General features: G+C 43.1%; 3 protein-coding genes and 1 long non-coding RNA gene across 8 annotated transcripts; 3 read left to right on the forward strand and 1 right to left on the reverse strand.

The window, feature by feature from the left end:
- Positions 1–24,439: 24,439 nt before the first annotated feature.
- QSOX1 (quiescin sulfhydryl oxidase 1) lies at positions 24,440–66,043 on the forward strand. Of its 2 annotated transcripts, XM_070768531.1 has the most exons (13): positions 24,440–24,845; positions 34,234–34,334; positions 42,286–42,331; positions 42,860–42,962; positions 45,287–45,377; positions 48,566–48,711; positions 50,382–50,516; positions 52,498–52,627; positions 57,009–57,131; positions 57,961–58,108; positions 61,753–61,932; positions 64,218–64,441; positions 65,277–66,043. In XM_070768531.1, exons 1-13 carry the CDS (start codon positions 24,455–24,457, stop codon positions 65,283–65,285), a joined length of 1,827 nt encoding a protein of 608 aa, XP_070624632.1. In that variant the 5' UTR covers positions 24,440–24,454; the 3' UTR covers positions 65,286–66,043. The 2 variants fall into 2 exon arrangements, with proteins under 2 accessions (XP_070624632.1, XP_070624631.1); XM_070768530.1 differs by having other exon boundaries at positions 64,218–66,043.
- A 22,874-nt stretch (positions 66,044–88,917) lies between these two features.
- LHX4 (LIM homeobox 4) lies at positions 88,918–139,753 on the forward strand. The gene is made up of 6 exons (XM_019976008.2): positions 88,918–89,244; positions 107,311–107,482; positions 124,190–124,392; positions 132,619–132,773; positions 133,163–133,334; positions 135,464–139,753. Exons 1-6 carry the CDS (start codon positions 89,169–89,171, stop codon positions 135,856–135,858), a joined length of 1,173 nt encoding a protein of 390 aa, XP_019831567.1. The 5' UTR covers positions 88,918–89,168; the 3' UTR covers positions 135,859–139,753.
- An 85-nt stretch (positions 139,754–139,838) lies between these two features.
- ACBD6 (acyl-CoA binding domain containing 6) lies at positions 139,839–345,352 on the reverse strand. Of its 4 annotated transcripts, XM_070768535.1 has the most exons (9): positions 344,788–345,352; positions 337,698–337,762; positions 334,369–334,465; positions 278,918–279,000; positions 263,421–263,526; positions 247,408–247,497; positions 182,891–182,921; positions 175,505–175,563; positions 151,059–151,347 (listed from the first exon to the last, which is right to left on the reverse strand). In XM_070768535.1, the coding sequence occupies exons 1-8, from the start codon at positions 345,007–345,009 to the stop codon at positions 175,538–175,540; spliced, it is 720 nt and encodes a 239-aa protein (XP_070624636.1). In that variant the 5' UTR covers positions 345,010–345,352; the 3' UTR covers positions 151,059–151,347; positions 175,505–175,537. The 4 variants fall into 4 exon arrangements, with proteins under 4 accessions (XP_070624634.1, XP_070624636.1, XP_070624633.1 ...); XM_070768533.1 differs by lacking the exons at positions 151,059–151,347; positions 175,505–175,563 and adding an exon at positions 139,839–142,039; XM_070768532.1 differs by lacking the exon at positions 175,505–175,563 and having other exon boundaries at positions 344,788–345,351.
- A 29,080-nt stretch (positions 345,353–374,432) lies between these two features.
- On the forward strand, positions 374,433–378,231 carry LOC109570269 (uncharacterized). Its single transcript, XR_002182441.2, has 2 exons — positions 374,433–376,004; positions 376,910–378,231. It is a non-coding gene; the product is annotated as an uncharacterized lncRNA (long non-coding RNA).
- The last annotated feature ends 89,165 nt before the right edge of the window (positions 378,232–467,396 follow it).

Raw genomic sequence — 467,396 nt, forward strand, 5'->3', positions numbered from 1 at the left:
AAGGGTGACGAGCCCGGCACAGACTGTGAGGACTCTTAACTCTCAGTAAGGGTGTGTTCCAGGCCCAGGCCCATTCTTACGTGACTGTGCAGAAGGCGAGAAGTTGTACATGACTGCCTTTCCTAACAGTCCACCCCGCCCCCGCTGCCCAGACGCCGACAGAGCAGATGAAGGCGCACCGAATCTGGTAGGACCGTCGTTGGCCCCAAATGTGTAGGCGGAGCTGGGTGATGGGCCCCCTGAAACTCTGCATGGATACAGCGTGCTTGCGGAGCCTCCCTGTCACCCTGAGATGGCGCATCACCAGAGAAGCAGCAGACCCAGGAGGATGATCAAGCAGGCCTCCCTGGAGGATGGTCCTCAACTAGGAACCACCAGTGCCTGGACTCAAAAGTGGAGACCAGGGGGACTGGGGGTGCGCAGATGGTAACCATCCAGCCCAAGCCGGGCGCTTCTGCCTCCCCACCTTGTCGATATGCCCACAGCAAGAGGCGCTGGCAGTCGTGTTAATACCAACACCACCCCCTTCTCCCAGCGGAATGAGAGCCATTCAGGTGTGCATCACCACCTTGGCTAGTGTGGGTTGTGATTCTTGTTGATCTGAAGGAAAGTCCAAGTCACTGTGTACTGGCCAAGCCATTAAAATGGGAGTGTGGGACAAGAGGGGCCTTGTTCTGGGACGAGAAGCCCAGCATTGTTTGAGTTGACCTCCTCTCCCGCCTGCTGTGCTGATTCTTATCAGAGTGTCATGCGAGCACCACAGAGGCTTCTTAGAAGTAAGAAGACAGGTTCAAGTTCCCACCTCACTCCCACTCCAGGAAACACCCAAAGCTGAAGACACTCTGATCGGCTATTTCTGTGGGACCCACCGCCCCTTGTTGCTTGAGCCAAACAGTCCGTCCTGGGGAGGGGAGTCATCCTGAATGGACTTGACATGCCCAGTAATATCACCCACTTGAGTCAGAGGTCCCAGCACGGCCAGGGGAACCTAGTGCCCCATGTTCTGTGTAGGGTTCCCGGGAGGGAGGCACTTGATGGTAGGTAGCATTGCCTCCATATTTGAACTGGGAGGCCCTCCTGGTGATCCCACTGTGGCCCCGATCACATCACCCCCAGGAGGTGTGTTCCAGCAGGAGAGAAAGAATGGTTGGGTGTCCTGGCATTGGGATTTGGCTAGTGCAAGCTAATCAGGCAATTGCCTGGTCCTCCACCCTGTCCAAGTTCAATGTCACCCCCTGTGTGTTGGAGCGCAGTGGTTAGTGTTCAAATGGCTTTTCTTAAGTGGGGGTGCCATTCAGTAAGCTGGGTTTTTTGATGGTTTTGTTGCAGTTGTTGAGGACTGAATGGAAAGATCCAATCAAGCTTATTCAGAAACCCCTGCCCAAGTGAGAAGACGGCACGACCCTCTTCTGGAAAAACAGTAGCACTGGAGAAAAGACCTGTAGGTATTAGCATTTGAAGACTCCTTCAGAGGAAAAGTTGGATTGCCACCTGACCTCCTTCCAGTAGAGTCGACCAGTGAAAAAGCCCCACCCACGAACACTGAGTTACTCATCACACTTTTAGCACATTACCCACGTGTGAACAAACTGCCAGCCATGTCCAGACACTTGGGGGAAGCCTCCTACGTGAAACATGTGTGCTAAGTCACTTCAGTCATGTCCAACTCTTGTGCGACCCAATGGACTGTAGCCCTCCAGGCTCCTCTGCCCATGGGATTCTCCAGACAAGAATACTGGAGTGGGTTGCCATGCCCTCCTCCAGGGGATCTTCCTGACCCAGGGATCGAACCCACATGTCGTGTATCTCCTGCACTGGCAGGCAGGTTCTTTACCAACACCGCCACCTGGGAAACCACCTATGTGAAACAGACCAATCCAAAAAGGAAAAAAAAACAGCGGGGGGAGGGGGGGGGCCCGAGGGGCGGAATTCGGTGAAACAATGAGGGGCAAAAAGAAAACATCACAAGGAACACAAACTGTAATTCAAATTAAAATCCTGAGATAGCAGAAGCAATATTGTATCCATAAAATAGGAATGAGATGCTCTGAAAGAGTAGAGTCAGACACCAAGATACTGCTCTTGAAAAATAAAAGTATTATAGCCATAATTTTAAATTCAATAAAAAGTTAGAGGATAGAATTAAGGAAGTCCTTCTAGAAAATAAAACAGGAAGGTAGATAAAAATAGGAAAGAAATAGATAAAATCAGGGAACCAATCCAGGAAATCTAACACCTAATTAACTGGACATCTAACAAGAACAGAGAAAACAAGAGGCAATGACACAAGAAAAAATTCTGCAAATTAAATATATGAGCTTCTCATTGGAAATGGTTCAGTAGGCGTCCAGCACAATAAACAGATCCCCAGTAAGTTGTGTCATTGTGAACTATCAGGACTCTGTAGGTAAAGAAATAATTCTTAAAGTTTCTGCAGAGAAAAATAAAATATTGCATGTAAAGGATTAGGAATAAAAATATCATCATTCTCCTGAGAAGAAAAATACAGCAGAATTTTCAAAAACTGAATGGAAATAATTTTCATCCAAAAGTCTACACTTGGCCAAACAATGAATCAAGTGTTAAGGCAGAATATGGACACTTTCAAAAATGCTAAGTCCTTACTTATCAAGCATCCTTTTCTCATAAACCATGAAAGGTAAAGACTTGGCATCCAGAAACAAGGGCTGTACTCCAGGAAGACTGTGAGGGAAACTCCCAAGATGACTTGGAAACGGCATTTCCAGGATGACGACTATCTTGCACACCTAAGGAACAGTCAGTTCAGACTGGAGCAGGGGGACGGACAGCTCGAGAAGGAAGGTCTCTGGGTGGAAGGGAGGGTGGAGAAGAGAGTAGGAAATAACCTGATGTTTTAATCATGGGAAACTTTTAATTGGTAGGCTGCTGGAAGGTGAGAAAAGAGTAATAGGTTCAAAGAATGAGTAATGAAAAGATGAGGAAAAACAGTGTTGTACAAACAGGGAACAATCATGACATACTGCTTGACTCAACTAGAAACAATGTTTATAATTAAAAATTGAATATTGTGATATCATTATATTGAGAAGATGAGGAAGGGAAGGGTGGTATCAGAGAATTAAATATGCATCTACCATTCTAGCAAATCTGATGGTTAATTTCATGTGTCAACTTAAGGCCAAAGTATCCAGATATTTGATCAAACATCAGTCTAGATGTCTCTATGTATTAGATGACATTAACATTTAAATCAGTAGATTTTCAATAAAACTGATTATTCTTCATAATGTGGTAGGCCTTGTCCATTCAGGTAAAGGATTTAAGAGGAGGAGGAAAAAAGACTGAGGCCCCACAGGGAAGAGGGAATTCTGACCCCAGACAGCCTTTGGCCTCAAGCTGCAACATCAGCTCTTAACTCAGCCTGCTGGCCTGCTTTGGTGATTTTGTACCTGCCAATCCCTACAGTTCCTCTCTCTTTTTCTCTTTCTCCACACATACATGCCATTGGTTCTGTTTCTCTGGAGAACCCTGAGGAATACAGGCATTCAGTAGCTAAAGTATAAGAACACCAAGGTAAAGACCAGAGCAAAAATCTGAAATGAAATGATGAACAGTGGGTGCTTCTGGATGATGCGAACTAGAGAAATGAGATTGAAGACTCCTCTGTGTATCTGTGTTTAATAAAAAAAAAAAAATTTTTTTTTTTTTGCCATGTACAATCACTTTCTGGGGGACTCCACTGGGTTTTTGTTATAGCATGCAGGATCTAGTTCCCCAACCAGGGATAGAACCCTGGCCCCCTGCATTGGGAGCACAGAATCTTAATCACTGGACCACCAGGAAGTCCCTACAAGAATCACCTGGATAATAAAAATTAATACTCCCTCTGCCCCAAAATAAAGCCACACCAAAAAGACCATATTCAGCTTCTCTTCATTTACTTCTCTAACCACATTTAGATAGAATTATACTCCTTTTCCTCTTACAATTTCAACACTATTCTGAACTACTATCTGCAAAAGTTAACTTTAGGTCACAGCTTTTCGACCTAAATATTTTTCATTTCAACTAAGAATTAGATTCAAGGTCATTAAAAAATGTTGATATGTAATTGAAATGGTGCATTTAACACAATTAAAAATATTTTAGTTCTTTTGCATATTAAAAAAAGATTAAAGATGTGCATCCGATTGTAGGGAAGTGATTTGTCCTGTTGCGTCATTAACTAGCGGCCTCAATGTGTCAACTTGAGTAGAACTACATTCAGAAGGCCCACATTTCCCTTGGCTCTGTAACTCTTACAATTTATTTTGTTTTCGTGACACTGGCATCGTCTGTAAGTAGATATCAAATTTTTGTGTGTCTTTGTTTGAACAAGGATATTCTTGAAAAATACATTTTATGCAATTTTGTCTTAAGAATGCACATCAGGAAACCCAAAACCACTCTTTTAGCTCCAAACACATTCCAGGATTCTGAGTTTCCACAATACAAAGAGGCATGTGTGATGACCCATTTTAAGCACAGTCAAAATATTTTGAAAAGTAATAATCATCTAAATAACTTCCCTAACTGGTCTGTCAGTGTTATTACTACTATTTTGAGAAAATTGATTTAAACAATTAGATGAGCTAAGTGGAATTTTAAAACTCCAAATTCCTACTCTGAGTCTCAAGGTTGAGTTTCTTCAGTGAGAGAAAGGGGGTAGAAAAGGCATTTATTCAAGAATTCCTTGGGAGCTGCAATATTGACCATTCCTGCTTCTGGTCTTTGAGACCAGTATCTTGTTAATTCTACTTCCTTCAAAGAACAATTGCTCAAAATGTATATAACATGAAAGTTTGTCTTAAGAAGCCTCCATACACTATTTTCATCACTCTGGGAGACCCAGAATAGAAGCTGGGAGAAACTGTACCTTTCTAGTGAAGAAGATGAACCAATTAACAAAACTGTTAATTGGTTCTTCAGTGAAGGGCCAGTGATTGGAAACAAGACCATTTCGGTTTCTACATCTTTGCTTATAAAAAGAGCTAAGGACCTCAATGTGTGAAATAACCAATATGAAAAATAAATTTTCCTGGGAACTCTCACAACTAATAGTCATTTGACTGCAAGGAACAGAATACTTGGCTAAAAGTAGATCAACAAGAGGGTCTTGGACCTCTCACACAACAAGGAATCTAGAGGTAGACTGTGCTGGGATCTGTCAATGACTGTGCAACGTTAGAGCTTTGTGTCAGCTTTATTCTCTTTGATCCCTTCCTCATGATGGCCGGGTGTCCAGAGCAGCTCCAAGTACCTTGTTCTCACACATCATCCAAAGGGAGAAGGGAGGAAAGGGATTCTATCTACTTCATTCTCTCTTTTACCCAGAGAATGGAGTTATTCCCAGAAATTACAAGGGGAAATTCATTTAAAATGATACTAGGGAATGAATATGTATTCATGGAGCCTAGGGGTCAATCTTGCCCCGATTCCCATTTCCTCTCATGTCTCTTTCTTGTTGTTATTATTATTATTTTCTCTGCTACTGCAATTTTTGTTAAATGTTTTGATGAGAAAAAAAGAATTGAGAAGCTATTCATATAAGTCAAGAAGAAATATGTGTTTATGTCAGCAAAAGAAGTTCAAAGTTAAAAAATAATTTACTTTATTGAAGTGTAGTTGATTTACAATGTGCTAGTTTCTGGTGCCCAGCAAAGTGATTCTGATATATCCATATATGTATATTATTTTTTTCATATTCTTTTCCATTGTATGTTATTAGAAGATATTGAATACAGTTCCCTGTGCTTGTTATCTGTTTTATAAGTAGTGGTTTGTATCTGCTAATCCCAAACTCCTAATTTATCCCTACCCCCTTTCAAAGTTCAACATTTTTAACTTAAAAAATATTTTCAATTATTCCCGTAAGTCCCAGCCAACGTCCTCTGATGTGTCACTGGCCAGTGTCCTCCTCAAATTGTGAAACTCGGCAAGTATCCAGAATTTTCAGCTTCTGAGGGCAGGTCCCATAGGTAAGGAAGAAGAATGGGGATGTGAGTATTTGTTTCACAACCAGCAGTGTCTGCAAATGTATATATCCCAAGCTGCTGACTTTCTTGGCAGAGTTATGAGTTTGTGACTAAATAAAGGTGTAACTGAGGAGCGCTTGCTGACCGGTCGTGTCATCATGTCAACACCCTTCCGTGTGCTCTATTATGACCAGAAGGGCCTTGGGCGTTCATCCATCTCTTCACTGCTGGGAACAACCACATACCAAATAGCCACAAAATGGAGCAAGTTCTCCAGCTTTAAACGCACTAGAGACAAAGCCATTTTTCTTGATCTCATTCATTAGCCGGAAGGTCTTCAAATTTCCCTTGCATGATTTACGATCTGGGTGTGGAGGCAAAACACATCCGTGTTAATAAGTAAAGGAAACCATTAGGTAGCAGCCATCCAGGGCCAAGCTCATCATCCATCCATGCATTCCACGCGTCCACTATTTTCTGGCTTTGTTCTACGCACTGGCAATCCCCACAAAAAATCAAGAAATCTAGGTCGCTGTTCTACTTGCTTACATTCAGGCAGGAGGAGACAGACAATAAAACAAGCAATATATATCTTGGGACTTCCCTGGCAGTCCAGTGGTGAAGATTTCACACTTCCACTGCAAGGGAACGTGTGGGTTCGATCCCTGGTTGGGGAACTAAGATCCCACATGCCCGTGAAACACAGCAGGATGGACGGCTGGGGTGGGGGGAGGCGCGGAGGGAAGTGTAATGAGGAGAGTGGTAAGATCTATGAAGATTGACGAACAGGTGAAGTAAAGAGGGGGTAGGGCAGGAACTACTGTCTACAGAAAGGTCAGGGAAGGCCTTTCTGAGAAGCTAACACTTGAGCTGAGACCTGGATGATGAGAAGATCTGAGGGAAGAGCATTCCAGACAGAGGGAACAGCCAGTGCAAAGGCTCTCAGCTGTGAATGAGGAATAGAGAATAGACGGGTGTGGCTGCAGCCCTGTGAGCAAGGGAGGGTGGTAGATGCTGAGCTAGGGCCTCACTGGCCGTGGCGTGGGGCTGGGGTCTATTCTCCCGTATGTCACCTGGGAGAGCCGTAACCAGGGGAGTGACAAGGTCAAGTCTGTACTTCGAAAATCTCCCTCTGGCTGCTGAACAATGAACGAAGAAGCTGTTGCAGGGGAAGCTAATGACATAGACTAGAGAGTGAGCTGTAGAGAGGGAGTGCCTTTCAGAAGGGAGGCCCTGGGCTGCTGCTGACTGAATGGGGCACTGATGGAAAGAGAGGCGTTAGCCTGACGTCAGTGGTGTGCCTTTGACGGAGACGTGGAAGGCTGGGAGAGGATGCTCTTGTTAATTCGGGTTATTCAGAGGTGGGGAGGATGACTGTGGCCTGTGGTATCAAAAAAACCTTTTGGAAGGGTGTGGGTCCTGAGCTTTGGGCTTGACAAAGAGAGGTCTGAGTGGGAGCTTCATGCAGGGAAAATGTGAGCACAGACAGGTGGGCTGGCTTACAGGAGCAGGGTGCACGTGGGGAGGATAGGCTCGGGGAGATAGGCTGAGACCACGTGACAGCCGTATTTAACTTTATTTGGTTCGTGACTCCACTTACCAGTTCTTCAGCAACCACAAGGGGACAACTATGCCGACAGCTACGAACATCTGAACGGCGGGAGGCCTCAGGGAAGGTCCACCGGCCCCTGTCAAGAGGCGTCATGGAGCGATACTGAACTCTTCACCATGACCAGGGGTCTGTTCCCCAACCTGAGAGGCTTAGAAACAGGAAGGTATCAGTTCTCCCAGAGACGTCCAGGCACTCTAGAGAAGCCAGAATAAGTCTCATAAATTGAAGACTACACCAGAAATCTTCCTTACTAATTTACAGTGGAGAGTATAACTTTTCAAAGCGCCTAACACCCCTATCTTCTCCCCATGGGCATGCACCCTGCCCTTTCCTGGTCCCAGAGGTCGCATCGTTAATTAGCAGTAGGTGTGGTGAGTGTGGAAAGCGGCCGAGGTCCGGAAGGGCACTGCACCCTGCATGGAGGCCCCGGCGTCCTCTCAAGCTTGGACTGCTCCTGCCTCTGTTCTGCACAACGCTGCCCCTCACAACCTCCACATTAGCAGACCCTCCAACAAAGGCCGCGACGATTCATAGGATAATTCAGTGAGCACTAGCTACCCGGGTGCTGGGCCCTCTGCAAACATCAGTGGATTTGGTCCTCCCAACAACCTTACGAGGCAGGCCCCATTGTACAGGTGAGGAAACTGAGGTTTGATAGTTTAGCAACCTTGCCCCAAAACACAGTTTATGAGTGACACAGCCTAGACTAACCCGGGTTTCTCCGGCTCCCAAAGCCAGGCCTTTTCCTGTGTGGATTTTTGGTCATTGTCCCTTCTATTGGAGCATCTTCCTCGGGGCTCAGGAGAGGTTCCATCTTCTTCCATGTAATTCTGGGAGGGCAACCTAAGGCCTCAGGTCCTCATATCCTAGAAAAGCCCCCAAGAACTGTCCACAGAAGAGTTCAGTTCAGTTCAGTTCAGTCGCTCAGTCGTGCCCGACTCTGCGACCCCATGGACTGCAGCACACCAGGCCTCCCTGTCCATCACCAACTCCCAGAGTTTACTCAAACTCATGTCCATTGAGTTGGTGATGCCATCCAACCATGTCATCCTCTGTCGTCCCCTTCTCCTCATGCCTTCAATCTTCCCCAGCATCAGGGTCTTTTTAAATGAGTCAGTTCTTCACATCAGGTGGCCAAAGTATTGGAGTTTCAGCATCAGTCCTTCCAGTGAATATTCAGGACTGATAACAGAAGAGCTAAAATCTTTAAATACCTCCCCATCTGTTTAGAACAGAAACAAACCCCTCAGCACAGGCTGCAAAGGCCCCGCAGCCTGGGCTCATGGCCTCATCACACACCTATGCTCAGGTCAGCATTACGATCACCCAGAGGTTATCATAGTGTAACGCAATGGCACAATTTCCTGCCCGCCCTTGGATGGTTAGTAATATAATATGACAGAGTATTTAGAAGTCCTTCTAAATGCTTTTCATCTAAGTGTATCAATGTATATTAATTCACTTAATTGGCAAAGCAGCCTATGAAACAGATACTATTTGCAGGCCTATTTAATAGATATTATGATTGGGCATAGGGAAAGTAATTAACTTGCCCAATAAGATTCAGCTAGCAAGTGGTGGAGCCAGATTTGAATCCATATAATCAGATCAAAAGCCATATATTACATCTGGCAACAGAGGCCTTCTAGTGTTAGGGCTCAGGTCCTGAATGTGGGTACTTGTTTTCTTCTGAAAACAGGCTAGAAAACAGCCTGCTGAGGCCTGACTTCCATGGTTGTCCAGAGAAGAGAGAAATCCTCTTGGGTCCACAACCAGTACTTTAACCAGGTCCTTTAGTCACCTAGCCTGGGTTAGGACCACAGAGGTCAGATTCCTGTCTCTGAACTCAGACCCCACATCTGCACAAACAAGACAAAGGAAGGAATGTCAGCTTCAGCCTCCTGCTCTTTAGAAATCCCTGGTGTTCTAAACTCCACCCTCAAGAACATCTTGCCTAAGATGGTTTTCACAATGAGAGGAGAGGCAATCTTCATTTCTCAATAAGAGCATTAAACTCTTGTTAAATGTAGATCTATTTTTAGCCACTAAAGTCACCTAATCTAAAACAATATGCATGGGGGATTCCCTGGTGGCTCAGACAGTGAAGAGTCTGCCTGCAATGTGGGAAACCTGGGTTCAATCCCTGAGTCAGGAAGGTCCCCTGGAGAAGGAAATCGCAACCCACTCCAGTATTCTTGCCTGGAAAATCCCACGGATGGATGAGTCCAGCAGGCTTCAGTCTATTGGGTGGCAAAGAGTCAGACACGACTGACGGACTTCTCTTCAACAACAAAAAATCATGCGTGGCTACGTCTGTGTGTGGGTCTGAGTGTGTGGTGCAGTCATTCTCAGTGAAGGGGAAGCCACAGACCAGCACAGCTCACAGGTGGAATAATCTGAAAGGGAAGTAGGCAATTCTGAAGGTGGAGGCCAGCTCACCCCGTTCCGGGACTGCAAGACTCCCTAGGGTCCACAGAGTCCCGGGCACAGTGGGCAGAGTGCAGGACAAATCCACCCGGCACAGGACTTGCCACGAGGGGCCGGCCATGCCTCTCTTCACTTTAGTTCCCTCCAGCTCCAGGCTACGAGATTGGCCTTTGGGCAGCTACTTTGAGAACCACGAGGTATTGTCCCTGGGCCTCAGAGCAGATCACTGAATTATGTAGACGCTCCCACATAAGCCTTAAAGACAGAACATTGAAGAGCCCATCAGATCAGATCAGATCAGTCGCTCAGTCGTGTCCGACTCTTTGCGATCCCATGAATTGCAGCACGCCAGGCCTCCCTGTCCATCACCAACTCCCGGAGTTCACTCAGACTCACGTCCATCAAGTCAGTGATGCCATCCAGCCATCTCATTCTCTGTCGTCCCCTTCTCCTCCCGCCCCCAATCCCTCCCAGCATCAGAGTCTTTTCCAATGAGTCAACTCTTCGCATGAGGTGGCCAAAGTACTGGAGTTTCAGCTTTAGCATCATTCCCTCCAAAGAAATCCCAGGGCTGATCTCTTTCAGAATGAACTGGTTGGATCTCCTTGCAGTCCAAGGGACTCTCAAGAGTCTTCTCCAACACCACAGTTCAAAAGCATCAATTCTTCCGTGCTCAGCCTTCTTCGCAGTCCAACTCTCACATCCATACATGACCACAGGAAAAACCATAGCCTTGACTAGATGAACCTTTGTTGGCAAAGTAATGTCTCTGCTTTTGAATATGCTATCTAGATTGGTCATCACTTTCCTTCCAAGGAGTAAGCGTCTTTTAATTTCATGGCTGCCGTCACCATCTGCAGTGATTTTGGAGCCCAGAAAAACAAAGTCGGACACTGTTTCCACTGTTTCCTCATCTATTTCCCGTGAAGTGATGGGACCGGATGCCATGATCTTCGTTTTCTGAATGTTGAGCTTTAAGCCAACTTTTTCACTCTCCACTTTCACTTTCATCAAGTGATGAAATCACTTTACATCATTACATTACATCAAGTGATACAATTTGCCCAACTGGTGGAGCTGAGACTTGAACCCAAGTCATATGCAGTGTCAGGACATGAGTCAGAGCAGCTGTTCCCAAGCCCTTCCGCCCTATGGGGTGCCAGTGACAGAGGATCCCAGGGGCTGCAGGATGCAGTGGAAACAACCACCATTTGAGCTCCCAGGGCAGGGACAACTGGAGGACAGGACAGCCACCGGGGAGAACTGCCCTGGGATCAGAGGGTCCCCGCCCAGAGCACAGAGGCATAGCCAGAGCGTGGCCCCGTTACCGCAGGGGTTAGTCCACCCTGAGACAGGCAACCTGGGTCCGCTTAGATCCACCTCTAAAATTCGTGGGGGCAGGACAGGAAGAGAGATGGAGGCCACAGGCCATATATCTACACGTTTAAACTACTTAAAAGTCATCAATCAAGCTCACACACTGTTAAGTGAAACGTGTTCTCTCCTCTGACTTTGACACGTAAGCTTCCACGATGACCTGGGAGGCCAGGTTTGGATTTAGAGCTCTCGGGCTCCGCGGAGCTCTGTGTCTGACTGAGGAGGTATGGGGAAAGTGGGCCCCAGCCCAAGGCCCTCCCTTCCTCTTCTAGAGCCTGCTCTGTCCTACCTCTTAAGGGGCTTTGCCACACATGTGTGGACACTGAGCCTGCATATTCAAGCTCTGCCCATGGTTTTTTGCACAAAGCTGCTGCTTGGCTACTACTTGGGCCCACTCAAGAGCATGGCCCAACCTCAAAAAGATGAACCCAGGGGAGAGGCCCTGGGAGCAGACTCATGGTCATTTGGGATGGGAATTCCACAGTCCCAGGCACCCCAGCGTGGTCTGGGGGGCAGGGGGGTGGGAGTTTTCTCCTTGGCCCGTGGATTCTCCACCCTGTGGGAAGAGACCCCTCCAGAGAGGGCCTCCTAAACCAGGAGGCCCAGGGCAGAGGCACTTCAGTCTGAGCCTAAGGAGGTTGTTGTTGCCACTTCCTTACTGTGAAACGTTGAGCACAGTAATCTCTCTGTTCCTTGTTCTCCACATTTTTTTTTAAAGGAAATCATTGTAATAAGGAATAACTGAAGAATAAGTGAGCTTAGTGTCAGTAAAGTATTTAAAACAATGCATGGCAAACAGCAAGGTTATGTAAGTGCCATCAGTTTAGTGTAATTATTATTTGGACTTAGTCAGGCATCCTCAAAGTTGTTAACAGATTGAGTGCTCCCCAGAAAACTCATTTCTTAACTGGTGATGGGCAAGAGCTCTTCCTGGAGAACTGGAGAATTCCAAGAGTCAGGCACTCTGGAAGCCTGATTTGTCCTCAGGCCAGAACATATAATAGAACAGAAATTTTGGAAAGGCAGGAGCAGAAGGGAGTGGGAGAGAGAGGGATGCAGCACTGGCTGCTAATTCATTCGGAAACCGTGCTTGGGCAGCGGGCACTTTCCAGGCCCCAGGTAACCAGACTGTGCAAGACAGACTAGGGGCTGTGCCTCTGTTAGTCTTACCTTCTTGGGACAGGGGAGAGGGAGAGAGGAAGCTATTTAACAGGAAAGCAAGGAAATAAACACGGCTTTCACTGCTAGAGATTAAGAGGAGTGAAAGCGATCAAGTAGGGTGAAGGGAGAGTGATGACTATTGAGGGGAGGGGAGCTGCTTTCTACAGGATGTTTATAGAAGGCCTCGGAGGAGGTGGTGTTAAGCAGAGACCTGCACAATGAGGAGGGATTGGCTCTGTGAACGACCAGGAAAAGATGTCCCAAGAAAACTGGCCAGAGCAAGCGCCTGAGGTCATAGCATGTTTGATACAATGTAAGAAGCAGAGAGAAGAACTACGTGGCTTAAAAGTAGTTCACAGAGGGAAGAGTGATAGGTAACAGAAGTCAGCAAGGTAAAGAGGGACGAGATCACGCCCTTCTCAAAATATAATATGCCTACACACCATCTGGGATCTTGTCAAAGTTCAGATTCAGAAAGTCCGAGGTGGGGCCTGAGATTCCGCATTCCTGACGTGATCCCAGGTAAGGCCAATGCCACTGGCCCGTGGACCACTCTTGGAGTAGCCAGGCTCTCGGCAACAGATTTCATTTTAACTATGTTCAGAAGACTTAAGTAGGAACTTAAGTCTTAAGTTCTTAAGACTTAAGTCTGGCCATAATTTTTTTGGAGGATAATTGCTTTACAATGTGGTAGTCTCTGCCATACATCAATGCGAATCAGTCATACACACACACACACACACACACATATATATATGCTAAGTCACTTCAGTCGTGTCCAACTCTTTCTGACCCCATGGACTGCAGCCCATCAGGCTCCTCTGTCTATGGGATTTCCCAGGCAAGAACACTGGCGTGGGTGGCCATGCCTTCCTCCAGGGGATCTTCCCGACTCAGGGATCCAATTGTGTCTCATTATGTTTCCTGCATTGGCAGGTGGGTTCTTTACCACTGGCCCCACCTGGGAAGCCCATATACATATATATCCCGTCCCTCTCGAGCTTCCCTCCTCCCTCCCCCTGCACTAGGTCGTATTTTTAAAACTCGGTCTGTTTGCAATGTGGAGACTGGGCTAAGGGTAAGACAGAAAACTGGACCCCAACGGGGAGGTGACTGTAGTAGTCCAGGTGAAAGGCAGTGGAGGCCTGGGGATAGTGGGGGTGGGGGATGTGGGTGAAGCACAAGTCAACCAGCATGGCTAATCGACTGGATGACAAAGGTGAGTTAAAAACAGAAACGCAGCATGTCTAAGCATTTCTCAGATGTCTGAGTCAGGGTTGGGCCCCAGCAAGGGGCTAGGTGATACCATTACTGACTGGGCTGAAGCTGGTGTCGGGGTGGGGTGGGGGTGAGGGACAGAGTTTATAAAGGAAAACCCAGAGTTTCAGTTTGGATGTGCTAGGTTTGAGATGACGGTCACATATTCAAGTGGAAATGTGAGTCATAGAGACGAATCTTGAATTCAAGAGTAAATTTACAGCTGAAAATAAAAATTTAGGAGCATTGCTTTGTAGATGATGTTTTAAAGGCACAAGAGTGTTGGGCTTGCTTGTGGAAAAAGTGTAGAAGCTGAAGCTGTGGGTATCTGATACTGGTGAGGCAGGAGGGGAACAAGGAGAGCATAACAGTGGACCCCAAGGATGTCCACACCTGATCCACGAAGCCTGGGGATACATTACCTGGCATGGAAAAAGGGACTTTGCAGATGCAATGAAGGTTAAAGACTTTGAGATGGAGAGCTTAGCCTGGATTATCTGGGTAGGCCCAATCTTACCAACAGAGTCTTTAAAAATAAAAAAGGAAGGTAGAGAGGGGGTCAGAGAGAGATGATATTGGAAGAGGCAGAAGTGACTTGAAATATGGGAGGGATTTACCCCCCCACTGCAGGCTCTAAAGATGGAGGAGCTAAGGAATGAGTTGCCTCCAGGAGCTGGGAAATAGTCCTCAGCTGATAGCAAAGATGTAGGACCTCAGTCCTACAACTGAGGGAATGAATTCTGCCAACAATCTGAATGTGCAAGGACACAGATTTTCCCCTAGAACTTCTGGAAGGGAACACAGAGCAGCCAGCAATTAGATGTTAGCCAGTGTTGGACTTCTGACCTATGGAACCGTAAGATGACCAACTGCCTTGTTTAAAACCACTAAGTAAGATAATTTGTTACTGTAGCAATAGAAAAGGGATTCATGTGGTTTCAACTAAAAGCAAAAAGAAGAAAGGGTTTCAAGAAAGAGGGGGCCATCTGCTGTGTCAAGGCTGCAAGTGAGAGGAAGGAGGTGGGAGGTGGACCAGGTGATGCTCCTGATTAACCAGGAGCTTGTGGTTAATCTTGATGGGCAGTGTCAGAAACCAGGCCAGGATGGGTTGAGGAGGAAAGGGCGGGGTGAGGAAGTGGAAGCGGTGAATACAGACAACCCTGTTGTTAAGTTTGGTTGTGAAGAGAAGGAAGGAAATGGTACCGTACCTGGGGGGAAGATGTACGTTCACCTAGGAGTTTTGTCGGTTTTCTTTTTTCTTTTCTTTTCTTTCTTTCTTTTTTTCTGGCTGCCCTGCACAGCATGTGGGATCTTACTTCCCTTACCAGAAATCAAATCCCTGCTCCTTGCAGTGGAAGTACGGATTCTTAACCACTGGACCACCAGGGAAGGCCCTTGTTTTCTCAGTTTTAGGAGTAGATAGAGAGCATGTTTGTTTGCTGAAGGAATCAATTTAGTACCAAGAAAGAGTTAGGTGTGTGGGAGCAGGAGGAGAGGATCGGGAGCAAAATTACAGAGCCACAAGCGGAGGGGGTGGAGGTGATGAGAGGAAGGAGCTGGAAGGGAGACTAAGCAGATGAGCACAAGTGTAAGGGGTTTGCAGTTTGGTGGATGGAGGAGGAGCTCCCGTCCAAGGGCTTGTTCTGTCATCCAAATGCCTGAAATGCTCACAGGAGGGTATGGGGAGAGAGACGTGCTGGAGGTTTGAGGAAAGACAAAATGATAGCAAATGGCTTGTCTTAGACTAGAGGAAGTCATCTGATTATGAAAGGAAGGAAGGAAGTGGCCTTAGCTTTCTCTTTCTTCTCCCCCGGGTGCTGGGACTGTGGGTGGTCTGTCGGGTCAAGGTTGGGCTCTGCAGTATGTTTCTTACTAGACACACACCCTTGGAGCAACTTTCTTAGCCTGCCTGAGCTTCGGTTCGGTTCTGCGTTACTGTCGTCATCAGGCTTGACGACGCCTACTTGCATCAAAGGAGACAGCATGTGGCAAAGTGCTTCGTGGACTGTCCGGTCCTGTTTGGGTGTGAAATGTGCTCTTTCGTCATGGGTGGAGTCTATCTTATGATTCCTGGCCATGGCAGGGGGATCCCTGAAGGCTGGAGAGGAGTGTCTGGGAGGGTGCTCATCTAGCCATAGCCTCTGTGTGCTGAGATCACTCCCTTTCGTAGCTGAGCAGTCCCTTCCACCTCCACCTGTTTCCAGGAGGGCTGAGAAACTCAGGCCTCAAAGGGAGGGGAAATCTGTATCGGGGTTTCCTCTCCTTGGGGTGCTCCTCCAGCCGTATTATCTGCAGCTGTATTGTTTGCGGCTGTCACCTGGCAGGTCCTGCCTTGCCCCTTGCTGAATGTCTGCTTCCCAGAGGGACCCCAGAGTGGCAATAAGTTTTCCAACTCAGGTTCCCTGCAAAAGCTGTCTGTTGGATTAGAACATGTTGTGTAGGTTGTCTGGAGAAGGGCTTTTGTTGTTGTTCAGTCGCTAGGTCATGTCTGACTTTTTGTGATCCCATGGACTATAGCCTACCAGGCATCTCTGTCCGTGGAATTTTCCAGGCAGTTATACTGGAGTGGGTTGCCGTTTCCTACTCCAGGGGATCTTCCTGATGCAGGGATTGTACCTGCATCTCCATGTCTTCCGCATTGGTAGGCGGATTCTTTACCAACTGAGCTATCAGGGAAGCCCCAGAAAATGTTGGGGTACCCTTTAAAAATGATTCATAGCTGCCACAAGGATAAAAGATTATCTTTTCTGACCAATATCTGAGCATCAACCAGGATATGCAAAGACACACCCCACAGTTAGTGAATGGGTAAATCACAAGTGTGATTACTTTCAAGACAAGATTAATAACACAAACAATGTTTCCAGAAAGAACAGGAGGTTAGCGAACTTTTATTTTTGATAAGGCAAAGTTAAGAAGAGGAGACCATGAAGGTCAACTAGGAAATTTCAGGCTCATCAAGTGGTGGACAGGGCATTTTATATTTTTATGAAAGTACAGAAGCAGACACTACATTCAAACTCCCCTTCTGGACTAGAGGGTACAGTCCCCAGCTGCAAATGAGGCAGCCGACCACCAAACTGCAGAGCATGGCACCCCGGGAGATGCGACAGTGGTGTCTGGGCACCTAGAAAGTCCATCTGTCCAACAGAAGCATCCTCTCAAGGGGCTGGGCAGGGAGTGAAAACCAGGGCTGGACGGGGTGTGGCTGAACTGTGGACCGCAGCACAGGGCAAGTGGGTCCATAAGGAAGGAGAGGTGGGGCCTTGTGAAGTCCTTCAGGGTATCTGCTGATAAGCAAGGCCATCGTAAAATAAGAACAACATTCTTATCCACACACATCTGGACACTGACGTGGTCACCTGGGAACATTAACACACTCGGTATTTCATCTGGGTGATTCATGCAGAAAGCACTAACAGTGCCTGCTGTGGACTAGGCAAACTCCTGCAAGATAGCCTTTCTTCTCTGCATGTGCTCTCCCTCTTTTTGCAGCTAAATGGCTTAAGTCAAATTTATCTGGATATCTGAAAATTTCTGATGCATTCATGACACAGCTACATAGGTCTTGTGACCTCCTGGAGTACCCAGACTTAGCTACTATTTTAAAAAATACTTATTTGGCTGCGTTGGGTCTTAGTTGTGGCATGCAGGCTTACTTGCTCCAGGGCATGTGGAATCTTGGTTCCCTGACCAGGGATCAAACCGGTGTCCCCTGCATTGCAAGGCGGATTCTTAACCTCCAGACCATCAGAGGAGTCCCTTTGCTTCTACTTTAAAAAACAAAGAAAGAAAGAGAGAATTAGTTGAGCCCTGCTGTCCTGGATACTGTCCTAGGCTCTTTCACTTTCTCCCACTGGATTTGTCCGCCTCTGCCTCCAGGCTCTGGTCACAACCTGCTTTAGTCTGTGCCGCCTCATTTACCCTCTTCCCCTGATAACAGTATTCCTTTTTCTTTGGAAAACCGATCCTTTCTTACTCCAAACATGTACTTATGGTTGGGGTTGCCAGTTACAGTGCTCACCCCAATAGTGATGTGACCTCTCTGGTCACAGTGACTGATCTGGGGATAAACAAACAATCCAAGCCTAACCAGAGTTTTCTCCAGTATTTTTCAAACTAGGATCAGGAGAGAAGTTCTATTGCTTTTTTTTCCCCCCCTTCTGATCTCAAAGTTGAAAGCATACAACCAGAATTCTGGACTCTCAGAAGCAGCCCAGCTGAGAAAATAATGCCAATGTACAGAGACCAGAAATGCAGAGCAAGATGGTGTCATGGTGTCTCAGAGTCTAGGCATGGCTTTGTCCTACCCTTGATTTAGTTCTTTGAGGCGACTGAGTCCCCTTCCCTGCTTCAGCTGATTCGGTTTGGGAAACCCACTCCAGTATTCAATCCTAAAGGAAATCAGTCCCGAATATTCATTGGAAGGACTGATGCTGAAGCTGAAGCTCCAATACTTTGGCCACCTGATGCAAAGAACTGAGTCATTGGAAAAGCCCCTGATGCTGGGAAAGATTGAAGGCGGGAGGAGAAGGGGACAACAGAGGATCAGATGGTTGGATGGCATCACTGACTCAATGGACATGAGTTTGAGTAAGCTCCGGGAGTTGGTGATGGAAAAGAAAGCCTGGCATGCTGCAGTCCATGGGGTTGCAGAGAGTCAGACATGACTGAGCATCTGAACTGAACTGAGTCACCTTCCCTGCTTCAGCTGATTCAGTTTAGGATTTTCTTGAGTATAACCAAGTCCTCCTAAGGTGCTCATTTATTCAGACAAATCCCAGAATCTCAGGCAGTCCCTTCAACTGACCAAGAGGTTCAGATCCTGTTCCTCTGAGTTTTGACATCCCTTTGAAGTTTTCTTGTTTCCTCTGTAGCAACCCCCACCAAACTGGCTCCAGCTCATGATTCTGGATTAAATATTTATCTCATCTCCTCTAAGACAGGCTGAATTTTCAAAGGCTTGACTAAAATTCTGAGGGCTGACAGCCAACAAACAAATAATATGAGGTAGTAAATGTATAAAACAGACAACATTACAGAAGTCTTCCGCAAGCTTACTTCAAGACTTGCAGATCTATATTACTGCATGAGCTGTCTTGAAATGGCTTTATTGTAACTCTGAAGATGTGGCAAAAGGTTTTAGCAATTCAGCCTGGATCCTTTGCTTCCTGGCTATGAGTCTGACTCCACATAGAGGGCATTGTTTAAAAAGTTAAAAAAAATTTAATGTACCAAGACAAATTGATTAATCCATGCAGAAATCTGGTGTTGAACTCCAACTCTGTCCTTGTAGAGCTGTGTGACCTTGGGCAAGTTATTTAGCTTTCTATGTCTCAGAGACTATGTCTGTAACATGGAGATCACAATATTATAGGATAGTACGGAGGATTAAGTGAGATAAAACATGTAAAACATTCAGGGTTAATAAGTGGAATTTCTGTTCACTTCGTCCCTGAAACAGAACAAGCTGCAGGAGGACATGGCCATCTTCTTTCTGGTCCTTGCTTGCCTCACTGAGAGGAAGGATGGTGACCTAACTGGTAAGTTTTGGGAAAGGAACTCCACCGTATGGCTCAGTCTCTCCGGAATCTCCTCCTCTGGCACCTGGCAGCCTGTGTGCCAGCAGGTGCCCACCGAAGTCTTTTCCTCCATTCAGCCAGCTTACCGGACAGGCTCAGCCCGTCAAGAGCTGGAGTCACGTTTAATTAGGAACGCTTCGTGAAAGTGCATCTAAGCCACATTCTCCAGTCAATTTCATCTGTGAGAAAGTGGAGGCGTTTGCGTCTCCATTTGCTCTCTGTGCTTGTTCCTTGCTTGAGACGGGACACAGGGGTATTACTGACAGCCCCCCATACTCCCACCCCAAGCCCCTCTACTTAACAGTGCTCAACCCATAGGAAGCGCTCAGTAAGTGCACAGACATCTATTCTAGGAGCCTAACATTCTCCCAAACCAATCCCACAGTATCACAAGGTTGGCAAGGTCCCCAGAAGTCTCCTGAGGGGAAGACTGGACAACTCCACCCCAGCGACTCAGCCTTGTGGCCCTGATGCTTTTGACTTCAGGCCTCATTTGATGACTTGCAGGTTCCTAAAAGGCTTGCCTCTTGATATTGGCCAGAGAGCTCTAACAGAAAGCCCTGGAGACTACAGCCTTATATCTTCACTTGAAATAATCTGCTTGTCCTTGTGGAATGAGGATGGAAAGAGGGAGAAAGCAGAGGGGTTAGAATAGTATGTTGTTGTGGGGGAGGTACCTATTCCCTTTGAATTGCCAAATGACCTGGGGACCAGGGAAGCTCTACCTGAATATGGGGCTCTGCCCCATTTATCCTTTTCACAGAGGTCCTCATCTTAATATTTCAATAGCTATGTTGGAAAGCCTGATGAAAATGAACTCTACCATTACTTTGCTGTGAGACCTTGCGCAAGCGCCTTCACCTTTCTGGACCTCAGTCTCCTCAGACAGATCAAGAATAAGACCATTGGGCTAAGTGTGAGCAGGAAAGAATAAGGAGCTGGGAAGGGATTGCCTAAGCCCTTGCATGCTGGCTCTCTCCAGTGGGTGGCTAGACCCCCAGTTCCCTGCGCCCACCCAGGAGACTCACAGAAGGACGGGCAGGGATTTCTGTGTTTCCCACTCTCATTTCTAAGGCCTCGAAGTGCCCAAGTTTAGGTACAGTATTCTGCCTCCTCTACCTTCCTCTAACCAGCCTTTTGTCTCAGAAGCCCACTTTTATGGACTATAATCAGGACATCCTCACTTCCGGTTTTGATTGAGTTTGGCCAATGGGAGGTGATGGCAAGACAGCAGAGGACCGGGGGAGAAAGAGACGGAAGTGAGATTTCCCTGGTGCCTCCCTGCTTTCCTCCTGGCTCTGTGTCCCTGGCAGTGGCAGCATTTTGTGGTCACGGCTCCTATTGGGAGGCCTCTCTTCCTGGACTCAGCTTCCACCAGTCTTCCTCGCAGAGTTCCCTCCCATAATTTCCTCCTTTGGAGGAGTGCAAGAAGGACTTCTGTCATTAGTTGCTAGGGACCTTACACGTCTTGTCAGGTCCTTCCACCCACACACACCTCTGAACCAGTCCATCCATTAGCAATCCCCTCAGCCATCCTTCTGAAGGTGCCTTTTCTTTCCTGCCATATCTAACTGATAATGGACTCTCACGACCTCTCTTCCAATTTTCACAACGGGTATTCCAACTGAGCCCAGGCATGGAGAGGTTCACCTTGAAGACCAAGAGGCAAGTTCTGAAGGGACAAAGCCACGATTCCTTCCCTGCTGCTCAGCCCTTGCCTTCCAGCGGCTCACACTCTCTCTGATCCTCAGTGCTAGTGAGTAAGTAGAAAGTCATCTAGTGCTCTGCCACTGGATGACACGTTTTACCAAACACTATTCTGTTGCTCACCATCACCATCTGTATTGGTGTAGAAGCTGCATTCCTCTTACCCTCTATCTTGTTTTTAGTGGAAAGACTCCCAAATTCCCTTTTATTCACACATAACACACGAATGATTCACAAGTGGGAAAGTCAACAGGGCTCCTTTGACCTTAGTCTTCTCATTGGTAAAAATTAGATAATATAATAATATTCTCAACCTCATAAGGATGGGGTGAGGGTTAAATGAGTAGCGTCTGTAAGTGCTCAGCAGAGCAGGTGCAAACTATTAGCCGTTACTTTTATTCTCCCATCTGATTTATCTTGCCTCACTTTCCTACCACGTGTATGCAGGAAGGGGAACAGGGAACCAGCTAGGAATTCCCAAATGCCCCCACTTTCAATCCTTTCCTTGGCACGTCGTCCCCCCTCCATGCCCTATCCCCAAGTAGATTTCCTTCTCTGGCACTTTTTCATCCCAGGAAGCTCCTGGAAGAGCAAGCCAGGAAGTTGTAAAATTATGTTTTCTGTTTTCAATTCTAGACCAGTGGTTTTCACATGGTGGTCAAGGGGATCCCTAGGGTTCCCAAGAAGCCCCCATGGACCACAGAAAGTGGATACTGCTGTAGGTCATACCTTTCAGCTTGCTTTGATCTGAGACTCCTTTTAAGATTCTGTTTAAACAGACTTCTGAGGCTTAAAGTTGAGAACCCCCGTATGACTGTTGTGAGACACTGATGTTCCAGATTTTGTAAGTCTCAATGCTAATTTCTTCAAAGAAGAAATTGCCAAGAAACCTTATTCCATTCTTATCATTTGTATTCTTTTCTATTTCTGATATGATCTGAAATAGATATGTGAACAAACAAGTCTTTGTGTACTTACATGGGCTGTCCTTCCCAGGTACTCTTCACGTTCAGCCAACATTGTCCCCTTAATTCCCTAGGGAAGATAACTACAACACTGTTTAACAACAGAGTGAAGGCACTTGACTTTTATCGGCACCTGATCTCACCACTGGAGTGCATCCATCCCTGGGAATCCCAGGTTGCCAGGGGACTATCTGTGCAGTTCAAGACTTTGGCACAGAGAATATGAATGGATGAAGGGAGCAAAAGCCCCAGCCTCCAGATATCTGCCTGGAACACTCTTCCACATTGACACAAGTTTCCCTCCCATTCTCCATTTGGGTCTTTGGATCAAATATTACCTCATTAGAACTGCCTTCAGACTGGGGGCAAGAGGAACCCCCTACCTTGTCTTCTGAGCTCTCCAGTCCTCTTCCAGCCATGCCCCTTTCCACAGAGTTAGAAGCCCATGGGTCAAGGGGATGTGCCCACCCAAAGCTCCTGTGCCTCACCTCTTCTTAGATCATACAGGGAGTACCCGAGACCCTAGAACTCCCATTCCAAGAGTACCAGGCCAACTTCCAGAGACTACATCAGCCTTTTCCTCAAGGTCTATTCTCTTGAGGAACCAAGGATGGGCTATTTGCTAAAGGTATGGCTGGAGCTCAGATATGCAGACAGGGATGTTATAGGTGCAGGCACAAAGTCCCATGAAGAGTGGGACAGAGCTGGGGTGCAAAGAACGGGAGGAAGTTTGAGGGCCAGGGACCAGTTACCACCCAAGAAGCCCCATTCCAGTGCACATCTTAGGGGGAGTCTGAGAATCCTAAACTTAAGTTTGGCCTTCCAGATTTTTGTGACTGTGTACTTGTCAAGATGAAAGGACAGGATTTCTACCTAAGTTTAGACTGGCTTATAATTTTAAATTAGGTAGATATACGTGTGGGGCTTCCCAGGTGCTCAGTGGTAAACAATTCGCCTGCCAATGTAGGAGACATGAGTTTGATCCCTGGGTCGGGAAGATCACCTGGAGAAGGAAATGGCTACCCACTCTAGTATTCTTGCCTGGGAAATCCCATGGACAGAGGAGCCTGGAGGGCTGCAGTCCATGGGGGTCGCAAAGAGTCGGATGTGACCTAATGACTGAGCACACACACATGATATGTTTATCTCCATTTGCACTGTTTGCCCTGGCCCTGTAAATATCAGGGATGGGTCTATCCCTGACCTCCCTATCTAAAATAAAATACCACTTCCTCTGTCAAATAAAATACCACTTCCTCTGTCACTTTATTCTTACTTCATCGTACATTTCTTCAGAACCTTTGTCAACACAGGATCTACATTTATGTCTCTATCCTTGTCTATGTAGGTTCCATGACTGTAGAGTCTTGATTTTATGTACTGCCTTAGCCTTAGTACCTACAGCAGCGCCTCGCACAAAGAAACTACTAGATAAATGTTGAATGAATAACAAATCTAGTCTCAGAAGACTTACAAGCAAGGTGGGCTAACCCAGGAGGCACAGACGAAAAAGATCAGTTGTGACAACACTCTGAGGAACACCTGCTCCCCTGAAGATAACCCAGCATTGGAGCTATGAAAGGTAGAGCAGGGAAAATTAATAATTAACACCTTAATACACACGCACACAAGATTAGTTATTGGGTTACTCCTGAGAGGGATATGTAAGTCAATATGGAGATCCGTGAGCAGACTGGAGGGTTAGATGTGGGGGACCTGGGCTGCTGGGAGCCAGGTGGCCAGAACTGCGCGCTGAGCAAACTCTGACGCCACCCAATGGGCCATGCCAATCCAGTCCAGTCTATGATGGGAGGGGGCTTCTAATTCATTATCAGGAAGCCCTCAAATATGTTTTCCTTGGATGGTCACAGGCCTCAGGCGGTGTGGACACATCTGATCCCCGTGGGGTCATTGTGGTTACACACTCAAGAGACTGTCTTTCCACCCCTCCCTCTCTCCCACATGCTTCTAAGTCACAACTTCTCGTCGCTTGGTGGGATCCCCAGCACTTTCTGGGAACAACGTCCATCGGTCCAATCCATTCCAACGGATTCCTTTTCCGTTGGATACGGGGCCCATGAGAAGCCAAACAACTTCCCCGGGTCGCCCAGAGAGACTCTGTCGCCCGGGACTCTGCCCCAGCGGATGTTCCACACCTATCATTTGGCGGGCGGGGCTCGAGGGCCTGGGCTGCGCTCTCCGCCTTTTCTAAGAGGCGGAGGCGAGAACCCGAGCAGCTCTGAGGTCTAGGCGAACGGCGAAGAGAGGCGCTCGCAGCCGGGCGGGGAGACCAGCGCCGGGCTTCTGCCTTCGTCGGCTCTCTGGCCGGCGGGCGGGGCCAGAGGGCGGGGCCAGGGGCGGGGCCGGACCATGGCGGGCGGGGTCTGCGGGCTCCACCTCCCGACAGAGGCAGGAGGTGCCGCGGCGGAGCCGCTGAGCTCCAAGTCTTCCGAAAACTTGTGCGCAGCGGTGGCCTCGGCGCGGCGGCCGAGGATGGGGTGGTGCGGCCGCGGCTCCGGACCGCCGCCGTCGCGGCTGCTGATGCTGCTGTCGCTGCTGCTGGCGGTGCGCGGCGCTGGCGCGGCCCCGCGCTCTGCGCTCTACTCGTCCTCCGACCCACTGACGCTGCTGCGGGCGGACACGGTGCGCAGCACGGTGCTGGGCTCCAGCAGCGCCTGGGCGGTGGAGTTCTTCGCCTCCTGGTGCGGCCACTGCATCGCCTTTGCCCCGACGTGGAAGGCACTGGCCAACGACGTTAAAGGTGAGAAACTGGGTGCCGGGGTTGGGTGGGGGGAGGCTCGCTCTCCTCGTCCCATCCGGGCGGATCCCCGCCACCTGCCTTGCGGAGCCCCCTTCGGCATTGCCCGCTTCCCCCTGCCCATCACCTCCGCCCATCTTTCTTTCTGCCCCTCCCACCCCCCTCCCCACCCCCGCGCCCAGTTTCCCAGCTCTCAGCTCCATCTTTAGCTCCCGCCCTTCGCTTTCTTTTTCCCCTTGGCCGATGTCCCGAATTTCTCTCCCTCTTCCCGCGGTCTGGGTCCGCAGACCTGCCCTGCTTTCCATGTCAGTCTTCTGCCGGCTTACGGCCCCCATGCCTGCGACGTGGTCGCCTTTGTTCCTCCTCGCTGACACCTTACACGGCTTCCTGTAGTTCAGCCTTGTGGCAGCAGCACCCCTCCTACCGAGTTCCCCAGCTGCGATGGGATCAGTACTCATTCGACTGCCCTCTTATCCCCACTCCCTCCTTCCTTGCCCCACCCCTTGGCTAGCAGACCCAGCTGGTACGTAGACTCCTTTCTCAGCTTTATCTTTGAGGCAGAGTTTCCCTGTTTCCTGTTTCCAGGCCTCTCCTGACCTGCTGCCTCCGGCTTTAGTTTCTGGGCCCTCCTCTGTCTCCCCTTCCTTCTGCTTTAACCTAAGGAGCCCAGAGGCCTGATTGAGGGCAGCCTCTTGGTGTGTCTTTGGCCCTTACTCCATTTTACCATTCATTGGCCTGGCCGCTAATACCATGTTTTCTTCATTCTAAAGAGACCGTCAATTGCCATTCTTTTACTATCAGCCTGAGAGGTAGAGGGATAAGATGATCACTAATAGATGGATAGGGATTTAAAGGCATCCTCCATTACAGAAATGTTAATGTTTTTAAAAACTTAAGTTTTGGAGCTGAATAAATATGGCAACCATAGTAATTTATATTTATCTAGTGCTTACTACAATAAATGTCAGCTTCCTGAGTAAGTACTCGATGTACAGTATCTCAGTTTCCTTTCTGCAAGTCAGGGTCCCTGTGGGGTCATCCATCTGTCTAGCCCGGGTGGTGGGTATTTGGGCGGGGCTGGTATGTGGTAGTGCTGTATTTCTGATATGCTGCTCTGAGTGGAGCTATTTCCTGCTTATGGTGCTAGGGCCCTAGCAGGGCTCCTGGCCTTCAGTGGTCACTGAATGAAGACTGCAGTTGTCTTTAGGGAATAGGCCTCTTCCTGGAGAGAAAACAACTGGAGCTGTTGTTCCCCTGCTGTGCTGTTGGTATTTTTTTTGATAAACTTAACTGTTTGCGGTAGAGTAGTGCATTTGGTGGCACTAGAGCCCACCTGTGTATGCTGAAGACATAAGAGACACGAGTTCGATCCTGTGTCAGGAAGATCCCCAGGAGGAGGGCAGTATTCTTGCCTGGAGAATCCCATGGACAGAGGAGCCTGGTGGGCTATGGTCACACAGAGTTGGACATGACTGAGTGACCAACACACAGAGATGTTGTTACATTTGTAGATGTTGTAGATGTTACATTTGTAAATTTGTATGTTGGTTTTCAAACTCAGGCCCCTTCTTCCCTGGAGCAGCTTGCACAGTGGTTGCTGAAGTGGCCAGATGGAAAGATGTATCATATGGTCTAGCCATATGGTCTTGGAAAGTTATTTTAAAACAAAACCAATAAACCAGTTTCCCTCCAAATTACATATAGACACTTGTCTGCAGGCCTCTACAGTTCTGTCACCTAAATGTGCCTTTTCTCAGCAGTTCTTCATGCTATTTCAGTGATATCTACACATCTGGTCAAAGCAGGAGGCAGGTAGAATGTTGAACGTGGAATCTGAACACCTAAGCAGTGTTAGGTGTTCAGGGGACACTGTGGTCCTGAACATCATAAAAAGTCCTAGGTCAGTTTCTACTTTGAGGCCATAAGAGGTCCTTAGTGGCTACAGATGGACTCCATCTAGAAGATTCTTAGGTCTTGAGAGTGATGGACAGAAAGATTACCTTCCAGCTGACTCATGAGTTCATTCTCTTGCAACCTAGAGATTTCCAGTGAATTGTACATCCAGACACTGACCCTGCCTGCTCCTAGATGAGGGTCTTCTCCCCACTGTAGGAAGTAAGAGTCTTTCCCTAAAAAAAGCAAGTCAAAACTTACCCTTAGAAAGGAAAATGGTGTCTGTGGAGATGAACCGCAGTCCATGAGAGGTAGGAGGTTTAGGTGAAAACCTGGAGTCTCTCATGAGCCATGGAGGTGTCAGCTCCCTAAGCAGGATCAGGTTGGGGGAACTGACTTGTCGAATCTGGTGTTGTGTTGCCGTGATAAAGAATGCCTCCACTCCAGTCCAAGGAAGTGTTTCCTGGTGAGGCCCTTCAACACCTCTGTGTTCTGAGGTTCCTTGAGAAAGTTTGGTTGTGGACCAGCAGAGGGCTGCTCTCCCACCACCACAGGCCCAGGGGCCTGTGGCCCCTGCCCTCTGCCTTTGGTATGAATGTGTTGGGTAGGAGCAGTGAGACTGTGGAAGGTTATGGGCGGGGTGGAAGTGGGGGAGAAAATTGTGCAATCCTGCCGAGTTGGCCTCAGGCATTCAATCTGACTGGCCAGGGCTCATTTCTTCAGTAACCTGTGGGCTAGGTTCTCTGGGGCAGTTGTTACCCTGGGGCAAAGCACCTGTTTCTAAGGACCCAGATCATCCCTTTCTACTCCAGAGCAGCTCTTGTTACCTCACCATACATTTGGGAAAATTGTGTTCCTTTTAGACCTTCAGGCTTCTTTACCGGCTAATCAATCAGCAAATATTTGTTGAGTGACTTCTGTGTACAAAGCACTGTTTACATTACTATTGGGTAAATCACCCAGCAGGGAAATTGGCACCCCTAAGAAGCTATATTTGAAAAGGGTCAAAGGAGCATGGCTTAGCCATTTCTTGTTGTGGGAATTCAGGGAAGGGCAAAGTCACAGAGGCCTTTATCTAAATAGTTATTTATTACACACTTGCCTTCTGCCAGGCACTGTGCTAAGGGCCTTTATTGGCCATTACAGGCCTTTAGACAATCTTTGTGAGAAGACATCTGAGCAACAGATAGTCCTGTTTAAAACAAAACAGTTAAGTAACTTTCCCAAGATTACACAGATGCTGGAGGAGGTTCTCTCTTTTTTTTATGTATTTATTTTTAATTGAAGGATAATTGCTTTACAATATTGTGTTGGTTTCTGCCGTACATCAGCATGAATCAGTCATAGGTATCCATATACGTCCCCTCCCTCTGGAGTCTCTCCCTCCCACTTCCCACTTCATCCCACCCCTCTGTGTTGTCACAGAGCCCCAGTTTGAGTTTCCTGAGTCATACAGCAAATTCCCACTGGCTATCTGTTTTCCATATGGCCGTGTATGTGTTTCCATGCTGTTCTCTCCATTAGTCCCAGCCTCTCCTCCTCCCCGCCCACCCCTCCCCAGCCCCGGGTCTGTAAGTCTGTTCTCTGTGTCTGCACTGGAGGAGGTTCTTGCACCCAGCTCCTCCTGACTTTTTAGAGCCAGGCCAGGTGGTGAGGCGGGAGATGGAGGAAGGGTAACGCAGGTGAAGAGCGAGGAGATGAGACGTGTGAGACGTGGGTGCTGAGTGACAGCGAGCGGTGTCGGTCCCTCCCTTTCTCTCCCAGGTGTGGCCCTCGCATCCTGCTGGTACCCTTGCGCTACTGGTGTAGAGCCTGGCCCAGGGCAGCCGCTCACTGAACACCCGTGCAGACTGGGGACATGAGCCTCACGGGATCCCCATGAGGCCGTGGGGAGCAGGGCTTCTGCTGCTGCCGTGGCTCCCCTTGACTCAGACCCAGGGTGTCAGCCAGCGTGAGGCACAGGGAAGGCATTTTGGCCATGTCATGGTCTCATGGCCCAGAAGCTGGCATCAAGGGGGAGGGGACGTAGTGGGAACAGCCTAGGCCGGGCTCCGGCTCCCTGAGTCGGAAGGACTCCCTAGAGACTCAGGTGGGATCGCGTTCTGACCTCTCCACCTGACTGGCCCCTGTGGCTGGGGCAGGCCTGGCCTCTGCCTGAATAGAAGCCCAGGCTGCATCACCCTCCGAGGTCTCAGCCATTCCCCTTGGCAGGAGTGGGTATCAGAGCTGGAAAGGACTTGAGAGACCTTCATCTCGGCCCTCTTTGACCTGTGAGGAAACAGACCCAGAGAGGAGACGTGAGGTGCTCGTGGTGCTTCGGCCAGTGACAGCCGTGAGCAGGCCTTGGGTCCAGTGCCCCTTCCCGGTCTTGTGAGTGGGGGCGGGGACGCTGCCCGTGACTCCGGAAGGGGTGCACCCCCCCTCACCCCAAGGTCTCCCTCTCCCACCACCCCAAGGTCTACAGCTGTCCCCTGCCTACCCTAACCTCCCCTCTCAGCCCCTCCATTTGCTCACTTACACTCTGGGCAGTGGAGAGATTACTTTGCCAGGGCAGTAATTGAATAGAGAGGAGGGCTGGGCTGAGTCTGCTGATTATTCGGTGTTAGGCCTGCAGGTTGTGGTATTAAGTCACCCAACACCTTAGAAAGCCTCCTCCACCCAGCTGTGTTCCTTTTTGACAGCAGGGCAGCTTCCCTTAAATGTGGCTTAGCTTTACCAGCGGGGCACCCAGATAAGGCCGTCTTTATTCCTGGTGCTGTTACTAGAATGATGAATCGTCAGACCTGCGGTGACTAGTGTCAAACCAGATCTGTGTAGGTCATTATGGCTCATTAAGGTATTGACATTGATATTCCTGAGAAACATTCCTCAGCCTGGACTTTCCCAGCACCTGACTGGCCCCAGCCTCCCTCTCCCCCTCGGGCTGGGGCTGGTAAGAAGAGGCACTGGGTTTCCATTTCCTGGAGGTAGAGGGAATCAAGGCGTAAAGAGAAGAGTCGCAGACTTCCAGGAGCCAGGAGCTGAGAACTCCCAGGCACCACCACCACGCCCCCCCCCCCCCCACCTCAGCCTTCCCCATTACTAACACCCTCCCCATCCCATCCCCTCTGAGCTTCCTGGCTGAACAGAGCAACTTTCTGTTGTGTCCTGGGCCCTCTCGAGACCAACAGAGAGGCTCAAATCCTGGGTTTTCATCCCATATTCACCACTGATTAGTTATGTACCTTGGGCACAGTTATCTGATCTCTATTTTACAGTCTAAGAAAGCAGGTCTAGAGCTAAATACCTTCTTACTTTTTCATAGCGGAGTTGTGCACATTAAACTACATAAATAAGGCATGCAATAACCTAACATGCCTGATATCATCATCTGAGTAAGGGCTGAGTCTGTGATATTGACCAACCCTTGTGTGTTGCAGAGAATGGTGTGTAGCTAGAAGAGGAAACCGTTTTAACCATTCTCTCTCTCATGGAGAAGGTTGTGATCAGAAGTGAAGTGAAATTCGCTCAGTCGTGTCTGACTCTGCGAACCTATGGACTATACAGTCCATGGAATTCTCTAGGCCAGAATACTGGAATGGGTAGCCTTTCCCTTCTCCAGGGGCTCTTCCCAACCCAGGGATCGAACTCAGGTCTCCCGCATTGCAGGCAGATTCTTTACCTGCTGAACCACCAGGGAAGCCCTTTGTGATCAGAGCAAATGGCAAAAATACAAAGGGAGTGTCTTGACCCTGGTGAGGTAGAGGGACGAAAGTGGGTTTTTGGGTCTGGTAGGCCTTGGGCCCCTTGGAGACCTCTTGGTCCCTGTCCTCATTTGGCGACCAAGGGGAAATGGTGCCCGGGGTGGTGGTGGGGTGAGAGAATCTGGAGTGTGCCATGGGTGCTCATGGAACACTAGCTTTGAGTCCTAACCAGCCCCCCTTCCCCGCCATCCCCTGCCAGTCCCTTGAGAGCCTCATTCCCCAGTGAGCAGCAAGTTTGAGTCCTAATCCCACCCCCTGCCACCCTGCTGCCAGTCCCTTGAGAGCCTCATTCCCCAGCGAGCAGCAAGCAACAACTTGGCCTGAGGGAGAGCGGCCTGTAGTCTCTGAGAGGAGAGGAGCAGCTGAGGCCTGCTGTCCTCGGTCACCCTGCCAAGTGGCCCTGTGAGACCCCTGGCCAGGGGCCCTCACTGTTGGAAGGACTCAAAATTGTCTCTCTTCCGCCCTTAGATCTAATTGACTTGTTGACTCTCTTGAGAACAGCTGGATCTTTCCTGGGGGTCTCCCCAAATTAAATGACCAGAGCCCTAGACACAGAGCTGAAGAAGCCAAACCTGGAATGTGCTAGATGACCCTGTGGGGTGACTTGTACTTCTCACACTTTGCTGGGCCTCCCTTGGATAGGAGAGGCGCCAGAGAAAGGAGCTCTGGGGTGCTCTGTCTGTGATCCAGGGCACCATCCCGTCCCTGAGCAGTTTGCTTCTCCTGCAGGTGACGGGCATTAACCTCACTCCTTACCTGAACCTGAGGATAGAATGTGGCTGGGAGATGTTCCAGCCCTGGAGTGGCCCTTGCGTGCTACGTTGCTCAGTCATGTCTGACTCTTTTCAACCCCACGGACTGTAGCCTGCCAGGCTCCTCTGTCCATGGGATTCTCCAGGCAAGAATACTGGAGTGGGTTGCTATGCCCTCCTCCAGGGGATCTTCCCCACCCAGGGATCAAACTTGGGTCCTGCCTTGGCAGGTGGATTCTTTGAAGCAGCCCTTGGACAGGGGTCAGTTGTGTAATTCAGTTAATAGTCGCTGAGAACCTATTGAGTTCAGGATAATGCGGAAGCTTGGCAAGGAGGGTTCAAGGATGGACAGGCTGTGGGATGGACAGGCTTGGAATTGTGTGGTGGAAACGAACACAGGGTCCTGAGCCTTGGGCTTGGAAGGTGACTCTTTCTAAGGGAAAATCCTGTTCCAGTTGAGTTGTACCTGACAACTGGAAGTTTGTTAGAAGGGTATAGGTGGCCGTGGAGTAGCCTTGGTGAGCATTGTGCTTTTAAGAAAGAAGAAAACCCTCAGAGTTCCTGGGGTATGATCTGGGGAAGTGGTAAGGGGATGCTGGGTGGGGAGGGACCAGACCAAAAAAGGCCTTATGCCTATAGGTTTTCTTCTAGAGGCAATGGGAGCCACCAAAGAATATTGAATAGAGAGTGACATAGATCTGCAGATAGGAAAGATCACTGGAGGCCAGCTAAGCCGGTGATAGAGCATAGTAGAACTTTGGCCAGGAGGGAAATGAGACATTTCATCTGGACAAGAAACCCTGCACTAGCTCACTGGGAGGGTGGTTAGAGGTGAGGTTAGAGATAAAGAACCCAGGAGCAGGAAAAGGAGACTAGACTAGGGAGTGGGCGGGAGGAGACTTGCGAGGGAGGGTGGACAGGACACGGACGATGCTTGGGATTAGCGGTTCCGCGTGGCTGGACTGCCTGACTCTGTCCCTCCCACGTGGTGCCCACAGTGGGGGTGGGGATGGGGAGAGCAGAGTGGCAGGGAAGGCAGGAGGGCTCCTGTCCCGAGCCTAGCACGGAGCAGACCCTGACCAGTGACCAACAGCCCCATTTGTGCAGGCCACCCTGCAGCTAGATGTCAGACCAAAGGACACAGGCCATTCGGGCTGGCAGGCGTTTGTAGGTCAAAAGGCTGTCTTTCTGTGCCAGGGGAGCCAGGAGCTCCCTAAATGGGGTTCGATGAGATGGGGGAACGTTGGGGAAATGGCATCACAGGCTGGGGCTCACCTGTCTCTGCAGAACACTTCCATTCATGCCCTACTCCCCCATCCTCACGTCTCTCTCCCACCAGGATTCAGTGCCAAGAGGAGACTGCCAGCCAGAAAGCAGAGGGGGAGGGGGGTGGGGAGGAAGTGGGCATTGCCTCTGGCCTGCCTCACAGTCCCAGACCCCCTCCCTTGTGTCACCTCTAGAAGGACCAGCTTGGCTGCTCTGAACCTTCAGAGCCTTTCCTTTGAGGGCTGGCTCAGGGTATGCAGTGGTATCCTGGCTCTTCTGTCATGGAAGTGGGGGTGACCCTGCTCCTCTGGGCATAAACAGTTCTTGGGAGATCCGATGGTTTTTCAGATGTTGTAAGGGACAGTTCTGGGGCGAGGTCAGAGGTCCTGGGTCTTGGGGATGTTATTTGGCAGTTAGTCTCCTGTCATTAGTGGGTTCTGGGTGGGCTGCCTGTGTCACCCTCCACCGCACCCCATCCTGTGCTCCAGATGGGAGGTGAAGGGCCCTGTGGGGAAGATGTGGGCTCCCCGAATCCCCGGGCAGGCTTGCTCCTTCCCTTACATGCCCAGAAATGCCCATGCTGCAGGGTGCTGTGGGAGTCAGCCCAGACCCCCTGCCTGCACGCCCATGCTGGCCCCTGCCTGCCTCCCAGCAGCGCCTCTGCAGCCCGCCTGGTCTGTGTACATGCCCTCACAGTCCACCTGCTCCTCACCTGCCCACCCCGTTCCCTGGTTCCCTGGCAGCTCGATGACTGTTGAGGCTCCACTCGACTCCCACCTTTCCTGCCAGGCCCCTGCATGGTCCTCAGGGCTGGTCTCCCCTGTGGCCACATTCCTCCAGGGCCCTGTGCCACTCAGCATGGTACCACCCTTCCATTGCCACCTCACGGTCTGTGCAGCTTCATGTGCCTGTCTTCCCGCCTGGCAGGAGCAGCCTCACCATAACGTGGCACTTTGGTGGGTACTCCCGGGGCACCTGACCTGGAGCTGGAGCTCGCGAGGCCTGCCTGGTTGATGAGTTTGTTTTCTGTTTCGTAGGTCCTGGGCTGCGGCCCAGATCGGTGCCATTGTTCTCTCTGCCAGTAAGTTCCAGCAGAGGGAGACTCATGGCCTGGGGCCTGACGAAGGAGCAGGGTGCCCAAGCAACTGGCCTGGGGTGCTGCTCGACTCCTTCCAGACCTGGCCTCAGGGCTTCTTTCCCAGCGGCTCTAGGTCCCAGGTGTCTTCGCCCGCCTCCTCTAGACCTGTGCCTTCATCTCTGGTTGGGCAGCCGGGCCTCACCGCCCTGTGTCCCACCCACCCAAATGGGGCTGACAGCCAGCACCTTTGGCCACAGAAGCCTTCACCGAGGGTCCACTGGGGAATTCAGAACTCCTGAGGCATGCTCTTCACCCTTCTGGAGCTGACCCTCTCTAGAGGCCAGCAGCAGTTGAGGCAACTTCCCAAAGGCTTTTCCCCAGGAGGGCCAGGCTGGTCTCACACCTCCCTTCAGCCCATGTGTCCCTCCTCCACCCCCGAATAATGGAGAAACACAGATTGCTGTCCTGAGTAGGCTGCTGGTGCTGGGTAACTGTGCCCTAAGCACAGGCTAAATGCAGAATAACCCAGCTATCTCAGAGGCCCTTTTTTGAAGAAGGGGCGACCTTTCTCCTTAGAGCTTCTGGGACAGGCACTGTGGGCATTGGTGGGGATGGCGTGTACTTACCCCAGGGTTTTGGTTTTTTTTTTGTCATTTCAGATTGGAGGCCGGCGCTGAATCTCGCTGCTCTGGACTGTGCTGAGGAGACCAACAGCGCAGTTTGCAGAGACTTCAACATCCCTGGCTTCCCGACCGTGAGGGTGTGTGACCGGGAGAGGGCAATGCGGGCCTAGGGGGGAGTGTCGTTGGAGCACTTTGCCGGCTGCCCCGTGCTTCCCTGGCATCTGCCCGGCTGAGCTCCGTGGGGGTCCTCCCAGGCTTCTGGGCCTGACCTGATTAGATCCCAGCCCCTGGAGTCCTGTGCTTTGATGAGACATCTTCTCTAGAGGCAGAAAGGCATGTGAACTGGGAGGCAGAAAAGGAAGAGGCTCACGTGGTGTGTGACCTTCTCCCCTTTATAAAAAGGGGCTGGCTGTGTGTTGTCGTGTTGGGACCCACAGATTTTGGCTGTGAAAAGTGATCATCCCCTAGGTTGATGAGAGCTCCCAGCTCCTGGGAGCCTCTTTCCAATCAACTCCTTCCCCCGCCCCCACCCCCCGACCTCCCAGCCTTAGAGGGCTGATCTCAACCATGTAAAACCAGGGTTTAGGCTCTGACATACCTGGGGGCAGGATCAGACTCAGGGGACCTCATGGTCTCCCCAAAAAGGACCCGAGAGACACTGGCAGGCCTCATCTTCCTCAGGCCAGTGCCTTGAACCTGAGTGTCTCAGAAGTGACCTGTCTGGAGAGGCTTAGCCCCGTGCCTCAGGCTGCAGGGATACCCATCACAGGAGTCGACACATGACGGCCCGTCACCCGGCTCTGGCTGCAGGCAGCATGAGTGCTCTGATGAGACCTTGCCTGCCCCCCGCAGGGCATCAGCCACTTAGTTAGCATCTGGACGCCTTCCAAGGCTCTCACGTCAGAGGCCCTGGGAAGCCCAGAGCAGCAAGGCTGTGTGCCCTCCTCAGGGCTCAGGTCCGGCTGTAATCCAATTAGTTCTCCTCCAAATTAAAGAATCCACATCCGCATCTCTCTCTCCAGCCATAGATAATTAGCCTGCTCCCCCCTGCCCCCGAGAATGGTATCTAGAAAAGCAGTTTCCTCTGCTTCCACTAGGATTAAGCAGGAAATGCCTTTGAAGACTGAAAAGCCAAGCATTGTCCCCAGAACAAGAGATCTCTGAGTTGAGGGGCTTCAATTGCCAGGTGGAACTTTGAACCATATCTGAGCCTGAGGACACCTGGTGAATTCCTCTGGAGAGTAAGACCCTGGGCTCCTCCAGCCACGTCCAGTTCTGAGTCCACATTCTCCTCCAGCCATTTCCAGCTCTGAGTCCATGAGATGGTCCTGTTCTCATGGCCAGTGACCTCCTGCTGGGTTCAGGGTTCTGTGGCCCAAGAGAGCTCCCTCCCACACTCCTGTTTACCACTTAGGGTGAGGGCCCTAAGCCCCCATTCCGCTGGCCTGGGAGGTGTCCTGAGGCAGCAGCTGCTGCTGTTATCATTTAGAGGAGGCAGCAGAGACATTTTCTATTAACCATCTCTTTTACATTAAAGACTCCCATGATGGGGCCACTCCCCTATCCCCAGCCCCAAGATATGTAACTTGAAATATTCAAAATTATTCTCCAGGGGCAGCATGGAGCCTTCTGTTCTTTCTGATGAGTCAGGGTGAGCAACCCCTTGTGGGAAGCTGAGGAAAAGAGTCAGGGTGATGGCAGGAGTCCCTGTTCACAGGCCAGAGTTTTGGTCCCACTGAGGGTTCTGCTCAGGGGTCCAGCTACTGCCCAACCCCTGGGAAGAGGGTTGGTGATGGGCCTATGGCCAGGTCGGGACCTTCTTGGGGGGTTCCGTGGGGCCTGGCACCTGGGACATTCTGTGTCTGGGAGAGGCTGGGGCTCAGTGGGTGTGAAGGAGGCGGCCCAGCCACACCAGGAGATCCAGAGCTTCTCGGCGCCTACCCGAGTCACGCAGAACACGCAGCCCGGGTGCCTCAAGTGATTCATCTCCCCAGCCGCCCAGCTGGCTGTGGGAGGGGCGCTGGGAGGGCCCCTGAGCGGGGCTCCCTGACCTCTCCTGCCTCCACACGGGCAGCACCAGGCCGGGCCAGGCGGGGCTGGGCTGGGAGTCACCTGTCTATTTCTTCAGAACTCCAGAGACCAGAGTGGTGACCTCTCAGCCTCTCCCAGGCAGCCCGCCGCTCAGCCCTGGCAGGGAGAGGCACTCTGTGCCCTGGCCTCAGGGCTCTGGGCCAGGGTGCGTGTAGTTCTAGCTACTGGTGCATCTCAGCTCTAAGGCCCCAAGCAGTGGCTTTCAGATCTTGGTACTGTGGCCAGCGATATTTACAAGGAGATCCAGAAGTCGATTTGGATCCGTTGTCCCTAAAAGCAGTCGTTTCATAAAACAATGTTCTTAGTAAGTGCAGTACACATTGATATTTTCTGTTCTATTTATTAAAAAAAAAAAAAACTGGCTGTGATTCACTAAGTTGATTTTACAGCTTACTGCTAGATTGCTTCTGGTGTTTGGGAAGCACTACTCAGATTCCAAATCTCCAGAAATTCTGGCCTCCTGAGAGCCCAGTGTGCCTGTGAGCAGCGTGGTTGGACTCCCTGGAACGCAGTGCAGAGCCCAGAGGTGGCCCTGGCTGCCAGCCGGCCAGAGAGACAGCCCTGGTCCCCTGGGGACTGGGGCCCGTCCTCGCCCCAACCCACGAAGGCTGAAAGCTCTAAGATGATGAATAGGCCGAAGAGAGAGTGTTGCTGGTGTAAAGGGGACAGGCCCACACAGGAGTCTGGCCACCCCCAGTGACATGTGTCATTGTCCCTTTCCTCTGCTTCCTGCCCCTTGTCACCCTGAGCAAACAGCTTCCACCAGCCCATCCTGTTTAGCAAACAGCTGGCCCTGCAGGGCGGGCCAGCTGCATCAGGGCCCAATCAGATGGGAGCTTGTGCCCAGCTGGAAGAGAACAGAGGTGAGGGAGGGAGAGGATAGCTGGAAGCAGGTTCTGGCTTGTGCTTGGGGACCTAGAGGCTAGAATCTGGGGTCAGGGAGGCTTTGCCATGAGTCACAGGAGCGCCCCTCAGTGGATAATGGAACAGTGCAGCCGAGGGCCTGGCTGGGATCAAGATTACAGGAAGCAGCAGCCTTGCGTGGGAGCAGACAGAAGTCTTCCCTTTGCAAGATTCTGAGGAGATAATCGACACAAGTTCAAATCTTGGCTCCCCTCTTACTGTGACTCGAAAAGTTGCTTAACAATGCCCTAGCCACCGGCCTCAGTTTCCTCCTCTGAAAAATGGGATGATAATATTTCCCTAATAGATCGTTGCCACGTGTGAAATGAGGTCTTACATGTGAGACTGCCAAGGCACTGCGGTGTTCACCAGAGTTCCATGAATCTTAGTGGTCTTCTTTCCGGTTGCCCATGGGCTCATGGTAGCCCCTCTGTGATGCTGCATTTGAGGCAGTCCATCTGTCAGCAGCTGTGGAGTGAGTGTTTTCTGTGGATACAGCCCCGTGCTCACCATTGCAGAGAAGCCAGGCCTGTAAGCCACAGCCAGAAAGATAAGCAAGGCTGGCCAGACAGGAGAGTGCTGTCCACAGGGCACTGGAGTGCCCAGCTAGTTGCCAGGCAGGGAGTGACGTGTCTGTGGTGAACTCAGGGAGAGTTTGGGCTCACTGAACTCTCCCTCCCACGTCAAAGAGCCCTTCGTGTGGGAGGAGGAGCACCCAGAGGAGGGGGACTTCCGCAGGATGTGAAGGACAGATCAGGTTTGGCTGGGAGGGAGGAGGAGCATGGGCAGGGAGGATGTGAGGGCAGAGGCTGTGGGCAGAGCCATGTAGTGAGCTGAGAAGGCTGATCTGGCTGGAGCAGAGGCTCCTGTGGGGGCTGAGGCAGGGCCCCGGGAGGAGGGAGCCCAGGGATGGCCCGTCCTGGAATTCAAGGCTGGGAGTAGGGGTTGCAGTCTGGGCTATTATTTTGTGTCTCTCGTTAGATGGTGACATGTCAGGGAGCTGGGGCACAGGGATCAGAAAGATGTCTCTAGCCTCTCCAGAGAAGGAGATGGGCTTGCTTTCAGCAGTCACTCATGCTCTTCTAGGCATCTTCTCCATGGACAGTCCACAGGGTAGGAACCGTTAAGCTTGTGCATATCTTACAGGCTTACTGTAAGATATTTGGAGGTCATTTTCCTTAAAACTTGTTTCAAAGGCTTGGACTCAGTGCCACTAATGGTTGCCACTGGCAAATGTACTTCCTGCTTAGCCTTATTTGCCCCCTGGGAAGGCAGCTGTTCCTGGATAGGTTGGCAAAGACCTGCCCAAGGCCATCCGGTCACCCGCCTTTGGGGAGATCCCCATGGTTGGGGAAGGCAGAAACTCCTGGGCAAAGTGTTGAGAGGAAAGAGACTGGGCTGACTGCTCCTGGAGGAAAGAAAACTCACTGCTGGCATCTTAATGGCCTGTTTCCAAGGAAGGTGGTAGTTTCCCTTGGGTACAGCACATGCCTCCAACAGCTGACTTAATAAGGATGCATATTAATAAGAGGACAAAAATGTGCCCTGACTCGATTTTAATGTGATTTTTACATGAGCTTCCAAGCTGATCAAAGGGCAGAGGTTCTCTATTCAACTGAACAAATGTCTTTTGAGGGTTTCCATGTCCTTGACACTGTGCCAGGCACTGTGGGGCTTGCAGAGGTGAAGAAGCTGTCGTCCTGCCCTCCCAGTTGGGAGGTGGATGCATGGAAAGATCAGGTTCAAGTTCAAAATAGCTGAAGTGTAAGAAATAGGGGGCCAGTGGGAGGTAAGTGTGGGTGGGGGCAGATCCTGGAAGGCCTCGGATGCTGCGAGTTCACACTTTATTCCTTGGCAGTAGGGCGTGATGGAAGGGCTTTTTAGGAGGAGTGACGTGATCAGACCAGAACTGTCCTTTAGAAATCCTTGCAAAATGGCGGTGAGGTGATGGCTGGAGAGTGAACAGATGGAGTGTATTACTGATTCTAGGGCATGAGTCGGGGCACAGGTAGAGACAGTTGTAGTGGTCCCAGAAGTAGGGGGTAGGCCCTACTTCAGACAAGGCATCTGGTCTCGAGAACTGCAGAAGTGTCACAAAGGTCAGGTTCACAGAACACAGGGCTTGGGGGAGAGAGAGGTCCTGGGCTGGGTGGCAGGGAGGAGCTGGGCGTAGAAACAGGTTGGGGGAGGGCTGACTCAGTCTCCAAGAGTGTGTGTGTATTGAGGGAGGGGTGCCAACATCTGGAAGAAAGAGAAGTTAAGACAACTGAGGCTCTGAGGCAGGGTTCAGGTCACAAAGCGTTGGGACAAAGTAGATGACATCAGCCAGGGAGACAAATAATGGGTTTGTCTGTCCATTCACCCGTTTATTCACTCGTTCATTCAAAAGCAGAGACTGAGCCCCTCGTTGGTGACAGTGGCTCCCTGCGCTTTTTAAACAGCAGAGTGCCACGGTCTGATGCATGGCGGGAGGAGAACTGGGGCAGGAGATGACAGGGGCCATGGGCACAGGGGAGGAGCCCAGGACGAGGCTGAGACGAGGGCAAAGGGAAGGCTGTGAAGATGACCACAAAGGCCTGGGTGGTGTCAGGCAAACCAAGGGAGGGTGATGACATGAGGTGGAGAAGGAGAGTGTCGGGAAGACGTGGCCCAAAAAGCCCTGGCTGAGGGGAGGAGAAGCAGGCAGCGGTGGCGACAGATACCGCGGAGAGAGTAGGAAGGGCTGGAAGGTCACTGGACGGCCAAAGAGGTCAGCCTAACTTTCCTGGAGCCCTCACAGCTGAGTCGAGGGGGCCTGAGCCACGGCTGGCTTCTTGGGAAGGCAGAGTACACTGTTCTGAGAAATTTGGCGGTGCAAAAAAATGGGACATGCCACAACTGGAGAAGCCTCCATTCCCATCCTTCATCCCTTCCTGTCCCTTCTCTTTTTTTTAACTTTTTTAAAAAATAGATCTGAGTCTATTTGTAGGCTTAGTGAAGGAGCTTGTAGACTAAGTAAAAAGTGAAAGAGAATGATCGATAGGAAAAAGTTCCTCTAGAGTGTGAGGTGCGGGAAATAGCACTCCGGCGGTGACATTGTTCTGGAAGGTGGCTGGGACAGAAGGGGCGGCTGTGTGAGGGGAGCTCTTGGAGTTCCCGCAAGCCCCTAACTCAGGCCCCTGTCTGACTTCCCACTGCCCATGGCTACGGCCTTCAGAAGGCTCAGCTTGGGTCTGGGGGGCTCACGTTTGATGGAGGTCATGCCAACCCCCTTTTCATAAGGCCCCTGCTCAGATCTTGGAGACCTGATGGTTGAAGAAGAAGAGTCACCACACTACTCTTCAGTAATGGACAGTAGCAACTATTGCCACGGAAAAGCCACATGGCTTAAGGCGTCATGGTGTCAGTCATGTTTTTACAGCTATGGAAGCAAGTTGAAATCTGTCCTGTCTGTACAAGGACCACATCACTCTGCGTAACTGCAGCTGTAGAGGCCAACCTCTGGGATATTATTTGTGAGCAAACCAAACCCCCAGTAGGTGTGTCTTTTATTTTGTTTCTGAGAAACAAAATCAGCCTATAACATGCCCTCTCTACTTGATCTCATGTCATAAGCCTGGAAAAGTGTGCTCGTTTTTACAAGTATAAGGATGGCATATAGTTTTCTTAATTCAAAGTATATTCAGTATCTACAAAGAACACTATTGGGAATACAAGTGGTATGTGCCAGTGAATGGTTTTCACCCAGAATAGAAGTTTATATTAATGCTCTAAGTAGAGAGAGGATAAAACAGGGTTCAGGTCCAGGGTCCAGGTGAGGTCAGCAGGAGCAGATTTCAGGTGGCGAGAGGTGCGTGACTTCTCCACATCTTTGCTGTTCACGGGGGAGAGGCGGGCAGGTGGCCTCCACATTTTAGTTTTCTACCTACAAATAGCTAGAACAGACAGGTCCAGCTGATCGGTGTTTCCTAGTATTTAAAAGGAACAAAGAAAGGGGATGATGATGTTAACACGTGTTGATTTCTTGCTGTCTGTACCAGGTACCATGCTAAGCACTTGAGTTGTCATTGAATTGTCACAGTTCTCCAAGGTCGACAAGTGTCATCCTCATCTTAAAGATGAGAAGGTTCAGAGAGGTGGACAGATTGCCCAGGGTCACACAGCAAGAGCGTAGTAGAACCAGGCCTTGAACCCAGGCCTGGTAGACCCGAGGGCCTGCACTCAGGCACCAGCTTGGATAACCGAACGGCCCTGCTGTTGGAGACAGGGGCCCAAGATGGCTACAGGTAGCCCTGAGGTTAGGGACCTCAGGAAGAGACCTCTCCCTAGCCCGCAGGCTCTCCCTCAGGCAGTTAAGTAGCCACCTGTCAGGACGACCCAACTCCATTCCTCCTGAGCCCAGGCCGGGGTTCTGGCTGCTCTCTGAGACGGGAGCCCGGGTTCTGAGGTGCCCTCCTGTGTCCTCTCTCCCAAGGGGGTGACAGGCTGGCCCTGGGCGTCATGCGAATGGGGAGAGAGTTAGCCCGGCCCATGTGTTACAAGGCTTGTTTCCTCAGGGGCTCAAGCCTACCCTTCAGTAGGACTGAACTGGAGACGCCTCCCTTCTGGAGTGTGCCGAACCAGGCTGAGAGTCCTTGGAGGCCAGAGACGCCAGCCTCTCTGCCCCTCTTCCAAGATAAGGAACCAGGACAGATGGCCTCCAAAGGCCGCTGACATTTTCCAGGGTGGGGCTGGGGGTATGAAGTGACTTCACTTTATTTTTTCAGACGGGCCTGCATCATTTAGTCACAGAGGAGCTATTTACTAGTCCTACATGCTGGGTCCCTGAGCTTCGTAGAAACAGGCTGCCTCCAGTCAAGTGTCTGAGCCACAGCTTCCCCGGGGGCTCCAGAGCTGTGGGGGCAGGGCTCGGGCGCAGGACACTGGGGAGAGGAACCCGGGTGCTCTCCAAGAGCAGACACCTCCTCCTCTCATTTTACAGACCAAGAAACAGGCTCACAAAAGTCATTTCCCCATAGCCGCCCCGTTGAGTAAACAGCTGGGCCTCCACAGCCCAGCTGCTGTGGCTGTGGTACTCGGAGCTCCACTGACTCCTGCCTGTGTGTTTGCTTCCAGTTCTTTAAGGCCTTCTCCAAGACCGGCTCAGGAACCACGCTCTCAGGTGGGTGTCCCGGCTCTCGGGGTCCCGTTGGCGCTGTCCGCGTCTTCCTCTCCCTCCTTCACCTGGGCTTCTACTGAGAGGGGAGAGAGAGCCCAGCAAGGTCTGAAGGGGGAGGAGGGCCCCAGGGAAAGCCAGAGGGATGTCCTCCTGAACCTGCCCTCCCCAGCCAGCCTGGAAGATTCCTCCGGGAAAACGAGGCTGAAGAAGCCCGTCCTGGGAAGCGGGGTCAGGTGTTCCCAGAATGGCCCTTGTGTCAAAGTGGGATGGGCACCCAGAGGAGCAGCCAGACAGCGTGTGGAGGGCTTTTGGGGCGCTCTCTCCTGCCCTGAGGGATGGGTCCCTCTGCCAAGCTTAGGGCCGGGGGTGACCCCCACCTGCCTCACGTGGAGGAGGACTGACAGATGCTTCGTCTTGCTCAGAGCTAGCTCGTGCGTTGGGCCCTTTCTTCTGTGAGGGAAGCTGGGATCTGCACCCTACTCCTCATCCCCTGCCCCCTTCATCACTCCCCTCCCCCATCATCATTTACAGTGGCCGGAGCTGATGTGCAGACGCTTCGGGAGAGGCTCATCGATGCCCTGGAGTCCCACAGTGACACGTGGCCCCCGGCCTGTCCCCCGCTGGAGCCTGCCAGGTAGCTGGGGCCGGGGTGGGCCCGGGGCGGGGTGGCAGGATGGCAGGCATGGCAGTGAGAGGGTGGAGGGGACAGCAGGGCTGGGCAGTGGCTTGGGTTCTCCTGTTGCCTGTGCTGTGGACACCTGTACAGTGGGCTGGAGCCCGGAGCCGCTGCGAGCAGCTGGCGGAGGGCTTCCCATTGCTGGAGAAGCCCTGACTTCCTGGGGCTGAGCGGGATGAGAGGGCCCACCCCACCAGCTGGGAAGGGAAGGGTGGGCCGGGATTCTCTGGGTCATACCTGCTCTGCTTCTCACAACCTGTGCTCAGGAACCTTTGAGGAATGAGACAGGATGTCGCTCAGTCTGACAGAGGAAGGGTCCCTGAGAAGGTGGGCGTGGGGAGGAAAAAGGGAGACCAGATGCCATTTAGAGGAAATGGGACGGGGAACTGAGAGGCACAAAGCCCTGTCAGATGAAGGTGCTCCTTTCCTGAGCCATGGCTGTGCCTGGGGGAGGGGGAGCTGACTCTGCGCCCCCCACCCCACCACCCCACCCTCGTGCTGCAGAGCATCCAGTGGCTGGGATTCAGGCAGCCTCCCAGGATTGCCTCTGTTCTAGGAAATCAAGATAACAGGGTGCACAGTCTCTGGCCCTAACTCCCCCATGAGGGAGACAGGGAGATTGAAAATACGAGGTCCTGCCCTTCTGGATGAGAACTCCAGATAGGAGACAGCCCACCTGAGGGGCCAAGAAGGAACAGATGCAAGTACCAGCCAGGACTGCTGGAGGTGCCCAGCTGCAGGACACAGTGAAGGTTCCAGAGGCTGAGAGGGCCTCGGGAGGCAGACACTGGGCTTAGGGCCCCCTAAGTGTGTGTGCTGGTGTCTCGAAAGCTGAGGCCCTGCTGAGAGATTGTGTTTCCAAGTGTCAGTGGCTGTTGAATCCAAGTCACAATGCTTCTTTTATCCTCTTTCCCAATTCTTCATCCTCCCAGAGGGCCTCCAGGAGACCCTGGACTAAATATCTAGTCTTGGTGCAGTTTGGGGGTTCCATAAGTAGACCCCATCTCTGCAGGAAACACCCAAGCCAGCCTGTGCCCCGCGCCTCACTTCTGACGTTTCTCAATGACCGTGTCTCTATGTCTCTCTCTCTCATACCCACACTTCCCTCATGGTGCCTTTCGGCCCAGAGGGATCTCAAGAACAGTTGACTGGGTAAACCTGCCAGCCTCTCTCAAAGTGATCCTTCTAAAGAGCTTTAGGGAGGAGGCAGAGATGTGTAATGGAAGGTGGGCTGCCTACTCCAGAAGTGTGAGAGGGAATGAATGGGGTGGGGGTGGGCTGTGTGGACAGCAGCCTGCAGGGCCTGCTCTTCTGCCAGCCTGGGGGACACCTGCTACCACCTCAGCGGCTGTCAGTATCCATCCACCCACTGGGGCACGCTCTGGCCCCCACCTCTCTGGCATGTCGTTTTTACCATCACTGGGCTGGAATCCATTGGCCAGCTGTTGTGTCATTGGATCCAGAGAAGGGAGACAGATCATCAGTTTGAGGATAAAAGTAGAGGCCATCATGTACTGTTACGTGTCTGATGAGGTTCTGCTTTTTTATTGAAATAAGGACACAGATCATTTTTGTATTATGTAATTGTTTTCTGTTGAAACTCTGCATTTTAAAAACAATTTATATCTTAATTATTTGATTTTGGGGGGAATAATAAAATTTGACTTATTAATTTCCACCTTTGTCCTGGGACCCTAGTTTCCTTGTTTTAAAATGAGGAGGTTAAAAAATCTTAAGATAAGATTAGATGGCTTCTAAGATCTCCTGTACCCAGGACTTTCTGATTTTTTAATTCCTCTTTTATGCCTGCTACAGGAGAGGAAAAAGCAAATCTCCCAGTTGGTAGTGACTTGGCACAGACTAAGACTTGTGTCTGATAGCTAATAAACACCAGTCTTTTAGGGGACCAATAAAAACTGCAGTTCTAAGTCTGGGCCGTACCCTGGGCCAGAGCATAGAAATAACTGGTCTCAAAGCTTGCCTCCCCAGGTCTCCTCCCTAGACTGCCTATACTCACTCCTGACTCTGAAAAAACAACCCAAATAGCTTGGTGAAATGAACCAGACATTAGTTTAGGTTTAGGTAACAGAGAATCTTTTGAGAATCAGTGTTTGGTTTACTCCTGCTGGAAGGCTGGTATGGAGACTGCGCGAAGCCTTGTGTGAAAACAGCAGATGTGTGTGGCTGTCCCCACAGTACTGTGTCTGCCAGGACGGTTGTCACCAGCAGTTTTGCTTTATTCTCACCACAGAAAGAGTGACTGCCAGCGGTGTCTCTTGCAGGCTGGAGGAGATTACTGGATTCTTTGCAAGAAACAATGAAGAGTATCTGGCCCTGATCTTTGAAAAGGAAGGCTCCTACCTGGGCAGAGAGGTGAGCTGCCTGCAGGGTTCCTGCATCTCCAGGATAGACATTGTGGGAGAGAGAGCCCAGTGAGTTCAAGAGCAGGGCTGGTCCTGTGCACTTCTTAGCCCAGCACTGGCCTTCCCCCTGCTGGCGGAAGTGGGGAAGTGTAGGAGCTGGACCTTTCTGTTTAAAGCCTTTTTGTCCGTTTTGATCTTCCTCTTGGCAACTGAGGGCTTCCCAGATGGCTCAGTGGTAAAGAATCTGCCTGCCAATGCTGGAGATTCAGGAAACTAGAGTTCGATCCCTGGGTCCAGAAGGTCCCCTGGAGGAGAAAGTGGCAACCCACTCCAGTATTTTTGCCTGAGAAATCCTATGAACTGAGGAGCCTGGAGGGCTACAGTCCATGGGATCGCAAGGAGTTGGACACGACTGAGCACACACGTTTGCATGGAAAATGAAAATAATAACATCTGCTATTTATTAAGCATTGCTAGATTGCTGGCACATATAGTTGCTAATTTTTCTAATTAACAAAGATGGTCAAATAACAAGCCGAAAATCACACGGCTAGTAAGTTGGTACAGCAGGACTTCAAACCAGGTTTGTCTGCCTCCAAAGCTCATGTTGTTCCTATGCTACCCCACCCCCAAAGAAGTGGAGTAACAAATCAGGGGGAGGGAACCTCAGAGAGCATCTAGTCCCTCTTGAGGATATGGGGTCCCTTCCCAGGTGAAACAGATAACAAAATCAGGCTGGTTGGAATCTCCACTCCAACATTTATGATCAGTGGTCCTCAACCTTTTTGGCACCAGGGACTGGTTTGGTGGAAAACAATTTTTCCACGAACTGAATGGAGGGGATAGTTTCAGGATGATTCAAACACATTTCATTTATTGTGTACTTTATTTATAATCTAATGCTACTGCTGATCTGATAGGAGGCACCAGTCTGCAGCCTGGAGGGTGGGGACCCCTTACTTATGTGATATGGCTGTGATCGTTAGTCAACTTTTCTGATCTCATTTCCCTGTCTTTGAAGTGGTGATAATTACCTTTTGTCAGAGAGTGGTTGGGAACAGCAGGTGAGACAGCATAGGGGAAGAACCTGGGTGAGTAACTGGCAAAGAGTATGCACTTTATAAAGATCCATCCCAGCCTGCTGTGTACAGCCCGCCATTCTGTGGCTACATCATGAGCTTCTCAGGCCCCTGGGCTTATTCCAGGTCCCGAGGTGGGACAGGCCAGTGCCCGGGAGATGTTCCAAGGCAGTGCTAGGAGATAAGGAGGGGATGAAATTAACACCACTGTTGGATCTGGGTGGTTCTCCTCCTGAAACTCACCAAGCACAGTAGAACACTCTGAGCTTTCTCCAGACCTCTCAGCCTTGAGACGGGAAACATGGAGGTGGGAGGAGCAGGGAGCTTTGCTGAAGGATGCCTGGCCCTTCTGGGGTCCCCTTCCACACCTGGGGTCATGCCTGTAGAGATGACTGATGAATGTTCACTGGAATAGCTCTCCCCACTATACTCCCTCCATCCCTCTAATAACCAGGGGCAGGGGACCCGTGTTCATGCAAAGGCGCTCAGGGATGGGTGGTTTGAGAGGGAGGAGGACACACTGGCCAAGAGCCCTGGCTCTGGAGGCAGATTGACTTGGGATTTATAGCCCAGCTCAGGCACTTGTTAGCCGTGTGATCTGATCACGTGATTTCACTGCTGCGCTTTCAGCTTTTGCCTCTACTGTACAATAGGAGTTTGATTTTTTAAAAGGATACTTACATACATACTATTTACTGGTCATTATTAGAAGCATTCTTGTAAAATTAATCTATTCAGTCTTCTTAACAGCCCTTGGAGGGGGGTATTATTGCAATTTTGCAAGTAAGGAAATGGAGTCTGGGAGAGATTTAGTCTGATCAGGCCAGGATTTAAATCCAAGCAGCCATGGTATTCTGGGCCACCTGGCTTAGTCTCCTAGTAATTGTTCCTATTTCACAGTGAATGTTATTTTTGAAGATTAAACGAAGCAATCTATATATAAAACACAATACATACTCAATAAATACTACCTAATATTATATTTCTCCTTCTTAATGCTAGTGCATTAAGAAGGAGAAATTAAATTAAATCAATTCAGTCATGTCCAACTCTTTGTGACCCTATGGACCATAGGCTTCCCTACCCATGGGATTCTCCAGGCGTGAATACTGGAGTGGGTTGCCATTTCCTCCTCCAGGAGATCTTCCCAACCCAGGGATCGAACCTGCTTCTCTTACATCTCCTGCATTGGCAGGCAGGTTCTTCTCCCTCTTAACTCTTTCTAAAAATAAAATCATTGTGTCTAAGTGCTTTTCTGATTTGGGACATAGGTAGAAGTCTTTTTTTTTTTTTTTTAATTTTATTTTATTTTTAAACTTTACATAATTGTATTAGTTTTGCCAAATATCAAAATGAATCCATCACAGGTATACATGTGCTCCCCATCCTGAACCCTCCTCCCTCCTCCCTCCCCATACCATCCCTCTGGGTCGTCCCAGTGCACCAGCCCCAAGCATCCAGTATCGTGCATTGAACCTGGACTGGCATCTCGTTTCATACATGATATTTTACATGTTTCAATGCCATTCTCCCAAATCTTCCCACCCTCTCCCTCTCCCAGAGTCCATAAGACTGTTCCATACATCAGCGTCACTTTTGCTGTCTCGTACACAGGGTTATTGTTACCATCTTTCTAAATTCCATATATATGCGTTAGTATACTGTATTGGTGTTTTTCCTTCTGGCTTACTTCACTCTGTATAATAGGCTCCAGTTTCATCCACCTCATTAGAACTGATTCAAATGCATTCTTTTTAATGGCTGAGTAATACTCCATTGTGTATATGTACCACAGCTTTCTTATCCATTCATCTGCTGATGTACAGATATAAAAATGAAACCACATTTTATTATGCCTTTTGCAATTCATTGGAAAGAAAATTACATTAAATTGGGACTGCCCTCAAAGATTTGAGACACGTGGCCTGCACAGTTCCAAGGAGGCAGCATTTGCACGCCTTGCTGTGGGTTGGATGTGGTTGGTGGTTGTCACTCATCATGAAAGCCTCCTCTTGGAAAGACTGAGAGTCTTGCTGGAGCACAGCTGTCACCCAGGCGCATGCCCAGGGCTCCCTCTGCCCAGTGGCCACTCCGCCCCGATGTCCCCCTGTCTCTGCAGGTGACATTGGACCTGTCGCAGCACCAGGGCATAGCAGTGCGCAGGGTCCTGAACACAGAGCGTGACGTGGTGAACAAGTTTGGTGTCACCAACTTCCCGTCTTGCTACCTGCTGTCTCGGAATGGCTCCTTCTCCCGGGTCCCCGCGTGAGTGTCTCTCCACCCCTCTCCCCCATCCATTCCTGTGTTTCTCTTTTCTTCCTGCCTGGAGAGGCCGCCAGCCTTTCACAGGGGCTGATGAGTTCTTTGCCTTGCAAGTCTCCTGAGGAGTCCCTGGGCAAGCAGGGAGCACCCTCTGCAGGAGGAGCAGATGTCTGCCTACGGCAGGGTTGGGGAGTCTACAGCCTGAAGTCAGGGCCCAGGATGCTGCACACGCACTTCCGCCCCCCAGCTCAGCAGTCCAGGCCCAGGTCCCTGGCACACTCAGCACCCAGCCAGTGCCAGTGCTTCTGCACCAACCCCACTGCAGCCCTGGCCCTATTCCCCACCCTCCTCTCTTCACAGACAGACTCCTTGGCAGGCTGCGGGCCTGGCAAGCACTCAGCTATGCCTGACCCTCCCTCCCTTTGGTTTTCTAATTGCAGAAAAGTTCATTAGGAGCCAGACAATAGCCAGTTCCAAAATGCCAAGAGAAAACAATCAGGCCAGCCGCAGCCCCTCTGTCAGGCTCCCGCTGCTGAATGGCCCATTAAATGGCGCCAGATGGTGCCTTGGTGCCCTCCTCAGGCAGATGATTGATGTCCGCCCGGCCCCACAGGCAGGGGCCCAAGGGCCAGGGAGACCGAGGCCGGCCCAAGATGCCCAGTGAGCCACTTCTTGGGGCCGTCAGTGCCATCCCGCTCTGGGGCCGGGCAGTGTGGCCCCTGGTCCTCCCGGCCACCCGGCAGCATGGGGCCAGGGCTCAGCAGGAGCGCAGCCTGGGAGGAGGCAGGATGGCAGTGGGGACAGGGAGGGGCAGGACGTGCCAGTCCTGGTGGGAGCGGAGGCATTGTTTCCGCTCTTGGAGTTGGTGAAGGGGAAAATGGTTTGTGACGATGCTGCTTCCGCGCCATCTGCTCATTGATCGACATCAGTCTGGGACAGTGGAGTGGAAAGCAATGTTTCTTGATGCCGGCTCCCCGGGGTGTCCTGTCACACTGCTGGGCTTCACGTCCTTCCCTCCAGTGGCCCCGTCTAGGAGGCATCGCCTGCCCCTGGGGACTCCTCTTTATGAGAAGACAGGGAGATCAAAAGGATTGGAAGAGACTTGAGAATTTTAGTGGTTTGGGGGGTTGTGGCTGTGATTTTTTTTTCAAAGTCAGGTATCAAACTTCCGTTGACCTCCCTGGGGCGTGATGTCGCCTCTGGTACCTTGGAGCCAGCTTGTGTACTTCCTTGAGGCCACACACGCCACTTTGTATCTTTGGTCTCTGGGGAGGATCATCAGACCCACAGTCCAGTCTGCAGCCAGAAGTAGCACTCTCCCCAGGAGACCCACCTGCTCCCGAAAGTGCCCTGTGCCCTGCTCCCCCCGCCCCACCTCTCTGGGGCAGGTCGAGGAATTCACAGGCCCAGCCTCTTTCCCAGGTGGGATTTTGATTTCAGGCTGGTGTTAAACAGACTTGGCACAGCATGGCCAGTGAATAGAAAGGTTAACATGAGGCAGGGGTGCCTCGCTTTTGACCTCACTGAGGATAAGATCAAACCAAGTTCAAATATTTCTTGATAAACATTTTCGTCAGGGGACCCACCAGCCTTCTCTCTTTGTCATGAGTTAGCTCTGGGGTTTCACTCCTTCGAGCTCACTGCCTCTCCCCGGTGATTCCCTTCCCTCACAGGCTTACAGAATCCAGATCTTTCTACACCACTTACCTGCGGAAGTTTTCTGGGAGCACCAGGGGGGCTGTCCAGACCACAGCTGTGCCAGCTACCACCAGCGCGGTGGCTCCCACCGTGTGGAAAGTTGCAGATCGGTAAGGCCTTGCCTCATCCCTTCCCCTCCCCACCCTCTCCTCGGATCACAGCCCCCCGGCCCACCCCTTCCTTCCACACACTGTCCCTTGCCACAAGCCTGACTCCACAGGGCTGGCCTTGGCCTTAGGGGGACCTGGGCTGCTGGCCACGCACTGGAGAGTCGTCCTGTTGGGGCAGCAGCATCTGACGACTGCGTTCTTCACGATGGAATGCATACTTTCTGATGCCCACATTCCTTAAGCTTAACTCTATTCAAGACCAATTAGAATCAGCTTGGGAGGATGATCTGCAGCCTCCAAAACAACTTCCCACCCAAGCAATTATTTCTCCAACACAGATTTGAGTACCTGCTATGTGCTAGGCACCAGAAATACCAATCGTGCAGGGCAGGTGTGGTCCCTGCCCAGAGATTACAGTCCCTTCACAGCATCCCTTCTGGGGAGGCACCTGACCTCACTTGAACACCTCTGGGGTCAAGGAGCTCACTACTTTTCTTCAGGGTAGTCAGTATCTTTGTGCTCAGCTGTAAGCACAAGGAAACTGTTCTTTTCTCTCAGCCTCTTGAGCCCCGCCCTGGGAGTAGAATTTCTGCCTTGGGCAGGGAGACAGGGCCGTGGACTCTTGCTCTGGCCCCCAGGAGTGTACCACGTGGAAATGGCTGAGCAGGAAGCTCAGAGCTGAGTCCAGAGGGTGGTCTCCAGCAGGGCGCTGCACAAGAGAACAGGGAGTGGGGTCATCAGATTCCAGGAAGGATTTTGCATCCCAGCATGAGGGACTCTAAGGATGGAAAGTGCTAATGGAGAGGTTTTTAGTAAATCGGGTGAGAAGGAAAGAGAAGGTGAGAGTGATCATTGTAATTATTCACATTGTAATTCTTCGGACTATTCAGATTGCTGTGATGGCTGGCACTTCTAGCCATGTGTGCTGGGCTCTGCTGGTACTTCTGTCATTAGCCCCTCTAGTCGGGGGCCACTCCTTGACGCAGAACACAGAAACGGAGAAGGAAACTGAGACTCCAGGACACAGAAAGGGAGCAGAGAGAGGGGACTCGGGCAGGAGGGTAAGGCGCAGGTGGCCACAGTGCCCACCCGTCAGCTGACCTTGCTGACTCCCCACCACCTCAGGAGCAGGAGGGGCAGAACTTCGTTTTACCTTGAGATCACTGTGGCCAGAGAGGTGGGCTGAGTTGCCCAAGCTCCCAGGGCTAGCCCACCATAGAACGAGACCAGAACCCAGGGGTCAGGAGGCAAGGGTAAAGAAGCAGCCTGTCCTTCAGGTCCCTGGGCCCAGATCCCACAAGAGCAGTGATGGGCATGGGGTGGAGCAGCCAGCGCGGAGCCTGCAACCCTTCTCCCAGGGCTGGGGTCAGCCCAAGAGGTGTAAGATGGATCCCTGCCTGATGCCCACCGTCTGGCAGCTGCAAGAGCAGCAATCAAAATAACTGGAAACCCCACTTCCCCATTTCCAAACCCCCATTCTCAGCCTTGGCAGCCAGCCGAACCCATGGTCTTTCAGAGGGCCTGGCTTCCCCAGAGCCTTGTTGTGTGGGTGCCCCTGTGGGTCTACTCATCTGTCCCTCGGAGTCTTTGTTCAGATCAGAGCATGAAGCTCAGTCTTCTCCTTGTGGTCTTTTGTGAGTGCTAGGAGGGGTGGGGCTGTGGGCCTGCAGAGAGAAGACCCCATTCTATGCCAGGAGCTAGCGAGGGTTTTGTGTTTGTGCTTTTGTTTAATCCTCTCAGCAACCTACCTGTGAGCAAGTTGTTACTCTCCCCATCTCACAGATGAGGAGTTGAGGCTCATGTTAAGTAATCCACCCAGGGTCACACAGCTAGTTACTGGCAGAGCCAAATGTGAGCATGTAGGACTCTGTGACCATCAGGAGTGCCTCCTCTTCTCTCCCTATGGCCCTGGGTGCTCCTCCTCTGCCCCTTGCCCACAGTTATCACCCCTTTCTCTCCCTGGCTCCCTCTGGGTCCTCAGCTCCAAGATCTACATGGCTGACCTGGAATCCGCACTGCACTACATCCTCCGGATAGAAGTGGGCAAGTTCTCCGTCCTGGAGGGGCAGCGCCTGGTGGCCCTGAAAAAGTTCATGGCAGTGCTGGCCAAGGTGAGCGGGGCCCTGGGGCCCCTCATTCCAAAGCTCCACATGGGACCCGTGTGCATCCCTGCAGGCCGGTGCTGTGCCCTCCTGGAGGAGTCAGCCCGGCCCCTTCCTCTGGAGCTCGTGGTTGGGTTCGGATCTTTGGACCCACCAGCTGTCGCAGTCCACCGTGGGCTGCTGCCCTGCGGCCCCAGTCACGCGCCCCCCAGCCCCCTGGGACAGCCCCCTTCCCCTGTGCAGGGAGGTAGGTGGGACATGGCGCCAGATGCCCGGGGGGTATTCCCACCTGCACACGTCTGCCTGCCTGAGTCCTCTGCCTCAGGCCGAGCCTGGAGCGTGGCCTCTCACTCCCCGTCGTGATCACTGGGAAAGGAGAAGCTGTGGATGCTGCAGTGAAGGCTTCTCTGAGTCTCTTCTTTCCCCTCTCAGACTCAGAGTCAGAGGGAGCTCCCTGGCCTCAGCCATGCATTCCTCACTCCTCTGTAGTTTCCTGCCAGCGTGGCTCCTCCACATTAGTAGCCATGCTTACGCATGGCTTATGTGCAGCCATGCTTACGTGCAGCTCCTGCTTACGCAGGACCCGATGTGTGTCAGGCATTTAATCCTCTCAGTCTCGCTTCAGGGTGGCCAGTACTACCCCCCTTAGGAGGTGCAGGTTACCCAAGAGACCTGCCTTAGGCCTCCCGGGAGGAGGTGTCATGGCCAGGGTTTGAACTGAGGTTCCAAGTTCAGTCCCCTGGAGGAGGAAATGACAACCCACTCCAGTAGTCTTGCCTGGAGAATCCCACGGACAGAGGAGCCTGGCAGACTATAGTCCACAGGGTCGCAAAGAATTGGACATGCCTGAGCAACTAAGCACAGCACAGCTAATCTAAGCTGGCTTCCCTGATGGCTCAGATGGTAAAGAATCCGCCTGCCAATACAAGAGACCATGGTTTGACCTCTGGGTTGGGAGGATCCCCTGGAGGAGGAAATGGAAACCTACTCCAGCATTCTTGCCTGGAGAAATCCCATGGACAGAGGAGTCTGGTGGGCTACAGTCCATGGGGTTGCAAAGAGTTGGATACGACTGAACGACTAACACACACATACACACCTCCAGGCATGCACACACACACACACACACACACACACACACACACACACAAACAAACCTCTCCAGGTTTAGAGCTGGGCCCTTTCTCTGCCATGCTCCTTACACACCCCCCCGCCCCCCACACACACCCTCTCCAGGTTTAGAGCTGGGCCCTTTCTCTGCCATGCTCCTTACACACACACACCACACACCCACACACACACACACACACATACACACCCTTTCCAGGTTTAGAGCTGGCCCTTTCTCTGCCATGCTCCTTCCTCATCTCTGAAGACGAGATGCCGGCTGCCTCCTCTCTCTGCACCTGCCGCCTCCTCCCTCCCCACACCCTTCTCTGTGGCTCTAGGCCCCCTGCCAGCACTGCCCTACTTAAATCCCAAGGCTCTGGCTGCCCAGGATGCTGAGTCAGATGCGGGCTCCATCCCCTTCAGAGGCTGACTGCTGACTCAGCCGCCCTCGCCCTGGGGGCAGGTCTGAGCCCCTCCTTCTGGCGCAGGTCTGGGGCAGCTGGGGCTCCCTCTGGGGGTGGTCTGCACCTCTCCCTCGGGAACTGCTGCCTTCCTAGCCCCTTGTCCCGCCTCACCAGTCCTGACCTCCTGGTCCACTTGGCTTAGTGACGGGCAGGTGTGGTTACACCGAGGACCCTGGGAGGTGGTGAGTGCTCGCCATCATGCCATTCCAATCTCAGCCGAGACAGCCTTCGGCCCCTCTCACGTGTCCCATGCAGACAGGGCCCCTGTTCTTCAGCCCCATCTGATAATAGAGCCTTTCCCCACCGGCCCTGTGAGCTGCTTGGTTCTCAAGTGGCTGAGGCCCGGGGTGGCTGGCCCAGAGAATCAGGAGAGGGGAAGAATCCTGGAGTAGTTCTGTAGGCTGTCTTCCTGCTCGACACATGAGGAGGGGCAGCCAGGAAGCTGGGAGGGACCCCCTCACCCCACAGGCCAGTCCTCTCTGAAGGACTCCTCCCAGGGGGGCTGTCAACTGAGTGCTGCTTGTGTCTCTCAGCTGGACTCAGAGCTGGTTTTGGTTTGCGCCCCCAACCCCATGTAAGGAAAAAGAACTCGACCCAGGAAAAGTCCTGACCAGGCAGAGGCTTAAGTGCTGCCCACCGAGCTTCTGCCCTCAGCAGTGCTGGAACTGAGTTTGGGGTGAAGTCCTCCCTGCTGAAAGACACGCCCCTCAGAGAGGAGAGGGCTGGCCCTGGGGCAGAGGCAGACTCGAGGTAGGAGCCGTGGGCCAGAGGGCCCAGGCTTGGAGGCCTCTGAGCCGAGCAGCACAGCCCTTGAGACTGTAGAGACTTCTGGCCGTACCCTTGTTGTGTGGTTGCTTCTTCCTGAGTAGCAGTAATAGGAGCAGCTACTCATTTGAAAAGACCCTGATGTTGGGAAAGATTGAGGGCAGGAGGAGAAGGGGGTGACAGAGGATGAGATGGTTGGATGGCATCACTGACTCAATGGAGGTGAGTTTGAGTAGACTCCGGGAGTTGGTGATGGACAGGGAGGCCTGATGTGCTGTGGTCCATGGGGTCGCGAAGAGTCAGACACAACTGAGTGGAGTGAACTGAACTGAACCATTCCTTGAGGGGCTTCCCAGATGGTGCTAGTGGTAAAGAATCCACCTGCCAAGGCAAGAGATGCAAGAGACTCAGGTCTCTGCGTTGGGAAGATTCCCTTGGAGTAGGAAATGGCCATCCACTACCAGTATTCTTGCCTGGAAAATTCCATGGACAGAGCAGCCTGATGGGCTACAGTCTGTGGGGTCACAAAGAGTCGGACATGACAGAGCGCGCGCACACACACCCCATTCCTTGACCTCTGACAAGGTGTCAGACTCTGAAGAGTGCTCCTTTGTGTTTTAGCTTATCTGTATTTCTCAGAACAAAACCCCACAGGTGGGCTCTAGCATCGTCGCATCACATTCATGTCTGAGCTAACCGTCACCCTTGCCCACTGCGTGCCTGGGGCGCCGAAGAAAGTCTGGGGGGCGTAGAGCTCCCTCCGCCTGCTCAGCCTCAGGGACCTGTCAGCTGTGGGTCTGCCCTGTGGCCCAGCAGGGAATCTCCCTGCTCCCTCACGGAAGCGGCTGGCAGGACTGGCCACTAGGTGGCATGTGGTCACCACAGTTTCCCTGCTCCCAGCACAGGGTGACTCCCTGTGGTCCAGAGCCCCTTAATTCATCCTTCCTCCTGACACCGTGGCCTTAGAGGGCGTCATCTTTCCTAATCAGGACAGCGGGTGAAGGTCAGTGAGGAAACGCTGACTTGAAGCTATAAATTTGTGTTGAGAACCCAGAGGCCAGTGTGAGCTGACCAAGAGGCAGCGTGTCAAAGCACAGGATTCTTTCTGGCCATTTCTCCCGCTGGGGGACAGTGTCCTGCCCGGAGGTTTGATAAGAACACGCCATGACTCCCTCAGAAGACTGGATCCCTTGGCATGTTTTTCTGTTTGGGGATCATTCCTGTCTTCAGCTTCCTTCTTCTTACAAATGTTTCTCTGTGCTCTTGTCCTCCAGGTTTCTCTATATTGTCCTTCTGACCTTCTTGATGATTTTTCTGACCTGCTCTGCTACTGCAGCCCCCTCTCTCCTTCCCCCACCCCCGGTATGCTCGTGCATGTGCTCATGCGTGCACACACACACACACACAACACATCCATCCTCCTCCCTGGAGTCCTTGTGGTTTTAAAGTGCTGATACTAATCAGATTTGAGTTGACTTATCTTCAGAGTAGCTTTTCCTGCTCCTCAGAGACTACGGGGAGTTCCCATCAAGATTTGGATCTCGGCTCTGGCCCCTGTGCTGCCTGGTCGCCACTGGCAGCCCGTGGAATACAAATGAAAGGCCATTTGCCAGCCCAGCCCAGCTGGTCAGTTCACTAATCAGCTGCTGTATCAGAAGATTACCTGAACAGAGGCCCGTGTGGCACAGGGGTCCCAGCCGCCCTGGGCAGTGACACAGGTGCTCGGCCTTCCCCCCAGTGGGTGTGTGGTCAGGGGTCAGAGCCCCAGCCTGCAGCCTGGAGTAGGGGCAGCCTTGAGGGCCCAGCTCCACTGAGCACCTCTGCCCAGCCCTCTGCCTCACCTTCCGGTGTCCCAGGGCAAAGGTAGTGAGTGAGGAGCCCACATTTGGGTGTTTTTTTTTTCTCTCCTCACATTTGGGTCTTAGAATGTTTTCCTGGTGCTTTTGGAACATTCCAGAACATACCTGAGCCCCCTTCCGCCCACCCCCACTACCCTCCCCAGGGGAACCCCCGGCGAATTGCTTCTCACTGTCCACTTATCGCTTCCATAGTATTTCCGTGGCCGGCCCTTAGTCCAGAACTTCCTGCACTCCATGAACGACTGGCTCAAGAAGCAGCAGAGAAAGAAAATTCCATACGGTTTCTTTAAAAATGCGCTGGACAGCAGGAAGGAGGTGAGTCTGGGAGGCAAAGAAGCTCTCCTCCATGTTCCATATCTATGGGAGCAGAAGGGTCCACCTTGTCCCCTCTGACCTCCTCACCAATCCGCATTTAGGAAGGAGGCTGTAGTCTTGGTTGAGTCCTTGTGTTGGTCACGAGTGAACCGCCATCTGTTGAGCGCTCTCTCTCCAGACCTCACTTAATCCTTACAACATTAGTAGAAGGCAGATACTGTTCCCATTGGGCAGATGAAGAAGCAGAGGTCAAGTAAGTCTGTGTGTGTCTAAGGCCACACAGCCAGTAAGTAGTTAAGCTGGGCTTTAGAGCTGGTTGTGAGATGTCCCTGGTGGGAGAGCTTTTTAACCACAGCCCTCTGTTGCCTGCCGGGCTCCTCAGCACAGCTTCTCTCCAGGGGCGCTTTCTGGGCTCCTGCTGTCACTGCTGTTTGCACAGGTGGGCACGTCAGCCAGCAGAGGTGCAGAACCTCACAGACGTGTGTGCGTGCGTGTGTGTGTGTGTGTGTGTGTGTGTGTGTGTGGTAGGGGGGCGGGGTCAAGCCTGAAGGACCCTTAGAGATGAACCGCTCATTCTGCAGAGGGGGAGATTGAGGCTAGAGGAGGGACATGACTTGGGCTGTGTCACCGTCTCTCAGCCCTCCTGCTCGTTTGATGGGTGTCACCAGCGGAAGGGAAACTCCCACCTCAAGGCGATAGACTGAAAAAGGGACCGTTTGTGTCAGGGCTGCGTGCAGAACTGGAGTCTCCTGCAAGCTGCTCTCCCCACTCCCCACGCAACTCCTGTTTCTTCTCTGCACATGCATTCACGCTCCTGTGTGTCCCGTAGGGCACTGTGATCGCGGAGAAGGTGAACTGGGTGGGCTGCCAGGGGAGTGAGCCGCATTTCCGGGGCTTTCCCTGCTCCCTGTGGATCCTGTTCCACTTCCTGACGGTGCAGGCAGCTCAGGAAGGTGTAGACCATCCTCAGGAAAGAGGTGAGTGGAGGCCCGGGCACCCGCTGTGCCTCAGCCCACCCCATCCCGCCCTCTGCTGGCGCCCTGCTGCAGGCCTGAACTTAGGGGAGTCCGCGTTTGCAGCTGGGGACACATGACCAGTGTGGACCCAGAGCAGGAGGGCCTAGAGGCCACTCTGTCCTGCCACTCCGTCTTGCTCATGGCCCCCGGGGTGGTGCCTCACAAACTCAGGGGTGTGAGGCTGCTCCCTGGCTTTCTCGAAGCTACAAGCTTGCTTTATTTTTATTCTTCATGAAAGAGATCTAGTTCTGTTTTTTATATTCCTGTAAAGAAAAAAATCTATGTCTTCTTCACAATGTATGCAGCTAATACCATGGACTCTGAACAACTTCACTGTATTTCTCCCTGAAAAAATCATTTTCCAGGGGAAGCTGGGGAAACCTTGCCCCCTTTGCCCTGTTTTGTCCCCAAACCATGCAACTGCTGTCCGTCACTCACCCTGCCTCTCAGCCACACGAAACGACTGCATGGGTGGGCACCCAGTTCAGCCCCCGTTCCCTGAGGCACCAGGCTCACTCCAGGCCCTGGCCCAGCCTGGAGGACGCAAAGGTGGGAGAGATGTGCCCTGCCGCCAGTGGACTGTGAGGCAGGTGGGCACAGGGCTGACGGGCCGTGTGCCAGGGCCCAGGGGCAACGGGGAAAGGAGGATGCGCGGGGGTGGGGGAGTGAGGGAGTGCTCCATGATGTTGGGAAGAGCAGGAGGAGGTCAGTGAGGGGGAAGACGGACCGGAGTCCTGGAGGGAGGAGATGGCCTGTGCAGAGACAGAGGGAACTGGAGGAGTGGCCAGGCATGCGGACATTCAGCCGGTCTGTCAGCCACGATTTACAGAGCGTCTCTGAAGAGCCAGGCCCCACGCTAGGGGTCAGGTATAGCAGTGCTTGCAGCAAGACATCCCTGCCTCGAGGGGACAATATTCCAGTGGCAGGAGACAGACAGTAAACACACGGATAGATCACTTCAGGTGTGATGGTGAGTCTGTGAGGAAGACAGAGCCCGTGGTGGGGTGAAGGGCTGGGGAGGGGTTGCGTGTTCAGACGGGCTGGCTGGCTGGGGGAGGCTCCTCTGAGGAGGGGCCCAGTGCTCAGACCTGATTGGGGAGAGGGAAGCAGTGGTGGGATGTCTGGGACAGGAGCCCCCCGGGGCCGCCTGAATCTGCTCAGGCCGCCACAACGAGCTGCCACACACTGGGCCTTAAACAACAGAAACGTGTCTTCTCACGTTCTGGAAGCTGGAAGTCCATGATGAAGGCGTTGGCAGGGTGGGTTCCACGGAGGCCTCTCCTTGGTTTTGTAGATGGCCGTCGTCTCCCTGGGTCGTCACATGGTCCTCCCTCTGGGTGTTCCTGGCTGTGTCCAAATGTCCCCTTCTTACAAGGACACCAGTCATATTGCAACAGGATACACCCCGGTGACCTCATTCTCACTTAATCACCTTTTTAAAGATGCTGTGTCCAAATACAGTCACATTCTGAAGGACTGGCATTAGGACTACAGCATAAAAACGTTAGAGGACGCAGTTCAGCCCGTAACACAGGTCAAGGACTGGAAAGAGCAGGAAATAAGTCAGGCGGTTTGCAGCCCCAGAGTGGGCCAGGAGGGGGCTGCAGGAGAGGAGGTGGGCACTTGGAGGTCCTGGGGAGGGAGGGAATTGGATTTCAGTCCCTGCATTATAAGAATCTACTGGAGACCATTGGCAGGGGAGGGATGTACACGATCGATGCTTTAGAGAGATGACTGGGTGGAGGGTGTGCTAGAGCAGGGCAAGGTGGAAGCAGGGCAGCCAGTTAGGACATTGTAGAACTTGTCCCGGAGAGGTGGTGGCAGCTCGCACTGGAGTTGTTAGGTGAGCACGTGTAAGAAGGGCAGATTTGGGTATGTTTTAAAGGCAGAGCTGATATGACTCAATGAGGAATTGGATAAAGAATGTGCAGGATGAAGGACTTTGGTCAGACCCTGGACTTGGGCCTGAACGTCTGTTGGATGATGGTTCTGTGAGCCGAGAAATGGGAAGGCTCGGGGGTGGTAGTAGATGGGGAGAGGGCACACATAACCGTGTGCAGCTGTGGAATCTGTGAATGGAGATGCAGACAGTCAGCCCGCAGTTCTGGGCCGAGGTCCATGACAGAGACACAAATCTTGTGGTCGTCAGCATGTAGATGGTAGTTAAGACCTGGGGACTGGATGAGTGCATTAGAGGGTGGGCAGAGAAGAGTGCAAATAGGCCTGAGTTCTGGGGCATTCAGCTTCCAGACCTCTGCTCGGTGGAGAGCAGGGGCCAGCAAAGGAGACTGAGAAAGAGCTGCCGTTGCAATTTCAAGAAGGCCCCCAACATAAAGAGTATCAAGAGAGAGGACCCAGCTGAGTGGATGCTGCTGTGCTGGGGGAGGTGATACCAAGGGAGGACCTCGCTGGCAAGAGCTGTTTCAGGGTTTAGTGGAGAGAAAGGCCTGGGTGGATTGGGCTGAAGAGAGAAGAGCCGGGGAGAAGTTGGAGGTACTGGGGGAGTGATTGGGGTATGACCCCGGTCAGAGAGAAATTTCTTTATTGTAGTTATTTTTTCCTGTCGGAAGGAGCTCATACAAGGAGGAAATGGATGATGCCATAGCAAATGAAAATATGGACAGGAGTGAAATCTTGGAGGAGGCAAGAGGGGTGAGGTATAGAGCATGAGGGCAGGCAAAAGGAGTGCTGGGGGTGGACGCAGGAGCTGAGGGGACTGAGGCGGTGAGAGGCAAGGCACACCTTGGTGTGGACACCGAAGTTGCTAAAACCAAGGGCCCAGGGAGTGGTGGTGAGCAGGACAGAGAGCAGGGTGCTGCGGTCCCAGTGGGCAGAGGGGTGGGACTAGGAGACGGGCTTTTAAAGGGCTGGGGGTTCACTGCAGGAAGGAGACAGAGTCTGCATGCAGCCAGCAGCAGGGAGGGTGCTTCCACCACCTCTAGCCCTGAGGTGTGTGGAGTGTGGAAGACAAAGGGGTTCAAGAAGGGCGGGCTTGAGGGAGCAGTGGTATCTTCAGGGAGGAGCCCATGTCGGAGCAAGAAGAGGCTCAGAGCCTGTGATGTTGCCAGTCCAGAGAGCCCAGTGGGAGGGCATGAGGGGGCTGAGGAGAGATGGAGACAAATTAGGGGATGTGCAGAGCCAGATCAGGATGGGCTCTGGGTGTTGTAGTGCCCAAGGGAGGAGACACAATGGAGAGCAGGTCACGACAGGAAGCCTGAAGCAGGAGGGGCAGGGTAGGGACCCACAGGTCTGGTGGTGGGCGCTCCAGCCCCTGCTTAACTCTCCAGCCACATCTCTAAGAGCCTGAGTGTCCTGACGATGAGTTTGGACTCTATCCTAAGTGTCAGGAAGTGATGAGGGCCTGGATAAGAGTCAGACAAGGGAGACTGAGGTTTAAGAGTCTGGGGTGGGGGATGGAGTCAGAGCTGTGACCACCCCTGGAAGGTGAAGTAGGCGAAGAGACCAGTCCCCGCATCAGTTGGGCCCAGTGTGTGTGCCCTATGCAGAGGAGGCCGTGGTGGGCCTGTGATGGGGCTGGTGGTGGGGTCGGCAGGGCCAAGCAACCTGCAGGGCCCCCGGTGACTGACATCTCCTCTTCCCTGTAGCCAAGGCCCAGGAAGTCCTCCAAGCCATCCGGGGCTACGTCCGCTTCTTCTTCGGCTGCCGAGAGTGCGCTGGCCACTTTGAGCAGATGGCCTCTGGCTCCATGCACCGGGTGGGGAGTCTGAACAGCGCCGTCCTTTGGTTCTGGTCCAGCCACAACAAGGTCAACGCTCGCCTCGCAGGTAAGGAAGGGCCATCTCCAAGGCCAGAGTCACCTGCAGAGGGACGGTGAGGTGGGGGAACTTGGGAGTCTTGGACCAGAGGCAGGAGACGGGACCCTGACTGTCCCCCTAGGTAACACTCCATGTTGTTGCTTAACACCCAGAGCCCCTTCACGGGCTCTCCCAGCCCTGCTGATGTACGCCAGCATCACTAGACCTATTTTCTAGATGAGGAGACTGAGGTTTCGGCACCCTGAGATCCTGGGCCTCCAATGCCGTTGCTCTCTCTCTGCCCAACACCATGGCCACTCCCTCTGGCCCGCTGGGGTCCCTTTTCCTGGCTTCCCTGTTCTGCTTCCTGGCTATTGACCCCTTTCTCAAACCAATAAAGAGAAAAGAGCTGGGTTTTTCCACCCCCCTGGGAGGGGTCTAATGATAAAATGTGCTTGAGAAGAAAAACCTTCCTGGAAGCCAAGGACCGATTCTCACAGGACGAGGCCTTGTCTTCTGCGTTTCCCTTGTTTATAGTGTTTTCTATTCCCCTGTGTTAAGGAGTCTGATGGGTCCCACAGACAAAAGCATTAAACTCCAGGGGTGACCAGCAGCCATCTGTGGATGGAAGCCTGGGCTGCTCTGCAGGGAGAGAGAAAGTGCGATTGGCTGGGACAGACCTCCCAGGAGTGGGAGGCGGGGGAGAAGGCCTAGGGCAGGCCGAGGTTAAAGGAGCCAGTGGAGCAGGTGGCGTGCAGGCGGCTGCCCTTGTCTGCATCTCCTGGGGCCTCCTGGTGGACTTCTAAAGGAGACACGTGCCATCTCTCCTCCCACTCCTTCTCTCCCTGCCCCTGCCCCGCCCCTGCCACCAAAAGCTCATCTGAGCCTCCAGCCTTGTGTGACCTGCAGGCTCCCGGCTTTCCCGGGGGCCCAGATGCTGCTGGAGGGCCAGGAAGTCAGTGCCCTTACTCTCTCTAGGACTGCCCTTTCGGATCAGCCAGTAACAATAATGAGCAGGTGCAAATGGAGTGCTCACTTTGCAAGGCCTGCTCGCTATCACTTCTCACTGAACCCTTGGAATCTCCGTGTTGCTCCCTCCCCAAAAATAAACCTTCTGATTTTACAATTCTGATTTTTACATCACTTGCTGCTGCTGCTTCATTCTGCCCAACCACTTTTTTTTTCCCCCATAAAACCTTTAGTAGAGGTGCCTCCTCCAAGAGAGATGGGCTGATTGCCATTCCCCAGGTGACGCTGGGCAAGGGGCCGGTGGCAGGTCCTCTGGGGCTCAGCCTGGGGCTCTGCCCACAGAGCTGGCCCCGCTTGGGGCTCCAGCAGCCTGGCAGGAAAGGCAACTCCCTGTCTCTCTCCTGAGTGTCCTTTCCCCGATCCAGGCGCCCAGCCCTTGGGACCCACCTGAGGAGGAAATTTCACTGTGCTGTGTTGAGTCGCCCAGTCGTGTCTGACTCTTTGCAACCCTATGGGACTGTAGTCCACCAGGCTCCTCTGTCCATGGGGATTTTCCAGGCAGAAATACTGGAGTGGGTTGCCATGCCCTCCTCCAGGAGGTCTTCCCAACCCAGGGATCAAACCCAGGTCTCCCGCATTACAGGCAGATTCTTTACTATCTGAGCCACCAGGGAAGCCCAAGAATACTGGAGTAGGTAGCCTATCCCTTCTCCAGGGGATCTTCCTGACCGAGGAATCAAACCTAGGGCTCTCCTGCATTGCAGAAGGATTCTTTACCAGCTGAGCTACCAAGGAAGCCCAGAGTTCCACTACCCGCTACCTACCCTAGAGGGCTGCAGGGGGTGCAGGAGAAGCCTCGAAACTACCATGTGCCTTGAACTCTTGCTTTAAAAACATTACAAAAAGAATGTATCTTTACTCATGTGAAATATGGGAACTTTCAGAAAAATGCAAAGAGGGTTAATGCTAATGGACCTACCAAAGCCTGCCAGACAGATCATTCTGTGTCTTCTCGCCCTTTCCCTTGTCTGGTCCAGGGGTACAAACCAGCAGCGAAGGTGACAGAGACAGTGGGTTGACACGGGGAAGTGGCTGGGGGAGAAACTGTGGCGTGGCGGGGGTGAGGAGGAACCGCCTTGTCCAGATGGGCACTACTGTGGGCTCCGCTGTGGGCCAGGCCCTGTGCTAGGCCTGTTATCTGCCCTCTTGCATGCATATCCTTTCCCGGGGCAGGGGTGCCCACTTTGTGCAGATGAGGGAGCTGGCATCGTGAATGGAAGGGTGAGATCTGGGTTTCTGGGTGTCCGTGTGTCACAGGCAGTCTGTATGTGTGCTTCTCTCCCCAGGCGCCCCCAGCGAGGACCCCCAGTTCCCCAAGGTGCAGTGGCCACCCCGCGAGCTCTGTTCCTCCTGCCACAATGAACTCCGGGGCACGCCTGTGTGGGACCTGGACAACATCCTCAAGTTCTTGAAGACCCACTTCTCCCCAAGCAACATCGTCCTAGACTTTCCTTCAGCTGGGCCGGGCCCCTGGAGGGGTGCAGAGAGGATGGCAGTCATCCCAAAACAGGTGGAGCTGGAGCTGGCAACCGGAAATGTTACCCTGGCCCCTGAGAAGGCTGAGATCCCGGTGGGCTCAGGGATAAAGGCCCCTGGAGGCACCATCCCAGTGGCGGGACTTGGGGCAAATCACCCCAAGATGCAGGCTGGCCTTGGTGCGGCCACAGACGAGCCAGACCCGGGAGCTCCTGAGCACGTAGTGGAGCTTCACAGGGATAAGTCAAAGCAACCAGAGAGGGAGCAGCGCTTGAGCAGGAGAGACACAGGAGCCGTGTTGTTGGCTGAGTTCCTGGCTGGGAGGAACCTCCCTGGAGGCCCTTCAGAGCTGGGCCGAGTGGGCCGCAGCTCCCAGCAGCTGGCGGGCATCCCTGACAGGGAGCCCGAGGCTGGGGCCGGGCAGGGCCAGGGCCAGTGGCTGCAGATGCTGGGCGGGAACTTCTCCCACCTAGACATTAGCCTCTGCGTGGGGCTCTACTCCCTGTCCTTCATGGGCCTGCTGGCCGTGTACACCTACTTCCGGGCCAGGATAAGGGCTCTGAAGGGCTATGCCAGCCTCCCCACCGCCTGAGCTGTCCAACTCGGGATGGGGGCAGGATAGGAAGCTGCTGTCCACGGGCTCTTCCAGCCCTCTCTGCCTCCCTCCCCTTGCTCCTTGGCCGGGGACACCCAGCGAAACCAGTTGCTGAAGTGAAACCTCCCTGGGGCTTCAGGAAAGGGATGGTCCATACATAGGGAGACGTGCAGAGGGCCCGGGTCCATCTGCCAGCACGGGCAAGGGCAGCCTCGGGCAGCGGGGTCGGGAGGCTCCGTCCCCAGCCTCTCAGCGCCAAATTCCTCTTTTTCAGCTTATTTGAAGTCCTGCCTCATTCTCCCCGAAGCTTCAGTGTTTCCCGCTTGGTGTTGGCCCTAAACTGGGGCTGATGAGGCTGCAGTGTCCAAGGCTTCCCCTCTCCAGAGGAGGGGCCCCAGGACTGGAGTGGACCCCCTCCCTGCTTCCCGGGACTCCGTCCATCCTGCTGCAAAGAGCCCTTTGCGCCAGAGAAGGAAGGACTGCCTGTGGCCCTCTGTGCCTGCCCATCCTCCAGCCCCTCAGAACCCCCGCCCCAACCCCCGGGTGGGGTTTGGCTTTGGAAGGGGTCCTGGAAGCTTCTGGAAGTCCTGTTGTTCTCCCAGGTGAGGTCTTTGGGAGGAGAGCCTCTGGCTGGCTCCCTTCCCAAACCTTGGGTACAGGAGGAACACAGGCTGGAGCCGGTGTGTGACGGTACCGGGCTGGGGTGTGGGGTTTACGGAGGGCTATCTGGTCTCTAGTGCCTTAGCTGTGAGAGGGCCAGTGAAGCCTTTGCTCTGAATGTGCTTTCCGCATTGGGCTCAACCCAATTGGGCTCAAACCGCATTGGGTCTTCTGTCTTTTGATTTTAGTCTCCAAAATAGATGCTAATCTATGATTGTGGGGGGAGCCAAAGCGAGGAGAGGGCCGTTCCTCTCGAGGGTCACCTCCCATCGTGTAGAGGTTAAAAGGGTCAGAGGGGAGGGTGATGCTGTCCGCAGGCTCGATTCCCACTCCCCTCCACTGTTAGCAGGGGCTGTGGAATAAATTATTTTGTTAAGGCAAGCACCGGTGTGTTCTTTAACTTGCTACTAGCATCCAGGTCTGGATTGCTGTTGTTGTTTACTCACTCAATCGTGTCCAACTCTTGTGACCCCATGGACTGTAGCCCATCAGTCTCCTCTGTCTGTGGGATTTCCCAGGCAAGAATACTGGAGTGGGTTGCCATTTCCCCCTCCAAGGGATCTTCCCGACACCAGGGATCGAACTCGTGTCTCCTGCATTGGCAGGCACATTCTTTACCGCTGGGCCACCCAGGGAAGCCTGTCCACGTCTGGAGAGAATATGCAAAACCCAGCCTCGTCTGGGATCCAGTCACCTCACGGGGGATCAAGGGGCCTTGTCACAGCCTCTCACTCCTGGACGGGCTGTCCCCCACTGCCCACAGAGCTCTCTGTGCCCGGAGCCCCTCCATGCCACCTCCTCCCCACCCTCCTAGGGAGCCCCTGGCCGGGTGCTCTCAGCCCTGCTCCAGGAACCTTGGCTTGCACCTGCCTGGCCCTCCTCAGCCAGGTGGTCTACATCTCCGCTGTCCCTGGAGGAAGGAGAGAGGGCTTGTTTGTGAAAGCCGGCCTGGACTGGCTGCTCAGCAGGGAGGAGTCAGCCAGATTAGAGAGGCTGCCCCTAATCCGGCCTGCTGGGTTTTACAAGGATCAGAGCCGCTGATAATGAACCTCATTAAGGGGGAGCAGGAGCCTCAATCCGATTTGGGGTTTTCTCTTTGACATCTTGCTCTGCTCAGATGGCCTCGGCACCGGGCGGAGCAGGTGGGGTGCCAGGCCTGCTCCTCTGCTAGGGCAGCCGGGTGGGGAGGGGTTGGCCCCCCTTCCCTGCTTTGATAGCCCTGGGTCACCTCTTTAGCTGCCTGACTGCACGAGTGGATGGCGGCTTGGAGCCTCTCTGCAGGCCTCTCATCTTCCCCAGAGTTCCCTCTCTGTGTCCCCACTCTAGTCATCCACCTGCCTGCCCCATCCGCCCAGGCCGTCTCTGCTCATCTTCCCCTGACCCACCGGGCCCTGGTTGAGAGGCTGACAGGCCCACAAGAGGGTGAAAGAGGCTCCCAGCCCCCGCCGGGCCAAGACCACTTGAGTACGCCTGTACCTCCACCACCTGGTACCTGACTTGATGCCAGGAGCAGAGGATTTCTACCAGACGGCCCTTACGGCTCCAGTGACCATATTTTCTAAAACCAAGCTCAGGCGTTCAGAATTAGAACTAGGCTGAAAAAGCTGACTCTGCGACTACCCCCGGTGCCCAAGGCAGGGGGTAGGGCCTCACTTGGGGCCACGGGGGGCCCTGGTGGTGGTTGTGGGTCTCTGTCCTCACCTTGGCCCCTGGCAGACAGCCTGAGCAGCTTTCCACCCTGTCCCAGTCCCTCTGATTGATACACAGGGGTGGGCCTCCTGAGCAGGACTGCTGCCTTTCACCTTGATTTCCCCAGGGCTCTCAGCAGCATCAGCATCGATAAACCGGCTTCGCCCACCAGCTGGTCCCCTCCCCCACCCAGGCTGCCAGCCTGGAAGCCGGGGCTTCTGTGATTTGAGCACCGCCCACCTGTCCTTCCAAGTTGTTTTCTGTACCTTAGGAGAGCTCCCCTGCAGGAGAGGGTCCTCAGAGGACCCCTGCAAAATAAAGGGTCCTCGTTCCAGGGTCTGACAAACTCACCTCTGCCTGGTATGTTCCATACTGACTTCAGAAACGATTTCCTAGAGGAGGGGCGGCTGTGTTGGGTGTTGAAGGATGAGTGGGTGTTCCCAAGGAAAGTGAGGAGGAAAAAGGACATCGCAGGCAGAGAGAGCACGTGCCGATTCCAACAAAGGAAAATCACAAATACAAGACATTCTAAGCAAAAAGCTTTAAAAGACATTTGAGAATTTTTTTTTCCAATGCTGCACTGGGCTAGAAGCTGGGGATAAACAGGAGAGAGACATGGTGTTATGGAGCTTATGCTCTAGAGGAAAAGACAAACAGGTGAGGGGGAAAAAAAAGATTGTGGTAAGTGCTCTGCAGGATAGAGAACGGGAGGTAGGTGGGGCGGCTTCTCTGAGAACTGAAGGAAGGAAAACCCAGAAGGGATTCTACGGGCAGGGGTGGAGGGGCTGCTCCATTCAGAAGCCACCCCTGGGCTGTGGAGGTCCCAGAGAGGTGGCCCACCTCTCCGCTGGGTCCTCCCCGTAGCCTTGGCACAGGCTGTTCATGGCAGAGGCCGATGTCGCCTCCCCAAGCCCTGGTCTCTGCCCTAGAGGACAGCGTGCTTATGGGTGGGGTGTGATGGCCTCCAGAGGGTCCTGGAGTGCACAGGGCTCAGTCCCTCTGCTCACCCTCTCTGCCCCTTCCCTCTAGGTGTCATCTGTACCTATGCAGGGCTGGGACAGGGAGGAGGGGGCCTAGCCAGTACCAGTCATGGGTACCAGACAGGGAGGAAGAAGTCTAGAAGTCACCAGACGAAGGTAAGGGGCCCTCTGTCAACAGGAGGGGTAAAGTTAAGAGCAACAGTCTTGGGGTCATTGGCCTTGGGCGTGTTGAGGAAGACTCCACGAGCATCTGCTTCGATTCTAGGGTGAGTGCCACCTGGCAGGGTTGGCAAGTTGCCAGGTGTTTCTTCGGCAAGACTTGCTCATCTCTACACAGAGACAGCAAAAGGCGCTTCCTTGGGGGTGGCCGGACATTCTGGGAGGAAAGTGGGCCCCAGGGCTGCCTGTTAATCCCCTGCCTCCACCATCACGTTGGGGCCTCCTGCCCTCACCAGGGTCTTCCTGGGAGCCTCTGCCACCTCAGAATCAGAGCTTGTGGTCTGAGGGGAACAGAATCTCGTCTGTCTCGAATCTGCTCTACCCTGTCCGCATCATGTTCGCAAACCTCAGCACTTCTGACGGTCACAGAGTTTAGCACATGATGTTAAGAATACTGATCATTTGAGGAAAACTCAGCTGAGATTCCATTTTTGCACCATACATTGAAATAATCCCAGTGATGAAAAAACTAACACCTAGGGAAATATAGCCGAATAGTGTTTTTGTTAGCATAAGAGCAATGGAAAAAATAAGTGATAGTTTGATCTACTTGATAACACCAATTTTTAAAAATACAGTTTAAAATAAAATCAAGCTACATATGTAAAGAACTGGGAAATATGTGCAATAACAATTACAAAGGGATATGCCTATTATGATACATGGCAACTGGAGAAAGATCAGTTTGTAAGTATTGACATAAGATGTCCAAAGATACATTTCTGTAAACATAAATATTACTATTTATTACTATCTTCATTAATATATATATTTAACAACATAATTATTAAATATAATTTAATGTAAATTATTAAATGTCATATATCCATATATATTAATAATGTAATTTATAACATTGTTACATATATGTGTTAATGTTTAGAAAAAGTCTAGAAGAATATACACCCAAGCTATAATCAGTACAGTTATATCTAGAAAGTGAGGTTGGGTGGACTTAAAACAGGGTTGGGACTAGACTGAGCAAGGGAGGTATACAGGGTGCAAAATTTAAGTGAAGTGAAGTCGCTCAGTCTTGTCCGACTCTTTGTGACCCCATGGACTGTAGCCTATCAGGCTCCTCCATCCATGGGATTTTCCAGGCAAGAGTGCTGGAGTGGATTGCCATTTCCTTCTCCAGGGGATCTTCCCAACCCAGGCATCGAACCCGAGTCTCCCGCATTGCAGGCAGACTTGCAGGCAGACGCTTTACCGTCTGAGCCACCAGGGAGAGTGAGCAAGGGAGGTATATAGGGTGCAAAATTTAAGGAGGCATTTATCAACTGGGTATCCCAGTAGGGCAGGTCAGCCTCTGGGAATGAGTGCCTCCTTAAATTTGGTGCCCAGGTGCCTCCACCTGGAGCTGCCTCCACTCTAGCTCTGGCTCTGACTTAAATACTTAAGTTTGTTTTTGAATTTTTGCAATAAACATTTTTGAAAAGAAAAAATAGCAGGGAAAAAAATAGAACTAAAGGATCTTCAAGATCTATCATAAATAAGAAAAGCATTAAAGCCCTATTAAAAATAATGAACCAAAGTATTAAAACCAAAAGAGAGATGCTCCTTCTATCTATCCTGTTGGCAAAAATGGAAGGGAAAAAAAAAAGATAGTGGTAGCTAGAGTGGGAGGAAATGAGATGCCTCTGTTATCTATTGCTGTATAACAAACCACTCCAAAGCTTAGCAGTTTGAAACAGTAACAGTCGTTCATTTTGATCATGAATCGGCATCTTGAACAGAGTTCAGCTGAAAACTGGCTCATCTCTGCTCCATGCAGTATATCTGAGTGTGGTCCATCTGGCAAGTTGAGGCTGGCTGTCCCTCGGAAGCTCAGCTAGACAGTGGGTGGGAGGTCTCTGTTCCTCTCCACATGGAACTCTCTGCAGGCTTCTTGGGCTTCCTCACAGCATAGTAGCTGATCTCCAAGAGCAACCATCTAAAGAGAATAAAGTGGGAGTGCATGGCAGTTTTTTGTGCTGGCCTCAAAAGTCAAAAAGCATTACTTTGTTGGTTGAGGCAGATTTAAAGGCTTACCTGGGATGCAGCTACAAAGGCCTTCCCTGGTTCAAGAAGAGGAGTCCTAGGTTCCACCCTTTGATGGGGCAGTGATAAAGTTCTAGAAACTATATGAGATGGAAGAGATTGTTGAGGTCACCTTAATACAATCTGCTTCAGAGCACTCTCAAACACTGACAGTGGTATTATGAACTGATATAAATTTTGGGAAATGTGTAATTTTTAATGTAATGTAACTGGTAATAAGTTTTAAAAGCTTTAAGAAAATATGTAACCTTTGATCCAACAATTCTACTTTTAGAATTTATCCTGGGAAAGTAATTGAGGATACATACTAAGATTTGCTATATAATGAATATTTATAATACCAAAATAACATAGACCTACAGTCTAAGTTAGGAAATTGATTAAATTCTGGTACATCATTACAATGAAATACAACGCAGCCAACAGAAATGCTTTGAATGTGTACTTTTTAACCTGAATATATTTCCACATCATATTGGTAAGTGAAAACATGAAGTTGCAACAATAGTATGATCTTATTTAAAAAAAAACAAAACACACATATACTTATGGATACTGGATGTAGATCTGGGATACACACACCAGAAAAATAGTGGTTAATAGTCAGTGGTGAAAAAAAAAAAAAAAAAGTCAGTGGTGGAATCATAGCTATTTATTTCTCTTTTTACCTATCTGTATTTTCTTATTTGCATTAAATAAATATGTATTACTTGTACAGTTGAAAACACTTTTAGCAGGCCAAGAATATGAACTGTCAATTCATAAAAGAAGAAATACAAAGATCAAAAAATATATGAAACAATTTTTCAATAATAAAGAAAGTGAGAGATTAATGTATCTTTTCTATACATCATGCAATGATAAAACCTGATACTGGAAAGGTGATAATGTATGTTGGCAGAATATTTCTGAAAAAAAAAATCCATCTTAAAGATGTTTATACCCTTTGATTCAGTAATTACACTGCTCAAAATGTATCCTACATTTTGAAGGAAATAATCAGAGATACTAACCAAAACCCGGAACCTACCTACATGTTCACCATCAGAAGACCTGCCCCCATAGAGTACAGTACCCACAGGGCAACTGGGTTTCCCAGAGCTGTGGTTCCCACTTCTTCCTTTTGTGTTCCCTGTTTGGAGGCCAAGAGGCAGTTACCATTTATCATCACATTTGCACTGCTGATTTAGAAGAGGGCAATACTTCTCCACATCCATCTCTCTAACTCCACGAGTCACGTTTCAAGGAAAATGAAGAGAGCATTATCTGTGAAGAATGTTCCTATATATTTGATACTCAGCAGAGCATATCTCCATTTTAAAATGGAGCTAGCTTACTGTATTTCGGACCTCAGATGCCTACCCTGTGGGCATGTGAGTTGTGATCTGACTTTAGACTCAGCTGAGATCTCACTCCATCAGGAAAGCCCTCTGAACCCCTCAATCCTGAGTCAGGCGTGCCCACCCCATGAGATCACTTGCCACCCAGCAGCATGGTCTCCTGGCTGTGGCCTCCCCCCCCATCTCCTCTGAGCTCCATGAGGACAGTCTTCCCCTCTTCCACTGCAGCGCCAGGACTTAACACAGTGCCTGGCCCATCACAGGTGGCCAGATGGCTTCTGAATCAATGGGCCTATATCCTGGGATCTGCATCTCTCAGAGCATGTTGTTCCTTTGTATCCCCCTTTCAGTGCCACTCAGTGCTTTGAGCCTCAAAGATGCTTAGGATAATGTTAGGATGAGTGGAAAACAAGACTGTAGTACATTATTAAGGCTGGTGTGCTGTGCTCAGTTGCTAAGTTGTGTCCAACTCTTGGTCTTCCCTGGTGGCTCAGTGGTAAAGAATCTGCCTGCATTGAGGAGACCTAGATATTATCCTTGGCTTGGGAAGATCCCCTGAAGAAGGAAATGGCAACCCACTCTAATATTCTTACCTGGGGAATCCCATGGACAGAGGAGCCTGGTGGGCCATAGTCCATAGGTTCACAAAGAGTCAGACAGAACTGAAGGGACTGAGCACGCATGCACACACATGTCCAACTCCACATGTGACCCCAAGGACTATAGCCCGCCAGGCTCCTCTGGCCATGGAATTCTTCAGGCAAGGATACTGGAGTGGGTTGCCATTTCCTTCTCCAGGGCATCTTCCTGACCCAGGGATTGAACCCACATCTCCCACGTCTCCTGCACTGGCAGGCGAGTTCTTTCCCACAGAGCCACATGGGGAGGTTGCCCACTGTGGTAAAAGGATATTTTAGAGTCAAGAGACCTGGGTTCAAATCCTCCTGCTGCTCCTCACCAGCCATATAACCTTGGCAAGTGCTTCTCTGAGCCTGAGTTTCTTCATCTGTAAAGAAGGTAGCACAGGGCTAAAAGTGTATGTGACAGGGCTTGGCACATCATAGGGGTTCAGACATAGTCCAATGATCAATACCATCAGCCTTCCCTCCTAATCACGGCAGACTAGGGATTGGGAAGGGGCTGGACTCTAGAGGCCCAAGCAACAAAGGAAAACCAGGTGGCCGACACCCCTGGCTGCTGGAAGCATCGGGCCCTGGGTGTTGGAACTGGCCTGGAGGCCTGGCCGCTCCCTCTGGCTGTGAAACAGCAGTGCCAGGGCCTGGCTACCACAGCAACTCAGGGTCATTCCTCCAAGACAGGAAACTCCGTGTTGTCAAAGTCTTCTCTCAGAGGCCAGTCTCATTCACGGCCAACCACAGGTCAGACCACAGGCAGTAGCCTGAACTGTGGGTGGTAAGATGGACAAATTACCCTGACGAGCTCCAATTTCCACTCTCCAGGAGCAGTTCCCCACAGGCGGTCGCAGAGCGGCAAGTGTTAAACGTGGCCTTCATGGCGGATTACCCGCATAAAGGAAGCTGTCACCTCCAGGCGTCAGGGAGAGCCTGGGGCTAATTCTGCTTCTTCCTGGGAGAATTCCTCTCTGTGTGCAGCCTGTGGCCTGAGCAACCCTTCCTGTCACGGCTGCCCTGTTTCTGTGACGGAAAAGACTGAATCCATGCCGTGCACGTGTGTGTGTGTGTGTGCGTGTGAGAGCGGGCCACGGCCACACATGCTGCAGACTGGGAAACACATCTGACCCTCTTCTAGAAAGCTTTGGGCGGGTGTCTCCTGAAGGGCAGTGACATTCATAGCTAATAGGTATGCGGTGCCCTGCCCTCCAGGGCTGGAGTTCTAGAAGCTGAGGCCCATTATAAGTTCACTGTAAAGGGTTTCATTATAACTTGGCCCTGGGATGGCTGAGGTGCCCAGGAGCCCTGAGAAGTCCCCTCCTCTTCAGGAGGAACAGAGGTTCACAGAAAAGTTAGCATGAGGGGGCAGGGGTAGGGGAAAGAGGGGGAGCCCCAAGAGTGAGTAGGTGGGACGTGGCCTAAGCAGGAGTCTGAAGGAACAGTCTGTTGGTTGCAGCTTGATCCTGCAGACAGCAGGGGCTGGTGGGGTATTGCAGCAGGAGATGATACAATCTCGGGTATTTTTTAGCAAGATGTCTCTGGTGTGAGAGGTTCAGGCCTGAGGCCCGCCTTCTCAGCCAGTACATGTAAGACCTTGGTGTGGCTGCCCAGCTGTGCTCTGACCCTTGCCCACCCCGCCCCCCACCACAACTGCCTCTCTGGCCACCCTCATAAGCGCCCTCCACCCCAGGCTGGGCAGTAAGACTTGTGGGCGCCCCAAGTTTCAGGATCTCTCGGAGCGTTCCTGGCCCTCCTCACATACACCCCGTAATCAGGCTCTTCCTCCCCTGACCTCGGTAGGCCAGCAACATCTTTTCCTCTCTCATTGCTCCCATCGCATTGCTGAAGACACGTGTTGACGACACGGCCTCCTCCATCAGACTTGAACTCTGGGGAGGCAGGGGCTGAATTTTTTCCATCCCTGTATCTCCTTGTTGGTCACCCCGGCTGCTCAGCGAGTGCTGACGAATGAAAGCACGGCCTCCACTCGCACTGGTAAGGAAAACGCTTTCTGACTTTGCTAGCACCCAGCTTCTCTCTGTCCAGGCCAGTTCAGCTCTCTCTGCCCTGGCTGCACTCAGCACCCTAGGGAGAACAGAGATGCCGAAAAAGTATTTTGTTCTCAGAAGCACTGTGAGATTTGTCCACTGATAGACTCTTCCTGGTGAGGTTTTGGTACACAGTATCTCCAGCAGAGCTCACACACACAGGGGTCCCAAGCCCCCAAGTGCCATGCCTTCATGAAGCTTAGTCCCAGAACTGGTGCAGGGTCGCATCTGTTGTGTTCTGTTGGTTAAAGTAAGTCACGGGCCCAGCCCAGATTTGAGGAGCAGAGATGCCACAAAGGCACAGGTACTAGAGATGTTCATTCAGCATCCCTTGTGTGACACACGACCACATGACCCTTTCTGACTAATATAAACCCCACAGGTATACTCCACATGTGTGGTATGGTATGTGTGCGCTTTAAGGATGTGGTCACATAGGTGGCAGCCATATTTTTTCTTCTAAGTGGTAGGACAGATGTTAATCAGTAATACATTTTGCAGCAGGAAGAGAGTCCATCATGAACAGAACTCAAATTGGATTTTGTAGAGGTGAAAGGGCATTTTAAAGGGAGAATGAGGGAGTAGGGAGGGGAGGCTAACCGGGGCTTAGTACAGTCAGGGACGTGAGTGGCAGCTTATTTTTGAGAGCAATTCATTTTTGTGTTTTTTAGGAAATAGTCAACAATCTAAAATTCAGTTAAAAATCACAGCCCACTTTGAAAAAGCCAAGATTGAATTGTGAATTTTAGAGATCACCTCTCATCACTGTAGTTTAAATAAATGGTGAAAAAGCAAGTCACTCCAAATGGTAATTTTGTAACTATTTACAATAATTTAGGCTCTAACTATAAAGCATATGTAACACACACACTAGCAAAATTACACTTTCAACTAAACCTACTGAAAAGCAAAACTTGGTGGGAAGGGATCATCCTGGGCAGAACTACCTGGAGGTGGTCCTGGCTGCTTCTGAAGAGCCAGCCCGTGACACCTGCTGGGTCCATACAGAAACCCCCAGATGCCTGCCCCGCAGGGCCCACAGACTTAAGTCTGCAGGGCAGGCAATGGGCTAGAAGTCCCCTCAGCTGCTTCCTGCCTGAGGATCTGGTCCTGTGATGCCTGAGGTGGCCTGAAAGGGGGGCCGGGACTTGGATAGAAGGGAAGCAACAGCATGCACCCTGGGTCTAGGGCAGCACCCTGAGGACCAGCGGGCGGGAACCCCCAGCCTCGTCCCAGCAAGCCGCGCTGATGCGGGAGACTCGCGTGGCTTTTCCTGTGTCTTGGGGTCTGGGCTGTTATCCCAGGCTTTCTTCTTCTAACTCTCATTACAGGGACCACGTGGTCCACATAATAAAGTCCAAACAGTGCCATGGGAGAGCAGGAAGTACATAAAGAGCCAGGGACGATTAGGGGTGAGAGGTAAGTGGGGCCCTGACAGCTGAGTTAGCTCGAGTCCCCAGCCGGTGACCACACTGATAACAGGCCCGGCAGCCTAACCAGGCCTGACAGGGCCACGCTGGCCACCCCGGGAGCAGCTGCTGCTGGGAGGGTGTGTTCCTCCAGGTCTCAGGCTGTAGCAGTGGATTACTTACAAACTCAGTTGCTCCTTCATCCCTTTATGTAACATACATTCCCAAAGACCCCATAATGTACAGGGTCCTACACTTGAAGCTGGAAGCATAATGGCAAACAAGACAGTTTCCTTACTGAGGGGCCTGAGGACTTGTTAACAACGTTTATTATCATTTCTGAGTCTCTGTGATGCCATGGATGGTAGCCCACCAGGCTCCTCTGTCTCTGGGATTCTCCAGGCAAGAATACTGGAGGGGTGGCCGTGCCCTCCTCCAGGGGATCTTCCCAGCCCAGGGATCAAACCTGCATCTCTTACATCTCCTGCATTGGTAGGCGGGTTCTTTACCACTAGCGCCACCTGGGAAGCCCTGTTAAGGGCCAAATCCTGAGCACAGTGATTTCACTTGTAATCATGAGAGGCAAGTGTTCCTCTCTCCATTTTATTGCGGTTGAGTAACTGGCCCAAGCTCTCCAGCGCGGGGGCCGCTAGTGAATGAGATCGCCTTTGGAGAGCACAGCTAGTGAGAATCCAGTGCTCGAATGCCTTCTCAGAGCCCCCCAAGAGGATCGCAATGACCGAGTGGCTAGGACAACTGGGGGCACACAAGGAAGGGCAGGAATGTGTATTGTCAGGGGTGTTGTTGTCATGAAGATGCTGGAACCCCGGAAGGACTTGCCCTCTGTTGGCAGGTATTATTCTAACAGGTGCAGAAGGGCTGGGGGGAGGGTGTTCTCAGACAGCAGAGGTCTTGTCCACACTGGTTGGACCCTGGGGGCCTGGGAAGCCACCACAGGGAAGGTGCCCGGCCATCTGCAACACCAGCCAGCTCACAGGGCTCACTGGTACCTTCAGGGACTAAATCCTTGCCCTGACAATTGAGCAGCAGGTAGGGGTTGGCGGGGCTTACTGGAGCCCATCACTGGGCAAGAGTAGCTTTTTCAAGACAGACCCTGGGCTGGAGGACACGGGCAGAGCAGTGCTAGGCTTCTCCCTTCCTGCCGCAACAAACAGCGTGACTATCCTGCTCACAGCCTCGAGCAGGGGACATCCTGTACCCCACACAGCACACACTTCCCTTTCTGAACACCCCCGTTCCTGCCCTCCCGACAGAACACAAATTTCTTGCTACTTGGGCCAGTACAACCACCCCAGCAATATAAATACACAGTTTAACCCTTGGTGTAAAAGTCAAGCTCACTTGGGGCTGCGATTCTGTGTCCCCAGGGCCCTCGGGGGAGCCTTAGATATCTGAGTATGCAAGAGGAGGGTCACATTCACTATTCTAATCCCGGCCATGGTCGGGACGATGCGCCATTCACTGGTGTTCTCAGAACTCTACGTCGCGTGCACCGGTGCCTCTCCGTGTTCAGGAAACGGTGTACTGGCTCTCCTCGTGATACATTCCAGGTGCTTTTGTTAAGCAAACGAAATCATCTTACAGCCAGAAACTGAAGGAAATCAAGCAAAACTCTTTCAGTATAAAGGAGAGGAGGCGCCGTCTCTTTAAAGGGCTTACGGACAGCAGGATCTAGAGGCCAGTCAAGCTGGTTGAGTCAGGGCCCTATCCCACTGGTGGTAGGAAGGAGGGGGCTGGTAAGTGGGCCTCAGTCATGGGGCCTCAATCTAGACCTTTCTGCCGGAGCTCAGATACAGTGTGACCTATATTAACATACAACCAATAGCTAATAATAACCCTGAACATTTGTGAAACTCAGTATGTGCCTTTAGGCAGCACAACAGCCCCAGAGAGTACTTGTTATCATTATGCCCATTTTACAGTTGAATTTGTTTTTACCATTTACTAGTCCATGAATGTATCGTGTATCAGTGGACATATCTGCCACTTGTATTTCTCTGTATCTCCTCCCTGGTGCCAGATTCTGCCCATTCAAACCCCGCCTCCTGTCCATTCCTCACTTTTATTCCTGCCCTTTCACTCACCGGATACCCTTCTCTTCTCCCTTCCTCTCCCTCCTCGTCTTCTAGCCATCTGACCTCTGACCTCTCCCAGCCCCGCCCAGGCCTAATGCAGTCCAATCCCAGTTCTGTCCTCCGTGGCCTTGCCTGTCCTTGTTTTTGGCCTGTGTTCTAGAACAGCCAGGTGCACCCACTTAAAGAGCCCGGGGGCTGTGAGTGGTGAGGGAAGGGTCCTCTCAGGGTGAGCTGGGGAGCAGGGGTGGCTGGGCCCCCGGAGGCCACTGGCCTGGCTCCCGAGGGCGAGGGACAGAGCTCCCGGGCTCTGGGGTGGAGGTGCTGGGCCGAACTAATCACCTAAATGGACGCAGGCTGCTGAGAGACAGGCTCTATTCCCTAATAGAATTTGCCCTCAAGTGCAATTTAATTTTCTCCGAGGCGGTCTCCAGCCCCTCTTCCCCTCCCCCAGACAGACCCTCACTTCCCCAGCTTCCAAGGGGGAGCAGAGCACCTTTTCTCGGAGAAAAGAGGAGAAGGGCCTCCCCTGGGCTCTGTCCTGATGGTCCGTCTGGCTGTCTGGCCTCCTCCTCTGGACCGGCTCGCACCCCGCCGGCCACGCCCCTCCCCCAGTTCCCACCCTGCCCAGGGTGCTGCTCCCCTCCCAGACACTCGCTGCCTTTCCCCTAGAGCCGCCTGCGCTCAGCGCTCAGCGAGAACAGCCGCTCCACGCTCCAGTCCTCACCACGAAGGCAGAGTCTTCCCCTGACCTCTGGTAAGTTCACATGCTTCGAGAATTCTCTTTGTCCTGCTTAGTGTCGGAGGCGTGGAGGGGAGGCAGGAGGCGGGAGTGGGATACGCGCAAGTGGGAGATGAGGACCCACGTGCACACTCTCGCCCTGGTGGAGGGGGCAGAAATGTGCTCAGAGCCCTGTGGTTTGGGGCAGAGCCCAGCGCCAAGCACCCTGGGGACCTTCCGGCCCACCACAGCCTCTTCCTCTCCCTGTGCTTTCCTTGGACTCCCAGATCTCAGACTGCAGTGCCCTGAAACCTGACTCTGGTCACTGGAAGTATTGGAAGACGTGGGTATCTGGGCTCTGAGGTGTCCTGCTAATTTCAGAGTGGATGAAGCGAGCATCTTTATAACAGAAGGTGCTGGCCACCTCTTTATCTAAGAGCCCCTCAGGCTAGGACAGGGGCTCAGGGAGGTTGGTGCAGGTTCCTACCTGGCCTGTGCCCAGGGTCTTGGGCCTCTCTCCCACCCTTCCCCTATTCCCCATCTACCCCTTCCAGCAGAGATGGGTGAAGCCCACAAAGAGAACCTTGGGGGAGGAAAGCTCAGGAAAGGGGCAGGACCCCCAAGATTAGCTGATGTGGCTTCAGGCGAGGCAGGAAGACTGGGGGCACAGATGGATCCCTGGATTCAGGCAATCCTGTGACCCTCCTTTTTTATCTGGCACGCCCTAGGGAGGGAACACTAGAATTCCTTTTTCTTTGCCGTCAAAGCCTTGAAAAGAGCAAAGGGTGGGGCCGAGGATGAGGGAGAATGGATGGGTGGCAGGTCAGGGTCAGCTGCAAGGGGGAGATGGCCATTCTTCAGGCACAGCCACCTGCTCAGCCTGCCGGTTCCCTCGTGCAGCTGGGGTCACCTCACAAGAGTGTGGGGCCAGCTCCCGTGGGGCTCCACTTGTGGGCATCCTCCCTGCTCATTCACAGCAAATGCTTATAAGACCCTTATTCTGTGCCAGAAACTGTGCTGAGTTGGGAAAAAAGGGACTGCTCTGGTGTGTGTGTGTAGCACAGGCAAGTCAAAATGCCCAGGAACAGCACTGTCCAACAGCAATATAAAAGCCAGCCACGTGAGTAATTTTAAGTTTTCTGATAGCGATGCTAATAGAAGAAAGAAGTGAAATGAATACTCGATTTTATTTAACCCCACATATCCAAAAGACTGGGCTTCCCTGATGGCTTAGTGAGTAAAGATTTTGCCTGCAATGCAGGAGATGCAGGTTTGATCCCTGGTTTGGGAAGATCCTGTGGAGAAAGAAAGGGCAACCCACTCCAGTATTCTTGCCTGAAGACTCCCATGAACAGAGGAACCTGGTGAGCTGCAGTTAAGGGAGTTGCACAGTTGCACACGACTGAGCAACTAAACACAACACACATCCAAAAGACCCATCATTTCTACACGTAATAAAAGCTTCTAAAATCTTAATGAGATACTTTACACTCTTTTTCGTATGAAGTCTTAGAAATGCAACATGTAATCGACATTTACAGCGTGTTTGGTTTGCGGCTGGCCACGTCTTTCAGCAGCCACATGTGCTAATGGCTTCTGTATTGGGCAGCACTGCCCTAAAGCACTCATACACACCGTGGGGTCCAGGGGCCAGCAGCACTGGCATCTCTTGGCAACTTGTTAGAAATGCAGAATGTCTTGTCCCAGACTTGCTGAATCAGAATCTGTATTCAAACAAAATGCCCAGGTGATTGATGCTTATTGTAAATCCAAGGACCCTGGGTGTGTAGGGGAAGCAGGGTAGAATGAATTTTATAGAGCATTTGCTTTAGGGGCTTTTCGTATTGGATCTCAACCCCTTATCAGGGGGAATGATCTGAGTATTATCACTCCTGCTAACACAGGAAAACAGAGGCTGGGAAAGTTCAACTTCTCTCAGCCACAGAGCTCAGATGTAGAGTAGACCCAGGGTTTATGTCTTCTATGGAATGCTTCCTTGGTGAGGTCTGGGGGAAATCCTTTACCCCTCAAAGTTCTTAGTATTTCTTCCTTGGTCATCAAAAATGGCTTCCGTGGGCCTTCCCTGGTGGTCCAGCAACTAAGACTCCGTGCTCCCTAAGCAGGGGGCCTGGTTCGATCCCTGTGCAGGGAACTAGATCCCATATTCCACAACTAAGACCCTGAGCAAACAAATAAATAAAAAACAAATATTTTTTCAAAAAGTGGCCATGGTCACAGTATGATTGCTCCCTCCACTGAAGCATGTGAAAAAACAGGCCCCTTCCCAGTGAACGTGGGCCGTGAAAAGATGATCAAGCGGTGAGAGAAGTAAACAGTGGCATGTTCTTCGTCCTCAGACACTCACACTGGCATTTGTGGGGGACTTTCCGTGTGCCAGCCCCTGCGCTGATGGTGGAGCCCTTCTGCGACAATACCGCTGGGCGAGAACAAGCACTGTCCACATACCAGGCAGTGAGTGGAGGCTCAGAGGGCGTCCCCCTGTAGCAGGCAGCAACACTGAGGTTCATGTGGTTCCAGGGTGGGCAGTGTCTGACCCCCCTGCCTCACGACTTCTCACACGAACCCCACCCCCACCCCAACCTTTCTCCTGTCGCCTCTGCCCACATCTAGCACATTCACATTTTTTTGGTTGTAAGTCAGTTCCTGAGAGGAAACTGCTGAGTTAAGCTCCTCCAGTAAAAACCTTTCGCCAAGATGATGACGGGGTTGTTTTATAGATTAGCCTTGACACCTGCAGCTATTTCCAAATGGAGCCAGGCAGGACTTCCACCCCTCCCCCTCCTGCTCCCCATTTACAACCTCCTCCCTAGAAGCTGAGACAACAGAGCATCAGGTTAGAGGCTCTGGGACTGGGCCCTGGTACGTAGAGCAGGCAGCCCCATCTTTCTGCGCTGTTATTGGTAAAGTCAGATTACGATTGGCCCTACCTACCTTGTGAGGCTTAAGTGAGAAAAGATGTGGAAAGGCTGCTGCTGCTGCTAAGTCACTTCAGTTGTGTCCGACTCTGTGTGACCCCAGAGACGGCAGCCCACCAGGCTCCCCCGTCCCTGGGATTCTCCAGGCAAGAACACTGGAGTGGGTTGCCATTTCCTTCTCCAATGCATGAAAGTGAAAAGTGAAAGTGAAGTCACTCAGTCGTGTCCGACTCTTAGCGACCCCATGGACTGCAGCCTACCAGGCTCCTCCGCCCATGGGATTTTCCAGGCAAGAGTACTGGAGTGGGGTGCCATCGCCTTCTCCAGGAAAGGCTCCTAACCAACCACAAAGCACTGTGAGATGGAGGTCACTGGATCATTCTCGGATTCAGGATGCCTCTGGGTCCTGGAGACTGAAGAGGGACAGAGGGAAGGGAGACAGGGTGTCGGCTGTGTGCAACCTCTGGAGTTCAAGTTCTTTTTGTAAATGAACTTGGGTATTAGGTCAACATTAAAAACAAAGGTCAAGAGAGAAGGATTACAAGTTGTGTGGGCAGATCAGCTTCCGAAGAGAAGATACAGAATCAGGTATCTCAGTGTGCTGTGGAGAGGCTGTTTGGGAAAGCAGGCAGAAGGCACACAGCCCAGTTATTGGTGAAGACTGTGGGTCACCTTATTAACAACCATCACAGACACTTGAGTGCCTTCTGTGCATTGAGCACTGGGTTCTGGAGTTTATATGCATTATCTCTAGTCCAACAAGCACCCTAAAATGTAGACACCCATATTACAGATGAGAAGGGAAGCTAGTAAGGTTAAGTAACTTGCCCTAGGTGTCAGGTGAGCCCTGATGGTCTGACCCATTGCACCAGAGGCTCTTTTCAGGGATCCCTTCTCCCAGCCACCACCCAGCTGTACCTTCCTGCCCCCTTTGCTCGGTACAAAAGCTGCCTGTTTCCTTAATGGAGTGACAACTTATCATAATATAGTTAAAATTTCACCCAAGGAGTAATTTAGGTACCTTTACCTCAGCTTGTGACCTACTGTTGTGTAAGAGTAGGTTTCCACCTCCAAAGAGGAAAGAAAACAAACAATAAGGGGAAAGAAAACAAAAGCCCATGATCATGGGTCTCCCTCCCAACTAACAGTTTCAGGAAAGAAGAGCTCCCAAGTTCTAGTCTTTACTTGAAAGCATTCCAAAGAGTTTCTTGTCTCTTAGTTTCTCCCGTAAATACCAAACAAGAAAAAGTAAAACAGGCAAAATGCTATAGAGGGGATACAATAATGATGCAGCTTCCTAGTTGCTTCAGGTGACCATCTATGATGAGAGCACTACCATTATTTAGCCACTGAGAAGGCAAAGTAAGGGACCTGCCAAAGGTTACCCCAGTTAGGATGTACACAGTTGGGATTTGAATTCAGGTACTCTGAGCGCAGAACCCAGATGTTTCTAACCCAGGCTCTGACTCCCTCCCAGCACAAGGAAGGCAGATACACCTGGGGAACTTAGCTGACACTATTCCACAGGTGTGCTGGGAATCATGGAGCAAGGTAATCTGTCTGCACTTGGCACTCTGGGTCATTGTCTTCCAGGGCCTACCAAGATGCTGGCATTCACTGGCTATTTAGTGAATGCATAAATTAAGAAATAATCTAAAATATCCTAGATTTTTTTTTATAGGAAGTAAAAAGAAAAAAACTCTGAGATTAGAATGAAACCAAATTCCTCAATTCATTCCCCTGCTCTCCATACACATAGGCCATGGGGTGTTATGGCTGCACAGGTGGATCTCAGAAGACTTGGCCTTGCTCGGTGATGTATCCTGTTCTACCACCAGGCTATGCCCAGGGGCCTTCAAATAAAAGTTACTTCATGGTGCTGGCAGAAATAGAGCCAGACTACCTATGACCATAACCTGGCCCCACTGCTTACTATCTATGTAGCCTTGGCCTCATCACTTGACCACTCTGTGCTGACTCAGTTTTCTCAACTGTAAAATGGGGATAATAACAGTTCCTGCCTCAGTGGATTTTTTGAGGGTTAAATGAGTTAATATATACAGAACACTTAGAGTAGTGCTGGTGATATGAGTGTTAGCTATTGTCAATTTCCTTCTTCCTCTAAGGATCCCTGTGCCCTTTACTTATTCTGTTTCGCAGCTACTTACTGACTTATAATCTCATTTTGAGAGTTAGATGTCCAAGTACAGGACCATCTCTTTTCCATGTCCCTTAAATTCCTGTGTCAAGGACACAGGGCAGGTTTAAGATGAGCAACAACTGATCAGCATCCCTGGGGGGAGAGATCCCTGGAAGATTCTGGGAAGAGGAGGAGACAAATGACAAAGTGGTGGGCTCATAAAAGAGGCCTGTGACAAATGACTGGGAGGACTGGGTGGACAGATGGAGAAGAGCAAAGGCCCCTGTCCTTTTATTGGAGAACTCCTTGTGGCTCCCTGAACAAGACAGTGGCTCCCTAGGGGCTGGGCTAAGGGTTGGTCTCCCTGGTTTTCTCTGCTGGGATGAGTAATATGGACCAGGGCAGAGGGTCTATATCAATCTAGCCCAGCAGAAAAATGAATGAAAATTGAATTCCCCAAGGAGAATTGGGGAGCTGTTATCCAGACAGAGATAAATCAAAGGATGCCACAGAGACAGGGAGAGCAGGTTTCCAACAGCAGGAGAATAATTAAGGAAACAGTTTCGAAATGCAAATGATAAAAGAGGGTTTGAGAGGAATAAGGACAAGGAGGAGATGATTGGAGATGGGGTGACACGGAGCAGAGGCAGTGAATTGTCCCTCAGCGGGAAAAGAGACGGGGCTTCAGGATTCCTGGCGTCTTGAGGGTGAACTCCCCCACCCTGTGAAGTTCCTAAAATGCAAGGGTTAGAAGACACACAAGTCTGCTGTGCCCGGTGGAAAGAGCACCAGATTGGGAGTCAAAGGCTGGATTTAATTTCCAGTTGACTCTGTAACTTATTAGCAGTGTGACCTTATGCAAACCACTTAACTTCTCCGTTTCCTGATAGTCATACCCAAGCCCTGGCATGATGATGAAGATCAAATGAGATAAAATATGTGGAGAAACTTTGTAAAATGTAAAGTGCTAGACAAATGCAAGCTTTAATCATTTTCTTAAATTGAGTTTCTGGAGAGTCTTCTCTCAGAATTGGATCCACTGACATGTTGGGTTTGGTTCCCAGAAATGTAATATGTAAATGTCCAGAAAGTACTGGATACTCTTCCTGACTATTGACCGACTGCCCTGACAGAACTTTAAACCTGGGAAAGCCACATGGCCACCAGCCATGAGTGGTGGCTGGTACCCACCCTCCTACTGGGTATAGCTGAAAGGCACAGGTCTGAGGAGGCTCTGAGAACCGTTGCTCCTGGGACGTCACCTGCCAGCTGTGGACAGCCTTCAGTGGGAAAAGCCCTGAGTTAGCTCAGAGGTTTAAGTCCAAACACCTGGATGGTTTTCCTGGGCTATTCCAGTAGAGACTGTCTGCTCTTTCTGGGAACCAGTCCTTCTTCCATTCTGTGGGGGGTTGGGGCGGGGAGACTAGCTTAGCCCATTATCCTCGGTGTTTTCACCCTCCAATGCCACTTATGAAATTGTTGTGAATAATAGATGGAATTACACAGGTAGAAGTTCTTACCTTGGTGCCAGGCACAGTTTTACACTTTCAGTAAATATTGGTTATTATTATTACCACCATAGGTTATTATGTTGATGTTATTATTGTTGCTATCTGTAGTGGCAGGCACTAAAAGGTACATTTAAGGGAAGCTTTTTCTTTTTTAAACTGGAGATTCATTATTAGATGGGAAAGGTAAGGGCCCAGGAGGAAACTGAAATACCTTGGCAGATGTAGGTGTTAGTGGAAGACCTCAGGGAATGGGATTCAGCTCATACCAGTAGACAAATACCTCTAGAGAAGTATAGGAATGCAAAAAGGGTATTTATTAGTGGAGCTGCTTTGTGGGTACCTACAGAGGGATGTTGGGGGAACTGCTGCTCACAAGTCAAGAATTGACAGCAGAATGGGTCTCCCAGGGCTCTTCTGCCATTGGGTAGAGTTGAAAGTGGCATCCCCTAAACCAGCCCTGGGCACAGGAGAGTCCCCACCACAGTAATGCTGCCCCAAACCCAGTGACAGGCTAAAGACATGCAGTGAGAAGAGGGCAGGACCCAGGCAGGTTCATTCAAGGGGAGCAGGAGCTGCAGAGAGCATTTAAAAAATATAATATTAAATCATAGAAGTAATTATGCATATGCTTCACATTTCACTGCAGATAAATATTTTATCTTTCACTAATATTACTGAAAACATATATCAACTTTACAGGAAATCTGGAAAAGAAAAAATTCCGTAAAACACATCTCCCTAATATACTTTTTTTCTGTAATACACATCTGAATAGCATTCTGATATATTTTCTTCCAGTTTTTCCCCAAAGTTTTTGAAAAACAACTTCTATTAGTATTTTTTCTGCTTTATAAAATAGTGTGTTCATTGAGGAAACTGAAAAGAGCAAAAAGAAAATAAAAATTGTAATGTACAGATAACCACTTTCGTATTTTAGCATATATTTCTATCTATGCTTGTTTAAAAAATATCCTAAAGTCCATACTGCTTCACATTCTTATTTTTCCCTCACCTCCTAATAAATCTGGAGCACTTTTCTACATTATTAAATATCCTGTTGTATTTTCAAATGACTATAATATTCCATTTATATACTCTAATAATCCCCTATTGTTGGATATGTAGGTTATCCTCTTTAACTGTTATAAACATATATCATTATAGATATTATTCTTGATTATTTTGTGTGGACAAATTTTCATATGTATGAGGTCAAATCCATCACACTGTTAGGCTATAAAAGATATTGTCAAAATGCCCTCAGAAGACATTGTTCCTTTTTCCATACCCACCAGGAAACTGTTTTCTAATTTTCCCACACACCCTAGCCAACAATGGGATTACCACTGCTTTTATCTTTGACTAATATTTTTACATACTTATACAATATTGCATCCTGCTTTAAAAATTTTTAGTATTTCACAAGCATTTCCATGTTGCTAGGTTTCATAGTTACTTTCAATAATTGTATAACATTATTTTTATTTTATTGAATATTTAGGTTGTTTAAGCATCTTCTTGTCTGAAACTTTTTTCAGATTTTATTATTTCCGTAGAATAGACACTCAAAAGTGGAAAGACATGAGCTAAAGAGTATGAATAGTTTATGGACTTGATACATATTGCCCAATTGCTTTTCAAACGAATTTAAGAGCTTATAAACACCTTAGCAATGTTTGTGAAACAGTCTCCAAGTACCTTCAACAGGGGTGAATTTTCCGATTCCTCCTCCCCTTTTTCACTGAACAGACAGAAAGAGGTATATGTACAAGATGTTTTGTTTTGCTTTTCTTTAATTCTTAATGAGGCTGGCATTTCCTTGTGATTGTTTGCTGGCAAAAGTTTTCGTAGAAAACATTTTGGTAAACACTGAGAATGTCACCTGGTTCTTGGCTTCTTGGGCACTGGAATTGCCTCCCAGGTAGGCAGGGCAAGAGACGATGCCAACCCAGCACCAGGACACACAGAAGTCACTGTGACTTCATTGAAAACAAATTCTAAGCGCTGACAGCCATGCCAGGCTCGCCCACTGTCATGCTTGTCCCTCACCAGTCCTGGTATCCCCTCTTTGTGAACAATCCCCTCTTTGGAGAAAAGGCTGGATGGTTGGAGAGAGAGCACCCAGTTCCCCTTCCCATCAGAGCCAGACCCCACTAAGCAGGGACCACACATCTGTCTGTGTCTCCGGAACGAAATTCAGGGTGGCGGTGTTGCGAGGACTGGGATCCGGAGAGTTGCCTATTAGGATAGGATCCTAGGATTCGGAGAGGGTCCTATTGCAGGGGGATGGGCTTCTCGCGCCTGCAGTCAGGCGGCGTCGAGAATCTGATGAAGCACTCGGCGGAGACCCGTCCCACCGATGGGCCTTCTGTTTTATTTCCTCCAGGACCTCGCGCGGAGAATTGGTGTTTGTGTGCGTCTTGTAAATACCATAAGCCACACGCGCGCCCTCGCTCGTTAGCCCCGGCGGTGGGTGTGCGCGGTGCCGTCCCGCACGCACGAGGTGGGGAATTGTTCAAAACACCCGCGGTTGCAGTGGGTGAGGCAGGGCGGTCTCGAAGGACTGAGGGCAGGACGAGCGGGTCGGACGCAGGCAGAACGGCCGGGACGGGGCGGCAGAGGACCGAAGAGTCCACTGGGAGCCGCAGGCCGCGGTGTGCGGGGGCGCGCACCGGGGGCCCGCGCCCCGCTACCTCCGCGCGCAGTCCCTGGCGGCCCTCCACCACCCGCCGCCGCCCGCTGCGTGACTCGCGCGCTCCGGGTTGAGTACGGGCTGTCCCTGGCCCGGCCTCAGCTAGACGCGGGGGAGAGAGAGCAAGGGCTGGGAAGCGCCGGCGGGAAAGGAGTTGGCCGGAGGAGAAGAGGAGGCCGAGGACGAGGAGGATGGAGTCATCTAGTTACGGAGCGCGCTCGATCATCAGGCCGGGAGAAGCCCGGGACCGAGAGCGCGCGACGGAAGACCCCCGCCGAGCGGCCCGGCCTCCGGAGCGCCTGCCCCGCCCTTTGGTTCGAACGGAGGAGCGAAGAGGACACCAGCCGCCCGCTGGGGCCGGGACCCCCTCCACCTCGGGGGAACCCACGGAACCCTCGAAGGCCCGGACACCGCCGTCCGGGACACCTGCTGCCGCGGCCGAGCTAACCGCAGTATTTATACCCGGGGCGCGAGCGCGCACCGCGGGCAGCGGGTGGGGGAAGGCCAGTGAGGCCCCGCCCCGCTCCATGCAGTCCCGCCCTCCTGCCTGGCCGGACTCCCTCGGGGCGCTGGGACCCCCACTCCAGCCTGGGTTCGCCGCTTGCTGCCCGGTGGGGGGCTTGGCTGAAGGGCGGGCCTGCCTGCGGAAAGCGACGTCACGGCCGTTCCTGCAGTGTGAATGAATCAAAATGCCTGGGTGACCGCGGCCTCCCCAGCGGCCGGCACGCCAAGGGTGGAGGGGGAGGGGGAGGGAAGCGGGCGGGGGAGGGAGGAGGGGAAAAAAAAGCCAGAGCTGCAGCAACAGCGTCTCCTCAACCCGGGATGTGCACCAACCCGGGAGAGGGAGATCAAAGGGATTTGAAACAGACCGGGGACTGGCAGGGGGAGGGGGCCAGGCAGCCTGTGGAATCCTGCTGGAGAAACGGAGGGTCCGCTTCCACCGTGACTTCGGCGGTCTGGTTGGGTGTTTTTTTTATTATTATTATTTTCCAATTTCTGAATCCAGCTTGAGCGAGAGATCTCCGTAGACTGCGACTCGCTGGCTCTCGCTCGGAGATGATGCAGAGCGCAGCTGTCCCCGCGGAGGGGGCTGTCAAGGGGCTCCCGGAGATGCTTGGTGTGCCGATGCAACGTAAGACACCCCCCTTTCTCGCTGATTTAATTTGGTAGCCAGACAGCCAGCAGCTTGGGCCGGTTTGGGGCGGGCCGGACGCTGCGCGTAGCCTGGACTGGAGGGGACGGGCGGGGCGAGGGGCCGACGGCCGGGGCGCAGAGGCGGTCGCAGGGCAGGGGCACCGGGCAGAGTGCGTGTGAAGGGTCTGGCCCTCGGCCCTAGGGGCCGAAAGTGAACGCCTCCGGGATAGTGCTCAAGGCGAACCGAGGGATACCGAACCCCGCATCCCCAGCCCGTGGCTTTTCTAGGAGCGTTGGGGAGAGTGTTGTTTGGGGACGCCAGGGGAACAGGCTGCAAGCCAGGCCAGAGCCCTGGGGTGGTCCCCCCAAATCACTCCCCCGGGGGGGGCGGGGAGTGCTACAGTCAAAGCTCGCAGTATCGCTAGTGCAACTTCACCCCAGCTGGCGGAAAGTTGGAGAGCGCGTCCCCCGGCCCCGGGGCTGGCGGCACAGAAGCCCAGGCCCACTCTCTGTCCCCGCGCGCAGGGTGTGCGCGCCTGGTGCGTCCCCAGCCACTGCTGCCCGCAGCGCCCGCCGCCTGCGCCGCCGAGACTGCCAGCTCCCAGTGAGGAAATCTACTCGCCATATTCTAGCAAGCCGAGGAATGAAGGGAGGGGGAGCACCAGGACGAAGTTCTGAACTCGGGGTACATCCTTGGCGCACGAGAGGGCAGGTTTCGGGATGGCTTGGACTCGGAAGGGAAGAGATTAGAGCGTAAGGGCGCTTTGCTCGCCCGCTCGCTTGTCTTTCCTGTGCCCGAAATTAGGAAGGTGGCCGAAGCTCAGAGCCTGTTTATCTTCAGGTGTGTGTGTGTGTGAGAGTACGTGTGTGCGCGCGCGCGCAGGGATTTTCCAGGTGGGAATCTGTTTCTGACCCTCACTCGCGAAGGGTGAGTCTTCGGTGGAAAATCTGTGCAGAGGCCAGAGCAGGTCCCGTGGCGTCGCGCGCGCGTGGCGGGCGCCGCGCGAGCCCTGCCCCGCGGGCTCTTAGGTTCCGCGGAACGCCTCTGGGCTTGGGAGAGAGAAGAAGGGCTTCCTCCCTCTAGTAGCCGAAGGGTTTCCGCCTGCGACTTCTTCCATGGAGCGGTAGCTACATCCTTGAGGTTTAAGTAAGGGCCGGCTCATCCACGGATGGTACCTACCTACGAACTAGGATGCACGAGCGCGCCCTCCTGCGCCCCGGCTCTCCATGACAAGGTTTCTGCCCCAGCAATACCTCAAAGGTAGGCTGGCGAGTGTTCCCCGACTCCGCGACTTCCTAAGAAGTTTGTGAGAAGGGACTAGAAGAGGATAGCTTCACTCAAGTTATTTAGGTTGTTCCTTGACTATCCTACAGTTATCTTTTGTGTCTTTTTCGGTCAGTTATTGACAATTCTAAGTCTGCGCTGTGCCTTCGAGAGTTTACTGCTAAATGTGTCTGTAGAAGGTGTTGGGGGCTCACTGACTCCTTACTCCCCTCATCCACCAAGGGCGGGGAGGGAGGGGGTTGTCAGCCCCTCGCACACACACTCACAAACCCTGTCAAATGTGCTCCGGCTTAAGCTGATTGTCACTCTGTGCAAGTGAGGGGAGCAGTGTGAGAGTGGACGAAGGTGTGTGTTTCTCGGGTCCCTTTACTGTGATTTAATAGTTGTGGTCCATAGGTGGCCTGTGTTAGGACTGCAACATAACACAGTGGGTTTCGCTCTGACAGCCTTTCTTTGGATGCCTCGCACACACTCTCAGATGGTCTCACTTTTTGTTTTTCTTACTCAGAGACAAGTTTGATTCCATCATCAGGAACTCGATTTCCTAAAATGCCTAGAACTCACCCTCAGAGCAACAGTTCGCCAGGGCTCAGCGTCTGGGTTCGAAGTGTGGAAAACTTAAGGAGGTAGAGAAGGGGACTCTCATTCCAGGGTGGTCCAGCAAGGCAAGGCTGAACCCGGAGAGGGTGGTCTGTCCTTCCTTTTGTCTTGCCCTGGTTCTGTGGCCTGGGTTGGAGGCGGCACTGGCCAAAATTGAGGGCACCAATCCCTTTGGGGATTGGGATCAGTTTTTTTTTTCTTTTGGGGATGTGTGTGGATTGTTCCCTCACCAACTGCAGCAGATCTGTCTTCTGGCTATTAAGCTGCTGGTGCTGGGAACTGGGGGTGGAGGGGAGGAGGGGGGCTGGCCCCCTCTGGCATATTTATCCAGCCATTCTCTTTCTTGGGATGTACGACCCAGTAGCCTAAGGATTCCATGTAGAAGTGGACATGCCCTTGGGCCTCAGGGAGGGAGAGGGGTAATCCTGGGATGTGGGTGTTTAAACCCGGTGTGGGGGTGGGGGTGGGGAGCAGAGAATAGAAGAGCTCTCCAACAGCCCGGGTCCCTCCAACCCACCAACTGGAAGGCTTACCCATCCCCCCACCACAGCCACCTTCTGCTTCTTCACCCTGAGCCACCACAGATAGAGCACAGGTCTAGAGATCCCCCCACCTCAGTGCCTCTGGTGCCCTGGCCTCTAGGGGTATTGTAGGGGTTGGAATCCAGTTTGATTGTAGGGGTTGGAATCCAGTTTGGTTCTGCTTTGAGGGGATGGTTTAGGCGCATTCCCTTCAGGAAAAATTACCAAGTTATGTAATTATTTCTCTCTCTTGGCGGTCCTCTTCCTTACACCCTATCCGCTCGCTCCCATACCCCCCAACCTCCCCCCCCCCACACACACACATACTCCTTGCTCCTGGGTGGCCTGGTCTATGGCGCTCCCTGTCCCCTGCTTCACCGCTTGGAGGTTGCAGAGCAGGTCCCGGCCTTGCTCCCACAGCCCCTGGGTCACCCAATAAGGATGTGCCGGGCTCAGGCTTTCTTGGCTTTCTTCATCCCTTTGAGGGGCATAGGCCTGGGCAAGAAGCTTGGAAGAATCTGGAAGGAGAAGGCTGGGAGCAATCCAAGAGCAACTTAGGGTAGAGAAATACCCCCACCCCCCAAAGCTTGTACTGGTTGCCTGGGCAGCGCCCTCTCCCGCCTCAGGTCAGTGTTTTCTAAGGAACTCAAACCCTGGCTCCTTGCTCTGGGTGTCGGGAATGCTCTCCTGTGCAGGAGGCAACACCCTCAGGGTCACATCCAGCACCGGGCGAGTTCGTTGTTTTGTGGGTGCGGGCGGACAGGTTCAGAAAAGGACCTTGTCCTAAGTTGATGGGTCCCAGCTATTTGGCCCACGATTTAGGGTAGCTGGTTTCTGTTGTTCCTGGCACAGCCTGTCTTTGTCTGGGTGGTCCTCGCTGCGTCCCTCAGGGCTGCCAAGGTCAGAGTCCCCACAGCGCCTGACCCTGTGCAGCGCTGGGTGCAGTGACTTCTCAGCCAACTCCGAACCTCTCTTCTCCCCGAATCCAGCGGTTCCAGTCCTGCTGGTCCCTCTTGCTGGCCAAGACATTTAGGAACAACGAGGGACATGGCGGGCCTGGGGGGGTGGGGGCACGTTTTATCATCCCCTTGCCTTCGGTTTTGGCCCATCTCACAAGTAGTCTCCCGGGGCACCAAGGAAAGGAAAACGGACATCCGAGAATGTTGGCTGGAGAGCGGCCCGATCCCGCGGGAAGAAAGACTGATTAGCCCGGTCCAGACTGGGAGTGGTGAATGGGAAGCAGGCCCAGGGCGGAGGTCACCCATCTCTTACTTGTGTCCTAAGAAAATCTATCTTGGAGCTCTCGTGAACCTCGAAACTCTCCTGAACCCCGAAGCTGTGGGCAAGGGTGTTTGGTTTTGTATTTGATAGGATCTGGGCAAAGGACGGCTCAGGACGCCTCACTAGCCTTCTTCCCTTCCGGGTGCTCCTGCGTGGGGTGAATTCTCCCTGCCCTGGTCGGGTCCGACTCCTCGCCCCCAACCTTAAACTCTTGCAGGCTATATCTTAAGGGTGGAGTAAACGCATTTCCCGGCAGGGAGTTCTCTCCAACTCTGGAAAAGCGATTTGCTCTTCTTCCCATTCCTGCCTTTTTCGTGGTTCCAAGGGAGGTAAAAAGGAAAAAGAAAAAAAAAATATATATATATATACACAAAATACAGAGAGATTGATATTTCATCAGATCCGATACAGATATTCAAACAGCAGCCCCCAACACTGCAAACCTCTTTCCCTGCGTCATAAATATATAGTCCAGCGCGGGCCAACTTTTATAGGTCAGACTGGTTGGTCCCGCTGGCAGATTTGGGCCTCGCCGGTTGGGGATCCTGCCCCCACCGTCCGGCCGGAACTGCGCACCAACCAGAGGGAATTTGGAGAAACCCGGGTGAGCGCGGCCGTGCCTCGTTAGGGGCGGCGGGGTGCCGCGGCGCCCGAGGGGCTCGCTTCTCGGGCCTCCTCGGTTCCCATGCCTACATCGGAGAGGGCGGAGGGGAGCCCGCCTGGGAAGCCGCAGTCTCGGGGCGCTCAGGGAGATGAATTAACGATTTAACCCAGACAGAGAGCAGGCAGGTCGGGCAAGTGAGGGTCGAAGGTCTGCACTGAGCAGCCCCAAGTCCGCGTCCGGGGAAGAAGAGAAATCCCGGCTGAGAAGAGGAGGCAGGACCTAACTCGAGTGGTTTCCTCGCTTGGCCGCGATCCATCCTCGCGGAAAAACAGAGCCAGGAGGGGCCAGGCGGGAGCGGCGTCCTTGGGTCTGGGAGCACGACCTGGGTGACCTCGCCGCCACCGGGGCAGAGCGCCTCTGCCCCCAGGGCAGGCGCCGGCCTGGGTGGCCCGGGGGAACCGAAGATGAATTGCTTCCAAAAGCGATTGCCTAGCACCTGCGGGCGGTGCACCGTCCGGAGCGAGCCCGCCGCGTGCCCTGGGTTTTTGAGGGTTCGCCTGGGGGGCAGGTGCGGACAGGGCGGCCCTTCCCGGGGAGCCAGCTTCGCCAGCACCGCGTCCACCCGCTCCAAGTGGAGGTCGCAGCTGCGAAGGGGGCAAAAGAGGGGGCGCATTCGGCACCGCGCGGCGCATTCGGCATTTCTGCGCCTTGGCCCTTTCCCTCCGTCCACCTTCCTCGTCCACCTTCCTCTTCCTAGTTTATTATCCCGTTTAGTCTGGGATTGGCCAAGCCTGGAACCAGTTTCCTACTTGTTTGGAGCCGGGCAGACTTTTCTCGCCAGGAGCGCGGACGGAGCGCGGGAACTATAAACCCTCTTCTTCCGCATACCCATTTCGCACCAAGAATTTGGGAAAACCTTGTTCACCCCCCTCCCCCCCGCCACGCGGGCGGCACAAGTCTTTCCGTGAATTTTTAACCCTTAGAAAGCGATTCTCACATTTTGGGAGCAGTTCCTCCAGCACAGAACCTGGAGGCAGCCGGCGGGTCCCTGCGCCGCGCGCCCCTTTCCCGCGTCGCGCGCCCCCTTCCCGCGTTCCCCTCTGGGCTCCTGGCCCTGATCCCCGCGCTTAGCGGACCTGGAAGAGCGCTCGAAACGTGGCAGGCTCAAGAGAGACGAGGTCTGTACCTGGACAGCTGTTGTTGTAAATTAAATTCGACCTGGGCAGGGACTTAGTAACACTGTGCGCCCAGGAAAGAAATGGAGCGGGCTGTACCCAGTGTCCTACAGAGGAAGGCGCGGCTGGGACTCAGCGCAGGCTTCATTCACCCTTTGGGGCTCAGAGGTTGGTTTCATCAAGGATGGGATTTTTTTTTTTTTTTTTTTTTTAAGGCAGGGTGAATGTCTTTTAAAGGAATCTGAAGGATGAAACTAGTCAAGAAGAATTACTAGCAAAGCCCGGGCGAGATGAAACCAGGAGCGGCAGGAAGTTAAATGAAGGAATACCAAAGAGAGGTGTACCTCCCTCCCGACTCGCCAAAAACAAAGCGGGGTTAAGGCAAGAATGTAGGCTGAACGCCCCGGGATTAGAGTAGAGTCTTCAAGTAGAGTCGAGTCTTCAAGACTTCTAGGAGGGGCAACCTACGCGACCAAATACCAGGGTCGATTTTACAAAATCGAGTCCTCCTGGAGGTGAGGTGGGGTAGGGTGGGGTCGAGGGGTCGAAGCAGGAGGGAAACCGGCGTAGGAGTGGCTTTCCATTGAGTAGACAGAGCACAGCCCACAGGGGCGTCTTGGATTTTGAACAGTGACCTGATGACCCCGCTGACCAGGTGTAGACAGCCTCAAGTCCTAAATATTTCCATTGTCCTAACACTTCCCTTTTGCCACGGATTTTAGAGTCCTTTCACTCTGTGCTCCAGTCAATTAGTGATTACTTTAGCACCGCATTAGCAGACAGAACCCAGAGAGACTCAGGTGCTGGGAGGGCTGCAGTGGAGGAAAGGGAGGGAGACAGCCACACCTGCAGTCATCCAGGGATGGGAAATTAGTTAACAGGCACTCACCTTTCTTTCTATCACATTGTTAAGAGGTCTCCTTTGAGCCTCTTGATTTAGTCTGTACCGGTGGGTATCTTGTGGGTTTCTCAGGGAAACTAGTCTTCTCCTAATTAAGGAGTTGTGGAGCGGGGAGGTGGGTGGAGTTGGATGGAGGGATCTTGTGCCATTTCTTTCAATCAGGGAAATAGATCAGGATTGGGGCTGAGAAGCTTTGGAATGCAGAGAGACTTGGAAACAGTTTAGTTGCTGAGCAGCCGGTGGAAAGGAGTAATCTTATCCACTTTGGGAAACCCAAGGCTGGAGACAGACTGAAACAGCCGTTTGCTATGGCGCACCAGATACCTTACTGTATAGATGGCTGAGTTTGGAGATGGATGGTGTGTGCAGGGGGTTCGTTTTGTAATGGTTTTCTGCCTTTCCTCCCCTTCTGGAACGAGTGTTAACAATGCCCATAACACAGATGTGAGCCAACAGGGTCTACTGCTTTTAGGAAAATGTCATCATGGCTTGAATGTCTGTCTTCCTTGTCTGTCTCTCTTTCCTTTCTCCCTTCCTTCCTCCTTTTGTGAGATCCTTGCGGGAGGAGCATGGGTTTGCACAGGATTTCTGACCAGCGGGATCTCATCAAGGGTTGAGTGCCTAGCAGGCTGTGGGGAGGTAGATCCATCCATCTCTCACGCAGTTTCCAGGAGGCTTGGGGTGGGGGAGGAGAGCAATTTCTGGATCTGGAACAGAAACGATCCCAGAGCGGGGCTACTGTTGTTTGTGATAGGAAGAAAAACTCACATGCCCCCTGTGAGGTCTTTACCTTTTTAAGGTCTCAATTTTATAGGAACCTCCATCAAAATGGAGCACAAATGAGCCATTTTGAGGCGCTGCAGCTGAGGGTAGGAAGAGAGGTTTAACTGGCAAAATTGAAATGGATTCTTCCTTGGAAAATGTACTTTGGGTTCGTGGCGGGCTGGAAAAATAGTCTCAGGAGGCAACTAGTAACTCCTATTGTTTTTTGGCAGATTTCTTTTCTCTGATCCCCACTCCCCTTCCCTCTGCCAATCTAGGTCTAGTCACAGATGTTTTACTGTGGTATCTCACCCCCAAATGCCTTTAAAGTATAATTGGCTTTAATTATAATGTTAGGGGGTTAAGGGATTGGTTCTGGGAACAGCTTAATAGAGACAAAACTTGCAGCCAAATTAATTGAAAGTTTCTTCTTATGAAGGAGCAGTTGCCAAACATATGGAATATTGCCACAGAATGAGACATCAGAAAAATGCATTGTGGAGATTCAGCAATGATTAAATGTGAAGAATGGAATAGAAATAGATGTCTGTGGCAGTTCCATAGACTGTCATGGATTCGTTTAATGTGATTTTTCAGTTTTATTTGCAATTATTGAGAATAGTCAATACTCAACAGAAGATTACTAATTCTGTGTCAATGTATAACCTAGGAGATAATTCTACACCTGCAAAATATATGTCTACATTTCTTATTTTATTTACTATGGGATGCCTTCTTTTAAAGGGTTGTCCAGATTCAGCCTTAAATGGTAACATCAAAATTGTCTCAAGGCTACTTTTGAATTTGATCTTTCATCGAAGAGGTTACTATTTTTGAGCTAAGCAGAAGAACAAAAGAGATTTTCAAAGGGACCTCAAACCACCAAATGAAACAAATAGGATCTGTGGTGGGAAGGATTCTAGGGAAGAACAGGGGGAGAAGACGACGTAAGGTGTGATAATTTCTGATTCTCTGACTCTTTTCTAGTTGTTAGTCATTTGTCAAGACAAACTAGAAATTAGATAAGATGTGTGTAGATTGCTGTATTTTTGAAGTACATCAGCAAACAGGATTATATTAGAGAATATAATTTACCTTAAATGTGATGCCAGGTTTTGTTTTGTTTTTTACTTATCTCAATATTTTTGTGGCTGGCCCAGATCCTTATAGACAATGCTGTCATCACATAATAACACAATGTTCAATAAACTTTTTATTCTTAAATTTTTAAAGAACTAATATTGGAATTTTGTGCTTCTACTGTGCTGTTTAAGATTATTCTTACTAGGTTATTAAGAGAAAGTTTATGAGAAACATTTTTGAAAATTATGTTTGGTCTCTTGAAGATGCTTTGGTTTAGAATAAGGGAACATATAAATAAGGATGCTCTAAGTTCAGTTCAGTCGCTCAGTCATGTCTGGCAAAGCATTTCAGTATTCTTACTGAGAATCATGAACTCCTTGTTGCCATAGAATAAGGGAACATATAAATATGCTCTAAACTGTTCAATAAAAGTGAATTGTCTTTAATAGGGAAATAATAAAGAGCCAGGAGGGGGTAGAAAACAGACACATCTAGTTCTGATTTGTCATATAAACTGCATCCTGTGTCTCAGTTCTCTGTTCCTTTGGTCACAGTTATCAGGTGATTTGAAAGGGGAGTTATGACCAGAAAACAAGGTTTTATTGTCAGTAGGGATGGCAGCGACTTTGAAAAGTTTTATTTAAGAAATAGGTATTGAATAACAGAACTTTCAATTAGTTTAACTGTACCTCTGTTATAATTCTGAGACTTGGATATTCCAGAACTTAGGTTTGCATTTAGGCAGGTCTGGTGCCATACTTGCTATGTCCTGTGGCCTTCTGTTAGCAACACTTGAGAATTAATCATTCCCAGATGAAACGAATAAGCCCCCACTGAGAATATTTCCCCAGCCTGCCTTTTCAAAACCTCCTTCTTTCTTTCTTAAAGAACTTTAGGTAACAGAGCGACATTGTCTGCCATTAAGTGCTGTTTTCTCCCTCTTCTATGTTGGGAAGGAATCGAGAATTCCAAGAAAAACATTTGCATAATATTTCAATTATATATGTGTTTCCTTAAAGCCCCATTTGGCTTTTCTCCTTTCAGTTTGAAGTCAGTTTAAAAAAAAAAAAAGGCAAATAAAATTAAGTATTTTGGGAAACATACAGTAGCCAAATGTTATTTAACACAGAGTTCAAAACGAAAACTACTTACCAGCAAAAGAATTTGAGGTGAAACCCACCAGACAGAGGTGCTTTGGTGAGCATTGTTGGCAGCCTTGGTCTTCAATCAGTCTCAGAATCTATCACAGAGAAAAAGAAGATTCTAGCCCTGGTTTGCTCCCCAGTTGTGTACCCTTAGGGAAGCCCTTTTAAATGTAGAGGTTCACTTTTCTCAAGATCTCAAGGAAGAGTAAATGAGCTTACAGATTTGCAAGTTCTTGACAAAATTCATAGTGTGGGCAAACTTAAAGACCACAATCATGATCACGGTTCCTGTTTTGGGGATGGAGTTGCCCTAAGTGGGCTGGAGGGCTCCTGGGTTTCCCGAGAGGATGGCCAAGACAGTAGGGAGCACTGAAGGGGTCTCCAAACAGGAAAGAAACCCTGGAAGCAGGTCCCAGGGACCAGCTCCCTATCCAGAAAGAAGCAAGGAAAACCTTTTCCTGGGCATAAGGCTGTCAAGTCAAATGGTTTGTGAAACAAAAAGAATTTTATTGTCCAAAAAGCAGTGATAAAGCAGTGTCTTGCAGGATTCCAAAGTGGCCCATGAAAGTCCAAATTTTACAAAATATTAATCTGTTCTGAGACTGTAATTAAATGAACATTATTCCAACCAGTACAAAATACCTGTCTTTAAAATATTAAAGTATTCACCAGCATTATGGGTCCAATGGAAATATCTGAAATTCTAAATCATTTTCCCAGAAAGATAAACTTTCTCAAATACACTTTAGAAATCCTTGTCAAGTGCGTTGGTTCTAGTTTTAGTCTCCTTAGTGAGAAAAAAATTGTTTTTCCTCACCTTGTTGATCTTCTGTGACCAAAGAGATGGAAAGCACAATTTTTCAAAGAATTAAAATCGATTAAACAAACACAAACAGTCTCTGAAATGTTTCAAGGTGGCCCCAGGTTCCTTGAGAGCAGTTTCTTGGAAATGAAGAAACGTGAGTGGGGAATAAAAATACACAGTACTTATTATACATACCAGAGGGGTGTGGGCAATTTGATCTGCTGCAGACCGTATTAGACCTTTGATCTCTTCCACTTCCCACCTTTCTGAAACTTCTCAAATGGAGGAATTTGGGGATTTAAAACAGAATCCATTGTCTGTGGGCCACTCTGAAAAATAAGCCCCATGTGCACTTCAGGTGATTTGAGGGCTGAGCATCACGTTGTGGCTTTTATGAAAGCTTATAAGCTTCCTTGATGAAGAAGTAGGTTCCAGCTATAGGCAAAGGGTTTTTAGTTATATCTTACCAAACAAGAAATAGTCACTTCACCATTGGGCATTTAGATGTCTCCAAGGAAAATAGGAGAAGCCTCAAATGTTAATTTGAACTCAATCCACTCTTACCTGGATACATTACAGCAGAAGGTCAGGCAGTTTGTGGTCCCAACTACCCCACTCTCAGCACTCACATGTGAAGAGGGGGACCAAGGTCTGGCAAATTTGCCCTCATTCTGTGGAGGAAAAAATCTGACAGATTTCTTTATTCCAAAAAGACTGAATCTTGTAATGTTGCATTATCTGCTGTTCATACTCTGGGATTATGTTGATTAGAAAGGGTTGTACATTTTCCAGATGCTTTAGAACAAGGGGGGTGAAGGAGAGTTTTGAGTGTTTTGGTGGTGAGGGTAGGGAAAATTATATTGGGAAATAATGAAGCATGAAATAATTTTGATACGCTTTAAATGTATAAATCCATCTTGTTGGTGACCGGCTATGAGAAGGGAGAAGGAAGCTGACCACTGAGCTTGGACAAAGGTATTATGGAAGTAAGTGTTTTATACTCATTAACTGACGCAGTCACGTAGCAACCCTGAGAAAATGATGTTATTATCTCCATTTTACAGATAAGAAAGTTGAGGCTTCAAGAGATTCTACCATGTGTGTGATTGTCCATGTGTGTGATTGTCCAAAATCACACACGTGGTAGAATCAGCATCTCATTATCGTAAATAATTTGGAAGACCTAAAGATTTGAAGATCTGAACTCTAACCAGAACTGAAAATTTTCAAATTCCCTAAGTAGTTTTCCAAAAAGGTCTTTGAGCAAAATTTTCTACCTCTCCCTAGCTTTCCATTTCACTCACTATCCATTCACCCTACCTCTCCAGGGTTGGACAGCTCCCTCATCCAGAGATGGTTTCCTTTCTGTAGATACAGCTTGACTTCAGAAGAATTGGCATTTTCCCAGAGTCACCACGCCTTAGCTGTTGTATCCAGATATGCGTGTGCATGTGTTTGTGTGTCTTTAGGAGTGTGCGTTAGAATCTGTGGCATGTGTGTGTGTACCTATGAATAAATGTATGTGTATATGCTAAATGTTTGAGTATACGTGAATGTGTGTGTGTGTGTCAGTGAATGTGGTATGTGTGGGTGCCTTTGTCTATGTATGAGTGTGTATGCTTAGTGAACATTAGTGATTGTGTGTTTCTCTGTGTGTCTGAGTATATATGGGAGTGTGTCTGTGTTAAGTATGTCTTTGTATATACTGCAAGTGTGACTATGTGGGTACATCTGACTATGTGTATGTGTCTGAGTGTGTGTAAGGGCATCTGCTTGGGTAGTTGTGTACATGCAACTGTTCTCCCTGCAGACCTAGGTCTGTGCCTTGGGTTGTGTCTCTCTGCTGGACTCTGGTGGACGGCCCCATGATGGGAGGGTGTTGTCCCACGTGGTCCAGCATGTCCACAGATTCCTTGGCTGCTCCAGGAGTGTTGCTGTCTTTTCATGCCTGGGTTTACCCTCTACAGAGCCCCAGCAGAGAGTATCACCACAGAACACTTTCCTGCAGATAAGATAAAAATTTTCATTTTAAATGAAATGACTCCTCAGATCAGGAACTGAGTTTATAGATCAGATTCTGTCTTAGTGACTGCAGAAGTCTGCTTAAACTCCAGTTTTCAAGGTAAAATCTTGCCGTATCAAATACTGCATGGATAAGTCAAGTTTACTAGGGACTTGGAAATCCTCTCACACCTTGGAAATTTTGGTTATGACTTTATTTCTTGTAGGAGACCTATATAAGCTCTGTCCTGTTCAGACTCTTCAAATTATGGGGAAAAAAATAGTTTATTGTAGGTTAAAAAAAGATTTGTGTTGTTGCTCTTTGAAATTTTCTGATAAACATTTCACATGCATCTGAATAATTGCCTGGAGCTCTGTCTCCTGAAGTGTGGGGTCTGAGGTCACAGGTCCTCACCCCCATCACAGGTGGGGATGAATCTGAACTTGAATAAATGAATCAACAAGCTGGCACCTTGCAGCTGGGGGGAGGGGATCAGCCGGACAGGGGTTCCCACTCCCAGCCCTGCTTGGGCATTAGGTGTCTGTCCCCTAAAACACCTGCGTGCTCTGTCCGAAGGAGGGAGAGCTGTCCCTCAGACAATTCTGTCTGCACAATTGTTAGGGAGCACCAGAGGCTGTTGGCTTATCAACTCCTCGTCACTGACACAGAGCAGCTTAGAGACTATTCCTCCACCTCCATCTCCCCTCCGTATGTGACACGTGACCCAGTAGAGCTAGCTGGGTGAGGTGATGTCTGACCTTCTAGCTCTGGGGTTGGGTGAGCCCACCCCATGACAGGCTTAGTTCAAATCCTGGTTGCCCCGTTGGGGGACCTCTGACATTTTGCTTGACCTCTCCCAGACTCAGTTTCCTCATCTGTAAACTGGGGATAATAATATTCCTACACCAAGTTGTGTGGATTGAGGAAACCTATGCGCAGGGCCTGGCATAGTTTATAACAGGTTCTTGTTGCCTGGTTTTACCTTTATTATTGATATACAGTGGATCTCTTAAAACCATTTCTGCATTATTTTTGTTTTTTTTAAATGCTCTGTCTCTCAAAATCTGCAGTGGAATACAGTGGGAAAGGTTTTGTTTTCTTTTAACTTAAAAAGCACCCTTAGTATATCCTTTACCTTTTTGCCAAGCTTGAGGACGCCAGCTGGGTTCCAAGGCCTCAACCCCAAGTTTGGGAAGCCCAGCCTGATCCCTCCGGAAGCACTCCCTGCAGGCTGGAGGTCGAGAGAAATGGCTCATCTGCCTGCTTTTAGTGTTGTTCCTAGACATGCTGTTGTCTCGGCTTCCAACCCTCTAAACCCCCCACCCCTGCCCGCCCTTCCTGCATACATTAGCCTTAATGTATTCTCCCTTGAATACTCATCATATTAAGGCTCCCGGTAGATACCTTGCTTGAAATAAATTTTATGGGCACGCATCCTCGCCCTCATCTCCATGCATTTGTGGCCTGGAGGAGAAATATAGCTGTATCTTTCCTTGGAGGCCAAACAACAATTAGGTGGGAATGGGCAGCCCTCTGGCCTGGGTGCAAGGCAGGGTGTGGGGAGGGAGCGGGCTTGCTCTCCGTTCCCCTATCGGTCTTTCCCAGCTTAATTTGCCTCTGCTGGCCTGCAACCTGGCTCCTGGGACAAAGACGTCCCTAGTTGGTTTTTTCCGGGCTGATGATCCACGAAGACCCACAGGTCGGACCAGGCACCCCGCGGCTCAGTGGGGCATGGGTTCCTTTGGCTCTGCACCGCACCTCCAGGCTCACCTCTTCGCTGAGCCGGAGGGCTTCTCCCCTAGGGCTTCCTTCCCATCCTTTGCATAAAGATGCCTGAGCAGACTTCCTTCACAGCTCTTTCCGTAAAACTCAGTAGCTGCCACCAGAGCGCCTGCAAGGGAGATCCACACCCTTTTCCTCTTAATGGCTCCATTTACCTGCCTATCCCCATCCCTTTCCCAGGCTGGACTTGTCACACCAAGGGAGCTCCAGGTTACCCGCCCCTTACTACTATAGCTTCGTCTCTTCTTTCCCAACCTCCCAACTGGTAAGGCCCCTGCCCTCAGAACCCTCCCTGGCAGCTCCAGGGATGTGGCCCTTGGTGGTTCCTGAAGAGTCAAGCGTGTGGTTGAACAGGAACCTGCCTGGAGGTGCCTGATGAGTCCCCAAGCCATGGCACAGCTGCTGTGTGCTGTGGGTCCACTCTGAACCTCCGCATGAGGGTCTTGACATCTATGCGGGACTTCTTGGTGGGAGTTCAATGAGATCAAGCTCAGAAACTTGGGCCCCTAACTTTCCTTACTCAGCCCAGTGGCACCACTGCAAATACCCGGTTACTGCAGTTATCTTACCTCCTAATGATAGAGACCTTTACTGAACACCTACTAAATACCAAGTCCTTGTCCTGTATACTGAGTCCTGTTTGGCCTCCAGCCAAAGTGTTGTGAAGATGAATTGATTAATATATCTTCACAACACTTCTACCAGATTCAATTGTCATCATCACTCCATTTTACAGGCGAGGAAACTGAGGCAGAGGCAGAGTATTGGGTTGGCCATAAAAGTTCGTTTGGGTTTTTCTGTAAGATGGTTTGGAAAAATCCAAATGAACTTTCTGACCAACCCAATGATTTGTTAAAGCTTAGAAAGCAGAATCAAAATTGGGCAGACTGGCTCCAGAATCCACGGTCTTAACCTGTGTCCTATCTTGCCGCTCTTATTCAATGGAAATTCCTGTAGCTGTCCTGTGCTTAGCCCTTTGCTGGGACTCCTTGGTAAATACTTACTGGTCGAACAGTTTCTTTGTCAAGGAGGAGAGCTTTTGAGATAAAAAGAAAATCCCATCTGAACTGGGACCGGTAGTGAGTGTCCAAGCCTACATGTACCAGGGAGTTTTCATTTTGGTCTGAGAATCCGGTCAAAGGGCAAGGCATCTAGTGAGTCTGACCTTCAGGCAATGGTGGTGCCTGCTGAGGCCATGAAGGGAACAGACTGTGTTGGGGTTCAGTTGGGTTTAAGATCAGCACTGTGTGTACAGGGCTAACAATGATGGTTAGTGAATGTCTCCATAGCCTGTCTGTGTTTTAGATATAAATGACTTAATACTTGAGAAAGCTTTCTCTTTACATAGGTTTGCTGCTGCTGCTGCTAAGTCGCTTCAGTTGTGTCCGACTCTGTGCAACCCCATAGTCGGCAGCCCACCAGGCTCCGCCGTCCCTGGGACTCTCCAGGCAAGAACACTGGAGTGGGTTGCCATTTCCTTCTCCAATGTGTGAAAGTTAAATGTGAAAGTGAAGTCCCTCAGTCTTGTCTGACTCTTAGTGACCCCATGGACTGCAGCCTACCAGGCTCCTCCGTCCATGGGATTTTCCAGGCAAGAGTACTGGAGTGGGGTGCCATTGCCTGCTCTGTTACATAGGTTTGAATGTGTTCAGTTTTTCCCCTTAATGCTTTGAGGCTAATGCTCTTATGTGAACACTTTAAAATCACAAGTCTTGATAGCCTGTCTATGTTTTAGATATGAATGACATAATACTTGCGAAAGCTTTCTCTTCACGTAGGTTAGATGTGTTCAGTTTTTCCCCTTAATGCTTTGAGGCTAATACTCTTATGTGAACACTTTAAAATCACAAGAGATTTAGTTTTACTACTTTTGTTGACATTTTGGGATGTGCAGGAAAAACTAGTGAAGAACTGTCTCCAGGTGAGCTTCTTAGGAATTTTTTCTTTTTGTAAATTTAAACATATATATTAAAAATTTTTACATTGTTGTGTTGGTTTCTGCCATACAACCATGCAAACCAGCCATAAATATACATACATACCCTCCTTAACCTCCCTCCCTGTGATACATATATACTATGGAATATTACTCAGCCATAAAAAAGAATGCATTTGAGTCCATTGAGGACTAGTGAGGTGGATGAACCTAGAGCCTGTTACAGAGAGTGAAGTAAGTCAGAGAAAAACAAATATCATGTATTAATGCATATATATGGACTCTAGAAAAATGGTTTTGATGAGCCTATTAGGAAGCAGATACAGAGAAAGAACTTGTGGACACACTGGGGGAAGGAGAGGGTGGGACGAATGGAGAAAGTAACATCAACATATATACTGTATCAGGTGGAAGATGGGCAATTGGTGAGAAGTTGCTGTATCGCTCAGGAGCCCAGCCTGGCATTCTGTGATGACTTAGAGAGGATTTGCTCAGTAATTTATTTGGTGATAAATATCTTTGGAGGTACTCTTGTGTGCCTGACACTGTGCTAGGCATGGAGGAGACACAACTGAGAAAGAAATGCTGCTCCTGCTCTTAAGGATTCCGCCTTTTAATGGGAAAGATAGTGTGTAAAAAGACAAGTAGCAAAAAATGCTATAATAGAGGTAAGAAACCCCAGGGTTTGCCAGCCTTGTGACCTGCTGTGTTATGAGACTACCATGGGAGGCCAAATGCTTGCCCATTTATGTTTTTGTTCTTAACATTTGTTACAGTCCTTTTTTTGAGGAAAAGGACAAGGGAAAATGGCTAGAGATGTTTACACTATTTGTTCATCCAACTGTGAAAGCCTGACCATTTTATACATTTTGAAACTAATTCAGTGACTCAAAAATACTATCAATCCCCTGAGCAATCCCTTGGTAGAGATGGGATGGCAGAGAAATAGACCTTGGCTAGGAAGTCACCCAACCCAGGAACAGGATGGGGCAGTGGTTAGGATTCAGTTGCAGACAACAGAGTCCGTTTTCACTATTTAAATGGAAAGTGGTCAATTACCAGGTATGTATTAGATGACTTTCAGGTTAGTGGAGCCAGCCCTGGAGCAAGCTTCTGGGAATAACTCCCAGTCCCCAGAATGGTGTTGCTTCTGCCATGATTGATTAGGACATTAAAACCAGAGAATCCTGTGGCCTCTGCCATGCTCCACATGAGCATAATGGGGGCCTGCCTCTTGGCTGTGCCTCCATTCTACTCAATTCTGAATTCTGGTCTCTCCTTAGTGCATCTGATTGGCAGACTCTAAATCACATTTGGAACCTGAGCTGCAAGGGAGTCTGGAAAAGCAGAGTCTAGTTTTCCTGTCTGAGGTACTACACGAAGTCATATTCACTGGGGATATTAATTGATGGTATCTTTTGTAGTTCATTAAAATACTGAGATTCTTTCTCCTCTTGGACCTTTAGGCATGGACCTTGGTCACTACCCCTCTCCCCTACATATCATTTTCTGTTTAGGCCAGATGGCCTCTCAGTCCATGCCTAGGCAGGGCTCACTTTAGAGGTTTTAGCACAGATTCTACCCAGTAGTGAAAGTGTCATGGGCTTCCCTGGTGGCTCAGATGGTAGAGGATCTGCCTGCAATGCAGGAGACCTGGGTTCAATTCCTGGGTTGGGAAGATCCCCTGGAAGAGGGCATGCAACTCACTCCAGTAGTCTTGCCTGGAGAATTCCATGGACAGAGGAACCTGATGGGCTGCAGTCTATGGGGTCTCAGAGAGTCAGACATGACTGAGTGACTAAGCACAGCACAGTGAAAATGTCATAGAAATAAAAGTGAATGTAATTGGGTCTTCCTGGCCACTGGCTGCTGAACTGCAGCTGGCATAAGTGGAGTTAGCTGATGCTGCTAGCCTTGTGGTGCTCTCAGAAACAGGCCCTTTGGGCCAAAGCCACCCAAAGCCAGGCCAGCAAAACATGGATTGGATTTCAATCCCAACCTACTCCTTTGGCCAGGCGTCTTTGCACAGTGTACAACCTGCACAACTGTATGTGGCAGCTGTGGGAGTTTGGTTTATGTTCTTTCCCAGATCAGGCAGAATGAGAAGGCATCCACACAGCACCTGGTCCAGTTAGCAGTGCTCTGCTGAAGGCTCACACGGCTCTCTCACCTCTCTCCACAGAGATCCCCCAGTGTGCTGGCTGCAACCAACATATCCTGGACAAGTTTATCCTCAAGGTCCTAGACAGACACTGGCACAGCTCCTGTCTCAAGTGTGCAGACTGCCAGATGCAGCTGGCTGACCGGTGCTTTTCCAGGGCTGGCAGCGTCTACTGCAAGGAAGACTTCTTCAAGTAAGTCAGAACTGGGTGGTGGGGTGCAACTTGCTCTCCCTGCCCTAATCTAAGCCTCCCCCATGCAGTGAGGGGGAAGTTTGCCGTAAGACAGGGTGGGGAGGGCAGGGGTCCATCCTGTGTGGGACGGGTGAACCCTGATGCTAAGAGCCTGTTCCTCATTGAGGTCCGGCTTCTGATCACTGGCCCCATCATTCCTTGATGCCCAGAGTCTCAGCCTCACGTGAGCTCTGCAAGGGGCAGGTATGAGGAGCCGGCAGGAGGCAGGAGCCAGACTTCTCCAGGGTGACTGACAGAGGATCCTTGCAAATTCTAAAAGGAGTTCTTCTTTCTGTCTTTGTGAGTTGGTGCCTCAGGGCACTTCAGTTCAGCTTAGTTGTGTCCAACTTTTTGCGACCCTATGGACTGCAGCATGCCAGGCTTTCTTGTCCATCACCAACTCCCGGAGCTTACTCAAACTCATGTCCATTGAGTCGGTGATGCCATCCAGCCATCTCATTCTCTGTCGTCCCCTTCTCCTCCCACCCCCAATCCCTCCCAGCATCAGAGTCTTTTCCAATGAGTCATCTCTTCGCATGAGGTGGCCAAAGTACTGGAGTTTCAGCTTTAGCATCATTCCCTCCAAAGAAATCCCAGGGCTGAGCTCCTTCAGAATGGACTGGTTGGATCTCCTTGCAGTCCAAGGGATTTTTAAGAGTCTTCTCCAACACCACAGTTCAAAAGCATCAATTCTTTGGCACTCAGCTTTCTTCACAGTCCAACTCTCACATCCATACATGACCACTGGAAAAACCATAGCCTTGACTAAACGGACCTTTGTTGGCAAAGTAATGTCTCTGCTTTTGAATATGCTATCTAGGTTGGTCATAACTTTCCTTCCAAGGAGTAAGCGTCTTTTAATTTCATGGCTGCAGTCACCATCTGCAGTGATTTTGGAGCCCCAGAAAATTAAGTCTGACACTGTTTCCACTGTTTCCCCATCTATTTCCCATGAAGCGATGGGACCAGATGCCATGATCTTCGTTTTCTGAATGTTGAGCTTTAAGCCAACTTTTTCACTCTCTTCTTTCACTTTCATCAAGAGGCTTTTTAGTTCCTCTTCACTTTCTGCCATAAGGGTGGTGTCATCTGCATATCTGAGGTTATTGATATTTCTCCCAGTAATCTTGATTGCAGCTTGTGCTTCTTCCAGCCCAGCATTTCTCATGATGTACTCTGCATATAAGTTAAATAAGCTGGGTGACAATATACAGCCTTGACGTACTCCTTTTCCTATTCAGGGCACTTGGTTGTATCATTCCTGTGACTTTCAGAGTGGTCCTTTGAAATTTAGCTCTAGAGGCATCTCCATGGCTGCTTCAAGGGTCTCAGAGAAGAGTTGCTCCTGGTAGGGGTTGAGCCAGGCTCACACTGTGTCATCGATTTCAGTGGAAATATGATGAAGAGACAGTTTTGTGTGATGGTTTAGAGCTCAGACCCTGCCTGGGTTTGAACTTCCTTATTAGCTGTGTGCTCTTGAGCAAGTTATTTAACTTCTCCATGCTCAGTTTGCTCATCTGTAAAATGGGGCTGATGATAATAGGGTTGTTGTTAGTTTTGAATGAGTCAACATGTGTAAGTTCCTTAGGACAGTGCCTGATACATGAGAACTAGCTCTTAAGACTGTCCTTGGTTTTTCATTCTGGGATTGGGTTCATCAGAAAGAAAAATCCTGTTGGAACTTCAGAGTGAGGGATCTCCTAAAATTTATTTTCCATGGCATTTGGTCTGGCACTTCTCTTCCAGAATTTATTACCTAGGCCTCAAATGAAATGGACAGGCTGGTAGGACAGGAGGCGAGGAGTGTCTGTCAGTGACACAGAGCCCATTGCAGTGGCCCTTGGGGTGTGTGGAGTGTGGTGGGGCTGCAGGGTGGCTCACCAACACCGGGAAACACCGGGCAAAAATGAGCAAGCCCCGGAGAGATGGTGCGCCTCCTTCAGGGGATGTGTATTCTGGAGACAGGGAGAAGAAATGGGGAGAAGCACCGTTCCTGGGTATGGAACTCGATTTCTCCCAAATCCTTCCCAAGGTTTAACCGCAGGGAATGAGTGATTTGAATTTCTGAGGATTCTCCAATTTTGTCAGTCCAGTAGAAGTTGGAAAGCACTTTAAAGATGATGTTGATAACCACGGGGGCTGCCTCCACGGCTTGTGCTCAGAAGGCAGGACTCGTCACTATCACACTTCGGTCAAATAAGCTCTGCTCTCTCCTTGAAAGTGTGTGTGTGTGTGTGTGTGTGCACACCCATAGATGTGCACACATCTAAGCTCACGCTCCCTGAGGGTGGGGCAGTGGCTAGCACAGGCACGCCCAGCAAGTCCTTATGGCTCCCAGTTGAGAGGTGGGCCTCTGGTTCTTTTCTGTGGACTGCACCCCCCTTTCTCCCCATCTTCCTCTTACTTTGCCCACCCCTGATGCTCACCTTGTTGCCTGTATTCTGCCATGTAAGCAGTTCCATCCCCTCCACTCACATCCTTTCTCCACAACAAGAATTTGCCTCAACCCTCTTTGCTCACAGATGCCCTGGTCAGATACCATGGCAGCTCTTTGGGCCCCAGATAGGGCAGTTGTCATCCTCTGTGTTGGGGGTGGGGAAGAGGGCAGGAGGAAGCAGGTGGGCGGGTCTGGCCTTGAGGCTTTGCTGAGCAGTCCATGCTTCCAGGGCCAGCGCCTCATCCTACCGTTTGTCCCTGGACCTTCAGAAATCCTCAGTGAACTCCAGGGTGAGCAAGAGGCCACATTGCCTTCTTGCCCATCTGGGGACAGGGGAGGTGCTGAGGGATCCCTTGGTCAGAACTCTGGCTGGGTGCAGGCCTGTCAGGATCAAAGACGTAGAGCTCCATAATCAGAGAAGCCCTTTTGAGCCCTGGCATTGCCCTGGGGCCCAATCTGATGTTTGGACCTTGACTGGCTAGCTCCAGGTTTGGGAAAGGGAGATGGCAGCAGCTGGCATGTAGCTTTGGCTTTGGGAGAAGTAGCGATAAGGAAAGAGGATCACTTTAGACCCAGGAGGGGCCAGGGAGTGGGGTACGAAGGGATTAGCACAAGCCTACGAGCCATAAGCCCGAGACCAGCAATAACAATGACAATTACTCACGCAGGCTGTTGCCCCAATCCCTGCCTCCATGACCTTGGAGACTCATCAGTAGGGTTTGTAGTCATCTCCCCCTGGCTGCTGCCCACAACACCTCCCCACCAGACCAGCATCCTCCATCACAGCTCAGGTCCTGGCCCACCATCCCCAGCTCCTTTGGCAGGCCCCCCCGCATACAGAATATTGCAGAAACACTATGCCACCAGAGCCTTCTGCCTGGCACCCAGCCTCCTGTCCAGTCCTAGCTCACGGCTTTCCTTGGGTACCTGATGCCCCCCAGCAGGATGCCTCCTTTCCCAGGCATGCTTAGCATTTCCCCATCTCCACACCCTGGTCCGGGGATGAGGTCCATCCTCTCAAGGTCTCCCTATTCTTCCATGGTGGTGAGTCCAGCTCCTCGGTGGAGGGAGCCTGGTCGAGGCCTGGCCATCTTACGCCTTGTCTCTGCCAATGACTCAGCACAAGCTGCCTTGCTTGGCTGATTCCTCATGCACCTGTTGGCCTGAGGAAAGGCTTATTAGTCATTCATTTTTCTGTCTCCCCCATACACATAGGCTGTTGCTGGGTTTGATGCAACAAAGAGTAGATTACACGGCGAATTCACAGTGTGCTGTGGGGACCAGTTTCTTCTGTACCCAGCTTTGGCATCCTGCAAGTCACAGAGGCCCAGGCTGCCTCCCTTATTTAGCCACAGTTACTCTCCTCTCCTGAGATCATTCTGCTTTTTAAGGTAGCCCACTGTCAGGACTGGAGCCCCTTGTTAAGGGGAGCTGGCCACACATTCAGTGCTGAATCCACAGGTCGTTAATTCTGTGCTGGGGATGCTGTGTGGAGAGAAATGGAAAGTGGAAGTGATTCTCCCCACTGCCCACAGAGGGACGATCAGACACAAAGACCCAGGGAGGACCCTTGGATTTACAGGCAGTCAGGACTCACCCAGCATTTGGGATCATGGCTGTTTGGTACAGGAAGGCACAGGTGCAGCACAGTTTGGTCTAGCAAGTCACAGTCCTTGGTGAGGACGGGGAGGGAGCATTGTCTACAGTTAGAACGGCTTCACCTCCCATCCTCAGGGCTTGGGACCTGCTGCCCACTTGGGGCTCAGACAGCAATCTGGCTGCAGAACTGGCGGTCTGCTCCTCATTGCAGCTCATTAAAGGTCACCAGGCACCTGCTTTCAGCTGACATACATGCAGAGGGACACTGGGAGCAGAGAGAACAGGAGATAGGGCAGGAGGGGAGGGCAGTCCTGGGCACCCCAGTTCCCTCCCGCATCTCACACCAGGCTGCAGGAGTCACCTCTGGCGGCCTCAAGAGAGCCCAGCAGGTGCCATGCACTCGAATCTGCCCAGAAGACCTCAGAATGCTTGCGGCTGTGGCACTTGGAAGATGCCTGGTTGAAGGCATCTTCTCTATGCACCTTGAAGTAAAAGAGAAAAAGAAAAAATAATAAGTACTATTCTTTTATGATATCTACCCCAAAGCCTGACTCAGAGACAGAGGGCAGGATTCATTGACCTTACTGATCATCACTGTGTTTCTAAGTTCCGGGATCAATACTTTAAATCTCTTTGTTTATAACAAGGGGCAGAGCTACTGCTTTGCATAACTCCAGGGGCATCCTTTATTTTGTGTGACGTTTTGTGAATCAAGACAGTATTGTGAGGAGCTGGAGGGGTGATTACCCCAGAAGTCGGGGGAGGATGGAGGTGAAAGAGATTGGCTTCCCCTAGCCTCCAGCCTGTGAAACATGGCAGTACTGGTGCCTGGCAGCAGAGGGCGATGTTGGCGTGTGCACAGACAAAGAAGTACTGTTGGAAGGTTGTACTCTGTGGTTGTTGTGCTTTGGCGGGGGTGGGGGGCACTGTTAAACACTGTCTTGCTCAATAACATTGGCTGATTTTTGCTGTTGTTTGTTGTTTTGCCTCTTGCGTCCTTGGCTTCCCTTCTCCAAAGGAAATAAAATTCCGAGGCCAGAGAGGAGAGGCAGTGAGTCGACTAATGCAATGTGCTTCTGAGACTATTACAAAATTGCAAGCTAGGAAGCCAACAACTCCTTGGGTTGTGTTTGCTGAGCAGGTCCTGTCTGGACTTTGCATCCAGGGGTGGAAGGTCCCTGGCTCCTTGCAAAAGGGCTGGAGCCTGGGGATAGCAGGAGTCTGGGACTTGGGCTTCTGGGTCCCCTACTCTTCACTGTCTGGGTCCTGGCAGCTCCCTTACTTTGAAGCACGGTGAAAACAGATTTTCCGCTCCTGGTTCAAGTGCTGGAGGTTCTTAGGCAAGTTCCTTAATGTCTCTCAGCTCCAGTGCCCCAAGACTGGGTACACAGGGGCGTTTCGCAAAAAGGGAGTCATTTTATGAGCAGACTGGTTTGGTGAACCCAAATGGAGCTTGATTGAATTGCTGTTCTGTGTTTAACCAGCTGTTCATCAGCAAACATGTGAACCAGGCCTTCCTAAAAACCTCATCCCCTTATCTGTTAAGAGGTGATGTTCTAACCCACTGAGTTGCTGTGAAATGGGAAGAAGGTGGTGTGTAAACTGTGTCCAGCACTGCTGGGTTCTTCTTGCTAGGTGCTAGAATCTCTGGGTATTGGGTTTCTGGCCCCAGAGGACTAGCTGTCAGAGTTCTGCCCCAGGGCTGGGCCGTGCTGGCTTCTCCTGCACCACCCCCCGCCCCTGCCGCTCCCACTGAGATGATTTTAAAAGCCTAGAACTCCTCACATGGAGGTCAGGGTAGTCTGGCTCACGGCAGTGAGCTGGGCATAAACCATGGCATAGAGATGCTGTGCTGATTTACACAAAAACTTGAGAAGCAAACCAGTGATTATTATAACATGAAAACAGAGAGCTAGAGAATTGAAGGGCAAGATCCACATACATTTTTAAGGTAAGCCACAGCCCTTGAGAACATTCTAGTCTTGTGGGGGAGCTTCAAGCTGTATCCTGGCTGCCAGGTCTCTATGCTCACACCTGCCTACCAGAAGGAGCCGTGGGGAAGAGTTGGAGACATTCGGGGGTGACTGCCACCCCAGGGGGGTCCTGTCTAAAACTTCATGCTCCTTTGGGGGTGTCTCCCTGTGCCTGAGGCCCTCCCCTGCCTGGCACTGTGGGGACCCAGCGAGATGGAGGGCCACTGGACCACTGTCAGTGGGGCGCTGCGCCCCTCCCCCAGCCAGTCAATCTCTAGGCAGCAACGGGCTGTCAGCCAAGGGCAGGTAAGAGGCGTCCTTGGGAGCCCAGGAGCTGCTGATTTATCCCCGCCGTTCAGAACAGCCTGTCTCAGCTCCGGCAAGCTCTGCGTTTGGCCCGGCCGCAGGGTGGTTTCGCTGGCTCCTGTGAGGTCTTCATTAGTGACCTTGAGCCAATCACTCTTGTAACCAGGGCCTCCATCCCTCAGCTGGGCAGATGCCCATGGGACATCGGGTAAGCTGGGGGACATGGGATAAGGCCCGTGCTCTGAGTTGGACATTTGGAGAGGGAGCAAGCATTGGGTTTGAATCCAGGCTCAGTGTGAATTTGGGGCATTAGACCTCTTGGAGCCTCATTCTCATCTTGAAAAAAAGAGATGAAAATGTCTACTTTTCTAAGTTACTCCGGGGATGGAGTGAAATGAGGTACTTAGTATCCATCATTATTGGTGACTACTCTGTTATTTATTTTTATTGTTTGATGTGGACCATTTTTAAAGTCTTTATAAAATTTATTACAATATTGACTCTGTTGTTTATGTTCTGGTTTTTTGGCCATGAAGCATTTTGGATCTTAGCTCCCCGACCAGGGATTCAACCCATACCCGCTGCATTGGAAGGCGGGGTCTTAACCACTGGACCACCAGGGAAGTCCCTGGCTATTCTTATTAAGACCATGACAGCATATCTATGTAGGGAGGAGAGAAAAAGAGAAAAGGAGGGTCCTGGGGGCAGAGGCTAAAAAAGCCTTGAGCTAGACAGGGGTCCCGGGGAGGGAGGTGGGGCCTGACCAGTGCGATGGCGGGTCAGATGACTGGAACAGCTGTCCGCCTCTTGGCGTGGGGGTGGTGTGTACAGATGCCATGGGTTTTCTCCACAGGATGCCATCCCTCCCTGTGCGATCCAGAGCTCTGTGGTGGTGACCGCAGCCCTCAGCCTTCACTTCCCAAAGTGGAGTTCCCAGCTCTGGCCAGAGGGGCCAGCCTGGGCTTGCACGGGTGCCTCTAGCTAGCTGGTACCTTGCTGCCGCAGGAAGAGGACACTTCAGTTCTGCGGTTGGTTGTGGGTCCAGTCTGGGCCCAGGTTCTTGCCGAGCCACCTGTTATTTTTGATGACTACACACCTACTACGACACACACACCATTCTCGAAAAATGTTCTTAAAGAACTCACAAGGGGAGGGTCTCTTTGACGGGTGACTTTCCATAATTTCTGAATAGTTTATAGTCTAATCCCCTCACTAAGCAAATTAAACCTTTTAAGGTAACGATCAGATGGTTCAGATAGTAGCTGTGCGTGTGGACATTTGTAAGGTTCAAACACACTGGTGGGACCAGGCCCACAGTCATTTGCAAAGGCCTGTAATCAAGGCAGAAGCAATTACTTAGCCGAGCAGCTCCCCCTGGGACCCAAGGCCATATATCAGGCAGTGATGAGTCCACAGATTATCTGTCTGCCCGCCCCGGAGCCCTCCTGTTCAGCTGCGCCCGCCCACCCTCCAGGAGCCCAGGCTTGCTGCGGGAAGGCCCCCTGACATCTGTCTACCTGCATACCAGAGACCTTTGTGTCCTGGGGAATCTATTTGGAACCAAATAGTTGCAGATGAGCCTGAGAGTCGGACAGCATCTGGGCTGTGCAAACATAGTCCCCAGACAAAGAGGGATTGGAGTGACATGGGAGTGGGAGATGGGGGCACCCCAGCAGGCATCAGCAAGCCCCATTCTCTTAATCACTGGGACTCCACCCCTCTCGCCTTTACCTTCTGCCCCGCTTCATTCAGGTATTGAGACACAGGGTCCCACCTCCAAGAGGTCCTCTCTTTCCCTTCCCACTGCCTCTGTCTTCTCTCGGGCCCCTGTCATACGCCTCTGCACCACTGGAAGCTTTCCAATCAGCTATCCTACTCATCTTGTTCCCCTCATGCCTTCCTGCTGCAGGCCCATCTTTGGTCACCTTACTACCCTGGCTCCTGAATCTCCTGAACCCAGCACTCAGGGGTTCATCGCCTGGCTCCATCACATTGCTTGCTGATTCTCTGGCCAAGATCACATGAGCGTCCAGTGGGAGCCAGTCTCTGGCTTGTGGCTGTGCCTCCTGGGGTCTGTCAGTGCCCCTGGAAGCCCACCTGAGGAGGAGCTGCGGACTAGCCTTAGACCCCGTGATGGGCATCATGGGTCCTTGCGGCTGGCTGCGGGATGGGGTGAGAGTGGCTTGGGAGGGGGCCCTGTGCCTCTCCCGTCCCAGTGCCTGCTGCACCTCCGTGAGAATGAGTTCTCAGGCCTTGAAGGGCTCAAGAATCAGCAGGCAGTCTGCACCTGCTGCAAGAGGGCCTAGAGCACCCATTACATAGGGTTTCTCAAAGCACAGTCCATGCCACAGCTGGACTTATTAAATGAGGGGCTTATTAAAGTGTGCAATCTGGGGCCAGAGTCAGGAATCAGGGATGACTTTTCTGCTTTTAAGCAAACATCCCAGTTGGCACTTCTACACAGGGTAATTTGGTAACAGCTTAGCTAACACCTTGGCAGAGAAGAATTAGCCTGGGATCAGGAGGGCTGATTAGGTACCCGGAGGAAGGGGGTGGAAAGGAGGGACAATGTTGTTGGGCTAGTTGGACAATGTTGTTATCCCACCTGTGGAAAGGGACTAATAATGCCTATGATAAGGGCTTTTGTGAGTTCAGGTAAGACAGCTCGCTAGAAACTCCCCTGGTGAATACTAATGCTTCATGCATGTTCACAAAAATTTAAGAGAGATGGGCTGGACTCTGGGAGAAGAGGATCAGATCCTACACATCCCATTGCCTCTTGGGAAGCAAATCTCCCCCCAGCAGGGAAAGCAGGGACATCCCAATTGCCTCTTGAGAAGAGGATCAGATCCTACACGTCCCATTGCCTCTTGGGAAGCAAATCTCCCCCCGGCAGGGAAAGCAGGGACATATGATGGGAGAAGGGAGAGTTGGGCTGTAGATTTTTTTTCTGCCACTCACTGGGCTGTGTGATCTTGAGCAAATCTCTGACCCTCTCCGGGCCATTTTCTTCTGTGTTAAATGAGGAGGTTGGACTAGGTGACTGATTCTAAAGCTCTTCCAGTTGCATTCATCTCAAAGTAATATTGAATGCTCATTGAAAAGAAAAATGTTATATTAGAAACTGCAAATAAAAAGCGGAGCCTGAGCGGAGTTCTGCTGGGGCTGGGAGGTTTATGTGTGAACATGCATATGGTGTAACTGTGTCCCCATTCTCCAAGGCTCTAATGTTCTCCAGTGTCAGGCCTTCTCCAAATATGGCACCTTCTGCATCTGGAGAAGGCTGACTGTGCTAGGGCAGGACTCTGTGTGCCGTGACATGGCTGTGGTGGTGATATATGTTGGAAATATTGGTACATACAGTAACAGTAAATATCAGCGACTTACCTGTCAAGCGTGGTGATAGATAAAAGAAATACATGGAGGAAAGTGTCAACTGGGGAAAAAATATATGGCCAGCAGTAAATCACCGCCAAGCAATTAAAGCATAAAATTAAGTTGTGTGATATTTTGTTTTCTTGGGATGGTGCACCGCTCTGTGGCAGCTCCCACACATGGGGGCTGGCGTGGGCCTGGGTTGGACTGCTCCCAACAGCCCAGAGAAAGGAAGAGGATTGGGTTCAAATTCCAGCTCCACTGTCTATTGCTGTGATGTCTCTGGCACATTTCTTACCCTCTCTGAACTTATTTCTTCCCCTACAAATGGGGGAGTGGCGCCTGATGTAATTTGGGGTGGAGCCAATGAGATTTGCTGACAGATCACACCAGGGTGTCCAAGGCAGTGGGCCTGAGCAACTGGAAGAGAGAAATCGCCCTTCTCTGAGATGGGGAAGGAGCAGATGCTGAGGGAAGATTAGGAGTTGAGATGCTGAGGGGGCGGCTGTGGGCTGTACCATCTGGAGTTGGGAGGAGGTCCCAGCTGGAGGTGGAAGTTGAATCCCCAGAGGTGTGGGATGGATAAGAAGAGGTGGAGAGAGGTGGAACAGGGGCTGCCAGAGAAAGGAGCAGAACCCGGAAAGCCAGGTCCTGAGGCCCAGTGAGTGATGTGTTCTAAGGAGGAGGGACAGCCGATGTGGTGCAAGGTAAGGGACAATGAGACCTAACCAATGGACTCAGCAGTGTTGGGGCCACCTGGTTAAGTGAAGTTGGGGTTGATTCATGGGCGACCACCTGACTGGAGTGTTGTATTAGTCAGGGTTTTCCACAGAAATGCAACCAACAGGCTGTGTGTGTGTGTGTGTGTGTATAAAGAGATTTAATTTAAGGATTGGCTCACAGGATTTTGGAGTCTGGAAGCCCCAAGACCTGTAGTCAGTGGGCCGGAGGACCCAGGAGAGTTGATGGTATATACAAGTCGGTAGGCTTGAGACCCAGGAAGAGCCAGCATTTCAGTTCAAGTCTAAAGGCAGGAAAAGACCAACGTCCCAGCTCCCGCAGTCAAGCGGGAGGAGCTCACTCTTGGGAGGACAGGCCTTTGTGGTCTCTTTGGGCCTTCACCTGATGGGAAGAGGCCCATCACGGTGAGGAAGGCAATCTGCTTTACTCGGTCGACTGATTGAAATGTTAATCTGTCCAAACCACTTCCAGACACACACAGGAAGACATTTGACCAAATATCTGGGAACTTTGTGGCCCAGTGAAGTTGGCACATTGCAACTGGAGGTAGAATGAGAACAGGGGCATTAGAGACTGTGTATAGACCCCATTTTTGAGGGATTTTGCTCCGAGGGGAGTAGAGATGCAAGGAGGCGTAGGGTCAAGAGAAGTTTTTTGTTTTGTCTTGAAGTGGCAGAAGTAACGGTGCTGTATGCTGCTGGGTACCTGTGATAGAGAGGGGACATTGATGGTGTGGGTGGCAAGGGGTCTAGTTGCTTGCTGAATGATCTTACTAGGAAGGAGTGGACTCTGTGCCCAGATGGGCTGACAGCCTTGACCGGGAGTACAGATGGGTCAGCTGTAGAGAGCGAAAGACTGGGCATGCAGTGGGTGGACAGAAGAGGGGGAATGCCTAGCAGGCCTTTGCTGAGAGCCCCTCTTTTGTCCTGGAAACAGGAAGCTGGGCCACCAGCTGAGACCAAGGATGAGGGGATTGGGAGAGAGAAGGGATAGGAGGGTAGGATTAACAGACGAGAGGGGGCACTGTGCTTTCCCAGGCCCTCCGGAGGTCTGGACCCTGAGTTTAAAGGTCGTCCAGTCAGTGAGGAGGTATGTTTCCCTCAGCCCTGTCCTGACACCTGTGCTGCGTGGCAGAGGTCGGGGGTTGAGAGCAGGGTGGGGAGTTGAGGGTATGGGCAGGAGAGGGGTTTCTAAGCTGGACCACGGAGTCTTTGCTGGGTTGGGGGGAAGTGAGGCCATGAGGAGAATGAGGGGCAGTGAGAATGGGCCGGGTGGCAGGGTTGTGGGAGTCAGGCTGCTGTGGGCACCGAGTAGAAGGGCAAGACACTGTGATGCTTGGAAGTCATTCCTGGAGGCACTCTAGTTCCTGATGGGATTGTCTGGGGTGGACCATGAGAGTGAGTGTCTGAGGATATGACCTTCAGGGGTGCCTGCTCTGTCGCTCAGTCATGTCTGACTCTTTGCGACCCCATGGACTGTAGCCCACCAGGCTCCTCTGTCCATGGGGTTTCCCCGGCAGGAATACTGGAGTGACTTGCCACTTCCTCCTCCAGGGGATCTTCCTGACCTGGGTATAGAACCTGAAGCTTCTGTGTCTCCTGCATTGGTAGGTGGATTCTTTACCACTGAGCCACCTGGGAAGCCCATGACCTTCAGGAGAAGAGGTCAAAGAATTCAGTGCACAGGGTCAGGAGGGACTTGTGGGGACATCGATGTCACTGAGAATTCTGGCAACAGGGTTGGTGAGCGTGAGGGTGAGCCAGGAGCAAAATCAACCCAGGAGGGCGGGGGTAGGCTGGGGGTGGCGATGACACCCCAGGGAGGTAGCGGGCTGTGCTCTGAGAGCGGTGGTGAGGTTTAAGTGAGGTTATGGACACGGGCACACAGCAGGTGCTTGGTAACTGGGAGCTGCTTTTTAATTGTATTGGTGACCAGAATATGGTGCCTGGTCTGGTCGTAGGTGAGGACATAAAATGAGGAATGTGCTGGAACACCTGGGGTAGACGGTTTACATGCACCTGTTTCTAGAAGATGTGGCGCCTGCCAGGTCTGCCTGGCATCCGTTTTGCAGTATCTGGGGATCCTGCACTGGAGAGAGGGCCAGTCAGGCCTGTTGAGAGGGGTGGGAGTGGACAGATAAATGGGCCGAGGGGACTTGGGTTGAGCATGGAAGGAAGGGTGAGACCAAGGACACAGGTTTCGTCCCCTCGCTGGGGTCAGGGGCAGCCCTTGAATGTCAGCCGTGACATCTAGTGCATTTCCACAGTCAGCAACCCAGGCCCTTCACGCCTGAGCTGTAGGGGCAGGGGAGTGTCGACAGGATCAGTCGGTGTGTTGGGGTGACACTGACTGTTGGGGGAGGGCTCCTGGGGCGGTCCCCACATTGCAGGGTCGGGGACCCCAGTGGCTCAGAGGGGGACAGGGCCCCTGAGCGCCAGTTCCAATTCAGAGTGGGTGCACCGTGACTGGCCTCTCGGTGGCATTTGCGTCTCTGACGCCCACTGTGTGCCAGCCGTGCCGTCAGAAGCACCGAGTTCAAATCCTGGTCTTTCTACTCTGTGCCTGTGTGACCCGGGGCCAGCACCTCACCAATCTGAGCCGCAGTTTCTCATTTGTCAGAGGCTATCAGAGTCCCTACCTTTCAGGCTGGGAGACATTTGTGGACTGAGTGTGATGATGGGAACAACGTGGGGTGGAAAGTTGATGTTTTAATAAACTTCAGGCCTCATTTTACAGGGGGTTCAAGTCCCTTCTTTGAAAAGCTTTTGCCAGGAGCTGCAGCTATTATGGGCTTCTCTGGTAGCTCAGACGATAATCCTGCAATGCAAGAGACCCAGGTTCGATTCCTGAGTCAGGAAGATCCCCTGGAGAAGGGAATGGCCACCCACCCTAGTATTCTTGTCTGGAGAATTCCATGGGCAGAGGAGCCTGTGGACTACAGTCCCTGGGGTCACAAATTGTCGGTTATGTCACGTGCTAATTCTCCCCTGCTTGCTCCGACCTGTGCCTGAAGACGCAGTTGGTACACTCATTCCTCCCAGCATGCATTCATCCACTCCTTCAGAGGTTCTCCCTGGGCAGGGATAAGAGAATCGCCAGTGATGTTGCTCTGTGGAGGAAAGTCATGTGAGCTGTTAGAATTCTTCCTTGCATTTTCTTTGTCATTTGGATCAGCTCCAACTGCTTTCCCTGGGGAGACCGGCTGTCCACGGAGGTCTGGCAGGGCAGCACTCACCAGAAGGGTTGTCCTTCTGATGAGCGAGGCCAGTGCCGTTTGCACCTGAGTGGGCAGGGCCCTGCACGCAGTAGGGGCTCAGTGATAGGATGAAGCAGGTGCTGACTGGCAAGTTCCTCGGAGGCCTCTCCCTCGGCCAGTGTGCTGCTCTGCCCCCGTCGCCGTCATCCTTCGGGGCGAATTCACAGTTTTACCTTGTTTCCATCCAGGGAGTTTTAACTATGGCCATCTCATTACTGCCTGCTGCAGAACAAGCCGCATAGCCTTTCAAGGCCATGGCTGTCGCACCTGCAGCCCTGGCTAGTCTAAGATCTGGAAACTCACGACAGCGTCATCATCACATCCGCAACTCACAGGATGACGGCACTGTATTCTGGGCTTGCTGGCTCTGACCAGGAGTGGGGGTTGAGTGCCCCTCGGGCCTCAGCCACACTAGGGGAGCCCTGTGGGCCCCGGGGATGCACACAGGCCCCTCAACAAAGAGTCTCATTGGCTGTGCTCCAGGGGAGAAAGGTAACGAGAAGCAACTTCCACTTACCATCGGTATAAATCCCACAATCAGGAAAATTGCTTCAATTGCTAAAAAACGCTGGTGGGAAAGTCCATTTATTTTTCATTTTTCTTGTGCACTTGCCACCCTCATGCATGAATCACTGTCGGTATGTAGATTAAATTTATACCCCTGTTATCTTTCATGTCTCTGGGGCTCTGGTGTCAACTGGGCTTCTGGTTACTGAAAACCACTGCCTGCTTTTTAGTGGGGAGAGGATGTGGCCCTCCCTGTGGGCAGGGGCATGGCGGGGTCTCCACTGTGTTTTGGAGTCTCTGCTTTGTTTTGAGGTCTCTACTCTGCCTTCCTCCTCCTCTGGTCTCCGCCCTTGATTCGGCCACAAGACTTGCTTTTTGGAAAACTCTAGTTCTTCTCTGGAGCTGCTTCTGCTCTATCCTTTGCAGCAAAGGATTTGAACACTTGGGTTTTGGTGGTTTATTTGAGCGAGTTTGCAGTGAGCAGGATGAAGGCATTGTTTCATTTCAAACACCTGCTTTGTGCATTGCCTTGGACTGGATAGAAAAACTCTAGGCAATTTGAGAACACACTCTAGTAACATATATGCAGGCTTTCCTTTCCTTTGTCCCTGAAACACACATACACACACGCATACACACACACACACATGCAGTAGAGCTGGGTGCCTGCCTGCCTTCCTCTCTAATACAGTGATGTGATCAGGCAGCAGTTGTGGAGAAGCCTGTTCTCACCTGTGCTCTGGTGGGTACTGAGCCACAGAACCACCTAGAACTGACAGCAGACGTTGTTCTCCATTCTCAGATTTGGCCATCTCCACGCACAATCTCTGAAAGCATGGTTCTTTATTCACTGACTTACTCAACAAATGTGATCTCTACTTTTCTGGGTCCTGGACTTGAAATCTGATGAAAGCTTTGAAACCTTTTGAAAATATCGGTTGAAAGTCCAGACTCTACCTCCTGATGCACAATTTTGAACAACTCAGGGGTGGCGGACGGAGCCTGTCCTGAGCTCCAGTCTGAGAACCTCTACTTGCAAGAGGCCTGCTCCCTGCACGCCACCCTCCTCACAAAACCCAGAGGCATTCCAGGAGTTCAGAAGTCCAGGGTTCTTTCAACCCAAACGCCTCAGCCCCTCACACCCTGACACCCTCCTCGTATCTTGTCTCAGTGGAGCAGTCCTTGGGGCCACACTCCTGGCTCTTTGGGGGTTGTCCATCCAGACCCCCACTTCTCTGTGATCGTGTCCCTGGGAGGGGCTGAAGCCGCAGCTGGCCATGCCTGCTCCAGGCCCCTGCAGCCCCCCAGCAGGTATCATTACTGCACAAGAGACCCATCATTCTGCATTAATCTGGGATTCATCATGATCGCCATGACCATAATTAATTTATTTGGTATTAATGTGGATGAAATATGTACTGTCCTTTCAGGGGAAATCAGGCTGCCTATAAGCATTAGTTAAAAGGACCATTAAAATCAAACCTTCCCCAGATCCATTAGGCGAAGTCTTTCATCCTGAAGAAGATAAAGTTCTGCTGTGTGAAATGTCATGAATAATTAGGTTGATTGCTGTTTTAAACTCTGCCCCTTCCTCCCCAGCCCCTCCTGCTTCCCTCCTAAAGCAGGGAAGGCTCACCTGCAGTGGCTCACCACCGCCCCCTTTCCCTTCATCGCCACCTCTACACTGGCCCCATATTTCCCTCTGACCTCTGGGACCACTGGCGTGGCTCTATGTGTGTGGCCAGAATGGGGAACGGGGCTTAAATGACCCAATTGGACTATATTTTCAATGGGTCTACTTCTCTTTCCTTCCCAGCCTTGGGCCAGGCTGGTGGTGGGCACAGTGCTGCTCCAGAAAGGTGCAGATGGAGAGAGGTCTGAGGCAGCATCCTTTACACTCGGGTCTGCAGACTCTCTGCCCGGAATGGTGTCAGGGGTAGAAACGCAGATTCCTGGGCTCACATCTCTGGAGCTGTGCATGGGAGGGGGGAGGAGGCTGGTAAAGATGGTTTGACGTGTGCAGGGTGGAGGGGAGAGGAAGAAGAGAGGAACCATGTCAAGAGCCCTGCTCTGCTGCCGAAGTGCGATTTCTCTGGAGCGCCCGTGTGGATCCTGACATGCGGGCTGTCCCGGCCACACGGCTCCTCCTGTGGGAAGCACGTGAGGAGGTGTTCTGCCTGATGCTTTATGCACATGGGCACTTGCAATTGCCCGGTGGGACTGGTCCTCTAGGCTTCACCATAAGGCTGAAGAGACCAGGAAACAGAGGGTGAAACTGTCTGCCCAGTGGGACTTGGAAAATCCTATGGCCCTGGGTGAATTGATGACCTGTTAACTGGACAACTGGATGGCCCAGAGGTGGAGGCCCATGGACAGCCCAGAATAGTGGAGTAGGCGAGGGGCTGATGAAAAGTGGGGGGAAGGCAGACCCCTCTCCCACCCCCGTGTTCTAATCCACTCTCGTTCCTTGACAGGCGCTTCGGCACAAAATGCACAGCCTGCCAGCAGGGCATCCCCCCGACCCAGGTGGTCCGCAAGGCGCAGGACTTCGTCTACCACCTGCACTGCTTCGCCTGCATCATCTGCAACCGGCAGCTGGCCACGGGGGACGAGTTCTACCTCATGGAGGATGGGCGACTGGTGTGCAAGGAGGACTATGAGACGGCCAAGCAGAACGGTAATCAGCTGGGCCCTGCATGGCCAACCTCTGTCCTGCCAGAGTCCAGGCTGCCCACCCCTCGGAGCCCCGCAGGCATCCTGCCTCTTCTAGAACCTTCCCAGATGCCTGAAGGGAGAGAGATCTTCCCCCCACCCCTCACCCCCAGTCCTTGGCATTGGCTTCCCCAGTGAAGCATCAATCAAGTTATGGTTGCTGAGCAGCTGCTTGTCTTGGGACAAGGCAGTACTTTGGCTCAGGAGTAGCTGGGGACCTTGTCCTCATCATCACTCAGACTCCCTGTATTGGGACTTAGCCACTGGACCCCCAGGGAAGTTCCATGCTCCTTAGTTTTTTTTTGTTTGTTTGTTTGTTTGTTTTCTGCAAAAAACTTTATTGTTTCCATTTGGTCCAAGGCTTGAGAGAGGGCTCCAAGGTGTTAACAAGCTGCCCAGTGGTTGCAGAGAGGGACTTCAGGCAGAAACCCTGACATTAGAGGGGCTCCTCAAAGGCTGCTGGGCTCCAGAGACTCCTAGTTGTGCTTGAGGGTGAGCCTTTTGAAGAGATATTCTCCCAACCCCACCCAGGGAGCAGCCAGCCCGCGGAGGTGGGTCAGGTGGCCACCCGTCTTCTAGATGAGTTTCACCTCCTCCCCTAAGAAGTGGTTCTCCAGGAAGTCACAGATGCAGGGGTCTGCAAGGGGAGAACCCAGGCCATGCAGATCTGAAAGGGTCTGGTTTGGGTTCTTCTCCATGAGAAAGGTGGCTTCCATAGCATCCTGGGTCTTACCCCACTCATCTTGAGGTGGCTCCTGCATGTCCAGGAAGAGGGCGCGGCTGCTGTGCTGGCTTTGCGTGTTTAAGACTCACTCCACGCCCTTGTGCTCCTCGGCCAACTTGAAGGAAAAGTGGCTTACACCCTCCAGAGCCATATTGTTGTGGTTGAGATAGAAGCCCAGAGAGAGGTAGGTCTAGGAGGCCTGCAGATGCTTGTTGACCAGGCGGTTGATGGCGGCCTCCCCTTGATGGAGTAATTCTGATGCATCTGGGAGCTCATGGTTGATGGGTAATAGAGCTAAGCTCAAAAAACGGTGTTGTCTGGTCCTGGTGATCGTGGACAGCTGAGTGGCGGATTCCAAAGGTCGCGACTGGTAAAAAGGCTGGAGGGTGGTTGGAGGCTAGAGTGAGGGCCGTCCCTGGGTCTGTTTTCTCCAAGCACTGTTGAAGCAAGAGACAGATCCCTGGACTGCCCTGCCCTTAGCTTTGTATATCGGGGTGCACATTTACCTCAGCACCTCTACACCTCAAAGGCTTCAGTCAGCAAGAGCCCTCGCATTGGCCTGAGTCCCTCTTGGAACAGGTCAGCTTGTGTTTCCGTTAAACGTGCTCTGTTTCACCTCTCAGACTGCAGGCTCCTTGAGGGCAAGGACTTGGGGGTGATGACTCTTGTGTCTCCCAAAGTCCCTCATGTGGGAGCAGATGCTCAGCCGGTCTCCTCACTCATGAAGACTCATCCATCTCGACCATCTGCTCCCGTGCACCCGGCCACCCTCCCCGGCTGCCTCTGGGCCACGTCCGTGGTCTGCACAGAAGCTGACAGCACGGCTGATGTCAGGCCCCAGCATTGAGCAGCCACCCAGAAAACCTGCCTTCACAGGGGTGGCCTGGGCAGCAGCTGCTCCTGCCGCCTAAGGTCGTGTTCTTGGGCAGCCCTGGGACTTTTCAGGGATTGGGGAGCTCTTGAACCCCCATTCCCTGGGTCCCCTCAGAAAGACCATGTCTGATTTCCCACCTTCTACCACCTCACCTCAGGCTCCTCATTCACAGCTGTACCCTCCAGCCTGGCTCAGATTTTGGCATTTGGCCAAACTCACCTTGGGCATTTCAGATGCACGAACTCATGAAACATCAAGGTCATTTGCCCCTGACTAGAATTTTTATGAACTCAGGGTGTTCTGTGGAATGCTCTTATTGACAGCTCTGGGCTTGATGAAAACAAAAACAAAGCAACAACAATTCCATGTATATCTTTCCAGGTCTTTCCTGAGTTCCCACCTATATATTATATGGTTATGATCAAAACATGGAGAAATTAGTTTTTTGCTTAATAAATGCAGTTCAAGGGTGGTGATGGGGAGGCCCTTTCGGTGAGGCTGCTGGAGCTCAGCTTGGCTCTGGCAGAGGTGGGAGGGACGGCACCTCTCTTTTCGTCACCCGCCTCCCACTGTGCCCCCCACCCCCAGCTCTGGCCTTCCGCATGGACAGCCCTTCCATCTCTTCTCCTCTTTCCCGGCCTCTGCAAGCCTGCTCCCGGGCTCTTTGCTTTAATGTATTAATCTGCTCTGGCTCCTTAAAACATACTTGGTGCTGTTGCTCTGGAGTCAATTACGGTGTCACAGAAGATTAGGGCGTCTTGTCAGGGATAAACCATCAACGCAGAGGGACTCAGAGAGCCCAAGCTGTCTTCGGAACTCTGATGCCCTTCACCAGAGACATTAAGGATGCAGTTCTTCCCCCAGGCTGGTGGCTGCTTCTTGCCATCAGAGGCCTCATTTAGACTCTGAGAAGTCACAGCCTGGCCTCTGCTGCTGCTGTGGATGGGTCAAGAGAAAGGAGAGACCAGCTGGGGAGGCAAGAATGACCCAGTGGAGCTCACACTTGTATCCAGGATTGTTTGCGCCACGCAGAACCTCTGAAGGACAGTGGAAAGACACTGGACCTGGCCTCAGAGGCTGGGGGGCATCTCTGCTGGGTCACCTACTAACTTGGGGGTCCCCTGGTGGTTGTGTACCTGGTTGAGCCTTGGCATCTCACCTCCATGTGGGAGGTCAGGCATCTGCCACACAGGGCTGTGTCCTGGGGTTCAAAGAGGCTGCAGCTTGTGGGATGGGATGGCACATGAGGGAGAGCCCAGTGAGGAAGAGAAACACAAACAGTAAGATATGCTGTAGGTTTGCCAGCAACTGGGCATTACACCGTGTTTCTGATGTGTTCTTCTGGCCTCTGGCTGGCTGCGAGGCTGAGAACACTCCATCCCATGGAACCTGGGTGATTCTGAGTGCAGCAGGGGCCTTGGTCTGCTGTGGGACATCGGGCTTTCTCTTTTTATGTTTTGATCCCTCCTTGCTAATCTAAACCCTCTTTCCGACTTAGGTTCCCTCCATTGTGCTACACAAAGGATTGAGTATCAGCTATTTGTACCTTGGTGTGAATAATTTTGTTCATTTGTTACATTTCCTTGAATATTTGCATTTTCAATATAATGAGGTTGCCTTTTATGCCAGGGACAAGTGCTAGGAGACCCTGCATAATTCAAAACTAACATACTTTAAGGCTAATTTTCCCATAGGAATTAATGTGAAAAATTGGGGTGGGATGTATTCTGGGAGCACATAAATCCATAATCAGTGAAATGTATCTTTGCCTTAATGCTACTTTTTATTTTCTCAGCACTATCTCAGTCCCTCCCAGATGCTCTTTCCTAAATTAACAGCCTAGGGTATCATGGTCTTGCTTGGCCTTCCTCATAGCGTTTTATCACATTTAACTTCCGCACCAAAGTTATTGATTTTTGGGTACATTTTTCAGCATGAGCACTGCCACTGCTACTTAATGAATACTTGGATGACATTGTTATAGGATATAAAAAAGATTTTAAATTATAATAACAGTGAATGTTAAAATAACAGCATAATAGTCCCTGTAATCGCAAGAAGAAAGTGCTGTGCATGTAGCCAGCAGTACAGAACCAAGGAGCCACCAACCCAGGACAACAGGGGTTTGTCCCAATGGCACTGCCCAGTGGCCATGCTGAGAACAATTTCTAATTCACTAGGGCAACCTATTTGAAATTAAGTGATTCTTGATGAATTAAAAATTTGGAGTGATTCCATTATTTCAAATTTTGTGTGTAAATAGTATATATATATATATATATTTTTTTTTTTTAGGTTTTAAAAAAAAACTTTATTTTTGGCTGCACTGGGTCTTCATTGCTTTACACAGGCTTTCTCTAGCTGCATCGAGCAGAGGCTACTCTTCATTGCACTGCACAGGTTTCTCACTGTGGTGACTCCTATTGTTATGGGGCATGGGCTCTTGGCACGCGGGCTTCAGGAGTTTTGGCTCCCGGGCTCTAGAGTGCAGGCTCAGTAGTTGTGGCCCGTGGGCTTAGTAACTCCTCTTCATGCACAGTCTTCCCGAACCCGGGATTGAACCTGTGTCCCCTGCATTGGGGGGCAGATTCATATCCACTGCACCACTTCCTCCCCATTGGCAGGAATTCTGAAGAGTATATGAATATTTTTGAAATGCACTATTTTGTATTTACATTAAGTGCTGTCATATTGTTCTCTCTATGAATATGGGAAGAAGGAAGTGATTCCTAACAACGAGTTTTGAAGGTTTTTCTCAGTGTCTGCCTCAGTGGCTCTGGAATCCTTCCTCACTGGGTTCAGGACCCCAGGGAGGGACTTGAATGGCGGGGCTTTGAGGATGATGGTGGCTCTGCTGGGGAAGAAAACAGCCCGAGGAGAAGGGAGGACTGGGGGCCTGTCCCCCACCCACTGTGTGCACCATGGCTTGTCGTGTGAGCCGGGCTGCATGACTACTTACTCCTGCACCGTGCTGCCCACACGCAGGCTTCTGAAGGTGAGGGGACTTGCCCACATCACAAGGTGAGGGGACTTGCCCACATCACTGACTCAGTGAGAATGGTGAACCCAGGTCTTCTGACCCCAAGAAAAGCCGTTTAGAATGGTCATGAAGATCATAGGCACATCAAGCTCTTGATAAACATCAGCTATTATTGTTGTTTTAAGAGAGGACTTCCTTGGATGGAAGGGAAGAAAGGGAAGAAGATAGACATGGAGCAGACCCTCTTCAAAGGACGCCAGTGTGAAGAGGCACAGAGAACTCAGGGGGCTGGAGGCAGCTGCCATTCCTCTTCCTGACTCTGGGCAGGGGTGCTGGGCAGAGAATGAATGAACTTAAGTGCTGGGAGAGGAGCAAACCATTTACACTCAGTGCTTCTCCTGTGCTGGACTCTGGCTGAGAAGAGCCTTTGACTTACAGGCACCTGAGGCTCAAAATCCGTTGAAGACAGTTGATTAGTCAGCTTATTGTCCTGAACACTCTTTATACAAGTGTTTTTCAAAAAAATGTGTTTGAATATAAGCCACAGTAAGAATCTTGTTTTGTTTCAACTCAGCACACATATTCATACACCTGACACTGATCAAGTTTCATGAAGCAACACTTGCCCTCATCTGTCTCATCCATCCCACCCCATCACATCCCATCCCATCCCCTCCCCTCCCATCCCATCCCATCCCATCCATCATCCCACCCCATCCCATCCCATCCATCATCCCACCCCATCCCATCCCATCCATCCCACCCCATCCCATCCCATCCATCCCATCCCATCCCATCCATCCCACCCCATCCCATCCCATCCCATCCATCCCATCCCATCCCATCCCATCCCATCCATCCCACCCCAGGCCACCCCATCCCACCCCATTCCATCCACCTCACCCCATCCCATCCACCCCACCCCACCCCATCCCACCCCATCCCATCCCAACCCATCCCATCCCATCCACCCCACCTCATCCCATCCCATCCATCCCACCCCATCCCATCCCATCCCATCCCATCCATCATCCCACCCCATCCCATCCCATCCATCCCACCCCATCCCATCCCATCCCATCCATCCCATCCCATCCCATCCATCCCATCCATCCCATCCATCCCATCCATCCCATCCATCCCATCCATCCCATCCCATCCCATCCCATCCCATCTATCCCATCCATCCCATCCATCCCATCCCATCCCATCTATCCCACCTCAGGCCACCCCACCCCACCCCACCCCAGGCCACCCCACCCCACCCCATCCCATCCACCTCAGCCCATCCCATCCACCTTACCCCATCCCATCCACCCCACCCCACCCCATCCCACCCACCTCACCCCATCCCATCCACCTCATCCCATCCCATCCATCCCATTCCATCATATCCCATCCCATCCCATCCATCATCCCACCCCATCCCATTCCATCCATCCCATCCCATCCCATCCCATCCATCCCACCCCAGGCCACCCCATCCCACCCACCTCACCCCATCCCATCCCATCCCATCCCATCCATCCCACCCCAGGCCACCCCACCCCACCCCATCCCATCCCATCCCATCCACCCCACCCCACCCCATCCCACCCCATCCCATCCCAACCCATCCCATCACATCCACCCCACCTCATCCCATCCCATCCATCCCACCCCATCCTATCCCATCCCATCCCATCCCATCCCATCCCATCCCATCCATCATCCCACCCCATCCCATCCCATCCATCCCACCCCATCCCATCCCATCCCATCCCATCCCATCCCATCCCATCCATCCCATCCATCCCATCCCATCCCATCCCATCTATCCCATCCATCCCATCCATCCCATCCCATCCCATCTATCCCACCTCAGGCCACCCCACCCCACCCCACCCCATCCCATCCACCTCAGCCCATCCCATCCACCTTACCCCATCCCATCCACCCCACCCCACCCCATCCCACCCACCTCACCCCATCCCATCCACCTCATCCCATCCCATCCATCCCATTCCATCATATCCCATCCCATCCCATCCATCATCCCACCCATCCCATTCCATCCATCCCATCCCATCCCATCCCATCCATCCCACCCCAGGCCACCCCACCCCACCCCATCCCACCCACCTCACCCCATCCCATCCACCTCACCCCATCCCATCCACCTCATCCCACCCATCCCACCCCAGGCCACCCAACCCCACCCCATCCCACCCACCTCACCCCATCCCATCCACCTCACCCCATTCCATCCACCCCATCCCACTCCATCCCATCCCACCCTACCCCATCCCATCCCACCCTACCCCATCCCATCCACCCCACCCCATCCCATCCACCCCATCCCACTCCATCCCACCCACCCCACCCCACCCCATTCCATCCCATCCCATCCCATCCATCCCACCCCACCCCATCCCATCCCATCCCATCCCATCCCATCCCACCCCACCCCATCCCATCCCATCCCATCCACCCCACCCCATCCACCCCACCCCACCCCATCCCATCCACCCCACCCCATCCTATTCCACCCATCCCACCCCAGGCCACCCCAACCCACCCCATTCCATCCACCCCATCCCACTCCATCCCATCCCACCCTACCCCACCCTACTCCATCCCATCCCACCCCACCCCACCCCACCCCACCCCATCCACTCCATCCCACCCCACCCCATCCACTCCATCCCACCCCACCCCATCCACTCCATCCCACCCCACCCCACCCCATCCACTCCATCCCACCCCACCCCACCCCACCCCATCCACTCCATCCCATCCCATCCACCTCACCCCATCCCATCCACCCCATCCCATCCACCCCATCCCACTCCATCCCACCCACCCCATCCCATCCTACCCTACCCCACCCTACCCCATCCTATCCCACCCTACCCCATCCTATTCCATCCCATCCCATCCATCCATCCCACCCCACCCCATCCTATCCCACCCAATCCCATTCCATCCCCATCCCCATCCCCATCCCATCCCATCTCATCTCATCTCATCCATCTTGTTTCCTCTTTTAGTTTTTGATCAACTAAATTGACTTTACAACCACTTTTGGGTTCTGACCCATAATTTATGAACATTGCTTAGGTGAATAGTAAATGGACACGTCACCTTTGCTATGAGCCCAGGGCTGTGGAAAGGCAGTGATGTCATGGGTGGGACCTGGGGGAATGGAGGTTTCTGATGGGAGGAGGGACAGGTATCTGGGGCAGCCCAGGGCAAAGACGTCCTTCTGTCTCCTTCCCCTCCGCAGCCTTGGCAGTAACTCACAAGGTTGGCCAGTGGAGTGTGCCATGATGGGGAAACATGTAGAATGGTACACCTTCAGTCTGATGAGAGCCCCGTGTGGCTGGGCTGGGAGGGGATGGGGAGAGGCAGGGAGCTGAGGGAACAGCATATTGTCCTACCTTTCCAGTGACTCAGGAAGGCCTGTAGTGCAGGAGTGGGCTCCATGCAGGTCAAGAGTACTCTCCCCTGACGTTGCTCATTCTTCCTCCCTCTTGCCCATAGCAGGCAAGGTTACATGAGGAAAGGAGGAAGGAGGGTGAGACCCAGCTGCTTCAGATGGGCTGGATGCAGTAAGAAGTGGTTTTCGTTGCAGATGACTCAGAGGCTGGAGCTAAGCGGCCCAGGACCACCATCACAGCAAAGCAGCTGGAGACATTGAAGAACGCCTATAAGAACTCCCCTAAGCCCGCCCGGCATGTGAGGGAGCAGCTGTCCTCGGAGACAGGCCTGGACATGAGGGTTGTACAGGTGAGGCTCCAGCCACCCCAACCCGTGGGGGCACCTTTGCTGACCGGAGATCCCAGGCCGGGCACCATGCGGTGCCGGGGCTGGCGTGGGGGTGGAGGGTGTCCTGTGGGTCCCCACATCCGCGCGTCCACAGGACGGCTCCAGGTAGCCATGGCGCTTCATCTGTGCGGTCCCTGATCCCCTTGGGGTGCTGGGCTCAGGACCACAGCCCCAGGAAATCTGCTGAACCAGAGAGATGTCTGAGGCCCAGGCCAGGGGAAGCGATGGGCACAACCCGTTCCTCACCCATCTGCTGCGGCTTCAGTCTTTGTCTCTGGTCTCGAGGACCCTGGGGGCTTTGGGCTCGTGGTGGACACCCCCAAAGTGTGTCCCTTTGCTTGTTGTGGCAGGTTTGGTTTCAGAACAGAAGGGCCAAGGAGAAGCGACTGAAGAAGGACGCGGGGCGGCACCGCTGGGGGCAGTTCTACAAGAGCGTCAAGAGGAGCCGGGGAGGCAGCAAGCAGGAGAAGGAGAGCTCTGCGGAGGACTGTGGGGTTAGTGACAGTGAGCTGAGCTTCCGAGGTGAGCAGGGCTGGAGGGGCGAGGCCAAGGCCCTAGGAGAGGCCCCTGGGAAACAGTGACCCCCGACAGGCAGGAGGGGTCTTTCTGGAGGCCTTGCCGGCTCTCTTCTGAACACAGGCCCCACCCTGTGACTTGCAGTAAAGGGTGGGGGGAAATGGTCGTGGCCCTTCCAGAGGGGACAGGGCAGAGGAAACCAGAGCTCTGCTGCTGACCCATGGAAGCTGGGCTCCCAGGCCTGCGGGGCCCAAAGGCCTCCCCTCCTTGCCCGCTGCCCGGGGCTCCCTCATCAGCCCACACAGCTGCAAAGGACCCCTGTGTCTCAGTCTGTGCCCCAAGCCCCTCTCCGGCATTTCTCCCCTCAATGGGGGCAGTGGCCTTCCTCCCGTTACCCACTAGGTGAGCCCCCTCCTCTGCTGGTGGTGGGAGGATGTGCGTCACAGCCCTTGGCCCTGGGGAGTCAGTACTGCGAGTGCATGTGAGGTGGGGGCTGGCCTCATTCTGGAATCCCTTCCCCCACCGCTCACTTCATCTTGTCCCCAGCACATATGCTTTGCTGCATGTGCTACATTCAGATTTTGTGCATCAGTAGAATTGCAAATGGCTGCATGTTTTGGATCCTTTGGTTGTTTGCAAATAGCCATTCTCTTGTATCGAGTCCTCAAACGTGGAAGGTCTTCTGTTGTGGCAGGAGAAGGGAAGAGGCCTGAGCTGGGGGAATCAGAAATCTGGTTTCCAGTTGTGGCTTTGTCAAATTGATTTACTTTTCCTGAGCCTCAGTTTACCCATCTCTAAATGGGTTTAACAGTATCGTTGCCCATATCCCAGTGGTCTTGTGGGAATCCGTGAATACAACTGACTGGATGCGTTTGGAGAGAGCTCAGCACATTTTTACTCTTGGAAGGCACAACCATTTTTAGGCAGCTTGTGGTTCCCACAGAGGGCCCTGGTCACTGGGGATGACAGGTGTAGGCAAAACACCAGTTAATGGCCATTTTACAGTGTAGCTGAGCCTTCATCTCCTGCCCCCTTTAAAGGGCATGACTCTCCTCCACCTTTTCATTTTCATGGATGGGATGCGGGACAGCCTAGGGCAGGTTGTCAGAAGGGATGAGTGTTGAAGTCCACTCTGGGGTGGCCTTGGTAGGAATGGACACACAGGCCCAGTGGGAATAGAAAGGAAGTCTGTGGGGCAGCAGATGGCAAGAGCTGCCTGTGAGGGCCATGATTTCCTGAGAGGACCGTAAGTCAGCCCAAAGGTCTGCCCATGAGGCCCGGGGCATGTTCCAGGCTCACCTTCCAGGCCTCTTGGGGGTGGAAAGCCACTCAGTCTCCTCTAAGCTGCTGAAATCAACATCTGGAACATACAGGATGGTTAAGTCTTGGTTTGTAGCTCCTTTTTGTTGGGTGCAGGTGGGCCCCCAGGTTGACATATCACTGGTCTCTCCACATAACTGTATAATCTTATTTTTCTTAAGACTAAAATTGTTCACCTCTGTTGGAGAGATGAATTCTTCCAGGTGGTAAAGATTCCACGAGATCCCCTTAATGAAATTCCTCAAGAAACAAGAAGGTCCATTTGCCTTAATCAATCCAATGCTTTGTCCCCAGTGAAGAACTTAGAGAAACCAAGTCCTTTGATACTGAACCTCTTTCCCAGGTAGAGCAGAAAGCTTTTGTGTATACATGTCTTGAGTCCTCAGCTCCCTTGAGCCTACGGCCCTGCTTGTTTCCCTACAACTGAATCAAGCACTTTTCTCCGCTCGAAAGCTTTCAGATGAAATCTTGTTAGCATGGAGTTTATTCCCTTTGTGCTGTGGATGACATGTGACACAGCAAACCTCAGGCACTGGTACTCCATAGCTGTCAGTGTAGCCCTCTTCATACATGACCCACCTGAGACCCACAAGCTCACGAAACATTTGTCCAGCCTTCTGGGACCTGGGCATGTGGTCTCTGGAGGTGTTTGTTCTGTTTTTCCCCCTTGACGTGTCTGGATGCCAGGCTGACATGCTGGTGTCTGGTTCATGCTCGGGCTTCTTTCCTGGTCATGTGTATTCCTAGGTTGTGAAGAACAGGGGAGCGCTGGAGTCCTGGCGGCTGACAATAAATCTCCGTTCTTTTGTCCACAGAGGATCAGATTCTCTCAGAACTTGGCCACACCAATAGGATTTATGGCAACGTGGGGGACGTTTCAGGCGGACAGTTAATGAATGGGAGCTTCTCCATGGACGGGACAGGACAATCCTATCAGGACTTGAGGGATGGGAGCCCCTATGGAATCCCCCAGTCTCCATCCTCCATCTCGTCCCTGCCATCCCACGCTCCTTTGCTCAATGGGCTGGATTACACGGTGGACAGTAACTTGGGCATCATTGCGCACGCAGGGCAGGGAGTAAGCCAGACGCTGAGAGCCATGGCTGGGGGACCCACCTCTGACATCTCCACAGGAAGCAGTGTAGGCTACCCCGACTTTCCGACTAGCCCGGCCTCTTGGCTCGATGAAATGGATCATCCTCCTTTTTAAACACTTCTCCTCCCCACCCTACCTGTCCTCTGGCTTGAGAGAATATCTTCAAGGATTGAAAGACACTTGCCTTTTAAGGATGGAAAGTGCGCCAATGTGAATTTCCATTATTTTCAATGGAAGTCCTCTGCCGATCCCGGGGAGGTCGCGGCGGGACCCCACTGGGGCTGGCTTTCCTGGGAAGCGGTGGGAGAGCAGCCACCTCTCAGAACACAGCACAGGGGCGCAGAGCCCAGAGCGCTAGGGTGCCGGCTGGTCGGCTCCTCCCCTGTCCCCGTCCTGCTTACAGGCTTTGGCTGCTCAGTGCTTGGTTGATGGGGTGACTGTGTCAGGCCACCTAAGCCTTCGGGAACTCTGCTCCAACTGGAGAGTCTCGTGAGATGTCTCCTGAACCACTGCTCTCGCCAGAACCGAGATTCCCAAGGTGGAGGCCTCATGGCCCTTGAGTATCGATAAAAGTGATTTATGGACCACCCTTACTTAACCCCAATTTTCAAAATTAAAAAAAAGTCACTTATTAAAGATCAGTGGAAAACTTTGATGACCACAGTTTGATGTTGAAAACATGCTCCCTCCTCTTTTTTTTTTTTTTGCTGTGAAAAAATATGACTTTTTCCCTACCCAGAACTACACGCCAGAGACAATTTTGTCAGTTTTGGTTTTTATGAAATTCCATCCCAATCACTGAATCCCTGATGGCAAGAAGTGGTTTTTATTGCAGGTGACTCTGAGGCTGGAGCCGAGTGGCCCTGGATCATCCCAGCGACTGCCTGACAAGTCCCCCTGGTGCACAATGTGCCTTTTTAATTTGCTTGTATTATTTATTCCACAAGACAGGCTATGGGTTCCAAAATGATCAAAGCTAAAATATGGAGAGAACAGAATGACAATCAGTGAAAATATTTGCAGACGTTTGGATTCCAGACATGCAGTCAGTTTAGCCAAATCAGCAGATGCTAGTCTCCCAGAGTTCTCATCCGGTAGGGTGAAATGATATTGGATCTGTTTGGAGGGAGTTGGTTTAGATGAGATTGTAAGCCCACTGCCCACCTGCAGCCAACCATCCTTGGCCCTTTAAAAATGAGCGCTTTCTCTGCCACACTAGCTGACTCAGTAGGAGGACAGTCTTGGCCTCTTCTGAGTACTGGCCATGCTTCTTGGCCCATCTCGGTTGGGAGGAATCATTTAGGGAGCGGCCCTTAAGTTGTCCACAGGGTTCCAAATGGTCCTTGGGCTACTTCCCTCTGGGTTGTTGGCTGGGCTCATGCCATGCCCTGTGGCGCTCCAGTCCTGTGCTCAAAAAGGCAGCTCTCTCTGGCCACTGGCAGTGCAGAGACTCTCAGCTTGCAGGTTTGCAATAGCAGATCACCAAGCCTGGGACAAGGGCAGGGCCTACCCCTGCTTTATGAGCTGCTGTCACTGCAACAGACTGCGCTTCCACAGGAAATGCCGTTGTGATGGTGCTGCAAGGCCCACCTTACATCACACATCTGTCCATCCAGAAGCTCTCCATGTGCATATGGATCTTAGCCAGGTAGAATTGATTCCAGTCCCCTTGGAAGACGGTGGTTTGCTTCTGCTGGCCTCCCATTCTCTTGAACAAGATCAGCAGAGTGGGAAAGGGTAAGAAGGCATTGCCTTTCTTTCACAGCAAGTGATGGCGTCAGAGCACCTGAGGAAACTTCCTTCCAGGAATGGATTTGAGGACCACAAAAGTTTAGGTATACGGTAGGCAGACTACCTATGGGGAAGGAAATGGCAACCCACTCCAGTATTCTTGCCTGGAGAATCCCATGGACAGAGGAGCCTGGCGGGCTACAGTCCACAGGGTCACAAAGAGTCGGACACGACTGAGCGACTTCACACACAGGCAGACTAAAGGAAGAAATCAGCACTTCCTTTCTGGATGCTGCATCTTTCGTAAACTCCTTTCCAGGACTAAACTAAGGTCAGTGAAGCTTCTTTAAAATAGATAGTAAATTCCTGGATCAGCCTTCAGGCCATCTTTTCTCTGATCAATTTTGTAGTGTACCCTTATTTTTTGATATGCTTGATTGTCATGATTTTTTGCTTGGGGAGTCTGCAAATGTAGACTCTCTGCAGGTGTCAGGATGATTCCAGGTGTCAGGATGACGGTGTGTTAAGCCTGGCCAATTCTATGTGCTATTGGGAATTCCCCAGTAATATGAATATTCGGGGTGGGGATGGAGACACAAATGCAAGATTAAAAATGTGAAGGAAAGGAAAATGCAACTGTCTTTTTAGAGGACAGATTCTTAGGCACACTGTTCTTAGCAGGCTGCTTACAAAACACAGGAGAAAGACTGCTGGATTAAAACCAGTTAAAAACTGCCCCACTCAGACCACTGTCTTAGCCTGATTACTTGGAGTGGTATCTCATGGGATCTCAGAGACCCTTTGTATTTTCCCTGAGTGCAGTACTGGGAGAGCAGGCTCTTTTAAGATGGGGCGGGGCGGGGGGGGCGGGATTTGCATCCCCCTCTGTGTAGCCCTGCTTTTGGAGACTAGATGAAACTGACCAGTCTTTGTTTCTGTAGGTGGGTTCATCAGGCTTACTCTCTATTCATTCATAGGAGAATGGAAGGCCTCCCTCATTCATGCACTCCAGTGAGGAGCTCAGGTGACACTGTGTTGGGAGGAGCTCCTTTGGTTTGGTGGGGTCGACCAGCCGGGAGGGCTCTTGAGCAAGCCCTGATCAGAAAGTCAGGGGAGCTGAGTGTAAGTTCCCAGGGCCACCTCGCCAGAAAGCAGCAGTCACTGGTGCTGCCGTCAGAAACACAGTCACAATCGGTCTCAGATTTTTCGTGGATCTCTGTGCAAGTGGGGTTAGCATTGTGGGGCCAGCGCCACCCATAAGCCCATAGGCCAGGACAGTTCCTTGGCTCTTCTGAGGCTCAGGGATGGAGAAGAATGAAACTGTCCTGAGATTATGGTCCAGGCACTCCTCTATTGCTCAGTAGTCTGTTATGGAGGTATGCTACACGGGAGCTTTTCTCCCCCTTGCGAAATGACACAGATGAATTTTAAAAATGAGCTGACACCTTCTGGAGGCACTTAACACTACTTGGACCTGTCTTTGGCTTTAGGAGAGCAATCAACTAACAACTGTTATCTGTGGTGCCTGGCTGATAGACCTGAGGGTAGGAGGCTTCTGAATCCAGGAGCAAATTAATAAAATGGGGGGAAAAAAAACACCCAAATTTCCAGTGGTAACTGATAAAAGCAAAAATGGAATCTGCAAGGCTATGGAAGAATCTGTATTTGCTGAAAAGGGGTCAGACCAGGGAGGAAATCCCAAATGCAAGGGCTAAACCGGCCATTGGGTAAACCACACTGTGGGGAAGCCTGGACCCCAGTCCTTCAAGAACTGGCAGTGCCCCCTGAAGCCAACTCCTTTCTGACCTTGTGCTTTTTCTTTTTTGCCTCATCTGACAGTTATAAAATGAAAATCAACTACCAGATTGATAACATTGTTCATGTACACTAATACCATGAAACACCAGGGAAAGAGGACAAAATTAAGACAGAAGAAAAGCATTTGGCAGTGTCGTTCAATAAGGTGTCTTTTTTTTTTTTTTTGGCCAATGTAAAATATAAACTCTGATAAAGATCCCTGGGGGCCGTTAGATCTTTGTAGTGAAGTTCTCTTTGCAAGAAGTATAAGAAATCTGACAAACAAAAGACGTTAGCGTCTCTGAAGCTCGAGCTGGTTATTCTGATACAACTGCCTCCTGGCCAGAGGGGTTGAAGGCTTCAGCTTAGCAACAGCTGTGCGCTGTGTGACAGGCCACTGTCCGCCACCCGCACCCCCGCTCGCCCCCTCCCTCTGACCACTTGGTTATAACCATGGAAATAATGACCGTACCTCCTCAGCCAGCAGGGTCTGGAAGGACCGAGGAGGCTCATTTTTAAACATTGCACTTTAAAAATTGGAAACCGTGAGATGAAGAAAAATTCAATTAAGCGGAAATGAGTTTTGTTTTATTGCCTGCTGCTGAAGGGCGCTGGGCATGCTGAAAGCTAAATAAAAAGCACATCACTGCCTCTCTCTTTCTTGGATTGGTCGATGGGCCCTTTTTGCAGTCGTTGCTCCAACTGCTCTAACACGGTGACTGGAGCCAAAAAGAGAGAGTGCAGCAAAGTCACCCCATCCCCACTGCTTGGTAGGACCACACGGAAAGCACAGTTTCAGCTGCGAGCTCTGGTGAGGAGTCAGCTGCAGGTCTGGGAGGTGCGCCAAGCATCCCTTTGCTTCGGGAGGCAGAGCACAGGTGGACAGAGCCGGACCCCCCACGCTCACCCTCCGCCCACCTAGAGACAAGAACCATTTGTACGTTCCCCGCTTGAGGACTGTGTTTAGCCAAACACGCAGGTTCAGGGCTGCAGCATCTCAGACGCTGCTCTGAACTTGCATTCAGACCTCAAAGCCCCAGATCCCCTAAGCTCTGGATTGTCGCCCTCACCCTTCGCAGTGTAAATTTTGTATAGTTAAAAAGAAATGGAGTCTCATTTCCTGGGAAAAAAAGAAAAAGGAAAAAAAAAAGGACCCACCCATCCTTATTTATGGCCATGTGACTGGAACACAGAAGCTGGTGCGTTTGTTTGTATGTGCCTCCTGTGTGTTGGCATGATGAGATGTGTATGGTAAAACTATGTCAAATAAATATGGAAATTCTTTAGAAGCCAGTGTGTCTTGCTTTTCATTTGGCTTTCTGGAATGTTTTTCTCTTGATGTAATAGAATACAAAGCTGTGCTGACATAGATCCCTTTCATCGCCAGAAGGAAACCCAAGGTACACCTCTGAATTTGGAGCTACTTACAACTGCAAATACCTGTGCTATGCAATAAAGGGTTGGGTAGAGGAAGTTCTCTGATTTTTCTAATAATTTTTCTTTTTTCAGTTTTCTGGGGCCCAGTCCTCTGTTTCAAGGCTTAAGGAATGGGCAGAGAAAACTAGTCGATTACATATTTAGTTACCATTTGTCCTGTTGCATTTTTTTAAAAAGGTTTCACATGTTTAATACTGAGCCACACAGGACACTAGTGAGGAAACAGGAAACATTAGGAGTCAAGCTCTGTCTCTTGCATGAGCTGCTCAGACAGCAGTCATGTTCTCACTACTGTGATTTGCTTGGTTGAGGATGTGGGTGACCTTGACATAGCATGAATGCATTCCACTTCATATGTGAGGCCCTTCTAGACCCAGCTTGGTTCTTCTCCAGTGTCTTCTTCTGGAGTTATACCCAATTTTATTACCAGTTTTCATTCGAATCTGTTGGGGAAATGGGATGATTCTGCTATTGTTTCTTGGCCAGGAATTACACGATCCTGAAAGTCTTGTGAGAAGACGAGAGGAGCAAATTCAGCTGCACGCAGTGATGGCAGAGAAGAGAAAAGAGCTGTCCTCTTGTGTTGTTGAAGTCCTTGACATGTATACGTTTTCTCCCTAAAGATGTGCAAATGACTGTATTTGGGTGAGAGGTGAACAGAGCGATAGAAACACCTCTTCAGTGATAGAAAAGCCTGGACAAGCTTTTCCAGGAAAATCTCCATTCTTTTTTTTTTTTTTTTTAATCTGCAGGAGACTTTATTAATGTGCAGGACCTGAAGTTTTGCTAGAGTGGAAAGAGCAACAGAGATTGCTTAATAAAAAAGTTTAAAGTCATGACATTTCTTTAGAGCTGGGGTTCCATCTAGGAAAAACTAGTGCTTTTTGTATTAGCGATTAGATTTGTTTGTTTGACGAGAAGATCCAAACAGAGGTGCACTGAACTATATGGTAACTATTGGCCACTTGTGGCTATTTCAGTTTAAATCGATTAAATAAAAAGTTTAGTGCCTCACACCAGCCATATTTTAAGTGCTCAATAGCTATTTTAAGTGTCTAGTAGTTACTGTATTTGGATATGTTTCTATCATCGCAGAAGGTTTTGTTAGACAGTACAGATGGAGTCTGGCTAAGAAGAATGGGCAGAGATAGCTTATTCATCACCTGTTTAGCTACTAGTTATCCTGGAATATTTTGTATTCTCAGCCTCCGTAGACAGTGGTAGCACCAACTTTTTTTTCCTTTTTTTTTCCTTTGGTTTGGTCCCTACACACCAGCTCCTGGGCAGCATGATTCTCTTCTGACAGTGGCCTTTCCAAAAGGACAGTTGTCTAAAAAAGAATAAAGGAAAGAATTATAAAGAAAAGAAATCACTGGCTAGAAAGAATGAAATAAGACACAAACTCAGGAGATCAAAGACTTAGCAGTCAGTGTTTTCCACCTCTTTCCGAGCTATTCAGCAAAAATCAGAAAAGGATAATAAGCCATCAAAGACAAGTCAGTATGTTGTAAATTCTAACCAGTTGCCAAACTAGAAGTAAAATCACAAGAAAGGTAGGTGATCCTCAACGTAACTGAATGTATCTTCCTAGATTTGGTATTTGAGACCTAGTTTAAAAATTGGCCTGTACAGTCTAAGTGGAAAATTGTTGCCGCCCTGTGCCAAGTCTCCTAGAAGGCTATTTCAGTTTCATCATTTGGAACTCCTGATGAATCTCCTCCTCTGCAGCCTGTGCAGTGAGCGGGGAGCCATGGAGCTGGGTCTGGGTGCTTGTGTGGGTCATGACTGTCTCAGGGAAATAAGCACTGTCAGCTCAGTCTCTGCTGCTGGGGAGACACTGTGAGTTAGGAGGGAGGGTATAAAATGGGGCCAAATCACTAGGAAGAGGGAACTTTTATTACTATAATTCTAAAAGAAGTAATAAAAGCAACCCATCCAAACTATTAAGGTCTTCTGAATGATCAGCTGCTGCCCTCAGCATTCTGTCAGAGAAAGTGGGCGTGGCTTCTCCACGGAACATTTTTCCCTTTGTCATTTTTTCCTTCGTTTTCTTTTCTCACTTCTGTCTGACGTCAGGATTTTCCTTTAGAATTCTTTCCTTTGGTGATTCTTCCTTTGGCCATCTCCCCCGTTAAAACACAAAAACTGAACTTAGGTATGTTATTAAGTAGTAGGTTATTTTGTAATTAAACTAACAAGTCACAGATGTCCCTGACAGAATGCATGTCTTCCCTTCCCACAGAAGGAGGAAAAGGTTTCCATGTGACTTATTCATCCTTCAGGTTGTTTAGGAGATCATTGAAATGGCCAGAACTTTCAAGGCTGATACAGGTTAGGCTTTCTCTAGAGCTGGGGGAGAGTTTATCATCTGTCTGTCTATCATCATCTATCTATTTATTTAACTGAAGTATAGTTGATTTACAATGTTGGGCCAATCTCTGCTGTATAGCAAAGTGACTCAGTTAATGTGTGTATGTGTGTGTGTGTGTGTATTCTTTCAGAGTTTTTTCTTTTTGTTTGTTTTTTAAGATTTATGTTTCTCTCACTTGCATGCCAACCCTGGACCAGGATCTCCTCTTGGTTGAGAGGGGCTTGGGGGTTTTGGAAAGGAAAAATTGCTTCCTGAAAGATAAAATATAAACCCCCCAAAATGGTCTTGGCACACACTTGGAGTTGGAAATAAGCAGGTTTTTTTTTTTAAAGGCCATTAAAATGGTAAATAGGTTTCAACAGATGGCTTCAGTACAGCAGTGGAGAGCTCAGGCAAGGACTTTGGGGTTAAATCTCATATTTTAGTCACCTGGGACAAACATTTATAAAGTTGACAGCTTTCTCCTCATCTCTAAGTAGAGACGGTAAAGGTTGCCTGCTCCCTGGCCAGCTGATGGGGGCTGCCTGTAACCTAGGGAATTGAACGTCACTCTTTTTGACACCTGTCACGCTTACAGCTCCCCCAAGTCTACAGGAATATGATAACCAAGAACCTATATGGTGGATGGGCCAGGACTTTTATACTCAATATGTGTGCTGGCTTTATTATTTTTTCAGAATCATTTTAACATTTAATGCTTCTCAATTAAAGTGATTTCCTGGAGTGGATGCCAAGCTTCGTTTAGAATGCGCATTAACCACTTTCTGTATCGGTAGTTAAAGGCACTGAGGGATTTAAACAGCAATCCACAAGTCTGTTCAGTCAAGGTTTGCTGGAATAAAGCAGATTATAAACAATAATATATGTCTTTCTCTTCTTTTTTTGGAAGGTGTCCAAACTCACAAACAGAGCTAAAGTGCTGTAAACATATCCAGGAGTAAGCTTTGGGCTCTGCAAATGTACTCCATGAAAGCCACAGCCACTGGCGGTGCCACTTTTTATCCTGAGTGTGTACGTGTGCACGTACTTTAAAAGAGCTTTTTATTACACAAAGTGTCCATCAACTGAACTTACCTTCTAAATATTAAAATGGAAACTGGGGTTGCTACACAAGTGAGAGGAAAAATAAATCCTGGCTGCAGTGTGGATGATGAATTTGCCGCTGCTGCTGCCTAGGGCGGCCGTGGAAAGGCACCTCTCTACTCCTTAATGCCCTCACAGTCTCTGAGGTTCGGCCGCTGCATCTAGTAAACTTAGGTTCAGATGGTCTTTTTCTGCCTCCCTGGTGGTTCAGTTGGTAAAGAGTCTGCCTGCAATGCAGGAGACCTGGGTTCAATCCCTGGCTCAGGAAGATCCCCTGCAGAAGGAAATGGCAACCCACTCCAGTATTCTTGCCTGGAGAATTCCATGGACAGAGGAGCCTGGTGGGCTATAGTCCATGGAATCACAGAGTTGGACACAACTGGAGTGACTTAACACTTTCACTTTTTTTCAAGAATAACCCACCCTGAGTGCTTAGAGTTCTACCATGAGGCACAGCATGTTATGGGGGCCAGCTCCTGGATGTTCACTTTCTGTTTGTAACTTCGGTGTTCTAGGAAGGACTCATGTTCATTCCTTCTAAGATATGTAGGAAGAAAGTGAGAAGGAATCTGTTCTGAGTGTAAACTAGTTTGTACTTTGTGACCATCTTAATCTGGTTTTTAGGGCTAGGAAGCTTTCTGTTGGAAAGGCATACTGCCCTCAGAAATGACTCCAATTCATGAATTTCCAAGAGAAAGTAAAAATATACAATAATGACATTTATTTTATAACTGTGCAAAGGAGAAGTGATATAACAAAACATGGAAAAATTTGAATGATTTATATATAAAAGTAAAAATAGTAATAAATAAAAAGCCATGAACTCCCAATAACTATGATGATCCATACAAGGATTAAGCCATTAAGTTCTGCTTTTCAGGTAGGAGCATGACAAGAATATTTCAAGGGTAAGTGAATAAAGATGAGATTAAATAGCCTTTCCTGTTCAATCCTTTAGTGTAATGCCAATTAATGTGTATTTGAAAAATTGATCATACTTGGTGCATAATAAATGTTAGATGATAAGTATAACAAGGAAGCTTTTTTCCCCTTCATTCTAATAATTACTGCACTTTGACCTAAATCCCTCTGATGAAGGATCTGTGAATAGTTTCTGAAATAATTAAAGATGCTCAAGGTAAAGCTTCAGTAACGATCATAATAATTTTTCAAATCACATGATTACAAAAGACTGCACTGAAGTCTTTTTACGCTACAAGGAGAAAGTCCAACATGTGTATATAAAATCCACGAAGAAGATTTTAAATCCTCAACCTCTGTGGTTACTTTTGGTGTTGCTTTAGCTTATCCTGATAAGGTGGTACAGGGAAAACTTGGGACTTGGTATCACAGGTTTGAATAACCACCCTGATTCTGGAAAGATATGATTGTGTATATTGAAGTGCTTGATATATAATAAAGCCTATGTAAAGCTGGGCATTTCCACTGTTTATACGTGTATAACCTCGGACAATTTCCCTAACAACTCTGAGTTCAATTTCCTCATTTGTAAAATAGAGAAAATACCAATTATTTCTACTTTTATAATTCTGAGTTTCATTTAAGATGCTTATGTATAAAGTCCTATACAAGGTAAGGTGTAATTACTGTTACATCATTAATGTTAAAATGTATTGACTTTAAGATACAGCAGTTTATGTGTTACTAAGAAAAAATGCTGCCAATTCAACTATGACATTGTTTATAAAAGATATACAATTTTGGATACATTAAAATGTGAAAAAATGTGCATCTTAAAATTCATCAATTATAATATTATGGCTACTATTAAAACATTTGACTCCAAATGCCTTAAGGATTAGGATTTAAAATTCACTCAATAATATATTTGAACTCGACATTTTCATTACTTATGGGTTACACACCTTTTTGTGATAAACATCTACTTATGAAGGTGATCATTTAGGGACCTGAAGTTTGATGAAAGCCTTCATGTTTCAGCCATTAAATGCTAAAAAAACATGTGAAAGTCTCATGTTCAGCTGAAGCATATGTTAGCCTGGGCACTAACCCTTCTGCAACCCAGGCTCAGCTCTGCTCCAGTAACACACCTTGTTCATTAATCCTCAAAGATGCTATATTGTACATGGAACAATAACCCATAGCCAAGTAGTGAAACCTGGCAGAAAGCTAAGAAATACCTATTTAATAGAAAGGTTCAATGGATTATGACAACCTTTCATCAAGAAAATGCTGAAACATTAAAAGATAGAAAAGATTCTAGATACAATACTTTGGTTGCTACCCTTCTACCTAACAAGCATCAGAGATAACAGTATGTGTCCAGTTGGCTGACTTCTTGTCTCTTTATTAGAAACATAGTTATAGTAGGTTTAAATGATTTAGTTTTTGATTATTAACTTGTGAATTTCTATGAGACTTTTCAAGAGAGTCCATGCAATATCTTTGAATGCGTGTGCTCAGTCATGTCCAACTCTCTGCAACCGCATGGACTGCAGCCTGCCAGGCTCCTCTGTCCATGGAGTTTTCCAGGTAAGGATACTGGAGTGGGTCACTGTTTCCTCCTCCAGGGGATCTTCCCAATCAGGGACTGAACCGGCATCGCCTACATTGCAGGTGGATTCTCTACTGCTTAAGCCATCGGGAAGCTCTAAAATAAGATAGCTTCCAAAATCTCCTGTGTGGCCCCAGGTGGTGCAGTGGTAAAGAACCCGCCTGCCAATGCCAGTATTTTGAGATAACATCATATAAGTACTTTTCAATATCCATGATAATGGGAAAAGGGAATGACAGTGGCCTAGAACAACACCTGTCATTTAGAAGGCTCTCAAGAAATGTTTGTGGATTGAATGCAGGAGGAGCTTTAAAACTTCACATGAATTTTGTGGACCAATAAAGGGCTGAGATTCAGCAGATTTGGTCTCAACTATGGCTCTGCTACTGCTCTGTGATCTTGGGCAATTTAAGTAACCTGTTAATATCTCAGATTCATCCTCCTTTAAGTGGCCTTAAGAGCCCCTGCACTACCTACTCTACAGTACTGTGGAGGGATGATAGATTAGATAATGCCCATGAAAGCATTCTGAAAAGTCAAAAGAGCTAATGCATATAAAAAGCCATCATTAGTCACACAGAATTGAACACATGGGCTCATTTCTACCCTGCAGCAGAATCAGTTTAGGGTCCAACTTTTTGGCCCAGACTTCTTTAAAAATTTCCAACTGTGGTGATCAGTGATAAAACTGTAGTCTAGATATATTGTTGAAATCATGAACATTTTTTTTGAATAATAAAAAAAGACACAGCAAGACCCCATACATCATCCAGTAGAAGCACTTAAAACTGTGAAAATTGGTTCAAGTCAACAAAAGATTTCTCATTAGTAACAAGAAGACAGAAAAGAAGGGGTTCTAAATGGGATTCACAGACCCCATGGAGTTCAGAGATGGGCTTCAGGAGACCTCAAGGTTTCATGTACAGCACTGTGTTCTAGGGGAAGAATGAGCCGGAACCCTGCAAGAGTTAAGAACACTGGTGTAGTTGACTCAAGCTAGAGTTCTCAAGGTAACAGTGATTCACATGCTTTCTTTTGCCTTTTTTATAATGTTTGCTTACATGATTCTCTCTTCATTCCTTGTTTTTCCCTAGTGTGTTATCAAGACTACTGTAATGGCATTCAGGGCCTCTTATGTGAGTTGGTTGAGGGCAAAGTAAATGACAGTGTTGAATAAATATTAAATACAGAGTTATTAACTCTGTTCTGGTCACAATATTTTCAGAAAAGGAAAAGAACAAAAAGCAACACATTCCGCTTTTCACTGTATTAAGGAGATAGGAAAATGGGGCTGGGCATGCTTTTGTGTTTAGACACACACATCCACAGAGGTGGCCAGGGGACAAGACAATAGAATAAGTGTGGAATTGAGAACGAGGTGAAAGTAGATGGTAAACTGTAAATAGTGTAGAAAATGCTAGTGGTGAAGTAGCAAAAAGTAACTATTCATGACTCTGACAAATGTCTCTAGTTACCCATTACTTTATGAGGCCTCCAAGCCAACTAGTTTCCAGTTTTGGAACACAGTGGAGACTCGATTTTTAAAATACTCATGTACAACACTGCTATATTTAAAATAGATAACCAACAAGGACCTACTGAATAGCACAGGGAACTCTGCCTAATGTTATGTGGCAGACTAAGTGGGAGGGGAATTTGGGGACAAATGGATACAGGCATATGTATGGATGAGTCCCTTTGCTGTTCACCTGAAATTATTACAACATTGTTAATGGCTACACTCCAGTATAAGATAAAAACTTAAAAAAATACTCATGTACACTAAAAATAATAAATCAGAGAACTCGAACCAAGGATGAAGGTAAATGAAATCCCAATCCCAGTAAACATTAAGGAAAAAAAGAGACTGATTACTCTTAAGTTTTTGTTGAACCATGATTAGAATTGAACCTTTAGGGAATTCCCTGGCGGTTCAGTGGTTAGGACTCCATGCTTTCACTGCTGAGAACATGGGTTCCATTCCTGGTAGGGGAACTAAGATCCCACAAGCTGCTTGGCATGGCCAAGAAAGAAAGAGGAAATGAACCTTCAGAAAATGGTTTTCTAGAATATTTTCAAATGCTAATTGGCTTGAACATCACTAATCTGTCCAGGAAAAAAAAAATCTGCAAAACAAAACCAAACTTACACTCAAATAAAGTATGTCCTAGTTTTATCCTGCTGAACTATATGAAAAAGTGGTTCGCCACATATCTGAGGAAGTTAAACAGCTTTCTGGTCCAGTAAACTTGTGTTCTTTGAAGGTAAGCAGTGCAGCTTTGGCAATGGAACTCGTGATCTGGCTGATGTGTGATGTGTGTGTGTGTGTTAGTCGCTCAATCGTGTCCGACTCTTTGCGACCCCGTGGACTGTATCCCACAAGGTTCCTCCGTCCAAGGGATTTTCCAGGCAAGAATACTGGAGTGGGTTGCCATTTCTTTCTCCAGGGGATCTTCCCAACCCAGGGATCGAACTCGGGTCTCTCACATTGTGGGCAGACTCTTTACCATCTGAACCGCCAGGGAAACCCTGAGCCACCCGTGAAAGCTGATGTGTGATGCACTAAGTAATGGTTCAGTCATTTAAGGGGAATGAAAGCAAGTCAAGATCCAGTTTTCTGTGACATGGATGAAACCTTCCCCTTAATAAGGCACAGGGAGATGATCCATAGATTGTTATATACGACAGCAAGGTTTTTGAAAATTTAGATACTGGTGACCAAAGCATAGAGATTTTGGAAACTGATTTTAGAATGTGCTTGAAAATGTTAAGTTGATGACTGTTTCTAGTGATAGCTTTCAGTGCAAATCTGAAACCTTTAAAATCAAAGTAATAAAAGCCAAATTACATTCTTTATTTAAAAACAACTATATAGTTTTAGATGTGGCAAAATAGCTTATTAAACACTTGTCTAAGAAATATCAAGGTTGAATTACAAACAAGAGATGAAAAAAGGAGTTTCTTGATAGCTTCTTCCTCAGATAACTACTCTGTAAATCGGAAATGAATGAACACTTTTTGATTTGCTAATGTCCTAAAAATGCACAAAGTACTATCAGTTAAAAGCTGTATGCAATGTCTTGGTCGCTTTTACTGTAAATAATGAATAATGTTTCTTAAAACACATTCAATTAATGTGGAACATGAGGTTAGCTGAACAGGAGGTTGCCATGTAGCTGGGATTGTGGGAAAAGAAGAGATAACAAAGAGAAGGCTCTGCTAGAATTACAGTAACATTTCAGGATGTACTAATGTGCATATCTCTTCCACAGATAATTAAGCAGTCATTTTAAAAATGAATAATCTTGGTGAATGGTTTTGGTTTACATCTCAGAAAATTAGACATTAGAAAAATCACAAAATAAGCAGTATTATGTAATATGCCTCATTTCTGCTCTGGAGGGGCTGGTTGAGCTAATGCAACTCTTGTCCATTGCTGAGGGTGCCACTAAGCAAGTTTATTCCTTGTTATCTTAGGAGTGATATGTTAGAAAAATGATCTTTTAAATGGTCATCTCTGCGCCTCAACTTGTTTCTTTATTTCTCTTCCACTGACAACTATCTATACTTTCCTTACATAATAAGAAATGTTAAGGAACTCCCCAGATGGAGTTCTTGAGGCTTAAAGGGGAGCCAGTTTCAACAGTGGTACACTTGTCTGTCCTTTAAATAAAACCTGTGGTATAGTTGTTTATATTTTTAATAAAAAATAGAAGCTGTCCAGAAATAACTTCTATCACACCTAAGTACTGGAGCATTATGGCTATTTCATGTTAGACCCCAACAGGCCTAACAGTTGAGGCCTGAGCTAGTCATAGAGACTGCTGCCATATGCGACAGGGACATTATAGCCAGTGAAAAGGGCTTGAGGGAGGTTCCTCCTTGTTTTGTGAAGGTGAGTTAAGGAATCCTGACCTACCCAGTGAATTGTTCAGAATTTGTGTTTCCATCCTAAAATGCCCACGATTCTTAGGTATTCAGTGAATCTGGTTGTTTTAGCTTCCCAATTCTGTCTAACAAAAGAATAGACACTTAAGCTACTTAGTCAGACCAGCTGTACCAAATGCCAGGAAACTGTCCGAGCTCCAGGCCAATATTGGGGTTTCATGGAACTTTCTCTAATTGTCAGTGTAGTACTGCTGGGTCTGTTTCCCTTCTGTGTGTGTGTTTTCTAAAAGAGCAGCCATGTTTAATATTGTGAAATACGACACATCTCCTCCTCTCCCAGCCTCTAGAACAGTGATAAATTTCAGAGCACGCTCAGCGGAATTGGACTGTATTATGCACAGTACACGTTCATCACCAAAACGGAACTCGCCAGAATGTATGCAAGTAGAATATACTGCTGAGACTTCAAAATTCCAGTTCCTCACAACTGATTTTATTAGCCAACATATACCAAAGATGGGCGGCAAAAGACGTGTCATTTTTGCAGTTTTCTTCCACCACTGGAGCCCTGCGCTGTTGTGGACCGTAGTTTTCCAGTCTTTTGATTAAGCCTTGCCTGTCGTGTGCTGCTGTAACATCAAAGTAACTGCTTTGCACCCTGTCACCTCCTCTGGCAGGCAGCCGTCCTGGTCTCGGAGCGTGGGGTCGGCCCCGGACTGGAGCAGCAGCTCCACAATGTCCAAAAACTCACAGGCAGCAGCTGATGGGGAAATCAACAAATATGGAAACCACGTTACTGTGAGACAAAGAGAAACCACTATACTTCAGCAGGAAAGGCAAGTGCTGAGCAATAAGAAATTGTGAAAAACGAGCAATGTGACAGACTGGGGGTGATCAGGCCTTGGAACGAAACAGTGCTGTAACAGTGGATTTGCTGGTGTTAGGAAAATCAAATTTACCCCTGTGCTTGCCCAGAAGCCGACAGTCAGACAAAGACATTTTTTTGAATTGTGAGGCTTTTAGACTCTATTCTTCAGGATGGGAATGAAGGGAAGGAACAAAAACTAGTTGAAGTATTTCTTTTACTTTGATCAAAATAATGATATGTTTGTAAGCGAAGTCAAAAGGCTAAAAACACTGTAAATGTTGAAGAAAAAACTTTTGTCTTCGAAGAGGGAGTAAGTGGGTAACTAACTGAACTTTAAAATTAGTTAAACTAAAACAAAAACAGTGGCCTAGTAATCAGACCATCCCTCTAAAGAAAACAAACAAAAGGCACCCACCACGCAAGGCATGTGAAGAGGAAAAGGACCCATAGACATCAAAACTTATCATGAAGTACTGCCCCCAGACCAAAAGGCTAGAAGACAGCCATCCATTCTTGTGCACATGTAGAGAAACTTGATTTATGACAGTGCTGGCATCGAAGATCAGGGAGGAAACAGAGCTCCATTAAACTGTAGGGCGCTGAGACAACCAGGCTAACGGCAGAAATGGCATTTCACAGAGGATCAAACGTAAGTGGCAGTAAACACGAAAAGATGAGCAACCACATTAGTAATCATGGAAAGAAAAAATTTCATACCCACTAGAGAGCTGAAAACCAAAAACTGAGACAATACCAAGCATGGAGCAGGGGGAGCTCCCCTCCGGACTGTGGGGAGCGCACACCGTGCCTCACTTTGGACAACCAGTTGGCATTACACGTTAAAACTAAACAAATGCCCACCGTTGGACCCAGCAATTCTACTCCTGGTTATATACTTTTCAGAAACCTTTGTGTATGTTCTCCAGAACACACCTGCAAGAATGGACATACAGTAGCCCTGTCTGTGAAAGACTCCAAATGTAAACAACCCAAATGCCCATTGAGAATAACGTGTAAAAATAAAATACTGTTTACTATGAAATCCCCACACAACAAGGAAAACTAATGAACTATAGTTTCACATGATAGGAGTTCATCTCCAGGTCTTAAGGTTGAAGGAAAAAAAGCAAGTCAGAAGAACACACACAGCATGTTTCCACTTAAAATTTTAAAAGCAGACAAAACTAAACACCATTGTCCAGAGACACAAATCTGTAATGAAACTATAAGGGAAAACAGTGATACAAAATTTGAGCGTTAACCTGGGGGCCCTGTAGGGAAGTCCATGTAATTGGATAGGCATACATGGGGTTTCAAAGACATCAGCAATGTTCCCTTTTTTTTTTTCACTTTCTTAAACTATGTGGTAGATACAATTTTTTAAAGCTACATTTTAAAATTTTCATATTTATTTTATATACAATTCTGTAGTGTGATATATTACACAATGGCAACAACAAAAGGTTTTAAAACAAAGGGAGAGCAAGAAGGGTAAGGGGTTTGATTCAATGAGTGTTTTATTGAACATATACTATACCAGTTCTAGCAAAGATATAGGTAAGACTCCTGCTCTGAGGGGGAGAAGGCAATGGCACCCCACTCCAGCACTCTTGCCTGGAAAATCCCATGGGTGGAGGAGCCTGGTGCGATGCAGTCCATGGGGGTTGCTAGGAGTCGGACACGACCGAGCCACTTCACTTTCACTTTTCATTTTCATGCACTGGAGAAGGAAATGGCAACCCACTCCAGTGTTCTTGCCTGGAGAATCCCAGGGACAGGGGAGCCTGGTGGGCTGCCGTCTATGGGGTCACATAGAGTCGGACCCTACTGACTCAACTTAGCAGCAGCAGCAGCAGTCTGCTCTGAGGAATTTAGAAGGATGAATATAACAAACGCTGTGGCAGACAGGGACACACACACACACACACACACACACACACACACACGACAGGTGAGGTGGGTGGAAGAGAGGAGAAGGAAGTTGAAGGATCAAGAAAAACACACAAGTAGGTGGTATGTATGCTGAGCTTTGAGGACGGAGTAAAATTCCAGATAAACTGAGAAGGAAAGGCATTGCAGAGTGAGAAAACAGCATTAATGGAAGGAGGAGGGGATGGGGAATGCTGAGGGAACTGTCTGCTGGCCCGGAGAAGCAATACAGAGTCAAAGGCAGAGAGTCTGGATTTAAGTCAAATTATACAAAGCCTTGAAAGCCACACTGAGAAGTTTGGCACTTACGAGGAGAGGAGTAGCATAATTTCAGCTCTAAGTTAGGATGATAATTCTGGAGTGACCTGGAGAACCTAAATATCTGTGGCAGACAGAACAGTGTAAGGCGACTGTGGTAGTCTTTTAGGGCGCTTGAAATTAGCTAGTGTTGGCAGGAGTATAAAGAAAGTACTGAATTTGAGAGCCACTGAAATTCAGGTAGGACACAGCAAAATACAGATGTACTTCAAAAAATTTGTGAATGATAAATTTAATAATGAGGTTGATATAATGTCATATCTGTAGATACTTAGTTAAACATTTAACTATTTATATTTTGCTTTTTTTTTTTTCTGGAGTGAAAATATTTTGTTTCAGATTTCAAGTATTTTTATAGACTTTTGAAAAGTTCTTAGGCCCAAGACCTGTCATCATAATGCTTACTGAATGAAACAGTCTGAGTACTTCTATGCTTGATAGATAAAGAAAATCACTGATAAATTTGATTATATAGAAACCTAAAACTGATAAATTTGAACACATAAAAATTTAAAACAGCTATAGCACACACACATGAAAATTTGATATACAAAAATAAACCATAAACTGGGGAACATTCACCTATATAACACAGACAAGAGCTAATGTCCTTAATATTAAAAAAAAAAAAAAAAAAAACTTTGAACAAATCAGTCCAAAAGAACCATGGGCAAAAGAATTAGAAGAATCAAGAAGACACCTATGTTTCTAGTCTGTGAGAACACATAGATGTGGCTGACATCTCTAAAATAAGGAATCAAAAGAAGGAAGAGGAGCAGTTTTTGGAGAGAAACAGAAGCAGAAAATTATTGAGGGGGAGAAATAATATTCGTTTGGGACATGATAAATACATGGTGTTGGAGGATGTCTATATTGATAAGGTCAGACAAGAAGGTAAAATTTGAATATGAAAAAAGAAACCAACAACCCATCCACCCTATACACACTGTTACCTCCATTTTTTGGAATTTGGAAAAGACCCTGATACTGGAAAAGATTGAGGGTGGGAGGAGAAGGGGGAGACAGAGGATGACATGGTTGGATGGCATCACTGATTCAATGGACATGAGTTTGCACAGACTGGGAGATAGTGAAGGACAGGGAAGCCTGGCGTCTGGCAGTCCATGGGGTTGCAAAGAGTCGGAACTACTTACTGACTGAACAACAACCTCCATTTTCATCATACTGTGTGACTTTGTGAAGATGCATGTTTTTGGATCAGGATTTTTAGCAATTTTTCTGAATACCCTGTTACATGTTTATATTACATGACTTGCTTGGCCAAAGAGTTACCTACCTAAGGTGGTTTACCATGCTAGAGAAATACTTTTGAAAGAGACAGTGTCCTTACCAATAGACACATTCATGTGTCTGGGAAATAAAAAGCTTTAGAGATAAAGATTGTTAATGCCAGTTATTAAATTTTCACCTGTATTTTTTACTACAATTTACATTCATCCACTTTGGTTTTTGTTGTTGTGAATCACCGAACGTATTTTATTATTACTCTACATTATCTTTACTGGGCTTTCTTCTTCCTGTAAACAGACTTTACTCTTCACTAGCTCTTTAAAAGCACCATTAGCAAACCTACTTACAATGACTGTCCTTTACCGCACCTGGCCTTCTCTCTCCACCATGCTTTCAGCAGACTACTGCAGTGAGCTTGTATCAGAATGACCTGGAGGCACCACCCCAGGTTTCTGATTGGTAGGTTTGGAGCAGGACCGAGAATTTACATTTCCTAACAGGTTCCAGGTAATGCTGCTACTGCAGATTTGGGACCTCACTTTCAGACTCAGGGCTCTACCAGCGTGCCTCCTCCCTCACGCTATTTGCCAATTTTCACAGCTAGAGCCACTTAACTCACACGTGTAGGGAGGAATACAGGCCTCTCATTGGTTCCGAATGACGTAACTTTACGTCGGATTTGAGGCGGGTAGCAGACATAACTTTGTCTGCCTTTGCTGAGTTTTCCGGCTCCCACACCTCATCTCTTCTTGGATTCCTTGCTGGACGTGCTATTTCTTCTGCGACTAGGCCTGATTTTGCTAGCTCAGTTCCTTCTGGAAGCTGAAGATGAAGCAAGTAAGTTCACTTCCTACTTCTGGGACTCTACCTGGTTGCCTCTGGACATCTGTTTTACAGTGTTGGTTTGCCTGTGCTGGTTTCTTTCCGTTATTTGTTGTTAAGACTCTGAAGTTTGACTTTTTCTGTGCCTGAGTCTAGTGTCCTGCATCTGGCGTTCCTGGGACTGACTTCAAATATCCAGGCTACCTTCTCTGCTTTTCAAACAAGGGTTATCTATTCGGTTGAACAACGTCGTTGCTATTTGTATGACTGCTGCCCATTCTTCCTCTATTTTCATTTCTATAGAGGAGCCCCGAGGGCTACAGTCTGTGGGGTCGCAAAGAGCCAGACACGACTGAGCAACTAACACAACACACATGTTTCCAGACCCCTCAACCTCAGGCTCCATCTTCCTCATGTTCTGAGCCTCAGGGCTGGGTTGGTCTTTTCCCTCTATAAATGATTACTTTTCTGGTAAGATCAGCACCTCGGCTGACAGGTTCTAATGCCAACTACATGTATGGCTTAGATCCAAGTTAGTCAACTCTATTTTTTCCTTTTTAAACTGGTGTCAAGGAGGTCTATGAGTTTGCCATGCAAAGTATAGTCTGAGATCAGTGGCTTTTAGCATACTAGGGGAGCTTGTTAGAATCAGATGAATTGCTCCCACCTGAGACTAATTGTGACTCAACTTGACCAATCACTACTTTTTCCAACTTCCTTATGTCACCACTGATGTAATTTTACAAACCTATGTTGGGTGAGTTTCCTGATGACATTGTGAACTATAACCTATAATCCATGATTCTCTAGGAACCCAGAATCTGTGTACATCTCACATTTGTTGTTTCTTAGTGTATCTTTTGACCAAGCCCTTTTCAGCTATGTCAAGATACCAAAGGAATGTTTGTTCATGTTATTGGCCATGATCTGATTAGGGTCCAGGGTGGATGAGTACCACTCAAATTCAACAATAAAGTTTAGATGCTTAATGTAACTCTGGCCCACAGAGCTACCATCCTAATAGCTCTCATTGAAACAGAGCAGAACCCTGTGACACTTGCAGCCCCTCCCCGCCTTGTCCTCTGCCTGCCTTTTACCTGTGGAAAACTTGAGTCAAAAAATACCTTTAATCAGAGAAATGTGAACATGTGGAAACAAAAGAAAACAGTCAAAGGAGACCACATAATAATAATGTATTCATTAAACATAGTCAGGGACCTTCAGTTCCTTCTCAAGGGCTATAAATAATATTCTAAGCCATATCCTGTGAGTTATGTTATAGATACTGAAACCCCCACCAGATGGAAGAAGTTAATTACATGATGACCAGATTGTAGCCATGACATGTGTGCATGTGTGCATGCTCAATCCCTTCAGTTATGACCAACTGTTTGTGGCCCTGTGGACTATAGCCTGCCAGGTTCCTCTGTCCAAGGGATTCTCCAGGCAAGAGTACTGGAGTGGCTTGCCATCTCCTCCAGGGGATCTTCCCAATCCAGGGATCGAACCTGTGTCTCTTATGTCTCCTGTGTTGGTAGGAGGCTGGTTCTTTACCATTAGTACCACCTGGGAAGCCCCCACAACTCTGGGAACTGGCTTTCAAGAAATGGAGACAAACCAATCCTGGAACTGAAGATTAACTGTATTGACAATCAAGATGACCCTGGTTAGACCACCGATGACTAATTTCAAGATGACTGTCAGAGCTGACTCTCTTGTTTCTGCCTGTAGCCCCCTCACTCTGTCTATAAAAGCTCATGCCCTCTAATTTCATTGTGGTGTGGGGTGGGGCGGGGGGAGTCGGCTTTTGGACAGATGTCTGGCCTCCATCCCCTCCAGGTTGCTGGCATCCAAACTCAAGCCAACTTTCCTTTCTACCAACCTGGTTGCTTTGTAGGCTTTTGAGAGTGACCAGTGAGACCCCCACTTTCAGTAAGTTTTTTGTCGCCCAACTTGGGGCTGACTGCTGCAGCTCTTGTGCTTGATGACACCTGGCTCTCCTGGGTTTCCCATGGCCATGACAACGTGTGAGCCTGCTGCTTCTGACTAGCTGGCTCCGAAAAGAGGATTTGGGGGACGTTCCTAGAAGCTGCCAAAACCATTTGTTTTGAGGATCCTCCCTGTTTCTCCCCTGTTGGCACTAGCTGCCAGCCTACACTTTTCCTTGATGGAATGGAAACATGCATTGGGGATGAGGTGACGAGCTCCAAGATGGGATAAGTCCACTGGTGTGCGCTGGGCAACCTTCCCATTTGTGAGTATGAAGTGCTATTTGGGCATTCTTGCCATTTGGTTCTGATATATGCGTGACATTGAGAACTGTGTGTGGGCACCAAGTGCTATTTGGGCATCTTGCCAACTGGTTCTGACACCTGTCTACTGTTGAGGACTGCCTGTGGGCACTGAGTATCATTTGGGCATTTTGCCAGTTGGTTTTGATGTCCAACTACCATTGAAGACCATTTGTGTTGGGGAAGTGTTTTTTTGGGATTCTATACCAGTCACCCTCAGAGATGGTTTGTGATAGATCTGTTTTTTGGTGTGTGAATATGTAGTCCATCTGTGTGACTAGTATCTTTGTCTTTTGTAAAATGAGAAATTCAGGTTAAATTCATTAAGAAAATTCAAGCTATGAAACTATGATTAAAGGTGTGTTTTTTTTTTTTTTTTTTAAACTAACGTATGGCAATAGTGTTCTTTAGATTCTGGAAAAACTGGTTAAGATGAAACTCTTTTGAAATTCCCAAACCTGGTTCTTTTTATATATGCAGTTACAGAAAGCTAGCTTGATAGAATTCCCACCTCCCCACCCCACCCCCAGAACTCTGATCCTGAGAAAACAAAAATATGCCTAGGAGAAAACTTGAAGTTAACTCATCATGCCCTTGAAATACAAACACAACCCACTTTGCCTGGGACTTCAGCCCTGGGTTAATCAGAAAACTTCAAGCCAAGTTGGGGAGGGGGAGGAGGAGGAAAAAGAAAAAGCAGGTTTCTAAAATCGACTGTATAAATTTGACCTGTTATTCATAAACTGATAAGTTTAATTGCAAAGGCTAATTCGTGAAATATAAAAAGATGAAACAATGAGATCTCTGGATGTTTGTGTGTCTCACGATGTGTTTTTGGATAATATTGCTGAGATTAACTTGTAGAGGAGCTCTATTTAATTGGTTTAAAAAAGGTCAAACAAACCTAAATTTATCTACCTTTGCCTCCTTGCAAGAGCAAGAGGGAAACTCAAAGTGCTTGGAAATTGTGCTATGAAAAATGTATGTCTTTAGAGGTTATGAAATATGTTCTCAAGTTTGCCAATCAGAAAATGCTGGTATAATATTTCAATGACTTGTTCTTGGTTTTGTTCAGGTTTTCAAGGGTTAAAAATTGTGATACATAAAAATGATTAGGGAAGCATTTCAGTGTGTAAGGCAAGTAGGAGATACATTGTTGGTGAAGGAAGGTATAAAGACTGGATATATTGTTAAGGAAAAATGATGATTTTGTCCTATAGTTGGTTGTTGGGAAAAAAAGGGACAAATCTGTTTGGATCCAGAAAATAATAAAAGGTTTGTGAAAAAGGAACTTTGAGAAATGACTTTTGTATGCTATCAGGATTAAGATTAGACTGAATTTCATTGGGTAAATGAATTTTATTATTATTAACAGTAAACTGATGCAAGACTAAATTTGTTTTTTCTGTTAAGAAAACAAAGTTCTCCTGGAATATTGATCTGATTTTGGTAACAGTGGCTTCTAATGGAAAGTTATTGTTTTGCTTCTAACCATACTTTTGACCCCAATGTTCAGGATGGAAAAAAAAAAACTGTCCAGTGAAGTTGTCACAGAGCGTAACTACTCACGATGTGTGGCACTGCTGGCTTAAGTTGACTGCTTAGAGCATAAGTACAATGTCTGTGTGGCAGTGGGGCACAAAGGATAAAACTTACGGCCGATAAAGCGTTTCCTCATTAACATACCTCTGAGCCTGTTCATGATTAGTGTTCCCCCAATGTGACAATTAGGCAAATACATAAACAAAAAGGAGGCCTGTCACCGAGGGACATGGATAGACCGAGAGCAGGTAAGTGAGCCATTCTGGGAACGTTGGAAAGATGTACTGCTTATCAATGCCTTATATGGAAATATTTACAGCTAAAAGGGGAAAATGATGTAAGACGTTTCTACATATTGAGGTATGGGGATATTCTGGCTTATACATGATTTGATTTGAACTTTAGGTTAACCAAATCAGCCTATTTGTGTACCTAGATGTACATAGTACATCTGCTTTAACCATTGGGAAAAAAATATATCCAGAGAATAATACAAAGATGCATTTTGATTACTATCCTCATTATAAAATGTCTAGTAATTTTCAAATGTTTGTCCAGGTACTATGACAAAGTAATCAAACAGAGATAACGTTTTCATAGTACAAAATACTGATGTGAAGCACAATATCTGATTATTTCCAGTTCTGTGTCCATTCCCCAAATTAGGCAGGACTGTGTCCCACATGTGAGCCTATGGACCTCAGGGCTGCTCCAGGTTCTTTGAATTCTGCCTTGATTGGTTGGAGGGTTGGGCAGCTACTGTAGTACCTTATTCAGGATCTGAGCAGAAGGAAGCATGAGTGCTCAAAAGCAGAAGAGCTTAGTTAGGTGTACTGAAGGACTGTTTTCCTTCCTTTCCTCTTTTCTCTTGTGATTTGATAACCAACTTCAGAGTTGTTTGGATTTTTTGTGTGTGTATCTGGTGGATCGCAGTTACCATGAGGTTCAATATAGCAGTCTGTGTATAAAAAACATTGTTTCAAGTTGCTGGTCTCCCATTTCAAATGCATTTCCAACATCCTGCATTTGTGCTCTCCTCAGGATTGCTGGTTTTGATACTGTGTTTGTATAGATGATTTCCTACCTTTATTAAGTTTGCCTTTACTAGTGAGCTTTCCCCTTCATAATTTTGTTTCTAGTTGTGATCTTTTTCTCCTAAAGAAGTTTCTTAAGCATTTGTTGCAAAGATAGTCTGCTAAGTCACTTCAGTCGTGTCCGACTCTGTGTGACCCCATAGACGGCAGCCCACCAGGCTCCCCCGTCCCTGGGATTCTCCAGGCAAGAACACTGGAGTGGGTTGCCATTTCCTTCTCCAGTGCATGAAAGTGAAAAGTGAAAGTGAAGTCGCTCAGTCCTGTCCGACCCTCAGCGACCCCATGGACTACAGCCTTCCAGGCTCCTCCATCCATAGGATTTTCCAGGCAAGAGTACTGGAGTGGGGTGCCAAAGCTAGTCTGGTAATGCTGAATTCTCTTGGCTTTTGCTTGTCTGTAAAGCCTTTGATTTGTCCATCAAATCTAGATGAGAGCCTTGCTGGGAAGAGTATTCCTGGCTGTAGGTTTGCACCTTTCATCACTTTGTTACCCCACTCCCTTCTGGCCTGCAGAGTTTCTGCCTAACAATCTGCTGCTAGCCTTATGGGAGTTCCCTTATGTGTTATCTGTTGCTTTTCCCTTGTTGCTTTTAATATTTTCTCTTTACTTTTTGTCAGTTTGATAGCTGTGTGCTTTTATGTCTTGTTTCTTCTTGAGTTAATCCTGTATGGGACCCTCTGTGCTTCCTGGACTTGGGTGAGTTTCCTTCCCATAATAGGCAAGTTTTCAGTGATTACCTCTTGAAATATTCTATCAGGCTCCTTCTCGGGCCCCTGTAGTGTGACTGTTACTAGATGTGATGTCCCAAAGGTCTCTTAAACTGTCTTCATTTCTTTTTTCTTCATTCTGGTCTATGGCAATGATTTCTCCCACTATCTAGAGCTCACTGATTTGTTCTTCTGCCTCATTTATTCTGCTATTGATTGCTTCTAATGTATTTTTCATTTCAGTTATTGTATTCATCAACTCTTTGGTTGTTCTTTATATTTTCTCTTTGCTGAAAACTTATTGTAACTTCTCAATCTGTGCATCCATTCTTTTCCCAAGTTTTTGGATCATCTTTATGATCATCACTTCGAACTGTTTCTCACGTAGATTTTTCTATTTCCACTCCAATTCTTTTTTTTTTTTTTTCTTTTTTAAGAAGTTTTATCTTCTTACTTCGTCTGGAACATAGTCCTTTTCTATCTGTGGTACGTTACATTTCTTGACCTTGGAGAAGTGCCCAGCAGTGCATTCCCCTCTCATCATGCAAGGGCAGGGACCAGCTGTTCCCAGGGTAGGTTCTGACCTGAGTTTACAGACTCAGTTCTGCAGGCTGCAGGATCATAGTTTTGTTTCTGGTGCCTGCCCACTGGTGGGTGGAGCTGGGTCTGGTGGGTGGGGCTGTGCTAAGGGACCTGTGTAAAGGTGGCTGTTGGGTGGGGTCAGGCCTTGGCGCTTATGACCCAGGCAAGATGTCTACCTTCCATGAGCATTCATGTAGATGACATCCTCCAGTATCTCTGCCACCACCAACCAGTGTCCACATCCCCAGGGTGACTACAGCTGCCCTTCCCTGCCCCTACCTCCACCAAGATGGGTCTGGACTAGGCTCCTACAATATCACTGCTTTGGCCCTGGGTCCTGGTATGGGAGACCTTGTGTTGTGCCCTACAAAAGTGGAGTCTGTTTCCCCAGTCCTGTGGAGCTCCTGCAGTCAAACCCTGCTGGCCTTCAAAGTCAAAGTGTTCTGAGGGCTCCTCCTCCTCATGCTGGACCCCTAGGCTGGGGAGTCTGACATGAGGTTTAGAACTCTCCTGTGGGAGAATTTCTGTGATATAATTGTTCTCTAGCTTGTGGGTCACACACCTGGGTGGTACTTCAAGTATGCCCCTCCTACAGTTTTGTTGGGGTTTCTTTTTTGTCTTTGGAGGTAGAATATCTTTTTTTGTAGGTTCCAGTCTCTCTCATCAATAGATCTTCAGCAGTTGTGATTTTTCTGTGCTCATGAGAAGAGGTGGACTCAAGGTCCTTCCACTCTGCCATCCTGTCCCTCCCAGATTCTTCATCTGTTTTGGACTGTGCCAGTTAACGTATAGAGCAAGATTCCCTGCCCCACCCCCCATCTTTTTGTTTTATTGAAGTTAATATTCTTCATAAAAATTTGGTAAATTCTGGCAATGTGTCCACTTGTGTAGCTACTATTCAATAGAGACAGAAGACCTGTTCATAACCCCTGAAAGTTCCCTCCTGCCTCTCTGCAGTCAATCCTTTTACCCAGCCCATAGCCCCTGGCAACCACTGACCTGATTTCTGTCTTTAGGTTTTGCCTTCTCCACAAATTCAGAAATCACAGAGCACATAGTCTTTTGTGTCTGGCTTCTTTAACTGAGTGTGATGCTCTGGAGATTCATCCATGCTGCTGCATGTATAAGCGGTGCTTTCTTTTTTATTGCTGTATTCTGTTGTATAAATACATGTAGGCATGTGGGTTGTGTCCAGTTTTGGGCCATTACAAATAAAGATCCTGTGAACACTCGGATACGTGTCTTTGTGTGGATCTTTCATGTTTTCACATCTTTGGGTTAATATCAGGAGTGGGATTGCTGAGTCACATGGCAAATGACTGTCTAACTTGAATAAGAAACTACCAAACTTCCAAAATTTGTATTCCCACCAACTGCTCTGTATCCTTGTCAGCACTTATTACTGTTACTAAAATTCTTTTTAGCCATTCTAGTCAGGTTTATAGTACCTATAGTACAGATACTATGTAGTATAGTCAGGGCTTCTTATTGTGGTTTTTAGTTTGCATTTCCCTAAAACCTAATGATGAACATCTTTTTATATGCTTATTTGCCAATCACTTACCTTTGGTGATTTATCTCTTCAAATCTTCCATCCATTTATTAATTGGAGTTTCTTTTTATAAATTTAGAATTATTCTTTTAAAATTCTTAGATATAAGTTTTTCCCCAAATGTTTCATAAATATATTTTCCCACTCTGTGACTTGTCTTCTATTAAGAGTACCTTTTGAAGAGTAAGAATTTTAAATTTTGAATGAAGTCCATTTAATTTTTTTCTTTTATGTTTTATGCTTTTTGTGTCCTATATAAGAAGTCTTTCTCTATCTCAAGATCACAAAGATGTCCTTCCATATTTTCTTCTAGTCCTCTATATTTTAGCTCTTATGTATTGGTTTCTGATCCATTTCAAGGCAATTTTTGCGAAGGGTATGAGGAAACAGTTGAGGCTTGTTTTCACCCCAGCATGTATGTGAATGTCCAACTGTTACAGCACCATTTGTTATACAGCCAATCTTTCCTCCACTGACTTACCCTGATGCTTCTGTCACAAATCAATTTACCCATGAATAGGCTGGTCTGTTGGAGAGGGAAATGGCAACCAACTCCAGTATTCTTGCCTAGAGAATCCTGTGAACAGGAGCCTGGTGGGCTGCTGTCCATAGGGTCGCACAGCGTTGGACACAACTGAAGCAACTTAGCATGCGTGCATGCATTGGAGAAGGAAATGGCAACCCATTCCAGTATTCTTGCCTGGAAAATCCCAGGGACAGAGGAGCCTGGTGGGCGGCCATCTGTGGGGCTGCACAGAGTTGGACATGACTGAAGCAGCTTGGCAGTAGCAGCAGCAGGCTGGTCTATTCCTAAGTTATTTATCATGTTTCATTGACCTATACACCTTATTTACACCATTATCATACTGCTTCAATTTCTATATCTTTATAGTGAAAGTTGTAGTAAATAATAATATATTGTTCAAAGAAAAAAAAAGAAATTAAAAATATTTTGAACTAATGAAAATGAAAACACAACTTATCAAAGTATGAGGGATACATCAAAAGCAGTGCTTAGAGGGAAATTTACAGCATTGAATGCAGGTATTAGACAAGAAGAAAGATATAAAATCAGTAATCTAAATTCCCACCTTAGCAAACTGCAAGAATCAAGAGCAAATTAAATCCAAAGTAAGCATAAGAAAGAAAAAAAAGAATTATACCAGAAGTTAGTGAAATTGAAAACAAATCAATAGAGAAAATCAATACAGTCAAATAATAGTTCTTTGAAAAAGGCCAATAAAAGCAATATGCCTCTTGTTATTGTTCAGTCACTAAGTTGTGTCTGACTTTTTGTAGCCCCATGGACTGCAGCATGCCGGGCTTCCCTGTCCTTCATTATCTCCCAGAGTTTGCTCAAACTTTTCTCTGTTGACTCAGTGATGCTATCTAACCATCTCATCCTCTGCTGCCTGCTTCTTCTCTTGCCCTTAATCTTTCCCAGCATCAGGGTCATTTCTAGTGAGTTGGCTCTTCGCATCAGGTAGCCAAAGTATTGGTGCTTCAGGATCAGTCCTTCCAGTGAATATTCAGGGTTGATTTCCTTTAGGATTGACTGGTTTGATCTCCTTGTTGTTCAAGGGACTCTCGAGTCTTCTCCAGCACCACAATGGGAAAGCGTTGATTCTTCGGCACTCAGCCTTCTTTATGATCCAACTTTCACATCCATACATTACTATTGGAAAAACCAGAGCTTTGACTATTCGGACCTTTGTTGGCAAAGTGATGTCTCTGCTTTTTAATATGCCATTTAGGTTTGTCATAGCTTTCTTCCAAGGAGCAAGTGCCTTTTAATTTCATGGCTGCAATCACTATCCACAGTGATTTTTGGAGCCTGAGAAAATAAAAGCTGTCACTGTTTCCACTTTTTCCCCAACTTTTTGCCATGAAGTGATGGAACCGGATGCCATGATCTTAGTTTTTTGAATGTTGAGTTTTAAGCCAACTTTTTCACTTTCCTCTTTCACCTTCATCAAGAGGCTCTTTAGTTCCTCTTTGCTTTCTGCCATTGGGGTGGTGTCATCTGCATACCTGAGATTATTGATATTTTTCCCGGCAATCTTGAATCCAGTTTGTGATTCATCCAGCCCAGAATTTGCATGATGTACTCTGCATATGTGTTAAATAAGCAGGATGACAATATACAGCCTTGAGATACTCCTTTCTCAATTTTGAACTAGTCTATTATTCCACATAAGGTTCTAACTGTTGCTTCTTGTCTTGCATTCAGGTTTCTCAGGTGGTCTGGTATTCCCATCTCTTTAAGAATTTGCCATAGTTTGTTGTGATCTACATAGTCAAAGGCTTTAGCATAGTCAATGAAGCAGATTTTTTTTTTTTTTCCTTGCATTTTCTATGATCCAGTGGATGTTGGCTATTTGATCTCTGGTTCCTCTACCTTTTCTAAATCTAGCTTGTATATCTCAAAGTTCTCGGTTCATATACTGTTAAAGCCTAGCTTGAAGGATTGAGCATTACCTTGCTAACATGTGAAATCAGTGCAACTGTATAGTAGTTTGAACATTCTCTGGCATTGTGCCTCTAGTCAAGTTAAATAAGAAAAAAAGAGAACACAAATTATCAATATCAGAAATGAAAGAGGGAGCATCACTACAGGTCCAATAGATATAAAAAGGATAATAAAGGAATACGACAAACAATTCAATGCCTACAAATATGATCATCTTAGACGAATTCCTTGAAAGAGACAATTTGCCAAAATTTACTAAAGAAAAAGTATACAATCTGAATAGGCCTGTTACCTATTAAAGAAATTTAATAAATGATTAATAACCTTTTATACTAGAAAGTACAAGGCTCATATGGGTTCACTGGTGAATTCTACTAAACATTCAAGGAAAAAATTATACCAGTTCTCTACAATCTGTTTTAGAAGGTAGCAGCAGAGAGAATACTTCCTAAACCATTCTATGAGGCCGCTATTACTCTAATAATGTCTTTGTCTAGGTTTTGTTATAAGAAAGGGGAAGCGGAAACTACAGACTGGTATCTCTCATGAACATAAATGCAAAATCCTCAACAATATATTAACAGATTGAACTGAACAATGTATAAAAAGAATTATACACCACAACCAAGTGGGATTAATTGCAGGTGGGCAAGGCTAGTCCAACACTTGAAAATCAGTTAATGTAACCCATCATATCAATAGGCAAAAAATAAAAATCACATGATCATATCAATAGATGCAGAAAAATAACTTGTCAAAGTCCAACACTTATTTGTGATCTAAAAAAAAAAAAAAAAACAAACCTCAGTTAACTGGAAATAAAGGGGAACTTCTTCAACTTGAGAAGTTCCTGACTATTTCTTTAAACTTTTTCTCCCTTTTCCCTCTACTTACTTCTGGGATACCTATTATCCTAATGGTGCTCCTCCTAAAAGAGTGAGATGGTTCTTGCAGAATTTCCCCATTTTTTAATGCTATTTCTCTTTTCTACTTATAACATTTTTAGATTTCTATTTTTGAACACTCTAATTATTCTATGTGATCTGCTCTGTTTCAATGCTTTCTAATACATTCTTTATCTCATTTATTGTATTCTTCAGCTCCAAAACTTGTTTGGTTTTTTTTTAGAGTTTAAATCTCTTTGACAAACTATTCCTTCTGTTCACTCATTTTATTTCTGAGCTCACTGAACTGACTTTTCTGAATTTTTTTGTTTGCTGAGTTTCTTCATGACCACTATTTTGAATTTTCTACTGCTGGATCATGGAAAAAGCAAGAGAGTTCCAGAAACATCTATTTCTGCTTTATTGACTATGCCAAAGCCTTTGACTGTGTGGATCACAATAAACTGTGGAAAATTCTGACAGATGGGAATACCAGGCCACCTGACCTGCCTCTTGAGAAGCCTGTATGCAGGTCAGGAAGCAACAGTTAGAACTGGACATGGAACAACAGACTGGTTCCAAATAGGAAAAGGAATACGTCAAGGCTATATATTGTCACCCTGCTTATTTAACGTCTATGCAGAGTACATCATGAGAAACTCTGGGCTCAAGGAAGCACAAGCTGGAATCAAGATTGCCGGGAGAAGTATCAGTAACCTCAGATATGCAGATGATACCACCCTTACGGCAAAAAGTGAAGAGGAACTAAAGAGCCTCTTGATGAAAGTGAAAGAGGAGAGTGAAAAAGTTGGCTTAAAGCTCAACATTCAAAAAACGAAGATCATGGCATCTGGTCCCATCACTTCATGGCAAATAGATAGGGAAACAGTGGCTGACTTTATTTTTCTGGGCTCCAAAATCACTGCAGATGGTGACTGCAGCCATGAAATTAAAAGACGCTTACTCCTTGGAAGGAACATTATGACCAACCTAGACAGAATATTAAAAAGCAGAGACATTACTTTGCCAACAAAGGTCCGTCTAGTCAAGGCTATGGTTTTTCCAGTGGTCATGTATGGATGTGAGAGTTGGACTGTGAAGAAAGCTGAGCGCCAAAGAATTGATGCTTTTGAACTGTGGTGTTGGAGAAGACTCTTGAGAGTCCCTTGGACTGCAAGGAGATCCAACCAGTCCATCCTAAAGGAGATCAGTCCTGGGTATTCATTGGAAGGACTGATGTTGAAGCTGAAACTCCAATACTTTGGCCACCTCATGCAAAGAGTTGACTCATTGGAAAAGACCCTGATGCTGGGAGGGATTGGGGGCAGGAGGAGAAGGGGATGATAGAGGATAAGATGGTTGGATGATATCACCGACTCAATGGACATGGGTTTGGGTGGACTCCAGGAGTTGGTGATGGATAGGGAGGCCTGGCATGCTGTGGTTCATGGGGTCACAAAGAGTCAGACACGACTGAGCGAAAGAACTGAGCTGAACCAGTTAGATTGCAGTATTCCATGACTTTAATCTTGGTTTCTGGAGAATTGTCACTTTCTTCCTGTGGTACAGTGTTACTCCAGTTCTTCATGGTACTGGATGAGTTGGTTCCTCTGCCAGCAAATCTGAAGTATTTATAGCAACAGGTTAGAAGTTAGAGGCTTTCTGTTTTCCAGTTGGTGGCACTATAGCGTAAGTTTTTGGTTTCTTTCACCTGAGCTGCCTCTTGTTAAATCTGAGTTAGCACTTTCTACCTTCTGCTACCTCTTAGCTGTGGACGCCTGCCCGTGTTATTAGTTCTTGTGTCTCTGCGATCACTGGTGCCTCGCTTCTACCACTGTTCTGGGATCACCACCTGGTGCACCAGGATGGTGGGCTCTTCCCTTGTGTCTGGGATTCCTTGAGCCACAGGCTTAGCCACTGGAGGGGGAGAGTTAGGGAAAGTGGGATGCAGGGGTTGTGAGGGCACCTCTCTGTGTCCAATATCATAAGGTTAGTGGGCTCCACCACTGCAGTTGGGGGGCAGTTGGCTAGAGTTGTGGGTGCATCAACAGCTGGAGGGATGGGGGTCCTAGGCCCGACTCCTACTGTTGCCCAGCTGCCTGCAGCTACATGTGCGCTGGAGCCATGTGCCCTGCTTCCCCTGCTGCCACCGGATTCTCTGGGGCTGCGAGCTCAGCTGCCGTGGTGGGAAGGCCAGGACTGCAGGTACCACCTCTGCTATTTTCTCAGTTCTGCCTCCTATATTCCACTTCACTGACCTTTAGATGTACAGATATTTGGAATTCTCTAGCATCCTGGTGTGTTGAGCAGGGGCACCTTTGTTGAATTACAAATGTTTTACTGGTTATAGATTGAAAGGGAGAGAGAAAGGTAGCTTTTCACTCCACCATGTTGCTGACATCACTCCTCAGGAACTTCCTCAACTAAATAAAGAACATCTGCAAAAAACCTATAGCTAAAATCATACTTACTGTTGAGAAACTAAAAGCTTTCACACTAAGACTGGGTATAAGGCAAGGATATTCCCTCTCACCACTCCTTGTGAACACTGTACTGGAAAGTTCTAGGTAATGCAATAAGACATGAAAAGGAAATAAAAGATATACAGATTAGGGAGAAAGAAATAAAAATATCTTTGTTTGCAGATGACATCATAGAAAATCCAAAAGAACTGACAAAAAAACAAAAACAAAAACCTCCTGGGACAAATAAGCAATTATAACAAGATTGCAGGATATAACACTAATGTACAAAAGTCAATTGCTTTTCTATATACCAGCAATGGACAAGTGGAATTTGAAATTAAAAACATAATACCATTTACATTAGTATCCCCAAAATGCAATACTTGAGTATAATTCTAACATGATATGTATAAGATCTATATGAGGAAAACTATAAATCTTAAAATCAACAAAATAAATAATTGGAGAGATATTCTATGTTCATGGATAGGAAGATTCAATATCAAGATGTCAGTTCTTCCCAACCAAAATCCCAGGCTGTGGATATGAACAAACTGTACAGTTTATATGGAGAGGCAAGAGGCCCAGAGGAGCCAACACAGTACTGAAGTAGAAGAAAGCTGGAGAACAGATACCATCTCACTTTAAGACTTATGATAAAGCTATAATAATTAAGGCAGTGTGGTATTGGCAAAAAAAAAAAAAAAAAGAAAGAAAACTAGGTCAATGGAACAGAATAGAGGGCCCAGAAACAGACCAACAAAAATATTCGATATAAAGATCATGGAGTAATTCTCTCTAGGAGAGCAGTAAAGGGTGTTGGAACCCTTCCTTTGCCTTAAGGCACTGGCTAAAACTTCAGTACAATTTTGAATCAAAGTGGAGAGAGTAGACATCTTTGCTTTGTTCCCACTCAGAAGGAAAGCATTCAGCATTTTACCATTAAGGATGATATCAGCTAATGATTTCTTCAGGTTGAAGAAGTTCCCTTCTATTCCTATTTTGCTCCATTTTTTTTTTCTCCCCAAATCATGAAGGAGGTTCAAGTTTTCAGTGACTTCTTCTACACGTATTGAGATGATCATGTTTTAGTTTTGGTTTTGATTTGTCTGATAGGGTGAAATACAATGATTTTCAACTTTTGAACCAACCTTATATTCCTGGGATAAACACATTTGGTTTTAACTTATCCTTTCTGTATATTGCTATGTTCAATTTGCTAACACTTTAATAAAATATTTTTGCATCATATTCATGAGACATATTAGCCTATAGTTTTCTTTTCCTGTAGGGTCTTTTTCTGGTTTCGGTATTAGGGTAATGTTGGCCTCATAGAATTTGTTGGGCAGGGTTCCCTCCCCATTTTCTGGAAGAGTTTGTGTGTAGAATTGGTATTCTTTCTTTCTTAAATATTTAGTAGAATTCCCAGTGAAGCAATCAGGGCCTGGGGATTTTTGTTGTGGGAAAGTTTTCAGTGGCAGATTCAATCTCTTCAATAGACATAGGGCTATCTAGGTTCTCAGTTTCTTTTTGAGAGAATTTTGTTAGTTTGTGTCTTTTGGAAATTTGTCCATTTACTCTAAGTTATCTAATTTATTGGTAAAAATTGCGAATAGTGTTCCCTTATTTGCTTCATAATATCTGCAGGATCTGTGTTGATGAGTCCCTTTCATTTGTGAAGTTGGTAATTTGTTTTTCCTTTTCTAAACTGGTCTGGCTAGAGGTCAATCAGTATTATTGACCTTTTCAGAAGTTTTCAATGGTTTCATTGATTTTTCTATTTCAGTGATTTCTGCTTTGATCTTTATTACTATATGTACTTTGAGCTTAATTTGCTTTTTTCAAAACAAATTTTTAAGGTGGAATCTTAGATCACTCATTTGAAACCTTTCTTTTTTTAAATAAAAGCATTCAATTTTCCTCTAAGCACTGCTTTAGCTGCATCTCACAACTTTTGAGAGGGTGTTTTTATTTCATTCAGTTAAAAATATTTTCTTAATTCTCTTGGAATTTCCTCTTTGACCTATGAATTATTTACAAGTGTGTTTAAGTTTCTCACAATTAGGGATTTTCCAGATATGTGTCTGTTGATTTCTAATTTAATTCCATGGTGGTCACAGAGCAAACTTTGTATGATTTCTTTTATATTTTTTAAAAGTTTGTTTTATGGCCTAGAGTATAGTCTATCTTAGTAAATAGTCTATATTTATATTGAAAAAATGTATATTAAGTGTTAACATTCTATAGATGTCAATTAGGTCAAGTTGGTTGATACTATGGTTCAGGTCTTTCATATCCTTGGCTGAATTTTTATCTACTTGTTCTATCAATTACTCATTTATTGCATGACAATGGGTTGTTTTTTCTTGCCTTTTTTATGCTTCACAATTTTTAAATGCAGAAATTGTATGCAGGAGGACAGTGGAGGCTGAAGTAAACAATACTATTTACAACCAGAAATGGGCATACTTTTTCTTTCGTTAGTGTGGGTGCCATTAGTATGGGTGTTGAGTCAGTCTAGTCAGCCATTGAACTGGGTTTGATTTTGTTGTTGCTGTGGACAACTTTAGTGCATCAAAGGCTTTAAATTCCTCCAGCTGTGGGCTGTTGCCACCTTATGCTTAGTTTTAAGAGTCGGGTGCCAGAAGGTATTTTCAGTATTCTCACTTCACCCTCAGCTTTCGGTGGTCTGAAATATCTAGTCAGCTGCATATCTACCATCTGTATTCTTTCTCCTTCCCTATCAATAAGACTGCTACTGCTTATTTCTTAGAGTGAGGCTCATGGTGAGAGTGGGATAGAGATCTTCATGCTTTTGGGTTACTCTGAGGTGGAAATTTCTCAACATTCCTGCATCCTCCCAGCTCCCCCAGAGGTCAGCCAAACCCTGCCTTGTGTGAGAGGAAATATGTCCTGAATGGGAACTTCCTGTCCTGCCCTCAAGGGACAAGAGACCTCTGCTTTGTGTCGGTGCAGGGTCTTGTGCTCAGGGGCTCCCTGTCCTTCCCCAGGGGCAGACGGGTTTTACTTTCACTCCTCCTCCAAAGGCAGTGGTTATGTCCCTAGGCCCAGGAGAGGAGGAGAGAGCAGAAAAGCTTTCTGCTCGTCCCCCAGTGGCTTAAGGACTTTTCTTGGTATGAAATAAGGGTCTAGGGAAGTGGCAGGCTTTCATTTCTGTGTACCACTGAGGAGGGAGCTCTCTGTTCTCAATTTGTCTAACAGCACCCAGTTAATGAAAGAGTACATGAGTCAAACGTGTTCTTGGGTCTGATGCTAAAATGTCATACCAGCTCACTTTTAGAATTTGTTAATTTTAGCTATTTTCTTCTTATCTGCATTTATGGTGGCTGCCTCTTCCTCAGTTGTTCTATCAAAAGCAAAACAGTTGGTGTGTCTTACAGGGGCTTGTCATTCTTTGGAATCTGCCTTACTTTGCTGACATGCAACTTCTGCTATCTGATGGCCCTTTAAAAAAGTACAGCTTTGCAGATTATTTAGCATTTTCTTTTTGTTAGTGTAGAAACAATATTCTGTTGCTATTTTCTCTATCTTAAGTGGAAGCAGAACTTTCTGGGAGTTTAGTTTTAAATTATTTACTAGGAACATTTCTTCTTTTGCACTTTGTTGGTACTCAGATAAAGATAAAGAAGTTTGCATGGTTCCCTTGATTGTCTTCTCTCCCCTGGTGGGTGCCAGGGCTCCTTGGTTATAAACTGTGAAGTGGGCACAGAACCAACAGCTGAAACAAGGCTGTGATAAGTCTGGGAGAGCTTTGGTGATTCTTTGTATTATCCATCCTGAAAACTTAGGTACTAAACTCTAATCCATAATAGCACAGACTCAGGGGTGGTTCCAAGGGAACAGAAATGGAAGATAGAAATTTTTCTAAGCTAAAGTCAGACCACTTGGGAACCCTATCTCTCTGCCTTTAGTGGGAATTCTTAGATGACTACTAGAATTACAAATGTTAAATTAATATTTGAATAAATGAATAGAGAGTAGGAGAAAAAGGTGTGTGTGTACTACATCATGTCCAACTTTGCAACCCTATGGATTGTAGCCTGCCAGGCTCTTCTGTCCATGGAATTTTCCAGGCAAGGATACTAGAGCAGGATGCCATTTCCTGACCCAACAACTGAACCACTGGCAGGCAAATTTTCTTACCACTGTGCAACCTGGGAGGTTCAGGAGAAAAAGGTGCAGAAAGGACAATTTGCCTATTCTAATCCTGGGACAGGAGTTAATGGGTTGAAATCATCTTTGGGGATATGCCTGAGACAGGGAGGAAGGCAGAGACAGAATATCTTTATCAGTAAAGTGTTCAGGATTATAATATTCCTTTGAAAGTTTAAAATTATCTCCCCAAGTGAACATTTTCAAATTTTACATTTTTGAAAGGTTTTTACCATGAAACACTATATACACCAAGTTAGATTCCAATGGAAGACAGTCTCTTAGAAAATAAAACAAAGTTAAAGACACATTGCCTAATATCAGGGAGCTGTGAAAGAGGATATTTATCCTGCACAGAACTAGTTACATGACATTTATATTTTAAGGAATAATCATTTAACCTTTTTGCTGCAGCTATCACTCTCAACTCATTGTGAGAAATACTTGGTTAGGTTTTAAAATTGGAACTTTTATAGCAGTATCAGAGGAATAAATTTCCTAGTGTATAAATCTGTAATACCACGGTCTGTCAGATCACACTTGAGCTCAAATCTAACCCAACACTTGAGACTGCTAAGCATAAAGATCAAGGCTCAGCAGATGTGGACTATGGCTCAAGACACTAAGCTAGCTATGTCAGGCAAAGGGGCGTTAATTTCATACAACCTGTGTGATGATGTGACTTTTCCAGCAGTATGACACAAGTTATGAGTACCAACCCAGAAACGGAGCTTAAAACTGGTTTACATACAGAGAACTACAGCTAACTAGCTGAGAAAAGGCTTAACTGGTCTGTATAACAATCCTCTAACCCATGATATATAAATGAAATTTTAGCTCAACTGTAGCTATGAAGTGAGATTTAAATTTGGAATTTAAGGGTTACAAAACAGTAACTTCAGAGTAAGGGATATGTTACCCACAAGGAAAGGAGTTTTATTAACAAATTCCTGGGGTTTATGCAAAGACTGGTACAAAGTTGCAGTAGGAAGAAAAAAATAAAGGACAAAAGGAGAAAGATTGATTTAAAGGACAAGAAGAAAACACACAAGTGAATCTTACCCTGGAGTGAGGAAGGCACTTGTAATACCTCTTGGAGAGTCACTGTTGATAGGCATCAATAATGTTTACATTTAGCACACAACCCCCTGCATGTAGAGCTACCCAACAGTTTTTGAAATTATATGCTCTGTGCTCCCAATTAGATGGTGAGCTACTTGATTATATACTTTTCTATATTCTCCTCTTCATCTAACACAGTATTGGGGATTAGTATTTGCTCAAAATTCATTAGTTAATTGACTTCTCTGCCTTTGGCATCTTCAGTGAAGCACAATTCACAAGGCAGAGTCGTCTTTCAGAAACATGTGAGCTGCTCACGCTCTCAAAATGGACAAAGACAAAGAAGATGAGGGCGAGATGAGAAGGAAGGGGTGCAAACGTTTTACCAAATTAATGAGGGGCTACTAGTGCCTACAATGTGCTGCAAAACACAAAAACATTCGTAAGCTCATCTCGGAGAGGCTTGAGCTAGTCTATAGGGATTAGAATAGTTGCTGGATTTATGGTACCCTGGGAACCTCTATTTGTCAAGTGCCATGGAGGCAGCCCTGACACTGGTACAGGTGAAGATGAATTTTCATTCAGAGCAGTGAGCCTTCTGACTCCATTAATCCTCGGGGTTTTGATGATGAATTTCTTTCTTTTTTTTACTTTATTTATTTTCACTCTAATGCCTCCTCCCACTGCCCTGAAACAGCGTGCAAGGAACAGAACAGATGGTGCTTTACGTGGAAGATCGAGGGCTCATGAGGATACAAAGCCTGCCCACTCTGAAATCACATGACTGCACGTGCAAGGAAAAGCCTTGATTTCCCCTGGGAGACACAGATGCAATGATGTTAGTATTCCCAGTGGAGGGGGAGGAGGAGAGGACTAACAGGCCATTTACAAGGAAGACCACACTTACACTAATACACTCTTCAGCAAAGACCATGTTTAATCACAAAATAACAGGAGGACAGATACCTAAAAGTTAAAAAACACCAAAATAAGACAGAGGCAAATGAAGGTTTAGTATGCCACTATGCAAAATGCATTTTGAACAAACCAGTAGGGACATACAGTAGTAGAACACTGGCCTCTAGTTAACCTGTCATTGGCTCTGACCCAGTTTTAATCGGAAGAAGGCAGGATTTACAACCTGCTTAAGGATGGAGTTTGACAACTGCTATAATCAGAAGAGCTGTCAACACAAGGACAGCTGTCAAGCCAAACTGTAATTCATAAAAAATAATAGCTAAGCCCCCAAGACATCCCCAACACTGTGTGCAATCACTGGATTTAACCATACTTAGAGTGTTATGAAAGTTCTAAGAACAGGTTAAGGGTCCTAAAATAAAATCAAATCAACAAATAGCTATTGAATGTCTATTAAATAAAAAATTCAATAATATTAAGTGATTAAATGGATAAAATATGCCCAGAAGATTCCCTGGCATATAGTAGGTGCTTAATAAATTGTAAAGTATCAACATTATTATTACAAGCAAAACTCTGTTTTGACAGTCTTAAAATTGGGCAAAAGTCTAGTGACCTAGTAAAATCTAAATTAAAAATTAAATTGCACCTTTAAAGTATTAATTCATGAAATATTTCTGAGTTGTCAGAATATTTTAGTTTTATATATTTGTAATGCCAAAACCTCTAATACTATTTGAGTGTTTAATTATCTTGATTATAACATATGTGGTATTAGTCTTGTTATTTCTACAATAATATGAGAGAAAGAGATCATTTTACTAGATTAATCTCGGGCAGGATTCCTAATTCAAGGATAAATAATTTTTATCAGTATCTAGTGAGTCTTAATGAACAGAAATAGAATATCAAGGCACATAAATGAACATATATGTGTGTGTTTACTCACAAGTACAGTCTTGAAAAACAGCCTGACCCACTGATCAGGGTGACCAATGATAAAAGATTTTCATTTATTTCTATAAAAGATTATCTCCCAAAAAATTATGTGTGCTTTAAAAGGATACTAGGACTGTAATTATTTATGGAGTTATGAAAAGACCGGAAGTAGAGTTAGAAGACCTGGACAAGTGTTTTGGCTCTGCCACCTACAACACGTTACCCTGTCAAGGTCACTTCACCTCTCTGGACTTCAGTTTTTTATCTGTAAATATAGGAAAACAGGGCCTAGCTAAGGCATCTGTTGGAAACATTAAGAGATTATATGTATGAAAACAGTAACACCACCATCTTATCTATCAAGGTTTGAATTTGTGTGTGTGTGTGTAAACTTTGAGTATAAAATACATACAAAAGAGTACCAAAATAAAAAACTTTCTTAAGATGAATTTATCCATGTAACTGGCACACAGATCAAGAGTCAGATCATTATTAGAACCTCAGAAGCTCTCTCACCCTGTTCAGCACTTTCAGATGCTACCTACCCAGTTCCCCAAGGTGCCCAATATCCTGTGTGCTAATGATGGAGGTGAGTTCTTCCTGTTTTTGATCTTCATATAAATGGAAGCATGCAGTACATACTTCTTTTGTGTCTGGCATCCTGAACTCAGTATGTTTATGAGGTTCATTATTTTACACTGTTTCTTTTGCAATTCCATTTCGTATCTTTCTGCAGTGCCTTTTAGAACTGCCTTTCAGTTCACCAGAGTTGTTGTTTTTTTTAATTTGTGCGAGTTCTGCACTTTAACCTATTCATATCGTATTTTTCTGTAGCTTTTCATTTATTGAAATTCTATTTCATTCTCTTTGAAATTCCCTTGTTCTTTTTTGGAGTGTCTTGTTCTTGTGTTTTCGAATCCTTGATTTCACACAAGTCTTTTTTTCTGATAATTTTCTATCCAGTAGTTTTACTTAAATTCCTTAAAGTCTAATCCTGTGGTTTACTGTGTCTGCTGACATTCACTCAAGTGTATTCTGTAAGTTTGAATTGTGTGCTCATTTTCAGCAGAACTTCTTTCTGTAGGAATTTTGTGCTCTATTAGTTAAGGGAGAGAAGTTTAGCATTTGCTTCTGCCAGGCCCTTTAGGGGTAACCAGCTGAGTGCACTTACTATGTTAATTTCTCAACGTGAGAATTTCTGAAACAATATAAATTTAAACCCCACACTTGCTTGAGATGGGGCTTTTCTTTTCCCACCCACATTCTGGTCTGGGGCAGATAACCTTGTTGTCCTTCCTACACTAGTAGGTCAATTTTTCTAAGCTACTTTTCCCCTACTGGGGATGCAGTCCTTAGAGGGTCTTGTCTATGTGCAGGGTCTCAGTTCCAGCTTCCATTCCTCAGGAAGCATCATTTCCAGGGTTTGCTGGCACTGAAATCCAAGCCCACAGTTTTCCCAGATTAGATACAGTCAGTGCCTCACACACTAGCACTATGGTTACCAGGTCCTTATTTATTTAGGGTGGGAGGTGAAGGACACCCAATGTCCGAGGACATGTTAGCTTAAAAACATGTTTGGTATATTTATCCAGCAAATAGTTGATGTTCATTAAATATCTGAATGCTGCTGCTGCTGCTAAGTCACTTTAGTTGTGTCTGACTCTGTGCGACCCCATAGACGGCAGCCCACCAGGCTCCTCCGTCCGTGGGATTTTCCAGGCAAGAGCACCGGAGTGCATTGCCACTGCCTTCTCCAATATCTGAATGAATCAATTACAATTAAGAAGTTAAGTGGTATTTACAATACTAATAGAGCCTATATAATATTTAGATTTTAAATCATTTAAATTTAATTTTCAAATAGGGAATATGGTTCCAAATACAGAAGTCATTAAAGGGTTTATAGGAAAAAACTTATTCTGTGCTTGTATTCCACACTTCCTCCCTTAGGCAATCAACATTCACTTTTGTGTATCTTTCATTTACTAGCAAATATATACAGATATATTCATGGCAGCACAGTATATATACTATTCTTCACTTTACTCCTTTCCCTTAACAATATATCTTAGAGAATTTTTTCGTATCAGAACAAAAAGAAAATATAGCTTATTTTGAAGCCAGTCAGAAAGACCTTCGAATAATGTCAACCCTGTTACTATCCAGAAGTGAAGTTTACATATATCAAATTAAGTGGACACATTCCCACGTCGGTAAAGGCATTTACCCCAAATGGTTAACTACGGATGACAGAATGGCTCATCTACATTCTCAAGGGCATATTTAGTCTGGTGTAACTGTTTCTGCAGTTTCTGGATGGAGAAATGAAAGGAAAACACCACACGTACCACAGAGCAGGTACTAAAAAATGTCTACTGAATGAAAAAAGGATTGAGGGGATGGAAATAAGAACTAATAATTTGCTTTCTTTTTAGACATGCCACACATTTCCTAAACTTGTGTATGTATAAAGAATACTTTTTTTTTTAAGATTTTTGCTAATTATTTTAAAGTAGAGGACAACTGTTTTACAATATTGTGTTGGTTTCTGCCCTATTTCAACATGAGTCGGCTATAGGTACATGTATGTCCCCTCCCTCCTGAACCTCCCTCCCACCCCATCCCACCCCTCTAGGTAGTCACAGAGCATTGGATTTGAGCTCCCTGCATCTGATTCAATCTCTCACTTAAATTTTTTGAGCCAATGAAACTTGTTTAAGAAGAGAGAAACTAAAACATATTTTCCACAAATGAGGAGTTTAGAAGGACTAGGATATTGTTCCAAGGACAGTTTTGTTTCCAGCTGAAGATTAACAGAGCATTTAATGGGACTTCCCTGTAGCTCAGATGGTAAAGAATCTGCCTGCAACGCAGAAGAGCTGGGTTCAATCCCTGGGTCAGGAAGATCCTCTGGAGAAGGGAATGGCAATCCATTCCAGTATTCTTGCCTGGAGAATCCCATGGACAGAGGAGCCTGGCAGGCTCTAGTCCATTGGGTTGCAAAGAGTCGGACAGGACTGAAAGGCTAACACTAACCACATGAGCATTTAACAATACGATCAACCTCTGATGAAACTGACACGGTATCTTTTTCTTCTTAGATGAAGTGTTTCCTTCCTTCTGCTTCTGAGAAGCAGGTCTTGCTTTCTAAGCAGTTCTGTTTGGCTTTACTAGGAAGCTGAGTGGTCCCTTCACACCTGCACTTTGAGTTGTCAGTCACCACGGTCCCCAGGCCCTAATGCAGCCCTTGAATGGCTCACTGAAATTTGATGAACCTCAAGCATGTTCATAACAGTTCCAATGAAGTCCCACGAATCCACTTACACTGCTTATGCAACACACTTTTAAAAGAATTTTACCGTGAGGAACTCCCTCCTTTTCAAAGGAGGTTGCATTGGCAGAGTTCTCTTTTTAAGCAGAGCGGTACACTCTGGACCTTATGGCACATATTTTGAAACAAAAGTCAGTTTGCTTCTTGAAGCCAGGCGTCAGGAATAAGGCGCAGCCCCGAATTTTTTGGTGACGACCTCACAATCACTGTTGGAGTGCCTGACTTAATGCCTGGTTCAAACAGGTAAGAAAGAAGCTGAGAAAAGTTTTTTCCTAGACTGAAAATCAGAGTTCAGAGTCGCCAGCGTTTGGTGATGTTAGAGGAGCTATATGACAGACTTATATGAACATGTTTGCAGAGTGAGAGATGTGAGCACTGTGGAAAGTGGGAGGGGAAGGCATTTGTTTTTCTTTCCTTTCCTGGTAAACTTAGAGATAATGGGTTTGAATTTCTAGCTCTGTTAGGTAAGTTTACTAACTTCTTTGAGTTTTGATTTCCTCATTTATAAATTGCAGAAAACAATAACTACTTCAGAGGGCTGTTTATAGAAAGGAGCCTTGAAATTTCTTGTGTACTGTGATGGAAACACCTTTCAAAGGTATTTGGTAACAAAATGTACATGTATGCATATATGTGTGTGTATATATATATGCAACTTAACTATTTTAAGTACAGAAACAGAAGAATATAAAGGCTAATACAACAAGTTTTTGGCTATTACAAGTAATGCTGCAGTACATGTTCTTACTTGTCATTATACACATGTTGGGGAGTATTTCCAGGGAATATACTAGAAGTGAAATGGCCAGGTTGTAGGGTATGTGTACCCTTACCTTCAACTTCACTAGATTTTTGCCAAATTCACCTCCAAAGTGATGCAGTGGTTGGACACTCCCAATAGCAGTATATGAGAGTTTCTGTTCCTCCACACCCCAGTTCTATTCTTCGCACACGTTGCGTGCGTGCTATGTGTATGCTAAGTCGCTTCAGTCGTGTCTGACTCTTTGCGACCCCTTGGACTGTAGCCCATCAGGCTCCTCTGTCCATGGGATTCTCCAGGCAAGAATACTGGAGTGGGTTGCCATGCCCTCCTCCAGGGGATCTTCCCAACCCATGGATTGAACCTGCATCTCCTGTGGCTCCTGCATTGCAGGTGGGTTCTTTACTGCTGAGCCACCGGGGAAGCCCTGGTGCACATATTTTACATGTTGCCAATCTGTGTGAAGTTATATCTGAATGTTTTAATCTGCATCCCCTAATTATTGTTGGGAGACATTTCTCCAAGGGATTCTCATGTTTCTGTACACCGTGTGACCAGAGGTAAAGATAGCTTTTATGCTAGACTGTCTTTCAAAAGATGTTAATATAGTGAATGACCTTTGTCAACGGAGGTACTGCTTCCTTCTAGAATAGAAGGCAGGTTTGTTTATTGTCCAGTATGATAAAGACATGTGTTGTCCAGGCCAAAGGTTGGGCAAAGCTGCTGGCAGCTCATTATAAAAGGCTGGAGATCCCTAAGCTTAGGATTCCTAAGCCATGACACTATGTGTCTAAGATCTGCTGAGGCTTCTCTTTATAGTTCCCATGGGACTCAAGGGGAAATGACACAAACATGAAGCTCATGCTGCTTGCTGTGCTGTGAACAATAGTCTTCTGTCTCTGATCCATGAGTTTTGTGTCTTTTGCCAGCAAAATGGCAACCCACTCCAGTGTTCTTGCCTGGAGAATCCCAGGGACGGGGGAGCCTGGTGGGCTGCCCTCTATGGGGTCGCACAGAGTTGGAAACGACTGAAGCGACTTAGCAGCAGCAGCAGCATAAAACTGCATCAGGCTAATTGGTAAGAGTTCAAGTACTGTATGATCTCAGACTATTCATAGTTCTTGGAAGTTATTGGTGAGGGTGAGCCTCTTGTTTATTGGTTATTTGGCTCTTTTTCATTTGTGAGCTATCTATTTTTTGGGGTCTATTTTTTCCATTTGATTGTTTCTTATTGACTGGGAGATGTTCTTGATATACACTAGTTTAAATATTGATGGCTGTCTTTTATTCAACTGTGTGTGTGTGTGTGTGTGTGTGTGTGTGTGTGTGTGTGTGTGTGTGCGCACGCATGCTCAGTCACTTCAGTCGCATCCAACTCTTTGCGACGCTATGGACTGCAGCCCACCAGGCTTCTCTGTCCATAAGATTCTCCAGGCAAGAATACTGGAGTGGATTCCCATGCCCTCCTCTAGAGGATCTTCCTGAGCCAGGGATCAAACCCACATTCCCTGCATTGCAGGAGGATTCTTTACCCACTGACCCACCTGGGAAGCCCTTATTCAACCATGCTGATATCCAAATAGAATAAAAGTAGCAATACTTTTTCTAGTACTTCAGTTTCCAAAGTACTTTATTATCTCTTACCTATTACCAATAGCTCCTTAAGAGCCATATTACTTCCATTTTACAGATTATCCTCTATTTTACAGATTGTTTAAGTGAAAATTACTTAACGAGGCTAATCAGTTACTAGAAGAAATAAAAAATCAAATCTATTTTTCTTCACATCAAGAAAGTATTTCTTACAAGAGAGATTCTAGCTCCTAAGTAACAATGGTTAGAATCTTAGTTGTCACTGATAATAACAGGAATGAAATAATGAAATTTCAAAAGGGAATTGGAGGAACCTTCATTTCTGTTGACTGTGTAGAAACGCTCAATTCATTACGAATGTGTCCATAAGAATTTTAACATATAATCAACTTTAGAGGTTATTAATCTATTTTTTAAACATAAAGTTATCGTAGCTCTGCTGCTGCTAAGTCGCTTCAGTCGTGTCCGACTCTGTGCGACCCCAGAGACGGCAGCCCACCAGGCTCCCCCGTCCCTGGGATTCTCCAGGCAAGAACACTGGAGTGGGTTGCCATTTCCTTCTCCTATGCATGAAAGTGAAAAGTGAAAGTGAAGTCGCTCAGTTGTGTCCGATTCTGTGTGACCCCATAGACGGCAGCCCACCAGGCTCCGCCTAGTGGTTGGCATTTTTCCAAGTGCTATGTAGTGTTGGACAAAGCTGAGAAAAGCAAATAAAGTCAAATATAATTAGTAATAATTTAAAAACATCTTACCATAATGTAGAGCTGTTTGACCTTCATTGTCCTATAAAAGAAACAAAGAATCTAAGTTATTGCAAAAGTATGAAAATATATAAGCTATAGCAAATATTTGATATACCAAAGTTCCACAGGTTTACCAGCTACAGGAAAAGAAGCCAGTTCTTTAAGCCTCACAGTAACCTCTGACCAAACTCTCCATCTTGGAGAAACGGAGAAGGTTGAATGGTAACTTGTGCACTGCAGCAGCCACAGAGTGACAGGATGACTAGATCTGCAGATATTAAACCAAAGGGAATCCTTTAAAATGTGACAGTTTGATTACCCAATTAGTGGCAGAAAAATGGCCATTTATCATGGCCAGTATTATAATGTTTTTTTTTAAGTACATTCCCAAAATCTATCTAAGAAGTCTATGATTTATAGTAAGAATTAGTAGCTTTGTAACCCATTTTCAAAGGTTCAGATTCCAGGCTTGTAACACAAAGTTTTCTAAGCATATCAAATATTATACAGAAATGTGATTTCAAGGCACACAAAATCTCTACAAGTTAAGGTAAAAATTCCCACATATACTCAGGAAAATCCAACTGTTCAGCTTAATTTTTATTTCTTTAAAATCAAAATATTTTAACTATATAAACTAATTATTGATGAGTACTTTTTCACGATGCTATTTCTTTTGAATTCAATTTTTATTTTACATTGGAGTAGTTGATTTACAATGTTAGTTTCAGCTGTATAGCAAAGTGATTCTGTTATACATATATCTATTTTTCAGATTCTTTTCCCATAGGTTATTATAGAACATTGAGCAGTTTTCTGTACATATTGTTGGTTATCTGTTTTATTATATATAGTAGGATGTATATGTTAATCCCCAAACTCCTAATTGATCCCTCCTCCTCTCCTCTTTGGTAACCATTAAGTTTGTTTTCAAAGTCTGAGTCTGTTCTGTTTTATAAATAAATTCATTTGTATAAGTTTTCTAGATTCTACGTATAAGTGATATCATATGATGTTTGTCTGTGTGACTTCATTCAGTATGATTCATTTGTATAAGTTTTCTAGGTTCTACGTATAAGTGATATCATATGATGTTTGTCTGTGTGACTTCATTCAGTATGATTCATTTGTATAAGTTTTCTAGGTTCTACGTATAAGTGATATCATATGATGTTTGTCTGTGTGACTTCATTCAGTATGATTCATTTGTATAAGTTTTCTAGGTTCTACGTATAAGTGATATCATATGATGTTTGTCTGTGTGACTTCATTCAGTATGATTCATTTGTATAAGTTTTCTAGGTTCTACGTATAAGTGATATCATATGATGTTTGTCTCTGTGACTTCATTCAGTATGATAATGCCTAGGTCCATCCACGCTGCTGCAAATGGCATTATTTCATTCCTTTTTATGTCTCAGTAATATTCCACTGTACACATATACCACATCTTCTTTATCCATTCCTCTGTCAATAGACATTTAATTTGCTTCCATGTCTTGGCTATTGTGAGTAGTGCTGCAATGAACATTGAGGTGCATGTATCTTTTTGAATTGTGGTTTTCTCTGGATATATGGCCGGGAGTGGAATTGCTAGATCATATGGTTGCTCCCTTTTTAGTATTGAAAGGAACCTCCATGCTCTTCTCTATATTGTGTGCTCAGTTGCGTCTGACTTAGGGGCACCATGGTTGTAGCCTGCCAGGCTTCTCTGTCCACCACTTCCTACTCCAAGGATCTTCTTGACCCACGGATTGAACCCATGTGTCTTGTGTTTCCTGCATTGGCAGGCAGACTCTTTACCACCAGGGCCACCTAGGAAGCTCTGTTCTCCAAATAGTACTTGTATCAATTTACATTCTCACCAACAGTGTAGGAATGTTCTCTTTTCCTCTGCATCCTCTCCAGGATTTATTATTTGCAGATTTTTTGATGATGGCCATTCTGACTGGTGGGCTTCCCAGGTGGCTCAGTGGTAAAGAATCAGCCTGCCAATTCAGGAGACGCAGGAGACACAGGTTCAATCCCTGGTCAGGAAGATCCCTTGGAGGAGGAAAAAGCAACTCACTCCAGTATTCCTACCTGGAGAATCCTATGAATAGACGAGCCTGGTGGGTTACAATCCATAGAGTCACAGAATTGGACATAACTGAGCACACACATATTCTGACCTGTTTGAGGTGATACATCTTTAGTTTTGCTTTTCCCTAATAATTAGCAATGTTCAGTATTTCTTCATGTGTTTTTGGCCATCCATATGTCTTTCTTAGAGAAATGTCTATTTAGATCATTTGCCCATTTTTTGATTGGTTGTTTTTGGTTTTGTTTTTGATATTGAGTTGCATGAACTGCTTATATATTTTGGAGATTAATCCCTTGTAAGCTGCTTCATTTGCAAATATTTTCTCCCATCCTGTGGGTCGTCTTTTTGTTTTCTTTATGGTTTCCTTTACTGTGCAGAAGCTTTTGAGTTTAATTAGGTCCCATTTGTTTATTTTTACTTTTTATTTTCATTACTCTGGGAGGTGGACCTATAAAGGTATTGCTGTGATTTATGCCAAAGAACGTTCTTCCTATGTTTTCTTCTAAGAGTTTTATAGCATCCAGTCTTATATTTAGGTCTTTAATCCATTTGAGTTTATTTTTGTGTATGGTGTTAGCGAATATTCTAATTTAATTGTTTTACATGCAGCTTTCCAGTTTCCCCAGCATCATTTATTGAAGAGACTGTGTTTTTGCCATTGTATAGTCTTGCCTCCTGTCATAGACTGACCATAGGTGTGTGGGTTTACTTCTGAACTTTGTATCCTGTTCCATTGATCTGCATTTCTGTTTTTGTGCCAATATTATACTGTTTTGATGACTGTAGCTTTGTAGTATAAAGTCAGGGAGCCTTATTTCTCCAGTTCCATTTTCCTTTCTCAGAATTGCTTTGGCTTTTCAGGGCCTTTTATGTTTCCATGCAAATTAAAAATTTTTTGTTCTAAAAATTTTGTGAAAATGCCATTGATAATTTGAAACAGATTGCATTGAATCTGTACATTGCCTTGAGTAGTATAATCATTTTGACTACATTGATTCTTCCAATCCAAGAACATGGTATATCTTTCCATCTGAGCAATGCTATTTCTTAAGCTGAAGGCAGATGATCACGTTACATGAGCAACACATAATCAGGATGATGGATAGGTGAAAAGTAGAATTTAGATTAATTTGATATGCATTTAGTATGTGCATGGCCATTCTTGAGCCCCTGGTAATTAAGAATAAATGATTAACCATTATTGTAAATGAGACAGAGTGGTATTATGATTTAAATCAACTACTCTTAGACAAACCATATCTACCTTTCCCATTTCCTAAAGACTGAATATGGGGGTTGGTTCCCAGAAGGTTTTGGGTATGGTTCTATTTAATCTCCTAAGAAGAAAGGCAAAAAGCTGCCACAGAGAGCTTATTTTCTGGTTCAGATAGGTGGTTAGAAAAAAGTAATTCTTTAACACCTAGAGAAGTTCAGCAGGGATAACAGCCGATGGGTAGAAGACAACTTTGAGGCAATGTAGTTTGATTAAACTGTTTTCTTACCAGGAATTGGAATTCTCATTGGATTTGGCGGTAACATGTGGGTAGATAGGTTGGAGGAGATATGAAAGATGTAATTTTGAGGAACCTTGTGACTAGGGTAGATTCAGCTGAGGTGCAGCACTGCTTACGTTTGGGATGCTCATTATATGTCATAAGGATAATAATAAACTCTAAGGGTAGTAAAAGATGGACAGCAGCACCAAGAAGTCAGAAAAACAAGAGATTATTTTTGCCTACTTGTTTCTTGTATTTTTCAATTCAGTCCCTACTTTGCTCCTCATTCCTCTTTGCCTTGCCCTGCCCTTGAGATTAATGACAGGTAGGGGAAGAGAGCTGAGGCAGCCACAGTAAACAAGATCCAAGAGATGATAATGAGGGGTGGCAATGACAGTGTGAAGTTGTGTTCCTGAGTATCTGGATTTACCTGGCTACAGTCAAGGGCAATTTTGAAAGAACTGCATTGCCCACTATGGCTTTAAACTTGTATCTGCTTTGCTAGTTTCCAAAGTTAACCAGTAAAAATGTATGTGTGTGTGTTTGTGTATGTGTACACACACCTGATGGGTTTATATATTCACATTTATGTGCACACACACCTGATGGGTTTATACATTCACATTTATAGTTTAAATGCTTGGCAACAGAAAATAATTTCAGAAAGGGTTTAATCTATTGCAACCTCAGGACTCTAACCTATGCATCCATCATGCAAGGTTATATTTTCTACAATTACCCATTTTTAGAAAGTGTAACTTTCTTGCTATTTGTGCATAAGTTCCTTGTTTAATTACTGTGTTCATATAAATATATATGCAGAGTTCAATTTCATTCAATTTGTAATTGCTTATCTTCACGAGAGGTAGAAGCATAATTTATTTCTTTTAATCACTTTTATCAATGAGTACTAAATCTATATCTCCACCTCAATCTCCAACTAATGAATTAATTTAAAATGTTTATTGAGCTCCTACTATGGTCCAGGCAGTGTTCCAGGTACTGGGAGCACAGAGGTGAGCAAGAGAGAGAAGGTCCATCATGTTATAACTCTTACATTCTAGTGGTAGAGGAAGTAATAAGCAAATAAATCTTTTCTGTAATAGACAGCAATAAGTGCTCCAAAAAGCAAAATACAGTGTCTACATGATGTGAGATGCTATTTTAGATCAAAAGAACAAGGAAGGGCTCTTTGAGAAGGTATGTACACACAGAGAACTGGGGAAGATTCTAGTGTGGTCATGCAACCTCCTGAGCTGAGCACATCATAGCACCCATCATCCTCCTGGTCTAGAAGCAAGCATGTCACTCAAGCCAAACCACTTAGAGTCTTCTCTTAGGATTTTCAAAATAGGATTCATGTCAATGTATGGCAAAACCAATACAATATTGTGAAGTAATTAGCCTCCAATTAAAATAAATAAAGTTATATTTAAAAAAGATTTTCAAAATAGAGCAAGGAGATAGAAGCATGTGTACAGAGAAAGCCTTTTTCTTCCTGGTCAAAAGAAAGTGGTGTATGAATAAAAACAGATACAAAAAGATAAATATTGTATTATTCCAGTGTATGAACTATTTAAGAGTAGTCAAATTCAGAGAGACAGAAATAAAACAGTGGTTACCAGGGGCTGCAGAGAGAGAGGAAGGAGGAATTATTGTCCCGTGGGTACAGTTTCAGTACGGGATGATGAAAACATTCTGCAGATGGATAGTAGTGACAGCTGCACAACAACATGCATGTTCTTAATACCACTGCTGCTGCTGCTGCTAAGTCGCTTCAGTCGTGTCCGACTCTGTGCAACCCCACAGACGGCAGCCCACCAGGCTCCCCCGTCCCTGGGATTCTCCAGGCAAGAACACTGGAGTGGGTTGCCATTTCCTTCTCCAATGCATGAAAGTGAAAAGTCAAAGTGAAGTCGCTTAGTCGTGTCTAACTCTTTGCGACCCCATGAACCACAGCACGCCAGGCCTCCCTGTCCATCACCAACTCCTGGAGTTCACTCAAACTTATGTCCATCGCGTCGGTGATGCCATCCAACCATCTCACCCTCTGTCGTCCCCTTCTCCTCCTGCCCTCGATCTTTCCCAGCATCAGGGTCTTTTCAAGTGAGTCAGCTGGCCACCATCAGGTGGCCAAAGGATTGGAGTTTCAGCTTCAACATCAGTCCTTCCAATGAACACCCAGGACTGATCTCCTTTAGGACGGACTGGTTGGATCTCCTTGCAGTCCAAGGGACTCTCAAAAGTCTTCTCCAACACCACAGTTCAAAAGCATCAATTCTTCGGTGCTCAGCTTTCTTTATAGTCCAGCTCTCACATCCATACATGACTACTGGGAAAACCATAGCCTTGACTAGACAGACCTTTGTTGGCAAAGTAATGTCTCTGCTTTTGAATGTGCTGTGTAGGTTGGTCATAACTTTCCTTCTAAGGAGTAAGCGTCTTTTAATTTCATGGCTGCAATCACCATCTGCAGTGATTTTGAAGCCCCCCCAAATAAAGTCTGTCACTGTTTCCATTGTTTCCCTATCTATTTGCCATGAAGTGATGGGACTGGATGCCATGATATTAGTTTTCTGAATGTTGAGCTTTAAGCCAACTTTTTCACTCTCTTCTTTTATGTTCATCAGGAGGCTCTTTAGTTCTTCACTTTCTGCCATAAGGGTGGGGTCATCTGCATATCTGAGGTTATTGATATTTCTCCCAGCAATCGTGTCATGTATATCTTAGCACAATTTTTTTAAAAAGAAAGTAAAAAGTAAAAGATGTGGATCAAAAACTACAAGTGGCATTGTTCTCCACTTTTTGGAGAAAACAGGTGTGTGGGAGGTGAGAATGAAGTATTCACAAAGAAAAGAGTAGCAGTGAGAGATCCAGAAAGAATGAGAGTCTCTAATTCTTATTATTCCAACCCTGTCCTTGTCCTTCTTGGTTAGGTGAGCCAACAACAAAATACTCTCTAGGCAAAAGTGATCTTGTCACGTGCAAACGGAGTCCTGAGTAATACAGAACACAAGGTTATTTATGACTCAAGCCTTGGTCATCTTCCTTGCAATTTTGTGACCTCCGATTCCCAGTAAGAATACCTATCTGCACATTCACATCTGTAAATGCACTTCACTCTGCTTGAAATCTGTTCTCCAACCTTATAGTGTTCTGCTCTTCTCTCTTGTTTTAATATCCATCTTTGATATATTTGAGCATTTTAAGCAGACGTATAGTCCCTGTATTTCTTTTATTTGAGCTCAGGGAGAGGGGGCAGGTGGTGGTGCATGTGATACTTGTGCTGCCTGAGATTCGTGTACTGCTGATTACTACCTGTGTGCTTTATAATTTGGGACTGTGAATTCATTTTAAGTGGGGTTTTATCTGTGAAAAATTCTGTGCTTTGTTCCCTGAATGGAGATTCTGTCCCTCTAGAATGATTTTGCTTTTGTTTCTGACAGACACCATGGAAATAGTATCAGTCTGAGATCCCTACATTGGGTTCTTAGCTTGGAGATTTTTGAACACCTACTTAGTGTAAATTTAAAAAGGGCAAACCTATTTCTCATCCCACCTCCCCTCCTGGGCTTGGAGTGCAGGCTAAGAAAAATTCATGTCAGCTCTTTGTTGGAGGGTAGATTTTTAATGTCTACTTTTCCCTGATGGTGGCTGCTGTTTTTTGAGAGATTTCTACCTTATAGATACTGGGACTGTCAGATCCTTGCTTTCAGGACAGTCAGGTGTTGGTTTAAACTTACCACTTTCTTTTTAAAGCTTTGGGATTATTAAAAACTCAAGGCTTACTAATTTGTTTCTTAGCTGTGTTTGTTTTGGCCTTTGGAGAACAACTTTACTTTTTGGTAAGCTCTACCATATTTCCTACATTGTGGAGCATAAATGCCAAATGTAATTATTCTGGGGCCCAAACAATCATGAACTCAGTTCACAGTTAACTCAGTGAAAAATTACTTTTTCAGTTTTACTTCCAGATGCTTTTTCCTCCTGTATGCAGAGGACGAGTTGGTCTCTCTTGAATTTATACAGATTTCTTTCTTTCCCCACATGTATTTCTACACTGATTCTTTCTTTATAATTTTTGATCATTATTTTCATTTTATTAATAATTATTTCCTTTAAGGGCTAGATTTTCTTCTCTCCTGAGATGGGGCACCCTGTCAAATGTAAGAAGTATGTGTTTATTTAAAATTGTATTTATTTATTTATTGAAGTGTAGCTGATTTACAATGTTGTGTTAATTTCTGCTGCACACCAAAGTGATTCAGTTTTATATACATATGCAATCTTTTTTTATATTCTTTTCCATTATGGTTGATCCCAGGAGACTGGATATAGCTCCCTGTGCTGTACAGTAAGACCTGTTGTTTATCCGTTCTAAATGTAATAGTGTGCACCTGCTTACCTCAAACTCTGAGTCCATCCCTTGCCTTCCCATCGGCAGCCACAAGTCTTTTCTCTATGTCTGTGAGTCTGTTTCTGCTTCACAGATAGGTCTGTCTGTGTCACATTTTAGATTCCACATTTAAGTGATATCATACAGTGTTTCTTTCTCTTTCTGACTGATTTCACTTAGCATGATAATCTTTAGTCGCGTCCATGTTGCTGCAGATGGCATTATTTTGTTTTTTATGGCTGAGTAATATTCCATTGTACGTATGTACCACATCTTCTTTATCCATTCCTCTGTCGATGGACATTTAAGTTGTTCTATGTCTTGGCTATCGTGAATAGTTCTGCTATGAATATAGGGGTGCATGTATTGTCCTGAATTATAGTTTTGTCTAGAAATATGCCCAGGAATAGGATTGCTGGATCATATGGTAATTCTGTTTTTAGTTTTCTGAGGAACCTCTATACTGTTTTCCACAGTGACCGCACCAACCTACACTCCCATCAACGGTAAGAGAGTTCCTTTTTTCTCGACACCCTCTCCAGCATTTGTTATTTGTAGATTTCTTAATGATGGCCATTCTGAATGGTGTGAGGTGGTACTTCTTTGTAGTACTGATTTGCATTTCTCCAATAATTAGCAATATTTTCATGTACCTGTTGGCTATTTGTATTTATTCTTTGGAGAAATGTCTGTTAAGGTCTTCGGCCTATTTTTCAATTGGATTGTTTGTTTTTTGTTGAGTTGTAGGAGTTGTTTGTATATTTTGGAAATGAAACCCTTGTTGGTCACATCATTTGCAAATATTTCCTCCCATTCTGTATGCTGTCTTTTTGTTTTATGACTTCCTTTTCTATGCTAGTTTGTAGGTTTGATTAGGTCCTATTTGTTTATTTTTATTTCTATTGCCTTGCTGCTGCTAAGTCGCTTCAGTCGTGTCCAACTCTGTGCGACCCCACAGATAGACAGCCCACCAGGCTCCTCTGTCCCTGGGATTCTCCAGGCAAGAATACTGGACTGGGTGGCCATTTCCTTCTCCAATGCATGCATGCATGCAAAGTTGCTTCAGTCATGTCTGACTCTGTGCGACCCTATGGACAGCAGTCCACCAGGCTCCTCTGTCCACAGGATTCTCCAGGCAAGAATACTGGAGTGGGTTGCCATTTCCATCTCTACTGTTGCCTTGGGGACTGACCTAAGAAAACATTGATACAATTTATATCAAAATGTTTTGCCTATGATCTCTTAAAGACATTTTATGGTGTCATGTCTTATGTTTAAGTCTTTAAGCCATTTTGAGTTTATTTTTGTGTATGGTGTGAGAGTATGATCTAACCTCATTAATTTACATACACTGTCCAGCTTTCCCAATACCACTTGCTGATGAGACTTTGCCCCATTGTATACTCTCGCCTCCTTTGTTGAAGATCAACTGACTGTAGGTGTGTGGGTTTAATTCTGGGCTGTCTTTTCTGTTCCATTGATCCAGGTCTGTGTTTGTGTCAATAACCAGGCTGCTTTGATTACTCTAGCTTTGTGGTGTTGGCTGAAGTTTTGGAGGGTTATGCCTCCTGCTTTGTTCTTTTTCTTCAGGATTGCTTTGGCAATGCTGGGTCTTTCATGGTTCCAGATGAATTTTAGGATTATTTGTTTTAGTTCTGTGAAAAATGTCATGGTTACTTTGGTACTCAGTCATGTCCAAGTCTTTGAGACCCCATGGACTGTAGCCTGCCAGCATCCTCTGTCCACAGAATTTTTCAGGCAGGAACATTGGTGTGGGCTGCCACTTTCTACTCAAGGGGCTCTTTCCAACCCAGGGGTCAAACCTGCATCTCTTGCATTTCCTGCATCAGCAGGCAGATTCTTTACCACTGTGCCACCTGGGAGTAGGGATCTCATTAAATCTGTAGACTGCTTTGGGTAGTATGGCCATTTAAACAATATTAATTAGAAATATTTTTTTAAAAATTTACCAAATGAAGTATTGATGAAAATATTAACATTAAGTCATTGATAATATTGCTATTTTTTGCACATAAAATTCTGTAGCCAGGTGCTGATTTTTTTCTACTGCTAAATGCATTTTATCAAACTGAATCAAAAGCCCCATTTCCAAGTCCAGATCTATCTACCTGTCTGTCTACCTACACACACACACACTCACACACGTTTCAGTCAGTTCAGTCAATCAGTCGTGTCTGACTGAGACCCCATGTACTGCAGCATGCTAGGCCTGCGTGTCCATCACCAAATCTCGGAGCCTATCCAAACCCATATCCATTGAGTCGGTGATGCCATCCAACCATCTCATCCTCTGTCGTCCCCTTCTCCTTCTGCCCTCAATCTTTCCCAGCATCAGGGTCTTTTCTAGTGAGTCCATTCTTCACATCAGGTGGCCAAAGTATTGGAGTTTCAGCTTTAGCATTAGTCCTTCCAATGAATATTCAGGGTTGATTTCCTTTAGGATGGACTGGTTGGATCTCCTTGCAGTCCAAGGGACTCTCAAGAGTCTTCTCCAACACCACAGTTCAAAAGCATCAATTCTTCGGCATTCAGCTTTCTTCATAGTCCAATGTTCACATCTATACAAGACCACCGGAAAAACCACAGCCTTGACTAGATGGGCCTTTGTTGGCAGAGTAATGTCTCTGCTTTTTAATATGCTGTTTAGGTTGGTCATGACTTTCCTTCCAAGGAGCAAGGGTCTTTTGATTTCATGGCTGCAGTCACCATCTGCAGTTTTTGGAGCCCCCCAAAATGAAGTCTGTCACTGTTTCCATTGTTTTCCCATTTATTTCCCTTGAAGTGATGGGACCAGATGCCATGATCTTAGTTTTCTGAATGTTGAGCTTTAAGCCAACTTTTTCACTCTCTTCTTTTACTTTCATCAAGAGGCTCTTTAGCTCTTCGCTTAAGAGTGGTGTCATCTGCATATCTGAGGTTATTGATATTTCTCCCCGCAATCTCGATTCCCCCTTGTGCTTCTTCCAGCCCAGCGTTTCTCATGATGTACTCCGCATAGAAGTTAAATAAGCTGGGTGACAATATACAGCCTTGATGTACTCCTTTTCCTGTTTGGAACCAGTCTGTTGTTCCATGTCTAGTTCTAACTGTTGCTTCCTGACCTGCATATAGCTTTCTCAAGAGGCAGGTCAGGTGGTCTGGTATTCCCATCTCTTTCAGAATTTTCCACAGTTTATTGTGATCCACACAGTCAAAGGCTTTGGCATAGTCAATAAAGCAGAAGTAGATGTTCTTCTGAAATCTCTTGCTTTTTCAATGAGCCAGTGGATGTTGGCAATTTGATCTCTGGTTCCTCTGCTTTTTCTAAATGCAGCTTGAACATCTGGAAGTTCATGGTTCACATAATGTTGAAGCCTGGCTTGGAGAATTTTGAGCATTACTTTAATAGCATATGATATTTAAGTCATGGAAATAACATGCTTCCAAGATGTTCTGTGTGAGCAGAAAATTCTCCTGTCCCTGGATTTTTTTGTGACCATAGTGATACTGATACTGTAATTCAGATTTGATCTACCATTTCTACCAGTGTTAGTTCTAAAGATACTGTACACAGCATGAAGCATTAAGAGAGTAATAAGAGAGCTGCATAGAGGGGATGCATTTTCCCTTGTGGGTAATGAGAGATTCCGTTCTTATCCAGTAATCTGACATCTGAAATAAAAATTCTGTTTTACTATTTCAAGTGAATAGAGGATAAGGGAAGCACTCAAGAAAATTGGTTGTGAGGAATTAGAAGTAGTGATAAAAATTATGAGTTACTAATATAATTTTGGGTAATTTTCAATATTATTGAAATATTGAAATAATATTCAATATTATTTCTAAGCTTGGAATGTTTTGCCTCTCCTAACCTGTGAGATCTGTGACTCCATTACAGAATATGATTAAACTAATCTGACAATTTACCACATGTTAGGTGTTGGCAAACATATTTTTAAATTATTTTTCTAAGAATTTTTCTGATATGTGAATTAAGTCTTCTGTTGGTTATAGGCACACTCCTTTCTTTCTTGGGGAAAAAAGGTAGGTATAGTAACATCTCATTTAACTATTAATTGCACCTGTTAGGAAAATCCCATGGCTAGAGGAGCCTGGTGGGCTACAGTCCATGGCGTCGCAAAGAGTGGGACACAACTGAGCAACTAAATAACAACCAAGTACCTTTTAGAGAGCGACAAACCTGTCAGCACATTTTAAAAATAATTGGCACATTACTCTTTGAATATGCAAACACTGAAAACCGCCCTTATAAACTTTCTAAGGTATCTTACTTCCCCTTATCACTCAAGATGGAGAACATGGGAGATTATTTAATCTTTTCCTGATGATTCAGTTATCATAAACTAATGATGTCCCTTAGTGTCTTGCATCAAGTAAATGTCTGGGCATATACATGAACAAAAAATCATTTGTTTTACATCAGTGTTAGTCACTCAGTGATGTCTGACCCTGTGACCCCATGGACTGTAGCCCACCAGGCTCCTCTGTCCATGGAATTCCCCAGGCAAGAATACTGGAGTGGGTTGCCATTTCCTTCTCCAAGGGATCTTCCAGACCCAGAGATGGAACCCAGGTCTCCTGCATTGCAGGCAGATTCTTTACCAGCTGAGCTATGAGTGCTGCCTTTGATTGTTTTCCTTTCAGTTATTTTCTTAATCATGTTTCCCTATTTCGTGTGGTGGGTTGCACAAGTCGGACATGACTTAGCGACTAAACCACCACTGATTATTCATCCCTTTTAAGGCAGCCAAGTAGATTCACAGGTGTTCTCTATACAGATGTTCTCAAGAACAAGTTTGCTTTGGGAACTGAAGATAAGATGATTGCATTGACATGTTACTAAAATTGCTGGCAAGAGGGATTGGAGTAAAGTAGGCCCAGAATAAGTGAGCAGCTGGAACTAAAGGATCAATAATGTATGTACTATGCCCACAAGGTGGTCTTCTTCAGCTCATCTAATCATTGAGACTCATAAGACTATCACTGAATACACCTGGCATCTGTTTATTCAGGAGGATTTCAGACAGAAACCATTCAGAAGCTGCCATCAAGGCAGTGTCAGCCTAGAGTTCTGTAGTAATTCATGTGACAGCTTGTCCAGCCATCCAGCCGGAGACTGAGCCTCAGCCTCAGTCCTTCCAATGAATATTCAGGACTGATTTCCTTTAGGATTGACTGGTTTGATCTCCTTGATGTCCAAGGGACTCTCAAGAGACTTTTCCAGGACCTCAGCTTGAAAGCATCAGTTCTTCGGCACTCGGCCTTCTTTATGCTCTACCTCTCACATCCGTCTGTGACCACTGGAAAAACTAAAGTTTTGACTAGAACGGACCTTTGTCAGCAGTGATAGCTCTGCTTTTCAATATGCTGTTTAGATTTGTCATAGCTTTTCTTCCAAGTAGTAAGCGTCTTTTAATTTCATGGCTGCAGTCACCATCCTCAGTGATTTTGGAGCCCAAGAAAATAGTCTGTCACTGTTTCCATTTTTTCCCCATGTATTTGCTATGAAAAGCGATGGGACCAGATGCCATGATCTTAGTTTTTTGAACGTTGTTTTAAGCCAGCTTATTCACTCTCCTCTTTGACCCTCATCAAAAGGCTCTTTAGTTCCTCTTTGCTTTCTGCCATTAGGGTGGTGTCATCTGCTTATCTGAGGTTACTGATATTTCTCCTGGCAGTCTTGATTCCAGCTTGTGATTTATTCAGCCTGGCATTTTGCATGATGTACTCTGCATGTAAGTTAAATAAGCAGGGTGACATACTCCTTTCACAATTTTGAACCAGTCTGTTGTTCCATGTCTGGTTCTGTTGTTTCTTGACCTGTATACTGATTTCTCAGGAGGCAGGTCAGGTGGCCTGGGATTCCCATCTCTTGAAGAATTTTCTACAGTTTTTTGTGATCCACACAGGCAAAGGCTTTAGCATAGTCAATGAAGCAGAAGTAGATTTTTTTTAATTCCCTTGTTTTTTTATGATCCAGGGGATGTTGGCAATTTGATCTCTGGTTCCTCTGCCTTTTCTAAATCCAGCTTGTACATCTGGAAGTTCTCAGTTCACATACTGTTAAAGCCTAGCTTTAAGGATTTTGAGCATTGCTTTGCTAGCATGTAAAATGAGTGCAACTGTACAGTAGTTCGGACATTCTTTGGCATTGCCTTTCTTTGGGATTGGAATGAAAACTGACCTTTTCCAGTCCTGTGGCCACTGCTCAGTTTCCCAAATTTGCTGGCAAACTGAGTGCATTACTTTAACAGCATCATCTTTTAGGATTTGAAATAGCTCAGCTGGAATTTCATCACCCTCACTAGCTTTGTTTGTAGTAATGCTTCCTAAGGCCCACTTGATTTCACATTCCAGGATGTCTGGCTCTAAGTGAGTGAACACCACCATGGTTATTCAGGTCATTAAGACCTTTTTTATACAGTTCTTCTGTGTATTCTTGCCACCTCTTCTTAGTATCTTCTGCTTCTGTTAGGTCCATACCATTTCTGTCCTCTATTGTGCCCATCTTTACATGAAGTGTTCCCTTGGTATCTAATTTTCTTGAAGAGATTTCTAGTTCTTCCCTTTATATTGTTTTCCTCTATTTCTTTGCATTGTTCATTTGAGAAGGCTTTCTTATCTCTCCTTGCTATTCTTTGGAACTCTGCATTTAGATAGGTATTTGTTTTCTTTTCTCCTTTGCCTTTTGCTTCTCTTCTTTTCTCAGCTATTTGTAAGGCCTCCTCAGACAACCATTTTGCCTTGTATTTCTTTTTCTTGGGGCTGGTTTTGGTCATTGCCTCCTATACAGTGTTATAAACTTCTATCTCTAGTTCTTCAGGCATTCTATCAGATCCAATCCCTTGAAACTATTTTTAACTGGAGATATAAACTTGAGATCTGAAGGGCAGATATATAAAGCCCAGAGACTGGATGAGATCACCAAAGGAATGGGTATAGAGAAGAGAGATCAGACAATTGAGCTCTGGGGCATTTCAAGACAAAGAGGGTAGGAAATCGTTTCATCACTAGTGTATGAATCTTGCAACTTCATGGACTGTAGCCCACCAGGCTCCTCTGTCCATGGGATTTTTCCTGGAGTTTGTTGCCATTTCCTTCTCCAGGGGATCTTCCTGACCCAGAGATCAAATCTGTGTCTCCTGCATTGGCAGACGGGTTCTTTACCACTGAGCCACCAGGGAAGCCTGAGGACAGGAAAAGGAGCAAGCAAAAGGGACAGAGAAACAGCTACTGAAAAAAATTGAGCAAAAGGGACCTTACCAAGGTCAGTAAGGGAGTAACCAAAATCACTGCCCTGGAACACAAGAGAATAAAGCATTTAACGAAAAAGTTATTCAAATGCTGCTGATAGGTCAAGAACGGTAGGGACCAAAGAGTGGTCACTGGATGTAGCAGAACTGAAATGAAAAACAGAAAGAATGATAGAAGTAAACACCCAATTCAAGTGGCTTCAAGAAATAACACGGGAGGAGAAATTAGAGTATAAACAACTCTTTCACGGAACTCTGGAGAAGAATGAAATGGGGCAGGAGTTGGGCAGTTAAGTGGGGTAAACAGATAGCAGTATATTTATATCTGCTGGAAACTATACAGAAGAGAGGGAAAACTGACAATGCAGAAAAGGATATACGCAGTGAGAGCTTGCGTGGGATGGCGCCTAGTGTGTGAGCAGAGGGGCTGGCCTTGGGCTCACAGATGGCTCATACATACCAATGGGGGGAAAGGGGGCTATGTAGGCACAGATGCAGGCAGGTAGACAGATGTGATGGTAGAACTTGCAGAAGTTCTTTTTTCACTGACTCTTATTTCACTTCAGTTTAATGGGAATGAAGGTCATTAGGAGAGAATGAGGATGAGGAAGGAGGTGTTTGAATTTTGAGCAGAGAAGAGAACATATGAGAGTTATCTAAGAGAGAGAAGAGATAACGGAGTAGGGGAATGTTGAGTCGCTGCTGGGCAGCAGTGAGGGCCCATGAGGTCAGCAGTTATAAACCTGAAGTGGACATGGGCATGTACGTTTCTCCTGTCACGTGTAGCTGCATAGCTACAGACATGGAAGACTGGAAGAATTAATTTAAACATCTATTTCTGAAAGCCTATCAGGGACACAATGAAAAATAAACCAGTTACAGTCCATGCCTTAGTGGAGTTAGAAATGGCTACAGCATAATATACTTATAGGACAGAATATTAGGCAAACATTCTAGAAAGTGTGCTGAAAAATATCTGATATGCATATGAGAAGATATTCATGACAAGTAAAGTAGGATATAAAAGTATATATAGTATGATCTCATTTTTGTTTTTAAAATGTATTATCTACCTATAGAACAAAGAGAAGGAAAGCATCCAAAGTGATTATCTCAGGGGTAAGATTGCAGATGACCAAAACCTTTTTCTTTATACTTATTATTTGTAAATATTTTGTAAAAATTTCAATAATACATTGTTATCACTTTTACAATAAGAAAAAGTTACTGTTGATTTGTATTCTTTGAATTTGAATACCATCTGTATATTTACAAACATTTTTCAGTGATTATTACTTGGCTATACCAATAAAAACTGATCAAACCAATGTAAATTATGGTATAAATGTTTATTTACAGGTACAAGCATGATAGGGTTACCTGCATGCTGCCCCCCTACCCCAATCCATTTCTTATTCGCTGTGCTCCTCAGATCACCATGACTAATTTGAGGCTTTTGAGTTCAGATGCTGTGGGCTGAAGTGTTCTTGTGTTTAATGTGAAATATTGGGATTTTTGATCTTTCAACTTAGAGCATGTCCACCTAGAAATCAATTAGAGCAGGGGCATAAATATGAGAACCATGACTGCAATCACAGAATTGATTGGCAACTGGGGAATGGAAAGACAGAGGACAACCAGGCTGTCTTCTAATTCTATTAACTTTTCTGTCTTCCAAGGGTACTAGAGAAAAGGAGCAGGCTTTAAAAACACATAAGTTTTCCTCAACTCTGAATTGTTTATATGTCTAAGTACCGAGACATGTCTAAAGAATAGGTATTTGGGTGAAACAAAAGATAATTATTTATAATTACTCTCTAGCCAAATTGTAGTCTTCAGGGGGCCAAATGTAAATTCTTCTTTTATTCGTCTTTTGTATGCCTTGCACATAATAAGCACTCAAGAAATATTTGATCAAACTTGATGATTATGACTCACTTAAATACAACCTGTTCAGGTTTTAATCATTATTAATAATTATTTTAAATCTATATTTTAAAATAATCTTACTATTATGATTATGATGTTTTAATAAAACACATCATCTTGTATCTGCAGAATCTTTATCTGTGTTCTTCCTCTGTGTGTGTTAAAGTGGAGTTTATATTAAAGCATGAATATGACTCCAGTGTTTTCTTTGTAACCTCAAAATAGGATATAGGAACACAAACCTTAGTCTTTATAAACATTTCTGTTTTAAAATATATTACAAAGAATAAATGGAATTGAATGTCAAGAATGAGTAAGTGAAAGCTTTTACTCATCTGGTTTACAACTTATATCAGCTAATTTTTCTAAATTTAAGTTGATTAAATTTTTTGGTTGTTTCATTTCAAATGACCACACCAGAAGAGGGTTGTTTGTCATAGTTATTTATGCTTTTCCTTTCTGTTTTAGCTTAAGAGAAATGTTCAAATTTAATAAATATGGAGTTGTTATAAACAGGAGCAAAAACAATTCTAATAAATTAACATTGGTCATACATTTAAAATCTTTGTAAGGGATTATATATTAGGATAAAATACTCAGGTGAATTAAAAAATTCACATAATAAACTTAAAATGTAGAAAAATTCTAACTATAAAAGCATAGAAATGTACAGCTCAGTGCGTGCTCAGTCATGTCTGACTCTTTGCAACCCCATGGACTGTAGCCTACCAGGCGCCTCTGTCCATGGATTTCCCAGGCAAGAATACTGGAGTGGGTTGCTGTTTCCTCCTCTAGGGGATATTCCTGACTCAAGGATCGAACTTGCACCTCCTGCATTGGCAGGTAGATTCCTTACCACTGAGCCACTGGAGAAACCCTAGAAATGTATAACTCCTTCACTATACTCTCATACACTGTTTCTAAATAAATAAAAATCCATAAGAAATACAAAATAATGACAAAGTATTATAGGGAACTTAAAGACCCAGGCTCCTAAATATGAAAAGAAAAAACGTACCATTACCTAAGTGATTCTTGACCATTATCTTTATTTTTTTAATAAGCATGCTGTTTTTTAAATAATTATATTTTATTTCTTATTTAGTTACTGGCTGCTCTGGGTCTTCATTGCTGTGCCGGCTTTCTCTAGTTCGACGAACGGGGGCCACTCTCTAGTTGTGGGGCCCGTGTAGTTGTGGCCTCTGGGCTCGAGAGCACAGGCTCAAGGGTTGTGGTGCACAAGCTTAGTTGCTTCATGGACTTCGTGGGATCTTCCCAGATCAAGGATTGAACCTGCATCTTGCATTGGCAAGGTGCAATCTCTTGCATCGGCAGGTGAATTCCTAACCACTGGACCACCACAGAAGCCCTGCCGTTATCTTTAAATGGTAGGGAATCATGAAAGCTTCCCCTTGCTCTGACCGGGTCCTGTGTCTGACTCTTGCCGGACTCTAAGCTATCACCCACTACTCAGATTCCATTCATAAGCAGCCACTCTTCTTTATAACTTGAAGTAGGACCTTGAGCCTTCACAACCCTTGTTTAAAACTTTCTTTCCCTCACCGCTCCCTCATCTTTTACCTTCTATTATCTATGAATATGTCTGTGTCTTCCTGCTTTTTTGAAAGTAAGGACCTCTGGCATAGTTGAACTTTATAGACCTCTATTTCCTTTATCCCTTCAATCTAGCACAAAACTTGGCATCAAATAAAAGTTAAATGAGACAAACATAAACTACTTGCAGAAAAATCAAATATAGTTATACCTCACTAATCCAGGGGCTTGGTTTTGGTATTCTCAAGTACTTAGAATAGGGCCCACAGCCCAGGGGAAGATGCTGGTAGGAACCAAACTAAACACTTTGTGACCAGATGACTCCTGAACAGAAGGATTCCTCTAGCTGGCTTGAGAAAGCAATGAAAGGCCAGCCTTTACCTATGAAATATGAGATGCAACAGGAGGCAGAAGAGACGCAGAAAGTGAAGGAAACAAGGATTAGGGAGCAGAGATGGTAAGAGGGCCAGCAGAGCCTAATGGTAATTAGAAGAAAGAATGGGGGCAGCAACAGTAACAGCCAGCAGAAATTAGAAGCTGTGACAGAGGTGGCAAGTTGCAGACAAAGACCACAGAGAACAGCCGGCCATAAAGAGGGCTGGCTGGCTGCATGCCAACCAATAGATTTTAGCAATCTCAAGAGGGAAAGAGAAGATTTGGCCCTGTGCTTCACCGTCTATAAAGACCTGTGGTATATATAGCACAGTGATTTAAGAAGGAGGCAATGAAGTACAGAAACTATTTAAGAAAAAAAAATTCATAGAAAAACAGTTAAAAACTAAAAAGCAGCATTTTGAAACCAACTATTTGAAACCAACACTGACCTACAAGGTTTAACTTTGTGAAGTGTGCTACATTGTTCAAGACATTAAGGAAAGAAAAAGGAACAAACGTTGGCTGAATACCTTTTATGTGCTGGAAGTTTTATGAACATCATTTCTTTTAATCCTCACGACAACCCCTTACATAAACGGTATGAGTCCCATTTTCAAGCTGGGTAAAGTGAGGCTCAGAGAGATTATATATAACTTGGCCAAGGTCCCAGGCTCTTCAGCATCAAAGCCCATGTCTTCTCAATTGTACTATGCTACTGAGATGGAGCAAGGGGAGTCAACACAAATAAATATAATGCACAAAAGAAATGTAGTGACAAATTTTCTTTTTGCAGGTTAAAGACAACAGGTAGCCTAAACTATAGTCTCATATCTAGTATGCTTGTGTAATTCCTATTAACTATAATCTCAAAACTGATTATAACAGTTAACACGGAGTGAATAACCTTACTCTTCAGGACGACATATTCATTTTTACTTCTCCTTGACGTCTGTACTTTTTCAAGTATGCATATTTTGAAGAGCTGCCGCTTAGTCTATATATTATTAAAAATTAACTTACTAAGCTGGTCAAGCATCTAAAGTTAGGTATATGAGAGAACAGAGCCAAACCATTTGCTCTTCTGAAGGGTGTTTTGCTTCAGTTCAGTTGCTCAGTCGTGTCCGACTCTTTGCAACCCCATGAATCACAGCACGCCAGGCCTCCCTGTCCATCACCAACTCCAGAGTTCACTCAAACTCACGTCCATCCAGTCGGTGTTGCCATCCAGCCATCTCATCCTCTGTCGTCCCCTTCTCCTCCTGCCCCCAATCCCTCCCAGGATCAGAGTCTTTTCCAAAGAGTCAGCTCTTCGCATGAGGTGGCCAAAGTATTGGAGTTTCAGCTTTAGCATCATTCCCTCCAAAGAAATCCCAGGGCTGATCTCCTTCAGAATGGACTGGTTGGATCTCCTTGCAGTCCAAGGGACTCTCAAGAGTCTTCTCCAACACCACAGTTCAAAAGCATCAATTCTTCAGTGCTCAGCTTTCTTCACAGTCCAACTCTCACATCCATACACGACTACTGGAAAAACCATAGTCTTTACTAGATGGGCCTTTGTTGGCAAAGTAATGTCTCTGCTCTTGAATATGCTATCTAGGTTGGTCATAACTTTCCTTCCAAGGAGTAAGCGTCTTTTAATTTCATGGCTGCAGTCACCATCTGCAGTGATTTTGGAGCCCCCAAAAATGAAGTCTGTCACTGTTTCCATTGTTTTCCCATTTATTTCCCTTGAAGTGATGGGACCAGATGCCATGATCTTCGTTTTCTGAATGTTGAGCTTTAAGCCAACTTTTTCACTCTCCTCTTTCACTTTCATCAAGAGGCTTTTGAGTTCCTCTTCACTTTCTGCCATAAGGGTGGTGTCATCTGCATATCTGAGGTTATTGATATTTCTCCCGGCAATCTTGATTCCAGCTTGTGCTTCCTCCAGCCCAGCATTTCTCATGATGTACTCTGCATATAAGTTAAATAAGCAGGGTGACAATATACAGGCTTGACGTACTCCTTTTCCTATTTGGAACCAGTCTATTGTTCCATGTCCAGTTCTAACTGTTGCTTCCTGAGCTGCATACAGGTTTCTCAAGAGGCAGGTCAGGTGGTCTGGTATTCCCATCTCTTTCAGTGTTTTGCTTACTGTTTCTATAATACTATACAGTAAAACGCAATATACTTCAATCTACTTGATTCTAAATAGCTTCCTATGTAAATAATCAGATGTATAGTGGAGAAATCTAAGAAATGATTCTTTCCTACTCATTCACCTTTCACTTTCACTATGGAAAAATTTTTAATTGAAGTATAGTTGATTTACAATGTTGTTAATTTCTGCTACAGAGCAAAGTGACTAAGTTGCACATGTATAGGTACATATTTTTTTCGTATTTTTCCATTATGGCTATCCCAGGACACTGAATATATTTCCCTGAATATATCTTCCCTGTATACAGTAAGAACCTTGTTGTCCAACCTTTCAGTAGGTAATAGTTTGCATCCACTAATCCCAAACTCCCAGTGTATCCTTCCCTCACCCGCCCCTTGATAATCACAAGTCTGTTCTCTGTCTGTGAATCTGTTTCAGCTTCGTAGATAGGTGCATTTCTGTCATATTTCAGATTCCACATGTAAGTGATATGGTATTTGTCTTTCTCTTTCTGATTTATTAGTATGGTAATCTCTAGTTGCATCCATGTTGCTGCAAATGGCATTATTTCATTCCTTTTTATGGCTGAGTGGTATTCCATTGTATATATGTGTTTTATTTTTATCAGCTCATGCGTTGATTGACATTTAGGTCATTTCCCTGTCTTGGCTATTGTGAACAGTATATCTATGAACATATGGGTGCATCTATCTTTCTTGAATTGCAGTTTTGTCCAGATATATGCCCAGGAGTGGAACTGCTGGGTCATATGATAATTCTGTTTTCAGCTTTCTGAGGACTCTCCATACTGCTTTCCACAGTGGATGCACCAACTTACGATCACACCAATAGTGTAAGAGGGCTCCCGTTTCTCCACACCCTCTCCAGCATTTGTTATTTGTAGACTTTTTAATGATGGCCATTCAGACTGGTGTCACAATGAAGATTTTCATAGTCTGGTAGGTTCACAAAATAGTTCCCCACCCACAGAGGATGCTATGAAATAGGCACTTTCCTTTTGGTACCTGGGAAATTAGTTAATACCTTCTGCTGTTGTTCCTCAAACACAAATTCTTTATCAACTCCTATCTGAATGGATAGGGTGGTGTCTTCACCGCTATTCCTCCCTACTGCCCTTCTCCCTGGTAGCAGTACACCATCAGTAATTACTCTAACATAATCCATTATGTGACTCCTTTTAAACACACACACACACACACGTGTGCACACACGAGTGCATGCACACAATAGTCCTTAATCTAAGCAGCAAAGCATCCATGGTCTGGATCCACTTTATCCAATTATTCTTCACGACCAACACGTATCTCGATTGAGCTGTTTCTGCGACCTGTCCCTGTTCTTCTCGGTGGCCATCAAAGAGCACCTGAGCTTTTAATCTTCAGGGCTGGACACAGTTCCCTCTTGATGATGTCTGACTACAAGGCTCATACCAGTCTCTCCACTTTCTCTCCCATGACCTCTCCCAAAACGTTTTCAGAATCTCATTATGGCACCTGATTACATTCTGGCTCCTCATTGTTCTTTTTAGAGAATGAATTTCATGTTGTCTCACTTTTTAAAAAATGCCCCTGACTTATCATCGAGTCAGTTTTTCAGCAGAATGTCCCATAGTCCAGATTTGCCAGCTTACTATCTTCTGATGTCATTTACATCATTATCACATGTATTTTTTTTAAACAGGTTTTATTAAATTTGGGTTCAACTTTTTTTTTGGTAAGAATACCTCAAAGATAGTGCTGTGTTTCCTACTGAGACAGGGTCTTGAAAAGCACATGGTATTAATGTTTGAAAAGGTGAGGTGGACTTCTGTGTGAGAGGATAAGGGTGAACATTACAGGCAAAGGAAGAGCATGTGCACACAGATGGACGCAGGTAAGTGTGTGAAGTGTTCAAGGCAGGAATCCATCGACACTGGCTAGAGTAGGTCTTCCATTCCATTCACGGCACTGGGTGCACAGGTTCCATCCCATCCAGTCCTGCTAAACCAGCATGTCTAGGGCTAGAGGCTCAGATATACATTTTTAAAAATAATTGTATTCTTACTTTTGGCTAGCACTACTTGGTTGCTATCCGTGGGCTTTCTCCAGTTGTGGCGAGTAGAGGCTACTCTAGTTGCAGTGCATGGGCCTCTCTTGTTGCGGATCACAGAGGGGCTCAGTAGTTGTGCACAGGCTTAGCAGCTGCAAGGCATATGGAATCTTCCTGGAGCAGGGATCAAACCCATGTCCCAAATCCATTGGCAGGTGGATTCTTTACCACTGAGCCACCAGGGAAGTATCTTTATCTTTACAAAGTTCCTAAGGAGATTCGGATGCTTTGCTGCTCCTGAAACCCTCTGGTCTGGGGAATAGTGTACATATAAGTAGTCTGCTCTTGGTATGTCAAGCTCATCCCTAGTTCAGGGATTTGGGCATGACTTCTAGCACCTTCTCTCCACTGAAGTCTCTGTTTAACTATTACTTCCCCTCAGTAAAGTTTTACTTGATCACTCTGTTCAAAGTAACCAATCATCTTTCACCTTATTTCTCAGTGCTTATCTGGTGGTCTTATTTACTTGTTCTTGGTATGTTTTCCTCACTAGAATGTATGCTGTCAAAGATTGTGGACCTTGTCTGTCTTGTTCATGGTGGGAATTCCAATGCTCAGGAAGAATCCTGGGTATATGAAAGGTGTGTGCTAAATACTTAGGATGAATGGATAAATTTGACATATTTAGGGAATTCTTTTTAGAACACTCTTACGTAATGTAGATTGTTGTTGTTGTTTAGTTACTAAGTTGTGCCCAACTCTGTGACCCTATGGACTGCATCCCACCAGGTCCCTCTGTCTGCGGGATTTCCCAGGCAAGAATACTGCAGCGGGTTGCCATCTTCTTCTCCAGGGGATCTTCCTGACTCAGGGACTGAACCTGAGTCTCCTGTACTGGCAGTCAGATTCTTTACCACTGAGCCACCTGGGAAGCTGTAGCTAGGAAGCAATAAAATCATCCTTTAAGACTGTCTTCATTAAGATTGAGGTAGTAAATACCTTCTTTGAGAACTTCTCTTTGCATTTTGGATGTTTTGCTTTATGATATCTTATTTCACCTTACTGTTTAAAAGGAAAAATTTGAGATAGCATTTCATAGACGAAAACTGCAACCCTGAATATCTATCTCATCAGTTCAATAATAATTTCCAAATGTACTTAATGGACTATTAAATCAGTAATTAGAAATCAAATCTTGCTATGCTGCAAAAGATGTCAAAATTATGTATGCTCAGACCAAGATACTTTAAAATTAAAATTTTATTTAATTAGCATTCCTCAGAGAAAGATATTCTAAAATTAAAATTTTATTTAATTAGTGTTCCCATAATCTATATTAAAATTTATTTGTACCCAGATGACTTATAAAAATATAGGCAGAGCAGTATAAATACACAGAAAGAGCTCATGGTGGTTAACAAAATTCAGTGTTATCTTTAATACAACAACCAAAAAAACAAAAAACAACCCAATAGAAAAAAGATTTAGGGTTTGAGGAGGAGGGAAAAATATGAATAAAGTGAAAAAACTTTTATATAAGCTATTTTGTGGGGTGTTGGGAAGCATTCTTTCCTTTCAGCCACACTTTTGTGAGTTTAAGTTAATGGATTTCTATTGCACTCCTGTTGTCACTGTCGCTGATGCCTTCCTATGGATGAGGCAAATACCTGGTTATTTAAGGAGTAGGATAAATGGGTCAAGACGGCGTTCCCTGTCCCAATGCACCAGGGAGCGTTTGAGAATTCCACCTGACATGAGGACAGCACTGTGCTCTTAAACAATCTGCAGTTTGATCCGATTGTTCCCCAGTGGGGGACGAGGCCACAGCTCACTCAGGAGTCATTGATTGGATTAACAGCCTAATTCCCAACAGATGAATAGAATACTGATGTCTTGTCAGCCCAGATCACAAAAGGAAAACACAATCTGCTTCTACAGCTCAGAGATTTAACCCTCTATTTACCCTGAGGCTAGAATTTCAGTGTTTCATACTGTAATTTCTTCAGAACTCTTTGCCGATAAATATAATGAAGTGGTGGTTTTTTATCACCATCCACATGGTTTTGTCCTCTTTTAGAGTAGTTTTTTAAATCTTTAAAAACATGGAAAGATTTTTTATTTTAGTTTTTACTATCCACATTAGTCCTGCTGCCTAAATTCTTTTCCAGTTTCCTTAAGAAATACTATATAAGCTGTTTCCTCAGGCAACCCAATAAAAAAGGACACAGCCTCTGGGAAAAAAGATAGCAAAATCCATACATTCAAATATAAAACTATTTTGAGCTGTTTTTCTGGCATAAGCAACTGATTTTATTGAAGGGAATGAATGATTGTATTAAAGGGAATAGAGTCTCAATAAACGTTAGCTTTATTTTATTCCCCTACTACATCTCTACCTTCCATCTATAATTTAATAACTTTTATGTATGGTTGTACAACTAAGAGTCAAATAAAAAGGTCTCAGTGGTATAGGTTTAAAAATAAGACCAAAAGACTTAATTCAAGTCATCTATGAATTAGAATTCTATAATAAATATATACATGTCTTGTATGAGTAGCAAAACGAAGAGTATTCTGGGCAAATTTAATGACAGTTCATTTTGTGTATCTTTCTGCCTATAGCCGGCCCATATAGTAAGAAAGATGATTTTAGTCAGTTGTGAGTAAAAACAATGATGGTAGTGGCAAAGCTTGTCTACTATGCTAGGCAATTTACATATGTCCTCTTATGTAATCTGCCCAACAACCTTATGCAGTAGGTATTAAGTTATCTCATTTCACAAAATGAAGAAACTGAAGCTTAGTTATGTTAAGGAACTTTGAGGTCACAAGAATTGAGGTTTCTGGATCCAAAGCTTATGCTCTTAAACACTACTGGGATTTTATGGGTTTCTCTACATATCTAATATTTATATTTTTCAGTATCAAGGTATTAAAATTAAGATCCAGCCTTCTCTTAAAATCTGTTATTACTCTTGTAAAAAAAAAAAACTCTGCATGTACAAATGCTCTCTTTTGGCTCTTCTTTTTCTTTAGGACATTTTTTTTAATGAATTTCATGATAGCCCCCTAAAATCAGCCACATCAAAAACCAGTAAACTTTTTTTTTTTTGCCTGTAGCTTTGGAGTCATACTCAACTTCTATCCCTTTTCTTTACCTCTTATACTGTCTTTCATCAAGTGAAGTTGATTGAATTCTTCTGTACCGTATCTGATTCTTTCTTTCTCTACAGTAATGGACCTCATCCAGGTCCTAACCTTCTAATCCACTAATCCCTACAAGAGCCTCCCTAATAATTTATCTGGTCTCCCATCTCTTTTGCAAGCATTGTCCTTAGCCTGCCATTCTACTTGAAACTTTGAAGCATATTCTAATTGTCTTCACGTCAGATAAGAATTCCTAACTAAGGATTTCTGTAACTTTTAATATTGTTATGGTTTTAAACACTGTACATAAAGGAAGTTTAGATCAGTTCAAATATGAGAACATATTATATAGAATAGATTGTTTTTATTACTAAGTATTATACTATTACATACTAATCTGATTCTGTATGGTAATATGTTTCCATAATACCTATTATTGAAAAACAATTAAGGGAAAGAGAATACATGTTTTGAAAAGAGACAAGGAAAAAGCTCAACTAACACCAACTGAGACTCATTCATAAAATATGTACAGTGTAAAAGATCTTTATGCTACTCCCACAGATCTTATTTATTTTTCTATATGTATTTCAGACATGCTTTTCTTTTCATCCCTGGTGGTTCAGATGGTAAAGAATAGAAAATAAAAATTTAACACTTATTTTAATAAATTTATACTTAATTTTACAGAACACTTTCATATATACCAACTTTATTAATATTTGAAACTAACAGTCTGAAGTAAGGTATTAGGAGGTATTCACAGCTCCATTTTATAAATAAGGAAATTCAAGCTCAGTAGAGTTAAAATGACTTATCCAAAGTGATCTATTAAGCCAAACAACAGAATTAGGACTTTACATATTCCATTTATATATAAATAAGTTTTGCAATTTTAATGTCTAATTTCCACTTCTTGAGCAACAGCAACAGTTATCACTGAATTTGGATAAAACATTAGCTACTAAATAATCTGTATAAAGATCCTGCCTCCATCCATGAACATGTTGAATGTTCATTCATTTAAGCATCCAAAAATTCAATTGGAAAAAAAAGACAGCCTAACTAAAAATTGTTATCTTTACACTAAAATAAAACAATCTGAAACAAGTAGCTAGAAGATACTAATACAAATATCACGAACACATTCTAAATCAAGACAGGCCCTTTTAGAGATTCCCTAGAAGGTGAAAGATCTTGAGGAGGATGATTCCCAAGAAATCCCTTTCTCCAGTATGGGAAAGAAGGGGCAATAGAGAGCATGAAGAAGCAGAAATGCTTCCTTGCGTATTAGAGACAGAAGCATTTCAATGGTGCCTAGAGACGTGACACTCCCGTGCCCCAAAGGATAGTTCATAAGCTTTTTTTTTTTTTTAATGATGAATATTTTTCTTTCATATGGTGTGAACTCTTAAATTCAAGGGCTTCCCTGGTAGCTCAGCTGGTAAAGAATATGCCTGCAATGCAGGAGACCCCGGTTTGATTCCTGGGTCGGGAGGATCCCCTGGAGACGGGAAAGGCCACCCACTCCAGTATTCTGGCCTGGAGAATTCCATGGACCGTACAGTCCATGGGGTTGCAAAGAGTCAGACATGACTGAGAGACTTTCACTCCACTCACTCGCTTAAATTCAAAGGAAATTTTGATAGTCCTCAAGAGCATAAATTTGTGGCAGAAACCTTTGTTCTAGATTTCCAGGTAGGCACATCCACTAACCCATCTTCAAAGTATAAAACTCTGAAAGGTCTACTGTGAGTAATACCCAGAGGTTTTCACATGCTACAAGTCTACAACTTTAAATTCCTATCCTGTAATATAAAAACAGCATTTTAGCAGATATTTTTAAATAAGTCATATTAACTTTCCTCTCAAACAGTAATGTTAATAATATCAAACAGAAACCAAAATCAACCAAAAAACAAATGAACAAAAAAAAAAACCCAATAATTTTAATAACAAGGAAAATCAAATCAATGGTGTATCCTTTGTGGTAACAGAGGGAGACTTGTCTGATTGTGGAAACCAGGTTAAAGACAAGGGCTTGGACAGTTGTGCCCTGAAACAAGCAGACTGCAGGTTTTATAAATACATACAGAAATAATTAAAATATAAGGGGTTTAGTGGGATTAATCTCCTTTAAATAATCTCTGCCACAAAGCCTGTAAAGACACTGCTGGCACCAGGCCCATGTGAGACCAGCTGTCGAATATCAGAGTGGCAGAGACGAACTGCTCCCACTTCTGCACTGACCCCTCTGTGAGGTCTTCTCTGGACCCTTCATTGCTCTCTGCACCACAGGGAAAGGCCAGCAGAGTAATACCTGTGGCCATGTGGAGCATTCTCATTTGACGTGATTGAGGGGAAAACCCAAAACATAAAAGAAAGTTGGTGCTGGAAAGGAGTCAGGAGATACAGGCTCAGAGGCCTCTAGGGAAATGCAGGAGGGCTCCGGAAAAGTGCTGATTACCTGATTCTATTCATTTAACCCAGGGAAATTTCAAAGTCACCTTTAATTATTTTCAAACTGTGTTTTAAGTAATGTAGATAGTACCCTTACTCCCAAAGGAAGCACAAAGCAGCTGATAACTCTTTAAAAACAGGAGCATTTGTTTTGCTTCAGAGTTAGCCACAAATTCAACAAATATTTTAAGGTGACAATGCAATGAATTAAACAAGTCAGATAGATTTTGGGGGGGGGCTCCTCTACTTCTGTTATATGGTATTTCCATAATTTTAAAAGGAAACCATTAAAAAATCCAAACAATAGCTTCTTGAATGACATGAAATCAATGTTATACACCACTGTAAGAACAGATATACATGTATGCATTTTCATACATATTCCTCCACCAGGAGAAAATGAGGCTGAGGGCTGGACTGTCTTCTTTGAAAGTGTCTATTTGAGGTTCTTAAGCCTTTCTTTCCAGTTTTGTGTCTATGATGTTCGGACACCAGCAAATCTCTCTGCTATAATTCTTCTTGTCAAAAAGGTGATTTTTTTTTTTTTTGTCTATTTACTTCACAGGTACACTTTAAGGACAAATAAATAGTATCTAACTCTTCAGACACTCAAGTAAAAGCTGGCTATTAGATCAATTCTAAGTATTTCAAAGGAAATACTGCTGACACAGCTAGAATGGAATATTCTGGATAACACAATTACCATATTTCTTACACAGAAATGATCAAGTTTCAAGGAATCAGAATATCAAATGTAATTTACTTAAAAAAAAAAGAAGGTGCTATGAGTTTTTACATAAAACGGGCAGAAGTTCTTGTTAAAAAGAAAGTTAAATATCAGGATACTATCAACAAAGTTTCATTCTATTATGCAATGGAACATAGAAAACTTACGTTCAGTTTCTACTTTTATTCAACAACATAGAACTCGCACACTTCTTTAATGTCCTGCACTGTCTTATAACGAAAGCTTCATCTTATGTTTTCTCTCCCTTCGGAATGGGTTTTAAAGACTGCCAAAGTGAAGGCCAAATGTCAAATATGTGCCTGTCCACTCAAGACTACTGATGTTCATCAATACATTTTTCACACATCAGAGTGCTCTCAGATGTTAATGACTTTCAGGCTAAATGATTAGATTCAAATTTTGAACCACTGATCCAGAGGTATCTTTTCACAGGTCCCCTAGGTCAGTGGTCCTTCCAGTGTGGGCCCTGGGACAGTGGTATCAGTCAACCTAGGAACTTGTTAAAAGTGCAGATTAGGCTCCACCCTAGACCTACTGAACCAGAAACTCTGGTAGTTGGGCCCAGAAATTTGTTTTAACAAGTGCAGGTGATTCAAATGCTAGCTAACATTGAGGACAACTCCCCTCAGCTAGCATGCTGTGCTGCGGTCAGTCACTTCAGTCTTGTCCGACCCTGCAGTCCTATGGACTGTAGTCTGCCAGGCTCCACCGTCCATGGAGTTCTCCAGGCAAGAATACTGGAGTGGGTTGCCATTTCCTTCTCCAGGGGATCTTCCCAACCTAGGGATCAAACCCGCATCTCTTATAGCTCCTGCATTGGCAGGAGGATTCTTTACCACTAGGGCCACCTTTATTCTCTGTAAATGAGCACCATCTTTTGGACAGCAGTGAACAAATTACATGTTACAAAGTTTACTAAATTATTAAACAACTTATCTTTTCCTTAATTTTTAAATTTAAACATACTTGGCAGGATTTCTTTTCATCTTGTGGGGAAAAGCTGCCCATCAGAGAGACCATTATAATCTGGTACACTGTTTTTATAGTTCTGTAACATAAACTGACATTTATTGGAGCTTCACATAAGATTTTTCCATCAACGGATGTGTTGGAAGAGCAATAACCAAGTGTGCTGTGTTGGGCAAATACCTACACATCAGGATACTTTTCAAAGCCATCAGGCAAAGGGGGTCAGTTGAATTTTTTTTACTGCACAGGCTAATGCTTTAAAAGTGTCTTGATGGAATCAAGGAAATTGGATTGTCCCCCCATTTGCTGGGCTAAAACAAGCCTTTTTTATTTATCCCATTAGAGGAACACAAGAGAAACCTTTTAAATGTCACTAAAAATTTCCATGCATGGCAAAACCCAGTCAAAAGGGTTTTAATTTTCTCTGAGAACTCTTAAGTAATGCAGTATGTCAAGGTTTAATAAATTGTAGGTGGGGATAGTTTTTGTTACAGGCAACAGGCAACTTTATTCTTTTTAAACAGGTGCTTAGACATGCTTTAGGCTTCTCTCTATTGAGAGAGCTTAGGGCACTACCTCAAACAGCAGAAAACTCAACTTTGGTCCAAATAACAGCAACAAAAAATAACCATGATGGAATCTGTATAATCTGAGACAAATTTTTAGAACACATAAAATGACAATATTTTAAAATGTATTTAAAGTGATGGTTAATCTTTCTATATGTGACATTTTTGTATTGAGCTTCTTGAAAAATTTCTCAAAGAATCTGGCTTTGAACAAAGCTCAAGGAGAACACAGAGATTAGGTATGTAACCTTTTTTCAACAGAAAGAGGTATTGCAAAGCAAAGACTGTATTCCCAATCTGTAACAGGGTAAAACCCCCTAGAATACAACTTCAAAATACTACAGGAACATCTATTCATTAAGACAAGTTGACTTATGTAACATGGATTACACATTTATAGAAATTTATGATATATAAAATACACCTTCTATGACCTTATATTTATTTTGGTGTATTTGCTGATTAGATATCATTATACATTGAGATTTTCTTGGTTGATTTTTTTCCATCTTCAACAAAATATTAAAAGTGCTTCCAATCATAATATAGAAGGAATGCCAGAATGGAGGAGTTATGATGGGGAGGAGGAGGTATCACTTAATCTATAAGGAAGAGGGGTTCCTTTCTGAATCTCACTTTATTAGAAATATTGTTAACCATATTCAAATGAGAATCATACAGCTTACTCTGTTCCCTAGCTCCCCAGATGAAGAAGAAGGAGGAATCATGCCAAAGAGAAAAGATATCTAATATTTCAAAATAGAGCAATTAATAATTAAATTATGTCAAGTATTCCTCTTTATTACCTGCTTTTAAACAATAATTTTAGCTCACATCAGGGTCAGATGGCATGGAGTCCAACAACAAAGTAGTTCTGTAGGGGAGCCCAGCAGGCTTTACTAACCGTTCTGTTTCAAGTCTGCCCCGTGACCAGCTATACCCATGACTACAAGTACTAAAGCGGGAGGCTTAGTGAAGTACCAGCTGACAAAAGAAGAATGTGTAGTCGACTGGGAAAAAGAAAACTTACCCTTTTGTCATGTCTAATCAGCTATTTCTATACTTTTGATAAATATGCTTTAATTATTCATTAAAATTTGTACTTAAAAGCTAGTATCCTCTTTAATGGAAACTCCAGCTTTATTACCTAAGTTCCTAACAACTTAATGTATTATTCTATCCTTTATATACAGCTTTTCTTTTTTTAGGTGTTAGCAATAACTCAGAAGCTTTAAATGAAATTCTGTGTTATGCCTTGAAAGTTGAGTCACTGAAAATCTCCCAAGTCTGTCAACATTCATAAAAGAACCATCAATTATCAAAAGACAGACTAAACAAGCAACTGAACAACTGAAAATGGCAGTAAAGGAATGTATTAAGATTATATAATGAATATTTAATAATTAAAAGATCCTGTCATTGGCTTAACTTTACTGTTGCTTTCATAGGAAGACCTTTGCTAATCCCAAACCCTGACATTCATGTGAATAGCAAAGTTGAGAAAATTTAGTTTTGTTTCCTTTGCTAGACTACAGGAATTCTTAATTCTGGATTCTTAGAGTCCCAGAACATCTAAGGAAGGGCTTCAGCAAATGTATGAACCTATTAAAATTGTTAGCGAAAATTCTACATCCATACCCTTTCTCTCTGGTGTTTATAGCTTTCCTCATATTCTTCCTATAAAAATTAAAGACCCCTGTTGTAGGGTAGCAGTATACATTAAAAGACTGGCCATGAATTGGCAATTGCTGAAACTGGATGAGTATACGGAAGTTTGTTATACTATTCTACCTAATTTTGCACATCATTTTAAATTTTTGTGATTATTAAAAAAAAAACTGCTGTGAAAGAAACTCTCTGTGCATACAAATCCGTTCTTGATAAAGGGCTGTGGTAAATCTAAGCAAACCACTAAAATAAGCGATAATTCTATCTTTCCTTACACCTAGGTTGGGAAGATCCCCTGGAGAAGGGAAAGGCTACCCACTCCAGTATTCTGGCCTGGAGAATTCCATGCACTGTGTAGTCCCTGGGGTTGCAAAGAGTCGGACAAGACTGAGTGACTTTCACTTTCATTACATCATAAAGTAAGTCAAATGAAGGTAAAGGATTTGGAGTTTTATAAAACATAAGTGTGAAAATCTTTTATGGCAAAACTTTCAATGATGCAAGTTACTTTACTTTTGAAATCATTATTCTGTTTCACAAAATGTCAAAATGTGACAAAATCACAACAAATGAGACAGAAAGGGTAACTGGTAAAGCAAAGATTGCAAAGACAAAGGAGGTGGTGGTTTGGTGCTTGCAGGGGAGGGGGGAAACTGAAAGGAATAAAGTGGTGGGCTTAATCAAATCACTTTGAAAAGCTGCAGCCTCTCCGAGTTAACCTTGCCAATCAGAGGAAGCAGGAGTGGAAGCATGTTTGCGCACATTAAACTTAGCCTGTGTCCTTGAACCTGTGGTGCACTGCCTCCTCTCAAGCAGCCTGGGAAGACTTCGTAATGCTCACCCTTAGAGAGAACCTTGAATTCCATTAGAAAGCTCCACAGGAAGGAGAAACCCTCAAGTGGCAGCTTGAACCACAGAGAGAGCTCATACCCTTTACTAATATTAGAAGTGAGCTCATGGGATTATGTCTGCAAGTCCTGGAAAATTAAAAGGTATGAACACACTGACAAATGCCATTATATCAATAAGATATCTTTAAGTCTTCTTTCCTTTTTTTCTTAAAGATATGGCAAATATTTAAAATGATACCATAAAGACTGTTTACTAAGTCTACAATTAAATTCTATAATTGGTCTGGTTATAGTCATTACGATTATAATATTTACCTCTGTATTATGCTTTGCTATAAAATCATTCACCCATGTGATGACCTAGTAAATTTTATATACAAACTATAGTTTTAAATAAAAGGAAATATGAAGGTAGATACTACCTTGTCTTTCACATCACATCTGTTACTACAGTTCTACTGTTCTGTGTAATGAAAAAGTATCTTATACAATGTACAGTTTTAGTACTACATGTAGGCAGGCTCAGACTCAAGCTGTAGGAGAAATTTCTAATAATGAAAACTTTCCAAAATGGAATAGACTACTTTGTGAAGTGAACAGAAATGTTCAAACCAAGGCTAGCTGGCTTAACTACTTTCTGGAAATTGAACAGAGAAAATTACTGCAGTAGGTGGGAAGTTGAACCAGATGATCCTAAAATTTCCTTTCTACCTTTACGATTTTACAATTATGGTTTATTCAAGGTAACAAAATCAGTGGCAGAATAGAAACTAGAATCTAGGTAACTTGACTCAAATCTAGTTCTTCTAAACACAAGGTTATAGACTCCCTCAAATGTCCTCAGGCAGTAAATAGAGTGAGGTTAATTGGGTCAGGGAAGCAATAGTGGGGGCTTCCCAGGTGGCACAGTGATAACCTGCCTGCCAATGCAGGAGACACAGGAGACATGGGTTTGATCCCTGGGTCAGGAAGATCCCCTGGAGAAGGAAATGGCAACCTACTCCAGCAATTTTGCCTGGGAAATCCCATGGACAGAGGAGCCTGGCAGGCTATAGTCCATGAAGTTGCAGTGTCAGACACGACTGAGCATAGCACATTCATACAAGCAATAGTGGGTTGATGGGAGTCAGAGAGCTCAAGGCCTGTCAACAGAGGGCAGCAGCCACTTAGCTCCAGTGATTGCTGACCTATGGGAACTTGCCCAGCATTACCAAAATTCCATGGACAGAGAAGCCTGGAGGGCTACAGTCCAAAGGGTTGCAAAAAGTCAGACATGACTGAGCATGCACGCGCCATATTTTCAGATTTTTCAAGAGAATCCTAATAGCTACACTTTTAGGTGAAATTAATTGGCAACAGTTATAAACTGTTGTAACACTGTAGGTGCCAAACGAAAATAGATATTTGGGCTGCATATGACCCATGCCGGTTTGTGACTATGAGACTTTCCACAAAAACTCCATTTCCAAACTGTTGATTTTGTAAACTCTTCTCTACATTCTTCAAATTTATCAACATCCTTTGTGAAAAACGAATGTCTAAATTTTACATTTTATATTAACTATAGTCCTCTATGGATATAATGATATTTTGCTCTGGTTACTACAGTGGTTACTACAAATGTTGGCTGTTGTAAGATCAACTCTACATTGCTGTCTCATTGTTCACCAGATGTCCACAATAACTCAAATTTTCTGCAGATAATATTTGTGTATAATCAATCTCTAAACCTGAGCATATGAATTAGCCTATAAATATTATATAGCACTTAATTTATAGAAAAACCACTGTTCATTAAGAGTCACTTTTCCCCCTGAATTCTTATTCCCATCTTTTAGGCATTATTAACCACTCTGTGAGATCAAACCAGTTAATCTTATAGGAAATCAACCCTGAATATTCATTGGAAAGACTGAGGCTGAAGCTCCAATACTTTGGCCACCTGATGCAAAGAGCTAACTCATAGGAAAAGACCCTGATGCTGGGAAAGACTGAAGGCAGGAGGAGAAGGGGATGACAGAGGATGAGATGGTTGGATGGTATGACCAATACAACAGATATGAGTTTGAGCAAACTCTCGGAGATGGTGAAGGATAGGGAAGCCTGGCGTGGTGCAGTCCATGGGGTTGCAAAGAGTCAGACACAACTTAGCAACCAAACAACATGAGTGTATCAGTTTGATCATTAAAACAGCAAGATTACCATTTCCAGACTTTATTCTGTTGACTCGGAAGAATTTTGTTAATTTGTGTAACACCTTCACCCTTAATTCATCCTCATGACATTTAGAAGAAAATTTTACACTCAGCAACATTAAGTACAGTGAGATGTATTTTATACAGACAGAGACAAGACAGCGGAGTAGATGTGAGCTCAACTCTTGTGAAAACATCAAAATCACAACTAATTGCTGAACAATTGACCAAAAAATGCTGGAACCTACCAGAAAAGATATTCTACATCCAGAGCCAGAGAAGAAGCCACAACGAGATGGTAGGAGGGGCACAATCAGGATAAAATCAAATCCCAAATCCAGTTTGTGGGTGACCCACAAACTGGAAAATAATTATACCACAGTAGTTCTCCCACTGGAGGGAAGTTCTGAGTCCACATCCGGTTCCCCAGCCTGGGGGTCTGGCAATGGGAAGAAGAGCTCCTAAAGAATTTGGATTTGAAGCCAAGTGGGGTTTGACTGCAGGAACTGCACAGGACTGGGAAAAGAGAAATTTCACTCTTGGAGGGTACACACAAGGGGAAAGAGCAGCACCCTCGTAAAGCCTAGGCCAGACCTCCCTGCTGGTATTTACGGATCTCCCGTGGAGACGGAGGACGGCAGCGGCTCACTGCAGGGACAAAGACACTGGCAGTGGAATTTTGGGGACTTACGTTGGTGTAAGCCCTCTTGGGGGCTGCCGTTTTCTTATCAAGACCTGACCCTACCCAGCAGCTTGTAGGCTCCAGTGCTGGGATGCCTTAGGCCAACAACCAACAGGGCAGGAAAACAGCCCTGCCATCAGCAGATAGGCTGCTTAATGTCTTCCTGAGCTCACAGCTGCCTGCTGAACACACTCCCTTACAAAGCACTGCCCACCAGAGGGGTAAGACCCTTTCCCTTCCAGGAGGTCTGCACAAGTCTCTCAGACAGTATCATCCACCTGGAAGCAGACAGCAGAACCAAAAACTACAGCCCTGCAGCCCATGGAACACAAACCACAATCATAGAAAGTCTGACAAAAATGAGACAGCAGAAGAATATGTCCCAGAGGAAGGAACAAGATAAAGCCCCAGAAGAACAACTAGTGAAGTGAAGGGGGAGATAGGCAATATACACCAGAAAGACCCTAACAAGGACCTACTATACAGCACAGGGAACTCTGCTCAATATTCAGTAATAACCTAAATGGGAAAACAGTGTGAAAAAGAATACATAAATGTATATGTATAACTGAATCATTTTGCTGTACACCTGAAACTAACATACTGTTAATCAGCTATACCCCAATATAAAATAAAAATTAAAAAAAGGAAAGAGTAAAAAAGTGAGGTTCATAAAGAAAAACAGCATAGCAATAAGGAGAGACTTGGGCAACAATATGATAAAAATATACTATGCTGCCGCTAAGTTGCTTCAGTCGTGTCCGACTCTGTGCGACCCCACAGATGGCAGCCCACCAGGCTCCCCTGTCCCTGAGAGTCTCCAGGCAAGAACACTGGAGTGGGTTGCCATTTCCTTCTCCTATGCATGAAAGTGAAAAGTGAAAGGGAAGTTGCTCAGTCGTGTCCGACTCTTAGTGACCCCATGGACTGCAGCCTACCAGGCTCCTCTGTCCATGGGATTTTTCCATAAAGACACACTAATTTAAAAAGTGTGTTATATATATATAGACCAATGATTAAAGTGACAAATGTGAATCTGTCCTAAATACAGGTCAAGATAAACTCCAAATGGATCAGGGATTTAAATGTAATATAAAATGAAACTAAAAAAATGATAGAATAAAATGTAGAACATTTTTTAAGAAAAATAAATATATTTTTATAAAATGTATACATTTATAATATCATATTAGAAACGAATCGCCAGTCCAGGTTTGATGCAGGATACAGGAAGCTCCGGGCTGGTGCACTGGGATGACCCAGAGGGATGGTATGGGGAGGGAGGTGGGAGGGGGGTTCAGGATGGGGAATATGTGTACACCCGTGGCAGATGCATGTTGATGTATGACAAAACCAATACAATATTGTAAAGTAAAAAATAATAATAATAAATTTCAGAAATCATCAGTAAATCTCAGAAATCATAAATAAGTCACTATTTCTACATTTGAACTAGGTCTTTTAAGGCAAATGACAGGTCCATCTCTTAAGTTCAATGAAGTTGCCTGACTTTTTAAAAAGTTACAGAATTAATCCATATCTGAGGGCACAATCAACATGTGTACTAAAGGTTAAGACTCAGCTGTAGGTAGTAGCTGAGGTGTTCAGAAACTTTTATCATTAAGTAGATGACCTGGGGATTAAAAAAAAAGCAGTTCTTTTGTTTTCAAGCTTATGATAGCATAAGATGTCAACAATTTCTGGTTTATAGCAAGAGCAAGAGAGATTGTAGCCATGGGACCATTAAGAAGAAGCAATTTACTCTACCAGGCCATAACACTTTGACAGTGTTCTATAATTCAGTTAGATGTAGATGACACCGGGTGTTCTCTCAAAGTAATGTGAACTTGATTCACACTGTACTGTGAGCCAGTTGTTCATTATCAGATACAAACTCAGCAAAAGAAGTGACTATTCGATATGAAAATGACAGAAAAAAATAGCTTATTAAAGAAAATAGTGACCAGTGAGCATAGAAAACAGAAATTAAAAATCACTGAAAAAAAAATCACACTGAAAGAGAAAACCTGTTGAAAGAGACGATGTCTGCATAAAAGAATTTCATTATAAATAAGAAAATTTCAAGGACACACAGAACTTATAATCCTCATAAAATGCACCAGATGCCTATGAATTCTAAAGCACTGAGTTACTGTGATAAGAGTATGACAGCAGCTTAATGCAGGGTAATAGCATGAATGAATCTGCAGTCAAAATACCTAAGTGTGAACTCCGGCTGTCCTACTTACTAGCTTTGTGCCCTAAAGCTATTCATATAACCTCTCTGAGCTTTCAGTTTAGTGAAATGAGAATGCCACATAGGACTCCTGTAAGGATAAAATGACCTAAAATGTATAAAATTATTTTGTAGAATAATAAAAAAAAAATGGTCTTTAAATACAGGTTTAATTATCCTTGTTCACAATTTTCAGACTTCTTCTCTATTGACTTTTGTCTCTCTCTGTTAACCCAGAAAACTCTGCCTACATACACTTGTTTTATTAGTTAAAAAATATTCACAAAATGCCTCCAAAGCTCTAGGGACCTAAATACTACTACAGCCTTGGTACATAGCGAGGACTGACTAGACTTAGTCTCTGCCTTCATAATCTGTTATAGGGGAACTCTTTTTTATAACAAAACCTTTTTTCAGAAGCCTAATCTTAAAATATTAAGGTAAAATAGGTAAAAGTTGAAGTGAGGAAGGAAATTTCTAGTTAAGGTAACTCTGGGGAGATTCACAGAGCATTCTGAAAACCACCAAACTAGTAGGTAGGCCTCTCCCTAACATTTTGTGCCCAGGGCAAGAGTACAAGCAGAGATCTCCAGAACCCCTTTCCTTACCTCACCCTGGTTCCATCCTATATCACAAAGGGCCTCACAGACGTAAGCACAGACACAGCTCCCATGTCCAAGCTCAATCCATTCCCCCACCTTCCATTCACTTGCCCCTTGGCCACCCTTTAGGCCTAGCAAGATCTGCCCTTGAGTTGAATCCTGGAAGTAAACTGGACCATTTGGACTGATCTCTACAGAAGCCAGTTGCATGGCTGGTGGAAGACGGGGTTTAAAAGTACAAAGTAGGTGTAAATCTTACATTGTGCAAGGGGAAAACAAGAGAGAGACATGAGTATCTTACATCTCAACTCTTTTTTCTTACTACTGCAGTCATACATACCTTCTACCATAGTTTTAAGAGACTGTCTATATTTCTTTCAACCCACTCGGTATTAAAAGGTTAGTTGAAACAAGAAATTGCATTTGTAAAAAGTGAACAGTCTGAAAAAGATAACAGCTCAATGAACCAGTCCCCTGCCAAGACTGTCAAGAGCAATAAGTGACTTCAACATGGGCACTGTGGTTTCATGATGCATAACCTGCACTTAAGAATAAATCTTACTTATCTTTAGAACAAACTCTTTTTTACTGCTCAAGAATGTCTATCTGACATGTGTTACAGCATATTTGTTTAAGCCTGCCACACACAGACAGTTCTCACAGAACAAAGCACATTTGCCAGATTTGTTGAGAAAATCATGAAGTATGCATATAACCTTGTTAAAATCAATTTTCCCTAATTTTTTTTCCTTTCATTCTTTCCATAAATTTCTAGAAGACACTGTTTCTTTGAGGCATTATTATTTCTATCCTAAATTTTTATTCTTGGCTTATCAAAAACACACTATGTGACATGTCAGGTACTATGTTAGGAGTTGGGAACTGAAAATATCAAAGTTCCTACTCTACTCTCAGAGAGCCTAGAGTCTTATGAGTGGAGATAATTATAATAAAAATGGTATATTCTATGACAGATGTAAAAAAAAAAAAAGCTTATTATACAAGTGCAAAAGAGAAGGGTCTAAAGGGAGGTTGTGGTGGGAGGAAAAGGAGGTGGGGCTAGGTCAGGGTCTTCCCCAAAAAGGTGATGCTTTGATGAAAAAAGATAGAAAAAAGGATTTTGTGTGTGTGTGTCTGTGCACACTCACAAATATGTATATGTGTTTCAGGCTGGGAGAGTGCATCTACAAAGAGACAATCATTTTTCAATATTTTATATTTACGGAATGTATACTATATGTCAAACATTATGCAAGAGACCACTAGGAATATTCAAGAAACAGAAAACTGATCCCTGACCTCAGAGAACTCACAACCAGCTGAAGAGACAACACAAGGTGGACAGTATGGTAAACCTGATTAATACAGTAACACTAGTTCGATAAAACTGCTGGAGAATTCTACTTATATGTGTAGTTTTCTTGAGAACTGAGGTTCCTTTTTAATTTCACCTTCTTAAGTTAGGAATTTTTCCACCATGCTTGCTTTAAGAAAAAAAAATTATGTGGCTGTGCCGGGTCTTAGTTGCAGCACGTGGGATTTTTAGTTGGGGCATGTGGCATCTAATTTCCTGACCAGGGATTATTAAATGAAAAAAGAGACCAAATATGCAGACATATCTGATGCACAACTATTTGAAAAACAGCAACTGCTCAGCCAGTAAGATGATATATAAATGTGCATCCCTCCTTTAAAAATGCAACTGTATCTGGGAATTCTAACCAGTTGTTAATAACTCATCACAGGAATGAATTAGTTTAATCTGATTGTTTTTATCTTAACTCCTACTTAAGATTAGGAAACAGGGAAGAACTGGCAGGTGAATAAAAGGGTTTAGAATTACAAATCTGGCACTATAGAATTAGGTGTAGATATTTATAATTTTGAAATTATCTTCCCAATGCCCCTTATTTCTGACTTACTTACAGAGTAACCAAATTTCTAGAGGTGAAGCTAATTTTTTAACAGATCTATAGTTGATTGTGATGACCCAGGTTTGGAAACCTCTGAGATATAAAAGTGAGCTCATCAGCTTCATAAAATAAGGAGCACTAGATAAAACAGTTTGGTCAAAGAGGTGGGACTTTGAAAGTAACCATAAAAGTTGAGAATTGATTCACAGATGAGAGACCACTAGAAGCTTTTTTTTTTTTTTTATCATAGAATAAGATACTGAAGTAACATTTAGATAATGACGTTTAAAGAAGACTAATCTGTCATAATTATGTAGGATAAAGTCCTGTTAATAAGTTGCCACAATAACATACACATGAAGGAATGACAATTTGGACTAGAAAAGTGTCAGTGGAAATGGAATATATACTATGAAGTTCTCCCTACCTCACAAGGCCAGCACTTGCAGATCTTAGAAGTCCCTTTTTCACAGTTAAGATAGCAGCTGAGCCTGAATGGCAATGATGTTATTAAATGATGAGTGAAATGACAAAGTTCTGTGCTAATTAAGTAATTATTATTATGGCTAAACAATAATATAATGCATAAAATTGCCCAGCTTTTGACAACTAAGAAGAAACTGAAGGTATGAGTAGAATGCGACGGAGGGAAGCCTTTGCTGGTAACACACTAGCCTAATGGTTTTATTGCATATGGTTCTTCTTTATTGCTTTTTATTAAGAAACTATTTGCATATATAGAAAAGTACAGACTCACAACTTAATAATCCTTAACATTTACCATATTTTTCTTTTCTGTTGAAGCAGTTGAATTATAAACAGCATGACATTTTATCCCTAAATATTTACTATGCACCTAATAACAAGGAAAATTCCTACACAACCACAATACCGTGATCACATTTAAGAGTTAACGCTACCTCCTTAATGTAGCATGGCCTCTTCACAGTTATGTACAAATCAAGACAACATAGGCTTGTATTATGTTCTTCCCCCAAAGAAATCCTATTAATATATACTCTTTTTGAATTATTAATGGGAAAGTTAGCTCTCACAATTAACCAACTTTGCAAATCGTTTGGATCTTACTGGCAATGTGATAGAAACCCTTCTCTCATTAATAAAAAGTATCATTAGAGAGTGTACTTTGGATGGCCACAAATAGAAGTCACTTTTATTGTATATAGGGCTTCCATAAGACATGCAAGAGTTCTTGAGAGTATTATTTACTTCTTTCTAAGTGTCAGGGGTATGGACTGACCAGAAAGAACTCTGACACGCTCAAGACTTTGCCCTTAACAGAAGAACAACTCTGGCCAGTGTCAGATAATCTGTCACTATAAGCTACTTGTATCCAAGCCAGATATTTATTGCTATTGATCTGCCTGGTCCTAGCAAAAGACTTTTGTTCTCCCAGACCGGGACTTTGACCTCAATTAAGTTATGAATTTCAATCCGATAGACTGCTCCACTTACCCTACTGCTCTCCCTGACTGGATTAATTAGAATTAGCTAGGCCGAGAGTCACCCCAAGCTCCTCATGGATCATGTTATTTTAATAATAAATAAAGGAATAGCAGCAATGTACAAGAAGTATTTTGAAAGATTGCTCATCTAAGAACATCATTCAGAATCTGCCAATATCAATTTCTCTGACTTTGATTCCCTCATTTACTTTTCATTTCTTTTCATCCTTCGGAATTCCCCCTTTTATTTCAGCTTTCTAAACATGTTCTTTGCATGGAGAGAAGTCCTTTCATTTTAGTACTTTACTGTTATTCTAGAGTTTCATTAGACAGTAACTCATCAAAGCAACTGTTTGCAAAAGGGTAACTTAAAACAGTGAATAATCTCAGAACATGAAGGAAAAAACATACCATCATCTATGAAAAATACTAGTTTTTAGCTAGAGTTTCTCTATTGCTAATTAGTGCATTAAAAGCAGACAAATCAGAATGCCCCTGAGAAGGCAATAGCCACTCTTGTAAAAAAAAAAAAAAAAAAAAAAAAGAATGTACAAATTATTTTTAATCCATAACCCATTGGGACAGATTATATATTGGCCACTGAGAATTCTAAACCATGTTGATTTCAGCAGTAATCAGTGGGATCAGGATTTGCTAATGACTTACCCCCTAAATGTAAAAGATTATTTAAAAAAGTAAAAAATATTATACAAAAATGTTTGTATTCTGGAATGTTGTATTTAGTATTTGATACTGAAATTATAAGATTTTTAGAAAGTATAAAGAGAATCCTAAAAAGGATATATATTATCCATTGATGTTTTGACAAGTAAAAATGCTTTTACTTATTGATTATTGAAATTTTGAGTTTTCACTGACTGGAGTACATAAAAAAAGATTTAATTAGAATGCTAAGTTTGATAGTGACTTCAATATTAAAAGCAATGCAAAATTAAAGCACAAACTCTGTCCTCGAAATGCCAAGAATTCCATGCATATTTGGAAGATACATTCTGAGTATAAAACGTTATGTGTGTGTGTTTAGTCCCTAAGTCATTTCTGACTCCTCATGACCACCATGGACTGCAGCCCGCCAGGCTCCTCTGTCCATGGGATTTCCCTGACAAGGTTACTGGACTGGCTTGCTATTTCCTTTTCCAGGGGATCTTCCCAACGCAGGGATAAAAACCCACGTCTTCTGCTTGACACTGATTCTTTACCACTGAGCCACCTGGGAAGCCCATAGAAGGTTATGCCATAACATCATAAATCAGTGATTTATCAAGCCTTTAAGATTGGAAATGTTCTTATCAAATAATATTGCAGGAAAGAAATAGGCACACATGAAAATGGTTCTTGTAAGGAAAAATAAGTCAATTATGTATTTGAAAAGTATAGCTACTGGGTTTATTCTCCATCTCCCTTCTTCCCCCTATCACATACATGTTCATTTGGTTTCTGTAGATTACATAAAATGTCATTCATTTTAGAGAAGAATGTTATATTTTCCCACAGAAAAGTTCTAAGCTCAACTACTAGTAAACATTTCTTCCTCAGCACCCAAAATATATTAGCAATCTAGGAAGAAAGTCAAACTGGTATGAGAACTAGACTGTCTACAATGTGTGCAATAATCTTTGAAGATTAAGGCTATTTTCATAATAATCTATTCAGCAGCAGCAGCAGACCAAAGAACAAATGTGTTTTGACAAACACCTTCTGTTTTCACACCTGACTTTCATTAAATTGCAGCATATTCTTAAGTGGAATTAAAAAGCAATTCTCTAACAAATCATACAGGCAATTTAACACATTAGTCCAGACTTTTCAAATGACCTGTTAATTAGGGCCACCTCATGAGAGGGAAAACAGGAAAATTTAGCATTCTCATGCCTTCACTTACAGTTGAAATGCTGAAATGTAGATAATGACTTAATGCCATATAAATGATATGGAAACTGTATTAAAGTAAATTAAAGAGCTAAAAGTCTCAAACATTATTTAGAAAACTTACTAATAGTTTATAGCAAATAAGAAGATAAATATTTAAGAATAGATTTAACTAGAAATGGGCAAAACTTCTAAGAGGAAAAAAATTAAATACTCCTGAAAGATGCAAAAGTAGACTTGATCAAAATGAAAGACATCCCCTGTATTTGGTTAGGATGAATCAACATGATTATGTCAATTCTCCCTAATTTATAAATTCAATGTAATCCCAATAAAATACCAATAAGCTATTTTACAGAGTTAACACAAATTGAAATTAAAGTTCATATAAAATAAACAAACATGCAAGAATGGCCAGGAAAACATTTAAAAAGAAAAACTATGAGGGAGAAAGAGCTATTCCAGACTTTAATACCTACTATGAAGCCTTGTTAATAAATATTGTTGTATTGATTCTTTTAGACAAATAGACCAGTTTAATACAGTAGAAAATCCAGAATTAGACCCAAATATATATGGCAATTCAGTATATGACAAAGCTGGCATCTCAGATCACTGGGGAATTGACTTCTAAATAAATGATGCTGGGACAACTAGGAAACCATTTGTAAGGAGACAAAATTAGGTCCATTTCCCATACCATAATGATTCATGGGGTCACAAGAGTTGGACACGACTGAGCAACTGAACTGAACCCATACCATACATTTAGGGATCTAAATGTAGACTATGAAACCATACAAGTACTAAAAGAAAAAAATGGATGAATTAAGCTTTAATCTTGGTATAAGAAAAATTTAACCATGACTTAAAATCCAGAGGCAATAAAAAGAAAAGCTGGTAAATCTAACTACATTAAAATAAATATTTTTCATATGACAAAAGACATAAGCCAAAAGACAACTGAAAAACCTGGGGGGAAATATCTGCCAGCATATGTCACAAAGGGCTAATACCTCTAATATATAAAGAATTCTTAAAAATTTAGGTGTACTAGGTCAAAAACCTGATAGGAAAATGAGAATAGACGATGCACACACAAGACATAAAAATGGCCCTCCAGCATATGAAAAGACATAACAACTCACACCCAAACTAGAACAGCTGACAACACTGAGATACCAATTCTCTGTAAGATGGCAAAAATGTAAAAATATGAAGAATACAATATGACAAGAGTGTAAGGAAAAAGGCACTCCCATAAATTGCTAGTGTGAATGCAATCTGGTACAACCGTTCTGGAGAGAAACTTGGCAATACCTAAAAATACGATCAGTTCACTTCAGTCACTCAGTTGTGTCCGACTCTCTGCGACCCCATGGACTGCAGCACGCCAGGCCTCCCTGTCCATCACCAACTCCCAGAGCTTACTCAAACTCATGTCCATCAAGTCGGTGATGCCGTTCAACCATCTCATCCTCTGTTGTCCCCTTCTCCTGCCTTCAATCTTTCCCTGCATTAGGGTCTTTTCAAATGAGTCAGTTCTTTGCATCAGGTGGCCAAAATATTGGAGTTTCAGCTTCAGTATCAGTCCTTCCAGTGAATATTCAGGATTGACTGGTTTGATCTCCTTGCAGTCCAAGGGACTCCCAAGAGTCTTCTCCAACACCACAGTTCACAAGCATCAATTGTTTGGCACTCAGCTTTCTTTGATGGACAGGGTGGCCTGGCATGCTGCAGTTCATGGGGTCGAAAAGAGTCAGACACAACTGAGCAACTGAACTGAACAGCTTTCTTTATAGTTCAACTTTCACATCCATACAGGATTCCTGGAAAAACCATAGCTTTGACTAGACAGACCTTTGTCGGCAATGTCTCTGCTTTTTAATGTGCTGTCTAGGTTGGTCATAGCTTTTCTTCCAAGGAGCAAAGAATCCTTTATGCACTTATCTTTTGACCCAGTAATTCCACTTATAGGAATCTATCCTGAATCTATCCTGAAGGTACATGTCCAACAACATGAAAATACATATGCACAGTGCTGTTAGTTATAGCATTAGAAGTGCCAAACACTGGATATTATCTAAATGCTCATACACAGAAGAGAGGTTGAATAAACTATGACATATCCACACACAGAGTACTATGCAGCTGTGAAAAAAGGATAAAGATCCTTATGAAATGATATGGAGTAATTTTCAGGACCTATTGTTAAATGAAAGAAATGAAGTGCAAAAGATTATAGAATGTTATCTTTCATGTAAATTAGGAGAGGATAAATGAAAATGGTCATGTACTTGCCTATTAGTGCAAAAGAGATACGGGAAAGATAAGCCAGAAACAAGAGAGACTGGTTACCTATAAGAGAACGGATAAGAAAGTAATGGAAATGAAAGACCTATGCTGAGAACCATAAGACATTAATAAAGGAAATTCAAGAGGATTCAAAGAAATGGAAAAATAGTCCATGTTCTTGGATTGGAAGAATTAATATTGTTACCAATACCCAAAGCAATCAACAGACTTAATGAGATCCCTATCAAATTACCCATGACATTTTTCACAAAACTAGAAGAAATAATCCAGAAATTCATATGGAACCATAAAAGACTCAAAACTGCCAAAGCAATCTTGAGAAAAGAGAACAAAGCAGGAGACATAACCCTCCCAGACTTCAGATAATACTACAAAGCTACAATAATCAAAACAGTGTTGTATTGGCACAAAAACAGATGATATGAATCAACAGAATAGAATGGATAGCCCAGAAATAAACCACACACCTATACTCAATTAATCTTTGACAAAGGAGGCAAGAATACAAGATTGGAAGACAGTCTCTTCAGCAAATGGTGCTAGGAAAGTGGGACAGCTGCATGTAAATCAATGAAGTTAGAATACATCTTCACACTATGCACAAAAACTCAAATGGCTTAAAGACTTATAAGACATGACACCATAAAACTCCTAGAAGAGAGCATAGACAGAACACTCTCTGACATAAATTGTAACAATGTCTACTAAGGTCAGCCTCCCAAAGCAATAAAAAGAAAAATAAATGGGAACTAATCAAACTTATCGGAGAAGGCAATCGCACCCCACTCCAGTACTCTTGCCTGGAAAATCCCATGGGAGGAGGAGCCTGGTAGGCTGCAGTCCATGGGGTCGCTAAGAGTCGGACACGACTGAGCGACTTCACTTTCACTTTTCACTTTCATGCATTGGAGAAGGAAATGGAAACCCACTCCAGTGTTCCTGCCTGGAGAATCCCAGAGACGGGGGAGCCTGGTGGGCTGTCGTCTTGGGTCGCACAGAGTTGGACACGACTAAAGCAACTTAGCAGCAGCAGCAGCAGTTGGATCTCCTTGCTGTCCAAGGGACTCTCAAGAGTCTTCTCCAACACCACAGTTCAAAACCATCGATTCTTTGGCACTCAGCTTTCTTTATAGTCCAACTCTCACATCCATACATGACTACTGGAAAAGCCATAGCCTTGACTAGATGGACCTTTGTTGGCAAAGCAATGTCTCTGCTTTTTAATATGCTGTCTAGGTTGGTCTTAACTTTTCTTCCAAGGAGCAAGCATCTTTTAATTTCATGGCTGCAGTCACCATCTGCAGTGATTTTCAGTTCAGTTCAGTTCAGTCACTCAGTCATGTTCGACACTTTGCAACCCCATGAATCGCAGCACGCCAGGCCTCCCTGTCTATCACCAACTCCCGGAGTTTGCTCAGACTCACATCCATCGAGTCAGTGATGCCATCCAGCCATCTCATCCTCTGTCGTCCGCTTTTCCTCCTGTTTCCAATCCCTCCCAGCATCAGAGTCTTTTCCAATGAGTCAACTCTTCGCATGAGGTGGCCAAAGTACTGGAGTTTCAGCTTTAGCATCATTCCTTCCAAAGAAATCCCAGGGCTGATCTCCTTCAGAATGGACTGGTTAGATCTCCTTGCAGTCCAAGGGACTCTCAAGAGACTTCTCCAACACCACAGTTCAAAAGCATCAGTGATTTTGGGGCCCCCCACAATAAAGTCTGTCACTGTTTCCATTGTTTCCCCATCTATTTTTGCCATGAAGTGATGGGACCAGATGCCATGATCTTACTTTTCTGAATGTTGAGTTTTAAGCGAACTTTTTCATTCTCCTCTTTTACTTTCACCCAGAGGCTCTTTAGTTCGTCTTCACTTTCTGCCATAAGGGTGGTGTCATCTGCATATCATTAAGATCTTTTTTGTATAGTTTTTCTGTGTATTCTTGCTACCTCTTCTTAATATCTTCTGCTTCTGTTAGGTCCATACCATTTCTGTCCTTTATCGAGCCCATCTTTGCATGAAATGTTCCCGTGGTATCTCTAATCTTCTTGAAGAATCTCTAGTCTTTCCCATTCTATTGTTTTCCTCTACTTCTTTGCATTGATCGCTGAGGAAGGCTTTTTTATCTCTCCTTGCTATTCTTTGGAACTATGCATTCAAATGGGTATATCTTCCCTTTTCTCCCTAGCCTTTTGCTTCTCTTCTTTTCACAGTTGTTTGTAAGGCAAAACAACTGTTTTGCCTCTTTGCATTTCTTTTTCTCAGGGATGGTCTTGATCACTGCCTCCTCTACAATGTCACAAACCTCTGTCCATAGTTCTTCAGGCACTCTATTAGATGTAATACCTTGAATCTATTTTTCACTTCCATTGCATAATTGTAAGGGTTTTGATTTAGGTCATACCTGAATGGTCTAGTGGTTTTCCCTACTTTCTTCAATTTAAGTCTGAATTTGGCAATAAGGAGTTCATGATCTAAGCCACAGTCAGCTCCCAGTCTTATTTTGGCTGACTGTATAGAGCTTCTCCATCTTTGGCTGAAAAGAATATAATCAACCTGATTTTAGTATTGACCATCTGGTATAAAGATTAGATAGCTGTAATATATCAGTGGTGATATATTGATTGTGATGGCTGAATTATGCGTACGTAATAGAATGTCCGATAGTTTGAACATTCCTTAGCTGGATGGGATGAATTATAAGCTGGAATCAAGATTGCCAGGAAAAATATCAACAACCTCAGATATGCAGATGATACCACTCTAATAGCAGAAAGCAAAGAGGAACTAAAGAGTCTCTTGATGAAGGTCAAAGAGTAGAGGGAAAAAGCTGGCTTAAAAGTCAATATTACAAAAACAAAGATTCCAGCATCTGGCTCCATCACTTCATGGCAAATAGAAGGGGAAAAGCTGGAAGTAGTGACAGATTTCCTCTTCTTGGGCTCTAAAATCACTGCAGATGGTGACTGCAGGCGTGAAATTAAAAGACAATTGCTTCTTGGAAGGAAACCTATGACAAATCCAGACAGTGTATCAAAAAGCAAAGATATCACTTTGCCAACAAAGGTCCATATAGTCAAGGCCTTGGTCCTTCCAGTAGTTATGTACAGATGTGAGAGTTGGACCATAAAGAAGCAGAGCACCAAAGAAGTGATGCTTTCAAACTGTGGTGCTAGAGAAGATTCCTGAGAGTCCCTTGGACAGCAAGGAGATCAAACCAGTCAATCCTAAAGGAGATCAACCGTGAATACTCACTGGAAGGAGTGATGCTGAAGCTGAAGCCCCAGTACTCTAGCCACCTGATGCGAACAGCTGACTCATCAGAAAAGACCCCGATGCTGGAAAAGATTAAAAGCAGAAGGAGAAGAGGGCGACAGAGGATGAGATAGTTGGATGGCATCACTGATTCAATGGACGTGAACTTGGGCAAACTGAGAGATGATGAGGGACAGAGAGGCCTGGCAGGCTGCAGTCCATGGCATTGCAAAGAGTAGGACACAACTTGGCAACTAACAACAACAAAGTAGAATGTCCTTGTTTGCACAGGGGTGGTAGGGCATAATGTTGGCAAAATACTCTGAGTTCAAGGTTTAAAACTCATACTCTTATTATTTGTATAAATTTGAAATCGTTTCCAAATGAAAAAATTAAAAATCTAGAAATGTGAAGAAGTAGGAAATTGTGATTCATAAACAAAAACTAGCCAAAAGCAGCAGCCTCAAAGATGATTCAGGTATATAAGTTAAAAGATATGAACTTCACAATAATCATTATAAATATGTGAAAGAAAACAGAAGAAAAGATGGAAATTTTCAACAGAAAAAGGGAATAAGTGAAATTAATCAAATGGTCATTCTAGACCTGGAAAATTATAATATCTGTAATTGTGAAATCAATGTAGAGCCCCAAGCAGAATTTAAAATATCAATAAACAAAAACACTTAACCACTGCTGGAAAATGAAATATAGGAAAAAATCTTAAATGCAGTCAGAGATAAAAGACACTATCTTCAGAGCAACAACAAAAAGAACTCCAGCCAACTTCTCAAATCAAAATGTGAGCTAGAAGATAATAGAATGACAGCTCTAAAGGGCAGAAAAATAAACTGGCCAACACAGAATTCTCTATCAAGCAAAATTACCTTTCTAAACTGTAAGTGGAAAAGACATACTCAGACAACTGAAGCTGAGATAATTCATCACTAGAAGTCAATACTGCAAGAAATATTAAAGTTCTCCAGGCAAAAGAAAAATGATACCAGATAGAATCAGGAAATCGCAAGAAGTGAAAGAGCATTAGAAAGGGTAGATATGTGAATAATGATAAAAGATTACTGACTAATGCAAAAACACTATCTTGTTAGGAATGTAGAAAATAGAGAAGCAAAAATATATCATGTATAATATAATTATAGCAACACAAGCTAGAAAAAAATAAACAGAATTAAACCATTTTAAGATTTTTCACAGTGCTCAGGGCATGGCAAAAGTATTAATTTAAGGTAGATATAATAAGTTAAGGGACTGTTTTGTAATTTCTATCATGGCCACTAAAAGTTATTTGTATTAAAGAATAACAAATACACAATAAAAAAGGTAAAATGATATAATAAAAAATACTTGACAAATACAAAAGAGGCTTGGAAAGGAAAAACAAAGACAAAAAGCAGGTGAGAAAAACTAAAAAAAAAAACAAAAAAACCACACAAAAAATGGTAAAATTAAACAGAACTATATCAGTAATTACATTAAATGTAAATAAATTAAATATTAAAAGGTAAAGATGATCACACTGGATAAAAACCAGAACCCAACTACATGCTATTTATAACAAACACACTTAAACTATAAAGACATAATGTTAATAGATTGAATTGTATAAACTACCCCACCCCTTGCCATGCATATATTTAGGCCCTAACCACCAATGTGACTGTATTTGAAGAAACTGCAGTGGAAATTAAAAAAAATATATTTTGGATAGAACATAATAATTTGCTACATGCATTTAAAATAATGCATAAGAGAAATTTATACTTCTAAGTACACCTATGAGAATAGTTGGAAATAAATTATCTAAGCTTCCATGTCAAGAAGCCAGAAAAAGAAGAGCATATTAGATCCAAAGAAAGTAGAAGGAAAGAATAAAGAGCAAAAATCAATGCAGACACCAAATATAAAATGGAGACAATCAACAAAGCTAAAAGTTGATTCTTTGAAATCATCAGTAAAGTTGATAAACCCTTAGCAAGAATAATTAGTAAAAAATAAATTATTTTTAATAATCAGTAAAAAATAAATTATTCTGATACTGATATTTCAGTATCAGAAAGTTTTTAAAAAGAGATCACTATACACTCTACAGATACTATAATGATAGCAAGAGGATATTATGAATAATTTTAGGTCTGTCTTTTATAACTTAAGATGAAATAGACAAATTCCATGAAAAACCCTGACTTATTAAACCTGACCTCTATATAAAATGTGAACAGTCTTGGATCACTAAAAGAAATTGAGCCTATAATTTATTTATTTATTTGTAAGCCTCTGGGTTCAGAAGGCCTCATTTAAAAAATTCACCTATGTATCAATTACAGTGTTTGTTATTATATATTTTATAGCTTTTAAAATCATTATTCTAAAGGTTTTATTTCTCCTGTGTGTGTTTGTATAACTTATTACTATTTACTGGTATTGACATTTTACCACTTGGATGTAGCATGTGTGTGTGTATCTGTATATGTACATGTGTGTGTATGTATAACTTATAATTATTTACTTATTGTTGTTGTTGTTCAGTTGCCCAGTTGTGTCCAACTCTTTGTGGCCCCATGGACTGTAGCACATTAGGCCTCTCTGTCCCTCACCATCTCCTGAAGTTTGCCCAAGTTCATGGTGGTGGCATCCAACTATCTCATCCACTGATGCCCTCTTCTCATTCTGCCCTCAGTCTTGCCCAGCATCAGGGACTCTTCCAGTGAGTCAGCTGTTCACATCAGATGACCAAAATACTGGAGTTTCAGCTTCAGCATCAGTCCTTTCAGAGAATATTCAAGGTTGATCTCCCTTAAGATTGACTGGTTTGATCTCCTTGCTGTCTAAGGGACTTTCAGGAGTCTTCTCCAGCATCACAGTTTGAAGGCATCAATTCTTTGGCATTCTGCCTTCTTTACAGTCCAGCTCTCACAATTGTACGTGACCACTGGGAAGACTACAGCCTTGACTATACGGACCTTTGCTGGCAGAGTAATTAATATCTCTGCTTTTCAACATGCTGTTTAGGTTTGTCATAGCTTTCCTGCCAAGAAGCAAATGTCTTCTGATTTCATGCCTGCAGTCACCATCTGCAATGATTTTAGAGCCCAAGAAGGCGAAATCTGTCACTGCTGCTGCTAAGTCACTTCAGTCATGTCCGACTGTATGTGACCCCATAGATGGCAGCCCACCAGGCTCTGCCATCCCTGGGATTCTCCAGGCAAGAATACTGGAGTGGGTTGCCATTTCCTTCTCCAGTGCATGAAAGTGAAAAGTAAAAGTGAAGTCGCTCAGTCGTGTCTGACTCTTCGCGACCCCATGGACTGAAGCCTACCAGGCTCCTCCATCCATGGGATTTTCCAGGCAAGAGTACTGCAGTGGGTTGCCACTGCCTTCTCCAAAATCTGTCACTACTTCCACCTTTACTCTATTTGCCATGAAAAAATGGGGCCAGATGCCACGATCTTAGTTTTTTTAATATTTAGTTTTAAGTCAGGTCTTTCACTTTCCTCCTTCACCCTCATCAAGAGGCTCTTTAGTTCCTCTTTGCTTTCTGCTATTAGAGTGGTATCATCCACATATCTGAGGTTGTTGATGTTTCTCCTGCCTATCTTGATTCCAGCTTGTAACTCATCCAGCCTGGCATTTCTCATGATGTGCTCAGCATATAGAGTAAACAAACAGGGTGACAGCAGACAGCCCTGCTGTACTCCTTTCCCTATTTATTCTACTAGTTGATTTACTTATTACCTACTGACATTTTACCACTTGGATGAAATGTAGAAACCTTATTCCATTTAACTCCTTTTACTTTCCTCCCTTTATAATAGTATTCATCCTGTTTGGTGTTTGCTGAGCAAACCTAGATTTGTGATTTGGTGTGTATCATTAATTTGGAAAATGGCCAGTCATTCCAATATTTTTTCTGCTCTATTCACTCTTCTTCTGATATTCCACTTACATGTATGTTGCTGCTGCTGCTAAGTAGCGTCAGTCGTGTCTGACTCTGTGCGACCCCATAGACGGCAGCCCACCAGGCTTCCCCGTCCCTGGGATTCTCCAGGCAAGAACACTGGAGTGGGTTGCCATTTCCTTCTCCAATGCATGAAAGAGAAAAGTGAAAGTGAAGTCGCTCAGTAAGTGTCCGACTCTATGCGACACCATGGACTGCAGCCTACGAGTTACACCTTATAAAATTGTTCAAAAGGTCTCAGAAATGCTCTTTTTAGTTTTCTTTCATTCGTTTTTCTTTGTGCGGGTCAGTTTTGTAAGTTTTCACTAACATATCTTCAGGTTCACTGACTCTTTCCTCTGTTGTGTACAGTCTACTGAAGAGCCTAGCAGAAAAAGATCTCTATTCTTTCTCATTCTGTTTTTTAATTCTTTGCACTGTTCATTGAAGAAGGCCTTCTTATCTCTCCTTGATGTTCTCTGGAACCTGCATTCAGATGGGTATATCTTTCCCTTTCTCCCTTGTTTTTCACTTCTCTTCTTTCCTCAGCTATTTGTAAAGTGTCCTCAGACAACCACTTTGCTTTCTTGCATTTCTTTTTCTTTGGGATGGTTTTGATCACTGCCTCCCATACAATGTTATGAACCTCCATCCATAGCTGTTCATGTACTCTGTCTACCAGATCTAATTCCTTGAATCTATTCATGACTGCCACTCTATAGTTACAAGGGATTTGATCTAGGTCATACCTAAATGGTCTAGTGGTTTTCCCTACTTTCTTTAATTTAAGCCTGAATTTTGAAATGAGGAGCTCATGATCTGAGCCACAGTCACCTCTAGGTCTTGTGCTGACTGTATAGAGCTTCTCCATCTTCAGCTGCAAAGAATATAATCAATCTGATTTCAGTATTGACCATCTGGTGATGCCTACGTGTACAGTCATCTTTTGTGTTGTAGGAAGAGGGTGTTTACTATGACCAGTGTGTTCTCTTGGCAAAACTCTGTTAGCCTTTGCCCTGCTTCATTTTGTACTCCAAGGCCAAACTTGCCTGTTCCTCCAGGTACCTCATGACTTTCCTATTTTTGCATTCCAATCTCCTATGATGAAAAGGACATCTTTTTTTGGTGTCATTCTAGAGATCTTGTAGGTCTTCGTAGAACTCATCAACTTCAGCTTCTTTGACATTAGTGGTTGGGGCATGGACCTGGGTTACTGTGATGTCAAATGGTTTGCCTTGGAAATGAACCAAGATCATTCTGTCATTTTTGAGACTGCACCCACGTACTGCATTTTGGACTCTTTTTGACTATGAATGGAGGGCTACTCCATTTCTTCTAAGGGATTCTTGTCCAGAGAAGTAAACATATTGGTCATCTTAACTAAATTCACCCATTCCCATCCATTTTAGTTCACTGATTCCTAAGATGTCAGCGTTCACCCTTGCCATCTTCTGCTTGACCACATCCAATTTACCTTAATTCATGGACCTAACATTCCAGGTTCCTATGCTATATTTTTCTTTACAGCATCAGACTTTACTTTCATTAGCAGACACATCCACAACTGTGTGTTTTTCCACTTTGGCCCAACTGCTTCATTCTTTCTGGAGCAATTAGTAATTGCCCTCCACTCTTCCTCAGCAGCATACTGGACACCTTCTGACCTGTGGGGCTTATCTTCTGGTGTCAAATGAAACATCTGGATATCCATATGTAAAAGAATGAAGTCAGTCTCCTCTCTTACATCAAATACAGTTAATTCAAAATGAATCAAAGACCTAAATTTAAGAGATAACACTATAAAACTATTAGAAGGAAAAGGCTTAATCACTATGATCTCTAACAAGTCAATCGTTTCTTAAAAACAATACCAAAAACACAACAAAATTAAAAAATAGATAAATTAGGTTTCATCAAAATTGAAAATTTTGTGTTTTCAAAGAGGGTAGTATCAATCAAGTGAAATGACAATTCACTGAATGGAAGAAAATATTTATGTGCAATAATGTACTAAATGTCTTTAAAAATACACACACACACATATTATGTAAGTAGAGCAAATAAAGATGAGAAGGAAATGCACTCAAAATTTACAGAGGAGAGGATAAGGGCTTGGGCTTTAGAACCAAAACGACATTTTCAAGCCTAGACTTTATCACTTACTAGCTCTATGACTTCTGTTTCTTTATCACTAAAATGCAGATAATAATACACCTACATTATAGGATTGATGTGATGACTATACATAAAATGCCTGGTACACAGTAAATGCTAAAAAGCTGTTTTATATCTTATCCCTCCACCCCCACACATAATAGAGTCACAGATAGTTTTATTTATATACTTTTGTGCCCCTCACCCTCCCCGCCTGAATTCAAATCTATAGAGTTTGGAATCTATCCTATAAGCAATGCAGTCATTAGAGAGTTTTGAGTAGGTCAGCGACATAATAAATAGTAGCCTTAGAAGGGCTGTGTTAGCAGCAAAATGCCTGGTGAACTTGGGAAAGAGCAGACTTGGCCAAGAACCAGGAGGACAGCTCTGAGGTAGTGGGACTACTTCATCATTTTAAGCCCTACAACACTGGGATAAATCTAGAATGGTCACTATCCCCATTCTTTAAAATGTGTGTGTGTGTGTGTGTGTGTGTGTGTGTATTTCCCATTTATTTCATAAAACCACATAGGCATATAGAATTTCTTTTTTTCAGGTTTACTTATTCTTTCATTTCACAAGTATTCTTTTTTAAAATTGAGATATAACTGACATATAACATTTGTTTTAGGTATACAACAATGATTCAATTTTTGTATATATTACAAAATGGTCACCACAATAAATTTAGTTGAATCTCATATTTTCAAAATTTTCTTTAACACACAGTCACCAAAGTATTGTGTGGGAGGGCATGTTGCTCCATGCCATTATATAAATCGTAAATTCACATAATTTATACACCACAAAGTCCTCAGACATTTCAGTAACACTCAAAATATTCACCTTTTGAATTGCTTAATACCCAGTACAGAGTGCAGACGTTCAACACCATCGGTGCTCCTCTTCTCCAAACCCCACTTACTTCTTTCACGTTACTTTACGATAAATCTGAGAAGTCTAGCAATAAATCTTTAGCATTCAGATACTTTCAAATGTGCTTTTAGAGTAGTTTTAATCTTTCTTCAGGACTTAAAGATCAAATTTACTCAAGAGGTCTGAGGGGTACGTGTGTGTGTATTTAACCCATATCCTAATCTCAAATGTGGTTATGAACCCAACTTCCAGAGCTGAACTAAAAATCAATACCAAGCAGTGGAAAAGACAAAACTGTGTACATAATACTGCCAGATAACAAATGAAATCTATAAAGGATCTTTCTCAGAAATAAAATTAAAAGATTCAATTCCATCAGAGCCACAGAATGTAGAAACTGCAGTGCAATAAAAGTATATATGAGATATACTGAAAGGTAAAAATGACAGGAAAACACAGAGTAGACATTGACATATCTTTAATTACTACTCTGTTTCAGGCTAATGGTAAAAATTAGTCTTCAGATACTTGATAACATCAGCCTGTCTCTGCTGGGTTAGTACCAAGATCTGTAGCCAAGCAAATACTTCTAATAAAATTGATTTTCCTTTTTGGCAACCAATAGACCAGTCAATAATAATGTTGTTTAAGAAAGATTGAGTCATGAGGGAGATGAACATTTCCTTCCATTTACTATGTTTGTATTGTCTATATTTGAAAAGAGTTTTCAATAAGGAAACCAAAGAAGAAATTACAAGGGGAAAGCTATTTTGAGAGCAAATCTCCAAAAACCCTCTGATTTGGAAGCGTGTTAGCAACCCAAGCTGACAAAGCCAAAAGCAGTCCCTTATCTGAAGCTAGATCATATGGATCAGGATTGTCAATAACAAAGGAAAACCAAGGCTAGGAGCAACACAAAGTGGTCATATGACGACAAAGAGGGCAAGGGAAGGCATATAGTCCTGACTTATTCACCCTAAAAAGCTACATGGAACTTTTACTTTGCAGTGAAGTTTACTGCAAATACTCTTCACTATAAATAAAATACTCTTTACTATAGGTAAAGAGTATTCTATAAAACCACATATGGCAGTTTTTTATATTGTTTGTCTTATAATACTCAAACAAATAGAATACAAGAAACCCACGTGCAAAAATCTCAGCCTAAGCCTAAACTGGGGACACTTCCATCTAAAATACTACCCCTGACAATCCAAACCAAATTAAAGACATGAGTGCACCAATAAGTTTTTGTTTTGGTGGTAACTGGGGGAAGCAAGGGTTAGAAAGACAATTTCAGAGCTCACACAGAGAAACAGACAAGCAAAAATAACAGGAAATATTCTGAATACGTAATTAAGTAATCTATCCTGCCAGGTATTAAAACATATTTTGAAGCTACAATATTTAAAGCAGCATAGCACAAGTATGTGAGCAGAAAAAGAGGCAACAGAAGAACAGCTACAAACACGGTGAAATTCATAGATAAGTGAGAATATAAAAAGAAGACACTTCAAATCAGCAGAGAAAAGATTATTCAATCAACATTATTGGAACTGGCTAATCATCTGGACAAAAATAAAATTTCTATTACATACATGTGATCCTAATTCCAGATGGATCACAGAAATCATGAAGTGATAACAAGTATTAGAAGAAACATTTTAATAATTATTATATCACAAAGAAAGAGCTAATTTTCCTTAATACATAAAAGTTCTGAAACAAAGGAGAAAGAATTTTTTAAAAATTAGTTGTCTGCATTTTTTGAGTTTTTCCCTTTGTACATATACAACCTACAAAGAAAAAAAGTGAAATATATATGGTCTAAGGTTATGACTTTGATCTATGACTCAAAGCTAGGGAACTAGCCCAAGAAGAATGCACACAAGTCTAATGGGAAAAAAACATTTATTCTAATAAAATAACAAGGAAACCCAAAGGTTCTGGTAAATGCTTAGGCCTTTTCTGGTTCTCATGATTTATTTTTCTAACATTCTGTCAGCTTCTTTATAAGCTGATATTACTTTGTTCAATATTTACTGAGCAACATCTATATGTCAGACATCCAGGGTACTGGAGATAACCATACTCTAGCACTTGAATATGATGGTGATGAGGATGTAGACATGTACACGATGAATTACAATACACGGGGACTGCATTGTGGCAGCTCTTTGATGAGCTTAAGAACAGGGAGCACGATAAGAGACGGTGGAGATGTCTATCTGGGCAGAGTGAAGGAAGGCTTCCTGGAGGAAATGATATGTAAAATTAGGCCTAGGAGGGAGAATGAATAAGAGAGAAAACAGTATCTAAAAAGCCCAACAGGTGAGCAACGTGTCAAGTTCTTCAGAATCAGTGGAACTGATCGCCGCAGGGATGGTGCATAAGCTAGGAGTGTGTTGAGAAATAAGTGGAGAGGTAAGCAAAGCCCAGATCAAGAAGGGCTTCACAGGACAAAACACATTTAGATTTAATTTTAGAACAATAAAAGAAAATAAGAGAAATATTTGCAAATTAGCATCTTAAAAAGTCTCTCCAGATGAAAAGTGGGAAATACATCTAAGAACATCAAGATTAGAAGCAAGGATATGGTGGGTGCTGGCAATGTTGAAATAGAGAAGTGGGTAGATTTGAGATATACTTAGGAGACAGAACCTAGAGGACTTCAGCTGATCCCTAGAACACTGGGTGGATGTTGGTGCCAGTTATTGGGTGAGGATATAGACATGTACACGATGTGCTACGTTGGGAGTGGTAGTTGAGAGTAAGTTCCCCGGTGGTGCACTGCAGGAGGTGCACCAGACGTGGGTTTGATCATCGGGTCGGGAAGATCCCCTAGAGGAGGAAATGGCAAGCCACTCCAGTATTCTTGCCTGGAAAATTTTATGGACAGAGGAGCCTGGTAGGCTACAGTCCATAGGGTTACAAAGGCTCAGACACAACTGAGCATGCACTGCAAGTTTTAACCGTCTGAGAAGACAGGAAGAAATATACGTTGGTGCAACTACTGGCTGAGAAACATATTGTTGATAAAGATTTCTTCTATTTTGTCTGTGAAACAGGAGAAAATGTGAGAATAAGAAAGACCATTAAGACATGCCAGCCAAAATTAAAGACTGATACCATCATTTTTGATAGTATCAGGGATGGGTGATTTTGTCTTCCTAGCTTTGCCTAGAGCCAAAATGTAGATGTATAGAAGCCAGGCAACTGGATTAATCAGAATTAAAGTTTTGCCAGATGGTTACCATAGCTGAAAAATAGGGGATGGGAATAAAGTTGAACACAATAATAGCATGAGAGTGGACAAATGAGCTAAAATGGAAGAAGTAATCAGTCAAGGCACTAGGGATTTCCATAAGGTCAAATAAGATTTAGAGTGAAATGAACTGGAGAGTATAGTTAGAACCAAACATTTCAGACTTGATTAAAAGTTCAGGGTGAGGTCATGGGCTAAAGTGGAATGGATGTACATGACAACAAATATTATGAAAAGGAAAAGCATTTTTTATTTGACACACTAAATTAAAAAGCAAACTCCTGAATAAGACATGGATGCCCACTTTCACTATTTTATTCAACATAGTACTAGAAGACCTAGAGCAATTAGGCAAGAAAATGAAATAACAGACATCAAAACTGGAAAGGAAGAAGTAAAAATATCTTTGTTCATAGACAACATATGTTATATGCAGAAAATCTTTAAGCTTCCACAAAAAGCTGTTAGAACTATTAAGGAAATTCAGCAAAGTTGCAGGATATAAAATCAACACACAAAAACCGGTTGCATTTCTAAACACTAACAATGAATAATCAGAAAGTGAGATTTAGAAAACAGTTTCATTTACAGTAGTGGCAAAAAAGAATGAAATACTTTGGAATAGACCAAACCAAGGAGGCAAAAGAATTGTACACTGAAAATTATAAAATAGTTTTGAGATAAATTCTCTAATTTATTAGAGTCACTCACAAATAAAGAAAAGTCATTCCACGGACTGGAAGACTTAACCACTGTTAAAATGACAATATGAGTAGCCCTGCTTTTAAAAGTCTGCTTTATGCCACTTCACTTTACTAAAGACCTACCTTAGTACCTGGTTTTGCTAACCAAAAAAAAAAAAAAAAAAAAGTCTAGAGGACTTTTGCTTTTACAAAAACAGGCAAAAAGCAAAATGAGCACTCAGTCTTCGTTTTGCAGCTGGCACTGTAGAGGAGTGCGCACTCAGAGCACCAAGAGCAGTGCTCCTCCTCCTCCTCCAGCAACTACGCTCTGCATCTCAGCACTAGGCCACCTTAACTTTTAACTGTGCCCGCGCCAGTGCTTTATCTCAGTTTATTTTGTGCATGCATTAGCAAGATGTGTCCTCAGGTAACTGCTTCTTCGCTTTCCATCATTTTGTCTTACAAAATGTTTCATTTGCTTTACTTTCAGAGAACAGGGGAAAACTGTACTCCCAAATTGCTCTACAGATTCAATGCCACCTCTATCAAAACCCCAATGACTTTTTTGTAAAAAAGAGAAAAATCCATCCTAAAATTCACATGGAAACACAAAGGACTCAGAACAGCCAAAAGTCTTGAAAAACAAGTTGGAAGTCTCACATTTCCTAATTTCAAAATTTACTACAAAGATATAGTAATTAAACCAGTGTTGTACCGGCATAAAGACAAACATATAGACAAATGGAATAGAATAGAGACCCCAAACTCTTGCATATATGGTCATATGGTTTTTGACAAGGGTGTCAGGACCATTTGGTGAAGAAAGGACCCAGTCTTTTCCACCTATGAATGGCCCTGGGAAAACTGAAAGTGCACATGCAAAAAAAAAAAAATGAAGCTGGACCCTTATGTAACCTTTGATTCAAAACAGGTCAAAAAACAGAGCTAAAATTTTAAAGCTCTTAAAGAAAATATGGGGGAAAAACTTCATGACATGGCATTTGGCAATGACTTCTTGGATATGACACCAAAAACACAGGCAACAAAAGGAAAAAGAGAGTGAACTTCCTCAAAATTTTAAGCTGCTGTGTATCAAAGGACACTATTATCAGCAGCGTGCAGGACCACCCACAGAATAAGAGAAAATATTCGTAAACTGTGTATATGATAAGGGACTGATACTCAGAATATCTGAGTCAGAAAGATCCCCTGGAGAAGGAAATGGCAACCTACTTCTGTGTTCTTGTCTGGGAAATCCCATGGACAGAGGAGCCTGGCAGGCTACAGGTCCATGGAGTTGCAAAGAGTCAGACATGATTGAGTGAGTAACACACCTTACAACTTAACAATAAAAAACCCCAAACAACTCAGTTAAAGAGTGGGCAAAGGACATGAACAGACATTTCTCCAAAGAAGATGAACGTATGGCCAATATTAACTGGTCAGCATTAATCATGTTCAGCATCATTAATCATTAGGAAAATGCAAATCAAAACCACAATGAGATATCACTTCACATCCACCAGGATGGCTAATATCAAAAATACAGAAACTAACAAGTGTTGGTAAGGATGTGGAGAAACTGGAATATCTGTGCATTGCTGACGGGAAGGTAAAATGGTGCAGCCACTGTGGAAATGGTATGGTGATCCTCAGAACATTAAAGAGTTACCATATGATCCAGCAATTCCACTTCTGGATATATACTCAAAAGAAGTGAAAGCAAAGACTCAAAACAAACATTTGCTACTCATATTCACAGAGGTATTAATCACAATAGCCAGAAGGTGAAAGTAACCTGGATGTCTGTAGATGGATATTTGGATAAACAAAATATGGTATATACATACAATGCAACATTATTGAGTTTTAAAAAGGGAAAAAATTCTGCCACATGGTACGACACGGATGAACCTTGAAGACATTATGCTAAATGAAATAAGCCAGTCACAAAAGGACAAATACTGTATGATTCTACTTATATGATGTCTCTAGAGTAGTCAAATTCATGAAGAGAGAGAGTAGAATGGTGGTTGCTAGGGTTATGGGGGGGCGGGGGAATGGGGAGTTACCTATGTGTACAGAGTTTCTAGGGGTGCATGGTAAATCTTAATAATCATGAATTTGGCAATTGTTGCTTAGGTATGACACCAAAAGCACAACCAACAAAAGAAAACAGATATGCCGACCTTCATCAAAACTGAAAACTTCATGTGCGCCACAGGACACTATGAGGAAGTGAGAAGACAACCCCCAGAAAGGGAGAAGATATTTGCAAACCATACATCTGATAATGCTTTAAGGTCCAGAATATAAGAACTTTTACTTCTTAAATATAAAAAAGCCCCTCAGTTTAAAAAAGGGCAAAACACTTGAATAGACATTTTTCCAAAGAAGATAGACAAGCTGTTAACAAGTACATGAAAAAATACTCACTGGGGAAATGCAAATCCAAATCATACTCTGATGAGATCACCACACCCCACTAGAATGGCTATTAAACAAGAAAATAACGAGTATCGGTGAAGAAGTGGAAATACTGAAACACTCTTCAATTGCATCGCTGGTGGGAATGTAAAATTGTGTGGCTCCTGTAGAAAACTGTTTGGAGTTTCCTCAAAAAGTTAAACATCAAATTACCATATAGGAAATTCTCCTCCTAGGTACAGAACCAATAGCACTGAAAACAAGTTTTGAACAAAAACATGTATGCAAATTGTTCACAGCAATTATTCACAATTGCCAAAAGGTGAAAACAACTCAATTACCCATCAGTTGATGAAGGATAAAAGTGTGTTCTATACATACAATAGAATATAACTTAGTCATAAAAAGGAAAGAAGTGCAATTACATGGATAATAATGTGCTACAACATGGATAATCTCTGAAAACATGCCCGTGAAAGAAGCCAGAGCCAAAGACCACATACTTTATGATCCCATTTATATGAAATATCCAGAACAGGCAAATCCATCGAAACAGAAAGATTAGTTGTTGCTAAGATCTGGAATGGAAGGGAAATAGGGAGTGACAACTTGATGGGTACAAACTGTCCTTGTCCTTCTGGGGCGATGAAAATGTTAGGACAAGACCGTAGCGATGGCTACACATTGTTAAATATACTAACGCCACTGGACTGTACACTTTAAAACCGTTAGTACAGTAAATTTTACTTTATATAGATTTTACCTCATTTTTAAAAAATGTTCCCTTTTCATTACCCTTCAGTTCAGTTCAGTGGTCAAACAGGAGATGACAAGAGTGAACATGGACATTCTAGGAATCAGCGAACTAAGATGGACTGGAATGGGTGAATTTTCTCATCGCTCTTACCTGACAGTTAATATCAGCTCTATATTGTAGCAAGACTGTGACTAGTTCCTTATGTCCTCGATCACAAGCCCAGTGGAGTAGAGTTCTGCCCTAAAACACAGAAAAAGACAAATGAATTTGTTAATCCAGCTGTGGGCCATACAAAAGACATAAGGTCTTAAGAAAGATACAGAAATAAGTAAAAATATAGGTTAACTATTCTAAGAATGATTCACATAAAATGTTCTATGGGAAAAGCAGTAAATGAAAACAACAGGAATTCCTGAGTTATACTTTGGGGATCTGTTAGATACGAGCCCAGTGACTTTCTTCAGACTGATCAGTTTCTTTATCCACAGAGTGGGGATAAGGATAATACTAACAACAATAATACCAGTAATATTTATTGAATGTATGAACTACACGATAATACTTAGTAAATTTTAAAGTACTTTGATGAAATGAAAGAGATTAATTTTAAATTATTATGTTCACTTTTGGTGAAACAACTGTTATGAATTAAAAAAAAAAAAAACGGTACTTAAACCTAGGTAGAGATCATAATCTGAATGTAATATATCTAAATTTACTCAAGTTTATTCCATAAAATGTAAGAAAATGTAATCACAAGCATTTCCCCTTCATAGCCCAAATTTACACCCTGAAATATCCCCCAAACATTAGTACAAGTCTACTAGCATTTAACTTCAAATGTTGACCATGAAAGCCACTTGTAAAACAGAATAGACAATTAACTGTTAGGAGACAGCGTACTAAATATTAAACAATTTTAACTATTGTCTACCAAAGACAAACACTATCGACGTGTTAATTCTTTTCTCTACTGTCAGAAAATCTTGGCTTAGTTAACAAAAGGAGCCTAATTGGTCCAAAGAACAAACAAAACCCCCAAAGCTAAGGGCTTTTCTGAAGAAATGAGTGATTATGGCTTAACACTACTTTTTGAGGGTGGTACTGATGTTGTCATTTTTAAAAGAATGGAATGTTTTTTCACATTAAGTTGAAATCCCTGCTTTATGTCATTTTAGAAACGATTTAAACAGATATAAGCTAGGACAAAGAGGACTTAAAAAGCACCTTTGAAGAAAGCTTTTCTTAACCAATTACATTCTTCATCTTTCAGACTCTCTTCACATACCTATTCGTTCAACTAATTAACCAGGAGCTATTCTTGAAAAAAAATAAACAACAACAAAAACCCCAAGACAGACAACTTCTTCCTTAAAAATCATCCTTTCCTTTTTCTTTCATTTGCTCAATTTATTTTTACTTACCTGTGAATATCTGTTTTGTATGCAAAATGCAAAGGAGAAGGGAAGTAGAAAATTTTTAAATGTGGGCAAATCAGTCACACTTTATTGTAACAGCAAAACCACTTAGTTAATTATTAGTTCAGAGCCCACTAATAATTTTTTTAAATGGAGACAATTCTAAAAGCCAAATAAAAAATGTATTGTTGATAGAGAACAGTGTTGCCTATGTTAAATGTTCCCCAGCTCTAATGTGTACTGATTTACTGTTACTGGGGCACTCATTTTACAACCCTCCATATGAATAATTAGATATTCTAATTTGATTCTCAGAACAAATACCAATGTGTAAAGTATTTTATAATTCAATATAACTGTTTCACAGCTTTTATACTAAACTAATCAGGTAAAATGTCAAAGTCTGTATTATTTCTAGTTCTAATTTTAAGGGTACTAAATTAATGGCTATCAAATTATTAACAAGAATCACCATATAGTTAAATAATGTGTGATACACTTACATAGGGCACCTACCAGAACTACCTAATAGTTAAGTAAGAAAACATAATATATCTAGTATTTTTACTGTAAGATGTACAGATAATTTCTATTTCCCAACAAGATTCCTGACTTCTCCTTAGGTTTAACCCAATAGGGTTCCACTGAGTAATGCTAAAATATAAATCCTTAGCTGTTTCAGTGCGGAAGCAGACAAGCAACACATTTTACTGTTAATGGGGAGTTATATTTTAAATTTTCCATGTGTGGTGCCAAAAATTTACTTTAGGGAAACACCTATGACTGGACCTCAGTAGTGATTTTCACATTGGAGATATTTTCCAGAAGGGTGGCACTCGTATAGCAATGTTTTAAGGAGGACGATGTGCTCTCAGACATTTACACTCTGCTTTTTAACAGGTTTTTTGACCTGCGATGTAATTAATTTTTGTAACGCATTATTTTAATGGTACACTAATTAACCTTGAATTAGAATGTATTCTCTGACAATGACTTTCTACAGAAGTGCTGAAGACAGCTACATTAAGACCACCTAATGATTAATATTTTTATGCGGTATTGAGCTCAAAAACAAGAGCAGGATTAAACATACTTGTAAATAAGCATACATAAATCAGGCTTTGGAATTTTTACCTTCAAAAGTTCCTGCATTTAAATGAACAAAGACCAGCATACCCAGGTATCCGTATGTGATAACTCTTTACTTCTTCACATTACAGAGGTCCTGTAAACATACTCTACTTTAAGATTACTGGCTCAAGTAATACATAATCAGGAATTTGCAGAGATGCTATCCTTATAACCCGTACTGATGAAATCAGTAAATAAACACCTGTGGTTCTGTCCTTTCTTTTTGTTAACCACAAATATACTTGGATCAATATAGTACAATTTTTAAATTTATTAAATTGAGATACTGGATTCCATAATTTCTTTTCCAGAAGGAAAACCACCAACTAGGTACACATCATAGTTGTTTAAAGATTTTATACAAACTTATGAGATATTTTACCTACTTTTATATGTAATTGTTTTATCATCTATGAATGATATAATCTCTTGCAAATTTTCAAGTTAAAATTTATTTTTACTGTTACCACTAAAACTGACAACTGTTTCTTTGCTTTGAGTTTTAATAACTTCTGAAAAAATATCCCAGAAGTATTTAGGACATAAGTGGGGGAAGCCATTATTAAAAGGAATCTTTGTTAGGCCACCAGAAGACAATAAGTACTGTTTGGAAAGCTCTGGATATATTCTGGAATTCAAATACAGTAAAACATGGGGTCAGGGGGAGAGAGTTCCCATCTATTAACCAAGGGTGCAGATACCGTCTTCCCTCAGACAGATGAATGAGTAAAGTGCTTTGAGAGTGCAGGGTGGCAGCTAACCTATTAAGTAGTATTACTTTCATACCTTCTGGAAAATACAGAGTGGGTCTTAATATTTTAAATGCTCCTTTGATATCCTTGGTTACTTGTCCTTAAACCATGAAGTATTTTTAAAATTACATTTCCTCCTGGATATCACAAATTAAATGAAAAGAGATAGTATTATAAAGTGAATCTTGATGTTCTTATGGTATTTTGAGAATAGATACAAAGCATGTACACCATATACACAGTAGATGAAAACATGGCAAAGATGGTATGTTTAAATTTGTGAGTTGCCATTGTATCAAAGATTGTATAGGATGGTGGTGGTGGTTTACTCGCTAAGTCAAGTCTGGCTCTTGCGACCCCATGGACTGTAGCCTGCCAGGCTCCTCTGTCCATGGGATTCTCCAGGCAAGAATACTGGATCGGGTTGCTATTTGCTTCTCCAGGGGATCTTCCCCACCCAGGAATTGAACCTGGGTCTCCTGCATTGCAGGCAGATTCTTTACTGACTGAGCTCCGAGGGAAGCCACTGTATAGGATAATACAGTCTAATTACTCAGTGAAATACTGTAAACAGGTCACCTTGAATTTCTCTCTCCAAAAAAACTGGGTTTCAATTTACAGTTGATTGACTTCAGCTACCAATAACCTGTAATGTCTGTCTCCTCTCTCTTATCCCTATCTTCTACCCTTTGCTGCTGCTGGTAAAGCATCTGGATACAGTGACAACTCCCCCACCTGCCACCACCAGAAACTACACAAAGCCCTACTGCCACCCGCCTCTCAAGAGTAAACCAACAGTGTTCTTTCAAAAACTCAGACAGCGGTAGTATCGGGAGGCAGTTTACAGTCTCAAGATGTGACTAGCATGGAAGCTAATACACATTTAAAGTAAGTGAATACTTTATTTTGTTCACTTGCTAGGACCTAAGGTAAAAAGAAATGGTGTTGCTGAGCTATCAGGGAATGCAGAAGGACTTTACATACACTACTCTAAAAGATCCCTTTATAAGCATTTACTAAGCCATAATGTTAGAAACTAAAGGGTCAAGGAGTAAGCAATGGAGATATTACTTCATCCTGTATAAAGTAATAAGTAATCCAGTGATCATAATAAGGTAGCCAGATGTCATCATAAGACAATGGATAAATACACGATATATTCATGGTCATATGATGGAATATTACTCAGCAATAAAAATGAAGGGAAATAGTGACCTATACAACAATATCAATGACCCAAAAACCTTATGTTAAATGAAAGAAGCCTTATAAAAATAAGTGCATTTTATGATTTTACCTATAAAGTTCTAGAACAGGCAAAAACCAACATATGGTAGAAGAATTAGAAAACAGTGATTACCTTTGTGGGATGAGGAGAAAGAACCAGCTGAGAAGAGGCATGAGGGAATTTTCTAGGGTGACAGAAATGTTCTATATCTTGATAGGAGTTTCGGTTACACAGGTACATGCATTTGTCAATATTAATTGAAAAAAGTGAAAGTGAAGTCTCTCAGTTGTGTCTGACTCTTTGCAACCCTATGGGCTGTAGCCTGCCAGGCTCCTTCTCTGTCCATGAGATTTTCCAGGCAAGAATACTGGAGTGGGTTGCCATTTTCTTCTCCAGGGGATCTTCCCGACCCAGGGATCAAACTCAGGTCTCCCACATTGCAGGCAGACTCTTTACTCTCTGAGCCATGAGGGAATACCACATAAAGATTAACTTTTGCAAGTGATGAAGGAGCTTAATGAAACAGGCTTGAACCCAGGTATCCTGCATTGCAGGCAGATTCTTTACCAGCTGAGCCACAAGGGAAGTCCAAGAATACTGGAGTGGGTAGCCTATCCCTTCTCCAGTGGATCTTCCCGACCAGGAATCGAACTGGGGTCTCCTGCATTGCAGGCAGATTCTTTACCAACTGCGCTATTATTGTATATACATTTTACATTAAGAGAAAAACCAGACTAATGCTGATCTCTGTTTAATGATATATATACTGAAGCATTTAGAAGAAAATGTATTGTCTATAAAACACTCCGAAACACAACCAAAAAAGTAAGATAGATTGACAGATGGATAAAGAGATGGCTAAATACTGATAAAGCAAACATATATAGTAAAATCTCAGTGGTAGAATCTAGTGATAGGAATACATATGTCCACTGTAAAATTCTTTCAACTTTCTGGTTCCTTCAAATTAATGTTAATCAACTACACAACCAAAATAACATATATTCAAGTGTAGAAAGTTATTTAAGAGAATACACTTTTACTTCCTTTCTTAAATAAAAGCATAAATTTATCCTCAATTCACTGGCTCTGCCTCTTAAGACCTTTTGCTTCTTTGTTAGGTTAATAATGTCAGGTTTTGCCAGATTTTGCATCAGTTTCTCAACCCAAAAGCAAGTAAATTGTATTCTGACATGAGCCACAAATTTAAAACAAAGCAAGTAAAGAAAGGAATAGTCAAGAGAAAAGTGACCTTCTTCAAAGTATTTGAAAGAATCTGTAAGTATATGGAAAGTGGTAATTTTTTTACCACTTTTTATACTTTTGATGGTAATTTTATACCTTCAAAATGAAAGAAAAGAAAGAAGAAGCAGCTCAATAAAAGAGGGATTTGGGGAGCGCATTAGATAAGAATCTACGGGAAACTAATAAATTGTATAAATGCTTCGGGCAGGGGGGCACTGATGATAGATACACTGGAATGATGTCATCTAATTTGTCCAAATATTATTCCATTGCTAAATTTAACAAGTTTAAATTAATATAAAAGTTTAAAATACACAGTAATAAGCATGTATTTAGCATCTGCTGATATGGCACTGATCTAAGAAACAATGTGTATGACAAGAACAGTGCAGACATAAAATGTGCCTGAATTGATAAGAAATATTCTGTTCATAACAAGTATACTTTACAAATTATTTAAATCAGCCAAGATATTTTCTTGAAAAACCTTTAAATATGTGGCATGTGTGAAGAGTTATATTAATATGACTCAAAAATAAAAATTGAAGCACCATTTAAAAAATTTAAAAGCTCTTACATTTCTCTTCATATTACCTATACTGCAGTTTTCAAACATTTCTGCAAATCATTAAAAACTTTAATAAAAGCTGTAATATAAATAAAAAATGAGTACATATAACACCATGATGCTATAAACTTAGAACGTGAAACATCTGATATATAGATAGTGTCCTGAAAAGTAAGTATAACTACAAAACTTTTTCTTTTACCTAAAATATAAACAATGTCCTAACTACTGTATCAGTAGGAAACACTATGTGCTGAATAATTTTCTCAAGTTAGAAATGTATAACTTACTAATAATATATTAGCAGCAATTACAACTTAAATGACACACACCAGGAACTATACATAAAATGACTTCATTATAAAATAGGAATATTTTACTTAAAAAGGATTTTATATATATGTTCATGTGCTATGATAGCTATAGATTCAAATCTAATCATTTTAGGCAATAGTAATATTTATTTCAATATATGGGGTACAAATACAGCTTATCATATTATGACTATTATTAAATTTCTTTATGTGCTCACAGATTCACTTAAATTCACATTTTAAGTGCAATAAATGTAATTTTTAATCATCTTAGGGAAAGACTGAAATTGCAGTGAATCTGCTGGGTGGATATTTTAAATAAAGTCATACACCATCCCATAGAATCTTAGGCAATCAGTAGTGAAATATCTCAAGTTCAAATATTAGATAGACAAACACCAGAAAAACTAGATGTCCTTTCAAAATTTTAATTGTTACCCAACCTATTATAGTAGGGAAATGACTTTTTTCTGATAAAGAGGTTAAAAGTATTTATCTAGAAAGTTAACTTTAAGATTATATACTCTTAGTCCACCATCAAAGCTTACAAAGTTGTTTCATTTGCTAGAGCTTTAAATGTCATGAAGCAGTACCCTTTATTTCATTTAGGATGTTAAGTTTGATTCTAATTTTAAGCTCCCATTTCCCTCATGTTCTAAAATTAATTCATACAAATCCCTGATTAATAATAAAAGGGCTTGCCATCAGTATTCAAAGCCTAGCCTGAGTTGTCATGGCTGAAAGGGCAGAAATCTGCTTGGAGCAATGAGAGAACCCAACTGAATTCAGGGTGTCTCAGTCTATGAATGTGTAAGCACTTCATCTGTTCATGGAAACACAATGTTCTGGCAGGCTGGGGGCAAAGGTAGCTGCGTGGGTAACAGACTGGAAGACCTGGGAAACTGTACTGTATCAAAGTCACTAAATGAGGGAAGCAAGGCAAAATTTTACAAGGCTTTCTTTCATTTTCACACATAAAAAATGGTGTTGTTTAGTGTAAGCCATTTGTGTTCTAGACATTTATTTTATCCCTATTACTGCTGTCCAGTGATCTCTGCAGAGGTCACATGTGAATGTAACTATTTTATAAAAGAAAGTGTTGCAAGTCAGAGCATAACACTAGCAGGGCTGACTGGAAACTGATTATCCTTCTTAAATCCAGTGGTGAAAAGAACACTCTCTCAGAACTACATTTCACTCTTTTAGACTCAGCAGTTGTATGTATTTGAACAAGTAACATGTACATATCTGAAGCAGTTCTTGTCTGAAAAATAAGGATAACCTTTCAGAGCTGTTGTGAAGACAACATGGTAAAAAAAAGTGGAAGTACCTTACAGACTTGTAAATGTGGTTAAAGTACTCTGTAAACTGTAACCCGCCCTGTATAAAAGTCATTTGAAAGATGGAGAATTCTAATAGGGATCATATAGTACACACACAATCATTTCCAGTGAAAAAGTGACCTTGAAAAGTTAAATGGGCTTCTGGTTTCCAGTTCCACATATAAAGAGCTAGGAAGTTGCCACTCCACCTTAACAACAAACAAAAAGCTGAAGAGACTGAAAAATCAACGATTCTTCTTGGATCCATACGAGACAGGAGTCTCAGGGGAAACCACTGCCCCTGAGACTAGAGAGAGATAAGTGAGCCCGACAGCCTGGAGCACAGCCTTTCAAGTGGAAACCACCCGGGGAGCCAGTCCAGGTAGGAACACCTGGCTATGAGTGATAAACCGCCGGAGGCTCAGTGCAGACAACTCTGAGGGTTAAAACTCCAAAGGCATCTACTCAACTCCTCCAAACACACACCCCCAATAACGTGAGATTTACCTCCAGGAGCATGACCAGGTTCTCTGACAATAAACGTCAGAGAAACATACCCTCATGCTTCGGGTAGGGGAAAGGGAAATGATCCATTCTGAAATAGGCCCTGAAAAGGTCTGCCTTTAGAGGAAAAGGTCAACCAGCACCTAACTTGCTGGGGTATTATCAGAGTCTAACTGACCTGGGGGGAAGGGAAATAGCCACCTCCAGTCCACTTTAGCCATTCTGTCCCATTCAAAGAGGGATTAAAAAAAGAAGAGAGAGAAACATTTATGAGAGTCCCAGTTCAGAGACACAGGCTCACTACAGAACTAAGACCTAATGGTAGGACCACAGAACACTTTCTCTCCCCAACCCCTCACCAACACATTCAGTCAGTTCGGTTCAGTTGCTCAGTCATGTCCGACTCTTTGTGACCCCATGGACTGCAGCATGCCAGGCTTCCCTGTCCATCACCAACTCCTGTAGCTTACTCAGACTCATGTCCATTGAGTTGGTGATGCCATCCAACCATCTCATCCTCTGTCGTCCCCTTCTCCTCCCATCTTCAATCTTTCCCAGCATCAGGGTCTCTTCAAATAAGTCAGTTTTTCGCACCAACACATTACCAAGGGCCTATTTATAGCAGTTCCTTTTATCTGGTATATCACATCCAGCTATCAATAAAAATTACATGGCAAACCACAAGGCAAAAAAATCCACCATTTGAAGAGACAGAATAAGCATCAGAATGAAACAGAGCAGAGATGTTGGAATTATCAGGTGGAGAATTTAAAACAACAATGATTAATATGCTAAGGGCTCTAATATATAAAGCTGGCAGCATGCAAGAACAGATGGACAGGAACTTCCCCAGTGGTCCGGTGGTTAAGAATCCACCTTGCAATTCAGAGAATGTGGCTTCCCGATCTCTGGTTGGGAAACTAAGATACCACTTGCTGTGGAGGAAGCCCCTGTGCCACAATTAAAGAGTCCATGCACTGCAACAAAAGATCCTGACTAATGCAGTGAAGATCTTGTGTGCCATAATTACGACCCAAGGCAACCAAATATAGGTAAATATCTAAATATCTAAAAAAAATATAGATAAATATCTAAAAAAAGAAAAAGAACAGATGGACAATGTAAGCAGAGAAGTGGAAATTTGAATAAAGAACCATAAAGAAATGCTAGAGATTAAAAAAAATAAACCCATTGCAACAGAAATTAAAAATGCCTGTGACAGGCTTATTGGCATACCAGAAATGGCTGAAGAAAGAATCTCTGAGCTAGAAGATGTATCAAAAGAATCCTTGAAAACTTAAAAGCAAAGAGAACAAAGACAGGAAACAACAATAAGAAAAAAACAGAACAGAATATCCAAGGGCTGTGGGACAAATGCAAAAGATGTAACGTATGCACAGCTGAGGAAACCAGAAGGAGAAGAAACAGAGAAAGGCACACAAGAAATACCTGGAACAATAGCTGAACTTCCTCAAATTAATGCCAGAGGTCAAGCCATAGATCCAGGAAGCCCAGAGAACACCGAGTAAGATAAATACTTCAAAAACTACACTACGCATGTCATTTTCAAATTACAGAAAATCAAAGATAAAGAAAAATCCTGAAGGAAGCCAAAGGAAAAAAATACATTGCTTATAGAGAAAACAAAGATAAGAATTACATCAGACTTCTCTTCTGAAACCATGCAAGCAAGAAGAGTGGAGTGACATTTAAAGTGTTGAGGAAAACCCCCTGCTAACCTAGAATTCTGTATCCTGAGAAATCATCCCTCAAAATGAAGGAGAAATAAAGACTATCTCAAACAAATATTGAAGAAATCTGTTGCCAGTAGACCTGCCTTGCCAGAAATATTGAGAGAAATTTATTAGAGAGAATGAAAACAATGTAGGTTAGAAACTGGATCTACATAAAGAAAGACCATCAGAGAGGGAATAGTGAAGATACAATAAAAACTTATTCTTAATTGATTTACTAGTTTGTTCAAAATAGTAGCAACAGTGTACTTGACTATACAAGTTTATATGTATCTTATATGCATACAAATATATACACAGGCATACACTGTATGCGTGTACATATGCCTATGTATGCTTTTATATAAGTGAAATGAGTGACAACAGTCATACAGGAGACAGGAGGGAGGAATTAGGAATATTTTGTTTTTATAAGGCAGTCACATTACCCAGGAAATGGTATGTTATTTCAAAGTGGACTTGGGTTAGTTATAAATGTATATTGCAAACTCTAGGGCAACCACTATAAAAGGTTAGAAAAAGTATAACTGATATGCTAAGAGGGGAAAGAAAATGGAATCATATTAAATGCTCACTCACAAATAGCAAGAAAAGAGAGGAAGACAAAAACAGGAACAAAGAAAAAGGCAAATACCGAAAACAGTAACCAATGTGGTAAATATTAATCCAACTATATCAGTAATCACTTTGAATGTCAGTGGCCTACATGTATCAATTAAAAGACAGATTGTCAGAATGGATCAAAAACCCAACCCAACAATATGCTATTAAGAAAAAAAACCTACTTTAAATATGCAAACAAATGTAAATGTTCATTACCACACTAACACACAAGAAAGCTATATTAATTTTAGTCAGAGCAAACTTCAAAGTAAAGAAAGTTATATGCGATAAAGAACGGCATTAGATAATGATAAAGAGGTCAGTTCTCCAAGACGTAAAAATTTTTAACTCTATGTACCTAACAAAAGAGCCTCATTCATGGATGGTAGGAATACAAGATGGTACAGACATTTTGGAAGAAAATTTGATGGGTTTCTTATAAAACTACACTCTTACAATATGATTTAGAATTCATACTTCTCCTTATTTACCCAAAGGTACTAAAAACTTACGTCCACACAAAATCCGCACATGGATGTTTATAGCAGCTTTATTCATAACTACCAGAACTCAGAGGCAGCCCAGGACAGTCCTTCAGGAAGTGAACAGATAAGTAAATTGTGGAACATCTAGACAATGGAATATTCTTGGATGCTAAAAGGAAATGTCAATACAGAAATCAAATTGATTATATTGTTTGGAACTGAAGATGGAGAAGCTCTATACAGTCACCAAAAACAAGTCTGGAAGCTGACTGTGGCTTAGATCATAACTCTTTATTGCAAAATTCAGACTTAAATTGAAGAAAGTAGGGAAAACCACTACACAATTCAGATATGACCTAAATCAAATCCCTTAGGATTATATGGTGGAAGTGACAAGTAGATTCAAGGGATTAGACCTGATAGAGTGCCTGAAGAACTATGGACAGAGGTTAGTAACATTTTATAGGAGGCGGTGATCAAGACCATCCCCAAGAAAAAGAAATGCAAAAAGGCAAAATGGTTGTCTGAGGAGGCCATACAAATAGCTGAGAAAAGAAGAGAAGCTGAAGGCAAAGGAGAAAAGGAAAGATATGCCCATCTGAATGCAGAGTTCCAAAGAACAGCAAGGAGAGATAAGAAAGCCTTCTTAAGTGAACAATGTACGGACATAGAGGAAAATAATAGAATGGGAAAGACTAGAGACCCCTTCAAGAAAATTAGAGATACCAAGGGAACATTTCATGCAAAGATGGTCACAATAAAGGACAGAAATGCTATGGACCTAACAGAGGCAGAAGATATTAAGAAGAGGTGGCAAGAATACACAGAAGAACTATACAAAGAAGGTCTTAATGACCCAGATAATCACGATGGCGTGATCACTCACCTAGAGCCAGTGGAGTGTGAAGTCAAGTGGGCCTTAAGAAGCATTACTACAGACAAAGTTAGTGGAGGTGATGGAATTCCAGCCCAGCTATTTCAAATCCTAAAAGACGATGCTGTGAAAGTGCTGCACTCAATATGTCAGAAAATTTGGAAAACTCAGCAGTGGCCACAGGACTGGAAAAGGTCAGTTTTCACTCCAATCCCAAAGAAAGGCAATGCCAAAGAATGTTGAGACTACTGCACGACTGCACTTATTTCACTGCTAGCAAGGTCTTGCTCAAAATCCTTCAAGCTAGGCTTCAACAGTAGATGAACTAAAAAGTTCCAGATAAACAAGCTGGATGTAGAAAAGGCAGAGTAACCAGAGGTCAAATTGTCAACAACCACTGGATCATAGAAAAAGCAAGGGAACTCCAGAAAACGTCTCCTTCTGCTTCATTGACTACACTAAAGCCTTTGACTGTGTGGATCACAACACACTGTGGAAAATTCTTAAAGAGAATTACCTACCTTAACTTACCTATCTCCCTCATGAGAAACCTGTATGCTGCTCAAGAAGCAACAGTTAGAACTGGAGATGGAACAACGAACAGCTTCAAAATTGAGAAAGGAGTATATCAAAATTATATATTGTCATGCTGTTTATTTAACTTATATGCAGAGTATATCATGTGAAATGCTAGGCTGGAAGAAGCTCAAGCTGGAATCAAGACTGCCAGGAGACATACCAATAACCTCGGATATGCAGATGACACCACTCTAATGGCAGAAAGTGAAGAAGAACTAAAGAGCCTCTTAATGAAGGTGGAAGGGGAGAGTGAAAAAACTGGTTTAAAACACAACATTCAAAAAACGAAGATCAGGGCATCCAGTCCCATCACCTCATGGCAAACAGACGGGGAAAAATGGAAACAGTGACAGACGTTATTTTCTTGGGTTCCAAAATCTCTGCAGACAGTGACTTCAACCATGATATTAAAGGATGCCTGCTTCTTGGAAGAAAAGCCATGGCAAACCTAGACAGTGTATTAAAAAGCACAGGCCTCACTTTGCTGACAAAGGTCCATATAGTCAAAGCTATGGTTTCTGCAGTAGTCATGTACAGATGTGAGAGTTGGACCACAGAGAAGGCTGAGCACCGAAGAACTGATGCTGTCAAACTGTGGTGCTGGAGAAGATTCTTGAAAGTCCCTTGGACTGCAAGATCAAACCAGTCAATCCTAAAGGAAATCAACCCTGAGTAGTTATTGGAAGGACTGATGCTGAAGCTGAAGCCCCAATACTCTGGCTACCTGATGCTAAGAGTCAACTCATTAGAAAAGACCCTGATGCTGGGAAAGATTGAAGGCAGGAGAAGGGGGCAAGAGAGGATGAGATGGTTGAATGGCATCATTGACTCGATGGACATGAGTTTGAGGAAACTCATGGGATAGTGAAAGACAGGGGAGCCTGGAGTGCTGCAGTCCATGGAGCCACAAAGAGTTGGACACAACTGAGTGACTGAACAACAACAAAAAAGAAAATGAGCTATCAAACCATCAAAAGATATGTAGGAAACTCAAATTATTACTAAGTGAAAGAACCCAATCTGAAAAGACTATATATCGTATGATTCCAACTATATGGCATTTTGGAAAAGGCAAAACTATGGAGACAAGAAAAAGATCAGTGGTTGCCAGGGGAGCAGGAGGTACAAATAGGCAAGACGGAGTATTTCTAGGGTCATGAAAGTACTCTTATATACTGTAATGATGAATATGTCATTATACATCTGTCCAGATACACAGGATGTAAAGCACCAGGAGTGAGCCCTAAAGTGAATTATGGACTTTGGGTGATTACGATATATTAATGTTCATCCTAGGTTTAAAAAAAATGTACCATATATACCTTCCTCTCAAGTTTATTATAAAACTTAAAACTGCTCTGCTCTTAAAAAAAAAAAAAAATTAAGTCTTAGAAAAAAGAATTAAGTGATTTCTTCATTATATCATCATCCTTCATTCATATTATTCACTGAGGACAATTAAGACATTTATTGATGTCTTGGTGTATGTGTTTCAGGTACTGTTTAAGTCCTTTATGTACATTAACTCCTTTAATACGACATTTCTGACACAGGTACTATTCTCAGTTTACACATTAGGAAACTGAGACAGAATAAACTTGACAAAGGTCATCTACCTAGGAAGTGACAGTACTAGCCCTTGAACCCAGGTAGTCCAGCTTGTCACCGTTACACTATACTGCTTCTGCTTATTCATTCATTCTATCATTCATTAATTCACAGTTCATCAAATCTTTATTGAGCATGTGGGATATGTCAAGAGCTCTGACAGAAACATTTTCAACAAGGAAGTTCTGAAAACATTTACCTTTCCCAGGAAACTACCTAAGGAAATGCTCCTTCAAAACCAGGAAATGAATAAAGGAGGAAGCTACAGGAGGAGACACTCCAACAAAACAATAAAAGGTGAAGACCTACGATCCAGAAAACAGAAAAATCCAGAAGAAAGGGGAAGAGAATTCCAAGGACAGTGGTAAAATGTAATGCTAGAATGACATCTGTGCGAGAGGCTAAGCGAGCAACCAGTCCAGACTAGAGATGAAAAAGGAGGAAGGAAGGTTCCGGAGGGATATTCCTAAAGGGAAAAAAAAGGAAAAACACGGGATTGACTGCATGAGAAGACCTCTATTGGGCAAATTGAGGGAAGAGTTAATAGGAACATAGAAGACCAAGAAAAGTATAAAAGCAAATAAAGAGGCCACTATTAACTTTAAGAAAAACAAAATGCTGTACCATGGAATGTAGATTGCATTATTCATGATTACATAATTTACTCTTTCACTTTTTACCTTTGCCTTGCTTCCCTGTAATCAGAGCAGACTTCCTATTGTACTGACCTGGGTCTTGGCCTTGTGACTTGTTTTAGACAAAGGAAAACAGGGAAATGTGATGCACACTAGTCAAGGAAAGCTTTAAATGTGTTTGTGGGATCTGGTTCTGTCTGCCCCACCCAGGGTCTATCCGCTGGGATGAGATCTCAAATGAGAACAGGTGAAATCAAGATGAACTGAGCACAAACCGGGCTAGTAGAACCCAGCAGAGTCTCAACTGGTTCCAAGCCTTTTGAAACATGAACAATAACTAAATGTTGTTAGCTACTGAAATTTTTCTTTTTTTTGCTATAGCAAAAGTTGACTAATACATATAGTACAGCCCAAAGCTCAGCAAACAATATTTACATAGTCATAATAACATAGTTACATTATAACCGTATTATAATTGACTATATTACATAATTATACATAATTTGTAACAATAATAAAAACATTGATACAATAGCGATTCAAGAAGAAAACTGAAACTAATAGCTGTGATAATAACTTGTTAAGAGAGTGGGGAGAGAGAGATGGGACCAGTATCGCTGGTCCTCCTTTACTGTAGAGTTACAGTCTTACATTTTCAGTTCCAGATGTCTTTTAAAACATATTACAGGAAAGATGTTGCCTAAAAGTGAGATAATATTAAAGGCTAACCTGTACAGAGAGCTCTCATTTAATACAGAAGTCAATTATCTACTCTACCCATTATCTATGATCACTGCATGTCTTCTTCCTAACACTTGCCACCTTTGATTGAAGATGGTCATTGAAATCATCTTTACTGCATTATCACAGAATGAGAAAAATGATTCAAAAAAAGAAAAATGATTCAAAGTGATTACCAAGTTTTGCTCCTTTTTTTTTTAACAACTATAATTCAGGGACAGTTTAAGCTCAATATGTGAACAGTTTTATTCACAAAACAAATCAATAAGTAATATATTTTACAAAATAGTATAGGACCCCTTTAAATAGTGGACCTGCATTGATATAACTGGATTGACCAAGATTTTGACAGTTTTCTAGAAATATAGTTACTGGGCAAAGGACAATATACTTGTTTCCTACCTCTTCATCTTTCATATTCACATCCATGTTTTTTGTTTTGATGACTTTGGTTATATGGTCAATGTTGTTTTCCCTGCAGTAATCAAATATGTCTTTGTCTTCTTCCCTAATTGGAGTTAAAAAAAAAGTTTTTGTCTTAATAGGTAACACAGAAAAGTTACATATTTTTAATACAATCTGTTTGCTGTAAACATTAATGGAATCTGTTTTTATAAAGAATTTTCCATGAACAATAGTGGATTTTCAGTAATACAATACATCCAATCTCTGAAAAGACTAAGGTTCTTAGCAACTATAATTATAGAGAAAAGCTTCATCTGCTTTAACAAGTTACACTAGTACACTAATAAAACATCTTGAGTAGATTTTCTCAATGCTCTTTTTCTCCCCAGTTGCTTTTACACACTGACAGGAACATACATCCTCTGACTCAGAATGTTCAATTGTAGCACTGCAGTGAGAAGGTCATTTTCCATTGCCAGCATAGAGGCAGCAAAGGATCGGAACAAACTTACTACTTCTATTAGAGAAAAACAGAATAAGTTGGTTGCTATCCAAGTTTCTAAAAATTATACACAAATACACACACAACACACACACATACATGCACACCAAAGTAGTTTTCTTAAGGGAAAGATAATTACAGCATCATAAAATTCAGAAATCCCTCATGAGATAATACAAATAAAGACTGGGAAGCATACTATACACCCAGTGCTACTCTAAGTATGTCAGTGTACTAATTCACTTACTCTTATCCGACAGCTTCACTTCACAGATAAAGACAGAGGTATGGAGACATTATATGATCTGTCAAATAGCATCACATTTATCAAAGGTAGAATAAGAGCTAGAACTCACTCAGATCAACTGATTTTGTAGACAGTCCATTTTTCTACTTTTCTATTATATCAAGCCACATCTTGAACCAGTAAGCTGTAATCTATTGCAGAACCTAAAGCAGAAGTTCTGACGTAAGGTCTATGAGTCCTCTAAAACAGTATACAGAATTATGTGTGCAAATGCATAATACATTTTAATGAATGTGTTGGCAGGGAGCAGGGGGAACAGGCGGATGGGTAGTTTCAATGAGGTCCTCAAAGGATCGGTAATTTGGAATATTAATAATGAAACTGTCCGACATGTGGGCTTAATTTTCCAAACAGGCATAAAAGAATGCAATTTGAGTTCCCAAAATTATAACTAGTATTTTTGATAAATGTAAGGCCATAGCTTCCATTTATCAGAAATTAAAGCATCTGACCATATAAAAAGTTACTTCCCAGTCAGTGGTAATGAACTCATACCACAGTCCTGTGGCATTTACCATCTAAGGTTTCCTTATGCAGTTGATGTATTTAGTTGAGAACCTACTACATGCAAGGCACTGGGCAAGATTCTGTTTATAACAGATAACAAGGGTAAGCAAGGAACTCTGTGCTCAGTACATGTGCAGTATAGCTGAAATGATTAAAATCTATACAGTTTAAAACTGTATTTGTTTTCATTTATTTATCCGGCTGCGCTGGGTCTTGGTTGCAGTACATGTGATCTCTGATCTTTAGCTGTGGCATGCAGGATCTTCTGGTTGCAGAAAGCGAACTCTTCGCTGCAGCATGTGGGATCTAGTTTCCCCACCAGGGACGGAACCTGCGCCCCCTGCATTGGGAGTACGGAGTCTTGGCTGCTGGACCACCAGAGAAGCTCCCCAAATCTATACACTATTAACATAATGTGAAGCTGGATCTTTGAAAAGGCAGATCAGAATACAGTGGAGAAACAGTCCACCTCAAGCTAGAGAAAATGAGCTAAAAGAAAAAAATCATGCTTTAAAAAAAAAAAAGTATCATCTCTGGAAAATGTTCATTTGCAGAAGAGAAAATGCTTTTCCAGATCATTTACTCTGGGCGGGGTGGCGGGGGATAGAGAAGTCTGAGACCAAAACCCCTAAAAGGGTAAGTCTGATTTTTTAAAATTAAGGCTTCATATAATACTATTTTAGCTATATTTTACTATCACAAAAAATACTTTCTATGAAAAAAGTGCATTCAGCATTCTGACCTGGGGATACGAGGGGCCTAGTTTCCTTTGGTACAGTAACAGAGACCCCTCTAATTCAATAGGCAGCAACTTCAACTGTGAGATAAAGTACTGTGCTATTTTAAGTCATAATAAAAAATACACTTCTCACCAACTGTTTTGAATAGAAAATAATGAGGAGTTGGTGGTGGGGCACAGGAAGGAAAGTATGGAGGATCCTTGGGATATAGGTTACCCTTACCCAATAATACTGGAGGGTTATTCAGAAATGGGAGGACCTTCTGGGTGGCCCTTCTTCCTTAATCCTAAATAGGCATGTACACCTATGCCATAAGCAGTAAGAAAGTAAATAAAATACCAACTTATTTAACATGTTTCTATTGCTTAATATATTCTCAGTGTTTCTTAATATGTATCCTTTATATCAATTATTTTGTTTTGACATGTGAATTCTTTGGAGGTCAGGGCATTTTTTTCATCTGTATACCTGCTTATCAACTGTAGTTTATCATTACTAAGTATGTTAGGTACATAGAAGTATTTATAAAATACTTCAGGGTAGAGTACACAATGTAAATTAAATATAAAATGGGAATGTCAATAAAATCACCATGAATGTGTTACAAAGCTGAGTGACTAATAATTTAAAAAATTAAGTGATACTCTTGGGCTTAGTTTTTAAATAGAGTTATCTAACACCAAGTCATGCATGTTTTGACTAGCCTGCCAGCAACCAAGCTGTCTTTATACAATGTCACCACCTAGCGGTCAAAACGGAGAAACATTAGAAGCAACATCTTTGTGTATCTGTATCTTGCCCCCAACAAGATTATGTACAGTATACAAATCTAATTTTTTTTCCCTCTGTATTTCCCAGTTAATGCAGTCTTCCACAGGAAATTTTTCTCTGTACTTACATTAAATGACATGTGCAAACCAAATATGCTGCTAAGTCGCTTCAGTCGTGTCTGACTCTGTGTGACCCCATAGATGGCAGCCTACCAGGCTCCCCTGTCCCTGGGATTCTCCAGGCAAGAGCACTGGAGTGGGTTGCCATTTCCTTTTCCAATGCATGAAAGTGAAAAGTGAAAGTGAAGTCGCTTAGTCACGTCTGACTCTTAGCGACCCCACGGACTGCAGCCTACCAGGCTCCTCCGTCCATGGGATTTTCCAGGCAAGAGTACAGGAGTGGGGTGCCATCGCCTTTTCCAAATATAGCGGAGCCTTAAAAAATGTTAGTGCCCTTCTACATCTTCTCACTTTATCTTCTCTTTTGATGCTTACCAGTTATCTTTCTCCTTTTCTCTGCTGAATGTGATAAAATTATCATATCCATCCTCTACAGATGAGTATGAGTTATTTCATGAATAACCCCAAGAATGTCCCACATTATCCATAGCACAAGACAGCAAGACTCTCTTGAGATTACTCCAAATTTCCTAAAATTGACAGGAAATACATTTATCTGAATGAAAACACATACACACATGCTTTCTTTGACATTCTTTTGAAATGTAAGGGCACATACTCATGGATGAGAGGGATGATGTTTAAGTACGGTTGTCCTTCATCAGTCACAGGAAGATGCGATTCTTGCTCACACCTAAAAATGCTATCTCCACCACAGTCTTTCTACAAAGACTGCATTTTCCTATCAAAAGACTATTTTAGATAGTTAGGTTTCATGGCCAGCCATCTAAAGTCTATTTACTTTTCACTGACCTTATAGAATTAAAAAACACACTTATGGGATAAACTCAGATATCTAACTATTTAATAGACACATTCAGTAAATATTTCAACTTATTGTATTTATCAAGCAACTGGCAATCAGACGTTAAAACAGTATTCCAATGATAATTAAAATTTATTGAATGAATGAAAACACAAAGAGGACCTTACACATATACTTTAAAATCAAGATAAGAATTTTATTTTTAAGTAAACTTTCTATTTTAAGACAACTGAAGATTCACATGTAGCTGTAAGAAATAAAACAGAGAGCTGGTACTGTTTTCCCAATTTTCCTCAACGGTAGCATAAGGATGGTGCTGACAAACCTATTCGCAGTGCAGGAATAGAGATGCAGACTTAGAGAATGGACATGTGGAAACGGAGGCAAGGAGAGCGTCAGCACTGACACATACACACGGTCAGGTATAAAACAGCAGTGGGAAGCTGCTGTGTGGCACAGGGAGCTCAGCCTGGTGCTCTGTGATGACCTGAGGGGAAGGCAGGCGGGAAGGAGGCTCAAGAGAGAGGGATGTATGTATACTTATAGTTGATTCACGCTGCTGTACAGCAGAAACCAACACAACATTGTAAAGCAATTATATTCCAATTAAAATACATTTAAAAAATGGATTGTTGTTATAGTATTTAGATTCTGTTGGATACATGTAAATGAATATTTATTTTACAAAATGTCAGAAATTATGCCCTTTGCAATTATTTAAACTTTTAAATAAAAATTTTAGATTTTGGGACTTGCCTGGTGGTATAGCGGTGAAGAATCCGCCAGCCAATGTGGGGGACACGGGTTCAATCCTTGGTCTGGGAACTAAGATCCCACATGCCACAGGGCAATACGTTTGTGTGCCACAACTACTGAACCCTCAAGCCACAATCGCTGAAGCCCACACACCCTAGAGCCCAGGCTCCTCAACAAGAGAAGCTACCACCATGAGATAAGCCTGCACGCCGCAAACAGGCAGCAGACCCACTCGCTGCAACTAGAGAAAGCCCACATGCAGCAATGAAGACCTAGCACAGCTAAAAAAAATTATTAAAAACATTTTAGGAGGTATCATAAAAATATAAAAGGGAACAGTCTTCCAAAATTCTTGTAGGAACTGTGTCAGCAGAGGTTTTTCAAATATCATTGCTCCAACCCAATATTCTATAAAGTAGAGGCCCAAAGCAAGGAATGGGCCACTCAACTGAAGATGAGCAAAGAAGGCATCACAGAAGAGCTGACATTACAACCTGGGCTTGAAGAGTATACTGACAAACCAGCTAAGTGACTAAAGGATCTTGAAGACCAGAATAAAAGGAAAAGAAAGAAAGCGAAGTCGCTCAGTCATGTCCGACTCTTTGTGACCCCATGGACTGTACCTGTCAGGCTCCTCTGCCCATGGGGTTTTCCAGGCAAGAATACTGGAGTGGGTTGCCATTTCCTTCTCCAGGGAATCTTCCCGATACAGGGATCAAACCTGGGTCTCCTGCATTGCACCAAGTAAGAACTTTCACCAGGTAACAACTATTTTCTGACTGGGTTACATACGCAGTGCATTTAGTTCTAGGACCAGAAAATTGTTAAAAGCCTCAAATAAAAAGTTCTATTTACTATCTTACATATTTCGATAAGAGTCCCTTCAAATGAAACCACTTACATTTTTAACATATTTTTCTCATATTTTTTTCAAGCAAACAATAACAAAGAAGAGATCAATGTCCCAGGTACTTCTTATAGATAACTTGTTATACTGGAAAGGTTATTTAGGCATAAATTATATTTAAAAAAAAAAAACAACTAGTTACTAAAAATGCATTTTCACCTGTTAAAACCTGCTTAACTCTAAAAAGTTGATTGAAAATTTCTGATACTTTAAGTGTCCATAAGAAAAATGTAGTTCAGTTCTGATCAATTCCTCTAAAACCAGTGCCCACATCAGAAAAATCTATAGAATCTCTTGGCTATAGAGATGAGTTACATTCTCAACCATTAAGGTAAGTCTAAAATCAATAAAAACAATTAATCTAAGGGAAACATCATCATCAGTATATTGATAAATGAAAGACTACAGTCTCTAATTATACCAGTGAAGCACATTTTTAAAAACACTAAATGGAAAAGAAATTTAATTAAAAAATGTAAACTGAAGATACTCACTATATTAATATAATAACAACTATCAAATTCAATTTCAGTAATTGGAGATTACAATGATTCTTCAAACATCTCAGAAGCTATACAGTGTAGCACTTAAGAGCAGAATTACTAACCCTGTGACCTTGGGCAAGTAACCTAACCTCTTTGAGCCTCAGTTTCCTCATCTGTAAAACAGGGATATTTACAATACCTACGTCTCATAGGATCATTCTGAAGATTAAGTGGAATAATATATATATATAACACATGCAGTATGGTTACTAACATATAATAAGTGATCAATATATGTTAGCTGACATTAATACTAGCTTAAGATTTTAGCATATGTTGTAAAGTGGAATCATTTTTCATACTTTTATATAATACTCTCAATCAATTCACCCAACAAATATTAATTGAAGCTTCAAGGAAATAAAATAGGCCAATTGGTTGGAGCAAAGTGAACAACTGGGAAGGGGAAAATTGGCATTAGATGAGATGGTGAGGGGCCCTGCAAGATAGGTTAAGGATTTTAAAATTCTATCCTAAGTGTTATGGGAAATCATTAAAGGGTTTTATGCAGGAAAGGGATTGGAGACTTGATTTATAAATTTGGAGGAGACAGCAAGGGAAGCGAGGAATCCAGTTTGCAAATCATTCTGCAGTGTCCTGGCCAAGAGATGTAGAATAGTGATGTTAATGCAAAAGGTGTGATAGTGGCGATAACGAGAGGCAGATGAATTTGAATTATTTTGAATATGAAGAAACAGAATTTCTGATGTGTTAGAAGATGAGAAAGAGGGTACACCAATGTCTAGGCCTAGGAATGGCATACTTTACATGATACACTGTTAAAAATATTTATCTAATGAATATATAAAATTTTGTATTAGATAAAAATTAAAAAGTAGAACCGTGTAAATCATGTAATAATGTCTTTTTTATACAGAATTCAAACTTCAATAAACACCAGCATTTATTAATATATACAATGCAATTAGCAAAGTCTTCATAAATTGCAAAGCAATGAAATGAACCAAAATTGCTTGCTTTCAGCATTGAGAGAACAGCTGATAACAATTCAATGAGAAGATGACTGTCTATCACACAAAACTGACATCTTTGCTAACACTTTTAAGATATCTTTCTTTAATATATCTGTAAAGCATTTAACAGAAGAAAACATTTATTTATATTATCTATAATACATATGACTTTTATTATAATAGACATAGTACATCCATAACTAATGTGTCTTTATACTTGTGAGTGTGCGCGCGTGCGCGCGCGCACACACACACACACACATACACACACTAAACTTTGTAAGACTTAAGACTAAGTGCCTAGCATTTCAAAGGTACTACATATGGATAAGGATATAAGAAAGAGAGGAGGAAAAGATTAGAAGAAGGAAGAGACAGAAAAAGAACAAAGTGGGGGAAAGGATGAGGGGGAAGGAAAAAGAAAGAAAAGAGGTGGAGAGGAAGAGAAGATGATGGTTTTACTGATGAATGACCTCTTGTTCAGAAAGGGCTGTTGATCTGCAAACAGGTGGACTTGCCTATATGCTTGGTTGGCATCATGACACTGAGCACACAGGAGCTAAATAAAGCACTAAGAAAAGGGTGAATATGAGAGCCAGGAGACTCTTACAACAGTTACTGTTTATGTCAAGACCTGCTCGTCCCAAGGGACCCATTTTCACATAATCTATAATTATCTCTTCGCTTTAATCGCCTTGTCATTCCTGAGGCTCTCATGGGCACTGGAAGAGGAAAAGCTCATTAACTAAACCTTTTCTCCTCTCTCCAGCCACCCATGGCTTTTAATTGCTTGGTGTGTTATTATCTAGGAGTGCAACTGGGATCATTTTCATAAGAAAGGGAGGTAGAGAGGAGGAAGGGAGCCATGAGTCCCTGAGGTATGCACCACAGACAAACCTTTGCTTTCTCAATTATTTATGCCAGCTGAGGTTTTACAGGCTGAATAAATCCATAACTCAAGTTCATTCTGAGCAATCACATTCTCAAGGGAGAGTTGCCCACTTGCCTATACACACTTGTGTAGTCCTCAAAGAATAAGCAGAATGTAACAAGACATATGTCATTCAATTTATCACCTATCACCAAAGTGTTAACACAATGTTGATCCTAGGCAACACAGTGAAATAGGGAAGAGTTTCACTAACTATCAGGAGAATCTTTTTGGTGCTAACAGTAGTGATATCCGTGGGACAGTATTATCCCAGAGTGACGTAGCCTACTGAAAGCATAAAAATTCAAATACTCAACTTTTTAAGTACAAAATATGTGTAATGCATACTCTGGATGCTTCAGAGTCTTAAACAGATTTGTTAAAAGCTGATAACAATGTGAAGCTTTGAATAAATAACTACATGGAATTTCATACTATTTGGTTTTATAAATCACTTATAATAAAACCATATATGCTGTAGCTTTTTCTCCAATCACATCTCTTTCAGGAAAATTTTAGAGTACAATTTATGTATAAGTGACTGGCTTTTAGTTTTATTCCAGTTCATATTTTCACCAGAAACAAAATTAAAGCATAAAATTAGCACCTTTATTCTAGTTTAAAATATATATATATATATATATATACACACACACTTACAGTCTACCACTTTAGAATCAGGTCTAGAGAGCAACTAATGAAAAAATATTTCTAAAATATTTTCAGAATCTATTATAGTTTAAAATTTTTAACTTTATAAGTCAATGATGAAAGCATCTCTTTAGAATTCTACAGGCTTTTGTGTCTGACCACCGCAGTGACCTCTGGTATTTTCTGCCAAAACAGTTCATTTGTCTCACAGAACAACTAATCAATTCCAGAGCCCATCAATCATTTCAGTTGTATACTGGTCTGGTCTTGCTTAGAGAAGGTCCAGATGGCTGCCTGTGTAAGTGGGATTAATAAAATTCTGACAGATTACGTAGCATCAAACTACAGAATATAACAAGGAAGATCAAATCGTATTGCAGGGTGGGTTGGCTATTGTACACGTTTCATTTGTTGTATTTTTAAATCATGCCCTAATTTCTCACTTTATGTGCCAACTTCTAGGTAGAACCCTCTCAGTTATACAAGTCACTGAAAGTGTTTACTTGTTAGTGAGTCAGTATATGCATTGCAGAAGCATCTGACTCTTTGCAAAGCCTTATACTTATTAACCAGAGCTTTTTCTGCCAGTCTGCAGTTTAAATGAAACGCAACTGATCTCAAGACTAGAGCAACCGTGAGTCACAAGACCTGTTACTCTCTCGTTTCTATTGTTCCAAACACAGATCTCTCCCTTCCTGGTTTGTCATTTTCTTCTGCAAAAGCAAACGACCTGTACCTAACTCCACAGTTAGGTCCTGACGTGTGTTTTTGGCTCCTGCCATCAGTCCTGTGCCCTGGGTCTCTCCTGTGGGGACACTATGTTCATAACAATATTAATAAAACTAATAGTTACAAAGTAACCTATTTTGTGCCACGTGCTATTCTAGGACGCCCTGTATAAATATTCATATAATCCACAAAAATGCCATATGAGAAAGGTAGTATAATCATCCCCATTTTAGAGATAAATAACTTGTCCAAGGTCACAGAGCTAAAAAGAGATGGAACCAGCATTTGAATTCCAGCAATTTGGTTCCATAACTTTTTGTACTTAATTAGCCTCACCCTATATCCCCTCCAGTATACCACAGAACAATGAACTAGCTTCAGAATGAGAAACTGGTTTCAGGGCTGTGGAATATTAACACAGAGATCTGTACCTATGACATTATATTGTCATTTTCTGTGACAGAGTGGAAATAAAGGTCAGAACCAAAACAGGCAGGGAGCAAGCGCAGAACTGGCCCCAGTGGCCCTTGGCTCAGAAACATTTACAATAAAACTAAAATGGGCCCTTAACTTATCACCTACAATGCATTTTTGTCAGGAAACTGCCACAACATTGGAGACCAAGCCTTAGTAAATGGATTAATTAGGTAATGGTTTTCCTAATCTTCAAAAATGTGGGGAAAAATTAGAAGTTTATATATTAAAGTACTCAAAAACACATTCAAAATACATTTTAATGTTCCTTTAAAAAACCAATGGTCCAAAAAAAAAAAACAAAACCAATGGTCCAAAAAAAAAAAACAAAACCAATGGTCCAAAAAAAAAAAACAAAACCAATGGTCCAAAAGAAAAAAACAAAACCAATGGTCCAAAAGAAAAAAACAACGCTTCTACAGAAGAAAGCTTCTCCTTTCATGCAAGATTATCATTTGATGTTTCTAAAACTATAAAAGGACTCCTCCTGTCACTTTTACCTCAGTTGAACATAATTCTGCCAAGAAACCAATTAATCTCAATTAAAGAACAATTTTCTCTTGGAAAAATAAAACACCAGATAATAAATTTCACCAAAGTACAAGCAAAATTTGACTCTATAAACTTCAACAAGTAGCCTGTTTTTATTGTTGCAACTGCATTGTTTTTAATTTAGAGGCTAGTTACTTTTCAATATTGTGGTTTTTGCCATACATTGACACGAATCTGCCATGAGTATACATGTGTTCCCCATCCTGAACCCCCTCCTACTTGCCTCCCCATCCGATCCCTCAGGGTTGTCCCAGTGCACTGGCTTTGAGTGCCCTGTTTCATGTATCGAACTTGGACTGGTGATCTATTTCACATATGGTAATATACATGTTTCAATGCTATTCTCTCAAATCATCCCACCCTTGCCTTCTCCCACAGAGTCCAAAAGTCTGTTCTTTATATCTGTGTCTCTTTTGCTGTCTCGCATATAGGATCATCGTTACCATCTTTCAAAATCCATATATATGTGTTAATATACTGTATTGGTGTTTTTCTTTCTGACTTACTTCACTCTGTATAACAGGCTCCAGTTTCATTCACCTCGTTAGAACTGATTCAAATGTGTTCTTTTTAATAGCTGAGTAATATTCCATTGTGTATATGTACCACAGCTTTCTTATCCATTTGTCTGCTGATGGACATCTAGGTTGCTTCCATGGCCTGGCTATTATAAACAGTGCTGCAATGAACACTGTGGTACACATGTCTCTTTCAATTCTTGTTTCCTTGATGTGTATGCCTAGCAGTGGGATTGCTGGGTCATATGGCAGTTCTGTTTCCAGTTTTTTAAGGAATCTCCACACTGCTCTCCATAGAGGCTGTGACTAGTTTGCATTCCCACCAACAGTGTAAGACAAAGTTGTCATAAAAAAAGAAAACTACAGGTCATTATCACTGGTGAACACAGATGCAAAAATCCTCAACAAAATTCTAGCAAACAGAATCCAACAACATATTAAAAAGATCATACATCATGACCAAGTGGGCTTTATCCCAGGGATGCAAGGATTCTTCAATATTCGCAAATCAATGTGATAGACCACATTAACAAATTGAAAGATAAAAACTATATGATTATCTCAATGGATGCAGAGAAAGCCTTTGACAAAATTCAACATCCATTTATGATAAAAAACCCTCCAAAAATCAGGCATAGAAGGAACATACCTCAACATAATAAAAGCCATATATGATAAACCCACAGCAAACATTATCCTCAGTGGTGAAAAATTGAAAGCATATCCCCTAAAGTCAGGAATAAGACGAGGATGCCCACTCTCACCATTACTATTCAACATAGTTTTGGAAGTTTTAGCCACAGCAATCAGAGAAGAAAAAGAAAGAAAAGGAATCCAGATTGGAAAAGAAGAAGTAAAACCCTCACTGTTTGCAGATGACATGATCCTCTACATAGAAAATCCTGAAGACGCTACCAGAAAATTACTAGAGCTAATCAATGAATATAGTAAAGTTACCGGATATAAAATTAATACACAGAAATCCCTTGCATTCCTATACGCTAACAATGAGAAAACAGAAAATCAAGGAAGCAATTCCATTCACCATTGTGATGAAAAGAATAAAACACTTAGGAATAAGTCTACCTAAAGAAACAAAAGACCTACATATAGAAAACTACAAAACACTGACGAAGGAAATCAAAGAAATTCTTATACTGAACAAACAATAGGGACTACTCTAGTCCTTTAATGGAGTAACCCAATGTTTTAGTATATAGTAGTTTTTATCATAATCTACTTTGTTATACTGGAATTCTGTTACATTATAGGATAAATTCTCTAAAATCAGAATATGACTAGTTTCTGTGATTTCTGATCTGCTGTAGTAGTAACAAAATTACTGTTTATAATTAAAAGGAAGGCTTTCGATGGCTCTCTCACACTCATATTCCTTACTGTTTCGTATCTTAACAATATGTTCCAGAATACAAAGATTTAAATCCTATCATAAAAAGACTAATACTTAGATAACAATGAAATAAGGCCAGACTAAAACTTTTGCCAGTAACAGAGGTTCATATTTCACTCAAATAATCAGTAAGGTTTATTAAACATACTCACATGTAGATGCCAAAAATACCAAAAACAACTATTCAAAAATGAAGAAGTAGCACAAACACCCACAATGTTTTGTCTCATTTATACTCATATAATAGATGTGTGCTGAGTTGAATTAAAATTTCTACTTTTTGAAAATAAAGCTACATTATTTTATCTCTGCTTCTCATGATCAAAATTCTAAATACTGACTTAAATCTAAGAGTCACTTCTGTAGGAATTAGGTAGAGGATAGGCAGGTAGGTTAACTTTTCCAGTTCAGTTTAACTCTATCTTAGGAATATGGCACCCCACTCCAGTACTCTTGCCTAGAAAATCCCATGGACGGAGGAGCCTGGTAGGCTGTAATCCATGGGGTTGCGAAGAGTCGGGACACGACTGAACAACTTCACTTTCACTTTTCACTTTCATGCATCGGAGAAGGAAATGGCAACCCACTCCAGTGTTCCTGCCTGGAGAATCCCAGGGACAGGGGAGTCTGGTGGGCTACCCGTCTATGGGGTTGCACAGAGTTGGACATGACTGAAGCGACTTAGCAGCAGCAGCAGCAGCAGCAGCAGGAATATTCTAATTACCCATATATCTACTCTCACATCAATGGGAGTACATTTGATTGCTTTCTGTTCTGCAGAGCTACTGTGATCAGTCATGTCACTAGATATTATGAAAGAAACTGTATTCAATGTGTCATTTTGAAAAATACTAGAGTCTGGGAGCCCTTAAGGAAGTCAGTACACAAAATAAAAATCACTATTTACAGATAAGTGATTGATATTATTAGAAAGTTAAATATAGTGATTAAAAAAAAAGTTTAGAAACGATATCCATTTTATTATCTGACTAGGAAAGTGGCCTGTACATTTCTTTAGAAGAAGAGGTGAGGATGGGCATGTCACAGGAAACCAAACCAGCAGCTCTGCGCTTTAGGATGGGTGCGAGTACAGTCACCAGACTCTCAGCTCTGCGGGGGAAGTAGCTGTGGATATCTCCCAAGCTCTGGACACTTTTACTCTGTACCTACTAAGTTCTTGGAACTTCCCCAGTTACTGAGAATACCCAGATGGATAAAAGACTATGTGTGCTCTCCAAAGACTAAAAGTCCAGCAGAAAGGATAAATTTTTTAAAAGTACAATCCAATGCAGCATAATGTCATAAATGTTACAACAAAGGCGTGAACAAAAGACTATGCTCACACAGAGAAAGAATGACTAACCATCCCTCCTAGAAAAATGACTCTTCAGGATTTACTGACTTAATTTGAACATTTAATAAACTTTGATTAGTAGGGTTAAGGTTATAATATGCCATTTTTTTAGAAGCTCTAAGTACAGAATATACACATTAAGAACCCCCAAAACATGTTCTGAATCTATAAGGGTTAAGGGAAAGAAGGCGTTAAACTCTGAAAATGTTTTCTTCAACTGTGCTTCTTCAAAGTTGTAGGGGCTTCTCAGTGTCCTCAGAGTACCTCAAAGGAATCATGGTGGCAAATATACTCCAGGTCAGTAACGTTCTTAAAAGGTTATCTTTATCCCCCTCAAATCTCCATCAGGCTTCCACTATCTCATCCCAAATAAACATTTAGTCTAAGTAAAAACAACGTGCTTGCTATGCAAATACAGTCAAGACAGGACCCCTAGTTTTGAATCTGGTCATTAACCAGAACTATGAGCATTTAAAGTTTTTGATTCATAGGGGTATCAATAGCTTTCCTTCTATCTGGGAATTCTTATCGTTACTTCTTTATGTGGTGAATAATGTCAACAGCTCTTTTGAAAGAGTGAAGCATAAAATTTTGGTACAATTTCCTCTTCATTCTCTAAAGATAGATATTTCCCTTCAATTTAGGCAAACTCAATTTCCACGTGAAAATTACAGCTCATTTATTTCATGTTAATAAGTAGGAAAAGTAAAGTTCAGATAATGCAGAAAGGGTAAGAGCATCAGAAGTTCCAATTTTGTGTTTTTGCTTATAAAGCAGCAATCTTAGAAGGATATGTCACCTGCTTTAAGGCAGGACCAAATCCTTTTCCTGATTTAAACAGTGTTTAAAGAAAATGATTGTTCAAGAAATTTCCTACATAATATATAAAATTTGAAACCTTTGTTAAATAATACAAAATGGCCTTTAAAAATGTTTAAATCTTGGTAAAAAATACACAGCATAAATGTATCATCTTTACCGTCTCTAAGTGTTCAGCTTAGTAGTGTTAAGCGTATTGACATGGTTGTGCAACCAGTGTCCAGAGGTTTATCTTGTAAAACTAAAACTCTACACCCATTTAATAAACAACTCCACATTTTTGACACCCTCCAGCTCCTGACAACCATGATTCTATGAATTTGACCACTCTTGACACCTCATATAGTGGAATCATACAGTATTCATCCTTTTGTGACTGGCTTATTTCACTCAGCACAGTGACCTCAAGGTTCATCCACGTTCTAGCATGTGTCAGATTTTCCTTCCTTTTTAAGGCTGAATCATATTGCATTATCTGTAATACCACATTTTGTGTATCCATTCATCATCAATGGATAATTAGGTGCCTTCTTCCTTTTGCTATTGTGAACAGTGCTGCTATGAACATGGGTATGCAAATGTATCTTTGAAATTCAGTTTTCAATTCTTGTGGCTACAGAACCAGAAATAATTGCTGGATCATATGGTAATTCTTTGTTTAATTTTCTGAGGAGCCTCCCTACTGGTCTCCACAGTGTGCCATTTTACACTCCAAAATGATTTTTAACTTAAAACTAGAGTAAATAAACTACAAAAATTAAAGCATTCAAAAGAAATAATGATATTTTGAGGAAAACTAATATGAACAACAACCAAAATCCATAGCTTTAGATTTGAGACACAAAACCTTGCCCTATGAGCTACTTCTGTGGGAGAAAGGTTATTGTTTGACACTGATTCAGACACAGATTTTTTAAAAGACACACATAAAAATTTACTTCCTGCCATTTATTATCCTTCTAGAGATAACACCAAATCAGTTTCATGTTAAGAAAAAGTTCTTCAAATGAAAGTTTTAAGGATTAAATGAACACACACACATATATGCACATACACATATATGTACATACTCCTGTTATTAAAGACAAGAAGAGAATTTACCTGATGATTTCTTCATGATACAGAGAACTAACAACTGGCCCACCAAAACCCGTATTTGCTTCTTTTCCTTTCTTCTCTGGTGACTGTAGCGGAGAGAAGGGGAGAGAGGTAGAAAAAAGACACATGAATTAAAGCAGTGTGCATTTACAGCAGTTACAAAATAATACTCTGCTAAGGAACACTAAGTATTTGATGATCCACCATTTGTCCAAGTCCCTAAAGGACAATTTTAGGGTGGCATCACAAGGCAAGAGGACACTCAGGTCATCACACCAGCAGAACGAATACCCTCTAGCAAGCTAAGGTTATTCCACTGCTGCCTTCTGGAGCCACCTAAAAGCCATTCCCCTAGCTGATTATGTTAGCTATTTCCACTATAAAAAAACACAGGCATTCAGTGTGGAAAAATGAAAACAAATATGGAATATAAATACCAGACCTGAATGTGATCGGGAAAATCATATCTAAATTAACAAAATGAAAGTTCCCAAATAAGAAACTAAGCTGGAATAAAAGTTAAAATTTAACCATGAAAAATAAAGAAAATATTTTTAGGTGGCAAGAAAGGAGAGCAGAAAGGAGGTTGAGATCTTAAAAAAAAAAAAGTAAATGTATGGAAACACTTTCCAAAATCAAGTTTTAGTAGGCTCTGTTCCTCTGTGTTCTCAAAAAGCAGAAAGTTAAGATAAACTTAAAAATAAGATTCTTCCAAAACATGTATAAAGAAAGCTGAGTGCAGAGGAATTGATGCTTTTGAACTGTGGTGTTGGAGAAGACTCTTAAGAGTCCCTTGGACTGCAAGGAGACCCAACCTGTCCATCCTAAAGGAGACCAGTTCTGGGTGTTCATTGGAAGGACTGATGCTGAAGCTGAAACGCCAATATTTTGGCCACCTGATGTGGAGAGCTGACTCATTTGAAAAGACCCTAATGCTGGGAAAGATTGAGGGCAGGAGGAGAAGGGGACGACAGAGGATGAGATGGCTGGATAGCATCACTGACTCGATGGACATGATTTGGATGGACTCCGGGAGTTGGTGATGGACAGGGAGGCCTGGCGTGCTGCGGTTCATGGGGTGGCAAAGAGTCGGACAAGACTGAGCGACTGAACTGAACTGAAAACATGTATGTGGAAGCAATGAACTTGGATGTTGTAATATTATTGTCTGAAAGATCAAACTACAACCTGTTCAAAAGCCCATATCTCTTGCAATACTTACAGGTTTTAGGCAGGACACCTAACAAAAATTAAAACTCTGAACAAACGTATCATCTTAGAGTTAAAATTAAATACTTTTATTATCTGACTATAAAAATAGTTTCGCCTCTGAAAAATATAGACAGTTACCTTATACATGTCCTCCCCACCCCCCCGCCCCGCCCTTACTTTAAAGAAGGGGTTTTGCTTTATTGCGTTACTTTTTTATGTGTTTGTTTCTTTTGGTCTGTGAATCACAGCACTGAGAAAAAGATCCTGGAAGCAGTGTATTCTGTCAGTTCCTAACATCATTAGGGGAACTAAAGTTTTAAGAAATGATGGAAATTGTGGAGATGAAAGTGTCAGTTATCAACTTAGGACAGAAACAAAAGTATAGTATCATGAACAACAACTACCTTCATGATTAAATAATAAAGTATATAAAGTATAATAGCCTGATGCAGGCAAAAAAAAAAGAAGCACAAAGCAAATTCTAGTTCCCTCTCTTCTCTAAGGATCATTTTTGGAGAATAAATGCTGCAAAGAATTTTCAGGATAGAGAATGTTTTCCCTTATACTAAAACAGTATAATCCAAAGGGAGAATTTATTTAATCCAATTACATTCTAAATACATACTCTATTAGAAGAATGAAGTTGAAACATAAACTTAGATGCTTGCTAAATGAATAACAAAATTGGAAATGAGAAAATTGGATACCAAAGGAAAAAGAGACAGAATTACGTATAGAGTGTAATTTAACATGTCTCTTCTGTAAAAGACACTGTTCAGTTCAGTCTCTCAGTCGTGACTCTTTGTGACCCCATGAACCGCAGCACGCCAGGCCTCCCTGTCCATCACCAACTCCCGGAGTTCACCCAAACCCATGTCCATTGAGTTGGTGATGCCATCAACCATCTCATCCTCTGTCGTCCCCTTCTCCTCCTGCCCTCAATCTTTCCCAGCATCAGGGTCTTTTCAAATGAGTCAGCTCTTCACATCAGGTGGCCAAAATATTGGAGTTTCAGCTTCAACATCAGTCCTTCCAATGAACAGCCAGGACTGATCTCCTTTAGGATGGACTGGTTGGATCTCCTTGCAGTCCAAGGGACTCAAAAGAGTCTTCTCCAACACCACAATTCAAAAGCATCAATTCTTCAGCATTCAGCTTTCTTCACAGTCCAACTCTCACATCCATACATGACCACTGGAAAAACCATAGCCTTGACTAGACAGACCTTTGTTGACAAAGGAATGTCTCTGCTTTTTAATATGCTGTCTAGGTTGGTCATAACTTTCCTTCCAAGGAGTAATTGTCTTTTAATTTCATGGCTGCAATCACCATCTGTAGTGATTCTGGAGGCCAGAAAAATAAGGTCAGCCACTGTTTCCCCATCTATTTGCCATGAAGTGATGGGACTGGATGCCATGATCTTAATTTTCTGAATGTAGAGCTTTAAGCCAACTTTTTCACTCTCCACTTTCACTTTCATCAAGAGGCTCTTTAGTTCTTCACTTTCTGCCATAAGGATGTGTCATCTGCATATCTGAGGTTATTGATATTTCTCCTGGCAATCTTGATTCCAGCTTGTTCTCATGATGTACTCTGCATATAAGTTAAATAAGCAGGGTGACAATATACAGCCTTGATGTACTCCTTTTCCTATTTGGAACCAGTCTGTTGTTCCATGTCCAGTTCTAACTGTTGCTTCCTGACCTGCATACAGATTTCTCAAGAGGCAGGTCAGGTGGTCTGGTATTCCCATCTCTTTCATGATCTTATATACAGAATACCTTAAACATACTCCCTCCCCCAAAAAACCTGTTAGATGTAATGAATGAATCCAGAAAAGCTGCAGGGTACAAACTAAACACACCAAAATCGTGTCATATCTGAGTGAGACAAAAAATTGAAAAGTTTTCTAATATTAAAAAGTGATGAGTGCTATAGAAAAAAAAATTAGTTTGGGGAAGATAGTTAGAATTTTAAATAAGATGGTCTGGGAAGGTCTCACTGAGAAGGTCATTTCAATAAAGACATAAAGGAAGTAAACAAGTGAGTCCTGCAGTTATCTAGCAGAAACTGTTGCAGGAATAGGGAACAGCTATTGCAAAGCCCCTGTGGTGAAGGTATGCTTAAAATGTTAGAGAACTTAGGTGTTTATGTCCTTTGCTGCTGCTGCTAAGTCTCTTCAGTCGTGTCCAACTCTGTGCGACCCCATAGACGGCAGCCCACCAGGCTCCCCTGTCCTTGGGATTCTCCAGGCAAGAACACTGGAGTGGGTTGCCATTTCCTTCTCCAATGCATGAAAGTGAAAAGTGAAAGTGAAGTCGCTCAGTCGTGTCTGACTCTTAGCGACCCCATGGACTGCAGCCTACCAGGCTCCTCCGTCCATGGGATTTTCCAGGCAAGAGTACTGGAGTGGGGTGCCATTGCCTTCTCCGTATGTCCTTTGCTAGAGGTAATTAATGTATTTTAGGGGCAAGACTAGAAGCAAAAACACACAGTTGTTCACAGTACAATCACAGTTTTTATCTGTGTCATTCACTGAAACTCTTAATGCAGGCAAATTAGAATAGATACCCATGGTTTGCTTGGCAATTATTTGCTGTGAAAATACATACTAGTAATTAGGGATTATATAGTATTGGAAAAGGATCAGTATATTTCTTTTTTTTTTAATTTTATTTTTAAACTTTACATAATTGTATTAGTATATTTCTTTTTTACATAGTTAATAGCCTTTACTTTTTAGAATAGTTTTAGGTTTAAAAAAAATAAGCAGCAGGTACAGAGAGTTCCCATATACCTCTCTCCCCAACTTTCCCCTATTATTAACATCTTACATTAGTGTAGTACATTTGTTATGAAAGATGGGTCAATTTTAATACATTGTTATCAGTTAAAATAAAAAAATAAGTTAAATAAAAAGTTAAAATAATAAGGGGCTTCCCCTTGTGCTCTTCTGGTAAAGAATTCGCCTGCAGTGTGGGAGACCTAGGTTTGATCCCTCGGTTGGGAAGATTCCCTGGAGGAGGAAATGACAACCCACTCCAGTATTCTGGCCTGGAGAATTCCATGGACTGTAGAGTCCATGGGGTCACAAAGAGTTGGACACAACTGAACGACTTTCACTTCATTAGTTAAAATCCATAGTTTACATTAGAGCTCACTTACTGTTGTATATGGGTCTGACAAATGTATAATGACATGCATCTACATTACAATATCACTCAGAATAGTTTCATTGCCATAAAATTCCTATGCTCCAGTTATTCATCCCTCTCTCCCTCTGAAGCCTTGGCAGTTACTGATCTTTTTACTGTCCTCATAGTTTTACCTTTTCTAGAACATCATATCATTGCAATCACATAGTATGTAATCTTTTCTTTCACCTGGCAATATGCATCTTAAGTTCTTTCATGTCTTTTCATGGTTTGATAGCCCATTTTTTCAAACAACAATTCTAGTTTTTGAAAAACATAAAAACAAGTTACCCTTTTAACCATTTTTATGTATAAAGTTCAACAGTGTTAACTATATTCTCCTCTGTGTGAAAACACAAGATTTTTCTCCAATCTTCACCATAAGAATGTGGTGGGCCCTGGGGGTCAAAAACCCGTGAACACTGGAGCGGGGCGGGCTAGCACCTCCTAAGCCTGAGGCCCTGGAAGTTTTTAGCTTTTGAGCTTGTCCACACTCAGCCTACAACAATTCATCAATCACCATTTAAGGGTTCATACCAATTTATGGTTCAAACAGCTTTTGTTCCTAACAAGCAGGTCGTGTGTGATTCTATGTATTCACCTGTCAACATTTGGGGAGTGGAACTTTGCTCTGTGAGCTCAAATCTCAGATGAATCTAAGAAAGTCTATGATTTGCAGTTTGGTCATATTTTTGTTGTTGTTGAAGACAGGAGAGATGATTTCCAAGCTCTTCAAATGTCAGAGCTGAAACTCAAAGTTCAATTATCTTCTGAAGAAATTTTAAAATGAAAAAATGTTTCTATCTGATATGCTTTTCCTTTTGCCTGTGGAAGTTCCTTTATTTTAGTGCATGTCAATCAGCAATGAATTATCTCTGCTTTTATTTGTCTCAAAAGTCTTTATTTTTTCTTCTTTTTTGTATTGACATGAGATTCACGTAACATAAAGTAAGCCATTTAAAAATATACAATTGAGGACTTTCCTGGTGGTACAGTGGATAAGAATCCAGCTGCCAATGCAGGGGACACGGGTTCGATCCCTGGTCCAGGAAGATTCCACATGCCACAGGAGAGCTAAACCCATGCATCACAGCTACTGAGCCTGTGTGCCTAACTACTGAAGCCCATGTGCCTAGAGCCTGTGCTCAGCACTAGAGAGCAACGAGAAGCCACCACAATGTGAAGTCCACGCACTGCAACTCAGAGTAGCCCCTACTTGCTGCACCTAGAGAAAGCCCACACAAACAACAAGGGCCCAGTGTGGCCAAAAATAAATGCAATCTTTAAAATATATACAATTTTGTGGCATTTAGTATAATGCATTCACCATGTTGTGCAACATCACCTCTATTTAGTTTCAAAACATTTCCAGTTGAGCCTATTAGGCAATCACTTTCATTCATCTTCCTCCGAACCCTGGCAACCACCAATCAGCTTCATTGACCCACTCTGGATACTTCATGTAAATGGAATCACACAATATGTGATCTTTTGTGCCTGGCTTCTTTAATTCAGCATAATGTTTTTGTTTTTTTTTATTTTTAAACTTTACAAATTGTATTAGTTTTGCCAAATATCAAAATGAATCCACCACAGGTATACATGTGTTCCCCATCCTGAACCCTCCTCCCTTAATGTTTTTGATGCTCATCTACATTAGAGCATGTATCAATATTTTATTCCTTTCTATGGCTGACTCTAATGTATATGTATATATTCTATATCCATTTATCAGTTGATGGACATTTGGATTACTTGTACCTTTTGGCTATTATGGTGCTATGAACATTTGTGTACAACTATTTCAGTATCCGTTTTCAGTTCTTTTGGGTTCATACATAGGAGCCAAATTGCTGAGCCCTCCAGAGCAAAGAATTACTTGGCCCCAAATGTCAGTAAGGCTAAAAAGCTCTGGTTCATGATTTCATCAAATGTTTAAAATTTTCAACCATTACTTATTACATTTTTTTTTCTGTCTTCTCTTTCTCACTCTTTCTCTTTATGGAATTCCAATTATATTTGTATTTGTTCAGTCTTTTTATGCTCTGTTCTTCATTTTTATGTTTCATTTCCTGCATCTTCATGTCCACTGATCTGTTCTTATACAATGTCTAATTGGCTATTAAGTCTTTCCAATGTATTTTTCATTCAAATATTAATCCTTATCTCTAAAAGATTCATTTGGGTCTTTTTGTATCTTCCGTATCTCTCTCCATTGTGTTCATGTTTCCTCTATTTTCTTGAATATATAGACTATATTTATAACTGCTGTTTTTCATCTCTATCTTTTCTGTGTCTGCTTTCACTGACAGGCTTTTCTCCTGCTTATGGACATTTTCCTTCTACTTTTGCATGCTTGAAAGACTTTTAATGTAAGATAGGTATTGTAAATTCTGCACTCTTGTTTGCTAGATTCTGTTGTGTTGCTTTAAATTCTGTTAGACTTTGTGCGGGCATTAATTCAGTTACATGGAATCAATTTGATCCTTTCAAGTTTCTTTTTTTTTTTTTTTTTTTTACATGATAAACACACGAAATCCTGTTCTGTTTCTGTATACTCACAATGAACAATCCAAAAAAGAAAGCAAGAAATTCGTTTACAATAGTGTCTTTAAATATTTCACCTTCAGTGTATTTCCTATATATTTGTAGCTAGTGGTTAATTGATTGATTTTTGGTATATACACTTATTAGGTTAATAAATTTCCTGATATTCCAATGATTATGAATATTTTTCTCACCAGTTACTGAATTCCTCACTTTCTTTTCTTACATTTTTTGAGACAAGTATGTGATATTTCCCCCTTTATTCTGTTACAAGATAAATTACAATCTTGTATTCCTGGAACAAACTGATTGTGATACATTTTTACATGAAACTGGATTTCATTTGCTAATATTTTGTTTAGAATTTTGTTTCTGTATTCATGTAAGAGATCGGCCTATGCTTCTTTGCTATAATGTCTTCATCAGGGTTTGGTATGAGAGTTATTCTGCTTTAGAGAACAAGTTGGAAAATGTTTTATTATCTGGAAGTATTTGAGTAAGATTATTTGTTTCCTTCTTGTTGTTGTTGTTTAGTCACTATGTTGTGTCCAACTCTTTTGGGACCCCATGGACTGTAGCTTGCCAGGTTCCTCTGTCCATGGGATTTCCCAGGCAAGAGTACTGGAGTGGGTTGCCGTTCCCTTCTCCATCAAGTTTCATTTTTAAGCTTCATTAAGGCAAGGGACAGAGAAGGCAATGGCACCCCACTCCAGCACTCTTGCCTGGAAAATCCCATGGACGGAGGAGCCTGGTGGGCTGCAGTCCATGGGGTCGCTAAGAGTCAGACACGACTGAGCGACTTCACTTTCCCTTTTCATTTTCATGCATTGGAGAAGGAAATGGCAACCCACTCCAGTATTCTTGCCTAGAGAACCCCAGGAATGGGGGAGCCTGGTAGCTGCCATCTATGGGGTCGCACAGAGTTGGACACAACTGAAGCGACTTAGCAGCAGCAGAGTTGGACATGACTGAAGCGACTTAGCAGCAGCAGCAGCAAGGCAAGGGAAGAGCAGCCTTTAATCTAGAGCTTAATTTAGCCCTAGCACTGAAATGAAATCCTTCAGAGACCTCTATCATATGCCCCATATATTACATTTTCTTTCTACTCTGACCAATAAGAAACAGAAGAGTCTCAGGTATATGTCAAATCCAGGAATTGTTCAGCTTGCTGCTTTCTTGTACTTCATTCTCCAGCCTGTTAGTTTCCTCTCACATATATACAGATTAGTATTCAGCCAGAGTGACCCCTCTGTAGATCTCTGGAACTCTCCCTTTCCATGTGAGAACATCTTCTCTAGTATTGGGCCCTGTATATTCATTACTGCTCAAGTTTGCAAGGTGGCCAACCTCTTCTGGATCCCCGCTCCCTGCAATGAAATTGCTTCCAAACAATAAGGTGAGGAAATTGTAGGCCTTACTTTCTCTCCTCTCCTAAGTTTCACACTACTTTCAGTGCAATGTCTAAAAATCGTTATTTCGACTACTGTGTCTTATTTTCTTCCTGTTTTAGACAAAAGGGTAAATCTTGTCCCTATTACACCACCATGCCCAAAAGCAGAAGTCCCCAAAACATTAAAGAACAGTGTAATATTCCATGAAGTAATGTACCATAATTTACTTAACCATTATCTGAAAACTGTCTATTTAGATATTTTCACTTTTTCATTGATAAACAAAGGTATAATGAATACCTTTGTACATAAAGCATAATATAGTTTTAATTAAAATCTTTAGGGGAAAAAACTGATTCTATAAGTATGACTATAGTGCATTCTAAATATGTTTATTCCTGGGATTAATTCTTTTTTCTGATGCAACTGCACAAAGCACATAGAATGCTTTTGACAATTTTTGGAGTCAGTTCAGTTAGTTCAGTTGCTCAGTTGAGTCTGACTCTTTGCGACCCCATGAATCGCAGCACACCAGGCCTCCCTGTTCAACAACAACTCCTGGAGTTCACCCAAACCCACGTCCATCAAGTCGGTGATGCCATCCAGCCATCTCATCCTCTGTCATCCCCTTCTCCTCCTGCCCCCAATCCCTCCCAGCATCAGAGTCTTTTCCAACAAGTCAACTCTTCACATGAGGTGGTCAAAGTACTGGAGTTTCAGCTTTAGCATCAGTCCTTCCAAAGAACACCCAGGACTGATCTCCTTTAGAATGGACTGGTTGGATCTCCTTGCAGTCCAAGGGACTCTCAAGAGTCTTCTCCCAACACCACAGTTCAAAAGCATCAATTCTTCGGCGCTCAGCTTTCTTCACAGTCCAACTCTCACATCCACACATGACCACTGAAAAAACCATAGCCTTGACTAGACGGACCTTTGTTGGTAATGTCTCTGCTTTTTAATATGCTATCTAGGTTCGTCATAACTTTCCTTCCAAGGAGTAAGCATCTTTTAATTTCATGGCTGCAATCACCATCTGCAGTGATTTTGGAGGGTGGGGTGGAAAACTATATTTTAGGCAAAAATAATATTTTAAAAATAATCTGCCATTATCAGATTGAATTCAGAATAAAGCTGCCAAAGAAGCATTAGTTTTCTTCTCCATCTACTTCATCTATAAGATGGGCTAAACTCTGGCTACTTTACCCTCTTAATTTCCACTCCAGTGAAATGCTTCTCATAGAGGCTTAAGAAGTTTATTCCATTTCTCTCTACTCAAAATCCATTAAGTTATTTTTATGTTGCATCAGCAGTTAAAGAAAGAGACTCCAATTTGGCAGCCAATAGGATAAAATTTGCCAATTCTTCTATTGCCTCAGACTATATTATTTGAGACGCTGAAACGCTCCTTCACTCAAAGGGGAAAGGATAAGTTGTAGGCTGAATCTTTATCACTTGTTCAGATTCTACCTTCGTCAGTTGCTGGGTAAAGATTTAAAACCCTGTGAAACTTTCTTTGCTATCTGAAAAATAACTATTCCAAAAATTATCAGGCTGATTTGTACAAGGAGGTTTCCTGATTCCATGTGCTACCTTTCTTGGTTTCTATCAGTTTGCTTATTTTGTTTATAAGTCCAGCTATAGGAATTTGAGTATTAATCTCTCTGCCTCGGTTTCCTCATTTATAAAAATAAAAGTAATAGTATCTATCTCATTTGGGTGTTTTCAAGATTTAAAATATATATGTAAAGCAGAACAGTGTCCAGCACAAAGCAGACACTACCTAAGTGTTAACTGATATAATCATTATTAGTAGTAGTCACAAAATGGCCATTTCCCCAAAGTGAAAATGCCTTAGCAACACAGGTATAAGATATTCTGATCTGGTGACAGACAACATGGAACCATGAATCTTTATCTAATGGCTTTAAAATTCTGATTCACCTTGTAAAACAACAAATCCCCAAACAAACCAACTCGTAACATTGTCATGAAGAAAAAAAGGAAACGGACTTAAGGAGTACCGTCCACGTGCTTCGCACTTTTATATATTATCTAATTCCAACTTCAAAACAATTCTATAAAACTGATATTTTTACTGTATCTCGTTTAATCTAAGACATCATCATTATAAGAACCATCATTTTCTGTCATGCTAAGACAGAAAATACAGCCAATTATAGTACACCATCCATTTTAAAACATAACCATAATTTATAAATGTTAAAAACTGAATAAATGACTGCCTTATGTTTGATAAAATATATCTCCATTTTACACATTAGAAAACTGAAGAGAGGTGAAATACCCAATGCCATATAGTAAGTGCAGAACTGAGTTCCAAACCAAGATCTTGTGGTATCCAAAGACTATGCTCTTTCTATTATACTATACTACCTCTCTAAGCTACTTTAGAAACTCTTACCAAATATTCTGAATTAAAACTTCATTCTATCTCAAGTGTATATTTAAAAGATTCTTAACTACTTTATCAGTTCAAAAGGAAACTTTACAATTTAAATACACATGTAACTCTTTAACATTGAGGCTGATTTATTATGTATACTACACACAATTTAATCAAGTAGACCAACAAGATTGTTCTAAGCCCTTAAAAAGAACACTTTCCTAATAATCCTTTTAAGGTAGTCACTGTAATTTTTTCCCTGAAACATGAAGTTATTCATTTTTACATACAAAAGTAAGAATATTAATCTCACCTTAGCTATTATCTGTCATTGCTGCTGCTAAGTCACTTCAGTCGTGTCCGACTCTGTGTGACCCCAGAGACGGCAGCCACCAGGCTTCCCTGTCCCTGGGATTCTCCAGGCAAGAACACTGGAGTGGGTTGCCATTTCCTTCTCCAATGCATGAAAGTGAAAAGGGAAAGTGAAGTCGCTCAGTCGTGTCTGACTCTTAGCGACCCCATGGACTGCTGCCTACCAGGCTCCTCCGTCCATGGGATTTTCCAGGCAAAGTACTGGAGTGGGGTGCCATTGCCTTCTCCGTAAGTTATGCTACTGCTGCATAACTCAGGAGAAATGAAAGCTATGTATGCACAAAAACCTGTATGTATGAATGTAAACCTGAATGTTTATAGCAGCTTTATTCATAATCACCCCAAACTGTAAACAGCCAAAACATCCTTCAATTGCTAAATGGGTAAACAAACTGTAAGTCCATCCATACAATGAACCACACTACTTGGTGATGAAAAGTAACACATGCAACAAAGGATCTCAAATATACCAGGTGAAAGAAGCCAGGCTCAAAAGCCTACATAGCATGAAAGATAAAGAAAAGTTATAATGTTGTGGTGGACATAGTATCTAGAACAGATACTGGAGGATTTGTATAATGTTTTACATGATTTAATGTAAAAGATACTCTGCAAAAGATAAAAGGGTAAGGGGAGAAAACATATCACTGTTGACAGTGACTGGGAGTAGAGGCAGATTTGATTAAAAAGGTACATAAGAGAATTTGAGGGTGTGATGGAACTGTTCTCCATCTTGACTTTTGTGGTGATTACATGACTACCCATCTGTCAGAATTCACAGACTGCATGTCAAAAAGAGCGAATTAAAGGAAAAAAAACTGAATTTAACTCCATGTAAACTATAGCAAAAATAAACAGATATCTCCCCAACATTTTTATTTCTATTATTTTGTTTGCACAGGTCCTCCTTCTACATCATTATGTCTTTTTTTTTTTAATCCTTTCTTTTTTCTTAAACACTTCGATTCAGAGCCTCATGTACTTTCCTGGTTCTAATTACCTGTCATCAAGAGCACCTTAAAAAAAACTTCACCATGAAAATACTGCTGGTTGTTTTTTGTAACAGTAATACTTTAAAATTCCTCAAGAAAGGTAAACTCCATAAATCTTGCTTTTTTCATCTTAGCTTCTCTTAAAATTATAAATATATATAAAATTATGGATAGGTTTTAAAATTGATGGTGTACTATAATTGGCTATGTTTCCTGTCTTAGCAATTATAGATAATGATCTGCCTCTTGAGAAATTTGTATGCAGGTCAGGAAGCAACAGTTAGAACTGGACATGGAACAATAGACTGGTTCCAAATAGGAAAAGGAATACGTCAAAGCGGTATATTGTCACCCTGTTTATTTAACTTATATGCAGAGTACATCATGAGAAACGCTGGACTGGAAGAAACACAAGCTGGAATCAAGATTGCCGGGAGAAATATCAATAACCTCAGATATGCAGATGACACCACCCTTATGGCAGAAAGTGAAGAGGAACTAAAAAGCCTCTTGATGAAAGTGAAAGTGGAGAGTGAAAAAGTTGGCTTAAAGCTCAACATTCAGAAAACGAAGATCATGGCATCTGGTCCCATCACTTCATGGGAAATAGATGGGGAAACAGTGGAAACAGTGTCAGACTTTATTTTCTTGGGCTCCAAAATCACTGCAGATGGTGACTGCAGCCATGAAATTAAAAGACGCTTACTCCTTGGAAGGAAAGTTATGACCAACCTAGATAGCATATTGAAAAGCAGAGACATTGCCAACAAAGTTTCGTCTAGTCAAGGCTATGGTTTTTCCTGTGGTCATGTATGGATGTGAGAGTTGGACTGTGAAGAAAGCTGAGCGCCGAAGAATTGATGCTTTTGAACTGTGGTGTTGGAGAAGACTCTTGAGAGTCTCTTGGACTGCAAGGAGATCCAACCAGTCCATTCTGAAGGAGATCAGCCCTGGGATTTCTTTGGAAGGAATGATGCTAAAGCTGAAACTCCAGTGCTTTGGCCACCCCATGCGAAGAGTTGACTCATTGGAAAAGACTCTGATGCTGGGAGGGATTGGGGGCGGGAGGAGAAGGGGACGACAGAGAATGAGATGGCTGGATGGCATCACTGACTCGATGGACATGAGTCTCAGTGAACTCCGGGAGTTGGTGATGGACAGGGAGGCCTGGCGTGCTGCGATTCATGGGGTCACGGAGAGTCGGACATGACTGAGCGACTGATCTGATCTGATCTGAATGGTTCTTATAATGATGAAAAAAACTACCTTCAGGATATTATAACTAACTTTCTAGAAATTTAACAGTGGTCAAGATTTAAATTTAAATGTTCTTTGGAAAATTATTCTGAATATGGCATTTATCATACTATAGAGAAATTATAACTTTCTTTATATGATGTCATGTGTTAAAAAATATTAAGATCCAATGCATGCACAGACCACAGTTATGCACAGACAACAATTATTTGTGTATTTGAAATAACACAGGTGTTTAGGAGTTTATTTACATACATACACATAAATATTAGTAATGTCCTATCACTACTTGAATAAAAAATTCAGCATTCATAATCATTTAAGAAAAATGCACATTAACACAACAATGAGCAAAAGATTTTAAGCTAATTCTCTTGGGATAACAAAATTATCCAAACTGGTAAAATTGTAGTGAAACAGGTACTAATACTAAGTTAATGGCTCTAATGCTCTTGTAAAATGATATTAACCTTTTGGAAAGCAATATTGCAATCCTATCAAGACCTATAAAAATACTAGCATGATTTTATTATTTTAAGCATTAATATAGCTTCTGGATATCATAAGATAAAAATAAAATTCTAAATTATAATAATTTTGTATAGATTTCAACCATAATCCTTCCTGTTACTCATTTTTACATGAAATTAATGTTCTTGAATTTTTAAGATGGAAATGTGAATTAGGATAGAGTTTTGGGTATACAACTCCCTTTTCTGTTATTTTCATGAAGTAATTAAAAATCTGCCCTAGGATACTTTCCAGATCACTTGGTTCTGGTCCCTTTTTCCACTCTTATCTGGTTTCTTTTTCCTTTTGTCTTCATTGTCCTTGTCCTGCTTGACTTTGATCAAATTTTCTGCAGATTTCTCTCAGTGTGAGGTTTTGTACTGGAAGGAGAATTTTGGCTGGTTCATTTTGGAACTCAATAGCTCCAGCCAAGTCTAGAGAACCCTACCATGAACCCCCTATACTCTTCCCCTGGGGACAGTTTTAAGCTTCTGCCATTCTCAGGTTGGACAGACTCACTAGTGTTTCCTTCTGCTTCCTCCTACAGAGATGCCAATGTTACACAAATCTTAGAGCTGTTTATAGAAGAAGAAGAAAGTGAAAGTCGTTCAGTCGCGTCCAACTCTTTGCAACCCCACGGGCTATATATATATAGTCCAGGAAATTCTCCAGGCCAGAATACTGGAGTGGGTAGCCTTTCCCTTCCCCAGGGAATCTTCTCAACCCAGGGATCGAACCCAGGTCTTCTGCATTGCAGGTGGATTCTTTACCAGCTGAGCCACAAAGGAAGCCCAAGAATACTGAAATGGGTAGCCTATCCCTTCTCCAGGAGATCTTCCCGACCCAGGAATCAAACCGGGGTCTCCTGCATTGCAGGCGGATTCTTTACCAGCTGAGCTATCAGGGAGCTGTGATAGTCTGTTCCTAGTGTCTCTGACCAACTAGTTTTGTTACCCAAGAGCTTTTGGTTATGCTATCCTAGTTACTCTACTAAGGATTAGGGATAATTCAGAAACCATGCTACAAGTGCTGCCATCTTCCCAGAATTCCAATAACCCTGAATGATTTTTGACAGAAAGCATGAATGGAAATATACAAATGAGTAGATTAGTATGGCTAAACTAAATGTATTTCCATTCCATTCTCTTTTCCATCACTTTTGCCTCCATTCAACCAACTATCTTAAGATGGATGATTTCATGAAGGAGAGGTACAGAGACTGATAAGGCAAGACAAGTTTAGTGAATATGGTCTTTATAAATGGTAAAGGAGTGAACAACTCAGATAACCAGAAGAAAAAATTCCTATTCATTTCTCCTTAATGTTATTCTGCAATATATTTTGGGTCAGAGACTGTTACTTAAGATACTTTGTTATTATTATAGGGAATCTAAAATATACTCTCTGAGGAAATTCTTTATTTTTCTATGCTCCATGTTTTGCAGTCCTGAGATAACTCTGGCTGCCTGTTTTCAGCTTCTACTTAAATAAGAAGAGTAGTGGTATATAGGCCAAGGAAATTTTTATTTTGAGCCTTTCTTTTCATTCATCAACATGCTGCTTGATAAAACACGAACAAATTCCTTTTTTTCCCTCAAGTAGTAAAGCCAAAAAATCCACTAAAAGTTAAGAATATTTCTGGATATTTATCCTTAATAAGTTTCTTCTTGAGTGATTTTTTTAATTCCCAAGGGACACAGTAATATAAGTTCCCATTTCAAGAAGCTACAAAAGGAACAAAAATTAAATTTAAAGAAAATCTAAAGAAATATAAAAATAAGGGGAAAAGCCAATGTAATAGAAAACAGATGTTCATGGAGAAAAATTAATAAAGCCCAAAACTGGGTTTTTTAAAAGATTAGAAAAAATTTAGCAAGAATGATGAAAAAAGATAAAAGACAAAAGACCGATGTTAGGAATGAAAAAGGGACATCAGTACATATCTTAAAGAATAAAAAATTAACATGTAAATCTTACAAACAACTTTAGCCAAATAAATTATTTGGAAAAAATAGACCAATTTCTCAGAAAAAGAATACAGTTTACCAAAGCTAAGTGAGAAGAGATAGAACATCTGAATAGTTCCGTATCTATTAAAGAAATTGAATCTTTAATCAAAAATCTTACTGCAAAGAAAACCTCAGGCCCAGATAGCTTCACTATTACATTCTCTCAATCATTTAAGTAAGAAATAATGTCAGTCTTACACAAACTTTTCGGGAAAACAGAAAAAGAGAGAACACTTCCCATTTCTTTTTAGAAAACCATAATAACTTTGACACTTAAGCCTGGCAAGAGTGCTACAAACAAGGAAAATACAAGATAATTGCTCTCATTTAACATAGGTGAAAAAAATTCTTAAAACATACATTAACAACAGACTCACAGATACAGAGAATAAATTTGTGGTTGCCAAGAGGAGGGAGTGGGGGAGGACTGGATTGAGAGTTTAGGATTTAGCAGATGCAAACTCTACAGAGAATGGACAAATAACAATGTCCTGCTGTATAGCACAGAGAACTATATTCAGTATCCTGTAATAAACCATAATGGAAAAGAATAAAAAACAAAGTAATTCACTCCTTTACCAATATGAAGTCCAAATGTCTCCTTTTGCAATACACAAAACTTTCACTACCCTATTTAAAACTGTAACCCAATATCCTCTTTATCCTATGCTCCTATCCTTGTCTCCCTGTGGTAGAATCTAACCTCCACAAGGGCAAAGGTTTTTGTCTATTTTTGCTCACTGATAAATTCTAGGAACTTAGAATAGTGCCTGTTAGGTTGTTGTTTACTTGCTAAGTTTTGACTTCTTTGCGACCCCATCGACTGTAGCCTGTCGGGCTCCTCTGTCCATGGGATTTCGCAGGCAAGAATACTGGAGTGTGTTGCCATTTCCTTTTCCAGAGGATCTTTCTGACCCAGGGATTGAACCCAGGTCTCTTGCATTGCAGGCAGATTCTTTACCAATTGAGCTACCATAGAAGGCATTTATTTGTTGAATGCATGAATAAATGGTTAAAAAGAGGTCAAATAAGGTAGATATTCACATGAGAGTGAATTTTAGCTAAGCATAAATTTTAGAATGACAGACTATTCAAATCCTACTTTACCACTTACTAGCCGTGTAACTTCAGGATGGATTATTAATTTCCCTAAGCTTCAGTTTTCTTGTCTAGAAAATGCAGATAATAATAGTGTCTTCTTTACAGGGTTGCAGTGAGGACTAAATAGAATAATGTATCTAAAGCACTTAGCATGGTGCATGGTTCATAGTAAGAGCTCAGGATATACACTAATAATTTTTTTCCTGTCTTAAACTTACTTCAATTAAATAAACAATAAAATTTACAGCACTGTGTTAGTTTCAGGTGTATGGCAAAGTGATTCAGTTATCTACATATGTATTTTTTCAGATTCTTCTCCATTATATGTTATTATAAGATACTGAATATATTTCCTGTGCTACACAGTAAATCCTTGTTGTTTATCTATTTTATACATAGTAATGTGTACCTGATAATCTCATACTCCAAATTTATCCCTCGCCTTCTCTCCCCTTTGGCAACCAAAGGCTTGTTTTCTATGTCTATGAGTCTGTTTCTGTTTTGTAAATAAATTCATTTGTATTAATTTTTTAGATTCCACATATAAATGATATCATATAATATCTCCTTTCTCTGTCTGATTTACTTCACTTGGTATGATAATCACTAGGTTCATCTATGATGCACAAATGGCATTATTTTATCCTTTTTCATGGATGAATGGTATTCCATTGTGTATATTTACCATATCTTCTTTATCCATTCATCTGTCACTGGACATTTAGGTTGTCTTGACTATTGTAAATAGTTCTGTAATGAACACTTTTCAAATTAACAGATCAAATGTATCTTTTCAAATTAAGAGTTTTCATCTTTTCTGGATATATGCCTAGGACCAGGGTAGCTGGATCATATGGTAACTCTATTTTCATTTTTTAAAGGAAATTCCATACTATTCTTCATAGTAGCTGCACCAATTTACATTCCCATCAATAGTACAGGAGAGTTTCCTTTTCTCCACAACCTCTCCAGCATTTATGCTAATAATTATTTTCATTATTATTAAGTATTTTAACCAAAAGGCATATATAAATGGATCAGTACTCTCCAAAGCAGCAAAGTCAGTCTCTGACCCTATCTGTATTATATACCACCTTCATCAATAGTTGACTCAAGGTACAAAAAAGAATGCTAATCAAATGTCCTGATAACAGGATCATCAAACCTAGATGACACATTCATGACCCAAAAGAGTATCTTAATGTTGGAATAATATGAGAAATCAAATAAATGGAATATGAGTACACATAAGGTAATAAACTTAGTACAGAATAGATATTACATAACAGAATGTGTGAAAAAAATTTTGGGGATTTTAGTTTCCTGAAAGTTACAAAATTTACATTGTAATGTGGCTGCCAAAAATGTTTAAATAATTTTAAGTTACATCCATAAAAGACAAGTATTCAAATAAGAGAAAAGTTCTATTCTATAGAATTCATATAGAATACAGTCATATAGAAACAGTCAGTTCAATTCTAAAGCCAGACTGAAAGGGAAGTTATTAGAAACTAAAACTTGTTCACACAAGAATGACTGGGATGGTGGTGCAACTTGATGGTGATGGGAGTGAAGAACAATGTTAGAAATTAGTAATATCCACCCTGACAAAGAGGAGACTTGAAAGTTGTCTTAAAATAATGAAGGACTCTTATGTAGATGAAGATTTGGACTTATTACATGTAGGGCTAGAAGGCAAAAATAGAGCAGATTAGAAAACAACAATAACAGTAACAACAGCAACAACAACAAAAAAAAAACAGATTTTGGCCCAATACAGAAAGGAGCTTCTAATAATTAAGAGTTGTTAAAAAAATTGGACCAACTTCTTTACAAATAGTATATTTCCATCACTAGTAGTCTTCTGAAAGTGAAAGTCACTCAGTCATGTCTAACTCTTTGCGACCCCATGGACTGTAGTCCATGGAATTCTCCAGGCCAGAATACTGGAGTGGGTAGCCTTTCCCTTCCCCAGGGGATCTTCCCAATCTAGGGATCGAACCCAGGTCTCCTGCACTGCAGGCAGATTGTTTACCAGCTGAGCCACAAGGGAAGCCCAAGCATACTGGAGTGGGTGACCTTTCCCTTCTCCAGGGGATCTTCCCGACCCAGGAATTGAACCGGGGCCTCCTGCATTGCAGGCAGGTTCTTTACTGATTGAGCTATCAGGGAGGCCTAAGAATCTAGAAGACTGTGTGTTAGAATAAGTTGGAGACAGAAAATTAGCCTAGACAACCACTAACATTCTAAGATTACAGCCCTTAAATAAGAGAAGAAAGATAAATATGAAAATAAAAAAGTATACAAATGGCCAAAAAGCACATGAAGGGACACTCAACATCATTAGTCATCAGGGAAATGCAAATCAAAACCACAATGGGATACAACTTCACACCTGTTAGGATACCTGGAACCAAAAAGACAGAGAATGATGAGTGTTCACATGGATTAGAGGAAACCAGAACCCTCATAAATGGCTGATGGGAATACAAAATGTTGCAGTCACTTTGGGAAAAAGCCTGGCAATTCCTCATACCCATGAGAAATGAAGGCATATGTCCACACAAAAACTTGCACACAAATGTTCTTAGCAGCCTTATTCATAATAGCCAAAAAGCAGAAACAACCCAGATGTCCATCAACAAATGAAAAGATAAACAAAATGTGGTATATCCATACAATTGAGTATTATTTGGCCATAAAAAGGAATGAAGTGCTAATACATGCTACAACTTGGAAGAATCTTTGGTCTTCCATGCTAAACTAAATGAACAAAGCCAGTCACAAAAGACCACATATAATATGATTCCATTTATTTGAAATGTCCAGAGTAGGCAAATCTTTAGGGACATAAAACAGATTACTGGTTGCTTAGGGCTAAAGGAAATCAGGAAATTGAGACTGGTAGCTAAAGGGTATAGAGTTTCTTTCTGAGAAGATGAAAATGTTCTAAAACTGATCATGGTAATGGTTTTACAACTTCATAAATACGCTAAAAACCACTGAACACTTCAAATAGGTGAACTGTATAATATATGAATTATGGTGTATGTCATTTTTTTAAAAAAAGGCACACAAGAGAGAACAAAGTTTCAAGATAATAAATGAAGGCATAAACACTCTATACCCTAATTAACCTCTAAATTCATCACATTAATTATCACAATGATTAAATATAATGATAATCTTGGTAGGTGAGGAAAATGATAAAATGTTTAGTACATTATGTTTAAAGAGGCTAGGAAACATGATTATATCAGAAAGAATTTTACCTAAAAATGTTTAAAGGTTAGCTATTTCAAAGAATACATTTGGTTAGCTGAAAAATTCACCCATGTAGAATAGTTCATGCCCAGATCTGAAATCAAAGAGGCGTTACTATATAATAGGCAATCTCCAATCTAAAACCACTAGATTACGATTTTAACCTATTACTACAATCTCAAAAATCAAAGTAATTCTAGATTGTATAGAGATTTAACTGGTACACATACTCTCAATAAAGGTAACACCAGTTTAGGGTTATATTTCCTGAACTATGACCAATATGGTGCCAGTGCATAAAGGAAATGTATTCATAATTAATTGTTTGGAAATATAATCAATGAAACTTCAAATCTTTTTATTATTCTTTTGTCTTGATTACCATCAAGACTTACTTGGGTCAGTCTTCTAAAATATAAAAAGGTAATGTAATTTCATAGTTTAAAATTTTCAAAGGAGATATAAACAAAACCTTCAAAAAGTTTCAGAAACTCTTCATGTTTTCTAACTCTATATCAAGGCATGATCTGACGGCCCCCAGGGAAAGAAACCTGGGCAGACTGTAATTGTATTTGACAGCAGCAATTACATGCAAGGTTGGAGATTAAAAGACCGTTAATGTGTATGCAATAATTGCTCTGGTATTTTCTGTTACTATGGAGAGTCAGCTTGAAGAGAAGACATGGTAAACATTACCTTGGATGCATCTGATCCAGGAATCCCGCCCTAAGAAAGCAGTGAATAGTGCACACACTGGGTATAGTAACAACAGGCATGCACAACATTCTTCTGATAAGAATGATATAGGAACAACTAATATGTAACTCTAAAGGATATTGCCACCGATGTTGTTGTTGTTTAGTCACCAAGTCATGTCTGACTCTTTGTGACCCCATCAACTATAGCCCACCAGGCTCCTCTATCCATGGGATTTCCCAGGCAAGAATATTGGACTGGGTTGCCATTTCCTTCTCCAGGGATCTTCACAACCCAGGGATTGAATCTGCATCTCTAGGCAGATTCTTTACCAGTGAACCACCAGGGAAGCCTCATTTCCAACTATACCTTTCAACTAAATATGAAGAATATTAGAAAGACTCACACAATGAATATGACTAAGTGTTGATCTTCAGCAAGAGTCCAAATAAAATTTTTCATAACATCACATGATAACAAAAGCTTACTCTGTATTTGAAAACTATATCAAACAGAGAATCTTAAAACCTGGAAACTCTGGAAACATCAGAAAGACAGCAAAAATATCAAACTTATCCTAAGAAAAGTAATAGGAAGCTGGTAGACTAAACACACACCCTTGATTCCTTCTCCCTCCATTTAACATACTGAAACAACTAAAGTAAATCGGGAAGAAATTATGGTAGACCTAAAGCGAGACGGTTCAGGGCAAGAGAGCCACAGGCCCAAAAGGTGGAACAGAAATTTATCCTGGCAGTAAAACTAAGCATTCAGGGGCCCAGCCACCTGATAAAGATGAAAGAAAAATTCCCTTAGCAAGAAGAGAGGGATCACACCCACCACATGCTGTATGGTCCTATACATGGTGAATCCTGCTTACTCTGGCAGTCCTAACCCAGCCTGGTAGGCTATATCTCTTTGACAGGGACCTACCATTTCCCAGAAGTCTCCTAAGAAAGGTCTCTCTCGTACCATCTCACCTTGTCTTAGTAGAAAGATCAGAGCTCACTGGCCTACTAAACTAGAAAAAAAAATTACATCTGCTTGGCCTGTCAGTCTATTATTGCTCAAAAGACCTCAATAATCAGATCAGTGCTAAGGAAACCTAAGATCAGTAGTCAGAGAAAAATTTTCAGCGTTTAAAGAGAGGGAGAAGTTAAGATGAATCAGAATGAATGGCTTCTTTTGAGGTAGGCAAAATTAATTGAAGGAACAAAAGTGAGCTTTCATACAATAAAATATAAGGACACAGACATACATGAACACTAAAGGTGTTATTTCATAGAAGTCTACTAACATGCTAGTTTAATACATCTTTCCTGCCGCATGGTTCAAAATAACCCTTCAATGAATAAGCATGACTCCACAACTGAAATGTTTTCAAAAAGACAATGAAAAAATACACCCAACTGTTAGAACCACCTTCAAAAAGCACACATGTCATAATCTGAGGCATAATTTATGTTAATAAATATCTCCAACTTTCTTCAGTTCAACTCAACACAGTAACTACTTTTAAGCACTTACTCTCTTATCATGGAAAGTGAAAGTGAAGTCGCTCAGTCGTGTCCGACTCTTTGGGACCCCATGGACTGTAGCCCACCAGGCTCCTCCGTCCATGGGATTCTCCAGGCAAGAGTACTGGAGTGGGTTGCCATTTCCTTCTCCAGGGGATCTTCCTGACCCAGGGATCGAACCCAGGTCTCCTGCATTGCAGGCAGACGTTTTAACCTCTGAGCCACTGAAAGGTGTATTAATTAACTGCTACCAAAACAGTTTTACTAAGGATTTAGGCTATGTTGCCACACAAAAGGTAAGAAACAATATACACCGAATAAGATCAAATATCAAAATGTACACTAGAAACAATAAATGTGATAAATTTATAGAAAGAGGGAAATTAGTAAGGACTGAACTTCATGAAATAAACAGGAATTGATCAGGATTTTTTAAAAAACAGGTAGAAATGGTTAAAGACAGCCATGTCAAGAAGGGCAATAAGGAAAGAAAGGCATAATACCTTCACTATATTTGAGTGACGATGAGGAGGCATGTCAGATGGAAGTCAAGTTTATAGTGGGTAAAGTTAGAGATAAATCTGGAGAAGTTGGGGATAGAGATACAAGTTACAGAGGATTAGAAAATAAGAATTAAAAACTGAGCTATTTGAGCTAATAGTATCTAAGAAGTTTGGAATAAAATTAGTTTTTCTCATTTTCCTGTTACCCTTCATTATAAAGAAAAACATATGTTTTAAAATGTTTTAAACATATGTATAAAATTGTTCTTCACATGTAATACAATCACATTTAGAAGGCACCAAATTTTAAAACATATAGTTCAAACACTCTAGTAAAAGTAATTATAGTTTTCAGAATCTCTGTAGTATAACCACTAAAACCAAATATTATAAAATTAAAAAAATTATTTGTAACATTAATACACTGAGAGAGAAAGTTCATCAGGCAATCTAGTAGTATAACAGAAAGCTTAAGATATTACAGTTATTCAAGAGAAATTTCTAATATTTTAATAATTTGGCTACAGAGCACCTTAATATTTCTAATTTTGAATGTATGGTCAATAATCTTAACTGTTTGCACTTTCTCCATAACTATAATTTACTGTTCTATTTCCTAACATTTCCCCCCGTTTTGTCTATACAGTTTGTTAAGGGTATACTTGGATATTGGATATAAAGCCAGAGACTGAAATGTTCAATCCTAGTTTCACTAAGGAGATCCAGCTCAAATTAGCTAGAACTCACAGCTAATGAAAGCCTGATGACAACAGGGAAATGAGAAGACTGGTCCTTTTTGACTATTCTATTCCCAATAGAAAGCTCTGTTAGGGATCTCCCTAACAGCTATTCTGCTAAGTCACTTCAGTCGTGTCCGACTCTGTGTGACCCCATAGACGGCAGCCCACCAGGCTCCCCTGTCCCTGGGATTCTCCAGGCAAGAACACTGGAGTGGGTTGCCATTTCCTTCTCCAATGCATGAAAGTGAAAAGTGAAAGCGAAGTAACTCAGTCGTGTCCGACAGTCGTGTCCGACAGTCGTGTCTGACTCTTCTCGACCCCATGGGCTGCAGCTACCAGGCTCCTCCATCCATGGGATTTGCCAGGCAAGAGTACTGGAGTGGGGTGCCAGAATGTTAAAAAGTGTTCTCACACATTCATTTTAGTTTAACTGTAACACATAGAGTAAGAGGGGTTTGGCACTCCATCTGGTAATATATGTGCAATGCCAAGATCCTCAAGTTTCAAGGGGAAGAGGAAAAAACTTAAGTCAATTTTGATTTAATTCATAAACTCCTCTTATTGAGAATTCTATGAAATAAGGGATATTTGCACAAGAAAGGATTATTATGTATCTAGCTGTATTTATACAACATTTCTAAATTTTACAAAAGGAAAAGTCAAACACACAAATATTTAAACCTGGTGAATTGCACATGGTTACTCAAGATGCTGTTTTGGGGGTAAAGGTTTCATTTAGTAAACTTTTATTCAAAATGTAAAATGAAGCTATTAGCGTGTTATTTATTCTAATTATATTCAATTTTAAAGCAACAAACCAACATAAAATTGAAATGTAAATACAGTATATCCAAGAGGGATTTTCTGAGACTATTTATGACCATATTTTTATAAAAATACTTACTACACATGTGATTTGAAAACAGTTTCTCCACAAGGAGGTTGTAATTTCCATTTGTTGTTGCTGCTGTTTAGTTGCTAAGTTGTGTCTGACTCTTTGCTTACCCTACCAGGCTCCTTCGGTCCATGGGATTTCCTGGGCAAGAATCCTGGAGTGCTTTGCCGTTTCCTTCTCCAGGGGATCTTCCCAACCCAGGGATCAAACCTGTGTCTCCTGCATTAGCAGGAGGATTCTTGACTGCTAAGCTACCAGGGAAGCCCTGTAATCTCCATAGCAATTAATAAATTTGGAGTCATTTATTTTCAAATTGCTCATAATATTTTCTGATTTAAAATAAGCTTTCATAGATGATATCGTTAAATACAAATGATAAGCATTAAGAGTGATTTTTAAACTACATTGGCCAAAACATCATAATAACAAAGGAAACTCATAAGGTTATTTTTTTAAGTTATCAGTAAATCACAGACTAATCTGGGTCTGTTTCGTCACTTCCAAAACCATCAGAAAGAAGGATATACTTCCTGGATATATCAAATAATGTCTAAGTTAGTTTTATAACCTTTAAAAAGAGAAAAACCCACTTATCTAAAAGAATTTTGTCCAATGTTGTCAATACTCAACAGTAATAAAATTGGTAGCCTAAACTGTCAACCTCTCCAGAATATCTTTACCTAGTTAGGTGTTTGTTCCCTTTCCCTGAATTTGCTGACAATTGTTCTCTTACAGACTAGCGTGATAGCTGTTCCTTCTGACATTTCATCCTGGCTAATATGAGTTCTGGCTAATACTGGTTCTATTACTTATCTAGTAAATAAGATTTATCTTACAACAGATTTGAAGCTGTGGACTGTATTAGACACCAACAGTTTATGACAGAATCCTTCAGAAATTGGTGAAACAGACATAACACAACTGAAATTACAAGTTTAAAAAAGAAAAATCCTTCACATGTTGTTTCTATTTTTATACCTTGATAAGTATACTAAAAATCAATTGAAAAAAATAACATCTTAAATATTTTAGCACATACTTTATACTGTTATTATAAGAGTATAGATTAGAATGTTATTAACTTGTCACATTCAGAGTTTGAAAAACAATGTAAGTTTTCTTTATGGATATTAGACCTACATATTGCTGTGTATTTTTCCTACAGCAGTCTAAAGCATTAAAAATCAAAAATTTAAGCACCGAAGATATATTCATATTACTCTAACATACCTCTTTATATCCTTTCAAATCAAGTCATAAAATCTAGTTCTTCCACATATGAATTCTTCTAGATCACTATCTAAAAATCTTACTAAGTTAAAATCATTACATTAATAATTCTCAAGCAATAATATAAGGTCTACCAAGCAGTATTTAAATATTTTTAATATATTAATGAATTATAAAATTTAAAAACAAAATAATTTTTACTTTAAAGAAAAGTAAAAGGTAGTTTTTTAGAATAGAAATAATTTCACAATGCTGTTAAAATATCTAGCACTAAAATACTAGCTGTTATCATTAATCTATCCATTCATATTTTCCTAACCAATGATCGATACACATTAAACGTCTCTCCATTTTCTGAGTATTCCAAATTCTCCTGTGTGTCTACTCCTTTGCACCTGCTACCTCTATCCAAAATGCTGTTCCATCCTTCCTTCCTAAAAAATCTACTCAAATCATAAGACCCAGCTTAAAGGTTACCTTCACGGCTTTCCAATGGTCAACAAGCAGAAAGTCATTCCTGTGAGTCCACAGCCCTTGGTTCATAATGTTACTGCTGCTGCTAAGTCGCTTCAGTTGTGTCTGACTCTGTGCGACCCCATAGATGGCAGCCCACCAGGCTCCTCTGTCCCTGGGATTCTCCAGGCAAGAATACTGGGGTGGGTTGCCATTTCTTTCTCCAATGCATGAAAATGAAAATGAAAGTGAAGTCGCTCAGTCATGTCCAACTCTTAACAACCCCATGGACTGTAGCCTACCAGGCTCCTCCATCCATGGGATTTTCCAGGCAAAAGTACTGGAGTGGGCTGCCATTTCCTTATCCACATAATGTTACTAGTATTCTTCAAACTCTACCACAATGATCAGTTAATTTTTTTTTCCTTCACTAGATTTTGATCTCTCTGAGAAAAAGGATTATACCTTACTTACTTCTGTATCCCCGAATTCAGCACTGTGGCCAGGCAAGCTGACTGAATGGTTAGTAAATGAACAAATTAGTATATGATCAATATACAAGTTTAAACCAAGTCTTTACCTTTAATCATTTTCAAAGATGAGAGACCATATTTTGTAAAATAACAAAAAATATCAAGTAGATCAAACTAATTATCCTAAATATCCTTTAATATAAATAGTTTAAAAATATATAAAAGATTAAGAAATACTTTCTAATTGGTTCAGAAAACTTGATGCTTGTGATTTTTTTTTCTATTTTTTCATAGTTATAACCAAGAGTATTTATCTTTTACTATTGAAAAGTGAAATTTGAAACACCTATTCAAAGATTACCAATGATAACTTAGGACAACAATCAACATAAAAGAAGTTACAACCCTCAAATATCAAGAAACTTGCCATCTATTTTATAGGTATTCTTTACTCTGAAAGTGTGAAAGTGTTAGTCCCTCAGTTGTGTCCGCCTCTTTGCAACCCCATGGACTGTAACCCACCAGGCTCCTCTGTCCATGGGATTCTGCAGGCAAGAATACTGGAGTGGGTAGCCATTCCCTTCTCCAGGGAAATCTTCCTGACCCAGGGATCAAACCTAGGTCTCCTGCATTGCAGGGGGATTCTTTACCATCTTGGCCACCAGGAAAGCCTATTCTTTACTCTGGATCCAGTCTAACTACTTGTGGTGTTAAGCTATTCATTTGTAAGTTGGCTAAGTAACTGGTAAAGACTCCTTTGGGGCATATCATTTGTAATACTGATTTATTGGTCTGCCACCTCCCAGTATAGATCTGACTCTGAGCTTATAATTAGGGTGCATAATGTGGAAACAGAATGTGGTTGTTGACTATCTTGCTTTATAAAATGGTATGGACATATAAAATGGTACGGTTTAATTAAATGAACTGAGAATGTTGGTTTCATCTACATAGCTTTAAAACGTTAGTTTTAGCAATGTCATAATATATATCCAAAAGACTCAATTGCTGTGGTTCTACAAACAACCTCAGAAATAGCTATCATACTTCACTGTATAAATATTATTTCTCATCTATTCATTAATTCAATTTATAGTTAAGTTGCCTCCTAACTGGGAGTACAATGGTGACCAAGACAGATAATGTTCTCGTGACCTCTTGGAGCTTAAAGTTTAGAGGAGGAAAGAAAAAAGTATTAAGTCACTTACAATACAAACAGACAAATACCACATAAGGAAAAGTACAATCTACATTTTTTAATGTTATATTTCATTGTTTATCTTCCAAATCCTATGGAATACTATTCTCCTATATTGTTTCCATCCTTTGTGCTGTGTGCTGTGCTTAGTCGCTCAGTCGTGTTTGACTCTTTCTGACCTCACAGACTGCAGCCACCAGGCTCCTCTGTCCATGGAGATTCTCCAGGCAAGAATACTAGAGTGGGTTCCCATGCCCTCTTCCAGGGGATCTTCCCAACCCAGGGATCGAACTCAGGTCTCCTGCACTGCAGGCAGATTCTTTACCATCTGAGCCACCAGGGAAGCCCTGTTTCCATCCTTTACTATGAAGCAACTCTGGCTCACGATTTGTAGTCCCAGATTTCTCCGTAGCCCTGAGAAAAATTCTAAAAATAACAGTAAGATGGCACCATGTTCACAATGGGTGCTCAATAGCCCCTGAGAATATTCAATTTTTTTTTTTTCTTTTCCTTTTGTCCTTAATTTTTAAAAATTTTATTTTGGAGTATTTTGATTTACAATGTTGTGTTAGTTTCAAGTACACAGCAAAGTGCCTCAGTTATACTTATATCTATTTTTTCCAGATTCCTTTTCTATATAGGTTATTACAGAATACTGAGTAGAGTTCTTTGTGCTACACAGGTCTTTGTCGATTATCTGTTTTTATATACAGTAGTGTATATGGAGAAGGAAATGGCAACCCACTCCAGTGTTCTTGCCTGGAGAATCCCAAGGACGGGGGAGCCTGATGGGCTGCCGTCTATGGGGTCGCACAGAGTCGGACACGACTGAAGCGACTTAGCAGCAGCAGCAGCAGCAGCAGCAGCAGCAGCGTATATATGTTAATCCCAACCTCCTAATTTATCCTTTCCTCCCCCACACACCTTTCCTCTTTGTTAACCATATGTTTGCTTTCTAAGTCTGTGAGTCTGTTTCTAGTTTGTAAATAAATTCATTTCTATCATTTTTTTTTTAGATTCCACATATTAATGATATCATATGATATTTGTCTTTCTCCATCTGACTTAACTTCACTTACTATATTAATTTCTAGGTCCATTTGTGTTGCTAGCAAATGGCAAATTTTCATTTTTATACCTGAGTAATATTCCATTGTGTATTTGTACCACATCTTCTTTATCCATTCCTCTGTCAATCTCCATTGGGTTGCACATATCTTTTCCAATTATGGTTTCCTCCAGATATATGCCCAGGAGTGGGATTACAGGATCATATGGTAGCTCCACTTTTAGGTTTTTAAGGAAACTCCGTACTATTCTTCATAGTGGCTGTACCAATTTACATTTCCACTAATAGTGTAGGTAGGTTCATTTTTCTCCCTACCTTCTCCAGTATTATATTGTCTGTAGACTTTCTGATGGCCATTCTGACTAGAATGAGGTTTTGATTTGCATTTCCCTAATAACCAATGATGTTGAGCATCTTCTCATGTGTTTTTGGCTATTTGTATGTCTTTCTTTGGAGAAGGCAATGGCACCCCACTCCAGTACTCTTGCCTGGAAAATCCCATGGACGGAAGAGCCTGGTAGGCTGCAGTCCATGGGGTTGCTAAGAGTCAGACACAACTGAGCGACTGCACTTTCACTTTTCACTTTCATGCACTGGAGAAGGAAATGGCAACCCACTCCAGTGTTCTTGCCTGGAGAATCCCAGGGACAGGGGAGCCTGGTGGGCTGCCGTCTCTGGGGTCGCACAGAGTCGGACACGACTGAAGCGACTTAGCAGTAGCAGCAGCATGTCTTTCTTGGAAATGTCTATTTAGATCTTCTGTCCATTTTTTGATTGGGTTGTTTATATCTTTGATATTGAGCTGCATGAGATGTCTGTATATTTTGGAGATTAATCCTTTTTCAGTCACATTGTTTGCAAATATTTTCTCCCATTCTGTGGGCTGTATTTTTGTTTATGGTTTCCTTTGCTGTGCAAAAGCTTTTAAATTTAATTAGGTCCCATTTATTAATAATTATTAACCAAATGAAAAGTCATAAGCAACTAAAACACAAGACAGTAATATTTCTTCCTAAATAGTGCATTGTTTGATGAGTCTAAATCACCAATAAAAATCTGAAACTAAAAAGCTTGGCTACTGCTCTCTAGGAATTCATTATGAAGAAATGATTACATAAGTGTGTAAAAACATAAGTAGAAAAATGTTTATTGTAGTATTATCTGCAAGAGTAAAAAAAGGCATTAAAAAGAATAAAATACCTAGAAATAAACTTAGCCAAGGAGATGAAAGACCTATATATGGAAAACTATAAAGCAAAGATGAAGGAAACTGAAGATGATACAAAGAAATGGAAAGATACACCATGTTCATGAATTGGAAGAGTTAACATTACTAAAATATCCATACTACCCAAAGCAATCACCAGATCTAATAGGATTCCTGTCAAAATACCTATGATGTTTTTCAAATAACTAGAACAAATAATCCTAACATTTATATGGAACTACAAAAGATCCCACATGGGTCACAGCCTTGTCTAACTCAATGAAACTATGAGCCATGCCATGTAGGGCCACCCAAGACGGACGGATCATAGTGGAGAGTTCTGACAAAATGTGGTCCACTGGAGAAGGGAATGGCAAACCACTTCAAAATTCTTGCCTTGAGAATCCCACGAACGGTATGAAAAGGTGAAAAGATATGACACTGAAAGATGAACTCCCCAGGTCAGTAGGTGCCCAATATGCTACTGGACAAGAGTGGTGAAACAGGTCCAGAAAGAATGAAGAGGCTGAGCCAAAGAAAAAAACAATGTCCAGCTGTGGATGTGACTGGCAATGGAAGTAAAGTCCGATGCTGTAAAGAACAATATTTCATAGGAACCTGGAATGTTAGGTCCGTGAATCAAGGTAAATTGGAAGTGGTCAAACAGGAGATGGCAAGAGTGAACACTGACATTTTAGGAATCAGTGAACTAAAATGGACTGGAATGGGTGAATTTAACTCAGATGACCATTATATCTACTGTTGTGGGTAAGAATCCCTTAGAAGAAATGGAGTGGCCCTCATAGTCAACAAAAGAGTCCGAAATGAGTATTTGGGTGCAGTCTCAAAAATGACAGAATGACCTCTGTTCGTTTCCAAGACAAACCATTCAGTATCACAGTAATCCAAGTCTATGCCTCAATCACTAATGCCAAAGAAGCTGAAGTTGAATGGTTCTATGAAGACCTACAAGACCTTCTAGAATTAACACCAAAAAAAGATGTCCATTTCATCTAGGGGACTGGAATACAAAAGTAGGGAGTGAAGACATACCTGGAGTAATAGGCATGTTTGGCCTTGGAGTACAAAATGAAGCAGGGCAAAGGCTAATAGAGTTTTGCCAAGAGAATGCACTGGTCATACCAAACACCCTCTTCCAACAACAAAAGAGATGACTACACAAGGACATCACCAGATGGTCAACACCAAAATCAGACTGATTATATTCTTTGCAGCCAAAGATGGAGAAGCTCTATAGAGTCAGCAAAAACAAGACCGGGAGCTGACTGTGGCTCAGATCATGAACTCCTTATTGCCAAATATAGACTTACATTGAAGAAAGATGGGAAAACCACTAGATAATTCAGGTATGACCTAAATCAAATCCCTTATGATTATACTGTGGAAGTGAGAAATAGATTTAAGGGACTAGATCTGATAGAGTACTTGATGAACTATGGATGGAGGTTCGTGACATTGTACAAGAGACGGGATCAAGACCATCCCCAAAAAAGAAATGCAAATAAGCAAAATGGCTGTCTGAGGAGGCCTTACAAATAGCTGTGAAAAGAAGAGAAGCAAAAAGCAAAGGAGAAAAGGAAAGATATAATTTGAATGCAGAGTTCCAAAGAATAGCAAGGAGACATAAGAGAGCCTTCATCAGCAATCAATGCAAAGAAATAGAGGAAAACAATACAATGGGAAAGACTAGAGATCTCTTCAAGAAAATTAGAGATACCAAGGGAACATTTCATGAAACTTCAGTTCAGTTGCTCAGGTGTGTCTGACTCTGCGACCCCATGAACCACAGCCAGACCTCCCTGTCCATCACCAACTCCTGGAGTCTACCCAAACCCATGTTTATTGAGTCAGTGATGCCATCCAACCATCTCATCCTCTGTCATCCCCTTCCTCTCCTGCCCTTAATCTCTCCCAGCATCAGGGTCTTTTCAAATGAGTCAGCTCTTTGCATCAGGTGGCCAAAGTACTGGAGTTTCAGCTTTAACATCAGTCCTTCCAATGAACAGCCAGGACTGATCTCCTTTAGGATGGACTGGTTGGATCTCCTTGCAGTCCATGGGACTCTCAAGAGTCTTCTCCAACACCACAGTTCAAAAGCATCAATTCTTCCGCGCTCAGCTTTCTTCACAGTCCAACTCTCACATCCATACATGACCACTGGAAAAACCATAGCCTTGACTAGACGGACCTTTGTTGGCAAAGTAATGTCTCTGCTTTTCAATATGCTAAAGGAATATTACTCAACCATAAAAAATTAAACTTTACCATTTGTAATAGTATGGATTAACCTGGAGGGTATTGTGCTTATCTGAAATAAGTCAGATAAGCACTGCATGTTATCACTTATATGTGGAATCTAAAAAAAATAAAACAAATGAATGAATATAACAAAATAGAAACAGTCTGACAAATATAGAAAACAAATTAGTGGTTACCAGAGGCAAAAAGGAATAGGAGAGGGACAACATAGAGGCAGGGGATTAAGAGGTATAAACTGCTATGTATAAAATAAACTGCAAGAATATACTGTATAGCACAAGGAATACAGAAAATATTTTATAGTAATTTTAAATCAAGTGTAATCTAAAAAAATTGAATCATTTATAAATTAACTATACTTCAAGTTTAAAATAATAATAAAAAGAAAAGAAAGAAATAGTTGAATATATGAACATAGAATATTGGCTAAATCAAATGGGATTTACCCATGCAATAGGATACTATGCAGTCATTAGAAATTTATATATACACATATGGAAAGATAACTATAGTAACTGGCATGTAAAGCAGATTTTTAAAAAAACATATGAGTAATATAATCCCATTTGGAGGAAAACTTTTAAAATGCTAACTATATGTTTAAGTAAATACATGTAGAAAATTTTCAAACGAGACACCGAAATGTTAACAATGGTTATTTTTAAGACAGTCCTTATTTTCACCTACAAACTCTTGTGTGTCTCCTGAAAGTTTCTATAAATTTTTTTTACAATTAAGGAAAAAAAAGTAATTTTCACTTTGAGTTTTTTAAAAACCTGTTCCCACTCATCAAAGACAATAAAACATGGTTATCTATGTCAAGTAGTATGTAAGGAGTTTACAGTCAGATCATATACAGGTTGCGATAACTAATGCTATAGGACTGAATTAGAAATGTGCGGTTACAACCTCAGGCAGTGATTAGAACCTCAGGAGTTAGGCAGAATAGGTTTAATTTGCTGATTGCCACTGTTAAATCTATATGACATCAAACAAAGTTTTATTTTTGTGTTATTTAAACATTTTCTGTGCCGTGGGTCCCTAATCTGTAAAACAGGAAACAAAAGCACCTACTTGATAGAGCTATTGTGACCAGTAAATAATATATATAAAGCTTTGACTAATCCCCCAGCTTATATCAAGCATATCTGTATCTATACACACACACACACACACGTAATAAACAAAGTTAAAAAGTTACTTTCTTCATGATCCCCCAAGATTAATACTGGATAAAGTAAGCACTCTGATATGCTTTCTATCTCCTAAACATATTTGTTCTCCATGTTTAATAATTATTCCATTGTCTATATGAGTTAAATATTAATAGCAAAATTTTTCCACTGTTTTATTGCATATTCAATGTAGAAAAATTCAGTTTTATAAAAATGTGTAAGGTAAAATATAAAAATCCCTCTCCTAATTTCAACAACATTCCCAGTTCAATATCAGTTCTTTCAATATTGTACCTATGCCCATATATTTGATTTATTTGGTGGCTTAATTTACCAAAATGAGATCAAACTAAACATACTGATCTGCCCTTTACCTCACACAATATATCATGGAAAACTTTCCATATCATTCTTTTTATTGCTGGACAGCATTCTATTATATGTCATTATTTAACCATTTCCCTATTGATGACCATTAAGATTATTTCCAACTTCGTAGTAAAGCAAACAACACTGCTGTGTACATCCATATGCACAAGTCTTCCAGATCTTGCAGATATTTTTGTGGAGTAGAGTTTCAGAAGTGAAATTGTTAGCTTCTCAAGCCTACATTTCCTAAGGAAGAGTATAAAGCTGAGACAAAGCTTTTAAGCTAGGCAATTCTTGAGATATAAAATCCTAGCACCTGAAGAACAAGAGGGAAAGAGAGGTGAGGCGGGTAAGGAGGAAAAGCAAATAAAAGGTGATACTGTTACCAAGCTGGTTTCACTGACCGTGGTCACGCAGGCTGTCTTCCAGTTAAGCTAAATGGACCATTATGTTTCGAAGAAAGGAAAGAAAGGAAAAGCTATTGAACTGCCGGTTTCTTCCCATCTCTTGCCTCTCCCTGGTCAAAGTCTGCCCCCTGAGTTTCTGGTCCTGCTACCTAACCCCCTCTAACCAACTGCTGGGGACAGAGCTTCTACCACACGCCCTGAGCCTAGAAGGAATCAAAGTTTCCAAGAGTCTGGTCGGGTAGGAGGTCCTGCTGCAGCTGAGCCTCACAGCAAAACCTAAGTGGGCAGGTGGCTTTAGGAGGTGAAGAAGTCATCTCCTAGGAGATGGCTGCCAACCCATGCTCCACTAAAAAGGCATGCCTGTGTTGACTTCCTTGTGCTCTGCCAACAAGCCTTCTAATTCAATCTCTCAGATGAAAAGTAGTATACGCTGCTTTAGCTTACTTACATTTCTTGATTATTAGTGAGACAGAGCATCTTTCACTATTGATTGGCATTCATATTCCTTCTGGGGATGGCTTGTCCTTATACATTTCAAGTGTAATTTCTCACCCTTCCATTAGGGGTCTATAATTAAACTACTGAATTCTGTTACTCTCAGCTGCGCCCTGTTTCCTAAAACTACTTCGGGTTACCTATGAAGCAGATACTTAAGGCTATCAGCTTACATACAGTACATAAACATCTTTGCTGGTTATCTTGACCACTGAAATAACAAAAAAGGACCAAGCAAGAACATGACAACGTCCTTATCCCAGTTTCCATAATTACTTTTCACTTGGTCAGGGAAACTTCGGCATGTTAAAACAAGTTATACATTTCCATCCAGTTTTCATGTTTCCTCAAGCTCTGGCCCGGAGAAGGCAATGGCACCCCACTCCAGTACTCTTGCCTGGAAAATCCCATGGACAGAGGAGCCTGGTAGGCTGCAGCCCATGGGGTCGCTAGGAGTTGGACACGACTGAGCGACTTCACTTTCACTTTTCACTTTCATGCATTGGAGAAGAAAATGGCAACCCATTCCAGTGTTCTTACCTGGAGAATCCCAGGGATGAGGGAGCCTAGTGGCCTGCCGTCTATGGGGTCGCACAGACTCACTCAGATAATGACTGAAGCGACTTAGCAGCAGCAGCAGCAGCAAGCAAGCTCTGGCCAGAATGCCAGGACAGTCAGAACAATGACTCTGGCCTGCCATCATCTCTGTCTCTAAGCCAATCAAGCTTCATTGCCAATGTCCAATTCAGATTTTCTTTTAGCACTGTCAGTTTTGACCATAATATAACCACCTTCAATGTAAAACCTTTTTTCATACAAAGACAGGCACCAAGAAATTCAGACCCAAATTTCTGACATGTCTTTTTTCCTCTTATGCTTTTTTTCCTTTTAAGAATTACCCTGATTGGTTTTTTGATTCAATTTCTGCATCGTACCCAAGGGTCAATCCATCACCTGTCTCTCTCACCCTTTTCATCTTTGCCATACTTTAAAAATTGGACGACCAACAAATGTACAGTAGCTATTGACTCTAAAGCTATAGTTAGTAATATATTTGGTCTCAAATTAGAAATTGTGTCAAACAGCTGCAAGTCTTACTTCACGTGCACTGTAATAGGAATAAAACTATACACTGCCTCTAGAAGAGAGTTACTCTATAGTGAGACTGAAAACAATGTGGTATTCAGATAGTGCTTTAAACCCAGGTCTTTATATTTTTTTAAATGAATGTATTTTCAACTCGGCTAACAAAATCTAATTCATGCAGCTGACAGATTCAATATGTACAGAGAAAAAACTATTTTCCAACTCTAAATTACAGGAATATGACTTAGACTTAACTAAATCAGTCCTATCTAATTCGAGGCATGCTATGGCATAGCCACAAAGGGGAAATGTATTAACTTTTCCCTCTGAATAATTCTTCTATAATTTCAACCTTGTTATTTATTCAACATAAGCTACCATGTGCTATGTTTTCAGTCACTAATATTCCCAGCAACACTAACACTGCATCCCATTTTTTGTTAGCATATTAATAAAAATTTTGCCTCTGTTAAATATATAGTTGGTATAACAATAAAAATAATTTATTTGCATTACACTCTATAGTTTACAAACTCTTTTCTATTATACATATATAATCTCAATGAATTATAATTGTCCTTCACAACTTTAAAATGTGACAATATACTACAAATCTCCAAAAGCAAATCATGTCAAATATTGTGAATAAGATTATAGCAATAAAAGACCAACAGAAGTATAAAGAAATTAACCTGCCATTCCTTCTTACTTTGCTCCAAGATAACTCTGCATTAGCACTGTTGGTTCATTTTCCCAATTTAAGCTTTTAAAAAATACATACTAAATTTCCCTATATTGTATTTCAATCAATTGCTGAAGCTGAGACTACGATGTCATAAATAAAGCACCAGATCATAAATTTCTCAAAAGACATAAAATCAAAAACACCCTGCACCTACAAATTAAATGCAAAACATATGAACTAAACAATGAAAAGGAATTACTATGTGAAATTTAACTTGCTCAGTTAGTTAACCAGTCTATTCTGAACAGGCTTAGTCTTTATTCTCAGTACTGATATTAAGATTATAACCATGCACCAAAATCATCTTGGTCTAGTCTTTTCATTTCAGGTTTTCTTATAAATTATGGAGCTATGGGAAAAAAGTCAATCACTTTTCAGATGTTTGACTGCAAAAGCACTGCTTAGAATAGCAATGATTTGAATTATTTAAATACAGGACTGTGCATGAAATGAGAGCTATCTGTAAAACAGCGCACACTTAAACTAGTGTATATATTACAACATTTCAAATACCTAAAGATCTCAAGCCTCCCATGATTCTATATTTACACAGCTGATGAGAAACTCCAGCATACAGAATTTTTTAAAAGGGCCTAGTAAAGACAGCAACATTTTAACATTTTCATACAAACAAATACTATATCCATAACTTATTATCGTGACATTGAGAGACCACTTTGCTTGTGCTCCCTATAAAATACATTTTAAAAGAATATTTAAGACTCTCCTGGTGGTGCAGTGGATAAGAATCCGCCTGCTAATGCAGGGGACACAGGTTCGATCACTGACCTGGGAAAATCCCACATGCCGCACAGCAACCAAGCCCACGCACCACAACTCCTGAGCCTGTGCTCTGGAGCCCGCACCACAGCTCCTGAAGCCCATGAGCCTGCAGCCCATGCTCCACAGTGAGAGAAGCCACTGCAATGAGAAACCTGCATACCACAACAAAAGTATTAGCACCCCCGCCCCTCTGCTGGACGCAACCAGAGAAAGTCCATGTGCAACAACAAAGACCCAGTGCTGCCAAAAATAAGTAAACAAATAAAAATTTTTTGTAAAGAATATATAAAGTTGAACTGACTTTGTAACATACAAGATTGAAGTAACACTTAAAACCAAATATCATTGTGAAGATTGGTAAAAAGACTTAACTGTTAATTTTTTGTTACAATAAACTCATTTCTTAATAGTGTTATTTGAAAAGAAGTATATTCTAAGTTTTCCAAAATTTCAGCAGTTTTTGAATTAACCTGTGAAAATAACTCTAATGGAAATTTGCAATTTAAGAATTGTCCTATTTTGCAATTGGATTTTCTTTCTCCTAAATGATAGAAATAATTGAAAGCTAATCTGTCATCTTCAGTTTAGCTGCTCAGTTGTGTCTGACTCTTTGTGACCCCATGGACTGCAGCAGGCCAGGCTTCCCTGTCCATCACCAACTCCCAGAGCTTGCTCAAACTCATGTTCATTGAGTCAGTGATGCCATCCAACCATCTTATCCTCTGTTGTCCCCTTCTCCTCCTGCCTTCAATCTGTTATCTTAGAAGGTATAATTGACACTTCACTCTTTTCCAAAAGGCATAAGGCAATCAAAAGACTGCAGATTTTATCTAACATAAAAATGAACAAAAAAAAACAAGTGTGGTTCATACAACAAACTATTCAAGATGCACAGTTCTTGGTCTCAGCAGAGCTTTACACTGATCTATTTTCTGAAAAACCGCTCTCACAATGCACACAGACACATACGCAGTTGTAAACACTAGACAAGGTTTACATCTCTAATTACTAAAGTTAAGCATTTAATGGGCTTCCCTAGTAGCTCAGCTGGTAAAGAATTCACCTGCAATGCAGATACCACGATTTGATTCCTGGGTCGGGAAGATGCCCTGGAGAAGGTATAGGCTTCCCACTTCAGTATTCATGGGATTCCCAGGTAGCTCAGCTGGTAAAGAATCCGTCTGCAATGCCAGAGAGCTGGGTTTGATCCCTGGATTGGGAAGACCCCTTGGAGGAGGGAATGGCAACCCACTTCAGTATTCTTGCCTGAAGAATCCCCAAGGACAGAGGAGCCTGGTGGGCTACAGTCCATGGGATTACAAAGAGTCAGACATGACTGAGCACCTAAGAACAGCACACAGTATGCATTTAATGATATTATTTCTGATGTTATTCTGATATTATTTCTGAAATTTTAGGAACTTTTATATACACATGGTTTCCCAGGTGGCTGAAAGAAGAATCTGCTGCAATGCAGGAGGCGCAAGTTCAATCCCTGGGTTGGGAAGATCCCCTGGAGAAGGAAAATGGCAACCCACTCCAATATTCTTGCCTGGGAAATCCCACGGACAGACCTAGCAGGCCACGGGCCACAGTCCATGGGGTCGCAAAGAGTCGGACACAACTTAGCAACTGAACAACGATATATACACCTGGCAGGGCCTAATCAGAGGAGTTCCAACCACAGTGTCAAACCTTCTGGGGTCATTGGGTACCAAATATGTTAACTCCTCCATTACTTCATTACTCAGAGTTGATTTATATGATTAGGTGACACGTGGCAAGAAACTAGACTATGAAATATTGCTACACATCTTACTGACAGGCAAGAACGATTGAGATATCATACGATAACAGCATCACAACTTAGGAAGACTCAGTTGAAGCACCTCTTAGGCAGAAACTCTGGATAAAGCCAGAGGAGGTTAGCTATTGGTCAAAAGGGAAATGTCTCCAATGTAAATCTCCTTGGAAGATACCACAGACACAGAAGTATATAATATATATCATCAATAGTTGCAAAAAAATCATAATATCTTCTAACTAGTTTTTTTTTAAGTCATAGCCAAATGACATAGTAACTGAATTGGATGATTTCATAATTTTTACATTAGTCAGCAGAAATGCTACAGGAAAGAGGTAAAAACTAAGTGATTTGGCATCATGAGTTTACCGAGAAAATCACATTCCAAAGTACATCAATTCTTTAAAAATTTCAGAATATGACATATAATTAATCATTATTATTATAAGATTTCAGCAGGATTACAGCATTAGTTTATGCCAAGTAATGCAGCCTGAAAAAGCTCAATAAATCTTAGCTGAACCAAATCTCAAAGGACAAATTAACACAGTCATCCCTAGTTTACAACACAAATAGATATGAAAAGAAAACAAAGACTTGGAAGTAGAGAAATCTAGTACAATCCTAATGAATAAAAATATAGACTAATTCTATGGAATAATATACAAGAGAAATGACCCATAAACTATAAAAATTTTTTAAATTAAAATAGTAATAAGTCATTCAGTCGACTATTGTACATATATTAGATATTTAAAACATTCACTCTCAATATATAAAGCTTTCTCACAGGAGGCAAATGTGAGGAGACAGGACGGGAAATCAGTCTCAAAACTTATCCACTTTAGGCTTATAATACTAAATTTTAATATCGCAAAATGTTAAGAATTTTAAAAACTTTCAAAAAGGAGATATCCTAAATTGTACAAGCAGTTTTTTTTTTTTTCCCTTAAGTAAACAGTGAATACAAATCTATCTTCCTTCACTGGATTTCAAATCCTATTAACAGATTTTCAGGTCCTACATTTAAAATGAGCCAGTGTCATGACTGCTAGAGGATGGAAAAGGCTATGTTAAAATCTAATTACATGTTAAAAAGAGTAAAGTGGGACATTTAAAAAAGAAAAATGACTTATCTTTCCTGAGTATATTCCCCTTTTACCTCAATTAAAATTATAGATTACTAAGAGTTTCACTAAAATTTTTTCATGGCTTCCCAGTTGGAGAAATAAATAAAATATTCGACCTAAGAAGAAACTGGAAAACTGTGATATGACTACACTTATTTATTTAGACTACACGCTACCAGAAGAAATATCAAAACTAACACCCATCATATACTAAAATCAGAATCTGGTTCTAGGGTAACCCTATCCCACCAATATCAATGAAACCCTAGGAGTTTACCTATCCCAAAGTAATTTTATATGATTTTCTTTAAAGTTTCTTTTAAGTTATACCACTAGGGAATTCCCTGGTGACTCAGTGGTTAAAAACCGGCTTGCCAATGCCGGGGAAACAGGTTCGACCCCGATCCAGGAAGATCCCACATGCCATGGGGCAACAAAGTCTGTGCACCACAACTTCTGAGACCACACATCAGAGCTTCAGCTCTGCAACGAGAGAAGCAAGTGCAACTGGAAAAAGCCTGCACACAGTGATAGAGATCCAGCACAGCCATAAATAAGTAAATAACAATTTAAAAAATTATACCACTAAACTATTTTTAATAAGAGAATGATTTGTCAAACTTTTAACATACATACACATATGTGCACAGGTATTCATACTGCTTCCTTTCCTCAATCAGCAAATATAAACAGGAAAAAACTAAAAAACTCAGAGATAAGTAAGTGTATGGAATGAATGTTAAAATAGTGTGCCAGACTAAAAAGCCTCTTGATGAAAGTGAAAGAGGCGAGTGAAAAAGTTGGCTTAAAGCTCAACATTCAGAAAATGAAGATCATGGCATCTGGTCCCATCACTTCATGGGAAATAGATGGGGAAACAGTGGAAACAGTGTCAGACTTTATTTTCTTGGGCTCCAAAATCACTGCAGATGGTGACTGCAGCCATGAAATTAAAAGACGCTTACTCCTTGGAAGGAAAGTTATGACCAACCTAGATAGCATATTGAAAAGCAGAGACATTCCTTTGCCAACAAAGGTCCGTCTAGTCAAGGCTATGGTTTTTCCAGTGGTCATATACGAATGTGAGAGTTGGACTGTGAAGAAAGCTGAGCACCAAAGAATTGATACTTTTGAACTGTGGTGTTGGAGAAGACTCCTGAGAGTCCCTTGGACTGCAAGGAGATCCAACCAGTCCATTCTGAAGGAGATCAGTTCTGGGATTTCTTTGGAAGGAATGATGCTAAAGCTGAAACTCCAGTACTTTGGCTACCTCATGCGAAGAGTTGACTCATTGGAAAAGACTGTAATGCTGGCAGGGATTGGGGGCAGGAAGAAAAGGGGACGACATAGGATGAGATGGCTGGATGGCATCACCAACTTGATGGACATGGGTTTGGGTGAACTCCAGGAGCTGGTGATGGACAGGGAGGCCTGGTGTGCTGCGATTCATGGAGTCGCAAAGAGTCGGACACGACTGAGTGACTGAACTGAACTGAACTGAGTATCTATTTGTTAATTCTCCTCTAAAGTTAACCATTGAAAGGACTGATACTGAAGCTCCAATACTTTGGCCACCTGATGTGAAGAAATGACTCATTAGAAAAGACCCTGATGCTGGGAAAGATTGAAGACAGGAGGAGAAGGGTCAACAGAGGATGAGATGGTTGGATGATGTCACCGACTTGATGGATATGAGTTTGAGCAAGCTCTAGGAGTTGGTGATAGACAGGGAAGCCTGGCATCCTGCAGTTCATGGGGTTGCAAAGAGTTGGACACAAATGAGCAACTGAACTGAAAGCTAACCAAACATGTTTTTTAAGAACAAGTAGGAACCACGGGACTCAACTGGCAAACACACACAAACACATACAAGCATTAAGCATTCAATAGTTCCTAAATATTGTTCAACCCTTTATTAAGTCAGTAAGGTAAACCATTTTATTTTTACTAATACAACATGCTTTTTCTGTATCAGAAATTAGCTGTTCATGGAGGCTAACAAATTTGACCCAAAATATCAGTATATTCAACCTTTGTTCCCAATAACAAAACATGTTATAATAGAATTCTACTATTAGAACAAATGGTTTTTCAGTAGGAAAAAAATCTCCTTCTAATTTTGAAACTAGACAAAATGCAGTTTCAATTACTAACTCTGAATTAATATATTTAAGTTGTGTTTTTATCAAAGTAAACCTGAAATAACAAATTCCATAAGATCTACTGCTGGATTATTTCTTCTGCCTATGGCTCTGTTTGGCTTCCCAGGTGGGACAGCGGTTAAGAATCTGCCTAACAATGCAGGAGACCCAGAAGACACTGGAGACATGGGTTTGGTTTGGTCACTGGGTGGGGAAGATCCCCTGGAAGAGGGCATGGCCACCCACTGCAGTATTCTTGCTTGGAGAATCCCATGGACAGAGGAGCCTGCTGGGCTACAGTCCATAGGGTCGCAAAGAGTCAGACACAAATGAGCAAGCATGTGTGCTATGGCTTTAATATCATAATCCAGTTAGTCTACTCAAATGTGTAACTGCTTTATTTACAAAGAAATATATCCTGTGATACTGCACAAATAAAGTCTTGAGCATTCTTTAGTGAAAGAAAATTTTAGTTACACAGGATACTAATCTCTACAAATTGTCTAATAAGTTTAATTACCAAATAAAATTTATGTTGCTTTTTTTTTTTCATTTATATGAATTGAACAGGACAACAAAATCTTTTTCCCATTGTTCTCATTATTCCAAGGCATCAATATTTTTAGATTATAAAATATGTCCTTTATTTAAACTATTTTATTCTTTCATTAAAACATTATATTTTGATATATTAAATACAGATAGAAATTTTTAATTTCTAACCTTGCAGTTTTAATCTGTGTCTATAAGAGAAACAAAAACACAAAGTAAGCATAATACAGGAAAATGTATCATCACAGAAAATCAGTCACTTTAAGCTGTAGAACACTGCCCTCTGCAGTCCACTGATCTAAAAAACAATTCAGTGTACCTAAGTCACAATTTAATCCAGCCAATGGATTTTTCATTGTTACTGAAGCAAAATTCCTCCACGCTTTTTTAAAAATTCAGATTTATTCTAGAGAAATGTCTGCGTCAAATGTTCTTCAACTTCTCCCCTTCTGACTCACCCAAATCTCAATATGCAGTTAAGTATGGCATTAACTTTCATGTTCTTGCATAAGGAACACAGTATTTAACCCAATTAATCTCACCCAAATTAGTCTGGACAAAGCAAATCTAAGAAAACACGGACACAACACATATAAAAAAGGAATAAAGATACTGAATTCAGAATTCACTTTATACAAGGTCTTAACCTGATTTTCCATCAACTTGGTACTACAATAATTGGGAAAGCTATACACAGCAGAAATAACAGCAGGCATAGTGCACACAAGTAATCTATGCAAACTTTATTATATAGACAACTTCTTCTTCAGCCCCTCCCCTGTACCACATACAGCACAACCGCCAGACCACTCCAATCCAGCAGTTACTGGTCATCTTCTGTTTCACATACTGAGCTCGTACAGGGAATTATAAATATTAATAAGACATAATCTTAATCCTGGAAAAGTATAGAGGAAGAGAAACATAATTTCAATTCAAAATGGTAAGAACAGTGAAAGCAGAGGAGCACAGAGAGCCATTACTTTGCCTATCTCTGTATGGTTCAAGGAACAGGGAAAAGATTCCTAAAGGTCAAAATACCCTGAACCTAGTCTTCAAGGATGAGCACAAATTAATCTAGTAAACAGAGAGAGCTCTCCAAATAAAGGAAAAAAAAAAAACTTGAACTAAAATCAGAAGATGTAAAACAGCAAGATGTAGGGCAGTAGATACTGACAACCCCAGAGTGCTTCAAAGTGACTTGTGAGCCATTAAAACCTAAAACAAACAGAGAGGTCAGGATCCTAGCAGTAAATTTTACGTAAATCTGGAGTAAAGATTATGCATTTCTATTTTTAAAGCTCCCTGCAAGGGATTCTGGTGCACAGTCAGGTTGCTGAAACAATACTTAAGTCTGATAGTACTGGAATTTAAAATAAAGGTTGAGGAGGTGGGATTGAAATGTAAATATGAATCAGATGTGGTGGAATTTGTATGTCATACTAATTTAGCTTACGAGTAAACGGGAATCACTTTTAAACAGGGAAAACATGGTCAGATATGTATTTTAGAAGCAGTATAGAGGACAGAGTTGAGTGAGATCAGATTTAAAATAGGGATAACATGTAGAAATGCCCCTGCAACAATAAAATAGAAATACTCAACAAGTATTCTGACACATGAACCTAAACAAAGTCAAAAGGTAGACCCCTTAAGACTGACTGCACCTGCAGATGTATTTTCAGTTTGGCTCACATTGTAGTGCAACTGCCTAGCCAACTTTAACTTATCTTTTAAAGCCTCGTTCAAAAATCAAGAGATATCACACTAACGCCAAGACTTTATATCTGGTCTGGCATTACTGGCACTCATAGCAATAACCGGCTGAAGCAAAGGTCCATTTCCCTAGTTCATATAGGCATGCACTCCCCCTGTAAGGGCTTCCCTGGTGGCTCAGAGGGTAAAGCCTCTGCCCGCAATGCAGGAAACCCAGGTTCAATTCCTGGGTCAGGAAGATCCCCTGGAGAAGGAAATGGCAACCCACTCTGATACTCTTGCCTGGAAAATCCCATGGATGGAGAAGCCTGGTAGGGTTCATGGGGTCACAAAGAGTCAGACATGACTGAGCAACTTCACTTTTACCCCCTGTAAACTACAATTCTCACGACTATGTATAAATTCCAACCCACTTCATTCATTTATGTTAATGGCCTGGACTCTGCAGGCTATTCACTTTTTAAAAATTAGTTTTTGTGATCCTGCTCTAAAAACCCTGAACCCTGATCAGGATCACAGAAAAGATCAGGGCTGAAAAATGAATTTAGAATCAACACAGCCTACAGTTAAAACTGCAAGAATAGTAGGGAGAAACAGCAATATAGTCTTGGGCAAAACAACATTTAATCATGCAGACTTTATGCTTTATGATATTCCTATCGGCTTAAAAGTGGCCCTTACCACATTCAATTTATTTACTTATTTAGGCTACTTTGAAGCATGTGGGATCTTAGTTCCCTGGCCAGGGATTAATCCTGTGCCCCTTGCAGTAGCAGCACAGTGTCTTATCTACGAGACTCCCAGGAAGTCCCTCACATTCAAATCTTAGTTAAAATTGTATTTTCCTCATGTATATATATTTCAATCTCTTTGGCACTACTGTTGTGCTGTGCTGTGCTTAGTCGCTCAGATGTGTCTGATTCTTTGCAAACCCGTGGACTGTAGCCCACCAGGCTCATCTGTCCATAGGAATTCTCCAGGCAAGAACATTGGAGTGGGGCGTCATGCTCTCTTCCAGGCACAGGAAGAAGACTATCAGGACAGGACCCTGTTCTGGCTCCTCTGTTGTTTCTTCAAGTTCCATTATCTATTCTGATATTCAATGAATTTTTATAGGTAAAAGATAAGTCAATGATGCTGTAAAAACCACAGATGAATAGTAGCCATTTTGCAAAAGCCTAGATGGGTACTAGACAGCTTAGAACAAAGGAGACTCAGTTCTCCCATCTATATTACTTATCTTCATAAGCAATACACAAATATGCAATGAATGCTAACCTAAGAGTCATCAGACAAGTTATGGTGAACAAAAACAAAGTAACTAGTAATATCCCAAGTAAACATGAAAGTTTCTAAGGAGTTTCTCTAAAAAAAACCAAAAGACTAGATGGCCAACGAGAAGCAAGGTTTTAACAATACTACTGAAACACACAGAAAGCCCTAGAAATTCCTGAGAACAAAATTGCCTTGTTTATCAGGAACTTTTGCTCCCTCTGGTGGTCACAAGAAGCTTTACTAGGTGTGAAGAGAAACAGGTACAGCGGCAAAGAGGAATGAAGCTGCAGGAACTATCCAGATAGACGTTCATCTATCTGTCAGACAAGCATTCAAGTTACAAACAACACTTTTTTAAAAGAAGAAACTTAGAATTTAGTGCTTTTGAGGAGGGAGAAGGCAATGGCACCCCACTCTAGTACTCTTGCCTGGAAAATCCCACGGACAGAGGAGCCTGGTGCGCAGCAGTCCATGGGGTCGCTAGAGGTCGGACGCGACTGAGCGACTGCACTTTCACTTTTCACTTTCATGCATTGGAGAAGGAAATGGCAACCCACTCCAGTGTTCTTGCCTGGAGAATCCCAGGGACGGGGGAGCCTGGTGGGCTGCCGTCTATGGGGTCGCACAGAGTCGGACACGACTGATGTGACTTAGCAGTAGCAGCAGCAGCTTTTGAGGAAGCAATGCAGAATTACAGAAATAGTCACAAGTGGTTAGGTCTACTAGGAAATGACAGAAGGAGTATATCATGTGTGGGACAAGGAACTTCATATACAAAATTTCATTTTCATACCCTTTCATACTGTTTGAATTTTTATTTCCATATACCTGTATTACTTTCATTAAAATATTATATACTGGACAATATAGAAGAATACTTATATCTTTTTACAAGTTTATATTCTAAGTGTATATCCCTTTATCATTAGAGTAAAAGCCTTAATCCTTATAGTAGACTATCCCATGTGCCCCACGCTACCTCATTTCCTATTTCTCTGCCCTGCACCTCATTCCCGTATACCTATTCGGTCCTCCTAACAATTTCTAGAGCACACCAGGCATGCTCCTACCTTAGGGATCTGCGCTGGCTGTCCCTCCATGTAGAATGCTCTTCCCTAGGTACCTGCATGGTTCACTCTTCACGTCTCTGCTCAGTGCCATCTCTTCAGTGAGCCTTTCTCGATCAGCTCATTTAAAATTGTAACCCCACCTCCTGTATACCCTCTTCTTCTTCTCCTGCTTTCTCTCCTTGGTGCTAATCAACTTCTCATACACTATATTTATTCTATTACTTATGCCTGCCAAACTGTAAGCTCTCTGAGAGCAGGGATGGGTGTCTTTTGTTCACTGTTATCTCCAGCACTGAGAGCAATAACAGGCACACCATAAGTGTGCAATAAATGAGCTGAATGAATGACTACTATCAATAATATATAGATGTACAAAAAAGGACAAAAGTCCTTTTATAAATGATTCAATATGAAACAGTAATCTGCAACAGAGTAAAATTTTAATTATATATACAAAATACAGGAGATTGGTCTTTTAATAAGTTAGATCTACAGAGAGATCATTAATGTATTTTTTTCTTTTTGGCCTTAACTTGTAGGATCAACAGAGACCAAATAAACTCAAATCATCCTGCTATTTGTACTCAAAAAGCCTTTATACAGGACTCAAAAAAATGCTACTCATTACACTGGGCACCTTAGAATAAGAATCTTCTCAAAAGAGCTATGGAAAAATATCAATTATTAGCTAGAAATTACAGAAAAACATATAATTCTTTAATTTGGAAAATGTCCTCTTCTAGAACTGTTAATACATCTATCAGGCTATAAAACCACATCTTTGTGTCCATGTTCTCTCTTTAGAAGCAAGGCAGCCACTTCAGAACAGAGTTACTTCATGGGTCAGGTTTGTTGTTGTTTAGTTGGTAAGTTGTGTTGGGAGTCTTTTGTGATCCCATGGACTGTGGCCTGCCAGGTTCCTCTGTCCAAGGGCTTTCCTAGGCAAGAATACTGGAGCGGGTTGCCATTTCCTTCTCCAGGGGATCTTCTCAACCCAGAAATCAAACCCATGACTCCTGCATTGCAGGCAGATTCTTTACCACTGAGCCACCTGGGAAGCCAGAGCATTCACGTTGAAAAGAATCTTAATCTTCCAAATGACTGTCAATTAGGAAGCAGTCTGGAAAAACAAAGTGACTGAAATGCAATTATTTTCCAATTTTATCAAAGCTTTTACAAAACTACCTTGAATATTTGTTAAAACATCGAATTATACCCTTAAAAGTTTGAGCATCTCACTTTATATACATTTTACTTTAAAAAATAAAAAACATAAACAACCTGTAAACAAGTAGTGAACTTCAGTTAGTAAACTTGCTTTTCACAGGAGTGTAGGTTAGCAATTCTGAAACGGGTTCCTGTGTATTCTAGCTCAAGAAAATGAGTAAATATAATGAGAATATTAGGAGCCTGGGTTCTGACATAGAAAGGCGTTACAAATTCAGAAAGAGGGAAGACAATAATGTACCCTATAGTGCAGGGTTGGAATCAGAGGTACCAATATGAACTTGTGGTTTTTAATATATAAGTAAATAAATATAGAAATACAGATATAGGATACATATGTTAGAGAGGGTTAAGTAGGTGTGGGTATATGCACACGTCTGTGTCTACAATGAATCTATCTGTGTGCACATTCATACCTGAATGCATACATATGTGTGCATGTACACACAGATGTAAGTATGAATGTGTGTTAACATATATGTGCCTTTGAGCATATGTATTATTCAGGTATGGAGAAGGCAATGGCACCCCACTCCAGTACTCTTGCCTGGAAAATCCCATGGACAGAGGAGCCTGGTGGGCTGTAGTCCATGGGGTCGCTAGGAGTCCGACACAACTGAGTGACTTCCTTTTCACTTTTCACTTTCATGCATTGGAGAAGGAAATGGCAACCTACTCCAGTGTTCTTGCCTGGAGAATCCCAGGAACGGGGGAGCCTGGTGGGCTGCTGTCTATGGGGTCACACAGAGTCGGACACAACTGAAGTGACTTAGCAGCAGCATTATTCAGGTATGTCTGCTGAAAGGGCATAGAAGCAATGACGCCCTAGCAGAAATGAGCATACTCAACACCCAGACTTTGCTTTCTAAATACCATTCTCTACTAAAAGGAACCAAAGGGGGAAAGCCAATTCTAGGGTGAGGACAGAGAAAGCAGAAGATAAACCTATGGAGTGAGTTGAATTGTGTCCTCTCCCCTACAAAGACACATCCACGTCTAACCCCAGATATCTGAGAATGAGGCCTTATTTAGAAACAAGGTCTTTGCAGATGTTATCAGGTTAAGATGAGGCATACAGTCAACTAATATTTGACAAGGGAGCCCAGACTACTCAATGAAAAGGACAGTCTCTTCAGTAAATGGTGTTGGGAAAAAGACACCTATCTTATACTGCTGCTAAGTCACTTCAGTCGTGTCCGACTCTGTGCAACCCCATAGACGGCAGCCCACCAGGCTCCCCCGTCCCTGGGATTCTCCAGGCAAGAACACTGGAGTGGGTTGCCATTTCCTTCTCCAATGCATGAAAGGGAAAAGTGAAAGTGAAGTTGCTCAGTCACGTCTGACTCTTAGCGACCCCACGGACTGCAGCCTACCAGGCTCCTCCATCCATGGGGTTTTCCAGGCAAGAGTACTGGAGTGGCGTGCCATTGCCTTCTCCAGTGTGTGTACCTTAAATTTATAAAATATGTCAGTTACATCTCAATAAAGCTAGGGGTAAAAGTTAAGATGAGGTTTAAGGCGAGCCCTAAATCCAATGACAAGTTGTCTAAATAAGAGAAAGTAAGGGCAATCTGGATAGAGACACAGGGGGAAAAGGCCATGTGAGCAGAGATAGAAACTGGAGCTATCCCGCCACAAACTAAGGACTCTCTGAGACCACCAGAAGTACTGGTAGAGGCAAGGAAGGACTCTTCCCTGAAGCTTTCAAAGAGAGCATGGCTCTGCTAACACCGTCATTTCAGGCCTCCTGTACTGTGAGAGAGTTTCTGCTGTTTTAAACTACAAACTACTAGTTTGTGGTACTTTGCTATGGCAACCCTAGGAGACTAATACAGCCTGAAACACGCCAGAAAGAAAAGTGTTCAAAGAATGATGGGGACATATCAAAAGGACATGGGAGCCATCTTGAATGGCTTTCAGTGGCCAAACGATGGTAATTGATATTACTACTGAATAAAATACAAATCTATGAATATATTCTTGACTATAATGGGTGAGGCAATCAACCAGGGGCCCTGAGCACATTTCATGTTCAGTATGCCAGGCTCTGACTACTTCTATCTTGGCCATTTCTCAGGGTTGTGTGTAGAGTAAGCCACCATCAGGGATGAGGTAATTTCTTCCACACCCCTGAAAAATAGCAGGTTTGCTGCTCCCTGCTATGAAAGTGATGAGTCCCCAAAGCTCGGTGCTCCTTCCCTATGGCACAACCCACTGTATGCAGGAATCCATCTAGGCCCACCTGTGTCATCCCTGTGGGATTTAGGGGACACAAGAATGTGAAGCAAATCCAACAAAGCTCATGTTGTTTGCCATGCCAGGAATAATACAGTCCTTTGGCTCGGACCCAGGAGTCTTGTAACTCTGCCAGTATGTAAGAAACAGTAATAGGCTATCTTATTAGCTTGTAAGTAGGGCAGAATCCTTTCACAGTTTTTGGAAATGAGTAAATAAGTAAATAGGGGAGAAGGGAAAGCCCATCCTCACAGTGGCATGCCAAATAATAAATGCAGAAGGAATGATGGAGTTAGAATACCGTTAATGGATATTAAAACTAGTGGGTGAAATCTGATTAGGAAGAGGATATTTACAGTCTTAGAATATCACCCCACAAATTACTCATTAATTTCAAAGGGGGCAGGGAGAAATGTTATAGTGGAGAAAGCAAGTGATTAAAGTTAATATAACCGATTTGGGGACAAACAGACATCATGTATCTTCTGGTATAATACACAAAGAAGGACACAATTCTGTGGTATTCCTTCCAAAAATGTAATGATCCAAATCTAATCACGAGGAAACATCAGACAAACCCAAATTGAGAGCCAGTCTACAAACTAACTGGCCTATACTCTTCAAAGACATGACAGTCAAGAAGGAAAGGCTGAGAAACCACTGCAGATTAAAGGAGACTAAAGAGACATGGCAGCTAGATGCAATGCATGATCCTGGATTGGACGATTGATCAGAATTTTTTTAAAAAACTATGAAAGACATTTTAGATATATGATAAACTGGAATATGGACTATGAATTTGACAATAATATTGAATGAATGTTAAAATTCCTGATTTTGAGAAAAGAGAATCATTGTTACTTGTCAGTAGGAATGTAAATTGGTATAGCCATGAAGGAAACATTATGGGTTCTTCAAAAAATTAAAAATAGAACTCCCATATGATCCAGGAATCTGACCTCAGGGTATACATATAAAGGAAATGAAATCAGAACCTCAGACATCTGGTCTCTCATTGTTTATTGAGCATTATTCACAATAGCCAAAATACGGAAAGACCTGAGTGTCCATGTATGGACAAACGTATAAACAAGACGTGTTGTGTGTGTATATACACACAAACAACAGAACATTATTTAGCCATGAGAAAAAAGGAAATCCTGCCATTTATGACAATACAGATGAACTGGGAGGACATCATGCTAAGAAAAATAAGCCAGACAGAGAAAGACAAATATTACATGATCTCACTTTATAGGTAGAGTCTAAAAAATGAAAAAGTCAAATTCATAGATGCAGAAAATAGAATGGTGTTTACCCCTGGCTAGGGAAAATGGGGAGATACTGGTCAAAGGGTACAAAGTTGCAGTTCTGTAGGATGATTAAGTCCACTACAGGCATAATGACTACAGTTATTAATACTGTATTGAATATTGGAAATATGCTAAGAGAGCAAATATCAGGTGCTCTTCTCATACACACAGAGAGAAAAGGTGACTATGAGAGATGATATATTAGTTAGTTCAACTATAGTAATCATTTCACTATGTATATACACATAAATCATGTTGTATACCTTAAATATACATTTATAATTTTTATCTTAACACATATGTACACATACATCTACATACACACACATATGCATGCCTTATAGGAACTCTTGACACCAAAAAAAAAAAACCAATACCCAATTTTGATAATGGCAGTATAGTTATGTCACATAGAGTCGGACACGACTGAAGCGACTTAGCAGAAGTAGCAGCAGTAGCAGCAGCAATGTATTGAAGTATTAAGCAGTAAAAGGACATGATGTCTATAACTTCTCTAAAATGGTTCAAAAATAATAAAATAATTCAGAGGAAACCTATTTATATGTATGTACATGTAGACAGAAAATGATAAAACAAGAGAAACAACTGGCATAACTAGACAAATGCCATCTAAGAGTTTCTTGTGCTCTTAAAACTTTAAAAAAGTTATATCAAGACATCATTGTACTATTATTAGTTACCAATAAACACACTAATTAATAACAATGTATTCTATACGTGAAATTTGCTTAGAGAGTAGATTTCAAGTGTTCTCACCATAGACACACACAAAAAAACATGATCAATATGGGAGGCGATGGATAAGGTATTTAAGGTACGAAATCATAAATTCTGTTACTTATCAAAAGTTATAAACTCAAATGCCTACGTAAGAAGTTTAGCAAGATGGTTCTAGCTCAGGATCTCTCATGAGGTTTTGGGTGTTTTTTGGGAGTATAGTTGCTTTATACTACTATAGTTGCTTTATACAGTCTCTGCTGTACAGCAAAGTGAATCAGCCATACGTATATCCTCTTTTGGGGATTTTCTTCCCATTTAGGTTACCACAGAGCACCAAGTAGAGTTCCCTGTGCTATAAAGTAGGTTCCCCTTAATTATCTATTTCATACAAAGTATTGTTGTATGTCGGAGAAGGCAATAGCACTCCACTCCAGTACTCTTGCCTGGAAAATCCCATGGACGGAGGAGCCTGGCAGGCTGCAGTCCATGGGGTGGCGAAGAGTTGGACATGACTGAGCGACTTCACTTTCACGCACTGGAGAAGGAAATGGCAACCCATGCCAGTGTTCTTGCCTGGAGAATCCCAGGGACGGGGGAGCCTGGTGGGCTGCCGTCTATGGGGTCGCACAGAGTCGGACATGACTGAAGTGACTTAGCAGCAGCAGCAGCAGTGTTGTATGTCAATCCCAATCTCCCAATTCATCCACTCCCCCATCACTCCCTCCCCACATGCTTTTTTCTAATACACATAATGTCAGCTATGGGACAGAGAGCAGAGTGGTAAAGAGTGGGGATCTGGACTTATACAGGCATAGGTCCAAATCCCAGCAATATCATTTATTAGCTGGCTAATCTTGGCAAGTAGTCTTAAAATTCTTAAGAAGATTTCAAAGGGCAATATATGCAAAGAACACATTCAGCATGACAGTTGTTATTATTTCATCATCTTTAGAAGCAAATATCAAAAGAAAATGATTCTTTTAACCTAAAAGAAAATGATTCTCTTAACCTAAAACAAAATGAACTAAATATCAAACCTCTTGAGATTGAGATTAGGGTCCGGCCCCATACCAATCAAAAACATGTGGGGTTAAAAGCTATGAGTCAAAGGTACCAGCTCAGAGTGTTTAAACTAAAAATTAAAATGTAAAGGAAATATAAAATTTCTCTTTACAACTAGATTATGATGTTAACATATTTTTAGAATCATGTATTAAAGAATCATTTTTACTTGAAAAGTATGTATCTGTTCTGTTTGGTTCTGTTTGGTTTACTCGAGTTTCATAAATTAAGTAGGTAAGATATATATATATTTTTAAAACATCCTTAATGTCTAGTTTCCATAAGGAAGAACTACCTTAACTACATGGACTGTGCAGGCATCTGTAATAGTCATGGTTAATGGAATTTTACTTAGTAATTAAGGCTTTGAAGATAAGAAGCCATAAATTCTGTCATTTATCAAAAGTTATAAACTCAAATGCCTACATAAAGCCAGGCAATCAGAAACAGTCAAGTATAAGTCAATAGAGAAGAACTGAGACCACAGTGGCTGGACCTGAAGAGTAAGGACTCACTTAAAGGCATGCAAATTCAAGTCTTGTTTTTGTTTTTTTTTAAATATTGTGCCATCTGTATTCAGGCTGAGTTCAGTTCAGAGAGGCACTTGTTCTTACCACTGAATTTCAGATTTTTAAGTCCTTTTACAACCTTTATGGTATATATCTGTACACTGATGATGTTTTATAGTAGTCATATCATTAGAGATATTCTAAGTTGGTTATCTTTCCCACTTTGTACTCATAATTAAGATATATTTTTATATGTCATAATATTTACATCTTTAAGGTTCCTTATAATTCTGACATTTTAAGATTCTATCGCTGATTCCATCCTTCATACTGGTAATAAATATCTAATAATGAAACAAGTGCCCCCAAAGTCCAAAGTAATCTCTTCTTCCACTGGATACCTTAGCACTCACCTCATTATTTTATACTATTACTCTATTTTTCATATGTTTTATCTTCTATAATATACCTTGTGAAAGTGAAAGTCGCTCAGTCGTGTCCAACTCTTTGCGACCCCATGGCCTATACAGTCCATGGAATTCTTCAGGCCAGAATACTGGAGTGGGTAGCCATTCCCTTCTCCGGGGGATCTTCCCGACCCAGGGATCAAACCCAGGCCTCCCGTATTGCAGGCAGATTCTTTACCAGCTGAGCTATCAGGGAAGCCTTATAATGTACCTTACAGTACATAATAGCAGAAGGTGTGTCATTCACATTTTACCCCTATCGATAAGCATTTTGCACTTGCATAGAAGGTGTTCACAAAAAAAGAAAAAAAAAGAAGAGAATCCTATCATTTCTCAATAATATGATCACAAGTTAAACTCTTTCAAATTCTAAAATGAACTGAGCTTTTGCATGATTTACAATTATGCTTTTAAAAATTCTCCACAATTCAGAGTTCTCAGTATCAGTAGCTGGCTATATGAACATATAAGCAATAGTATTTTTAGATAGATAAATATTACAATAACTTTATAATCTTCCTATTTGAGAAAATAAAACTCAAAGGATGTTACTTAAGCCTACAGCTTAGTTTTAACATTTATTTGAGAGAAAGATGGTGTTTTTTTGGAAAGTGTTATTTATAATCATTAAGTCTTACCTGAGGATTCCAACTTGGATCTAATTTTTTAACTACAGCAATATATTCCTGCATTGCTTGGCTGGGGCTTGAATCACCAAGAGCTTTCCATGCTTCCCTGTAGTAATATCCAAAATGGTCTATCATTAATTATGTAAGAAACACAGACAGTATATTTCTTGTTATTATTAAGAAAAAGGCACACGTTTTAATGGTCACAAGATGTAATAAGCCACAGACGCACAGCCTTCTCTTTTTGCCTTTACATTGGTCCATAGCAATACAGACCTTATCAGCCCACCTAAGGAGCCCTTTTAGACACTTTTCCCTCTAATCACCCTACCCATGAAATTTTAAAATATATATTGCATATTTGTCGAATTTAAGAAGACATAAACTATTGTAATATCTAAGATTTTAAAACTCCCTCAAACCCAAATTTCACCCCTGCTGAGAACACACGGTCTACAGACAATAGGAGTAGTTCCCATCTAATGAATTAACTGTGTTTATGGCATTTCAATAATGTGTTCACTATTCATCACATAAAACAGTATTCTGTGGGAAATGCTTCAAACTTTTTTTTTTTTTTTAAACTTATTTTAAGATCTGAGAAATACACCTTCCCCTCCTGCTGTTATCTCATCTCTAAGCTGCCAGTAGTAGATCCTGAGGCCTTGGGCAGGGACTTCAAAAGTGAGGGGGCAGCGAAGACAGAAGAGAGTACTAATTAATGAGAAGGCAGGGACTTCCTGCAGTTCAGTAACCAAGAGCAATATTTCAGTCCTGAGCCCCCTTCTGCACTTTCCTTTTCTTCTTTTCTGCCAGCTGCTAGATCAGCCCTCCTTCTTGGCTTTTCCTGCCAATTCTTTCTACCTCCAAGTGGGAGGTACAGTCACTGATCCACTGTAAAAGGTAACTCAGTCTCAGAGTTTTCCCGTTACCTTCCTGCTCTTATCACGGACAGAACATCTTTCTGAGGTTACCTAAATTTATTTTTAATCTCTTGAAATTTACTTGTATACATTGTAACACTTTACCCCAAATATACATTCTTCAAAGTAAAGAAATTTCATTATTTAATACTATTAAACAAATGTACGGAGAAGGCGATGGCACCCCACTCCAGTACTCTTGCCTGGAAAATCCCATGGATGGAGGAGCCTGGTAGGCTGCAGTCCATGGGGTCGCTAAGAGTCAGACACGACTGAGCGACTTCACTTCCACTTTTCACTTTCATGCATTGGAGAAGGAAATGGCAACCCACTCCAGTGTTCTTGCCTGAAGAATCCCAGGGACGGGGGAGGCTGGTGGGCTGCCGTCTATGGGGTCGCACAGAGTCAGACACGACTGAAGCGACCTAGCAGCAGCAGCAAACAAATGTATATGAACTGTATTTAGATTTCCCCAAAATATTCTTTATAGCTTTCTTTTTCCAGATGAGGAGCCAATCAAGACTCACACATAACACTGAGTTTCAAGTATGTTTAGTCTTTTTGTCTTCCATGATACTGATATTTTTTTTAACAGTTCGAACCAGGTGTTTTTTAAAACATCTTTCAATTTGCATTTGTCTGATTGTTTCCTCACCTAGAGAGTTTTCTTGCCAAAAATGATTAATCATGATTAGAATCAGGTGAAATATTTGGCAAGCGCAACATATAGGTGAAATGTCCTTTACAATTCATCACATCAGGGGCACATGACAGCAGTTCATCCCATCCTTAGTGATAAGAGTCAGGATTTAGTACAAGCAGTGTCTCCAGGTTTTCTCTTTGTAATTAATAATTAAACTCTTATTGTGTGAACTCAGATTGTGTGAATGTTGTTCCCAAGTTGTTTTTCATCTAATGGTTTTAGCATCTATTGATGATTCTTGCCTGAATTATTATAATTGTAAAGTCTAAACTTTTAAAAACTACTAAAAACAATGAAAAAATAGGAAAACACAGGGGAGAAAGTAATGGTGAACTTATAATTCATAAATTAAAAAATGCACAAAATATGCATCAGGTAGTCTTATAACAGTAATAAAATGCCAGTCAGAGAACTATCGGAGAAGGCAATGGCACCCCACTCCAGTACTCTTGCCTGGAAAATCCCATGGACGGAGGAGCCTGGTAGGCTGCAGTCCATGGGGTCGCTAAGAGTCAGACACGACTGAGCGACTTCACTTTCACTTTTCACTTTCATGCATTAGAAAAGGAAATGGCAATCCACACCAGTGTTCTTGCCTGGAGAATCCCAGGGACGGGGGAGCCTGGTGGGCTGCCGTCTATGGGGTCGCACAGAGTCGGACATGACTGAAGCGACGTAGCAGCAGCAGAGAACTATTTGTTGTCATCAGCATAGGAAGCTTGAGCCAGAAAGAAAATCAAAGCACAGCTTCCTTCACTGAGAATGCTCTATACAAAAGAAGTCAGCTGAACTAAATAATTGTGCTTAATGACATTATGGATTTGCATTCAGGTTCAAACTCTACATTTCCTCACAGCTGGGTGACAAACAGTTCCCAGACAGGCAACTTGTTCAGGGAACCACATTTTGAGGAGCACTGCTCTAGAAAGAATGTGAGAAACCAGTTGTAGTTCTTCTCTCTACAACCATATTTCACCTTTTCTTTTTAAACCTTTCCTTCTCTACTTTTAATTTCAGGCGGATGCTCCAAAGTCCTTTCTTCTGTAAGTTTCCCTATTGTATATGATTTCTCTCTTTTCACTTAAGGTAGGAGGATATAAGGCCTCATATGACAGGATGTAATCTCTGAATTATAATTAAAAACAAAAAAATTCTAGGAGGGCATAGTCTTTCTATGGATTCAGGAAAGAAGCAGGCTCAGTATCTATTTTTCTTTCTCCCTGTGCTCAAGAGGTTATTAGAAGTACTTCTTTACCATGGTAGGCAAGGAACGGAAGAGCATTAGAGATGAGGAGAAAAAACTGGGGAAGGAAAAAAAGAGTAAAATATGGGGATTTACCCTGCTCTTCTCCCTTCCCATCCTCCAGAACTTCTTCCAAGATCCCTCCAGAGAGAAGTGGTGACCCATTAGGGGCTGTATGATAAGGAAGGAAAATTTCAAGCAACAGCTCTTACAGTCACTCTCTAAGAAGTGATTCATATGTGAGGAATGTATGAACTACTTATATACCAACATCAAAGCATAAGAATCCTTTAGGAGACTTATCTAAAATCGGCTTCTTTTAATCTCTCTCCCAACTGCCTGTCATTAGCACTGCCTACAGCAGAAAGAGATTAATATAAAAATAATTCTTTAATCTGCTCACTACTTTCTAATTCCTAAACACCTAAACCCTTTACAACAACCACATTAGATCCCAAGAATTTCTTACCATTTTTGCTTTCCTTCAAAGTCAAAGAAGCTTGGTTTAGGTGTATTGCAATTTCCAACTTTGACCTAAATGAAGGGGGTGGGCAGAGATAAAACCAAGAACTTATTTTTCAAAAAACTGCCTGAGAAACTTTTAATTTTTAAATCTATTATGTATACTTTGTAACTATAGGTTAGAAAATATCTACAACTATATAAAATAATAAAATGTAACATACTTTGCAAAAGCAAACCAAAAAAATAAACTTTAAATGGAGGCTGCTTTGGCTTATTGCATAAAACAACCGTTAACTAGCAGTATAACACATTTAAAAAATGAATGATAAACAGTTACATTCCTAAATTAGACAAATTGTGTATATATATATAAAACAAATTATAGATTTTGTAATCATGCTACCACTTACAATGTAGAATAATTTTAAAATATGCAATAAACAAGCTTTAAAGTACAGTTTATCAGAATTCATCATACAGTCTGTTGATGCTGATTCTCAACACTATCCACATTTTTTCTCTCTCAAACTCCAGAATAAAACACACTATTTTCAAGTTTATGAAACTAGTCAGTATAAATTTAGATGCTAAAAGCCATGAAAAAATTTCAAGGCTCTCAACAACAAATTCTATAAATTCTATCTATTCCACAATAATCTTCTCTTGTTCATGGTCAATATTTATTTTTAATCCTCAAACACTTGTAGTTAAACTACACAGTGATTATTTGCATTATGAATAAGCATAAATGAAATTCACACAAGTTAGACTTTACTGCACACCTTGATTCCCCCTGGCACAAGTAATCTCCCTTTCTGATGAACTCTCACAACACTTTCTCTCTCTCTGTGATGGCACTTTTCACATTTCCCTTGTGTTAGCGAGGTTTGTGTAGTCTCATCTTTCTACAAGAATAAAGTCTCTCAGAAACTATTCTTAACCCACCCATTGCACATAGCATAGTGTCTAACTGAAGGCAGTAAAAAAAAAAAAAAAAAAAAAAAGTTTGTTGCATATGGAATGTATACATTAGGCATGTGTTCAACACAATACCTACCCACTATCTCCCTAAAGCTAAATACCACAATCTGAACCCTACCTACTTCTCTGGGACCTTCCCACTACCTCCTAATACTCCTAACACATGCATTTTGCTAAAATCAAACTGATAGTCCACTCATTAACCAGACTGGTCTACTCAACTGCCTTAAGGATTTTCATTTTTATTCTATTTTTCTCACATTATTTCCCTCAACTGAAAAGTCCTCACCTTCTTCCCTCCACTTTTCAAAATGCTCCTTTCAGTACCACTGAAGGTTCAGATTCTAAGGAACCCTTTCAGTCTATAATGATCTCATTCAGCTCTGATTTCCTAATAACTGTCATCTCTATTATCTGCTTAGTAATTAATCGCATGGCTCTCTGGTCATTATTAAAATGTACAGTGACACAGGGGCAGTCCAGTGAGGAAGGGACAGGAAGAAGAAAGATGAAAGAGCAGGAGCTGCATTTCTTAAACAATCACCATAAACCAAAAGCTTCACATAAGTCAAAGGAGCCACACAACAATCCTGTTAGGCTTGTCGTTACGTACTCATTCTATAAATGAGTACAGAGAAGCTGAGGAGGATTGTCACTGCTCACAGATTTATAAATCTTGAATCAGGAGTCAAGACTTGACTCCAGGACTGACATCAAAGTCCAATACTCCTCTACTAGACATCACTCGGTTTCGTATGCTATATAGAATCCAGGCTTCCATTCTGGCATCTCTAAAATCACTTGAACGACTGGACTGTTAGAAATATGAAATGAGATAAACTATTAGGTATCATAAAAATAGCAATTACTTTGTGTTTTTTCGTCCAGACAACAGCCAGTGGCAGAAACAAATGCCAATGCCTATCCTTCATTTCTCCCACAGTGACAGAAGTCTCAGCCAGACACAAGATCATTGAGCTGAACATTTTACGTGACTGTGCAACTTCCGCCCAGGTCCAGGGAACTGGATGTGTGTAAAAATGATATAAATATCTTCCTTAAAAAGTAAGAGGGACTTGTTCTTCCCTTTCTCTCTGCCTAGGCTAGAACTGATCATGGAAAGATCTTACTGCAGCAGTTCTAAAACTTTCTGGTCTTGTAACCCCTTTACACTCTTAGAGACTGAGCCCCCCAAAGAGTTTTTGTTTATGTGGATTATATTGATCAATATTTACCAGATTAGAAATGAAAATATATTTTAAAATGTGAATTAATTTTAAAAATAATAAACTTGTTACATGTTAACATAAATAACAAAATTAATAAATAACAAAAAATAACTATATATTTTAAGGCAAAAAAATATTTAGTGAGAAAAGTGACACTGTTTTACATTTTACAAATCTCTTTACTATCTGAATAGAAGGCAGGTGTATTCTACTTCTGCATTCAGTCTATTGTGATACATTATTTTAGATGAAGAAAGCAACTTCACACAGATACATTGTTAGAAAAGACAGAAGTATTTTAGTAGCATTTTGAGATAATTGTAGATATTCTTCTTTGATATCACACCAAATCTCAACAAGTAGCAGTTTCTTCAAGGATAGCTTCTTAAAGATTCTTCCCTGGTGGCTTAGATGGTAAAGCATCTGCCCACAATGTGGGAGACCTGGGTTCAATCCCTGGGTCTGGAAGAACCCCTGGAGAAGGAAATGGCAACCCACCCCAGTATTCTTGCCTGAAAAATCCCATGGATGGAGGGGCCTGGCAGGCTACAGTCTATGGGGTCGCAAAGGATCAGACACGACTGAGCAACTTCACTTTCTTTTCTTTCTTTCACAATGTGGAATCTGAAGCCACATCAACAAATTTTGTATACTGTTACATTAAAATCCATTGGTCTGACTCGCATACTTTGAATGCATCTTCTATCCACACGTAATTTGTAACTTCATTCCCTGCAACATCTGAAAATAGTTCACTGAGTTGTGCAGATCTTCCAAATGTTGACCTATTTCATTACACACACAACAGTAAAAGTTCACAATCACTAAAGCTAGCACTAATCTATCAAAAACATTTTTTAGTATTAGGAACCTGTCAAGATCAGGTGGCAGGTACAGATTTTCCAAACCTAATTTTCACTTCAAGGCTCAAATGTTGTCACTGGCAACAAATACCAGCAGTTGTTTTCCTTTAAGTGACAGTCTGACTTCTCTTTTTCAAGAAACTGTATGCCAAATACTCAAGCTTGAATAAGCATAGTTTATCTGTAAGTTGCTATATTAAGTTAAAATTATGTATGTTGAGAAAAGTGGGTAGCTCAACTTGCAACTCAAAATTTACACAGGCGTTTTTCTTCAAAACAGCCAACAATAATTCAGTATGCAGGAGACATATTTTGTGTGTACCCCTATTTTATCACACACAACATTAAAAAGACTTGTATTCAAGAGTTAAAATTAAATAAAATCAGTAATGTTTACTGCTTTATCAAAGGCATTTTAAAGTGAAACTGGCCTTTTTCTTTTTAAATTCATCAGTCAGTTCAGTTCAGTCGCTCAGTCATGTCCGACTCTTTGCAACCTCATGAACCGCAGCACGCCAGGCCTCCCTGTCCATCACCAACTCCCGGAGTTTACCCAAACTCATGTCCATTGAGTCAGCGATGCCATCTAACCATCTCATCCTCTGTTGTCCCCTTCTCCTCCTGCCCTCTATCTTTCCCAACATCAGGGTCTTTTCAAATGAATCAGCTCTTCGCATCAGGTGGCCAAAATATTGGAGTTTCAGCTTCAACATCAGTCCTTCCAATGAATATTCAGGACTGATTTCCTTTAGGATGGACTGGATGGATCTCCTTGCAGTCCAAGGGACTCTCAAGAGTCTTCTCCAACACCACAGTTCAAAAGCATCAATTCTTCCGCGCTCGGCTTTCTTTACAGTCCAACTTAAATTCAGAGTACACAGTGGTTTAAAAAAAAAGTTAAAAAATACTACTGCTGCCACTGCCTTGATTCACGCTAACACATCAGCAGTTTTATCCACCATGACAGCACAGAAGAAAGGCAAATACAAACATACCTCGTTTTATTGCACTTTGCTTTATTGTGCTTTGCAGATACTGCATTTTTCACAAATTGAAGGTCTGTGCATACCCTGTATCAAGCAAGTTTATTGCAACCATTTTCCCAATAGCATTAGCTCACTTCATGTCTCTAGGTCACATTTTGCTAATTCTCCCAGTATATCAAACCCTCCACTAGCAAGATTACAAGTCATTGAAGGCTCAGACGATGGTTAGCACTTTTTAGCAATAAAGTATTTTTCAACTGAGGTATGTACATGTTTTTAGACATAAGGCTACTGCACACTTAATAGACTACAGTATAGTGGAGACATAACTTTTATATTGGAGAAGGAAACGGCACCCCACTCCAGTATTCTTGCCTGGAGAATTCCATGGACGGAGGGGCCTTGTAGGCTACACTCCACGGGGTCTCAAAGAGTCGGATGTAACTGAGCAATGAACACTTCAGCTTTCATGTGCATTGGGAAACCAAAAAATTCCTGTGACTCACTTTATTGTGATATCTGCTTCATTGCAGTGGTCTAGAACCAAACACTCGTATCTCTGAGGTATGCCTGTATTGTCTTAGTATTATTATGAAAATAGTTTTGACTTTATATTCTCTGAAGTCTGAGGGATTCTCAGGGGGGGTCTGTAGACCACAGTTGGAGAACGGCTGCCCTAGAGAATGGCTAACCTACAAGACAGAAAAAGACTGAGCCCCTGGCTGATTACATGAAGCGGAGCACCCTATCAGCCTAGATCAGCCACCTCTAGCCCATTATCTGAGATGAAAATAAAAGTTCAGCAGCTGAGCCGGTATCCTGACACAGAAGCTTTTGTATTCCCAAATTCAAAGAACAGTTCTGGATCCAGAAAAGACTGGATAAATAAAACTACAGAATTCTAGGACCTCATTAGTAACACATTTCAAATCATTAGATAATGAATCCTAAGCTATGAAACAGAGTTATAAAATGTAGCACTTTAACAGAGCATCACCTAAACTCTGTTGTCTCTGATATATACATGATATTTTCAGGGCCCCTGAAACAGACTGTTTCAACCAAGGTTGCCAATGGTAAATGCCAGTGAATCAAGTGTACCCAGGTTAAAGTAGGAAGATGTGTTGACTATCCCCACTTGTGCTGGTGCTGAAGGCTCCTCAACAGGAGTTTGAAATTTTCACTGTCCTTGGGTTTTCACAGGTGTCAGCCAGTTCCCTTTTGTTGGCACAGTGCAGGCTGATGAACGTTAACTGCTGTGATCTTTTTGAAACCACTAAAAGATGCTAGTGGAACCACTGGCTTATCTGAGACTAAGAGAACTATTATGTTAGGTAAGGTTAGGTCTCTGCCTGAGAAAACAATGTTCACAGCTCAGTTTATTTTTAGCCTTCTCCTGCTGACAAAATAGAGTGTTATTTGGAATAGAAAGTGAAATTATTTCATGAGAAAAGCCGATTTTATGAGAAATGTAATTATTTTACGACAAATTTTGATCCACTATGCAGGAATTATATTGAACTCTCAACTCTGTTATTCTATCAAAGACTTCTATTTTTAATACCGCCACAGAATTCTGATAGACACAAAATATTTAGAAGAGACTGATGAACACTGAATGTCCTAACATCCCTAAGTAAGCATAATCTTATTCTCCAGTTCTCTAGTAATTATTCTCTCATAATGAGGAATTTTATTTCCAGATACAGAATATCTCTAAACACTCTAATGCCAAGAGGGTGATGAATGCACACCTCTTCCAGACTATCTGGATGAAGTACACCTGAGACAGAATGGTTTAGCAGCTGGCAGGTGATGATAGTTCACTGATGACTTGGTATCAGATATTTAACGATGCTGATGCTAATACCAATAAAGATATGTCATAGAGAGGAAAACAATGTTTCTTGGAAATGTGGAGAAAATTAGTCTTATCCTGCCCAGAGAATTATCAGTCAGCCATGTTACTTGTCCAAACACAATGCTCAATAAATTCTTGTGAAATAATTGAAAGTCTCATTGTAATGTTATTAGGACAGGACTAATAACCAAAGAGAAAACAGATACCCAGAACTTTTGCAAGAGAAAAAATTCTGAGGCCAATTCAGGGGCAATTTTCATTGAACACTATAATTTATATCATTTATCCCTACAACTACATCTCTCAGGTCACTTTAACTGATATTCATCGATCTTCAAAAGAATCTTCATCTCAAGTCAGTATATTCAGTTTATGGTACAGAGGGACCCCCACAACTATTTCTTTTTAAAGAATATAAGGGGAAACAGATAACAAGAGGCATAAAATGGACTATTATTCAGAACTCCATTGCTTCCTGTGTTCCAAAAGCTGGAGTCTTCCTCAACTTTTAACCCTTGTTGGCAGCTTTTCACATGTTTAAATCTAAACTCCTCAGGTAACTTTTGTAAATCTCTTGATGGCAAGTATCATGATGTTTTTGCTTCTCTGGATCCCCCACAGGTGTAACTCCCAAGTGTTTTACTATAAAATATGCTAAACAAGTATTGTTGATTATGATGAAGCGCTAATTTTCCAACCCAATTACTCTCTGAGGTTAATAAAAGGTGTGCCATATGACATTATTGTATTTCCATACCTCCAGGTAATTTCAGAGCCTTAGACTCGGGAGCTACAAGCTAGTTCTGGTTCTGATTGTTTACCCATTTTGTAAATGTTCTGAAGCTGATGAAGGGCATAAGGGCAAGGTCACTAAACAAGTCGGGAAAGCCCCAGAAAAACTGTCCCTCAGTAAACAAGTCGGGAAAGACCCAGAAAAACTGTCTCTCAGTGTCAGCTAAATATTGCTCCTAGGATAGCAGACAGGTCCTTTCGCTGTCCAAAACGAAGCTAATCCTTAGATGATTAAACACACACACACACACACACACACACACACACACACACAAACTTCATTATACCTGACCATTAACCAAGCACTTTCACCATCTGTTTTTGGCGGAAAGAGAAGGCTTACGGTCACGCTCCGGCACCCAGCCCTTCCCTGCTACTTTACCTGCTTGTACCTGGCATACAGGTACAAGAGCTGCTCCCTGCTGGCCACTTGCACCAGGCCTTGGAGGTGCTCTGCAGCCTTCTCAAACAGCTCTGGCAGACTCCTGGATGCCTCGATCTTGGGGCTCTGGAGGGATTCCACATCCCCGGAGTCGTCCCCGGAGCTCAGCTCTCCGCCACTGTCGCCCGTGGTGGCCCCCGAGGGCAGGAATGACGAGGCCATGCGTCCGCCTGTCTTCTGGACCAGGTTTGACGCCGGCGTGGGGGCCTGGCCCACCAGTCCCGAGCTCAAGTCGCACCCAACTCACCTAACCCGAGCTCCCTCGCTTAACTCAGCCTCGCTCCCTCTATCCCCCTGGTCTCCCTGGGCGTGCAGGGAGGTCCCCGGCACCCTCTGCTGCTCTCCCCCGCTGCCCGGTCTCTTCCGGCTTCCCCAGGCTAACAGGGAGCTCGGGCTAGCCCAGATCGCTCCCGCGGCGCGGGGGTCTACGAGCAGCACAGCAAGGGGTCCCGGAACAAGGGCGGCGGGGGGCGGGCGGGCGACAGGCGCCTGGGGGCGTGGCGGGGGCGTGGCGAGGGCGTGGCGAGCGCTGGGCTGCCTGCACGCCGAGCACGCGCCCTGGGTTCCGCACTCCAGCCAGTTCCGCTGTGGGCCGTAGAAGTGTGGGGGAACTTATGGGACCGCGCTGGGCTAACGCTGCTTGGAGAAACTGTCCTCAAACGTTGAGGTGTCCGTTAGTCGTTTCGTTGAAAATACCGGATCCCATTCTCGGGTTAGGCCTTCTAGAGTGGGGAAGGAGGCCGTGTATTTCAGAGTGTATCGGTAGAAGTGGAGTCCTGGGAAACTTGGAGCTGAGGACGAAGGTTCCGCCTGAGCCCGCCTCCCCGGGTTTTGTGTCCCTGTGCTGTGCCTAGTCGTTCAGTCGTGTCCGACTCTGCGACCTGATGGACTGTAGCCCGTTAGGCTCCTCTGTCCATGGGGATTCTCCAGGCAAAAATATCAGACTGGGTTGCCATGCCTCTTCCAGGGTATCTTCCCAACCCAGGGATCGAACCTTGTCTCCCTCATTACAAGAGGATTTTTTTTTTTTTTTTTTTTTTTTTTACCGTCTGAGCCACCTCGAGCGGCCCCCAAAGGTCCTTGGATGTCTGCATCCGTTGCTGGAGAGTTTGGTTTTAACTTGAATAGTGAAAGAGAATTTGGGAGATTGGGCCATCAGTTCAGTCTCTCCGTGTCTTGCTTTGCACGCATTCATAACCATCATCTGTCAGAGGTTTAGGGAACCCCTTCCCCAGTGCCCTTAGCACGATGCTCCTTCCCAGCTCAGCCTTTGCCACTGTGCTTTGGCAGACCCTGAGAAATGAAGCCGAAAATGCCCTGCATAGTTCTGCTCTATAGGAGCTTAGGAAACTGCAAAAAAAACTATGACATGATTATAATAGTGTCAAAGGAAATAATTAATAACCAATCTGTAGTAACACTAGAAGAGAGTTTTATTTGGGCAGAACTGGGAGAAATATCAATAACCTCAGATATGCTGATGACACGCAACTAACAAGCCTCTTGATGAGAGTGAAAGAGGAGAGTGAAAAAGTTGGCTTAAAGCTCAACATTCAGAAAACGAAGATCATGGCATCTGGTCCCATCACTTCATGGGAAATAGATGGGGAAACAGTGGAAACAGTGTCAGACTTTATTTTGGGGGGCTCCAAAATCACTGCAGATAGTGACTGCAGCCATGAAATTAAAAGACGCTTACTCCTTGGAAGAAAAGTTATCAGATAAACCTAGAGAGCATATTCAAAAGCAGAGACATTCCTTTGCCAACAAAGGTCCGTCTAGTCAAGGCTATGGGTTTTCCAGTGGTCATGTATGGATGTGAGAGTTGGACTGTGAAGAAAGCTGAGCGCCGAAGAATGGATGCTTTTGAACTGTGGTGTTGGAGAAGACTCTTGAGAGTCCCTTGGACTGCAAGGAGATCCAACCAGTCCATTCTGAAGGAGATCAGTCCTGGGTGTTCACTGGAAGGACTGATGCTGAAGCTGAAACTCCAGTACTTTAGCCACCTCATGCGAAGAGTTGACTCATTGGAAAAGACTCTGATGCTGGGAGGGACTGGGGGCAGGAGGAGAAGGGGAAGACAGAGGATGAGATGGCTGGATGGCATCACCGACTTGATGGACGTGAGTCTGAGTGAACTCCGGGAGTTGGTGATGGACAGGGAGGCCTGGTGTGCTGCGATTCATGGGGCCACAAAGAGTCGGACATGACTGAGAGACTGAACTGAACTGAACTGAACTGAGGACCTTAGTCAACCTCTCAGTAGCTCTGAGGAACTGACCCAGAAAAGCATGGTTTTCAGCAGTTTTGTATCTTTTCAGAATAAAGAACATCAAACCTGGTAGGAATACATTATCTCACAGTTCAAAAAAAAGACAGAAAAGACAGATTAGCTTGTACACACCAAATCAGTATGGCTCTGGCACCTAGGAAAGAAGAAGCCTTATCATTGAAGGAGTAGTAGAATTGATGTCCCAGAAAGGGAGGCGTTTATCTCTATCTTCAAAGGGGACTTTTTTTTTTAAATTCTGGACAGTGCAGCCTTTCTTCAGTAATTAAAGCAGATGTACAATGCATGTTTGATGGAGTACAAGACTTGCTGTTGTAGTTGGCATAAGTGAAAGTAGTGAAAGTGTTAACCGCTCAGTTGGCATGCCCACACCTCAGTATGTGAAAATTTCTTCCATCAATAGTTAAGTTTTACTGAGTGGTTATTGTGTCCTCTTGTTCTTGTTCAGTCACCCAGTCACGTCCGACTCTGAGACCCTGTGGACTGCAGCACACCAGGCCTCCCTGTCCCTCACCATCTCCTGGAATTTGTCCAAGTTCATGTTCATTACATCGGTGATGCCGTCTAGCCATCTTCTCTAATGCCCTCTTCTCCTACTGCCCTCAATCTTTCCCAACATCAGGGACTTTTCCAGTGAGTTATCTGTTCACATCAGATGACCAAAATACTGGAGCATCAGCTTCAGCATCGGTAAAAATTCCAGTGAATAGTCAACAAACAGTGCTTTTTGATAGAAGAAAACAACAAAAGGGAAAAGACTAGAGATCTCTTCAGGAAAATTGGAAACATTAAGGGAGCATTCTGCCCAAGATGTGCAGAATAAAGCATAAAAATGGTAGAGACCTAATAGATGCTAAAGAGATCAAGAAGAGATGGAAAGAATACATGGAAGAACCGTGTAAAAAAGATCTTAATGAACTGGATTACTATGATGTTGTGGTTAGTCACCCAGAACCAGACATTCTGGAGAGCAAAGTCAAGTGGGCCTTAAGAAACACTGCTGTTAATAAAGCTAGGGGATTCGATGAAATTCTAGCAGAAATAATCAAGTCCCTAAAGGATGATGCCATCAAAGTTTTGCATTCGTTATGTCACCAAATCGGAAGACCCAGCAGTGGCCACAAGACTGGAAAAGGTCAATCCTCATCCTAACTCCCAAGAAGGGTACCAAAGAATGTGCTGAACATGGGGCAGTTGCACTGATTTCCCACGCTAGTAAGTGAAGTTGCTCAGTTGTGTCCGACTCTTTGCGATCCCATGGACTGTAGCCTACCAGGCTCCTCCGTCCATGGAATTTTTCAGGCAAGAATACTGGAGTGGGTTGCCATTAAAATCTTGCATGCTAGGCTTCAGCATTATGTGAACTAAGAAATTCCAGATGTCCAAGCTAGGTTTAGAAAAGGAAGAGGAACTAGAGATCAAATTGCCAACATTCGCTGGATTATAGAGAAAGCAAGGGAATTTCAGAAAAACATCTATCTCTGTTTCATTGACTACGCTAAGCCTTTGACTGTGCGGATCATTGAAAAACTGTGGGAAGATCTTAGATGGAAATACCAGACCATCTTACCTGTCTCCTGAGAAACCTGTATGCAGGTCAAGAAGCAGTAGTTGAAACCTTGTATGGGACAACTGATCGGTTCAAGATCAAGAAGAAAGTATGACAGGGCTGTCTGCTGTCACCCTGTTTGTTTAACGTGTATGCTGAGCACATCATGAGAAATACCAGACTGGATGATTACAAGCTGGAATCAAGATAGGCGGGAGAAACATCAACAACCTCAGATATGCAGATGATACCACTCTAATGGCCGAAGGCAAAGAGCCTCTTGATGAGGATGAAGGAGGAGAATGAAAGAGCCAGCTTAAAACTAAATATTTAAAAAAAACTAAGATCATGGCATCCAGCCCCATAACTGCATGGCAAATAGAAGGGGAAAAGGTGGAAGCAGTTACAGATTTCCTCCTCTTGGGCTCCAAAATCACTGCGGACAGTGACTGCAGTCATGAAATCAGAAGACCATTGCTTCTTGGCAGGAAAGCGATGACAAACTTAGTGTTTTGAAAAGCAGAGACATTACTCTGCCGACAAAGGTCCATATAGTCAAGGCTATGGTCTTCCCAGTGGTCACATACAGTTGTGAGAACTGGACCGTAAAGAAGGCAGAATGCCAGAGAATCGACGCCTTCAGACCATGGTGCTGGAGAAGACTCTTTGCGACCCCTTGGACTGTAGCCTTCCAGGGTCCTCTGATGATGGAATTCTCCAGGTGAGACTACTGGAGTGTGTTGCCATTTCCTTATCCAGGGGATCTTCCCAACCCAGGAATTGAACCCAGGTCTCTTGCTCTTCGGGCAGATTCTTTACCATCTCAGCCACCAGGGAAGCCCCTATTATGTCCTAAGTGCTGTTAAAAAATAAAACAAAAACAGAATATTCATCTAGTTCTCAAAACATTCTAATAATCACCATCAGAGTGGTACAAAGAAAGTGTTGTAAAGAATGGCTATTCCCCATGTGGGGTTAGGCTTTAGATGGGTAGGCAGAGAAAGGGTAGACAGGATGAGAGAAGAGAAAAGGCAGGAGGGGAGAAAGCCTGAATCAGGATTCAACAAACATTCCTGGAGTATCCCAGTTGGGCCACTGTTAGTCCCTGCCTTCAGAGTACTCATGATCCACTCAAGGGATGGCTGATGAACAAAACCTTGCCTTTAGAAAAGGGATAATAGTAACTTACTGAATCCCTTCCTATTTAAGGGACTTAGCCCTTAGTGCTTAAGGTTTAGTTCAGTTCAGTTCAGTGACTCAGTCACGTCCGACTCTTTGTGACCCCATAAATTGCAGCACGCCAGGCTTCCCTGTCCATCACCAACTCCCGGAGTTCACTCAAACTCATGTCCATCAAGTCGGTGATGCCATCCAGCCATCTCATCCTCTGTCGTCCCCTTCTCCTCCTGCCCCCAGTCCCTGCCAGCATCAGTCTTTTCCAATGAGTCAGCTCTTCACATGAGGTGGCCAAAGTACTGGAGTTTCAGCTTCAGCATCAGTCCTTCCAGTGAACACCCAGGACTGACCTCCTTTAGAATGGACTGGTTGGATCTCCTTGCAGTCCAAGGGATTCTCAAGAGTCTTCTCCAACACCACAGCTCAAAAGCATCCATTCTTCTGTGCTCAGCTTTCTTCACAGTCCAACTCTCACATCCATACATGACCACTGGAAAACCCATAGCCTTGACTAGATGGACCTTTGTTGGAAAAGTAATGTCTCTGCTTTTGAATATGCTCTCTAGGTTGGTCATAACTTTTCTTCCAAGGAGTAAGTGTCTTTTAATTTCATGGCTGCAATCACCATCTGCAGTGATTTTGGAGCCCCAAAAAATAAAGTCTGACACTGTTTCCACGGTTTCCCCATCTATTTCTTATGAAGTGATGGAAGAAGATGCCATGATCTTAGTTTTCTGAATACTGAGCTTTAAGCCAACTTTTTCACTCTCCTCTTTCACTTTCATCAAGAGGCTTTTTAGTTCCTCTTCACTTTCTGCCATAAGGGTCGTGTCATCTGCATATCTGAGGTTACTGATATTTCTCCTGGGAATCTTGATTCCAGCTTATGCTTCTTCCAGCCCAGGTTTCTTATGATGTACTCTGCTGCTGCTGCTGCTGCTGCTGCTAAGTCACTTCAGTCGTGTCCGACTCTGTGCAACCTCATAGACAGCAGCCCAGGAGGCTCCCCTGTCCCTGGGATTCTCCAGGCAAGAATACTGGAGTGGGTTGCCAATTTCCTTCTCCAATGCATGAAAGTGAAAAGTGAAAGTGAAGTCGCTCAGTCGTGTCCGACTCTTAGTGACCTCATGGACTGCAGCCTACCAGGCTCCTCCACATATGGGATTTTCCAGGCAAGAGTACTGGAGTGGGTTGCGATTGCCTTCAGCATATATAAGTTAAATAAGCAGGGTGACAATATACAGCCTTGATGTACTCCTTTTCCTATTTGGAACCAGTCTGTTCCATGTCCAGTTCTAACTGTTGCTTCCTGACCTGCATACACATTTCTCAAGAGGCAGGTCAGGTGGTCTGGTATTCCCATCTCTTTCAGAAATTTCCACAGTTTATTGTGATCCACAAGTCAAAGGCTTTGGCATAGTCAATAAAGCAGAAATGGATGTTTTTCTGGAACTCTCTTGCTTTTTTGATGATCCAGTGGATGTTGGCAATTTGATCTCTGGTTCCTCTGCCTTTTCAAAAAACAGCTTGAACATCTGGAAGTTCACGGTTCATGTACTGCTGAAGCCTGGCTTGTAGAATTTTGAGCATTACTTTACTAGCATGTGAGATGAGTGCAATTGTGCGGTAGTTTGAGCATTCTTTGGCATTGCCTTTCTTTGGGATTGGAATGAAAACTGACCTTTTCCAGTCCTGTGGCCACTGCTGAGTTTTCCACATTTGCTGGCATATTGAGTGCAGCACTTTCACAGCATCATCTTTCAGGATTTGAAATAGCTCAACTGGAATTCTATCACCTCCAATAGCTTTGTTCATAGTGATGCTTCCTAAGGCCCACTTGACTTCACATTCCAGGATGTCTGGCTCTAGGTGAGTGATCACACCATCATGATTATCTGGGTCGTGAAGATCTTTTTTGTACAGTTATTCTGTGTATTCTTGCCACCTCTTCTTAATACCTTCTGCTTCTGTTAGGTTGATACCATTTCTGTCCTTAATTGAGCCCATCTTTGCATGAAATGTTCCCTTGGTATCTCTAATTTTCTTGAAGAGATCTCTAGTCTTTCCCATTCTGTTCTTTTCCTCTATTTCTTTGCATTGATTGCTGAAGAAGGCTTTCTTATTTGGAACTCTGCATTCAGATGCTTATATCTTTCCTTTTCTCCTTTGCTTTTCACTTCTCTTCTTTTCACAGCTATTAGTAAGGCCTCCTCAGACAGCCATTTTGCTTTTTTGCATTTCTTTTCCATGGGGATGGTCTTGATCCCTGTCTCCTGTACAATGTCACAAACCTCATTCCATAGTTCATCAGGCACTCTATCTATCAGATCTAGGCCCTTAAATCTATTTCTCACTTCCACTGTATAATCATAAGGAATTCGATTTAGGTCATACCTGAATGGTCTAGTGGTTTTCCCTACTTTCTTCAATTTCAGTCTGAATTTGGCAATAAGAAGTTCATGATCTGAGCCACAGTCAGCTCCTGGTCTTGTTTTTGCTGACTGTATAGAGCTTCTCCATCTTTGGCTGCAAAGAATATAATCAGTCTGATTTCGGTGTTGACCATCTGTGTCATGTGTGATGTCCATGTGTAGAGTCTTCTCTTGTGTTGTTGGAAGAGGGTGTTTGGTATGACCAGTGCATTTTCTTGCCAAAACTCTATTAGCCTTTGCCCTGCTTCATTCTGTATTCCAAGGCCAAATTTGCCTGTTACCCCAGGTGTTTCTTGACTTCTTACTTTTGCATTCCAGTCCTCTCTAATGAAAAGGACATCTTTTTTGGGTGTTAGTTCTAAAAGGTCTTGTAGGTCTTCATAGAACCATTCAACTTCAGCTTCTTCAGCGTTACTGGTTTGGGCATAGACTTGGATTACTGTGATGTTGAATGGTTTGCCTTGGAAACGAACAGAGATCATTCTGTCATTTTTGAGATTGCATCCAAGTACTGCATTTTCGACTCTTTTTGTTGACCATGATGGTTACTGCATTTCTTCTAAAGGATTCCTGCCCACAGTAGTAGATATAATGGTCATCTGAGTTAAATTCACCCATTCCAGTCCATTTTAGTGCTTAAGGTAGGTACAGTTATTTCCAGTGTAAACAAATCAGCACACAGGGGTTAAGTAACTTGACCAAGGCTGCACAGCTAATAAATAGAAAAAGAAAAAAATCAAAGTTCTAAGTTATTTTAGTCAGAAACTAGTCTGCATGTGGAAGAATAATGGGAGCCCTGATGGCTCAGTGGTAAAGAATATGCCTGCAATGCAGGAGACTCAGGTTCAATCCCTGGGATTGAAGATACCCTGGAGATCCCCTGGAGAAGGAAATGGCAACCCACTCCACTATTCTTGCCTGAGAAATCCCATGGACCGAGGAGCCTGGCAGGCTACAGTCCAGGGGGGGTCACAAAAAAGTCAGACGTGGCTTAGTGACTAAAACAACAACATACGGGGTAATAATAGACAATGAAAAGTAGATTGAAGGGAAGGTACATGGAACTTTATATACTTCTCTTTGTAGTATTTTTGTCACAAATGGGAATTGCGTATTATCAATCTTTTTTTTCCCAACAAATCTGGAGATGTTTTCCCCTTTAACTGTTTAAAGAAATGATTAATAAAGTTCTATGTCAATGAACTATATAAACAATGATATTAATAATTTAATAGGAACTTAATGAATTGTATTAACAATACTAATGCTACTGCTAAGTCGCCTCAGTCATGTCCGACTCTGTGAGACCCCATAGACGGCAGCCCACCAGGCTCCCCCGTCCCTGGGATCCTCCAGGCAAGAACACTGGAGTGGGTCACCATTTCCTTCTCCAATGCATGAAAGGGAAAAGTGAAAGTGAAGTCGCTCAGTCGTGTCCGACTCCCAGCGACCCCATGGACTGCAGCCTACCGGGCCCCTCCGTCCATGGGATTTTCCAGGCAAGAGTACTGGAGTGGGGTACTAATAAATTACAATACTAATAAATTAATACTAATAAATTAATAAAATACTAATTATTATAAAATTATATATTATATATAAATGTATATAAATAAAATTACATATTATAATTATAGTATTATAAAATACTAATAAATTAATATAAATGTTAATGTGTTATGTTAATAGATTTCTTAAGGTTGAATTATACTTCTATTCCTGGAATAAACCCATTGTGGCCCTGGTCATGCTTTTTTGCTTGTTTTTTATTTCTAGGTTCAGTTTGCTAATATCTTCTTTAGTATCTTTATAGCCTTATTTAAAGATGACTGACAGTTTTCCTTTCTGTTGTATCCTTTTCAATTTTGTGTCAGGGTAATAGGAGCCTTGTAGAATATATTTGGAAGTTTTATTCTTTTTCTATATTCTGCAACAGTATAACATGGGACTAGAGCAAGCACAAATCTCTTACACGGGGAAATGTTTGGCACTACTTATTAAAGATGAACCCACACCATTCTGCTCCTACCCAGCAAGAATGTATACGTGCATTCACTGAAAGCTGTGGACTAGAACATTCATGGCAGTGCTATTCCTAATCCCCCAAAACTGGAAATTCTCAAATGTCCATCAACAGCGATAAGGATAAACTGTGGGACTTTTCCTGGTGGCTCAGCTGGTAAAGCGTCTGTCTACGATTTGGGAGACCCGGGTTTGATCCCTGGGTTGGGAAAATCCCTTGGAGAAGGAAACAGCAATCCACTCCAGTACTATTGCCTGGAAAATCCCATGGACAGAGGAGCCTGGTAGGCTACAGTCCATGGGGTGGCAAGGAGTCGGACACGACTGAGCGACTTCACTTTCACGATTACGTTCACGTAGTGTGTTTACACAATAGAGTACTATTCAGCAGCAAGAATTAAAGTCAGACACAACACATGAATGAATCTCATAGACATAGTGTAGAATCCAGGAAACCTAGCAACAAAAAGCTCATTCTGTATGTTTCCATTCATCTAAAACTCAAAGTTAGGCAAAGTGAATCTCTGATGTTAGAAGTCAGGATAGTGAGTAGTCTCGAAGTTAGTAATTTGAAGGATGCATAACGGGGGCTCCTGGGTGCTGGTGGCGTTCTTTTTCTTGAGCGGAATGCTGATGACACAGTGTGTTGACTTTATGAAAATTCACTTAAAATTTACGTACTTTTCTATAAAAGTACTGACATCATATAATGACATCATGTAATAACATCATATCTAAATGAGAAATTCTAGAAAGGAAGAGCCTCTGACACTCAGAAGCTGGTCTAGTATTCACGGTTAAGCCATATTATTCTCCTATTACAATTACAATATGTAATTCTCCTATTACATATTATTCTCCTATCAACCTCAGACATGGTCACTCTGAAACCATGATAAAATATGACAAAATAAAGCACCTCAGGCGGAGAAGGCAATGGCAACCCATTCCAATACTCTTGCCTGGAAAATCCCATGGAGGGAGGAGCCTGGTAGGCTGCCGTCCATGGGGTCGCTAAGAGTCGAACACGACTGAGCGACTTCCCTTTCACTTTTCACTTTCATGCATAGGAGAAGGAAATGGCAACTCACTCCAGTGTTCTTGCCTGGAGAATCCCAGGGATGGCGGAGCCTGGTGGGCTGCCGTCTCTGGGGTCGCACAGAGTCGGACACGACTGAAGCGACTTAGCAGCAGCAGCAGCAGCAGCAAAGCACCTCAGGGGCTTTCCCAGTGGCTCAGCAGTAAAGAATCTGCCTGCAATGAAGGAGCAATAGGTTCAGTCCCTGGGTCAGGAAGATCCCCTGGAGGAGGGCATGGCAACCCACTCCAGTATTCTTGCCTGGAGAATTCCATGGACAGAGGAGTTTGGCAGGGTACAGTACATAGGATCGCAAAGAGTAGGATATGACTGAATCGACTTAGCATGCACACAGGCACAAAGCATTTCAGAAGTTTGTCTAAGCACAGACACAGGATCACTCTGCCAGCCACACTCTTGGCCACAGTGAGTGACTATTACTTATTTACAAATTACAGCTTTATTCTTACAGCTAGTCTTAGATAAAATAGATATATAAATCAGATTGACTGAGATGCCCAGTCACAGAATTGCCCAAGCTGCCTGACAACACCCACTTGAGAGTAAGTCCCCAGTTCCTTAGATTCTCCTTCAAGTCACCAACCAAAGCCCAAATCCTAAAATGATTCTTTCTTAACAACTTCTTACTGAGAAAGCCCTTAGTTCTCCATTTATGTGTTCTTCATTGTAATAAATACAACTTGGTTAACTACAGTTGACTGAAGAGCATTAACACCTGAGAATCTTTGACTTCTTGAAGATTCTGATGAGTTTGAGGAAATAGAGCTTTTACAATCAGTATTTCCAGTCAAGCATTTCTTGGGAACTGTAGGGAACTATATATGCTTTTCTGAATCTCAAGAAAAATCAGCTGAGAAATCAAGAAGACAGGAGACATTATTAGGATAAAAGCTTAAACAAAACATTCATAATTAAAGCTTCATAATCAATATAGAGACGACATTGATTGAAAGGGACCCATCGATAAGTCAAAAGCAACAGCAGGAAATGCTAACACCTGGAGTCCAAAGTGAGACAGGGAAAACAGGAGAGAATCTAATCAAGATCTAATGAGTCTTGTAAAGTTGCCATTTCACACCAGTGTTCATGGCCCCACCTGCTGATAACAGTGAAAATAAGATAAATATTAATGAAGCTATATGCATAGGATACTTCATACAAACTCTGAGTGATGTTCTGAGAAATAAACTCTACAAGCAAAGTAAGTCCTTAAATTGGCAATTTCCTTAACTGATTCTGAGTAATGCTGTTACCGTGCTAAGAGATCTGAATGTTATATTATTCATCAGTGTTTGCCAGCATTTTCCGTGTTTGTATTCACCAAAAAATATAGTTCTTTGTACATACTTTCACAGAAAAAGTGCAAAAAGATTTGGGTGTGTTTGTGACATACTCCAATACAACATCTGAATGGACCTGAAATCTGAATGAACAGAAGTCACATCTGTTTCAATGGCAAAATCAAAGTCTGAGCAAGCAGAAAAAAGTATTTTTGTATTAAAAAAAAAAAATAGCTGGACTGAATTTAGTACATTTAGTTTTCGTGAAATATTGGCGTTTTTTACTTTGTCATCAAAATATTTATTGATATGTTAATTCCTAATATGTTTTAGACACAGTACTAGGCCCTAGATGCTGGGATGAAGGCGGTTTTTCTTCCCTCTCTCACTCTACTCCAGCTACCTGGGCCTTCTTGTGGCTTTTCTGCACATCAGGTATAACCCAGCATACCCCCATTGTAGTTCCTTTTCACCTGCTAATCCCTCTTTCTGGACTACTTTATCCCCAGATATCTACATATATAATTTGCCCTCACCTCCTGGTAGACTGCAGTCCATGGGGTCGCAGAGAGTCAGACACGACTGAGCGACTTCCCTTTCACTTTTCACTTTCATGCATTAGAGAAGGAAATGGCAACCCACTCCAGTGTTCTTGCCTGGAGAATCCCAGGGATGGGGGAGACTGGTGGGCTGCCGTCTATGGAGTCACACAGAGTCAGACACAACTGAAGCGACTTAGCAGCAGCAGCAGCAGCAGCAGCAGCAGCAGGTCTTTGCCCAAATGTCACATTAGTCAAATCTCTTTGATCATCCCATTAAAAATCACAACCCCATCCTCACTGTCTATCCCACTTCTTTAGCATTTATCACCATGTAAGCTACGTTTTACTGATTTACTATATTATTTCTACATAAGTTCCATGAAGGCAGGGATTTCTGTTTTTGTCACTGCTGTATTCTCCAGACCTGGCACATAGCTAAGTCTTTACTGAATAAATAAATGAGTATATGTATAAAATACACAGTCATTGTTCTGTAGGGGCTGAATAGTAAATGAATAAGGACAATACAACATTACAAATGATGTGGGAAAGGGTATTCCCGGCAGTGGGAGTAGCCTGGGCAAAGATACAGTGGTCTAAAAATAGCAAGCAATGATGCTATAAGTGAATAGCAAAAATGTAGTTGTTTTTCTCTCTTACCCACAATAAGCTAAAAAATTGTAATGTAAGTTGACCTACTCCTAAGAGGAAAAACCTTGCTTCACAAAAGCCATGTTATTTTGCAAATATTTAAAAGAATAGTGTTCTTATAGATCAACGGCTTGCTTTTACAACAGTAAATTAAATTGTTCGTATTTATCAAGGAATAATCTTCTAGGAAACCCCTGGCCTTTAATCCAACTCTTTAAGCATATTATTGGAACTCAAACATATAGACAGATAAGCAGGTAGAGAGAGATATTAGGCTGTATTATCTAATTTGCATAATCTTGAAGTTCATTTGACTGAATTCAGATAGAATAACTAGAAGAATTATACTAAATCAGGAATAATGACAGGAAAATCAGAGCCCTGACTTTGGAGTTTTTGTGAAATCTGAATGAGCAAAGTTTAATGAAAAAAATTACTCCCTAAAGTTCTCAGGAATAGTTAGATATTTCTTACTAAAAATTAAGGGGAGAAAGTGATTAATTTTGAGAATCTGATGATAATGGACGCTTAACTCAGCACAAGTAAGAGAAAATTTCTGGGGATGGGTTTGTGGGTTCAGTTCAGTCACTCAGTCATGTCGGACTCTTTGCAACCCCATGGACTGCAGCATGCCAGGCTTCCCTGTCCAACACCAACTCCCAGAGCTTGCTCGAAGTTATGTCCATTGAGTCATTGATGCCATCCAACCATCTCATCCTCTGTTGTCCCCTTCTCCTCCTGCCTTAATCTTTCCCAGCATCAGGGTCTTTTCCAATTGTGGGTTAGAAACTGATTTTATCATAGAATCTTGCACAATGCAATCTATCATTATATGGATACTATTATAAGGGCAAATCACATGCCACAAAGCAAAACAGGATTAAATAATAAAAGCTTAGTGTAATACAGTTACATATCAGTCCTAAAAAGTTCCATTGTGTTTGATAAATCTGGATTACAGAGCAACACAGAAAATCAGTGTACTCAATTAAGTGTGTAGAACTGGCTGACTTCTTCCCCACATTTGAGACATTTTGGTTGTTGATAAAATCAGTATATTAATGACGCTTAGTCAGTATTATTTATTAGTAAATGTAAGTGCTTTTTAAAAATTTTGAATTGTTATTTTTACTAAAAGCAACTCAGGAAACATGAGAAATAAGATTATGGTACGGCACAGGACAATATCAAGTTAAGTTAAATGTTGTTGTTCAGGCACTCAGTTGTGTCTGACTCTTTGCAAGCCCATGGACTGCAGCACGCCAGGCTTCCCTGTCCTTACCATCTTCCACAGCTTACTGAAACTCATGTCCATTGAGTCAGTGATGCCATCCGACCATCTTGTCCTCTGTCGTCCCCTTCTCCTTCTGCCTTCAATTTTTCCCAGCATCAGTCTTTTCTAAGTTAAATAAAATTTAAAAATTAAATTATGGAAAAACCAATGAATTGGGACTTGGGGTAAAAGAGGAAATAAAACAATTTAATAGGGTTATTATTTACTTTACATGTAATAATAGAAATACCAGTGTGACAACTATTTGGGATGGGATGATAATCACGAAAGGAATGGAAAAGCCGAGTACAAATTCAAACTAACTGGGATGGGGTGAGGGAAAGGCACAAGTCAGCATACATATGAAATGGGGAAGAAAATGAACTATTACAAAGAAAGATATGTGATGGCTGTCAAATGGAAGAAATGAAACCAATAATGTCAGTTGTCACAATAGACATATACAGGCTGAATTTCATTATCAAAAGGCAGAGACTGTCAGATTTTATTAAAAAAAAAAAAACTACCTGCAAACTTGCAACTAATAGGAAAGTAAGTCCTGGAGATCTAATGCATAACAGAGTGAATGTTGACAACAATATTATTTTATAATCATTAAACTTGCTAAAATGTTAGATCTTAGTTGTTCCCACTACACACACACACACACAATATCAATGATGTGACATGATAAGGGTGATAACTGTGGTTACAATGGCAATTATATTACAATATATAAATGTATCAAATCAACATGTTATATACCTTAAATTAATGCAGTGTTATATGTCAAGTATATTTTATTAAAAGGAATTTTTTAAAAGGTAAAAATTTTAAAATCTATCTTAAGTTACTTGTAAAATATAAAATAAAAGAATCAAGATATTAAAAATGAAGAGGTGAAAAAAGATACACTGCAAAGATTCAAACAAGGAGGAGGAAGTTTGGAGTACTAGTGTCAAATAAAGCAAAATTCAAGGTCCCAAACCTTATCTCAGGAGGGATTGCTGCTGCTGCTGCTGCTAAGACGCTTCAGTCGTGTCCAACTCTGTGCGACCCCATAGATGGCAGCCCACCAGGCTCCGCCGTCCTTGGGATTCTGCAGGCAAGAACACTGGAGTGGGTTGCCATTTCCTTCTCCAGGAGGGATTGGGAGACCAAAAATTGGAGTTGGGGCTGTCAAAGCAGCCAGGATTTCAGGGGTTAAGATTCTGGAGTGAAGGGCAGAAAAAAAAGTAAAGTAATCCTATGAGCCTCTTTTCCCTTCAAGGTGTTTACTAACTTGTTACACTGAGAGGTTGAGTAAAGGCATGTACACATTATGCAAAATATGTAATAAGGGAACTCTACTTAATACTCTGTAATGACCTATATGAGAAAAATCTTACAAAGAATGGCTTCCCTGTTGGCTCAGACGGTAAAGAATCCGCCTGCAATGCAGGAGACCTAAGAGACACAGATTCAAATCCTTGGGAAGGAAGATCCCCTGGAGGAGGGCATGGCAAACCCACTCTAGTATTCTTGCCTGGAGAATTCTGTGGACAGAGGAGCCTGGCGGTCTACAGTCCATTGGGTCCCAAAGAGTCGGACATGACTGAGCAACTAATATTTTTACTTCTCATGTATGTATAATTTACTTTACAACGAAAACTAACACAACATTGTAAATCAACTATATATCCAAAAATAAAACACACACACACACAAAAGCTAGCAACACCTTTATGGTGCTGAGGAGACAAAAACTGGAGTTGAGAGCTCTTCAAAACGGAGAACACCTCGGTACTTCATCTGAGGTCATGAAGAAATATATACTAGGTCTAAGGGCTAACTGAAAACAGACCAGCGCTTACCAAAAAAAATATTAAGTGCTGACATTAATCTTTCAGATAATATGATAAAGTAAAAAGTATACAGGCTGAAGGGTCTGATATCATCGCCATCAAGTAAGTTACATTTTAGTTGGAGAAACAAGATTACGACTCATGAAACAATTAGAAAATCAAATAAGACAGTAACATCATGTTAAATCTTATGGCGCAAACTGAAGTGAAATAATAGGATTTTTTTAGCTGGATACTCTCCTCATAGAAGCCCTCAATAGAGCCCCATTCTTTTTCTAGAAGAGGCTCTTTAAACATTAAGTGATTTGTGTTAGGTCTTACATTACCTGGGTGATGAGTGCATCTAACACTCAGGTCTCTATAAATAGGCTGAGCCTTTTACATCTACTAAAAAACACACTGTGTTCACAATTCATTAAATGGAAAGAGAGCTATTATTCAATTGTCAGAAACTAATGTGAATTATCTGCAGGTGCATCAGCAGTAAAGGTATTTAAGGAGACTTTCCTGGTGGTCTAGTGGTTGGGACTTCACCTTCCAATGCAGGGGGTGTGGGTTCCAGCCCTGGTCTGGGAGCTACAATCCCACGTGCCTCAGGGCCAAAGAACAGCAAGCAAAAAACATTAAAAAAAAAACACAGAAGCAATATTGTAACAAATTCAATAAAGACTTAAAAAAATTTTTAAGGAAACTATTTCTGAACTTGAAACTAAAAAACTGAATATTTTTTTATCCATCTCGGTAAACTTTTTTGTGAATACAGTTACTGGTTTGAAGAATAAAGGATCCAGAAAATGAAAATATAACTAAAACATTGTTCCTTCATAAAATATAATTTCTTTGTACAAAAAAAAAAAAATTGGGTTCTATGATTTCAAACCTCCTCTCTGAGCTGTTCAAGAAAACATCCTTTTGCAGAGTGGAAGCATAACATACATATTGACCACATGATGGCGACAAAGAGCCAAGTTTGTTTTCCGCCTGTGCGGGGTCTTTCAGGATCTTTGTCCTTCGGTTTTTGTGCTTAGAAAAGACAGACCTTACATGTCCTATGGCACAGTGAATGGAACAATAGTTTATGTAATTATATCTTTATTTTAAACAGCAGTAAAGCCCTAATTCTGTTTCTTCTTTAGACTCAGAACCCAAGAATTAAAAGTGAAGAAGAAAACAGGTTATGTTAAGATTTGCTTGGTTAAAAAAAATATTCTGACAAATCCACTTACTATTCTGACTGTCACAGTAAGAAATAGAAGTCATACAGTTCAGAGAGAGACAACTTAGCTCTGAATTTAGTCATTACCTTCTTTTGATTCTTTTTGGTTGTTTTTGCTTTTGTTTGGATTTTCTTTTATTGACTATTTATAAATTAACATTCACACTCCCAAATCCTTGGGCCACATCCTCTTCCCCCAAATATTTTGGGGAACTTTAAGTTTAAAATTGACATGTTAAAATACACAGCCAAAGATAAAATGTTTAGCAGGTATATCATGACTTGTTTATTAAAGTTTAAAAGACTTGGCAAATAAAAATGTACAAAAATTGGAATTTCTCATATGCCAAACGTTCTTTAAGTTTGCGTTCATCGAAATATCCCTTCTTTGTTGATATCAATAGTCACCGCTGAACATTATCCTGAGAGAAACCATGATGACGTTGATGAATTTTGTGACATTTATGCTTGGAAGTGTTGATCAGACATTAGTCATCAAAAACCAGGAATGGTTTTTGTCACCAAGAAAATCTAGTCTGGCAGACACAATCACATGTAAACAGTTTCATTTATATTACCTTAAAAGTAGAGGATAACATTCAAGTAGTTTCAAAATTTTTCTAAAAATTTGTACTTTTTCTAAAAATATGTAGTCTGATTCTAATTTTTTAATTTACTTTTAATTGGAGGATAATTGCTTTACAACGTTGTGTTGGTTTCTGCCATACAATAAAGTGAATCAGTCATAAGTATTCATACATCCCCTCCCTCTTAAACCTCCCTCCCACCCCTCATTCTATCCCACCTCTCTAGGTTGTCCCAGGGTTCTGGGAGGAGCTCCCTGTGTTACACGGCAGCTTCCCACTGGCTATCTGTTTTACACGTGGTAATGTATATGTTTCAATGCTACTCTCTCAATTCACCCCAGCCTCGCCTTCCCATGCTGTGTCCACAAGTGTCTGTGTCTCTATTCCTACCCTGCAAATAGGTTCAAGGTCTGATCGCAACTTTTAACTTTCATTTCTTGAAATATCAAATGACCATGTATGTTAGGCCATTATTTGGCTGTAGAATTAAACCTCTCCCCCATGAGCCCCTAAATGTGTCCAGAAAATAGTAGCATTTCTTTGTTAGAGTGCATCACGTATTGCTCTGAAATCACAGCACTATAAAGCTTACCAACGGACCGTATGCTGATTACCATTTCTTATTCTCTGGGTATATGGGTACACAGAAACATCACTCACTCATGCATATGCAAACACATCACTGACTGCTTTAATTGGTCTGAATAGTGATGTTCCTGCTTCTGATTTTTTTTTTTCATGAAAAGTTTTTTAAAATCAATTGTTTGGTATTAACATTTTAAAATGTATTGAAAAGTTGAGAGAGTAGGAATCACTCAGCTCTAGAATTCGAGAAGTGTTAGTTGCTCAGTCAGGTCCAACTCTTTGTGGCCCTATGGACTGTAGCTTATCAGGCTTCTCTGTCCATGGAATTCTCCAGGCAAGAATACTGGAGTGGGTAGCCATTCCCTTCTCCAAGGTATCTTCCTGACCCGGGAATCAAACCCAGGTCTCCTGCATTGCAAGCAGACTCTTCACATGAACCATCAGGGAAAGATTCAATAAGTGTTAATATTTTGCCGTATTTACTTTATCTATTTACCTTGAATTTTTTTGATGAACCACTTGAAAATAAGTTACAGACATCATAATACTTGAAGACCTAAAGTGTCTGTAGTATTTATCTTTGAAAAATAAATTCTAATATAAAACTATAATGCATTATCATACAAATACCATCTAGTATGCAGTGTTCTGTATTTAAATTTCCCCAGTTTCTCCAAAAAGGCTTTTAAATACACACGCATTCAAATTACATGGTTATAGACATAGAACATAAGTGAAACTTAGCAAAAGAAAGCCAGAGCTCACAAGAAAGCCAGAACTCATTAAGACTTGGTCAAAAAAAAAAAAGAGACAGAGTGCTTCATAGAGAAGATGAACAGTTAGCAAGAATTTATTGACAATTGACCACATGTTAATTACCCTTTCTGATTCTATGAATCAATGTGGGTACAGGGACGCATCAAAGGCATTGAACCTATGTTCATGCTTAGCTCAACACAGCACTAGAAAGTTCCCCAAACTTCTTTTTATGTGACATGTTATTAAAACGATTCAAAGAGCCATACTTTCACTTAAATACCACGAAGACAAAAGTGAAGTTTTTTGTGATACTTTATGCTAAATATGTAGTTTGTCCTTTACTAGGTTTTTTAAAGATGACAAACAAGGTTTTTTTTAAGTCGTTATTGAATTTGTTACTGTGTGTTTTGGTTTTTGGGTCATGAGGCATATGGGGTCTTAGCTCCTTGACCAGGGATCGAATTTGCACTCGGTGCATCGGAAGGCGAAGTCTTAGCCACTGGACTGTCAGGGAAGCACCCTGTCCTCTTCTAGCCTTTAAACAGTGAAATAACTCTCATGTCATAGTCATCTTAGACAGATCATGCTTTCTTGAGAGGGCATGTTATTGATCATGTGTTCTGTGCATGCGTGCTCAGTCGTGTCTGACTCCTTGGGACCCCAAGGACTGTAGCCCACCAGTCTGAGTAGAAGCAGGGAGTGGAAAGGAAAGCTGGGGGTGAAATGAGAAAGAATTAGTAGACCAAACCCCGAATGTCCACGGGATAAAGGAAGAGCCTGTACTTCCCCTCATACCCTCTTTGTGGCCCCGGAAGTGGTAGCTACAGCAGTCATGGTCAAAGCCTCAGAGTAGAATTTGGAGATGAAAATAGGTGATGAGATTGGTTTAGTTAAGGGAGCTGAGAATAGGAAATGGTTTAGTTAAGGGAGCTGAGAATAGGAAAGAGAGAGATGGATAAATCTGATGTTGACTTGATGGCTACAATCCACCTACTAAAGTGGCATGTGATTGTCTTGTTTTTCCTTCTTTTGTTCTTTTATCCTTTTGCCCATAATGTTCTAGGGCCTTCATTGTTGAGTATTGACTAGAATAAAATCTATCTACCTTTTATCATACTGAAGTTTCTCACGTTATCCAAAGCATCTATTCCAACTGAAAAGTTAAAAAAAAAATAAAAGGGTATTCTAGTAGCTTCTATGAAAGCCTTCACATTCTATCTGGAGCCCAACCTTGGCCTCCCTGACTAATCTGCCCTGCTAGTTGCCCAGGTGGCGCTAGTGGTAAAGAACCCACCCTGCACGGTAGGAGACTAAGGGAGCAGGGCTCGATCCCTGGGATCCCTGGGTTGGGAAGGTCCCTTGGAGAAGGGCATGGCAATGCACTCCAGAATTCTTGCCTGGAGAGTCCCATGGACAGAGGAGCCTGGCGGGCCCTGGTCCATAGGGTTGCAGAGTTGGACATGACTGAGCGACTTAGCACGGACACAGGTGCACACCCAAGAGAATGCCCTTTAGGGGCATCGTTCACCCATCAGAGAATTATGCCCCATTAACACTGAAGGTGTTGACTAGTTGGCTGAAAAAAAGAGAAGAATTTATTGCTGATTATTGATCAGAACAGGAGAAGTTGTGTGGCAGTGACAAAGATTCCCAAACTTCAATGGCTTAACCCCACAGATCTTTGATTTCACTCATACTGTTCCTATGCTCATCAGAGTCCTCAGGGACCATATTGACAGCACCCATCTCAATACCTTCTTCCACAGAGGCAGCAATAAAGGATAATGTAGCAAACTGTGTGTTGGCTTTTTTTTTTTTTTTGCTGTATCTGGTCTCAGCTGCCACACATGGGATCTTTCGTTGTGATGTACAGATTCTCTAGTTGTGGTGTGTGGGCTCAGTAGATGTGGTGCATAGGCTTAACTGCTCCAAGGCATATGGGATTTTAGTTCCCGATCTGGGATCAAACCGGTGTCCCCTGCACTGCAAGGCGAATTTTTACCCACTGGACCACGAGGGAAGTCCCTGTGCACTGATTCTTAAAGCTCTCACTCAGGTGTAACATAAGTCACTTTTGCACACATTTTATCAGCCAAAGTCAGCCACATGGTCATGCCTAACTTCAAAGAGAGCAGAGAAGTACAATCCTGCAGTGTACCTAGAAAGAGAAGAAAGCTGAACTATTCGTGAACATCTGTAATAACATTCATTATCTTACTCTTTTTCTCCTTCCTCTTCCCGACTGTTTGTGAAAACACATTATATTACTTAATGGAAAACTCCCTCCAGGGCAGGGTCACTTGCTGAATGATGAGATGAGCTGCCTCACATACATTATTCCTTTGAAAGGTAATTCTGTGCAGTATTTGATAGGACTAGAGTATGATTTCTGCAAGTATCGCCCAGTTCGGAGACCATCTGTAGTTTATGGAAAATATTAACTATAGTGAACATAATTGCACAGAGTCACATGTCAGCCACATCTTCCTCTTTTCCATGGAAACCAGGAGACATTTTACAATTTATCAACAAGTGTGCTGCCAGATCAGAGCTGAAGGCTTGCTTCCAACTCACTGTGCTTGTCCGGGCATGGCCCAATTATCCCTAATGTATGGAAGAAATAGCTGTGTGTTTCCTGCTGTGCCTCTCTAACTGACTGAGCTCTAGGCATCATGCCGTAGTGTCACCGTCCCTCAGGGTCAGTTGAGGATTTTCCGTTTGTATTATTGGAATGATGAGCATGCCTTAGCAGTTTGGAGGAGTTAGTTATCTGATACCTTATGGTATGTCAAGGGCATTGGCCTTGACATAGAAAGAGCTTTGCACAGGCTTGCCACCCATCTGGGATTAGTTCACTCGTCTTCTGCTGTTAAAATGATTCCCGGTTTTGTTTTGTATTTTTGCCCCCTGTCTGTTTTTAATTTCTCTAGCTTGGAATTCCTTCCAAACATTGTTACTTGTTGATGAAGAAGGTCATGACTGAGGACTAGCAAGATCACACTTTGAGTTGTTTTTTCCAGAAGGTCAGAAGCAAGGGCAGAAACAAGCCTGCCTGTTTGCCACTGAGTTTTCATTGCCAAGGATGATTCCTGGAATATGGCACCCAGTGAATATCATCAGATTAATAAATAAAGGCCCAGCAGATAGAGCAGACGTTATTGACTCACTTACGTGGTAGTTCTCTTTCTTTTGACCAGTGGCAAAAAATTATAAGCCGCTGGCTGGAATGAGAGATGAAAAAAAGTCTTCCACATTTAAACTAAGCTAACAGGACTTTCCTGTGGTCCAAGGGCTAAGACTCCATGCTCCCAAAGCAGGGAGCCTGGGTTTGATCCCTGGTCAGGGAACTAGACCCCACATGCCACAACTGAAGGTCCTTAATGGCATAAGGAAGATGGAAGATCCCACACACCATAACTAAGACCTAGCTCAGCCAAACAAATACATTTTTTTAAATAAATAAGTAAACTAAGTGAACAACACTATAGCTTTGCTCTCCAATTAGCTTAGTTCTAGATTATTTTCGTATCCTACTACTCACTAGTCATAACCAAATTTCCAGCCAAACAGAACTACCAGCTGTTCTCGGGATGGTCATGTTCCTTGTTGTGAGTTGAATTGGGTACCCCCCCCAAAAAAAAGATATGTTGAAGTCCTAAGCCCCAGCACCTCAGAATGTGACCTTATTTAGACATAGGGTTGTTGCAGATGTAATTGGTTAAGATGGAGTCATCCTGGAGTAGGGCCCCCAGTCCAATGTGACTGGTGTCCTTAAGAGTTGAGCAGGGAACACAGAGACCCTGGGAGAACACATGTGACAACAGAGGCAGACCCTGGGGGGTGCGGAGGCAAGCCAAGGACGCCAGACGCTGCCGCAAACCTGAACCTGGAGGAGGCAGGGAGGAGGCCCCTGAAGGGCTCAGAGCGCTGTGGCCCTACTAACATCTTTTTACTTGATTTTAATATTTTTGGCTGCCCTGGCTTCTCCCTGTGGCACACAGAATTTCTCTAGTTGTGGTATGAAGGCTTTTGCCCTATGGCATGTGGGGTCTTAGTTCCCTGACCCAGGGATCGAACCCATTTCCCCTGCATTGGCGGGTGGTGGCACCGGCCCACCAGGAAAGTCCCGGCTCTACTGGCATCTTGATTTTGGACCAATAGCCTCCAGAATTAAGACAATACATTTCTGTTGTTTGAAGTCACCTGCTTTGTGATGCTTTGTTACAGCAGCCCTAGGAAACCAATACATTCTTCATGCCTGTATACTTTGCTCTCTTTATCTGGTCTTCACCCCATTGTCCATCTTGGGAACACTTTTCATATCTCTTCTTGGGTAAAATCTTTAAATGATTTTCAAAATATTAGACTGGCTTGACTTCCCTCACCTCCCATAATACCCGTGTCTCCTAGAGCACCTCCTACGGCACCACTGTGGAGAGGAAGTAATGAATGGTTACCTCCATTCATTATGGTGGGTGGGCAGGAGATCTGAAGAGGTTGCTCTAAAGGTGTCAAGGCTGGTTAGAAATAACATGAGTAAAATTAGGAGGAAAGTGTATTGGTCTTTGAGACCTGGGTGGAAAACAAGGGGGTAGGCCAAGAATACAAAAAAAAGCTTGTACGAAAAATATCTTTAAAAGGCATGGTTAAAACTCCAGGAAGGACTGCACTGCCTAGGGGCACAGACACCATTCCTGGTTCCCCAGCAAATAGACTTCCTCCCCTTTCTCAGGATACTATCATAAGACAACTATTCACAATCAAAATAACTAAAATTAAAGGCAGAGCCATAAATAGCGCAGTAGTTCCACTTGATTCAAGGAAGTTCTGAGAAGTTTAGGGAGGGTTATGCCACAAAGAAGGAGGTTATGAAATAAACATTTTAAGTTATATATAAAAAGTAAACCCATGTTTGAATGCACTGTGATTAAAAGAAGTAGAAAAATAGAGAAAGAGAAGCAGAGGTGGGGGTAGGTGGGGGTGTAGTCTTCTGGGTCTGCCTGTCAATTTCTCTTGTGGCCTTTTGGTCAAGTCAATTAGATAATAAATTATGCATAACCACCTCTACTGGCATTAAAACGCTAGGCATGAGAAATGATGGATGTTTCAGTGACCCCTATAAATTTGCTTGGGGTCAGAACAATTGTCCCAGCCTGTTGCTTGGTTTGTTCCCCTCCTTCCCATTACCCCGGCCCAGCCAGAGGAGGGAGGGGGTGTTCAGTAGAGTGTCAACACTACCTCTCATGTAGATAAACAATCCGCTTGGAATTTAGTCATCTTTCTGAAATAGCAGTGAGTACCAATCAATGCAGTGAGAGTGAGTCAGAGATAAAATAGATTTACACAGTATCTGGCATGGACGGGGAGGGAAGAGGAGAGATGACTTTACTGGAAGAAGGAGCTAGAAGCAAGGATTGGGGTGAGCCTACCAGCTGTGCCAGCCACATCACCCAACACTCGTCCCTGAACAGGCAAGGCTGGGCAAGGCAGCACAGCTGTTTGTCAGTCCTTACCAGCCTTTAGGGTTCAGTAAAGCATGAGGGTCAGGGTGCAGTTCAAGGCGGATGGGAGCACCGGGCAGGAACTGCAAGGTGGTACCTGCCTGCCTCCCTGGTATGCAAACTGAGCACAGGCTTTGAACACCAGCAAATTAGGCCTCCAAATACTCAGGCAGCAGGAGCATTTGAGAGTTTTTTAAAAAGGCATTTAAATGGTTAGCATTTAATTTGTTGGAGTTTATAAAATAAACATTTTTTGGTTTATAATTTTTAAATGATAGTTTATATATTTTTTTCACTGCTTGGAGTTTCATAGGTTTCAGCAGTACCACAGGCATTTGAGGTGGAGGAAAGCTCTGGCATTCTGTGCAGAGGAATGCAGAGGTTGTAGCTGGGGAATCAGCTCCAAGGTGAAGAAGAGGAGCTGAGGTGGGGAAACTGGGAAGGGGGATGAAGCAGGTGGGAAGGGAGAGGTCTCTGATGGGAAAGTGAAAGTCGAACTCAGGCGTGTCTGATTGTTTGCCACCCCATGGACTGTAACCTGCCAGGCTCCTCTGTTCACGGGATTCTCCAGGCAAGAATACTGGAGTGGGTAGCCGTTCCCTTCTCCAGGGGATCTTCCCGGCCCAGGGATTGAACCCAGGTCTCCGGCATTTCAGGCAGATTCTTTACCATCTGAGCCACCAGGGAAGAGAAAGCTAAGAATAAATGATGAGTAGCCAAGTGAGCAATGGGGGAATGGTCTGGAGAAATTCCTGAGACTTAGGAGAGATGCTTGCAAAAGGCTTTGGAGTCACTTGGGTGGGTGAGTGGCTCTTATTTAAAGAGATAGGAAATAATGGACGGCAGCAGTTTGGCCCTTGCCCTTGGCAGAGCCGCTCCCCTTCGAGAAGACATGGGCAGAGTGGAGAGACACGATGGCACCACGTGAGGAAAGCAGAGCCTGAGAATAGCAGGCGCCATGTTCCTGCCTGGGGGTGACGGTGGGCCCTGCTCCAGGCCTTGAGCAAAGGGGCAAAGGAAGTGAGTGTAAAGGCGCTGCTCTTGAGGCCAGCTGGTGCTGAGGGGTTGTCCTCAGTGATGTGTGCATTATCCCAGGGGTCCACGAATCATTTCACTGGTGGCGCTGGAGCAGCCAGATAGGAGTCATGCAGCTGTGGACACAACACAACAGACAGCAATTGTGATCCACGTTGTTTCTGTGCGACTGTTAATCTGCATCTTGTCTATACCTGAGGTGGTGGCCTGGGGAAGCCTCCGGTCACGCAGAGGAGAAACAGGACTCACGTGGTCACAGCTGACACTCAGAGATGCTGGCTTAGTAAACTTTGTGGTACAGTCTAATTAGAATGTGCTAGAGCGACTCCACCGACAAGGCGATGGCACCCCACTCCAGTGTTCTTGCCTGGAAAATCCCATGGATGGAGGAGCCCGGTGGGCTGCCGTCTATGGGGTCGCACAGAGTCGGACATGACTGAAGCGACTTAGCAGCAGCAGCAGCAGAGCGACTCCACGTGAGTCAGCCTGACCTAACTTAATCGGTACCTGATAAACTGCCATCGTGGACACAGCAGGGGAAGGAAAGGGGGGATGAACTGAGAGAACAGCATTGACGTATATGCACTGCTGCTGCTGCTAAGTCGCTTCAGCCGTGTCCGACTCTGTGAGACCCCAGAGACGGCAGCCCATCAGGCTCCCCCGTCCCTGGGATTCTCCAGGCAAGAACACTGGAGTGGGTTGCCATTTCCTTCTCCAATGCATGAAAGTAAAAAGGGAAAGTGAAGTCACTCAGTCATATCTGACTCCTAGCGACCCCATGGACTGAAGCCCACCAAGTTCCTCTGTCCATGGGATTTGCCAGGCAAGAGTACTGGAGTGGGTTGCCATTGCCCTCTCCATATATACACTGCCATGTGTCAAATAGATAGCTGGTGGGTGGCTGCTACATAACACAGGGAGCCCAGCTTGGTGCTCTGTGAAGACCTAGAGGGCTGGGTTGGGGGGATGTGGGAGGGAGGGTCAGGAGGGAGGGAATGTGCTGTGCTGTGCTTAGTCACTCAGTCTCATCCGACTCTGCGACCCCACGGACCGTAGCCCACCAGGCTCCTCTGTTCATGGGATTCTCCAGGCAAGAATACTGGAGTGGGTTGCCATGCCCTCTTCCAGGGTATCTTCCCAAGCCAGGGATGGAACCCAGGTCTCCCACATTGTAGGCAGATTCTTTACCATCTGAGCCACCAGGGAAGCTGGAGGGAGGGGATGTATATATACTTATAGCTGATTCACATGGTTGTACAGCAGAAACTAACACAACATTGTAAAGCAATTACCCTCCAATTAAAAAGAAAAAAACTGCCATTGGGCACAGGGCCCAAGAAAACTTTCAAATCAGTTCTGGGCTCTGGGTTGATCAGTTCAAGAACGAGATATTTCCCAGTTTCTTCTACCTGCGACAGTTGCACGTCTGTTAGTTGAACCTAGATGTTACCAAATCTATTTCCCTTCTGAGACCAGTCTTGCTTTTGATATTCACTGTGGAAACAGTAACACCCTCCTTAATACACCCACCACCCTGGCTCTGAGATCCTGCTTCCCGCTCAGTCCTTGCTGTTCCGCTCTCAAACATCCTGGTGAATAGAACCTAAGCGCAGACACAGCCTGTCTCCTTTCTGTTGTGAAACATCACTAACACAAAGCAGTTGCACATAACAGACGTTTCTGAAGACGTTGTGGCTAATGAGAGCAGACAGAGCTATTATAGCTTGGGGCAGGAAATAATTTCAAATGCAACGTCAGATATCATTGTTCCTAGAAGTACATCAGACATTCCCAGCCAGCTCCACAACCCCCCACACACACCAGAGGAAGTTCTCTCTGACTGTGTCCCTCCTTGCCACCCTCAGGGAGCCCCAAAGCCAGAGTTGCCCCCAAAGAGATCAAGAAATAGCCCAGTCTTCTGTTCTATCCCTTATAGAGATGGAACTACCATTTATCAAGCACCAGGGACTTGATTCGCTGCTCACATCATCTCATGTAATCCTCTCAACAACACCGTGGGACACACACAGATAAGGAAACTTACAGATAAGGAAACTGAGTTTCAAAGATAGCAGCTTGGCTAAAGACACACAGCTGAAACGTGAACCCAGTTCCATCTCCTCTAAGCTCAGGCTCGTCACTGTGACCTTTGCTGCCTTTCAGCATAACCTGCTTCTTCATGTACTCCTTAGGTCATCAGAATTCAGATCTATTACTCACCCCTTAACTCAGCAAAGCTTTCTGTACAGTCAGGTGAAAATTTCCCTAACATTTTCTTCCATGCAATTGAGTCCTTTCCCCAAGAGCTGTCCCTCAAAGACTTCCCTTTCCCGAGATAAGTTTTATATCGGCTCTGATCCCCTTTCCGCTGACTTGTTTCTCCTCACTTGCTTGTCTGGATGGCTTTTGGCTGTCTGTCCCTCCCCCTCCCTCGTTTCTCTGCTTTGTCAGCTCTTCTATGGAAAGAGCTTCATTTCATACTAGGAACTTGGATCCATTTGCTCCACTTCCTTCTCGAAGCAGGTGACTCAAGTCCCACAGAAAAGGGAACAACAGGATGTCTGACTCCTGCACTGAATCCCTCAGAGGAGTTCTCCTGTGGCTGCGGGAGAGAAGGCAGGGCCCTCCCGGTGCTGTGTTTTCTTCCTCTTGTTCCCTTGGCCTTCTTAGAGCTGAGCTTGGCACTCCGTTAAGCCAGAACACTCAGCCCTCTTGAATCCTCATAATTCTTAATTATGTCCTTGCCACTGGTTGGCATAGCAGCCACAGATGTGAGAGAGCACACATTCAGATAGAGTTATAAAATAAACACTGTGGTTCTCCTCCCCAGCCTTGCTCTGAGAGGCTGGAACCACATGAATCCACAGTGCAGCAGAGACTTTAAGCCAGGGAATGGTGAGAAATGACAGCTCAACTTCCCAAAGGCCCTGTGTCCAAGTACCAAGAGAGTAGGATTTATAAACCAATTGAGAGATTGTTTTGAGTACCAATCCATGGAATGATGCTGGGCAGCACTCAATCCTGGTGCATGTGAATGGACCTGGGATGCTCAGGGAAGTCCATGGATAGACACCAAGGAGGGAAGCAGGGTGTGGGATGAATTGGGAGATTGGGATTGGCCTGTGTACACTACTATGTATAAAACTGGGCTTTCTAGGTGGTGCAGTAATAAAGAATCCATCTGCCAATGCAGGAAACGTGGGTTCGATCCCTGGGTCCAGAAGATCCCCTGGAGGAGGAAATGGCAACCTGCTTCAGTGTTCTTGCCTGGAGAATTCTGTGAACAGGGGAGCCTGGCGGGCTACAATCCATAGGGTCACAAAGAGTCAGACACAACCGAGCGTGCACTCCTGCACTGCTTCTTCCGTGGTCTGAGGCCTGCTAGCAGGGAAATTCGTTTTTGTGACAGAAGAAAGGGAAGAAAGAAAGATTTGCCTGCACTAGGGGAACTTAGAGTCTATTTGCAGAGATGGGATATAAAAGATAATTATCCCTTCCACAGAGGCTATGCCAAGTTGTCATTGTGTTAGATGACAGCGGAGGCTACAAGAGTTCAGAGGAGGGAGACGGCACTGACCTGGAAAAGGAAGAAAGGCTTCAGGCCAAGGATGGGGCTCCCCGGCACTTAGCCTTCGGGGCAGGCTGAGTGGGGGAGGGGAGTCAGGGCACTGTCAGAAGGACTAAGCAAAGAGCAGAAGTGTGGGGGCAGGGATGTGATGAAGCATTCAAGAGACAATGAGTCATCCCCCAGGGTTTTCTTTACAGCTTCCACATAATAATGGTCACATAACAGGTTATTATTTTTCTTCTTTAAAAAAAAACCGCAAAATTAAAGCGAGACCCAAATTCTCAATATAGAAAACAAGCCTGTGATGTCAGTGTCCAGTGACACCACGGAGGTGAGAATTCCTGAGCCCGATATGAACTTGAACCCTGTCGAAATTCTCACCCTTGTTTGCTGGAACCTCCATTTATTTAATGCTGTTGTGCAGGAGTCTATTCTTTGGAAAACTTGAAAGTAACCTGGCCAGACCTTCCCTCAATCACTTAGCACAGCGTCAGCAATTGTTTTGGCTTTGTCTTAATGGATCACAAACTTCTCTGCTGTTTTAAAATACTTGGAAGCTATTTGGAGCCAGGAAATGTCTCTTGGAGGAAACTAATCCTGGTAACATTACCTAGACAAATCACTCTGTCTGAATGATATCACATCAGCAGTTGTTGTGGGGGAGGTGAGGGAGCCTTCAGGTGCATTTCCTGAGGATTAGAGTACTGTTTCTGATGAGTACCATCCTGTGTTTCTGAATTTCCCAGTCGGTTTTAGTGGTGGTGGGTTGTCATTTTGGGTTGCCCAGACGGAACTAAGGCGCTTCCATCTCTAAGATATAAACAGGAGGATTTTTGCTTCTCTGATATTTTCTATTGAAGATGTTTTATTGTTCCCATATTTTCTATTGAGGAACATAAGCTGCCTATAACTCCAAATTTATGAGATGTTCTCCTTTATTTATCATTTTTAAAAAATTGTTTTTTAACCTACCTCCTTTCCCCCCACTGGTTACTATCCATTGCTAGGGTATTTAGAAAGGAGACGAATTTCTCACTTTATGACTTTAGCAAAGCAAACATTACCCGAGTGTGGAAGGAGCCAGTCAAGGAGACACTGTGTTCTCTTAGTCATAGGCACATACTAGGAAAAATTCAACTAAGCCTCACTTGTGTGTATTAAAATAACCCTTTTCCCAGCTCAGAATCACATTTCAAAGGGTGCCTGGTACAAAGCGAAGCCAAGGATAACCTAGCCACGCAACAGTGACAAGGGTAATACATGGTTTTCCATCTTGTTTCAACAGAAGGCTGCTCAGAGCTGGGAATATGCAGAGAACTAGCAGTGAGCAAAGCTGAGCAGAGTGACCTTGAACAAGTCACCTCACTTGTCTGGACATCTTCCTTTAGAAAATGAGGGGGAAATGCCCTGGTACTTTAGCACGTGATGACCAAATGAGAAAATAAGTACAAAACGACTTAGTAAACTGCAGGGATTTTTTCTACAGCGCTAAAGGGATTTGGAGAGGTGGCTATTAGGGGAAAATGAGATATGTGCAAAGCTTTTTTTTTTTTTAATTAATTTAAATATCTACCATTTAATGTGATTTAACTTTAGCAATTAGGGGTTCATTAATTATTACTCTAAGAAAATACTGTTACGCAATTACTGTGTCTTCTAAATGAACCATTTCTCTTTTTCACTGTCGTTTAGAATTTTCTCCATGGAAGAAAAGTATTTAGAAGACAAATTACCTGGAACTTAATGGGGTGAGATTTTTTTAAAGTATCTTCTGTCCAGAGAGAAAAGGCTTTTTCTGATGTACTCAGTATACAGGTTGAACACAGTGATTTATTTGATCATACATTTTCCCCCAATGTAAGGAAAGAGGATGTTCCAGCAAGTCATACAGAGGGAGATGTTGAGGGGAGGATATAGGAGAAGGAGGAGGAAAAATACCAAGGAAAGCACCAGAAGTATCGAACCATACTGGGTGTCTTCAGAATTGAAAGTGGATAAACAAGGGCTTCCCAGGTGATGCTAGTGGTAAAGAACCCACCTGCCTATGCAGGAGACATAAAATATACGGGTTCGATCCCAGAGGCGGAAAGATCCCCTGGATAAGGACATGGAAACCCACTCCAATACTCTTCCCTGGAGAATCCCATGGACAGAGGAGCCTGGAGGGCTACAGTTCATAGCGTGGCAAAGTGTTGAACATGACTGAAGTGACTTAGCTCAAACAAGGCTACTCCTGCGTGAATGGACCACTTAGGCAAGTCCCCACCTGCCTCTGAAGGTGTCTGAGTTTTGACTGACCCCACCTCCCTTACTCTGCTCTGAAAGCTGATCAATAAGAAGTTGGAGAAGCACTTTTCTACCAGGGCCACAGTCTGTCATTTGGGAGAGAGAGTCCTTCCAGGCAAAGCCATGTACAAATTTTTCTGCTTTACTGCCTGAAGCACCGAAGGGCACTCAACCCCCAATAGCTCACTGTCCTGACTTGGAAGTTATCCTCCAAGAGCTTGACTTCTAACTCATTTTCATTTGAGGCAAAATCATTAGGAGAATTGATCCTATGTCGCTAGCAAATGTGACCCCAGCTTTAGTAAATGAAATATCATTTCTCAGCTACTTTGCTATATGACTTAAAGTTGCCTTTGCCTATTTGCAGGAAACTCAGTGGAAACCAACCCTGACGGCCCCCTATGATAGCTGTCAATGCCTCCTGAGACCATCATGGGATGCCATGCACTGCGCTCCTAACAGATCTAGATGCAAAACAATCCCAGAAATCCCCCTTTTTTTTATATTGTGAAGGAAATGCCAACAATGGAGAACCAGGAGGGCAGTGTCTTACCCAAGTACCAATTTCTTTACCCGCTGCCTTCTCTCTTCTCTAGCTGCTGGAATCTTGTATCCACAAGTCTAAAGTCCTGATTCTTTTTCACCATTAGATGATTAATGACCACAGAGACTGATTTTTTTTAATTGTTAAAAAAGTAGAGAAAGATTTTATTTTAGTGGGATTTTGTCTAACAATGGTATATGAATGAGATGATGACATACACATTCGTATATCTTGCTGGTGTCAGTAGGTTCCTCTACTTCATGAGCAAGCCTTGGAGAGAGCTTGAGGAGCAAGGAGAGAGAGTTAACTGATGATGTTAATTGAAATCCTGAAAGGTTGCTTCCTACAGATATACCCTGAGCACTGCCGACTGCCTCTTCTAAAATTAGTCTCTTAAACAAACTAATTAATTCCTCTGTTTCCCAGATCAGCCAACTAAGACCACAGTGGAAGTAAGAAGAAAATATCTCTGAGAATAAAGCTTTCATGGTCAAATAAAACAAAAATATTAATTCACAGATGTATTTATATGTCAGACAGTTGTCAACCGTCATGAAGTATAGGTATCTCTGTCCCCTAGGAATTTACAGTCTAATTGGGAGAAAAAGCACACAACAATTGTAATTTTAAAATGTTCATTGCAAAAAAAAGGGGGGGGGGGATGGAGAAAAATATAAAAAATAAAATTATTAGCTTTTTCATAGGGTTTTTATAAGTATTTTTCTTCATTTTTAGGTGCTTTTAAAAATAAAATGACTACCATACTACATATATATAGTTCTGCTTTTCCCACTTTACTTACCAGGAGAAGTGGAAAAGGAAGTCTTTAATCCCCCCTTCCAACTCTCAACATATATGGTAGATAAAGGATTCATATTACACAGACAAGGGCTCTTACAAATTGAGAGGAAAAAAAAGGGGAACATCTCAAAGAAGTGGGCGAAGAATACATGACAAGAGAAGCCACCAAAAAAGAAATACACGCGGCCAATAAACATTTAAAATATTCAAATTCACTAGAAATTCAAGAAGTGCAAAATAATGAATGAGATCTCATTTTCACCTATCAAGTTGACAAACATTTTTATAATATTCATTTCTGTAGTGGGAAATCTAGTACATGAATAAAAGCCTTACAATATTCATGCTTTTCTCTACTGCATTTTTTATCCTTAAGAAAAAAGCATAATTTACAATAGTTAAAAAAAAAAACTGAAATCTATCTAAATATTTAACAGTCTAGCATTGATTAAATTATTGCATTTTCATCAATACAATGTGTGCTGAAATTAAACATCAAATACCACAATGTTCACAACATATTTTGAATGAAACATAAAAAAATGAAAAATAAAACTGTATACAGCACGAATTCAGTTTTGTTTAAAAATATACACATATATACTTATATATTTAAGTATTGTTAAATATAAAATAATTAACAATGGTTATTTCTGTGCCTTAGCGAAATATCCAAATTTTGTTTTGTTCATGTATGCTATTGTGATTAGTAATAAAAGTAACTAATTCCATTTTTTAAAAAGGGAGCAATGAAGGTCAAACATTCTGAAATGCTTTTTGATTTACACCTTTATACACGTGAGGTTTTTGATGTGCCAATCTCCCTCAACTTGACTAGTCATCATATCATGTCTCAACTATCAAGGATGAAAACTATTATTATTAGTAGTATAGGTACCATTTATTGAGTGCCTACTCTGTGTAGGGGCTTCTCTGATGGCTCAGCAGAATACATCTGCAATGCAAGAGACACAAAGAGACACAGGTTTGACCCCTGGTTTGGGAAGATCCCTTGTAAGAGAAAATGGCAACCCACTCCAGTATTCTTGCCTAAAAATATCCCATGGACAGAGGAGCTTGGCATGCTACAGTCCATAGTGTCTCAAAGAATCAGACACGACCAAGTGGCTGAGCACACAGTCTGTGCTAGGCAATGTGTTAAATGTTCATGAATCATGGTATTTAATCCTCACAACTAACTTCTAAGATAATAAGTATTATTATTACTCATTTTCAGAGGAAGAAACTGAGGCTCAAAGAGACAAAAAGAGGCCACCTAGCAAGTAGGTGGTGGGGCTGGCATTTGAACCCTACACTCTTTACCTCTATCTGTAGATTCTTACTTTCGCCTTTGCAAGGAGAACTGGGAAGACCCATTCAACTCGTAAACTTAGTAAAATTGGGTTTGTTGGGTAGAGAAGCAGGTATTTGTCTTGCTAACTTGTGGATTTGATATGGATTACCTGGAATTTTGCTCTCAGGGCTACTGAAGACACACCTCTCTGACTGCCCAAGCACACAGAGCTAGAGACAGAGCTGGAAGTCAAGTTCAACAGTTCGCCCCAGAGTTAGCTGCCTTTGCCTGCTCCTTCAGGATGCTTCTTGGGGTGTCTGTCTGTCTCCATTTCTTGAAAGCATTAGGAGGGAAGAGGAGATGTTTCCCACTGTGATCCAGTCTGGTCCCTTGATATCTCCATCACCCAACTGGCAAGTACCTTCTCAGGGCCCAGGCCCAAAGTCCCAGTGAATCCCACTGCATTTCTAAGTATTCAGGATGCCTATTCATCCCACTTTTCCACTCCCCCACCTCCTTCTGACTTCAATTTTCCTCCCATCAGATACGTCACTTTACTGTTATAAATCCAAGCCACATTTCAGAAGTTGATTGCATTGTCTACTGAGGCGTGGGAAATCTGTTCTGGAGGGTAAAGTTCACTGTAAGAAAATATTCATGTTTAAAATCAGAAGCTCAAGAATCACATGTATTTCCAAAGGAGGAGGTCCTAATGGTTTTCTATGTGAAATGACAGCTTGTGAGAAGCTTTTAAAGAGCTTTCCTGCTAACTCTAAAGGCCCAAGATTTAGTTTTTCTGAGGTTTCTTAATGGAATCCAAATACCTCATTGTGTTCACCAGAGCAGCGAACTGTATATAAAGTGGCATGCCTTAAAAGGGCGGCCAGTGAGCTGGAGACAATTTGCATGAGATACGATAGCTTTTTGTTTTTCTTCATGGTGTTTAAATGCTCTTATGAGGGATGAGCATGACTTCTTAGCTGGTTTCCTTTTTTCACTCCAGGTCCAGCTAGCGGGGTCATCTTCTTCCACCACCAGCCAGGCTTCATGCCCACGTTGCCACTTGGGGGCAGTCTAATGCCTCCTTGTCTTCCCATCGCCTTCTTCCCTCCCGCCTTCTCTACACAGGATTTCCAGGTGGTTGACCTGGTTTCTGGTCCCTCTTACAAAATAATGGTCATTACCAATCCCAGCAGTTTCTTAAAAAGAAGCAAAGGGCCACATCCTTAATATACTGAAGAATAATATTGATACATTATACAGTTTTTCAAGGAGCGTTCAAGAAGACTCTTCCAAAGAACTTCCCGAGGCAGGCAGGGCAGACACCTTGCCTTGGGAAGGTAAAGTCAATGGTCTGAACCTTCAGTGGTTCTGAAGCAGAAAGTCCGCTTGTTCTTTGGCCAGGGCTCTTTCCTGCAGTCATTCTGAAATAAGAGTCAGACTTTATTTTGAAGGAAGACCATCTTTTATTGAAGACATCAAAACAATAAACAGCAGTAAGAATAATACAATAGAAGAAGAAAATCACATAATCACATTTCTTAGCCAGTATCTACTCATAAAATGGTTTCAATCTCAAAGAAGAAAAAAACCTGCCATCCCTTTTCAAAGTTTATAATAAATTCACTTAAACCTGGAATAGACAGCTTGCCCAGATCCTTTCCTTGCCCAGATCCTTTCCCTACCCTTCCGTCCACACAAGGCAATTTAATTAATGGGCAAACAGCCCGATGGTGGATTTTTCTAATAGAGTGGCTTGAACGAATAAGCCCCAACCTTGCACAGAGCTCGTTGGCACACTACTCTGGCTGCATTACAGAAACAGAACAGAGTCATATGGTTCCTGGAAAGAAAGGGTTTGGCAGGGCTCTAGCCTCGGGTGAATCCATAAAGAAAAAGTGCTCCGTGGTGTCAGGGCTAGGGTAGATGGCAAGAGGGTGTGCGTGAATGTGTGTGTGTGAGATGATGTGAGGTACTGAGGGGCTGGGGGGAGGACACAGCAAAGGGAATATTGAGAGACCCCTTAAGCAGATTATTTCTGCTTCCTCTGCTCCCATAATCCACTCACTTAGCCAACAAGTGCACACTAAATATTTACTGCAAGCTCAGCACTGAGCAGAGTTTTGCATAGGTGCACAAGAGGCAAACTTTCAAGGGATTGAAAGAGTTCCCAGTTCAAATGAGGAAGTCATTTTTCAAGAAATGATTTATCACGTTTGTTGAGCTTCTATTCAGTGCAGGGGGGATGTCTGACAAGCCTCAAGGCTTCAGGTTGAAATATTGATATGTTAATAGTTTAGTTAAGTAGCTTTTAGAGCTTATTTCATTGAGACGGAATGTTATACGGAAGTGGAGACGAAAATGGCTTTTAAAACTACCCCAAGATTGTGGTTAAAGTTTGAACCAACTGGAGAACAGGTCAAAGAATTTGCTGGAAACCTTTCCAGGATTTTTTTTTTTTTCCTTCTAAGGAGCAGGCAGAAGGGCAAACTCCCATCTTGGACTTTAGGCCCATTAGGCATTTGCCTTGTTTCCAGCACCAAGACTTGCTCTGAAAGAGGCACCTCCACCGCCTTCATTTCAATGTCTCTACAAATATGAGCCTCAAGCATAGTCAGCGTCGTGACTTGCTTAACAGAACTATTCTCAGCACTGTGGCTGTGGATTCGCAGCTAAAGGCTGCAGCAAGCCTTCTGGGGACGTTTGAAAGGGTCTTAGGATCTCCCTTTTATGTGAAAACATCTTCTGGAGACTGAAGACTTGTGCCTGTGATCTCACAGCCTGCACTCACCAAGAGCAGCACTTCGGCCTCTGACGGCAGGCGGGCATGGTCAGCTCTCAGCCATTGTTAAGCTGGACCCTGCCACCTCCTGGTGCTCTGAGCTGGGATCTTTAGGCGCTGCACAAGTTCCCGCCTTGGCTGCTTCTAGCCATCATTTCTCCACACATGAATTTTGTCACGTGATGCAGATCTGGGTCTGCTCACCATCACACACTGCATAAGACAGCAGGCTGCCATTAGGAAGAAAGGGCAAGGCCGTGAAGGGTGCTTCAGCTGCCGCCTGACAACCCGAGGGTGCCCACCAGCTTTACACACAGAGGAGGGGCAAAGTCCATCCAGTTTGTCACAAAAGCCTTCAGAAAAGCATTTTGTAGAACAAAGGTCTGCACACAGAGCAAAACACATCTTGGATTTACTTCTGGCCCTAGGTTTCATTTTAAGCAACTCATTTATCCTCTTTGGACTTTAGTTTTCCTATTTGTGAAACAATAGTATAAAACACATGACTTCTAGGCCTGTTTTAGCTTTAATTTTCTAGGTATGTAAAAGCCAAAGGAAAGCACACATCAGACAGCAGCCATTAAGATTCATGCCCTGGGGACTTCTCTGGTGGCCTGTGGTTAAGACTCCACGTTACCAATGCAGGGGGCAGAGGTTCGGTACCTGTTCGGGGAACTAAGATCCCACATGTCATGCGATGTGGCCAAAAAAATAATTTAAAAAAAATGAAATAAAAACTAAAAAAAAGATTCATGCCCTGTAGCTAAACCAAGAGGACTAGCATTAATATTTATTTAAAACTGGTATAAAATGTATTTTAAAAGCTAACAATTTAATTAATAATTAGCACAGGGCAGCATAACAGTTACTGGTTGTCATGCACAGAAGAGCCTTGGACGCTGAGTCAAAAAAAATCTGTGTTCTACAGAAATAGAAAAATCATGATTTTGGAGTTGAATTCAAATCCTGACTCCATTACTTGCTAGCTGTGTGACTGTGTGCAAGATATTTAATCTTTTGGAGTTTGTTCTGCATCAGAAAATAATAATAAACAACACATTACAGGAATGTAGTTAAAGATTTAGAGACATAGAGCTGAAGATTTATTAAGCTTTTGGCACACTGTAGGAACTCAGTAAAATTAGTGTTATGTAATTAGCTTTCCTAAGATCTCTTAGAGAAGGGAAACATATTTTGAAACTTCCGTGACTTCATTTAATACTGATGAGGTGGCTTCTGTTAGCTGAATTTTAACCTAAATTAAGCTAAATTCACTTTCCCCAGATGTCAAATGAACATAATTATACTTTTATACTTAACCTAAAGAATTCTTGAAACAATTAAAAGAATTTAATGTGAAAGAACTTTGTAAATTGTTGACTTTTATTTGCATGTGAATGTAACAGCTATTACAGGGAGGCCTGGCGTGCTGCGATTCATGGGGTCGCAGTCAGACACGACTGAGCGACTGAACGGAACTGATCTGATAATAGCTATTGTTTTATTAAACATTTTTTGTAATAATGTTCAATCACCCAACAAAGCATTTATCAGATCCTATAACTTGGCCATTTATTCAGAACCTGGTCTCTGTTTTCTGGGCCTTTATAACCAGGATTCACCAAAATAACACCCAGGAAACTAATGAGATTAGTTAGAACAGCTGAGTTGCCGCTGTACTAGAAAGTAGAAAATAGATCTGACTAAAAAGAGAAGTAGATTTAAGGTGAAGAGATTGAGAGAAAGAAGACATCTTATATAAAAGAAGTAGCATGAAAATAGACACAGATGCCCCCAAAAAAGTCTCTTTTGAAACTTGTGAAGACGTTAGAATTCTCACCCTTGTAATTGACAGGAATATTAGGTATTCAGCTGTGCAGCAAATATTCACTGAGCCCCTCGCATGTGCCAGCCACTGTTCTAGGCACTGGGGATACAGCCATGAACAAATTAAAAGGTGACTACCTGAGGAGCTTGTATTAATAAATTATACAGAATGTTAGAAGGTGATGAATGCTACAGAACAAGAGTAGAGCAGGGTAAGGTGATGGGTCCTGAGTGACCGGGGTGAGGTAGTAAGTGTGATATAAAACAGAGTAGTCAAGGACCACCTTGGGGGCCCACTGGCTAAGAATCTGCCTTCCATTGCAGGGGACACAGGTTCGATCCCCGGTCTGGGAAGATCCCATGTGCGGTGGAGCAACTATGTCCATGTCACAACTATAGAACATAAGCACAGCAACGAAGACCTAATGAAGCCAAAAGATAAATATTTTAAAAATAGAGTGATCAGAGTAGGTTTCATTGAGAAGGTAACACTGGAGTAAAGGCTTATAATAGATGAATGAGTAAATCAAGGAGATACACAGGGATAGAGCTTCTGGCAGAAGGAATAGCTGGAACAGTGGTCCTCAAAGTGTGGTCCGCACTCAGAACAACAGTATTAACATCTGGGAACTTATTAGGAAGGTAAATTTTCAGGTCCCATCAGAAACTCTGGTGGGCCCAGGAATCCTCCTCTGGAGGATTCCAATGTTCCCTAAAATATGAGCACCCCTGAAGTCGAATCAAGGTCCAGATGGTTTGTGCCAAGTGGTGCCAGCTAGTCCAAGGCCAGCATGGGAGGAGTGGGGTGAGCAGAGGGAGAAGAACCAGCAGAGGAGGTCTGGGGAGATAATGGCATGAGGAGGTGGGCTGGGGAACAGGAGAGATCCCAGGAGGTTTTGTGAGCCGTGTTAAGGGCTTTGGTTTTCATTCTGAGTGAAATACGGTGACGTTGCAGGATTGTGACTAGGAGTGGCACACTCTGCTTTGAGAGTATCACTGATGGCTGTTAAGAACAGAAAGTAGAGGGCAAGAGTGGAAGGATTTGTGGACACAGGGCAGGAAGGAGAGGGTGGGATGTGTGGGGAGATTATGATTGACATAAATACCATGTATGAAATAGGCAGCTGATGGGAATCTGCTATATAGCACAGGGAGCTCAGCTTGGTAGTCTGTGATGACCAAGAGGGGCAGGATGGAAGGGGGCGGGAGGGAGGCCCAAGAGGGAGCGTATATATGTGTGCTTATAGCTGATTCACTTCACTGTGCAGCAGAAACTAACACAACATGGTAAGTCAATTATATTCCTTTTTAAAAATATAAGAATGGAAGGATTTTTTTTTTTTTTGTAATTCAGATAAGATATAGTACTGGCTTGGATCAAGACGATAGTAGTAAAGGTGAAGAGAAGAAGTGAATTTGAATATATTTTGAAGAGAGAGTTCAAGAGGATTTCCCAACAGAGCAGTTGTAGGAAATGAAAGGCATCAAAGATGTTTCCGGGGGGAAAAAAAAAAAAGGGTTTCTGGTTTGAGGCACGGGAAGGGTGAGTTGCTAAAAACTGAGTTGCGGAAAGGTGCAGTGGAAGCAGGTTTGTGGAGAGAGGCAGGGAGGTGGGTGGCACAGAGATTGAAAGTTCAGTTTGGGATGTGTTTGCAATGTCCATTCAGCCTCCAAATGAAGATGCTGAGTACACGGTTGGGTATATGAGCCTATACTGAACTGAATCAAATCGTCACCCTTCTGAGTTAGATGGACAATCCGTTTCCACCAAGAGCAGTAAGAATTGGTTCTACTCATTTCAAATCAGGGGCGATGTGAGAGTTCTCACTTCTACTGCTGTTTCTTTACAATCCACATATCCAAAAGGGAGATTTCTTTTCTCGACCAGTCAAAAGTTCTCTGGCATCAGTCCAGGAGACTTCCACCGCAGAAAGCAGCTCCTGTCTTTGGAGAAATGAGGGTAGCATGGCCCCTGGTTCTCTAGACTTTGGGGGAAAATCAATTGAATGCTTTTATGCTAGACTTTGCTCTTGTATCTGAAGCCCTACCCATGCAGTAATTTAAAGAGATTCTTCTCTTCAAGGGAAGAAAAATATGGTAGCATTAGCTAGCCCTGCTCAGGGTACGTGACAAGAAGCTCCAATCATAGACTAGAAGAAAGTGTATGTTACAGAGGAGCCAAACACCTCACTATAATTAACTGTTTTATCAGCTGCTCTGAAAACATATCATTGAGAATTTCCAGAAGAAAAAGACTTGGGCTTTCCAGCTGAGACTGTTTGGAACCTGGTCGCTGGGTTTCCCATAAACCAAACTATCATTAAACATTTCTACCACTGAAGGGGGTCATTAGGTGTGCAAGCCCATTTGATTTAAATTCCTATTTATTTTGGTTGTGGAGCTCTATATATTTGTTTCCCTAAGGTAGAAAATAAGATAATGACATTTATGTATCTTAAACATGTATTTTCTCAAAGGTTCAAACGGATAGAGTAACTAAGGCTGTAATTAGTGGTAGAAATTTATACCAAATTATTTTGCCTGAACAATGATTTCATTTTATTTTTCAGTTAATAAAGATGACCAGGGACTATCCAAGAGAAGCAATTCTTATATTACCTGCCTGCCACACAGCCGTGCTCAACTCTGTGTGGACACTTCTAACAAGAGGAGGTGGGTTGTGAAAGGTCCAAGACTGCCTGCCCAGAAGGGTACCCCTGTGGGGAAAATGGGCTTCCCAGATGGCACTAGTGGTAAAGAACCGCCTGCCAGTACAGGAGACATAAGAGATGCAGGTTCAATCCCTGGGTCGGGAAGATCTCCTGGAGGAAAGCATGGCAACCCGCTCCAGCATTTGTGCCTGGAGAATTTCATGGACAGAAGAGCCTGGTGGGCTACAGTCCAAAGAGTCTCAAAGAGTCGGATACAACTGAGGCAACCTCACATGGAACAGGGGGAAAAGATCAGGTGCAGAGAGCAATGCCATCAAGGCAGGTGAGGCCTGCTGCCACGCCAAGTCCTCTAGCCTTCCACAAAGACCAGATGGAGGATACTTTAACTCAGAGGAACTCTTCTATGTGGATTGGTGCCACCCTGGCATGATGTCTCACCTTAACATCTTCTACCAGCTTAGCTCTGGGATTATAAACCCTGGATTCTGATGTAAGCCTGATCTTGGGCCACCTCCACTCTACTTCGGTTTCATGGAACTAGATGCTAGTGTTCAGCCCCAGCTTTCTCTAGCAGCAAGCTAAACCTGCTCCTGACCACACCTTCAGGGTCTCAATAGTCAGGTCGCCTGTGAACCCCTGACTCTGACTCAGCTCAAGCCCAGAGCTATTGCCATGCTTAGGTCCATCTCCCACAGGGCTTCTGTTGGAGTCTTCACCAACAACTTCAGCTGCACTGATCCTCAGTCTTCAAAGGGTCAGACTCTGAAGCACCTGAAGTGTAGAAACCAGTATTTAATACCACATGGCTGAGTTTTGCCATATGGCCTGTGGTCTCAACTTCAGGGATAAGAAACCAAAATTATAGTTGATAAATACTAATCCCAATTACTCACAGGAGCATTGAGAAAGTCTCCCCAGGATAAGCAATTCCAGCTAGCCTTCTGGCACCACCACTCAGGATGAATCACTGAGTTACCGCCAGAGGTGTGGCATCTGGGGCCACGCACATATGACTTACACAGGGTGGGGATGGGGGAGAGAGCCCTGTACAGGACAAAGGACTAAAGTACTATATTCCCCTTTTGAGACTTCCTGAAAATACTATATAGCGGTGAAAACATTTCCTTTTGATGTTGTTTAGTTCCTAAGTCATGTCTGACTCTTCTGCAACCCCGTGGACTGTAGCCCGCCAGGCTCCTCTGTCCATGGAATTTCCCAGGCAAGAATACTGCAATGGGTTGCCATTTTCTTCTCCAGGGGATTTTTCCAACCCAGAGGTCAAACCCAAGTATCCTGCATTGCAGGTGAATTCTTTACCACTGAGCCACTAAGATACCACTTTATAGTTGGGAATAAAGAAGAAAATTTAGCTAGTCCTCAGAGAATTTTACATGCACCTATGGTCCCTCACCTGCGACACTCATAAGCTCAGTGACCCATTTAGATAACCTTCCTTCACCCAAAAAAAGACAGCAATTTCTTCCTGTTTCACCTGCACCCTGAAATCCTCCAATGCAGTTATCTTTTAAAAATGAGGTAATTACATGTGAAGCACTTAGAGCAATGGCTGGCGTATAGTTAGCCTTGAACACATGCTAGGTATTATTGTTGTTTTTGGCTTGCAGATGAATCAAGTGTCATTTCTTTCCTCAGATGCCAATATCTTAATGTCTCACCCAACCCCACCACACACACACCATCAGGTCTCATATTAATGAAAAAACAGAACAAACCAAAATAGTAACCACAACAAAGAGACTCTAAGCATTGTAATCAGATAAGTCAAAATGTGCCATTTAGATAGTTTTTTAAAAGTTTAATTTTTTTGGCCATATGACACAGCATGTGGAACTTCCCTGACCAAGGATCAAACCCATGCCTTCTGCAGTTGAGGTACAAAACCTTAACTACTGGACCAACAGGGAAGCCCTAAAGTTAGTTTTTAAAAAACTGCTCAGGGATGGGAAAATAATTTTAAAGACTTAAATGATAACCAAATGTAATATGGGGACCTTGTTTTGGTCCTAATTCAAATAAACCAACTATAAATAGACTCTTTAGAGACAATAGTTCAGTTCAGTTCAGTCTCTCAGTCGTGTCCCACTCTTTGTGACCCCATGAATCGCAGCACGCCGGGCCTCCTTGTCCATCACCAACTCCCGGAGTTCACCCAGACTCATGTCCATTGAGTCAGTGATGCCATCCAGCCATCTCATCCTCTGTCATCCCCTTCTCCTGCCCCCAATCCCTCCCAGCATCAGAGTCTTTTCCAATGAGTCAACTCTTCGAATGAGGTGGCCAAAGTACTGGAGTTTCAGCTTTAGCATCATTCCTTCCAAAGAACACCCAGGACTGATCTCCTTCAGAATGGACTGGTTGGATCTCCTTGCAGTCCAAGGGATGCTCAAGAGTCTTCTCCAACACCACAGTTCAAAAGCATCAATTCTTCGGCGCTCAGCCTTCTTCACAGTCCAACTCTCACATCCATACATGACCACAGGAGAAACCATAGCCTTGACTAGACGAACCTTTGTTGGCAAAGTAATGTCTCTGCTTTTGAATATGCTATCTAGGTTGGTCATAATTTTCCTTCCAAGGAGTAAGCGTCTTTTAATTTCATGGCTGCAGTCACCATCTGCAGTGATTTTGGAGCCCCCAAAAATAAAGTCTGTCACTGTTTCCACTGTTTCCCCATCTATTTCCCATGAAGTGATGGGACCAGATGCCATGATCTTCGTTTTCTGAATGTTGAGCTTTAAGCCAACTTTTTCACTCTCCTCTTTCACTTTCATCAAGAGGCTTTTTAGTTCCTCTTCACTTTTTGCCATAAGGGTGGTGTCATCTGCATATCTGAGGTTATTGATATTTCTCCTGGCAATCTTGATTCCAGCTTGTGCTTCTTCCAGCCCAGTGTTTCTCATGATGTACTCTGCATATAAGTTAAATAAACAGTGTGACAATATACAGCCTTGATGTACTCCTTTTCCTATTTGGAACCAGTCTGTTCCATGTCCAGTTCTAACTGTTGCTTCCTGACCTGCATACAAATTTCTCAAGAGGCAGATCAGGTGGTCTGGTATTCCCATCTCTTTCAGAATTTTCCACAGTTTATTGTGATCCACACCGTCAAAGGCTTTGGTATAGTCAATAAAACAGAAACAGATGTTTTTCTGGAACTCTCTTGCTATTTCCATGATCCAGCGGATGTTGGCAATTTGATCTCTGGTTCCTCTGCCTTTTCTAGAACCAGCTTGAACATCTGGAAGTTCACGGTTCACGTACTGCTGAAGCCTGGCTTGGAGAATTTTGAGCATTATTTTACTAGTGTGTGAGATGAGTGCAATTGTGCGGTAGTTTGAGCATGTTTTGGCATTGCCTTTCTTTGGGATTGGAATGAAAACGGACCTTTTCCAGTCCTGTGGCCACTGCTGAGTTTTCCACATTTGCTGGCATATTGAGTGCAGCACTTTCACAGCATCATCTTTCAGGATTTGAAAGAGCTCAACTGGAATTCCATCACCTCCACTAGCTTTGTTCATAGTGATGCTTTCTAAGGCCCACTTGACTTCACATTCCAGAATGTCTGGCTCTAGGTCAGTGATCACACCATCATGATTATCTGGGTCATGAAGATCTTTTTTGTACAGTTATTCTGTGTATTCTTGCCACCTCTTCTTAATATCTTCTGCTTCTGTTAGGTCGATACCATTTCTGTCCTTTATCGAGCCCATCTTTGCATGAAATGTTCCCTTGGTATCTCTAATTTTCTTGAAGAGATCTCTAGTCTTTCCCATTCTGTTGTTTTCCTCTATTTCTTTGCATTGATTGCTGAAGAAGGCTTTCTTATCTCTCCCTACTATTCTTTGGAACTCTGCATTCAGATGCTTATATCTTTCCTTTTCTCCTTTGCTTTTTGCTTCTCTTCTTTTCACAGCTATTTGTAAGGCCTCCTCAGACAGCCGTTTTGCTTTTTTGCATTTCTTTTCTATGGGGATGCTCTTGATCCCTATCTCCTGTACAATGTCATGAACTTCATTCCATAGTTCATCAGGCTATCTATCAGATCTAGGCCCTTAAATCTATTTTTCACTTCCACTGTATAATCATAAGGGATTTGATTTAGGTCATATCTGAATGGTCTAGTGGTTTTCCCTACTTTCTTCAATTTAAGTCTGAATTTGGCAATAAGGAGTTCATGATCTGAGCCACAGTCAGCTCCTGGTCTTGTTTTTGCTGACTGTATAGAGCTTCTCCATCTTTGGCTGCAAAGAATATAATCAGTCTGATTTCGGTGTTGACCATCTGGTGATGTCCATGTGTAGAGTCTTCTCTTGTGTTGTTGGAAGAGGGTGTTTGTTATGACCAGTGCATTTTCTTGGCAAAACTCTATTAGCCTTTGCCCTGCTTCATTCCGTATTCCAAGGCCAAATTTGCCTGTTATTCCAGGTGTTTCTTGACTTCCTACTTTTACATTCCAGTCTCCTATAATGAAAAGGACATCTTTTTTGGGTGTTAGTTCTAAAAGGTCTTGTAGGTCTTCATAGAACCGTTCAACTTCAGCTTCTTCAGCGTTACTGGTTTGGGCATAGACTTGGATTACTGTGATGTTGAATGGTTTGCCTTGGAAACGAACAGAGATCATTCGGTTGTTTTTGAGATTGCATCCAAGTACTGCATTTCAGACTCTTTTGTTGACCATGATGGCCATTCCATTTCTTCTGAGGGATTCCTGCCCACAGTAGTACATATAATGGTCATCTGAGTTAAATTCACCCATTCCAGTCCATTTCAGTTCACTGATTCCTAGAATGTCGACATTCACTCTTGCCATCTCTTGTTTGACCACTTCCAATTTGCCTTGATTCATGGACCTGACATTCCAGGTTCCTATGCAATATTGCTCTTTACAGCATTGGGCCTTGCTTCTATCACCAGTCACACCCACAGCTGGGTATTGTTTTTGCTTTGGCTCCATCCCTTCATTCTTTCTGGAGTTATTTCTCCACTGATCTCCAGTAGCATATTGGGCACCTACTGACCTGGGGAGTTTCTCTTTCAGTATCCTATCATTTTGCCTTTTCATACTGTTCATGGGGTTCTCAAGACAAGAATACTGAAGTGGTTTGCCGTTCCCTTCTCCAGTGGACCACATTCTGTCCGACCTCTCCACCATGACCCGCCTATCTTGGGTTGCCCCACAGGCATGGCTTAGTTTCATTGAGTTAGACAAGGCTGTGGTCCTAGTGTGATTAGATTGACTAGTTTTCTGTGAGTATGGTTTCAGTGTGTCTGCCCTCTGATGCCCTCTTGCAACACCTACCGTCTTACTTGGGTTTCTCTTACCTTGGGCGTGGGGTATCTCTTCACGGCTGCTCCAGCAAAGCGCAGCCGCTGCTCCTTACCTTGGACGAGGGGTATCTCCTCACCGCTGCCCTTCCTGACCTTGAACATGGGATAGCTCCTCTAAGGGAAACTTAATTATGGACTGGGTATTCATGATACCAAAGTAGTGTTGGTAATTTTGGTTGGTGTGATAATGATATTGTGGTTACTGTATTTTAAGTCAATATTTTGAGAGATTCAGAAGTGAAATAATATGATATCCAGAGTTGCTTTAAAGAACTTCAGCAAATAAAAAGAATAAATAAATAACAAAAAAGAGTGGAATAGATCAAGTAAAAGTGGAAAAAACTTGATTGAGTATGAGTGATAGAAATATGATAGATTATTGTGTTATTTTCTCTATTTGACTGACTTAATCCTTATGCCAAACAAAAAAAAGGCAGTGAGGGGTTGCAGATCAATAGTCTTTAGGCTTGTTTTCAACACTGGAAACAAGGCTGGGAGGCTATGACCAACTGGCTAAACAGCTGATACAATGGATGCAATGAGAGATGGTTGAAACCTGACCCAGAGGGGAAAGTACTGGGGCCGGGGGTAAGTACTGGGGTCAGGGGTGGTGAGAGTTTATTTTTGTCGTGTTTTCTATTTTTCTGGCTGATCCCTACCATGGAAGTGCAGTGTCTTAACCACTGGACCAGCAGGAAAGTCCCAAGTTGGGGTGACTTTGACTCCTCCATCCCTAGAGTCTGAAGAAGAGAGAGGCATGGTATAACTGAGACCAGTGCTGTGAGAAGGATTGCAGAAAGAGCTCCAACAGTGAGAGTGATGGCTGGTGCGGTGGTAGCCAGGCTATTTCCCCCCATCCAACCTCTTTTTCCAACAGAGCTAGACTAGGCCTTGTCGTTGTTTAGTCGCTAAGTTGTGTCCAACTCTTTTGTGACCCCATGGCTAATCCCTGGCTATTTTTTTCTCTAGGGACAGAAAAAACTTGTAGAGAGTTAAAAAAAAAAAACAAACATGAATTACTGCTTTCCTTAGAGTCCACATGCCATTAAATGATATTATTCTCTTAACAATGCTTTTAGAAATAGGCATAGTGTGATTCTGGGAGGTTTGGGAAGGGCTGTCTCTGCTCCTCTTCATGTAATATTCTATTTAAAAGGGGGTGAAGTCTTTCGTTTAATCTTCAGAGTTGAATTTACAGGGTTAACATGCTTAGGTTATGAAAGAACCTGATATGAAAGAGCCAAGATGACATTCTCCTCCCTTGCTGGTGAAAACCAGCAGACCACAGAGGGCCCTGGGCACCGAGAGGATGAAGATAAACTTAATCTGCCTGCTTTACTGTGTTGCTGAGTGCTGTTTACCTCAATCTACTGGACAAACAGAAGTGAATGGAGAATGTAGAGCCTTGCCCACCCTCAGAAAATGCTCTGATGGAATCTGAAGGAGGCGTGCAAGAAGATGTACATTTCATCAGGACTCAAGGCCTTAGTGATGTCTCTTTTCTTGCAGGCCTGATTAGAAAAAATGTTAGATGCTGCTCACATCCATGGTAATCAAGGACACTCCTAGAGTAACACCTTGGCCCAATCCCTGTCCTTTACCAAGTCTCAGTTTTTGAATTTCTGAAATGAATTGAGAGAGAGAAAGAAATATCATCCTTCTATATTTGCCTCTTCCTACTCTGGGGTTTTATAAGAATTAATAACGTGGTGACTACGCCTGGCGGCCTGGGGAAAAAAAAACCACATTTATGTGTACTGGGAATGATGCCATTTTCTTTACCCATTTTCATCAGATGTCTTTTCTATTAATCACCTGATTTTGAGAAGTATAAAGGAATTTAGTTTCCATTATATTACTTTCTGACTAAACTCTATTTTTGAAGAGAAGCTAGTTGTGTTCTTACCAGCAGTTTAATAGAACAGTGTTCCAAGTGTGTTGTAGCAAAATGATGTTAATCTTTTGCACAGAGCAAGGGGAAGTGTATCATCTCTTTGTCAGTTTTCCACTTTTGCATGAAGTAGTGGGAATCTTGTAAAAACACTAGACTTGTATAGGCAGTGAGAGCATTGAAAGAATAGGTTTTCACCCAGCAAGCACCATTCCCCTTTTGCTTTGATAACATATGCCTTCATTTCTTTGGAGACTTGAAGCTCCCCACCTACTCAGGCCCGTTAGGCTATCAATCACGGCATCCCATCCCTCTCCTAGCTAGCTTCACTGGGGAATATGCTGACCCAAGTCAACCAATCCAGGTAGACCATCATTCTAACCACTGCCCTTGACTCAGAGGGAGGCAAATGGCCCAAGGAGGCCAATCAGGGCTGTCAAAAGCTAGTCATGTACAATCCAACAGAGAGTCTATTTTGCAGGGGTGTCCTTGCTGGTTTAGATCCATGGTGCAGTGGACTCCTGGCTCCGAGGTGAACTCATTCACACCCTCAGTGCAAAGCCTGGGTGTCTACCTCCTGAGGGCCTTCCTGCCTGGGCTGTGCACTAACGAGAACATAGTTAAGGTCCCAGGGCAATGGAAGCTTCTGTGGTTTGTCAAAGCCAGGCCTCAGATAACACTTTTGGACCTGCTGAGGTAAGGATGAACCAATCCACCTGAGGATGGGGTACCCCTAAAGGGAAGCCCACCAGGAGGGTGGGGACTGGGTGACCTGTGCTCTGTGCCAAGATCTATCATTCCTTAAGCTAAAGTAGCAAGTTGATAGGCATTGGTAGATCACAGAAAGAACCATTTATCAATAACCTCAGATATGCAGATGACACCACCCTTATGGCAGAAAGTGAAGAGGAACTCAAAAACCTCTTGATGAAAGTGAAAGTGGAGAGTGAAAAAGTTGGCTTAAAGCTCAACATTCAGAAAACGAAGATCATGGCATCTGGTCCCATCACTTCATGGGAAATAGATGGGGAAACAGTGGAAACAGTGTCAGACTTTATTTTCTTGGGCTCCAAAATCACTGCAGATGGTGACTGCAGCCATGAAATTAAAAGACGCTTACTCCTTGGAAGGAAAGTTATGACCAACCTAGATAGCATATTCAAAAGCAGAGACATTACTTTGCCAACAAAGGTTCGTCTAGTCAAGGCTATGGTTTCTCCTGTGGTCATGTATGGATGTGAGAGTTGGACTGTGAAGAAGGCTGAGCGCCGAAGAATTGATGCTTTTGAACTGTGGTGTTGGAAAAGACTCTTGAGCATCCCTTGGACTGCAAGGAGATCCAACCAGTCCATTCTGAAGATCAGTCCTGGGATTTCTTTGGAAGGAATGATGCTGAAGCTGAAACTCCAGTACTTTGGCCACCTCATGTGAAGAGTTGACTCATTGGAAAAGTCTCTGATGCTAGGAGGGATTGGGGGCAGGAGGAGAAGGGGATGACAGAGGATGAGATGGCTGGATGGCATCACTGACTCAATGGACATGAGTCTGGGTGAACTCCGGGAGTTGGTGATGGACAGGGAGGCCTGGCCTGCTGTGATTCATGGGGTTGCCAAGAGTCAGGCATGACTGAGCAACTGAACTGAACTGAACCATTATTCCTAGGGTAACAGATGCCTGCTCACAACTGTACCTGGCTAACCAGGACAGGGACCTTGCAAGGGGCACACAAGACAGAAAAAAGATGCCTGTAGGTGATCTGAGGTTATCTTTAGGGAGGGTAGGCTGCCATAACTTTTTTTTATACCACATTTGAATTTTAATTTATTTTTTAAATTATTTTTATTGGACTATAGTTGATTTACAATGTTCTGTTAGTTTCAGCTGTATAGTAAAGTGAATTAGTTTTCCATATACACATATCCACTCTTTTTTAGATTCTTTTTTCCATCATTGTAAGTAACTTCCTCAAGCCCCATCATATTAACTTCTACCATTTACACCTGAATACTCTGGAGAACACTAGTTTCTCCTAAGACAACCTAGAATCCAGAGGTGGAGGCAGGGTATTCTGTCAGTTCAGTTCAGTCCCTCAGTCATGTCCAAATCTTTGCAACCCCATGAACCACTGCACGCCAGGCCTCCCTGTCCATCACCAACACCCAGAGCCTACCCAAACTCATGTCCATTGAGTCAATGATGCCATCCAACCATCTCATCCTCTGTTTGTCCCCTTCTCCTCCTGCCCCCAATCGCTCCCAGCATTAGGATCTTTTCCAATGAGTCAGCTCTTCACATCAGGTGGCCCAAGTATTAGAGTTTCAAGTTTAACATCAGTCCTTCCAATGAACACCCAGGACTGATTTCCTTTAGGATGGACTGGATGGATCTCCTTGCAGTTCAAGGAACTCTCAAAAGTCTTCGCCAACACCACAGTTCAAAAGCATCAATTCTTCGGCGTTCAGCTTTCTTTATAGTCCAACTCTCACATCCATACAAGACTACTGGAAAAACCATAGCCTTGACTAGACAGACCTTTGTTGACAAAGGAATGTCTCTGCTTTTCAATATGCTGTCTAGGTTGGTCATAACTTTCCTTCCAAGGAGTAAGCGTCTTTTAATTTCATGGCTGCAGTCACCATCTGCAGTGATTTTGGAGCCCAAGAAAATAAAGTCTGACACTGTTTCCACTGTTTCCCCATCTATTTCCCATGAAGTGATGGGACCAGATGCCATGATCTTCGTTTTCTGAATGTTGAGCTTTAAGCCAACTTTTTCACTCTCCGCTTTCACTTTCATCAAGAGGTTCTTTAGTTCCTCTTCACTTTCTGCCATAAGGGTGGTGTCATCTGCATATCTGAGGTTATTGATATTTCTCCTAGGAATCTTGATTCCAGCTTGTGCTTCTGCCAGCCCAGCATTTCTCATTATGCACTCGGCATATAAGTTAAATAAGCAGGGTGACAATATACAGCCTTGACGTACTCTTTTTCCTATTTGGAACCAGTCTGTTGTTTGATGTCCAGTTCTAACTGTTGCTTCCTGACCTGCATACAGGTTTCTCAAAAGGCAGCTCAGGTGGTCTGGTATTCCCATCTCTTTCAGAATTTTCCACAGTTTATTGTGATCGACACCGTCAAAGGCTTTGGTATAGTCAATAAAGAAGAAATAGATGTTTTTCTGGAACTCTCTTGCTTTTTCGATGATCCAACGGATGTTGGCAATTTAATCTCTGGTTCCATTGCCTGTTCTGAAACCAGCTTGAACATCTGGAAGTTCATGGTTCATGTATTGCTGAAGCCTGGCTTGGAGAATTTTGAGCATTACTTTACTAGCGTGTGAGATGAGTGCAATTGTGCGGTAGTTTGAGCATTCTTTGGCATTTCCTTTCTTTGGTATTGGAATGAAAACTGACCCTTTCCAGTCCTGTGGCCAATGCTGAGTTTTCCAAATTTGCTGACATATTGAGTGCAGCACTTTCACAGCATCATATTTTAGGTATTCTCTGGAGCAACATAAACTTGGCATGAGAAATACATTAGGCCTTTCTATAGGGCAGATCAAGAAATACAGGGATCCTAGGTAGGCTAAGACTTTCATGCCTTTCAAAATGACTTCATGCTGGTGAGGGCTGACACTCGAGAATATGGTCGATTTCACTGGAGTAAGGCCATTTTGATATTTTACCAGTTACATATGGAGTCTTGGGTTAAACTTACCTGGCACCGTATTTCTACTTCAGTCTTAAAGGTACTCTTTAGAAATTGGCACCTAAGACAGTTGGCTGTCTGACCTGACCCTCAGTCTTGTTCTGTGTCTATTTTACTTCTTCTCTTTGTACCCTCAAACTTCCCCATCCTTCTTTAAAGAGGTCATACTATCTCCCACCAAGGAGCAATGGAATGTAACAGGAACAGAACTCTGCAGATAACGGCCAATCTACGTTGCTGCGGTAACCTGCAGGTGTTTGGGGCTCACTTTGCCACTGACCTGTCTCCTGAGGCCTTACATCAAGGGGTTCTGTCAGTGGTTATACTGCCTTACATAGATCTTTCTGGGTTTTTAATCTTGTAATGCTAATGAAAGCTTTATCCAATTTATGACATCCTACGAATAAAAATGTTGGCAGGCGTGGACCTTTCTTATCCTCTTGGCTGGTGATAAAATAGTCTGTGGTGTTAGTTGGGACCAATTTTGACTCAAGGGTTTCTTTGCCAGAGGTAAATTGTTTCTTTCTATCTATCCTGGTGGCTATCTGAATTTTATAAGTTTAAACGTTCTTCTGTCAAAGGAAATAGACCAGATAAAAAGTGTGACATTTGGGTCTAGGGAGACAGAGAATGGTGTCTGAGTTGGATTACTTATTAGAAAAATAAATCATATTCTCTTACTTGTGTTTTGCTTTAAGCCACATTTTGGACACCATAATACCAAAAACATTTCTGAGGTCAGCAGTAGGCCTGACTTTCCTAAATGGAGCAACACTGGACGATCATCTAGTAAATACAATTTTAAGGAATTCTAACATGAGAAGGCAACAAAAATTCAGTTTCAAACTCTGCCTTCTAAAGCACAGCAGGATGAAACAGATTAGGATAAGCAAAATTAGAGCCATATTCATTTAAGAAATACAGATAGAAATGGTCAGGAATTAGCAACAACACAGGCAATGTCGTTCAGTGTGTAGAGTGACCAACTGTCTTGGTTTGGCTGAGATTGTCCCAGTTTTAGCGCTGAAAATCCCACATCCCAGGAAACCCCTTCATTCCAGGCAAACTGGAACATTCAGCCACCCTAAAGCAGGGCCAAGTCACAGACCACAGGCCATGGCCAAAATAGACAGTCCAGCTATTTTTATGGTTGATGCATATGTTTGTCTCAATATCTTTGCATCTTAGTAAGAGAAGGGTTAAAATTCTCAACCTCCCACTCAGAATTGTTAGGAGAAATTGCCTCAATTCATCACTAGGCAATTTGCAAATGTAAGATGCTATAAAATTACAAGCAATGGCTTGGCAGTGATTTTCACGCAGCTAGTAGACTTACCTGGCTGATGCCAAGTTCTTGCTGTGTAACTATTAGAGCTTTCCCTATGGGGAAAATCTAGCCCATTGTGAGTAATTTTACATTTCTTTCATTCCCGCTAATGCTAGGCCACCTCTCAGGACAATACAGGGCCACCTTGGCTACAATTTTGTTTAACCCAGCTGGATGCAGCCAAATTATGGGCTTCTTTTTGGGTGGAGCATATTTTTGTGGGCTGCGGGAGACCTGTAATTCATCTTTTTGTCTTTAATGCAAAACCATTTATAGCTTTGGGTGATGTAAAATCCACAGGGTGCCTACAACAGTGTCACGTAACCAAAGGGCTTCCCACATGATCCCTCTCGGGGGACACAGTGGAGCCAGGGCCTCACCCAAGTCTCTGTCCACCCACTCGCCACATCTCCTGCGCCAGCCCATCCCCAGGCAGGGTGGCAGCCTGCAGAGCCTTCTACTTCTTTCTCCCCTTGTGGTTCAGAGGTTTCAATTATCAGCCAGGTTCTCTTTTCATGGAGAGAGCTATTGTTTGATGCGGTGCATTCATCCATCCATAAGCACCTCAAATCGGTCTGACTTGCTAGTTTCAGAACCATGGCAACAGCATAGTTTTGTGCGAAAGAACTAGATAAAAAAGCAAAACCTCATTTTTAGGCCCAGCTCTGGCTCAGATATCACAGGCCAATTGCCCGACCTCACAGGACTTCTGTTTCTTCATCTGTTAAATGAGAGGGTTGGATTAAATTAGCCGTAAAGCCCTTTTAGCCTCTAAAATTCTATAATTCAATACCAGAGTGCTAACTGGTGGGGAATGTAAGAGAGAGAAGAGGAGACTTCCCTGGTTGTTCAGTGGTTAAGTCCTCTCCTTCCTGTGCAGGGGGCGCAGGTTAGATCCCTGGTTGGCGAGCTAAGATCCCATATGCCTCACAGCCAAAACACCAGAACGTAAAAAACAGAGGCAATACTGTAAAAAATTCAATGAGAACTTTAAAAATGGTCCACACCAAAAGAAAAAGTCTTAAAACAAAAAAAGAGAAGGAAGAGATAAAGAGGTATATACAGGGACAGTCTATTCAATAGGAAGCCAAGGCCCTAAAGAGGAGAGGGCAGATCTCCACAAGGCGAGGACCTCCATCAGAGGGCCATCCAATGACCGCTAGAACAGGAAGAGCTGCTATTCCATCCTCAGGAGTTTGCTGGACTCTGTCATAATTTGACTTCTCTCCCACCATCATTTTAAACCTCTGGTTAAAGTGGTACCCAACTGCCTTCCACTGGGAGTGATGTGGAGGAACGGATTACTGTGAAGTCAGAAAAGATAATGTTAAAAAGCTGGTTCTAAGGAAGCAAGAGCAGAAAGCTATTAAACTGAAATCCATTTACAAATAGCTCATTTTCTCATCAACACAACTGCACTTCTATAGATCTCAGTGGGAAACCCTGAATTTAGCAAACAGCTCTTCAAAAGCAAGTTCTTGGGATTACCACACAGGGCATGGCTGAACGGAGAGGAAGCAAGGAAGTGGAAATCAGCACTGTTGCCTACACTGGGCTTCACCCTGAGCTCTTTAGCTCTTCTTTGTTTTAGAGACTGAAGAATTCTACTTTACTGGCACTGATAACTCCTGTGATTATGAAAGATAATGTTAATAGAATCAGTCTCCAGAGGAAGATCATTTACGATCAGAACTCTTTAGTTCCTGGTATTATTGGTGAGTCTCAATTATTGCTACTCCCTTTACCCAAATTAACTTCTAGGGTATAGTACACAAAGGAAAATAGCAATATATCATCTATTCTAGATTCTCTCATCCAGGGGTCCCCAGTATCCCAAGGGATATGCATTGATAATTAATATCTGACAGCTTTTTTCACGATGTTAAAAGCTGTATCGACAATTATGAATTTCTCTGAGTCTGCTCCAACCCTGAACCTTTTAATGCAGCTACCTTCACACTCACTGTACTTTAACAGATGTATTAAATGATGATTGTCCAGGAATTTATTCAGGTCCAGTCTCTGTTTACTGTTTCTTCCCATTCTTAACCACCTTTATAATCCTGCCCCTCTAATCCCTCCAGATAAGAGGGTGATTACAGATAAGTGATATCTTGTATTTGGTCTCTGTAATTTTTAAAACTTTTTATGATAGAATGTTTTGTAAATGTGTATAGATATAGCTAAGCTAAGCTAAGTCACTTCAGTCATGTCCGACTCTGTGCAACCCCATAGACGGCAGCCCACCAGGCTCCCCCGTCCCTGGGATTCTCCAGTCAAGAACATGGAGTGGGTTGCCATTTCCTTCTCTAATGCATGAAAGTGAAAAGTGAAAGTGAAGTCGCTCAGTCGTGTCCGACTCTTAGTGACCCCATGGACTGCAGCCCACCAGGCTCCTCCGTCCATGGGATTTTCCAGGCAAGAGTACTGGAGTGGGGTGCCATTGCCTTCCCCAGTGTATAGATATAGACGTACATATATATATATATATATATATATATAGAGAGAGAGAGAGAGAGAGAGAGGTGCTCAGCTGGTAAAGAATCTGCCTGCAATGCAAGAGAACCAGGTTCAATCCCTGGGTCAGGAAGATCCCCTGGAGAAGGGATAGGCTACCCACTCCAGTATTCTTGGGCTTCCCTGGTGGCTCAGACAGTAAAGAATCTGCCTGCAATGTGGGAGACCTCGGTTCGATCCTTGGATTGGGAGGATCCCCTGGAGGAGGGCATGGCTACCCACTCCAGTATTCTTGCCTGGAGAATCCCCACGGATGGAGGAGCCTGATGGGCTACAGTCCATGGGGTTGCAAAGAGTTGGACACGACTGAGTGACTAAGCAGAGCACAGCACAAAGAGAGAGAGACAGGCAAAGAAAGACAGAGAAAAACCAAAACAGAGAGGAAATAGTATGATAAACCCCCATGTATCCATTACTGTCCATGTTATCAATTGATGTCCAACTAATATATTTAATGCCAAGAAGAGATCATTTTAAACACTCCCTTCCTTCATACAATGAAACGTTTTTGGTAATACTTGTGAAATGAAACATATAATGGCCAGAGTAGAATTGCAGACAGTGAAAATATTCTTTTACTGAACTACATATAAATAATCATTTCAGTTAAAAGATAAAAATAAAATAAATAGTACAGTACTAAAAAAGAAAAAGACATAATATTTATTCAATAGTGTATGTATCAACTTAGCAGTTTGAACTTTGATCCTTTGGTTATAGTCTGAGATATTAATGTTTTATGTACATAATTATCCAATAACTAATAGGCAAATATTGATAAAACTGAAATGTTTACAAAAGATTGAATTTACAAAACTAATAAATCATAACATGAATGCAATATTTTATTTTCTTGATTCCTTCTTTTTTGCTTGTTTAACATTACTTGGACTTTATTTTATGCAAAAAACCCACAAAAACACAGAGATACAAAAAACTCTCCTGGCTAAAGTTATCACTGCCTATCATTTTGTGTGTAAACTTTTAGCCCCCTTTTAGCTGCCCCCCCCGTATATTTTACTTACTTTAATGAAAAGTAGAGTACTTAAAGAGAGTCATGAGTTTTTGCTTTCTATTCTGCATGAGTGATTTGTTATCTTGAAATCATTCTTCAATTTTAAAATAATTAACAAGAAAGTAAAATAAATTTTAATGGTAAACATAATACTCAAAACTCAGTAAAATGCAGGAGATACGGGTTCAGTCCCTGGTTTGGGAAGATCCCACGTGCCTTGGAGCGACTAAGCCAGTGTGCCACAACTATTGAGCTTATGCTCTAGAGCCCAAGAACCAAAACTACTGAGCCCTCGAGTCACAGCCACTGAAATCCACGTGCTCCAGAGCCCTTGCACTGCAATGAGAAGCCCACGCACAGCTACAGAGTAGCTCCCACTCGCCACATCTAGAGGAAAGCCCTCATAGCAACGAAGACCCAGGGCAGCCAAGAAAAGAAAAACATCAGTAGAATATTTCATGTGTGAACTGAAATGTCTTCTTCCCAATATAACACACCTTCCAGTTCAGTCTCTGTTTAATTATTACCCATGTTAAGCACAAATCAATACTCAAAAAACCACATGGAATGAATGTATTGCAGTAACTCAGGTTCTCTTTCTTTGACTTTTACAATCATTATACTATCCTGCTGCTGCTGCTGCTGCTAAGTCGCTTCAGTCGGTCACATCTTTAACCCTGGAGAACTACATGTTCCTGATTTGAATTATACTATCCTAGTTCATTTCAAATCAGGAACATGCAGTACTCCAGGGTTAAAGATGTGACCTTCAGCAGAAGTGAAGGTTCCAAATAGTACAGACTTAAATGTTTTAAAATTCTCTACAAAAAATGCATCCCGTTATTGTCTGCACCTGGGCTGAACTGCTTGCACCACTCTTGACCTTGCACACCACTTTTCCACTCGTTTTAACACTGTGTTATGTGTTAATAGTTGTTCATGCCCACCTATTTGTGGTGTTGGAGAAGACTCTTGAGAGTCCCTTGGACTGCAAGGAGATCCAACCAGTCCATTCTGAAGGAGATCAGTCCTGGGTGTTCTTTGGAAGGACTGATGCTGACGCTGAAACTCCAATACTTTGGCCACCTCATGTGAAGAGTTGACTCACTGGAAAAGACCCTGATACTGGGAGGGATTGGGGGCAGGAGGAGAAGGGGACGACAGAGGATGAGATGGCTGGATGGCATCACCGACTCGATGGACATGAGTTTGGGTAAACTCCGGGAGTTGGTGATGGACAGGGAGGCCTGGCGTGCTGTGGTTCGTGGGGTCGCAAATAGTTGGACACAACTGAGTGACTGAACTGAACTGATACCCATTTATTAATAGCAGTAGCTTGGGGGGACCCTGTTTTCCCTATTACTCTCCTCTATTCAGGCCTCAATCTAAAGGTTCCTCTGTGTCTCTCATCCCTGACCTGTCCACATTAACTTCCAATTGGCCCAGAAAATCCAGCTTTAATAGTTCTGCAAGGTGCGTGATATTTTGGCCTTATAGGTAGGCCCTCTCTTGAATAAAGCTATTATTTTTTCCTTTATGCTTTTAGATGGGCCAGCTAAAATAGAATTGTGTTTCTATTTTCTCAATTTTATTAAGATATAATTAATATATAGCCCTGTATAAGTTTAAGGTGTGCAGCATAATGCCTTCACATACACACGCATACAAACAGTGATTACCACAAAAAGTTCAGCTAATGTCCATCACCTCGTATAGTTACCAGAAAAATTTGCTATTCCTTGTAATGAGAACTTTTAGGATCTACTGCCAGTAATTTTCAAATATGCCACACAGCAATGTCAACTAGAGTCATCATGCTGTACATTACATCCCCAGTACTTATGTGTCTTATTACTGAAAGTTTGTACATTTTGACTGCCTTCATTTATTTTTTTAAAATTTTATTTTATTTTTAAACTTTACATAATTGTATTAGTTTTGCCAAATATCAAAATGAATCCGCCACAGGTATACATGTGTTCCCCATCCTGAACCCTCCTCCCTCCTCCCTCCCCATACCATCCCTCTGGGTCGTCCCAGTGCACTAGCCCCATGCATCCAGTATCGTGCATTGAACCCGGACTGGCATCTCGTTTCATACATGATATTTACATGTTTCAATGCCATTCTCCCAAATCTTCCCACCCTCTCCCTCTCCCACAGAGTCCATAAGACTGTTCTATACATCAGTGTCTCTTTTGCTGTCTCGTACACAGGGTTATTGTTACAAAGAACTAAATAGACATTTCTCCAAAGAAGACATACAGATGGCTAACAAACACATGAAAAGATGCTCAACATCACTCATTATCAGAGAAATGCAAATCAAAACCACTATGAGGTACCATTTCACACCAGTCAGAATGGCTGTGATCCAAAAGTCTACAAGCAATAAATGCTGGAGAGGGTGTGGAGAAAAGGGAACCCTCTTACACTGTTGGTGGGAATGCAAACTAGTACAGCCACTATGGAGAACAGTGTGGAGATGCCTTAAAAAACTGGAAATAGAACTGCCTTATGACCCAGCAATCCCACTGCTGGGCATACACACTGAGGAAACCAGAAGGGAAAGAGACATGTGTACCCCAATGTTCATCGCAGCACTGTTTATAATAGACTGCCTTCATTTAATTCCCCCTATCATCACCTCCTACCTCTGGTAACCACAAATCTCATCTCTTTTTATGAGTTGGGTTTTTCATTTGTTTGTTTAGATTCTACATATAAGTAAGACCATACAGTATTTGTCTTTCTCTATCTGACTTATTTCACTTAGCATAATACATAATACCTTAGCATAATCCCTATAGTCAAAGCTATGGCTTTTCTATTAATCACATATGGATATGAGATTCAGACCATAAAGAAGGCTGAGTGCTGAAGAATTGATGCTTTCAAGCTGTGGTTCTGGAGAAGACTCAAGATCCCTCGGACCGCAAGGAGATCAAACTAGTCAATACTAAAGGAAATCAACCCTGAATACTCATTGGAAGGATTGATGCTGAAGCTGAAGTTCTAATACCTTGGCTACTTGATTCAAAGAGCCAACTCATTGGAAAAGACCCTGATGCTGGGAAAGATTGAAGGCAGGAGGAGAAGGGGACGACAGTGGATGAGATGGTTGGATGGCATCACCGACTCAATGGACATGAGTTTGAGCAAACTCCAGGAGATGGTGAGGGACAGGGAAGGCTGGTGTGTTGCAGTCCATGGGGTCACAAAGAGGCAGACATGAGCTAGCAACTGAATAACAACAATATTGTTCTTATTCATATTATTAATAACAACAATCCTTGAGGTCCATCCATGTTGTCACAAGTGGCAGGATTTCTTTCTTTTTATGACTAAATAAAACAGTATTCCATTGTATAGATTAGAAAGTTTGTTTCCTTTGAGATATTATTGAAATCTTCAAGAATTAGCCACCAAGTCTAAAATCCCATCTGAAGTCTTTTTACAGAAGGCTTTAAATCTCTAGCTTCAGCAGAGGTTTTACTACTTCTAAAAGGTTTGCCATCTTCCCTGTGGAGAAAGAAGGGGCCCTTGAAAACCAACTTAGTCGTTCCACATATTAAGACCTGCTATTTAAATCCTCCATGAGCATTTATCAGGACACCAAATGGAAAAGAGATTAACTCAAAGGAGTTTTGGTAATAGCTAAGACATGGAGAAAACCAGTTAAGGACCATGATATGGACAAAGACAGGCAGGACAGACCAAAATAGGTGGCACCTCAGGAAGGCTAAAAATTTAGTCCCTCTTCAAGCCAATACTCTTTAGATATTTGTTTAATATTTGTTTATGGGACAAGAATATCTTAAATTTTTCATTTGAGATACTGTCTCATTTGGAGGGGGATGACCAAATTGTGTATTTACCAGTAATATAAAAACTCTCTTGTGGAGAGCTGCATTAACTTACACCATATGGCCAATGTATTCTATTGATTTTTAAAAATCATTAATTTATTTGGTTGCATTGGGTCTTAGCTGCAGCATGTGGGGTCCTCTGTCATGGCTCATGGACTCTCTAGTTACAGCTCGAAGGCTTAGTTGCCCCATGGCATGTGGAATCCTAGCTCCCCCACCAGGGATTAAACACATGTTCCCTGCATTGCAAGGCAGACTCTTACCACTGAACTACCAGGGAAGTCCCTCGATTGATGTTTTATGTGCATCTCAGTCACTCACTAACTAACTCACTCACTCACTAACTCTTTTGTGACCCTCCATGGACTATAACCCGCCTGGCTCCTCTGTCCATGGCATTTCCTAGGCAAGAATACTGGAGGAGGTTGCCATTTCATACTTTCAGGGATCTTCCCCACCCAGGGATCACCCACACCTCTTGCATCTTCTGTATTGGTAGATGGACTCTTTACCACTGCGCCACCTGGGAAGCCCCCATTGTTATTTTACTGATTATTTATTAAGTAAGTACCTGGCTGGCATATTCCTTAATTCATAGTTTGATAGGATAAAGGAATAAGTAATTAGGAGCTCAGGGTGGGAGAGTCTAGTAAAGCTTTGTAGACTATGGTTGCCTTGCTTTTTGTTTCTGTTGTTTTTCATTGCCTTTCATTGTTGTTTTAGCTATTATTTTTTTTTTCTGACTATATTCTTTAAATTCCAAAGGAGCTAATTACAAAGACCACTGGAAAATTCTGCAAACTAATGGTTCAGTTTAGTTCAGTCGCTCAGTCGTGTCTGACTCTTTGTGACCCTATGAACCGCAGCATGCCGGGCCTCCCTGTCCATCCTCCACCAATTCCCAGAGTTTACCCAAATGCATGTCCATTGATTCCCTTTAGATTTTTATCTAAAGGGGCTTTTAGATATATGCAACAGTAATTTAGCATTTGGTTCCTCCAGAATCAACTGATATGCTCTCTCAGTTCACATATCTAAACCAGTTCATAGACCCACAGCCCCTTGTGTGAAAGGGAGATTGGGTCATTTTGAAGAAAAACACTCCAATACTGCAACAGAAATATACTGTGGATCCTTCCACAGCCTTCCACAAAGAGTCTATATTCATCTACTAGGCTTGCTGGATACAGAGAAAAGGCAAAAATCCCTTGTTTTTATGGACTTATCAGACACTAGCTGAACATGGAGAAGGCAATAGCACCCCACTCCAGTACTCTTGCCTGGAAAATCCCATGGATGGAGGAGCCTGGCAGGCTACAGTCCATGGGGTTTCTACGAGTCAGATACGACTGAGTGACTGACTTCACTTTCACTTTTCACTTTCATGCATTGGAGAAGGAAATGGCAACCCACTCCAGTGTTCTTGCCTGGAGAATCCCAGGGATCGGGGAGCCTGGCGGGCTGCCATCTATGGGGTCACACAGAGTTGGACATGACTGAAGCGACCTAGCAGCAGCAGCGGCAGAAGCAGCTGAACATGAATGATCCTCTGGAACCTAGAATGTGATCTTATTTGGAAATATCATCTTTGCAGATAAAATTATAAGGACAATACTGAATCAGGGTAGGACTTAAATCCAATTAAAATGCCCTCACGAGAGACAGGAGAAAGGGAAAAAAGGCCATGTGAAATGGAGGCAGATATTGGAGTTATGCAGCCCTAAGCCAGTAAGGCTTCCCAGGTGGTGCTAGTGGTAAAGAACCCACCTGCCAATACAGGAGACTTAAGAGACTCAGGTCCAATCCGTGTGTGGGGAAGATCCCCTGGAGAAGGAAATGGCACCCCACTCCAGTATTCTTGCCTGGAGAACCCCACAGACAGAAGGGCCTGGTGGGCTGCAGTCCATGGGGTCACAAAGAGTCGGACACGACTGAAGCAACTTAGCATGAAGCATACAAGCCAATAGGAGCCTCCAGAAGCTGGAAGAGGACAGAAAGGATCCTCATTTGGAACTTTTAGAGGAAAGTTGCCCCGTCGACCCCTTAATTTCAAACTTCTGGTTTCCAGCGCTATGAGGGAATACGTTTCTGTTCTTTAAAGCCACCAAGTTTGTGGTAATTTATTACAGTAACTCTAGGAAATTAACATAGTCTTCTAAATTGTTGCTCATCCCCAACGACCCAAAAAACCCACTATAATCTACCAGTCTACCAAGGACTTATGGAGGTCAGTAAATACGACATTCTGGCCTAAGTCTACACCATAGAGAGCCCAGTAGGTTCATGGGCCCGTTGTATGGTTATTTCCAGAATGTGTGATTAGAGACATGCTAGGCCACTGATAGAATTGCTGCATTGGCTTCCTGACCCATGGAGTGATGGCTATTACAGTAAGAAGAGCTAAGAAGAGCAATTGGAGCATCCTCTCCTAGTGAGAGTAGTAAACAAAACCCAGTACTGCATCCTTGAGGAAACTCAAGTTTAGTGACACCAGTGATTACTGTCACATCCTCCACGTTATTTGCCTATTTGGACTGGGCAGAAGGTAGTTAGATTTTGGAGAATGACTATAGATTATCATACATCAATTAGGTGTTTTTCTGCAATTGTTTTTCCAATTTGGTATACAGTCTGGAGCAAATCATCACAGACCCTGACTCCTAACAGATAGCTGTCAATCTGGTAAATGCTTTTTTCTCTCCATCAATTTACAAGACCTGTCAGCAGCAGTTTGCTTTCAAGTGGCAAGGGTTTGCCTCAGGGTTACATCAACTTTCTTGCTTTCTGCAATAATCTAGGCCAGAGATATCTCAGTCATCTTAACATTCTGCATAAGTTATGATGCTCCATTATTTGATGGCATGATAATTAGACCCGAGAAGCAGAAAGTAGCAAGCACCTCAGATATCTTGCTTACACTCATACATGTTGTGGAGTAGGAGACAAACGTCATGAAAATACAGGAGCTTTGGGGGCTTTAGAGGCAATTAGAGGAAATGGCAACCCGTTCCAGTGTTCTTGCTTGGAGAATCCCAGGGACAGGGGAGCCTGGTGGGCTGCCGTCTATGGGGTCGCACAAAGTCAGACACGACTGAAGCGACTTAGCAGCAGAGGTACCTAATTTTGATGTGTTACTGCAACCCATTTACAGAATAACCCAAAGGCTGCCAGTTTTGAATTGTGCCCAAAGCAAAAAAGAAAAAAATGTTCTATAGCAATTTTAGTCTTATGACCCAACAGATCCAGCCACACTCAAACTATCAGTGGCAAATAGGGATGCTTGCTTTTGGCAATTCTAAGAGGAGAATCACAGTGCAGACTCCTGGAGTTTAGGTTGTGGGGTAAAACTACGCTTGTTTCTTCAGACGACAATTCTCTTTTCAAGGGATAATTCCTAGCTTGCTGCTGGCTGTGGTAGAGACATTTGGTAGAAGTGACAACACAAAGTAACAGCACAAACCGAGCTCCCCACCGTGAACTGGCTGCTGCCTGGTCCAGCACTGTGTAAGTTTAGAGTATGCTCAGGAGCAATCCATCACCAAGTGGAAACAAGGCATAGGAGACAGGAAGATCGGGAAGATTTTCGCAGGTCAGTGACGTGAGCAGTGCCTTAGACTCCCACAGGCCCTGGTCCTAGGGTATTGCCTCGTCTTCCTCAGGTCACACCTGGTGATGATGATGTCCGTCACGGGGAGTTCATTGTGATCACCTGACCAAGGAGGGAAAACTCAAATCTGCTTTACAAAAGGTTCTACACCACAATATGCCTACATTAACCAGAAATGGACTGCTATAACAGTATTGTCCCAATTGGGTGTATGTTAGGATGAAAGGAGGATCCTTCTAGTGGGAAAAAATGGAAGAAGTATATTTGGATATCTACTCTGTCGGGACTGAAAGTAGGCACTGCTTCACAGACCTTGGATGGATGATCAGAGAATAGGAAAGAACAGGAAAGGAAGACTGGTGACAGGAGGACTGGGAAATGTGTAAGGATGGACATCTTGAAGTGGGCACAGAATGAGGATGCGTTTCCCTTGTGTATGTTCAATGCAGAGAAGGCTATCAAAAAGTCACATGATAAACTGACCCATTCTTGGATCTCAGTCAGACACTCCAGTGCTTAATGAATTTGTGTCCGAAATAGTCACGGCAACAAGGACAGAAGCTACTCCTAGGCTCAACATTACGGACTTCCTCCCACCAAGGCTGACACTGCTGAGAGCCTAATTTGGCCACAGTGAAGACCAATGCAGAGTTCCTAGGGAAGCTCAACAGCCTTGGTAGCAGACTCATTGATCTGGACTTTTTCTCTTATGAAAGAGGCAGAAAAAGAATAGTGAAAAATCAGTGAAATAGACAAATTGTTGTATCTTGTATCCCGTGCCAAAAAAAGAAGGAAGCACAGCTTCTAGTTCTGCCCCTTTGGATTCTGACCTACATTCTACACCTGGAAATGCTACTCCAGCCAACATGACCAGGTGAAAGACTTGCCTGAGACTGGTTAACGAATGGGTCAGTCTGGACTGTGGATATTTGAAGCAATAGCCTTGAAAGACAGTGGAAAGGGAAAATCTTCCCAATGGGTCATGCAGTGAGCAGTATACCTGGTCATCCCGTTTGTGTGGAAGAGGAAGTGGCCCAAGATGGGAATATATGTGACTTCTCAGGCACTGCTGTCTGTCCAACAGCCTAGAAAGAGAAAAAGTTACATGATCAGAAACAAGGAAAGTGAAAGTGTTTGTCACTCAGTCATATCCGACTCTTTGCGACCTCATGGATTGTAACCCACGAGGCTCCTCTGTCCATGAAATTCTCTAGGCAACAATACTGAAGTAGGTAGCCATTCCCTTCTCCAGGGGATCTTCCAACCCAGGGATCAAACCTGGGTCTCCCCCATTGCAGGCAGATTCTTTACCATCTGAGCCACCAGGGAAGGAGAGACAGGGAGGTCTGCAGTAAAGACGCATATATGGATGCAACATATGAAGATTTTTGCATCACATATTTGTGCCCATACTGGCACAAACTCGAGAGTGCATGCTTTCTTAAATTTGCACTCATAGACACCTCTTTTGGCTTACCCTATCCCCCACCTGACTCAAAACTCACCATATTCTGTTGTTGAAGATTCAAGTGCAAAGGATATATTAAATAGATACAACCTCTCAATTGGGTGGAATGTAACAGAAAGTACAGTGATACTTCTTAAAATTAAGATATAGTTGATTAATAATATTGTGTTAGTTTCAAGCCTAAGGCAAAAGGATTCAAGTTAAACACTTTTTCACATTCTTTTCCACTGTAGGTTATTATGAGATATAGTTCCCTGTGCTATACAGCGGCTTCTTATAAGCTATCTATTTTATATATAGAAGTGTACATATGTCAATCCCAGTCTCCCAATTTATTCCTCCCCCTCCTCCTTTCCCCCTTGGTAACCATAAGTTTGTTTTCTATGTCTGTGAGTCTGTTTCTGTTTTGTAATAAATTTATTTGTATTGTTTTTTAGATTCCATGTACAAGTGATGTCATATGATATTTGCCTTTGTCTGATTTACTTCACTTACTATAATAATCTCTAGGTTCATTCATGTTGCTGCTAATGGCAATAGCTCATCCTTTTATCTGGCTGAGTAATATTCCATTGCATATACATTCACCACATCTTCATTATCCATTTGTCTGTTAGTGCACATTTAGGTTGTTTCCAGGGCTTAGCTATTGTAAATAGTGCTAAACCGTCATGCTTTAAAACTGCCACATGAGCCCTGCACTTAACACAGATGCTTTGATGGTCAATGGCAATATTTTTTTGGAAATAACATGTAAAGAGGCTTTCTGATGCTGCTGCTCTTTAGTTGCTAAGTCATGTCAGACTCTTTATGACCCCATGGATTGTAGCCCACCAAGCTCCTCTGTCCATGGGATTTCCCAGGCAAGAATACTGGAGTTGATTGCCATTTCCTTCTCCAAGAGGTCTTCTTGGCCCAGGGACCAAAGCCATGTCTCCTGCTTGGCGGGCAGGTTCTTTACTACTGAGCCACCAGGGAAGCCAAACAGGCTTTCATTCTACCCCAAAGTAAGCAAACGGACCCTGAATAAAACCATGCTATTTTCCAAAGAGAAAAGTTTGTGAGGGCCAACCCAAATCATAATAAGATTTCCCCCAAATGCACATAGGATTATGGAATGCATACTGGGTTTTTATCCAATTCCACTGGTTATTTTTCAGATTTAAATTTCATAAGTGGAATCAACAAGCTAAAACCACAGCTGCCTATCAAAGTGTCTTGATGCACCCATTTTGAGAGTTCCTAGATGATATTCTTGGAAAGATCAAGATTAGATCATCTTCAGTTTGACATTTATGATAAAAGGTTCTGAAAATGTGCTTCTTGATTTAACAAAACTTGGCATTTGTGATAATGAGGGGATATTGTAAGACTTGCCTCTGCTGCTTGCTTCCACATGTAGATGAGAACTTCCAGGACATATTCTGATTGCCCCCGTTGCTGTATAGAATCGTGTGTCTGGCCTCACCCACAGAGATAAGACTGGGTATAAAAGTACATGGAAGATGGGAAGAGAAAGATTAAGTTGCTAGGCTGCCCTGGAAAGGAATCTATCAGAGCAATCCATGAATGTGTCAAGTCAAACAAAAGAGACTTGAAGAATGGCTCAGCCTTTGGCCATATCACGAAAGCTAGATAGTAGTTTGGAGAAGACAATGGCAACCCACTCCAGTATTCTTGCCTGGAAAATCCCAGGGACTGTGGAGCCCGGTGGGCTGCCGTCTATGGGGACGCACAGAATCAGACACAACTGAAGCGACTTAGCAGCAGCAGCAGACAGTAGTTACAATGGCTGACATTTATTGGTTTCTTACTATGTTCTGGGCACTTTGCTAAGCACTTTCTATGATCTATAGCCTTTAGCCTTTAAAATAACCATATAAGAACGTACATTATTATTATTAATGAGAAAAGTGAAGCTCAGAGAGGCTGAACAAGTTGCCAATAATTGGTAAGTGGCAGACTGGAAATCACATGCTATTTTGTCTCCCCAAGAGGAGAGCTGAAGGAGCAAAAACAAAATAGTATTAATATAAGAGCAGCCAGGCTAGAAGTTAAAGAGATTGAAAGAAGGGGGTGAAATAGAGGGAAGAAGCAGATAAATCAGGTGGCTCAGGAAATGAAACTCACAAACACTGGACATGTAAGAGCCATGGGTATCTTCCTAGAATAGGAGCAGTTCCTGGATGGCATGGTGCTAGGCAGGATCTAAGGTGGAATCTAAAGTAATTCAAGGTTGGAAAACCAGTGTCACTGAAGATCCAGACTGCACAGGGACCAGTATGACATTACCATAGTGCTTGTAAGAGATGTTCCTCCCAGGAAGTCTCGATAACAAAAGAAACACTAGAAGTCATATTTAGATATAAGTACTTGTCATTTAAATTTTTAGCTACACATCAGAGTCCCTAAGAAATAAACATTTCTTTTCTGGCCCAGCAACTAATGAACTGATTTTATTTTATAGTTCTATATGGTTGATATTTCTTTTTCTTGGGGATGGTCTTGATTCCTGTCTCCTGTACAATGTCACGAACCTCCGTCCGTAGTTCATCAAGCACTCTGTCTATCAGATCTAGTCCCTTAAATCTATTTCTCACTTCCACTGTATAATCATAAGGGATTTGATTTAGGTCATACCTGAATGGTCTAGTAGTTTTCCCTGCTTTCTTCAATTTAAGTCTGAATTTGGCAATAAGGAGTTCATGATCTGAGCCACAGTCAGCTCCCGGTCTTGTTTTTGCTGACTGTATAGAGCTTCTCCATCTTTGGCTGCAAATAATATAATAAAACTGATTTCGGTGTTGACCATCTGGTGATGTCCATGTGTAGAGTCTTCTCTTGTGTTGTTGGAAGAGGGTGTTTGCTATGACCAGTGCGTTCTCTTGGCAAAATTCTATTAGCCTTTGCCCTGCTTCATTCTGTACTCCAAGGCCAAATTCGCCTGTTACCTCAGGTGTTTCTTGACTTCCTACTTTTGCATTCCAGTCCCCTATAATGAAAAGGACATCTTTTTGGGGTGTTAGTTCTAAAAGGTCTTGTAGGTCTTCATAGAACCGTTCAACTTCAGCTTCTTCAGTGTTACTGGTTGGGGCATAGGCTTGGATTACTGTGATATTGAATGGTTTGCTTTGGAAACGAACAGAGATAATTCTGTTGTTTTAGAGACTGCATCCAAGTACTGTATTTCGGACTCTCTTGTTGACCATGATGGCTACTCCATTTCTCCTAAGGGATTCCTGCCCACAAAAAGCAAGAGGGTTCCACAAAAACATCTATTTCTGCTTTGTTGACTATGCCAAAGCCTTTGACTGTGTGGATCACAATAAACTGTGGGAAATTCTGAAAGAGATGGGAATACCAGACCACCTGACTTGCCTCTTGAGAAACCTGTATGCAGGTCAGGAAGCAACACTTAGAACTGGACATGGAACAGACTGGTTCCAAATAGGAAAAGGAATACGTCAAGGCTGTGTATTGTCACCCTGCTTATTTAACTTATATGCAGAGTACATCATGAGAAATGCTGGGCTGGAAGAAGCACAAGCTGGAATCAAGATTGCCAGGAGAAATACCAATAACCTCAGATATGCAGATGACACCACCCTTATGGCAGAAAGTGAAGAGGAACTAAAAAGCCTCTTGTTGAAAGCGAAAGAGGAGAGTGAAAAAGTTGGCTTAAAGCTCAACATTCAGAAAATGAAGATCATGGCATCTGGTCCCATCACTTTATGGGAAATAGATGGCGAAACAGTGGAAACAGTGTCAGACTTTATTTATTGGGGCTCCAAAATCACTGCAGATGGTGATTGCAGCCATGAAATTAAAAGATGCTTGCTCCTTGGAAGGAAAGTTATGACCAACCTAGAGAGCATATTAAAAAGCAGAGACATTAATATGTCAACAAAAGTCCATCTAGTCAAGGCTATGGTTTTTCCTGTGGTCATGTATGGATGTGAGAGTTGGACTGTGAAGAAAGCTGAGTGCCAAAGAATTTATGCTTTTGAACTGTGGTGTTGGAGAAGACTCTTGAGAGTCCCTTGGACCGCAAGGAAATCCAACCAGTCCATCCTAAAGGAGATCAGTCCTGGGTGTTCATTGGAAGTACTGATGTTAAAGCTGAAACTCCAATACTTTGGCCACCTCATGTGAAGAGTTGACTCACTGGAAAAGACCCCGATGCTGGGAGGGATTGGGGGCAGGAGGAGAAGGGGACGATAGAAGATGAGATGGCTGGATGGTATCACTGACTCGATGTACATGAGTTTGAGTAAACTCCGGGAGTTGGTGATGGACAGGGAGGCCTGGCGTGCTGCGATTCATGGGGTCGCAAAGAGTGGGACACGAGTGAGTGACTGAACTGAACTGATGGTTGATTTACATCGGAAATGACTTTAGATAACCCATGACTTTGCAAGCAAAGTAAACACAGAGAATGTTCATGGACGTCCTGGTAGTCCAGTGGTTAAGACTTCTTCCAACGCAGCAGGTGTGGGCTCAATCCCTGGTCAGGGAGTTAAGATCCCACATGCCTTGTGGCCAAAAATCCAAAACATAAAGCAGAAACCATATTGCAATAAATTCAATAAAGACTTTTAAAAAATAGTCTACATCAAAAAAAATCTTTAAAAAATATAGAGAATGTTCAGCTCACTAAGTGTTCAGTAGCATTTACTTATTTTTATTAGATGTTGTGACTTTGCCCTCCAACAAGTTAGGTTAGTATTTAGCTTTATACAGTAGTCAAACTCTTTTTTACATGTATAAATAAAAGTTTTGGGTAAATTAAATGATGCTCAATCCAACTTATTTGTTCTTTAGAAATATTGAAGAACACTATAAACTTTCATTTTTTTTAAAGGTTTCCTATTTTAAGTTATCTGAGGATAGGGAAAAATCTGTATTGGCCTTTCTATTTTCAGTTCCACTGTAGGGGTTTGAGTCACGGTGTTCCAGCCCCAGTGAACTAGCGATAAGAGAAAAGGGCACAGAAAGGTTATCAGGAAGCAGGGTTATCGGGTATAATTGCTCTGCTCTCCCCTGGCACCTCTCAGTGCTTGCTGTTGCCTGAACACCCTCCTCGCTTCCATCTGTCTTTTTTTTTTTTTTTGGCATGTTGTTGGAATGAAAGCTCAGAAGGTAATTTGGCTGAAGGTAATTTGGAAAGGCGAAATCAAAAGAATGGTGGTGCCCAGGTGCTCAGTGGTAGCCCAGCTACAGATGTGGCAAGAAATGGGGCCACATAGGAGAATCTCTGTGCCCACACAGGCTCGGGTAGGCACAAAGGACCAGGAACTCACTGTCAGGACTATCCAGCCAGGGTAGCAGGTGGTATATTAGGAGGTGGGCGGGGTACACAGCAGGGACTTTGGGAACTGGAGTTCCATGGAGATCCAGACATGAAACAGCTCTCAGCATTGGGCTGTCTGGCAACTCGGAGCAGGCACTTTGCATGGGCCAGGCCATATGGAATTAGCTGGAACTCAGCCTGGCTGGGGCTCATCTGGGAGGACCTTCCCTGTCATTGTCCATCCTGGCCTGTGAGAAGTTGTAGGCACCCCAACGGCTCAGTGGGAGGATGAAAAAATTGGTCCAACAAGTCAAAGAATAGCAAGTGGGTCTAGTCATAACAAGTGAAGCAAAAGTGTTAGTTGCTCAGATGTGTCTGACTCTGCAAACCATAGATGGTAACCCACTAGGCTTCTCTGTCCATAAAATTCTCCAGACAAGCATATTGGAGTGGGTTGCCATTTCCTACTCCAGGGGATCTTCCTGACCCAGGGATTGAACCCGGGTCTCCTGCATTATAGGAAGATTCTTTACCATCTGAGCAAAATGATCATTAAAAATAGGGTTTTTCTTTTCTTTTGGCCTTCCGAGACCATCCAGATGTCAGCAGGGAAACCAGCCTTCCACGTTAGCTTCCCCTGGTGGGGAGTCTGTGGGTCCAGAGGTCAGCAGGTGTAGAAATCACCTGCAAACACTCATTGGGGTTGTTATTTCTTTCCAGGAAGCAGCTATACAGGAGCTGATGTGTGGACCGGGAAAGCAAGCCAAGCATTCTTGGCAATGCTTGTGGAGAGGTAGACTAAGTGGGGAAAAGACTGAACTGACTGCTATTCCGGGTGAGAAGAGATATGACCAAATATGGTACTTCCAGGCAGCTGAGGCCTGGGACGCCAGAGTTATATGGCTGTGCTAGGAATGCCGTCACCCAGACAGAATATTGCTCCCAATTAGGTAACAGGGAGGGAAGAGGTTACCCAGGGTCTCAGGTATAATGTCCTGAGGGATCCCTTGTGACCAAAGACAGTAGAGAGTGTGTACCTTAGGTATCCTACAGCTCCAAGAACACTGTAGTTCATTTGTAAAGCCCTAGGTCAAGCAGGGGGGCCAATGGAGGCAGGGGCAAGTCTGATGAACGGGAGAAGTCTGGTGATCAAAGCAAGGAAGCAAACCTGAGGCTAATAGCAGGAAGTCCGAATAAAGCTGCGGTGCTCTGGGAGTACGTGCTGTTCAGTAATGGATGGCGCAGTAAGCAGCCTGATAAATATCTGAATCAGGGCCACAGCCCAGGGCTGATTCTTCCGAGCTGTCTTAGTTGTGATGTATGACCAGGCCACTAGAGTAAGAGGGACACAGACAGGCGGACAGAATGAAACAAATAGCCGTTAGTGTAGTGCTGAGTGCTCTCATCTGGTTGAAGACTAATTTCCTAGTTCCAAAGGTGGAATTGAGAACATGTTTTTTTTCCTCTAGACAAATGGTTCATTATGGGCAGATAAAGACACCAGTTAAAGGTGAAAATAGAAGCAGCTTGGGAATTCCCTGGCCATCCAGTGGTTAGGACTCTGCGCTTTCACTGCCGAGGGCCCATGTTCGATCTCTGATCAGGGAACTAAGATTCTACAAGCTGTGAGGTGCGGCCAAAAAATAATAATAATAAAATATATTTAAAAATAAATAAAAAAATAAAAACAGCTTTATGGCTACTTGCCTTAGTCTCAGACCTGGTGGGCAAGTGAGAGAGGTTTCCCCAGCCCAGGGAAGAGTCAGGTTTGCAGCTTTTACCACTCCTGGCATGGTGTAGGGCATGCTGGTGGTAGTGAAGGAATTTGTCATCCTCACCTCCTACAGGCCTCCACATAGTCTGGGTCCTCCTCCCCTACCAGCCAGAGTATCAGTGAAACAGAAAGGCACAATAAGGTTTAACGATAGCTAGTCCAGGCTTCCAGAAAGAAAACCAGAGATCATCTCCTTTATGGGACTAACCAAGGAAAATCCTCATTTTCCTGAGTACAGACAGGTATTCTCAGTCTGGGTTACCATGCATACAATGACCACATAATTCATCCTTCAAACTTGACACTTCTTGAGAGTGAAAGGAGGCCTATTACTTACGTTGGCAAAGCAGGTTGTAAACGTGGGCGCTTCTGGCAATTTGACACTTGGAATAGCCTAACTTGTATACGGTAACCCAATCTTTTCAATTCTAGTATAAAAAGTTAGTCATGCTTTTAAATTCAAATATAACATTTGAGTCTGAAGTAGATTTGCCAGATAAAATACAAGACGCCCTGCTAAATTTGCATTTCAGATAAATAATTTTTTAGCATAAATATGTTCTAAATATTGCATGGTGCCTACTTCTACTAAAAAGATTATTCATTGTTTATTTGAAATTAACTCTGGATTCAGTCTCCTGTATTTTAATTTGCGATTGGCAGCTCTAGTCTGAATTTAAACCAATGTTTTATGTGTTAATTCCATCACACTGCTTATGATGCAAGGCTTCAGTTGATTTAGGACATGGTCTGACTGTCCAAAGGAGAAAATGGAGGGGACTGCCCCAATTAACCCACTTACCTGATCTGTGGAAATCAGCTTCCTTCAGTTTCTCTGAACTAGGACTAGGCTGAGACAACGTCACAGTGCTTGGGATGAGCTGGACCAGCAGGCAGGTGAGAGGACTCAGCTGTGAGACAAGAAATTATATGGATAAGCACATTCTTCCTGCTTTTTGTTCACTTTTGCTTCGTCTAGTGTACATTAGAATCACCTGGGGAGCTTTTAAAACCCACTGAGACTTGAGCCCTACTTCCAACCGAGTAAATCAGGATCTATGGGGGTGTGCTCCACGGGCTTCCCAGGTGGCACTAGTGGTAAAGAACCCAAGGCAGGAGACATAAGAGACATGGGTTCCATCCCTGGGTCAAGAAGATCCCCTGGAGGATGCCATGGCAACCCATTCCAGAATTCTTGCCTAAAGAACCCCATAGACAGAGGAACCTGTCTATGGGGCCCCAAGGAGTCAGACATGACTGAAGCGACTTAGCATGCAGGGGTGTGATTGACATTCATGGATTACTGAGCATCACTGTCCTGTGCCCTCATGCCAATCCCAGTGGCCAGGTTCTGCTTCCTTGACTTCTCCTCTTTGACTATCCTCCCTGAGTACTGGCAATTTTATAGCCCAGGAAGTACAACTGGAAGGCAGGCTTCCTCCTCCACGCAGGACCTGGCCTCTAGCCTGCTCTGACCTCTCTTCAGTTTTGGCGTCCTCTGCTCCCAACGTATCAGTTCCCAGTTTGTGGTTGACCCCTTCTCCAGTCCATCCCATGGCTGACCCCTTGGGCTTAAATCGAGGACCCCCTGCAGAGAACTACTGTGCAGGCCACGCTGATGGCTGCTTTTCAGGGCTCACCCCCCACCCCACACCCCACACCCCTGGCTTCCGCCCCAAGGGTGCTAAACCCAATATTTTAGCCCAAGAGGAAATCCAGATTTTGCATTTCCAGAAAAGGGATTGGTAGACCCTTTGAGGGTGGTACGTCGAAGTGCTAATTTCCTTCCAAAAGCCTGGCAGGGTAACCAGTAGTTTGCTTTCCAAATGGTAGCAAGAAGGGCCTGGCAATGGCACACTGCCAATGCATCATCGAAAACTGACTCCCTTGTTTTCTTTGGAATTTGACCCAACGAACTCAGATGAGCTTTGGGTAATGACCAGCTCAGAGTCCGAGCAGGACAGAGCCAAGAGTTTTTGGATTATTCATTCACTGAGTACCTACCAGGTGCCAGATACAATGCTATGTCCTGAAAGGACACGGGTGAATAAAGCAGGTAGGGTTTCTGGAAACTATGAATCTTACCGTCCTTCTAGTCACAAATAATTGAGAATAAGAGGAATACAGAGGAAAGCTGGGATGGAAATACTGGTACAGAAGGAGAGTGGAAACTTAAGTGCCTGAACACACAATACTTTCTAAATGCAGCATTTTACCCAGCAAATAATTGGCCACCCTGACCTTCTCAGCACACAAGGCCACACATTGAAATTCCTTTATCAAACAAGAGGCTGGTGCAAATGGGGCCATTTCATAAACCCAGCTGTTTACACGGCAGCTACAAATCTGCTCAGAAAGAATCCCCGACATTCACAGCAGATGCTCAAGAGCATTTGTCTCTCACGCCAGGGTTCAATCAAGAGGAGGGAACAGGTTTGAATGTCTGCAGCTCCTGGAACTTCACACACTGCTCATCTTCCTCTGTGCCCAGAGGCTTCTTCTCCTCTCCCCAGCTTCCCTCTCAGAACAATAATGATTTTTAGAGGCATAATAAGGAGGGTTTGCTTTGAATTATTAAACAATGGGCGTCTTCTTTGACCTCCTTACCTCTTGCTTTTACCAGTCAGCGTTCTCTTGCACTGAGGCAAAAATTTCTAAAATATTAAAGCAGATTGTGTTTTCCTTCCTATAGTATATTTTGCAAACTTATTTAAAATCCCTGCATTAAACAAACAAACGTTTTCCCACTTGATGAACTTCGCACGCCCTGCTTTCATTTTCTGAAATTCAGGGTAAGTATCAGGGGAGAAAAAAGCACTAGAACAAAGCATTGCTTTGTTTTCAAACCAGATCTACAACCCGGCCCCCCTGAGATGCGGTTGGGCAGGCACGTGGGAGTCTGAGCTCCCATCCCCCCCAACCTCCAGTTCCTGAGACTCATTGTTCTAAATGGTAAAATTAACATTGGTAATCAGCGTTCGTGGGTAACATCCCGTTAGCATCCCATTCAGCTGTAAACGTTTTCTTTGTGACAGAAAAACGCGAGCTGTGACAATAAAATAATGAGACAGATTTTAACAAATAAACTAGAATGTATACAATCAGATGAGCATTGTGCCTTTGAAATGAGCACTGCCGGGGTCACCACATGTTTCTAGGGCTAAAATGCCAATTCTCAAAGAAAAGTGGAGTGAGCGCTGCTTTAGGTGTGTGTGGCTGCATGCTAAGTCGCTTCAGTCGTGTCTGACTCTTGTGTGATGCGATGGACTGTAGCCTGCCAGGCTCCTCTTCCTTGGATTCTCCAGGCAAGAATACAGGAGTGGGTTGCCATGTCCTCCTCCAGGGGATCTTCCCCACCCAGGGATCAAACCTGCACTGGCAGGAGGGTTCTAGTAGCACAGGGCAAAAAGCTTGAGCTTTGCTTAAAAACAGGTGACCTGAGTGCAAATCCAGTTCCATCGTTTTTTAACTATGTATTAACCCAGTTGCTTTATCTCCCCACGAGCCTCAGTTTCCTCATTGGCAAAATGAGAAAAAAAGATCACGTACAATGTATGTTAAGTATCTGCATATCCCAGGTATCCCAATAAGTAGTTCTTAATATCACTTAATATCATACTTATCACTAATGACATGATCTTTTGAATTGCATTAAAAGATTTTTGAGAGTGATCTCTGAAGAAAATTCCAAGTCTTTTAAAGTCAAATGAGAAGAATGAAAGAGGGTAATAAATGGCTGGAAATTCTAGTTTGGGTGGGGAAAAACAATAATCGTTGCAAGCCTAAAATTTTATACGGCTCATTAAGTGACTCTGAAGTCAATTCCAGAAGATGTTTCCAAAATGTTCTGAAAGATTACAGTCTCCGTAATGTTGTGCATGGGCTCCCTGGGTGGCCACTTTGAAGTGGGTGCAACTCCTTTGAATGTTTAAGTAAGTTGTGTAGTGTTAAAGAGATTCTACTTGCTTTATTGTCACACCACAGATCTAGACCTTGTTAAAAAAAAAAAAAAAGAATTACTGCAAAATCTGCCGTGTCATTTCCTCTATGTCCTGACGTACGTCTTCCTTCTTCTAAAACTGCGGTGTGCAGTCACCAGAGCTTTTTTTCCCCCTTTTGAATGTCCTCCCTTTAATTTCTGAATATTTCTAACTGAAGGGGAAAATGAAACCCAGTTCCTGCTACCAGAAGTTACTGTCATCATTCCACAATTTCAGGAGGCTTTCAGGTTTCCATTCTCCTTGTCTCACCCCAGATGCCTGGCATACGCCATAGCAACAAAAACAAAATCTGTTGCATTTTGGGAATGTTATTAATGTTTAAGCAGCCCAGGGATGGAGACAGCTAAGATAGCCACACACATATGCATGTGCACACACGCACATGCACACACCCACACACTCTTTTGGTTTGGTTTTGTTTTTTTAATGCAGAGACCAAAGACAAAAATGTGCCCAAAGAATTTTGCCTGGAAGAGTCACCCAAATTCATTCTTATCCACTAATTTCTCTCTGCTTGCATCCCACCACCATCCAGTCTCTGCTTCCTGGTAGGAAAACCACTTTATGTTTTAGACAATGATATTACACAATAGAATTATAACTCCAATGTTTGTCTAGAATTTAAATGGCACTGCTGAATTCCGCCCTTCCTCCCATTAACAACATCAGAAAGGGAGTTAGTGAGGGGCAAAATCATCTGTTAGTATGTCTGAGTGGATTTGAAAATTGCTCCCCCCGGGGTCTTCCAGGGTTTTAAAATACAAAGGTGTTCATCCAGCTGAAAACATTTTATGTCTATAAGCAATTTAAGATTCAATGTGTCTGATAATTCATATTTTTTAAAGGATGTGAAAAACGCAACATTAATGTGAATATGCATGCTGCGTAGGGGATCTTCTGAACCCTTCACTGTCATCTTGAAGCCTTTAGGATGGAGCTACTTCATGATGTTGGATTATAAAAATCATTCATTTCTGGGGCTTGAGGACATCTCTCTGCACATAACAAATGTAAGATCACAAATGAAGGTATTTTGATCTTTCTTAGGGAGGATGGGATTCATCCTCTATAACCAGCGTGGCTGGCAGCAACAGGGTTTATGTGGGTTTTGCTGGCATGGTCGGGAGATTGGTCAGAGGGGAACAGATCAAATAATAAGAATATTGAGGATAATGGGAGCCAGGCCTCTCAGTGCTGGACAAATCTACAGTCAAGCTCCAAATAGGAAGAAGAGTAGAATAAACTGTGTACTAGTGGATTGGAATAAAGGTTTGTGTGTGAGCTCCTGGTTTTTATGTGAATAAATTAGATTTATGTGTATTTATGTGTGTGTGTATAGATATATACTCAGATAGGTATACATATGCCGCATAGTTAGGTCACTTAAGATGGTCTCTTGCTCTCTGTCTCCCTGTACCCTGCACATGACTGACTTCCCTACTACGTGCCCCATCTCCAGCTGATGATTGGTTTTCGTCAAAGGGGCAGTGAGGGGTATACCTCTCTACTGGTTTCCCCTGTAAATAATGAGCCACCTGATGTTAATTCCCTATAACGCATAATCTCCCCTTTCCTTTAGGAGTGAAGACTGCCACCACGTCCTGCCCACTGTCTGACACAAACAGTGGGGTGTTGCTCTAGGACCTTGCTTCAGACGTACGTGTAAGCTCCCCCATCCACTAAACCGCTGATGCTTCTGTTACTGATTCCAGTTTCTTTATTCGGGCTTGAAGCTGGGCTTGTAGGCCTGTGGGATGCAGACCTACATATGTACAGACATACACAATATCTATCTACCTGTCTGTCTATCTGTCTATCTCTGTAATTTCCTAGCTCTCTCTGCATAGAATGTCTGGAAATAAAGGCATCCAAGTAGAAAGAGCATACCGAGCATTCACATCTTGGCTTCTAAATATCTTTCTCCATTACAAAGAACCAGCACTCCTTTGAGAAATGACTGACGCCAAGATGTGGTGGGCTAAAACTAACCCACCAAATGATATCCACATCCTGATCCCTAGAACCTGTAAATGTTACTTTATTTGAAGAAAGGGTCTTTGCAGATAGGATCAAGTTTCTCTCAAGATGAAATTATCCTGTACTATGTGGGTGGACCCTACATTCCAAGAATTCTTATAAGAGAGAAACAGAAAAAGAAATTATAGACGGAAGAGCAGGTGATCATGTGACCACAGAAGCAGACACTAGAGGGATTTGGCCACAAGCCAAGGAATGCTGGGAGGCAGCAGAAGTTAGAAGAGGTAAAGGAGGGCTTCTCGCCTAGAGCCTTCAAGGGGGAGCATAGTCCTGCTGACATCTAGAGTTTAGCCCAGTGATACACATTTCAAACTTCTGGCCTCCAAACTTGTGAGAGAATAAATCTCTGTAGTTTGAAGCCACAAGGTCTGTGATGATTTGTTATAGCAGCTCTATGTAACATACAGAGCTAGGACAGTGGGTGTACAAGGCGAACTTGGAACAACTTGTTCCAGTGTATATGTGTGTTAGTCACTCAGTTGTATCCAACTCTTTGCGACCCCATGGACTGTAGCCCACCAGGCTCCTCTGTCCATAGAATTATCCAGGCAAGAATACTGGAGTGGGCTGCTATTCCCTTCTCCAAGGGATCTTCCTGGCCTAGGGATCAAACCCAGGTCTACTGCACTGCAAGCATATTCTTTACCATCTGAGTTAGTAGGGAAGCCCATCTTTTTCCCAAAAAGTGAGGTAAAGCTCAGGAATAATGAGGTCATATCAAAAGGGTTCAGCTTGAAGAGTCTCCCATTGGCCAAATTGAGGGCAATTAGGAATAAAAATAGATATCAAGACTAATATGTTACAACCTGTCATAAAAAAAATAGGAACCATGAATCTAAAATGATACACATAAATAAATAAGAAAGCTCTACCTCACAGTGTAACACCAATTAATACATATGGAAAGAATGATGGAATTAGAAAATCAGGGGTTATGAGCTTTCCTGGGGGTCTAATGGTTAAGAATCCACCTGCCAGTGCGGGGGACACAGATTTGATCCCTGATCCGGGAAGATCCCACATACCGAAGAGCACCACAACTACTGAGCCTGTGTTCTAGACCCCAGGAACCACAGCCACTGAAGCCCGAGTACCCTAGAGCCCGCGCTCTGCAACAAGAGAAGCCACTGCAATGAGAAGCCCGTGCCCCACAATGAAGAGTAGCCCCTGCTCATCACGACTTGAGAAAGCGTGTGTGCAGCAGTGAAGACCCAGTGCGGCCATAAATAAACAAATCTTAAAAAAAAAAAAAGAAAATCGTGGGTTAGCCACTACCCTAATAAAATTTAATTTAGGCAAGAATCACCAGTGGATGGTAAAACCAGTGGGTGAAAATTTGATGAGGAACAGAATATTTACATCACCTCACAGTAGCTCCCAATAAACTACTTATGAGTACAAAATGCTTATTAATTAACTTTACTATGAAGAACCAGCTTAACTAAGTGGCCAAATCTGATGGCAAAAGTAGTAGAACAACTTGACATCACGTATCCATGATGTGATACACCTCGAAGATCAAAGCCCTACTCTGTGGTGGCCCTGACAAAAAATGCATGACCTAAGGATAATCATGAGGAAATATCAGACAAAGGTAAACTGAAGCACATTCTACAGAATAACTGGCTGTACTCTTAGCAAATGTCAAAGACATACAGCACAAAAAAAGGCTAAGAAACTATTCCAAACTAAAGGAGACCAAAGAGATAAAACAATTAAACACAACCCATAATCCTGGATTGACGTCTAGACCCATAAAAAATATTACTGGGACAGATGGCAAAATTTGAAGTTGTTTGTGGATTAGACAGTAACATTGTCTCAATGTTTGTACTGTAGTTATATCAGAGAATGTCCTTGTTTTTAGAAAATGCATACTAAAGTATTATGGGATAATGAGACATTGTGTCTACAACTTCTAAAATCATTCGGAAAAAATTAAAGTATATAAATATGCAGAGAGAATCAAGACAAATGTGTTAAAATGTTAACAATTGGGGAATCTGGGTGAAGGGCATATGGGAGTTTATAGTATTCTTGCAACATGTTTGTAATTTAGAAATTATTTCTCAAGAAAATAAAGGCCATTATAGTTGACTCATTGGAAAAGACTCTGATGCTGGGAGGGATTAGGGGCAGGAGGAGAAGGGGACGACAGAGGATGAGATGGCTGGATGGCATCACTGGCTCAATGGACTTGAGTCTGAGTGAACTCTGGGAATTGGTGATGGACAGGGAGGCCTGGCGTGCTGCGATTCATGGGGTCGCAAAGAGTCAGACACTACTGAGCAACTGAACTGAACTGAACTGATTCTTCCATGGTACCTTAATCACTTCCATTCAAAGTCCTCATGGATTGCCTATAGCATTATTTTAAAAAGTGAAAAGGAATCGAAGGGAAAGCCAGGAGACCTGGTTCTGTCACTTCTGTGTCACCTTGGGCAGGTATCTAAATCTCTCCGAACCTCACCGTCCTCAGGCTTGTCATTTTCTGCTTTCTATGCCTAAGGCATTGGTTTTACCAGTTGGTTTACTTCAGCTCCAACACTGGCTAAGTTAAAAATTACTGCGGTGGATATATGTGGAATCCAGAAAAACAGTGCAGATGAACCTATTTGCAGGGCAGGAACAGAGATGCAGATGTAGAGAATGGACATGTGCGGGGCGGGGTGGAAGGAGGGGAGGGGGTGGGATGAACTGGGAGATCGAGGTTGATATAGATACGCCACCACTTGTAAACAGATAGCTCGTGGGAAGATGCTGTATAGAGCACGGAGCTCAGCTTGGCGATGAGGGGAGGGATGGGGGTAGGGAGTGGGAGGAAGGTCCGAGAAGGAGGAGATGTATGTATACATACAGCTGATTCACTTCATTGTACAGCAGAAACAAACTCAACACTGTAAAGCAACTATACCCCAATACATAAACAAATTTTTAAAGTTATTGCTGTGGAATGGGGAACAGATGCGAATGGGCATCAAATCCCATCTCTTTTGCAGGCTAAAAATGTCCTAAAATTCAATTGTGGTGATGGTTGACTAACCCTGTGAAAACAGTGAAAAATATTGAGTTGTGCACTTTAATGCTGAATTATATGATACATGAATTATGTCTCATTAGAGCTGTTAAAATCATTGCTGCGGCTTTTCTCGCCCCCGACACAACTGTGAATCTTTATGGCTGGAGTAGGACGTCTGTGATGGAATGGCAATGGTTGAGTAGAGAAGGCTTATTCTCATCCTGGGGGCAGGGTGAGAAGGAAAAGGACAAACAGGAAAGGAACAGTTCAGCAGCAATGGAGGGAAGAATGTGAGGGAAGCCTCAAAGAACCTGTCTTCAAAGCTCTGTTGCTGTCCTCTGCACCCCTCACTGCACACAGCCCCTGGGTGACTGGGTTCATATCTGTGGTTTCAACTCTCTCCCATAGGTTGGTGACTCCCTGTGTGATTTAATATTGGTGATTTCAAAGTTTAAACAAAAGAGTAGTTTTGGATTTTTTTTTTCTTTCTCGTATAAAAGTCTGAGTACATAGTCCAGAGCTATTATGAAGAAGCTCCATGACGTCAAGAGCCCAGGCACTGGGTCTCCATTTACAGCCTCCCAGGCTGTGCACTGTTAGCCTGGCACCCAGAGTTCTTCCTGATCTGGCCCCTGCCTGCCTCTCTCAGCCTCTCCGCTGCCTGTCCCCCCACCCCCGCCACCCTTTGCTCCAGTCATGCTGAACCATCAGTACACATAGTTCCCTAAACAGTCAGTGGTTTCATGCCAGTCTGCCTTTGTGCGTGTTGACCACTCTCTCTGGAACGACCTCCCCATTTTCATCTATGTAATTTATACTTCTTCAAAACTCAGTTTAAGCATTGCCTCTCCCAGGAAGTGTTCCTATGCGCCACAAACTGATTTAGACGTTCTTCTTCTTGCTCCCATAGTGCTCCGTCCATACTTCTCTCCGTACTCAAAATACACGAATCTCTCCCTCTAGACTAAGCTCTTGGAGGGATAAGGTCTTATCTTTTTGGTACATCTATCTGTATGTTGAGTTCTTTAAACAAACCACATTAGTAGTTTCATGATGCCACCTTGCCTTTGCACATGTTGACCATGCCATGTTTGACTATGTAACTGACACTTCTCCAAAACTCAGCTTAAGCACATAGTATCTGGCACATACATATTTGTTGAATGACTAAATAGGTCAGGTTCAGTCTTACACATGTTTATATATAGTGTTTAATTCTCGTAAAGCCCCTATGGGTTATATCCATTTTACAAGCAAGGAAACTGAGGCTCAAGAGAATTGCAAGGCATGTCAGAGGCCACTGAGCTCGTGAGAAATACAAGCAGAAATTACATCCAATGTTCTTGCCAACTAGTCTGTCCCATTTAGACAAATAATGCTTGTAGCTGTCATGATTGAATATGAAAGCACCTATTTTGAAGCTGATTAACCTCTATTCATTTAACATGTTTAATTAATTAATTACTTTTATTATTAATTTATTTATATCTTGGCTGCACCAGGTCTTTGTTGCTGTTTCTTTAGTTGCGGCGAGAGGAGGCTGCTCCTCGTTGCAGTGTGTGGGCTTCTCACCAAGCGGCTTCTCTTGGTGTGGAGCCCAGGCTCTAGGCCCCCAGCCTTCAGCAGTTGCAGCATGCAGGTTCAAGAGTTGTGGTGCATGGGCTTTGCGGCTCCACATGTGGTGGGCACGTGGAATCTTTCTGGACCAGAGATCGAACCTGTACCCCTGTACTAGCAGACAGATTCTTATCCTCTGCGCCACCAGGGAAATCTTAACCTCCATCCTTAATCCAAAAATGTGCATTTCTTCTCTTTCTCTAAGTTCCTGAGTCCTGGAATACAATTCTAGGGACTGTGTTTCTTTGCCTCCTCCTGGGGAAATGTCTTTATTAAGCTTTGCTCTCTAGCAGTGGAGTCTTTTTCTTTACTCATCCACTTCTTCAATGAATATTTATTGAATGCCAACTCTGTTAATGTTAGCCTCATTCACAGGGACACATGCAGAAACAAAGATGTTTCAGCCATTATCAGAATCTTCCAGTCTTTTTGTTGGGGTTCTGAGAGTCTGCCTTGTCTAAGGATACAGTAACAAATGAAGAACAAGCAGCAGAGCCAGTACTGTATGTTCAAGGTTACTTGTTATTATTGCTCCTCTTTAAGCAAGGCGTGTACAGTCCTTATAATGGAAACAGGTTTCAGGCACAATAACCCACATGCTCACTTATCCCAGAAGCACTAAAGCAGTTTGGCGAGTTGTTTACCATCCAGGTATTCCTGATTCAGCAGTTTTCATACAATTATGATTTAATTTCCCTATGCTCTACCCTCCCAAAAAGTACTAAGAAATCGAAACTGTGTGCTGCTTAAATGAATTCATTGGTATGGAGAACAAAGCCATTTTAATATACTCCTGCAATGTCCGTTTGACTAGAAGCCAGAACATTTTACACAAGCAGCAAAATCCATCCTCTGAAATTGATTCAGGTTTTGTCCAGTGGGGGCTGGGCTTGCAGAGAAAGAAAAGCACGTGCTTACCATGGCAGCTGGAAGCAGTCCCAATCACAAGAGCAGTTCTTAAAGCTGTTCTTTTGGCTTCACCTTTAATGATCTTAATGGAGCAATAAAGTTTAGTAGGCATAAAGAAAAGCAGGGAAAAGAAAGCTGGGAGTTTTTATTTACCCACTTAACAAATATTGAGCACCCACCACATTAGGGACATGTGGAAACATGAAAATTAGTCACACAAGGCTTCCGCCTTCAAGAGAGTATGATAGAGCAGGCAAGTTGACAGGCCCACACGGACATGCGCGTTCATGCGCACAAGTGCACAACAGGGTCACCCTATTCAAACTCTTAATCGGAACTTTCACTACCCAAACTCAGGAACTGAATAGATTCAGATGCATTTTTAAGTACATCAGTCTCCATCCAAACTTTTACTACCCTTCAAAACTCAAAAACCTCAGGAAATCAGCACCTCTACTTGCTATTCAGACTGTCGGACTCCAAAGGCAGGAACCTGGTTGATGTGGCTAACAGAATAATTAGCACCATGTAAACCCGATAATTTTACTATGTTGGGGGCTATAGGAGTGGCCCCCGGGCCATGAAGCTTGAAGGAGTGTGAGATACCTTCCAGTGTGGGTACAATTTCTTGGAGAACATGTTTTAACTGAGCCTTAAGGGATGGATAGAATTTTTTACCTCCAACCTCAGAACCACTGGCAATCCTTTTGTTTGTCCCTATGCGCACCCTCACCAAACCTGGCTCTCTACCTCTATTCCCCCTCCCACCTATTCATTCATTCTCAGGAAATGCTCTTACTTCTTACTTCATAGAGTAAAAGAAGGGCTTGGAGTAAGAGAAAGAGGTGTATCTCTGGTCCCTTCTTACAAGGGCACTAAAGCCATCATGAGGACTCTACCCTCATAACTTCCTCTGAAATTAATCCCTCCCAAACGCCCCGCCTCCAAATACTATCAAATTGGGAGTTAGAGCTTTAACAAATGAATTTGGGGAACACAAACATTCAGGTTATAACAATAGTCTGGTTCTGCATTTCCTAACATCTTTTGTCTCTTCTTAGCCTTATTCTCAGGCAGGCTCAAAAGAGGGGCTCGCAGCTGTGAATGACATTATTTTCCTGACCGCATTCCCCTCTCCCCAATAAAAATCATCCACCTTTTCTACATTTCATTCATCCTTACCTCATTCCCATCTGTCTCAAAGGAAGGAATCCCTTTAGCAAAGCAATTTTTTTCACTTGTCCTTTCAATTCTATCCCCTCCCAAGTTTATGGATCTATGATCGACATCTGCCCTGTTTTTGTCTCTCTGATCTGTGTTCCTTACTTTCCTAATCACCCCTTCCCTTTCCCATGTGCTTTGGGCAGTTACGAGGTGGGCCCACAACCCAAATAAGGCCACTTAAAATCTGTTTCAAGATTGGACATGAGCACTGCAGGATGGAGTATTTTTGGGTTTGTTTTCTGAGACTGTCAGTTATAAAACCAATGTAAGCCTGGTCATCTTACTTAAAAAAAAAAAAAAAATTATTTGGCTGGGTCATGTCCTGGTTGCAGCACACAGGATCCAAGGACTTAGTAGTTACAGTGTGGGGCCCATGGCATGTGGGATTGAAGATGCCACATCCCGCCAGGGATTGAACCCACATCTGCTGCGTTGAAAGGCAGATTCTTAACTACTGGACTACCAGGGAAGTCCCAAGTCTGGTCATCTTCTTTGAAGTGAGCCTGCCTAAGAACAAGGCTGAGTGAGGGAAAGGCAAAAGATGCTGGGAAATAGAGCTAGAGTTCTGCTATGGACTGAATATGTGTATCTCCCTGAAAAACATATTCTGGAGCCTTAACTCCCAATGTGATGGTATTTGGAGATTGGAGGGGATGGGTATCTTTGGGAGATAATTAAGCTTAGATGAGAGTCTTCACCATGGGATGAGTGCCTTTATAAAAAGAGAACAGAGAATTTCTTCTTTCTCTCTCTCTCTCCCCCCATCAGCCATCTGCAAGCCAGAAAGAGGGCTCTCAGCAGAGTCTGACTATGCTGGCACCCTGATCTCAGACTTCCCAGTCTAGAGAACAATGAGAAATAGCTGTCTTTTGTTTAAGCCACCCAGACTATGGTTATTTTGTTACAGCAGCCTGAGCTAAGAGAAGTACTGGCAGCATTGTTTTCAAATTTTGGATTTTTCAATTACGTGAGCTCCAAACTTTGCTTTTGGCTTAAGGTAGTTTGAATTGAGTTTATGTTGTTTGACATCAAAAATTCTGATTACTGTAGTCTTTTCTCTCCATCAGTCAGCCTCCCCCCATCTCCAGTGGCTTTGGTCTCTCTGCTCAAAAACTACCTCCTTCCCTTCGGTCTATACACATGCTCCAGTCTCCATCCATCCAGAAAAAGCCTTTTGTGATCCTGTAGCCACTGACTGTTCTCCCTGCTTCCCTTCATACCCACAGGTCAGTGTCAGTAGGTGATGAAGTTTTCACTGGTCTGTGGAAAAACCTACAAAAGGTAAGGATAATGCAGTTGAGTTTGGTTTGATGTGTGTTGAAACATAGCAACTGTTGTGTTCCCATTACCTTAATCAAGATGTGGTACATTTTCATCACACCCCGCAATTCCCTCTTGACTCTTTAAAGTAAACCTCTCCCCTAGGCCCTGGCAAACACTGATCTAACTTTTCTCCCGATAGGTTTCTTTTCCCAGAAGTGGAATCATACAGTATGTGGCCTTTTGTGTCTGGCTTCCTTTGCTTCATTTAATTGAGATTGATTCATGTTATTGTGTGTATCTTTAATTCATTCTTTTAACTGCTGAGTAGTATTCCACTGTATAATAATAAATAAATAAATATTTTTATTTATAATTTATCCATTCAGCTGATGGACATTCAGATTGTTTTCTGTTTTGGGGAATTATGAATAAACTGCTATAAACATCTGTCTACAGGTTTTTGTGTAAACATGTGTTTTATTTCAATAGAGTAAGTATCTAGGTGTAGGATAGCTGGGTCATATGGTAAATATTTAAAATTATAAAAAAAAAAATCAAACTGTTTTCCTAAATGGATATCCCATTTTGCACTCCTACCAGCAAAGTATTGAGAGTTCAACTTACTCTATATCCTTGTCAGAACTTGATATTATCAGGGTTTGCTTTTTCGTGTCTTTGTCTTTGCTGATCTAACGGGTATATAGTGTTACTTCATTGTGGTTTTAATTTGCATTTCCCCAATAACTAATGATGTTTTTATGGGCTTATTTGCCATCTGTATCTCTTTTTTGATTAAGAAGTCATTTCACTTAAAAAATTGAGTTGTTTGTATTTTTATTGCTTTGTGAGAGTACTTTACATACTCTGGAAAGAAATTCTTTGTCAGAAATGTTTTTGGCAAATATTTTTTTCCTAATCTGTGACATTCAAAGAACAGAATTTTAAATTGGTTCAGGCTTATGCTTTGTGTGACATTCAAAGTGCAGAGTTTTAAATTGGTTCAGGCTATGGTTTCTGTCCTATATAAGAAATCTTTGTTTAACCAGTGGTTTTGTTTTTTAATTAAATATTTGATTCAAAGCATTTTTAATTTATTCTGAGATGTGCTTCTTTCTTTGTTGGAATTAAAGTATTTTCAAAAAACAATAAAGTGACAATAAGAATAGATAGAAGTGTGTGTGTGTTTGTCTAGAAAAATACGGTTAATTGATGACTCTGTGTTACTGTCATAGGTCAGGTTCCCCAGGAAACAGACAGAAATTTGCATGTGACAAAGACTCTCCTTGACCGACTGCTAGTTGTAGTCTCCTTTAAGGTCTCTTCTTAACTAGGCTTTGACCTTGGGTTTCAGTGTCTGTCCTTGTCAAGCCTGCATCACCCAGTTTTAGCAAGAATCCTAATAAGTCAACTTAGAATCCTCCACCCTTGATATCTGCTCACCCTCAATACCTGATCAAATTCTTCATCCCCTAGCATCCTCCAGGTAATGATATTTGATCTCCCTTGTCTGCCCTCAGCAAAAATCTTGTCAAGTTGATTTAGTTAGAATTCCCCTTAGTTTCCTTTTAGTATTTTCCATCCACTGACCCTACTCTGCTCTTGGCTATAAATTGCCAACTATCTTTCTTATATTTGACATTGAGCCCAATTCTATACAGAGATCTCTTTTCTCCCATTGGAATAAATGTTTCTCTGATTCCAGAATAAAATGTTTTTTTACCACTTTGACTGCTGTGCAGCAGCAGTTTTGCTTTTACATATGCAAGGAATTTTACTGGGGAATACTATCAAAACCAACACCTCTAAGAGTGGGAGTGAGACAGGATTGGCAAAGGGAATGGTTGAATTTTGATGTTGTTGCCTCAGAGGCCTCAGCTGATCCCAGGGGGAGTTCTGGAGCTGGGGAAGCCCTTCAGAATTGCCCTCAATAGAGGGAAGGGTCTGGACCTTTGCATTCCTCAATGCTTCCTCCCCATCAGATGAGATAATGTGTAAAACTAATATAAAATGTGGTATAGGAGTGAGAGAGATTAAAACTTGAACTATAGTAAGTCCTGGTGAGCCCGAGGCAATCTTTTTATAAAGAGAAATAAATTAAAACTAATTAGTCATTTGTAAAACCCTTTCCATGGTTCTGTGACCTTTGCTCCCCAGCAGCCATGTATCCTGGCAACAGTTTCTGGGCTTTGTGCCTGGTTTGCATCATTCTTCTTGGCTTCCCAGGGTAAAAGACATCACTTTACCTGTTCCATTGTTTCTTGCCTTCATGTGAAAAGGAATAACTGGTTTGCATGAATGCAGATGGATATTCTTTGCAGCTAGCAGATCTGGATATTAAAGAAATTGCAGAAGGAAAGAATTCTATGCCCAGAAGTGAATCCTAAGGGATACGGACAAAGCTTTATATGAAGACTTTCATAAAGTATAAGTCTTGAGGGTATGTGGGAAATGATGTTTTGCTGGTTTTGATTTACATGCTTGGGCATCACCCAGGCATCAAGGAACCCCCTGCCCTAGTTCTTGCTCTGCTGGCAACCTAAGCCAGAAAGGCAGACAAAGACTCAAAGTCACCCTCCACTCAGCTCTGCACAAATCAATCTGAGGTTCCACTAGAGAAAGAGGGCTTTTCCTTCCTCAAAGTGGTCCTCCTGGGTCCTTCTAGTCCTTTCAGCAAAAGTGCTCCTGGGAGTTGTAGCTGCCAAGAGAGATGAGATCAGTCTGCTATCATATTTTTAATCTGACCTTCCTAAAATGAGAAAGCTAGCCTAGGATCATTCGACCAGCTTGTGACAGAACCAGAATTAGAGTCAGATCTCCTGTTTCTCAGGCTTCCCAGGTGGCTCTAGTGGTAAAGAACCTGCCTGCCAATATAGGAGATGTAAGAGGCTGGGGTTCAATCCCTGAATCAGGAAGATCCTCTGACGGAGGGCATGGGCACCCATTCCAGCATTCTTGCCTGGAGAATCCCATGGACAGAGGAGCCTGGTGGGCTATACTGTCCACAGGGTCAGACACGGCTGAAGTGGCTTAGCACACACACACACACTCCTATCTCTCAAGTCAGCCAAGTCAGAAACTCTGGGCTATCCTTGATTCTCCTGTCTTGCGCACTGCTCACATCCACTTGAAGTTATGTCATTTTGACTTAAAATTATCTTACAGATTTATCCTCTTTCCCCCAATTATTCTTGTCACTTCTTTGGCTTAGATTCTACCTAACCTCTTGGGCAGTTACAGTAGAAATCATAACTGATTTCTCTATCTCGGTTTCTTCCATTTTTAGCCTGTTCTGCTCACAGCACCCAGAGTCATGGCTTTAAAGCACAAATCTTACAGCTCATTCCCCTGTCTAAACTTCTCCATAGCTTCCATTCCTTTCCATGATAAGGACCAAACTCCTTAGTCATACATCTAAAATGTCACCCTTAACACAGCAGCAGTTTTGAAAAATTTGACTGCAAGCACAATTAATTCTGGCTTTAACCAGAATATCATGACTGCTTTCTAAGCTAAAAGTGCTAAGGCAGGCAGTCTTAGAATTGTTTTGGTGACCCTGATATTGTTGAAGACCAGTTTTCTGTCCTTTCTCTTCCATCCTCGGTGTGTGGCTGTCATCCTCAGGTTTCCCATTTTGGTCCAAGACAGCTATTGCAACTCAAGATATCACATCCTCCTATGACAACTTTCAAATCACAAAAGAAGGGAAGAGGGAAACAAGGAGCTCCTTCTCATACAGCTTTCTTCTTTTCTTTTTTTAATCAGAGGTGAAACTCTTTTCTTTTTTTTGTGCCCTCTGCTGCTGCTCCTGCTTAGTCTCTTCAGTCGTGTCCGACTCTGTGAGACTCTATGGACTGCAGCCCATCAGCCTCCTCTGTCCATAGGATTCTCCAGGGAAGAATACTGGAGTGGGTTGCCCTGCCCTCCTCCAGGGGATTTTCCCAACCAGGGATCCAACCCAGGTCTCCTGCATGCAGGCAGATTCTTTACCAACTGAGCCTCCAGGGAAGCCCTCGTGCCCTCTCAGTTCAGTTCAGTCGCCCAGTCATGTCTGACTTTTTGTGACCCCATGGACTGCAGCACGCCAGGCCTCCCTGTCCATCACCAACTCCCAGAGTTTACTCAAACTCATGTCCATCGAGTCGGTGATGCCATCCAATCATCTTATCCTCTGTCGTCCCCTTCTCCTCCCTCCTTCAACCTTTCCCAGTTCAGGGTCTTTTCCAATGAGTCAGTTCTTCACATCAGGTGACCAAAGTATTGGAGTTTTAGCTTCAGCATCAGTCCTTCCAATGAATATTTAGGACTCATTTCCTTTAGGATGGACTGGTTGGATCTCCTTACTGTCCTAAGGACTCTCAAGAGTCTTCTCCAACACTACAGTTCAAAAGCATCAATTCTTTGCCTCTCAGCTTTCTTTATAGTCCAACTCTCACATCCATACATGACCACTGGAAAAACCATAGCCTTGACTAGTCAGACCTTTGTTGGCAAAGGAATGTCTCTGCTTTTGAATATGCTGTTTAGGTTGGTCATAACTTTTCTTCCAAGGAGCAAACATCTTTTAATTTCATGGCTTCACTCACCATCTGCAGTGATTTTGGAACCCAAAAAAGTAAAGTCTGTCATGGTTTCCGTTGTTTTCCCCATCTGTTTGCCATGAAGTGATGGGACCAGATGCCATGTTCTTAGTTTTCTGAATGTTGAGCTTTAAGCCAACTTTTTCACTCTCCTCTTTTACTTTCATCAAGAGGCTCTTTAATTCTTCTTTGCTTTCTACCATAAGGGTGGTGTCATCTGCATATCTGAGGTTATTGATATTTCTCCTGGCAATCTTGATTCCAGCTTGTGCTTCTTCCAGCCCAGCGTTTCTCATGATGTACTCTGCATAGAAGTTAAATAAGCAGGGTGACCATATACAGCCTTGACGAACTCCTTTCCTGATTTGGAACTAGTTTGCTGTTCATGTCTGGTTCTCACTGTTGCTTCTTGACCTGTATACAGATTTCTCAGAAGGCAGGTCAGGTGGTCTGGTATCCCCATCTCTTTAAGAATTTTCCACAGTTTGTTGTGATCCACACTACCAGACATCTATTTCTCTGGCCAAAACTAAATGCCATACGGTGACTAAACTCAACTCAACTCAATTGTAGACCAAGCATTAGCATCAAGATAAAGGGAATTGGTACAAGTGGCTTGACCTATTGTGATTTATGTCCTGGCCCTGGATCCTTTACCATCTGAACAAATCATAGTTCCATTGGCAAGAACAAGAACCGATTCATGGAATGACAACTGACAGTGTGTGCCCCAGCCTATAATAAGGCTGTTGTGAAGTAGTCTCTGCTGCTGCTGCTGCTAAGTCGCTTCAGTCGTGTCCAACTCTGTGCGACCCCATAGACGACAGCTCACCAGGCTCCCCCATCCCTGGGATTCTCCAGGCAAGAACACTGGAGTGGGTTGCCGTTACCCACCACTTAAGCTTCATCTTCTTCCACTCTCCTTCATAACACTAGCCATGTGGAACCACTCACACTTTCCAAACTAGCCCTCCATGACTTTGCACGTGGTGTTCCCCCTGCCTGGATTATTTTATCACCTTGGTAATCATGGATTCTCATTTTTCTTGAAAAGCTCAACTGAAGTGTTACCATCTTTAAAACATTTTCTGATACTTGAAAGTAGCATCAGTCATGCTCGACCCTTCCTAGATCTTGACAGTGCCTGGTACATTGTAAGTGCTCAATAAATATTTGTTAAGAATTTTTGCATCATTCAAATTATTCAAATCAGGTCATTACCACTGCTTAGATTTCAACTAAAATCATTATTTTCATCACATGAGCCATCTGATAGTTCATTTTATGTGCTAACTTGATCAGGACATGGGGTGTCCAGATATTTGGTTAAACATTATTTCTGGGGTGTCTGTGAGGTTGTTTCTAGACAAGATTAGCATTTGAATCAGTAGGCTGAGTAAAACAGATGGCCCTCCCCAATGTAGGTGGGCCTCATTCACTCCATTGAGTACCTAAATAGAACAAAAACACAGAGGAAAGAAGAATTCACTTGATCTGACTTCTAAACTGGCATGTCGGTCTTCTACACTTTGAAGTTACATCCCCGGAACTTACATCACTAACTCTTCTGGTTCTCAGGGGTTTAGACTTGAACTGGAACTACACACCAACCATCAGATTCCTATGGGACTTCCCAGCCTTCTTAATCACATGAGTCAGTTCCTTATAATAATCTCCCCCACCCTGTGTGTGTACACACACACACAATAGTTTATCTAGATAGTTCTAACCCATACAAGCCAGCTAATGGATTTCTTAGTATATAAGAATGTTTCTAAATGGTGAGATCAAGTTGCTGATATGAAATACAGTTCTGAGGAAGCCGAAATATAATAATTTGGTGTTTAGCCCCCTAATATTTTATCCAAAGGTTAACCACGACAAATAATCCTCTTTTACTCCTGCTTATCTGGCATATCTTGGGTTTTTTTGCTGCCAAATTATCTAACGCATATTATGTAAAGATAGGGACACAGAAATGCTCATCTGAATTAGGGCTAACACTAGCTGAGGTGTGTGTACAGAAAAATTATTCAAATGCACCAGTGAGACTAAGGGCAGAAGGATGAGAGAATATGAAGTAGAAAATGATAAAATGTTAGAGTGCAATTTATCCCAGAATGTGGGAAGCAAATTCAGAATAATTTCAGGTGCACAAGTACTTTGCCTTAAGTAACATTAATGTGTAAGAGCATATTCTCTTTTTAATTCTCTCTCAATTCTTGTGAATGGCCTATTTCCACAAGTCACCAGGCTCAGGAAGCCGTGTTTCACCTTCTCTAGAGTCCTGCGCTCTGTCCTGGCTGACAGTGGCTTAGAGCCGATCCAGCAGAGCAGGTGTTGCAAATCTTCAGCATTGTGTTGCCTGCCAGGTATTAGTTTGGGAATAAACAGAAGCCAGAAATGTCTATGCAACCACAGAACGGAACTTTGAGGAGGGACACTACTCAAATAACAGAATGAGACTTTTGTGGAGTTTATGCATTTTAAAGGAAGGAAACAAGGGCTTTAAGTTAAAGAATGAAAGAAACAAGGAAGGAGAGAGGAAAGGAAGGGAGGGAGGAAGGGAAGAGTGAGAGAGGGAGAAAAGGAGGGAGAAAGAAAACTGAAGTTTTGAGGGTCAAATAGGACATCTGAAATTGTTTAGACTGCTGCTTACAAGGACTTTCCTGGTTAAGAGTCCAGTGGTTAAGACTCTGCGTTCCAATACAGGGGGCACAGGTTCAATCCTTGGTCAGGGAACTAAGGTCCTCCATACCAGAAGGCATGGCCAGAAATAAATAAATAGACTGTTGCTTCCAGGTGTTTCTGCCTAAATTCTTTGAAATATGATTCAGGTCCACATCAGGGTCTTGTCTGGCCTTGTGTCCTCACAGAACTTGATGTGACCTGTACTCAGTCCAGGGGGGATCTCCGTTCTTTACATTCAGCCACCTCCTCTGCAGGCAAGAGCACAGATGACTGCTCACACACGCCTGACAGGAGCAGGTTCGGGTTCTCTCGTCCCTGTAGCCACCCCTCAGCCCCACCGCCTCAGGCTGCTTCTGCTGCCTTTCGGCGGCCCCTGTTCTTGCGTCCTTGGTCCCCCTGGAACATCTGCAGCTGAGGACTAGGCTCCGGGGACTGCGGGGTGGAGAGGAGGACTGGGTTACGGGCAATGCTTGCTGGTCAATAAAGGTTTGACTGGCCATTTTAGCCAATTATCCTAAGTTCAGAAAAAGTCCATCCCTTGTAAAATGGACTTCTTGGTTAGAGCTTCTTGAGGGTGCCTAGCAAGGAGAGTCCATGCAAAACTGCAGGTAGACAGCTGGACTTTCAGTGCTGCAGTCTCCTGTGGGCATGGCTCCCTTAGGACACCCAATGGCCTCCACTGTCTCTATGGGCCACTATCAAAATCTTCCCTCAGGAATGCAGCTACTGAACTCATTTCCACTGCGTCCAGGCTCAGCAGTGTCCGACTCTTCATGACTCCACGGACAGCAGCCCGCCAGGCTCCTCTGTCCATGGAATTCTCCAGGCAAGTATATTGGAGTGGGTTGTCATTCCCTCCTTCAGGGGATCTTCCTGACCCAGGGATCAAACCTGCATCTCCTGTGTCTTCTGCATTGCAGGCAGATTCTTTACCCACTGAGCCATCAGGGAAGCCCAGAGATTTGAATACTGTCTGCTATATTTAGCAAGTTATATTTGTTGTTCCGTTTACTCAGAGGAAATGTGTTTGCTCTTTAAATAAATAAACCCAAGAATGCATAACTAGAGTGCATGAGCTAATGTCAAATTTTCCATAATGAAAATCATCCTTAACTTGTCCTGCAAATTTATCCCAGGGGACAGGCTAGAAGCCCTCTAAGATAGCATAGCTCTCTTTCCAACATGTCATTGGCCAAATTCTGCTGAGGGAAAGGCAGTATGGCTATCCATTAAAGATAGAGGACATGCTTCTAATTTCATCACCAGAATGATTTGAACCAAAGACTCTGCTGGCTTTAAGAAAACCAACATGCTAAGTGAATTCCTGGTATAATCTTTACTTTCATAGACACTTCAGATGGGTTTCGCTGCCTCTAGGAAGGAATTTAAAATAGTCACCCAGGAGGTTTGGTCATTGTTGATTTTGTTCTGAACTCTCAACCACAAGAGGCTATAACGCCTGTTATTAAAGGCCTTATCATATTGACCCAGGGCTGTGTACTAACCAAGATAGAGAAAACCATGGTGTGCACTACAGGATGGAACACTCAATTTAGAGTTAGCAGAGTCCTGGATCTTGTACTAATGAACTTGTAACCTCAGACAAATCACCTAACCTTTCTGGTTCTCACTTTCTTTATTTGTAATATCTTTAAAATGATGTAACTCTTCTTTTATAGATTTTTGTGTGTGAAATTCAGATAATATAACGTATTTTAAAATTTCAGAACATCTGTAAGCCTTTAAACATTTCATTAAGATGAAAGAGATGGGAATACCAGATCATCTGACCTGCCTCTTGAGAAACCTCTATGCAGGTCAGGAAGCAACAGTTAGAACTGGACATGGAACAACAGACTGGTTCCAAATAGGAAAAGGAGTACGTCAAGGCTGTATACTGTCACCCTGTTTATTTAACTTATATGCAGAGTACATCATGAGAAACGCTGGGCCGGAAGAAGCACAAGCTGGAATCAAGATTGCCAGGAAAAATATCAATAACCTCAGATATGCAGATGACACCACCCTTATGGCAAAAAGTGAAGAGGAACTAAAAAGCCTCTTGATGAAAGTGGAGAGTGAAAAAGTTGGCTTAAAGCTCAACATTCATAAAACTAAGATCATGGCATCTGGTCCCATCACTTTATGGGAAATAGATGGGGAAACAGTGGAAACAATGTCAGACTTTATTTTGGGGGGGCTCCAAAATCACTGCAGATGGTGACTTCAGCCATGAAATTAAAAGACGCTTACTCCTTGGAAGGAAAGTTATGACCAACCTAGACAGCGTATTAAAAAGCAGAGACATTACTTTGCCAACAAAGGTCCATCTAGTCAAGGCTATGGTTTTTCCAGTGGTCATGTATGGATGTGAGAGTTGGACTGTGAAGAAAGCTGAGCGCCAAAGAATTGATGCTTTTGAACTGTGGTGTTGAAGAAGACTCTTGTGAGTCCCTTGGTCTGCAAGGAGATCCAACCAGTCCATTCTAAAGATCAGCCCTGGGTGTTCTTTGAAAGGAATGATGCTAAAGCTGAAACTCCAGTACTTTGGCCACCTCATGTGAAGATTTGACTCATTGGAAAAGACTCTGATGCTGGGGGGATTGGGGGCAGGAGGAGAAGGGGACGACAGAGGATGAGATGGCTGGATGACATCACTGACTCGATGGACAAGAGTTTTGGTGAACTCCGGAAGTTGGTGATGGACAGGGAGGCCTGGCGTGCTGGGATTCATGGGGTCGTAAAGAGTCGGACACGACTGAGTGACTGAACTGAACTGAACTGAACTGGAAGATGAAATATTATAAACCTTCCAATGTTAAGAATCTGGGATCCCTCATGCTAATCATGGGTGTCCTATGAATGAGTCACCTTTATTCCAATGGCCCACCCATTCGAAAGGGCAGCTCCCTGCCAAGGAGTCCTCTCTCTTCAGTCTTCTGGAAGGCAGTCTTCTGCAGCCAGCCTTTCTCACCTTTAGGCTACTGGTGAAAGTCGGTCACCAGTCCCTGTGTCCCTTGAACTCCCAGAGACACAGGTCAAGACCTCCAAATGGTTCTTGTGAAATGCTCTCACTTTGTTTAAGCTGAGAGAGTGTCTCCCAAGGTAGAATGGGGATGGAACGAGTTGTGGAACACAGCAACAGGACCACTGTCTGTAATGGAGCTCTTGCTCTGGCCTCTTCAATCTCCCCAAAGATGGTTCTAGCTTCTCTTCCATAGCCTGTAGGTGGAGAATGGCAGATGCTGGCAGAGCCACTTCACAGTGTGATTGTATGTCCTGCATAGCTAGGCGGTTTAGCACTTTCTTTCAGAATGTGCCAAATTAGGACCTACCACCCTATTCTTGGCCTTTGCAGGCTTGAGATAATAGGGAAAGTAATTATCTGTACAAAATAAAAATCACCTGTAATTCCACTACTTTTTTCTTTTCCTTTGGAAGAGAGTTAAGAGAGAAAGTCTTTTTCCTTCCCTTCATCTTTACCAGTTTGGTGTGTACCTTTTAACACTGTTTCTGTGCTTATTCAAATCTAAAAATAGGCAGACTGGGGGCCTCCCTAGTGGTCCAGGGCTTAAGACCTCACCTTCCAGTGCAGGAGGTTTGGGTTTGATTCCTGGTTGGGAATTAAGATCCCATATGCCTCCTGGCCAAAAAACTAAAACAGAAAACAGAAAAAATATTATAACAAATTCAATAAAGACTTTAAAAATGGTCCACATTAAAAAAAATCTTTAAAAAATACAATCAAAAATAGATATCTGATAGATGATAGATAGTTAATAGATATATAGATAGATGATCTTAAAACATAGCTGCAAAGTTTTTGATATCATTCCCATCGAGAGGTGGACTTTAGGTTCTCTTCCATTAAAAAGAGGCAGGCTTGTGACTGACCTGAACATTCTCTACGTTTTTTTTAAGGCTTTTTTTTTTTTCTATGTGGACCGTTTTTTTTAAAGTCTTTATTGAATTTGTTACAATATTGCTTCCATTTTCTGTTTTTTTATTTTTGGCCTTGAGGCATATGGGATCTAGTTTCCTGACCAGGGATCAAAACTGCAGTCCCTGCATTGGAAGGCAAAGTCTTTTTTAAAAAAAAAACTATTTATTTATTTTTATTTTTGGCTGTGCTCAGTCTTCGTTCCCGTGCAGGCTTTTCTCTAGATGCAGCGAATGGGGGCTAGTCTCTAGCTGTGGCGTGCAGGTTTCTCTCTGAGACGGCTTCTATTGTTGCCCAGCATGGACTGTAGGGCACTGGGGTCAGTAGTTGCGGCTCTCAGACTCCAGAGCACAGGTTCAGTAACTGAGGCACATGGACTCAGTTGCTTCACGGAATGTGGGATCTTCCAGGACCAGGAATGGAACCCTTGTCTCCTGCATTGGCGGACAGACTCTTTACCACTGAGCCTGCAGGGAAGCCTGAAAGTCAAAGTCTTAACTACTTTACTGCCGGAGAAGTCCCCAGGTATACAGCTTTTGCAGTAATCCACGTGAGAGATAAGGGCTAAACTAAGGAAGTGGTGGAAGTAGGAAGAAGCAGCAGGACCCAACTGGGAAATACTCAGCCTCCACAGTGCAGCACCAGTGGCCAGGATCAAGAGTAATGAAGCATCAAGAGTAAGAAGCGTTAAGAGACAGGAAAAGAAGGTGTAGGGCAGGTCTGCCTGTACGGACTGTGAAGGCATTCTCCCTGGGTATGTTTTGGCTTTTTCCTCTGTCTGCAGAATCAAGTTTTCTTACCCCAGGCAGTGATTACATGATTTAGTTCTGCAAATGGGGGACCCTGAATGTTAGCCTACAGATTACATTAATCAATCTATTTTGTTTCATCTTCCATGCTACTTAAAAGCCTCTTAGAAAGAAAATATATGCAAAGTAATGTACAAATTAGCAGAGCCTTGTCATCCTTTTCAGCTGAGCCCTGGTTCTCTGTCAGTGAACAAAGAGGCCCTGGGTGGGCAGGGTCGGTCTACGGCAATCAGTCTCCGTGGGATCAAGCTCCCTGCAACAGGGCAGTGAGGTGAGCCTACAGAACTACAGCAAAACAGAGAAAAATCGCTCCCGAACACATTTCAGGATGTACTAGGTCCAGACTGTAGAACAGTATGTGAGTAGAAATAGTTTACATTCTAAAAAAGATATGCACATGTCTGAATATGGACATAGACAAAGTCTGGAAGCATAATGCCTAAATGGTAAAGGTTAGTATCTCTGGAGGTGGAATTCCTTCTGTTTTTGTTGGTTTATTTGTCTGTGGGGTCCTTTGTGCTTTTTTTTTTTTTTTTAACATTTTCCAAGTTTCTTGCATACTTATTACTTCTGAAAATTAAAAAAAAATAAAAAATTTATGTTAAAAGTCAGTAGGCCCTCCGAATTTCATCCATTTTGCCCATTCTTATTACTGCTAGAGTTTCCTGAAGGTTCCACTTTAGATCAGCCTCCTGTTCTTCACCTTATAAACTAGGAGATCACAGATATAAAAACAAACTACTGTACATGCAAAATTTAGGGATCTTTTGATTCTCCCTTTTCTAAACCTTCCTCTAACACTCACCCCTTTCTCCAAGTGCTCAGGCCTGCCCCTGGGTCCCACGATCCTCTCTCCACTGCCAGGTCTGTGGTCTTCAGTCACCATATCTGTGCCCCCAAATCACTTCTTTCTCTGGCATTTTCCCTACGCTCCTATTCCCTACTCTCCATCCAAGCGCCTACCTCCCAGGTAGCTCTCAGGCAGATGCTGGAAACTGTCAACAAATATCAAACTGATTCATAACACTTGAATAGCTAATAGCTTCAAACTCACAGGTTTTAAAAGAGGTTGCCCAGTTAATGTTACCATGTCTCTAATTGGTGATACTAAAGCTTTAATCAGATGTGGATTTTCAAGCTCCCATTAAATCCATGTGCACGCAAGTCACAACCTCTTTTAGCCAAGTAAGGAAGGTTTCCTGTAGCCAGGCGCTATTACCATTACTATCAGATACAGCAGCAACTAATTCAGTCAGGTTGATGGACGCCGAGACGGTGGCCAGACTCATCTACAGAGCTAGAATGCGAGAAACTAATTTCCGGCTGCTCTGAAGTTCTCCAGGTCACCCCTGGTTACAGGGAAAATGACATGAGTCACGGTGTCTCCTGAGCCAGCTCATGGGGTGCTGTGCACAGCTAAGCCACCAATAACAATAGGTGTATGCAGAGTGTGTGTCGTTGCACCCCATTAGTTCCAAAGCTCTAACTCTAATTTCCCAGAAGAAAGGTTAGGGAAACTGCAAGATGTGGCAGTTACAAAAGCGCTTCAATCCAATACCCAAAGGGGAAAAATGCTGACTGACTTCTGGAGTCTAGCCAGTGAGCCAGCTCAGAGCAAGGCTGAACCTGCCCAAGAGAATCCCTTCCCTGGGGAAACTTGAAATCATTGGGAGGGTTTTCTGAGGAGGTAGAGGTGAGGATTTTTTTGTTGTTGCTTTGTTTTTATGCCAACCCCCCCCCCCCACAAAGATAAGTACCTACTAGGTGCCAAGTGTTGTGGCAGGCACCTTTGCTTCCAATCTGAATATGGATCAGTCCTTGCTCGGAAGGAAGCTACAATCCAGTTATGGGCTGGCAGTGGGGACTGATGCAAATGAAACCAACAGAAGTCAAATAAATTAGGCCCTATAAGAGAGTATAAAACAGAGATGAGACTAGAGACCAGTAAGCCCTCAGGCCAGGAAAGAGGCAGGTGGTTAGTGGGGATCTGGTGAATGGGAGAGAGGCAAGTGCGGGGAGGGGAGTGCGGAGAAAGAGGTGAGAGGAGAAGAGGGGAGGGTTGGGGGTGGTGGCAAGGTCCTTCAACGACCACAGCGGTGGGGAACCCAGGGTGTCGCACTGCACTCCCACTGCAGGGAGCTAGCTGAGTTGAGCTGAGCCACCCTGGCTCAATGGGGTTGGATCCCAGACCCCAGGCTTTGTCTTGGGGTCAGGGCGGGGTTAGGGGTGGGGTCACAGCTGGTGGGCCTCCTTCAGTTCAGTTCAGTTCAGTTCAGTTCTGTTGTGTCTGACTCTTTGCGACCCCACAGACTGCAGCACACCAGGCCTCCCTGTCCATTACCAACTCCCAGGGTTTACTCAAACTCATGTCCATTGAGTCGGTGATGCCACACAACTATCTCATCCTCTGCCATCCCCTTCTCCCCATGCCTTCAATCTTTCCCAGCATCAAGATCTTTTCAAATGAGTCAGTTCTTCGCGTCAGGTGGCCAAAGTATTAGAGTTTCAGCTTCAACATTAGTCCTTCCAATGAATATTCAGGACTGATTTCCTTTAGGATGGACTGGTTGGATTCCCTTGCAATCCCTCAAGAGTCTTCTCCAACACCACAGTTCAAAAGCATCAATTCTTTGGTGCTCAGCTTTCTTTATAGTCCAACTCTCACATCCATACCTGACCACAGGAAAAACCATAACTTTGATTAGACGGACCTTTGTTGGGAAAGTAACGTCTCTGCTTTTTAATATGCTGTCTAGGTTGGTCATAACTTTCCTTCCAAAAAGCAAGCATCTTTTAATTTCATGTTTGCCATCCCCATCTGCAGTGATTTTGGAGCCCCAAAAAATAAAGTCAGCCACTGTTTCCCCATCTATTTGCCATGAATTGATGGGCCCAGATGCTATGATCGTAGTTTTCTGAATATTGAGCTTTAGGCCAACTTTTTCACTCTCTTTCACTTTCATCAAGAGGCTCTTTAGTTCTTCTTCACTTTTTGCCATAAGGGTGGTATCATCTGCATATCTGAGGTTATTGATATTTTTCCTGGCAATCTCGATTCCAGCTGTGCTTCATTCAGCCTGGCATTTCTCATGATATACTCTGCATATAAGTTAAATAAGTAGGGTAACAGTATACAGCCTTGACGTACTCCTTTCCCTATTTGGAACCAGTCTGTTGTTCCATGTCCAGTTCTAACTGTTGCTTCCTGACCTGCATACAGATTTCTCAAGAGGCAGGTCCATGAAATCAAAAGACGGTTGGACCGCAAGTTCTAACTGTTGCTTCCGGACCTGCATACAGATTTATCAAGAGACCGGTCAGGTGGTCTGGTATTCCCATCCCTTTCAGAATTTTCCAGTTTATTGTGAAAGGCTTTGGCATAGTCAATAAAGCAGAAATAGATGTTTTTCTGGGACTTTCTTGGTTTTTCAATGATCCAGCAGATGTTGGCTATTTGATCTCTGGTTCCTTTGCCTTTTCTAAAACCAGCTTGTTCATCTGGAAGTTCACAGTTCACGTACTGCTGAAGCCTGGCTTGGAGAATTTTGAGCATTACAGTACTAGAGTGTGAGATGAGTGCAACTGTGTGGTAGTTTGAGCATTCTTTGGCATTGCTTCTTTGGGATTGGAATGAAAACTGACCTTTTCCAGTCCTGTGGCCACTGCTGAGTTTTCCAAATTTGCTGGCATATTGAGTGCAGCACTTTCACAGCATCATCTTTCAGGATTTGAAAGAGCTCAACTGGAATTCCATCACCTCCACTAGCTTTGTTCATAGTGATGCTTCCTAAGGCCCACTTGACTTCACATTCCAGGATGTCTGGCTCTAGGTGAGTGATCACACCATCGTGATTATCTGAGTGATGAAGATCTTTTTTGTACAGTTCTTCTGTGTATTCTTGCCACCTCTTCTTAATATCTTCTGCTTCTGTTAGGTCCATACCGTTTCTGTCCTTTATTGAGCCCATCTTTGCATGCAATGTTCCCTTGGTATCTCTAATTTTCTTGAAGAGATCTCTAGTCTTTCCCATTCTGTTGTTTTCCTCTATTTCTTTGCATTGGTCGCTGAGGAAGGCTTTCTTATCTCTCCTTGCTATTCTTTGGAATATTGCTATTCCTTGCTATTCTTCATTCAAATGGGTATGTCTTTCCTTTTCTTCTTTGCTTTTCGCTTCTCTTCTTTAGGAGGGGACTTCTTTATTTCCTCAGAGAACACCTTCTTCAGGGCCCAGTAGGCCTTGTTCAGGTTGTCCTTGCCTCTCTCCATGTCCTTGTCTCTGTGTTCAGTTGCTCCAGGTGGTCCAGGGAGGTCAGCTGCAGGAAGGTACAGGTGGGTCACAGGTCAGTCTCCCTGATGTTGTGCTCAGCCTGCAGGACCACTTCCAACAAGGAGATGCTGTTCACAGCTTGCACTGCCCAGCACAGTGGTCCCATACAGATTTCCTGAGATTTCCGTGTTCCATGAATTCCAGTGAAAGACACTTCCAGCACTAGATTTTTATATCAGCTTATTTTTCTTTAGTTTCATGTTTAACTCTAAAATTAAAACTTATTTTATAATCCTTGAAAATTGAAGTGGTACAGTCTGGTCTGCTGGTTTCCCATGGTTGGGTTCCTTCAGATCCTCCTTTCTCTGCTGTGAGCCTCTTCGATTCACACTTGTCCTTAGAAGATACATCAGAGAAATGATGAGGAAAAAGTGCATCTTTAAGTAGTGAGGATATGCTTCCTAATCTACTTCCAAAGAGATTCAGAGGAACCAACTAATGTATCGTTTAACTGATCCAGTTTAAATGATTATGAAAAAGTTGGAGAGGAAAAGCTACATTTCAACTTTATTTCCTCAATTAGCCTGATAATCGGGAGATAAGTATAGAATATGCCACATCCACTCCAAAGTATATTTATAGGAAAAAAGCCAGAGGTCTGGCTCTCTACTCTTTTTCTCTGAGTTTCCAGATGCTCTCTTACTATATACATACAATTATATACATGTATTATATACATACAATTTTACATGGTAAACTATGCATGTAGTCCTTTTAAATTAATTTTTTAAATTATAAGCAATATATGCCTGTGAGTTAAAATAAAAGTACAGAAGGGAATAACAGTTACTTCCCACAAGTAATCACAGACAATAGCTTTGAAAATCTCTTTCCAAAATACATATTAAAACAAGAGGATTATATTGCAGATTATTGCATCTCCAGCATTTCTGTATTGGAAAGGCTGTTGTGTGTGTTGAGGGGACTCTGAGACCCCATGAACTGTAGCATGCCAGGCTCTTCTGTCCATAGGGATTCTCTAAGCAAGAATACTGGAGTGGGTAGCCTTCTCCAGGGGATCTTCCTAACCAAGAGATCGAACCAGGTTCTCCCTCACTGCAGGTAGATTCTTTACCAGCTGAGCTACTGGAGAAGCCTGAAAAATCAGGGGGATCTGGTTAAATGGGAATGCTAGGAGAGAAGCTTCATTTGCATAGCAAGCAATTCGTATTTACGCTGAGGTTGGTTTGGCCTGGTTTGGAGATGGGGAGTGGAAATCGGAGGAGATATGAGAGAACCTAAAGGTTATTCAGAGTGAACCGTGGCAAGCACTGCCATATATATATATATTTCTACAACTTGCTTTTTTAATTTAAAAATAAGTCTTGAACATGTCATCATATCATCAATACATTCTATATCTACCATCTTCTTTTATAATAATTACATATTTTATATAATTACATATAATTAAATACAATTAAATTCCATTGTATTTAACTAAACTTCTGATGAGCATTTAGATCTTTTCCAATTTTCACTAAGCATTTTTGTGTCTCTGTGTGAGCATGACTTGTATATACAGACACACATATATATAATCTGCTCATAACTTGAGAATTTCTATAAAATAGATTCAAAGAAGAGAAATTTCTAGGATAAAGGAGATGTGCACTTTAAACTTTGAAAGAAAACTACCATTGTGTAATATACAGTTAATATACTGTTCGAAGTATAGTTGTTATGTGACCCCCTCCTTCCATTGTGATAGCAGAATAGTGTCTTATATGATTAAAAGTGATCATGTAATTTAGTGTCCAGAACACTTGTAAAAGAGAAAGTGGATGCTATTAGTTATATGCTTATACCACAGGCATAAACCAGGTTATCCTGGGTAACCTGGAACATTTACTTACCCTAATAATTATTAACATGAACATTATTAATGAGCATCAGATTGCTGAAAACTTAAGAAATTTCCATTATCCTCCTTTTATCCCTCCCAAACTTACTTTCTTACTCCCGATGGGCCCCCCACCCAGGGTAACCCTGTGGACCAATACTCCAAACTGAGAATAGCAGGTCAACTGAGAGAGGAGACTGGGCCCTGCCCAGGTAGAAGACAAGAGACCGTATATTACTCATTCTCGGAGTCAAGAGACTTCCCTGACTACACGTGGACAGAAAGACTCCTTGGAGGTCAAAAAGGGAGTGACACTAACTGATGTACACTACCCATAGGCCTCTTCACTAGCTTCCATCTTGGTTAAGAGATGTGTGTGCATACGTGGGAAGATCCTCAGATATACCAAATATGGACTCTGAACCAGGCAAACCAAAACGATTGCCCAAAGGAAACCCAGAAGAAATGCCGCATAACAATAATTCAAACTACCATGAGGGCTTGACTCAGCAGCTCTTTCTCCGAGTTCACCCGTGTGTCTATCTGCACAAACTGTACTCTTTTTTTTTCTTCCTCTGGATAAATACTTTGTTTCACTACTTTTCGTCTTTGTGGGAATTCTTTTTCTGCAAAGCTGAAGGGCCAGGGCCTTGTCATTGACCACTGGTCTAGCGGCTAGGATTTGGTGCTCTCACTTCTGAGAACTGACCTCGATCTCTGGCTGGGGAACTGAAGCCTTGCTTCAGAAAGGCACTGCAGGCCAAGGCCGTCTAAGACCAGGAGAGTGTATGGAACTTGCAGCAACCTGCTCATGAGATCTTATCCTAGTGACAGCAAACCAAAGATTTAGGGAAAGGGAGAAAGAATTAGCGTCTAAATATTTTGCCCTATTAAACTTTTCATTTGAAAAATCAAGATTCCCAAACCAGGACTCAGAGTTGGAAAACAAAATATCTCACAGAATAAAGAAACAATATGGAGGGAAGAAAAAAAAACAAGTTGTTTTGAAAAGTAATAATAAAACTTTACCACAAAACATTTGCTTCCTGTAAATCCAGTTTCAAGATTTCCTGATGAGCCCCAAAGCTATGGAAAAACATGAAAAAGAACATAGTGTATTCAGTTTTCTGAGGCCTATGACTTGGCTACATTTTAGATAATCCCCGGACTAATGTTGATTTTTATGGCTCAGCCTCAGAATATGTCTTCTCTTTGCTGTCTTATAAAATGCTGGCGAGTCTTAGGCTACTTCTTTGGTTCTTTATGGACAGTCCAAGACCTGGCATATTAGACATATGGCCTTCTGTGAGTATGGTCTATCACTTATGTCAGTTCTCATTTCCAAGACAGCTGGGAAAAAAAACGTTTCTCATTCCCAGGCAAGATCAATCTACGGCAAAACTCTGAGTATGTTCAAGAGGTTGTTCCAGATGGAAAAAGAGAGCCCATCACATGACTCGTCTGTGTGTGTTCCCATTCCTCCAGCAGTGCCTTTTGTTATTCATTAAGGATTATATTCCTTTTTCTGCCCGTTATCCCAGGCTCAGGAAGAAAGCCCTTGACGGGTTAATGAATTGCCTAGCATACTGAATGATTTATCTTGTGTTTCTCACTAAATGAGAGGTTTCAACAGATCTGCGCTGAGGTGTTGGGAGTGTGTTTCTAGCTAAGGGCAAGCTGCTGAAATGCCACAGAGCCTTACAATCCACTGCCTGAAGGCGACCCCACGAGAGGGTATTTTCCAAAACGTTCCTCATGTCACCTCTTGTCCATTGGCTGCTAATTCAAAATGTGGATGTAATGGTCTAAATTTTTTTAAGGCTGAATGTTACAACAACACACTGTGTTGTAGGTACAACTATTAAGCGATGCTGATTTTTTTTCAGCATACAGCACTAGCCCCGCTTTCTCACCCAGGCTTTGTTTTGATTAAGGCAGGCATTGGCAAAACATTTGAAATTCATTCTGTTTCTGTGAAATGGATGTTTTCCTTTGTCAAACACTATCTGAAAGCTGAGATCAATCTATAGATACTGACAAAGGAAGATAGCTAAGATGTTTGTTTGTCAAAAACAAACAATGATTGCCAAACAGTATGTAAGGCAGATCCCATTTATCTAAAAATATGTATAAATATAGTATGTGTTGGTATATGAACGGAGGAAATTTGAAAGACTATGTACCACATTATTAATAGCTGCTATGTCTGGGGGTGGGATTGCCAGGGCTTTTTACTTCCTGAGACATCTGTATGATTTGCCTTTTATACAATAAGCATCTGTTACTTTTCCAATCCAAAAGGGAAAAGGGAAGCCAAAATAAAGTTACTCATGAGGACTGAACTGATTTCTTAGCCCTACAGTCAAATGCACCAAGTTAACCAAAAGCAAACATAAGCAGGAACGACCAGTTCATCATGTGGAAGACAGTATTATTATATATTAATAAATGTTATATATATGCTTCTGAGGATGGAAGCAAAGGACAAATGCCAGAGAGAGAATTTTTTTATTATTTGTTAAAAATAAATTTGTTTTAAAAATAAGTAAATTTATTTCTTAACCTGCTTAGAAAATTTTTTCAAACTCTTAGAATTATTTCAAAGAGTACTCATCTTGGTTGTATAATCTGAACTCTCAGTTTAGGAAAATGTTCAGCTAGAATATGTCAGATGTTAGCTGGTAGTGCCTGATGGTAATGTACTGATAGATAGTTCGATTACATCAGCAGATCTAACGCACCATTTTGTGAGTCATCCAGTATGAAGGAGTGGAAAGTACACAGTTTTTGGAGATTCAACCTGGATTCAAGTCTCCCCTACCCCACTATGTTTGTAATTTGATCTTGAGCAAGTTACTTAACAGCCTAGAGCCTCAGTTTTCAGAATTAATATGCTTTGTAACAATAATTACTGCGGTAGGGTGGTTGTAAGGCTTAAACAAAATAATCTGTAAGGTGCATTTTAAAACCTGCAAAAAAAGATGCTCTAGCTATGGCAGGACTATTGAGTGAATGAATGAATGGGAAAATGTTCTTCTAGATTTCGTTAAGTGTCCCTACCAAAACGAGGGAGAGAGACTCTTTCTAATTCCTCCAAGTGTGGAGTTTTTTTCAGAACAAAAGTGACTCTTGTGATTTAGAGAACGGAAAAAGTAAATAATAGTTGAATGAAGGCTCTAGATTTAGAATAATGCTGAAAAATTCTGAAATTGTCATACACACATACACACACACACAGTTACACCTAGAACCTATCATCTTTTTCAGGCTATCTCAAATGTCACAGCCCTTGTGAAGTCTTTGCTGATTTCCCAGGCAAAAGCAGGAACTCCCTCCCAAGGAAGGCCTGGCGTGGAAAGATTAGCTATGCCAATGAGATTCTCTTTCAGAGGAATTAAAGCTAATAGAATCTAAAGGAGTTGGACAGAGAAGCCCACTTTCAGTAGGAGTTCTGTTAATGATCCTGCCCCAGAGTGACAGTTCTATGACTCAAGTCTACTCTTGGTCCCCCAGTGAGCGAAGAGGTAAAGTCAGGATATTTTTTTTTTTTTTTAAAGTCAGGATATTTTAATTCAGTTATCCTATATGGAAATTTTGGGAGTGTGTAAGCACCTCAGAGAGAAGTTTAAAATCCCCATTCTTTTAGAAATATCTTGACCTGACAGATTGTTTGTAGCCACTCATCATGTTTTCTTTCCTTATCCTGCAGCATTTTCTGCTTTTCCATTTGCCACATGATGCTTCTGACCAGCAATGTCGACACAAGCAATATTTGGGGAATCTCAGAGCAAGACAGTTCAGATGTGAGTCTGGTGACCAGAAGAGAACTAAGGACCAAATATCTAGATTTGGAAAATAACATAAAACTGTTACTTAAAAATTTTCAGGAGTAGAAGAAAATGTGTAATGATTGTGAGTGTGGCTAAAAGAACCTAAAACAAACTTGATACTGGGCAAGCCGAGGAACAGGAGGAGGAAAATCTCATGAAGGAGCGCTCAGAGAAGAGACAACACAGACACCACTGGTGGTCACTCCCCAGGAGGTTTTGATGGGAAGGTAAAGATTGAATTCAGATTGTAGTGACTTTTTGTTAGTTTGTTCTGGCTGTGTTGGGTAGTCATTGTTGCGCACAGGCTTTCTCTAGTTGTGGCGAGTAGGGGCTACTCTCCAGTCGCAGTGTGTGGCTCTCATTGCAGTGGCTTCTTTTGTTGAGAAGCATGGGCGTGTGGGCTCAGTAGCCGCAGCTCACGGGCTTAGTTGCTCTGCAGCATGTGGGATCCTCCTGGACTAGGGATTGAACCCATGTCCCATGCAATGGCAGATAGATTCTTAACCACTGGGATACCAGGAAAGTCCCTGCAGTGAGCTTTAAAGTGATGTTGGACTAAAGAAGTAGAGTAGTGCTCATTGATAATCCTTCTAAGGAGACTGGCAGGGGAATAAAATTGTCCAAACAGGCTTGACATCCTTAATTGTTCCCTCTCCACCCAAGAGCAAGGCCACAGGTTCCCTATTAATGGAGGCTGGACTAGGTACCTGCACCTTAAGAAATCTCACTGGCTCCCTTCCAATTTCCTGAAACTTTGGGCTCTATCTTCCTATTCCTTTTTTTTTTTTTTTGCCAGGAATATTAAAAAAAGAAACAAAAGCATTTTTGAATGAACAATATAATTACTGAAGTTTAAATCATATGGATAGGAGAAGTAACCGCATATCCTTTAACCCCCATCCATTTTTTCCCCGTCTCCACCCAGGATATTTTGGATCGATACAGCGTTTGACCATTTCTTTTGTTCTCACCCTGTTTCACCTGATGCTGCCCTCTGCTCTCTTTTTGCTCTGTTCCCTGGGGCTTGACTCGAGCCCCTCCCTATCTGTGTTCCCAGACCCTGACACCTGGCCTCCCTGAGCCTCTCAGTTGGCCTAGTTTGGAGAAGAACTGGTTCAGAAGGAGAATGAAAGGCATGAAATTGAAGAGGATAAAGTCAAGGAAAGCAGTGTCAGTTGGTTTCACTCTCAGAGAGACTGGGGAAGGAGAAAAAGAGCCCGAAGCAGAGGGCAAAGGTAGGAAAGAGGAGAAAGGTGAGGAGGAGAGGTGGCAAGTCACCTGAGTGAGTGGGAGGGGGTTAAGGACTTGGGTGGAGGCCTTGACAGGGGACGGGAAACTTCAGCCAGCCTCAGAGATAAGGTGGAGAAGCTGACTTGAAGGATGGGTGTGGTTACAATTCCTAGGCAGTGAGGATTCTGCTCAGAGTGAAGGGTATGGCGGTTGGGCAGCAGGTTTGAACTTGTGAGTTTGGATGGTCACTCAGGGGAAAGGAAAGTGAACTAAGCAAGGAAGGGGATTTTAAGTAACTGGGAGACCAGTCGATGCTGGAGACCCAGCACTGGTAGCTGTGCCTGCTGCACTATTGTGTGCATTTCTCCAGAAGCCTTTTAGCCCGTGAAGACCATCTCTTGTGAGCCGGGCCGACCATCAGTTCTGGTGATTAAGGCCAGCATTCCCAGGACTGATGTAGTTCCAGCCCCAGGGTCAGATGCATTGGCTTTGGGACACTGGAGCACTCAGAATGAAAGAAACTGAACGTCCTTTCAACTGACCTCTTGCCTCTAGAAAGGAAGTGAGTGACCTACAGGCAACATATACAAATCTGACAAAGAAATGGTAGACTCTACAGCAAAATTAGTATTTTGCAGGATCAAGGCCAGTTCCCCACTTGCTGTACACTGGCCCTGCCCTGACTAAGCCTTGATGGAGACCCAGCCGGCCTTCCAAGTTTCCTGCTACACCTGGAAATTCTCATGACCCTCACTGCCCATTTTCCTGTAGAGAATGAGCACATGGCTTTCCTGGTCTCTTTGCCACAAAGAATAAGGGAGTATCCTGGGTTAAAAACTGAGAAAATCTGAAGCTAGCATATTTCATGTATGAAGTCTGATTAAAGGAAGGGTGTCTGCTGGGCCACTCACAGGCTCCAGCAGGAGTACCATCTTGTCAGCACATTGTAGCAGGGCTCTGGGGCCTGACCCATGACCTTCCTGGAACAGGACTCCTCTGGATGTCCTTTCCAACATCCTGGCTAGCCCCACCATGATGAACTGTCTAAGAATGCTCAAGGGCTAAAGACACAGCTGTGGTTGTTCTCTGGAATGAAGAACCACTCTGTACAAGGGTGCTCTGCCAGGAGAACTCCACCTCCATCACTGGGAAATCTTACATGTTCCCTCAGCTGGGAAGGAAGCCAGCCAAGACTGAAAGGATCTCCTCTCCTTTCCTTGATGGTTCACCTACCTTCCCACAAATGTTCTGGCACCCTAGTGGTTTGTTATTGCTGTTGTTTAGTTGCTAAGTCATGTCTGACTTTTTTGAGACCCCATGGACTGACTTCTGTTCATGGGGTTTTCCAGGCAAGAATACCAAAGCAGGTTGCCATTTCCATCTCCAGTGGATTGAACCAGCATCTCCTGCATTGCAGACAGATTCTTTACCACTGAGCCACCTGGGAAGCCTCACCCTTGTGGTTACAAGGAGCCAAAGTTCCCTTGCAGTCCAGGCCCTTATAGTCCCAGTGTCAAGATTTCAAATGCAAAGGACAAAAAATTAAGTGCCAAGGATCTATACATTCCCAAACCAAGTGCTAAACCCCCTATACAGAAGCTGCTGGCCTTCCCATCACCCATCTCTATAAAAGAGGGAAGGGGAAGAGGCTGGTGGAGGATTGGTTCAGAGATGGTGATGTGATCTTTCATCCATGAGGAGTGGGGAGTTAAGGTTTCCTCCTCTCCTCAGGCCAAGGGGAGGGGACTCAAGGGAACACAGTTTTTGATACATACTCAGAGATAGCTAACTAATCTGTGGAGCCCACACAGTGCAAAATAAAGGGGAGACCCTTCTTCAGAAAGCAGGGTACAATGACATGAAAAGTACTAAATTAAAAAAATAAAAGGGTGGATTGTATCTTTGCTCTCAGAAGCCATCCTATTGAAGCAGTTCTCGAGATCTGCTTTGGACTAAACTTAAGACCTGGGTTCTTTAAGAATGAAGAGATGAAAAACAATTAAGGTTCATTAATTGCCTATTGTGTGCCAGTCACCATGGTAGGCCTTTTATACCTGTCATCTTGCATAAACTTCATGACAATCCTGTGGTTTTCACAGTTGTCCCAGGCTACACAGACAGTCTGTGGCAGAGACAGGATGTGGGTCCAGGTCTTACAAGCTCCAAAGTCTGCAAATCTGGGTTCTTTCTATTCTCCTTCAAGGTCCCCCATGGAAGATGGGAAATGGGAGAATGCTGGTAATTGGGGGGCATCTACTGAGCCGGCACTGTGCTTGGTTCAGCTTTTTGAGGATAAGCTTCTGGAGAGTCCTCTTCCAGGCCCTTCAGATAGGCACATCATCCCCACCATTTGCTCCAGCAGTTTAGCCACCAGGCAGAGGAGCTGAAACACTGATAGAGAAGGAAACAAATTTCTCATAGGCACTCATTTGTCCACTCATGCATAATGTTTCATTGAGCCATCCTCTTTTGCACCCCTGAATTCTCAGGGCCCTTATGCCTCTCTCTTTTCCCTTTGACCTCCTCTTTTCTCTCTATCTAGGACCAGCAAAAGTTAATGAAAAGACAACTGAGAGGTTACGTACATGATGAAAGGAAAATAACTTATTTCAGAGTTGCATGCTTTCTGAAATGAGATTTCCATGTATTAAACAACAACAAAAAAATGACCTGTCTGGCAAATTATCTTGTTTGTCCAAGAACTATTCTATTACTTGACTCAACCATAAGTCCATGAAATTAACTGCTATCAGATAAAACAAAAAGGGTCATAATTAAGCAGAAGCTGGGCAATGGGTTTGATGATCCTTTTCCTGGAAGGTTATGATCTTGGAATATGTGTCAATTCATGACTGTTTTTCATGCCTTGTCTAAAACATGGTCTGAAAGACTGGAGCTGTGAGTAACCTTGGCAACGGAGCAAGAAAGGAAGATGGCTTACTGTGGAATCCAGATTCTAGAGCTGAAAGTTTCATGGTGATCATCTAGTCCAGCTGTCTGTTTGAGAAATGAGGAAACTGAGACTCAGAGATGCTAGATAAACTTTTTAATGACCCAAAAGTCATTAAGGCAGAGTTGAATCAGGAATTCAGGTCTTCTGACTACCAGTCCTGGGCTTTACCATTGTATCCTATTATTTTGTCCATGGTTTATTTCTGGAGATTATTTTTATTTACCAGCTTAGGGCTTCCCTGGTGGCTCAGTGGTAAAGAATCCACCTGCCAATTCAGGAGAAGCAGGTTTGATCACTGGTTTGGAAAGATCTCCTGAAGAAGGAAATGGCAATGCACTCCAGTATTCTTGTCTGGGAAATCCCATGGACAGAGAAGCCTGGTGGGCTACAGTCCATGGGGTCACAAAGAGTCAGACATGACTTAGTGACTAACCCAGAAAAACTAATTTTTAAAAGCTTTTATTTTAATTTTTTATTTCAAAAATTATAAAGGTAATATATGATTATTGTAAAGAAATTCAAAACATAAGTATATTCAGTGAAAAGTACATACAGTAAAAAGTTTTCTGGCAGACCAGAAAGCGTCTGCCTTTCACTTCTCTCTCCCAATTGTGTTTTCACTCCAGAGGAAGACTCTGTTAACAGACTAGTCTATATTCTTGTCGACTTTTTCCTATGCATTTACAAACACATATGTTTCCTTTTTCATAAATGGAAACACGCTATTCATATTGTTTTGAGGTTTGCTGTTTTTTATTTAACATCTTTCTGCACAAAGATACTTATTCTCTTTTTGAAATTGAGATGTAATTCACATAATATAAAATCCCATCATTTTAAAGTATGTAACTCAATGGTGTTTATTATAGTCACTATGCTGTGCAACCTTCACCACTATTTAATTCCAGAATGTTTCCATCACCCAAAAAAGAATCCCTGTATCAGTTAGCCATTAGTCTCAATTTCCCTGTCCCCTCATTCCCCTGGCAACCATAATCTATCTTCTGTCTTTAGATTTGCTTATTCTGGACATTTCATATAAATAGAGTCATGCAAAATATGGCCATTTGTGTCTTTTATTATTTAACATGTTTTCAAGTTTCATCCATGTTGCAGATGTGTCAGAGCTTCATTCTTTTCAGGGCTGAATAATCTTCCATCTTATGGATAGACCATGTTTTATCTATCCATCAGTTGGTGATGAATGGCCATTTGGGTTATTCCTGCTTTTTGATTACCATGGATAATGTTACTATAAATATTCTATAAATATTCATGTTTTACATGACTAAATGTTTTTAATTTTCTTGGATTCGTTCTTCTGAATTACTGCATAATATCCTATCATTTGAATTTGCCATGTAACCATCTCTCCTATCCTTGAACATTCACCTTTTATTCAACTCCAGAAAAATACAAGCAATGGTGCAATATACATCTCTATGCATATTTCTTTGAGAGAGATAGCATAGTATCTGCAGTGTCACACAGAAGTGACCACTGTGTCTGGATCCTTGCACTGCCACTCCTTAATTGTTAAATTTTTCTGTTTCCTCATCTGCAAAATGGGGTAAAAATAGAACTTCCTCTCAGATTCTAAGTGACTGATACGAATAAAGCAGCTATACAGGGCTTGGCACATAATTTATATTAAATAAATGTCCTTCATTGGAAGGACTGATGCTAAAGCTGAAACTCCAGTACTTTGGCCACCTTATGTGAAGAGTTGACTCATTGGAAAAGACCCTGATGCTGGGAGGGATTAGGGGCAGGAGGAGAAGGGGACGACAGAGGATGAGATGGCTGGATGGCATCACCAACTCGATGGATGTGAGTTTGAGTAAACTCTTGGCGTTGGTGATGGACAGGGAGGCCTGGTTTGCTGCGATTCATGGGGTCGCAGAGTCGGACACGACTGAGCAACTGAACTGAACTGAGTATATGGATTGGCTACTCATATCTCTCCTACTGTGAAATGCCTGTTTATATCTGCCTGTTTATTTTGATTCATAGACTCTCTCTGTATATGGTTACTTGCCTTTTGTTATGTATTTTGAAAATATTTTCGCAGGCTCTTATCATCTAACTTTGTTAATGATATCTTTTGTCATATTTAAGTCTTAATTTTTATGAAGTCTATTATATCAATATTTTCCTGTGGAAGCTCTACCATAGACAATTAAAAGCTCAACCTGGAAATAATACAAATTATTTCTACTCATTGATCAGAACTGGTCAGACAGCCTCACCTAAACCTCCAGAGGGACCAAGCTCAAGCCCAACCCTAAGCCCAGAAGATGAAGAGCTGGAAATATTCGATGAGCAGCGTAAATAACTACTACAGTGTTCTAAGTCAGAAAAAGACTGATAGAAAGGAGGGAAGGACAGTAGAGCAGTGAGGGAAGTGTTAACATGCCTCTGAGTCTTAGGAGAGAAGACTGTGATCAAGTAAAGCAGAATTAATTCCAGTTGCATTAGGAAGATGTGGCTTCAGGAAGTTGTTTCATATGAAGCCTGAAATAGGATTCCAAGAGGGCCACATTTTCTGAAAAAGCTGAGTTCTTAGCATTCAGAGAGTGAGCAGAGGAATACTGTTTTTGCTCATCAGTCATTGATTTAATCCTGATGTGAGGAGTTTATGTAGATCATCCAAACATTAAGTCACCAAGCCAGAGGGTATTTGGAATGCATTTGGGGAATGGCAGGGCTGTCTGTTCTTCAATAAATGCCTGCCCAACCCCCATCCTCTGTAAGCGCTCTTAGTATGTGTGTGTGCACTTCCGTGAGCAGAAAATCAATACCTTCTTGGATAGATGGAAATTGAGCTATATCAAGGCACACATGCGTGGTCTGATAGCATCTTTCTGCCAGGAGTCTAATATGTTGATCAAATTTGCCCAGTCGAGCATCCGTGCAATATAGAAGAGCAAGACAGGCTAATGGTAGAAATGTTGGCTATACATTTTTCTGAAATGTCGCCTTTAACTGAAAAATCAAAGCTGGAGATATTCATGCAGGGCACTGTCTCTCCTGATGAGTGTCCTAATCTTTGAATTTTCTGGCAGGGGTCACGAACAGCACACTCTCCTGTTTCTGTGACTCACGGGCTCCTCACTGAGGGTGAGAAATGATTTTCTCGGTTGGAGCACTCCTGTCTGCTTCCACCGCTCCCTCTCCTTTCTTTGAGCCAAACCAGCAGTCATTCCCTGCTCCCCGACCCAGTAACAGCAGCAAGTGTGTGGGTGGCTATTTGGTTAAAGCTCTGTTCAGCTACAGAAGTTGGACCTTTGCGTTGTGCACATGTTGTTTTGATTGTTGTTAATAACTTTTGTGATTACTGTTGTTGCTTACAGGTCACAGTGGTGCTAGGAAACAGGAGGATGGTCTCTCTGCCGGCTTTTTCAGGCTCGCCGTGATGACACGCAAGCACGAGGGGTATTGGCTGCTGACTCTTCATCGTGGATGTACCTGCCTTCAGCTGCTAAAGAGGAAGGGACACGCAGAGGCAGCGAAGAGGATGTGCCTGCATTTTTAAATAAACTGCCTTGTGATGCAGAAGGCCTATGAAACATTTTCGATATCGAACCCGAGGTACATGGAAAATTACTCACATGGTTTTATTTTTCCCCCCCCTGACGACTCTAGTAATCCAAAGGGAAATTATTCTGGTTGAATGACTCATCTAAAACACGTTTTTTGACTGTATCTTGGCCAAGGAAGAATCTATTCAGAGATAACAATTTATTATTTAACATTTCGACAGGTCTACAGAAGTACAAGTCAATTGAGTCCAAATAAAGAAATGTGCTATTTTTAACAAATTCTAGATGTTCTTGGCAGAAGGTAGGCTAGACTTTGTCAGGGGAAAGAAACAGGTTTATGATCTTTTTCCTTCAGGTCTTCAATTAAACCTTGATAATCAAAATAATACTTTAAAAGAGAAGCCAAGAAATAGCCTTAGAAATGCTTATGAAGATATGATAAAAGGTAAACAAGAGTGAAAGAAAGAAAGAGAGAGAGAGAAAGGAAGGGAGGAAAAAGGGAAGGAAGAAGAAGCAACTGTGCCCTGGAACTAGAAATAGATGTGCTTGAAATAGAGAAATTGGAATATTTCCATTACTTCATTCTTATTATTGCATAGATTATGAGACGAGATCTCATACATTATAATATGCTTTTATTTCCCTATAATAAAGGTATTTCATCTTTTATAGATGAAAAATACTATCCTGTTGGAACTCATCCCAGTGGTAACAAACCTAAAATAGGATTTTTATATTTTCATAATGTTTTCAAACATTTCATATGCTTCATTTAAGCCACCACTTCCCTGGTGGATCAGATGGTAAAGAATCTTCCTGCCAATGCAGGAGACGAGAGTTTGATCACTGCGTCGGGAAGATCCCCTGGAGAAGGGAATGGCAACCCACTCGTTTTCTTGCCTGGAGAATTCCACGGATAGAGGAGCCTGGTAGGCTACAGTCCATGGGGCCGCAAAGAGTCGGACACAACTGAATGACTTTCACTTCACTTTATTTAAGAAGCATGCATTCTCAGGTAGGACATACATTATTATTGCTGTTTTACTGATGAGGCAATGACAACCAAGGTCATATAGCAACATAATAAAGTTGGAATACACCTCCTCAATAACAAATCCGTTACAACATACTGCCTCTTTAGACCAAAACTTACTGTATTTGGGGCTACACACTTTCTGTCCTTTTCTTTCTTTCTCCTGAGCACAGAGTCCTTGAAAAGTTCTGTTTGATACACACAATTTTTTATCTTTCTTCTGAGGGGGTGACAAATGAGGGTTTTGTTCCCTTTGTAGTGAAAATGATATTATGTTGCACTTTTAAGGCTTAAAGGAGAATTGGCCAAATTTTACCTTTTAACTTTACCTGTAACTTATACTCTGGTTAATTGCAGCAACATTGGAGAAATTAACATAGGTATGTCATGATAATTGGATATAGATACTCATAAATTCAAAATAAGAGTGATTAATCATACCATTATATAACAATCTGATTCCTATCTCTTTTTCTTTTCTTATATTTCATAGTTTAGCTCTTTATTATCATGTGTTTCATGTTTAGGTCTTGGTTTACCAACACATAAATAAGTTGAATGTAGGACTTCTCATTTCTCTTGTTACCCTACAGCTGAAGTCTTCAATCGTTTGAATCCTCTTGAAACTTTCTTCATTTGAAAATATTCCATGCTCCATTTTTGCTGAATAATATATATTTATTGCCTCTTTCCATGCTGAATTTATTATACTCCCTAAATATCCTTGACAATTCATTCCTTCATTAATTTCTTCATTTATACATCAGGTACAGCTGCCATGTATTGTACTCCCACAATATTTACCATGTTATGTTGTGCTTACCTGTTTCTCCTTCTAGATGTGAACTGTCTGAAGGCAACGACTGTGTTTGTAATCGTTTCATTTTGGGAGTTACTTGGTACATAATAGGTATACGATGAGTTTATTTAGATGAATAGTATCTGGTAAAATGCCACACACATAGTGATTAAATGCTATCATGGTAAACACAACACTGATTTCTTTTACTTTGCTTTAATCATTTTTCTTATAAATGGAAAGTTTGAAATACTTGAAAAAATAAGACTTATCTTTTGAATGAAGTTTAACATTTCACTACCATGCAAAATCCTATAAACAAATAAACAACCTATTTTTGGGGGTGGCTGGATATTGAATGCCCCTGAAACTATTAAGCATTTTATCAATATGCATAATTTTTTCAGTAGGTTGATATATGCATTTTATAATGGCTAGAAACCTGAGGTGGGATCAATATCTACCATATTTTTAATCCTGGTAGAATAAATAGGAAATAATGAAAAACACAGATATTTACTTCTTTGTTCATTTGAAATTCTGCCTTGGGCTAAACCAAGCAGCCTCTTCAAAATCATTGGAACTGTAATAACATGCCACTAAATGCTTTTGCTTGTTCAATTTTTCATTTGCAAAGGTAATCCATGCTTTAAAACCTGGAAATCTTTGAAATATGCATCAGGCAGGAGGCCGTTGTGGAGATTGCCTTGAGGTCAGGGCTTTCAGTTCCTTGGTTGCTGAGTCTGAGGTTTCTGCCAAAGGCCACGAAATATCCCTTCATTAACTGGTTCTTGGCGGCAAATATAATTAAGAGCTTGCCATAGACCCGAATGTTGTAAAACGAAAGGTGTCTCCTGTGGTGTGAAAACAGGGCCAAAGATGCTGATCCCATGACGAGAGTCCTGTCATCGCTACCCTGTAGTTGGTGGGGGTCTGAATTAACAAAACGCTCTGGAATACAGCAGCCCTGTAATGCAGGTGGTTTCTGACAGTGCACTCTTCCGTGGGGCTGGCATGTGCAGAGCTCAGGGGCTTGATTTCACACGTTGGCAACGCCTCTGGTTTACCAAAGCCTTTCCCCAAGGACTCTCATGTCAGGCCAGTTAGGTGCAAGTTTGTACAGGTGGTGGATCAGCTGTTTTCCCTGGAAGTCATCCCCTTCTGGTTCCAGTTCTCCCATTGAGGGTCACTCAAGGGTGACTTGGAGTCTATTGCTCCTTGAAGGCTGACCCTGCTGTGGCTGCCAAAACACAGCCTCAAAGAGACGATGATTTGAACCTGGCTGGCTGGCTGCTTGTCTCTAGACTCCCTGGCACCACTCAGTTTGGGGAAGAAAAAAAAAATATACCTGGTAGCATTCACGTCTACAATTGTAATGAAGTTAGGGTGTCCAGATGTATCCCTTTAAAGGGATTAACCCAGTGTTCCAGGAAGCCTTTTGAGGTTAATAAATTATTTACTTTTTCCAAAGGAGATAGGAATAGGAAATCTTCAATTGTGCTCACAGAGATTAGAATGTGAGATAGACCTTTTTCTAGTAGGGAGGAGGTAGCTGTTTGCCTTACACAGAACACATGCACAGTGGATCTTTGTTTTTACCAGGGTCATTAGTGCACCCTTCTGATCCTGCCCAGGTCCCCTGAGCACACCAATTACTTGCTGAAGTCTGCTATAAGGAGTCTGGGTGATGTGCTTAAAAGAAAAATCTAAAGCCATCTTGGGCTGGGAAGGAGGGATTTTGAAATGCTAATATTTGCCTTTGCTAGATTACATGCGGCTGATAACCCCTTCCATCATGCAGTTCTCTCCTCCTTTGGCTCCCTAAACAGACTTAAACCATTTGCCAAAACCTCTGTTCACACCCTTGACACAAGTCAAACCAGGCTCCTTATGATTTCCTGAACACAATAGCAAGTATTTATCAAGTCTATGCTATGTGCCAGGCACTGTGTTACGTGTTCCATATACATAGAAGTTCTTCACGATGACTAGTAACTGTTTATTCTTTTATTCAGTCAAGAAATACTTAATGAGTACCTGCTATATGTCAGGCATATGCTAAGTGGTGAGGGTTTGCCTGTGAACAAAGCAGACATGTTCCCTGTTGCTGTAGAGCTTATAGTCCAGTAGATGAGATAAGTGTTCAATAATAACGAGAAGTAAAGGACTGGAAAACATGAAGGCAGAGCAAGGAGGTCTGACCCTCAGGAAGGGATGTTTGCCATGAGAAATGAAGACGGGCTGTGCTGCACTGCATGTGAGATTTTAGTATACCAACCAGGGATCGAATCCATGCTCCCTGCAGTAGAAGCCCAGAGTCTTAACCACTAGACCACCAAAGAAGTCCCAAGGTACCTCTTAACGTCCAAATAACAGGGCAAGTCCAGAATAGCTGTGGATACATGTGGGTTCATAGGTTTGGTGGTGAGAACTGAGGAAAAATGGAGGGTGGCAGAGGTCTGAGGATGTGTGATTTGAAATCCGGGTTGCAGAGAATGAGAGAGAGCCTTAACTAGGAAAACCAAGGCCGGGTAAGGGGCTCCGGTGAGTTTGGTGATGTTTACTTTTCAGAGCCGCCCGATTGCGTAGGTGTGAGGCTTTCTCAGCAGATTTTGGCAGATCTTAGATGCAGAGGATTCACAAGCAGTTGAAAGTTCTAGGATCAGGATAATCAGATGATAATAATCCTATCTAACATTTATGAAGGTTTACAAGGTGCCAGGTGCTGTTTTAAAAGCTTTACATACATTATTTCATTTAATTAGGTGCAGGCATGTCTTGGAGTTGCGTGAACTGTACTAAATTGTAGCACATTAACTGACTAAATTCAAGTCAGCAAATAAAAGCTTAGCTGTTTGGCATGCTATTTATATAATTGTCATGTATAAAGTGTGTTTCTCTGGCCTCACAAAACTATGGGGAAAATTAGGGTCAAAATGAGAACAATAAAACAATGTCTCTTTGGCTCTTTCACTCTGAGAAACTCCTTTCCTCAAATTCTGTGTTAATTTCCTCGGGCTGCTGTAACTAAGTACCACCCCTGAGCAATTTAAAACAACAGAAATTTTTTTGTCTCATTGTTCTGGAGATTAGAAGTCCAAAATCAAGGTTTTGGCAGGGCCATGCTCCCTCTGAAACCTATAGGGGAGAATCCTTCCTTGCCTCTTCCTAGCTTCTGATGGCAGCATCGCTTTGGTTTGCAGCTGCATCCCTCCAGTTTCTGTTCTATCGTCCCTTGGTGCTCTCCTGGGATATCTGTGTCTTCATGTAGCATTTTCCTTTTCTTACAGGGTAACCAGTCATATTGGATTACAGCCCCTCCAAAGGTCCATAGCCTGAGTATACCTGCAGGGACCCTATTTCCAATAAGCTCCCATTCTGAGGTACTAGGGGGCAGGACTCTAACATGGTTTTCTAGGGGACACAATTCAACCCATAATAAATTCCTTTCAAGTAGCTCTGAAAGTGCCCATGG

This window comes from Bos indicus, chromosome 16, assembly GCF_029378745.1.
Source record: "Bos indicus isolate NIAB-ARS_2022 breed Sahiwal x Tharparkar chromosome 16, NIAB-ARS_B.indTharparkar_mat_pri_1.0, whole genome shotgun sequence".
In the NCBI taxonomy this organism is placed as follows: domain Eukaryota; kingdom Metazoa; phylum Chordata; class Mammalia; order Artiodactyla; family Bovidae; genus Bos; species Bos indicus.

Bases quoted from the DNA above. Each gene is read 5' to 3' on its own strand.
- ACBD6 (XM_070768532.1), bottom strand. From the start codon at position 345,009: ATGGCCTCGTCATTCCTGCCCTCGGGGGCCACCACGGGCGACAGTGGC. The intron at 263,527-278,917 runs GTAAATTCTCTT...AACTCCAATTAG, and splicing joins TATCATGAAGAAATCATCAG to GGAAGAAGACAAAGACATAT. The intron at 182,922-247,407 runs GTAAGAGCGATG...TTTCTTTTATAG, and splicing joins GAGCTGATATTAACTGTCAG to GACAATGAAGGTCAAACAGC.
- QSOX1 (XM_070768530.1), top strand. From the start codon at position 24,455: ATGGCGGGCGGGGTCTGCGGGCTCCACCTCCCGACAGAGGCAGGAGGT. The intron at 52,628-57,008 runs GTGAGCGGGGCC...TCGCTTCCATAG, and splicing joins TCATGGCAGTGCTGGCCAAG to TATTTCCGTGGCCGGCCCTT. The intron at 61,933-64,217 runs GTAAGGAAGGGC...TTCTCTCCCCAG, and splicing joins GGTCAACGCTCGCCTCGCAG to GCGCCCCCAGCGAGGACCCC.
- LHX4 (XM_019976008.2), top strand. From the start codon at position 89,169: ATGATGCAGAGCGCAGCTGTCCCCGCGGAGGGGGCTGTCAAGGGGCTC. The intron at 89,245-107,310 runs GTAAGACACCCC...CTCTCTCCACAG, and splicing joins GCTTGGTGTGCCGATGCAAC to AGATCCCCCAGTGTGCTGGC. The intron at 124,393-132,618 runs GTAATCAGCTGG...TTTTCGTTGCAG, and splicing joins TGAGACGGCCAAGCAGAACG to ATGACTCAGAGGCTGGAGCT.